The 576716-nt window shown below is 38.4% G+C and overlaps 1 protein-coding gene and 1 pseudogene across 6 annotated transcripts; both read right to left on the reverse strand.

Annotated features, from left to right (window-relative positions):
* Positions 1 to 69478: 69478 nt before the first annotated feature.
* Positions 69479 to 346431, reverse strand: SYT4 (synaptotagmin 4). Of its 5 annotated transcripts, none has more exons than XM_079784843.1 (8): positions 143063 to 143079; positions 140030 to 140125; positions 135898 to 138247; positions 107109 to 107244; positions 106075 to 106186; positions 76785 to 77599; positions 74965 to 75085; positions 69479 to 73821 (listed from the first exon to the last, which is right to left on the reverse strand). In XM_079784843.1, the coding sequence occupies exons 5-8, from the start codon at positions 106079 to 106081 to the stop codon at positions 73514 to 73516; spliced, it is 1251 nt and encodes a 416-aa protein (XP_079640969.1). In that variant the 5' UTR covers positions 106082 to 106186; positions 107109 to 107244; positions 135898 to 138247; positions 140030 to 140125; positions 143063 to 143079; the 3' UTR covers positions 69479 to 73513. The 5 variants fall into 5 exon arrangements, 4 of the variants coding, with proteins under 4 accessions (XP_079640969.1, XP_079640968.1, XP_079640970.1 ...); XM_079784842.1 differs by having other exon boundaries at positions 127338 to 138247; XM_079784844.1 differs by lacking the exon at positions 143063 to 143079 and having other exon boundaries at positions 127338 to 136026; positions 140030 to 140042.
* LOC307107547 (nucleophosmin-like) lies at positions 228073 to 230502 on the reverse strand (annotated as a pseudogene). Its single transcript has 2 exons — positions 230276 to 230502; positions 228073 to 230039 (listed from the first exon to the last, which is right to left on the reverse strand). The product of its transcript is annotated as a nucleophosmin-like (transcript).
* Positions 346432 to 576716: the final 230285 nt, after the last annotated feature.

Consider the following 576716-nt stretch of genomic DNA (forward strand, 5'->3'; position numbering starts at 1 on the left):
GTGTAGCTCCCCCAAATCCACATTTGGAAAAAATGGGAAAAAATAACATTCCCTTGGATACATAATTCCAATGTTTGTTTAAAACTCAGTCACATTACTTGGAACCATTAATAATTACTTGTCTCAAGAGTTGTATTGTAAATAAATTCATTTTCCAAAACAAGTATGGCTCTAATCATATACTATGTATAAATACAGTGGCAAAATATGCCAGAGTATGAATGAAGTAGGTAGCAATGAAGCTACTTTGCACTGTTCTTCTGTTTAAAATGCCATCCCCCAGGATCCTCTTTAAACCTTAATTCAGGCTGTTTCTCCTGTCAGAGCTTTCTTGGACCAGGTCACCACACAACCTCCTCACCACACAACCACCTCTTTCATTATCCATGACACTCATTTCACAATTGCTCATTTACTTATCTGTAACTTCTGCTATGCTGTCAGCTAAAACGACTATTTAAAGCATTCAGTATTTCTTAAATTATTCATTTGTTCATCTTGTCCCCCTAAATGTATTAGAACATATGCTTATTTAGAGTACATATCTATAGCCCTCTTCTATATGCCCTGTGCCATAATAGGTTTAATATTTCTTATTAATTGATTATTTTGATGAGGATTCCTTCCATGGACTTGCTTATCTTATAGGTGTAAAAATCCCATTTCTGATAGCACTGAATTTTTACTAACACTGTCTCAAAAAAAATTTACTTTCTCTTTGGACACTTAAAATTTTTTAAAAAAGATCTCTGCTTTGGAGAGAGGGACATGCCTTAGCTCCTGAATCTCCCACTTAGTTTATACTTGATGAACTGAAATATGATTGCTAAGACTTTAAGTTTTAGGGAAGGTTAAAGAACTGCAGAGGAAGTCTGAGAGACAAGAACATTCTGCTATGACTATTGACAAGGAAGTACCAGGGAGGCTCATTTTATTTGAAAATTCTTTCATTGACAATTCCCTATGATGTATGTAATTGGTATTTTAGATACAATCACAGAAGTCCTAGAATCATAAATGTACAAATTCAGGAACCAAAAAACAAGTTGAAATTTTAATGGAAATAGTGTTAACTGTTAAACCAAGATTTTTAAAGTACCTATCTGAAAGCATTTATCAGCAGATTGGATTAGAAACAAATCTCAAGATTGGTATTAGCTACAAATTACATGATAGGACTGTTATGAAAATCAACATTCATTTACATTAACAAAATACTATCTAAATCACACTTTCCTGTATTCTACACTCATCAGCTCACACCTGGCATACAGTGTTCAGTTCTGGATAACATGTTTAATAGAGTTATTGATACATTACGGCAAATCCACAGCAGAATGGCCAGAATAAGAAGCTTAGAAACCAAGTTACATGATTAAGAGTTACAGGAGGTGAGCATGTCAGTAAAATAAAAGGCTAAGACAAATAAGATAAAGAGTTAATCAAATACTAGAGGCCTGGTGCACAAATTCCTGCACCAGTGGGGTCCCTCGGCCTGGCCTGTGGGATTGGGCCAAAACCGGCTCTCCAACATCCCCTGAGGGGTCCCAAATTCCAAGAGGGTGCAGGCCAGGCCAAGGGACCCCACCAGTGCACGATCCGGACCGGGGAGGGATGCAGGAGGTTGCCCAGCCAGGGAGAGACTGCGGGAGGGACCCAGGGCATGTCCAGTGAAAAGGCACCAGGGTGTGTCCGGCCCTTCTAGCTCAGTCCTTATTGGCCAGACCCCAGCAGCAAGCTAACCTACCAGTCAGAGCATCTGCCCCCTAGTGGTCAGTGCACATCATAGTGACTGGTCAACCAGTCAACTCTCTGCCCCCTGGTGGTCAGTGCACATCATAGCAAGCGGTTGAGTGGCCTTAGCATATCATTAGTATGTTATGCTTTGATTGGTTGAACGGACAACCAGACGACCAGACACTTAGCAGATTAGGCTTTTATTACATAGGATTTGAAGCACTGATATGGGGACAGAGCACGGTTTGTGCTATTAAACTGTTGCTAATCAGTGTGTATTAAAAGAAGATGCAGCCAAAGAGAGGTTGCCTGACAAATTGAGCTGTGCACCTGAGACCAGATGACTCCAAGAGTAGGAACACCCTGTAGTGGAGCTGTTCAAACAGGTATTGAAGAAACACCTATTAAGGGTCCTAAGAAGGAATCCTAATTTTTCAGATTAGGTGGCCATTAATGTATTTCTCTGCATTTGAGATATAGACCCAGCAATAAGAGAATCAGAAAGGGCACTTCACTTCCAAAATAAAACTCCAAGTTATCATCAAAATAGTTAATGCTTTTGAGACATTCTACTTTTTTTAATAAGTCAAAAGATGTTTTTTGAGGTCAACTTAAAAGACAGAGCAAGCCTCAATGTACCATAGCTATATCACAGCCTCCAGCCACAGGGGACATCCTGGACCACTGAGGGTAACTGTCAAGGAGGCATTTATAGTGGATTGGTGTGGGATTAAAGCTTACATTTCATTCCTTCTCCATGTGCTGTGCTAAGCACATGCCATCAAGGCCAGGGAGATAAAGTGAGCTCTCCCACATTTCTTTTATTTTAGAAAAGTTCATCAACTTTAACTGCCATCTGACTTTTATTTTCCTTCCTGGAAAGGTGCCAGATATGATAAGGATCTGATAAGTCAAAAGGCACTTTCAGCCTCATTGTCTCTCTGTATTAACAAAGCCTCATAAAAGCAGATGAATAGCCCAGGCCAACTTCTTTCTAGGATCAGCCAAAGATAAACACTCAGTGCCTTATCAGCTGAAAAGGAAATTCTTCATTTTTATCAGAGAATAAACTGCAGTTGCTTACTTGGAAATAAAAATCGATGGTTCCATTTGGCAATTTAATTTTTTATTATTATTATTAAGCAGAGAAACAACTAAATCTCCCAATCATCTCCCTCCCATATAAATTCTGAGTTAAACAGCGAATGTGAATTCTTGGCTAACAAACTGAAGGAAGATGGAAGTGTAGATTCTATAGGAGCTATCAAGAATGTTGATGAGATCATAAAACTAAATTTCTTCATTATAATCTATTCAAATGAGTGATAAAAAGTTTGTATGCAAAGTTTACACCCAAAGTCTTATCTAATGTAATGTATGGTACTAGCTCATTTGTACTTTCTCAGACCTCAGCCCATTGCCTCCTTTGTAGCCTCCTCAGACCCTATGTTCTCTACCCCTCAATTCACAGTAACCCATTGTCCTTTTACTTTTTATATCTTTATACCAGTCATTTGAGAAGCTCATATTGTTTTTAACTGGTATTTGACTTTGACATGGGTCCATCCTGTTTGCTTGAATGGACTATAATATTTTCAAAACTCAAAGCTATGTTATCCGAGTATACTGTGTTGCCCCCAGAGGTGTTCCATGAGTGAGCAAAAGACACTAAAAGCAATGAACACTTTTTCAAAATTTGAATACTAAGGTAGTGGGAGATGAAAGTTAGAACCCAGGTTGCCTGACTCATGAGGCCAGATTCATTCTCCTTTATTCCCTGTAACCTTTGCATCTTACTCCAAAATATCGGTCACTTTGGGGAAGGCCCAAAATGGTATTTACCCTATATAGTGCTTTAATTTTTTCTTTCTTTCTTACTTGCATTTTAAAGAAGGTGGGGAAAGGAATTGATTATCTCTTGGGGAAAAATTAATGATGGAATTTCTGCTGTGATAGTTATTGGGGAGATGGTTTTGATCAAATAAGACCTCTCTCAAACATTATAAGTTGCATAAAAATATAAACAGCTGCCAACACTGTGTGCTGGGATGGTGATAATGCTATAGTCCAAGTAATCTGGGATCCTTTTCCCTCAGGCCACCCATACTTGAAAATAAAATATATGTCATGCTCATCATTATTTCTCCCAAAGCTGACAGATGCATTCTTGCTCTCTAGCCCCTCCATTTTGGTATTTATCTAACGTCATGTTGTGAAAGAGAAACTATGTATATAAAGAAAAAATGATCAAATGTTCTATATATCCATTAAGTGTTATTAATGCAATATTTATAATTTCTTAATTACTAAAACTAAATTGATAATGTTGACATAAATAGTAATTATTAATATGTTCATAATTATTTCCTGTCTAATCACTTACTGTGGTTTTGCAAACACAATTTGTGTTCGAACTCTCTGTTCAGTGATGTAAGAGAAATAAGAAGGAATACCAAGGGAGCATGAGAAAATGTCCAGTCTTTAACATGTTTAGCGCCTACCCTGTTTTGTCTTTCAGACAGGAAGTATAGTGTTAGTCACCAGTGACTGACTGGGCGCTTACCATGTTAAGGAAATGGTAAATGTGGGGAAGTCTCAAGGCAATAAAATATATGAGACAGGTGAAAAAGGAAGGCAGCACACAATTCTGTTACATATATAATAAAGTCAGAGTAGTTCTAACATAGGTGACTGTGAACTAAAACAATTAGTGAAACAATGAAAGATCTCTTGGAAGACAGTGTCTCAATTGTCAATACTATCCAATTTTAATCCAATTTCTTTCTATAATTAGTTATGTACCTAAATATTGGCAGTAATACCTTAATAAAAATGATAGTTATAATAGTGATTGTCACAATAATAATCCTATATAATAAAAGCCTAATATGCAAAGTGTCCAACCATTTGACCATTCGACCAGTCACTATGACATGCACTGACCACCAGGAGGCAGACACTCCGACCAGTAGGTTAGCTTGCTGCTGGGGTCCAGCTGACTGGGACTGGGCAAGATGGGCCAGACATACCCTGGAACCCTACCACAGTCCCTCTCTGGCTGGCGGCCCGATCGGCCTTGATCAGGACTGGGCAAGACGGCCCCAATTGGCCCCAATAGCCTGGATCAGGACTGGGTGAGATAGGCTGGACACACCTTGGAGCCCTCTGATGGCTCCTCCCTGGCCCTGATTGTGCACTGGTAGGGTCCCTCAGCCTGTCCTGTGCCTTCTCACAATATGGGACCGCTCAGGGGATGTCGGAGAGCCATTTTCAGCCTGATCCCCACAGGCCAGGCCAAGGGACCCCACCGGTGCATGAATCGTGCACTGGGCCTCTAGTCTATATATATAAAAGGCTAATATGTTAAGTGTCCAACCATTCAACCATTTGACCATTTGACTGGTAGCTACGACATGCACTGACCACCAGGGGGCAGACACTCAATGCACAGGCATCGAAACATGGAACAGACTGATGAATCTCAGAGGAATGGGGAGAGCAGGGAGGGCAGGAAGAGATTAACCAAAGATCTTGTAAGTATACTAGAGGCCCAGTGCAGGGATTCATGCACTGGTGGGGTCCCTCAGCCTGGCCTGTGGGGATCGGGACGAAAATGGCAGTCCAACATCCCCTGAGGGGTCCTGGATTGTGAGAGGGTGCAGGCCAGGCCAAGGGACCCCACCAGTGCACGAATCCATGCACTGGACCTCTAGTTATCTATCTATCTATATCTATATCTATATCTATATCTCTCTCTCTATATATATATATCTATATATATATCTATATATATCTATCTATATATATATATATAGATAGATATATATAGATATATATAGATAGATAGATAGATAGATAGATAGATATATATATATATATATATATAAAGGCAGTGACCTTGACGACTGAAATGACCGTTCGACTGGTCACCATGCTAGCATAGATGCATAGACACAGGTAAATTCTATGAGTGAACTAAGAATGAACAAGACAAATGCTTGCCTTCACAGAGCTCACACTGTAAGGTAGGTCAGGGATGAGAATTCAAAATTTCCACCAGCACAGACCTGAGGTGCCACTTCTCAGAGCAGCCAGAGATACACCTGGTAGCGGACTGGGGCATGACTGAAGGGCTGGTGATTTTGATGCTGACTGGCATAGAAACCAACCAATCAGAACCAAATCTGGGTGAACTGCAAAGGCAGAACCTAAGATGGAGGTTGAGGAGGGGTTTAAGGGAAACAACTGTTTGGTATAAGGTGTAAGAAAGCGGTTCAATTTTTTAATAACTGATTTGGCAGTATAGTGCACATGGCTGGAGTCCAGATATAGAGATTGTGTATTTTTGTCTGCCAAGAGCATCTCCTTCTGCTGAAAAAGGCTTTCTCCCCCCCATTTAAGCAATCCTATCCTATATAATCTATCTATACTAATAAAAAGGGTAATATACTAATTAGACCGGGTTGACCAGCCATCTTCCAGACATCCGACTTCCTTCCGGACAAAGCCATGGTGGTAGGGGCCAAGGCAGAGGCAGTTAGGGGCGATCAGGCCAGCAGGGGAGAGCAGTTAGGGGCGAGATCAGTCTGGCAGGGCATTAGGGGTGATCAGGCTGGCAGGGGAGGGCAGTTGAGGGCGAACTGGCTAGCAGGGGAGGGAAGTTAGGGGCAACCAGGATGGCAGGGGAGGGAAGTTGGGGGCATTAGGCAGGCAGGCAGGTGAGTGGTTAGGAGTCAGTGGTCCTGGATTGGAGAGGGTGCAGGCCGGGCTGAGGGACCGCTCCCCCCACCCCCCGCCGTGCATGAATTTCATGCACCGGGGCTCTAGTACTTATAATATTGAGAGTTGACTTATTTGAAACTGACTATATGGCTGGCACTTATCTAAGTGATTTCCATCTGTTAAAAGATTCACTTTTTTACAACAACCCAATTATTAAATACTTTTATTAGACACTATTTATATACAAGGAAATTGTGGCAGAGAGGAGTTAAACAACTTGCCTATAGTTACAGCTATCAAAACTCATGGCCTGCACCCACTATCCAACATTACCTCTTTCATTTGTCCAATATTTTACCCTTTCTTTTTAATTTCTAGTTTTATTTCTAGTATTTTTGCATGTGTACCTAATTATTTATATTTAGATCCTTATAACCAAAAATAATTGAAGAAAAGTAAAAGACCAGTTTACAGTGAACTTAGAACTTTGAGTATAGTCAGATATTAAACAATTATAATACAAAGGGCCTGGTTTCATCTGTGACTGATCATAAAATAGAGTCAAGTGTTCTTCTGGGAACCATTGTTTGCATGCATGAGCTCTCACCAGCATGATTGTCAGAAATTAACTTACCTCAAAAGTTTTCCAAACTTCTGTAGCCCTAAGACCAGGATCTAGGTGTCTATGTGTTTTTGTGGTTGCCTATTTTTATGGTGACCCTCTTAAAATTACTTTCTCCTGATGCAACTCTGCATCAGTTATTCCTACAGGGCCACCAACACCTTAATCCACACAATAGGCCTAGAATGACCAGATCATCCCATTATTCCAGCAACTTTTGGTAATATCGTGCTCAGGAAAGCAGGTAAAACATAGGGAGCTATTGCTCATTGAAATGGCAGTTTTTAGATTTTCCAAGGCCGCCTTCCCATTCAATACTTTATTCTACACAAACTGATGTGCTCAATATATATGGGAGTTGGTGATTTAGCAGAATTACAAGTTGAGAGAAAGGAGAAATTGTGCAAACACTTAGAAGGTAGGGTAAAGAAGATGATACAATGAAGAGGAAAAGTAATTCTCTACAATATAAAAGAGATGAATTCATTTCAAGAAGTCAGCAGCTTAAAGCTATAGTCATCCATTTTCATTTTATGATATTGATGTACCAAGCTAGAAAAGAATTCCTAGATAGATAACTAAAATAGTTTTTATATGATGCCAGAAATCAATAGCTGCATTCTCCCTCTTCTTCCTGTCCTCAAAACTCTTCAAAAAAAGGCCCTAGCCCTAGCCTGTTTGGCTCAGTGGATGGAGCATTGGTCTGTGGACTGAAGGGTCCCAGGTTTGTTTCTGGTCAAGGGCACATGCCTGGGTTGTGGACTCAATCCCAAGTGGGGGTGTGCAGGAGGCAGCAGAGCAATGATTCTCACTCACGATTGATGTCTCTCTCTCTCTCTCCCTGTCCCTTCCTCTCTGAAATCAATAAAAAATATATATGTTAAAAGAAAAAGAAGAAAGGGCCCTAGAGTGTGTCAAGTATTAAATGCATACAAGGGTATACACAGTGTGAAGTCATTGTAGAATAAAACAGGCCTTTTACATGCCTCAAGATTAAGAAATTAAATTCCTAGTGCAAGCCTGAAAACACCTGGGTATTGTAATCCACCAACATATATTTGTTGACTGAGTTCCAATGTAGCAGCAATGTTTTATATTTGTAAAAGGTGTCAAGATAGCAGTATCAAATCTGCTGTATTAAGCAAATACTATGTGATAGGCACACTGTCATGAACTAAGGATACTATATGAATAAGAAAAAGAAAACTTCCGCTTTCATGAATTTGGGACTACCATAAATGCAACTTGCTTTTGCAAGTGTCTCAACTTTAGAGGGACAGAAGTTACTGGTGAGTGCACAAGATGAGAAGAAGAAAGTAGCCTAATACATTCTCCTTCTGATTAAGACTTGAAGGGAAGCAAATGAAGAATATTTATGAGACTTCTTTAAAGTTGGGCCTATTGGATCTCAGAAAACACAAAGGAGAATTTGGAGAGAAGCTTTGACCAGGAATGTACACTGATGACACTCTGAACTTAATGAAAATGGAGACCACATGTATCTTGGTTATTGTGCCTAGTACCTTGTAGATCCTCAGGAAATGTTTATTTTATAACCAAAGAAAGAACACGTATTTGTTTGAAATAATGATTAGTTAAAATATTTTGAAAAAAAAATTAATACAAAGTGGCATTTTTACTCAATACTCAAACAACAATGTGGTGTTTTGTAAAAATTGTTAGAAAAGTTAATGAAACCAAATGTAATCCTGTACCATATATATAGATATAAATATAGATGATATAGATATAGATATAGATATAGATATAGATATAGATATAGATATAGATATAGATATAGATATAGATATAGATAGATGTAGATATGTCTATACATAGATGTAGAGGTAGAGATAGAGATATGGTATATGAAATACATATCTGATAAAAGAAGCGTCACATTACTTATTACCTAACATTATTTACAAGAACAATCAAGATATCGCCTCATCTTATACCAATAATAATGGATTTTAAGATAAATTAAATAGTTAAACTTAAAAATCCCATAAAATACAGAGAAAGAAATGCAAGTGAATATTAACATGCCTATTCTTAATGGCTCACATTAACCCAAGGGCCCTGTGAAACAAGCCTGACTTTCACAAATTACTTTTTACTGTTTCAATTTTGCCTCTGGCTTATAGCATTAGAAATAAGTGCTCTGAAAGAGTTATGACCACTAGAGGGAAAAGGCATAAAATATTCTAAGATGTCCAAAACATTAGATTCCTTTTGTCTAAGCCAGTCAAGAAACCTAAATGATTTGTGGTTGAGTTTTGAGAAACATATGGACTATCAAATTTCCCCTGAAATAGGAAGACCAAATTCAGAGCTTGACAGAATCAAATTCATTTGGATATAGGACTCATTCTTGTTGTTTTATTGAGAAATATTTTCACTGCTTTATTTTCTTGAAAACTTTCTTGAACTTTTTAAAAATTCACTTAAAATAAATATGCTATTCATTGATTCATTAAAAATTACTGAATTACTACCAAGTGCAAAGTTCTGAATTAGTTCTTGGAGTTAACAAAAATAAACAATAGCTAAAACATCTAAAAATTATTTTCACAAAGGATCTTAAAATCCAGGGAAAGGTTTTAATCTCCGAGATCCTATCCAGACAATCACTGACACCTCCTTGTATATCTGAAGTAATGGAATGAACACAACTTCCAACCTAGGCTTTCTTCCAATATTCGGCTTTAGAAACAGTCTCCTGGCACCTTGAACAGATAATTCAGACTTACTGAAATCTCACAGTTATATACTTGTGAGTCCCTTCTTCCATTGCAAAATCCCTTAAAGCTTCTCATTTGTGAAGTTATCTATCTTCACTAAAATAATATCTTAGTATTTATTAATGTCTTACATCTTTATGTGACACTGTGCCCACATTAAGCTTTTTGTCCAGGGGTAAAGCTTATTTTAATAACAATGTAGAAAGTTTTATTTAGTCTACAAATTCTGGGCATGTTCTTGGCCTAACACTATTGAATAAATATTAACTCCAATAAGTATATTGATTTTCCATTTCATTTCTAATTAGGAGAATAAGTTCAACTGCCTGATTTCATCAAGACTTGGTTCTATAAATATGCTAATTCTATGGTTATGAAGTTTACTATGAGAGTTATTTGATTATGGGACTTACTTCCTTGTAAACAATCTTTTAATTTCTCCTTAGTGTCTATGGAATAAATAAATATTTCTTATCCTACTCTGGGATCTTGCATAAACTGAACACAACTTCTTCTCTGTGCATTTATTTATAACTTTATTTTACAAACTTGTAGAAAAGAAGGAGGAAGAGAAGGAGAAGAAGGAGGAAGAAGAGAAAAAGAAGAAAGAAGAATTTATATAAAAAGAACAAGAACACTACTCTGTGTAGTGTCCAGTCCCATCCTGTGCACTCTCACTCTTGTATTTTAATTTATTTTATTATTTTTATCTGGCAAGTCATCCTCATTCTTCATAATTTAAAATCTTCCCTTTTCTTTCAAGGTCAGATGAAAATGTCCCTTCTTCCAGTAAAGTTCTCAAATATATCAAATGGATTTAATGTTAAATCTAACATGAAACAATATATTTATTTAATATTCTTCTTAGTACTTATTTCAACAAGTATATGATCCTTTAATATGTGCCCAAGTAATGGTTAAGTCTGGGATTAAAGTATTGAGGAACAGAGAGGTAACCCCTACTTGGTTTAACATAATGTTTTCCTTCATGCGTTTTTGTCCTGGTTTTAGATGGCAAATTGTCTGGGAGACAGAGTTATCTCTTACAATTCATTATACGTTATAAAGCTCAAAGGATCTTTGCTTAATATACAGATGAAATATTGCAATAAATAACCCCCCTCCAAAATATTGTGCCAGAACAGGTGTCAGCAAAGTTTTTTTTTATTTTTTTCTGTCAAGGCCCAGAGGAGTAAATTTTTTCAGCATTGCAGAGCACATGGTCTCTGAAACAAGTGAAAACTGCTATTATAGATTGAAAGCAACGATAAATAATACATAGGTCAATGGACATAGCTATGTTTCAATAATCCTATATAATAAAAGCCTAATATGCTAAATATCTGGTTGTCAGGTTGACCATTCAACCAATCAAAGCATAATATGCTAATGATATGCTAAGGCAGCTCAACCATTTGCTATGACATGCACTGACCACCAGGAGGCAGACAGTCGACCTGTCGACCAGTTGCTATGATGTGCACTGACCATTAGGGGGCAGACGCTCCAACTGGTAGGTTAGCTTTCTGCTGGGGTCCGGCTGATTAGGATTGAGCAAGATGGGCTGGACATGCCTTTGAGCTCTCCCGAGGTACCTCCTCAGCTGCCAACCTCCAATGTCCCTCCCTGGCCCCAATCATGCACTGGTGGGGTCCTTCGGTCTGACCTGCCCTCTCACAATCTGGGCTGAGGAACCCCCCCACACACACACTAGTGCATGTATTTGTGCACTTTATTTATTAAAATAGGTAGCTGGCCCAATTTAGCCCTTGGGTTGAAGTTTACTGACTTCTGTGCTAAAGATTCTTAGTTGGAATCCTCTCAAGCCTTCTCAAACTACTTTGGCACATGGTGCCATCTCACTTCCATGAATTTTTAAATCATCACTTGATTCTCACCCACACTTCGATGGTGCTGGACACTTACTAGCATTTTGTAAATAATTGTCAAATCAAGTACCTTCTCTGCATGGTCTCCTAGATTTCTGGATTGGTCACAATTAAATCAAGAGAGTTATTCATTTTAGCTGTGAAAAGGCCTCGTGTTTGCCCTAGCTGGTTTGACTCAGTGGATAGAGCCTCGACCTGTATACCGAAGGGTCCTGGGTTCAATTCCGGTTCAGGGCACCTACCTCGGTTGCAAGCTCCTCCCCAAATGCAGAAGGCAAACAATCAATGTGTTTCTCTCACGTCAATATTTCTCTCTGTCTTTCTCTCTCTCTTCCATTCTAAAAATCAATGGGAAAATATTATTGGGGGAAAATTTTTTTTTAAAAAAAAGGCCTCATGTCTGAGGCATGGGTATATTTATTACACTTTCTTCAAAAGACAATTTGCCATTATGTCCCAAGTCATGAAATATTCACAGTTTTATTATTTAAGTGAAATAATAGGTGTAACATAGGGCCCAGTACACAGAATCTCTCAGGAGATGTTAGTTATATGTTTAGCTTTCTCTACCCTTCCCAGACCAAGTATATTTTACTAGTATAACTAAAACTGACTGAATGTTGCTGTAAATTTCTAGAAGAATTTTTGAAAAGTATGGGCCCTAATTTCACCAACTGTAAGAAAGAATAAAACAAAGGTTTGGAAATTCTGCAGCATAAATAGATAAATATAAAAATACTAGTGGCCCAGTGCACGAATTCATGCACCTTGAAAGGAACTGTGGGCCGCGAGGCTGCATGGGCATAGGGACAGGTCTTGGCCCATCCTCTGCACCTCCACCTGGCCCCTCCCACTGCAGCCCCCACTCCCTTGTCTTCCAGCAGCCTCACTCCCACCACTGCCATTCCCATGCCCTGATGGCACCAGCCCCGCTCGCACCCGCTGACAGCACAGAGGGATTGGGGCCAGCACCAGCAGCGGGTGTGAGCAGGGCCAGTGCCATCAGCAGGTGCGAGTGACGGCTGCTGCCCCTCCCTCGGGAGCAGGGGGAGGTGGAGAAGCCCTCAGGGGCGATTGGGGCCGGCACCCACAGTTTGCACCTGCTGACAGTGCCAATTGATTGGGACTGGTGCCAGCTGCAGGTGCGAATGGGGCCAGTGCTGGCAGTGGGTGCAAGCAGTGGCTCTGGCACCAGCAGCAGGTGCAAGTGCTGTGCAGGACCACAGCGTGTGAGAGCAAAGAATTTTCAGTAACCACCAGAGGCTCACCCCGATGACAGCAATTGGTGCCCTGCCTTGGTCTGGGGCCCCTGCTCACTAGCTCCACCATTCCACCGTGGCTGACACCCACCTTGTTCTGCGTTCTGCTGCCTGCTGCCAATGCCCACCATGTTCCACATGCACCCCTTAGTGGTCAGCACATGTCATAGTGACAGATTGTTTAGTTCAATTGTTTTGCCATTTGGTCTATTTGCATATTAGCCTTTTACTATATAGGATTGTAATCAACAGATGTGAATATTAGCTCATTTTTATTTTAAATCTAAAGAACACTTTGGAATGAGCTTTGATTGCCTTTTAGTCACCACCAGTAAACTTTCTGCACCTCACTCAGCAGTGACAGGTAATTTATTATCTATCACAATAAATATGAACTTATGGTTGGAGATCAGAATGAATGTTATTCCAAGCAACAGTGGTTAAGTTGACAAATTACTCTGCACCATAAATAGAATAACCTTGGAAAGTTGTTGAGCCATAAAATTCACATCACAAAGACATCTGATGCTTGAAAAAAGACCCTGCATTAACCAGCTAAAGGGGTCATCAGTCTTCCTGATAGATGGGTAGAGATTAATCCTATTTGCTAGTTCATAGCAAATCATGTAACACTTATCTTCTCCTGCACCAAAATACTACTCCCCAAATGTCAGACATTTTTTAAACATAGATGAATATTCTTCCACCTTTTATGGCTAGTCAGACTCATTCTTATAATAACCACACCCTATTTTGAATATGTCATGTTTAAGGCCACTTTAAGAACACTGCTGTTTATTGGATTTTAGTACATCTAAGTGAATGGTGTTTACATTTTATTTATGTGTGTTCTTGGCAAATTTATTTTTCCTCTGATGTAATTGAATAGATTATATTAAAAATACTAAGAATTTTGGCCCAAAAAGAGGGTAAATAATTAAATATTAACTACCATTAATCTCTAGTCTGATATGATAAAAAAAAGCTATCAAGTTTCACTTTTCATTTTATTAGGGTTAGAAAGTTGATATTACTATTACCCTAAAATTATATTTTATAGACAAAGATTATAGCACCCTGCTGGCAAATATAAATATTATAAATATTGATTAAATTGCATCCATCTAAACATAAAAGGGGATATATTTCAAACCCAATTTCCATAAATAAACATATGGATTACCTTAAGAAAATATTTTCACAAGTGGTTCCATTTAGATTTTCTCAAAACAGAGAAACCCTAAGTCTTGTGCTTCCTGCCCCCAACTGTACCAGCTTCCAAATATATAGCAAATAAGGTTGCCTACTGTGTTTTAAAAAAAACAACTAAATAAAAAGTTTGAGTAGCTTTTTGCATTTCTTTTTTCATGGATTTGGAAGTATTCTCACTCTTCTATAAATCGTTACTAGACAGATATCTGTAGCATTTATATGATAACTCATTGCATATACTACTTGGCATCTCTCATGCTGTCTCTAAACAAATAAATGTTGCTCATTAACTTTTAACTCATATCTCTACAAATGAAAGTACAATTTATTGTCTAACTTTATAATTATCAATGATGATCACAGTTTGTAGAAATTGGGGGGTAACAACTCTGAAGTTTACCAAATACTTTAATTCTCTTGATATTAGCAGTGAGGTTCAAAATGTTTTAAGTGGCTAGTACACCATCATCTACATTATTACAGGCAGTTCTAGGAATAAAATGGGTATTTAGCTTTTTGCCTGATGCTCTTTTCTGGCATTACTTTGGCACCTATTGTGTGAACTCAGTGGTTAGCTGGACTGAGTGGGTCCTCAGCTTACATTCTGAAGAAGAGGCACTCAATCCAACCACAAACCACTTGGACTTGACAGAAACTTTGTATCTTGCCTCTTTAACCTTTCTCTGGCACTACCTCAATACAGGAAACACACACACACACTCAATACAGGAAACACACACACACACACACACACACACACACACACACACACACACCGTGATATCTAATTGGCATAAATTATTTACAAAAACACCCAAGAAAAATGCACTTACTGGCACCATATGCCTATATCTGCCAATGAGCACTGTTGTGAACTCACAAATCTTAGCTTTATTTTTATTGCCTCATCACTCATTCCCTTAAGCATTCCGGTTGGCAGAAAAATGAGTGCAATCAAGATATAGTCAAGCACAAAATTCCCAGTGGTCAATTCCAAGGAGAGGGATGGGGCCATGGTCATTGAGAGTCTGTCATTCTCCACAGTACAAAGTGTCCTGCAGATGTAGACACTCAAACATATTTGTTGACTTGGTTTCAATTTGATTTCAAAATAGAATTTCTGGTGCACATGGACCAAGTGCTCACAGCTGCCAATCACCCACCGATTTAACGTGACAAACCTTTAATCAGACTTCTCTACTCTCTACAGGTCCCTGAACTTCGGCTTTGTTCACCTGCCTTCACTTTGAAATTTCCCCTGAAAAGTTCCTGCTAGCTCTACTGGCCCTTCTCCAGAGGGAAAATTCTTTCTCTGTTTGATTTTGAGATGCTTACAAATCCCAAGGTTGGAGCTGTATTGCAATAGCCTTTTTTAAATAAAGTTTCTCTCTACATACATCCAGATTTGTTTTTATTTGGCATCATTTTTATTTTTTATATTTTTAAATATATTTTATTGATTTCAGAAAGGAAGGGAGAGAGAGAGAGAGACATCAATGATGAGAGAGAATTATTGATCAGCTTCCTTCTGCACACCCCACACTGGGGATCGAGCCCATAATCTGGGCATGTGCCCTGACCGGGAATCGAACCGTGACATCCTGGTTCAGAGGTTGATGCTCAACCACTGAGCTATGCCTGCCGAGCTGGCATCATTTTTAGGCTTAATTCATTCCATTACTGTGTTACATGTCATCCGCCTATAAAAAGCAGACCTCTAAAGAATTATATTTGTGGTGTTAGAATCCCCTATAAATCAAACAAACATATATTTTTATTACTAATAATTCCTTTAGCAAATTTCAGCAATAGCATTGGTGTCAGTGGGTTTTCAATAGAGAACAGTGAAGCATTCTGAGCAGCTGTCAGCACTGCCCCATCCTTCATCATAAAGGTGCTGACTGCAGGGAAGACTAATCAGAATTCCTACTTTATACCTAGATTTTATTTTTGAAAAGCAATAAGATAGGCTATCTCAGGAAATTTAGCATATCTGAAATCAGTAGAACTTCAGTCTGGTGTCTCAGCACCATCTGAAAGGCACTAAAGATAGCTGCTCCAGAACGATCAGGCTTGAAATATGGTTACTGGTTTGAACTTAATGTATGAAAAATAATAAAACCATTTCACAAGGAAAATAATGTAACATAAAGTGAGATAAGAAAAACCATCAGAGGATCTGGCATGAAGAATTCCACAACGTCAGAACATTCTTATTAGAACAATTTTCTATTATATCTTATTTAAATACCACATTATTTCCAACACAGTTACACGTATAATTTTCACAGTTTTACTGACTCTATTCCAAGAGTTAAAAGAAACTGTGGAATTATTTGATTGAGTTATCTGCTTCATTAAGAGTTAGAAATTAGCCCTAACCGGTTTGGCTCAGTGGATATAGCATTGGCCTGCAGACTGAAAGATCCCAGGTTCGATTCTGGTGAAGGGCATGTACCTTGGTTGTAGGCACATCCCAAGTAGGGGGTTTGCAGGAGGCAGCTGATCGATGTTTCTCTCTCATTGATGTATTTTTAAAAAAAGAGTTAGAAAGTAAGGGTAACTTATTCATAGACTGGGAAGCGCTAGGCACCCTTTCTTTCACTTTCAAAAAGAACCCCAGTTTATTGGCATTCACTCAATGGACTCCTTGTTTTAATGGAATCTGAATTATATTATTCATGCTTTATACAGAGATGTATTTTCTAAAGGATGAAGGAGTTAATACCTTGGCTGTATTTTTGTTATATTTTAAGAGATAATATCCAAGGAATATACTGAAATATTTATGGATATATTTCAACCATTTCAATTTCTACATCTACAACTTAGAAAATCGGTTACCACTTAATGAAGACAAAGTATCACCATATTGTTTCTTTTATCTTTTATTGAAGTATCCTATATAATAAAGAGCTAATATGCTAATTAGATTGGAATGTGGAACAACCTTCCTGAACAACCTTCTGGAATGACCTTCTGGAATGACCAGTGGGTGGGGGGCAGGGCTACAGGGCAGTGAGGCAGCCGGGGCTGCAAAGGCCTACCCTTGCATGAATTTTGTGCTTCAGGCCTCTAGTATTTTATAATAAGTAAAATGCACAGTTCTATTATAGATTACTGATTTGTGACTTTGTCGATATTTATAAATATATAGACATAAATTTACATATAGGTGTATCATATAAGTAAAATGTATAATAAAATATTGTATATGTAAATTACAGTTATGTAATGTACAAAAACATGGAGGCAGGAATAAATAAAGTATTTTATGGACACAAGAAGTCAGCTTGGATGGGCCAGCCACAATAAGCAATGTCTGAGAGAGAAAGCTAGGAGGACATTTTAAGGCTGCAGAATGAAGGCTTCTAAAATCAGGTGAAAAAATATTGTGTTTTTTCCTGTAGTTAGTTAAGGACAGATTTTGATACGCTTAATCATTTACACAAATTTCATCTGATGTGGATGTCCTGAAAGGGTGTGTGTAGTGAAGCTGAGGCCTTTAGATTATTTTAAAGGGTACTTTACATAATTCTTTTATGAAAGAATGAAAGTGAAGAAGTGAAGAAAGAATGGTAGAGTAGACCAAACCTCTGGTTTTGAGTCAGGCAGAAGATGGATCAAGCAGAAAGGTAGGGGAATCACATGCCTTTATTACATTGTCACTAGCATTAAATGAGATAGCACATGCAAAGTCCTAAGTACATGCTCTGCTTTAACTAGAAGACACAGCTGCACGAAAGCACCAAGAAGCAAGTAACGACTTATAGTCAGGGCAGTAGAGAGGAGGTTGGGGAATATTTTAATAAGAGAAAAGTCTGGCCATGGTGGCTCAGTGGTTGAGCATCAATTTAGGAACCTGGAGGTCACAGTTCAATTCCTAGTCAGGGCACATGTTCAGATTCTGGGCTTAATCCCCAGTGCAGAGCATGTAGGAGGCAGCCAATCAATGATTCTCTCTCATCATTGATCTTTCTATCTCTTTCTCCCTCTCCCTTCCTCTCTGAAATCAATATACATATATATATATATATTTAAAAATAAAAATAAATAAATAAATAAGAGAAATGAAAATTCGACTTTGAAGATTATCAAACTTTCAACAATTGAGTTGTACTTATAGGTCTGTGACCTAGGATGTATTCGTGAGGACTTGAGATGCAAATGAATCATAAAATCTCCCCTCCCCTTTCCATTTCTGAGAGGAGACTGAAGGAACTGGGACTGAGCATCCTCATTCCCCTTTACTGTGGCTGAGAGTGGTGTCATATCAAAGGCTTCCTTAGTCACATGTCTGACAATTAATGCTGGCTGCCATCTTGTTCCTCAGTTGGGAATTTTTTCTGGAACACGTACATGTGGCCTGGGCCCCAAGAGAGCAGATGGTTGCCATGAGTGGGCCTCCTATAGAATCAGGTGGAAGCCATAGCATGTTTTGTGACTCAGTCTTAGAAATCACATGGCATAATTTCTATCAAAGTCATAGAACCTTCTAGATTCAAGAGGAGAGAATGTACACAATAAAATTTATTTCTCAAATGTCTGAGGTTAGGTGAGAATTGGCCATGCAGATGGCTGATTTGGGCTGGGTCTGCTCATACATTTGGGAATTTGCAGGTTGGTGTCTGGGGCAAATAGGGATATTTGGTTCTACTCAACCTACAGTGGTATTCTGATAAGTAGTTTCTCAAGGAAAAAATAAAAAGGAAAAAGCAGGCCTGATTTTTAACATTTGCTCACTCCTGTAGTATAAATACTACCATCATGGCTAATTTTAGGCTACCGGTGGTTTAACAGTTGTCTTACAAATTCCTGATTATTTAACAATAAAGTCTTGCAAACTTGTACAAATCCATTCCATCCCACCATCATAACATACCTTACTCCAGAAGAGTAGTCTGGGCATGTTGTCATGGTGATGGCAGAGGTACAAAAGGAAAAGCCCTAATATGCAAGCCTATTTCATTGGCTTGGATGTCTATCACTTCCCATTAGCCAAAGCAATCTATACTAATAAAAGAGTAATATGCTAATTAGACTGGATGTCTTTGGGTTGTCCTTCTGGACAAAGCCACAGTGGCTGCGAGGGCCAAAGGCAGGCAGCCATGGCGGTGGCTGCGAGGGCTGAGGGCAGGCCACTGCCACGAGGCAGGCCACAAGACAGGCCACCACCAATGGCACACTGCTGCCGTGAGGCAGGCCACTGCCACAGCAGCTGCGAGGGCCAACGGCAGGCCGCCAAGGAGGCCAGCAGTGGCAGCAGCAGAGGGGTGATGGGGGCAGCGCCTTCCCTGATCACCCGGTTGCCTCTCGCAGAGGGATACCAGAGGCAGCAGCAGTGGTGTGGGGATGGTGGCTGTGCCTTCCCCTGATCAGCCTGGTTGCCTCCCACAGAAGGAGGCCAGAGGCAGCAGCAGTGGTGGGGTGATGGGGCAGCACCTTCTCCTGATTGGCCCAGTTGCCTCCCGTACAGGAAGGCCAGAGGTAGCAGCAGTGGCCGGGGTGATGAGGGCAGCACATTCCCCGATCAACCTGGTCACCTCCCGCAGAGGGAGGCCAGACTGTGGCTTAGGCCTGAGGGGAGCAGGCCTAAGCTGTCAGTAGGACATCCCCTGAGGGCTCCCGGACTGTGATGGGGGCCAAGCCGAGCTGAGGGACCCCCCCCCCCACCATGTCCCAGGTGCCTGCGGCTAGCCAGAGGAAGGGAAGCCTGGGTCCTGGTTGCCTGCAGCCAGCCAGAGGAGGGAAGCCTGGGTCCCAGGTATGGGGGCCAAGGCAGAGATAGTTAGGGGTGATCAGGCAGGCAGGGGAGCAGTTCGGGGCAATCAGGCTGGTAGGGGAGCAGTTAGGGACGATCAGGGGTCCTGGGTGCCTGCGGCCAGCCTGGGCGAAGCCACCCAGGGTCCCGGATGCCTGCAGCTGGCCTGGGCGAAGCCGACCCGGGTCCCAGGTGCCTGAGACTGGCCAGAGGGAGGAAAGCCTGGGTCCTGGGTGCCTGCAGCTGGCCAGAGGAGGGAAGCCTGGATCCCAGGTGTGGGGACTGAGGCAGAGGAAGTTAGAGGTGATCAGGCAGGCAGGTGAGCAGTTAGGGGCGATCAGGCAGGCAGGCAGGTGAACAGTTAGGAGCCAGAGGTCCCAGATTGCAAGAGAGATGTCCAACTGTCGGTTTAGGCCCAATCCTTATGGGCCTAAATCGGCAGTCAGACATCCCCCAAGGTGTCCCAGATTGGAGAGGGTGCAGGCCGGGCTGAGGGACCCTCCCTTCCATGCACGAATTTCATGCACCAGGCTTCTAGTCAATGATACATCCCTGTGTTAAGCAGTGGGATAAATCACTCTGCTCATGATGGAGAGTCCTGTAGTCACATGAAAAATAATTTAGATACAAATTCAGGGTCATCATTGTTACCTACCATGCCTAGGGTTCTCATATTTTGTTTAAATAACCCAAGGCAAAAAAAAAATGTCAGAAATTATTTCATCCTTTGACAATATACATTCTGAGCAATCAGCATCATTTTTCTGACTATTTTGGTGAAATCAGTTTGTCTGAATTTTATTTTTTTATCAGCTCACACATGTGTTACTGGTATGAGTTTATGCACATGCAAAAAATAAAAGCCCAGAAGTGACATAGAAAATATATACTAATATGTTATGATTTTCTTAGCCTGAGATAGAACTTTTTCCAGGTTTGAGGAAATTGTTCTTGGCAGCCAGCCTCTTGTGATTGATTAGAATTCAGGAGAAAGAGAGAGAACGTTGTCACATCTAGTGCAGAAAGGAAAGTCAGGGTCTGTTTTCAGGGGACATTAACAGTGATGGTCCAGGGAGGTGTTGCTTGTCCTCTTAGGGTTGAATTATCTTCTTGTGTTCATAAACTTAACACTCTGAAATAATAATGGAATCTACTTGTGTTTTAAAAAATGGTTAATAATGCTAATTTGGTCTTTACTTGGCAAAGAACCATGAACTAATTCTGAAAGTAGGATGTTCTGAACTGAGATCAAAGATGTAACCTCACCATTAAGTTTGGCAGCACATTATCAATTACAAAAGCCAGTGTCTCTGTTGCCATGGCAATAGCAGGTCCATAAGTGATTCTGTAGTGTTTTACTCTTCATCTTTCTCCTCTATTTACTCCTACTTTTCAACCATTCAAAAACAGAAGAATTTCTTCCTGAAATGCTGAGGAGAGCCTGGCTTTGCTTTGAATATGGGTTAAAATGACTTTGGGCAGGGATGTGTGGAGCACTTGTCAAACTCAATGGAATATGGAGTGATTCAAATGCTCTGACAGAGAAGAAAAGGAACAGAGCTCTGTGGTTTACCAGAAATTCATCCAAAGAACATGCAGTTGTTCTTATAGAAAAGAAAATTTTATTATAAACCACTAATCCTTTCTGCTAATATTATAATATATGCCATCTCCAGATGAGGGCACAGTGAATTAAATAAATGCTATTTGAATAAATAATAATAAGAGGTTAATAGTTCATAGATGTTTCCATCAAAGCATCTTAGGGAGTTCTACTTGCATTGTTAGTTACTTCAGTTATTGATTGCAATGTTGGCATTCTTCTTATTATTATTTTGTATTACTGAATTTTATTTCCCCACAATTGCTACATTTTATGTTTGTAGGGCCCATCAGTAATTCTGATAATATAATTTATAGAATATAATTGATATAAAATATTTTATTTAATTGCAATAGTAGAATAATTGCAGAATGTATAATATGAATCAGGACCTTTTTCTAGATGTACTTTCTTCCCAAAGTCTCCTCTGTTCTTTGACTTTTATTTCATTAAGCTGTTTATGTGAACTATTACTGAATGACTGGTTTCACAGAGTTCTTTGTTTATTGAGAGTGAGTTCTACTTTTCTTTCAGGATCAACTCTGGTCTTACAATCTCAAGGAAGATGTAACTGTGTAATCTAATGTTTTCTTCTTTTTAGAGTTTGAGATTACTTCTCTGATAGGCCTCTAATTTTATATATAAATATATGTGTATATTTTTTTATAAATGTATATTTTTTTCTTTCGAAGTTTGAATCTGTTAATGTTCTTCAACAAGATTATTGTATTCTATTCATGAATTGAAGGCAATTCTGATTTCTGCTTTTGGCTTTGGCAGAAACTCTTATCTGACTGATGCCCCATTGAGAAGAACTAGAAAAGCTGGATAAAAACGTTTTGAAAAAACAAAACTGTTTAAAGGCATTACAAAGCTAATATACCTCCAAGACCTGAAGGACTAGGGCTCTTTAACAGCAGGGAAGTACAGATAAGTGAACCTGGCACTTGGTGCTACATTTTTCCTTGCAGCATTTTCAAATTCAAATGCAGTATCTCTGGAGATGAACAGAACTTTGGGCAGTGTGACAGGTTGTGATAGCTGATGGAGTTCAGGCTCTGCCCAGTGGAGGAGCTAACTTAAACACCTAATGTTTCAGAGGGCAACTCTAAGGGCCTGCACCCTTATATTAAGTGTAAAGCAGCATTTCTCCAAAGAGTATATTTCAATCTTTTTTTCATATTAATTATGGAAAACTGTCCTGAATCCAAGTGTATTCAAGAAACAAATTCCTACAAAGCAACATTAATCAAGACAGTGTATTACTTGTATATGCAGACATACAGACCAATGGAATAGAATTGGGAATCCTCACACTTAAGGTCAATCATTTTTTGACAAGGGTGTCAAAATAGTCAATTGAAGGGAGTCTTTTCAACAAATGGTGCTAAAGCAACTTGATATCCACATACAAAAAGCATAAAGTTGAATCCTGATCTCACACCATATACAAAAATTAACTCAAAATAGATTAAAAAAAAAAAAACTAAATGTAACAGCTAAAGCTATAAAACTCTTAGAAGAAAATAGCAGTACATCTTCATGGTCTTAGATATGACACAAAAACTGTAATCAGCAACAACAACAATGTGCAGAAATAAGGCACATATATTATTTATTAGAGGCCTGGTGCACGAATTCATGCACAGATGGAATCTCTCTGGGTGGCATACAAGTATGGGGTGAAACCCACAGTCCAACGCCTCCTACAGCTCCTACCTGCCATTCCTGCTCATCCTGGCTCTACTGTGCCTGCCGTGGGCTTGCGCCCAATCAGTCCCGATTGGGAGAGGCTTGCATTGCTGCACCAGCACTCACCAGCCATGAGCCCTGCATCTGGCACCCTCCCAAGGGGAGTGGCCTGTGAGATCTTGCTGAAACCCGCTCTTCTACATCCCCCAAGGTGTCCTGGATTGTGAGAGGGCACAGGCCAGGCTGAGGGACCCTACCGGTACATGATCAGGCCAGGGAAGGACTACAGGAGGGCTCCAGGGCGTGTCTGGCCCATCTCACTCAGTCACAATCAGCTGGACCCCAGGAGCAAGCTAACCTACCGGTTGGAGCATCTGCCCCCTGGTGGTCAATGTACGTCATAGCAAGTGGTTGAGCAACCTTAACATATCATTAGCATGTTACACTTTGATTGGTTGATTGGTTGTTCTGCTGTTCAGTCTATTTTCATACTACCCTTTTATTACATAGGATTATCCCACTTGGATACTTCTGAAAGTAAAAGGGGACACAAATAATAATTCCTTGGTGAGGCCAGGCATAAGATATTTTTCCACACAAACTGAGATACATGGTAATTTGACATACATGATTCAAGTTTGGAAATTATTGATTAAATACAACCCCTTTGTTCTGAAGATGAAAAACTGTCATTCAACATCACTAGTTATTGGTGACACTGACACTTTGTCTTATGAAATTATTCCTTTGATGTCTCTGGTTTCATACTGAATGATAGAAAGGATTTTTAGATAACTACAATGCATAGCTGCTAGCAATTTCCAGCTGGCTATAATGTCAGGAAGGGCTGCCCTAGCTGGTTTGGCTCAGTGGATAGAGCATTGGTCTGCAGACTGAAGGGTCCCAGGTTCAATTCCGGTTGGGGGCACATGCCTGGGTTGTGGGCTCGATACTCAGTAGGGAGCGTGCAGGAGGCAGCCAATCAGTGGTTCTCTCTCATCATTGATGTTTCTATCTCCCTCTCCTTTCCTCTCTGAAATCAATAAAAATATATTTTTTTAAAAAGTCAGGAAGGGCTAAAAGAATAGAGAACAAGCACCAGCAATAATTTTCCATTATGCAAATGAGTACACATACACAGCCAAATAAACTTCTATTCCCCAAAATCCTCAACTAATTTCATTCACCACATTACATTGTTGGCAGTACTACACTGGTCAGTATCCTATCTAATAAAAGAGAAACATGCAAATTGACCATACCTCCACTATGCCCACAAGCCACCCCCACCAGCCAATCAGGAGTGAGTATGCAAATTAACTCAACAAATATGGTGGCGGCCATGGAGCTGGAGCAAGCAGGAGGCTTGGCTTGCCCCCAGCAATGGAGGAAGCCAAGCTTCCCACCTGCCTTGGCCAGCCCTGGCCTCCACTCAAGGCTACAAAGTTTCAATTATAGAAGAAAAATAAATCCCAACAAAGACGGCGGTGGCCACAGAGCTGGAGACAGCCAGAGGCTTGGGTTGCCCCCAGCGATGGAGGAAGCCAAGCTTCCCACCCGCCCTGGCCTGCCCTGGCCTCCACTCAAGGCTACAAAGTTTCAATTATAGAAGATAAATAAATCCCAGATACCAGGGCCTCTGCTTGGGTTGCCGGGGGGCATGGCCGGCCTGCAAACCACCACAGGCCCCTTGCCCAGGCCGCCCCATGCCCCAAGGGAATCCCCACCCTGATCCAGGACACCCTTCAGGGCAAACCAATCCTATCTAATGAAAGAGTAATATGCAAATTGACCATCACTCCAACACACAAGATGGCTGCCCCCATGTGGTCAAAGATGGGTGCCCCCTGTGGACACAAGATGGCTGCCACAAGATGGCCAGCAGGGGAGGGCAGTTGGGAGGGACCAGGCCAGCAGAGGAGGGAAGTTGGGGGCAATCAAGCCTGCAGGGGAGGGCATTTGGGGGGGACCAGGCCTGCAGGGGAGGGCAGTTAGGGGCAATCAGGCTGGCAGGGGAGCAGTTAGGCATCAATCAGGCTGTCAGGGGAGTGGTTTGGGGGTGATCAGGCTGGTAGGCAGAAGTGGTTAGGGGCAATCAGGAAGGCAGGCAGATGAGCAGTTGGGAGCCAGCAGTCCTGAATTGTGAGAGGGATGTCCAACTGTGCATTTAGGCCAGATCCTACCGGGTCCCAGATTGGAGAGGGTGCAGGCTCGGCTGAGGGACAACCCCCCCCCCCCCCCCCCGTGCACAAATTTCATTCACCGGGCCTCTAGTTACACATATATTTGACACCTCATATATGTCATTTACATACACCATTTCCGGCATGTGTTGAGCTCAAGACATTTCACTTTAATCCACTATAGCTCATCTAATTTCTACTCTCAATCTTTGACCAAGGTCTGTAGTAGATTTCCTCAAACAACATTAATAATATTCTTAATGTCAAACTTTTTAATCCAAGAAGTGAATACATGCATTTTAAATAGTATTTCAACAAGTGTGAAAACAGAGAGAGAATTCAAGGTGGGAAAACAGACTGAGAAATTCAGGTGGCTGGAACACTTTTTCTTCTTCAATAGCTTTCCAAGTGATGGAGGTTTTAGTATAATGTACTTTACATTTGCTAATGTAGTGCTATTGAAAGTCACATATTCTCAAATGGTATTTTACTCCTCCTCTCTCTTCCCCATGTATGCCATCATTAAACACCATTGATACAGAGCCACCTGTGTATACAGCACTCAACCAAGCATGGCATTTATAAAGTAATTTGGAGAGAGTTGACAGCAGGTGAAATTGGAATATTCCCAGAGGATGCTCATTCTACATTCAGAGGCATTCCAGCTATTTTTGAAGAATTTCAATCTCCAATTTGTGTTATTTCTAAATACATTTCACATACTTTTCCAAGTTTTCTAGCTGTATTGCAATATGTACATTACTATTTGAGCTTATGTCAGGCAGGCTTAAATATAAGAATTAACTAAGAGGAATAAGTGCACATTGATATAATATTCTATGGACGATATTATTGTGACTCCTTAGTTTTGGAAAGAACCCCTTCTTTGTTGACCTGGCCATTAGTTTTGGAAAGAGCCCCTTCTTTGTTGACCTGGCCATGCCATAGAGTATCTTTGGTGTCATCCTTAGTATGTCCATGACAGCAAATAACTACCAGTGGACTTCAGTAAATTTAAAATTTAATTACTGTTAGGTTGGGGGTGGGAGGGTTGAGCAAAAAATAAAAATTAAAGAGCGAATTCATGGACACAGAGGATAGTGCGGTGATTACATGGAAGAGACTATACAACCAGTTAGATGAAGCCATCTGATGAAGTCCAGCCAATGGAGCGAGGTTAATGTTGCACTTCCCTTCCAGGCCCTGCCCATAGTATCTTCTCATTCTTGTTTTTAAATGCTTTTGCAATCCTGCAAGCTTTTAAATCATGACTAAGGTCTTTGGAAGTCGTATATTGAAAAAATTGGGGCCACAAAATGGTCCCTAAAGCTCCACTTGGAGATGCGCTGTCGGCTAATTAGAAATACTTATTTTGTACTATGTGGTGGATAAACTATATGCTTGAGACTGGGAACAATGATTCTCGCCAAAAACTTTTTGCTTCAGATTTATTTTATTCCACCCACAAGACCAACATTTGCTTGAATTAAAAGTTTTCAGTACCAGTTTGTGAAACACAAATGCCTTTGGAAAGAGCATAAGCCTTTTTCACATGGATATATTTTTAGTGTAATTGTCAAGACATAAAAGGCCCTAATATGAGATGAATTTTTCATATACTGGCTGGTACACAACACTAATTTCCTCCCACCTTTCTACTTAGAAACCAGCTCCCGATTGGGTGCTGTGTCAGTGGATCCTGCTGGGTTGTCCTCAGCAGAGGTTGTAGTATGGACTCTCCCACCAGCAAAATAGGAAAGCTGAACACTGACATTTAAATCAGATTTCTGAATTCTAGTCAAAATTTTGTGCTATTACTTTAGAAAAATTGTACAAATTACTTTGATAGTAAAATTTTACTAGCATTGAAGGTCTATATATTATGTGGGACAAACCATCACCATCTTCTTTGAAAGATACAGTAGGTAAGTATTCAGGTGATGAAAACCTATGCCTTTACTTGTCAATGTACTAAAAATAAAAACATAATGATGAATTGGATTAGGAAAAAATTATATCATACCTTTTACTGCTTCTGGAACACAGTAGACTATAAAACACTTAAGGTTTTTGCTTACAGCCTGTCTTCTCAAATAGAAATAGTCACCTGCATTTCCCAATACACACATACACACATACACACACACACACACACACACACACACACACAGGCTCACTTACCTCTACTGCTGATTTTCCTATTTTTGTTCAAGCATCAAGGATATCTGAATATTTGGCACCTGGGGGTTCTTACTCCAGTCTCCTAATTGTTTTTCTTTGGACAAATTAGAAGCTTTAGGGCAGTCATTTCACTGCCAAATACTGTACCTCAATCTGAACCTTGGATCTAGATGACTCTAATGTTCTTCCTATTCTTGTGCTAAAATGATTCCATAGTTCCCAAGTCAGTTAAAAATTTCAAAAATTATCTTAGTCTCCTTCCTTATCAGATATACAACTGTTTCTAAAGTTTTGGCAAATTCCAAAGTCACATGTTTCTCAATTTGTGCATTCTCTCAATCCCACTAACACTGTTCTAATTCAAGCCCACATTATTTCTTATTTGTGTTATTGTAATAACTTCCTAAAATGTACCTATATTTCCCCCGAGGATTATCTGTGTATTTCAATCATGTTTTTGCCACAATTATTCTTGGAGCAATAAGTAGTTGGGAGATTGTTTTATGCAGATGACTTTATAAAAGTATGTATCATCTCTAAGGTTAAAACTCTATTGATGAACCAATGCACATAATATATAGGTATTATGTATGAATTATATTACTAAAACATTTGAAATTATTAATAGCCTCTAAATTTGTTAAATTAATCAAATGAAAGTGATTTCAAGAAGATATCATGTGAAATTCATGCTCTTGGAGTAGAAAGAATATATTATTGCTGGTGCCTCGGGAGGGAAAAAGCAATATAGTATCATGAAAAAATTCACCTCAGAGAAGGAAGTCAGTGGGAAAGAAATGAAAGTCAGATTAGTTTATATATGAAAGCAGCTGGAAGGCCTCTAGTTGGCTGATTTCAGTAATTTCTAGGTTATTCCAAGATAGATGTATTTTAGGTTGTTTTTAAACTGTCTCACACATAAAGACAATATTGTGCACAATAAATGTATTTTAATTAGAATGGTTATATTCATATCTTAGTAAGATTGTTTTTAATTTATAAAGTAAATATTGTATTGACAATGTATAGTTATAATTTGGGTTTTCACTAACTATATTTTAATAAAAATATTGCAAATATGATAACATACTCCTCTTTTCATTTTAGGTAATAAATACTATGGATGCAAAATTGAGGACATGGTATTGGAGTTGTACAGCTAAACTGGAATGTTAATAAAAGATTATTTTTTTATAAACATGAGCTGAGCTTAATCCCTTCTATATACTCACTAGCTGTGTGGTATGGGTAAAGTTATTTTATACTTACAATATTCTGTTTTTACATATGACAATAATCTTAATAATTGAAGCTTATATTATGCTATTTTGAGGATATCTAAAATAATATAAAGCATTTAACACAATGCTAGGCAATGTATTTTTCAAATGTTATCATTATCATCACCATCATCTCCTGTATGCTGTTTGTTTGGATTATGTCAGTTTATATGCTTTGTGATTTGTATTATGTATCCACTTCAAGATTAAGAAAGATTTCATATAAATATACATATACTTATGTCTGTCCTTAGGAAACTTTTAACCAAGTTGATTCCTGTGTAGTTTTTTACCTTCATGTCTTACCCCAGTGTTTTAGCTCCTTGTGTGTAAAGATCATGCATTATACTTAAATTGCAAAAATATGGTCAAAAATAAGAGAATACATCAGTATTAAAAGAGATTATACTGGATGTCACAAACATTCCCCAGACATTTTAAGTTAAGCACTGTTAACTTTTCCTGAGATATTGAAGGCTTTTCTTTTTCAATATTTTTATTGATTTTTAGAGAGAGTGGAAGAGGGATAAAAAGAGAGAAACATCAATGTGAGAGCAAAACATCAATCGGCTACCTCTTACACAACCCCTACACCATGGATCCAGCCCAAAACTCAGGCATGTGCTCTGACTTGGAATCAAACTGGCAACTTTTCAGTGCGCAGGACGATGCCCAACTAACTGAACCACACTGGCCAGGGATAGATTTTAAGGTTTTTAACTAAATCCTTTAAATGCTAAAGAGCTGGTAAGCATGGGACCTGGCCATGGACACAGGTATCTTACCCCCACTGTTTATAGATTTTCTATAATACTCCTGATTCCTCCCCAGGACCTACTATGGTGTCAGGTACCTAGTATGGTGCCAGGTACGTGATAGACATTCAGTACAAATTGGTGAAATAAACAAATGACCTAAGAAGTAAAATCTGGTTATCAGATTCTTCATGAATTAAAGTTATCTTTATTATAGACACTTTTACCCCTATTTTTCTAATTTTTCTCTGGGGAAATAATTCTATGTTCTGAATGGGAATTTTTATTCATTTCTCTACACAGTTTTTATGTAAATTTTGTAGGATTATATATATATATATATATATATATATATATATATATATATATATATATATATATATGTATGTATGACAAGTAAAATCAATTGAAATGAAGTATTAACTTGGCTGATATGTCTCTATTTTGCCAAGACAGGGTGGTGAGTATGATGAACATATCTCTGCCCATATTTTTAATTATAACTGTTACTAGAGGCCTGATGCACGAAGATTCATGCAAGAATGGGCCTTCCTTCCCCTGGCTGCCGGCACCTCCTTCGCTCTGGCCAGAGCCACCTTTCTGCTCTGGTCTGGAGCCGCCTTTCCACCTTTGCACGCTGCCCAGAGGCCCAGAGCATCTGGGGCAGTGCAGAACGCCTACGTCTGCCCCACCCCTGGCCACTCAGAGCCTGCATATGCAAATTAACCCACCATCTTTGTTAGGTTAATTTGCATACTCACTACTGATTGGCTGGTGGGCGTCATGAAGGTATGTTCAATTAGCATGTTACTCTTTTATTAAGTAGACTACAGCATATTTACTTTTGTGTCTGTAGATTTTTCATCCAGACCCAATAATAACTAATCCTAGCACTAATTTATGAATGTCATTTCCACTTGCAGGGGCCTGATGCGGCAGGGGCCAAACATGGCAGGGATCTCCCTTTTCCGTGTCCCGTGTGCAAAGAGAGATGAATGAACTGGTCCTAAGTGGAGGTGGCCAGGGATTGAGAAATAATAGAAATAAAGAAAACAAGACGCAAAAATAGATTCATGAAGCTGGGACTGGGTGGGATGCCATCTTTTCTCTCTGATGGAGAGGCAGCATGACGATGACCCTGAGCCACCCAGCAGGTTTATCTTATATCCCAAAAATCCAGGAAGTAACACCAAAACTTAGGAACAAAGGAGCTTATTTGCATTCTTAACTAGGCCCCAGCATTACTGGATTTACATATCTAGACCTGCCCCTGCTGACACCTGGGCTGCTATGAAGTCAGAACTGATTAACATGTCCAGCCTTATTGGGGAAGCATGTTCCCAGGGCGTGGTTCTGCCTACATCCTGAGTTCAACTGATGATAATTAAAAGAAATGCCCAGGTACCTCCCAGGCGGCCCTCTACATCCACTGTAGGTGGTATCTGAATTAAATCCACCACAGTTCAATAACCATCATGCCAAAAACGAGCCCCAAGGAAATGCCCATCCACCAAGCTGCAAGTTATCTTGAAGGAGAACTCTTCAATTTCTGGATCATCATTTGCTCTGTTCATTAGTCATACTCCTTTCCCAAGAAAGAAATTGATTATTATAAGACAGTGGGCCAAATATCAAGAGATATTACTTTTCTGAGAATGCATTTTCAAGGAGTGTAGAGAGGTCGGAAAAGCTAAACATGACATTCTTCTCTTGAACCCACTCTCTCATCTGTCAGCGTGAGCCCAAGGTACATCCAACACATTTGAAACCACTGGGAGAGAAATTCAGTTTAAATTAGAGACTATTTAAATTTGAAAACAGCTTGACTGAAGAGGAGCTACTTTTTTAAATGCACACTGAGATGCAAATGCATTTATATAAGAGAATTAATTGGACTCAAATGGTTATTGATTAACCTAATAACGTTTGGGGTTTCTCTGGTGTCCTTAAGTGACTAACCTCAATGTATTTCAAGGGACTTCAAACTAACTTACACTGGTTTTTCTTTTTTTATTAATTCATTAAAGGAGATGCCATATGTAGGAAAAACTGACCAAGACTTGGGAATTAGTGTGGAGACAGGTATAGCCAAGCTATGTCATCTTCAGTTCCCAAGATAATTTCCCTTTTTCTAAACTTGACTGCCTGAGACATACATTAGGAACCAAATAATATCATTAAAATTCAGTCATCATCTCAGGCTACAATTTCACCCTGTGTTTAACTCAAACCCCTGGTAAAACTTTTGGGTGCCATTTTTTTTTCATATTATTTAAATGTTCCTTGTTGCTCTCAGAGTTGTGTCTTTCTGTCTTCTGCTTCCAAATCACTGCTAACAATAAAACAGCCAAGAAAAAGTGAGAGAAACATATACAGTTCAACAACTGTCATTGTAATTCACCATACAAGGTAGTAGTATTCAATGTATTTCCCACACCTTCCCATTAGTTTCCATAATTGGGATCATCATTATAAAGAGACATAGGAGGTTCCCAAAGTAAATATGGGCCACACCATATGAACAGAAGATGACTTTTAAAGAAAGAGAAGACATTATGTACACATTTTTCTGACAATCTATCAATAATTTTCATTCATTTTAGAGACATCTAGCTGCTTACAAGAAGACCAGATTACTTTAAGGCTCCCCAGGGGACAACCCTTGCCAATAACTCACTGATGGTCCTGCTATTAGTCCATTAAAAACAATATGAGCCATTTATCCTCCTACAGGCAACCCATCACTTGGATTGGGGAATAGAATGATAAACTTAGGTGCTCTGCAATAGAAAACCATGTCTCTCTGAGTGATATTCAAACACACTCTCTACTTGAGAGCGCACTGTTATAAAGCTGAAAATTGATGATGTGAGAAAGAACCTCAGCAAATAGTAGTAATAAAGTTCTGGAAGGGTGCAGTCTCGTATGTAAGAGTTTGAGCATGTGTGATGTGTGCCCATGCATGTATGTGTATGTCTCTATAGGCAAGAGGCAGAAAGAGAGACAGAAATAATTAGAGACCAAAATAACAGATGGACAGGGGTTCTTCAATGACAGAGACCTAACACAATCATGTTTTCAAACCAAGTACTCCTCATGGCACATGGGATTTTTTTGAAATAAAATATGGTTTTAATGGCAGATCATAAGACAATTAATGAAAGAGAAGAGACATTATTGGGTCAGTAATTTACCAAGGAAAATCCCTTCTAAAATAAAATGGTTTTGTTGTCCAATAAAAATCACTATAAAAGCTAAGATATGAATGCTTTAAGTCTGTAAACTGGGGTCTTTTGTGTTTAAGTTTCTTTGAAATTAGGTGCGAATAAAAGCTGTGTAAAATGAAAATAACACTTCAAGAATAGTTGCAAAGAGTTATTTTAACTTGAAGCTGCCTGCATTTCAATGATGATTCCCTTGTTACACAATTGGTAGTATTTTAAATGAAGCTATTATCATTATAAACCTCACAAATGAATATAAACAGGGTATTGCCCCTGAAGACTGCTTTTTAAAAACCTGTCAAATGCTCTTTATTTCCATTTTCTTCGCTGAGTTATTGCAGTACTAAGCAATTTGTGCATCATTTACATTAGATTTCTGGGCTTGAAAAGGTAATAATTTTCTGATTTCAGCTCTGTTAAGAGGTATACTTAATGTGCCAGATGCTAAGTAGAATGATGAGCATTACCAACTCTATAATTATTAGAAAGTGATCATAGAATCATTGAATCTTAGATTTGGAAAATAATACATTTTGATCATTTTCATTAGAAAAACAATTTATGGTCCTAGCCAGTTTGGCTCAGTAGTTAAAGCGCTGGCCTGTGGACTGAAAAGTCCCAGGTTCAATTCTGGTCAAGGGTATATACCTTGGTTGTAGGCTCCATCCCCGGCCATGGGGTGTGCAAGAAGCAGTCGATGTGTCTCTTTCACATTGATGTTTCTCTCTGTCTCTCCCTGTTTTTCCACTCTCTCTAAAAATCAATGGAAAAATATCCTTGGCTGAAGATTAACAAAACAAACAAAAAAAAAAAAAGAATTTAAAAAATATAAACAATTTATGCATAAATTGTTTATATTTTTTTATTTCTTTTTTTTTGTTTTGTTAATCTTCAGCCAAGGATATTTAGGCAATCCTATCTAATAAAGAGGGAATATGCTAATTTAGGCAATCCTATCTAATAAAGAGGGAATATGCTAATTGACCCTCACACCATCGCAAAGATGGCAGCACCCACAGCCAATAAGACTGGAATATGCTTATTGACTGCCATGCCCTCAAAGATGGCGGTGCCCACAGCCACAAAATGGCAGTGCCCAATTCCCTCAGCCCTGCGGGGGCGCCTGCCTCTGAAGTCCCCCATTCCCCTCAGCCCCCTAGCCACCCAGGGCCTGCCTGAGGTGCAGGCAAGCCTTGGATGGCAGCTGCCCATCCACCCAGGGCCGGCAGAGGCTTGTGATGCTGGCAGTGGCAGCAGCAGAGGTATAATGGGTCATCACCTCCTGCCCCTGAGTGTTCCCAGACTGTGAGAGGAGGCAGGCCAGGCTGAGAGACCCCCACTCCAGTGTATGAATTTTCATGCACCGGGCCTCTAGTTAATTAATAAATAAACAATAACAACATGATATAAAAACAACAAAAAATGATCTAAAAACAACATTGATAAAAACAATGACTGATAAATTGATTATACTTATTCTAATATCTCCCTGTATACCACATTAAGAGTAAAAGCACTTTCAGAATGCTTGACTAATTCCCCTTGTGATGAAATATTTACAACTTTAAAGTCACATGCTCTTTGAACTCGAGAGAAAGCAACATATAACTGAGCATGTCCAAAAAAGGGTTCAGGTAGCAATATTCCTACTCTGTCTAAAGTTTGTCCTTCTGACTTATTAATAAACATTATGGGAAACTGTCTTAGAATTAATTTAAATGGGAGGCTAGTGTCAGAAGGGGACAAATCAGTTCTTGGAATCAGAACAACCTCTCCTTCTGCAGATCCTCTTAATACTTCAGCTTTGATTATGTTAGGTCATAATCTTTTGATGATAAATCTAATACCATTACAAAAACCCCATTTACTATTAAGATTTCTCAGTAGCATGTTGATTGCACCTACTTTCAATTTTAATTTATGACATGACATTCCCAAAGGAGTAATACTATTGAGAAATTCCATGCGAGCTTTATATGTATCATGCATGCCCAAGTCAATGTTTATTTTTAACTTGCCAGTGCGTGTCATATGTACCGGCCAGTTGGTTGGCCGGATGGATGGACAGATAGACAGTCGGTCCTTTAGCCTTTTATATAAATAGATTGCAAATGGCAACATTTTTAATTTATTTGAAATATATCATTATTTTTCATTAAGTTGGTCTCAACTTGAAAATTTGATTTTTTTTTCAATTTTGCACATTCAATTTTAAATCTGTTTTTGGGTTTGGAGAGTATAAATGAATTTACTATGAAAATTCACAAACAAGAATTTTTGGTGGACAACTATTTTTATTTGGGGGTAAATACCTAGGGTAAAATTTGCTGACTTACATGGTAAATACCTGTTGAACTCTAATGAATGACAAACTATTGTCTAAATAGGCAGAAATGTATGTGTTCTGGTTGCTCCAAACTCTCATCAACATTTGTTATTATCTAGCTTTTTATATAGGCCATTTTAATGGTGTTGAGTGGTATCATACTGCATTTGAAATTGAAATAATGATATCAAGCATCTTGTCATGACTTTCATATGTCTCCTCTTCTTAAGTGTCTCTGCAATACTTTAGCCTATATTGGAAATTTGTTGTTTGGTTTGTTATTATTGAGTCCTAAATGTTTTCATGTATTCTGAATTTCACAGATATATGTATTGTAAATATTTGCTCCCACTCTGCAACTTGCTTTTATGTTCACAATTATGTGTTTCAACAAGATTTTTATTTTGATGAATTTCAATTTATCAAATTTTGCTTATATTTTCTTTCACTATAATTACAATTAAACATATATTTAGGTCTATTAACATTTTGAGTTTATTTGTTTATTTATTTATTTATTGTTAATCCTTTACCTGGGGTATTTTCCCATTGATTTTAGAGAGGGTAGAAGGGAGGGGGAGAGAGATAGATACAGAAACATGGATCTGAGAGAGACACATTGATTGGTTGCCTCCTGCAGATGCCCAGACTCAGGCCTGGGATTGAGAGTGCAAACAGGGTACTTGCCCTTGACTGGAATAGAACCCATGACCCTTCAGTTCTTGAGCTCATGCTCTATTCACTGAACCAAACCAGCTAGGGAAAGTTTATTTTTGTTTATGGTATATAGTAAGAGTCAATATTCATATTTTTACCATGAACAAATCCATTTTTAAAAATATATTATTTCTCCCATTAAATTACCACAATACCATGGTTAAAAAACAATTGAACATATAGATATGAATCAATTTCTGGACTATTATTTTGTTTCATTGACTTATATGTGCATTCCTATGAATATAACTATTTTTTTAATGATTGGATTTATTTACTATTGTTCATAAAGAGTAGTATACATACACATATAGTTGTTTATGAATATAACTATTTTTAAATTTCTGTAACTTCATAGTAGCTCTTAAAATTTATATATATTTTTTTTGAGATTTTTTTTTTACTTTCTTTATTAATTAAGGTATCACATATTTGTCCTCATCCCCCCATTCCCACCCCACACCCCTCCCCACACATGCCCCCACCCCCCTGTTGTCCTTAACCGCTGGTTAGGCTCATATGCTTGCACACAAGTCCTTTGGTTGATCTCTCCCCTTTACCCCCACCCTTCCCTACCCTCCCTCTGAGGCCCGGCAGTCTGATCCATGCCTTCTTGTTTCTGGGTCTGTTCTTGTTCATCAGTCTATGTTGTTCATTATTTCCCCTAGATGAGTGAGATCATGTGCTATTAGAAATACACTTACAAGAACCGAAAATGAGACAAGTAATAATGGTTATGGCGACAGGCAAATGAATCAGTCTGTAGTGAGTTTCTTTCTGGGCCAACAGTTCTTTTGAGACCCAATTTCAATGTCCAACAGTTCCTTATGTGTACATGTCAGCACAGACATTAAAGTTCTGGATGGTGGACAAATAGTGGTAATGCAGGTCCGACTCTCTCTGGTTTGGTCCTGGGCAACCTGCAGTGATGCACAGCTGCTAACTGCTAGTATGGGAAGGCCACATCAGCGTCTTCCATCTCTGGACTGCTTTATATTATTATGTACTCATATATTTATGATAGCTATTTTTAGAGCAATTTCAGTTCTTAAACATCCATCTTTTTCTTTCTTATACTTTTATTTCCGGTGTTGTTTCCTTTTTTCATAAAAATATAATTAATAATATAAACATATTTTATAATAAGCTACTTTAACATGTTTAATAAACCCAGCATCTGGATTATTTCAAGTTCAGTTTATATTGCTGCCTATTTTCTAAACAATAGGCAAGATTTTCAAGCTTTTTGCATATCTATTAATTTTTTTTTTGTACTGAACAATGTAGTAATATGTTGTAAAGATTTTAGATTCTGTTATCTCTCTCTGAAGAATGTTGATTTGCGCAGCAGGTGATATAATTACTGAGTGAATATCTTGCCCTGTTGTAGGCTTGCTTTGATGCATGGTTATGGTCTGTCTCTGGAAAACCATACTATGTTTCTCAAACCCCTCCAACGGGATGGTCCTCATACTCCAAAGTTTTAATTTTTTGGTATATCTTGTAAGGTTATGATTTAGACTTTGTTAGAGTGTATTTAGAGTAGGTCCTATTCTAGGGTGTGCTGCTTGCTTCTTCCGGAAGAATTTTCTGCTGCCTCATCAGGATGACTGAGTACTAATTAGGTGCTGGGTATTTCTCACATTCTGTTGGAAAACATAATGACCCCCACTCCTTACAGCCTCACCAGCCCTCCAGTATCTCCGTTCTGCTCTCAACTTCATAGCAACTATTATTTGGTAATCCTCGAGTATTCTCATTCAGTATGTGATAGGGAGACATTTTTCTCTGCATCTTTCTAGGAAACAAAAAAGTTTAATAAGTGAGTCTTTCCTGCCTTGACCAGTGTAGCTTAGTTGGTTGGAGTGTCATCCCATACACCAAAAGGTGGCAGTTTCAAATCCCGGTCAGGGCACACAGCCAGGTTTCAGGTTTGATTCCCAGTCAGGCCTCAGAGACAGCCAATTGATATTCCTTTCCATATGTTTCTCTCTCACATTGGCCTCTCTCTCTCTCTCTCTCTCTCTCTCTCTCTCTCTTTCTCTCTCTCTTTCTCTCTCTCTCCCCCTCTTTTCCTCTCTCTGAGATAAATAAATACAAATTAAGTCTTTCTTAAATAGTATTTAAATGATAAAAATCTAATCAATTTTAAATATATTTAAAGTTGTTCTACTTTAACATGTTAAAGTGAATATTTTTATGAAATAGCAATAATCCAACACTACAAAAAATTCAAATTGTGTTTAGTGTGGAGAACGTATTAGTAATTTCTAAGCACATACAGTGATTAAATTATAAATCAATTTAAAAGGAAAGGTTAAAATAGGTGCATTTCACTTTCAATAATAAAACAATATTGTAACTCTCAAGAAAATTGGAAAATTCACAGTTTCCACTTTATGTTTAACTTTTTATTAGTCATAATACCTAAGTAAAAGATTGCTTTTTTCCGCAAGTCAGTTCTAGATTTAAGAACTTATTTTTTCCCTCAAGAGAGCTGACATGTATTTATTTACTAGAATACTAGGTACAATAGGTTGTACTACCTTGTCCTGTATGTGTATACACTCAGTGGCCAGATTATTATGATCTCTGAACACATAATAATCTGGCCACTCAGTGTATATCCTATATAATAAAAAGCTAATATGCAAATTGTCCCCTTGACCAGGAGTTCAACGAGCAGGCAGGCCAGCCAACCGCCCATGTCCTCTCCCCCTGGCCAGGCTGGCCGGACCCCACCCATGCACGAATTCATGGACCGGGCCTCTAATACACACACACACACACACACACACACACACTGAGTGGCCAGATTATTATGCGCAGATTATTATGCGTTCAGAGATCATAATAATCTGGCCACTCAGTGTATATTGTTTGAAGGAAGTTGCCAATGGTGGAAAACTGATATGGCTTTCAAAAGATAGTAGGGCTTGGAAGACTGGAAAATCAGCCCACTCTCCCTTTGCAAAATTTTGAAGCCTTTTTTCATATGTAATAGAAATCAGTTGCAATGTTTAAAATGGGAGGAAGGAAGGAAGGAAGGAAGGAAGGAAGGAAGGAAGGAAGGAAGGAAGGAAGGAAGGAAGGAAGGAAGGAAAGAAGGAAGGGATGGAGGAAGGGAGGGAGGAAGGGAGGGATGAAGGAAGACATAAATAAATAGATTAGATAATAGATAGATTAGATAGGTAGATGATAGATAGATAGATGATAGATAGATAAATGGATGATAGATAAATGTAACAGAAGAGAGAGCCCAGAACTAGACCCACACAAATAAGGTCAGCTGATCTTTGAAAAATGCAGAAAGATAATACAATAGAGACAAGATAATCTTTTCAACAAATGGTACTGGAACAACTGGACATCCATATGTAAAAAAAAAAAATGAACCTAGACACAGGCCTTACACCATAAATATTATGTCAAAATGGATTATAGGCCTACATGTAAACTACAATACTATACAGTTCCTATCAAATAACAGGAGAAAATCTAGATGACTGGGATTGACAATGGCTTTTTAGGTACAATGCTGATGGCATGATCCATGAAATAAATAATTGATAAATTGAATTTCATTGAAATTTAAAATGTTTGCACTACAAAAGACACTTCTCAAGAGAATGAGAAGACAGGCCAGGAACTGAGGGAAAACATTAACAAAAGACTTATCTGATGATGGACCGATACCTAAAATATACAAAGAACTCTTTAAACTCTAGCATAAGAAAACAAACAACCCTGTTAAAAAAAAAAATAAGCAGGAGATCTGAACAGCCACCTCACCAAAGGAGATATATAGATGGCAAATGAGCATTTGAAAATATGCCCAACACCATATATCATTAAGGAATTTCAGGTGAGAACACCACTGAGGTACTATTATGTATCCATTGGAATGACCACAGTTCAAAACACTGACAGCACCAGAGCTGGCAAGGATGCAGAGCAAAAAGATTCCGTTCATTGCTGGTGGGAATGCAGAATGGTACAGCCACTTTGGGAGACGGTTGGCAGTTTCTTAAAATACTAAACATACACTATGATATAGCAATCATGCTCCTTGGTATTTCTCCAAATATGTTAAAAACTGATGTCCACACAAAAACCTGCATGTTGATGTTTATAGCAGTTTTGTTCATAATTACTAAAACTTGGAAGCATCCAAGACATCTTTTAGTAGGTGAATGATAAATAAACTGTTTTATGTGAAGATAATAGAATATTATTCAGTGCTAAAAGGAAATACTAGTAAGTTTTATGCCATAAAAAGACATGGAGAAATGTTAAATGCATAGTACTAAATGAAATAAGCCAATCTGATCCCAATTATAAAACACTTTGGAAAAGGGAAAACTGTGGAGAGAGTAAAAAGATCAGTGGTTGCCAGGAATTAGGGGATAAAGAAGGATAAGTAGGTGGAGCACAAAGGATTTTTAGGTCAGTGAAATGACTTTATATATACATGACATTATACATTTATCAAAACCCATACAATGTACAATACCAAGTTTGAACCCCAATGTAAACTATGGATTTGGGTGATAACGCTGCCTCAGTGTAGGATCATTGACTGTAACAAATGAGCCATGCTGATGCAGAACATTTATAGTGGGAGAGGTTGTGCATGTGGGGATAGAGGGGGTACATGGGAACTCTGCCCTTTCTGCTCAATTTTCCTGTGAACATGAAACTATTCTAAAAAATAGTCCTAAAAATAAACATATATTAACCCTTAAAACAAAATGAGAAAACAATACATACAGAGAGATAATTGTGAAAAATATGTCTTAGCCATACTTAATATAAATGATATGATAGATGACTACTAATCTATCATGAGTTACAATTCTTTACTCAATTCCGATGTATCAGTTTTTTCCCCACATGGAGTAATTCTCCAACACTAGCTGGTGTCCTAAAATTTAACTCAGTTCTGATATAATCTACCTGGAGATATCATCAGATCCCACAGATTAAAGGCTCAGGCCTATAAGACTGACCCCCCTTCCACACACACACACTGCCAATGCCAAGTGCAAGTCCAGATTGTGTCACCTGTGCTTCTAATCATCTGGCTATAGATCTGAGGTTCCCACAACCCCCTTTTGAGTTTGATTAATTTGCTAGAGCCAGTACTCCTTCTTTTTGGAGGATTAGTTTAGAATTGCCTGGACCTGCAGTTGAACTAACAATTGCACAGAAGTCCCCCCTCCATCCTTTATCCCATTCCCTTACTGCTTTATCTGGAACTCTGTAGCAGAGCAGCATTCACAAAGAACAGGGCACCTGAAGACAGCATGGTTTCCATGTCAGGACCCCAGCCAGGGAAGGGACAGAACAAGCAGTGACAAATATGTGCGGGGCACTTCACTGCGAAAAATCAGACAATTTTATCAACTCAGTTAATCTGTGCCTCTTAGCTAATAAAATACATAATTGCTGGAAAGAGTAGGCTGGGATCCAAGCCATTACAAATGAGACACGACAGAGAAAGGATGGGTTGGGGCAACCATTTGGGCTGTGGAATAGGATAGATAGGGCTTGAGTGCAGTCTGGAGCCCTGATTAGCAGCTATGTGACTTTTGAAGTCATTTAGTCCCTGGAAACCACAGTTTTCTCATCTTAAAATAGAAATAAAAACATCTACTTCTTCAGGGTTTTGTGAACTGAGGATGTATATAAAATATTGGTTTTAGATGTGTCTTCCAAAGTCTTAGTCCCTAAACTAACGTTCTCAGGACTTTAACCCATCTCCCCTACTTTCTCCTTTGTTAAAATATCTTCCTTGTATGTTTGAAATGACTCTTCTATCCATCCTCAAAGTCTATTTTAGACTCTCTGATTTCATGTAAAAAATGTTTTCTACTTGACTTTTCTTATTTTCTTTCCAAAGAGAAGTAATGAAGATATTGTCAGCTGCCCACATACCTAAGATTTATTTTTCAAATAAAGAATTCAATTGTTCTGTGATTTATGAGAAGCGGGAAAAAGAAATAGCACCAGTAGTTATATTATTTTAAATTCTATAATTGCATTTTTGTTCTAATTGAAAAATATGAAAATGAAATGATGAGGAGAATGAAATGATGGACAATAGCAGAAAGGATCAGGGGTATACTAGAACACAGATTTGCAGTGGAAGTATAGATAATGTTTCTTCAGGTGAGCTCTGAGCAGAGTAAGTTTATTGAGTAAAATTATGACCAAAATGTTCTTAAATTGTCATCCCTTCAATCCAATTAGTCCCTTTTTATTACATAAGTTCTTTTTTAAAAATATATTTTTATTGATTTCAGAGAGGAAGGGAGAGGGATAGAGAGATACAAACACCAATGATGAGAGAGAAACATCGAACTGTTGCCTCCTGCATGCCCCTAACTGGTGATAGAGCCCCCAACTCAGGCATGTGCCTGACCAGGAATCAAACAGTGACCTCCTGGTAGATAGGTCAATGCTCAACCACAGCCATGCTGGCTGGGTGATACATAATTTCTTTATTAACTAAGTCACCCACTCTAACCATGGAAGACATAGTTCAAAAAAGGTCATGTGGAGAAATGGCAATGATGAATTCCCTTTCTTTTCTGATGTAAAACTCCAGAAATAAGTGAAATCCCAAGTTTACACAAAAGTCAACATGCATGTCTTTCCCAGGAAGGCACATGATCCCTGTTGCAGCATAAATAGTTGGGTGAGTTGTTTACTTGATTTTTTTTTTAATAAGGGTACCCAGAAACTAGTCATTACTCTTTTTGCCTCTTATATTCAATAAATAATTTATCCTTCAATATTGCATCTATAAAAATAAAGGTAGTCAATCAGAAGCAATGGTTTTTATAAGCCTGGGGAGGAAATGTCCCAAAGATTAATCTTTGTCTCTGTCATGACATTCTCATAGAGTGGCACTGATGAGACCAGCTACAGTGCTTCTTACAGTCTATTTATTGCTTAATTTTATCTTCAGCCCCAATAAATTTTTTATTCCAAATGGTGACTATTGAATAATAGATACCTCAAGTGAAATAATTCTTATTGATTGAAAGATGATTATTTTAATATTGTGACTGCTGGCAGGTTCCTCTTAATCTCCAATTCCAGTGGGTTTTGTTTTGCTTCCATGTTTTGTTTTTTAGTCTGTATGCCTCAAATTTTCACACTGGCAATTATTTTTCATGTCAGAAGACAGGCCACTGGATTTGAAACATGGTAATGGCACATGATATGAAACTCTAGTATGGTGAACAATCACCATTGATTAGATATTATCTATAGAGTAGTCACTCTTATCTGTGAGAGGATAGTTCCAAGACCTCCGGTGATGCCTGAAACCATGGATGGTTCCAAACCCAGGGTCGTAACATCCAAAACGACCAAAGGCTCAACCGACTGGAAGTCAGTGCTGGGTTGCCATGGCGCCCCAGCACTGACTGCCTGGCTGCTGCGGGCACCGTGACCCAGCACTGACTGCCGAGGAGGCTGTGGATCAGACCCAAAGAGAGGCCCAGGGAGAGAGAAGCAGGGTCTGATCTGTAGCCTCCATGGCAGCTGTTGATCAGCCCTTGCCTCTCTCTTTCTCTCGGAGCCTGGCCAGCAGCCTAGCCTCTCTTTCTCTCAGGCTTCCACTGGGGCTGCTTCTCTGAGCAGGCCCGTTGATAGGCCCAGAGATGCTGACTGGCTTAGAAACTGACCAATCAGAACCAAATCTGGGTGAACTGTGAAGGCAGAACCTAAGGTGGGGGCTGAGGAGGGGTTTTAAGGGCAACAGCTGTTTGGTGTAAGGTGTAAGAAAGTGGTTCAATTTTTTAATGACCAGTTTGTCAGTATAGTGCATATGGCTTGCTATCAGTCCAGATATAAGGATTATGTCTTTTTGTCTGCCAAGAGCATCTCCTCCTGATGAAAAAGGCTTCCCCACCCCCCGTTTAAGCAATCATATCCTATATAATCTATCTATACTACTAAAAGGGTAATATGCTAATTAGACCAAGTCGACCGGCCATCTTCCAGATGTCCGACTTCCTTCCGGACAAAGCCATGGTGATGGGGGCCGAGGCAGAGGCCATTAGGGGCTATCAGGCTGGCAGGGGAGGGCCACTGGGGGCGAGATCAGCATGGCAGGGGAGGGCAGTTGGGGGCAAGATCAGGTCAGCAGGGTAGGGCAGTTGGGGGCAACCAGACAGACAGAGGCAGATAGGGGTGATCAGGCAGGCAGGCAGAGGCAGTTAGGGGCGATCAGGCAGGCAGGCAGGTGAGCAGTTAGGAGCCAGTGGTTCCAGATTGCGAGAGGGATGTCCGTCTGTCGGTTAAGGCCCGATCCCCATGGGTCAGACATCCCCCAACGGGTCCCAATTGGAGAGGGTGCACGGGGGGGAGTGGGTGTCCCTCAGCCCAGCCTCTCCAATCTGGGACCCCTTGAGGAGATCGGGCCTAAACGGGCGGTCAGACATCCCTCTCACAATCCAGGGCTGCTGATTGCCCCTAACCGCTTCTGCCTACCAACCTGATCACCCCCTAACCACTTCCCTGCCAACCTAATCGATGCCTAACTGCTCCCCGGCCGGCCCGATTGCCCCTAACTGCCCTTCGCTGCTGGCCTGGTCACCCCTAACTGCCCTCCCCTGCAGGCCTGGTCACCCCTAACTGCCCTCCCCTGCAGGCCTGGTCACCCCTAACTGCCCTTCCCTGCAGGCCTGGTCCCCCCCAACTGCCCTTCCCTGCAGGCCTGGTCCCCCCCCCCAACTGCCCTCCCCTGCTGGCCTGGTCCCCCCCAACTGCCCTCTCCTGCAGGCCTGGGTCCCCCTTAACTGCCCTCCCTTGCTGGCCTGGTCTCCCCCAACTGCCATTCTCTGCCGGCCTGGTCACCCGCAACTGCCCACAACTGCCCTCCTCTGCCAGCCATCTTGTGGTGGCCATCTTGTGTCCACATGGGGGCAGCCATCTTTGGCCACATGGGGGCAGCCATCTTGTGTCTTGGAGTGATGGTTAATTTGCATATTACTCTTTTATTACACATACATCCTTATGATAAAGTTTACTTTATAAATTAGGCATAGTAAGAGATTAACAAATGTAACTAATAATAAAACAGAACAATTATAACAATATATAATAAAAGTTATGTGAATGTGGTCTCTTTCTCTTTCTCTCTCAAAATATCTTATTGTAACCATCCCTTACTTCCAGCAAATGACTTGGTGTCACAGATAATATATTTGAAACTAAAATTAGGAAAATGTACCAAAACAACTGAAATAAACCTTTCATTGACAATATGGGGGAGGGTCTGTTTAGAGAGTGGTCAGGGAGCATCTGTCTGAGTAGGTAAAATTGGAGCTGAGAACTAGATATTGAGAAGGCCCAACCTTTTAAAGTATCAGGGAGAGGGAACTCCAGGCAGATGGACTACATGTGTGAAGTTGGGAAAGACCTCGACATATAGAAAATGAAAGGTCAGTGTGATAAGAACACAGTAAACAAATAGGACAGTGACCTTGGGAAAGATTGGTAAGTCGGCAAAATAAACATCAAGGAGGGATTTAAAATACATGTAGGTTAGGTGAAACTCTTGTAGATTAAAGTGTAAGAAACCCAACTTAAACTAGGCAAAGTGACCAAAGAAAATTTATTAACTCAAATCATTGAAAATTCCAAAATGGATCTGGCTTGAAAGTATAGTGTGATGTAGGGGTGTAAGCCATCTGGCAGGAATATCTCTCTTTCTCTCGTTTCTCAGACCAGCTTGGTTGTTTCTTTTCTTCTTATTTTTTGAAATATAATTTTATTGATTTCAGAGAGGAAGGGAGAGGGAGAGAGAAAAACATCAATGATGAGGAAGAATCACTGATTGGCTGCCTCCTGCACACCCCCTACTGGGGATGTAGCCCACAACCTGGGCATTTGCCCTTGACTATAATCGAACCTGGGACCCTTCAGTCTGCAGGTTGATGCTCTATCCATTGAGCCAAATCGGCTAGGGCTGTTTCCTTTCTTTTTAATCACATTCTCCATTCATATGTAGTGGGGAGATGGTCATCAGCAGCTCACATCTTACTTCTTTACATTCTCAGGGGAGAAATTAATCCTCTTTCCATCCACCAGTGAATATTCTCGCTGGTCAAGCTTTGGTCGCATGTGAATCCATAAACATATATTGAGGCCATGGAGCTGATGCGTGTATTGAAAACACATGACTCAAATGGTACTGGGTGTAAAGTTAGCGCTGCTTCAGTCAGATGAAAGAATGGGCAGATTCCTAACAGAGAGAAAAAAAAATCACTGTAGCAAATGTTCACATTATGGGAAGGAGATCAGGTTGCATTACAATGAGATGGAAAGACATAGGACAGTTTTAAGCAGGAAAATGTCATTTTTTGAAACCATGTTTTCACTGTTCACTGGATTTGATCTGGGAAAAAGATCTCTCAGGAGGCTTGGCTTCTATGCTGTGGACTACCATGAATCACATTTCCACCATTGCAACCATGTAGAAGGCAGCAGAGCCCCCTTCTTCCACAAGTATATCGTCCAGAATGCCCATGAGGTTTGGAGAGTGATTTATGATCATTCTTTGGCTACTTGGTCCATAGGAGAAAGCTTTGGGAATACAGTTGAGGATACTAGAGAGCATTTTGTTTCTTTCTTTAACAGTCCAAACCATGAGGCCTGGCCTTGGGAAATGGCCATTATAATTAAAATGTCCCCCCAAGAACATTTTAATCACCACAAATCTTTTTGGTGATAACTAAGCATCCAGGAAAGAATACGAACAAGACTCCATGACTCAGGGAAAATCCTCACACCCACTTTGCTTCTAATTAGTTAAGAATCTTGGGTAAGACAATTAACGCCTCTAACCTCATACATTCCCAACCTCACAGAGATGAGTTAAGGATAGACGAAACAAAACTTTTGTCGTGTTTAACACAGTAGTGACACCGTGTAACAAATGTTCCCCATCATTATTAGTTGTTAAATGGTATACATGTCCCTGATAATCCCTAAAGTCTCTTTTTTAGAGTTGGTAGTCATGGATTTCATGTTTTTGTTGTTGTTTTCTGTGCCTCAGCACTGGTTCGTGTAAAACATTCAGATGATAACATTTATTAACATAATGTAGGAAAATATATTACTGTATTGAAGAATGTTGAAGAATGCAGTGTATTATTATTATTGCAAAATTCTTTATGAAATTGATTATGCCTTCTGTTTCCTTTTAGAGTCCTTTCATTACCCATAAGCCCTGGTTCTAATATAATACACTGCACACACAGAAATATTAAAATTGTACTATGTGAAGTGAGATGCTGTGAATAATGTAATGGACAATGTTAGAAGACTTGGACTCTTATAGACTTTAATAGTTTCCAATATGCTCTACCACATATCAGCTGTGAGACTTTTGAGTAAATTACTTAACTATTTTGTTCATTAGTATCCTTATCTGTAATAAAAGAAAGAAGGGGAAGTGATATGGCTAATACATTATTATCTTGTAGGATTAGTATGGGGATTAGTGATGTTTTTAAAGTCCCTAAGATAGAGTTAAGATTCAATAAATGATAGCTATTAATACTAGACATGGAAGAATTTTAAGTACACTAGAGGCCTGGTGCACAAATTCAGGCACGGGTGGGGCCCAGCTGGCCCACCCCCATGGGGGCCAATTGGGGGAGCCGGGCCAGCAGGGGGGAGGAGCCTCGGGCAGTTGGCCAGCTGGCCCCGCCCCCAATTGGGATGGTGAAGCCGATCAGGGGTGGGGCTGGCCAGGGGTATGGCCGCAGGAGATTGGGGGGTAAGTGATCAGGGCCCTGATGGGGCTGCTTGGCTGCCGCAGTGTGTGTGATAGTGACCGGTCATTCCAGTCATTCTGGTCATTTTGTATTTCTAGTCACTTGGCTTTTATATATAGAGATGAGAAATTGTCCTTTTCCTCAAGAACATTTTAATCTGATAGGAAATAAGAACCTATGCCCCCCTCCCTCTGACATCACTGAGTAGACTTTTGACATCAGACCTTTGGAAAAGTGCTGACATTGGCATCATGTAGAAAATAAATACCATCATGCTTAAAGTTTTTTATTAGTACCTGTAATGATCAAGTCATAGGAGCACTATAATGATATCCTCTGCTTAGTTAATATCATCTCTGGGGAGTTCAAAGTAATTTGCATGTGGAAAATTAAATGATGCAGTTCAGGCTAAAATTGAATTCCAAATAATTGTTAGAGAATTAAATTGCAATTGAACCAGAAATTCTAATCAGATATGAAACAAAGCATGTTCCTGATGAACTGTGAGAAACAATTTATGCAAGAGGGTATCATTTTGGTCTTGCAAAAGCTTCTATATATTTTTATCCTTTCTCATTGCAACAGTGTTGGAGTGGGGCAATGTGATGAAAATCAGAAAAAGGTTTCCCAATGACTAGTTCTGTAAATCTTGGGTCAATCATTTTTCCTTTCTGGGTCCCACTTTTATACAAGACCCCCCTCCTTTATTCAATAGTAGCATTATCATTCAGATAAGATCCCCCAAATTCTACCACCTTTCTCTCACCTTAGAACAGACAGTGTGACTCTTGTACAAATAGAACTGTGATCAAAGTGAATAGACAGGGACATCAGAAAACATATTTTCATTTATTTATAACACTAGAGACTCAGTGCATGGATTCATGCACTGGTGGGGTCCCTCGGCCTGGCTTGTGCCATCTCACAATCTGGGACTCCTCGGGGGATGTCAGAGAGCCGGTTTCAGCCCGATCCCCACAGGCCAGGCCGAGGGACCCCACCAGTGCAGAAATCCATGCACCAGGCCTCTAGTATGCATATAATATCTTTGGTTAATCTCTTCTTTCCCCCTCTCCCGCCTTCCCTCTGAGATTCATCAGTCTGTTCCATATTTCCATGACTGGTTTCCCCTCCTACTTTGAACATCTGTCCCCTGGTGGTCAGTGTGTGTCATAGCTACCAGCCAGTTGGCTGGTCAGCTAGTGGGACAGTTGGCTGGTCGCTTAGACTTTTATATATATATATATATATATATATATATATATATATATATATATATATATATTGTTATTTATAACAATGGAAAGAAATGATGAATATGTGCAAGCCCTTTCTACCAAGGTTTATAATAAAATGAAAGTATCCAACTGGAGTTAGCACTGTGGAAATGATGCCCATTCAAACTCCATGGGGCGGAGTTCATTGAATGTTTGGAGAGAGATGTTTGGCCCTACCCTCCTTTACGTTTCATTCATCTGTATGTGGGAAAGCAGGGAGGGGAAGTTAGATGGCTAATACAGTATTATCTTTGTAGGATTGGTATGGTGATTAGCTATGTTTTTAAAGTCCCTAAGACAGAGTTAAGATTCAATAAATGATTGTGTCTGTGGCTGTGGCTGGCCATGTCCCAGGGCAAGGTACATTGTAGTGCCTCTCACTTTATACCCCTAATTCCAGTATGCTTGCTTTGAATATACTCTTCATCCTTAAGTGACATGATTTGGTGCTAAACAAAAACACTCCATGGCTTGTAGTTCTTATAGCTTAAAATATACACATTCCAAGAACTCCTTAAATCTGAAGACAGAATAACACAAAGGCTGTCCTTTTTATTTTTCCTTTTCTGAGGTTACCATAGATACCAAGATTGCAATTCCAACTGCTGGCAAATCCACCTAATTGGATTTAGATAAGGGTAAAAAAAAGTGCAATTGCTAACCTACAGACATGAGATTTTATTACAAAATAGTTAATTGCCCTCAATTATTAGCAAGCTTCTCTATAGTGCCACACATTGTTTGCAAATAGCTCCCCCATTTATTTTCCCTTATCACACTTATAATAACTTGCAGTGCTAAGAAATGTGTACTATGGAGGGGAAGTGGGGTTCCTGTGTTTGTGTGTGTGTGTGTGTGTGTGTGTGTGTAGAAATGAGATACAAGGAGAGTCACAAATTGGAAATTCCTTTCACTGTCTTTGGCAACACAGACACTGTTTTACTCTATTCAATTTTCTGGCCATTTGTTGGGCCTTCTATTGTAATAAATGATATGTGTAGCCTTGATCACCTCAATCTTGTCTTCCTTTTTGAAAAGTAATGAAAAGAATTTGTTGATTCCAAGGATCCCAACATGATTAGATTTTAACTATTATTTTTGTGCCCTTTCTTTTTCAAGGCATCATTTTTCTCTAAAAAGTATTTTTTGGCCTCTGCCCAGTGTGAACGAAGAAGTTAAAATGCCTTAGCTCCACTACACATTGGAGAGTTTTTGTATCAGACCTCTCATATGTCTCACCTTTAGTGAGGCAATCCCTGACTTTCATTTCAATTTACCCTTTTTAGGTTTTCACATTTTACCCAGAGAGTTAATTATACCCTTTTGTATCACAAATAATTCTGCATTTCCCTCTGGTATTTACACCTGTAGGGACTTGTAGATGGTTATCTTATCTTTAAAACCAATGGTCTCACTTCCCTGGATGAACAAGAACATATTCACCATTAGGCCAAGTCCAGAATGTAATTAATTCACATCAGGTTAACACTTTGAAAACATGTGAAATAACAAGGGAAGAATTAAGGCAATAATTTGATGACCTTAACAATTGAGTTTCTTTACATTTTGTGTTGTTTCAATTTCTTTTCATCTTGACAATCCTTTTTAAATCCCTGCTACAGGGAGATGTAAAAGAGTATTATTTTAAGTCTAGTGATTTATGACCAATTTGAATAGAAAAAGCAAGCACAAGAAATGCAGCAATATTGCATACAATCTAGGGACAAAAGATGAATATTATAATGCATATTATAACGATGTTATTTGTATTTAAGTTTTGCTTTGGCAAATTTATTTTTCTGGGAATGAACCTCAAAATTGAATCCAACTCAACCACAACCCTCATGTGATAAATGGTACCTTCTCTCAAGACTCTAACTGCTTTCCCCAGCTACCAGCTTCCCCAGCTAATCCCATCTTCCCAGTGCTTGGCTCAGTTCCCATGATGAAGTGTATCAGGAAGCTGTGGATTTTAACCTTTGTTTGGGACTACCATTGACAAAATATGTTCATTTAATTTAATGGTTCCTGAATCACATTTTTCCTCTTCACTCCCACATCTTTAGTTTACCGGTAGGTTTCTGTGCTCTTTAATTAGTCTATTATAATAAACTTCTAACTTGTCTCCTCACTTTCACATTCCACTCAGTTCTTTACATGGCTCACATAATCGTCACTCATTGTGTGTGTGTGTGTATGTGTGTGTGTGTGTGTGTGTGTGTGTGTGTGTGTGTGTACACAATAAATGAGGCTTCCAATGACTCTCTGTGGCTTCTTGAAAAAATTCCAAACCCACACAGCAGTATGACAGAATAAAACTTCTTTATTTAAATGCCTTTTATTCAAACCATTCCTTGTTCCTGAACCACATTTAACTGTTTGCAAAAATTGCATTTCATATTCAAAACCCAGATCAAAGATTTGCTTTTGAAAATCTACTTGTATTCACCTGGAGGTTGGTAACTCTGTTCTGTGGCATCTCTGTAAATGCTTTATCTACCTCCAGGACAGTAAGCAAGTTAACAAACAAGTGAGTGGATGAGTCAATGAATGAAGAGGTTTGTTGTTACAGAATCTCCACAGTGGCTGCCATCTCTAAAGTTCTGCAATTCTTGACATCATAGACTAATAAAAAGAGAATAAGCAATATGCATGGGACAAAACATACAAAGAACATTTCTAACAATAATCATTGTAATAAACATCATAACCTTCAACTCAAATGTTATCTCTTTTTTGCCTCTCAAAAACCTTTGAGATAAGCGAAGTGATGTGATTATTATATTAAACAGTTTTAATGATAAGGCAAGTATATGGGCCACCTGCATTGGAATCACCTGGAGTGCTTGATAAAATGCAGATTTATCTGCTGAATCAATTTTTGGGAGGATGGGACCATAGAATCTGCATTTGTACATTCTGTTTCCACCCACATTTGAAAACCTTTGGAATAGAATATTTTGATACATTATATTAATCAGATTTCATGCACAAGACTGAAGTCTTCTCACTCATAGCATGAGACGGTCAACCAGGGTAGACTGAGAAATAGAAGGACTTAAGGCCTTGGTCAAGAAAATCAGAGGTTTAGGTGATGGTTACTAAGGGTAACCATAGGTGATGGTCAAGAAATCAGAAAGTCAAGGGCAGAATCCAAATTTGACTGAGCAGATCTGAGATCAGCAGGCAGAGTAAGGAGTTTTAATATCACTCCAGAGTTAATATGTTGCTTATTTAACTTATTTGCTCTAATCTGTATTTGAGATCATTATTTTTCTCTTAAAGAAGATTTTTAGTGTGGAATTTTCACAAAGTTTGGACTTTCATACATTTCTTTAAGTGCTCAAAAAAAAAAAGAATGGGTATTTCTGTTAATATAGGAATACATATTAAAGCAAATCAAGGGAGGATATAACATCCCTGGGTCCACTTTGATGCATACCTAGGAAAAATGGAAAAATAGATGGACTATGCCACTTTTCTTTGCATGTGTTTTGAAGGGAACTTCCGCAATGAAAGCCATTTATTGCATCTATTGCAGAACAGAACATTAACTTCCCTTTGTTCAGGAAGAAAGCCTCTCTAATGGGTTACATTTGATCCTGTGAGAAGGCAGCACAATATCTCCATTGATGGTAGCCTGTCTGGGACAAAACTAAACCAAAAAAATAATAATAAAGCCATGAATGAAATATATGTCTGGAGCTTTTCTGAAAGAGAGAAATTTCTTTTTTTTTAATTTGAAATAATTTTCATAATTCTCTTTATTTAATTACTTCATAAAATAAATCCTTTTATTTTTTATTTTATTTTGTTTTATTTTTTAAAAATATATTTTATTGATTTTTTACAGAGAGGAAAGGAGAGGGATAGAGAGTTAGAAACATCGATTCAGCTGCCTCTTGCACACTCCCTACAGGGGATGTGCCCGCAACCAAGGTACATGCCCTTGACCGGAATCGAACCTGGGACCCTTCAGTCCGCAGGCCGATGCTCTATCCACTGAGCCAAACCAGTTAGGGCTTTATTTTATTTTTTAAATATATATTTTTATTGAATTCAGAGAGGAAAGGAGAAGGAGATAGAAACATCAATGATGAGAGAGGATCATTGATTGGCTGCCTCTTGTACTGGGGACTGAGCCCACAACCTGAACATGTGCCCTCGACTGGAATCAAACCTGGGACCCTTCATTCCTCAGGCCAATGCTCTATCCACTAAGCCAAACCAGCTAGGGCAAAAATGAATCCGTTTTAAATACTGCAGTCTTCCTATGATCTAGAGATAATTGAGGACTCAAGTCTCCTTCCAGGAAAACAACTCTAGTTCCTTCTTCCTCCCAGGGTATGGCTTGTTTGTGACTTCACCTGCCAAGTTGTTCTAGTTATGAGCAGACTGCATCCTATAGTTAATTCAATGCTCTGGGTGTGATTCGACCAAGAAAAAGAACAATGAAACTTGCACTTCCTCAATTAAGTAGCCTAGCTCTATTTTTGAGAAACTAAAACTGTGTTCTCTTCTTGGAAGCAGTTTTGGTATTACTAAAGAGAATAGGCTATTAGAAAATGGAAGAGACTAGGATTTAATCCTGGCTTCACACTCTTATTAGCTCTGTGCATTAGTCTGCTTGTTTAACATTTTTGGGCCACATTTATATTACTTAATTAATAAAACTCCTTAATGAGAAGTTCAAGATTATTTTGAAATAATTAAATGATAATTAGGTAATTAGCATAGAGTGAGTCTTCACCTTATCTAAAATTGTAAAAAATAATAATAATAATTAAAGCAGCCTGGCTCTGAACAATTATCTAAAACTGCTTTTGGATAAGAGAGTGCATTCCCATAACTTAAGGGTTGTCTTCAAAACTATTCTTTGATTCTTTGTTGAGCAAATATAGAACACAAACTATACATACATGGTTCTCTCTCATCATTGATGTTTCTATCTCTCCCTCTCCCTTCTTCTCTGCAATCAATAAAAATATATTTTTAAATAAATAAATAAACAAACTGTGGGTAAATTCATTGGAGAAAGGACTGACTCTAAGTCCAGGGCAGGAAAAGTAAATAATGAGCCTGATAAACTTACCCTAAAAATCAAGGAAGAGTTAAAAAATAAGAGGATATTTTTATTTTATTTTATTTTGTCCTCACCCAAGGGTATGTTCATTGAATTTAGATAAAGAGGGAAGGGGGAGAGAGAGAAACATCCATTGGTTGCCTCCCTTATGTGCTCTGACCAGGGATCGAACCCAAAACCTTTTTGGCGAACAGCTGACACTCCAACCAACTGAGGCACCAGGCAGGGCTGAGGGTATTTTTAAAAGGATCCATTTTAAAGAGGCTTTCCCATATTTTTTGAAATTGAGAACAGCATTATTGTCATATATACATGCATTTCCTTAGCCCTAATCACATCTTCTATTGTTTTATACCCCAACTAGAGGCCCTATGCATGAAATTCATTCATTGGTAGGGTCCCTAGGCTTGGCCAGTGATCAGGGCCGATCTGTGGGGCGACTGGTAGGGTGATCAGGGGGCCCCCGCTGGCACCCATATTGACCAGCCTGGCACCACGCACTCACCATCCCCGTCCCCTGCTGCTGCTGCTGGTCACCTCCCTCTGCGGGAGGCAACCAGTGGGGTGATCAGGGATGCTGCTGGCCCATTTACTGGCCAACCCCACCCCCCCAATTGCCCTGCCACCACCGCTGGTCGCCTCCCTCTGCAGGGTGATCGGTGGGGCGATCAGGGGCCCCCTCTGGCACCAGCCTTGGCTGGCCTGGGGCCTGTGGGCTGGGGGCAGATTCTGTGTTGAGCGTCTGCCCCCTGGTGTTCAGTGCATGTCATAGTGACTGGTAGTTCCACTGGTCGTTCCACTGTTTGGTTGATTTGCATATTAGGCTTTTATTATGTAGGATAGTTTTGAGAGTGTAGTATATCAATTAATTAAACTAATCAACTCATTAATTCAATGATGATTTTAATGACTATGTCTAACACTGTCCTAGAGACTGAGAATGCAAAGGCCGATAAAAGGAAAGTAGATCACACATTTTGATCTTAATCTGGTTATATATATACTAGAGGCCCGGTGCACAAAATTCGTGCATGGAGGGGGGAGGATTCCTCAGCCCTGCCTGCACCCTCTCCAAACTGGGACCCCTTGGGGGATGTCCAACTGCCAGTTTAGGCCCGATCCCTCTTGCAATCCGGGACCACTGGCTCCCAACTGTGCACCTGCCTGCCTGCCTGATTGCCCCTAACCCCTCTGCCTGCTGGCCTGATTGCCCCTACCTTGGCCCTCTGCTGGCCTGATCACTCCTACCTTGCCCCCTGCTGTCCTGATCAAAGTCGGACATCCCTCTCACAATCTGGGATGTCTGGCTCCTAACTGCTTGCCTGCCTGCCTGCCTGATTGCACCTAACCCCTCTGCCTCCTGGCCTGATTGCCCCTATCTTTCCCCCCTGCTGGCCTGATTGCCACTAACTTGCCCGCCCCCCTCCTGGCCTGATCGCCCCTAACTGCCTCTGCATCAGCCCCCAGCCTGGCCTCCCTCTGTGGGAGGTGACCTGGCAGATCAGGGGAAGGCACTGCCCCCATTACCCTGCTACTGCTGCCACTACTAGCTTGAGCCTCAGCCCTTCACAGCCACTGCGGCTTTGTCTGGAAGGACGTCTGGAAGATGTCCAGTCTTATTAGCATTTACCCTTTTATTAGTATAGATTTGGGGACCATTACAACCACGCAGAACTTGAAAAAAACACATGGCCCTGGCAGGGTTGGCTTAATGGAGAGACCATCGGCCTGTGAACTGAAGGGTCCCAGGTTTGATTCTGGTCAGGGGCACATGCCTGGGTTGCAGGCTCAATTCCCAGTAGGGAGCCTGGGGGAGGCAGCTGATCAGTGATTCTTATCATTGATGTTTCTATCTCTCTCTCCCTCTCCCTTTCTTTCTGAAATCAATAAAAAAATATTAAAAAAAAAAAAACACATGATCTTAACTTTGGGCTTTGTCATTTTACAATATCCTTTGTGCAGTATTTTAACTTCCCTCAGCTTTCCTTTACCCAGTCTTAAAATGCAATCTATTTTGGGGAAGATGATCAGGAAAGTGATTCCAGTGGGTAGAAGTTTTTTTTGGAGGGGATGGGGTCGTGAAAATATTTAAAAATTGAGCATGGTGATGGTTGTACCACTCTGAATTTACTTTAAAAAACCAGTTCATTGTACACTTTAGGTGACATGTACAGTATATTAATTATAGCTCAACAAAGCTGTTCTTTTATTTCTTTTTAAATAAAGACCAGTCTTATAATCAACTAGTAGCCCATTTGCAGGAAGAATCCTGCAAGCGGCCGTTGGGGCCGTGTGCGCTGCCGCTGCCGCCGCCTTTGCAGCCACCGCACCTGCACCCGCTCGCCACTGCCACCCACCCAGCTCCGCCCTGCTACGCCCCGCTCCACCCCGCTCTGCCCCGCCCGGGCTTTCCCTCTGGCAGCCACCTTGCTTTCTGCTTTTCCTCCCTCTTCCTTCTAAGTTGTCTTCAGTCTTCACTCCTCCCTCCCTCAGCGTATGCAAATTAGCCTCCATCTTTGTTGGGTAATTTGCATACTCGCCCTGATTGGCTGGTGGGCGTGGCTTTGGTTGGCGGGCGTGGCTTTGGTGTAGCGAAGGTGCAGTCAATTTGCATATTACTATTTTATTAGGTAGGATTGCAGATGTTTTTAGAGGCCCCCCAGGATTTGCTTCCTGCGTCCCAAACCACAGCCGTGACTCCCAGTTGCCTCCAGTCCTGGTGGATTTAGATGGTGTGGTTTGCAAATGAGAAGATGGCAAGAGGCTTGTGGAATTTCTGCAACCCCATTCCTGCGGTCTACTCAGGGCCATTTCCACTGTGCCAGCTCTCTGCTTCCTTTAACCTGTTGGGCAAAAGAATCCTCCATGCTCTGGCCAGAAAGTTCATTCTCTCTTAGGTGGCCCGAATGCTTTTTTTTAGGTCGTTTTATGGATTCAAAAGAATAAACAGAGATGTGGAAAGCTTTTGTCAAATTCCTTTTACACAGTTCTTCCAGTCTCATGGGAAGTAAGATGTGGCTCTGAATTCATCCCAAAGGGTGTCTTTGGGCAAAAGCACCCAGAACGACACAACTCCTGCAGGATGCCCTACACACTTCGCTGTCAGCATTCAGGGGGGCTTGAGGGTGAGTGAGGTGGCAGTGCCAGCACAGGACCCGGGAGAAGGTAGTGATTTCTACATTTCCTAGGCCTGCGTGGACTGCAGCTGCACCCACCGAGGTGGGCAGGGTGTTTTTGTTGTTTTGTTTTGGTCTGGCCTCCACCCTGTCAGCCACGGACCCGTGCCTGCACTGAGACTGTGAATGGTTCGATGGTCCTACTTTTTGGTGGATGGTGGACATACTCCCACCTCCCAGAGACTGGCATTTAGACAATGTCGGCTTCCAAGTCGCTCGCGGGGAGAGCGTGGCCCTAGGTCCAGAAGAGACTCGGGCATCATTGGCTAGAAGGCCTCCCTGGGCTAGCGGTCACCGGTGTTTGAAGGCTGGCCACGCCCCCGATCCAGGTGGGGGTCCCCTCATGGTGACTGTTCATCCCACTCCCTCAGCTCCCTATCCTGCTGTTTTGGTCATCCATCTGGTCGTTTTGGTCGTTACGGCCCCTGGCTTTTTATATATTAGGATTTAATTGAGACAAACTTGGAAGAAGACAGTTCCTATTTATTCATTTGCCTACTTACTGGTTTATTCCCTGAAGTAACATTTACTGAATTGCCCTGTTCTTCTTAAGGTGAAGCAAGTAATATGGTGTCATTACCTGCCTCACAAGACAGGATTCAGCAGTATTTTTCTCTTACTTTCACAGTGTCTCTCTCAAATGAACAGGCTTGTCCTCAAAAATTTTTCTCTTTAATATTCTACGTGTCTACTTTTATTCAATTCTTAGCCAGCTGGAGTCCGAAGTAAAGAAAAGAAAAACCTGCTAAGATACCTACTCTATCTATTCCAGGGCTGTTATCAGAAAATATGTTCTGGTACTTTGACCAGCTCATCTGTGAATGACCTTAGCAATGGAACTTCTGCTGTTCCCATTAGGAGGGCTATTTAGCATTGTAGTCTGACCTCCGTACCTCAGGCAGTTTTTTACCCAATTCACTATTTCATCAAATCTGTGTACCTGTCAGACTTACATATTACTCTTTTATATTATATTGCATCAAATTTTTTTTGAAAATTTCAACTCGATTACTTCTACTCATCTGTCTTTTCAAGTTTCAGTCTCTTCCTCAGGAAAATATACCCACTTCTTTGGAGTAAAAAACTGATCTCAATAGCCCCATGTTGACCTGATCAAATTTTGTGTCATGAATAATCTGGAGCATGAGTATTATCACTAAATTCAGATATTCAATTTGCTCCATTTCTTCAGAAAACTACCATATTTTCTGGCGTATAAGACGACTGGGCGTATAGAAGATTTTCCTGGGTTAAAAAGTCGTCTTATATGCCGGAAAATACGGTAATAAATTCTCAATGAATATCAGCCTTAAACTAAATTGGAGGAACTTGAACAAGCTTCTGCCATATTTACTGTAGAAGTCCTATTAGTGCACAGTTATTTTATACACATACACCCAACCACATCAATGTAAGGGTTTAATTTAAAGTCATCATCTCAAATACTATGTAGAAATCATGTGTGTATTTTCTTCCTTTTATAGAGAATATTGTGAAAAAATTAAATTTAATCTATATATACCCCATAAATTTTTCTCTTAGAACAATTTACAGACTCAGAATACTTACAAATGTATTAAATATTGGAGTGATGATGTCATATAGAATAGGCACAAAAAAGTGGATAAAAGCTATCTTGTGAAATAAACACATTTGATATTTTTACTTTTTGTAATATTTTAAAAAGTGACTATAGATGAGTCACTTGATTTATCCAAATTTCAATTTCCTCATTAATACTTTTTATAGTGTGTGTTTTTATATTAACTATCCAGATAATTTAGATTTAATTGACTAGTGTAAAGTATTCCAATTTTTTCCCCTATACTTCATAAAATGTAAAATGTCCTTTAAAATTAGTTTAATTCTCTAAGCTATGGCATAGGCAGGAACAATCATAAACTCAGATGAGTTTCTGTTTAGGTATTTGTATTATGGGAATAAGGTTAGGGTCTGATTAATATCACCTTCTATATGATCTTCCTCTACAATTTGAAAAGTAATAACATTTTACTCTTCTCTGCCCATGAGAAAAAATATCAATATGCTTGTATATCTGAAATGTAAGACTCTGATGATTAAGCACATATCCACAGATCCAGTTTTCTCCTGCATCTGAAAATCCAAATTCAAGTAATAACATTGTCATCAATTAGCAGGGAATCACGTTAAAAGTATTTTCCCTGATCTGCACCTATTTTCTGGACCCTCTTTGGTTTCTTTGTTTCTGCTGTAAAATTGGAGACTTAAACATCTCACCATGTCTACTGAGCTTGAAAATTCCATTCCACCTTGTGGATTGACTGATTTCTAAATTCTAGAGAATGAGAATAGGTGATCTATAATAATAAAAGCATAATGTACTAATTAGAACTGACGTCCTTCCGGACGAAGCTGAGGCTTCGAGAGAAGCCCAGGTCCCGAGTGCCAGAGGGAAGCCGGTGTCCGCAGCCAGGGGAAGGAAGGCCTACCCTTGCACAAATTTCATGCATTGGGTCTCCAGTATGACAATAAAGGGATTACCATAACTCAATCAATTAATTCCTCTGCACATATTTCCTGAGTATCTACTACATGCTCAACACAAAAATAAGGTAAGTTATGGAACAACACATACAAAAGAGTGAGATAATAACCAGAGATTCAAGATGAATACAAAATAAACAAATTAACCAGTCAACATATGAACATAACTATATTATTTGTGTGCTTTAGATTATAATTTTAGAATGGATTCAAAGAAGTGGAAGAATAATAAGACCAGGGAGAGCCAGTGGAAGCTGCATAGGAATAGTGAATCTAGATCTGACATTAAAGGTATGAGTTAATTTTACAAAGGAAGGACAATAGTAGAGACTACTGGGCAGGATACAAACAAAACAATAAAAAATCTCTATCAGAAGAGATAGTTGTCATTAGGTAATAATAATAATGAAAAGGAATATATTATTACAGACACAAAGCCAAGCTCTCGACCTGCAGCCTCTTTCTCATATTGGACAATGTTGCATGGTTTTGACTACTGGCTATAACAGTAAGAAGAGAAAAAAACTCCCCTATAACCCATATGTCTCTCCTATAGACTACTGATAATTTGTTTATTTTAGCACCACCTAGATTCTTTCAGCTCCCTGCTAAAGCTCTTAAATATTTCCATTGTCTACAAAATGATTGCCACAGTTCTTGTCTTTTCATTCAAGACCCATTAATGATCTAGCTCTGATGTGTCTTTCCCAGAATATATCTCACTTCTCCCTAGATGTGTCCTGACCTTCAGCCCAATCTGATTTTATTTATATGAGAACACTTGGTCTGATGCCTTTACTTAGAGTGCCTCTCCTATATCCCAGTCTTCAAAATTCCCCCCAAGAGTGATTTTAGTGTCATCTGCTCTGTTATTTCAACAATAGCAGATGGAAATAATGGTTCACTGTTCAATGTGCATATATTTATTTATTTATTACATTCCTCTAGTCTTTTAAACTTGTATGCTACATTGTAGCTAATTCTGTATATCTTAGCCTCCTCTCTGGTTCAGGTTGAACCTATTTATTACAAGTAGACTAGGACTAAATATTTAGTTATTTCTCAGCAAATGGATGGGAATGGAAACCAATCAAATCAAATATATAATGCATGAGCAAATGTCATGGTCTGTGGGACCCATTTATCTGCAAAAGGAAATTACAGGGATAATTTCTAATTTTAAAGAAGTATTTTCCTTAATCCCAACAGTGACTTCAAAACCCAGTTTAACATATTATCCCCTGGCTTTCTCAATATGCTGGAAAATTAAAATATCATTATCCTATTTTACAAATAAGAAAACTAAAACTCAGAAAAGTTAAATGCTTAGTCAAAAGTCCCACAATTCCAAACTTCAAAATCTTCTCATTTAAAGACTTGGGTTCATTCTAATAACTACTATGAAACATGCACATCAGGTCATGTCAAATAGAGAATACATGTTCAATGGAATGGCTCTCACCTTTATATTCTTTTCTCTTATAATCCAGTATAGAACACCCAAGGCTTTTAAAAATATTTACTAATGGATCCACCATACACCCACACACACAGGCACAGCCAGTGGGATCCTCATGAGCACTGGAGCTCCACAGTCTACATGGAGCTCCCCATGACTCTGGGTTATAGGAGAGAAATAGTGTATGCAGTAGTCATCCAGCTGTTTCTTAAACATCCATGAATTAGACTTTTTCAGTTTTACATTTACCTACAAAATGTTTGATGTCACACTAAACATAATATCTGCTTACATGGAAATGTACCTACTAGGTTTAAATCACATCAACTCAGTGGCTGGATTTGACTGAAAGAGAAGCAATCAGTGAACGAAAATGTAACACAAAGCCAGAGAATTTTCACTGAGGTGAAAATAGAAACTAGGCCCATTGTCTGTATGCTAGGCATACCACAATTGTAGCCTTTTTTGACATTATGGATATTGATGAGCCCTCTAGGGTCAGGATCTCAGCCTTGGAAAAATTGCTTATTCAAATGATCTGCAGTCCTGAGGTTGCTGATTGAGACACAGCTCAGGCTCCCTGTGAATATTCCCTGGGCTTCTCAGATTGAAACGCTGGCATAAGTGCTCAGCTTGCAGTACCCTACATCTCATTTAGATCTGTTCCCAGATGGAAACAGAACCAAAATTATGTTGAATAATCTAAACACTTGAAAAGTGGGAAGGGTTATAGCATTGGTTTCTAAATAGGTAAAGTACAAGGAAATTAGATCATGATTTAAATCACTTTGCCTATGTCTTATTTACATACTTTGTGCTTATAATCCAAAGTTGCTTGTTTATGATCCACATTTTGTATTTGGATCACAGCATCAGCACTAAGCTATTGATAGCAGTAAGCAAGAAAAAACATAATGGATTAGACATGGCTCTATGTCTTAGATATAGCGTGCAAAGATTTCTGGGAAGAAATAGTAGAAATAAGAATGTGTGAAGCTAACATGACTTTAGTAGATAAAAACCAGTTTCTAATCAAACTGGAAAAAATAAAGATGACTTAGGAGATCCCATGTTGGTATCTGAAATGGACCAAAGCAGAAGAAACCTTAAGATATAGGGTGTGAATAGGGTGCTGATGTTGAGTCAAGAGGAATCAAACATACTGAATGCATGATAAAGATGTGGTTCTATGAGCTTTGGAATGAGTTTGTGTCCAGAATATAACCATGAAAAATTAAACTGTAGGAATAAGAGATAAGCCAGGGATACTTGTTATAGTATTCTGATACATACATATAAGCACATATAGAAGCATAACTGTGGAAGGGAAACATGGCTCCAGCCAGGTATTTTCTACTCTGGACCATGGTGTTAAGCACCTTGCTCTCTGAGAAAAATGAAAGGGGAGCTGACAAGTGTGAATGTTCTCCAGAGGGAACCCCATTGTCCTACCAGGCCTGATGATTGCAGTATAGGTGAGGGCAGATTCACATCTTAAGCTGAAATTTAATTGCTTCCCATTATTGAGCATCTATGAGTTGTCAAGCACTTCACATACTTTTTCTCAGAAAAGCTGGCAAGGTAAGTATTCTTTGCACCATTATCCAGATGAGTAAATCAAGTCTCAAGGAAAACTTGTTCAAAGTCACAGAGCCAGTAGTTGAGACAGATGGGTTCAAACCATGATCTTATTGTTGGTAAAGTCTGTGCATTTTCCAGCTATGCTCAGTTGTCTCTTGGTCAGTAAGAATCATAGCTAAATGATTAGGGGTCATTATAAGAAGTAAAGGACAAGAAAAACTTTTTAACAGGAATGATGCTTACATGTAATAATTGGGTTGCCATCATAGCAAGATTAACTCCCTCCAAAAGATAATAATAATAGATAACAAAAAGCTTTGAAAAAACTGTGATGCTGATGACAAAGTGTAACACTGAGTATTAATAATATTAAAAATTTGCTCTAAACCCTTGTGCAATGGTTAGAGCATCAGCTTGCTCACTGAAGGATATGGGCTTCCATTCCTGGTCAAGCCTGGTGAAGGGCAGGTACATGGGTTGCAGGTTCCTACCTCAGCCCAGTCAGGTTAGGGAGCATGTGGGAGGCAACCAATTGATATGTCTCTCTTCTCTCTCTCTCTCTCTCTCTCTCTCTCTCTCTTTCTCTTTTCCCTCTTTCACTCTCCCCCTCTACCTCTCTCTCCACTCTTCCACTCTTTCTAAAAACCAATACCCTTGGGTGAGGATTAACAAAACAAATGAGCAAAAAAAAAATTAGTCTAAAATACCCAGAAACAGTATCTTAACAAACACTTGCAGAAATGTAGCATAAATTTCTTACCCCACTACAATGAAGTGATTGACTACTTCATTTTTTTCTAGATTCTTTAGTACTCTTAGAGAATTATGCATATTTTTAATTCTTTGAAATAAATTTCAATGAAGTGTGCATAATTTGAATAACATGCCATCTGATCTAAAAATACTATGCTTGGCAGGAGACTACCTGAGCTCTATTGCCAGCTGTACTTTCAACTCATGATTCCAGCATTCCCAGGTTTTTCTTTCATCACTATTTTGCACAAGGAAATTGTCCTAAAATCACAGTTTTAAAATGGTATTTGGGTCTTCCACTTATGTTAGAATGAGACTCTGTTCAAAAAAATCCATAATATACTAACACTAGGCTTGAAGAGAACAAACATAGTACAGTTAAAGAAAGGCAATTCTGCAAAGAGAAACAATGGTGACAACCTTGATAAAGACTGAAGATATAATGGTTTCAGAGGAGCATGTTAAGAAAACATTAGAATTTAAGTGTGAGAGAAGAGCAGAGTGGGAAAATCACAGACCTGATAGTAAGATATCAAAGTACTCTGTTTTGAACTAGTTTGACCTTGGGAAAGTCATGCATCCACTTAGATGAGCATCTTTATGAAACCTGGAGAAGAATTGCAGTAATGAACAATGTCGTATGCTCAATGGCTTTAATAGCCATAGATTAGATGTGAACTCAACTCCACAGCATGAGAGCCAGGATAAGAGGGCAATAAGTTCATCTGAAACTTCACCAAATACCAACCAGGGCAAAGGAAGAGGAGAATGGAACAAAACATTCCTGGCTCTTCAAAATTCCACAAGAAATGACAGCATAATTTTCAAACACATCTAAATGGCCCCAAATGAATCCTATGCCCTCACCCTTCATCAGGTGTGTAGGGGAAGTGGAATCATTGCATGTTGGTAAAGGAGAAAGAGCTGGGAATGAGGGAAGAATCCTGCTATTATGAGCTACCTTATAACATGTGCCTGGGTAACCTACTCCTGTGACTGTGGATGTAGGGTGAGGAAGAGGCAGTGCTCTGTATGAATCTCTTCTCATTCAAAAGGAGTGCTGGCATCAGCTACATCACTGCCAGAAAGTACAGTGGTCTCCCAGAGGACTTCTGAAAACAGGTTTGTTTTAAACATATTTTCATTGATTTCAGAGAGGAAGGGAGAGGGAGAGAGAGATAGAAACATCAATGATGAGAGAAAAATCATTGACTGGCTGCCTCCCATACTGGGGATCAAGTCTGAAAGCCAGGCATGTGCCCTGACCAGGAATCGAACTGTGACCTCCAGGTTCATAGGTTGATGCTCAACCACTGAGCACCATGGCCTGATGTTTTGAACTTAATCCCTCTTGACCTAAGAAAGGTAGCACAAATCAGTCAAAACAATTGAACAGGTTAGATTACTCAATTATCACAACAATGCCTATGCTTACTATACCAGAACACAGACCAGTCACAATAAGACCTGGATTTGTTCATATTTTCATAAGGGAGAGGAAAGGATATTTTCTTACTGGGAGCCAAGCTCTCAAGTTTCAATGCCTGTACATGTGATAGAGGCCATGAAAAAGTGCACCAAAATTCTGGAGTTTGAGGAAATTGAAATGAGGCAAGGTGGTTCCTCAAATTAATTCTTAATATTATTATTCATTATAGAGGCCCAGTGCATGAAAATTCATGCACTGGAGGGGGGGTCCCTCAGCCCGGCCTGCTCCCTCTCACAGTCCAGGAACCCTCAGGGGCAGGGGGCAACCCGGCGATCAAGGAAAGGCGACGTGCCCATCACACCTCTGCTGCTGCCACTGCCAGCAGTGCAAGCCTTGGCTGGCCCTGGGCAGCTGGGGGGCTGAGGGGACGGGGCACCACCATCTTGTGGCTGTGGGTGCCACCATCTTTGAAGGTGGGACAGTCAATTAGCATATTCCCTATCTATTGACTGTGGGTCCACATCTTTGTGACGGCATGAGGGTCAATTAGCATATTCCCTCTTTATTAGATAGGATATTAACAATCACCAGGATGATTATAATCTGGAAATTATATGCCTTTATCATCACACTAGATCTTATAAGACATTGCAAGATAAAAAAAAAGTCCTTTTCTAAGTGATGCTCTTAGAGATGCTAAACTCTATGGTCATTTGTTTAACATATGTGACAGCCCCCAAAAAATACATTTCAAACAGACAGTAAACAAAGAACCCAGACACTCACTTTGGCCAGGAGAGGATGGAAGGAAGGTAATTCTGTGATTTAACAGCAGTTATCATCAAAATATGCTATCAGGCATGGAAGGACCTGGAGAGTATGATGCAAAGTGAAATAAGTCAGTCAGAGAAAGACAAGTATCACATGATTGCACTCATATGTAGAATCTAAGTAAGAAAATAAACAAATGGACTGAGTGGATCCAGAGACATGGAAACATGGAACAGAGTGTGGAATCTCAGAGGGAATGTAGGGGAGGGTGGGTGGGAGGGTAATCATCCAAATACCTTGTATGCATACTAGTATATACATAACCGATGGACACAGACAATAGGGTGCTGAAGGCCTGGGGTGGGATGTGGCGGCAGGACAGAGTCAATGGGAGGAAAAGAGGACATATGTAATACTTTCAACAATAAAGAATTATTTAAGAAAAAAAAGGAAAAAGATATGCTGTCACTGCACCACTCCAAATTTATAACCAACCCTGGAAAAAATATACGATATGAAATTTAATTTTCAGTTTCAACTTTTGTTTCTCCCTGCTTAGAATTAGAGATGTATATTCATAGAGAAAGATCATTTTTTCAGCAATCTTTTGAGGTGAAGTTTTATTGGGAGGGAGGAAATAAAAAAAATAAGTAAAATAAAACCATTAGGTACTTGAAACTCTGTATCTGTTTCTTTCATTGTTTGGTTAAAAATAGGAACCCAAAGAGGGAAACAATCATGAACAACTTTCAATTTACCCAATATAAAGAAAGGAATATTCAAATGGCTAGTGATCATAAATAGCCTTCCAGAATCTGTTCAATGCATACATTTCAGCTTTATTTCACAAACAAATTATTCCAAAATAAAATGGCTTGCTTGATCATTTTTAACAAGCCATGCGCTTTTTTTTGTTTCATCCATATGTTTTTTATATAAAAACCTAATTAATATCTAACTTAAATTTTACATAAAGTTACTTCTGCAATATCAGATATTTTTGTTATAATTATTTTCTCCATTCCCTGTAATCCCATCTACTTTATATCACTATTACAACATACAGCACATTCTTTCTTGTTCTTTAATTCTTGTATATATGTCTATTTCTTGTGTGTGTGTGGAGGCCTTGAGGGCAAGAACAATGTTTATTGATCTTTTAATCCCATCAGTTACAATTCTGTGCCTAGCACTTTTCTTGATTTGAAATAAATTCCCATTGCTCTTTTAGTAAATCAGTTGACTCCAAAGTATCCTGCCACTACACAAATTAGGCTTTTGAAACAACCCTAGCTCTCTGTAAGACCAGATTGTTTAGATAAAGAAAACTGAGTAATTTCAAAATCTCAGAGCTTCTCAGGGATAGGATTTTTGTAATCCTCACCCAAAGATATACATATTTTTAAATTTTTTTTTGTTAATACTCACCCAAGAATATTTTTCCATTTATTTATTTTTTTAGAAAGTGTGTGGAAGGGAGGGGGAGAGACACAGAGAGAGAAACATTGATTTGAGAGAGACACATTGATTGGTTGCTCCCACATACGCCCCAACCAGGGCCAGGGGTCCTGCTTGCAACTGAGGTACCTGCACTTGACCAGGATCAAATCCAGGACCCTTCAGTCTGGAGGCCAAAGCTCTATCCACTGAGCCAAACAGGCAAGGGCTATTTTTTTTTTAATTTTAGAGAGAAGAAGATGTAGGGAGAGAGAGAGAGAGAAACATCAATCAGTTGTATCCACCAGGGATGAAACCTACAATCTATGTATGTACCCTGACCAGCGATCGAACCCTCAACCTTCTGGTGTTCAGGACGATGCTCCAAACAACTGAGCCACCTGGTCAGGACTCAGATATAGGAATGTTGATGACTCATGATGTTACCACGATAATACTGACAAATATATTACTTGAGGCCAGCGTTTTGGGCCTGACAATAGAGGTCATCTGACCCATCCCAAAATATTATGGCAACAGGAGTGTGCATACCACAAAGCTGGGCTCCACTCACCCTAGGATTCAGGGATGTTTGGAAAACATGGTGGGGTGTCTTACAAGTATTCTTTCCACATGATACCATAGAACTAGAAGGGAGACGATCCATCCAAAGGGAGAAAAAAATGGACATATAAACTTTAGCCAACTGTTGGGGTTCAGATAAGGGTGGTGGGGCAGGAAGGTTGTTAGTACCACAAAGAAAAATTCATTCAGCTTATTTTCCACTGTAGCACCTTTGGGCTTATACCTGAGCAATAGCACATACAAATTATGGCCAGGCTTATTTGGCAGAGCAAAAACTCAAGGACTCTGACAAGGGCAATCTTAATTTGACAAAGGAGGGGGATAATCTCTAGCCTCATATAATCTGACACAGAGTTAGGGGTGGGGAATTCTCCTCAGTTCCATCGAAGAGGGGATTGCAGGGTGACCTCCGGCTCCTGCCGACTCCACTGGTGGGCTGGCCTGTGGAGCAGCTTCAGACAGGAAGGCATTTGTGGTCTGCAATGTGAGCACTACCCGCAGAGCTGGGGCAGTGGCCAGAAGAAGTTCACTGTGACTCTGTGAAGCATCATTAGAATCCTTTAAGCTTCAGAACATCCCCACAGGGAGAGAGCTGACTGCTGAGTGGAGGAAAATGGCCAGGTTAAAAACAGCACATCTGGCCCTAGCTGGTTTAGCTCGGTGGATAGAGCGTCGGCCTGCGGACTCAAGGGTCCCAGGTTCAATTCTGGTCAGGGGCATGTACCTTGGTTGCGGGCACATACCCAGTGGGGGGTGTGCAGGAGGCAGCTGATCAATGTTTCTCTCTCATCGTTGTTTCTAGCTCTCTCTCCATCTCCCTTTCTCTCTGTAAAAAATCAAATATATATATATATAAACAGCGCATCTGTCTGCATAAGGGAACTCTCAGAAATGGAAGACTGTGTGGGGTTGGGGATGGAGAATGGAAGAGTAACCCAGAATGCTGGGACCAGAAGCATTTGAGGGAGACTACAGATTATGACTGTGAGAGTGACATCAGTTGTCACCTCTAACTGAATGGGCAAAAAAAATTAGTAATAGCTTCTTAGAGATGAGAAAACATAGGTCTAGCAAAATGAGTTTTCACATAACTAGAGAGTGAAAGCTGATTCTTCCTTTCCAGTTTTTATTTTTTCCTACATTATTTTCTGGAACTCTTACTTTCTCCCTTACCTTTACAAAGAAACAAATGCCCTTATTGCTCTGCCTGTGGCCAGGGGATCTGACTTCAGCCTCAATAATGCATCCATTTCCAAGCCTCTGACTCTACATCAAACTAAACCACCCACCAAGACAAGTTTTTTTCTGTTGATAATAGGGAGAGGCAATGATTAAGTTATTTGGGTAGTCTGTATGTGAAGTACTAGAAAACTAGAACAGCAGCTTGGTGAGGTGGTATATAATATCAGCAGGGTCTACTGGTGAAACTGTTATTTTACCAGGCAGGTCACCAAAGTCCTGGTATCTACTGAATGAGGATGCTAGGTTCATTAGATCTCTTTGATATCTGCAAATCCTAACAATTCTGTCCCTCATATTCTTTTTTTTTTTAATCTTCACCTGAGGATATTTTTCCATTGATTTTCAGAGAAAATGGAAGGGAAGGGGGTGGGGGAGAGAAACATTGATATGAAAGAAACACATCAATTTGTTGTCTCCCCAGCACACCCCAACTCAAGACAAGTTTCTAGCCTGCAACTGAGGTTCACACCCTTGACTGGGAATTGAACCTGCGACCCTTCAGTTCACACGCCAAAGCTCTAACCACTGAGCACCAGCTAGTGCTGTTCCTTATATATTGATTAAATCTTGAGATTTTGTAAGACAGCCTTGTGTGTTTGTTGCTATTCTTAGGAATTTCAGGGTTGTAGGATGTTGCAGTGGAACGTAGCCATCTTTCCCAGGAGAGGGGTGCTTTAAGCTCACAGACCTAAACCCCCTCTGTTGACTTGTAAGCCTATATGGAATACCTCATGTTATGGGTAACATTTTCATCTCTTGGAAGTTATTTCAAATCACAACAACTCTCCCCCAAAAGCAGCCTCCCGTTCCCTGGATTGGATTCCACTGTGTTTCCACTTTGCTTCTAGCATACTGATAACAGATTTAGCCTTTTCACCTTCACTGCAAAGAGGGAGTTGTCAATTTAAAGTAGATGACACAAAGGTCAGGCATTTTTCTGATGGTATTTTATGCTTAATAGTCAGGAAAAAAGGTCCTGCATACAGTTTTCTTTAATTTTCTCTCTTGGTTGAGCTCCTGTACATTTAAAAATGGGATAAAAGTGAACATTAAAGTGTCTAAATTTTGTTTTTCAGCTACTTACATCCCTTTCCCAAACTTCCAAATGGTAACAGATTAGATTTGATCCCCAGTGTGGGGTGGGCAGGAGGAAGCCAATCAATGATTCTCTCTCATCATTGATGTTTCTATTTTTCTCTCCTTCTCCCTTCTTCTCTGAAATAAAAACAAAACAACACACACACACACACACACACACACAACCTATTTCATCCCACAAAATTTGGGATGTCTATGACTATTGAGATATGGCTTCTCATATATGACCAAGTATATCAGAATGACAAAAAAATCCTATATATCTTTGCAATAACCTTTTCCTACTACTATTCCTGAACAATAGTGGTTTTCATAATGTTTACATTTGCTTCCAATCTGACACTTACAATGACTCAGACTTAAACTAAATATTAATTAAATTTACTATATGCAACCTAGCTATTAGGGAAATGTAAAAATCAATAAAACACATTATTTCTTTTTTATTGAGGTCTTACTTATAATAAAAGAATAAAAACAAATATATCCATAAATGATCATTTGGAAATGATGCTGTAAGGGAGTACTATTCAGCTGTAAAAAGGATGAGGACTATCTCTTCCTATGTGCAGGTAGGGAAAGATGTCCCATACATAGTATATGGGCATCTAATAAACAGGGACATCATCTAATAATCAGGGGCATCATCTAATAAACAGGAAACTGTGAATATATGTGCATATGCATGTGAGTCCATTGCCTAAGCTCCTTGAGTCTCAGGTTTTGCTTCTGTGTAACAGCAATAATGATAATTGCCCCAGATGATTGTTATGAGGATTAAGGAAAATAAAATTAGATACATGAAAGATCTTGGTGCTGCATCACCAATGTTCCCTAATTTATGCTAGGTGATCTATTAGGGAAACTTGAGAACTTAGAAAGAAATAAGAGAAGCTTATTACAGAGTTCATCAGCAGAAAATTTGAGTGAAAATGGGTTGGGCAAAAGCAGCAATTTATTAATCTCTTACAAACATGGTCTTACAAACATCATACATTGCTGGCACGAAAGAACAGACACCATCTCATACACCATGCTTCCTTCCAAATCACTTCTATTGAGTTACAACATCAGAACAAGTCAGTTACTGAGTTACACAGTTCTTCAAACGTGAACACCTCCCTATTAGGGTGGTGAGATTGGCTAATCAGACAAACAATTAATTTACATGTTTAATACAGTACAGGATTTGTAACAGAAGTCAAGATATTCACATTAATATTGTAATACATTATAAAACAGGACAACTTTCAGAAGATGATGGGATCATGTATGTCCCTGCCTGTTTCAATTGCTTTTCTGTTTTTCCTCTGTCTTTACTTAAAAGCAGTTGCAAATTATTTTACTCAACTTTTCACACTCAAAAACACTTTTAAGTTTTAATAACTAAAAACTATTTACAAATTATTCGTTGCAATTTTAAAAAGTATTTGTTGTTGGTTTTGTTGTTTTACTTTAAAATAAAAATAACACCCTCCTTCAACAGTCATACTTTATGTGGTACCGCCACTAACTTCTGGTGGCTGTGAAGGATCTAAGGGTTGACTCCTGACAACTTTCCAAAGCTCTAAAATATACTATATTCCATGGCCCATGTACCAAATCTACATACGTAAAAAGGCCATTGACTTCCCCAAACCACACACGAACTACAATTCATTTCATGTTGCTTTCAGGAAAATGTTGAGTGGACCAAGAGGTTGTGAGGTGACTTTGTGGAGGGATGGAGACAATGATGGGGGAATGGTCTTTTCAATCCCAAAGTCATCTTAAAGCACAAAAAAAGAGGTCAGTTTCCATTTTTGTACATGTAAAACATTTTCTTTACATTAGGCATAGTCATAAAAAGCATGTAGAAGTTGTTTTGAAAATGCATTGTCATAGAATTTACAAACACGGAGATATCAAACACATTCTCAAAAACTGCTAAAGTACTGACACAAAACCTGACTCATAATGTAAAATTTTCAGTAGACTTTATTTTCTAACTTGCATATTTAATAATTCAACCTTACCCGAGCGAGTTTCACCCATACTTCTCTAAAAATTCACGTATAGTGACATTACCTCAAGTTCATTCTTTCCAAATAGTCACAGGGCCGTGCTATACCCTTGATTTTTAATGATTTTCAGGGCCCTGGCACTGGAAAACAATGTAAGACACAATTCTGTCTATAAACTGTTCCACAGAAAACAGCTCAAGGCAAATTAGCCTAGAAAAGATAGTGAAACATACTTTATTGTGCTAATTTGACAGCCTAAATATATTTTGTGTGAACATATGTAAATTATATTAGGCTTGCTGCATACTGCTTTTTAATCATATCAGTTTGTTAGTTTAAGTAATGCTTTCTGTCTGGCAATGGTTAAAACTTCAGTCTTTTTTTGTTTGTTTGTTTTCAAATAGTAGGTTAGTCCTTTTTGCAGAACAACTCAATGAAGACTTGGTTAGCCATGTCCTCTCTGTGTTCAAGGGCACACCTCGAATGTACACTGACATACTACGCATAGTTCCTATAAGAAAACTGCATTTCTAACTGGATTTCTACCTGAAGTTCATTTCTTTACCCACTACTTAATTCAACAACTTCACAAGGTAAACAGGGCTTTCTTAGACTACACTGACACTTGTGACAGGCAGTGAATAATTCAAGGCCATGATGGTCCTTATGTGAGATTATATTTTACAACATTTGACTCACATATAACCTTAGGGGGAGAGAAAAATCATATTTCAGCCACAGTGTTCTCAACTCAGCCCTTTGATAAAATGATTACTCAGTTTGCTCACTGTCCTTTTGAAACAAACCTAAGTTACTCCTCTTAGGATAAAATCGCATCAAATAATTACAAAACAAAGAGCAATGACTATATATTTTTTTATGCAGGACACCATTTGCACAATGCACAATTAATAAAAACAAATTAGAGAATACTTCTTTAATATCTTTGGATCTAAAGAAAAATTATTTCCCCACCTGAAAAAAAGTATGAATTTTCATAAGTGAAGACACACTTTTCATTTCTAAATCTTAACAATCCCATTGACTCCCAGTGACATGCTCCAATGAGATCATGACCTCCTAGAGCCCACCATTACCTGGAACTGTACTGCTATATTCATAAAATGCTTGACTACTCTTATTTATATCCCTGGTAACCTGCAGGAGGGACTAAATAAGCTTATGAAAATTTATCCAATGTCTCTAGGAAAGGGGAAATTTATCATGATAATTTACAGTTATTTCCTGGTCTGCTAATTCAATCCATTTCTAACAACAACAACAAAAAAGGAAGCTTGCTGTCACAAGCTTGCAATTATATATCTGAAAGAAAGAAAATCATCCCTTGCCTAGTAAAAATCATTAAGTCCCAATGCATGGCCAGGATGCTAACCATCACAGAGCATGTGCCACTTGGCGATCTGTCTCCTTGGATAGTCACAGATCTCCTTCCAGTGCTCTCCACCAGTCCCTTCGGCGGCCGCTTCCAGGACCAGCCGCCCGATCACCTCATTGCGGGACCCCCGTTCGGAATCCAAAACCAGAAATTCAACACTGATCTCTTCAAGACCCTCACAAGGAATATCAAAGACAAACAGTTCGTTGAACACAGCATTGGGGGTGCATTTCTTCACATGAGTCTTCTTTTTGGAGATTCTCTTTTTGGCATGGTACAGGTTTACTTTGACGTAGGGGTCTGCAATGGGAAAGAAGAGACATTACAGGAACAGGATCAGTCTGGGGAGCTGGCCTCAACACAGCCATGCCCTCAGAGATGACTGAATGCCAACAAAACGTGATTACAGCGAAAATGAGGCAGAATAGAGCAAAGATACGCATAGATCTGACTTTGAACATAACTAAGAACGTGCAACATAAGAGAAAGCAGTTCTAAACCAAAGGATGAGGAAGAAACTGTAATGTCAGGATGAAGAGATAACATAAAGGGGAAGAAAAGAGAATGTTCTGATGACACATTCTGAATACTAATAACTCATTACAGAGAATGGGATAGAAAGAAAAAAACATGAGTGAACATCTAATCTTACTGAGTTGTATGACTTTGGATAAGTTTCTCTACTTTGTTGAGCTTGGGTTGCTTTGTCTGTTGAACAGGCATTTATAATTCACAGTGACAATGCCTTTTTAGGCTTTAATTTTTTATTTTAATCATGGACATGGATAATAGTGTGGTGATTGCTGGGGTGGAGGGTGGTGGAAGTGGAAGAGGGCATAGAGGGATAAATGGCAATGGGAAAAATAAATAAATAAATAAATAAATAAATAAATAACAAATGAAAGAGTTAGGGTTTCAACTCAGATAATTTTAACCCACAGGTCATATATTCTTTTTCATCATGCCATATAGCAAGGTTGTTTTCTTAAATTAGTCACAAAAATGAAAACGCTAATTTTTAAAGCAGATATATAAGAAATTAAAAGGAAACATAATAAAATAATAGAAGTGTACAGGTAGAAAGCTCATTTAAGATACAAAAATTAAAAACTTTTCTCCCAAATCTTTATTTTACATCCATCACTGTATTTTTGGCCATGGCCTCTCATCTCTGCATTTATCACTGCTTTCTGCTTAACCCCATTCAGACACCTACCTACACTATACATTCTTGGCTTAGATCTTAGGACTATGTAGTTTTCTTCTTGCTAATGGCATTGGTTCACATTATTATTCTATAAAATGATAAACAGAAAAACTACCATGTCTTTTTTGATTATGAATATAAAGGTAAATCAAAATCATGATTATGTTCATTAACTATTTTGCCCAATGTATTACTCACTTATACATTGAGCCTGAGTCTTTCAGAAGAATTCTTACCTGAAAGTCCAGACACATCGGATTTAGGCAAGTGTCGAGCTTTTAGAACAACCACAGTGAGAGTGTTGGTGGTGGACTGATAGCAGAGTGAGATCAGCAACTCACCCCGTCCTGAAGACTTCTAAACAAAGAGAGATGTGGTATAAGCATGTTTATTATTTTTTAGTTTTGAAATGTGTACATTTTACATCAATATAATAGCCTTGTTATTTAAGTGTAACTTTTCTACTTATTTTTATTTTAGTAAACTAAGGAATCCAAGAGTAACAAGCTTTTCTGCCATATCATCACCTCTTGAAAACAACTGTCTGCCATCTTCTGGTCTCTTCATGTACTACAGGATGTTAAAATGGTTATTGAGCTAGCCACACCCATTATTAAAAATGTTTAAAAGAATATTTAGAGCACAGCTTACACAGAGGTATGTTTTACTTTTGCTTCTTAAATGAAATCTATACTTTTTGAAGTTATTAATAGTAATGTATTATCTTATCATTTGAACCAATTTGTATAGGGCAAAATGACTCATGTCAAATTTGACTTTATTTTAAATTCTTTAACATTGATATTATTGGAATTTGAATTCAGACCAAATGAAATATATTCTGACTTTCATCACTCTCTGGGTCCAGAGGGATGATGGAGTTAACATTCTCTGCCACTAACCCCCATCCAAAGTCCTTATTTAATCTAAGGAGTGAATTAAATATTGGAGAGGCTTAACTCAATTTTTAATACTTTATATGTGGACAGTACCACAGGATCATTCTTTGCATAATACTTAAGTTTGACCTGTACTTTAAAGATGTTATTTAAGATTACCAAGAACTCAGGATACCAGTTTTAGCTGAAAGTAGCAAAATGTAAACTTGGGGCTTGATTATAACTAAGAATGATGGCTGGGCCAGAGCTCCTAAAACTTCAATATATATATTTATCCCAAAGCTGGCATGGGGTAGCTGTGTGAATACACACTTCAAGAAGAACAAGAGGCAGGCACAGATCTACTGTGCCACTAAACAGCTGGTGTCTCAAGCTACTTAACGTTTCTGGACCTTGACTTTCATTAAGTTCAACAAAGAGACAATGGCAAGGATATGGTCAAAATGAGCTTTAGGTTATTTTGTGAAATTATGCTTTAGAGACACAGGTTATTCTAAAATACCACAATTAGAATGAGTTTTGTATTCTGTATGTAATGTGAAAATAGGATTAAATTTGATTAACTAGTGTCTTATCATTTTGTGATAACCCCAGAATCAAAGTAGTACAACTCTGCAGGCAGAGTATGCTGTCATACAACATAAAGATGAACATTTACAATTCAATATGATGTGATGTCTCCTCCTTGAAAAGCAATCCTATGAAAAGTCAATACAGCTTCCAAATCCTCAGGAGAAATTGATTTAATTTTAATTTTAAATTTAAATTTCAGATTCAATTATGCTGACCTTGAAACATCTTGGTTACCTTGAGCATGAATAAGAAATATTTTCCTGCATTTTAGTTGAAGTGGCATCTTAGTCAAATTGCCTGTGATAGAAATTACTAAAAATATTTATATAAGTGATATTTAAATATCCGTAAAGGATGCCTATGTGTTTTATATCATTAAAATGCCTTAAGCATTCAGTTATGAGTTAAATTTTCCCTCATCTACTCTATTCCCCTGATCCTGATTTGATTATGACTAATAAAAATTAAACATGGTAAAGCTGATATGCACAAAATTTTATTATCTTAATAAAAATCCCTAGATACAAAAAAACCTCCATAAAAGATTGTTTATAAATACTTTAAGAACTAAAAAAATGAATTACCCTAACATTTCTCTTGATAATCTCTCTGTTCATTAATATTTTTCCATCAGACAATTCAATTCCTGCCAGAGGAATAAGGACCTCTCCAATGATATCATCTCTTGAAAACCTGTCAAAACTCAGAATTGTGAAGTGCAAGGCCAACTCTTGGATCTGGGTGTAGGGGATCCCATAGAAGGTGAAGGTCTCATCAAAAGCTGGGTCCAAGGTCTTCCTCAGAACTCTGGTTTTCACTTTATGCTTCTTCTCTGGAAGGATGGTCATTTTGATGTATGGGTCAGAGGTCATAGATTGCTCGTCCATGGCTGGCAAGCCACGTGCTTCCTTGATATTGACCACAAATGTTTTCTTCTCAAAGTTGTACTCTAAGGAGAAGAAGAGGGTTCCCAGCTTCTCTTGTTTCTCTTCTGAGCTAAGGGAAGTGCTGGACTTTAAGCTATCGGGGGAAACCCCCTCTTTTTCCCCTTCTGAAAGGAGCTTTGGGGTCACATTCTCCAAATCAGGAGGGCTGCCACCTTTGAGGTTTGTTTTGGGAAAGTTGCCATTGAGATCTCTCTTCTCCAGGTCAAGATGCAATGAATTCTTTGGCACAGCCAGTTTATTCTTTACTTCGTTTTTGTCATCAGCTCCAAACTTCTTTTTGCTACTTAGGTTTTCAGGGTAGATATCAACCCCCTTTAGCACATGCACAAACTTATACGGAGGAGTCTTGTTAGACTTGGATGATTTTCTCTGACAGCAGATCCATGCAAACAAAGAGACTGTGAAGACCAGGCCAAATGCGCTGAAGATACCCACCACTGTGGGGATTTCATCTGAAAAATCAAATGACCAATAATATACATTAAAGGGGCAGAGCTGGAGACACGAGCCTACATAAAAGCATCCTAGAGCTGGCAATTGCTGTAAGTAGCACAGATTGAATTACTTTCCAACTGTTCTGGGTATGAGTGATGTACACATTCCACATCACCCCCAGGAATAAACACATCCTTTGTGTGACACAGAAAAAACACACAGTATGATAGCAACTTCTTCGTTTCAGTAGTTTTCATAAAGGAAATGAAAAGGTGAGACAGGGCCTGGGTCAGGTGTTGGGGAATGCTAAATGATACTGACATAGCTTTGTTTTTACAGATGAGTCAACTACAGCATGATGGGTCGGTACAAATTGTATTAGGTTCTCATTGACATTTTGAGGCTTTCTAGAACCATCAATTCTTACTGACTATGGAACTTTAAATGCACATTCTTCAGATACTGGGAGAATCTGAATTCTTAGTAGTTCTTTATTTACCCAGGATCCAAACATTTAGAAACTCAGTGATTCAGGTAATTTTAAGAAGTGGTGAAACATTACCTGCCATTGTCACAGACTCACTAATAATGTCCATCCAAATTATGGGACAGTGGTAAAAGAAATGTACATATATTAGGGGAAAATAATTTAAAAGATGAACAACAGGCTATTAATATTACATAACTTATAAAACTACAAACTCCTTGTATATCAACCCCAAACTCCCCAAACACTGAATTATCTGAAGTACAAATTAATTACACCTAAATAAGGTAAAAACCAAATGGTTCTAAATGAAACATCATTCCTTAAAATATAACGAGAAGAGTGAGTATAGATAAGATAGAGTTCAATTTTATCCATAGCCGATTTTTCCTAGCATATTTTCACATGGCAAATGGTAATCAAATTGAAATTGGCATTCTTTCCTTGAATGCAGGCACATTAAATTACACTGACATTAGTAACATTGATTATGCATGAAGCTTATCATGTTCCATACGTAAGCATATTTCTCCCACAAATAATTAGTAACATTAAAAAAAGTAGTGAGAAATCAGTATTGCTACATCTGGACAAAATGCTCCAATTAGTCAATGTTTAATATAGCAAATGTGAATATAACTAATGTAATAATATGTGCATTTATTTCCATTCCAATCTATTTATTTTCTTCCCAAACACTGAGGAATAAAGTTAAAAGCCCCAGTCAGGAAAGGGTTAAGTCTTGTTTAAATAACCCCTGAAAGAATAATCTTTTGTTAGTTCCCTTCCCCATTCCCTCAAATCTTCTGCCTATCTACTTTATAATCACAAAACTAAGCTCAAAGAATATACATTAAGCACTAAAACATTAAGAAATGACAAATAAGGACAGAAGTGTCTAGGAAGATAAAAAAGCAAACAAAACAACAATAAAATATTCTGTAGTGCAATTATATCAAGAAACTAAATCACATAGAGATGAAAAATAAACCTTTCAATTCCCCAAATAGAAAAAGCAGCAAATGCTACAGTAAAAGAATGAGGCGAGAGATAATCAGCTAAACTTAGTACGTATCAGCTTTTCAGTTCTTCCTTCTATTCAAGTCTTTGTGGGAAAAAAAAATATCCACTCCTGGACTCTCTAATAAAACAAGGCCAGGGAGCAAAAGCAAAGTCATGAACTAAAGCAAGAGGAACAATAAAAGCCATAGAAAATGATTTGTTTTTTTAGTAGACTGATGCCTCAGTGTTAGAAAATTTCTGACTTTCAAATCAGAAATTGGGAATAAACATCACAACAATATAAACCCAATCACCCAAAGGTAAGGCTGTGAAAGAAACTCATTTCTGAATTAGTATCAGAAATTCTCTCTATTCAATCCTTATGTCAAATGGCAGAATATTCAGTAGAACATGGAAAGACTCACTTACTCCCTGTGTATTTTCTACTGATAAGGTCTTAAGCTTTTGATTGCAAAAATCTCAGTCATTTCCCTCAGTTTAATAACGATTACCATGTATTTTTAGATATCATTCCCTATTCACAAACTTTTATAAAATTTCTTGTGCTTTTGAATACTTGTAAAGTAAGTAAAACTCTGATCTCTTGTCTTTGGAATGTAATGGGACCTAAAGATAGGTTTTATTATTTTTTTTAATTTAAAGAACCACATCTCATTTTATTTATTAAAAGAAAAGAGAGCAATGGTGCCAAAATTTGGCATAGGAAAAGGAAAATTGAACTGAAAAAAAAAGGAGTACTAATTCTAGTTCCCAGTAGCTTTTAGCTAACTGACCTGCAACACTCCCCTCATCCCTCTGAGCTGCCATTAGCTCACCTGTGAAAGGAACTGGGCTCAGCTACTTTGTGCCAAATATCCTTTTACTTCTATCTAGCATCATAGGATTCTGTCTCTTTCACTAGCAACATATTTCAAGAATACAAGAAAAACATATCAAGGAAAACATCCTCATGGTGCACCCTGTAATAAATACACATCCCCAAACCCCCAATATATAAAGTTGTGTTACGTATGCCAAGATCAAACCCTTATGTAATCACCGGACATTTGGCTTCCCCTAAATTTACCTATAAATAAAAATCACTTATAGAATTCATGAAACCAACAAGCAAACAGACTCCCTTTCCTTCCCCCCTAGCGCGTGCTGCAATTTCCAGAGCTCCTTGAACGTTTCAGGAACTTCCTGGATGTAAAAGAGCCCCAGCAGAAGGCAATTTTAAGGAGCAAGATGCTAAGGAAAGGAGAAACAACCGAGATAAGCCAGGATTACCAGTTTATTGTTCTCCTTTTCCTTTCAGATGTGCTACCAAGTAAATATATATGCAACATCCCGCTGGGGTTGGGGGGGGGGGACAAAAACACAGCCCACCCAGAGTATTCAAAGAACAACCGCAGTTCTAAGTTGACTAACTTGCTTACCAAATTCTTCCCTGCTGGTAGCGATCGGAGCCATTTTTTGCTGCGTGCTCTGTCCGAGGTGCTGAACGGGAAACTCTCTAGCTCGGTTCGCTTGCCTGAATCGAGGAGCAGGCTTTCCCGAGTGCTGAAAACAACAGAGCGGCGCCGGGGGACCTGTGCCCGGAACGGGGAGGAGGCAGAGAGGGAGGTCCACTCGCCCTCGCTCAGTGATTTGCCGCCCCTGTTCCTGTTTAGGTTCTTCTGAGAAGCTGGTCTCTGAGACTCCAGACGTGGCTGAAACCCGAATTGACGCAATCCTGACGCTACAGGGTTGAAATCAGCACCTGCCCCCCTCGCCTCCTCCCTCCAAGCCTCTCCTCTCTCATTTTTTTTTCTTCCTTCTTCCCTTCTCTCCTGAGGATTCAACACACACACTCATCGATTATTTTAACTGTTGGACGACTGGACATTAGCTTTGCTGTTCTGTGGGGGTGACTCAGAGGCACATGGAGATGAGCCCTGAAACTCATCCCTGTCAGCTCCTAATATAAAACCTTTGGATCATCGAGACCCCTAAAAATGTGACTGAGTTTTTTAAAATAATGTGATTCACAGAGGCATTTTAAGGGAAGAGTAAGAGAAATTTCTGCATCAAATAACCCGTGGCAAAATGTGAGAATATATTTTCTTGTTTTCTAAATTTTTCTTTGGTATTCCTATGTTAGAAAACAACTCATTGCACATTGATCTATTTGAAATAAGGTAACAGTTTGTCCATTATAATCACTCATTTTCTAATAAATTATTAGTCTAAACATTTTGCTGATGCTGTTGCTCTAGCTGTCTGTCAGCTCTCTTCCCTGTAACATCTGACATTTGACCAGTTAGAGTACGTAGGAGCAGATGGGTATATGGGTATAACCCCTTCTGTATTGAGACTCACTCTCAGTTATGACTTTTGCATATAACAAGACTGCTTCTGGAATAACATTTCTGGTAAAAAAAAAAAAAAGACACCTTGGCTTCCAATAGGGTTGTGCAAAAACAGTTACAAGATCAGACAAAAATCTAAGATGACATTGATAACTATGGGTTATTTTGAAAGAAAAACCTTATTATTATTTTTTTTTTCTGAACTGATGATCTTCCTGGGGTTGAGGAACTGGGGAAAATATGGTGTCATATTCTGATTAATTTTAATCTGGAGATTGCGTGTGTGTTTTTTAAAACAAATGTTTAGCTATTTTTCAAAGGAGAGAATTAAGGCTGTTACACCATCTACCAATTATTGCTCCGCAAAGAATTCTTTTGCTGTGGAGCTCAGTGAGCAAATGAGATTCAGCTTGTGCTGGGATGGGGGAGGAGGGCACTGGGTGAGTCTCAGAAAGCTACTGCACAAGTGAGAGAGAGGTTCCTGCACATTGGTGAGCTGCCACTCTGAGCGTCAGGACTGTATCTGGGGAGAAACTGGCTGCAGCCTTTTGCATCATGGAAAATTTTACAAACCAGGGTTTTCTTTCCCTTCTATGGCTCCCACATACTTGGCATTTTAACATTTTTCTACCAGATTTTTTTTAAACCTTGTATCTTCACTCTATGAAAACACACAGACTAATTTACTGTATTTAATTTTCCATTGGCAGAATCGGTGATTTGTGGCCTTATCTTTCACTTCATTCAGATTGCTTGTTCCTCAGTTAAGCCTGCACCTGGTGGGATGGTCCTAGGAATAAACACCCATGAGATGAAAGAGAGGGACATTTGTTTGTGGTGCATATCACAGGTAGACAAAATACACAGTGTGAGGTTTACTAATACGTGTGTTTTCTAGCCAAGTTATTGCTAACATATGGTTAAACTCATTTGTTGTAAACATAAATACCTCATGTGTATGTTCCATATAAATTAGTATCTCATTATTTTACCTTCAAGTGGTAAAATGCTGCCATGTAAAACCTGTCTAGATTGCTTAAACTCTGTTTTCACAAAACCCTGCCCCACCCTGGGCTATCTCATTTCTTAGGACACCTGGTGATAAGATTACCTCTTGCCCAGAGCTAATGCTATTGTGGATGTGCTAACTGTTTCCTTGCTTGCTTTAAAAGCGAACTGAAAATAAATGTTATTAATTAAAATGCCAGAGGTTTTCCCCATTTTCATTTGGCGAATAGCATATTATTCAGTATCCATTCTCTTTAGAAGAGCTTCTAGCAGCACCAGCTGAGGAGTGGGAAGCTGATCCAACACAGTAAAAAATCCTGTAAGTTTCTTATGATTGAGATTCACACCCGACCACATTGTTACATTGTTCTTTTAGGATCCAGCAAACACGTAATCAATTTGCTGACGTGAGCAATACCACTCTGGCAGCAGAGACTTGGGAGGAGGGGTTGTTGCTAGGTAACCACCTTTTTGCCACCCAAAACACACTGCCTCCAACAAGTTCCTGTCCTGAGAAACAGTCTGTTCTGTACAAGTCACAGTGTTTACTTCAAAATTATTCTTTGACTGCTGAAATAGTTCAGCACTTACCCTACTTTATTTTTTATTCTGATTGCAAATGTTTATATATATTGAGAAACAATGAACAGAACACTTGAATTCAATTTGACTTTAAGGAGAATTCAGTTAAATTGATGACTCATGATATGATTGTTTTTCTCCACTTTACTTATTTTTTTTAATTTAATATATAGTTTGATTTGCAGTTTATATATTTTATTAGTTATATATATTTAATTTGTATTGTCTTTATTCCCTTAAAAATATTGGTGGGTGTATTTAGAACTTTCTGTTAGGCAAAAGAAAATTTTGAAAGGTTTTGAAAATGTTGTAATGAGCTTCAGTATTCTTTATCAATGCCTAGCTTAGTAATACAAAGGTATTTTACTGGTATGTGGGTGGAGTAGAATAAAGTATCTGATAATGGATAATGGATAATTGTTTTAATGTTCCATATCATTCTATTAAGAATGCTGGCTCTAGTGTTAATGGAGTTGATTTGTATTACAAGCACACCCAAGTCAAAACCCTGCAAGACAAATGCTTTCACAATTGGTACCACAGAAATCCCTTCCATATGCACCATTCCACATTTGATTTTCTTCAACATACTCAGCATTTACTATGTGCCAATATAAATTAGGCTTTAATGGCTCATGAGTAAAAAAAAATAATTAAGCCAAATCTAAAAAAGCTTATGGTCTTCCTTCCTTACCTTTTTTCTTTCTTTTAACACATACTTACTAAATATGTACTATCTCCTAGATTTTTGGTAAATAGGAGATATCAACTGGCCAAGATGACAAAAATGAGCCTTCCTCTCATGGAGCTTAAAGACTACAGAGGAAATATGCAGCCCTTTCCTCAAAAGTAGCGGGGTGGGGGGGGGGGGGGCTTAATCTATGCTAATAATAGCCTAGGTAGTCTTCATGCCCTCACACATCATGCCCAAATGTTGTCACAAGATGGCCGGGCACACAGCGGATGCAGGACCCGATGGAGGAGGTGGGTCACAGCAGGGGAAGGCAGTTGTTGGTGATCAGGGCGGCAGGGGAGGGCAGTTGGAGGCGATCAGGCCTGCAGGGAAGGGCAATTGTGGGGTTGATCAGGCTGGCAGGGAAGCAGTTAGGCGTCAATCAGGCTGGCAGGGGAGCAGTTAGGGGGCGATCAGGCTGGCAGGCAGAAGTGGTTAGGGGCAATCAGACAGGCAGGCAGGCGAGCAGTTAGGAGCCAGTGGTCCTGGGTTGTGAGAGGGATATCCGACTGCCGGTTTAGGCCCATTCCTGGGCTTAAAACAGCAGGCGGACATCCACCGAGGGGTCCCAGATTGGAGAGAGTGCAGGCCGGGCTGAGGGACACACCCCCTTCTGTGCACGAATTTTGTGCACTGGGCCTCTAGTAGGTCATAATTACTTTCATATTTCTTTTACCTGGTAATTTCTACCAAGCACTAACCCACAGCTATCACCCTCTGTCCTTACAGCCCTTTTCTTCACAACTGTAGATTTGTTGTAGATGGCAGAAAGGCTGACCTCCATACCAGCCACATTGAATAATGACCCCCTGCCCTGACACTGACCAATCAGTGGAGACCAATTCTTCAGTGGAGACCTAAACCCTGAAAGGACACACCTGGAAAGCTGCTGAATATTCTATTGAGAACACCCCTTTCGATATCCTCTAAATCTTCACTTTTAAAACCCTTAGCACAGATGACCCAGTGTGCTCTCCCTACCTAGGATCTGAAGCACACCTGTGCCTTTCCCTTCACGTTCCCCCAGCTCCTCCCCCCAGGTGCCTTACCTTTACCTTCCTCACTCCCAAACTCCAAGGATCCTTCCTTTGCCTCTATAACTTGTTCTCTCAGACCATTTCTTCTATTAATTACTTCTTCTATCTCTGTGACTTTCTAAATAAATGTTCTTTTATAATTTGAGTTTTAGCTCTAAAATCTTTCCTAGCAAGAACTCATGTATTGAGGTTGCTGAACCCAAGTCCCATCTAGCCCCCTGGGGTCTAACACCTGGTGCCCTTCCCACTGTCACTAATATAACCAAGTTAGGATAAATATTAAGGCAGATGCATGTAAGGGAAGAAAAATGACTGGAAAATTTGATATGCAGTCATGGCTCCAGACTTTCTGATTAGTTCTACTGAAGTTCTAGAAAATTGTGAACTGTCATCAAAACATCTAAGAGTAAACAGATGCTAATATTCAAAATATAGCATAGTCCAAGAAAGGAAGGAAGGAAGGGAAGGGAAGGGAAAGGAAGGGAAGAGAAAGGAAGGGAAGAGAAAGGAAGGGAAGAGGAAAGGAAATACTAATACAGCTAACTTTTCTCTATGTTCAGTGGATATACTTTTTCTCTATGTCTGGACATTTTGAAGTCCCTCAAAAACTGGAAAAAAAACAAACAACTCAGGTGAATCTTAAAAACAAGGGTTCATTCAGGAAGGCAAAGATGGAAGCAATTTTTCTTTGCTGCTTTTATACACCTTTCAGTAACTCTGGAGTCAAAACTAAAACCTAAGAACATATAGCAGATAATAAATTCCCAGACACAAATTAAGCACCTTTACCCAAGAATAGGTTAAAAAAAAATCTTGTCTGGCCAGCGTGGCTCAGTGGTTGAGTGTCGACTTATGAACCAGGAAGTCATGGTTCGATTCCAGGTCAGGGCACATGCCCAGGTTGTGATCTTGATCCCCAGTGTGGGGCGTGCAGGAGGCAGCTGATCAATGATTATCTGTCATCATTGATATATCTCTCTCTCTCTCTCCCTCACCCTACCTCTCTGAAATCAATAAAAATATATTTTTTAAATATCTCATGCTGCTTAAAATGTATAATGTCTTCTGTACTTGGCCCTGACTAAATGTCACCAGGTTTGAAGCATACTGTACAATTACTAAAGTACCTGTTGGAGTGACTCCCTTTACTGTAGAGATGCCAAGGAATTGAGTCTTTTCAGGATAAAATTCTTAACTGATTAAAGGGCATACTGTGGGAAGCATTGCCCAAATCCTTTGAGCCACATTTCCTTGTGACTTCTAGGGATGTTTTAGGATCAATATCCAAAGTGTTCCCTTATTATGGGCTCTTTATCAGCCGGACTTGGCACTAATATCAAGGTACAGATAAGGGAGCCCTCATGTAGAGACTCAAAAGTCAATAACATTCTCATCCACTCAAAAATACACTCAGATCTGGGAAAGGCAATTGATGAGAATTCTCTCTTTTCAGAGCCCATCTGTACGTGTGTATCTGCATCACAACATGCCAGCTACATGCAGCCTTGCATTTTGGCTACTTCTACATTTCCAGTGGACTTTGTGAGCTTATAAACAATGTTTCCTCATCTGCCTGGACAGCTGCTTACAAGTATAATGTGATTCTTTCTATCTGTGTGTGGACCATGAACTGCATTTTCTCTTTTTAGGTCTCTGTAGATTTAGCTACAATGGTTCAATCTTTATATCATCTTAGTATCACCTCTTGTGTTGGGATGTTTGCTTTAGTTTACATAGTGTCAACAGTTATTGGGGTTTCTCTCTGAAGCACAGTGTTAAAAAATAAATATATTCTCTCTTCTTATTTTTCCATATCACTTACTTAATATACATAGTACTTGCATACCACATATGACCTCTATAACATGTAGAAACTACTTTGTTTCTTGTCTATTCCTGCTGTTTAAAAAAATTAATATATTTGTATGGAGTTCAGAGAGGAAGAGAGGGAGAGAGAGATAGAAACATTAATGGTGAAAGAGAATCATTGATTGACTGTCTCCTGCACACCCCACATTGGAGATTAAGCCCCCAACCAGGGCATGTGCCCTGACTGGGAATTGAACCAAGACCTCTTGGTTCATAGGTTGATGCTCAACCACTGAGCCAAGCCAGCTGGGCTTAATTTATTATTTTGTAATTCAATGTGTATTTTTATAACTCATAACATAGATTATAGATCAATATATCAAAAATCTAATAACAAACCTATTAACAATCTTAAACCAATTGTATTGGTTACTTCAAAACCCTGAGCAAATAGTCTAAAACAGTGGTCGGCAAACTCATTAGTCAACAGAGCCAAATATCAACAGTACAACGATTGAAATTTCTTTTGAGAGCCAAATTTTTTAAACTTAAACTTCTTCTAATGCCACTTCTTCAAAATAGACTCGCCCAGGCCGTGGTATTTTGTGGAAGAGCCACACTCAAGGGGCCAAAGATCCACAGTTTGCCGACCACAGGTCTAAAATGATCCCTCATTTACACTGAGTGGCCAGATTATTATGATCTCTGAATGCATAATAATCTGGCCACTCAGTGTGTGTGTATATGTAGGTGTATGAATTCATGCATGGGTGAGGTCTGGCCAGCCTGGCCTGGGGGAGGGGACATGGGTGGTTGGCCAGCCTGCCTGCTGGTTGAACTCCTGGTCGAGGGGGCAATTTGCATATTAGCCTTTTATTATATAGGATATACACTGAGTGGCCATATTATTATGCGTTCAGAGATCATAATAATCTGGCCACTCAGTGTATGTTGAACCCTAATATAATTATCTGAGATGAGTTTACCTACCTAAAACAGTAATTTTCAATTGCTGTACCCCAAGAGTTTTTAAAACATGACTATTTAGTCAGGAACCCTGAACTATTTTTCCCTTAGATTGTCAAATAAAAAGATGACAACAGCCAAAATTACAATGGTTGTCTGGTGAAAATGTCCTAATTTAAGCCATAAATAAATAGGTCATATAAAAGAGTTGCATCTTATTGTCCGTGTTGCATATTAAGGTTATATCTGATTTGTTAATTCTTGGTACCAGAAATCCTTATACACAAGTACAAGCACCTGGTTTTTTAGAAAGTCATTTTGGAGCAAAAAGGGTAGGTTATTATTATTATTGCTAGTGGCCCAGTGCACAGATTCGTGCACATTGAAAGGAAATTAATTAGAAGAAATATTTGTGCAGTAATTATGTTACTGCAAAAAATTACATGTCAAAATAGTATATATAATATAGTATTATAAAATTAAAACTTGCTTGCAATTGGCACCAGCAACAACTTTATATGTATTGCGCATGCGCGAGTCAATGTTTATTTTTAAATTGCCAGTGCCCATCATATGTACCTGCTGGTCAGTTGGTCGTGCAGTCAGATGGACATACAGTCGGTCACTTAGCCTTTTATATATATAACTAGAGGTCTGGAGCACAAAATTCATGCACCGGGGGGGGGGGGGGGGGGTTGTCCCTCAGCCCAGCCTGCACGCTCTCCAATCTGGGACCCCTTGGGGGATGTCCAACTGCCTCTCGCAATCTGGGACTGCTGGCTCCTAACCGCTCACATGCCTGCCTGCCTGCCTGATTGCCCCTAACTCCTCTGCCTGCCTGCCTGATCGCCCCATAACCACCTCTGCCTGCCTGCCTGATTGCCCCTAACTACTCCCCTGCTGGCCTGATCACCCTAACCGCCTCTGCCTCACCCCACACCTGGGACCCAGAATTCCTTCCTTCGGCTGGCCGCAGGCACCCAGGACCTGGGCCGGCTTCGCCTGGGCTGGCTGCAGCCTCAGGGGACTGTGGGTTGGCAGCTTCACCCGGGCCTCAGCCGCAGGTGCCTTGGACTGCGGGGCAGGAAGCTTGTCCCTCTCCTGGGCCACAGCCGCAGGCGCTGGCACCCGGGACCATGGGGTGGGCGGCTTGACCCTCTCCCAGGCCACAGGTGCAGAAGCAGCTGCTGGTGCCTGGGACCACAGGGACCGTGGGGTGTGCAGATTGTCCCTCTCCCAGGCCAGGGCACTGGCATAGGCCCAGCCACTGGCACCCGTGACCATGGGGCAGGCGGCTTGTCCCTCTCCTGGGCTGCAGCCCCAGCCGCTGGCACCCGGGACTGTGGGGCAGGCCGCTTGTCCCTTACCTGGGCCACAGGTGCAGCTGCTGGCACCCAAGACTGCGGGGACTGTGGGACATGCAGATTGTCCCTCTCTTGGGGTGGGGTGAGGTGCAGGCGCAGCCGCTGGCACCCTGGACCGCGAGGCGGGTGGTTTATCTGTCTCCTAGGCCGCAGTCCCAGCCACTGGCACCCAGGACCATGGAGTAGGCAGCAGCTCTCCCAGGCCACAGCATGACTGGTCCCCTTTCCTCTCTCCCCAGTGTTGAGTGTCTAAGCAGTTACAGTGTGATGGGGTGATGGCATGATGACATGAGGGTGTGACGACCATTTGTATATTAACTCTTTATTATATAGAACTAGAGGCCCAGTGCATGACATTCATGCACTGAGTGGGGGGGGGGGTCCCTCAGCCTGTCCTGTGCCCTCTCACAGTCCAGAATCCCTCAGCGGATGTCTGACTTCCAGTGGTGGCAGTCAGACATCCCCCGAGGGGTCCTTCGCACTGCACAGAGGCGGGAGAGGCTCCGCCACCGCTTCTGCACTCACCAGCCCTGAGCCCAGCTTCTGGCTGAGTGGCACTCCCCGTGTGGAAGCGCATTGACTATCAGGGGACAGCTCCTGTGTTGAGCATCTGCCCCCTGGTGGTCAGTGCATGTCATAGTGACTGGTCTTTCCGCCATTCGGTCTATTTGCACATTAGGGTTTTATTATATAGGATTATTTATAAATCAATCAAAATTATACCTATTTTTTCGTTAGATTGGCAGAAAATATTTTTTTTTTGGTGTGCTCAGAATTTTAGTAATTATTTTATGTGTGCCATAAGATGAAAAAGGTTGAAAACTCTGACCTAAAATGACATCATTTCCTGTACATTAGTGAAAGTTTGCAAACCACAAAACCCAAGCAATGTCATTATAACTGTTTGGTAGGAAGAGTCTGAAGAGGCCACTGAGGTTAGCAAGCACAAGGTTTCATCTCTAAATGAAATTGAATGGAGATAAAATACAACACTCAGAGCTGGTTACAACATGAAATTAATAACATTCCATTAATTGACAAGCCTTTCTATTTAACACATTTAATATTTTCATGAGAATATTAATAAATCTATTTTATAGATGAGGATATTTAGACATAGCTTGAAGAGTAGTTTTCTTTTCTTTTTTTTTTTTTTGTTGCATACCTACCTTTATCAACATACCCCGAGAGACTCTGTCTCAGAGATGTTGATGGAATTGATAAGCCCCCAAGGCCACACTGATAAAACTGAGCAAATTGGGCAGTGTTTGCACTGAATACATTTTTGTTAATCCTTTGACCTTGTTGAAACCAAGGGCCTTGTTCTCTGCTGTTGAACTCTTCTCTAATCTGGCATAAGCACTATGGTTTCAAACCCAAATGATAGAGAAGAACAGAAATGAATCAATTGTGACATTGAATATTTACTGCCAAGTGTTTGGAAACCCTTGAAGACAAAAGGATTATCTAGATACTGATATCATAAATTCCCAAAGCTTTCTCTTTTAAAAAAGTTATTGAATTTATTGGGGTGACTTAGTTAATAAAATTATATAGGTTACAGGTGTACAATTCTATAATACATCACCTGTATATTGTATTGTGTGTTCATAACCCAAAGTCAAGTCACCTTCTGTCACCATTCTATAACCAGGGCACAGTATTTTTCAAAGTTAACCATTTATCAACAAGAGCATTGCTTCATTTATCTATTTTTATAAAGAACAGCGCTTACAGGGTAAAATAAGATTGTTGTTAGAGTAACAAATTTGACAGTAAAATAGTAGTCAAGTTTTCAGGCAAATTTAAATTGGCTAGTTGAAACAAGCGAATATTCTAGAAAAATTAATTGTACTGGACAAAAAGGTGTTCCTAAAGTGTTAACTAAAATTTTTATTGGTACTTCATCTCATGATAAAATTGTGCACCATGTAATGAACCTAAAACAGTAATACTATAGAGCAAAAAATTAAAATGTAAAAGCCATCAAGACTGCATTATAAAATTTTCAAAAGCCTCCTAACATTTAAATAAAAAAAGGAGGGTATAGTAGAAGAATATCATGTAAGGAAAAATAACCTGTAAGTAAATTACATCTGGAAAATTAATACTTTAGAAAATTAATTGTAAGGCTAAAAGCAAGACACCCATGAAAAACACACAAGGTGTCAAAACAAGCCAGAGGAAAATCATTTGGGCAAAAAATGAAATAGGATCCCAAGTCAAATTTATAGAAAATATTCCTTTATTAACTTTTGGTCGAGAATATGTTTATATATTTTCAGAAAACAACTCCGAGACCATGTGGATTCCAGCAACAGAGAGGAATCGACAGGACTACTCCAGCCATGAAGACAGAAGAGAAGCAGTCCAGAGATGGAAGACGCTGACTTGGTCTTCCCATACTAGCAGTTAGCAGCTGTGCATCACTGCAGGTTGCCCAGGACCAAACCAGAGAGAGTCGGACCTGCATTACCACCATTTCTCCACCATCCAGAACTGTAATGTCAGTGCTGACATGTACACATAAGGAACTGTTGGACATTGTAATTGGGTCTCAAAAGAACTGTTGGCCCAGAAAGAAACTCACTACAGACTGATTCATTTCCTGTCACCATAACCATTATTGCTTGTCTCATTTTCGGTTCTTATAAGTGTATTTCTAATAGCACATGATCTCACTCATCTAGTGGAAATAATGAACAACATAGACTGATGAACAAGAACAGACCCAGAAACAAGGAAGCACGGATCAGACTGTCGGGCCTCAGAGGGAGGGTAGGGGAGGGTGGGGGTAAAGGGGAGAGATCAACCAAAGGACTTGTGTGCAAGCATATGCGCCTAAACCAGCGGTTGGGGACAACAGGGGGGTGGGGGCATGTGTGGGGAGGGGTGTGGGATGGGAATGGGGGCATGAGGACAAATATGTGATACCTTAATCAATAAAGAAATTTAAAAAAAAAACAGCACCCTTCTTCTCATATTAGTATTTTCATTGTTTATTGTCTCCTCAAGCTCAGTTGAATACATGAGTCATAACTGATAGTTCCTTAGACATGCTGCATCATCTGATGGCTTTGATTGAGGCAGAGGTTGCACTGTAAAGTATCTGCATCAGTCAAAGGGTCTGCAGACGAAATGCCTGGAAATGAGTGAATCATCAAGCATAACTTCTGGCTTCTATGAGCAATCTCAGCTCTCATTTGCACTAATGCAGCTTCCTCTCAAATAGCAGTGCATTTTTAATATGAAAATAGAATCATCTCATTTTAGAGCTGTAAGACTTCAGAGATCTTTGTACCTTCTATTTGAAATCTTGGAGGGGACACAAATAATCTAGTTAAGAGTTTTAATACAAGATCACATATAGTATTCAGTTTGAACCAGTATGTTTTTTTATTTTTTAAAATATATTTTATTGATTTTTTACAGAGAGGAAGGGAGAGGGATAGAGAGCTAGAAACATCGATGAGAGAGAATCATCGACCAGCTGCCTCCTGCACACCCCCTACCAGGGATGTGCCCGCAGCCAATGTACATGCCCTTGACCGGAATTGAACCTGGGACCTTTCAGTCCGCAGACCAACGCTCTATCCATTGAGCCAAACCGGTTTCGGCTGAACCAGTATGTTTTTAAGCATCCAATGCTATATCCTTCTCAAAATAACTTTTAAAGTTTCTATATCTGGTGAATGCAATACTATTCTGCTATCTCTTTCACTGATAAACGTTCACAGAAGTGGAAACAATTATAAGTTATGTTATGTTTACAGTTCTAAGAATATGTCAAGAAAACACAAATTATTGCTTTTTACTTTCAAAATATTTGAGTCTCTTTAGGCAGGTTATGTATGCCATAAAATTAAATATATTTTCTAATGAATGTTTAATATTATGAAAGGAAAAATAAAATCTATTTCTTACGTGATGAAAGACAACCAAGAGAATCCAAACCTTTGCATGATGTTCCATTCAAAACTGTCTCCATTATCATCTCAAATTAAAATGCTCCTTCTAGTTACATGTGTTCTCATTGTTTCTCTGTGTGCATTGATATTTATGGGATCAATATGTAATTTAGTATCAGTATGTTTAATCATAATCAGCCAGAGTGCTGTGTTTAGCTGAACCTATAAAATGTCCTATAATGATTCCAAAATGTTTAATTTAAGAATCACTGCCTCTGTGCATATGAATCAGAGACCTGCGTTTAATTATTGATAGCAATTAGTACACAGAAGCAGACAAACACCATCTGGTGGTAGAAATGGTTCTGTGGCTGATTCCCTTTCATTCACTCTTGCTTCTAAAATAATGCATCATTGATGGTGTTCCCCAGATAAGAAAATTGGTTTTCTTTCTATATCCCAACTACTGGAATTTCTGCCCCTTTGAACCCCACAGTATTAATAGGCATTGTTCTCTGGCTAAAATAAAACAATCGGAACTATGGGGTGGTCAACTGCATTTGGTCACCATAAGCAGATCTCAACAAAATTTTTCAGTAAGAATTCCTCACCCTGTATGTACGCATCTCATGAATAATAATAAGAATGATGTTAAAGAAGTTGAACCTCAAGGTCAGACATTCAGAACAAAAAGCAATGCTTAACATAAAACCATAGGAAATGCCAAATATTAACTAATTAGGTTCATATTTTATTCAGACAAGAACAGGTGCATGTGCACACGCACGTGTATGAGCCTGTGTGTGTATGTTGATGTATGGCTTAGGGAGACAACCTTCTTCTAGCTAGTGAAACATATAAAAGTAGTGAAATGAGGATAGAGGGAATTACCCTGCCTCCTCTTAAAGGGACCCACCATTGTCATTTCACCTTTGTAAACCTTTGTTCCCTCAGCACAACTACTGACACCCCATATGGAAATATGTACTAAGGCCCCAGAGCTGAGTCCTCTTTCCTCTTGTTCTTATTGTTTAACTCAACACATGTTCTCTGTTGTGCTCACTGGGCAGAACTGATTTATGTGCACAAATATCTTAATCCCTCCATCACTCGGGGTGGCTATGCTGGGTGCTAAGGCAGCCCAGCCTCCAGGGCACTCACCTCCAGCATCAACTAGCTTCATCTAGGACCACCTAGACCAGAGCTCCACAGTTTGCCACAAGGTCCCCTTTTCAACGGACATACTGTGTAAAATAGGACTTGCTATTCCATCTCACTGAGAAGAATGTAGTTAAGAGAGGATTCTGCCATGCAAACACCTACTTCATCAGCCAGTGACTGAGTGTTTAACAGCCTCCCGGGTGAAGGTGCCTAAGGAACTTCTGGAAGAAATTGTGGGTCAGGGCAGATACCAAAGTCAAAATGCAGCTGGAATAGAGGATGAAGGCTTTGGGAGGGTGATAGGCTGAGGTCTCAAATCTCTGACTGGTATGCCTAATTTGTATATGTCTGCCTTCACATATCAAGGGTGTCCCCCAAAAATGTATACACACTTTGAATACTTATAAAGGAAGTGTTTGTACTTCAACTGCCTTTTCAAACTTCCAGTAGCACTTTAGGATGAATTTCCTTTGTTCAAAGCTTAGTCTAGCAGAAAAGAAAGAAACATCAATTGAACTATCAGCTGTTAAAGTGTGTATACATGTTTTGGGACACCCTGTATTGACTTGTGTTCTTTTGCCGCTGATATGTCCTTAAATGGAGTCTAAGCGGGAGGATCAAGTAAAAGCAAACAACAGCAGTCAACTTTACAGTCTAATGAGGCCGAAAAAATGTGTATAAATAGGAAGTTTGAAGCTGCATCAGAGTTCTGAGTCATTTGTCCATTCACAATGGGCCCAACAATGGAGCCTAGTCTCATGGGAAGAGTAGCATGGAGGAGCCCAAAAGCCATACGCAAGTTATTGGGGATTGGCATCAGTCAGAGTCTGAAAGGAGACTTGAGGAAGCAGGAAGAGTGCCTGAGAATTTTCAGAGAGTGGGAGGAAATCAAGGCCCCAGCCCACATCTCTGACCTGGTCCAGTGGATTCAGACCACAAGCCACAAAGCCATGGGTGCCCATGGTGATGACTCAGGTGACATTTGCAAGGATAATAGCTAAGCAAGGAAAATCTGAGCACTCAAACCGAAATTTTATATACTTTATCTATTTGGCATAGTAGGTACTTTTTATCTATTTTTCACTTTAGATTTCCATAAAATATCTCTTCTTTTTTTTTTGTGGGGGGCGGGGGGAGACTTCAGTGAAGAAGGAAACTTTATTCAGTGCAATATATAAGATTTATTTTAAATAAAGAGTTCAAACATTAAAAGAGCCTCTAAAACACTATTTGCCTAGTCCACAAGGGTGATGGACACACAGCATCTCAGAAGCCAGACCTGGGTCCTGCTCAGGTGAGCAGTATGATTCACCTCCAAAGATGGATAGTGGCACATAGGCCTCAACTGCTCCTGCTGAGGTTCAATAACAGAAGTAGCCTCTGCTGAGCTGGTGTCTAGGAAAGAGAAGAACAAGGGCACAGCAGGGGCTGCCGAGGTAGACAGGACACTCCCAGAGACAGTGCAGAGTGTTGAGTGGGTTGGGGACATGGGCTGGTGTCTGCCTTACTCTCAGTGACTAAGGTTGGGGGGGGGGGCAGATTCTTGTATGTGACCTCTGCCAGCTGCAGGGGGTTTGATCAGACTGTGATTTTATGAGGAAAGATGCAGGGGTTCTTCATCCTATCCACAGACTTAATCCAATTTCCTTGAAGAGGTTAAAAGCATCACAGATCACCATACTCTTTTCTTTATACCTTGTCCCTGAACTATAGATAATTGTGGCTGCAGCAATTCATTAAATATTCATTTATTCAAACAGGAATTAGGAAAAGTCAAGACCAATGACATAGCTTCAGAGGGCAAATTTGTTCAAAAGGTCACCCACATAGGTGGTAATTTTGATTATAGAAAAATGACAAATTGAGCCAGGTCCTTGCTGCTAGGAATACATTCTAATTGTATTGTTCTAAAAAAGATGCAAAAGAAAAGGATGAATTCTTATGTGCTACAAACAGGTTCTTTTTGGGTGGCCTCTGCATTAGTAGAGAGAGCAGAAACCTTTCCTCTAAAATGATTTGCACAAACTGCTACTGTGTTCATGTAGGAGTGGGGCTTTGGAGAGTTTGTGTTTAAATGTCCAGGAAATGTGTTTGAGATTATGCCCAGTTTCCCATTTAATTCCTGCCCCCTTCCTCTCTGACTGAAGAAGGTGCCTTTGAAGGGAGTTGCCTCGGGGATGGGGTTCATAGGCAGGTTGATGAAAAGTAAGAAGGCAGTTTATCTAATTTTAAGTATAGTAACTCTTAGGAGCAATTAAAGTTAGAAATTATAATACAAAATGTCACATATGGTGAAGAATTTCAAAAGCTACATGAGGGCTGATGTCCAATTGAGTTCCTGAAAAAGGCCAACAGAGTATTTGTAATTCCTGACCATGTTATTGTGCATGACCCCCAGAGGGTCAGCAGAAGTACCTGATATGAATAAAAAGTGAAAAATTGTTTGCACAAAATTAGATCTGTGGCTTGCCCAGAATGGTAATAGCAACATCCAGAAAAATTCTTAGTGCAGATTTTTATAAAATTGATTGTTTTGTAAAATAGTTTATATTGAATGTTTTTACATTATAATGGTAGGTGAAGAAATATTACAAAATAAATAGATCATCATGAAATCTAGTTAAAACCATTGAGAGCTTATAGAAAAAACATGCTGGCTCATTAGAGAAATTCTTTAAAATGTGGCCCCATAAAGAATTTGCACAATGGAGAGAAGTCTTAAAATAATTAAATCTCAAGATTTGAATGTATTTTATTTTTTTTTCAATGACATTTTTTATTGAGGTATTATATGTGTACATATCTTATCATTACCCCCCCCCTACCCCACACCCATACATGCCCTCACCCCCCAGAGTTTTGCGTCCATTGTTTATGCTTATATGCATGCATACAAGTCCTTCGTTTGATTTCTTATCTCCCCCACCTCTCCCTAACTTTCCCCCTGTAATTTGAAAGTCTGTTTGTTGCTTTACTGTCTCTGTATCTATCTTTTTGTTCATCAGTTTATAATGTTCTTTATTATCCATAAATGAGTGAGATCATGTGGTATTTTTCTTTCATTGACTGGCTTATTTCACTTAGTATAATATTCTCCAATTCCATCCAGGTTGCTGCAAATTTTGAGAATTCCTTCTTTTTTATGGCAGCATAGTATTCCATTGTGTAGATGTACCACAGTTTTCTGATCCAGTCATCTGCTGACGGGCACCTAGGATTTGAATGTATTTTAAAGGTCATCTAGCCTAATGACTCAGTGTTAAAATAATCCAAATAAGATTCCTCACAGAGGGTTATTGTTTTCTGGACAAAACCAGGGGATCATGAGACATCTAGCATCATGGTTAAAGTGTGGCCTCAGGAGCCAAGCCGATCTCAAGTCCACCACTCAACAGTTACATAACTTTGGCAGGTGGCTTGACCACTGTAAGCCTCCATTTCTGCATGGGTAAAATGGACATACTAATAGTACAATTAATCCTCATTATTCATACTGTATATTTGTGAATTTGTTAACTCACTAAAATTTATTTGCAACCCCAAACTCGATACTCATAGTGCTTTTGTGGTCTGTCATGAACATGCCCAGAGCAATGAGAAGTTTGAACTGCCCAATGCTCACGTCCCCAGCAGAGGTCAAACAAGGCAACGCTCTGCCTCTTGTTCATTCTCCTACTGTAAACAATTGTCCTTTACATGATATATTTAGTGCCATACTTTATTCAGTTTTGTGCTTTTTGTTGGTGATTTTCTGCTTAAAATGGCTCCCAATTATAGTGCTGAAATGCTGTCTAGTGTTTCTAAACACAAGAAGGCTGTGATGAGCCTTGTGGGGAAAATATCTGTGCTAGCTAAGCTTCACTCAAGCATAAGTTATAGTGCTCTTAGCTGTGAGCTCAATGATAATGAAAGAACATAATGTATTAAATAAGATGTCTTTTAAACAGAAACACAAATAAAACAGGATTCTGTATTGATTTGTTGATGAAAATGTTGTGACCAGAGGCCCTAAGGAATGCAATCCTGTATTTCCCCTAGGAGCGTTGGTTCAGTATTTGCTAATTCAGTGCCTTTGGCAACTTTATCGAACATAGTTAACACAGATAAAAAGAATCTACTGTATTTAACTTACCTTGGAAATAATGCATTTTAAACTTTTCAGTACTAGAATTTGGCATGTGACATATAAAAAGCCTGTTTAATAAAAATGGACAATGTTATTAAACACAATATCATAAAGAAGCTTCTTCCATTGTCAGACATTTTACATTAATTACCTTGTTAACTTGTAGCTCCTATAAAATTGGTATGGGTGTGAGGCATTGTGATACAATAAAAAATGTATATTTAGTCGTTGTCCCACATTCAGGGCACAACATATTATAAAACTGTTGAAATTTTCTGTGTGATAGAGGTGATAGTAGCATCTTTTGTTATAGAATGTCATCTTTCTCCCTGGTTCCTGATACAGAGCTCCTAAAATCCTCAGAAATCCTGAGTGATGCGTGCCTTTGGTAAATGAATGAGATGACTCTTGGCTGAGAGACATTTTAGCTTCAGGATGGGCACTGGTCTCCTAAAAGCCCAATTGTGTGATTAGAAGGTTGGAATTTTCAAGCCCTACCCCCAGATCTCCAGGGAGGACAACAGGTTCAATCACCAATGACCAGTGATTTAATAGAGGGTGCCTATGTAATGAAACCTCCGTCAAAACTCCAAACAATGGGTTTGCAGAGCATCTGGAGTGGTGAAATGTCTAGGTGCTAGGAGGGTAACACACATGGAAGGGGCACAAAGGCCCATAATCCTTCTTCTATACCTTGCCCTATGCATCTATTACTCTGTGTAGTGAGTGTCAGAATTGAACAAAATTGTAGGTCACCCATGGTGACCAGAGAGTTGGAGAATTGGTTGATTGGAAAAGATTCCCCCTTATTGTTAGACTTTTATTGTTAGACTTGTTGTGAGTAGTAATAGATCAGGGTGCTATCTATATCTTTATTCAGGTGGCCATCGCAAGTAAACATGGTAAGATTGACAGGAAAGCCCTGCCTCTTTATTGGAGAACCTCTTATAAATCTGTGTTAATAAACACACTCATAAAATCAATTGAACATGGTCGCTTGACCAGTTAGAGATTCAACAGGAATAAACCTCTATCTTCAGTGCTTCAAGGTATTAGTGGGTGAAAGAGGTATAAATTAACCTGTGTGGTAACTTGGTATAGTGAAAAGAATGCTTGGATAATATGGCAAAAACAGGCGACCTGCTTACCAAGTGTGTGAAGTTTCTTATTCCTGGGAATACAACTTGATGACATTCCCCACATTTTCTTCTTCTTTTTAAAAATATATTTTTATTTATTTCAGAGAGGAAGGAAGAGGGAGAGAGAGATAGAAACATCAATGATGAGAGAATCATTGATCAGCTGCCTCCTGCACACCTCCCACTTGGGACCAAGCCCACAACCTGGGCATGTGCCCTGACCAGGAATCGAACCTCCTGGTTCATAGGTCAGTACTACCCACTGAGCAACACTAGCCAGGACCCATCTTTTCTTGACATGAAACTGAGTTTTACAAATGTAACATACATGGGAAGGATGCATGCCACTTCTAGGCTTGGCCGCTATACATTTTCCATATTTTTTCTTATAATGGCTTGATCCAAGCAAGACATTAGAAGCTGCTGGGGAAGCCGATGTCCTTTACTCTCACTTGGAGAGAATTGCCCACTGGGCAGGACTTCATCTTGGAACTCTTATCTGAGTGAGAAAGTTCGGTCATATCAGCTATTACGCATGCTGGTATTTGTTGCAACAAAAACATTAATTAACATAGCTAGAATTTTGAAAAGTTGAATTCTGGTATGGGCTCTATCATCAGATGGGGATGAGGTTTAAACTCAGATAAGGTTAATCTTGCCGTGTCTCAGCATCCTCCTTGGTAGAATGGCACTAATTAGCTTTTCTAACCCATCACCCAGGATCACAAGAGAGCCCTAATGAGATAATGGATCTGAGAGAACATTGAAAAGCATGACATTTGATATGTGTGCAAGGCACTATAAAATAATTTGGGGTGCCCCAGGTCTCTGAAAGTACCAGTAAATTGAATTGACACATCCACTCTGAACAACAGATCTTGCTTCTTCTACAGAGAAATGATTTTCTGCTCCGTTTCTGAAATTCTAATTAATATAGATGAAGCCACAGGATGTTCTGCAGAGAGAGTTAGAATGTGGTTCCAGAGAGCCCTGCCTCTCACCCCACAGAGGGAGATGCTCTCCTGTGCACAATTGTTCAAAGGAAGACACTAAATTAAAGAGTAAAGTTCAGCATAACCTAATCTATGACCTCACTCAGGCCTTAACCAGATTAATCTTACTGCCTGTAGTGGAGCGCAGATGAGAAAAACACCAAAGTGGGATGTGAACACTCAGCAAGATGGTGCTGAATGGCCTGCCTCTGAACACCAAGGTCAGTGCTTTGAAATTCACTAATCTGCTTTCCCATTTCTTTCCTTATAACTGCATATGTAGAATTGCCTTTGTAAAGTTTAATATAGGTATTCTTTTTTAACCTAAAAGGCACCGATATCAATTTAATTTTTCTGTGAGATGTAGAAAAATTTTCATATCACAGTCATTAGACTTAAAATCCACGCTGTTAAAAATTACCTCCTCCCCAGCCAGTGTGCTTTAGTGGTTGAGCATCGACCTATGAACCAGGAGGTCACGGTTCAATTCCCAGTCAGGGCACATGCCTGGATTTTGGGCTCAATCCCTAGTAGGGGGCATGCAGGAAGCAGCCAATCAATGATTCACTCTCTTCATTGATGTTTCTACCTCTCTCTCCCTGTCCCTTCCTCTCTGAAATCAATAAAAATATATTTTTAAAAATTACTTTCTGATGGAGTAAGACAAGTTATTTCCTTACAATTTGGCTATATCTGAGGCATCACTGTACATGTTCCAAAATTTCACCCCTCTCATCCCAGGCCCCACTTCACATCCACCTTCTTCAGCAATACAAATTCAGTGCTCCAAACTCCCATTTCTATAATGTTGTGTTGATTTTTAAGTATGTACGTTTTAAAATCTTTTTGGTTTTATTTTATAAAAAGGGCGTCATATTATATATAGTCTTCTAAGAATGAGTATTTTCACTTAATACTATATTGCTAGGGCTCATTCCTGTGATGTTATATCACTGTAGCCTATTTGTTTTGATGTTTGTATATGGTGGTAGGCAAAAAACAAACAAACAAACAAACAACAAAAAAACCTCAACCAAAGATGTCCCCATCCTAATCCCCAGAACCTGAGAATATCTTAAACTACATGGTAAAGGATAATTAAAGGTGTAGGTGAAAATAAGGTTGCTAAGATCCTTGTGATGTACAGATTATTCTGGATTATCTGCATGGGTCCTATGTTATCACACACATTCTTACAAATAGAAGAAGGAGGCTGGAGAAAGCATATCAGAGTCATTCCACATGAGAAAGACACCACCAGGCATTGATGGCTTTGAAGATGGAAGAAAGCAATGAGCCAAGAACTGCAGGAAACCACTAAAACCTGGAAAACGCAACACATTGATTCTTCCTTAGAAAGAAACACAACCCTGCTGACACCTTGATTTTAGCCCAGTGAGACTATTTCAGATTTCTGACCTCCACAGTAGTACAACAATACATTTGTGCTGTTTTGAGTAACTGCATTTTTTGGTAACTTGTTACATCAGCACATATATGTTTATACTGTAATTTGCTATTCTACTCTCCCATTGAGGTATAGTTGTGTTGTTTCTATGCTGTTGCTACTGTGCATGATGATTCTGAGAATGCTCATGTACAAATCTCTTTTTGCCCAGGTACAAGTTTTTCTCGTATGTGTTTACTTAGACACAAAATTGCTGGGTCGGTGGATACAAGAACAGTCTACTAGATAAATGGTCAAAAGAGATAAATTGAAACCATTATCCCAAATGCTTGTAAAAATTTGTATTCTAACCATAAATGTATACCAAATATATCCTCTTGTCATTGTTAAACTTTTTTTTTCTAATTGAATGGGTTCAAAATGTTAACTCATTGCAATCCTAATTTGCAATTCTCTGATTGTAGGTGATGTTGATCAAATTTTAGCTTGTTTACTGGTCATATGTGTTCCTTTTTCTAGAAATGTTTGTTTTACACCCCTGAGATGAAGATAGAAACTCATGTCGAATTTGCCTGATATTTCTAAAGCTGCATGAGTGAGTCAGAGTACAATGCTCACCTCACTCTGATATTCTACAAATTCTGATGCTTTTAAGGAGGTAAGGAGATGCAGAATGTTTTCACTATATCATTTCACTGAAAACGCTCCTCTGTGGACCTTTAACCACCCTGCCTCAAAAAATTGATTTTCTTTTCTTAAGGAGTTGGGGGGAAGATTAAAATGAAAAAAGGCGAGGAAGTTAAAATACAAGACCTGCTTTTTTAGAAAAGGGAAAACCGTCCAGGTCTCTTGAACAGACACCAAGACAGAACTAAGAAGCAAGAATTTAATAGAAAACTACCTGAGAGGGAAAATGAGGGGGGCACCAGGCAAGGCTGGCACAGCTGTCAGATCATGATGTAAATCTGACTCTGAGTGAAGGAAAGAGGGAAGGGAGGTTGGGTCTAGGCCTCCTAAGCCACTTTGCCATATAAGGAATGCTTGACAAGACTTTCAAGAAATCCGCAGGCCAAAGCCAGCATCAGAGGGACACCTGTATTCTCGGAACAGATCTGCCTTAGAATTAATGCTGAACTCTGTCTCTGGCTGCAGATAGCCCATGGGAGGCATGGCTTCAGTGCAAAAGCAGTCCTGGATATCAAAGCTCAGCCGCTTGGGCCTTTGGTCAGCTATGTTCCCTGTGATTGGAGGTGTATGAAGCCCTTTAACAAGCTGGGAAGCATTTGAATATCAGATTTCTGGCCCATCAATGATGGACATTTTCGAAGTAAAGAATAATGTGGTCAGAATGGAATTTGGGAAGATGACCTGAGCATTTCAGTTCTTGTGAATAAAGAGGACTCAATAGATATAAACTTTACCTATGATAAATGACAACCAAAGGATGTTTTAAAAATAAAACTTATGTACGGAAATGAAGTTGGTGAATAGTTGCCCGCAAACACAACACCCTTTGACTTCTGAAATCCTGTTATGGATTTCAAGTACCCTTAGTATTTATAACATTAATTTAGGCCTGAGTTAGGGTAGCTTTCTCTGGACAGGGCCAGAGAACAACTATTGTAGATTTGGAGGGCCAGGTACAACCACAATTATTCAATGCCACCTTTTAGTGTGAAAGCATTCATAGATAAAGAGGCATGGCTGGATTCCAATAAAACTTTATTTACAAAAGCAGGTGTCCACCTGGTTTGGCCCACAGGCCATAGTTTATAGCCACTGATTTAGAATTTCAAATAAATTACATCAGATCATACTGAAACTAAGGAGTTCAAGAGATAGGTGGTGCATTAAAGGACAGGGCTTTAGCATGGAACTCTGGGAACATCACTAAATAAAGAAAGGATGAAGGAAGAAGGCATGAAGGAAAACTTGCATAACTTTTCTTTTGTATTACCTTTTTAATCTTCTTTTTTCATGTTGAGGTTTCCTAGGGTCCCATTATCCTTTTATTTGGGGAACATATAAAGGTTGCTTTATGTTTTTCTCTTGGTGATTGTATCTATTTTTACCTTTGACTCCAAGTTAAAGAAATTTTTTTTTCAGAAAGTTCAGACATTTCTTTTCAGAAATTCTGACTTATATACTCCAATTGATCATACACAAGACCAGCTCCAGACAATATAAACTTAATATGTTTAACTCTCAGCTAATTTTCTTATCCAACCAACATCTTCAACCTCTGTACTCTCAAGGAAAACTAACACTTTAAACATCAAGCCAGTGTAGTTCCCTCAGTCTCATATGCAGTCAACAAACTCAGAACATGGTCTCTCCTTAAATATGTGTCCCTCTCTTCTGATATGGTCCATAACTTCAACATTTCTTACCTTGGAATATTGAAAACATATCTGGTCTATTTAGGCCCAGTGCCTCCTAATTTTTGTCCATCCTCCAGAATAATCTCACTTAAAATATAGTTGTATTGAACATTTAGAACTATTTATTTCTCAACACCTCCAACCCCAACAGTTATGTGCATCATGAGATTTAACAGCAACTGTTTGGAGTCTGTCTGAAAACACATGTTGCTTACCATTCCAAGAGCATTGAACAATAATTAAGATCAAAGCTGACAGAGAGGAAGCATTTCTCAAAGATTTTTTTGCATTAATTTCCCAAATCTTATTCTTTCAATGTCATTCTCCTCTTAGAATATAATCCCTACATCTATTTGATGGAAGAAAGTAAAAAGAACTTCTTGGGAAAAGTTGCTACTATAAGTTTACAGTTTCTTATCCATTCTAAGTCTCAATCATCTAAATTTCAAATTTTCTATTACAGTCATTTTCTTTTTCCCCTAACTATAAGGAAAAGTTTATTTAGAAATACACAATGATAGAAAGAGGTGAGCCACTGGTCTGCATGGGCTCAGGAAACAAGTTAAAGGAACAAAAAAAGGGCCCTTGGAATTTAGGAGAAATAAGCAGAGGTAATGCACTGCAGGAAGCAGTGGGGGAAAGATGCAGGTGTACTCCAGAGAGGTAGCACACTCCAGTCAGTTTCTTTCCAACAGCTTTGTTTATAAAGAGTTATGTCTGATCTCAACTGACTAGAAGAGAAGAGACAAAATAAGTACAATAATATATTTGATCATTATTCAAAATCAATTTCTTTAAGGTGAAATTCTTATTGTACCTTTTCTATGTGTAGATATGTTTAGATGTACAAACACCACTGTGTTACAAATGCCTATAGTATTCAGTACAGTAACATGCTGTACAAGCTTGTAGCCTAGGAGCAATTGGCTATACCATATAGCCCAGGTGTGTAGTAGGTTATGCCATCTAGATTTGTGTTAAGTACACTCTATGATGTTTGCACAATGACAAAATCACCTAAGGACACATTACTCAGAATGTATCCCCATTATTAAGTGACATATATGACTGTATAGCTTTAGGAAATCCAGAATAATATTTTCCCTTAGGCTTCAGATTTGAAAAGAGAGCCTAGAGCTAGACAACAGAGAGCCTCAAATGCCAAAGTAGGACATTTATACCTTTTATATTAGTATAGTTGCAATATCCCTTTATTATTAAAAAATTGAGAATACTCCTCACTATGTGAATATTTATTCATTCATAAGTTATATACATGTGGAACAAATACATTCAATCTTACATATACTTCTCCAGAGAGACATTCAGGGAATACTTTCTAACTCATTTTATACTCTTGATACCTAAACCTCTCAAGAAAAATATGAGAAAAGAAAATTATGGACCAATCTTGATCAAGAATATAAATGACAAAATTTACTAGTAAATGAAATGTAATTGAACTAAATCTAGCAATACATTTTAAAGGATGATAAGGCTCAATTAAACTCAGAAATGTAAATCTGGTTTAAAATTAAGAAAATCAAGTAATATAATTTACTACATGAAAGGATTAAAAGAGAGAAACTATATCTGCAAGTCAATACATGTAAAAAAATTGATAAAATTTAACAACCTACTGAGGATTAGAAAAAGAAAAACTAAACTCCTTTATGGCAAAGTAGGAAAGGAACAGATTTTTTTTTTATTCTGATGAAAATTATCCATAAACTACTCAAGGCAAACCTCATACTAAATAGTATTTTCTCTATATTATGAACTGGAATGTGCACTATAGCCTCACTTATTCAATAATATTCTAGGAGTTTTGGCTAGGGCTTTATGATGAGAGAAATACTATAGAAATATAATTGTTGAAAGGCAAGACATTAAATTGCTGTTATCCTTAAGAGTCAAAAATATATAATGTAAAACTTCAGTAGGATTGTAGTAGTTGAAATGGACTAGATTATCCTGTAATAACAAAGAACCACACAATTTCAGAAGCTTAAAAACAAAAAAGCTATATTTTACTCACAGTACATGTCTAACAAGGGTGAGCCAGACTGTGCTTATTTCATTTTCTCAGGGACCCAGCTGCTGGTGACCCAATTGAGACACAAGCTTCCGTACATGCTTTACAAGATATCCTTGTTGTGAGAGAGAAAATGCAAATTGAAGTTGATTACCAGCATTACATTTTTCCACCTAGAAGTGTCAAGTGTCATTTCCAGTCACATTTTATTTCATTGGTGAAGGCAAATCAAGAATATGCTTAACTGCAAATGGTGGAACCCTACCATGTTCCCAGATTGAAAGTTTGGTAAACATCAATAATGGTTAACATTAGATTCTGCATGTCAAATATTACAACTAACAAGACTTGTGTTTAACAAAATTGGATATATATATATATATATATATACATATATATATATATATACACACACACACACACACACACATATATATTTATATATATAAATTATGTGTATAACTGTTATATTTATAATTGTTATGGCAACTGCACATTCACTAGCAACAGTTAGAAACTATAATTTTAAAATGCTCATTTAATAATGTATAAAATATATAAACTTTTAGAAATAAATCTAACCAAAGATGCAAGGCTGGAATCAACAAAATTATAATACTTTTTAAGAGAAATTAAATAGGATTTAAATAAATAGAAGGATAAAATAGGCTACTAGAAGTCTATGGATCTGTATACTTAGTAATAAATAAATCAGCCTAACTTGGTCCTTGTGTTTCTTTGTTTTAAAAAATCTAACAAACGGTATATAACATTATAGGAAGAGAGAAGAACAAAGATTCCTTGAGAAAACCAACCAGATATATAATTTGTCCTACCAAATAAGATGAAGTTTTAGTAGTACATAAGATTAGCATTTGAAGTAGAGCTACAGAATAGAGCCTAAGAAGACCCATATATGTATTTGGAGATATAATTTATAAAGTTGTTGAACTTGTATTGGAGAACATTGATAAGAGTATGGATTTCATAATAAATGAGGCTTACATACATTATCCAAATTAAAATTTAATGCTTACCTATACCAAACATCCCTGTCTATGTCTGAAGCTTTCATTATAAGACCCACCAAACTCTATCATTGATCCTCTCTCCTTCATTACTCCTCTAGGTCATTAGATGTTCATTATGTTGGTGGACAAGAGAGATTTTCTTCTGGAATTGACAAACCAAGAGCATTTAATATTCTAAAACTCTATTGCCTCTGCCATTAATTTACAATGTCCATTTGAAACACACACACACACACACACACACACACACACACACACCCCTTCATTCTTTTCTGGACCTGCCTTAAAGCCATGCTTAGAGGTAAGGAGAAAGAAAACCATCCAGTATTCTATGCCTAAAGCATGGGGGAGTCCACAATTAAAAAAAAATCCTTGGAAAGAAAACATATTGATTACTATAGACCCACAAAAAACTGGAGACATAAGCACACTTTGGAACCGGATTATAATTTCCCATTTATGAGGCATCAGGTTCTTGTGTATGGGGGTGGGGGAGGCATGGGCAGTGGAAATAGGCAAGAACATATGCATTCAAGTAATATTAAAAAACAAAGATTGCAGCAATATAATGTAATGAGAAAATCACTGAGATTTTGAATATTGGTTGCTGGTAGACTCATCCCATTAGTGATGAAAATGAGATCAAGGGTAGTCATGAAGGGAACCAGGTTTAATGGTAAAGGTGATGCAATCAGAAATACCCAACAAGTCTTTAGAAAGGTAAGATTAAAACCCAGGGTCAAAACTGAGCTTCAACATGAAAATCCATACCTATTTACTTGATTATGGTCAGTAAATACTGGTCAACTCCAGGAATATATATGGGCCAAGACTACTGATTGAACTTGTTGAACTAACAAACCCTATCTTTTATGGAATCTAGTCTTATCAACAGTGAGAATTATTTATATAGACTAAGTCTGACAGCAGTTCTCCATAAGTTTAAAAAAAAAAAAAAAGAATTAACCCAGTTGGCATGGCTCAGTGGTTGCGTGGTTGAGCATCGATCTATGAACCAGGAGGTTCCATTCCTGGTCAAGGCACATGCCTGGGTTGCAGGCTCAATCCCCAGTGTGGGGTATGCAGGAGGCAGCCAATCAATGATTCTATATCATCACTGATGTTTCTATCTCTCTCTCCCTCTCCCTTCCACTCTAAAAAAAAGAATCAAAAGAAAAATGCAGCTTGGTTGGCTCAAAAGTGATACTAGACAAGACACAAAGATTTTTTCAACTTCATTCATGATGTTAATCATGAGTAATAGTGCTCATTGTATTTAAACATTATGATGTCCTTGTTTATTTATTATAATTCCATCAAAACCTAACTCTGAATAACATGTTACTGTTTAAAGATAACTTAAACTGGGTGCCAATGGAAAGAAAAAAGGAACACTAATTTGAAAAAAAAATATATTCACTCCTAAGTTTATTGCAACATTAATTGTTATAGCCAAGATATGAAAGCCACATAGGTATCCATCAACAGATGAATGGATAGAGAAGATATACACTGAATGGCCAGATTATTATGATCTCTGAACGCATAATAATCTGGCCATTCAGTGTATATACTATATAATAAAAGGCTAATATGCAAATTGTCCCCTCGACCAGGAGTTCGACCAGCAGGCAGGCCGGCCAACTGCCCATGTCCCCTCCCCCTGGCCAGGCTGGTCGGACTCCACCCATGCATGAATTCATGCACCGGGCCTCTAATATATATATATATACACTGAGTGGCCAGATTATTATGCGTTCAGAGATCTTAATAATCTGGCCACTCAGTGTATATGTAATGGAATATTGCACAGCAAAATATATATATTTTTTGGCCGCCGAAAACCGTATATTCCCTTCCTGTTCTCCCGCCATTCCCTAGCTTGTCGTGCATTCTTTCCAAAAATCGGGACTTTTTTAAAATGCCGTGGGACGCGGGACAAATTGTTAAAAATCGGGACTGTCCCGCCAAAAGCGGGACGTCTGGTCACCTTACTCTAGATCCATCCATATATATATTCACATTTGAGACAACATGGATGGATCTAGAGTAAGGTGACCAGACGTCCCGCTTTTGGCGGGACAGTCCCGATTTTTAACAATTTGTCCCGCGTCCCACGGCATTTTAAAAAAGTCCCGATTTTTGGAAAGAATGCACGACAAGCTAGGGAATGGCGGGAGAACGGGAAGGGAATATACGGTTTTCGGCGGCCATGTGGCTATTTAGCCAGGATATGAGTTTTATATTATTTTTGTCAATTTTATAATGTTAAACTTTAATGATAACAAATAATTGTTGAGAACTGATTATCGAGAACTGCTTATCAAAGTTCGCATTGTTGATCAGTTGTTAGAATTCGACCACCATTGTTTGGACTTAATGAACAATGGCATTTTTTTGGGATTGGCAATGACGAAAACATTTTGTAACTGTCTCTCAGACGATACACATCGTACTGCGTGCTAGTAAGCTAGTTAAACAAGTGATGTCATTACAAATCAGCTATTCAGATAATTTAGGTAAGTAATTTATTTATTTATTTCATAAATACATAAATTTTCTTGAATTTAGCAGACAGTACTCGTATATTTATATTTTATAGTGGCCGCAAAAAGTCTAGCGCCAGCCTTGAAAGTGACACTTATGACTTACATTACAGCAAATTCAGAGGAAAAATAATACAAGTTAGTATTGTTATTATTTAGAAAGAAATATAGGATTAAAATTAAAATAATTTTTTAAATATAGTTACTTTATAACAATCAAATTAATTTAATTTATAAACTAACAATAAAATATGTTCATGTAATTATGTACCTACTTACTGTGTTTTTAAGCAATATGTATATAATAATTTATAATATAACTTTAAATTATTTTTTTTAGATTTTTAACATAATGAGTAAGAAAAGAGGATGCAAATTCAATGATGATCTAAGAAGTGAATTTCCTTTTATTAAAAAAACCAAAAGCGATTACAATATAGACCAAATGCGATTACAATATAGACCAAATTTTTAATCAAGAATCACCCCGCCCTACCCCCCCACCCCCCACCCCCGGTCAATGGTGTCCCGCTTTACCAATGTTAAAATCTGGTCACCTTAATCTAGAGGGCATTATGCTAAGTGAAATATGTAAAGCAGAGATAGGCAAATGCCATGAGGTTTCACTTACATATAAACTCTAAAAAAAGGAAACAAATGGGAAAAAACACACAAAGCAAAGCAAACTCATAGAAACAGAGGCCAAAGGGATGATTACCAGAATGGAAGGGGTAAAGGATAGGTGAAAAGGTGAAGGAGAATGTAGTTAAGGACAAGTGACAAGTTTGCAAGGTGGGGTGATCGCTTGGCAAGGCATAAATCACTATACTGTACACCTAAAACTAATATAATCAATATAATATTGTGCTGGAAACCGATCATTGTCCCACTAATAGAGAGATGTGGACAGGGAATCCGGAAGGCTGGTCAACCTTAAAAGCTCTGAAAGGTCGGAGCTAATCGCTCATTGTTTAGTTGAGACATTGGTAGCTGAAGCAGCCTCCACCTGTTAGTTTTATGTAAATTCTTGCTGATTGGCTATTATTGGAATTTCCTGCCTAAAGGATATGGGTGTATCCCATAACCGTAATAAAAGGGATAGCAAAGCCAGAGTGGGGTGTAGTCCTCCCCCTAGAGGTGGGCTCCTGCCTGGCCCCCAATATTCCCAAATTAATACTTTTCTTGTCTCTTTCATTTGTGTGCGGCCTTCTCCAGAACCTGAACCCTGAACCACATGGGACGTGAAAGGGGTTCCCACAATATTGTATATCAACTATACTTAAATAAAAAAATAAAGAAAATGAAAACCTAAACAATAGACTTTTCATCTATATAATTACAAAAAAAAAAAAAAAATCACAGCCGAAACCGGTTTGGCTCAGTGGATAGAGAGTCGGCCTGCGGACTGAAAGGTCCCAGGTTCGATTCTGGTCAAGGGCATGTACATTGGTTGCGGGCACGTCCCCAGTAGGGGGTGTGCAGGAGGCAGCTGGTCGATGTTTCTCTCTCATAGATGTTTCTAGCTCTCTATCCCTCTCCCTTCCTCTCTGTAAAAAATCAATAAAATATATTTTAAAAAATCACAGAAAAGCAGGGAGAGTAGAACCTACAGGAGTGGGAGCAGGGAGAGAATATTTTGAAGGAGGATCTCAGGACAAGGCATTGGCAAATGTTTTAAGAAAGAGAATTATGCCCAGCAGTATGGCTCAGTGGATTGAGCATAGTCCTATGCACACCAAGAGGCTCCATCTCCAATAGGGGGCATGCAGGAGACAGCTAATTAATGTTTCTCTCTCATCAGCATTACTACCTCTCTCTCCCTTCCTCTTTCTAAAATCAATAAAAACATATTTTTTAAAAAGAAAGAGAATTATGAAATTCTTCTAAGGTACTTATATGTGGGTGTAGGTATTAACTATGCCATTATATGCACAGGTTTGTACTTACATGAATATACATCATACGTGGAGACAATTATTTTAATGGGGATATTTAGAAAACACCTCCAGCAAAGTCAAAAGTAAATTGTGTGGTGCATTACACTTACCAGGGCATGTTATTTTAGCTAATGCATTTTACCTTTATGGTAATTATCAACCACTTATGTTTTATGGGTAAAGCCCTATGGCATAATGCTCAGTCTACTTTGCATAACTATGATGATTTGCACTCCTTCTTAATACAGCCTAAATGTTTTTATCTTTTTGCAATTTATCTTATTCTCTAGTGGTGGTTCAAAATATTGGGCCTGCATCCAAGGTATTGTTGCAGAATATGAGTTATCCAATAATACTAATAAAATGTGCATTTTCTTTGATTTATTTTTTTCTGCTTTCTTGCTTCAATAGCTGAACATTTCTTTAGCTAGCATTCAGTTAATTAAAAAGCCTGTAGCAGGGCATGGGATATGCCCACAAGAAAACCTCAAGCAGTGCAGATGGCCCCACCTCTGCACTCAGAAGCAGAAAAGTAGTGTGTGAAACAGCTGTGGGCTGGGAGGCTCTGGGTGGGCTCTGCCTTCTGGCATGCAATAAGAAGAGTGAATCTGATTTGAATCTCTGGTGCTCAGATCAATTAATGCCATGCTAAACAGCTTTCCAGCTGCAGGAGTGTTCAAAATTTCCTCTTTGCAGCCATAATTTTTTGCTGAAGTCATGTGCCACCTGGAATGATGCATGTGGTACATATTGCCCAGAAAGCTGTGGCTCTGTGAATCTGGGTACAGAGGATGTACAAATTGGAGGAAGAAGAGGCAATGGTACCTAGATGTTTTCTAAGAATCCCCACTTGATCTCTATAGAGAAACCTTAAGGTGTGGGGTTGCACCTTTACTCATTTTTCCTTCCAGGTCCTCATATACCAGAATTTTGGAAGAGTCTAGCATCGTATAGCCTAATTGCAATCAGCTTTTACCTTATATTGTAGAAGCAATAAATATTGACCCACTGGAAATGCATTCCAATGTACTCCCCTGTCCTCAATTGCAAACACAAAGAATCAAATTACTAAGGGGCACAGAATTCAGCTCCTCCTCCTCCTCCTCCTCCTTTTTTTTTTTTTTTTTTTTTTTTTTTTTAGCATAAGGAATCTAGCCGTAAAAGCAAACTGAAAATCAAATCAATAACCCTGTGATAGTCTCAAGGGCCTGTTAGAGGAAAAGATATCTCAACCCAGTCAAGAAATGCAAAGCTGGTTGAGGTAGAGTCTCCACACACCAGTGATTGAATCAAGTGTTTGGATATCACTTTGAAATTAGACATAATTCAGAGGAGATTGTTCTTAAGATTATTTTATCTCTGTATAGGCAAGTTACCACTCCACCCTACAAATCAGCCAATGAACAATCAGAACATTAACAAAGAAAAAGATGAGATGAGATGGTCCCAACAGCTATTCCCAGTCAATTTCCTTCTATGCTTGTCTTCAACACTCTATGTAATCTAGCTAGATTTCTGTTATCCCTGTTATGCATTGGTGGAAAGAGAGAGTTTGTTTGAACTGAAGAATTCAGGGTAATGTGAAGCTTTTATCTCATAGAGCATGGTTTGCATAATAAATAATTAAGAAATTAATAACAACAAAATGACTGGTTTTATAGGGAAAAATGTATTTGTATCTAAAAGAGAACCATCTTCTGCTGAGAGAGCTTATTATACTTCATTTATAAGCCAACAATGTAGTTACAGTATTTATCTATCACTGTAATAAGAAAACCACAGCAGCTTTTGTCCCTAATTACAATTATGGTGCTTTTTATTCAAGAACCAAACACAGATTTTTGTTTTTAAAATGCCTTTATTTTTACTGCTTAAATTAGGAATACATTGATATACAAGTCACTGTGTCAAGATTCAGAGTAGAAAAATGCAATCAGGGTTTAGATAACAAATGAGCAAGAACACATGGTCATTATAGCTGTTAGTAGAAAACCCTTCAGTAAAGCCCTTATTCTCATCTCATTTATGTGTCTATATTACAACTTTGCATCTAAGAGACTTAAATAGGAGGTGAAAAACCCATGAGACATCTATACTAATAAAAGGGTAAAATGCTAATTAAACCGGACATCTTTCGGATATCCTTCCAGTCAAAGCCACGGTGGCGGGGCTGAGGCAGAGGTGGTTAGGGGCGACCAGGCTGGCAGGGGAGAGCAGTTAGGGGCAACCAGGCCTGCAGGGGTGAGCAGTTAGGGGCAACCAAGCTGGCAGGGGAGGGCAGTAAGGGGTGACCAGGCTGGCAGGGGAGGCAAGTTAGGGGTGATCAGGCCAGCAGGGAAGGGCAGTTATGGCTGACCAGGCAGACAGGCAGAATGGTTAGGGATGATCAGGCAGGCAGGCAGGTAAGCAGTTAGGAGCCAGTGGTCCTGGATTGTGAGAGGGATATCCAAGGGGTCCCAGAATGGAGAGGTTGCAGGCTGGGCTGAGGGACCCCTCTCCTATGCACAAATTTTTTGTACTGGGCCTCTAGTGTAAGTATAAATAAATTAAGTAACTAATGTCCAGGAAGTGGTCTTTACATTGGATATAATAAAACTACCCAGGAAATGCCTCTACAAAAGTTGTCATTTATCTTGAGTCAAACAAAAATTTGTTTAGCAAGAAGATCACACTATAATTTTTTTTTCAAATGAACAACTAGTTTTAAAAAGATGTTGCATGAAATTCCAATGGGTTGTCAAGCAACAATTTTCTCAGTGATGTCCTTTACCACTTGTAACAGAGGTTCTGTAGCAAATATTCTTATTTTCCTTTTAATTCAAAAGTAGTTTCCCTGAGCCTAGGTGCCTGTCAGCAGAAGACTGGGTCAGAAAACTATGGTACATCTACACAATGGAATACTATGCTGCCATAAAAAAGAAGGAATTCTTACCATTTGCAGCAACCTGGATGGAACTGGAGAGCATTATGCTAAGTGAAATAAGCCAGTCAATGAAAGAAAAATACCACATGATCTCACTCATTTGTGGATAATAAAGAACATTATAAACTGATGAACAAAAAAATAGATACAGAGGCAGTAAAGCATCAAACAGACTGTCACATTACAGCGGGAAGGTTAGGGAGAGGTTGGGGAGATAAGAGATCAACCGAAGGACTTGTATGCATGCATATAAGCATAACCAGTGGATGCGAGACACTGGGGGGTGAGGGCATGTATGGGAGTTGGGTGGGGTGGGGCAATGGGAAGATATGTACACATGTAATACCTTAATTTAAAAAATGGAAAAAAGTAATATAATTTGGAAAGAAAAAATAAACTGTCCCTTTTTTATTTGCCAACAACAAAAAATTAAATAAAATAAAAATGGGTAAATGCAAAAAAAAAAAAAGTAGTTTCCCTGGCTAGATGTACTTCCAACCAATTATTAGGTCAGTAAGTCATATCTTAAGGTAGTGAGTCTGGGTCATAAATGAGTTAGAAGTTTGTTATAATTATATTAATTTAGATTCCTAGAAATAAAAAGCATAATGGTCAATCTTAAGAGAGAATCCATTTATAAATATATTTTATTTTCAAATACTGAAAATTTCTGCTGAGATTTAAAGCTAAATTTACCTACTAAAATTGGGTGCATATCCTTTATTTTATGATTAATGAATTTTCCTGGGTTATCTATGATTGGAACTAACTGTCAGAATGCTGACATCATGGCTATGCCTTTTCAGATAAAAGGTGGGGTTCTTAGAACCTAGCTGTGTTCTGATGAATACATCAATGATGTGAGAAAATCATTGATCAGCTGTCTCCTACATGCCCCACACCAGGGATCAAGCCAGCAACCCAGGCATGTGCCCTGAACAGGAATTGAACCATGACCTCCTGGTTCCTAGGTCAACTCTTAACCTCTGAGCCATGCTGACCGGGTTAAACCAAGAATTCTTACTTAATCTTTGTTTCATGTTCAGGTCTTCTTGTGAACTCTTAAAAATTGTGTTCAAAATTGTGTGTGTGTGTGTGTGTGTGTGTGTGTGTGTGTGTGTGTGTGTGTGTGAAGGCTACCACCCTCACCACTATATACCTCTGAACCGAGGATAGACCATTGGCTAAAGAATAAATGTTTCCTTTCTGATATAATGGGGAGAGCATGGCTAAAGTCAGACAGAACTGGCTCCCCTGTTCTTGCTAGTAAACTGAGCAGATCAACTCAGCTCAGAGTCTCCAGTGTGGGGGCAGCTAGCACATGGGGTGTCTGTGAGTATTACCAAAAGGAACATCTTCCTCCTCCAGGCTGAGGCAAGCCCTGCCAAGCCCAAGAGGGAATTCAGCTCCATGTGGCTCTGTGACTTTGTGTAGGATACCACCTACATGCTCCTTATTAATAACACAGGAATCATTTGTTCAAAACTCCTTCCTTATTAAGAGTTGGGCTCAGTCTTAAGCACTGAGGAGGCAGATGTTGACAAATCAGACACAAACTTCTTTTGAAGTTTATATTCTGGGTGATGGTGGTTGGAGAGTGGGTTTGGAGAGAGATGACAATGAAAGATAACACTTAAAGGATGTCCTGAAAAATTAAAGAGAAAGGAGAGAGAGGGAAAGAGAAAGGAAGGGCAGGAGGGAAGGAGGGAGGCGGTAGAGAGAAAGAGAGAAGGGAAAGGAAGGGAAAGGAAGGGAAGGGAAAGAATCTATATAATTAACATTTTCCTTGGCATATAGTAGGGACTTAGATGTGGTTTTATATTCTGAAAAATGTAACATACTAGCAGAACATTATTAGGAAAAATAATTCTAGGAACATTCTAGGAATTTCAAAGTGTTCTCATATGCCATGACACTGCAAATGCTTTTCAAATCATTAAAAGAACACAGTGCTTTAAATCACAGCCCACAAACAATTCAAAGTGATAGTTTTCACCTTTTGCACTCACTTTAATGTCTCATGAAAAGATCTGAGCGCCTGGACCTAGCAAGCTCCCCTATAGGAAACAGGATTCTGTATCTGTGCCCACAGGGAGGAAAGGACTGGGATTCTAAGTCCCTGCCCCAGCATCACTGACAGCACGTCTGGCCGGTAGACAAAGGTTTAGTGTCTTCTGGGATAAGCAATATCTGTGACAAACCATTTGTCTTCCTGGTTAGCCAAGGCGATGTTTAATGGAGCTGTCGATCATTTGGGGGAAAGAAGAGACACAAAAAGAAGTGGATGCGAGAAAGAGCTTGTTCACTTTGCCCTGAAACCATTTTCTTTTTCAGACAGACAATGACATTCTGGCCCTGCTAGCAACTTTTGCAGGCGGAGGTGAGGACGCGGTTTTTACTTTCACCACAAAAGAGTGGGTGAAACTGCCATTGCTTCTATTTCGACTCTTAACTGGAAACTCTGCAAAAGGAAGTTTCCCTGGAGACGTATTGAGGGTTAATTAAGCCACCAATGTTGCTGTAGGACTGAGCTGCAGTTGGAAAATATAGAAGAAACCAGATCTGTCCCATTAGTGTCAGTTCCTATCTTGGAGCCCAAAGCATAAAGTGACCCCTTCCTGGGAAGGAAGGGAACATTACTGTACTTAGCCTGGCACACTTAAGGTGGAGACACTGTGTTCTCAGAGTGAGGCTTCATAACATCTCCATTTGCCAGCCAAGTCCCAGAGCATCGATAAAATTAGGATTCTCTCTGCACATGGGCCATTTTGCTGACACTCCAACTTCTCAGCACTGCTGACTGCTGCCGGTTTTCCCCGAGTGGTAATAACATCCCCACCTCCATCTACCAGTGCAAATATAACCTTTTCAATCCAGAATTTTTATTTCTATCATGACCATTATTATTTTGTAATGTTTTTAAAACCTTCTAGAACCTGGCTCTTCTCTGAGTGTTTATCCAATAAACACACACACACACACACACACACACACACACACACACACCAAATTAATCACCTATTATGTGCAAGACACTCTAGAAGATAGAAGAATAAATGTGATCTTTAGCCTAGAAAAGCTCATAACCTTCTCTTTTTGTCCAAAGTTTTAGAATTTTTCCAAAATGGTAATTGCCTATTGCCCACAAGAGGTGAAGTAGAATCCAATATTCAACTTCTGAAAATATATAAAGCAAATGGTGACATTTTTCTAATTTCTCAAAAAAGCTTTCATTACAGTTATACTTGTATAAAACAGAAAAGTAATTGAACACTTACTCAGATGACATGATTTTGCTATGGCTTATCTATTATTTGGACACAATAGACCTAAATTTTGAGTGGAAATTTTAATTTTTCAACCAGATGTATGAATGTGTGAAGCCACATACAAAGTCAAAGCTCTGTTTGCTGTTAGTTTATTTGGAATCTATAAATGTTTAACTTTTAAAATAAAGATCATACACACACACACACACACACACACACACACACACATTTACAGTTTGTTAAGAAGCTTGCTAGGAGCTACAGATACAAGGATGTTAAACCTTTAAGGAAGTTTTATAGTGTGTGTGCTGAGAGTTTTTTTTCTGAGATTAAGTTAAAATATAGAAAAATAATTTAGAATAAACATGTATTAGACTGTCTCTCAAAACTCTTTCTGGAATGGCGCTAACTACTTTTTATTTTCATATTAAATTTTTAAAATTTTATTAAATTTATTGGGGTGGAATTGGTTAATAAAACTATATAGGATTCAAGTGTACCATTCTATAATACATCATTTGTATATTGTCTTGTGTGTTTACCACCCAAAGTCAAGCCTCCTTCCATCACCATTTATTGCCCCCCATACCCTATTCCATCTCCCCCTACTCCCTTTTCACTCCGGTAATCACTATACTTTTGTCTGTGTCTCTGAGGTGTTTCCTTTTTGCTTAATACCTTTACCTTTTTCATCCAGTCCCCCAAGCCTCCTTCCCTCTGGCAGCAGGCAGTCCATTCTCCACACACGTGAGTCTGCCCTATCCTGTTTGTTTATTTTGCTCATTAGATTCCACATACAAGTGAAATCATACAGTATTTGCATTTCTCTGACTGGCCCACTTCACCCAGCACAAAACTCTCTGGGTCCATCCAGGCTGTCTCAAAAGGCAAGATTTCCTGCCTTTCTATGGCTGAGTAGTATTCCATTGTGTAAATGTACCACAGCTTTTTTATCCACTCATCTACTTCATCTCCTGATGGGCAGCCAGCTGCCTCCAAATCCTGGCTATTGTAAATAATGCTGCAATAAACATAGGGTGCACACATTCCCTCAAATCAGTGTTTTAGGTCAACTCAGGTATATTCCCAGATATGGAACTGCTGGGTAACAAGGGAGCTCCATTTTTAACCCATTGAGGAAACTCCACACTGTCCTCCTCACCAATCCCTGCTCCTGCCAACAAGTGCACCAGTGTTCCCCTTCCCCCACATCTCTGCCAACCACCCCTGCTTGTTGATCCAGCATGATAGCCATTCTGACAGGTTCCAGGTGACATCCCACCATAGTCCCAGTTTGAAGATCTCTGTTCTTCTCTTTGAGGGTGATTTTAAATGATTGTGTGTGTATGTGTGTGTGTGTATGTGTTTATTCACATGCCTATGCCTAGAATTGAAATCCTGTTATTTACCCTAAGACCATGATCTAGGAGTCATCTTAATGAGTGCTACCTACTGACAAGTGCTTAGAAAAGGAAATGATGAACTTTGGTGCTGAACTTGTAAATCAAAATGTAAAAACAAGAGAAAGAAGGAAAAGGAAAAACAGGAAAGTGAGCACTACTTTAAAAAACAAAGGAGGACATAACATTAATATTTTTATCATCTTGAGTTGAAAATATTGGAAAACATACTTTTATTATTAAGTTCTTATTTCATTCACTGAACTGGGTGAATGATCATCTTTTAAAGCAGTTGGTAGCCTTTTAGATGATTCTCAACCACGGCCACCAGAGGGAAGGTAGTGGATGAAGAAAGTGGCCACAGTGGAAGAAACCTATTCCACCCTTGGAAGGGAAAGAGACAGGGATGGACAAATGAACACCAAGGTTCGGCATGTCCATAGACTATATGATGATTGTCATATACAAAAGGTAACATGGCATCTCAGAAATGGCATGGTTTCCTCATAATCTTACCATCTTCCCCTAACTAAGACCCTTAGTCCCATACACCAGTGGTTCTCAAAGTGTGGTCCCTGGACCAGCAACATCAGCATCACCTGTGTCTCCTCCAGGCCCTACTACAGACCCATTGAATAAGACACTCTTGTGGTGTGGGCCAGTAATGTGCATTTTAACAAATTATCAGGGTAAGTCTAATGCACACTTAAGTTTGAAAACCACTGCCATACATAACTGAGACATTCTTTCTCCATTCATGACCCTGAATTAGAAAAACCAGAGAAATGCTAAAGAAATATGATCAACATACACCATGAAAAGTTTTCTGATGGATAGAGTTAATGTGATTTTCTTAGGTAGATATTGGGTGTAGCAGAACATATTTCAGTTATATCCAGGGAAAATGACTGAATCTCCATAGACTGTAAGGTGTAAGGGCATACATTATGGTAGAAAATATCTCAAATTTTGCATAGAATTCATATTTGATAGGGATTTGAATGTCAGGTGCTAACATGTCAGTGGAGCCGTTGAAGGTGTTGTAGCTGGGTGCTAAGGTCAGTAAATCTGTATCAGAGAGAATTATCAGTGGAAGCAAAGTAGAGGAAAGATGAGAGGATGCACTAAGAGCAGGTGATCAGGTAGAAAGCTGCTGCAATAGCCAAAGTGAGCAATAATGACATCGTACATCATTAGCTAGGAAGTGATGATAATGATGAAGAGGATGTTGCTGATCAGGGTGGTATTAATAACAACTATATCAGTATGAGGACATTTTTGCAGTACCAACAAGAGAAAGCCATTACAATAAAAATATATAAAGCAAATCAGACTAAAATGTTCTCATCTGGCTTTCTTGAAAATATAAAAGTATGACAGTTATATAGTTTCAGTCCATTATAATACTGTCTTTAATATAGGAGAGATATTATAGTATTTTGGTAATTACTTTAAATGGTACATTTAAATACGTGTGCATTAAGTTTAAAATCTCTCAACTGAAAGAATGAGTCAGAAAACATCATGAAGTAGTCTTAAAAGATAGACTTATCATTGAATTACATTTTGCTTAATGGACTTCAGGCCAAAGATTCAAATTGCCTTTTCAGAGCGGCGAGGGGGGGTGGGGGATGGGATTTTCTCATAGAGGATGAGTTCAGATCCACTTCCTTTCCTCTCCATACTCATTCTGGAGAATCCAAATCATCTCAATTAAGAAAATTATTACTTTACTAGACTTATTATGGTGAACACTTTATAAGGTATATAAATGTGAATTACCATGGTGTACCCCTGAAACTAATATTATACTGTATGTCAACTCTAATTAAAATTAATTTTAAAGTAAATTAAATTAAAATAAAGTTATTACTGAATGTCTAAAATATGTAAGGTATAATGTTTGGTAGGAATGGGACAGGGAGAACTCAATGAGCAAAATGCAGTCCTAGTATAAAAAAATCTAGTAGGGAAAAATGTTGACAGAGATAAAAATGATGATAAGATGAGAAAGGTTTTAAGGTGTGGTTCTCAACTTTGGCAGCACATTGGAAGCACATGGGATATTTAAGAAATACCCCTATCTGTTCTCCACCTCCATAGATATTGACTTAATTGGCAGGGGTTGTAAGCAGGCTATCAATATTTTCTAAAAGTATTTTAGAAAAATACTTTTAGGTTTTTAAAGTATTAAATAGTTGATATCTGAGGTAAAACTTTTATGAATGAATAAAATCTTGACAGGCAGAGATAGAGGTCAAGCCAAGAAGACATTTACAAGAGAATGAAGGCAAGAATGCCTTATGAAGAAGTTAAGTCAGAGCTAAAATGATAATATGAGATGGCCATATTCTGGACTACCTTATAGAACAGGCAATGCAGAACTAAGAGCCCCTAATTAGACCGAGGATACCCAGGTTCAAGTCCTGAATCTGCCCCTTATTGGCTGTATGAATTTAGTCCATTCACCTAACTGCTGAGCACTGGTTTACTCATTTACAAAAAAATACATTTAGGTGTTTGATCCATCATAAGTCAGTCAGAAAAAGCTAAGAACTATATGACTTCACTCATATGTGGGATATAAAACTGAAACTTTTGAACACAAACATCACTGTAGTGGTTACCAGAGAGAAGGGGTTGGCGGGGTGAAGAGGGCCTAATATATGGTGATGGGAGAAGATTTGACTTCGGGTGGTGAGCACACAGTGCAGCCTACAGCTCATGTAACATAGAAACCCAAACCTATATGATCATATTAACCAATGTCACCCAGATAAATTTAATAAAAAATGAAATTAAAAATATATAATAGCTATTTATATAATTAAATATCTGTTTATGCATTAGGTAAGGATTAATAATTTACAAACAAATTTTGACCAAAAAGATGCAACTTATATAGGAAATTGTCAACATGGTTTTATGATTAACCCCTGAGGAGAGAGTGTTGGACTTTCACATATTTGGAGCTTTAGTACCTTAAGAGGATCTGGAATGCGGCAACTCTGTCCATGCTTTGTGGTTAAATGTGCGAACTTGGCCCTACTTAGCATTTTAATCTTGTCATTTAAAATAGCATTGTCTTAGAATATCCAGAAGTAAACTTGTTCTCCCTGTGCCAATTACCTTCTAATAAGCATTTTCACCTGAATGTACAATTAGAAATGTATATGTCATCTCCCCCAGCACAGACACATATATCATGTGTCATCGCCTCCAAAACACACATCTATATGTAAGCAATTCTGATCTGTTCTATTCTATTCCATTCCAACATATTCCATTGGCTTTCAATAAAAAGCAAAATAATTCATAAAATTTGTTTCATGGTTCTTTAATGGATCATAGGTGACTTTATGGGACACTCAGCCTCCATCTAGTGGGTCATTCAAACCTTCAGTTTGAAAAATATTTCTCTAAAAGTCTTAATGTGCCCTTTGGTAGGAAATAGGGATACCTCGAGAAGCCTAGATTCTTTACCTCAAAAATGTCTGCTACAGCATGGAGGGACCTGGAGAGTATTATGCTAAGAGAAATAAGCCCATCAGAGAAAGACAAGTATCACATGACCTCACTCATATGTGGAATCTAATGACCAAAATAGATCCAGAAACATAGAAGCACAGAACAGACTGTGGAATCTCAGAGGGAAGATGGTGGTGGGTGGGTGGGTGGGAAGAAATAAACTAAAGAACTTGTATGTATATATGCATAAACCATGGACACAGACAATAGGGAGGGTGAAGGCCTAGGGGGGGAGCTAGAAGGGGTCAATGGGGAGAAAAGGGAACATCTGTAATACTTTCAACAATAAAGATTTTTAAAACTGTCTGCTAACCAGACAGAAAGTAGAATCATAATATTTCTTTCCCCAATTGAATAGTATTATAGTTATAAATGTTAATAAAATTGGAGCATTTCTGAACCTGAGCTTTGCCAGAGGGCTTTTTGAACTGAATCTGATGTTCCTAAGAAAGAGATGCCAGTATTTAAGTATATCACCTAGCAGTGATGAGAGAGCTTTGAATACACCTAAATATGTCAAAAAAATCATCTACTTGTCTTTAAAAAGTTGGCTGATTCCTCTAAAATGAGATTTTTCTGCATCTGACTGGAGTAAAATGCTGCGTTGATGGAAGAGTATTAATATTCCATATGCTGTACTTATGAAAAGCCTCAAGCACTTTGCTCGGATTTTAAGAGGAAATTTCCTTTGAAATACAGATCAATCGTTTCTAGGAAAAGATTTATATTGCCACCTTAGGAATATCATAGAGTTGGATACTCTCTCTTGCAATTTTTTTTTTTAAATCTTGGGCTGAGGCAGATCTTGCCCATATCTCCTTTCGCTTGAGATACCTCCAATGAACTAACGTCAGCCAGCCTGCTCTCATAACCCTCCAGATGTGCTGGATTTATAATACGCTGCATGGCATGACCAAACATCTGTGGGTCAAAAGAGCTTTGGTCGAGGTTCTGTGTGTTTTAGCTTCTGAACTGGACAGGTTGAAGCAAAATAACAAAACAAACAAAAAAACACACAAACAAACAAACAAAAAACAAAACACCACTATCTTTTTCACGCATGTATCCACCAACCTTAGGATTTTAGTAACTAAACTGACTATGTGTACCATTTGTATTTTACAATTTTTTCAAGGAGTTAAAAAATGACACAATATAGGTATGATTAGTATTTTTCCCATATCATTTGCTATAGTTTAGGGTCTTAAAAAAGAAACCAGGTAGAAATTTACTATCTTTCTCCCCAACAAAATAACACTTACCCATCTTTTCACTCCTCTCCTGACAAATGTTTCCTGTTCTGAAAAGTTAACTGCCTTGTTTTAAACAATGCAATTGTGTTGTGCATTCCTGCCTGACTGACCCCAGGTTGGTGATGACACTGACTGGCTGCCCCTGAAATGCCTGATGCTGCCTTGCTAGCACTTTCCACTGCTGCCTTGTCAGTTACCACGTCATGGTGTTTTGGTGTGTGTGTGATATAAACACAATTAGAGTATTTTCTGAGCATATAGTGTAGTTTAAATGCCCAGACCACAGTCAGAAGAGAGGAACATAGAATTTACTTATTTTTAAAGTGCATTTTGTCTACTACCCTCTAGTAGACTATAAGTGCAATGAAGACATGGATCTTTATCTTTTCTTTCAGCAGTGTATTGTGTAGCATCAGAATAGTGCCTATATCTATTTCTGAAACATCTGTAGTATTTCTTTCTAAGGGATTTTGATGATTGCTTGTCTTTTATGTTGTATGTTTTTCTCAGTTCATAGTTTGACTTTTAATTATTATTTTTTAATGTACTTTTAATTTTTCTTAAAATTAAGTCTATCAATCTTTCCTTTATGGTCTCCTTAGCTTTCTAATTGTCCATTGTATCCCCTAAAGAAGTGTAAAATCTTGCCTTGGCCATTCCTATTTCATTTTTTCCCTGTGTGCATGTCAGTGATGTGTGAACCCAGCCAGCTGTACAGAACCATTGTTGCAGTAGCATTGTGTGACACATACATATAACATAGAAACACGCTGATACATATTCAAAGAATAAGTGTGAAAAATATTAGTATGGAGAAGACATAAAATTTATGACCCTTATAGCAGAGAATAGATTGCCAAATATAGATCTCAGATTCTGTGAGTTCTGCATACAAAAAAAGGATGACACTGGGTTGCAGTGAGATAAACGTTTCAAATAAACCTTAAACTGATCTGAAGGGCTAATCTGGCAATGAAAAATGAGAATTTCAGTGCACTAAAGTGATAAATTTATATTAATTTTTTAAATATATTTTTATTGATTTCAGAGAGGAAGGGAGAGGGAGAGAGAGATAGAAACATCAATGATGAGAGAGAATCACTGATTGGCTGCCTCCTGCATGCCCCACACTGGAGATCAAACCTGCAACCCAGGTATGTGCCCTGACTGGGAATTGAACCTTGACCTCCTGGTTCATAGGTTGACGCTCAACCATTGAGCCATGTTGGCTAGGCGATAAACTTATATTTCTTAAACTCCTACAAAATAAAAAGTTCAGAATGGGTTGTTTTCAATGTCAGTGTCTGCATCTTTATGAGAAAGGAGGAAGGAAGTGAGGGAAGGAGAGGAGAAAGAATGAAAAGAGAATGAAGGTATGATCAATGCCATCAAACCTTAGAAGGAAGGTAGGGAAGAGTGGGAGTAAGGGGGAGAGATCATCCAAAGGACTTGTATGCATGCATATAAGCCTAACCAATGGACATAGACACCAGGGGGGTGAGGGCATGAGTGGGGGGGTGGGAGGCAATGGGGGGGATAAGGACACATATGTAATACCTTAATCAATAAAGAAAAAAATAAAGTTAACCAATAAAGAAAAGAAATTAAAAAATAATGAAAATAAACTGTAATTGAAAATTAAATAAATAAAATAAATCTATATACACTTTAACAGCTGATAGCTCAATTTTGAAAATGAAATGTATTTTAATAAAAAAAAAAGAAAGGAGAATGAAGGAAGGAAGTTGACATTCAAAATAGTCAACTCAATTTCTGTTTGTTCCATGTAAGGTTTCCTGAATGACTCCCATTGGATTATATATTCTAGCAGAAGTAAGAGACCTGGTCTGGTGGTCATCATATTGTCCTTGATTATAATCCTTGGTTTGAGATCTGTGATTATAGGGAATCACACATGCCCATTTATCCTCAGAAATCTAAATGGTTATGCTGAAGCTTGAGGTCATTCCACCTGGCTCAGAACCAGCCAGGATGGCTAATGATTCAAACTCTTATGGACTGCATCTTAAAAGGACAAATGAGTATCGGTCAATGTGACTGACTTTCTCTTCCTGGAAGAGTTCTTAAGTGCTTGATTGAAATAGCTGCTAAGTCACAGCGAATGTGATTTCTTGTCCCTGCACATTGAAGAGAATGACCTCACGTGCCCACAAACAATAGAAATGATGCAATTGATAGAGGACAATATTGATTCTTCTGGAACTGTACATGTCTTAATAGGACTTACCTTTAACACGTGTTAAAGGTAAGTCCTATTGCCTTAGCCGGTTTGCTCAATGGATAGAGTGTCAGTCTGCAGACCAAAGGATCTCAGGTTTGATTCTGGTCAAGGGCACATACCGCGGTTGTAGGCTCCTCCCTGGTCGAGGCTTGTGCAACCAATCGATGTATTTCTCTCACATCAATGTTTCTCTCTATCTTTCCCTCTTCTACTCTCTCTGAAAATCAATAGGAAAAATATCCTCAGGTGAGGATTCAAAAAAAAAAAAGGTAAGTACTGTTATGGTAGATTGGCTATAATGTAGTGCTTAAATTGTAATGCAAAGGATAATTGACATGAAGTTGGTATACTTCATTGCAAGTTATTTAGTGAATAGAGAGAAAGAGAGAGAGAGAGAGAGAGAGAGAGAGAGAGAGAGAGAGAGAGCAGGAGGTGAGCCATACTGCTAAAGTTGTGCTTATCAAAATAGCAGGTACAGGCTGGCTCCCTGAGCTCTGAATGGATTATAACTGGGACATGGTTTCCCAGATCTGACTTGGATGGGACTCACTCCACCTCTGAGGACCTTGATGGAGGCCTGTTTAGAGAATTGTGCAACCTCTGCATTTACTATCCTGCCTCCTGCCACTGCAGGGACCTTCAGCTTGGCTCCCAACCTTAACAGAGCATGTCTGATCACATGACCCTTTCTGGTGGCTTATTCATATTTCAATATTTACTCATAATTCAAAGTTGAGTCTTATCTCTCCCTCTCCAATCAAGAGAGCACAAACATCTATATGACAAAGATGGGACAAAGAAGGAATGGGACAAATCAGAGGCCAACATTGCCAAACCTACGTGTATGTGTACCATATATTGGACAGACCACAAAATGGTCACCCCACTATACTCAGCTGGCTATATCCAAATATTCATAAAGCGATGCTAAATATAAATCCCAAAGCTATTCTGAGAAGAAGTAGTGAGTTTAATGTGAATGGCACCCTTTTATGAGAAACTTCTAAGTCAAAACATTGACCCTTGTCACTGAGACTGAACACCCTTTTCATGTCTTTTTATAGTCACTGAAGCATTGTCAGATAAAAAAGAATATTCATCTCTATCTGCCCAAGTTCTGGAGGGAATCTAACTCACCGCATTCCATTTTGAAATTGCTGATTCACCTGTGTACACAAGGGACTCCTCTCTTATGCTTCACTAGTCATTGTTCAAAATTTGTCCCCAAGAGTTAAAGATTTAAATCTTGTATTCATATTACATATTCATCAATCATGTATTTACTTCCTATAATATGCCAGATACTTCCCCAGGCACTAGAGAAATAAAGAAGAAGACAAAAAGATTCTCTGCTGTCAAGCAACTCAGATACTTATGAAAATAATCAAAACAAGTATTTTTTCTTATTTTTCTATGAATAAGAACAAGTATCACATAAATTTCTATGTTTTAAGTCATGTCTATTATTGTATACTAGAGGTCCAGTGCATGGATTTGTGCACCAGTGGGGCCCTTCAGCCTGGCCTGTGCCCTTTCACAATCTGGGACCCCTTGGGGAATGTCAGATAGCAGGTTTTGGCCCAATCCCCTTAGGCCCAATCCAGACAGGAGGGAGCCCAATCTCTGCAGGCCTGATCCAGACAGGAGGGAGCCCAATCTTGTGCATTGAGCATCTGTCCCCTGGTGGTCAGTGCATGTCATAGCGACCTGTAGACCGGTTGTTTGGTCGTTCAGTTGCTTAGGCTTTTCTATATATAGATAATCAATAAATATAAACTCACAAGTCAGTTTTTGATACATTTTTGAGATTTACTGAAATATTTATTGAGTTTTCTCAATCCTTGACTAGCTTATTTGATTATAATAATATGTATTTTATTCTTGTTTTTTTATACCCTAAGTGCTAAAACCCATTTTTTAAAATTACTCATCTAATTAGTTTTGACACTGAATGACTAGCTTGGTTTTGAGGGTTTAAGAAACTACTCATTTCTGGGAACCTTGATTTTGATGTAATGAAGGGAGAATGGAGGCTAGAAGGAGAACCCTGTTTCTAGTCTCTTCTTGTTTCTTCTGAGAACAAAAACAGTGAGCCAGTCTGAATGGTGTTGCTCAGTGGTTGAGCATCAGCCTATGAACCAGGTCATGGTTCAATTCCCGGTCAGAGTACATATCTGGGTTGTGGGCTTGACCCTAGTAGGGGGCATGCAGGAGGCAGCTATTCAATGATTCTCACTCATCATTGATGTTTCTATCTCTCCTTCTCCCTTCCTCTCTGAAATCAATAAAAATATAACACACACACACACACACACACACACACACACACACACACAGTGAGCCACCTGGGATGTGGTATGGAGTTATGCATAAGAGCTAGAATGCAATGCCTTGTTTTGACAGTCAAGAAACTAGGTGTTTCACTAGAAGGTTTTTAAAGTTATTACATGCAGAAATGCCATTGCTTTAAAGTAAATGCAAATTGGCTTATTCCATACTGGAGTTGTAACAAGCATTAAAGATAATATTCTTAGCAGCATTTTCAGTTTTAGGATGAATTTATATCACTAGTTTCTTACAAGCATATGTATTTTGTTTTATGTGGTTATTTGCCCTTTCTTAATTATATCCCAATTATTCATTACTTATAGTTTTGATTTTGTATGAGGCCCAAGGGGTCAAATTTAGGAGAGTGACATCTTTTAAGCAGGTGTTGTTTTTTTTTTTCAATTTTGACCAATTTCTGATTTGTGCTTTATGATCAAAGAATATGGCAGGTATTGTATTATCTTTCTTTTTATGTGAATTATTTGTGCCTAATGCATAGGCAGTTGTTTGTTTTTAAGTGTTCTGTGGGCATGTGGAAGAGAATACATTTTATGAGTAGGATATTAAAGTTAATTTGTACTATATACTATTAAATAAGCTCATTCAGTATATTATTTAGGTACTAGTGGCCTGGTGCACAAATTCATACACATTGAAAGGAAATTAATTAGAAGAAATATTTTTTAAAATATATTTTTATTGATTTCAGAGAAGAAGGGAGAGAGAGAGATAGAAACATCAATGATGAGAGAGAATCACTGATTGGCTGCCTTCTGCACACCCCCCACCAGGGACTGAACCCACAACCCAGGCATGTGCCCTTGACCATAATTGAACCTGGACTCCTTCAGTTCATTGGCCCATGCTCTATCCACTGAGCCAAACCAGCCAGGCCTAGAATAAATATTTTAATGTCACTATTCACCCTTTACCTATAATAGAAGTGTCAGAGATGAAAGAAAATTGGTGTAATGTATGTGAAAATAATATATAAATTGATTAATAAATAAACAATAACAACAACAAATACGTTATAAAAACAATAAAAACATGATATAAAAAACATTGATAAAAACAATGACTGATAAATTGATTAAACTTATTCTAATATCTCCCTGTATGCCACATTATGAGTAAAAACACTGAGTGCTTGACTAATTTCCTTTGTGATGAAGTATTTACAACTTTAACTTTAACGTCACACACTCTTTGAACTCGAGAGAAAGCAACATATAACTGACCATGTCTGAAAACGGGTTCAGGTAGGAATATTACTACTCTTTCTAGATTGGTGCCAGCAAGAGCTAAATATGTATCGTGCATGTGCGAGACAATGTTTATTTTTAAATTGTCAGTGTGCATCATATATACTAGCCGGTCAGTCGGTCAGACAGTCAGACAATCAGACAGATGTATGTTTGGTCACTTAGCCTTTTATATATTTATATTCCTTTTTTTAAAATATGTTTTTATTAATGTTTAAGAGATAGGAAAGGAGGGGGGACAATGGAAGCATCAATGATGAGACAGAAACATTGATTGACTGCTTCCTGCACACCCTCTACAGGGGATCAAGCCCACAACCTGGGCATGTGCCCTGACCAGGAATTGAACTTGTGACCTCTGGGTATGTGGGATGATGCTAAACAAATTGAGCCTCACCAGCCAGGGTGGTATTCTTTATCTGTATTTACATTGGTTCTGTTTGAATGATTGGGATCAAAAGAGATGTGCTAAACCTCCCCTACTTATATCCTCTCAGCTTTCTTTGTTTTACAAGAGTTTTCACTTAATACATTTGAATGCTATGCTATTCAACATGCAAAGATTTGTGACAGTCATATCATTATTGCAGATTTCACATTTTACCAATAACACATGACCTTCTTTGTTCTATTTAGCTCATTTTACCTTGAATTCTACATTGCCTCTTATTAATATTGCAATCCTGCTTAGTTTTTGTTTGCATATGCAAGGACTATGCTCATATTTTGCTTTAAAATTTTTCTTTTTTTTCTTAAACTTTTTGATACTATATATTTAAACTTTAAAAACAAAAACCAAAAAGTTGTTTTCTATTTTTAATAGGTGAGAACTTAAGGAATTTTCAGTTGTAAAATCCTCACTTGTCAGCTCTCACCTCAATTTTATGTACGTTTTTAAACATTTTCCACTGTGGGGACAGTATAATTTTGCCAATATTGCTCTCATCTGTACATATGAGTATTTTTTATTTATGTAATTTACTGTAAGAGTAATTTCATTAAAACCTTTTCTTGGCAACAGATATAGCAAAAAATATGGGTTGTCTAACAAGATCATATGTCTATAGGTAGCCAAGGATTTGAAAAGTGCCTTTTCCCAGCCTCACACAGTCTTGTGCAAAGAAGGTGGCAAGTGGATATGAGACTTTATTTAAGTTTTTATGGGCATGTTACTTTCAGTGAAAGGAGAAAAAATAGGGAATTGATATTTAAAGAGCATTTGCTATATGTAAATCAATATGTGAATTGTTTTAGTTAGTATATTTTATCTGAGAGAACCAGGCATAGATAAAATGTATGAAAAATCTAAGACACTGGAAATTACATATTCATTAGCCTGCCCTTTGGTGAGTACCTTTGTTCTTGGGAGAAGTAATCAGCAAAGTCCTTGGAAATACAGACACTGGCCTAGCCTGGGCTATATGTTTGAGTGTTTCCATCTACCTGGTAGGCTCCCTTTGGCATTTCTTCATGTTGAAAGCTCACCATTCTTTCAGCTCAGGCACCACATTTTTGTTAAGTTCCCTACATGGGAAATATGGCTGTTATGTCTTTACAGAATCTACCATGTCCTGTTTTCTATATTTAGACCTAACTAAACCTTGTTCTAGGTGGCAAGTTCCTTCAGGTCACATACTGTTTTCTTATGCACCTCATTATGCCTCATTGCCTTCGACACTGGACCTTGCACAGTCAAATAACTCCAATGAAACTGAATTTGGTCTTGGTAAGATAAAAGCAGAACTTTTTATATAGAAGGTGGGGGGGGGGACTATACCTAATTTACAAATTATGTTTCCACTTAGAGATTTAACATTCCTGTCTTACTCTAAAGTGCCCATTTCCTTTGCTGGTCTGAATCCTCTGGTGCTTAATAAGTTAGTAATAATTCAGAAAGCCTCATATTATATAATCACTGAAATTGGTGATATGTCTCCCCACCCCATAAGTAGCAACCAAAGAAAACACTGATGCTAAATAAAAGAGATCCCTGACCAAGCCAAGACAGGGTTTCAAAATCTTCTCTCTCAAATTAGTGTTTTGCATGAAGATTTTTTTCTATGTTGAGAGACACAGTGGTTTTCTTAAAGGTCAAAATTCCTCACCAAGATCCCCCTGTAAACTTGAGAGCAACCTTGGTAAAGAGCAAAGCTGAGTACAAATTCAAATCACAGAAGAAGGTCATCATGAATTTAATTATTTTATGCCTTTTGCGTTTCTAAGACTTGCTGGTCATTAGTGTTTATTAATATACTAGGCAGTGAGACCAGAATGTTAAGTTCTTCGCTTAACATAAAGAAAATGAACTTTAACTAGCAATAAACTTTAAAATGAGAGTATAGAATAACTTCAATTTAAATAGCAAGCAAGCTGGCACATTCAACTATCTTAAAATTGATCATTATATTTTCATCTCCTAGAGTCTGTTTCCAATATTTACAAAAGAATTACACAATATCGTAATGTGAAGCTTATAAAAGGAAAAATCTCTTGCAGCCCCTATATTTTTACATTTCAGACATTTTCATTGTTTTAGTTTTTTTTTAATTCCTTATTCATCCACAATGTTGTGTTTTATGTGAATCATAAATATGATATAGGCTCTGATAGTTAAAAATGGCTCAGCTTCTCTGCTTAAAAATATTCAAATCCTTGGTATTTATTAGGAAAAGGTGACAAGTAGATAATGATATACTTAAATCTAGTGAATACATAATAAAAGCAGAAGTGTTGGTGGCCTGTCTATATCCAAAGTAATGACATCAGCAGAAGTCAGGGAAAAACAAATTTTGGGAAAGGACCAGGCCAGGAGGAAATAATTAGGATTAATGAAGTTATTTCTGGCAGTGACACAAGGATAAGTTTGAACATAAAAGTCTGCATTACAAATATTATTGGTCTTAGCTAACAAGTGTTTCAGGGATGTATGGACTGAATCTTTGAGTCCCTCCAAAGTATGTTGAAGTACTAATTCCCACTGTGACTGTATTTGGGCCTGGGGCCTCTAAGGAAGTGATTAAAGTTAAACAAGGTCCTAAAAGTGGGGCCCTGATGAAATAGAAATTGTGTCCTTATAAGAAGAGACAACAAAGAGCTCACTTTCTCCAAGAACACACAAAGAAGGGGTCATGGTGTACAGTGAGATGGCGGCTGCCTACAAGTCAAGAGAAGAGGCCTCAGAATGAAATCTAACTTATTGGCCTTTGATCTTAGCCTTCCTTACCTCTAGAACTATAAGAAATAAATCTCTGTTGTTTAAGCTACTCAGTCTGTGGTATTTTATTATGGCAGCCTCAATAGACTAAGACAAGGAGAGTGGGGAAAAGATTTAAGAAGAATTTCCAAGGATGCACAGGACCAAAAGACTGTCTGATCAAGTAAATGTCAATAGTTTATCTCTCTAGTCTGTGTCTACAATAGCAGACTGGATTAGATGAACTCCAAAATCTGTTCACATTCTAATAATGTCAATGGAATCTCCTTATCACTATGACATATTTCATTTTCCAAAAATGATTACAACAATCTCGCTCATCCACCAGTTTTTACTAAAATGTAACTTTGGCATTCTTCCATCAAGAGGCGGGGGTCTATGTTCCCTGCCCTTCATTCTTGGTGGACTTTGATTACAGCAGAAATGATTTTATGTGATTTTTAAGGTGAGGTTATAAAAGGTGATACAGCTTCCATCAGATTTTCTTAGTGTGTTCCTTTAGAATTCAACTACCAAGCTGTGATGAAACTCAAATAACCACAAGGTGAGGCCAAATGTAGGTGTTCCAACCAATAGGCTCAGCTCAGGTCCTATCCAACAATAGATACCAACTACCATGAATGAACTTTCAGATGACTCAAGCCTGCAGTCATTAACTTGCCTCCAGCCATTAAGTCTTCCTAGTTGAGTTTCGAGAAATTGTGAAAAGAAAAGCCATTTCTGTTGTTTTTCCCTAATTCCCGAACCAAGAATTAATGAGCAAGAAAATATTCTTCTCAATCACTATGTTTAGGGGGGTTTGTTATGCAGTGATAATAAATGAAATCATTATAAACTTCAGGCCTAGCAGATTGCTATTTATTTGTTTGTTGTTTTTTTTTTTTTGTTTTTGTTTTGTTTGTTTTGCTGATATAGCTATTGTTGCTGTAACCACTCAAATGAACTGGGTTTAACAATTTAAAATAAATTCTGCCCAATCATGAATTACGCTGGGTCAGGAAGTTGTAATTTTCCCATCACTAGAGGTTTTCACGTTGAGACTAAATGTCTGTCTCAAATTCTACAGAAGGCTCTTTTGCATGAAGTTGACTTGTCTTGGTGGGACGTTTCATTATTTTTGTGTTTATGGTCCAACCAAATGTCCATCTCTATGGTACATAGGTGCTTATCAATGTGTGCTTGAATCTAAAGGTCTCTCTACACTGTATGATTCCATAATAGAAGAAATGGCAAAGGTGGACTTATTAATAACAGTAACAATGGCAATAACCATCATCATTATAACTAACATTTTCTGAGTGATTATTATGTGTCAGGGACTGGCTAAGTGCTTTACATATATTTTCTATTCAATTCTGATGATTAACTCTCCTGGGTAGTTACTGATTTATACATGAGGTAAATTGCCCCTCTATTAATGATTTCTCCACTGCCACTAATCAAGCAAGTAGTAGCTGGACTTAGAACGCAGGCTATCTGACTCCAGAACCCATGCTGGATCTTTATGTCATGTGCTCTTGACTAAATAGTGGGATAGAGTCATAGGGGGAGAATGTAAAACTGTACTCTGCTCAATCTAAATTGCAGTATGTTTTACCTGCTCCTTTGTAGGTATGCATAACCTGACAAACAGCTCCTACTTATGGTCCCTTAGATACAAAAGGATGTGTCTCCAAGATGGAAAGTTCCATTCTAGAAGGCCAGTGCCCTGTGACCATGGAGAATAGTGAGGTTAACCAGTGGCCCACAAGAAGAATAAATTAGATTCCTCATTTTGCTGAGAAACTTGTGTAAACTAACTCAGTTATCAAGCATCTGAGCTTTAAACTAGTAATATTTTATATTTTCATGGTAATTTGCTCCTCAGTCTTCACTATCCTGTACTACATTTTATCATTAATCCTCACAGCACCCTTATAGGAATCAAATGTAAAAGAGAAAAAAAAAATCTTAGGAATGATCAAATGAATGCCATGTCATTGCAGTGAAGAATTCAATCACATCTCTTATTTTAGCTTCTCTGAATACAAATGAATAATTGTTGTCAATTAACAGCTAAGCCAATTGAAATGGAAATGTTGAATTTTGAAAGACTTAAAAGCATTATTGGATTCAAACAAACAAACAGCAATCAAAACATAATTGTATGCTTCTAAACACTATCCTCATGAATCTCAGGGGTAATTGGTTAAAACAACAAAAAAATGACTTTATCAAAAACAAAGAGAAAAATAAATATTGAAAAATTTGCTGCATTACTAATAGGAGAGTCAGAGACAGAAAAGTAATGGCCTAAGAATCATGTGACATGTGTCGTATACCTGGTTATGACCCCAGCTCCTTAATTATCTATGGGAAAAAACTTACTCATTATCTTTGGCTCTCAGCTTTTACATTTTCAGAATGCATGGAGGAAATTTTGGAATGTTTACTCAGTTTTCTTACAGATGTAAAATTTTATGAAATTGAAATTACTAAGTTGTTATAATTAGATCATATTTAAACCTAATTACATGTTTTAAGATAAATTCTTTTGCAACAGAACTCATTTCCTGCTAGATCTGAAGAGTGAAGGGATGTTAATGCTTATCCATTGGTCATTAAGAATCTAAAATGGGGCTTAGAAATCAAAGGTTTTTGATATCTGTAGATAGCATGATAGATGAGATTGTCTCTAAGTCAAAGTTCATTGATTAAAATGCTTTATTACCTCTTTACCTAAAATGTTTCTTTTGTTTCCTCTGAGAAGATTTTGAGAAACAGGCAATAATAAGAAGTTATTGAGCATTTACTCTATTGAACAGTGTCCTATGCCTTTGACAGGTAATATTTTATTAATCATCATGACAACCCCATTAAAAATAATGATTTTAAATAATGATTGACCTACCAGAAAAGTGTTCATGAGGATCAGATTCTTCTGTGTTGGAGCAATGTGTTTTGGTGTTCCACTATTCCTTTCATTCCTAGGAATTCCGTCTCCGCAATTTCCCTGGGATGTCATTTTCTTATCTTTAAACTAGGGAATTAAGGTCCAGTATTAGTATCTATTTTATGGGTCAGTAAACGTCCTTTGTGAAGGGCCTGATAAGAAGTATTTTTTGCTTTGCAGGCTGTACACAGTCTCTATCATAACTACTCAATCCTGTAGCTATATTGTGAAAGCAGGCATACACAGTATGTAAACAAATGAATGTCGCTGTACTCCATAAAACTTTATTTACAGACACAGGTTCTATTTGGCCAGTGAGTTTTACTTGTCTGACTCCTAAATTACAAGTAAACTATATTTTCCCTTCCAGACCTCATAAAATGGTTTTTCTCTTTGTAATTTTATCTAAAACTAAAATAAGAAAATTGTTACGTGCAATTTAAGCAAGAGGAGACATTTATTTTTAAAAGTGAAATGTACATCAGTAAGAAGAGATCTATTTTGGTGGGCTGAGTAGATTCATATAAACTCTCCATTCTGTTCCTTCCTTCATGGTTTTGTTGAGAAAGGTCTCAGAGGTTTCTGTTCTGATAGTGATTCATAATACTTGAGCTCACATGGATGAGACCATTGATTGGGTCCGTTTTTGTATTTCTATAGAATTCAATAATTGTAACTAAAATAGCACCTGGTTACTACTAGGAGTCCAAATATATTTTTATCTTGCTCCTTTCATTGTTAGCAAGCAAGAAAAGAGTAGTAACGTCCATTATTGGTTAATATATAGGCAGTAGAAAAAAATACATATTAGTCGCTTCTATTACAACATGGATTACTGTAAAAATTATAATTTTTCTGGCTCTAGCTTGTTTGGCTCAGTGGATAGAGTGAACTAAAAGGTCCCCGGTTTGATTCCAGTTATGTACCTCGGTTGCAGGATATAGTTGGGGTGCACGTGGGAGGTAGCCAATCAATGTGTCTCTCTCACATTGATGTTTCTCTCTCTCTGTCTCTCCCCCTCCCTTTCCACTCTCTTTAAAAATCAATGGAGAAATATTCCCAGGTGGGGATTAAAAGTAGAAAAAAAAAGATAATTTTTCTGGTATAGCTCCTGGGACAAGAATTACTGTGAAATAATTAAATAATTGAATAATAATTCACAACATTTACAGGCACAATATACCCAATACACCCTTATTCTTGACACTTTTATGGAGACATTTCTGCAATATGTTGGAATGTAACAGGGCCAATATTCTTGTTAACTGGTATTACGTTTATAAAAGATGAGAGGAGACTTCTGTTGTTGGCTGTTATCAGAATAGCTGGTATAAGACTAGCGTTTCCACTGAGAACAACTGTAAAAGCTGAATATGATGCACACAAAAGCTGCTCAGAAGCACCAGAGAAGAGCTAAAGGAGTCAGGACTGGAGAAACTAGGCTCCAAGAGAGACAGAAAATGCATTAAAGTGAACCCTGAGTTCTCTGCTGCTGCTTCTTGGGACATTTGCCAATTTCCTGCAGGTAAAATGAAGAACACAGAAGTCACACCCAAAAATGGAGTTCAGGGCTATTAAGAAATCAGAACTTGAGAGGCCAAGATCCCTGGGAAAAGAGAGCTACAGAGCCCAGCATTCTGTGCACACTGTTCTCTCTGAGCGTTCCTGGACTCCTAAGCTAAGCACACAGAACAGAACACATTGAAACCCAGCAGCACATATGTAACACCTTAATCAATAAAGAAATTAAAAAAAAAAAAAACAACAACAGCAAGTAGCTACATAGAGAATACGGCACTCTTGTTCTGGGAAGATAAAAAATTAGATTCAAGTTCCCACCAAGTGAAAAGGTCCAAGTAAACACTTCAGAGTTTTAGTTGTGAACCTAGAAGGATGAATCCCAAGTAATACAAAAAACAAGAAAGATCACCCTCTTCTTAATACAACCCACACTCTGTCTTCTGACTCCCCTCCCTAAAACTTCCCTAATAGCCTACTGTTGATCAGAAGCTTTATCAATAACATAAACAGTCACTTAGCACATATTGTGTATGTTATATGTATTATATACTGTATTCTTACAATAAATTAAGTTAGAGAAAAGAAAATTTTATTTAGAACATCATAAAAAAGAGAAAATACATTTATTACATTTATTGAAATAATCCACATATAAGTAGATCAGCGGACTTCAAACCCAGGTTATTCAAGGGTGAATCTTGTGTCTTAGAAGACATATCCAAGAAGGTAGGTAGCAGCAAAATTCATAAAGGCCTCAAATCAGAACCAACCCTAATGTCCATGGACACTAGAATGAATAAGTTTTAGTATATTCATAAAACAGAATATGATAGAGTGATGAAAAAAACAACAACTACTTAAAACAGCATGAACGAATCTCAAACACATATGGTTGAGGTAAAAAACAACAACAACAACAACAACAACAACAACTAGACACAAAAGAGTACATTTCATAAAATTCTATTTTTATGAAAGTTCAAATATAGCTAAAAGCAATCTCTGGAGATAGAAGTTAAAATATGTCTACAGAATATGGGAAGAGTGTAGTGAATTGTGGAGACAATAAATTAGAGAGCCTTTAGGGTTCTGGAAATGTTCTGAATCTTTGTGAGGGTGGTAAGTACATAGGCGGTTTACCTTTTTGAAAGATGCATTGAGTTGTATATTTAGGATTTGGGTCCTTTAGTGTAGGTATGATATAATTCATTAAAAAATATTTTTGAGCCACACACACAGGTGCCTTTAACTATGGATTACAAAGAAGGTCCACAGCTTATCATTGCACACTCTCTCCCACTCCCTCTGCCTTTTCTTTGTCCGATTCCTTGTTCCTCTCTCCTAAATTACCCTGCTATTGAATGTCCAGCTAGAGCTTTCATGGTTTTTCCCCTAACTTATATTATTTCTGGGATTATTCCTTTTCCTTCCTTTTCACAAGGATCTTCTATGCGGTGACCTAACTGTACTGCCCACTTCACAGTAGCCCTGGTATATATGTAATAAAATGTTTAATATCTCTGTTCACTTAGCCCAAGTTTTTATGGGACTATTAGCATAGCAAGTATAATAAGCCCAGGGTACAGTTAACCTCCATTTACTTCCCTAGTTATGTGGATTCCACATTGTAGTCGTTTTAAAGGCTTGGAGGAGCCTCATTAACTTTACAAGGCAAGACTGGATTTACAGAACCAATATCTATGTGGGGAAAGCAACGCCTGCAGGTTCTGCTTTTACTGGAGCTTTGCTTTTGCCTTTTTCCCCCTAACATAGATGTCTTTTATAAAATTACTTTTTATGGAACAAAAGCAACAGGCGATTTCCAATTAAATGCAGATGTCAAGGTGTTCTCTTCCTACAGGCACTCAGGTGCTGAAGATTGCCCGAAAGCCTATGAATTTGATGGCTGTTAGTGCAGTTAATGTATTTTACATTATTTTGAATATTAATTACAGTGTAAACACTGCCTCAAGCCCATGTTTGAGGTAGCATAGTTTTGAAACAAAGTCACATATTTTTTAAGTGACCTTTCAAAACAAGTTTAAGAAGATTATTACCAGCCCTAAATTATTTTTCTTTTCTGTTTTAACTAGCTCTGCTTTCCAGGAACTAGACAGTAAAATAATTAAATTCAATGCTTCTTAATTGTCATTCAGCTTTGATGAGTGCTTAACTATGAGGATTAACTATTTGGAGCATATTATGAAGGAATAAGCTGGGACTATGATGCAGCCATGCTTCACTATTCGCAAGTCTAATACACATTTGATAATTAGAAGGAGGAAAATATACAGAATACTTAATTAAATGCCAGGTGATTGGGTAGATATGACATGTCTCAATAGTATATGTGCAAAATGTATGTTAGATGTTATAAATATGTAGATAATTGGTTAATCACGTGAGTTTGTGTTTTTCTCAAGTGTTCCCAGCTCTTTTCCAGGGCATATGGTAAGACTGCGCTTCTCTACACCCTTGATATAAGGTTTGACCACATGACTTGTTTTGCCAGTCCAAATGTGAGTATCACTTCCAGGTGGGAAACATTTAAAGTTACTGTGAGACTTACCATCATTTCCTTCTCTGCGTCCAGGTGATAGCTATGTTCTGGATGGTGCCTGCACTGGATGCCTGGATCCGTGACCAAGCAGGATGCCCAGACCACCTGTGACAGACAAGTTGCTTCAATGAGAAATAAACCTCTATGGTTTTAGGCTGCTGAGATTCGCAGGTTATAATGTCCAAATGCATAACCCAGTAGCTCTGATTGTGATACACGCTGAGCCTACAATGAAGGCGGCTTCATCATAGGTGCTCAACAAAATTTTTCTAAACTGAACAGCTGGACCATGTTAGTCACTGAGGAAAATATAAAGATGAGTAAAAGAACTACCCTCACATGGCATGAATTTGAGAAAAGCCAATAGAAAACTAAACTACAACACAGAGTCATAAGTCAAGAGTGGCTACCAGATAGTCCATAGTTAGTCTCCAAATAAATGGCACCTGTGATTAAAGCCAGGCCTTGGGGCGATATGAGAAATGATTAGAGACAAGCTCTAAAAGGCTTCTTGGAAATAGAAGGACTTGAGTCAGGTCCTGAAACATTGGTAGGGTTTAAAGAGGCAAAATCATTTCTCTGTTCCCGGGTCAGGAAAATATTCAGTTAGTTCCAGTATGGCTCTGGTGTCTCAGGGTCAAAGTTCATGGTCCAATATCAGTTTTAGCATGTTACAACTGGTTGGAATAAAATCCAAAAGTAAGGTTGTTTTTTGTTTAATTGTTATTGTTGAAAGTATTACATAAGTCCCCTCTTTTTTCCCCACTGACCCCAAAATTAAGTTTGGATATCTTAGGCAAGAGCTGCTGTAAGAGAAGAATGTTCCTTTTGAAATGTTCACAATGTCCTTGTCCATGCCTCGCACTAGATTTGTGTTACTGGCAATTTTCTTTAGATGTCCACTACTGCCTAGTCTCTCCCTTTGCAGGAACATTCTCTCCCCTCCCTTCTTACTTGAGGTCTGGGCACCTAAAACTATACTTCCCAGATTGCCCAAAATCCTATACCATGTAACATTGTGCCCATGGAAATTTAAAATTACCTTAATTTATTACATATTTCTAATTTTTGAATCATATTTTACTTCCTTATAAAATAGCTCCAGACTTTATCTTTCAATACCAAGATCATTTATTCCTTTTAAAAAAATAACATATGGCTCTGAAATAAATTCTATTTTTTGCCCAGTCCCCTGGGCAAAAATGGTCAGCAAACTGCGGCTGCAAAAATATTTTTCTTGTGAATTTATAAAATTTCAAATATTTTCTGTCTGTCCAATATATGTGGATTTAAAATTGTGGATGTGGCTTAGAACACCAAAGAAGACAGGACAAGAGGAGTAGCAAAAAATGATGTAAGAAATGAGAAGTAATGAGAAAAATGCAGCAGAGGGAAAGAAAGAAATGAGAGGATAACAAGATAAAAACTTCAATGCATCTCACACCTCTAAAATTATAGACACCTATCTAGTCTGTTAAATACTGTTACCCAAAGAAATGTATGTGATCAGGGCCTTGAAGAAAGTGATTAGGATTTTTACAGCTCAATTTCAGGCACATAGAATCATATGGAGAAGAGATTTACATTCCCTTGTACCTTCCTTCTTTGCCTGAAATAAAATATTTGACAACTGTCTACTTTTCCAAAGTAGAAGACCTGACCTGGTTGAGTTGCTACTATTTTGTCGTGGGCATTGGCTCTGCATTATAGTCTTCAATTGACTTTTTAAAAATCTGAATATCTTTTTTTGCAGTGAAGAAATTCTAATGTCTCATAAACATAAAAGATATAAAGCTTGTTTTTCAAAATTGGTTTTGTCTTTGAGTTTCTTTGGGCAAAGGCAGACGTTCTTTTTACTGAACCAAAGTCTTTAGAATGCTGCTGCCACCTAGAGAATTAATTTGAGATTTCTCCAAAGCCCCTGGACCAAACAACAATGAGGCATTGTTTTTCTTGTGTGCTGTGCCTGCTTCTCATTTCAGCATCCAGTATTTGTCTCATTGTGTTCCCATGTAACATTGTGTCCTGAAATTAAATCATGTTTATACATTTATTGCTTGAATATATTATATGCCTGAGAGAATTGAAACCTGGCTTGTCGGCTAAATTGTCCCAGAGATTTCTAAAATTGAAAGGTAATCTTACTCATTCTACCTAACTGTAACAGTAGTGCATTCAAAGAAATAAAAATAAATGCTAATAGTTTTTGCATGATAATATGTTCAGAGTACAGTAATCCAATTCAAATCCATTTATATTTGCCAGGGCTTAATGATACTTTTTTTGCAATTACTTTACTTGCATGTGTATGCCTCATAAAGGAGGTATTTAAAAGACTTCATATGTAACTGGAAGCTAACTTATATTCAAAATTCAGCTGAAACTTGATGATATCTAAGTTCCTTAGTCTTAGTATTTTGAGTTGATAGTGAAATTAGCTATAAAAATGGAATATTTTTCTGAATTCCTTATCTGGAGTTTAAGAAAAGTGGCCTCAAAGGTTTCACTTTATATCAGTGTTATTATTTACAAAATCCTATACCAATGGTCAGCAAACTGCGGCTCGTGAGCCACAAGCGGCTCTTTGGCCCCTTGAGTGTGGCTCTTCCACAAAATACCACATGACGGCGTGCACATACAGTGCGATTGAAACTTCGTGGCCCATGCACAGAAGTTGGTTTTCAGCTCTCAAAAGAAATTTCAATCATTGTACTGTTGATATTTGGCTCTGTTGACTAAAGAGTTTGCTGACCACTGTCCTAAACCAATCTAGGGCTGGTGCAAATGCAGATTCCATGGCATTATGGGTGGGGGTGGGAGGCCTATATTATGTGAAGTATGGGAGAGGAAACAGTATATCAATAAACCCTGCAATCCTAAAAGCAATGTCTGTTTCTTACCTAAAAACTTCCTGAAACTAGTGAAAAGGCAGTGCTTCTCAAAATACCTTACCTGTGATTTATTTTTTTCACAATCTGTTATAAGTGCTAGATTTAGAAAGAACAATAAAAATATACTTGCGCCCAGGCCAGTGTGACTCACCTGGTTGAGCATTATCCATTCACCAAAAGGTCCCTGATTCAATTGCCAGTCAGGACACGTGCCCAGTTTCAGGGCAGTGCAGGAGGCAGTGGATCAACGTTCCTCTTTCTCCCTCTCCCTTCCTCTCTCTCTAAAAACGAAAACAAAAACAAAAAAGACAGAAAGAAAAAGAAAATAAACTTATCAAACAATGAAATACAGATACAGCAAGGATAAATAAAAGGCAATCAAGACTCATTTTTAATTATTATATTGAGCAGACATAAACTTAATCTAACAGATTGGTCCAAACATTTCTCTAGACTCATTCACAATTTCATTATTCATTGCCAGCTGGTATTAAACAGTTCCTGAACTGATATAGGTCCATATGAGGCAGGATAATAAGAAGCTAGGAGCCTGGCCGGTGTTGCTCAGTGGTTGAGCATTGACCTATGAACCAGGAGGTCACGGTTTGATTCTTGGTCAGGGCACATGCCCAGGTTGTGGGCTCCATCCTACTAGGGGGTGTGCAGGAGGCAGCCAATCAATGATTCTCTCTCATCATTGATGTTTAAAAATATATATATTTTTAAAAATTATTTGGCAAGTGGAATGGGGAAACTGTGACAAGATAGTTAAACAAGGCCAAACAATTTGACATTTTACAGCAAGCAGTTAATCACAAGACCTTATCTTCCTTAACCAAGGACACTGGGTAGTAAATGGTTTATACCTCTCCTCCCTAACCACAGAAAAAAAACAAAACAGCTTAAATCAGCATTGATGGGAAGACAGGGGACAGAGACCCAGTTAGTGCCAATTGTGCCTAGCCAATTCCAAGGACAGATGAAGTCAGGAGAACAAATAACAAAAAGCTCCTTTAAAGCGGGACAAAGCCAAGATAAAAGTAAAGCAGTGAGGCTGACCAGAGAATAATCCCAAACTCCACTTTAATAAGTCAACATATTGAAGGACACACCTGGAAAACTAATGAATATTCTGTTAAGACCCTCCCCTGAGACCGCCTTTGTAGGATTCCTGCCCACAAAAGAGAGATAACTATTCATCCCCGCCCCCCTCCAAGAAACAGGATGCCAGCACAGAATCTCTCTCTGGAGCATGCCTATGTCTTTTCTCAAGTATGAACATTTTTTTTTTTTCTCCTAAATTGTAAATGTTCCCCTTGAGACTTGTAACCAGGGGAGCATCAAACAGCATCAGCTCGTTCCAGGCTAACCCCCTGAACCTGTCTCCAAGGCCCCCTGTTTCTCTGACTTTGCAATGAGGCCCATCTTGGCTCACTTTTGTCACTGTGACTTCTACTTCCCAGTGAGCCAACAGCAGCCCCTCCCTGGCTCACTTCTGCCCTATAACATTTCTATGGAGCCAGAGCAGAGCATGGCCTAGGTTCTTTCCTGTTGCTTTTTCTACCCTAAGCCCTTTCTTTCTTTCACTTCAGCTTCAATAAACCAACTCTCAAAATCACTTGGACTCTCATTGTGAAATCTGTCCTGCACCAAGTCAGTAACTCTCACATTACAGGCCCGCCCGAGGAAGACCAGCTCTAGGCCCCGTCCCCATCTGGTGACACGTGGACCCACACTTTGAGTAGCATTGCTCTAGTTTCTGAACCCAATTTCAATGTGTGATTCGTTTTGGAAAATAAATTGAGTCCATGAGAACAGGGGCTTGATACTCCCCTTGCTCAGACTCAAAGCATATATTTTTAGCACAGTTCCTCGAACTCAATTCAAAATCTATAAAAGACATTGGAATTTCAGACAAATAAAATAAAGTCTGGAAAAGTGAGGGTGAGGGATCCCTTTTGTAATATCAGTCAAGTCATACTCTCCTTTTAATCCAGACCCTTATTTCTGTATTTAGCCCAGATGTTATCACATGTAGAAGATACCAGTCCAAAGGCCCTCAGGTACAGTATGCCAGACGGGAACTGGACCACAAAAATGACAGAAACTGATTCATGTAACAATTCAAAGACTGGGAAGAAAGAAAACAATCCTTTTAGACTTCTCGGAAATAGTAGCAAATCCTGTTGAGAACTCTACTATCTCCAAAAATTTTACCTCTAGCCTTCTAACATTTTCTCTCAGGTTTATATTGTTCCTGCCCCTGCCCTTACTCCCCCAACAACTGCTCTGCTGTCTTAGCACTCCAGGGCCTCTGCCATGCCTTTTCTTCCCTCCAAAGAACCCCTAGATTTTTCATTCTTTTTCTCTTCTTATTTCCCTTCTGTTTTTTTCTTGTTCAGCCTGGACTAAAATAGAGACAATTTTCTATCAATTTCTCCTTTTAGAAAGCTTCAATTTCTTTCTCCCTGCTGGTGTCCCCTGCGTAAAATATGTTTAAATATCTTCCATAATTACAAGTTCCACCCTAATCTTAAGGTTAACTTTATTATTCCCACATAAGTTTGTTTTTCTCTTTAATATATTTAGCTTCTCTTTATAGAGTAATCATCACTGTTTTTCTCTCCTTCATCTCTCATTTATGTCTTAACTAATGGAGACTAGGCACAGTTCCTGCTTATCCCAAGGAGTGGTTCAATTTCCTGCCAGCCCATAGGATTGTTTCAAACAAGTCAATCACATATTTCCAGAGGAACAAGGGAAGCAACCTTCTTCATCCTGCAAAACCCACCTCCCACAGCCTCTGGTTGTTCACTTTATTCCTGAGTGTGACTCCTGTAGGGCTGTGTGTGGTGTGCAGTGTCCTCCTCCCTGGACTGTGAGTACATGTGACTAATAAATTGCTATTTTCCTCATCTGCCCAATGTCAAATGTCTCCATACTGGAGGTCAGGAATCCTTCCCTTGCCAAGGAGGTGGAGATTAGGTGATTAAAGCAATAACAACATACATTGCTGCCACCACAATATACCTTGTGGCTTTGATTTTGACAACAATGCATGCTGGTCTTCAAACCCTTTGATGAACTAGTCTCTGCCTTTTTGTCAATCTCATTTCAGCGTAGATCCAACACACCAAGTATGTGCTTTAGTTCAGCTATTCTGTTTTGCTCCACAGGAGACTTGTTCAAAAGCATCTATTATAATAAAAGCGTAATATGCTAATTAGACTGGATAGCTGAACAACCTTCTGGACATCATTCCGGATGTCCTTCCGGACGTCCTTCTGGATGAAGCCACAGTGGTGGGGGCTGAGGCAGAGGTGGTTAGGGGTGATCAGGCAGTCAGCTAAGTGGTTAGGGGCGATCAGGCAGGTAGACAAGCAGTTAAGGGTGATTAGGCAGGTAGGTAGAGGTGGATAAGGATGATCAGGCAGGCAAGTGAGTAATTAGGGTGAATAAGCAGGCAGAGTGTTTAGGGGTGATCAGGCAGGCAGGCAGGCAAGCCGTTAGGAGCCAGTGGTCTCAGATTGCAAGAGGGTCCAGGCCGGGCTGAGGACCCCCTCCCCCCGTGCATGAATTTCATGCATTGGGCCTCTAATTATTATATATAAAACTAAAATCCAACCATATTTCTCTATTCCTCCCCTTCTTTAAGCTCCTCTGCAGGTTCTTATCAGGACAAACAAAGCTCCACATGTAAAAGCAGACTTTGATCTATTTTTCCAGCCACATTCTATCCTGCAATTTGTGTTTAAATACTATTAAGCTACGCCTATGTTTTTATTTCATGCTTTATTTTTTGGTGATTTCATTTCAGCTCCTTAGAACAATGTTTTTGCTTTACTCCAGTTGAAAAATTTTAGTCATTCCTCATGAGTAAGCACACACATATTCTCTTCTAAGAAACCTAAATCTAAAACTTGGGCCAATTTCCCTTAATCTGCTAACCCTTAATCAACATCATGGATTGACATCTTCTTTCTCTTCATCTTCCTTCAGGGAGAAGCTGTGTCTTATTCATTTTTGGACTCGGGTCCTAGAACAGATCTGTAAGTACCAAGCACTCAATACCTGCAGTGGAATTGATCTGACCCACCATGTCTAAGGGAACAATTCTCCTCAGGCACATTCTCCATCCTGAGTCCACATATTTCAAGTACTTCTGCACAGTTTAAAATTAGTCTCACATTAGACATCAATTCACTCTGTGGCCATAGTCCCTGTTACCAAAATAATCATATTTTTAATAAAATGACACAATTACAAATACAAAGATAAAATTACACTCCATTATTGAATGAGGAGTTATTTTTAAAACCATTTATATCAGGACAACTTGATATATATCAGGGTTACTTTGAACTTAGAATTTTTGCAATAGCTTTAAAATAGAATTTGTTGTATGAATAAACTCTGCGTAGAACTGTCATAAGATATAGTGAGAGTCCCTCAATCAATATTTTGATTGACTGATTTCAACCATTCTCACCATCTTTCTATTAGCTTTCCTTTGCCTTGGTTAAACTATTTTAAAAGAAATTAAAACATCCTAGGGAAAAAAAAATGAAACATTGATTTTTATAAAGGTTTCATTTATTAAATGACACTCAATGTTGAAGAAGTGAATATTTTTAATATTCTTTCTGAGAAAATGACCTCTTACCATTATATACGTCAATATTTATGTATAATAGGCAAATATATTTTTATAATGAATCAATATATATTTTCATTTTAAAAATCTCTATGATTCTTTAAAATAGTGATTCCTATGCTTAGCTTTTCAAAATGTTGTGTTGTTTAATTAAGCAAACATATGTTTGACCAGATAGTTTTGTACCAGAAGAGATGCAAAACAGTTTAATTTGCTAAGCTAAACTAAGTTAACCTTGTCACTAAAAAAAAACACACCAATAAAATGATTGTACTTTATTGCTAAAATCATCTGCTTATCTCCTTCCTGTAGAGAATGTGAGGGCCAGAGAGCTTTTTAATTATGCCATTCTCAAATATCCCTACATGTTTTCCTCATATACCATAGAAATGCCCTGAAAATTCAAATGTGATGATAACTGGAATCAAAATGAATCATTTCTCTTAAAAATACTTATTGTGCAAACTGAGTTTCAATAGTATATCAAATCACAATGATTAGTTAAAATAATACATCCTATCTAATAAAAGAGTAATATTCAAATTGACTGTACCTCCACTACACCCACAAGCCACACCCACAAGCCACGCCCACAAGCCAATCAGGAGCAAATATACAAATAAACCCAACCAAGATGGCTGCGGCCACAGAGAGCAGGAGGGAGGCTTGGGTTTCCCCGACAATGGAGGAAGCCAAGCTTTCCACCTGCCCTTTCCAGCCTAGGCCTCCACTCAAAGCTACAAAGTTTCAATGAGAGAAGATAAATAAATCCAAACAGAAATGGCGTCAGCCACGGATCTGGAAAGAGCAAGAGGCTAGGGTTGGCCCTGGCGATGGAGGAAGCCAAGCTTCTAAAGCCCTGACCTGCCTTGGCCTCCGCTTAAGGCTACAAAGTTTCAATTACAGAAGATACATAAATCCCAACAGAAATGGCTGCCGCCCCAGAGTAAGCAGGAGGCTTGGCTCTACTCCAGGATACAAAGTTTCAATTGTAGAAGATAAATAAATCCCAGATACCAGGGCCTCCACTTGGGTCACCGGGGGGGGCATGGCCAGCCTGCAAACCACCACAGGCCCCTCGCCCAGGCCACACCACACCCCAAGGAAGCCCCCACCCTGATCTGGGCCACCCTTCAGGGCAAACCAGCTGGCCCCCACCCATGTGCCAGGCCTCTATCCTATCTAATAAAAGAGTAATATGCAGATTGACCATCACTCCAACACACAAGATGGCTGCCCCCATGTGGTCAAAGATCCTTCCCCCATGTGGACACAAGATGGCCACCACAAGATGGCCAGCAGGGGAGGGCAGTTGGGAGGGACGAGGCCTGCAAGGGAGGGCAGTTGGGGGTGATCAAGACTGCATGGGAGGGCAGTTAGGGGTGACCAGGCTGGCAGAGGAGGGAACTTGGGGGTGACCGGGCCTGCAGGGAAGGGCAGTTGGGGGGGAAACCCAGGCCTGCAGTTGAGAGCAGTTGGGGGGAACAGGCCTGCAGGGGAGGGCAGTTAGGGGTGACCAGGCCTGCAGGGGAGGGCAGTTAGGGGCAAACAGGCTGGCAGGGGAGGGCAGTTAGGGGCAAACAGGCTGGCAGGGGAGCAGTTAGGCATCAATCAGGCTGGCAGGGGTGTAGTTAGGGGGTGATCAGGCTGGCAGGCAGAAGCCGTTAGGGGCAATTAGGAAGGCAAGCAGGCAAGCAGTTGGGAGCCAGCAGTCCTGGATTGTGAGAGGGATGTCCGACTGCCTGTTTAGGCCCGATCCCGGCAGTCAGACATCCCTCGAGGGGTCCCAGATTGGAGAGGGTGCAGGATGGGCTGAGGGACAACCCCCTCCATGCACAAATTTCATGCACCAGGCCTCTAGTTTAATAATAGCTGCATTATGTAACTGTATTAGCACTTAGTAATGTTACCATATAAGTATATGTGAACTTATTTTTTTATAATTTGTATATAAATACATATGAAAGGAATTTCATCTGGATACATACGGAAGGGATTTCTTTGTTAGTCTATATGTTTTGGTTGGCAAATTACAGTTACTGCATCTGAACAGGTTAAGGTGATTTATTATATTTCATTTATAAATCCAAATGGCATAACCTCTTGTCAGAGGGTAACCTGTATAGAAAGCACCACCTGCTTCTGAAAACACAGAATATCCATAAGACATCAGACTACAAAGTAGGGGACGTTGCAACAGTGGTGGAGAATAACAGCAGGAAATGGCAGATGACATCAGATGTATTTTATTCTTGAGTATATGCAAGCTAATTTCTGTACACTCCCAAAGTTATTTTTTCAAAAATATATTTTTATTGATTTCCAAGAAAAAGGGAGAGGGAGAGATAGAAACATCCTATATAATAAAAGGATAATATGCAAATTGACCCTAATGGCGGAATGACCAGGATCTGGTTGCTATAACTCACACTGACCACCAGGGGGCAGACACTCAATGTAGGAGCTGCCCCCTGGTGGTCAGTGCGCTCCCACAGGGGGAGCTCCACTCAACCACAAGACGGGCTGATGGCTGCGAGCGCAGTGGTGGTGGTGGCAGCCTCTCCCATCTCCTCGGCAGCGCTAAGGATGTCCAACTGACAGCTTAGGCCCGCTCCCCGTGAGCCATCACTTGGACATCCCCTCAGGGCTCCCAGGCTGCCAGAGGGATGTCTGACTTCCAGCTCAGGCCTGATCCCCTGGAGAGCAGGCCTAAGCCAGCAGGTGGACATTCCCCAAGGGGTCCCAGACTACAAGAGGGCACAGGACAGTCTGAGAGACCTCCCCCCCACCCCCCGAGTGCATGAATTTTCATGCACCAGGCCTCTAGTCAATGATAATAGAGAATTATTGATTGGCTGCCTCCTACAAGCCCCCTACTGGGGAGCCCACAACCTGGGCATGTGCCCTTGACCAGAATCAAACCTGGAACCTTTCAGTCTGCAGGCCAACACTTTATTCACTGAGCCAAACTGGCTAGGGCTCCCAAAATTCTTTAGGGAAGAGATATATGGCAAGGAGCTTGGGTTTGCAACAGCATGTGAGGACAGAACAAAAGATCACACAGCCATTAATGTTTGCCCTAAAGTAGAAATAGCCTCATGATTTCTGTGGCCAGTACTAGCCTTATACATCAGCATGGACAGGGGTCTGATGTTTGCTCCCTCCCTAACTGTATACCCTGCACAGACACACTTTTTATCCATTGGACGATGCCTAAAATTTTACCCCTAGAATTTTATATATCCCTCCCCCTACAACCACCCATCACAATAGTTATATCTCAGTATAAAAATTAGAAATCAAATATTCAGATTCTGAGGAAGGTGACGTTGGAGATGGGGGCTGCAAGAGGCTGCGGGAATCAGGTGAGGAAAGAGAAGGCCTGCTGAGCATAAAGCCAGGAAAACTGGGGAGGCTGAGAACCCAATTTCCACAGGAGCTCCCCCTGAAGAGCTTCCTCTCCCTGAAGACACTCTGTGTCTCTACCTCTTGGAATGAAGCCCCATGACTATATTTATTATTCTGCTGTTTTCTCTGGCATTTGTTCACAATTCTGTCTCCTCTTGCAGCCTTCTAGAAGTTCTTCTAGAGCACGAGCTGTGGCACTTGGTGATAGCTTGGTAGTATCAATAAATAATTTTAAAATGCTGATTTCCAAGATTTATAGAGGATGATTTTAGAATGTCTTTAGAAGACAGTATAACTCACAGTGTTAAATTAGAGACTGAAGAGACAGGGGTTTGTCTTACAGATTGACTGTCCAAACTTAGTGCGTGTGTGTGTGTGTGTGTGTGTGTGTGTGTGTGTGTTGTGTTGCAGGGAGGGCTGTGTTTCCAGAAGAGAAGAAAGAAGCAATCTACAAAGAGAATTCCCATCTCCGCATTTTGCATGGGTATCTAAATATCCAAATTTCATTATTTTAGGATGTCACTTAAAAAATATCTCATCTTGCCATGATGAAAGTCATATTCAGGACACTCCCATCCGGGATCTATGTCTCTTTCTGTGGCTGACTATGTAATTGTCTGCTCAGAAGCAGACACCCTATTTTCTGTGAGCAGATCTGCTCTTCCTCAAGGTGAATTATAGGCCACCAGTCCAAGCTTCCGGGGACTCACAAGCACACATTTTATTGTTTATCTGTACAACACATCCCAGTGGTTTCTTCCCACTTTAATGGAAGGTGTAATTTGGAGCTAAGAGTCTGTAATGCTCATGGCTTTTAAATATTGGTAGATACTTTCTTTGTTTTGGTTATTTGGAGAGTACAGATGTTCTAGCTCCTGTATAAATTATAGGCTTTCAAGGCTTCACATTACTATTTTGTTTTTAAGCAGACAGGATTTCACCTTCAGTCCTCCTGAGTTTACTCTCATATTTACAGATGAGAGACAGCAGAGGGTAGCATTTATTTAGTTTCTGTGGAAGATCAGCCACACATATGCCCAAGAAGCTTAATGCGAGTGATTCCCACAGGCCTGACTTCTTAGATTCCCACCTCTGAGGCTCATTTCTCTATCAGAGCAAATGGACACGAAGCAAAGCCTTTTCTACCCTCTTATCCTTTACCTGGTACAAATGAGAAAAACTGTTATGTGAGTCTGAAGATCCAGTTGTTTTAGCAAAAATAATGAATAAAGAGCAACTATATCCATCTCTTTTCTATAATTCTGTCGAATTGATGATAGCAGATAAATGAGGTTAGTTAGAGGAAAGAACTCTCTGACAGTGAAGGCTGAAGAAGATTGGAACTGGATAACAAAGGAAGCACTAGAGATTTTTAAATTTCATTTTTACTAATAGTAATGATCCTCTCTGATGCTGCATGGCCTCACCATGCTGAACTGCTCACCGTGACCCTGACTGACAACTCCTGAAGTGTCTTGCCTCCAGGCCTCGCACTGGCTGTTCCCTTGATCTGAAGTACCTTTCCACCCCTTGTTGGTTATTGAATTCCTTCTTGGTCCTTGATGGGCATGTTAAAACCCCCATTTCTTAGCAAAATCTCCTTTTTTTCCCAAGTTCTACCACAAAGAAGCTGTGGAACATTGGAGAAGTCACTCCTCTGAGATTCCATTTCCTCATCTCTAAACTTAGCAAATTGGAAGTAATCTATAGTATCCCTTTTGTTTCTAATCCTTGGATTTATTCCACAAGTACAACAGGCCATGCACTTTGGAAACCTTTGCCTGTTTCCACTTTGTGGGTACAGGCCCTCAAACATTTGTTTCTAAACTGCATTGCATAACTTAGGTTGTAGTTAAATCAGAATTTTCCAAGTATTTAGTTACTTAAGATTTCCCGTCACTGGACTATGAGTTTATTATGATAGGGCCATTTATAAATTTATTTTTCTGTTCCCTGGTGCCGCACATTTTTAAGTTCTCAGATGTCTATGGAATGAATGAATGACTTAATCAATTGGAGATGAAAGAGGTTTAGTAGACACAATGTATCAGCACATGGCTCACTGATTTATGTTTACCTGGAAAGAAGAACACGAAAGAACAATGGCTACCTCAAATATCTTCAAATTTGAGCCAAAATATTATACTTTTAAACAGATGAATAACTAACTAATATTTAAAACTGTACTGCAATGGGACATAGAGCGGCGAGTTTCCATCCTTGGAGGTGGTCCATTAGGGTTTATGATCACTTTGAAGGAGTCACACGTAGAACAAAGGGTTATAATAAGTGACTGCTAAGTCTCCTTTAACTATGAATCTGGGAGTCTATGACTGAGGTTACATATATCCATATGAACATCCTTCACAACTGAATGCATCAGAATAAATATTGGAGGACCAAGAACTCAGAAGATGCTTTCTAGTGGGCATCATAAATGTTGATAAATCCAGAACCCTTTATCAGTGATGGCTCATGCTGAGGGCATGGGAGTTCGGGCCACAATATTCACATCAGAAGCATTAGTTTGGGCTCAGGTTCTCCTAAGAAAGGGCTGTGTGCCCCAGCTGGTTTTGCTTAGTGGATAGAGTGTTGGGCTGTGGACTGAAAGGTCCTGGGTTCAATTCTGTTCAAGGGCACCTGCCTGGGTTGCAGGCTCAATCCTCAATTATGGGGCATACAGGAGGCAGCCAGTCAATGATTCTCTCTCATCATTGATGTTTCTATCTCTCTTTCCTTCTCCTTACCTCTCGGAAATCAATAAAAATATTTATTAAAAAGAAAAGAAAAGAAAGGGCTGTGAGCTTTGGGCAGATCTCTTTACTTCCAGGTTTTCTGATTTACCCTCCAGATAAATTAGTGAGGTTAGACAAGATCATTTCAGTTATTCCTCTCAGCTCTAAGTGATTGTATATTAATAGGAACTGAGATGTACTTTATTTCTAAAATCCCAATAGATGATTCTAAAAAGCCACTTCAACTGCGAGTTAATCCTTTACTTCACAAAATTAATCTTCATTTTACAAAGGGTTTCCTTGAGAAAGCAAGCTTATAAATTTTTATTTATACTAATTTAATTTACCCATGGTTTTACTATCATAAAACAAAATTGGTCAGTATAGGTTAAGTAATAGGTGAGGAGATTATAAACATTAACATCATTTATGATTATTGTACACTTTCCTATACATAAACTGCAGTGATATAAAGTGATGATTTTACAACTCTGTTATCAATCACAGAACTATTAATCCATTACTGAGTTTATGCCTGCTCCATGAAAAATTCTGATGACTGAGACGAAGTTGAAAATTACATGGATGCTTAAAATGAGCTCTAATTGAAAGGGCTGGCTGCATGAAGTTTATGGCTTGAAGAGGGCTTTCATTTTATGGCTGGCTTTATTTCTTTAAGAGTTAAATTTTACTTCATTTCTCTGATGAATTGCATTTTATCTTAAGGAGTAAAAAAAAATGTTATCAAGAAATAGTAAGGAAAGGCAGACTTGGGACAGAGATGACATGTCAAGTCAGGGCTACATTGCAGAAAAATTGGAAGTCAGAAGTATATCCTTCCCACCCTGACTCTGCTTTCTATGCATGGTATAAATGAGAAAAACTGTCATGTAAATCTGAAGGGCCATTTAAGTTTTTCTAGCACCTTTGTCTCTTGCTCAGTGGGTTAATGGCTCAAGTCATGCCAGGTTCCCATGTCATTATGAAAAGTGGTCTTATAAATCCACCCACCCAGACCTGCTAGTGGTTTAACTTCTCTCCAACACCCAAATGATTGGCTATTTGGGACTGAAGGCATTGTCACCAGATTACTAAGGTGTGTATAAATCTTTACAGTTTATAACTCCCCTTTTCCCATATATTACCTGATTATAACTTTACAACATTTCCTTGAGATACATGTTTGATATTTTTCATACCTCCTATAAAAGGTGAGGGAAATGGTTCATAGGGTTAAGAGGCCTATCCATAGTCAGAGAGTTAATCCCTGGAAAAGGAAAAATTACAATTCAAGTTTTCCCATCATAAAACCTAGGGATTCAAAAAATGCTTCTACTCTGGTTATCCAGGCCAATCATAAGTGGCTTACTTCAACTTGTCTTCTCAATGTTGTTTCCTCTTTTTCTATTTCTTCTTTACTCATTTATCATGCAAGCCTTTAATTTTTACAATCAGAAAAGTCCTAAATCAACACACACACACACACACACACACACACACACACACACACACACACCACAAGTAATCTTTGGGGCACACATTTAGTTTTCAGTGATAAATGGCTCAAACACCCAATATGTCACCCTCTATGTTCTTATAGATTTCATGAAATGGTACAATAAAAGTGACATCTTGTGCCAATCTCTTGTTTAACAGATTAAAACACAGGAGCCCAGAGAATCTAACTTCTTTGAACAATGCCACCCATCTAATTAGCCGTAGAACTAAGGCATAAAGTAAACTGCCAACATTAAGTCTTGTACATATTTTCTTAAAAAACAAATTATTTTTTTTCTATTGATGTTCTCTAGGAAAAGAAGTTCCATGATGTTCTTCCATATCCTGTTCTATTTTTCTTCTCACCAAAATCCTTTCCTTTTGTCCAACCAAATAATAAGAATTCCTACTTTTGTCTAAGTTTGTTCTCCTTGGAAATCAATCAATTTCAGGTGAATTTACTGAGTGTACTACTTCATATGATGATGGTGACTCCATGTCTAATTTAGAAGTGCCCCTGCTCTTGTGGGAAATACAAAAGTGGGAAGGGGACAATTCTGCCTTCTAGAACCAAATAGTTTAGGCAGCAGAGAGCTTCCTGTCAGTCCCTGCTCAGCTCCATGGACCTGGAGCTTCCTTTTCCTGAAAGAGTCATGCTCTTCCACTTCACGAGGCACCCCCTATCCTGTGCATGAGCAAGGAGGGGGTATAAATTGCCCCCCTCGAGAATGCCAGGGCCCATCTGATGGCTCATACTGCTCCAGAACTCCCTGTCCAGTTTGGTGGAGTCCTGGTTGGGCATATCCTCAGACTTCTACCTAATTCTTTTTATTTCCCCTTTTCTCCCTAATGAAGGCAGATAAATATCTTGTGTCCCAAATATTTCAGCATCTGCATCCCAGAAACCAAGTCTGCAACAGAGAGCTGTTATCAGGGGAGAACTGAAAAAAGAAAAAGAAAAAAAAAACTCAGATATGTAGAGAAAGGCAGAAATAAGAGCCAAAAGACTCATGATAGCTTTTCATTTTCTGCTTTTGCTAGAGGCCTGGTGCATGAAATTCATGCACAGGTGGAGCGGGGGGGGGGGGGGGGGGTGTCGTTCAGCCTGGCCATGCTCCCTCTCCAATCTGGGTCCCCTCGGGGGATGTCCGACTGCCTCTTGCAATCCAGGACAGCTGGTTCCTAACTGCTTGCCTGCCTGCCTGCCTAGTCACCCCTAACCCCTCTGCCTGCCTGCCTGATTGCCCCTAACCACCTCACCTGCCTGCTTGATTGCCCCTAACTACCTCTGCCTCGCCCTGTACCCAGGACCCAGGATTCCCTCCTCCTGCCAGTCACAGGCATCTGGGACCCAGGCTTCCCTCCTTCTGGCCAGCCGCAGGCACCCAGGACTTGGGCAGGCTGCAGCCACAGGGGACCATGGGCGGGTGGCTTCACCTGGGCCACAGCCACAGGTGCCTGGGACTGCAGAGCTGGCAGCTTGTCCCTCTCCTGCTGCAGCCTGGCTGGTCCCCATTCCTTTCTTGTGAGCTCATTTGTGCCTGGCTAGTCCCCATTCCTCTCTCTCCAGTCTTGAGTGTCTGAGCCATTATAGCCTAATGGCATGAGGGCGTGTAGACTAGTTGCATATTAGCTCTTTATTATATAGGATTCTCCTGAATCTGCTTATAATTCTGCCTTTTCATTCTGTGTGTCAACCTTAAAGATTAGGATAAATCATTCTCACTGCTTTTAGTTTAGTGTATTGCTTTAATTCAATTCAAATTGCTTTTTGTTTCTAGCAACCATAGTCATAACTATTCAGAGTGGAGCAAAAGTAGGTTTACAGTTGTTCCTATTAAAAATATTACAATCATTAACAAATGATAATACAAGAATAAACTCTGTGTTTCCCATACTCATGACTATAAACCTACTGTATAACTGAATATGCCTGAATGCTGTATTTTATGGTACTGATACAATGTATAATGAAAGCTAAAAGAATAAAAAATACATTAGGGTGAGCTTCTAAAGACAAGGGAATAAACAAAAATGCCAATTTAAAAAAAATAAATCTTTATTATTGAAAGTATTACACAGTCCCCTTTTTTCTCCCATTGATTCCTTCTAGCCCACTCCAGTCCCCTGCTTCAGGCCTTCACCACCCTATTATCTCTGTCTATGAGTTATGCATATATGCATACAAGTTCTTTGATTGATCTCTCCCCACTCATTCACCCACCTCTGCCTTCCATCTTAGATTCCAGTCTGTTCCATACTCCTATGCCTCTGTATCTATTTTGTTCATCAGTTTATTTTGTTCATTAGTTTCCACATATAAGTGAGATCATGTGATACTTATTTTTCTCTGACTGACTTATTTCACTTAGCATGATACTCTCTAGGTCCCTCCATGCTGTCTCAAAGGATAAGAGATCCTTCTTTTTTTACTGCTGCATAGTATTCCATGGTATAAATGTACCACAATTTTTTTATCCACTCATCTATTGATGGACAAAAAGTGCCAAAATTTTAACCATATTTTCTCTAGCCCTATTTTTTCCTCCATTTCCTCTTTTCTCCCTCCCCTCCTCCTTCTCCTCCCCCTCCCCCTCTTCCTCCCCCTCCTCTCCCCCTCTTTCTCCTCTTCCTCCTCTTCCTCCTCCTCTCCTTCTTCTTCTTTCTTAAGTCTTTCTGTTTCTTTCCAGTCTCTGCAACTGACTGTTCTGATCCAACAGCCTGAGAAGATGCCTGTGATGCCAGAACAACAAGAGGCTTTCTGAGAGTGCTGTGTCCATCTGCTCTGTGATATTAGAAGGGGTAGTAATGGCAGAATTTTACCAGATCCTGCATGTATGGCCGGCTGATATTGGGACAAAGGAAAAAGAACTCACGAACAAGAAAACTCAAGTTCTGCTGCATTTTATTCCACATAGAGGAAATTAGTTTACAGCTCAGTTAAGGTACCTAATCCTTTTATACTTTTTAGCATGATTGCCTATAATTGTTCTTGAAATCCAATATGCCAAAGCTCCCAAGACAAGAATGAGAAAGTTGAATGGCATGCATTTATCACCTATTCCCAAGAATGACCTAGAAATCTGAGAAATTTTATTTTAGGTATCACTATAATGGAAATTTAAGTGGCATGATAATTTCTTTATTTCAAAAGTACATGCAAATTATCTTACTAGTGCAAATTACACAGTATATTGATTTTAAACTTTTAAACTTTTCTTTTTTTTTTTACCGTGTGTGTGTGTGTGTGTGTGTGTGTGTGTGTGTGTGTGTGGTGTGGACAGTATTTCTTTGACTTAATGCTATGCACAATTTCCTTTATTCTAAAATAAATTAAGTGCAATTAACAGTTCTCTTTAAATCCTTGCCTTAAGGACTCTTTCATAGAATTTAACCAGATTTCCTCTAACATCAAGTAGTAGGATTAAAGGAAGGGAAATATTCATATGAAATCAGACACTAAACAAATCTAAAACTTTTCTAAAATAAAAGAAGTTTGTTTGAAGAAAACACCAAAGAAGATTGGCTCTAGTCTGTGATTGAGAACAAAAGGTTTGATCTTTACCAAAAGTCCCTCTTTCACTCCAATGAGGAATCTGAGTCTACTTCAATGAGATTAAACAAATTATTCAGAGTTTCCTGGTCATTAGGTGGCAAAACCAGCATATGAAGTCAAAACATCTGACTCCCAAATCAATGCTATTTCTATGATTGGCATTTAATTTTTAACAACAACAACAAAAAAAAAACCCACATATGAAAAGTTTAGTCTATCAAGATCATGAAAGAATGGGTCATGCAGTAAATATGTAGCTTCCATTAAAATAGGAATGGGGGAAAGTTTAGGTCCAAAGGTTTGTGCTTTGCCCAGGGGGAGTAAGATTGGGGTGAGAGTGTTAAGGGAGGCTCTGAGTATCCGAGGATTACCATGGTTGTTTAGGCAATGGGATAATTTAGTTCAGCTGACTAAATTGATCTCCACATTATTCATAAAGATGTTATGCTGGCCTACTCTATAGGAGCAATAGGTAATACTTTTATGAGATATTCAGCTTAAAATGATCACATAGTAGGAGTACAATAAAGCATATCGCCAGGTTAAAAATGGACACAATCTAGGAGTGTTTATCTACATATTGCATAATAAAATAGGTGCTATCTAGAGTTCCTTTTATGTTTTAGTCCTGAAATAGTCAATTTGCAAGACATGCATTTCTGAAAAAGGAAAAAAAGAACAGAACAAAAAACTAACAATACATCAGGTACCTGCATTTCTGCATATGTATTTCCAAAATGCCACCAATTAGCTCTAGGATAATAACATGACCAGTCTACAGGCTGTGTAATAAATGGTGATATTTTAATTAGGAATAATTGGTGTATTTATATGATTCTAGGTATAGGAGAGTTCCACTAAAGAGTCATTGACTCCATATGGCATCCTCCAAATCATACCCCAATGAAGGCTAATGATGCTCATTAAAATAAAATAGCACTCACAGAAAGACACTGGGAATTCAAAAGCTCTCCCATACTATAAAATGTCCTTACTAGGTAGCTTTAGCTTTAGGGGGACATGTATGAATATTTGGAAAAAGGAAATTAACAGTGCTTCCTTGTTGGAGTATTTCACACCTATCCACATTAAAACTGAAACTAACGTGGGGTTCCTGCTACATCCAAATGTTCCAAAGCTCCAGAAAGTCATTATCTCCCTTTGGGCTGGCTCCAAGTTCATGTTACCTTCAGTTTTCATAAACACAAACCCTCAAACTTCTCCATAACAAAGTAGCACTTTAGACTGTGCCTTCCAGGCATCCAGACAGTCCTGCTGCCCCATGATTCAGTGCCACTGCTGCACACAGCTCCTGTCCCGGTCCTCTTTGCCCCTCACCTGAGTGATTATGGCAATGGACTTTGACTTCTCTGTTATCTTTCTTCCACAATGTTTCCCTGACATTGTGCCAATTCATCTTCTTAAGTCAGAAAAGGTCTGCCCCTTTCAGGGCACATGGAGACTTCTTTCTTTCTACAGAACCAAGTCCAAAATACCCTACTGCTCACTGGATTCCTTTGTGCATTTAGCTCCATCCAGTTCTTTTAGTTTATTTCCTTCTCCACCTCTCTATCCACTCTATACTCAAGAAAGAACAGATTTCCAGATATTTCTTCTAATATAATGTTAGACAATTTTAGCAATAGGGCAGTCAAACTCTATATAATTAATCACTAATCTATAATTATAGAAATACTACAGATATTTTAGAAATGAATATAGGCACTATTTTACATATACACAATACACTGCTGAATAAAAAACACAAAGATCTATGCTTTCATGTTCCTCTCTTCTAACTGTGGTTTGGACATTTAAACTATATTATATGCTCCAAAAATTAATATTCTAATTTTCTTTACATCACACACACACACACACACACACACACACACACACACACTCTCTCCCTCCCCCCACCTCCAAACCATTTCAGGGTACATTATGCATCATCTGTACTACTCTTTTATGTTCTGATAAAAGGTTTCTCTATTAAAAGTCTTCTCTTTATCCATGCAAATGTGCTCATATTTATTAAAGCATTTGTTTATATTTTATATTGTTGGTAGTTATTATTAGGACTATAGGGCAATGCAATCCTTAATGTCCACTTGTAAGCTTCCTACCACAGGCGGACAAAGACCAGGAAAAACTTGCTGGACACCAGGAGTCAGACCTTACAAGGAATTGCAACTGTTCTAAAGACACCTGATCGCACACCTGCATTCCATCCGCAGTCCAAGCCCACCAGCTCAGCCCCCAGACCCACTGCAGATGAGAGCTTCCCGCCAGTGACTGCATAAGGATGAAACTCCAGCTCCTGGGTGCTGCTATCAACGACCCAATGTCCCCTTGGCTCAGTGCTGTGCAGCCTTTCCCTTTGGATATGCCAGCCCCACCCCCCTTCCCTTAAATAAATTCAATTATTCTTTAATCACCATCTGAGATGGCTATTTAGCCTGCCAGTGTACCACATTACACTTTTAGTTATTTTTATTTCCATCTTTACTAAGATGGATGGTGGGTAAAGATGTCATTTGCCCAGCTGGTGTGACTCATCATTGATGTTTCGATCTCTCTCTCCCTCTCTGAAATCAATAATAAAAATATATTTTTTAAAAAGATGTTGTCATTTTACATGTGCATTCCTAGAACCCACTCCCTATTATTCTGACTTGTAGGCCTCTTAAGGGCCCAGGCATCTCTATTTTTTAAGAATTATCCAGACCTATTAATATTTTATTGATTTCAGAGCGGAAGGCAGAGGTAAAGAGAGATAGAAACATCAATGATGAGAGATAATCATTGATAGGCTGCCTCTTGCATGCCCCACACTGGGGATTGAGCAGGCAACCCGAGTATGTGCCAGGACCAGGTATCAAATCATGAACTCCTGGCTCATAGGTCAATGTTCAACCACTGAGCTATGCCAGCCAGATCTGCACCTACATAATCTTTAAAAAAATGATTGAAGGAGAGTGATGTTTTTAAATCATTCCTTCATCTGACATGGAGTCTATTTATTGCTCAGCAAATATTTTCTAAAGGGAAATGTCTTAAAAGGGAAATTATTTAATGAAGTTGTCTTGGCCTTTTATTATACAAATATTGATAAATTAGATTATATTCCCTGTATAGTAAATTCTCCCTTCTAAAGAAAACTGGCAGACTGAGATACTAAGTAGGTTACTATATATTCTCCATTGTCAGAAATATTGTACACAAGTATTTTTTACCTAGTTTAACCTCTGTCTTGGGCTAGATATCCAGGAAGAAAAACCTAAGATAAAGATTCAAGTCCATGTGGTTTTTAAGGCAGTGCCTTCAGAAGAGAGAGCATGAGGAAAGCTGGACAGGTCAAGGAGAGGAGCTAAGCCAATATGTGTCTCAGCTGGAGTCTAGCTTTAGCCTGATTTCCATGGAACTCTGGAGCATACATTGCACCATGGAGAGGAAAGATCCCAAGCGAGGAAGCTGGCCATTTGTGTTCTACTGTCAGGCAGTCAGTCATTGGATACAGCCAATGGTGGGGGTAGGGCCATCGCCTCCAAGCAAGACATGTCCCATGTGGCTGAGGGAAATTCTCCAGAGGAGAGTTCAGCTGTGAGCATTAGCAACCAGCATCACAGCAGCTAGAGACAGAGGCATCAGGTTGGTAAAGGGGATGTGGGAAGGCACCAACAGTGTCCATTGCAGTCTCATATCCAAACACTTACTACAGATTTAACAGGGATCCAGAGTGTTCTGAACATGGTGAAGTCTCTTCAGATGTCCAGATATATTTTAATATTTAATACAATATTGTTCTCATGGTCCCTGAAGTATGCTCACTTTCATGACGCTAGTAATTATGTTTTGAAAAGGACCAGGTGGCTATTAAAATATGATTTTTTTCAGGTAGTACATACATGGGGCACACAGGGTACAGACATGCATACCTACATACACACTTGGTACATACATGGTACTCCAGAATGGAAACTTGAGGATGATTATCTACATTCTCAGTGTACACCAGGCACTGTCCCTTCCTTCCTTTCACTCACTATTTTTAATTAAAGCTGCTTATTCAGGTATCCCTCCTCCACATAAATGCAGCATCCTTGTAGGCAATATTTGCATTTTATTTAGATAGATAGATGTATTACTGTTGCATTTCTACCAGTGAATACCCTATTTACAACTAATGAGTAACTAAACATTTGTATGAATGTATACAAGGATAATGACATGATCCTTGGACCAAAAAGTATTTTAGTACATCTGAGAAAAAAGACAAACATATAGAATAGTAAGTAGCTTAAATAAGATACAATTTACTGCTAAAATTAGGAGAGCCGTGACTAGAAAACTAGTGAAATAGTAAGACAGTCAATCTTGGTGGAATATATTTCTGGCTGAGAATCAACAAGGTTGAATATTCTGTTGGAATCATCTAAATAAAACAATAATAGGGGAAAATAGGAATGAATTGAAATAGTTTATTCTTAAATTCTACATAAATAAAAATTTTCAGGTGGTGGATATATGTGGAACTGGGGGGAAAGATTGTTTTCCTTCTGAGCTTTCTCATTTGCACACCACGTTTTTTCAATTTGTCAGATTCTTGGTGCAGATGGTGTGCCAGGTGGTTTAAAAATCTGTCTAACAACAACAATTTAGTCATCACTCCTGTTCTGCAGATGTTGATTTTTGTTCTCATGGCAGCCACCAAGATCGATAGCGTCTTTCTCTCTTGAAATAAAAACTTGTCACACATCTTATTTTTAGTTTCTTTGTGTTCAAACTTTAATAAAAAAAAGATTTTAGTGGCATATGATGGGATTTCAAAACAGACATTTTGTTCTCTTAGTTGTATTCCAAGTGGTTGGCTTCCATTTTCTGAATATTTTAGCAGTTGCCTACATATTAAGTGTTGAAGCTGGGATCTACCTTTTATCTCTGGACCTGACATGAATTCCACTTTCTATCTTGCACCATTAATGGCCAGAGCTTGAGATTCAGAACTCACAATTTACAATAAAAGCTCTAATGATACAGATGGCATTTGTAGAGCTGATGTTGGGGCTCTGCCAACATTGGTACATTGGTTAGAAAAGGGAAAATGCTGGGACAAGCATAGAAGGTGGAAATGAGACAACCCAGGCAAATATTAACTTGAATCTCTAGATAAGTTGATGAGAAAACAAACAACCAGGAATAGACCTAACTGGAAGATTACAGAAACATGTTAGCAATAAATTAGTCAGCAAAGTATAAAATTAAGCTCAGTTATTCCTTTTTCTTTAAATGTTACAACTATTTTCATACCTAATAACAACCATTATCTTTTATAGAAACTAGGCACTGACATATTCATCCTAATGTAATAAAATGCTTATTGAATAATAATCATGAACTAAATATTTGACCCACTTGAAATGACTTTTAATTAAGTTGGATGTTGCATAAATTCATTTGAAATGCTCCCATATATAAACCTTGATGTATAAAAGAGCTTAGAATTCAGAGGCTTTGAGGGGAAAAACAGTTTTCAGCTCTCGTTTCATAGATACTTACAGGGGCTGGGTTGTAAGATTTAAGGAGGAAGGTACTGATGATGATCACCTCTGTGAATATTTGCTAAACAAGAAAGAAAATTCACTTGCACTTTCTCTACCTTGCATTAAAAATGCCTAGAGGTGTATCACGTTATCAAACTAATACTAGGAGAAATCATGCTTTAATAAGCAGAGAGCCTCTTCTGTATGGTAGATACTATGCTGGGAACAGAAAACTCAATAATAAAATAGTCAGATATGGTCCCCTGTATTTCATAGGGCTTATAGTCACGTGGGTCTAAACCAGGGGTGATTAGCTTCCCTATAAAGGGTGTGGGAAAGTGGTGGATGTATTATATATAGGAAGGAGGAGAGAGCTTGGGTGCTACTGATTGACATAATGATTAGGAAGTGCTATGGGTTAAAGTGCACTGCCTAGGAGATACTCATCTAATGATGAATTTCCTGCCCAGAGTGCTTAACTCTAAGCACTTTGTAAAACTGTATAGGAGGAACTTGAGGGCATTATGCAACATGAAATAAGTCAGATGGGGAAACATAAATACTATATGATATCACTTATATGTGGAATCTGGGAAAAGAAACAAAACCCAAAATTCATAGATACAAAGAATAGATTGGTGGTTGCCAGAGGTGAGGACTAAGGGTGGGCAAAATGGGTGAAGGTGGTCAAAAGGTATAAGCTCCCAGTTATAAGATAAATAGCAATAATAATAAAAACACTACAGTGAAGAAAATCAACGTACACTGAAAATAAGGCATTACTTATATAAAATTAAAAATACAGAATTGCAACACATCTGAGGGATATTACAACATATATTTGAGATGTCCAACCCAACTTTAGAGTTTTAGAGAATTAGGAAAATTCTTTCCAAAGAAATAGCAACCAAAGGATGAACAAAAGTTAATCACATAAAATGGGACTGGGGAGAGGTAATTGCAGTCTTGTGCAAAAGTCTGGGCAGGAGAGAAATTTGCATGGAGGTGATCGATCTGACTGTCAGGTGGGGAGAGGGAAGAGATGAAGCTTGAACAAAGGCCAGGGCCAGGTTATGTAAAGCCTTGTAAGGTGTATAATGGGCCCTGGATGTTACCTTGAGGAAAACAGGAAGTCACTGAAGGATTTTCATTTTGACAATGACATGATCATAGGTGCTGTTTAAGAAACTTTCTCCCATAGTTTGTAGAATAAATTGGGTGATCTCTCAATAAGTATTTACCTTTCCAATGCATTCTTCCTGCCATTGATGTCTATAAGCATTAAGAAGGATGAGGAAGAGAGAAAAGACAAACACTGTATCACAATACCAACTGAAGGCTCAATAAGGATGGAGCACTTTGACTGCCTGGACCCACTCCTACTGCTTCAGATAAATAGGATGCAAGCCACATATGCAATTCTAGATTTCCTGGTAGCCACATTTAAAAATTACAAAGAAATTTTTATTTTACTAATATATTTTATTTTACCCAATATATTCAAGTAGTATCAGTCAACATGCAACCAATATAAAAATTACTGAGATAGTTAAAGATATTTTTATTTTTTAATTATCATACTTAATGGTAGAATGCAGCATGTACAGTGGTGGGAAAAGTATGTTTATAATTGTGAGTATTCAAAATACAGAGCTTATTCTTGAATTATTATTTATTAATTATTGTATTATCTTTCATATGAAAAACTATAAACCTACTTTTGCCCACACCACCCTGTGTTTTATACTGATGGCACATCTTCAATTTGGACTAGCCACATTTTATCTGCTGACATTATGCAGATAGTAACTATCATATTGGACAGCACAGGCATGATGTTTGTTAGTGAAGAAAGAACAGAAAAACTGATTGTTTGCTGTATAATGGAATAGAACTGAGATTTTTCAAATCAAGTTTGCTCAGGACCTGTGCAAAGCAAAATCCCTATTTGTATCAATTGATTAAAAGGGAGAGAAAAGCAAAATCATCATGACTCATTGTTTCTTCCTGTCTTTGGATAACTCTATTAGGCTAATTTTATGTAATGCATTAATTATTGCTCTTTTCCTCAATCAGGACTGTGTGGTTTAATTGATTTTACCCAATGGCTATTGTAGGACTAAATAGTAAGTAAAAATTCCTATTAATTTTAGTGATTTACTTGATGTAAATGTTTGAATTCTGAGAGAGATACAAATAGATTTGGCAAAGTATTCACTCAAAACTCAGTGTTCCAGGATATAATCAATTCTTACTATCATTTCAAGTCAAAATATTGCATAGTGTTTGAATATTGGTTGTGAAGAACAGAACAAAATTGCAAGCTCTGTGCACTAACCCAGTGATTGAGATACATATATTACAATAGCTGGAGTAAAATAAAAATATCTAAAACTTAAAAGTGTATGTCAGACATTCTTATAAACACTGTAGAGTTATTAACTCACTTCATGTCTAGTCTCTTTATTAATTTACTCACAGCCCTTCTCCAGATTCCTGAACCCTTCTAAATGCAGATAACACCCCGGCACCTTATCTTATGTAGTCCTGAATTCTCAGTGACTAGCACTGCAGTTGATATATTGGATGATTCACAGTTCAGTGGTTGTGAATGAGATCTCCATGACCACAAAGCATAACTTTGTCTCTTGTCTCTGCCACTCATTAACTATGTAAACTTGCTTGAGTTACTCACCTCATAGCGTCATTGAGAGATTTCAAGGCACTAAACATATGTCAACACACTAGAACAGTGCCTGGGGCACACAGAGCCTGTTGAAGATTCCCAATTTTATGTGTGTCTGAACTGAATTGTTAGGGATAAAAGGAATATTCTCCTTTATGCAGAGATCTTTCTGCCTCGTGTTTTTCTTATGCAGAGAATGCTCCTAACTTGACTATAAATGTATTAGACTTTTACTTTATTTGTTATTCCTTGTTAAAACTCTAAGTCAATAAAATATGTACCTTTAATATAGATGCAAATCTTCCCTGCAAACACTTCACAATACATAACTTGTAGATGTAACCAAAGTGTTTTCTTTCATTACAATGGGGTAACGTGGAATTTCTGCACTCTAGCTGCAAGGGAACTTTGGCATTTTTCTCCTTGAATGCCAATAAAACTTTACAGCCCCTCTCCCCACATACACATCCTTTGTGCTAATGTTTATTAAGGTTAGTGTAGCCTTAGATATGCACAGGAACACAGCAGCCAGAGCAAGACCTGGGAAGGAGTGGGGTGGGGTCCATTCTGGAAACATTGACCTGATTCTTCAGCAGATGTCCTGCAGGCTCATTGGCATGTCACTAATGGGATGATTGCTTCTGTGAGTTTCTTCATATACAATGTTTTTTCATATAACCTTTCCCAGATAAATCTTAACTTCTTGGAACAAGATGCCTAGATACAACTATTAATATAATACCTGTGCTTATTACTTGTGCTTTTACATTTCTGAAGTCCTCCATATCTATTATCTATTTGGATATTTTGGGCAAAAACCATCCTCTCTTATCCAAACATACCTGCTCATTCTCTGATTCCAGACATAGCCCAGGCTGCTTTTGCCTTTGAACCAAAAGCCTGCCTATAGCTCTCTATAGCTACATGAGGTCCTCTATTTTTGTGTTCATGGATATTGGGTATTGTGTCAGTAAGATTTTGAACTTTTTGAGGTAGGGTTGCATTTCTACTCTGGTACCACATTTTATATGTAGTTATGTTTTATAGATTTTTTCTATAAAGGTTCTGAGAAACCCAAAGCTTTGATAACATTTTTTAAATTTTAAACTAAAGGAATCCACAAAGAATTTACAAAGAAATCTGTATTTGAAGTCATTACTTATAAGAGCTTCCAAATAGAAGTGAAGCTGTGAACAGAGATTTGAAAACTCTGAAGGGTAATATCTTAAGTGCTTTTCAGTGGTGAGGTGTTTTAAATGAGGACTCCTTTGTTGGCTTGGTTGCTGGATATTAATAAAGGAAGGACACAAAGGCAATCAGATAGTATTAAGCCTAATAAACTAGGGAGCTGAAATGGACAATAAGCCTGCTTCATTCACTAGAAATTTGCAGCATTCATTAGGCTCCCCAGGAAATCACAGCTTTTCCCCACTAAAGGAATTAACACTCCTTATCCCCAGTTTTGGGAGAAAGGACCAGCTTTCCAATCTCCCCAGGGTACAACTGGTCCACTTGTGCAGACTATGGGAGGGATGAATAAACAATAAAGACAATAAAGGGAAATTTCTCTTGGCGCATGCCCAGTAGAAACCAAGATGGCACAGGGGTGGGGTACAGGGAGGTAAGCACATGCACAATAAGAATCAGGAAGGTGACCATAAGGGGTGGAGCCTAGCCTGGGAAAGGGATTGGATAAGGAACACAGAACCCTGGAAGACCTAGAAAATGGATTGATTAGTGGGAGCACTCAACACCAGCCCTTACCAAGTCCAAGATAATATCATCTAAGCTTAACAAAGGCAAACTCTCTATTTCTCTCTTTCCCCCACCACCCTAACACACACACATTCATTCCTGCCTTCACACATTCTCTCTCCATAGCAGCCATATAGGGGCTGGCAGCTCAGGAATTCTAAGAGCAGGTCCCAGTGAAACTCTTGGTGTGGCAATACAGTGCCAGCCAGCAACAGCCTAGAACAGGGACTATCCAGACAGGGACAGAGGCTAAATTGGACTGGGCTTTGGCATGGCACAGACTTTCAGGACACTGGCCCTATTTCCAGGCCTGAAGAAGGCAAGACTGTACTGGGCCTGAAGAAGACAAGACTGTACTTTTGCCACAGTAGGACGGACAGAGATGGACACTGGGAACCTGGGAGTAGCCTTCCATTTCTATTCCAATAAATCTCACCACTACGTCTCATCCTCCCAGACATGGGTTTTCAGAAATGCTTTTCTTGTGACCCTGTGAAAGGACCTCATTTCCACTGGCAACACCTTCCTAGAAACATTGTCTGTTGGCACAGTGTTTTATATTGCAAGTACTGCTGGACTTTTTCTGTGTTTCTGACAGTTATTTTATCTAACTATCATTTCACCAATAAACAGGTTAATACCTGAGGATATAAAAAGCTGCCTATAAATCTTGGTTATGCTATTATTATAATATTCATTTAATTTGGTAAAATAACTTACATATTACCCTAATATAATCACACTAATTCATTGATAATATTTCATTACATCTTTATTAGTGTAATAAGAAAACTTGCAGCCCAGGCACAATCAAAGGAAAGAAATTTGTGGAAAAATGAAAACCTTGTATTAATAATTCATGTTACCCCATGTGTCAACTCTAGTTGTAGTTATTAATTCAATTTTCTTTCATTGTTCAAACTTCAGTTTATAGATGAAATTTGCAATTGGGCTGCAGGATACACCTACATACTGCATCACTTTCAAAGAAAATTAGGAGCTGAAGTTATATTTATTCAGCAAATAATTATTAATTAGTTGATATATAAATGACATTGTTTTAGACACATTGGAAAATACATATATGAGAGATTCTTGAGGACCTTATAATTATATTGAAATGTTATACCTTGCCAAAGTATTGCAAATTACCTTCAAATATGTTATTCTTAGTTCTGATTGCTAAGTATCTACACTAATAAAAAAGTAAGATGCAAATTGAACATACCTTCACAACACCCACCAGCCAATCAGGAGTGAGTATTCAAAATAACCCAACAAAGATGGTGGGTTAATTTGCATATGCAGGCTCTGAGAGCTGGGGGCCGCACCACCCCAGCCACTCCGGGCCTCTGGGCAACATGGGAAGGCAGAAAGGTGGCTCAGGGCTGGAAGGAAAAGGTAGCTCAGGCCAGAGCAAAGTCGGTGCCGGCAGCCAGGGGAAGGAAGGCCCATTCTTGCACGAATCTTTGTGCATCGGGCCTCTAGTTATTAATATTATCTAATTTTGTGTCAAAATATTAATGACAGTAGCAATAAGAACAATGAGTACCCCAATGTAAGAACATAAGTAGTCTTTTCAAGACTACATGGTTCCTTTGATGGAAGCTAAAAAATAATTCATTTTCTGATTTTTGAAAATACACACATATATATTTATAAATTCCTAAGAGCAGGTGGCAAAATATTATATTATAGTCAAATAAATGTTGGGATCTCTGAGTGTTATGGGTGGTTTCTGGAAATTAGCCTTACAGAGACAATGAGACCTGAGCCAGGATCTGAAAAATGAGTGGAATTTCACAGAGAATGGGGGATGAGGAGGCCCATCATAGAAGAGGGAAATGATGGGCAAAAGACTCAGGAGCATGCCTGCTGGCTGCTACATTCATGAATATGCCGATGAGAGGAAAAGAGCAAGAAGACTAAAGAGTCACCAATCCAAGAAGTATCAGCTCTGGCTATGACATGTGTCAGTCATGTAAGAAAAATTAGCCATTCTCAGTTCTGATTCTAGGGAAGGTAGTAAATGCCAGTGGTCATTATGGGGAAGGGGTTGATTATAAAGTCTTGGGATCTTGATTTGACTCCACCGCAAGAGGCATTTCCTATGCAGCAAAACCAGACCTTTCTGGCTCTCTTTGAAATCTTTTGGAATAATACAGTGACTTTTGTGGAAGGTTGCTCCTTTTCTGAGTGTGACAATCTTACTCATAGAGGTTCAGCCTTAATCATGGGGATGACTGCTTATGCATTGTGGCCTCAGGGTCAGCCGTTAGAAAGAGGATCAGAACTTGGAAGACCTGAGCATTTGAAATGGTCACTATAAATGAGTAGCTCAAGTTCTCTGAGTCTCAGTTCATGCATTCACTTTACAATTGGATTAATACCTTCCCGACAGACTTCCCCACTTTGATGTGATACTTAAATGACATTTTACAATTGAAAAGGCCTTTCTGATTCAAAAGTACCCATCTCCTGGCATTTCATTGTTATGGGTTTCTATTAATCTTTAGGCTCACTTATGTATAATAACAAAAGGAAATGTATTTAAGCCAACTGGGCACATATTGGCAACATCGGTTGATATTACATATGATGCCATGTATCTCTCTCATTCATATAGACACCATTCTTTCCTTTCTTGTTCCCATGGTCTTAGCTCAGGCTCACAACATTTCTGGCCTATATTATTCCAATACAGTAACTGTTCACTGTCATACCCAAGTCCTTCAATTCCTACTGACCTTCCTCCCAACTCCCACTACATCTCTAAGAAAATGTTTAAAGCTATTATCATTGGCATAACACACAGGGCCTGTTATAATCTATCCTCTTAATGCCTCCCAAACAGCACACAAGACTAAGAAAGCTAAATCTAGATCTAAAGAGATAAGCACTTAAGTCCAGTTTTATTACTCCCAGACCAGGATATTTTTTGTCCAAAGTAGGATGTTTTTTGTTTGTTGGTAAAAGTTTAACCCAAGAAGAAAATATTATTATGCAAGTAACTATATTAACATCAATAATACTGGTAACATTACAACATTTCTACCCAAGGAAAACATAGAAAATAATTTACATTAGCCATGTTCATTAAAAGAATAATCATGATAACTGTCATTTAATCAACATATTTGATTAAATTATTATCAGGCATAATGAAAAGAACTTTGTGCACAGTATTTCATTTAATACTCATTGTAAGCATAAAACAGTTATCTCTTTATCCTGCCTTTAAAAGGTGAAAAAACAGACTTAGTGAGATTATAATGCTCTTCCAAATTCAATCAGCTAAAGAATGAAGAGTATGCATCTGTGCTCTTAACCACTAAGATTTGTATTTAACTGAGGTAGCTACCTGATTTTGGGATGAATGGGTTAGAAGAAAACACTTAAAATCTGGTAGAAGATAAAACAAACTTTGTGTTTAAATTAGAAGTCATCAGTAAAATAAAATATAGATAGATGATAGATAGATAGATAGATAGATAGATAGATAGATAGATAGATAGACCTTTTACTTTTCCTGAGAGGACACATTTCTAATTTTGTAAGTATCCCAGAATTCTCTAAAATATAATTGATGAGAATATTGTTTATAATGAATTTAACAGTACCCAAAATAATATTTTCAATGTTTGTGTTTATTGAAATTACTGGGCATATTTTGTGGCTATAGTTCTTCCTAAACTGTTTATCAAACATCTTTGTGGGTTTTTTATTTTTTATTTTTGTAAAGAACACATTTAACTAAGAAAATGTTAATTGAATTATGCCATTCATGAATCTAAGCAAGTAGTTCTGGAATTTTAGCATTGTCTTACCTTAAATTCAATTGACATGTTCTAAGAAGAGGCTTTAAATTAATTTTTGATATGTGGATTATATGTTCCCATTTTAAGAGGAAATGGTTGTGCAGCCATGCTTTCTCCTGATAGTTAATTATATTTTCCCTCACCTGAGTGAAATTAATTGTTCTGGACACCTACATGCAAATGATGTGTGCACTGCAGTGTAAAAGAAAGGAAGATAAATTTCTTTATACCATTTTCTAATTTATGTTTCTTGTCCTTGGTCAATCCCCATGGTGTGTGGGTGAGTTTAAATTTCTAACTTGTATAACAGTTGGAGGATTTCCCCCCAGTCATAAGTAGGGTGTACATGTGCCTTGGGAACTCTTGAGTGTGAATTTCTTTCCATTTATGTAAGCCAAATACTGCGAAAACCTTTCTTCTCTAGATTATTGAAGCCAAAGGCTATTTGAGGAGTCCTTTGGTGAACTTGATGAAAACACTTCAAAAAATCTTCTTTATAAAGTTAATGTTTAAAGACAACAGTAAAAATATCACACTGACCTTTGCTTTATAGAATAAGTGCATTGCTTTTTTGAAAGTGCATAGACGCCAGGAAGTTTCTAAATTTAAGTAATCTTGCTGAAGGAAGATTATTCTACTGCAATAAACATTCAACATTTCCCTCTTTTGTAAAATAATAATAATAATAATAATATTCTCTTATGGCATTTTTTGGAATTCTACTTCTTTCTCTGTAGGAAGGAGAATTCTACAACTGGAGGAGAGATGAAAACAATAATTTAGAATTCAAAGTAAGAATAGAATTCACAGTAAGTCTATTGGTGGAAGTGAACAATTACTTTGGAGAAAATGATTAAAAGTAGTCAAGGGCTAGCCCTACTTGGATAGCTCAATTGGTTGGAGCATTGTTCTGATGTGCCGGGGGTGTGGGCTCTATCCCCAGTTAGGGCACATGCGGGAGACAACCTGTGGAAGCATGGATAGGTGGAACAACGAATCTCTCTCTTCCGCTCTCTCAATCAATTAAAAAATAGTTGAGGGCTATCATTTATTTCATTTCTCTTTTTCTCACTTCTTTTACACCCCTTGGCATTTTATTATTTCTTTTTTAATATAAAGTTAATTACAGAAATGCCCAAGGGTTGGTGTAAAAAATGTCCATGTCACCATTCAGAACTATCCAATGTTAATATCTTATAAAATGTTTTATATTTTATATGAAATATTATATTATTTGACATGATGACTGAGATTTGCTTCAAAAGAATAAAAATAATGCAGGGAGAGAAGTGAGTGGCCATATACATGTAACAAATTGACCATTACTTGACCATTGTTCAATCTGAATGATAGGTATATGATTATTCTGTATACTTTGATGTATGTTAGCATTTCTTACAATATTTTTTAAAAGCTTATGCAAATAGCTTCATGTTTTTACTCTTCCTAATAAATATAACATAATGTATTTTAATAATGGCCACATTAAGTCAAACCCTGTATATTTAGGGGAAAATAATATAAAACAAGTAATGTTAAAGTCCTCCCATTCTACTCCTCAGTCTCATCTCTCTCTCTTCCCAGTAGAATGAATATGATTTTGGTTTTATTTCAGTCCATTTATAGTTGAGCTTCACTATAAAGATATATATCTATAAATAGTACATTATTTTTTGTATTTTCAAGTTTTAAATAAACAATGTCATATTTTACCTTATGCAACTTACCTTTCCTTATGGATAATTTATCAATTTAGATTTATCCATGTTGACACAAATAAATCTAGGTCTTTCATTTTACCTGATGTAGAATAACCTATTGCTGTCCATAGCCATAAATTATTTTTACTACTGCAAACACTACCATAATGAATATCCTGCTATGTAAATACTTGTATACCTTTGTAAGAATTCTCTTAGAGTATATACCTAGAAGTAAAAATTTTCAGTAACCTTTGGAAGAATTATCTTAGGGCATATGCCTAGAAGTAACATTTTCAGTCATAGGGCATTTTAATGTTCACCTTCACTAAATATAGCCAAATTGCTGTCTGGTGTAATTGAGGGAGCTCAAGAAGTGGGAGAGCCCCTGTTTTACAACCTTTTGACCAATGTCTAGATTTGACTGGTTCTATGTTTTGTTTTATTTTACTAATCTGATGGTATGAAACATTTCCAGATGTCATTTTATTTTTATTTCTTTGGTTAATGGTGAGGAAAAATATTTTTCTTCAAATGTGCATTAGCCTTTAGAATCTCTCTTCTGTGAATTGCCAGCTCATATCATTTTTATTTTCTTATTACAACATTTGATTTCTCTTACTGGGTTATAAGCATTCTTTATATATTTAGGATATCAAGCTGTGGATAATTAAAACATAGAGATAACACCAATGAATTTAGATATGTTTTAACACCAGTCCAAGGTCACTCAGAGGTAACTATACACAAGACATTCAGCTACCCAACCTTTTTCTCCTACAGTATGCTACCTTCCAAATATCAAATAATCAGGCTTTTAAAAAAGGTTTCTAATACCTTTCCCTTTCTGACACATCACAGTTTTATGAAATGTTAGGTTCATGAAGAAGGTAATATTACTTCCATATAAAACTGCACTTGGTTTGTATTGATTAGTGTATGGGGATGACATTAAGAAAAGCAAAAAAAAAAAAAAAAAAAAAAAAAGAAAATTCAACACCTCTCCTCTCAGACAAAGATAGCTTCTTGGATGTGGAGGCTTCTTAAGAATTTAAAATAGCAACAAAGTCTATCAACAGATCATTTCCCTGCAGTGATGCAGCTCCAGCAGGTCACATGAAAGATTAATTGCGGTGAATATTAATCAAAGTAATTAAACTATCCAAGGGCTTGCTTAAAGTACCAGAGATAAACTCCAACATCTTATTTATTTAAAATATAATTTTAGTTCCCACTAACGTACCTGTGCCTCTTGACACCATCTTGAAAGCAAACAGTAGCATTTTAAATCTGAGCCGGCAGAAGTTTGGTACTAGGTGCCACGGGGATAGAACCCTTCCGATTTGTCTCTTTCCTGTCACAGGATTTTGATGTTTGTAAAAGAACATGAGTTTTGTGTTGCTTTAAGACTGTGAAGCCTCGTGAAAAAAAATAAGTAATATTTTTGTTTTCTTCTTTGGACAATTCATAGAGACATGAAGAACTCAACAGAATGGGTGGCCTCATCTGGTTTTGCCCGTAGGCAGGAAATAGATGCAAGTGCTTGCTCCAGGGTTTTTTCATTTCTTCAGAGTCTCACATGGACTTCATTGTTCTTATTGATCCTTAAAGGTCTGTGATGTACTGAGCAGCATGCACGCTCCTGGGCTGAGTACAAACACTAAATGGCAGAACATCATGGTCTGTCATTGGCGTAGGAAAGGAAAGACCAAAGGACATTTGAAAGGCAATAAAGGACTTTGCCCTTGCCAGTCCATCTTCTGTGTCACTTTACACATCATTAGTAGCTTAATAATCCCAACTCAATTGAGCACTCTGGAAGTTTTAGGCACATTTATATATTCTACAATATATTCATTAAATATTATACAAAAATGAATATCTTTGCCTGGCTGGTATGTCTCAGTGGTTGAGCATCGACCTATGAATCAGGAGGTCATGGTCTGATTCCCGGTCAGGACACATGCTCCAGTTGTGGGTTCATCCCCACAGGTGTGGGGCATGCAGGAGGCAGCCAATCCATCATTCTCTCTCATTGATGTTTCTATCTCTCTCTCCCTCTCTTCCTCTCTAAAATCAATAAAAAATACATATTTTAAAGAAGAATATCTTCTACAAGTCTATAAAATAAATAAGGGTTTCCAGATGGGGAATTTATCCTGGAATTGATCCATTTCGTTTTTGTGTTTGTTTTGTTTTTATTTTTGTTTTTGCGGTAACGATGAGTAGTGAAACACACTGCCAATGATGTGTTTATCTACACATCCAAAACCTAACCAATGAACTCCTATTTCAAGCCTATAATTCTCCTCCTACTTCCTTGTTCTGTCAATGACTTTACCATTATTAGTCACCTCAGCTTAAAATATATATAGTTATTAGCATATCCTTTGATTCTTAAATTTCCTACACCAGATCAAGTGACACTTTTTCTTAGAATAACTGTAATAGAATCCCAAATTTATTTACAGTGATAATTAGATGTATGAAGAAAATTGCCCTGGTTGATAAAAAATTAAATTATTTTCCCCACAAATCTGTAATGGCACCATTGTGGTATAAATAAGGTAACTGCATACATTCTGGTCTGTTTTTAAACTATTTAGTTTTATTGGTCAGTTTGTCTCTCTTTGCACCAATACTAAATGGTCTTATTTAATATATCTTTACAATATATCTTATATTTAGTGTTAAATGTGCTTCAGGTTTGTTCTTCAAAATTGCCTATGTCATTCTTGACCTTCATTTCCAAAAGAATTTTAGAATTAACTAATTAAATTTTGAAAGAAAGAAAAAAGAGCTTAGATTTAAAATGAGATTGGTTAAATTTATAGATTAATTTTGAGAAACTTGACATATTCATAATATTAAGTATTCAATACTGAGCATAATATAGCCCTCCAGTTATTTAGATTTTTTTTTATTTTTCCTCCAAATATTTTGCAGGTTTCATTGTAGAAGCTTTCACATTTTCATTAGGTATTCAAATATGATATAATTTAGATTTTACAGAGATCACTCAGATAAAGATAAAGAAGAATTTAGAGAATAACCATATTAAGACAGAGAAAGAAGTAATCAAAAGTAGGTATATAGGCTCAAGAATGAGGAAGGAAAGATAAATTTATTTTGGTGACTAGATGTGAGAAATGAAGAAGTCAAAGGAGTGCATAAGGATTCAGAGATTTTGAAGTGATTTAAACTCTGTAGATAGTTTATGTTTGATGCAATTGCACAAGGATATCCAGGCGATAATTTCCAATTAGGGATTATGAAGAAAAATATGGTTGTATAAAGAGGTCACTTAGCTTGTAGACTTTATGAGATCAGTGACTTTATCTTATTGACTATGATAGTTCAAGATGGATATAAAATCCTCAATAAATACTTGATGATTGGAAGAAAAACAGCAAAAAAGAGGGGGAAAAAAGAAGGAGAGAAAGAAGGGACAAAAGGAGGGCGGGAGGAAAGGGAGTGAGGGAAAGAAGGAGAAAGGAAAGAGAAGGGAAGAGAGAGAGATGGGCGGGGAGGGGGAGAAAAGAAAAGAAAAAAAGAATTCAGAATATCTCAGAAGAAAGATAGGTCCTTTTTCAGTAATATTAGTCATTTCCTCTTAAATAATTTTATTTTCACAAATCTGATCACATTGTTCATCCCATTTTCATCTGAGATGTTTGATATGAACATAATGAAAAGTGAAATTTAGATGTCTCTATTATTGTAAAAATCCCAGTAAAAGGGAAATGTGATCATTCAATGAATATTTATTTGTGCAGATTAGTAAAGCATAATGATAGTAATTTTTACATTGCAATAAAGCAAGGAATGAGAATGGTTATTGCTTTTATAGTCCAAAGTTTATTTCACTTGATTCAGAGACTTTCACATTATTGCATTTAAAAAACAATTACTGTACTATCAGGTTGTCATTTGATTAAGGTAAAGTTATCCTAATACTATGAAAGTTAAAGGCAAATTTCAAGATGGGAAATCTCAAATTTAAGTGAATCTATGTTCTGAAAGTTGTAGAAATTCAATTGGTTTCTACTAAATAAAAACAATTTTGAACTTTCTTTACTGAAGTAGGAAACTAGAAATGGTTAAAAGAAGTTTCCTAGGCCCGGCTGGTGTGGCTCAGTGGTTGAGTGTTGACCCAGGAACCAAGAGGTCACTGGTTAGATTCCAAGTCAGGCATTTGGCTGGGTTGTGGGCTTGATCCCCAGTAGGGGATGTACAGGAGGCAGCAGACTGATGAAGTTTCTCTCATCAATGTTTCTATCTCTCTACCCGTCTCCCTTTCTTTCTCTCTCTAACAAAAAAAAAAAAAAAAAAAAAACACACACACACACACACACACCACAAAAAAAAATTTAAAAAGAGATTTCTTAGGTTAGTTTCTCACTTTCACTTAAAAATAAACTATGTTTTACTGCAGAAAGGCAAACCCTACTCTCTTATATTCTTCTATAATAATGATTCTTCCTTTCTTTTGATTACAAATTCATGAACACCAGGATTTAAGTATCTGGTAAACCTTTATTTTGTGTGAGAAGCTGAGTGAAAGAAACCTTGATATGCAACCTTTTTTCCAGGCCAGCAGGGCACACAAAGTGGGAATGGAGACCTGAGTAAGGTCTCTATTTACCTCCAAGCTCATTGAGCAATTAGGAAGATAGGCCAATAATAATAATCATGTGAAATAATAATTTGAATGGAAGTCTGAACATTTTTTTGTGGCGATACAAAGGAGAAGATAACTACTGGTAGTTCTGATGAAAGCAGATGGAATGGGCTTCACAGTGAGGAGATGTGCAGAGGATTTTAATAATAAGTTGGTGGTTGCTAGGTGAACATTTTTAGCTGACAGTTTTAGTCTGGCAAGTAAACTTGAATAAAGAGGTATTTTTTGGCAGTAATGAGTTTAAAAATTGTGCAATACTTTAGGAGGGGGATCAGATAAAATCCTGAACTAAGACATTGCAAAAGGGATGGAGAGGTTAGTCATACACCAAGAGATATTTTCAAGGGAGTATTTGTGGAATCTGGTAATTAAGTAGATGTGCAGAAAGAGGGGATAAAAGTTACTAGCTTATGACTCTTGATGAATTAAAACAGATTGTGTGTTGAGGGTGGGGTTCAAAAGATGAATAATGCATTTATTAATTTTGTTTGGATTAGGTTTTGGGGGCCTCAGGAAATCAACTTGGAAATTCAGGTTTGATATTTGGGAAAACACACAGGAACTAGAATACAAACATTTGGATCTTGTGTCATATATTTGGGAGTCTCTAAGGACTCAAAGTTTTAAATTTATAAGATCATTGATGACATTGCCCAGAATTTCCCCTGGAATTTGGCTGTGAGATCAGCATTAGCAAAAGCACCACAATGGGATTAGAAAGAAATGAAAAGCATTTTATCATGAGAGATGTAATTATTTAAGCAACCTCATGCTCTCATTTTCTAAAATTTTATAAACAAGATTGCCAGTCCATATTTCCATTATCTATTCTCCTGGATCAGAAACATTTAGTTCTCTTAGGCAGTGTCTACAACTAAAAATTAAGTGAGGACGAAGCTACATTTTATTTTTTTGGCATTTCTCCCCCGTTTTCGTCAATTATAGGAAGAAAATATGCAGATACTCTTGTATACATTCTCTCTATTAATTCCTAAATTATGCTTTTTTTCTAGTGCTCAGCTTATAAAAGTTTCCTATTAAAAATAACATTCTTGTAATTCTGAAAGTTTTATGCTACAAGTAGTCTCAAAAAGTGAAATTTTGCAAATGCTTGCCAAGAAACTTGGCAGCAGGCTCTTTTTGAGATTGCCTCAGGTAAATGCATAATAATTGAATAATAACTTGTCTCTTTCTTGCAAATGGAAAGATACATGCAATCCTTTTTAATACCTTTTTTGTGCCTGATACAGATCTGTAGCTATTTTATTTTCTAAGCACTCTCATTACCAGCAGGGGGAAAAGCCAAGAGAAGCTAGACTCTTCATATGCTCTTTTCCCTCTCTTTTCAGAAATAAAAGTAAATTCAATGTGTGATAACAACAGTAGTTATGCCCTTCTCAGTTTTATAATAATCATCAGCAATGGAAATGCCTGAGGCATTGCCTTCAGGTTTTGATAGTTCTGAAACCCAGTACTAAGACTTAACAATGAAAGAAATTGCTTTTTTTTCTCTATAAAGATTAGTGATGCTATTTAAGATAATGCTGCAGGTACATAGCCAATAGCTTTCTCCAAACTGCGTGCGTTTTGAAAGAGCCTTTCTCTTGGGGCTCATCAATAAAACATTTGATTCATCTTTATCCTACAACCATCTTTTAAAGGAGGTAGGTTTAATATAAAGTAAAGCTTATAATAAAAAAACAGAAGTACATTTTGCACATGATAATGAAAAAAATTCAGTAGCACAGGGAAGGAAGGTTTCATGTGATAAATTAGAGTTAGGAAATTATAGCTTTAATTTAGGAGTTGCATTTTTTTCCAAGGGAGATAGTAAAACATTTAGATAAAAATGCATTCTTTGAAGTTAAACTTTTGAAATAAATGACTTTATTTAAAGCAAATAGACCTAGCCACATACTTAAAACTTTAGGTTATAAATCAGACATTAATTAAGTCTAATTTTTTTTTCTAATCTAGAAAAAAAGAATATTGATTTATTAAATGAATACATAAATAAATAAATTGAGATTGGGTGGGGACTAAGTCATGTATGTAGTTTTTGTTCTAAAATGTTGAGCCCTTTCACTGAATGAGTACAAGCATCTATGTGCATACACACACACACACACACACACACACACACACACACACACACACACACATTTAGAACCCCCTCCTCTAGGAAAAGCGTTATAATATGGGACAAATCTATGTGGCCTAAATGTAAGTTTGCAGTCAGAGTATTTGGCTTATACAGTTGGTCAATAGCCAGAAAACAAGCAAGCTAACAAAACAACAACAACAAATTAAGCCCAAGGGAATAATCTGTGGACAAATGATTTGGACGGTGATAAAAATTCCAAATGGGCACTATTAAAGTAGAGAGTCTGGAGTGCTATTAAGATGGTTTTAGGCGAGAGGACAATAAATACCCCCGTGCTGCCTCGGCACTCCTCAAGCACGGAGCCCCTCGATTATTCATTGGCTTTTGCCAACAAGGAAGCCTAACATTGGTGTTAGGATGTGGAGCACTGCTTTTGCCAACACTGCAGAGCCAGGTGGCTTTGGTCTTCTCAAGCTTAAATATGAAATTTGTAATCTGTGATTCAGTAAGATGCAACACTAATGCCTACTAATGTCAGTCTAATAACTTTGGAACCAGCTATCCCATTAAAGAAATAGGGAAGAATTGAGGGGGAGGGGAGAGAGAGAGAGAGAGAGAGAGAGAGAGAGAGAGAGAGGATTCTGGACTACCTGAGTCTCTGATCACTCTAACCATATGAAATTCATTGTTACTCCATTCAAAAAAAAAATTAAGCTCCTATGTGCCAAGTAGTACCCTAGGCACTGCAGTTATAGTTGTGAAAAACTGAAGTAACAGTAACAAAAAGTTCCTCCTCTAATGGAGCTTACGTGCTAGTTCATAGAGAAAGGAAAAGATAAAACCAAGATCAGTTCAGGCACTTTAAACAACAAAACATGTTAAAGTGACAGCGAAATGGATGGGGGCTTCCATTCCTGGCTCTATGGCAGATTTGGTAAGGTGACCAATGTCTCAGCTGTGTTAGGGGAAAATGTAAAAATATCTGTAAGCATATTTTTAAGAGTTCCAATGTACTAGAGAAAATAAAAAAGAAAGGAATTTTGGAAAGCAAAAATTAAGGAGAGATGGAACGTGTAAAGATAAGAGCACAGAAAATATTTGTCAAACCCAGTGAACACGAACTTTGGTTTTTTCATTGCCTCAGAGGATACATGGGAGAGGGGAAAAAGTTGGATTTGCACAAGAGGGAGAGGCTAAGAGACCACTCCACACAGAGCTGAGACCCCAAAAAGGGCTATCTCTCAGGGAGTAGGTTCAATAGAAAGGAACTTGCCATCCCTTAGGAGAGTCCAAAGAGAATTTCCAGTGGTTAACCTGGCTGTTGAATGAAAATGGAAAAATCTGCCATGAGGGTTTATAACCATAACCAGATTCTCCTATCGCTTTGAAGCTCAAATTCATGCAATCTGAATGATCTGGAGAAAAGCGTCAGGCCAATAATTTGTGGTGAACTGGTCCCTGATATGTAGTTTTCCAGGAAATAGTCAGAAGCAAATCCTCTCATAAAGAATCAACCTTAGATTTAGTCTTAAAAGATTTTTCATACTTATAGTGCCTAGAACTATGGTCTCACAGGCAAACTCATGCACAAGAAATGATGAATTACACATAAGAAACACACACAAATACCAGAATCAGATTTGCAAATTCCTCAGATATTAGCATTATAGATGCAAAACAAAATATTTATGTTTAATATAATTTTAAAAAGAAGAAACTTAAAATATTGTTAAAAGTAAGAGACAGTAAAAATAACTAAGGAGAATTTTTTAAATAGAAAAGCACTTACAAATATAAAAAATATATAAAATAGAAATATAAAACATGGTGGACTGACAAGAGATTAAGCCCATTAAAAGGGAATAAATGATTTGAATATAAAATAAATCATCCAGAATGCAACATAGAATAAAATAAATGAACAAATACAAAAAACTAAGAGGCATGGAGGATATAAGAAAAACATTTAATATACCGTATATCCAGGAGAAAGAGAATAATATAGAAAAGTAGCTGAATATCTAATGGCTGAGAAGCTTTCAGATATGAATGACAGCAATCACTAAATTTGAAAAGACCAAGTAATCTCAAGCATGGTTTAAAATAAAAGATATTTTAAAAAGTTGGCCACACATTTAGTCAAGTATCAATAAATACCACAAAGCAAGTACCGATAAATCTCAAAGGATGGGCAGCGTATAGATTATGTAGTCTTTTTTTTAAAATATATTTTATTGATTTTTTACAGAGAGGAAGGGAGAGGGAGAGAGAGTCAGAAACATCGATGAGAGAGAAGCATCGATCAGCTGCCTCCTGCACACCCCCAATGGGGATGTGCCCGCAACCAAGGTACATGCCCTTGACCGGAATCAAACCTGGGACCCCTCAGTCCCCAGGTTGACGCTCTATCCAGTGAGCCAAACCGGATAGGGCAGATTATGTAGTCTTAACACTATCAATTTAGTTAGGTATTAATAGCAAATAGATATCCAGCTAAATAACATATATTTTGATATTAAGCAATAATCTTCCAATAAACTCCTACATTAAAGAATCACAAAAATAACTGGAAAATGTTACCTTTAATGCATATATTTTTAATAAAGACTAGTATAAAGAGTTATTTTATCTAAGAAATTAAGAAAAAATTAATAGAATAAACCCTCAAAAAAAGATAAAATGAAACAATGAACCCCTTCATTAAGTTCCTCTGGCTGATATCTAGAGTCTCTCAAAGGTACAATGATACTCCCACAGCCAACTATTTCTACTATAACTCCCCTTATATTCTATTAAAATTCTGCAATGCTAGTTGCAAAGTATGATAAAAGTTTCTGCCCCTTCTGCTTACAAGAACAACTCATTATTCATCCCTGCCATAATGTTTCTATGCTTTCAGCTGCATTCTTTATGTTATGTTATACTAGAGGCCCAGTGCATAATTAAATCATGCACGTGTAGGGTCCCCTAGGCCAAACCTGCCATCCAGGCCTAGGGTCCCCTAGGCCTAACCTGCCATTTGGCCTGGTGCCGGAGCGGACACCCAGCTCCCTGCTTTTGATGGTCCGTGGCGGGACGTGGGCTCGCTGCCCCAGAGGCCCCTTCTGTGCCGCAGCACAGCCATGGTGCAGACACTGAGCTCGCGCTGCCGCTGGCTACGCGAGCTCAGCGTCCCATCAGCCCAATCGGCCACCCCAACCACCCCGAGTCCCGCCCCCCCCACGCCTCCTGGCCAATTGTGGGCATAGCGAAGGTACGGTCAATTTGCATATTTGTCTATTATTAGGTAGGATTTCTTACAGAGTTAAGCTTAAAAAATTGCACATCTAGTTTCTTTGTAATTACTGTTTTCTTTCAATGAGGCAGATAACTTCGAATCTTTGGCCTGAATGGAATTCCTGATTGTTTTGTTGTTGTTGTTGTTATTGTTTATTGCAGCCTTCTTCTCTTCAAAATAGAAGGAAATACTCCATTTTGATCATAAACAGCTTTCTATTTTTCAGAGAAATTTAAACAAAAGGTGTCGAAGTGACTGTACCTTGTTTTCAAACTTATCAGACATTTACAATGCAAGCCTAGATTTTGTCCGATCTTTGCTTTGCCTCTTGTAATCATTTTTAAATCTTGTAATCATTTCCAATATCACTTTCAGTGGATTTTTTCTTTACTGCATTTTCATTTTTGTTGACAAATTTACCAATTCTTTCTTTCTTTTCATTATCCATGTCTCAAAATGTCACGTTCATCACTGGGAAGCAAGGAGGCAACACAAACATACATCGTGCTGTCTGCTCATGAGTTAAGTAACAGATGCTCAGTGACAAATCACCAACAGACTGAGAAAAGGTGACACAACTATGCAACTGCTCACAGTTAATATGCTGTGATAAATAAAATTTTAACTAAGTATAAGAAGTGAATTGTATGCATCTCATCACAGTACAAAAAGCAAGTCTGCCTGAATATCAAGAGTGAAGACTGAAAATCCAAAAGCTGGTTTTCTTAAAATACTTAGCTAGTAACATTTACAAAACTTTGGTAATATTGGTGAAGTAAGAAAGAAGGCTAACACACACACACACACACACACACACACACACACACACACACACACATTGATGATAGTGACATAATATGGTGTAGGACAAAAATGATACCAAAGGACTGTTATACAATAGCTAAGCAATAGGTTAAAAAGCTTATGTAAAATTATTAAGTACCTGGAAGTTTAAATTTTCAAAATGAAAGCAAAAGTAAATTAAAAATCAAATAAATGAAGGAATAGATGAAGTAGTTTGGAAGAGAAATCCAAGCTTATTATATCTTCAGAGTTAGATACACTTGAATTTGAATGTCTGCTCTTAGGTCAACTAATGGGCTAACTAGACAAGGTTCCTTTGTTCTGTGCACCAGAGTGTCAATCTGTCAAATAGAAAGGACATCCCTTATCCCTTACTTCATAGGCTTTCTGTGAAGCTAACAGAGGTAATCATAGAGTTAACACCACCAAGCACTTTCTCTGTGCCAGGAACTATACATGTACTAGCTAACTTAGTCTCTACAATAAAGTTATGAGATAAATATTGATGTTATTCATGTTTTGAAAATGTAGGAACTGGCTTACCAAGGTCACATAGTCAATAAGTGGCAGAGGCAACATTCAAACCCAAGTGATCTGACACCAGAGTCTGAGTTCCTACCAGGACCTAACCCGCCTTCCCATCTCTGTGATTAATTTTTATGTGATGCACATGGTTACTGAAACTTAGCAGACACAATAAATGATAGTTACATATTATTATTTTCCAAACAGCTCTTCAAAATGCATATTATTACTCATCTTTACAGCTAAGAAACATGGTTTTAAATTATACAGTTGTGAAGAAAAATTACTTGCTTGATGTAATTAAGGAAGCACTATATATTTTGTTCACAGCTTTCCTTGAGGATGGGTAACACTGCAATAACTGTGTGTCAATTTTCCCCACTATACACCATGGGCTTCTCAAGGTCAAGGGCTGAACCCTGTTCATTCTGCATGAGTAATAGCATGCCGACATATAACAGATGTGTGGTATGTGTGTGATGAATTAATAAATGATGCTGGATGGTAGGACCAGATAACCTGGTACTAGGTTGGGAATAACATTTGATTTTGTCTCAATCTTCTCTTCTCAGGTTATTCTTGTCTCTCAATATATTCAATCATGCATGTTAATAAAAATACAGAAAGAACAGAATGTAACTGAACTGGAACTCACATGGTTTTACTTGCCTGGTGTATGTGTGTACTAGTATATCTTGCCTTCTTTTGTCCCATAGAATTTTATAGAACCTGGTTTACACAGAAGTCATTTGCAATCTCTTACTGAATTCTCAGAATAGACAATTGTTTACCTGAAACTAATGCACAAAAGTATGTGGGCAAAGAAACCTTTGGAGATGGTGAGGTTCCCAGTTGCCAGGATTCCTTTGAAAGGATTTTACTCGTCATGGCACGGGATGTCTGGCTTGTGGACAGTGAAGAGACTGCTTAGGGATTCTGTAATGAGGTATTCCTCACACCTCACGCAAAACAAGTGTTCAAAATGTTCCTTGAAGCCTTGTAGCATGGAATGCATTCTTTTATTTGTCTTATAAACATGGAAGTGTATATAAAATATGCCTACAGCTCCATAAATAGTGAATGACTTGGAAGAAAGAGGGCAAGGCTAAAACCTAGATTCCCTGATATCACAAGTTCTTGCCTTTGCTCTTGGGATTTAAACTTCTTTTTGTTTTTCTTTCCTTTTGACTTCATTTCTTTGCCAGAAATATCAGAACAGCAGCAGCTGCAACTAGATATAATTATTTTAATTGTTTGCATGCAATAAAGCTGTTAAAAGCTATTTTAATTTTCAGCAGTAAATAGGTTTTATTGAAGAGTTCTATTGTTGCTCATAGCTATCCAGTGTAATGGGTACTTAGGAGAGTATTTTAGCCTGGACTGTTATGTCTCCTTATCCACTGTATGCCTAGCCAAGTGTTACAATTTTGCCTATAGGACAACAAAAGGAATGTGAATAGGAGCAATTAGAAGATATGAATAATGCTGACACCTCTTTATTATCTTCCAGGTACCACTGAAACGGCCCGGGATATTAAATGGTAATGATGCGGTTACACTTATTTGCCAACCGAAGTGATTCCTAAGAAGCACAGACATTTATTTCCAGGCTTTGAAACCTATCGTACTTCATTATTAGATTTGGGAAATAAAGCAGCCGATGACAGAATCATCCACCCAGTGACTGATGATGGCAGGCTCCTCCAAGGATTCAGCACACACGGGCCGACGTTTTACACCAGATAGTAGAAATCAAACCTATGTTTTCTGTCATTTCATAATTCATTTTTTCTTCCTCCCCTTTTTTGTTCTTCCTCCTCTCTGTCTCTCTATAAAATCTGTGATTTTTGGTCTCACCCTGTTCCTCTGGCTTCCTTTATCTTTCTGTAGTTGAAGGAAACCCCTTTGCAGACACACCCCATCTGCTACTCCACAAGTGGTTCTGTCACCAGGCATCTCACTCCACCACCTGCTGATGCCTATTTCAGTTACAAAACATGGCTTTCTTTTCTTTTTTTAAAGATCAGGAAGATATAATTTTATTGATTTCAGAGAGAGGAAGGAAGAAGTAGAAACAATAATGAGAATCATTGATTGGCTGCCTCCTGCACGCCCCCTACTGGGAATAGAGCCTGAAACCCTGGCATGTGCCCTGACCAGGAATCAAAACCTGACCTCTGATTCATGGCTTGATGCTCACCTACTGAGCCAAAACCAGCCAGACAACATGGCTTGCTTTATAGTAGAGAGTGTGTGTGTGTGTGTGTGTGTGTGTGTGTGTGTGTGTGTGTGTGTGTGTGTTTCTCATTTCTCCCCCATTATTCCTATGTCTAACACTTAAATATGGTTTTCCTTACCCCTTACCTATCTTCTTAACTTATTCTCCTGTCCTATTTTAATACTGTCCCCTACAATGACCATGTCTTCCAAAGTCTAATTCATTTGAAACTGTCTCTGAAAATGTGGGGGGAAAAATACAGCACAGGGATTTTTACATGAAATGGGGTGAAAGGCACTGGAAGTTTCTAAACAAACAGGCAGGACATACTTCTGTTTAAAAAATGTACTCTCCTTGCTATTTGAAGAATGCATTTTGGGATGATAGTGAGAGGTGAGCGGTAACCCAAGGAGACTAGGGGACAGGTTTTTATGGAGAAGACCCATAAACAAAGTGAAGAAATTATTGAATTGGCTAAAGCTTAACTGGTTGACTTGTTTGGGAAAGCCTAGTTGGCTGTTTGTAATTGGTTGTTCTTAAGTTTCATTGTCTTGGATTTGAGTGCATTAACTGGCTCAGGTTGTCCTTCATTGTGAAGGCATTAGAGCCATCACCACAGTCTACTGGTCTCCACATTTAATTACTTTACACTTGATAGAATTTGTGTAGAATCAGGGAATGTCCTCTTTGCTCAGCTGCACACACAAGGCACCCAGGAGCAAATGTTCAGAGAACTGGGAGCACAGGACCACCCCAGCTGTCATGACCAAATCTATTTCTGGAGCTTCTACATTCCTTTTGAATCATTCCCCTCCACCTGGAATCCCTTTCTCAGATATCCTGGGATTCTAGACTCTCATAATCAAAACATAATTGTCCATTTTCTTACACATTCCTTTTTTATTTTTTTAAATATATTTTTAATAGAGGCCTAGTGCACGAAATTCATGCACGGGAGGGGCGTGTCCCTCAGCCCAGCCTGCACCCTCTCCAATATGGGACCCCTTGGGGGATGTCTGACTGCCGGTTTAGGCCCGATCCCAGAGTTTAGGCCTAATACCACAGGGAATCAGGCCTAAACTGGCAGTCGGACATCCCTCCTACAATCCGGAACTGCTAGCTCCTAACTGCTCGCCTCCCTGCCTGCCTGATTGCCCCTACCCACTTCTGTCTGCCAGCCTGATCGCTCACCTGCTGGCCTGATTGACACCTAACTGCTCTCCTGCTGGCCTGATCACCCCAAACTGCCCTCCCCTGCAGGTCTGTTTGCCCCCAACTGCCCTCCCCTGCTGGCCTGTTCTCCCCCAAACTGCCCTCCCCTGCCAGCCTGATTGCCTGCAACTGCCCTCCCCGGCCAGCCATCTTGTGGTGACCATCTTATGATGATGTCGCACATGGCGCCACCTAGGCTTTTATTATATAGGATTGATTTCAGAGAGGAAGGGGGAGAGAGAGAGAGATGGAAACATCAATGATGAGAAAGATTCATGGATCAGCTGCCTCCTGCATGCCCCACACTGGGGCTTGAGCCCACAACTCAGGCATGTGCCCAGATCAGGAATCAATCCGTGACCTCCTCGTTCATAGGCCAATGCTCAACCACTGAGCCACACCGGCTGGACACACATTTCCCTTTTTAAGCCAAGCTGTGTAGATAATTAACCACTCCATGTAAAATCCACCCCTAACTTTAGACAACAGCCCAGATAAATAAATAAACCCAATAGTTTAAACAAGATAGCCACAGATGTCTTCTAAAGAAATCTAGTTCTCCTTTTAGGCAAGAAATACAAAGACGCTAACTTAAATTATAAATTATATGCATGATTAAAAAGACAAAGTCCATGCCAAGCTGTATGGGGAGGCCCATTGGTACTCAGGCAACAATTTTTCTTGTGGCCGCTACCTACATAACCTCAAAGGAATTTTCTATAGTAATAGTTTAAGGTTTGGTCTCTATCATGATTATGAGATATGCTTACAAAATTAATACAAGAACATTATGCATCATCTAGGTGAACAACTGGGATGGTGCCTGCGTTTGGCTTGTGATTACAATAGCATGCATACTTCTTCAGTTGTCTCTGACTTAGGAGAAAAGAGCAAATAAATATTGTTGGGCTCTCTCTGGAATAAAGTCCAAAAGTGCACCAATTTGAGGCTTATAAGTAATTGGAAGAAAGAAACAAAATGGGAGAAAAAGGAAAACTGAGTTATCACATATCAGGAGTAGTAAAAGCAACCAAACTGAAAACAGCCATATAACAGCAATTGGTCCACATGCAAAGGGTAGTTTGAGATTTGATATTAAATACCTCCTGTTACATTAAATTATTGTCCTTAAAATAAATTTTATTGATTTTTCTGGGATTACTGCATTTGACTTGTAAATTTTATTTTGATTGCAATAAGAAGTTTAGGTAAAATAATACTGTAACTCATTTTGGTGCATATTTAGTTTTATAATAAAAATAATTTAAATGAACTATGGATTCATGCGAATTATTTTTAATTAAAGGAGTTTTATATACAAATGAAGTTTTAAAAACACTGACGTTGGGGCAAGATAGATGCGGATTTTATCTTGATCCTACTATTTACCAGATGTAACAAACTGGCAGGTCTTTTAACAACTCTAAACCTCAGAGTTTTTGTTTACAAGTTAGAGATAATGCTTTTCTCATATTACAGTTGTGAGGTTTCTGTAATGATGACCCCAGATTATTATGACTCATCCAGAATCTTTCTGAGTTCAGTAGCCATCATATAGTCTGTACCTAGTGGCTATATCCACCTAGGTTTCCCAAAGGCCCTCAATCACCTAAACCTCTTCTAGTATACTAGTGGCCTAACTTAGTAATGACACCATCATTCCTAAATGGTAGAAATCATCAGCTAAACCTTCATCACTGACTTTTATTCTTCCTGTTGCTGCATATATACACATCCCAGGTGTTTCCATTTTATTTTCTGAATAATTTTTGAATCAGCACTTCTGTATATCCAATTCTAATACCTGAAAGCAAGCCTCAATCACCTTTCTTGGATTAGTGGCGCAGTTCCTATAGAAGCCTCTAGTAGTTCTTCTCCCCAATTCATTTTTTCATGATAAAGATTGAGTTTTTGAAAAGATGAATTTGATCACATCTGCTTATAAACCTCCGAGTCCACTGCCATTAGAATACAGCTCAATTTGTTATTATGGCTTATAAATTCCTTCATGTTATAGTCTCTGCTTGCATCTCCCAGTTTACCAATTGCATTTCTTTGGCCATTTTTCCAGTCATCTTCAACTATTTATACTAATTGTAATTTTTCAAATGTGTTATTCTTGCTCTTATCCTTTGCACATAATGTGTTCTGGTTCTGGAATATTTATGCTTACCCTCTATCCTCCTGCCTGTGTGTTTCAACATTGCCTGACCTGCAAAGACCAGATGTGAGCCCTCCAATATGACAACACAAATACCCTGTCTTTTGTGTGGTGTACCAATCACCCCATCAAGTTTCATTAAATGCTTAGTATTTTTTTCATTTTATTGTGAGTGCTTTGGCAAGAGATTCTTTCTTACTCAGAGTTGTATTCCCAGGATCTTTTACACATAGTAGTTTTTTAAATAATTTTCCCTTTTTTCCTTTATTGATTAAGGTATTACATATGTGTCCTTATCCCCCCATTGTTATCCGCCCCCCCCCCCCACTCATGCCCTCACCCCCCTGGTGTCTGTGTCCATTGGTTAGGCTTATATGCACGCATACAAGTCTTTTGGTTAATTTTTTCTTAAATGAATACTTAGTATAAAGTAAGTGCTAGTTACATATTTTATTTTTATAGAATGCTTGTTCTAATTATACACAACATTTAGTATTTTATAGTTTTCTCCTTCTATTTTTAAATTATATTTTATCTCCTTATTGAGATAAGTTACCTTTTGTATTTCTTGAATCCAACATGGCTTCTGGGATAATTTGAAACTCATAGTAAGTGCTTAAAATACTATTTAACTGCATAATCAAACTAATTAAAATGCCAGTGAATTTATAGGTATATCCATCAAGATGATTACCTGAAGCTGTCAGACAAAGACATTGGTTGAGTGATTAAATATTGAATCATTTGATTAAGTATTTTTACACCATTTAATCTTATGTTATAAGAGATGGATTGCTTGAGAAGAAAGACCTTGATTCTGGAAATATATTTAATCAGTCACCAGAATGATGTTCAATTAGCCAAATACGTTTTTAGATACTTTTGGTTAACAGTGTCCAGAAAAAGAAACCATGTCTTGAATATTAATTTTCCCTGAAGATGTTATTTGTTTATTAAAGAGACTGTAAATTTAATGTCATGATAAACTCTCATTATATGCATCCTTAAAAATTTTCATATATTAACAACTGGACTTTTGTCCTTGACATAGCTAGTGACCTTGTTTCATATATATAGAGAGGGAAATGTAGAACATGGAGAACCAGCTGATTCCTTTGACAGAAAAAGCTAAGTGATGATAGTTAATTATGAGTAATATATGGGAATTACACTGCATTAAAAAACCTAGGAAGAGAGTGTGATCAGCACTCTGATTTCTTTTTCATTTTTATGCTTGGTATATGAGACCACTTCGAAAGGAAACTTAAAGAAACATTAATTTTCAGAGGAATCGGTGTTGTTCAGAATAATGAATGTAAAGACAAAGAATCCATAATGCTTTATTTATCATATAATTATAAACTACTTATGATTATTCATTTATTTCCATGTATAAGTCTGTTAAATACCCATATACTTGGAAATATAATTTGTGGCTCAAAAAATATGATAGTGGAAATTTAAAGTTCTTAGGAGCAAATGATAATAAAAATACTAAATTTTAAAACTTGTGAGATGCAGCAAATGCAGTAACTTAATAAAATACATCACATTAAATGCTTATAAAAGAAAATAGGAAAGTTTAAAATTGACAATGAAAACACTCAACTAAAGACACTGGAAAATAAAAGTAGAATGAGTAGCCCCCAAAATTAAAAGATTAAAAAAACAAAAACAGAAGTAGTCAAAAGTTAAAACAAAGAATAGGATAGACAATCAATAAATTCAAAATTTGGTTTTGGAACAGCTAATAGAATAAATTAAATTTCTGGTGAGATTTATTTAAAAAAAGTAACAACTGAAAAATAGGACATGACTATACATACCACATAGTTTAAAAATAGAGAGAACATTTTGAATAATCGTTATGGCAAAAATTTTGAAAAGTTAGACAAAATGAATAAACTCCAAGAGAAATATAACATCAAAAATTATCCAAGAAAGTATGTGGTATGGCTAGATTTATAATATCTAAAGAAACTGAATAAGTAGTTTACAAATCTCTCTGTTCAAAAAAATAAGAAAAAGATGGTTTTCAGATGGTTTAAAAGTTCAAGGAGTAGATCATGCAAAACATTAAAATTATTCCACGGAAGCTTAGTCTGACTTCACCATTATTTCAAATCAGTTAAACCTGAAATGGAGTGAAAATTTAGTGAGTTATCAGCTGTTAGAGTGTGTATACATTTTGGAACACTTTACACACACACACACACACACACACACACACACACACACACATAAATGTTTACTATAAAATAGAGAGAAACTGAGTGAGTTAGAATCAGATGATAATTATATTTTCTGCAAAGCAAGCTAGGCAAGCTAAATCAATAGGAAGCATGTGGAATCTTGAGCTAGAGACCTGAAAACATTAAAACAACATTTTTATCACTATCCCCAACTGGAAAAGAGACAATGGCTTCAATGTGTCCTAGCTAGTGTCTATCACATGGTAAGTACTCTAACAGTATTTGGTAAAGGCAGTCATTGAAAGGAATTGAGGCATGGCTGTTTATATTCCCATTCATTTGTCCCTATTTAGTCTGTTCTCTATCATTTAAACAGTATTATTTTTCCATCTATAATTCTGATCATGTTATCTCCTCTCTTAAAACTATATCATTGTTTCTCATTTTCCTTAAGCAAATATAATACTTCCTCAGGTGGCTGACAAGGATCTGTGTTGTCTGGCTTTTATTTATTTTGCTAAAATCATCTTCCTCCATACTCAATATTTTAGAATAATGTGGTATTCATCATTTAGAAACCATATTAAATTTTCACTAAAATTGTATTGGACTTGTTTTGTAGACTCTTCTCCTAAGACTAAATCACCATTCTTTTACTTAATCTCCCCCTGCCCCCCCTCCCCCCCCAGTTAGGAGAATCCCTAATTCTGCATAAAAACACCGAACAATAAGTAAGTGGATAACTAACTAACTAACTAAATAAGGAGAGAGGAGACATGACCAAAGATTTAGGAAAATAAGATGTATAGCCATATTCACAAAAGAATACAAGTAAGAGCAACTCTTTTATCCACTTTTTCTTTTTTCTCCCCTTCGCTTCCCAATAAGAAAAGGAAAACAGATTCAGCCATAATAGCCAAGGTTTTTGGAAATGCAATCAATTCAATATTTTGCCAAACACAAATGTAATTGAAAAAGTAAATTATTTTGTATTATAGAGAAGATTATTCTGAAAACCATTTATATACTAATTAGAACTCTAATTAGTTTTCTATAATGAGAAATATGGGATGAAAATTTTATTTCTCTAGAGATCGTCAGGGAATATTAGTAAGAAGTTAGTTTAGAAACAACAGCAAATTAAGACTCTTACTTTGAATAGAAAAATAAACATAAAAAGCATTTCACCTACTAGCTACTTAGAAGTATAACTAATGACAGATCACTATGTAATAATTAGAAATGAGAATATTGCAGTGATCTTCACTTTGTTCTGATCTAGCATATGGCACCACAAAATAAAGACAAACAAAATATAATTCTGTTACAAATGAGGCCCTTCCTCCTTCATACATTTGTTCAGTAAACATCCCCACCTTTTTCAATACTGATTTTCTCTCTAGTTCTCATTTACTTCTGATCTATCTGCACCATACAGTCATATTCTTGTTCCTAAAGGATGACCTCCATCATGTCCCCCCTCTCCTAAATACTTCAAGATGTAGGGCAGCTTTCTTTACCTCTAGAAACAACAGTGTTGCTTACCCACTTTTTGGACTTTTCTATACTATTACAAGACAAACATTGTCTCCTTTAACCACATTTCTCCAAAGAAGACATACAAATGTCCAATAAGTACATGGAAAATTGTTCAACATGATTAGTCTAAGGAAAGTTCACTCAAAACCGTGGTGAGATATCACTTCATACCCATTAGGATGTCACAAAAGAGGCTAGCTAGCAAGTGCTGGTAAGGATTTTGAGAAATTAGAACCCTCAACCACTGCTCTTGGAAAAGTAGAAAGTATAGCCATTTTGGAAAACAGTTTGGCAGTTCTTTAGAATATTAAACACAGACTTATCATATGACCCAGCAATTCTGCTCCTAATTATATATTCAAAATAAATAAAATATATGTCCACTCAAAAAAATATACACAAATATTCAGAGGAGAATTTTTCATGTAGCCAAAAGTAAATACAGCCTAAATCTCCATCATCTAATAAAATAAATGTGTCATAGTCATGCAATGGAACAATATACATCAATAAAAAGGAAAAATGATGATATATGCAACAATCTGGATAAACCTTGAAAATATTATGTCAAGTAAAATAAGCAAATTCACAGAAAGAGAAGACAGATTAGTGGTTGCTAAGGACTGGGAGAGCGGGAAGTGGAGAAGGGAGGTAATGAATAGTGACAGCAAATAGGTACAGGTTTTCTTTTTGGGAAAACAAAAATATTCTAAAACTAGATTATGGGGATAGTTGCAAAATCCTGTGAATATATATAAAAAGTATTGAACTGTGCATTCTAAATGGGTAAAATATAGTATTTACCTCAATAACTATTAAAAACCATAATTCACATCATGCTATTTTTTGTGTGTAAAAATTTCCAATGACTGCATAAACCATGGCCACAGACAATAGGTTGGTGAAGGCCTGGGGCAGAGGGCAGGGGCAGGTCAGAAGGGGTCATGGGGGGAAAGGGGACATACGTAATACTTTCAACAATAAAGATTTTTTTAAAAAATTCTAATAACTTCTCATTTTTTTGAAGCAAAGTCAAAATGTTTACATTCATCAAAATGCACCCTCTCCCCATGATAAGGCCTCCAAGGTTACCTCTCTGTCATCCTTTAATACTATTATCTTCCCTCACTCAGCTACACTCACTGCTTTGCAGGTCCTCACACGTGCCAGCCTACTCTAGATTCAGAGAAAATGTGTTCACTATTTTCCCCCCTGGATACTCTAAGGATTGTTCCATTATCTTGTGCTTTTGTATGAAAGCACTGTAATTTAAATGGAAACTCCCTCCTCTGAGGCACTCCAGTCCCCTTTCCAGGTCATTTTGTTTCCATGCCATTTATCACTGTTTAGCCTCCTTCATTTGTTTTGTGTTCTGCCATCTCTTTTCATTAAATGCAAATCAGAAAGGGATAATATCACCTATTTTGTTCACTGTGGCTTCCCCCTCCTATCTAAAACAGTAGAGTACTACAGGGTAGGCATGAAACAAGTATTTGCCTAATGTATCATTTACACTATGTGGCTAATAGTTTAGTGCCCGACCTCAACCGAGAAATGTAGTAACCTCACAGAGCTGAAAGGCTGCAAGTTCTTGCATAAAAAAGAAAATATTTTAACTTTTTAAAATATAAAAGATGTGTTAAAATCACACAATACATGTTTCTTAGTTGAAGTTAAAGCATGAATATCTGATAAGCCATATCAAACATGTAGGACAAGATTGAACTGACTTTTGCAAATTATAATTTGTTTTCATATCACAGCAATGATAGCAGTTAGTCTTTGGGTACCATTCTCTGAAATATCTTTGTCTCTACTGCTCCAGGTTGAAGCGATTTAATGAGTTTGGGTGCAACCACAGAGACATCTGCCTGTGGCTGCAGGGCTGACTGTCAAAAGAAGTGGTGAGGAATACAGGTCTGTTTCTCCACTGTCACCAGGGTAACCAGAGGCAACGCTGACCTTGACATTTCAAGCAAGATGCTCAAGATTAACTTGTGGTTTTATTATGATAACAGAGCGGAAAGTGTGACTCACAAGTCATGAGATTGTCTATTGTCTAGGTGTGACGTCAGTGCTATTGCCTTAACACACATTATAAACTATGAAATCTGAGGTGGTATTGGAAGGTCACCCAATCCATTAAACATTGTCCTCACTGTCCTGACACGACACTTGCCATTATCAACATTAGGGGGTCATTCCTTTGGGTTAAGAAGTCTTGTCTGCCAAAAAGACTACACTCAGAGACATGCATAGAACACATTACCTGACATTAACAGAATTTAAAAATACAGTAAATAATGTTTCATAATTTTGGAATTGTTTTGTCTGCAAATATAAGAAACTGACTTTAGGCTTGTTTAAAAAGAAAATAGTAATTTATCATACAGTGCCATATGGGCTAGAAAAAGCTGGTTGAGATGATCAGGTGCCCCCCAAAACTTTCCTCTATCTCTCATATTTGCTTGTCTCTATAAGGATTTCATTCTTTTCAATTTCTCTCACTCCTCCCAACCTGTTCATTTTGCCTTCTTCTCTGGTCCATATATATGGTCCATTAAAAGTGCCTTCCCCACAACCAAATAAAATGAGATTTGTCCCTCTCAGTCTCAGTTCCAAAATTAAAAATATCATTTGTTTGCCTGCACTTGTGTAAGTGGCCCACACCCTGATTGGAACTACAATTACTAAGAGTCAAGGTCCCACTATGCAAAATAGCTTTCAGGGTCTACCTGTTGATGAAGGTCAACAGCTAAAAGTGGTATCAGGAGCTAGGCAGCATCTTCACAATGCCTCTGTACTGAACATATTTTTAAATCTAGATGTAAAAATTAATAAATACTTACAAAAAAAGGAAAAATGCAGAAAAATCTGATCTCTCCTCCAGAGACAACTGCTATTAAACATAAGGTGTTTAACTGTTAAACCTTAGCTGCTAACACCATAACAAGAATATGTTAATCAGGAAAAGTTTTTCCTCTGTTCTCTTAATTTCTGTACTGGGGAGCCTGTGAATTAAACATATTAGAGAGAGAGAAAAAAACAGTATTTAATCACAAAGATGTGAGAGTTCACAAAATGTTCAAAAGGGTGGTAAGAATTTGGCGATTAAATACTATCTTAATAGAGAAAGGAGAGGAAGAGAAAGGTAATTAAGGAAAAATAAAAACACTTTTTAGAAAGATAAAGAACCCTTAAGAGGATAGATGAGAGATATAATAGCTTTGTGACAATGTGTAGGTGTGGGGTAGAGACTTCTCACCTCCAGTGATCAATCTTATCTCCTTGCTCACAGGAAGGGGGTTTATTATACAATCTTTTAGGAGACCCTGTTTTAGACACTAGAAATTTCAGGACCTCAAATGCCTTCTGCTCAAAATAACTTTTATGCCACTGTGGCATATTCTGTACCCCTTCAGATGATATAATGTTATATATCTTTTAGAGCAAGTAGGAGGTTCAGAGGAAAAGTGGGCCTATTTATATAAAAGTTACAAAGCCAGAAAATGTTCTGAGCAAGGTCAATTTCTGGGAGGGAGCCTGGCAGAGAGTGCAGCAGGCAGGGGGGCAGACAGCAAGGGAGACAGGACAGACAAGCTTTATGAAGGACAAAAGCTCCTACAAGTGCCAGTCCATGTGGTTCCTAAAATACACTAGTGAGATGAGCATGATTGTTGGCTTTAGTTCTTGTGAGATATAGAGACTAAGAGGGATAACTTTCAGAATACAACTTCTGGAAGGAGTGCCCCAAACACACCTTCTGCTCTCTCAGCAGATCCGGCATACATTGTTTGCAAGCCAAGCCTGCGCAGTCTGGCAGAGGCACCCACTTGAGATGGGTAGGAGAGGAGTGTGCACTTCCATACATGTAAAGTGCTTAGAGCTGTGTCCAGCACATTGTTAGCACCTCAGCAAGCAGAACCTGCTGGAGACTACCATTAGAAGTTTGCATAGGTTAGCAGTCAAGATCATGGACACTGGAACCAAACTTCAGGACGCAGAACCTGCTTCTGTGCATACTGACTGTGCTAACCGCCATGTACCTCATTTTCCTCATCTGTAAAGAGAAAAAGTTAGAGAAACAATCTCCTAGGTTTTTTCTTTTTTTTTTAATGGGGATTAAATGAATTAATATATCACAAGTACTTGGAACATTATTTATTTATTTTTGGTCGAAACTATTTAAGACCCATTAGGCAAGTGGTTCCTGCTATTCTACAGTGTCTGCAGACTAATGTAAAAAAAAGAAAGCAAGAAAAATTCTATGAAGAACCATTGGGAGGGTTTTTTTGTTTTTGTTGTTGTTGTTTTTGTCTCTGATTAAAAAATAGCCATTGATTCTCACCAGTTATGCAAATTTACACATACACATCCATGAAAGATGCACAAATGATTCAGAGTTGAATTGTGTAGGGAAAAGAAGAGAGTTGTGAATGGAGCATTAATTTTGCTTCTGTGTATTGCCACACAGTTAGCCTGGTTCTGTACCTAACGCTATGGTTGTGACTCCCTAATTTGAAAGCTTCCTGAATATGGTATTACAATGCCAAGCATGTTCTGCAAGATGATCTGGAAATTGTTGTGGAAGCTCAACCTAGAGTCCATTTCATTACCTTTTTCCAATGCTTTGGAAATTATTTGTGTATTATCTATATAACTTACAGAATCCTTTTTTCCCCCCTACAAACTAGCTAGAATAGGTTCTCTGGTTAAGAACTCAGAACCACAAAAGTCCTTTCTAGTTTCTTTCTTGTAAGACACTCGGCTAGACATCCCTATTCAGTTTTCAAAAGGAGCTAAATTTTAAAGTGTCTTTGATCCATCAAGATTTCCCACCAGTTTTAATTGCAAATTTACATTAGTTCAGAAAAACTTATTAAGGCATACTCTATGCCTTAAACTCTGTTGGATCCAGAGCTAATAAAAATAAACACAACCTAATTCTTATCTTCAAAAATTTTTATTTATGAATAAAATGCACATGATTAATTAAGGAATGCCTCTGATAAAACATTTTTCTTATGTCATTTACTATATAGTTGGCAATGTACAATTCTGGAAAAATGGATCTTTCTCCTCTGAGCTCATGATATGGTTGGTTGACTTGTATTTCCGCCACAGTATTGATCATACATCTTATAGTTGTGTCTGTGGGTGTATGTGATACATGTAGCTCTGTGTGTACCAGTACATGCTTTATCTTCTCATGTGTAAGCTCTCTAGTGTAGGGCTTACATGTTATTTATTTCTCTTTCCATCACTACCTTTAGTACACAGTTGGTACTCATAAATAATTACTGAATGAAAGAATGGCCAAAGTACCCAACTGTACCATAAAAAATCCCAAAGATCCTGTAGAAAGTCAGACAGAAATACCTTACCTTTATAGAGTTCTTCTCTTAATTAAGCTGCCTACACTCTCCAACATATTTGCCAATTAAGAGGTAATTGTTGTTCTGTTGTTGCAGTCCAGGCATAGTACTAATGAGCAAGACAGTCGTCTATCCAGGGAACACAAGAAATGAGCACTTTCTGCTTCTGTCTTGTTTCCCCAGCCCTGCCGGGGACTGTGCCTGCCTAGTGCATGCCAGCCAGTGCCTGTGAGGAATAACGGGGTTTTTCATGCCCTAGTGCTCCCAGGGCAGCTTTTTAAATTCCTGACACCTAGGCCATGCCGCAGATCCGTTAAATTAGGAACTCTGGAGGTGAGCCCTAGACATTGATTGGTAGTTTGTGAAACTCACAAGGAATTCTCATGTCAAGGCTGGAAACACTGCTCTAATGATTTAATGGTTTAATACACTTTAATCTGGTATATCTGTAAAACAAAGTCTTGAAATGAAAGATGCTCAGCTTTGTTGTTATCAAACTCATCGGAAAGAGTTTTCGATGTGAATAAATGAGTAAATAAAGCATCTTTGAAGTATCCTCAAAGTGGGAGAACTTAATTCTCATGTATAATATTGTGTGCTAATCATAGGCTTTTAGTAATCTAAATCAGTCTAATCATATAATCTAATCCACTCTCTGCATTATTCTAAATTAAGTATCTATGTTGCCTAATTAAACAAAATACAATTTCAGAGTTTATAGCAAATTTCCTAACTGAAACAAATTTTAGTTTATTCCAAATAAAAAGTAATCAGTTCCTTAAAAAAAAATGCCCAAAACTAAACAGCAGCCTTGTTTTCCTTTTAAGTTTCTTTTCTTCGATTAATGTAATTAGTTTCTTTTCACTGAGGAAGCACACATTTTTAATTGAGCTTATTAGAAGTAAAAGTATAACTCAAGGTTAAATGTGCTCCCTATGTCCATCAATAAGATCAACTTTATATCAGGTTATAAGGATATAGCTAGGGGACAATTTTAGCCAGGTGTCTGACTTCATATTTTTGTATGCCCTCTAAACCTTAATATTTTCCCTGTTTCTTAGATTTATTTTTTTAGGCAGTTATACTTCCTAACTTGTTTTTAATTGTTCCAAGGAGGAAGAAAAACTGTAAAATCTTACAATTAACTTTCCTTCCATTTCACCCTATTTTCCATGACAACTTTTCCCCTCCCAATTAGACTTCTTGACTCTTCTCTCCACCTGCTTCTGTTTTGTTTTCTACTTCCTCTGAGTTTGCTGATTTCATCCATTCCTCAAGGCCCAATGTTATAAAACCGAGAGTGGGAATCCTGGAAAGAGGTCTGAGTGTTCTGCTTTCCAAATTGGATCCCAGAGGGGACTGCTAACCTTCTCTGCACCTGGAAAGGCAGGCTGGCTTGCTTGGTTTGAAAATTCCCAAATGGCCTCAATTTTAATCCACTCTGTTCTCTTCCCATGCACTGGATGTAAATATTTATGTAAATAAGAACCTGTGCCTCAGAATTGAATCTAGAGGAGTGGAAAATGCTTCTTACTAGCCAGGTAATCTCAGCATAATTTCTAAATATTTAGTACTAGAGGCCCGGTGCACGAATTTGTGCAGCAGTGGGATCCCTCGGCCTGGCCTATGGGATCGGGCCCAAATGGCTCTCCGACATCCCCCAAGGGGTCCCCAGATTGTGAGAGGGTGCAGGCCAGGCTGAGGGACCTCACCAGTGCACGACTGGGGCCGGGGAGGGACACGGGATGTTGGCCAGCCGGGGAGGGACTGTGGGAGGGCTCCAGGGTGTGTCTGGCCCGTCTCACTCAGTATATCTGTAAAAAAGCCAGACCCCAGCAGCAAGCTAACCTACTGGTCAGAGCATCTGTCCCCTGGTAGTCAGTGCACATCATAGCAACTGGTTGACCAGTCGACTGTCTGCCCTCTGGTGGTCAGTGCACATCATAGTGAGCGGTTGAGTAGCCTTAGCATTCATTAGCATATTACGCTTTGAACGGCCAGCTGGTCGACCGGACACTTAGCATATTAGGCTTTTATTACACAGGATGGGAACAAAAATACTTAATTCCCATGCTCATTATAAAGACTGGAGGTAAGTTATGGAAATTAGTACCAGCAAAGTGCCTAGCACACTCATAGCCCATCAGAAAATGTTATTTCCTATACTTGTGTTGTTATTATGATTGCTAGGATAACATGAGTGAATACATTATCAGGACACATTCTTCATCTATAAATATAGGATTTAAAATAGCTGTTTACAGTTTTGTCATATAGAAAACATTAAGTGATATATATGAAAATGATTTGCAATTTATAAATCACCATGAAATGTTAACTATTATTAGTAGCTTATTTATTGTACTTCATACTAATGTAAACTGGTTTGACTTTTTAAAAGCACTTCATAGAAATGTAAACTATTTTGATTTTTTAAAAGTGTCTTTACTAACAAAACTCTTGGGAAAATATATAGGGGCGTTAGCTAAATTAAAGCTATAAAACTTAACAAGTACAATTCCCATAAGGAAATTGATTTTCTAAAGCTGCTAGAGAGAGGGCAACTATATAGAGGGATGGAGGGGATATTGGAGGAGCTGTATCCAGTTACCAAGTTTATAAGGTCTGCTTCTTCCCTGAAATTCCAATAAAGTACTGGAGATCCTGAAACCAACATAGACTTTATTTTTCAATTAAATGCTCTGTTGTTTCATTTCTTATCCCCTCAGGTTATCTCATTTCATCCTCTCTGGAAAAAAAATCCACTTTGGAATACATTTTTGAAGCTGACATTTTGATGTCAATCCATGTTAAATTGGCCACCCACTGAATCTTGTCAAGATTGGAGATGATTTATATGACTGCTAAACTTCAGTTGAACTCAGAAAGAACTACAACTGAAATACTAGGAGATTAATTTCTATTTGTATTCTTTGCTGAAGATATGATCCCTAATTTGGCTATAGTCAGTCTATGTGCATTGTAAGTGATGTATAAACTGAGTTAATAAAAAGTTATTTTTTAACAAAACCTTTTTATTGCACATGTCATCAATGTTTATTAAAAATAAACAAATAGAAGAATATAAAATAGAAGACTGAATAATGGTTACACAGATAATGGTGCATGATTATTTTAATTCCCAAGCACCTCTGAGAAGAACTAGTACTTGTAACATATTAAAAACAGGGTAATAGAACAATTATTGCTAGAACAAGATTTGGTGCGTGAAAAAAAAATAAAAAGCAAACAAACCTCAGATCTCAGTGCTTTTGTGCTATTTCTGGTGACATCATAGCATGTGTCAGGATGAAAAGAGAATTTAGACACTGTGCTTTGGACCATTAGGAAATGGTCCCTAAGGAGGGAGATAGGACATTCATTAAATGGTGATAGATTACGACTAGAAAGTAGTGAAATGAATGAAGGATGTTCCCACAACAATTGGGCATGGATACAATTGGATTTGGGCCTGATGAATCTCCTCTTCCAAAGAATGAGAACATGTTTGGAACTTTCATGGAGACTTTGAATAACTACCACCATAAAACAAAAATGTCATAATGAATATTAGGCATATGTACTGGTTTGCTAGGATTGTCTTAACAAATCACCACAAACTGGGTGGCTTAAATAGTAGAAACATATCCTCTCTAATAAAAAGGTAATATGCAAATTAACCATCACTCCGCTACATAAGCCACGCCCACCAGCCAAGCCATGCCCACCAGCCAAGCTACGCCCACCAGCCAATCAGGGTGAGTATGCAAATTAACCCCAATCCAAGATGGCTACAGCCACAGTGAGCAAGGTTCCCCAGGTAACAGAGCAAGCCAAGCTTTCCATAGCCGTTGCAGGCCTAAGCCTCCACTCAAGCTACAAAGTTTCAATTATAGAAGGTAAACAAATTCAAACAAATGGTGGCAGAATGGAGCTTGAGAGAGCAGGCCAGGGTTGCCGGCGGCAACAGGGGAAGCAAAGCTTTCCGCACACCCTGGCCGGGCTCACCCGCTTAAGGCTACAAAGTTTCAATTGTAGAAGGTGAATTAACTGCCACAGAGATGGCTGCCGCCCCGGAGGGAGCAGCAGGCTTGGCTCCGCTCCAGGCTACAAAGTTTCAATTGTAGAAGGAAAATAAATTCCAGATACCAGGGCCTCCCCTTGGGTTGCCAAGGGGCGTGGCCGGCCTGCAAACCACCACAGGCCCCTCGCTCAGGCCGCTCCATGCCCCAAGGGAACCCCACCCTGATCTGGGACACCCTTCAGGGCAAACCAGCTGGCCCCCACCCGTGCACCAGGCCTCTATCCTGTCTAATAAAAGAGTAATATACAGATTGGTCATCACTGCAACACACAATATAGCTGCCCCCATGTGGTTAAAGATCCTGCCCCCATGTGGACACAAGATGGCCACCACAAGATGGCCAGCAGGAGAGGGCAGCTGGGAGGCACCCGGCCTGCAAGGGAGGGCAGTTGAGAGGGACCAGGCTTGCAAGGGAGGGCAGTTGGAGGTGATCAACCCTGCAGGAGAGGGCAGTTAGGGGTGACCAGGCTTGCAAGGGAGGGCAGTTGGAGGTGATCAACCCTGCATGAGAGGGCAGTTAGGGGTGACCAGGCCGGCAGAGGAGGGAAGTTGGGGGCAAACAGGCTGGCAGGGGAGCAGTTAAGCATCAACCAGGCTGGCATCGGAGTGGTTAGGGGGTGATCAGGCTGGCAGGCAGAAGTGGTTAGGGGCAATCAGGAAGGCAGGCAGGCAAGCAGTTGGGAGCCAGCAGTCCTGGATTGTGAGAGGGATGTCCGACTTCCCTCCAGGAGTCCCAGATTGGAGAGGGTACAGGCTGGGCTGAGGGACAATCCCCCGCCGTGCACGAATTTCGTGCACCGGGCTTCTAGTGGTCTTATAATTCTGGAGGCAAGAAATCCAATAACAAAGTGTTGGCAGGGTTTGTTCCTTCTAAGAGCTGAGAGAGAGAGTCAGTTCTGTGCCTCTCACCTAACCTCTGGTGGTTGTTGGCAATATTTGGTGTTCCTTGGCTTTTAGAAGCCTCACGCCAATCTCTACCCTCTTCACAGGGCCTTCAGAGTATGTGTGTCTCTGGGTCCAAACTTCCCATTTTATAAGGACATTAGTCATATGTATCAGGACCCATCCTAATGAGCACACCATAATTTAACTTTTTATATCTGCAATGCTATTTCAAAAAAAGGTGTACTACGTTAATGGGGGATAAGTCTTCACCAGGTGAGTTTTAGGGAAACAATTTGACATGTAAGAGCATATCTGTATGCTTCATCCACACAATACAATACTTAGGGGTGCTTTCCTTTACAGGGGCCTTCCATACTCTTGTCCCTGTCCCACCGTCCACTCAGGACTTTTAGTTATTTCTACTGGATGTTTACAATGCACATTAAAAAAATCAGTTAAACCATTGTTTTTTAAATTAAATGCTAAGTAGTAGAGGAGGAAGAGTAGCAGAATGGTTAGGGATTAATTCCCACTCACCTACACAACTAAGAGAATTCTACTTTAAGGTGTCTTTTCTCTGAATTTCTGTGTAATAAATATTTTTTAAAAATAGTTTCTCTGCTGCCCTAGCAGGTTTGGCTCAGTGAGTAGAGCGTTGGCTTACAGACCGAAGGGTCCCGGGTTCGATTCCGGTCAAGGGCATGTACCTTGGTTGCACGCTCCTCCCTGGCCTGGGCCCTGGTCAGGAGCATGCAGGAAGAAACCAATTGATGTGTTTCCCTCACATCAGTATTTCTCTCTGTCTTTCCCGCTCTCTTCCACTCTCTAAAAATCAATGGAAAAATATCCTAGGTGAAGATTTAAAGAAACACAGTTTCACTGCTTTAAAAATTGAGAAATAATGAAATTCAAAATCATACTAACATTAGGGATTGATGGAGTGAAGAAAGTGTTCTGAAATTAGTGAATAATGATGGTTCCACTTTAATAAAATCACTGAATTATATATATTTAAAAGGTGAATTTTAATGTATATAAATTATATCTCTATTTAAAAATGCTTATTAAATCTTATTATGAGTAAAGTAGTGCATAAAAGTAAGTTTAAGCACATTATAATCCTAACATTGCACCCCCCAAGACATACAAAAAAAGGTAAAAAAAAAAAAACACAAAGAAAAATAAAAGCTATTTGGTGTTAATTATCCTTTAGATAAGACACAATAGAGAGATTTCCTTTAAAGAAGATACTGTGTTGTATCTTGTTTTGTCTTGCAAAGCATTAGGGATTGATTAAACTATAACAGGTATTCAATCCCTATATGCTAATGAAGTCATACCAGTGAATTATGAGTCTAAGTTTTAAAAGCAGCCACATCTGCATGTGACTTTAGTCCTGCTGCTTGTAGCCTTGTGATTTTGCAAAGATTTCTATCTCTCTCTAGGCCTGCAGAAATGTGGTGATTACAATAACTATTTTAAAGAGTATTAATAAAGATATTATGTGATAATGTATGCAAATCACTCATTGTAGTGTCTGCTATGTAAGTGCTCAATAAATAGTAGCTATGTATTTATTACCATTATTAGTAGTAGTTGTATCATTGGTTATTATTTAATTAACTAGAGGCCAGTGCACGAATTCGTGCACCAGTGGGGTCCCTTGGCCTGGCCTGCAGGATAGGGTTGAAACTCGCTCTCCAACATCCCCCAAGGGGTTCTGGATTGCAAGAAGGCACAGGCCAGCCCAAGGGACCCCACCAGTGCACAATTGGGTTCGGGGAGGGCCATGGGAGGGCTCCAGCGCATGTCCTGCCCATCTTGCTCAGTCCCGATCAGCTGGACACCAGCAGCAAGCTAACCTACCAGTTGGAACATTTGCTCCCTGGTGGTCAGTGCACATCATAGTGAGCTGTTGAGTGGCCTTAGCATATCATTAGCATATTACGCTTTGATTGATTGAATGGCCTACTGGACAACCAGACACTTAGCATATTAGGCTTTTATTATATAGGATTATCCTTCTTCATGAATTACAGACAAGAAGCAACTGTTAGAGAGGATGAGGATAAAAGGAAATCCTTGTACACTATTGGTGGGAATGTAAATTAGTACCACCACTATCGAAAATAGTATGAAGATTCCTCAAAAAATTAAGAATAGCACTACCATATAATCCAACTATTCCACTTCTGAGTATCTGGAGAATGTGAAAACACCAATTCAAAAAGATACATGTACCCCTCTGTTCACTGCAGCATTATTTACAATAGCCAATATCTGGAAACAGCCTAAATGTCCATTGATGGATGAATGGATAAAGAGGATATATTTAGCCAGAAAATAACAAATACCATATGATTTCATTCATATGTGAAATATTTAAAAAAACACCATAGAGATGGACAAACAAACAAAAAACCCACAAACTCATAGAGGAAAACAATAGATGGTAGTTACCAGAGGGGATGGAGGGAGAGGGAAACAGGTAAAGGGGGCCATTGTGTGGTAACAGATGATAATTAGAGTGTTGGTGATGAGCATGATATAGTAATATATACAGATGTCAAATTATAACGTTGCACACCTGAAACATAAATAATGTTATAAACCAATGTTACTTAAATTAAAACAAAACTAATATGCAAAATTGAAAGCATAGTGAGGCTTTTATTGCATTGGTTGGCCACCTATATAACTCCTTATCAACATTCACTTATTCAGTCAGGGATTCAATAAATATTTATTGAGCAGTATGTAACTTAACTTCTGGGCAAAGCCAGCTGTCTGTGACCAACTTCTGGCATCAACCTTTGGCTCTGTGCCTATCCATCCTGATTTCGGGCATTCTGAGCCAGCTGTCTCTGTGCCCAGTGACATGGGCTTTCTGGTTAGCCCTGTCTCCCACTTTGATCTATTTGTTGTCAGCCCTCCTGGCTGATATGTCAGTCTGCCTTATCACCAGCCCCAGGGTTTATGGCCTTTGACTTGCAGTTTACATTAATGAACTGATTTAGAGTTCACATCAGGTGTGAAAACTCTTGTGCCAGTCATCTAGCTCCTTTGATGTAAATCTTGGCAACTGAGGTCTATTTATTCTACTGGCTAAATGTGCTAGAACATTAGGCAAATACAATTAATTCTGTGATCCTAAATTCTGTCTAAAAAGCAATACTATTAACTTGCTTTTAATCTTTTCAAGGCACTTTAAAAAATAAATGTCTAATTTCTGTGTGATAGTAGTATGTAATTTACTAACTTTGATCTCCTTTCCTTCCTTCCTTCTTCCCTCTTCCATCCATGTTTCCCTCTCTCTCTTTATCTCTCTATTTATATCTCTCTATCTAATCTTCTCCCTATTTACTATTTAAGTTGAGAAGTTATTTGACTTCCCTAGAAACACCCCAGTCATGAGCAGCAGAAATGGTTCAGGGTTCAGTAGCTCAATAGCTGATTTCATCTCACATGCATTTTCCTCTGTCTCATACATTTTATAGTCTTATCAAGAAGAACACTGTCTATATTCAGATACCAGATTTAATATTTTGCCATTTTAAATTCATCACTGGAGTTCATTCACCAAATAATTTAGTTAAGAATCCAGGTGTTTTTTTTATCCTTCCTTCAATAGAGATTAGAGCTTTTTAAGTATTAGAATGGTCCAGTTGAAATACATTGCCCTAAAAATTGTAGTAAATTCCCTGTCACTATTGGTGATTAAGGAGAAATTGTGTAGCAATATTTTGGAAAGATTACAGAAGAGTGTAATGTTCCAGAACGGATTAACTCAGTAGTTAGAATAGATTTTATTTAACATTATCTTTTCACTCTAAGGTTGTACTTTTACCTATGTTAGCTTTCTTCCTAGTTAGAAGAGGTATTTTTTAACATCAATGTGTGTGCCCAATATATTCTTAAAAATTTCTTCAGAGCTACTTAAAGCACTATACCTTACACTTAATGTACTTGGTTGATTAATTAATTTGTAAGTGCATTAGACCAAAACTAATAATGTACTAACGACAAAGTTCTAATACAGTGCCTCAGATTTGTCCATGTGACTCTTAGGATCAAGCTTTGGGAACGTCTAGCCGTTCCTTCTGCTTCGTCATATCTCTTCATTTCTATGGAGCTGTGCTTCCATAATGGACCAGTGTGTCCATTAGGAATTCGTTGTCGCCCCTCCATTTTAGTTTCAAGGCCAAGTCCTCAATGCAGCTGAACTTTTGGAGTGAGGCTGGTGGAGATTTCATTATGCAGCTTCACTCCTTACACTCTATTCTTCCCTCTGATTATGCAAAACTGTGTCCAGAATGAACTCATTTCAATTAGTTGCCTGTCAACTCAGAGAGGCCTATTTAAAACAAATTAATTCCAGACATGCACTTGATAATTTAAAGCCACCTGTAAAACCACATCATAAGACAGAAATAGAAAACAGTTTCCAATGATGAAACCATTCTGTGGTGACAAGGATTATAAGTCAGTTGATGGCCTCCTTTTACAGTGTATCCTTGGATCCTTTATTTCCTACTTTTGACAATCAGAAAAGGTCCTGGGTTTCTTCGTCACAGGCAGCTGTATAACCAGCCCTTTGACTTCTGTTTATGCAACCTATTTGACTAGTAGGTCACATGGAGACTTCAGAAAGAACAGGCTCAGTGTGCTGGCGGTGTTCTGACTCACTATTCAAACAGTTGTCACTATGCTATTTGTTTGATCAGTTCTCCAGTGTGCATTGAGAAGCCTGAATTGAGATTAAAATAAATAAAGTTCTATTCAGTGATATAAGCTTTTTTATCTTTTAATTAGGTAAATTCTTTATTTTTAAAATATTGCCTCTTTGAGTCAATGATTTAAGTGCCTATTTGATAGTTATTATGAACAACAATAAGGTACACAATAGAGTATCTGATTAGCTTATTATTTTACAGAGTAAGAGGCAGAAAAGACCAATATCATATTTTCCATCAGACTTCTACAGAAAGATAGAAGACAATCTGATGATGATGATGAAGGCGATGCTGACCATGATAAGTATAGACCTGAGACAAAATAAAACCATTTATTTTAGTTTAGTGCTGCACACTATGTCCTATATTGGTTCCACAACATAAAAAATAATCTAATCTATAATAATAAAAGCATAATGTGCTAATTAGACAGGACATCCTTCCAGATGTCCTTCTGGACAACCATCCAGACAAAGCCGCAGCAGGCGGGGGCTGAGCCCCTTGCATGAATTTCATGCATTGGGCCTCTAGTGTTAAATAAGAAGTATGGTATGGAAGTTAAGAAAATAATGGCATTAATAAAAAATAAAATTCACTCTGTAGTTTCTGTTTACTTTTTCTATAAACCTAAAACATTAAAAATTACAACAGTATTAGAGTCACCATTAGGTCTTAAATTCAATTAATTAAGAAAGAAATTTATTACTGATTTAAAATTTTTAATCCAAAGGCCTTATTGCTAGCTGTGAATATATTAAGCTACACAAAATAAATAGCAAACTTAGAGGAAGATTTTAAGAAAATCTTCTTTAAATGTCATGTGTAAGTAGATTGATGTATATTTAGCATATTTTAATAAGGGATATTAACAAATTAACCTGTCAGACAGTCAGCTGGCATTAATGAAGCTTTCTTCTTCTAAGAACTTTAAAGTCCATGAACTCTATTTGTCTAAAGTAAGCTAAGCAAACCTTTTAGAAAACTTAAATGACTTCTCTCAATCTAGGAGAGATGTGAGAATGTCTTGATATAGATTTTTGAAACATTTGAACTTCTCTATCTGCTTTTGTCAAGTGTTTCTGCATAGTCTTTGTGAGAATACATAAGCAATGTGTAACCATAGAAGACAACTGGATGATTGACAGACCGAAAGCTGTCTGACATTTTACTTTGTTAATGTCTGTATTTTGACTTTTGTACAATGGGAATGCAGTATTCATTCAAAAATTGATTAATGGCAAATAAATTAAGATAAAGAACAGACTTCTGATGCTGCAGTTGTATGTGACTTCTCTAAATTAAGGATGCTACAGGCAGAGCTATGGGCAGAACTGAGTGGAAAAGATTTTCTGATTCCAAGATCAGAATTTTTTCATGATATTACATTCATATTTTTAAAAAATTCTCCAGGGATGACAGAAGTAAGTTAAGTCAAGGAATTTTATATTAATGTGAACACTTTTACATCTTATATAGATGTGAAAAACCAGATTGTATTCTTCCAGAGGATAACCAAAAGAACCGCAAAGCCTGTACAGCAGGAACTTATTGACTTGTCCAAGTGAAACCTAACACCATGCACACTGTACATTGATTTTTTCAGAAGAATGCTTTGAAATGCATCCACACAGTTCCCCCTGCTGAGTCTGTAGACTTGCTATTAAAATCAGCACATTGTTTTGAATAAAGCTCCACTGAGAGCCAATTAGGTTTAAAATTTGGGTTAAAATGAATGACCAGGAATCCATATTACATGATGTTAACAAGCATTAACTTGAAGTCATTAACTAGCCTTTTACAACCTGAATGAATCACAGCTTGGGGATTGCCCATCTTTAATGCCTGCAAGAAGTTCACATTCCTCTTGCTAAAACATGCCCCCTGCTAGGATGTCTTTTCAAACTAAAATGTTTAAAACTACGAAAAGGTCAGTGGAGTCTCTAGTCTGTTACCTTTAAGTCTGTGAATACACAGTAGTTTGCAAGATTCAAAAGGCACCTGTCAATTTTAGATAAAGAACAAATTGAAAGTAACTAAGAGACATTACTCTTATTTTCTCCTATATTGCCATAAGTGAATAATGTCTCCAAGGTATTATTTTTTTCTAGCAAGTTCTTCAAATGACCATGGTAAGTTAAGTCATTGCCTGTATCGCTACCTCTATAATAACAATGATTTACATTGAATGATGGTGTAAGTATAATACAGGTAATATTTTTAAGATATTAAATGAAAATATTTTTTATTTTTACCTGGTATATTTCCAAGATCTTAATTGTTACCAACCCAACCAATGCCAAGGTAGGATGAGCTCTCTTTCAGGGGGTCCAGTTGTGTGAGGAAAACTGAGCTTCCCTCAGACAGAGTGCTTGGGAAAAAGGGGGGAAAGAAAAACCCCTTAAGAAAGGAGAAATAGCCAGATATTTATTCAAGGTATCACCAGAAGAGATCTTGTAATACCCCAAACTCACCACTAGAGGGAATAGAGATGCATGAGATCAGCTTAATTCCAATAATTAAAGAAAATAACATCATTTTTGCATTTCATATTCATAGTGTGCAAAGTTTAAATCTACCATATGTGTTTTAAAACACACAAAAAATATTTTCAAAAGCACAGGCATTATGGGAAGGGATAAGGGATATTGGATTGTCCAGGTGAGTCCAATACAATCAATCAGAAGGCTCCTTATCAGAGAGAGGCAGGAAGCTCAGAGTCAGTACAGGGCGATGTGACCAGGAAGCAAAAGGTTGGAGGGCTGCAAGCAAGGGGCCAAGAGTGAAGGAATGCAGGGAACTCCTAGAGGCTGCAAAAAGCAAGCGAATAGGTTCTCCCGCACAGTCTCCAAAATGAACCAGCCTTCATGACACCCAGTGACAGTGATTGGACTTTTGACCTCTACCAATATCTGATGGATGATAAATTCATATTGTTTCAAGCTATTACACTTGCCAACAAATGGAATGAACATACATTTTAGTGAAGTTAGTTATACATTTATTTAAACTTTTTACTTAATAAATAAAATCCATTTAGGGTTAATAAGGGATCAAGAAAAATGCCTGGCTGGCATGGCTCAGTGGTTGAGTGTTGACCAATGAACCAGGAGGTCATGGTTTGATTCCTGGTCAGGGCACATGCCCAGGTTGCCGGCCTGATCCCCAGTGTGGAGTATGCGGGGGCAGCCGGTCAATTATTCTCTCTCTTCATTGATGTTTCTATCTCTCTCTCTCCCTCTGACTCTCTGAAATCAATAAAAATATATTTTTAAAAGAAAAAGACAATAGCCTTGCCCAGAATCAGAGATGGTAAAAACAGATGCAGAAGGAGATCTGTGGAGTATGTGAGAAGGTGGATGCAAGAACAGGATAGATTCTTAGATTATTTGATCCATCTCCCTTGCTTGGGAAAAAATAAACTGGTCCAGATAAGAAAAATATGTGTTACCTTATTCACATAGCAAATATGCCGCAGAAATATTATTAACCAGGACTCTTATTATATAACCAACTAGAGGCCTGTTGCACGAAGAGATTCGTGCAATAGGCCTTCCTTCCCTCGGCTTCCAGCACCGGTTTTCCTCTGGCACCTGGGACCCAGGCCTTCACTCAGGCCGAAGTCTGCAGTCTCCATCTTCCCTGCGGCTGGTGCCACTCCTGTAGATCCCTTCGCCCCCCCCCCCTCCCTCTCATAGCAGGCGTCCTGCCCAGCCTGGCCACTACGTGCCTGGAGCAGCTGGGCGGCCGCCATCTTTGGCCTTCTAATTTGCATATTTCCTCTTGATTGGCTGGGGGCGTAGCGGAGTGATGGTTAATTTGCATGTTTTTCTTTTATTAGTGTAGATGATCATACTACATATCAATTGAGAACTTGAGAAAAGAATTTCCTAATTTATTAACTAGTAAGGGTGAATGTCATTCAAAGAAACTGAAGGACAAAACACTCCTATCTGGATTTACTCAAATAAACAAAATATGAATTAAATTACTTCTCTGTGCCAGACACATTGCTGGCAATATAGAAATAAACAGACCCTAACTGGTTTGGCTCAGTGGATAGAGCATCAACCTGCAGACTGAAGGGTCCCAGGTTCGATTCTGGTCAAGGGCATGTACCTTGGTTGTGGGCACATCCCCAGTAGGGGGTGTGCAGGAGGTAGCTCATCGATGTTTCTAACTCTCTATCCCTCTCCCTTTCTCTTTGTAAAAAATCAATAAAATATGTTTTTTAAAAAAGAAATAAACATGATTTCTTTGGAAGGAGACATATCTGTAAACTTCTATACATATATGGGTATTCTAATTTGACTTTAAATTATGTCAATAACTGGGATTTCTTAAAATATCTGGCATATCAGTAAAAAAGATCACATGGAATTCTTTGAATAAATAGGAATAAGGAGAATTTGGGTGAAAAGTTGCAAATACCCTAAAGGGAAAGGGAGTCAGAGAAAATGTTGGCCGAAAAATAATGCCATTAACCTTTACAGCATCATGGCCATCTTTTCATATGAATTCCAATCAGGTCTGATGATTTAATATGATGGGGAAAATTATCTCAAATAAAAAGTAATTAATATGTTTCTAGATATTTTGTTCAACCTGATGAGACAAGTCAAAACTGTCAACATTGTGACAACAGGAAGGAAGCCCCCATGTTCCCCACTGTCACACAGACACAGTGGGTATTCGGCACATGGGAGTTCTGCAGTGAGCACAGAGCTCTAGCAGCATCCTGGGCTGGGGAGATGGAGGGCACCATTACTCAGCAGTGGTGCCCTGGGCAGCTTGCTGGGTGAACTCAGGCAGTGATGTGGAAAGAGCTTGCAGCTTCTCAGATACAGGTGTTCATCCAATAGGACCAGAACAGGAAAAGAAGAAAATAACAAAGCTGCTCAGTGGCAAAAGTCACTGGAGATCCTCAAAAACTTTGGAAGCATTTTAAAGGCTGGAGGACACCCAGCCGGTGTGGCTCAGTGGTTAATTATCTACTTATGAACCAGGAGGTCACAGTTCAATTCCCAGTCAGGGCACATGCCTGGGTTGCAGGCTCAATCACCAATAGGGGGCATGCAGAAAGCAGCCAATCAGTGATTCATTATTGATGTTTCTAACTCTCCCTCAGCCTTCCTCTCTGAAATCAATAAAATTACATATTTTTTAAAAAGGCTAGAGGAGCTGCATTAGTGGATGGAATGCAATTCAAAGAAATTCTATTTATTAAAGTCAGCATGACTCTATATATCTCTCACAGGTAGTATGATCTAGGAAAACATGGGTTTCACATATGCAGATAGCTAGAAAGATATAAACAGACAAATAATAGAGTGTAATACATGCTGTAATAGGAAATTATACAAGGTATATAAAATGTATACACATACATATTCACCCAAGTGGCTGAATATGGGTCATAAGAACCCGTGCATTTTATGTTTTAAACAATTTCTTCTTGCATTTTCCCAAAATGCACATTCCACAAATGGAACTCAGCCTTTCTACCTATAGCAAGAATAATAGAAAATTAAAATTTTATAAAGGCATGTGGCCCGTGTCAAATCATTATGACTTTACCTGTAATAAAGGGTCTATTAATATGGATGAGTTAAAAATGATCTAGTTAATCAGTTTGAGACATGATGAAAATCCATCCAAGCAGAAAAAGAACTAAAAGTCTATACTTTCAAAAGCCAAGAACAATTAAATTCTCGCAAGGAAAATGTCCAAGGGAATTTCACAATCGTGGGCAAGTGAAGATGAGGAGACTCAAAGATATTGTTCAGTTAATTCCCCACCATCAGAAGATTGGGGTGAAGCTGTAAGCATGCTGTTTCTTCCCCAAAGGGACAAAAGCCTTTTTTTTCTTTATTGATTAAGGTATTATATATGTGTCCTTATACCCCCATTGCCCCACCACCCCCTAGCCCCCACTCATGCCCTCACCCCCCTGGTGTCTGTGTCCATTGGTTAGGCTTATATGCATGCATACAAGTCCTTTGGTTGATCTCTCCCCCTTACCCCCACCTTCCCCTACCTTCCCTCTGAGGTCTGATGGTCTGATCAATGCTTTTCTGTCTCTGGATCTGTTTTGTTTCCTCCAGTATCTCCAAAGGGTGGGGCAATTGTATTTAACACAAGGGCAATTGTACTGCTTCATGCCTTGAGGGATTTGTGTACATAACTTAGATTATTTATTTTTATTTTTTTATAAATATGTCTTTAATGATTTTTAGAGAGAGAGAGGTAGGGAGAGGGATAGAGTGATAGAAATCGATGAGAGATGAACTTCATCGATGTGCCCTGACTGGGAATCCAACCATTGACCTCTTGGTTACTGGGTTGATGCTCAACCACTAAGCAACACTGGCCAGGGTAAGTTAGATTATTTTTAATACTGCTTCTTATGATCCATTAATGGATTTTGAAATCAATTTGGTATTGTAATCTGTGTATAAGGAAGCAGATGGAACTAGAATAGAATAGGTGATATCACAGCACCTCTGACCTACGAAGGGGGCTTTGAAAAATTTTTATGTCATTTCTCTGAGTGCATGCATTGGTACTGAATCAGTGTTCAATGCATTTCGCATAGTACATCATGGTGAAACAGTGTTTAAATACATTGAATGAAATGGTGAGGCTTATATTCTCATTTTTCCTCTGAACAAGAGTTCCTACAGATTCAACACAGTTGACAGAGGTTGTTGTGTGGAAGTAATTTTATGAGATCCCGCTCCACAGAATGTAGCACTTTTGTTCTTTTCAGAATTTCTGCAAAGGTCTTAACAAGGCATCTAATGTGGTAGTGCCTCATTCCAAATATTCATATCTGCACAAAGGAGGCCTTTGCTAATCCTCTAGACTAGCTTCAGTTTTTAGTACATCTCTGTTTGCTTCAAGGTGGTAATTCTGGTTTGTATCTCATCCCAACTTTCTTATACCATTTTCCTCAATGTATTATTGCTTTTTGTTTTGATAGTGTCAAACAATCATCTTCAACCTAATTATGACACAAGAATCTAGTTCATGTTTTATAATAACAGCGTTTGAAAAGCATTAAACATCAACCAATGTAAGTATAGTATGCCTAGTGCCGAGATATGTGTTATAAAATATAATAACTACTTAATGTTTTACTGTCAGGAAATATACAATCTAGAAGATGAAGGAAAACATAAAAAAGAGCTTCAAGGAATATAAGACATTATGTAATTAAGGACTAAATTGTATGGATTGTACAGATAATAGTAAGGGGAGAAATTGATGTACAAAGACTAGAATAGTCCAGGGATATTTTGGGATGAGTTCAAAACTAGAGTCCATCAGGAATATTTCAAGGTGAGTTAGTTGAAGATTTTTCCTTCTTCTGGGAAGCCTGGGAATAACTGGACAAATGAGAGTTTTGGTGACATGAAAATTAGAAGGATGATGAATATCCTAGAGCCGTGGTCGGCAAACTGCGGCTCGCGAACCACAGGCGGCTCTTTGGCCCCTTGAGTGTGGCTCTTCCACAAAATACCATGGCCTGGGCGAGTCTATTTTGAAGAAGTGGCGTTAGAAGAAGTTTAAGTTTAAAAAATTTGGCTCTCAAAAGAAATTTCAATCGTTGTACTGTTGATATTTGGCTCTGTTGACTAATGAGTTTGCTGACCATTGTCCTAGAGCATGGGAGACCTTTGAAGGCATTACTGGCTGAGATTCACCCTGGCAGAGCCCTGAGAATCCAGGGGAACACCTGCCTGCAGGGCTTCAGGAGGGTGGAAGAAGGCCATGGAACATGAAGGTGAGTGTGCTAAAGATAATCCAATGCATTTGAAATCTTTCCCAAACCAACACTAAAGCAAAAAGAGGAGAAAGGGCATAAGTTAAGAAGGTGGGAGGGGGCGGGAGGAGCTGTTTGCTAAGAGAGAATGCTACAGATTGCTTCAAAAGATTATCAGTGTTCTGTCCTAGTGACATCTCTGTTTTTAGCTAAAAGCTACATAGAGTTTATGTACTTGGAAAGACTATTCTTCTTTATCAGAAACTGCTTAGCCAAAGGAAGAAAAAGGGCACAAAGATAAAAGGACCTTTCTTCTTTCTCCTTTTTAATTGACTTTTCACATCTGTAAGAAGAGGTTTAATAACTCAATAAAATTTGGCTTAGTCTTCTGCTAACTGTTGCCATCTATGAGGAATTGATTTCAGTAATTAAGAGACTGGATACACTAGTGGGTTGAGAAATTAGTTGTTGAAGTGCAGAGGTAAGCAAAACAGGGTGATTTATCAGCATCATGTTGTCAGCGATGTCCCAGGCTTTGTCTACATTTTTCTCTACCAGCTTTAACTGGTGGCTTGTGTTCTCACATGCTCCATGGTGAAATATTGCTGCGGGAGCTCCAGTAGTCATGTCACTGTTCCAAGTGGGACAGTGGAAAAAGACAAGGGCATCTTGCAAAAGGGCAAAGGCAGATCCAACTGTCTGAAGCAGATACTCTCTCAACTTTCTTCCAACTCTATGAGTCTAAAGGCCTGGTGCCGAGGCAACAAAAAGTGTACTCTCATATTACTATAGAGCCATTAAAACACTCTGTACTCTTAGCACTGTGATAAAGATATAAACATTTTGTTAGAAAAAAACTAGAGAATATATGCACCTAGATGTTAGTATTTAGAAAAGTATGGTTTATCTCATAATTATTATGATAATCAATAATTAAAAAGTGCCTAAATATGGATGATGAAACACAGGCTAAGGAATTTGCTAATATCACACAGCTAGTAAATAAGACCAGAATTTGAATGAATCTGCTAACAACAAATGCATTTAGTTCAATAAAGACAAAGAGAGAGAAAACTATATTTTTTTTCAAAAAAAAAAGAAAAACAACTGCATCCTTGAAGCTTCCATAATTGGGGATGGGGTTGGCTGGGAAGGAAGTCTGTAGCTAGAATATTCACCTGTGACCAACAAAAGCAAGCTTCCTTTTTCATTTAGTGTGGTTTCAGTGAGACACTAAAATATGGCCGCTAATTACCAAACCAATTTAACAAAGAACAAAATATTTGCTTTAACAGCTCCTATAGCAACCGAACTGGAGCACCAGAATATTCCTCTAACTTATAATTTTTCCCTTCTTCCCAGAATGCCAAAAGAAGCTCTGAAATATCGCTATTAAGAAACATCAAGAGGCTCTATAGTGATTGATTCTGGAGTTCACCAAATAAAAGAAAAAGAGCTATTTGGTTAATGAGGACTCTTTTACAACATTGAAAATGAAAAATGAACATAAAGCTTAAAGCATGGCAAGAGAAGTTCATTTGTCTTATTGAAACAAACTAAAATATCTTATTTTTCCCATTGGATCTTAGTATGTGGGGATTAAACTATTTCATCAGTATTCCATTAGTGAAAAGGATTAGTGCTTTTATATTAACTGACAGACATAATTTCCATTAAATTTCATAATTATAGAGCCACATAATCTTTTCATTGTATTGTCTCAACTAAATGTTTTCCTCTTCAATCAGGTGCTACTGAACAAAATGCATATCTGAATAAATAGAAAGTGATCCAGGTAATGGTAATCAATAGATTATGTGGAAAGCAATTATGACATTTCAGTGGAAAAGAAAACCAAATTGGAAAACAAAAGAAAATGTAAAGCAGTAGAGAAAAAATATACAGATAGAACAAGAGAGTGAGAATGAGGAGGGTGGGGTAGAGAGAAGAGGAAGAGAGAAAAGAGAGGTGGAGGAGAAGAAAAAGAAAGTAAGGAAGGAGGGAGGGAAGGGAGAAAGCAAAGGGGATATGTGGTCATTTTAAATTAATCCCAAATACAAAAATTGAAAGTGAGAGTTCATTAAAGAGTTAGAAGGCCCCACATCCTATCAATATTTCTCCCCTCTCACTCACGTTCCTTCCTCAGCTACCCACATAAATGCAGCCATATATTTGGTATAGGGCATTAGGACAGGGAAAACAAACAAAAAACAACAACAAAGCTATGCATGACAAATTGTATGATAAGGTTCTTACCATGGTTCTGAAGTAATCACTGTATGTCACTGGATGCAGTTACATCATCTCCTGGGCCTTACCCTATGGGACTTCCTTTCCTGTGTAAGAAATAGAATGAATAAATGTAGATTGTTTTTAGCCTTAAAATTTTAAGCTATTTTTAATCTCTCTTTCTTTATATCTCTATTTTTCTCTATCTCTATCTCTATTTCTAGCTCTAAGAAAATCCTCGGAATGAGATGGACATATCTTTGTGAGACAGTCTTTGGGTACTATGGACAAAAGTTTCTATTGAAATTAACCTCACAGGTGATCTGATAATAAATTCCTAACTGGGCAGGTCATGGAGGGTAGTCATGCCTGGGGCCTATAACTTCTTTAGTAAAAGGCTTATCTTTCACTCATGCCCTCACCCCCTGTTGTCTATGTCCATTGGTTAGGCTTATATGCATGCATACAAGTCCTTGGGTTGATCTCTCCCCCTTACTCCCACCCTCCCCTACCTTCCCTGTGAGGTTCAACGGTCTGATCAATGATTCTATGTCTCTGGATCTGTTTTTGTTCATCAATTTATGTTGTTTATAATGAGATCATGTGATATTTATCTTTCTCTGACTGGCTTATTTCACTTAGCATAATGCTCTCCAGTTCCATCCATGCTGTTGCAAATGGTAAGAATTCCTTCTTTTTTACTGCAGCGGAGTATTCCGTTGTGCAGATGTACCACAGTTTTTTAATCCACTCATCTGATGATGGGCACTTAGGCTGTTTCCAGATCTTAGCTATGGTGAATTGTGCCACTATGTACATAGGGGTGCATATATCCTTTCTGATTGGTGTTTCTAGTTTCTTGGGATACCATCCTAGAAGTGGGATCACTGGGTCAAATGGGAGTTCCATTTTTAGTTTTTTGAGGAAACTCCATAATGTTCTCCACAGTGGCTGCATCAGCCTGCATTCCCACCAGCAGTGCACGAGGGTTCCTTTTTCTCTCCAGCACTTGTCATTTGTTGATTTGTTGATGATAGCCATTCTGACAGGTGTAAGATGGTACCGCACTGTCATTTTGATTTGCATCTCTTGGATAATTAGTGACTTTGAGCATGTTTTCATATGTCTCTTGGCCTTCCTTCTGAGTGGGGGAGGGTAAGAGGGGCAATGGGGGGATAAGGACACATATGTAATACCTTAATCAATAAAGAAATTTAAAAAAAAGGCTTATCTTTGCCTTAAGCAAGCCCTGCCCATTGTTTTTGTGCATACCTTTGAAATGCTTCTTTTTAGACTCCTCTTTCTAAAGTGGACCACCCTTAAGAGAGCACACTCTTGACTATCCTGTAATCCAATCCCTACCTTGCTTTCTCCCACTTTTATGTAATTTTCCTTACATTCCCTCCTTAATCTCAGATGCATAAAAGAAACTGCAAACTATTATTCTCCTAAGCATTTGAAATCTTTCTCCTGGCATATGGCATCAGTTTGGCTCAAATAAACTCATAACAATTCTCTACAGGTTTGGACGTTCTTACAGTGGCGGCACCTATCTCACGTGTTTATTCCCCGCCCCCGCATGTTTGATTCAGAGCCTTCTGGCAGAGCACACCGCATTCACCAGCCAGAACTGACGTAAATATGATGGCTGTGCAGGCAAGTTTGCCTTCAGCAGCTCTTCATTCCTCTTTGCTGCCTACAATTTTGGCTGCTGACTCCATTCTTCTCATTCCCCTGAGTTCCTGCTACATGAGTGGACCATGTTATCCCCGACAGCACCTCACTTCAACTGGACATTTTCAGGTCACTTTCACTCCCATAGGACCCTGTTACTCACCAGTGGATGAATGGCTAATATTGTACAATCCAATGTCATCACTGTGAATTTCTTAACAAGCTTCTAAGTGAGCCCACTCCTATAGGGAGAGTTGGCATGAATACAAATAAACCCAGATTTGCACCCTTCTGTGAATATCCTGGGATTGTTTTGCTGGTACCAAAGAGTCAGAGCACACAGTGAAAGTGAGGATGGAGTTTTCTCCTGAAAATAATCGATGACACAACCATAAGTCATTTTGGGAAGAGCTTAATGTTAGAACCCCAGAATGTTAGACCCTCCCAGAGCAAGGACAATGGGCCAGGTACAGAAACTCACCAGGGCAGAAAGCTCCAGATGCCTAACAAGGGGCAAAACTGGGCAAACAAGAACCACACCCCCAGGGTAACCTCTCCTCCCCTAGCATGTTGCTGGTCATGTGGTTTGGACACCTGATCTTTCATATCACAGGTCAGGCGATTTAGACCCCCTGACCCTTTTCTCCCTAAAGATAATATCTAGGCCTCAGTTGTATTTCAATTCCAGGCTCAGAAAAGCAGCAAAGCCAGACAGTGATGCCCTGGCTGCCTCAGTACAGCTTTTACACTCAGTATGTCTCCTCAGCCTTGGGTATCTGATCATTTCATGCCCCCCTTATAGTAATGCACATACTTAGCTGCCGGCGGGTTGGTTTCTGATATGTGGGGTAACTGTTTATTAAGACTAATCATTAACAAATAGAAAGAGGAGGGAAATGTTAGGACTGTGGGGCAATACAATCCTTAATGGTCATTTTGTAAGCTTCCTGCCACAGGAGAATGAAAGACCAGGAAAAACTTGTTGGACAGCAGGAGTCAGACCTTACAAGGAATTGAAACTGTCCCAAAGACACCTGATCGCACACCTGCATTCCATTAGCATCCAAGCCCAGCTCAGCCCCCAGACCCACTGCGGATAAGAGATTCCCACCAGTGACTGCATAAGGATGAAACTCCAGCTCCTGGGTGCTGCCCTCATGACCCAATGTCCCCTTTGCGCAGTGCTGTGCAGCCCTTCCCTTTGGATAACCCATTCCCCAGCCCCTTTCCTTAGTTAAATAAATTCAATGTTTCTTAAATCACCGTCTGAGATGGCTACTTAGCCTGCCTGCTCACCATCCACCATGTTCACCTTTCACTTAATATTGAAGCAGGATGTGAACATGTAGGGAGGTGAGACTTAAGAAAAAAAAAATTCTTCATTCAAAGCGCTAAGGTTTGATTGAACTAGCTGTTGGATCATTGAGATTCTGAAGAAAAGTATTTGAAAGACACTTTATAAAGCCTATCTGCTAGGTTTATATATTTTGAGATGAAGCCTGAATGGAGTCACAATTTCAAGAAGAGACTTCGAGAAAGCCTCTTGCTACCCTTTACTTAAAATGATTTCCCAAGATGGTCAGACATGTAGTCTAATATAAATCTATTATATCAAATTAAGCCCATAGTCTACATGAGTGTTCATTAAAGTTCTCAGGCCAAATCAAGTTGGAACCAGATGCCAAAACCGGTTTGGCTCAGTGGATAGAGCGTCGGCCTGCAGACTCAAGGGTCCCAGGTTCGATTCCGGTCAAGGGCATGTGCCTTAGTTGTGGGCACATCCCCAGTAGGGGGTGTGCAAGAGGCAGCTGATCAATGTTTCTAACTCTCTATCCCTCTCTCTTCCTCTCTGTAAAAAATCAATAAAATATATTAAAAAAAAAAAAGTTGGAACCAGAAAGCTTTCCAAACCTAGCTTGCTAGGGAAACATTGTTCTAGTAAGCGTGTGTTTGAGATGTACATAAATTATTTTAAATTTAAATGGCATTAGATCATTGCTTACTTAATTACTTTCTTAAGTTGTAGGAAGTAGGCATAATCTAACATTATTCCTGAGCCATTGTTTATTACCTATATTTCACCATAAAACAAATTTTCAGGAGCTCCTGAAATAGATAGGCTAATTCTCTCAGCAGGAAATAGCCACATACAAATTTTAAAAATTCCTTTTGACTATTTAACATTATCTGTCTCCTTTCTTGTTATCAGATGTTATTGATTTGTCCTATGTTTTCCTTCACATAACCTATTTCAACTCTTCCTATTGTTATATTCTATGTACGGTAGACTTGCAAACTTAGTGGCAAGTGGTTATACTTGTGTTCAAATAGCACAAGTAAATGTTGAGCCATTGAATGAGAGGCATGTTATTGACACATGCTTTAGGACTTCCAGTTTTTGTTCACTCAAAATTGTTTCAGATTGCACTTTATCCCCAGACTTGTTTAAGTCTGTGTGCTTGAAACTGCTAGTAACTAAATTCCAGTTTGTTAAGATGTCTACAAGTCAAGAGATGGAAACTTGCTGTGGGATCACGGTTTCATGGCAGATTAGATGGCTTTTGTCATTATTGCTAATCAGGCAAACTCACTTTTATGTCATCCTCTGCCTGACAACTTGATAACTGCTTTTTTATGCTACAGTATTCATTATCTACCACCTTACTCTTTCATAGAAATGTCTCATAGCTTTTACCCCAGCAGGCACTTGATTAAAAGCCATTGAGATTCATTCAATGAATAACACACTGTCTGCATATAATCAACTTTGAAAAATAAAAATAAAAGCAACAACCTGTTTTTAATTTTACGTAGGACAAAGTATTTTGTCAGCAGCGAGGGAGAATGTGCATATACCTGTCAACAGATGGGCTTGGAAGCATAACTAAATTCTGACTTTAATGTTAAGTTGTGATTAATTAAAATATTTTTGTTTGGATAATAAATTATTCCTCTCAAATTACAGGTTAGAGTTTGAAACAGCTTGCTGATCATTTGCCTTTTCAAAGTAGAGAGTCGTCAAGATCCTAATGAACTGCCATATGCTGGGTTTCTTTGTTTTGAAACTGTTAAAAATGTATTTCAGGAGACGAATGGCCTTGTTGAGGACTTGGGGGGAAGTTTGTCAGTGTTATTTGAGGGTACTTGTGCTCTGTCATCTATCTCAGAAGGAAGAATGGTCCTGTTACAATAAGGTGACAATCAGGGACATGCCGATAAAGAAAGCAGTATAGTTCTAAAGGGAGGGATACTTTCTCTGGTTATCTGCTGTGTGAGCCACAGTCCCTAGGACAAAGGTAAATCAAGCACTAACTTTTGATAGGGTGGTAAATGATCAATTCTATCTGCTCCTTAAGATGAGCTACGTTACTACTGGTGCAATTTAGCATCATTTTCTGCTATACATCTTCACACCCAGAGCAGATTGTTTGCCGTTTCAACTAATGGCTTGACACCATTGAACCAACAGTGGGATATTTGCTACAAATAGAGACAGACACGGAGAATGGCAAAAGGATAAGGAGTTAGTACATTCTCCTAAGGAAGTCTGTGTATATAGCCTTGCCATGCCCAGGACATGGAGAGATAAAAAATTATAGTGTAGGAAAGAGAATCCAGGCTGACTTTTACATAAAACATGTTTTAAGACAGATGACACAGAACAAAGAGCCTCAAATAACTTTAAAGGCCTTTGTTGGACTGCAAAGGGAAATAGAAGGGCAAGAAAGGTGTGAGTGTAAAGTATTATGTCCCTCTAGTCATTTTTCCCAGCCATTTTAGGCCATTATTTGTATAAAAGGCAGCAGCTGTGATTCTCATGACCTCTTGCCCTGATCTTGTTTTGGACAGAAATAAAGAGCCCCTTACCTATAGCCTACTTCTTCATGGACAAAGTTTTCAGAAACACTAATTTGCTTCTGGGGTCAGATCTCAGAAGTGCTAGTAGATTGCAAGGGAAATCTGAACTTTGCCAGCCTGGATGTCCACCACTATGGCGCCAAAGACTACAAACAGGACTTAGGGTGTCAGTGCTGGCCCACCGAGGAATGAAATAATTGTGAGTGTGCGCTTTGAGCTCACTCTTCCTGGATCACTCTCCAAGCACATTTTCCTGTATTAACTCATTTAATGCAAGTTTAATTTCAAATACCAAATTCTTAATTCATGATTCTATTTTTTTAGGACCACTGGTTTTCTTTAATAGACAAGATTGAATAATGGGAAGGGAAGGGGGAAAGACATCAATACTGACTTTCAGAGAGAGAAATAGCATTAAAAGTGTTTGCTTGTGCCCAGGAGGTGTAGCTCAGTGGTTGGCTGTGGACCTATGAACCAAGAGGTGATGATTCGATTCCAGGTCAGGGCACATGCCCAGGTTGTGGGCTTTACCCCCAGTAGGGGGCATGCAGGAGGCAGCCAATCAACGATTCTCTCTCATTATTGATGTTTCTACTATCCCTCTCCCTTCCTCTCTGAATTCAATTTAAAAAAATTAAAATGTGTGCTTATGAGGAAGGGGCAGTATGTGGGTGTTAACCTACCTGACTATAGTGTGGAATCTGGGCCATAGACTAGTCTGTGGTGTGCAGCCTAGGTCATAGAACGGTCTTGGAATTTGCATTAGGAAACCAAGACCTAAGGCCAGCTTTCTATCTGTGACTGTATTTATTTGTGGCCTGCAGAAAATCTGTTAATTTTATGGCTTTTAGACCCTTGACCTCCTGAATCTAAAAAATAAGGGATGCTATAAACCATTTTTAAGGTTGCTCTCAGCTTTAGCAATTGGCAGTTATGATTTTAACATGTGGTGAATTTCTAAGTGAAGAACAGTGAAGGGGATTTCACTGTGGCACTGAGAACCTATAAGGAGAGTGTGAACAGAGCCCTTTAAACGTAGACAGGCATGTTATATTTGATTTTTCAGTAGCTAGTTTCTGGCCTTTACTCAGTAAAAACTAGAAGCCTCTAAGTAACTATTAAACTAGTCAACCTTTAAAGTCACACTAATTTTTTTCCTATACATTTATTATTCTGAGCCAGAGGAAAATGAATGTTACTTAACATTGTAGAATAAAATTATAATTATGATCACATTAATAAAAAACAGCTAAAATATAGTCCCCAAAATTTTGAGTTCAGCAAAAGCTTGCACATTTAACATAGGAAGGTATGAGCAGCTGGTATTAGCTCATTTAAGTGTGGTGGTGCCAGTCCTGCCTACCTTCAAGGGTGACTGTGAAGATCAAATGGGCTAATGTATTTGAAATAATACTTTTTTTATTGGAAGAGCCTCAAGATATTGGTTGAGGGCTCCTTTCACTTCCAAGGATAAGAGCAGATTTTTACTTGGAGCTGCAACGATGATCTCATTTTTGTAAGATCCTGCAAAACCAACTATTAAACACCCAGGGGCCCAAGACATTGTCCCAAGTTAAATATATTTTCCTCACACTTTCTAATAACTGGCATGTTATTTATATTCACAAAATGCAAATGTCTTGTGGAAAGTATCTGTTCTCTCAAGCCTTATTCTGAAAGACTTTAATTACATAAACAGATCAATTCCATGAGGCAGAGAGTTGTAATGAGTTTTTGGGATTTTCATAGAAATGGAGGAAAGGGACATTTTAGAATAATCTTTGGGAGGAAGTGGATGATGTGAAGAAATTTGGTTTCTTGAAGACCAGAGAAAGAAGGCAGGTGATGAAGGGATCTCAGGATGAGTCTCAGGAGAACAATGGAGAGAAATTGAGTAAACAAATGTGGCCTAAATTTACGGAGACTTCTGGTGAATATTATAGCCTTTGAGTTTTTTTGAACTGAGTTGAAGAATAGTTTGAAAACCTGTGAGACTTCACTGTCCCAGTTCTGCCCTATTTTTTGTTTAACCTTGTAACAAGGTAAAGAAAGCAAAACAGAGGAAGAAAAAGAATTACATATCTGGATTTTCTGAAATTCTTCATTTTCATTTATAGACAATGTAAAACTACTATGCAGTCAAAAGCTCACATGAGCAAGCCAGTTTACTTTCTTTATTTTAAATAACTCAATAGCAAATTCTGCACAACCATTCTGCTGACTGGCTGGCCAGAAAGGCCCTCCATTTTTCCTGGTGTCTCATGCCTCTGGGACCTCACCTGACTTCAAGGGGATCTCAATAGTTGTGATAGTGGTATTTCCTGTCCTAAAGTCAGAGAGTCTGTACAAAGATTGCACCATCCCAGGCTGCTTGCCCCCTAACCCTCACCCCAGACTTATCTTGTGTCATGCTTGGGTCAGCTTTAGACTCTAGGACTCTGGTTTGTCTTCCTTATCTCCAATCCTCCTGTGGGCCTTTCTGAGCTGCTAGGAAGAAAACAATAGACTAATCCCCATACCAGCTCCTCTGTCAGCTCTAGATGTCTCTCCTGTTCTAGGAACAGTAATCCCTTTAGGTTATTTCAAGGAAGACTGTCTACACCTGGGAATCTCGTATTTTCTTCAAAGGCAAAACAGATGACTTTAACTCTCTATTTTGCCAATTGTTTTCCTCTGAGACAAAGAAGTACAAGATCATGCACCTGCTTCAATAAGGGAACAGTGAGGGGAAGAAGAAATGGGGGAAATTAAATAAAATATCTTGCCATCTATGCACATACATACTAGTAAAAATGTAATGAGGCTAAATAACTTGACAATAATACCAACTCCTACCCACAAGTAGTGGAGCTGTAATCTATCAAATAACTAGTGGATAAGGTTTTGTGGACAAAAATAAGAACTAAAAAAGATATAGGATTACTATTTGCCAGGCACAGGTCCAAAGGTTTTGCATGCATTGACTCAATATACCAAAACACCCTTTTAAGTGAGTAATGTTATTATGCCCATTTCCTGGATGAGCAAACCAGAGTTCTCAAGGTGATATAGTAACTTGCTCAAGGTCACACGGGTTGGAAGTGCAGGTGCTCAAACAGTAAGTACCTAGAGAGTGACCTCCAGAATCACACTCATAAAAAAAAATAAAACAAATGCTTCTTTATATTCTTCTCCATCCATAGTAAAAAGGATTTCTTTTCTCCCTCTTTTCTCCATCCTGAATTTCATAAATAATTAATAATTAAATACAAATTTTCAAGCCCTTTGGCATGTGTTAACCTTCAGATAGAATAGAAATAATCATTACATTCTGCTTCCCTTTGCTTGGCTCTCAAACAATTGCTTTTTTATTTGTTTTTTTTTAAAAATATATTTCTATTTATTTCAGAGAGGAAGGGAGAGGGAGAGGGAAAAGGAAAGAGAGAAAGAGAGAAAAACATCAATGATGAAAGAGAAATATTGATCAGTTGCCTCTTAATGCCCCCTACTGGGGATGGAACCCACAATCCAGGCATGTGCCCTAACCGGGAATTGAACCATAACCTCCTGGTTCATAGGTTGATGGTCAACCACTGAGCAACACCAACTGGGCTGGACTGTTTTGTTTTTAATACTGAGTTTTATTTCACATGTATATTTTTGTCTCCCCACCATTCCCATTTTTCTGACCACTACTACTACTATGTCCTATCATAACATTCCATACATACTTAAACCAAGCAAAGGGTGGGGTTCTATCTTTAAAAACTAAACAGGCATTTTGGACAACACATTCGTGGCAATGGAACCTGGACAACATGTATCAGACACGGCAGTGAAAGTTCTCACTCTGCATTATAAAAAGGACAGCCAGATAGCAACTGTTACAGAAATGAAATAAGATGGAATATTTTGACAAACTGTTTAAACTATATTCTTAAAGAGACTTCCTCCACTGCCAGGGATCTTGAATAGCCTCCACGTCAGTCATCCAGAAACAATTCTTCACATAATTAATGAACTTGGCTTCCACTTTGGGAAGAGAATCACCCTTTTCTATACTTGCATGCATTTTTGCTTTAATGTCTTCTACAGAACTAGGTCCTTTCGGTGATTTCAGAGCTTTTTCCTGTGTTTTTTTTTTTTTTTTTTTTTTTTTTTTTAAGGATTCTTGACCTTTTGATCTTGGTGTTGATGGTTTGGGTCTTTTCCATTCTGATTTGATTTTTGTGCATTTTTGGCTGGAGTATCTTGTATGGATTTCTTTACTGGAGCTTTTTCTTCTGCTTCCTCATCATCAAAATCATCATCATCATCACCGTTATCCTCCCCCTACTCCTCATCATCTTCATCAGCAGCAAGTTTTACTTTTTTCTGTGGAAACTTGCTACCACCCCCAGGGGCTGACCGCTTTCCAGACATACTTAGGAGTTTCACATCCTCCTCCTTGTCGTCTTCTGACTCTGCATCTTCCTCCACAGCCTCTAAGTCAGGGGTCCTCAAACTTTTTAAACAGGGGGCCAGTTCACTGTCCCTCAGACCGTTGGAGGGCCGGACTATAGTTTAAAAAAAAAAAACAACTATGAACAAATTCCTATGCATACTGCTAAGTCGGCTGCTAAGCAGGACAGGCAGCGGTGGCAAAAACTCCCGGTGGGCCAGATAAATGTCCTCGGGGGGCCGCATGTGGCCCGTGGGCCATAGTTTGAGGACCCCTGCTCTAAGTGCTGTCCACTAATATGAACAGGCCCTGAGCCACTTCAACCGTAAGACCACAGGTGGTGTTATTTCAAAGCCACCAAGGGAAACTGTTGGCTGTGCAGACATTTTCAAAGTTGCCAGTGTTACTTTAGTTGGACTGCCTTCGTAATTCATTGCCTCTGCTTCAACAATGTGCAGCTCATCCTTTGCTCCACCCCTAGACTGACCGTAAAGTGATAATCTTTTTTTTAAATATTTTATTGATTTTTTACAGAGAGGAAGGGAGAGGGATAGAGAGCTAGAAACATCGATGAGAGAGAAACATCAATCAGCTGCCTCTTGCACACCTCCTACTGGGGATGTGCCCACAACCAAGGTACATGCCCTTGACTGGAATTGAACCTGGGACCTTTCAGACTGCAGGCCGATGCTCTATCCACTGAGCCAAACCAGTCAGGGCGTAAAGTGATAATCTTTGTTGACCTTTAGTGCACAACCAAAAAGGTAGTTCTGGGGCCTCAGAGGGCTCCTGTCCATGTCCATGGAATCTTCCATGGGGTGGTAGCAGGCACTTAGGTGAGAGAGAAGGCGGGTGGAGATAAACGGCTTCCGTGCTGCAGAACAGATGCGCAGGACGGAATCACACCAGGGCCAGATAACTGTTTTTTAAATGAGCGATCTCCTCTCATCTTTCCAACTCTTTTTTCATGCAATTCCCTCTACCCATAAGACATCCCTTGGTCCTCTTTATTCAAAACATACTTGTCCTTTAAGTTCAGGTCCATATGTTCCACACTCTAAAGTCAACTTTGTCCCACTCTACTCAGGGGTTTGCATTCTCACATTCATTTTCTTATACTTCTGTTATATCAATAATCATTTTCAAATTGTAATATACTTAATTGTGTGCCTGGTCCTACACAATGTATACTTCTTGAGGTAAAGGTTAATACATATCTTCCCTTTACATCTCAGTACCTATCTTAACAAACAATAGGTTATCAATGTATGTTTGGGTTTTTTTGTGTGTGTGTGTTTTATTTTTAAACTAGAGGCCCAGTGCATGAAATTCGTGCATGGGGGGCGGGGGTCCTTCAGCCCAGCCTGCCCCTTCTCACAGTCCAGGAGCACTCAGGGGATGTCCTACTGATGGCTAAGCCACAGTCTGGCCTCCATTTGCAGGAGGCAACTGGCCAATCAGGAGAAGGCACCACTCCCATCACCCCCTAGCTGCTTTTGCCTCTGGCCTCCCTCTGAGGGAGGCGACCCTGCAATCAGGGGAAGGCGATGTCGCCATCACACCTCTGCTGCTGCCACTGCCGGCCATGATGCTGCCTGAGCCTTGGCCATCGCAGCCACTGAGGCTTGCCTGAGCCTCACCCGGCCCTCATTGCCTGAGCCTCAGTCCCTCACAGCGGCAGTGGCCATCGGTGGATTGCCAGAGCCCTGGGCCGGCTCTGGGCAAGTGGCAGCAGCCATCGGGAACGCTCACAGCTGCCCCCACCATGTGGAGAGTACAGGCCACCCCTGCCCCCGTCCCCAATGCTACAAGTCCCCACCTATACCTGCTGTGAACGCAGCCTCCTGATAGATTGTTATGTGATGGTGTCCTGACTAATTTGCATATTACCCTATTATTAGATAGATGAATGAGCCATTTTACAGGGAATCTGTGGGGATGGAAGAAAAAAAGTGATCAGTGTCTGCCACTGTTGGAATTGTTGAGCTTTGGAAGGGGTTTGTAGCACATGTTTTGAAATTTATACTCTTCTTGCCTTTTCCCAAATAGAAGCAGCTGTTCCCTAAACTGAAGACAGAAACTTGGTCTGAAAAGCGACACTTGCTCTGTGCCTGCAGATGTCTCTGGGAACAGCTTGTGTGGGTGCAGATGCACCTGACAGGGAACATTACAGGTTTGGCCTGCTTCATTTCTCACTTTCACAAGGAATCATAGTCAAATAAATTTTGTCTCACCAAATAATGATCTCATCTCTATTTTGCTAAGTACCACATTCTCTTTAACGAACTGCTTTCAGGGACTTGCTGACTGAGAAAGTGGGTAAGGATAAGGGGTCATAGGGTGTCTCCAGACCACCTGCCTCTAAAGGCAAATGGTCTCAAGAGGCAACTTAACTAGGCAGCCCAAACCCAATTCTCCAGCTCCTGTTTCCTTAAGAGGTGCTATTCAAACAGGTCTGGCTAAGTTTTCCTCTGAATCAGAGAACTCAGTAGACTTGCTCATTGTGTCCAAGTGTTGGTGTACAGCTGCTTAATTTGGTTACCTCAACTTTAGGGGCACCCCATCCTGCTTCATTTTTAGGTGCAAATGCTATAAATGTTTAATTAGAACAAAGTTCCTGCTAGGCAATGACAATATTATCAGATCACTCTCTGCATTTAGAAACAGCATCTGTTCAGGTCTCATTTCCACTCAAGGATCATTTCAAAACAGAAACATCATTATTTACATTTCAATTTACACCTCAAGGAATAGGTTTCATTAGGGTTTACAATGAATGTTTTGGGATGTGCTCATTGTTAGGTTAAAAAAATAGGACAGGGTGCACTAATACTGAGATTCTGGCCTTATTTTTAAGATAGCACTTTGATTGTGATGTTTGTTATACTCGTTGACACAGCTCTTAATACAGACACCAATGATTCCCATAAAACTGAATCACAGGGCATTAATTAGTCTAAATATTAAGTGGCCTTCCAGGAGCAGTTGAAACTGTTAACCACTGGTTCCACCGTGAAATACTCTCTCTTCTTGCTGCTCTCTGTGACACCCATCTTCCCATTTTTATGTTCTAAAATGGAGCCCTAAAAGCATTTCTAGCTCATTCAGTTATTTCACTTATTAAAGAAGGATTATGGGATATTTAACAGGAAGTAAATTTTAGGTTTATTTCCCATGACTTTGTCATTTTAATGTCCTCTACCCCACCCTCTCCATATCCCACCCACTGTCTGGTAATTTGAAAGATCTGATTCAAACTGACTTAATACAGAGAGAATTTATCGTCTCACATTACTGAAATGGCCAGGGAGAGACCTGGCGGCAGTACTGCTGGGCTGGGGGTTCGATGATGATTTCAGGGCTCACTTTATGCTCTGACTCTGGCTCTACTTGCTGCTGGGCTGGCTTCAGTCTCAGGTCCCACCTTGTAGCAACATGATGGGAACTGGTCCAGTTCGCACAGCCACTAAAGTTTATGTTCAGCAGCAGAGAGTAAGTCCACTCCCCCAAAGGCTCAAACAAAAGTATTTGCATTGAGACATAGACTTCCGATTGGCCTGGTAGAAGCTGTGCCCATCCTCAAACCATCCAGTGTTAGGGGATGGGATGAGCTAACTGGTTCATAGGCACTGCTCACATGTTCTATTATTGGATCTGGGATAGAATCAACTTCCTAAAATCTAAAATCCTGAGCAAAGGACGTGGGTGGGAGCCCTAAACAGACATGGGGACTGTTTTTCATTGTGTTTGATGAGATGTCTTGTAGTTCAAAATAAAACAAATGCACTCTATATTGACTTCTTACTGCATTCTTTAGTTATTTATATAGGTTCTTTCTCTACATCTGTTACAAAAAAAGTGGCATTTAATAAAGTAATTTTTACTCAGTTAATAATATATTAGTAACCATTAGATATCACATATGTTTCTCAGCTGTCTGCTACAAATATATTTTAATTGTTTCAAAAATAAAAATGTCCATGAATTTCCTCTCACTGCCTGAATTTTAGGAATAGTGACAAAAGTGAAGTTGTCACTGATTAAGCTCATTGGGAATGACATGGACATTGTGTAGTGTCCTCAGTGTATTTGTGACTTTCCCCCCTGGTAACATCCATACTTCTCTATGTGAAAGAGCTTGAGAAAGAGGGAAACATGGCTTACCTGCTGGGATTTCTACCTGTATGAATGCAGATGTTAGGTTTGTGTTCAGACTTCAGTAGAGGGAGAGAAAAAGTATTTATTCTTCGACTCTAAGACATACTGAGCCAATTTGTGCACTAATAGTATTTCTGAGCCTCATAGAACCTGCCAAAATAGCACATTTGTAACCAGAAAGTAGCTCAATTCATCTACCAGAGCCATTTTCAATATATAATTAGAATTCTGCTGCCTCAACTCTAGGCTCTAATGTCAGAATTATTTCTGGATGCATATTGCAAACACGATTCTATTTAGTAAACATGGCTTTCTTGAATACTTTGTTCTGGGAATCATTTACCATTGATTTGTGTCCAGGTACATTTATCATGTTAGCCCAGCACAGTAATTAAATGGCTGGAGTCATTCTGTATATGAATACACTGTGCTCATTATTACCATTCCACTTAATTCAGCATCATCTGTAGACTTCCAAATATGACTTTTGCAACATCATCTGGTACATGCTCAGTAACATTCCTGCAATTAAAATGTCTTTTATTTCCAGCTGTGATTCTTGCTCCTAGTTTCACCAATTGCAGATCACAATATAGATTTGTGCAGCTCTGAGAAAGTTTTAAATGGCTTGTCCCGTCTTTACAATGAATCTCCTATCAAAATATTAGATTTCACATATCATTGAGGAAAATGTTCAGTCTTCCTCCAGTGCTTGTTGGGCCTTAAATTACAAACATGAAAATGCCCTGCTTAGCTCTCCTGTTGCAGGGAGTGTAACTGACAACTTTAGCTGCTATCCCTCTGGACCCACCACCTTTTCAACAAGGTCATGCTTCCTGTGACGGCTCCCAGGCAGCAACAGACCATTGTGGGGGCTGGAAGCAATTCAGCAAGATGTGTTACTCCTCCAACGGGTGACATGGACTTGCGGCTTCCCATTAGCCTTGCCAAACCTTTCTTGAAACTGTGCTGTAGTCAGAGACTTCCTACCCCAATCCTTCTCCCTTCCGTCTCTCTTCCTGAGGTGCCATGCCTGCATCGCAGTCTGAAGACTGTCCCTTTCCCCTTGCTCTGCCCCCCAAAACACCTGTCATATCTAATCTCATTGTGATGTCTGCTTCTTGAGGGACAAGGACTAATGCAACTTATTATTAAAATAAAACTTTCCTTAATTTCAATTATAATTCTACATACCAGCAAAAAAAATTTCCCTTTCATTTTGTTGTTTGGTGGAGATGGAAGGACAAAGGATTCCTATATCTGAAGGACTGTACTAAGGTATTTAAAAGTATTCTTTCCACACAGCAGAATCCCTGAAACTTAATATGTCATCAGTAACCCATGTGCCTAATTTATTATATCCTTTATTTGTACCATATTTTATATATTCTAAAGCAAATGTTTTTCATATTTTAACACTTCTGAAGTTGTGATATATTTTACAAGTACGGGAGTGTCATAATTTAAGTGGCACCCTTTTGTGATAAGTAAATTAATAGAGTATCTTACAATCACTGGCCTCTAAGTTCTGTCTTTTCTCTCTATACAGTTTCTCTGTACTGTGTGTGTGTGTGTGTGTGTGTGTGTGTGTGTGTGTGTGTGTGGCCCTGAACCAAGCATTTTATATCTTTCCCAACTCCACTTGGTTGGTGATTAATGATGTAAGGGGATGTTTGGAGTTGTCCATATTTCAGTTCTACTTAGCCATTCTAATACAACATTTCTTTCCTAGATACTGAAGGTAAGTCTTAAAATTGTGTTCAGAAATTTGAAATGCTTATATAATATGAGATTTTTTTTCTCTACTGAGCCTTTAGTCAGTTTTGTGAATATAATAAAGACATAATAAGAATGCTTTTTGGAATCTAAACTCCACCTATTTTCATCAATTAAGATCTTATTTGCATTCATTTTTGGGGCATTTGCGTCCAAGAAGAATCAAAGATCATGTTAGAAATTTTGAAAACTGTCATCACCATAGATCAAGTAGATGATACACAAGTCAAAGAACAACCTCATTGGGTAAAAGAAGAAATTTTACTGATACTTATTGATAATGAATGGAGTGATAATCCATTCATTGCACAGTCATATTTACTTAAGTGAAAATCAATATGATATTAACTATCCTTAAACATTTGATATTTATTAACAATCACATAAGTGACCCTGTATCTCACTAGGAATCAGTGCCATGATCTTTTAGTTCCAAACCCATCCTACTATGTTCTGCTTTGTGATGCTGGGACTGGGACTCTACCCACCACATTTCTGCTTTGCCAGTGGTTCCCTGTTGGGCTGCACACTGCAAGGAGCTTGCTTAGTGGGAGGAGGCAGAAGGGACTGTCAGTATCACCATAGCAACACTTCTTCACTCCAGCAGCAGCAACTCCCTCCTGTGGCAGCTGCCAAACCCACTGTGTGGTTGTTCCAATGTTTGTAGAGATTTAGAGATACCAGCCAGTCAATTGGCACTGGCGTCCCCTCTCAGAGATGTGGGTCCTACTCCCACAGGGTCCTTCCTCCAAGTCCAAAGACTCAAGCACTGGTCAAGCAGCACCTCTTCCTCAGAGGTCAGGGTTTCAACTCCTTTGGGTTGTCCTCTAAGCTTCTGAGTTTTCCTAATTCCAATCTCATCTCTTATCTGTAGTCCTGGGCAGGGTAACTGCTTCCTGCAGCTGCTGCCTCCGGGACACCTCAGCTCTGTGGTGCACTGGGGTTCCTCGTGCCAGCTTAAATAACTCCTTATGCTCTTCTCGCCCTTACTTTGCATTCAGGGGCATCACGCTGGTAGTTTGACATCAGCCATGTAACTGTAAGCATACTACTGATATCAGCAAATACTAAAAAGCAGGGTTACTCCCACACCCATATCACAGAGCCAGTTTATAGCTGCCACATCTTAGAGTTCTCTTATCAATGTTTCAGTTGCCTTGTTAATAACTTAATACTTAGTTGAGATGGCTTTAACTTAAAAATCTTTCTGTTCAGCCTGGCCGGTGTGGCTCAGTGGTTAAGCATCAACCTATGAATCAGGAGATCACAGTTCATTTTCTGGTCAGGACACATGCCCAGGTTGCAGGCTCCAGCCCAGCAGGGGGCATGCAGGTGGCAGCCAATCAATGATTCTCATCATTGATGTTTCTATCCCTCTCTCCCTGTCCCTTCCTCTCTGAAATCAATAAAAATATATATTTTAAAAAATCTCTCGGTTCAAGCAACTAGTGAGGTTTCTTACTCCTGACTGGACCCTAAATAATCCAATATCATTTTTCTTAACTCTAAAATAAGGCGGGGAAATCAATATTTTCCATCATAAGTTTTATCTGAGGATAAGATAAAACAACATAGGATGCCTAATCTAGTATATTACAAATATTCTGCAAATGACTGGGGACCTAACAATTTCTTAAATTTGAATCTATCTCTTTCTTTAGCTCATATTTTTCATCTCTTCATTTTAAGCTATTATATAATTAGGAAATTCTCAAAGTGGGTAAATTTCCCTCCAAGAGAACATTTGGTATTTTGTAATGTCTGCAGACATCTGTGGTTGTCACAGCTTGTGAGGGGTTTCTATGGGCATCTGGTGGATAGAGTCCAGGGATGCTGCTGAATCATGCATTGCACAGGACAGCCCCATCCAACAAGAAACTATCCAGCCCCAAAGGTCAATACTGCTGAGGTGGAGAAACCTGGGTTACATTCTTAGTATTTTCTTTCTTCAAAGACATTGGCTAAGATGAAAACAGAATTCTCAAATTTTGTAAAAGCTTGGTCTTACTGAAAACTGATATTAAGAAGGAGAGAGAGGTCAGTGAAAGACATGTATCACATGATCTCACTTATATGTAGAATCTAATGAATAAAATAAACTGACAAACAAAATAGATCCAGAGACATGCAAGCATGGAACAGACTGACCAATCTCAGAGGGAAAGGGAGTGGAAAGAGGTTAATCAAATAACTTATATGCATACTAGAGACCTGGTGCATGAAATTTCGTGCACTGGAGGGGTCCCTCAGCCTGGCCTGAGCCCTCTCGCAGTCCAGGACCCCTCAGGGGATATCTGCCTGCCAGCATAGGCCCACTCCCTGGGGAGCGGGACTTAGCCGACAGTCGGACATCCCTCTTGCAGTCTGGGACCCCTAGCTCCTTACCGCCCACCTGCAGCAGAGATGGGAGAGGCTCCCGCCACCGCCACTGTGCTTGCCAGCTGTCAGACCAGCTTCTGGCTGAGTGGCGCTCCCCCTGTGGGAGCCCACTGACCATCAGGGGGCAGCTCCTGTGTTGAGCATCTGCCCCCTGGTGGTCAGTGTGTATCACAGCATTAGGGTTTTATTGTATAGGATTATATAGGGTTTGCATCACCCATGGACACAAACAATAGTGTCCTGAAGGCCCAGGGAGGGAGCCGGGAGAGGGGTGGAGGGAGTCAATGGGGGTAAAAAGGGGACATTTGTAATATTTTCAACAATAAAGATAATTTTTTTAAAGGAAGGGGGAGTTACATGTAACAGCTAAAAACAGGGAACAACACAAATGCACATAAACAGGAGAATAAATAAGTCTGGTTGAGCCAGACAATGGAGTACTGGTCAATAATAAAAAAGTAGCTAACTAGTAATAAACACAACTTGGATGACTCTCAGAATAATTATGCTGAGTCAAAGAAATCAAACAAAAGAAGAAAATATATTTTATTATTCCACTTATCTAAAACTCTAGATAATGCAAACTAATTTATAGGGACAGAAACAGATTAGTGGATGCCTGGTGTAGTTGGAGGAGAACAAAGGCAGGAGCTAAGAATTACAAGGGTGCATGATGAAATGTTTGTGGGTAATATGTCCACTAACTTGACTGTGGTGATGGTTTCATAGGTATCCGACTATGTCAAACTTATTAAGTTTTACATGTTAAATATGTACAGTTTATCATGTTAATTAAATAATAATAAGGCTATTTTTAAAAGTGTCTCAGTTTGAGTCTCAAATTCTATGGTCACCCCACCTATCATAGGCCAAAGGAATTTTTGTTGACTTGAAATGCTGTGTTTTGTTTTTTTTAATTTTTATTCAGTTACACCAAAAAACAAAGGCATAACATTAGATGAATAGAAAGGGGGGAAAAGCAGAAAAGAGAAAATCTCTGCCGTAAAGACATTCCAGTTATCAAGTTAAAACTATGCTTACCTTATAAACTAAAGTTGCCTTTAGTAGACAAATTATAGAAGAATCTCTGAGATAATTTATGGCTGAAATGGCTAGCTCTGTTACCAAATCAACCTTACTTAATTTATTAACTTAAACATGGATATGACTGACTTCTCAGAAATAATTTATTGTCCTTTAACTGGTCTCTCAAAGTGTCAATAAAAACAAATTGACCATTATAGTGATGAACCTTGTTGGATATATTTGCATGGCTGGATGTATAAAGACCTCTATTCCTACTGTTATTTACACATGCTTGAGCATTGTACATTAAATTTGGGTGATTCATCTTCCCACCTGGATAGAGTTAGAGTAATTCACCACTAAAACTTTCCCAATTCTTTTATTCAGAAATGTACCATTTCTGCTCTGATAAAACATCTGACTTCTTTTCTTTTGCTTTTGCTTCTGTCTCTCTTCCATTAAAATATTTTATTTCTTCCATTGTCTAATGTGTCTTCTGTATTTGTATATTAATGGCCCTCACTGACAGGTTTTTCATTATAAATATTCTGTACCATGTACAGTGGCTCATTTTCAATGCTAAATAAAGCAATAGAAAAGTCTACATAATTCTCTAAACAAAGCTTTACTACTTATGTGAGCCTGAAAGAGGTGTGCTACCTCATGTTTTTGCTAAGGTGTAGGCTTGTCTCCATCAAAGAAAATAAAATTCTTATGCCACCTGGTGTCTGCCAAGGAAAACACAGTAAAAAAATATTAAAACTTTATCTCCAATACAATCAAAGTGGCATATCCTAATCTATTGAGATTATATATGATTTATTCTCCCACAACACATCCTTCCACAATGACGTGTTGTTTCCCATTTGAACCTCACCACTGAGCAACACTAGCCTCAGCCTAGACAGGGATTTGTTGCTCCTCATTCATACTCCCTAATTCCCCATTTTCTAGAGAGAAACAAGAAATAGTTCCCTTACTCCCTCACTTCTCTGTTCATTGATATAAGAAGAAAAATTCTAGAGCTGGAAGGAACCTCAAAAATAATCTAATGCTGCCCTAACTGGTTTGGCTCAGTGGATAGAGCATCGGCCTGCGGACTGAATGGTCCCAGGTTCGATTCTGGTCAAGGGCATGTACCTTGGTTGTGGGCACATCCCCAGTAGGAGGTGTACAGGAGGCAGCTGATCGAAGTTTCTCTCTCATCAATGTTTCTAACTCTCTATCCCTCTCCTTTCCTCTCTGTAAAAAAATCAATAAAATATATTTAAAAAAATAATCTAATGCTAACTTCTCATAAAATTCATCCAACAAGTTAGTGGCAGATCCATCAGAAGAACACAGGCCTCTTCTCTCCCAATAAAAAAGATTCTGACATTATGTTAACCACACCTGATCTCATAAAGTTTAAAATCATTTAAGGAGCCAAGGCATAGCTAAGAGAAATAACTAAAAAGCAAAAGTAATAGAAAATACTATGAATTCTATTAATAAACAGGCCATACTTTTCATCGTTTCTGTCATCTAAAAGGAAAACTATTGGTGCAGTTATGTCTATTTACTTAGTTGATGGCATGGCTTAGTGGAACTTGACTAAGAGCCACGGCATCATTTGAGAAAGTACCAGGCAGAGGAAGATTGGGACCAAAAAAAAAAGGATTGTGGAGATGCAATAGATTAGTATCCTGCCAAGTACCCAAGGTGTTCCAATATTCTGAGAAAAGTAGAGATAGTGAGTAAAAGTCATGATCAGGAGAGGCAGCAATCAGATGTCCAGGTAAGGCTTGGGTGGCGGATTTGCTTATAATTCTGTGAGAGGGACACTGGGAAGGATTAGGTCAGAATTGTGTTAGAGTATCAGTTTCATTGGTGCAATAGAAAATTTGAGTACCAGAAATTAATTGTGTCATGAACTAAAAATAATGAAGGCAGTGGTTCAATATTTCAGTGTAGGGCAACATAGAACTGGGCTGAGTCACCCTGAGTCCCCAGGAGCCAAATCCTGGGCTTAGGTGTGCTAGCAAGATTGTTTCTAACTGTTTTATATTAGAGAGCCCTCTCCTATTTCACATTTTAAGATTCCCTCACTTAACATTATTTAACAAAGGCTACCCTGTGTTGGCATTTTATGTCAACCAGGAACTGAATCTCACTGGGAACTAAATGCAGCTACAGGATAAATTAGGTGAATTAGATGAAACGACAGACTAATATCTAATTGCCTACTAGTAGGTGTGGCTGGAAAGTGATATATTAACTGTGTCAGCTTAAATTATTTATACTTGACACTTTGTAGAAGAGGATGCAAATAATACCCCCAGATTCAATATCTTTACCATGATATTTTAAAACTAAAGTAGCTTTTTTGTGAGTTGCAGACACTAAGTTAATGATTAAGAAGAAAATATCACTAGCAACATATCAGGTAAAGGGCAAAGGGATTTCATTAAGTGTAATTGCCCCAGAATGGGAGAGGGGCAGGCAAAATTAGAGCATCACTGGGTAGTCCATTTTACTCAGAGCCTGTTGAGAAATGGAGGCTTTTTTCTGAATGTAATGTCTTACTTCAAAGGATACTGACTGGTTCCCAGTATAAGCAATATCATAAAGATTTATGGAGTGAATGAATGAATGAACGCATGTGGTGCTTATACCAGACTATACTCCATTGTCTTTAGCTTGTGATACTAAGTTGAGTAGGCAGCCAACCTAGTTCTTTATCCACTTTCATTAGCAATTTGTACCTTATGTATATTATTTTCACTACCCCCTTCTATTTTACTCATTGATCATTATAAGCTTTGAAATATATCTTTTCATTGATTGGGGAACTGCAGAAGAGTTATTCACAACCTTAAGTTCTATTAAATCTGATAAGGCAGCGTTCAGTGCGCATCAGCCCATCTCCTTGACAATACAACAGACTGAACTGTTCAAAATGACTGACAGCTCCATTTGCCAGGCAGCCATTCTGAGTGGCAGTTTCACTTGCACACTGTGCATCCCGAGTGGCATCTCAACACCAAGAACACCTACTTTGATTGACAGTTTCACATATAATGAAGTTAAGCCAGGGTATCTCTGAGAAGCTGAAAAGAACACGTGGGAGACGTGTGTTCTTTAGAATTAGGATCTTTCCCCACCCTTTTTTTTTCTTCTGTGAACATCTCATTATCGCTACTAAAAGAGCATAAAATACACACACATACAGAAGACAGCACTTGATTTCTCACAGCTGTGCGTCAAGTCAACATAGTTTTGTGTCGCTCCAAAATGACATCCCTCTAAATGACATACAAAAAACATATTCTAAGTTATTAATGAAACTTTACTTAGGCCTACTAAATGACCTTATTGTTTCATTAACCACCAAAGGAAACTGATAAGACTCAACACTTTCTACTTTTCATGTGTGGGGCATGATTTCTGTGCTAGCAAACATATTTTAGCTTAGCTTCGAGTTCACTGGAAAACACAAGGGAACCAATGACAGCAAATGGCGGCCTAAAATTTTAATCTAAGCCAAACTAAAAACCAATTATTATATACTAGAGGCCCAGTGCATGATTAAATCATGCACGTGAGGGTCCCCTAGGCCTAACCTGCCATCTAGGCCATATCCACTGTCCCGCAAAGCCTAGCACGCTCTGCAGACACTGCTAGCAGCCTGCTTCCCGCTTTTGATGGTAGGGGGTCCGCTGGTGCTGGAGCGGACGCACAGCTCCCTGCTTTCGATCACGGGGGAGCTGGCTGTCTGTCCACTGGTGCACCAGGCCTTTCGAAAGGTCTGGTGCCAGAGTGGACAGAAAGCCAGCTCCCTCGCTTTCGCTCCCTGCTTTTGATGGTCTGCAGCAGGATGTGGGCTCGCTGCCCCAGAGGCCCCTTCTGTGCCACAGCACAGTCATGGCGCAGCACAGCCATGGCGCAGACACTGAGCTCGCGCCGCTGCTGGCGACACGAGCTCTGCGTTCCGCAGGCCCAATTGGCCACCCGGCCACCCCGAGTCCCGCCCCCTGCACCTCCCGCTGGCCCAATCGTGGGCGTAGCAGAGTGATGATAATTTACATATTACCCTTTTATTATGTAGGATGGAGCACCTACTAGTGAATAACACAGTATGGTGGACTGATCAATAGGAAATACAGTGACTGGATAAAGTTTTTTCAAAAGTGCTTAACAATAGAGCAGCTGTAGCTGAATTATGTGTTTAGTTTCAGGTATGACTTATTATGGATATTAACCATTTTCTTATTTGACTCCAATAAATATCCAATGAAAAGAGAATGACTAGCACTAACATTTCTGTGTGGCAGACAATGAAACAGCAGCTCAATGAGGACAAGAACCTTTTTAAAAAGTCATCAAGGAGCTGAGCTGGAGAGCACACTTGAAAGTGACCTTGTAGCTTCTAGTGTGCCTTCTACTATACCTGGCCATGCTAATTCCATTTTCTGCTGTATAGGTGGTGTTAAAAATTATTGCCAACTTTGCTGCTGCTTCTTTTTTTTTTTTTTTTAAATCCTCACCCAATGATTTTTAGACAGAGGGGAAGGGAGGGGGAGAGACAGAGAAACATCGATTGGTTGCCTCTTGCATGCTCCCTGACAGGGCCAAGGATGGAGCCTGTAACCTACGGCACGCACCCTTCGTTTGCAGGCCAACGCTTTATCCACTGAGCCAAGCCGGCTAGTGTGCCATATCTTTACTTTCAAAGATCCAAGCTGCTGGTTGGGAGCTGGCAAAAGTGTCCCTTTTTCAAGCTCATAACCCATGATAGTGTTTTTATTGAATACCAACTCAAATATATAATTTCTATCTCAGTTTTAAAGAATTCAATAGAGTGGTCATAGGTTACTTTTCCAAGCTTATTTTATGTTAGCCTCTACATTACTCTGCTCCAGCTGCCATAACAAAATACAACAGACCAAGTGATAAATTTATTTTCTCAGAATTCTGGAGGCTAGAAGTCTAAGATCCAGGTGACAGTGTGTTTGGTTTCTTTTGAGACCTCTTTCTTTGGCTTGCGGATGACTGCCTTCTTGCTGTGTCTCCACATAGTCTTTCTCTGTGCATATGTGTCCCTGATGTTTCTTTCTGTGTCCAAACACTTCCTGGGGTTCTTTAAAGGATCCCAGTCAGATTGAATTAACAACCAACTTAAAGGCTCCATTTAGCTCAATCACTTATTTAAAGGCCCCACCTCCCAGGACAGTTACATTCTGGGGTCCTTGGAGTTATGGCTTCAACATATGAATGTTAGGGGCACACAATTCAGCCTGTAACAGCCTCTAACCAGACCTTCCACTTTAGCCAGAAATGCATTTATTCCCAAAACAAAAAGTATATTTTCCTACCACCTCATCTTTGAACTGAATATTTTGGAGATGAGAGAAAGGGATTATATATGTCTAGTCAACTCGTTCACAGAGAAGAAACCTGGGTTTTCTAAAAAGAAAAACTAACTGAACTACCCGAAGAGTGAGAGCTGTCAGTCAGTATCACTGTCAGAGTTAGATAAAGCCTTGGAAAGTGGGCTGAGGCTTTGTGCCCATGGTCATGTTTCCTCTCAGTGATCCCTTTGGGCTTAAATGAGAGACCCAGTCATTTTTATCAACTGTAACCTTGTTTATTCTAAAAGTATCTCTTACATGAAGTTTCTCAGAAGAAGACCTTCTTGATTCCCCTAGGCAGAAATTAACCTTCTCTTTTCAGAAATGTTAAGGCTGTATCTTAAAGTATTTCTCATGTTATAGTTATCTGTGTATTTGTTTCAGCTCCCATAGATAATGTAAATTTCATAAGCAGTGAATGAATAAAAAAGGTAGGCTCTAATGTCTTGGCTTACACATATACATACCAGGTGCTCAATAAATATTTATTGCATTAGATTACTTTGTAAACATCAACTCTCCTATTATGAAATTGCCCTGAGTTTTTAAAAATGCAGTGCTGGGGAGAAGCAGGAGCAGCTAATAACATTTCAGATGCTCCCAAGTCAGGAGTGCTCAGGGCTTTTTTTCATATGTCCTTGACTTGCAATGGGTTCTGGCCCGATAAACCCATCATAAGTTGAAAATACTGTAAGTTAAAAATGCATTTATTATGTCTAACCCACTGAATATTATAGATTAGTTTACCCTACCTTTAACGTGCTCAGTATACAATATCCAAAAATACCACTGCAACACAGTACACTGTAGAGTAGGGGTTGTTTACCCTGGTGATCGTGTGCCTGACTAGGACCTGTGGCTCACTGCTGCTGCCCAGCATCACGGGAGAGTCACACCACCTATTAAAACCTTGAAAAAGATCAAGATTCAAGATTCAAATTTCTACTGAATGTGTACCACTTTAGCACCATCCTAAAGAAAAAGAATTTTTTTAAGTTGGGGAACTTATGTAGTTATTTGAATTTTAGTTAGTGGTTTACATATTTGTCACTCCCCACCAGGAGGCTGTGAGAACTTTTAGGGCAACTGTGTCTTCTTAATCTTTTATCCCAAAGACTCAGGCTGGCAAATAGCAGCTGCTCAGAAAGTGCTGAATGAGTGACTGTGAGAATGAAGAGACCTCCTGATCACAGCAGGCTTGGAGGCAGATGTGTGACGTTTAGACATCAAGTAGGGATATACCGCCATCTAGTGGAAAATATACAGTCTGCTATCAGAAAATTTTACTAGGTTGCATACACCCTTATAAATGTCTAATGGTTGAAGAGAGAATATAATTGGCATTGCCTAAAACTTACTATAACAGCACACAAGTACATATCCATTATCATGTAATATTTAAAAAAAACGTTTTCTTTGATGAAAACATTAGTAAAAACTCTCTGGACTTGGTGAAACCAAGAGGCATTCTCCAGTGTGCTCAAATGCACAAATGTTCATCCATCCTTAAAATATTTTTCCTCTTGTTAATCTCACTTTTTTGCCTTCTCTCATTTGTCAGTTACTACAGTTAGTGCCCCCAGTGGACACACTTAGCTACAGTCAACTTTACATAGGCAAGCATGGTTTCTCCCTCATTATCTTCACTTTTTTTTTTGAATTTTAAGAATGCTTTAGGACATCAATGACTTTTTTGTTGAAAGTATTTAAACCAGATTAGTTTATCTGTTTGTATACTCTTTGCACCATGTGTGTCTGAAACTGGAAAGAGGACAGTCACATCTTAGAAGCACATTTGCCAATAACGGTATGGTTTGAATGACCTTGCAAGTTATGTCCCATCTCTCGCCATCCCTATGTCATACTTATGCAAAAATTAAATCCCTTATTAAAATACATTTATTTAATTATATTTATTAAAATAGTGCATTTAACTTATATGGAAGTTTAATATATGACTCCAGACTCTAGAAAGCTTTCAATGTGTTAAAGGAATTAATGTTTTTATTCAAAAATCTATGTTATGAATACTTCAAGTTCCAAACATAATAGTATTTAACTTACTTCAACCAACACCACACACACACACACACACACACACACACACACAACCAGACAAGACAGAATACATGAAGCAACTGTTTTCAGGAATTATACAACAGGGCTGTAATTGATGAAAATTCTAAATTCATAGATCCAGAAAGCTCAATGAAGCTCAAACACAGAAGACATAAACAAAACTACACACATCATCATAAAGTTGATCAAAGCTAGTAATAAGTACAAAATCTTAGATACAGCATAAGATAAAATATTACATACAGAAGAACGAACACAAAGATTACAGCAGATTTCTTATATAATACAATACAAACAAGAAGACAAGTAATATCTATAAAGTACCACAAAGAAAAAAAAAACCGATAACCTAGAATTCTATATTTAGCAATAGTATATTCACAATTGATGCTACACACTGAATGTATGTTTGTTCCTCAAATTCATATTTTAAAATATAACCCCTGCCCCCACTGTGATAGAAGTGGGGGAAAGGCTTTGACCAAGAGGATGGAGACGGCATGGATGGGATTAGTGCTTTTATGAAATAAACCCCAGAGAGCTCTCTCACTCTTTCCACAATGTGAAAACACAGCAAAAAGATGGCTGTCTATAAACCAAGAAGTGGGCTCTTACCAGACACTGAGAGCCCTGATCATAGACTTCCAGCCTCCAGAACTAGAAAAAAAATAATTTCTGTCATTTATAAGCTACTGTAACAAATACCTAAAGACATGGAATTGGTGTTAGAGCTGGTAGAGGCTGGAAGATTGTTGAGGTGCAGGCTAAGAAAATAAAGTCTACAGTGCCATGAATGAACCAATTCTGGCGAGAGCTCAGAAAGTAAAGAGGAGACCTTTAGAGAAAGTCTCCATTATCTTAGAGAATCCTATATAATAAAAGGCTAATATGCAAATCGACCAAATGGTGGAACAACCAGTCACTATGATGCACACTGACCACCAGGGGTCAAACGCTCAATACAGGAGGTGCCCCCTGGTGGTCAGTGTGCTCCCACAGGGGGAGCACTGCTCAGCCAGAAGCCGGGCTCACAGCTGGCGAGAGCGCAGCAGCAGTGGCGGGAGCCTCTCCTACCTCCGAAGGAGCACTAAGGATGTCCCACTGACGGCTTAGGACCACTCCCCTAAGCCATCAGTCAGACATCCCCCAAGGGCTCCCGGGCTGCCAGAGGGATGTCTGACTGCCAGCTTAAGCCCGCTCCCCCAGGGAGCGGGCCTAACCCAGCAAGTGAACATCCCCGAGGGGTTCCGGACTGCGTGAGGGTGCAGGCCAGGCTGAGGGACACCCCAAAGTGCACAAAATTTTGTGCACCAGGCCTCTAGTAGTAAAAGATAAAATAAGAGAAAAGGCTTAAAGACAGAATTGGAATTGTTAAGCAAAAAGGAACTAGAATTAGAGATCTGGAAAATTCTCAGCATATACATTTCTCTCTCTCTCTCTCTCTCTCTCTCTCTCTCTCTCTCTCCCCCCCCACCCCCCCGCCTCACCTGATGACATGTTTTATTAATTTTAGAGAGAGAGAGAATGGAAGAGAGGGAGATACATTGATGTGATAAAAAAAACAAAAACAAAAACATGGATTGGATGCTTACCATACCTGCCCTGACCAGGATTGAACCTGCAACCTAGGCATGTACCCTGACCAGTAATCTAACCTGTAGCCTTTTGATGTACAGGACAAAGCTCCAAACTCTTTGACCCACCTGGCCAGGGCTCAGCCTATCCATTGAGAGAGAGAGAGAGAGAGAGAGAGAGAAAGAGAGAAACTTGGTCAGAGGAGAACAGTAAGGATGTGGCCAAGCAACTATGTGATAAGGAGCTAGGTACGGGTATGGATTGTGGGCTTAATCATCCACCTCAACAGAAACCAGGTGCTATTCCTCAAGACCAAGGAGAATAATCCTGAGAGTGATTCACAGACCATCAGGGATGCCTCTTTAGTTTCAAAAGGGGGAACCATCGCTTCACTTTCAACAGGACAGATGGCCTCCTCATAAAGTGATGGAAGCCTGTCCCTGCCCCCCAAAGCTGTGGGGGCAGGATGACCATATCACTGGGCCCAGATGTTGGGACCCCCAACACAGTGGACCTGGAAGGCAGAGAATTGAGCCCTCCATGGGGGAAAATGAATTGTGATGACTATCACCTCCTGCCAAAATAAAAAGTCAATTTCAGACATAGCTCTAAATGTGTAAAGTTAAGTAATAAAGCTTTTAATAGAAAGAAATAATAACTTTGTAGTCAAAGAAATATTTATCAAACAAAATATTAAAAATGACATGACAAGGAAAAATTATATATTAAATTACGTTAAAATGAAAAAAGCCTCTTTATAGAAGGACACTATTAAAGGGATAAAATTATAAGCCACAGAATGTGAGAAAACGTTTGAAATTCATATATCTGACAAAGGACCTATACCCAAGTCCATATAAAAAACTACAAATCAATAAGACAATGGTAGAAAACCTAATACAAATATGGGCAAAATATTTAATCAGATATTTCACCAAAGAAGATAGGCATTTAACCAGTAAATTTAGGGAAAGTTCTCAATTAGTCATCAGGGTGATGCTAATTAAAACTGTAGTTCAACTCCACCAAAGAAACAATGGAATGGTAAGCATTAAAAGAACAAAACAAATATCCAATGTCAATGAATTTATATATCAACTGACATTTTCAAACAATGGTGGTACAACCACTTTGGAAACTTTTTGACAATCCTAACATATAAAAAGCCAGGGGCCGTAACAACCCAAACGACTGGACAGACGACTGAACAGCAGGCTAGGGAGCTGAGGGAGTGGGATGAACGGTCACCACGAGGGGACCCCTGCCTGGTTCAGGGGCATTTCTGGCCTTCAAACCACCGGCGGACCCTATCCCGGGCCAGCCAGCAACCCAGAGGGGACCCCCACCACGATCGGGAGCATGGCTGGCCTTCAAACCACCGGCAGCCCCTAGCCCGGGGAGGCCTCCTAGCCGAGGACATCTGAGTCTGTTCTGGACCTAGGGCCTTGCTCTCCCCGCGAGGGACTCGGAAGCCGCCAGTGTCTAACTGCCAGTCTCTGGGAGGTGGGAGTGAGTCCACCGTCCACCAAAAAGTAGGACCATTGAATTATTCACAGTCTCATTGCAGGCACAGGTCCGTGGCTGATGGGGTGAAGGCCAGACCAAAACAAAACAGCAGAAACACCCTGCCCACCTCGGCAGGTGCAGCTACCCTCCACGTGGGACTGGCCAGTGTAGAAAGCTCTACCTTCTCCCGGTCCTGTGCTGGCACCACCACCTTGCTCACCCTTAAGCCCCCCGGAGTCCTGACAGCAAAGTGTGTAGGGCATCCTGTAGGAGTTGTGCCGTTCTGGGTGCTTTTGCCCAAAGACACCCTTTGGGATGAATTCAGAGCCACATCTCACTTCCCATGAGACCGGAAGAACCATGTAAAAGGAATTCGACAAAAGCTTTCCACATCTCTGTTTATTCTTTTGAATCCATAAAATGACCTTAAAAAAGCATTTGGGCCATCTAAGAGGGAATGCACTTTCTGGCAAGAGCATGGAGGATTCTTTTGCCCAACAGGTTAAAGGAAGCAGAGAGCTGGCACAGTGGAAATGGCCCTGGTGCCCTATGAGGAGATTGCGAAAATGGGGTTGCAGAAATTTCACAAGCCTCTTGCCACTTTCTCCTTTGCAAACCACACCACCCAGATCCACCAGGACTGGAGGCAACTGGGAGTTGTAGCTGTGGTTTGGGACGCAGTAAGCAAATCCTGGGGGGGGGGGGGGGGGGGGGGGCTCTGAAAACATCTGCAATTGATTATAAGACTGGTCTTTATTTAGAAAGAAAATAAAAGAACAGCTTTGTTGAGATATAATTCATATACTGTACATGTCACCTAAAGTGTACAATGAATTGGTTTTTTAAAGTAAAATCATAGTGGTACAACCATCACCAATTTTTAAATATTTTCACGACCCCATCCCCTCCAAAAAAAAACTTCTACCCACTAGAATCACTTTCCTGATCATCTTCCCAAAAACAGATTGCATTTTAAGGGTGGGTAAAGGAATGTTGAGGGAAGTTAAAATACTGCACAAAGGATATTGTAAAATGACAAAGCCCAAAGTGAAGATCATGTGTTTTCTTTTTTTTTCTTTTTTTTTTAAATTTTTTTTATTGATTTCAGAGAGAAAGGGAGAGGGAGAGTGAGATAGAAACTTCAATGATAAGAATCACTGATCAACTGCCTCCTACAGGCCCCCTACTGGGGATCGAGCCTGCAACCCAGGCATGTGCTCCTGACCAGAATCAAACCTGGGACCCTTCAGTCCACAGGCTGATGCTCTCTCCATTAAGCCAAACCTGCCAGGGCCATGTGTTTTAAGTTCTGTGTAGTTGTAATGGTCCCCAAATCTATACTAATAAAAGGGTAATATGCTAATTAGAGTGGATGTCTTTTGGATGTCCTTCCAGACAAAGCCACAGCAGCTGTGAGGGCTGAGACTCTGGCAGCTGTGGGTGGCTGCAAAGGGCTGAGGCTCAGGCCTGCAGTGGCAGCAGCAGCAGGGTAGTGGGAATGGTGCCTTCCCCTGATCTGCCAGGTTGCCTACCTCAGAGGGAGGCCAGATTGGGGGCTGAGTCAGAGGCAGGTAGCAGTGATCAGGCCAGCAGGGGGGCAAGTTAGGGTTGATCAGGCCAGCAGGCAGAGGGATTAGGGGCGATCAGGCAGGCAGGCAGAGGGTTTAGGAGAGATCAGGCAGGCAGGCAGAAGTGGTTAGGGGCTATCAGGCAGGCAGGCAGGTGAGTGGTTAGGAGCCAGCGGTCCTGGATTGTAAGAGGGATGTCCAACTGCCGGTTTAGGCCCGATCCCACAAATTTCTTGCACCGGGCCTCTAGTACTATATAATAAAAGCCTAATATGCTAAGTGTTTGGTTGTCTGGTTGGCCTTTCAACCAATAAAAGTGTAATATGCTAATGATATGCTAAGGTTGCTCAACCGCTCACTATGATGTGCACTGACCACCAGGGGGCAGACACTCTGACTGGCAAGTTAGCTTGCTGCTGGGGTCCAGCCATTGGGACTGAGCAAGAGAGGCCGGACATGCCCTGGAGCCCTCCTGAGGTCCCTTCTCGGCTGGCCAACCTCCTGCGTTCCTCCCTGGCCCTGATCGTGCGCCAGCGGAGTCCCTCGGTGCGCCCTCTTGCAATCCGGGACCCCTCGGGGGATGTCGGAGAGCCAGTTTCGGCCCAACACTGACCACCAGAGGTCAGAGGCTCAATGCAGGAGCTGCACCCTGGTGGTCAGTGCGCTCTCACAGGGGGAGCACTGCTGAGCCAGAAGCCGGGCTCACAGCTGGTGAGTGCAATACTGGTGTCAGGACCCTCTCCCGCCTCCATGGCAGCACTAAGGATGTCCAACTGCTGGCTTAGGCCTACTCTCTGGTGCAGTTGAACATCCCCCAAGGGCTCCTGGACTGAGGGAGGGCCGAGGCCAGGCTGAGGACTCCTCCCCACCCGAGTGCTTGAATTTCATGCACCAGGGCTCTAGTATCTAATAAAGTTACATACACACATATATTCTGACCCAACAATTTGACTGTTAAGTATATATCTAACTACTAGTATATAACAGATTTCATACATATTTTCTATTAAAATATATGGTCAAGAAAGCCCTTAAAATAATCTGAAATAATCCTAACCTGAAAATAATAAATAACCAATACAATGGATAAACAACATAGTATATGGATCCATAGAATTGATAAATATTTGTGGTATGTTCATACCAAGGAATATTATGCAGCAATGAGAAAGAAATGTTATCACAGGGATAAAACTCACTATTTAAACAAAAGACAAAATACAGAAATGAATGGCTACTATATAATTGCAATAACATAAAGTTCTAAAGCAGGGAAAACTAATTTGGGTCTAGAAGTCAGGAGAATGTTTAGCTTCTCCAGGCAGTGGGCAAGCTGGGAAAGAGCACCGAGGATTTGGGTAATGTTATTGCTTGATCAGGGTGATGGTTGCACAGGTGTGTTTACTTTACCAATTTTCATTAAGCTGTACACTTATAACAGGTGCATTTGTTTAGGTATGGAATACTTCAGTAAAATTTCCACTAAAAAGGTAGATCAGATTAAGTGTTCTCCTCTTAAAACACCCCAGTGACTTTCTCCTATAATTAAAATAATACTTAAAAGTATAAGCTCATAATCATTATGCATGATTTTATACCAAAATATTGAAAAATAGATATAATATATACTTTCAGGAAATATGTTGTCAATATTAATTCCAGAATAATTAGAGAATCTAAAGAGTCCAATCATTACAGAAGAATTGAAAATATATTGTATCAGTCCCTGAGAGTATGATGGAAAAAAGTACAGCAATTGTTTAAGGAAAAGATAATGTACATGTTAGATATACAGTTCCCAAATCATGAATATAAAATAAGTTTGTTATAGCTGAGACATCTAAACAAAATGAGATGTTACAAGGGCATAGCATTTGTATCCACATAGTCACACACACACACATATAGAAAAAAAATAGGCAATCACATCTATAAACAAATTTGAAATAAAAATCAATTTTATTCTTGCCTAATAGAATAACAACATAACCAAGTATATGCTATTCTAGATATATATGTGACTAGTTAGATATTGTAAAGTGTCTTGATGTAATTAGTACCATTAAAAAACTTAAAAAGTAAATGTGATCCTTTCAGCAAATGCTAAAAAGAAATTTATTCGTAAAATTTAGTAACCTTTCTTTATAACACTCTCTTAGCTTGATAGAGTGTATCTATAGAAACATATAGTATACTGACATGATAAATAGTGATAAAATCGTCCAAGCTTACTTGAGGAAAGAAGTTAAGGATGCCCACATACAGAAAGAATAAATTGACAAGTTCTTTTAAGAAAAATTGAGTTCAACCAGGAGTGGAGAAACTTTATTGATATACAAAAAATCTCTAATATTTTTAGAATAGTTAGGTGCATTAGAATTTGTATTGGACTATGGATGTGTATCACTATGATGTATTTTTAAGACAGTTACCTGGGTTTACAGTATACAATTTATCTTTCTTTGCTGAGCTATTATTACAATGCAATATTAAATAAGTTATCTGGTAAAAAATAAAGAAAGGAAAAAGAAAGAAATAATCTCTAATTTGCTATATGGGTTATTGTTAACTAGAAAATCATATTAATAAACCTAATAAGAGTAAATTAATATAGATTTATATTTAAGGTTTGTGGTCAGAGAGATATTTTTTTTTAATATAATAAGAACATCATTATCAGGATGAGCCAGCAGGAGCTAGAATTTGGAAGACATGGAATAAGACGTGTTCCTGTGATATGCAGAGCCAGCAATGGAAGAAATAATGAAATGCAAATGTCATTGGATATCTATTTTCTAACTTCTCTTAAATTCCACTCTAGCCCCTGACACTTGCCCAAAGATACTACAGAGAGCCTTGAAATTCTGTACTTCTTGACCTGTGTTCTCTGATCCTTTACATGCCCCTTCGTCCTAACACAGACTAACCAACCCTACAATTCTCTAGTGTCAGGGCCTAGGTCTCACTTTTCCAAGGTACAGAGAAGTTAATTTAGAAACTGCATCATAGGAATGTTAATAAATTATAACTATGTAATAAGTTTCCACCACTCCTTTGGATAGTTGCTTATTTGGGTAAAACAAAAACTTTATTTCCAAGTATTGAGTTTTCCATGGGGGTGGAAATTTTAGAAACGGTGAAAGAATTATCTAAAGTTAACACTGATTGGAGCTGAAGAAATGAACACTGGTTTCCTCTGACCCCATTTGTTTACATACATTTGGAAAAATGAAAGTAACATTAATAGATCTATTTGAAGGTTAAACCAATGAAGGACCTCAGGACAATCAAAACAAAATGTAACAAAAAAATGATGTGATGTTTAAAATTGAAGTTTTTCATCCAAAGTGGGGCATGGAAGTGAGGAGTGGTCTGGTGGTGGTGATAGCCCAAGAGAAGATCAAGGGTCTGCACAGCTGAGTAGAGAATAATTCTATGACAATTTGTACTTCCACTTTAAATGCAGGAGAGTCAGCTTCTACTTAGCGTAGGGTTTTGAACACACCAACTATGAATATATATTAACCCCTATGTCAACTATTTTCCTCAACTTCTGGTTAGTTTGTGAAAAATATCATAGGCCCCACCCCCACCAACAGATTTTGTGGATTTCCTGGGTTGGGCCCAGGAGTTAGCACTTTTCATAAACTAGTGATTAAGGGTCACATTGAAAAATCATAGAAATACTATTACTTCTTTGAACAACAGATGGCAGTAAAGTCAAAAGAAAGACAGAATTGTTTCCTAGCCTCAGCAATTGTCAGGAATTATCTTTGACCTTGACCTCCACGTGGACACACAAATATAAACAGTCTCACTGAAAGCTTGCTGGCTCCAAACATAATTCTTGTTACATATTTATAATAGTATCTTGCTATTATTTTACCCGATGATACCTTATGTTTATTTAGTAATTTAAAATTTTAAGAACTCTTAAAAACACATTGAGTGCAGATTGGTAGGTACAAACTAGTCATGGGGATGCAAAATACAGTATAGGGAATATAGCAAATAATATTGTAATAACTATGTATGGTGCCAGGTGGGTACACACCTGAAACTCATGCAAAACAATATTGAATGTGAACTGTACCTGAAAAAAAGAAAAAATACATATTATTATATCATCCTCCTTGTCCATGAAGACTTTACTTAGACTACCCATCCACCTCTTCAGTACTGTTATTTGGTCTGGGTAGGTGTATTAAAGTTTTATTATATATATATATATATATATATATATATATATATATATATATACACACACACACACACACACACACACACACACACACACACGAGAGACCTGGATAGGGGGTCTGGATAGGGGGTCTCTCAGCCAGGCCTGTCCCCTCTCACAGTCTGGGAGCCCTCAGGGGCAGGAGGTGACCCAGCGATCAGGGGAAGGCGACTCCCCCATCACACCTCTGCTCACTGCCGGCAGCACAAGGCTCAGCCGGCCCTGGTTACCTGAGCCTTGGGTGGCCCTGGATGGCTGGGCAGCCGCCATCTGAGGCTTGCCAGCGCCTCCAGCTGGCCCTGGGTGGCTGGGGGGCTAAGGAGACTGGGGGATTCTGGAGGGAGGCACTCGGAGCGGCTGGGTCCGCCTGGGGGCAGGCCTGGCCTTGCCATGCGTCTGCTGCCCAGCGGGGCTGAGGGGACTGGGCGCTGCCATCTTGTGGCTGTGGGCACCGCCATCTCTGAGGGCGGGGCATTCAATTAGCATATCCCCTCCTTATTAGTTGTGGGCACCACCATCTTTGAGGGCGGGGCAGTCAATTAGCATATTCCCTCCTTATTGGCTGTGGGTGCCGCCATCTTTTGCGATGGCTTGAGGGTCAATTAGCATATTCCCTCTTTATTAGATAGAATATTCTATTTAGCCAGTAGCTCTTAAGCTTATGCAATGTGTTCTAGGATAGACTGAGAAAACAATACGTCTGAGGGATTTAAATAAGTACAGATATAAAAATCAGGGCAAAGTCATTTGGTAAATGATGGAAATGGAAATGATAACATGATGCCAGAGTGTCTTTGGAGAATTAAGGATGTTTTTCTGCATGAGGTACCATGAAGGTTGAAGCTTAAATTTCCAAAAAGAATAAGCCAAACAAAGGAATGGGAAGAAGTATTCCTAGCAGAGGGAATCCCACTGCACAAAAATTTCCAAGTCAAGGGATAGCATGGTGACTGACAAGAACTTTAGGTAATTTGCTATGGCTGGAGCAAAGATTTAAGGTGGGGTATAAAGAAAATTTAGTCAGAATAATAAGAAGAGGCCAAACCATGAAATGCCAACTCAAGAACTTGGAAGTATCAAGAAGTAAGTTATTGTAGGGTATTAAGGAGGCAATTAAAAAACTTAAAATATATCATAAGAAATCCAAAACACCAATCAAAAATAATATATGCACCTCTATGTTCATAGCAGTGCAATTTATAATTGCTAAGATCTGGAAATAGCCCAAGTGCCCATCAGCAGATGAGTGGATAAAAAAGCTGTGTTAGATGTACACAATGGAATGCTATGCTGCAGTAAAAAAAGAAGGAACTCTTACCATTTGCAACAGCATGGATGGCCCTGGAGAGTATTATGCTAAGCGAAATAAGCCAGTCAGACAAAGATAAATATCGCATGATCTCACTCATATGTAGAATCTAATGAACAAAATAAACTGATGAACAAAATAGATCTAGAGACATAGAAGCATAGAACAGACTGATTAATTTCAGAGGGAAAGCGGGGGTGGTGTGCGTGGAGACAGAGAGGTTAACCAGGGACCTTCTATGCATATACTAGTATGTATAGCCCATGGACACAGACAATAGTGTGGTGAAGGCTTGGAAGGGGCGGGTGCAGGTTGGAAGGGGTCAATGGGGAAAAAACAAACAAAGGGGACGTCTGTAATACTTTCAACAATAAAGATAAATTTTTAAAAAAAGCTCAGTCACATTCATTATATTCTTTAGTCTTCATAAAACCATATCAGGTTTCTTAGAAGAAAACTATCAAAAACATTAAGTGGCTTCCTCCAAGGTCATGCAGCTCTGTTAAAAACAAATAAAGGAAACCAGGATTTCAGTTATGCCTAGTGCTCTCTCCAAGGCGTAGAACATGCTTGCACCATAACAGGAGAGATCAAAGCCCCAAGCCATAAACACCTCCTCAATCCACTGAACACCCACTCTGAGTCCAACAAAGACTAAATATTTCACATGAAGCATCTCTAACCCTAACCAACACAGTTATTAAACCTGTCGACCAGATACCGATGTGGAAAGAATGTTGGAGAATGGAAGGTTTGAGGGAATGCAAACATTGTTGGCCTTAAGTACAGATATGTTACCTATTCGGCTGAATCAAGAGAAATAAAATAATCTTCTCTGTTCTGTCTTGATGTTTGGGTGTATCATGGTTGCAAAAGCATAGTGCTTAGAAGGACTATGTAAAAAGGACAGAAAAGGAAAGGTCCTGTAAATGTAAAGCTTTCCAGTACCTTGAATTGACCTGTTATTCAGACTGAAACATTCTCATTTCATACTTCTAAACAGCTCAGAGGAAGTTCATATTAATATTCATACTTTACAGATGAGGAAATTGAAATCCAGAGAGGTTAAGTGGCTTGTACCTACACAGCTAATAAATGTCGGGCAGACAAAGCAAATTGCAAGACAAAAAGTAAAATGTTATTAAGCCTATTATATGGATAGTATATAAAAAAACAAAGGGAGAGTCTTCATTTTTGTAGTGATATTTTATTTTCTGATTATAAAAGTAATATGTGTTCATTCTTTAAATTTGAATAGAAAATGGATTTTTGTACTCCAAACAACTAAATAGCAATACTATAATATAAAAGAAAAAAAATGTTCTAAAGAGAGTGATAATGGGTGCTTAACCAATATTCTATCCCCTCAAAGTTTCTAAAAAAAATGCCTCTATCTATCCATAGGGGGAAATAGAAACAAGTTAACCCGATAGCTAAGTGCTTTATAATAAAATCATCACTCTACAATCAGAGTATATACCCTTTAAAAAAAATTCATGGAACATATAATACATTTTAAAAATCTAAAAGTGATGTTGTCTAAGTTGCAATGAAACTTCAAGCTAAAATTTAAATAAAGCAAGAGTAAGCATGTGAGATAGAGAATAATGAAAATGAAAACAGGCTTTATAATGTAGACTAGGCCTATACTGAGAGGGAAATTCATTGCTTCAAATGTTCTTTTAAAATTATTCTTATAAAAATAAAATATGTAAGCACATTCATTTTAAATTAGTGACATTTCACATATCACATGCCTGAAAAATATAAGAGAATGACATTAGGAAAATGATAGAATTATAACATCTCAGTCACATTGGAGTGATGTATTAGAAGAATTTCTTTAATGGCAAGTGACAAAAACTCATCACAAAGCAGATAAAACATGAGTATTTTTATTCAGTGAATTTTGGAGAATAGACATGACAAGAAATAAAGGAATCAAGCTTATTGAGGACCACGAGGACAGAAAGCATGTACTTGATGCCTCTCTCTCTCTCTCTCTCTCTCTCTCTCTCTCTCTCTCTCTCTCTCTCTCTCTCTCTCTCTCTCTTCCCCTGGGTTGTTTGGATTCTGAGTTTATTTTTCAGTGCATTGGTAATGATCACAGATAGTCTATGTTTAAACCAAAAAATAAAATAAAAACAAAGACAGACAAAGGAAACTACCTGCAACTAGAGAAAACGGAGTTTTCATGAGTTGCTCCACCCCTCTCAGTTTAGTGGGGGCTCACATTGCAATCTTGCTCTCATTGAAACTTTCCTTGGTCCAATGTTCTCTCCAGTCTCCAAATGAAGCTATCAATTGCAGTCTATAACAATAAAGCGCTAATTTAATTCAATTTTGTCTCACGTTGCTCTCTAATTGGTTGAAATATGTCAGTCACCTCTCTGACTACACAATGAGTTTTGACCAGGCAGGAGTCACATCTTACACTATTATGACCTCGAAGTGTGTAATCTGGGGCTGCATGTGGAGCAGGGGCTCAGTAAATACTTATTTTGATTGATATATATTATACATGCTGAATCCTTCTTTCCTCTTTCCCAGGATTAGATACTAAAATCATTAATGTAAAAATCAATTTGTATTAGAAATGTCTCAAATCATATTTCTATTCTATTAGCTTGTAATTTCCTGAATATGGTACAAAAATCTCTGCTTGTTAATGAATTCTATTTCAACTGCTCTCATTATAAAACTTTCAAATCTCATTAACTAAACCAGGCATTAAAAACACAAGGATAATAGAATAAAATGGAAACATGTTTATACAATTAGATTTGGGTAACTTTCCTCTTTAACTGAGGGAAAAAGCTACTGCCTGAGTAAATGATAACTCAAGCACAGAAATCATAACTTTATAAAGGCAAGGAATGTAATTGTCTACGTGTGCTAGAAGAATCAACGATTTTCTCAGTCAACTGCATCCTAGCTAGAGTAAAGGATAGAAGTATGAAAATGTGGTGTGTCTTAATAAACACATTTCTATGATGTGCATTTTCAACAGTGACATAAAATGAAAACATACATCACATAAATATACCCTTTACTAATTCCAATCCTCAGCTACAATGTTCAAAGTCTTTAATTAACTGTACTTATTGGAATTTTAAACTCAAGTTTACTGACTGCTATCTACCCTAGATACCTTTACCACACAATTTTAGAAATGTAGGAAATTAACAACTTTTAATCAGGCAGTGTAGATTTCTAAAAAGTGTTGGCCCTGCCCTAAGCATTTTCCTTCCTTCTCACTCAGATAGTCTACTTCCTAGAGGCAGAAAGAAAAAATAAAACATCTGAATAATAAATCATATAGTTTTGGCATAAAATGAGAACCATAAAATGCCAGAGCTAGAAGCAATCTTTAGATCATTCTAGACCAGCATTTTTCAACTGGTGTGCTGCAAGAGACACACTGGTGTACTAGGAGAATTTTTAAAATATGTGGTGCCTGACTATTTAGTCAGGATCACTGACCTCTTTTCCCTTAAATTGTCAAATTAAAATATGACAACAGCCAACACAATAGTTGTCCAGTGTGAATGAATCAATGTTACACCTATTTTTTAATCATATCACCAAAATATATATGTACTAGTAATTAGTTTATATGTGCCATGAGATGAAAAGGTTGAAAAACACCATTCTAGATCTACCATATAACTGATAACAGAAGTGGGATTATTGACTCAAAGTCTGGTGCTAATTGAAGGCAGAGTAATCAGTTCCTGACACACATAATGATACCCTTTCTAACATTCCCCCACTAGCTGTCCCCTTTTTTTCCCTATTTAATTCAGTCCTTAATCTGTCCACTTTTTCCCCTATTCTTCGACATCACATTCCATTAGGGCCTTTATCTGTTCAGCCCCTATGTAAACAGCCCCTTTTCTATGTTCCTTCTCCCCTTCCAGGTGCTCCCAAGAACAGAGTGTGGGTTATGGGAGGAGCCGAGGAGACCCTGGTCTAGACTTATCCTGCCACACAGGTATCTATGAGATTTTGATCAAATCTCTGGAGTTCTTTGAGTCTCATTCCTTCATCACAAAAGGGGAAGAGGATATATTCAAAATGTGGCCCTAGAATCAGCCCTATTGGCGATATTTTGGAGTTTGTTAGAAATGCAGAACCTCAGGCCTCACCCCAGAGTACAGAATTGGGATCTGCCTTTTAACAAAAACATTTAGGTGATTCATGTACACATTCAAGTTTGAGAAGCATGAGGGGATTGGTAAAATGTCTTTTCTTCTGGCCCTCCAAGTTTCCCCATCTAATCACCACCTCTTCCTCCATACTTATGGATTTAAAAGACACTGTTCTCCAGTTCTGTTTCTACCCATGTAATGAAATACCACTTTCTGTAAGCTTTGACCACATGACCTCATCCAGCTGAGAGATCCTCCCTCCAGGCCAGCAACCAATCACATCGTCCCCTTTGAGGATAGCACCCTGGGAAGGTAAGTGACTGGGCAAAGACTACATGGTTAATGGTGGGTGGAAATGAAATCCAGGAGATGGCATACCACCTGAGGAGGCCCTGAGACCATTAGAGCTCTCTAGGCGGAATGCTGCTCTCATCTGTATCATGTTTCATGCACATTGCCTGCCCTGCAGCCATTGTTGCCATTGTAATTACAGAGTGGGTAGGGGCTGGGAGAAGGGGAACAAGAGGGGGAGAAATATTTGTAATACTATCAACAATTAAAAAAAGAGCCCTAACCGGTTTGGCTCAGTGGATAGAGCGTCAGCCTGGGGACTCAAGGGTCCCAGGTTTGATTTTGGTCAAGGGCATGTACCTTGGTTGCGGGCACATACCCAGTAGGGAGTGTGCAGGAGGCAGCTGATCAATGTTTCTCTCTCATCGATGTTTCTAACTATCCCTCTCCCTTCTTCTCTATAAAAAATCAATAAAATATATTGAAAAAATAAAAATAAAAAAATAAAAAAGTTGTCCTATATCAAGTCAGAACATCTCAACAATTATTAAAATAAAAAGGAAATGGAACTTTTACCTTAGAAATATTGTGTTTACTAGCTTTGTTGTTGTTGTGGTTGTTTAATATATCACCAATCTCCAAGTCACCCAGGCTTTTTTAAAAAAAACTTGGTCACCCTAACACATTCATATCCAATTCTGATTACTCAGTTATAGTGACGATGTCTCTAACATGATCATGATCACTTCAAACTGATACTTTGCAGGCATCTGAGAACAGCAAATTTTATAAAAATTTTTGATATTATAAAAGTAGAACAATCTATCTTCCACTGTATAGTGTTCAGGATCTCCAAGGATTCTAATAATCCATGGACTGGTTATAAGCGATGTATGGCAAATTTAACTTAAAAGAGGATTTAGAACATCAAGATAAAGGCTAGTCAAAGAATAAGCAATCCCCAGAAAATCCAACTTTGGATGTAGGATAAAATGAATTAGAAGCCAGGGCCCAACAACCATCATTTTGGGGCACCACCTGAGTTCTTTGTCACTCTGCTCAAGATTTAAAGATCTTATAGAAAATTTTACCCAACTTGCATTAAATAGTCATACCTTGGCTAGGGAGATCATGCCCCTTTGTTTGCATAAAGCCCCAGTAATTTATGTACAATGGTCGTTCTCTGAAGGAAATCAGTATGTGGTTGGAACAGGTTAAAAGATACTGGATGACCAAAAAGAAAAAAAAAACAAAGTCAATTTAGATTTATCATAATTTATCTAGCTTTTAATCCTATTTCCCATTATACTTTCATTAATTCTAAATTTCACCTAAATCACTTCTGATACATGATCCTTACTATCAGATCTGTAAATTTTTTCCCATAATATCCATTTATCTGTAATGCACTTTCCTCAGTGATTTTATGTCCAATTCTATTCATTCTTTTTAACTTTTTCTATTCATTCTAACTTTTTTCCCTAATTCCATCTCTTCAATGAAAATTTTCTTCATTTGCAATATTCTTTCAAGAATCATATTATAAACTAGAGGCCCGATGCATGAAAATTCATGCACTGGAGGGGTGGTTCCTCAGCCCAGCCTGCCCCTTGTCACAGTCTGGGAGCCCTCAGGGGCAGGAGGCAACCCGGCAATCAGGGGAAGGCGACGCCTCAATCACACCTCGGCTGCTGCCACTGCTGGCAGTGCAAGCCTCGGCCGGCCCTGGTTACCTGAGCCTTGGGTGGCCCTGGGAGGCTGGGCAACTGTCATCCGAGGATTGCCTGCACCTCAGGCTGGCCCTGGGAGGCTGAGGGGACTGCAGGACTCCAGAGTCAGGCGTGCTGAGTGGCCGCATGCCTGCTGCCCCAGCAGGGCTGAGGGGACTGGGCTCCGCCATCTTGTGGCTGTGGGCACCTCCATCTTTGAGTGTGTTGCAGTCAATTAGCATATTCCCTCCTTATTGGCTGTGGGTACCACCATCTTTGCAATGGCATGAGGGTCAATTAGCATTATTTCCTCTTTATTAGATAGGATATTTGCATTGCATACAGATACTTTTTTTTTTTAAGTGTAGGCTCCTGGCACACAGGGATTGGGTCTTATTCAATTTTGTATGTCCCTACAAAGTTTAACATAGAGCTGACTACATAATAAATATGCAACAAATAATTGTCAAGTATATGAATACAGCAATAAGCAAACACATTATTCTACTAAGTAGGAAAAGGACTTCAGAAGGAAGTCTCCTTTTTTTTGCCTTATATTTAAAACAATGTTGTGTTCATATTTAATCCATTCTGTCCTCCCTTTTAGTGCAAGACATTATGTCCAGCAATTAAGCAGTTAGGAGCAATAAGTGAGATGTTTTTCTGTGCCATTCAGGAGCAATTGCCAATAGAAATTAGCATTTTGCTTCCACTGGAGCCCTCAGCAGCTGCAAAGAGTGACTCACTGAATGGCATGTGACACTGATCATATTATCTGGTGATAAGGGGGTCACAATTAAATAAAACCCTTTGCCAATGTATGTGTTGCAATTCCAACCCAGATGAGCAATCCTCCCCTTTCCCAATGAGCTAATGCAGATCTTGGATTAATGTAAGACAGACTTCTGCCACACTCTGTCATTCCAGCAAGGTTCTGCTCTCTAATAGGTGGTAGTAATTCAGCTGTAATTAAACAAGACCTGATATATTATTTCCTAATGAACTCAAGTGAAGTCATCTTCCACGTCTTCCCAGTGCCTCTAATTAGGCAGTAAGGACTATATCATGAGCAATAAAGATCTCTTTGCTGTGCTAGTGATGAGGGATTAAAGAGCACACAGGGAGGCTCCGATGGCCCAGAGTGAGAAGCAGGTAGGCGGCAGTTCCAAATGGAACATCCTCCATTCCTCTTGCCATCTGCTCCCAAATTACCTAGGTGGCAAGCACTGATGAGGAACAAATTGAATTGAAGCTAAAATAAGAAGCTCAAAGCCATCAGTCACCAGCTCAGCAATTTAAATCAGAGTTGTAGGTGTATGGGCTCTTTGTATAATTATTCTGGTGCTTTATTTAATTCCAAGATTTTCATATCCACTCTCCTTTGGATCCTCAGGAAACTTGAGTAGATTTGAATAGCTGGTTTTTTGTTTTCTCCTGTCTCATGCATGAAGAAATTGGGATCCTGAATCCTTCCCCTAGTCACTCCAAAGGTTTTGATTATATTTGATTTCCTGTTATATCAACCAGTAGACCTGTGCCCCTTCCTTCCTTTGCAAATTTTTAGGTGAGAAAAAGCTGTTGCCTTTCTTTACTTCCCTTCAGTTCATCTAAGGCACGGGTAGACAAGCAGGACCTCTAGTCCCCCACCTGTATTTGTAATGCATGCGAAAAACTCCGCACTGTCTAAAGTACATCCTTCTGATTCTGGATTCCTGGGAGCTATTTTACATCTCTTAAGGTTACAGGTAACCGAGAGCAAAGCAAAAATATTTTGTCTCTATAGCCAGACAACTAATTTCTGCCCAGTGAAGAGACAACCCTCCTGTGGGAAACCTATATTTTTATTTTTCATTCATACCTTTTTCATTATTATTAATATGTAAGTGTGTCTATTCATTTAGTTTTTCTTTGAATTGGTTTAATATTTGTCTGGTTTCCTCATATGAATTTTTGTAAAATCTTGGAGTGACGTCAGAGGAATGGCGGTATGAGAGAGATCCTTGGTCTCTCCCCTTGAAGTTTCAACAATTTGAACAGCTATAATTCAACAAAGAACTCCCTGTTTAATGTACAAACATGTCTGAGAGATCCATGAGCAAGTGGGAATGAACTGGGGAGGCAAGAAGGGAGAAGAAAGAGCTCAAAGGAGCCACAGACACAGCCCTGCAGCCTGAAGCTTACTGCAAGGGTCAGCCCACAGAGGAGAGGCATCAGGTTGTGATTGTCACTCCTGTCAGCCAGGAGGAGCAAAGAAATTCAGTGAGCATTCCTGCAGGAGTGGGCAGTATGAGCTGCAGCTGAGCCCAGTGACCTGGGAAGGAACAAAGCACTGAGGTGCAGCTATGGTTGTCTGGCAATTGGCATTCCAGACAGTGACAAAATCATGGAGCCTGGATACCTCCCCTTAACTTTCCAGAACTCCCCTCCCCTCAGCCTTTGTGTTGGATTGCAGAGCACATTATCTTCAAACCCAAGAACTGGTACTACAGAAACACTTTTTCCCTGAATACAAGATGCAGTCTCTGACTAATACCAGGGTTGGGTGGAGGTGCAGGGAGGATGAGAGGAGGTTTGCTGGTAGCCATTGCTGGAAGGGCAAAGCAACAAAGGAGGTGGCTGGTTCCCCCCATCTCACCCACCTCTACATACTGAGGCTGCACTGCTGGTGGTGTCTGGCTGCAGGAAACAGCAAGGGGATGTCATGAATTTGGAGCCCCATCACCCACCTAGTTCTCTCGCGGGGCTGGTCCTCTGGGACCAGAACAACCTGATCACAGGGGAGGCACCCATCTTCCCAGGGATCACAGCCATTTTCCACCACCCCGCAGAAATATGAAAAGCCAGGTAAGTGTAAGAGAACTAAAAAACTTGTGATCCAATGCCACCTACTAAAAACAATAGGAAGTCTGATTATCATTCTAGTAGATAAGTGGCACACATACTTAGATGCCTAGTCAGAGGAGGAATCTGTCAAATAGCATGGATAACCAAGGTAATGAGGCAGCTCAGAAAGAAAATAAAAACTATCCAGGAAATAAACTGAAAGACATGTTCATATGTGATTTAAATGACAGAGATTTTAAGATTACAATTCTGAAAAAAATTCAAGGAAATGCAAGAAAACACGGATAGGCAGTTCAATGAACACAGGAACCAAATCAATGAACAAAACAAATACTTTACCAAAGAGATGAAAACTTTTGAGTTTTTTTTGTTTTTAACACTCACCTTAGGATATTTCCCATTGATTTTTAGACCAAATGAAAGGGAGGGAGGAGGAAAGAGAGGAAGAGAAACATCAATATGAGAGAGACACATAAATAGGTTGCCTCCTGCATATGCCCTGACCGAGGCTGGAAATCTAGCCTTCAACCGAGGTGCATGCCCTTGATTGGGAATCAAACCTGAAACCCTTCAGTCTGCAGGCCAATGCTCTAAGACTGAACCAAACCAGCTAGGGCTAAAACTTTAAAAAAGAACAAAACAGAAATTCTGGAGATGAACTCAATAAAGGAAGTCAAGAATGAACTTGTGAGCACAGAAAACAGAGCTGACCAGATGGAGGAAAGAAGTGGTGATAATGAAGATAGAAATCTAGAAATTATGCAGAGGAAGGAAGAGAGAGACTTGAACATAATAAATGAAAGAACTCTACAAGAATAATCTGATTCCACCAGAAAGAGCAATATGAGAATAACAGGCATACCAGAAGAAGAAGAGAAGGAAAAGGGAAAGGAGAACCTATTAAACAAATAGTAGACAGTCCTATCTGAAATTACAGATAGGAACTTCTGGGACAGGGGAATATGGAAATCAGTATGATATATATATATTATATATATATATGTATATGTATATATATGTATATGTATATGTATATACATACATATACATATATATGTATATACATATACATATATATATATATATATATATATATATATCATACTGATTTCCATATTCCCCTGTCCCAGAAGTTCCTATCTGTAATATATATATCATATATGAATATATGATATATATATTTCTAGGTAAAAGTTCTTTATAAGGTATGAGATTTAAAAATATATGTTTGACTTGTGAGACTACAGGTAGGAAGTAAAAAACTTCTTCCCATGTTCCAAATTCAAGGGTAACATGTCAGTATTTTTTTCTTTTTTACTAAATACATTATTTTAGGGTTTGAACAGTTTTGTTTTATTTTTTAATATCCTGTTGAAACATCAATTCTCCTTTCCCTTCTCCTTCTCTTCTTCTTCTGGTATGCCTGTTATTCTCATATTGCTCTTTCTGGTGGAATCAGATTATTCTTATAGAGTTCTTTCATTTATTATGTTCAAGTCTCTCTCTTCCTCCCTCTGCATAATTTCTAGATTTCTATCTTCATTATCACCACTTCTTTCCTCCATCTGGTCAGCTCTGTTTTCTGTGCTCACAAGTTCATTCTTGACTTCCTGCATGTGCCCTGACCAGCCTCGGTCAGGGCACATGCAGGAGGCAACCTATTGATGTATCTCTCTCATATTGATGTTTCTCAAATATATATATCATATATGAATAGATCAATAGAGAAAACATGTTTACAGAAGAGGTCCTTGGGGTTGAATTTTTGATTGTCTCCATGTGAAACCTCAGCAAGTACTAAAGGCCACTGGGCATGTAGCACTTAAGAAAATTTATGCTTGTTGTATTCCACCTGGATCGTTGTTTACAGTTAATCTACCCTGAGTCTCCTCATGGGACATTGAGGCCCACGTACATACTAGTTATGAACTTGAATAAGTTATTTAACTTCCCTAAACTTGAGCTTCCTCAAAAACATACCAATAAGATCAAACAAAAAAAAATGTTTGTGGAGCTTCAAAGAGAAGACATTTCTGCCAATATTTTAGTTTCTCCCTCATTGCCTATTTTCGAAATTGTCTTCCTTACTGATTTCCACCCTCCCTTTTTCACTCTCATGTGCCCTATCTACTTCCCTTTCAGGTTTCCTTCATTTCTTCTTTTGACATTTTCTAAGACTTTTTATATCAAGTAATAAAGAGGAAACAGATATGGATTCTCACAGTGTTTTATTGTTTTTGTCCAACTATCTATGTATATCTGTTTCTATCTGCCCAGCTATCTATCTATTGACTGAAAAATAAAACACAATATGTAAATTCCCATATTGTTTCTTTGACCAAAATTGACTTATTTTAAAACAAATTATAAGGGCTCTGGGGGAAGACTGAGAGATACACAACACAGTGTTCCTTATTTCTTACTCCTTATGAAGGAGAAAGGATGCACCCAAAAGATCTCTATCCATTCATTACTCTGAGCACACTTCTTCTGTCAATCATATTTTGGTGTTTTACTAAAGTTATAATATGTTTAAAAATGGTCTTTTCTCAACAGGGTGTATATATATATATATATATATATATATATATATATATATATATATATATATATCTTACTACTGAATTTCTGCTTTAGAACTATTATATTGCACATATGACCTTCTATGAACTAAATGATCATTACAAGCACACTGATGCTAAGTAGAGAGTGCTGTTTTGTTAAGGATTTTTGTTTTGTCTACACGAGCTCATGAGCTGTGGCACTTCAGCCCCATCTTATTGACATCAGCACTGGCTGGGGATTGCTGCTGGGAAACCCCTGTATCTTCCTGGAGCTTCATCCTTTTACCATGCATTATGAATAAATGAATTAATTATTCAAGACTGGATTTATGCTTTCACCAAGGCAAATAAGCTGACCCCTTCACTAATCATCAGGACTTCTTTAAGAAAACCTCAGCTGCTGACCCAGCTGAACAATGACCCTTGAGGCTTGAGTTGATGTTAAGGACTAGCCAAGATCCATACGATTGATTCTGAATGGAGTGAGCTGAGTCTACCTTGCAGCTTGGCCCTGCTTTTTGGAATATGCAAACACTCCCCATAGCATGACATAAGCTCAAACATTTGCCCAAAAAGTAAAGATAAGCCAAAGGATTTTCTTGCTGAAACTGCTAATTAGATTGCTTACAACAGGATATTAAAAAACAAAACAAAACTGTTCAAACCCTAAAGTAATGTATTTAGTATAAAAGAAAAAAGTACTGACATGTTACCCTTGAATTTGGAACACGGGAAGAAGTTTTTTACATCCTACCTATAGTCTCACAAGTCAAACATATATTTTTAAATTTCATACCTTATAAAGAACTTTTACCTAGAAATATATCTTACTATTCAATAATGGAAAGTCATATAACCCAACTCCATATAAAATAGGCAAATAATTTGAATAATCATTTCTGCAAAGAAGATAAACAGATGGCCAATAAGATAAACAAAAAGATGCTCAATATCATTAGCTATGAGGGAAATGCAAATCTAAACTACGATGAGATACCATTTCTTACCCACTAGGATGGCTATAAAAATACAGATTATAACAAGTATTGGTGAGGATATGGAAAAATTGGAACCCTGAAACATAGCTGGTGGGACTACACAAAGGTGGAATCACTTTGGAAAATAGTCTGGCAGTTCGAAAGTTTAAACACAGAATTACCATTTACTCAGCAATTGCACTCCTAGGTATACACCCAAGGAACTTAAATTATTCATAACAGTCAAAAGTAGAAACAACTCAAATGTCCATCTATTGATGTAAAGATAAATAGAATTTGGTATATCCACACAATGGAATAATAGAAAGCAATAAAAAGGAAAGAAGTACTGATACATGCTACAATATGCCTAAACCTTGAAAAGATTATACATTTTGCTAAGTTAAAGAAACTCATATATTGTATGATCCTATTTAAATGAAATGTTCAAAATAGGCAAATTCAGAGAGTCAGAAAGTGGATTCATGGTTGTCTAGGGATAGATAGTTTGAAGAAAAATAGGCAATAATTATAAATATGTATAGGTTTTATTTTTGGGGTAGTAATATTCTTAAATTGATTGTGGTGATGTTTGCACAGCACTGAATACACTAAAAACCATTGAATGTACTTCAAATGGGTGAACTGTATTTCTCTCTCTCTCTTCCTATATCTATGGCACAGAGATTTTACAAAGTACTTTCACATGCAATGTGTTAGATTCTTCTCATTCTTACCTCTTTGGTGAGGCCTCCCCTAGGCTCCCTATCTAAAACAGTAGCCCCAAATAATGTTTCTTTATTTTATTTTTCTTCAAGCACTTATCATCATAGTACATCAAATTTAAAAGAGCATTCATTGTAAAGCATATTCATATGTCAGAGAGATTAGATGCATCTTAGATTGGCCATATAGTGTATGTGAATATTAATTAATTGGATAATCATTGGTTGTGTAGCTTTTAACACCATTTATTTTTGTCTGTGTCCTCCAACTTCACCAGGAACATTGTTAAGTTCATCCCTGTAGCTTTTCTGCCAAGAGCAGTGCCTGGCATCTAGTAGTTCTCAGTGAGTATTTGTCAAACGTGTAAATGAATGGCCTATGTAAGAAAAGCTTACCATCCTTTCTATACTATACTTACTGCCACCCTGTAGGACCAACTGAAAATAGATTGCAAATGGAGGGCAGTGATTTGACAATGCCTACGCCAGAATCCTCTGGTAAATTACCTCCCCATTTGCATTCCTACTGGTTAAAAAGGCGAGGCTACATACATAGATCTTAGAAAAGTCATATAAACTTTTCTTTGTATCACAATCAGTATAGTGAGTAGATCTTCTGCAAAAGTGAATTGTTAACTTTGAAGTTGAAGCTCTCCCAGGTAAGTGACCCTTTGGCTTCCAGAAACTTTATTATTTTTTAAAAAAATGTATTTTTATTGATTTGAGAGAGGAAGGAAGAGGGAGAGAGAGAAAGAGAGAGAGAGAGAGAGAGAGAGAGAGAGAGAGAGAGAGAGAGAGAGAGAGAGAGAAGGAAACATCATTGAGAGAGAATCATTGATTGGCTGCTTCCTGCATGTCCCCCACTGGGGATTGAGCTCACAACCAGGGCATGCCATTGACCAGAATGGAACCTGGGACCCTTCAGTTCACAGACTGATGCTCTATCCACTGAGTGAAACCGGCTAGGGCAGGAGGAATCTTATTATTATTCACTCATGATGCTTTGGACATGTAGAAGGAGATTGTGTGTGTGTGTGTGTGTGTGTGTGTGTGTGTGTGTGTGTGTGTGATGGACAGTAAGTCAGGCTTTGTGATACCTTGCCTCTGGAGGCACCTCTTCAAAGAAACTCATTGGCACTATGAGGTTAGCAATGCAGCAGGTGATGCTTCTGTTCTCATCCCATCCCTTTCTTCTACAATCAAATAGGTATTAAAGCATTTAATGCCGATGGAGGAAGGAAATTTAGTATGAGGAGGTTTTAGTGATATTTCTGGCTTTTCTAAAATTACACCCATATAGGCCAAAAACAGTGCAGAACATCAATGTTCAGATTATTTTGATATGTATACTTAACTCTTGCTTTCCATTTGTTCTTTGCTGCATTAGAAGAATGGAGTCTAAGTAGTTCCTTTCACTTCCTTTGAGGGTTAGATGACAGGATTATGAGATTTGTTTTCTACTTATCTCAAACATTTTCAAAATATCCCAGGTAGTTTGTAATTCTATCTTCTTGAATCAAATATACTCTGTTTGAATGTAATTCATCATTTTTAATAAATTTATACTTGCACTACTTAGTTTAACTTTCTTACCTTTCACATATAGGTGAAGCCCAATGTTTCAATTATAACAAATTGCATTATCCCAGGTTAAAAAATTAAAAGCTACTGAATAATGCCAGAAATTTCAGACTCATTAATCTAGACTCTATTAAGCCTGCCAGTCTTCTCAATTGTTGTTATCATCTCAGCATGTTGAACTTTATGCTATTCATGTTGTAGTGAACTTGAGCAGAAAACATTAATGTATGAAAATACATTAATGTATCTATAATTCTTCTTGTTTTAAAATAATGGATTTATTCAAAGAATGGAATTGCCTTTAAATTTTCTTATGATAGTAATATCTTCTATGACTAAAAGCAAGTATTTGTGTTAGATTTTGAATTAGTATTTGATTAACAAATATGATGATTTATGATGGCAGAGGTATTTTATAAATATGCAATGTGTTAATAATCCCAACATTTGTTACTATGCACAAGACACAGGACCTCCCTAGAGTAGATTATAATAACTGCACAGCAAACAAAAATTATAAAAGCTAAATGTAATCAACGTTATCTGTCTCGGTTCAACATATGATGGTTCAAAATAACGCAGGGAAGAAAAAAGGTAGATTTAGTTAGAAAGAATTTCATGAACAAAGTCCTGATTCCCTAAAGCAACAAGTAAGGGGAATAAAAACATAATATCTATATATATAAAAGGCTAAGCGACCGGTATGACATGCACTGACCACAGCGGGCAGATGCTCAGTGAGGGAGCTGCTAAGCAACAGCAACTTTACAGAGTGCCCTCTTGCACTCTGGGACCCCTCGGGGGATGTCAGACTGCCTGTTTCAGCCTGATCCCCGCAGGCCAGGCCGAGGGACCCCACTCACTCAGCAGAAGCCCTTTGAGCCCCAGCCAGGGAAGGACCATGGGAGGTTGGCTCCAGGGCATGTCCGGCTCATCTCACCCGGTCCCACCTTGCCAACCACCTTCTAATTAATTTCCTTTCAATGTGCACAAATCTGTGCACCAGGCCTCTAGATATATATGTGTTTGTGCACATTTACAGTTGAACCTTGAGTAAGTACCGCTCTCTATGGCTTATTTATTTTTTCATTCATTGAACGACTCTAAGTTGACAAGCACTGCTTTAGGCACCGGGAATTCACCAGTGAATGAAACATACAAAATTCCCCACCTAACTATAAAATATGCTAGAAGGGAAGAAGGAAGCAAAAATAATTAGATAAGTGAGTGAAATAAATGGCATGTCAGATGGTAATAGTGCTGTGGAGAAAAATAAAGCATAGAAGGGAAAAAGAGTGATTGAGGAGACAGAAAGACTATTTTAAGTATGAGAGTGAGAAAAGTGTCACTGCTTAGGTGACATTGAGCAGACACCTGAAATATATGAGGCTGTGAATCATGTGGCTACCAGCCAGATGTCTGCTCTGGGCAGTGGGAAAAGCACACATAAGTTTCTGACAGGACAATGACTGGAGCAAGAAGCAGAGAGGAGGCGATCATGGCTGGGGCAAGGTAAGGTGGGGGAAAGCCATAGCAGGTCTCAGGATTGGGGTTCTTCTCTAAGTCAGGAGGGAAGCCTCTGGCTGCTTTTGAACGGAGATGGGTGTCTTATTCTGCTTTAGAGAATGAGGATATTCCAAGGCTGTGAGATACAAAAGAAAGTAGCAGACAGATTATCAACACACACCTAAAAACATTTCACTGAGGCATTTAACGTGAACAATTGGGGTTTGCTGAAGTAGGCATGGCTGCAAGGATTTTGAGGCATGCTGTGTGATTTATATTACTTTTAATTAAATGTCCTATAATGTAGTCTGTTTTCAGTTAATTCAAAGAGGGACAGAAACATCCAAGATTTCAGGTTCTGGCTAGCTCATTCTTGTCCTTCAGGTCTCAACCCAATACCTCTGGGACCTAGATTTCCCAGTTATACTCTCTCAACATACCCTCTAAGTTTTTTTTTCTTTATGGAATCTACTATAATTCATAACTATTTATGTGAGGGGACTAATATTTTTGTGACTTCCTCTTTTGGTGATCTGGGTAGCAGATCTCTGCTAGAACTCATCGAAGGCATCCATTTGTGAAATATTTAGTGTTTATAATCAATGAAATATAAAGAGGAATATCAAGGTTAACATTAAGCTTCTCACATAAAAATATAGCAAAGCAGACAAGTGTCCATTAAAATGGAATGGTCTCAGTGTCCTTAATTTCTTGCATTTATCATATAAGTCCCAGGACCTCAGCTCACAATGGAGAGCAGACCACTCCAGAGGAGGCTCTGCAGCTGGACCAGCAATTTGCTTCTGGAGAGTATCTCCTAGAAGTGAAGGCAGCTTGGGGATTGGGAAATGGACAGCAAAGTTAGGAATGTGCTGGGGGCTTGCCCTGCTCCTTGCGTGAGCCTCTGGGAGAAGGCTGTTACATAGAGACCTGGAGAGATGCCACATCCAAGTGAATCTGACAACCTGTCACAATCAGGCAGAGAGAAGGCTTGACATTTATTTCCTTAGCTGATTTTGTTCCTCGGTGGCATGAATATAAAATTGAAAGGCAGCTATCCTCTTAAGGGGCTTGGTATGTTGGGGCAAAATGCCTACTCAGTAGAGAACAGATGCCTAGATGAAGGAAGGAAGCAGAGGCTCAGGGGCCATAATCAGTGAGAACAAAGGGAGGGCAGAATTAGCAAGGGGGAAGAGGAACCATGGTTCACCAGCCATAGACTTTAGCATCGGAACCCAAAAGGGTGCAGAGCATTCAGGCAGATAATATAACAGGACACCCCAAGAACGAGCACGTGCCCAGGAATTCCTTTAACCCCATTGCCAAGGACATGAGGTTGCCCAAACCATACATTTCCCCCCTCATTCCTGTAAACTGCATCTTGGAAAGAGCACTACGAGGAGATTATTTGAGAGATGGAAAATTTTATCCAACAGAAGATACCATTTAAGTGAGTGAATCATAATAAGCTTCAAATTATTTTGAACATTTATTTTTTTTCTCCCAAGACTGTGGGTGGGGGGATGTAGGTGAAATATCATAATGGTTATAGAAAAAATCAAGAAATTACATTGTCTTTTCATGTTCACACAGTAGATGAGGGAATATCGCTGTCCCACTACATATGTTTATCTATGTGATTATCTATCTAATGTCTGTTTTCCCAGATAAGTCTCAAGTGAGAAATACTGTATTTACCACAGTATCCCCAGTACATAAAGTGCCCTCAGGAGGCACTGAATTATTTGATGAATGATATATAAGTTAGTGAATAATGGAAGAATTCACAAATTAATGAAAGGATGTGAAATAACCTTTACATTATATTTTTGATACAAAATTCCAATATTATCAGACAACAGTGGTGCCCAGAAACATAGATGAGATTGTGGCAACCCTAATTGCTTTACCGGAGTGTAAGGAAGTGGCTTAGACACCAGGCACCAGAGAGAAGCTATTTTTGTTTTCAAAACCGGCAAGCCCTCATGGGGCATCTTTCCAGACTAGGTGAGGCAGCTGAGGCACAAAAAAGGAAAATGCCATAGGAGTTGCTATGTTTACCGGCTTTTGTTTCTTCCCATTATAATTTTTTAACTTCTTTCCTGGAAGGGAATTAATAACAAAATAATGCACGGCATTGCTTTTGTCAGGACAATGAGCAAAGGGGCTGCCTGAGCATCTTCACAATTCATCTGCAAATCTTATTATTTCAGATGAAATTTTTTTATTACCAATTCTCCAAAGACATAATTTCAGCAATTAATTCATGCTTTCTAAATTTAAAGCATACTAATTAGACATCCATCAGGGTGAGAGGGGAAAACCTTCTAAGAAACTAGAGGCTTCAAATATAGTACACATAAATTAACTCTCAAAAAATTCTCCTATCAATATGTCATCTCATCATGTATATATTGTGTGGGCCACACATGTTGTTTTTTTTTTAATTCCATCATCTATTTGCCTGGATACACATGTGTTAGTTCTAAATATGGATTGTCTTGATACACATATGCTATTAGCAAGTTTTTACATATCAAGTTTTCATATATAAATTATTCTAGGTCTACACCATGCCACATATTACAAAAATTACAGTGGGATGGGAAGATATTGTATCTATTATCAAGGGATCTGCATTTTTCTGGAGGAGAAGGGCTCGCATACTTGCTACAAAGTAGAGCATAATTACATCCTAATATTGAGCTGTTTCTAAGGAGTGAGAGCATCATGGGGAGCTGAGTGATTGGAGTGATTTTGCTTGAGTGTCCTAAAAGAGCTCAGCCCATTCTCAGTATTTGTAAATTAATTTTGAATGAGAATCAGGAGGAGTCAGCATCCAGAGGCTGAAGCAAATTGCTTTAATCTAGCATTTGAGTTCCTACCTCAGACCTTGGCAGAAAACATCGATGATGATACGGTATTGCAACTTGAAGCTACATATTATGTTCCCTATATTTAAGAAGGAGGGTCACTTGATTTTCTCCCAGATTCTTGAGTATCCTGGACAAAGAACTAGACAGGCCTTTCTACTCTTAAGGTGGTCTCCCATATTGGTTAAAATGGGAAACTAAAGTTGGAAAGATAAAGGCTAAAATTCTTTGTCTGCCTCTTATAACAAATCTAATCTCAAATCCATTAAACTCTCCAAGACTCCATTTTCTCATCGGTAAATTTTGGTTGGCAACATCTGCCTTCCAAACTTATTATAGTCATCAGTTTAGATAAGGCACAAATATTGGTCAAGGTTTTTGATTGTAAGCCTCAGAAACTGACTCTGGTTGCTGAAAGTGATACAATAAAAATAGATTGGAAAAATATAAGATACTCATAGCAATAACTAACACCTGTAGTAGTAGACTTGGAAAACAATATCTAAGACAAACTTGGAAGAACAAGAAGCAAAAAGCATAAAAACTAGCAGGAACTAAGTGACCAGAATGCCCTCACTATAGATGATACACCTGGCACTCCTCTACCTTGGCACTAACACAGTATAAAGTTTAATCTTCTTTTAGGTTCTCGTTACCAACTCCAGAATCAAAGTCCTGGGTAGGAGCATAAAATTTTTGATGACCTAGTCATCTTTCCTCACCATCTTTCTCAGAGTGGGAAATAAATAATTACCTTTTTACAGATACTAGTATTTTAATAGTTGGTCAGACTTTCTTTTCCACCAATAGCAAACACAATTGAGGATTTTTTCCAAATAGGAAGGAGGATTATTCTAGCTAATAAAAAAAAATGGCAGATGGCCATTACAATCAATTTGCCTCCCCATCATCCATAGGTACTTTTCTTCCTCCATGTACACAAGATTACCCCCTCTTTCTGCCACTTTCCCTCTTCTAATCAAAATCATACTTAACACTTCCTCAAAAAGACTAACTCAAATTACAGGTTGCCCCACCCAATTCTTAAATCCAGGGTTTGGGAGTAAGGCACACTCATCTATCTTAATCTTCTCCTGATATTTTGCAAAATATTGACAAAAGGATCAATGTAATAAATAATACAACACTTTATAAAAATATAGTGACCAAAAATGATAGGAAAGCAAAGCAAAATCACTATGAATGATTAAATAAATGTGATAACAAAAGGGGAGTTTGAAGGGATGCTGCAGTCTTAGCTTCTATAACTCTGTGGCACAATAGCAACACTAATATTTTTGGCACTTGCTCTCCATTCCCATTTGATTACTATTTGCTTTCAGCACCTCAGCTGATCAGGAGCGATTAACCAATGGAGTGACAAAAACCTTTACTTCTGAGGGATATGATCTTGCCTATATTAGGTTGTTGAGTCTTCTATTTACTCAAAACATTTTTATTGAAGTAGAGTACACAGAAAAATTCACATTTATATACATCTCAATAGCTTTTTGCAAACTAAACAAATATGTGAAGGAACACTGAGATTGAGAAATAGACTCTTATGAGCTTACACAAAGTCTTCCTTGAGTTTCCTTGGGTCATTAATACCTTCGAATATGCCCTCACACCTAAAAAGTAATAGTGTGGATTAGCATTACTTGTTAGTCTTCCATTAACTTTTGTCACTAGATACTGTAGTAGGTCTTTTAAGTTCCACTCGTAACTTCTCCCTGGTAATACTGTTTTGCAGAATCCCATTTTTTTCCCTCAACAGTCAAAATCAATCAGCCCAATTGACACAATGCCCTTCTTTCTCAATCTCTTTGCCTAGTTGTATGAGGAACACTAGAGCATGTTGGTAAGAGTGAAATATTATACTTGCCAGGTGCGAGTTAACTGCTTCTTTTGTTTCCTATTTATCAGACTAATGGCAAAACATTTGTCACCAGATGCTAGGGGCAATGCAATTTTGCTCTTGCAAGAAATCCACTTTTGCTATTGGTGTTTATCATGTAATCCAATGCTATTCTTTAATGCCACACGTGTCTTTTGTATTTGGCCACATAAAGATGTAATGAGGATGTGTGGGAATTATCTCCCCTACATCTTAGAAGTCTTAACAGTTGCATTCACCTCTGAGACTCCCCGGGCACCTAAGGACTTACTGTTTTGGTAGGATTTCCAGTGGTGCATGTTTACCCATTTCCACAAGCACTTACTCCATGGAAAGTAGGTTTTGTTTAGTAAGCCTACTAATTATCATATATAGCAACTACAGAGCCAGGATCCTAAAATTCTGACATTTTTGATGATTTGATTTTTTTTTCATATCCTTTTAGCCTAGGAATTTTGTTAAAGGGTAGAAAAAAGTTTTGAGTTCAAACTTTGGTGGTGTTACATCAGAGTTTTTTTTGTTTGTTTGTTTGTTTTTTGTATATACACTCATTTTACTTGAAGGAACTCTAAAATTGTGAACTGATTCAGGTTTTACAAATAAGTTATCAAGCCACGAAAATACATAGATTAATATGAAATACTACAAAGTGAAAAAAGACAATCTGAAAAGGCTACATGCTGTATGATGAATGTTTGCTGTGTATAACATTAGCAAAAATGCAAAACTAAAGAGACAGTGGAAAGACCAGAGGTTGTCAGGGGTTTAGAGAGAGGAAGGGAGAGATAAGTGGAGCACAGGTGTCTTTTGTGTGTGTGTGTTTTTAAATCCTCACCCAAAGATATGTTTTTATTGATGTTTAGAGAGAGAAGAAGGGAAGGAGGGGAAGAGAGAGAGAGAGAGAGAGAGAGAGAGAGAGAGAGAGAGAGAGAGAGAAACATTGATGTGAGAAAGAAACATTGATTGGTTGCCTCCCACATGCACCCTAATCAAACCTGCAACAGCCTTTTGGTGTATGGGATGCCGCTCCAAAGAATGAGCCACACAGCCAGGAAAACAGTTGACTAAAGGATCAATGTAATCAATAACACAATACTTTTATAAAAATATAGTGACCAAAAAATGATAGGAAAGCAAAGCAAAGCAAAGTGTGTGTGTGTGTATGTGTGTGTGTTTAGGGCAGTGAAACTATTCTGTATGATACAATGTGGTTCATATATGTCATTATGAATAGTTTCAAACAGAATCATACAGAATAGTTTCAAACTATGGAATGTACAACATGGTATCATACAGAATAGCAAAACTATGGAATGTACAACAAAAGGAATAAACGTAATATAAACAATTGAATTTAGCTAGTACTAATATATTAATATTGGCTCTGTAATTGTAACAAATGTACCATTCTAAAGAAAGATGTTAATAATGAGGGAAATGAAGAACTCTGTACTCTCTTCTTACCTTTTCTGTAAACCTAACAATGCTCAAAAAATAAAGTGTATTAACTTTCAAATATAAATTATCCTCTACAAAATGCATTTAATAACACAATAATTATCACATTAATTTTGTGTTGAGTGAATAAATTTAAAATGTATGAGTTAAAGCTGACTGATTTTTGCTATGGAGAATAAACATAAGATGATATTCTGCTTAAAATTCATATTTCAGCATCTTGTACTAATTAATTGAATAAATCTCTACAATAATTTTAAGGTATTCATTCTTTCAAAAATACCCATTTTGTGCCTTTTTTGCCTTAATTTGTTTTTCTTTATTGATTAAGGTATTACATATGTGTTATTAACCCCTCCATTGGCTCCCCACTTCCCCCTTCCCACTCATGCCCTCACCCGTCTGGTGTCTATGTCCACTGGTTATGCTTATATGCATGCATACATGTTCTTTGGTTGATCTCTCCCCCTTACCTCCACCCCCTTACCTTCCCTCTGAGGTTTGACGGTCTGATAGATGCTTCTCTGTCTCTGGATCTGTTTTTGTTCATCAGATTATGTTGTTCATTATATTCCACAAATTAGTCAGATCATGTGATATTTATCTTTCTCTGACAGACTTATTTCGCTTATGGAGTTTCCTCAAAAAACTAAAAATGGAACTCCCATTTGACCCAGTGATTCCACTCCTAGGAATATATTCCAAAAAACTAGAAACACCAATCAGAAGGGATATATGCACCCCTATGTTTATAGAAGCACAATTTACAATAGCTAAGATTTGGAAACAGCCTAACTGCCCATCAGCAGAGGAATGGATTAAAAACTGTGGTATATCTATACAATGGAATACTATGCTGCTGTAAAAACAAAGGAACTCCTACCATTTGCAACAGCATGGATGGACCTGGAGAGTATTATGCTAAGGGAAATACTAGTAAGTCAATTAGAGAAAGATAAATGCCTTCGTTTTTATTTATTTATTTATTTATATTTTTGGTGAAGAAGGAAAAAAGTCATGTACCCTTCTTAAGGAATTGGTCACCACCTTTACCACAAATTTGTCTCCTTGATCAAGCTGCCAGGCACTGCTTGAATAACTGCTCATATCTTTCTTTCTAGTTCTTCCAAATCAAACTTCATGAGATATTCTCCTTTTATTTGCTCTATTTTTCCCCTCCTCCTTCCTTCTCCTTTCTCTCTTTTTATCCCTTTCATCTTTTAAAACACTTCTCATCTCTAAAACACTTCTCAACAAGAAGATTTTTTCTTTATTGGAAAGTGAAAATGAGTTTATTAAAGCTTATGACAGTGAGGCAAACGAAGGGCCCTTGGAGAAAGGACCAGGGGGTAACCCCAGGAGGAGCCACCACTGCCCAAGGCTCCTTTGGCTGCAGCTCTCCTCAGAACCCTTAGAATTTAGGACAAAGAAACCAAAAGTAGGAGCCTGAGGAAAGGGCCGCAGGCATGCTCAAGGAAATCACACGCTGGCATTCTTTGTCCTGAGTTTTGTCTACTAGTTATTTCCTACAGTCAGGAATTTTAGGGGAGGTTCCAGGGGAGGACCTCAACAGAATATTCATTACATTTCAGGGTGTGTTATTTAGTATGCTGATATATTAAAATAAGCTTATAATGGGGTCCGGGGTCATTTTCTGGTTAGTTTTACCTCTATCTTGGATTAATCTGGATCTAACTGGGTTTTGTTATCTATCTCCCTGACTATGGTGATTTAAATCATCTGCTTTTAGGAATCTTCAGTTAGGGAGAATTGATAATTTTCATCTCACCAACTAGGATAACAATGAAAATAAAAATTCCTTGCAGAAAAGAATCCTCTGAATGACTGACTCTATTATGGTCACTAGAATATCTCCAGAGAGCAAAGAGAAAGTAAGTCTTTGAAAAAAATCTTGGGAGAAGAGCGCTAGAGATAAATTGTTCTCTGTTCACAATTTTGCCCACTGTTCCAAAGAACAGAATACACATACACAGAAGCCAACATAAACATGAATAAGCAATGTGTGAATACCTAAGTACCTTTCAGTTTATGAAACTACATTAAAGCCTTATATGTGCAAGAGTAATATAAGATATTAATATAAAATATATTAAGTAATATAAGAATTAAGCAAATTGCAATCACTTCCTTACCCCACCAACACTCATCTGTGAACTATAATGTTAAAGAAATCTTACTATATAAGATTATTTAAAATGCTATATCTCATATGACATTTTAGAAATCTATTTGCTATTTAATTATGCAGAAATTTCGATGCATCAAAGAATTTTTCCCCAGATCATTAACAACTGAAATTTAGTAAGTCAATTAACATTGAGCAAGTATCCTTTTGATCAAACTGAATTTTCAGCTTAATTAATTTAGTAAGTAAAGAGTGTGCAGATTATTCATTTCCGGCAGAAAATACATGTATTAGAAGCAGTCTATGACTAATGTTAATAGTAAGACAGTGACTCTGCCTTTATTAAATTTTATGATAAATGGAAATCACAGGAGATAATGTAGAAAGGTTGAGCACAATGTGGTCATGTTATTACTGGTAGAAATTCAGAAGAGTATTAAGTGTAATATATTAATCTAGTATATTGAATAGTGTTTCTAATAGTGGCCATAGGCTGTCTAAATCCAGACATAACTCTCCAATTCTTCTTCATTTTCACTGCTGCCTCTTGCAAGATAGGAAGATTAAGCAATACAAGAAATGATGCTAGTTCCCTAGAGCTGGGAATTAATACATATATGATCATTACTAGAGGCCCGGTGCACAAAATTCGTGCACAGGGGGCGGGGGGGGGGGTGTCCCTCAGCCCAACCCACACCCTCTCCAATCTGGGACCCCTCAAGGGATGTCCAACTGCCCGTTTAGGCCCGATCCCACTGAGATCAGGCCTAAATGGGCAGTCGGACATCTCTCTCATCATTCAGGACTGCTGGCTCCCAACCGCTCGCCTAGCTGCCTACCTGATTGCCCCTAACCACTTCTGTCTGCCAGCCTGATCACCCCCTAACAACTCCCTGCCAGCCTGATTGACACCTAACTGCTCCCCTGCTGGCCCAATTGCCCCTAACTGTCCTGGCCTGCCAGCCTGGTTGCCCCTAACTGCCCTCGCCTGCAGGCCTGGGCCCTCCCAACTGCCCTCCCCTGCTGGCCTGATCACCCCCAACTGCCCTCCCCTGCAGGCCTGGTCCCTCCCAACTGCCCTCCCCTGCTGGCCATCTTGTGATGGCCATCTTGTATCCACATGGGGGCGGCCATCTTTGACCACATGGGGGCGGCCACCTTGTGTGTTGGAGTGATGGTCAATTTGCATATTACCTCTTTATTATATAGGATTATTATATAGGATTAGTACCTGGTTCTATCCCAGTGCCTCATTCACATGTAAGGGGACAAGAAGTAGACCTGGAATTTAAAATAACCTAAAATAGATGTGATGGTGGTAGATATATCAGTTGAGGGTGAGAAGAAGAAGGAATAAAGATAGTCAATGCCTTACTGGACTCAAGAATAAAATTCCAGGAAGCCAAATGCTTCAGTTTTACAGATTGCAAGATGATTGAGAGCTGGTAATTCAGTTTTACAGATTGCAAGATGATTGAGAGCTAGTCTTCTGGCTTGGCTCTGAACTTTTGGTTTCCATTTTTTAGTAGATTGCATTCTTTCAGGTCTGGACACAAAATGTGTTTTTAACAAGTCCTGTCTTAGTTGACTCTTTTGTCACCTTCATTCTAAGACATTTCTAGAAACTTTGATAATCACCTTAAACTTTTACATAAGAATCTCTTTAAGATTTAGTACAATGCTTCTAGAGAAAAAGTGATTCCAAAATTCCAGGTTATCTTCTCTACATATCCTTCTGAATGTTGACTCATATTCATCATTATATAAATCTTTATTTGATAAATTCAGTAATATATATTAACATTTTGAATAGGTTTTCTACTTAATATTAATGGGAGTTTTGGGTTTAATAACATCAATATTTATTATCAGGAGTATATAATCCAGATATTCTATATTACTTATCATGACTTATTTTTATGTTCCTAACCAATGCCAAATTGATTTTAATATAAGTGGCTCGACTTATATCCAGCATAGTAAAACTTCCCTTGGAATTTTTATTTATAATATACATGTCTTGGCTTTTTCTTTCATATGAACTTTAGGGAAACTTAATCTAATTTTAAAAATAAACTTGTTGGTATTCAAAGAGTAAGTGCAGTAAAATAAGAAAAATAAATAATTGGTATAAATATTGGCACACATATGTTCACATATATTGAGTTTAAAATCATACTTGTAAAGCCTGATAATTTTTTAAAAATGTTAGAATTTCTCAGGCAAATGAAATTGAATATAATACAAATGTACAAATATTGTGACTATATTGCTATTGTAATACAAAGTACCCACCTAGAAATCAAAATCTACCCTCCAAAAATCTATTTTGAAGCAGCTACAGAAATTATAAAATCCTTAAGGATATGTTAAGAAGAAAAGACACAGGTAGGGCCAATGTGAAGAAAATATAAGATCTTTTTTAAAAGACATACAATAATCTTTAATATATATATATATATATATATATATATATATATATATATATATTATTGATTTCAGAAAGAACTGGAGAGGAAGAGAGAGATAGAAACATCAATGATGAGAGAGAATCATTGATCAGCTGCCTTCTGCATACCCCCTACTGGGGATTGAGCCTGCAACCCAGGCATGTGCCCTGACTGTGACCTCCTGGTTTATAGGTAGATACTCAACCACTGAAAAACACTGGCCAGGCTTAAAAACAGTATTAATAAAAACATGTAACATGTCCTTGTAAGAGCTCTGTCAATAGTAAAAATATAAATAAATAATCCTCCGCTGAATATAATGGTTGCAAATATTTTTAGGTTTTTATCTCTTGTTCAGTTTGCTATTTGTACAATTGTATCATATAGCACTTTGTAAATTTAAAATGTTGATATAATCTAAACAGTATCATCTTGATCTATGATGTTATTTATCTGTATCAGCCCTCCCAATCAACTTCAGGTCCTTTTGTACTTTTGTCTTCAACCAAAGGCCTTTGGCACATGTGAATTAGCTGCCTTGAGTATTTTTTTTTCATTCTAATTTTAACCAGTTGGCTGTGACTTATCCTTCAGATATCCTCTTATCATTCACTATTTCAGAAAATATTTTCCTCTATGAAAGAAGGATAGCAAGAGTGAACAAAAGATCAATTTAATTCAATATAAAGGTATAGACATGCAGAGTGAATGGGCCATGGACTTCTAACATGACATAGAATAAGTGATGCTAGAGTGTGTATTACTGTGCATGAGTAGTTATCTCTTGGTGGTTTCCCCTAAGTACGTGAACATGTTCTAATAGAATTCACAAAGGATATGTAAGTGATATGAATTTCAAGATGAAAGCTAGAGGAAGGGCTTACCTTGTTGAAGGGTAGCAGAAGATGCCACCACAACACATGCAGCTTTGGTATATTATTATTTTGAGCTGTAGGCACTTGAAAAACAGCAAAACGAGAGAAAGAGATTTTCTCTGAACTCCCCTTATCTGCTTAAAGATAGGTCCTCCAGCAGGAATGTCATCATCATAAATCTCCTCCCAAGAAGTTATATCAATCAGGGAAGATAGAGTCCTCACTAGAGAGGAATCTAGAAGCTGTGATATCACACCCAGACAAACCTTCTCAGAAACTATCACATTTCCCATCTATTATTCAAAGGGCCCACTTATTTTTCCTAGTAATTATTTACTCTACCCTAAGGCACCTATATCCCTCCTCCTCTTTCCTTATTAAGATGGTGTTAAAGTCTGAATTCTAAGGCATCTCAGGTTGTTACTCATTTTACCCCATGTAAGTACCAAGTATACATGAGGTATAGATGTTAATAAACTCCTACTTTTCTCCTGTAAATCTGTCCTTTATTACAGGAGTCTCAGCTAAGAACTCAGAGAGGTAGATGGAAAATTATGTTTCCTCCCTTAAACCATCCAACTGTCTAACCTGTGGAAATTTAAGGGAGGACAAAGCCACAGCAAATAATAATAGCTAACATTTATGACACTATTGCCTATGTATAAAAGTCATTCAAAATTTATAATAGCCCTATTCATTTTGCACCACTATTACCATAATGCAAGCAAGAAAACTAAAAGTAGAACTGATAGTCTAAATACATGTATCAAAGTTGAAGGTCAAATCTAGACCATTTTGTATCATGCTCTCCATCACTCTGATTTAATCTTTCCATGCCAAAATCTATGCCTTTGGTACATGTGACATCAGATACTTCAATTATTAATGTTCATAAATATAAAGTATATAGAGCCAATTACATTTTAAAAGTACCTACAATTTTTTCATGATCAAATTTTTGAAGGACTAAGAACTATAAGACAACCTATTTCTCACAACCCTTGAAAGTCTTAGACATTATACAAAACTTATATGTGCAAGAGTAATATAAGATATTAATTCAAGTAGGATACATCATAAAGCATTTAATCAGCTACAAATATGTTTTCTATTTGTAGTTGTATAAGAAAAAGGAATAATAATAGCAAACATATATAAACATTTGTTTGTAATTATTTTAATATATGAACAAATTTAATCCTCACAATAACCCTATTAAGTGGTCACCAATATTATCTCATTTTATAGCTCAGAAAACTGAGACACAGAGAAATAAAGTAAACTTCCTCTGACTCACATAGCTAGTGTGCAAAAGAGCTGGGCATTACTCATGTAGTCTAGCTCCAGACTCTGCTCTTAACCTCATACTCTGCTTATCAGCATGGGGAGACTTATGCGTGCTGGGGTAGAATTAAGCAAATTGGAATCACTCCCTTACCCCACCGACATTCAGTGCCCAGCCCAAATCTTAGCAGTGAACCTTTATTCACTTAGGAATTATTTATTGAGGACAGACAGACTAAACAGTGGTCAATTCTGGCTCAATCTTTTGCAGACTGTGCATGATACTTAGTTTTTGCACGCCTCAAGTTTTGCAAGTCTTCAAGTTTCAAAAATGGGAATGAATACAATACCTATTTTCCTAGATTGTTTTAAGTGAGAGATGAGTATCTGAGCATAAAGCATACTTTTAAGTTCTCTTACCAGTCACTTTTATGACCCTCTAGATACATAGATTGCAAACACACACACACACAAAATGGGTAGAATGAAGGAGCGTTTTCATGAAGAAGGGATTTTCACATGTCCTTGACTTAGGGGAAGGTCTGAAATTTGTATATGAACCACTTTTCATGATCTTACCCAATTTCTCTTGCAAAATAAGAATCATCACTTAATTTTGAGAAGAAAACACATAAAAGGACCTTTCCTTAAAAATAACCTCAAAACCAAAAACACCTTCTGAATTTGCAAAGTTCTTCTCCCTCAACTGCATTGCACTTAAATGGTCCAGAAAAATAACTATTATCCCACCAGCACTCACCATGTTATTTGCTTTCTGCCACTTTATTGATTTACCTTTAATGCATAATTATCCAGTGTGTTTAACATTACTAATCCAGGCACTGCTTAACTTCCCACTGAATGAAGTCTCTCCTATTATTCTCCCCCAAGCTATTTCTCTCCTTCCTTTTCTGATTTCCTTAGGCCTGGTTACGCTAAATTAGAACGTGGGAGACTATCATTTGTTAATGTAAATGAACTGTTCTTGTTCAAATTTCTCAGGCGTCAAACACCCATTTGTTATTGTGGCCACTCTACCAAGCACCAGTGTGTTTTATGTGTTAATGATGAAAGCATCATCCTCTATTTGCCAACTTAAATGGGACATTGAAGGATGCCACGACCTAATGGATTATGACTGAGAAAAGACATAAAGGCATCTGGATAAGGACGGTGAGAGACAGGCTAAAATGAAATAAAATGACAATAAAACAGCACAATAACAAAACCCACATTCACAGGGATCCAGAAGCACAGAGAAAATGCCACTGAGTGGTGTTTCTTGGGTGGCCGTGACCACAAGGAATTTGCTGGCAGGAAGATAATTTTAACAATTTCACTAAACTCTGAAAGCATGAGAAAAGTCAAAGAACTCAACTGTCTCATCATAGCCCTACCTTTTTATTTTGCAATTTTAAAAAAAATTACTGTATTGGGGTGACATTGGTTAATAAAATTATATAGATTTCAGGTGTACAATTCTAGAATACATCCTCTGTATATTACATTGTATGTTCACCACCCCAAGTCACCATTTATCCCCCCTTTAACCGCCTCCACCTCCTCCACCTCCCTTTCCCTCTAGTGTCTTTGTCTATGAGTTTTTGTTTTGTTTTTTTACTAAATCTCGTCACCTTTCCACCCAGCCACCCAATCTCTTTACCTTCTGTCAGTCTGTTCTCTGTATCTATGAGTCTGTTTATTTTGTTCATTAGATTAACATATAAGTAAAATCATATGGGACTTGTCTTTCTCTGACTAGCTTATTTCACTTAGCATAATATTCTCCAGGTCCATCCATGCTGTTGCAAAAAGCAATATTTCCTTCTGTTTTATGGCCGAGTAGTATTCCACTGTGTAATCTGACCACTTGTCATTCAAGGTAAATATCAAATGATGTGGTTGAATCTACCAATACTTAATAAGCTTCTGTCATATGCTTCAGGCCTGATATATTTTATTCTTTCTAGAAATATTTTTTATTTAAGTTGGGACATAACCAAAACCTCTGTCAAACTAAAAGGAATGAAATGGTAATGATGGGAATCAAGGATTCTGTGTGTGTGGCTTCAAGTAATATGACACAAACAGAGGGAGAAGGGCTATTTTAAAGGACATGTAGCGTATGACAAGGCTGCTAACAATTTCTTGCCTCAAAGTAAATAAGTAGCTGTCCACATAATTGTCAATATTTTTTTTGTAGAGATGACTTAAAAGATTTAAAATAAATGCCCTCATGTGTCTATAATAGGAAGTAAAAATAAAATTTGGAGAGATTCTGTTTCAATTCTTCCAATTTTGAATAAGACTTTTATAATCTATGAAACTGTGTTAATATACACATACCTAATAATTCCTCTTCAAGTCTAAATATTCAGAGTTGTAATTTTCAAACATGAAAAATCTCAAAGAAAAGTAACTAGGAAACAAGTAAATGCTTTTAAAATATACAGTCTCTGAGGCCAGCTTGAACCATGGGCTGATAGCACCTATGCCCATGATTCTCCTATGACAATCAATACTTCAGACAGCTCAACACAAAACAGAAGCACAAAAGAGAACAGAAGCACCAAAAGGAGTGTCCTTGTTTCCACCAAAGATGATAACCAATGGGACCCAATAACAAAACTGGAGTAACATACTGAGGACAAATAACAGAGAAACTCAAACCAGTACTGAGTTCAGATTTAGTATGGACTTACCACACTGGTGTGGACCCTTGAAGTCATGAGCAGCGAGGCACAAGTGACCTTTTGGATACCTCTCATGGTTGAAGGCTGGGGTCTGCGTTGACAAGCTGTGCAGATCGTGTCTCCCAGAAAACTATGGACATGAACAAAGATCACCCAAATAAGAATAATTGGGGTCAATTTACTCAGAGCTTGTGATAGCAAGGACATCAGCTTAGCACTTGTGTTTGGTGAAGATACTTAAAGGTAGGCAGGGGAGTGAGAAAAATCTATGGTAAAAGCAAGGGAAGTGCCCTGCTGTTGTTGCTCAGTGGTTGAGCATCGACCTATGAACGAAGAGGTTATGGTTCGATTCCAACTCAGAGCATGTGCCCAGGTTACAGGCTCAATCCCCATTGTGGGGCATGCAGGAGACAGCTGACCAATGATTCTCTCATCATGGATGTTTCTATCTCTCTTTCTCTCTCCCTTCCTCTCTAAAATCAATAAAAATATATTAAATAACAACAACAACAAAGACAAGGGAAATATTCAGGAATGCTCTAATTAGAGATTATTATTTTAGGGAAGCTGGGGATACAGTGTCCTAGGTCAGTGGTCGGCAAACTCATTAGTCAACAGAGCCAAATATCAACAGTACAACGATTGAAATTTCTTTTGAGAGCCAAATTTTTTAAACTTCTTCTAATGCCACTTCTTCAAAATAGACTCGCCCAGGCCGTGGTATTTTGTGGAAGAGCCACACTCAAGGGGCCAAAGAGCTGCATGTGGTTCACAAGCCGCAGTTTGCCGACCACGGTCCTAGGTGATTGGTGTGGGAAGATTAATTGGCTTTATCTGGTTGGTCCTAAGTTGAGTCCAGAGGCCAATGATAAAGAAACTGGTGGTTATTGACCAAATCCTGATCATCGTGGGCCAATTGCTACACTGTGTGGTTTGTCTTCCTACCTGGTTGCTGTAGAGAACATGAGTCAGTTTTATTGTCATATATGGGCTGGCCATTTATATATTCAGTCTCAGAATTGTCAGGTAATCCCCATATTAAAGCAATTGACAATCCTGAACTTGACCCAAGTCCTGTGATCCTGAAATACAATGAAGGTTTAAAAATATTCCCCCATCTCTTTGTGTTCTAAAAACAGTTTAAAGTAAGGAACCATCCTTTCCATATGGCTTAGACAAGACTTACGAATGCTCCCTTTATTTACCCTGAGAAGGCCAAAGACTCTCCAGTTCCCATTCTTTGCTTCATAAATGGTTAGCTGAATTGTGTGTACCTACTGACCAACCTGGACAAAATACCTGCCACCTTGGTTTGCTCAAATTTTAGTTCAGCTTATCTTATTTCCAGACACCTGAAATTTACTCCTGATTCTAACCCACTTGCCGTCAAGTAAAACATTTCTTGATCAAGTGTGGATCACCCCTTTCATCCCACTTTCCCACATCCAATTCTTCATAGACTCATTCACTCCTCCACTCTCTCTTTTCTGCTGAACCTTTGAGATGCTTGTGAATATTTATGGTCAAAGTATTCTTCCTACTGAGATAGTGTCTCTCCCACAGTGGCAAATACCATTCTCTCCTCTTGCCATAATCCATTTGTATTGTCTCTTCTTACTTAACTCCACATTTGTTTTTTTATTTGACACTTTGAAGTATAAAAATCTTTAGAAAAGCTTAATTTAACCCCATCATAGGGAAATCCTGCATTGTCCCCTTATCTTTATTATAAAACTAAAAGCCTTTGATAAGACAAGCAGGCAGTCTATCCAGATTACTATCTAACAGCCATTTCTTAGCTCAGGAGAGCAGCATTCTTAAATGCAAGTGCTTATCTGCCCCATTAACAGGTTGTTTCTGAATGCATGTTCATATGTGCCCTCTATCATTTTTTGTGTATGAATGGGGATGCAGCTCTCCCCAAAACATTCATTGGAATTTTCTGTGTATTTGGAATGTTTTGTCAATCAGTAGGAGAGAGGGGGAAAGGTGGAAAGAAGGATGGCAGAGGAGGAAGAAATAATTTTAAAATTGCAAATGGTGGCTATCCTAGATCTTGTTTTAAAATATAACTGAACATCCTTTAGCACAACAAGATGTTTGATAGATTAAATCCTATAAAGTGGCAAAATAAATACAATGGAATCACAGCCTGCGTGATAACAGAAGGGCCCAAAGAAACATCAAATGATAATGAAATCAGTTCAAGTAATGGAAACAAAAATCTATTGCTTATCTGGAAATATCACAAATTCTCTAGACTTTGGACAAAACCATTGCTTTATTTCTGACCTTTGGTACAATTCAGCATCTCTTGTTCCATATCTGGAAAAATATTATCATTGACATGTCACAAATGCATTAGTGCTTCTCTGAAAGTAAACTCTTTGCCAATCACCCTATAACCTGTGCAGGGAAACCATCAGGATAAGGCTGTGGAAGAGCTACTAACCTAGTTAGAAATGCCATACATATAATTAGAGAGGACATAATTAAGTGCTGATTTTTAAATATACCTTGGAATTAGTCCATGCTGTAAATTCTGTATTTTTTTTTACCATAACATGATTATTGTTGAAGAATAATTCATAAAAGGAGGCAGATTTAGTTGGACTTCTAAGGATGATATGAAGGAAGAAATGGAAAGAGAGCAGAGAACATTTTAGGTAAATTCCATTAGATGAGGCTAGAAAATTATGAGGAGTGGATATGTCTAGAGTAAATCAAAATGAAAGGCAGATACAAAAAAAGCGGGGGGGGGGGGGGGGGAAGCAGAATCACACTGATGGGAACGCTATAACTAAGCTGTCCTTACCTGTGATATATCACTCTTTACCTGACCTATTAAGCTAGATGCTTAAGTAATTTATTTTCTTACAATGGATGTAAAAATACTTAAGACTAAATTTACTTCCTAGCACCATTCAGATCTAGAATCATTTGTTATGATGTATAGCACTTTCACTTAATTGCAGTCATTCTTAACTTTTTAAAATATTAAAAACATGTTCATGTTTAGAAATGTGATATAAAATTTCTAAATAGTACAGAGACTGTTGTCATTATTATGTCATTTCTAATTCTATTGATTTTCCTGACCATTTTAGAACAGTGTCCTTCCATTTGAACTATTATAACTTTAAAAATATATGTTAATATATGGTAAGGCATTTCTACCTTTTAATTAATCTTTTATTCATAATGTTTCTGCTTATCTTTTATATTTAGATAAAGTTAGAATTTGGTCAATGACCAGCAGTTTCACAGACATACCAAATGAGTTTATGAGCTAGGTAATTAATTTTTATCAAAGAGCAATCTATTTTTTCAGATTTTAGGTTCAGTGTGAGTTTGAATTCTGTGTGGCAATAAACAAAGGCCACCCAAATGAGAACAAGCAAAGGCTAGTATTTATTTATTTTTAAATATATTTTTATTGATTTCAGAGAGGAAGAGAGAGGGAGAGAGAGATAGAAATATCAATGATGAGAATCACTGATAGGCTGCCTCCTGTTCTCCCCACACTTGAGATTGAACCCGAAACTCAGGCATGTGCCCTGACTGGTAATCGAACCATGACCTCCTGGTTCATAGGTCGACTCTCAACCACTGAGCCATGCCAGGTGGGCCAAAGGCTAGTATTTAGAGCTTGCTATAGTAAGGCAATCAGCTACCATCACTGACACCTGGCAGAGCGTCAAAGGCAGATAGGAGTGGGAAAGCTGTATATTGGAGTGAGGTCTTCAGTAATGCCCTTATTGGAGGTTGGTGGTGGGAATGTAAAGTGGTATGTTAGAAAACATAGGGGTTTCTTAAAAAGCTAATATCTAACAATACAACATCTGGGTAGATTTCCAAAGCAAGACCTTGAAGACATATTTTCACCCCATGTTCATTGCAGCATTATTCACACTATTCTAAAAGTGGAAGTAATCCAAATGTTCATCAACAGATAAATTGATTTTAAAAAGTGGTATAAACATATAATAAAAAAAGTTATTCAGCCTTCAAAAGGAGGGAAATATTGTCACATGCAACAACATGGATGAATCTTAAGGACATTATGCTACGTGATAAGCCAGTCACAAAAGAACAAATACTCTATGATTCCACTCATGTGAAGCATCTAAATTGGTCAAGATCATAAAAAGAAAAAATAGAAAGTAGATTGCCAAGAACTAAGGGAAAGGAAGAAGGGGAAATTAGTGTTTAGTAGGTTAGAGTTTCAGTGTTGCAAAATGAGAAAGTTCTAGAAATATGTTGCTCAACAATGTGAATATACTTCACACTACTGAACTATACACCTAAAAAATGTTTCAGAGGGTATATTTAATCTTATATAATAAAAGCCTAACATGCTAAGTGTTCAGTCGACCAGTCAGCCATTCAACCAATCAAAGTGTAACATGCTAATGATATGCTAAGGCTACTCAAATGCTCACTGTGACAGGCACTGACCACCAGGGGGCAGACAGTCGACCAGTCAACCAGTTGCTATGATGTGCACTGACCACCAGGGGGCAGTCGACCAGTCGCTATGACGTGAATTGACCACCAGGGGGCAGATGCTCCGACCAGTAGGTTAGCTTCCTTCTGGGGTCCGGCTGGATTGAGACTGAGCAAGATGGACCAGACACACCCTGGAGCCCTCCCACAGTCCCTCCCTGGTTGGCCAACCTCCCGCATCTCTCCCTGGCCCGATCATGCACCACTGGGGTCCCTTGGCCTGGCCTGCACCCTCTCACAATCCAGGACCCCTCAGGGGATGTCAGAGAGCCCGATCCCACAGGCCAGGTCGAGGGACCCCACTGGTGCATGAATTCGTGCACTGGGCCTCTAGTATTATATATTTTAACCACTATAAAAATAATTACATTTTTATTTATTCTTTGCTAAGGTCCTTTATAAGCAAATATAGTGATTTCTGCCCAACCGGCATAATTCAGTGGTTGAGTGTGAACCATAAATGAAAAGATGCTCACTTTTGAATGATTTGAAGTTAATTTTTGTTGTGGTTGTTGTTCAACACATAACAACAAACATAGCAAAGAGACAAGCCACTCACTGGAAAAAATTATTGCAATGCTTTTAACTAGGATATAAGTAAAATGATAAAGACAAATGTCATAGTAGGAAAAAATAAGAAATATGACTAGGCAATTCAATTATTAGAAAACCAAAATGACCCACTGGAAAATGTGATTTATTTCAATAGCAAGAATGCAAATGCAAATGAAAGCTGCAGTACCATTTCAGATCCATTCAGTTCTCAGGAATGAAAACATTGGTCACTATTGGTATTAGAAATCATCGGGACAAATGGGTACTCTCATTCACTACTGGTAGGCACATGAACCAGGCAAGTGTTTGGAGGAGAATATTGGAAATGTCTAGTGAAATATGAAAATTTCTAACCATCAATGAGGCTTTGTTTATACTGGCATACTGATTAGGGAAAAAATTTTATTAGGGATTTAGTAAAAAGTTATGGTGTGTTGATTTTTAGTAGTGCTTTAAATGGTTAAAATAAATCAATGTATCTGTATGTATCAATGCAAATAAACTTAAATACAGGGTGAAATATTACAGGTACTGTGGTTATGTTTGAGTCATTATCTTTTAGAGATCATGAGAGAATATTTAGAGATGAAATTATATGGTGCAGGGAATTTCAAAACAATCCATTTGGAGGTGGAACTTGGTTAGAAGCAGAGATAAACTGATGAGTGCTATATGTGGGGATTAGCTACACTGGGTAGCTACACTAAAATTTTTTTCTCAATTTTTACTTATGTGTTGAATTTTTTATAACTAAAAAGCTAAAGGAGTGAACAATTATACAGAACTTATCAACTTTACCTAAAATTTATAATACAGAAAATGATATATTCTACAAAGATTCAAAGCTCTGAAGTTATGAGTTAAATTAGTTTATACTTATTCTTAATTACATATGATTTTGTAAAAATGATTATCCAGACTATATTGTAAGTGAAAATTGCATATAGTATATTGTAAACATTTTCCTGCAATGATAAAGCAAACACAGGCATACACCAAAGACCAGATTTCTCCCAGTAGTGGTACCTCACTAGTGAAATCATGCAAGAGGTCGTTTTTTTGTGTGTCAAGAAATTTTGTGATTTTGTTCTTTCTATGTTAAAATATAAATAACATGAGGTTTTACATGCTTCCATAATCATCCAAAGATCATAATTCCAAATATGGTTCAGAAAGAATATGTTGAAATTATTTTTTATAATCAAAATCAGTTTATTTTCCTTCCTTTAATGTCTTTATAACTTCCTTTTACAAATTCCTTACAACTGCTATCATAAAGCATGCAGATCTTTTTAATATTACTTAAATTTTATGATTTCAAATAAATTTATCAAATACATTTTTATTCACTTAAAACCAGAGATTCAATGAGAAGAATATGTACTATTGTTCATTATGGAGTGATGGAACACCTCTTCATTGGGTTAATGTCTAATATGAAAGTGATTCTGTTCTCCTTGTGTAACGATGCCACTGATTGGTGGTCTGTGTTTATGAGTATGGGGGAGAAAAATGAGAGAGAAGGAGGTTGATAGGGAGTGAGAAAGAATGAGAGAGAGGGGAATGAATAAGAGAGACATCTTGGTCAATATTATAGATGTCTTAATGCTAGTCTAAACATTTTATTTGCGATGATGATCTCTAGCTGTAAATTTGCCCAGTGAGAGCCTGGGAGGGTCTGGCTTGACCCAGCAAAGGTGGTGTAAATAAGTATTGCTGGCAAGAGTCTGAGTCATTACCATCTTTAAGGGCATCATTTCCCTGGCTTAGTTATATGAAAGAAAATTAAGCCATTAGAGATTTTTTCCAGTTAGTTTTTTTCCAGCAGAGAGCAACAATGAAAGATGATTGAAGAGCCAAGACCCAGAGACTCTTCAATTTTCTAAATTGCTTTAATTTGATGGAGAAGGAATGCTACATTTTGTTAAATTATATTATGATAAAGAGAAGCTGGTTGCTTCTCAGCATGAATTTAAAAGCAAATTATTCCCACAAAAAAAGCACGATGTATTTAACTAGACAAGCAATTATGTTGTGGAGGTAGTATCTCCCCTACCTCAGATTAGAAATGAAGAATTCAATTATCACTCTATTAGATTGAAAAATAATTTTAGTGATACATACCAAGTAAATTAATTTATTCCTAGGCAGGTTCCAGTGAATTTTTGGATTAACTTTCATGCATGTTGCTGATTAAAATCTTTAGTCAATGCTTGTACTTAAAAATCAAACTTGTATCATTTTATGTCCTATTAATATTTTCTTCAATATTGATTTTTATTAAATTATATAGTACATTGTATATAATTTATAGCATAGTATAATTGGCTTTCTTGTGAAGTTTAACCAAATTCCTATAATATTTTATTACTGTATTTCTAAATAATTTCATTATTTAATTTCTATTATTTTGCAATAAGCAATAGATAAATATATAATAAATGTGTGTGCATATCTATATATAACTATATAGTATATAGTGAGGGGAAGAAAGAGGAATAAAGAGACAGATATATGGTTAAGAGGGTAAATTGTCTTTCTTATTGGTTAAAACTGCTTATATTTTGTCATATTTATTTCCAGGATTCTATTAAAGAATTGTAAGTACAGCAAATATTTCTCTTTTTATGTACTTTATTGAGGAATAAATGGAACACAATAAACTTTATGTATTTAAGTATTCAATTTTACATATGTATAAATGTTATATATATATACACACACACACACACACACATACACACATACATATATATACTAGAAGCCCAGTGCACAACATTCATACACTGGGGTGGGGGGCATCCCTCAGACCGGCCTGGGTCCTCTTGCAGTCCGGGATCCCTCGGGGGATGTCCACCTGCAGGCTTAAGCCAGCAGTGAGACATCCCTTCTGCAGACCGGGGCTCTAGCATTCCAGGACCCCTTGCTTCTTGCCACACACCTGCAGTGGAGGCCGGAGAGGTTCCCGCCACGTCTGCTGCGCTTGCCAGCCATGAGCCAGGCTTTTGACTGAGCAGTGTTCCTGCTGTTGGAGTGCACTGACGACCAAGGGGCAGCTCCTGCGTTGAGCATCTGCCCCCCTGGTGGTCAGTGCACATCATAGCAACCAGTCATTCTGCCATTGGGTCGGTTTGCATATTAGGGTTTTATTAGATAGGATATGAGAAATTGAACATGAAAGAGATGAGTTGATACTGATGCTTTTAACTGCCTTGATTGTGTAAGAGGAGGGAGGGAAAGAGGAGAGAAGAGGTGGCAGGATGTCAAAACCAAGAGGCTGGCATTTAAAAGATCTTATAGGTACTCAACTGAGCAAGGTGAAATTGGTATGGCCCATGAATAAGGCTGAAATGTCAGTTGTAAACACTAAGAGAATGAATAAATAGGGAAAATATGCAGAAAGAAATGACAAAAATAGTTTCAAACTCATAAAGAAAAAAAAAACACCCTACACTGAGAATTGAACACCCAATTTATACTTCTTTCATGTTTATTTAACCAATAAATTAAGGTAAAAATTGCTACTGGGACAGTTATATCCTAGTGAATTCTAAGTCTAAAATATTAAATTATAAAACATATTAGAAAATAATCTAACAGGTCTGAGGATCTATAGAGTAAATAAATAGCAATATCAGGCTCTAGGCCACTCCAGATAGTACAATCATTAGCTATTGACAATGATTTGTGTATGCTTAAAATTATCAGAGAAGAAAATGAAGGCACAAAACAACACACTAACAACTGCAACCAACAACAAAAATAGCTGGATTTGAATGAGCATCAAGTAGAATTTTTAGAAATGATCAATGCAGTTTCTAAAATTTAAAAAGTTGGTGGCTAAGCAGGAAATCAAACATAGCTAAATGAACATTTAGGGTTTGCAAGACATATTAGAAGTCACCCATAATACAACACTGAGTGCTGGAAAATAATCAATTACCATAATTACCAACAAGATCTTAAAAACATTCAGTAAGAAATGACTTGACACTAATGGCCTACTTCTCAACAGGATAATAGAAACCAAAAAAGCGGTGGATATGTTTACCCTAGAATGTATATCCTAGGAGCAACTAGCTTGGAGACTGCTGATGTGAATGCCCACCAAGGAGTTATGGCATCAATCCCTTAGTTCCCCTTTGTAGCCAACTAGACCACCCTGCTTGGCAAATGCATTTGCATAATTGGTGCTCAAGCACAGTTTTTGAATAAATACATAAGATTGACTATGACATTAAAATGTTCCCTATCAAAAATCAGACTGCCCTTTTACAAGTCCCTGAATTTCTCTATGAGGAATTCACCCTAGTCATCTGGAGAATAAAACACAGTTCCTCGCAAAGAAGAGATTTACAAGTGAATCAGGTGTTTTTTTCTTGGACGATGTAAGAAGAATGGCTCAGCATGTTAGGCAAACCTGAATTACAGCCAGTGAATTACTTTCATATGAAATGCACTAAAGGTTTTGCTCTCAGGGTAGAGGCTCTTGGAGTTTGGCAGCCTCTCCGGTGCTCCCCACTTGCCCTGCAGGCTGCTTATGTGGGAGCAGCATGGAGGAGCAGGTGAAGGGCAGGCTCATGACCTTATCAATCGCTCTTGAGTAGATCTCTTGATCTCAGGGTGCCTGTGTGCCCAGGTGTAGGTGAGAAATGAGAGGTAAGAGCACATTTGGAAAGGGGTTGCTTAAAGTCATTTCCTCATAGTTGGAGACACTTTTTTCCCCCCCATTTTCTGCTTATCCTAATAGACTGAAATCCAACAAAGCTCCAAAAAATTAGAGGACTCTCATGGGGCCTTATTGAAAAGAAAAGGCAGAAAAATGAACAGAGGCAATTTTTAAAAGTCACAATCAGAAGGGAGCCATGTAGAGTTTGCAATTATGTGCTGGAGAAAGTTGAACTGTGAAGGGTCAGAATTCACAAGAGGAAAGTATCCAGCTAAGGACCCCAGTAATTAATTCAAAAATGGCTGTTCTTGCTTGGAAAATGTCAAAGAATATGAATCAGTTAACTCTTATAAGGGGAAACACAAAAAACCTCAGTGATTAATGATGGCAAGGAATATTTGAGTCATTTAGGTATTGATTTAGGGGACTTTTTAAATTGAATTGAAAACCCATAAATGCTTGCTTTGAGGATTAATAGATTTAGGTCAAAATTCATATAAAGGTTTAGTAAATCGAATAATTGCTCATTTCTAAGGTAAAGAATTAAAACCTTGGATAGACTGAGCAAGATAAAGGGCAGCCACTGCATTGAAGAGTAATACATGAAGGAAAAGAGAAACTGGACTAAGCAACTTATCTGCACAGAGCAATACAGAACCAAGAAACATTTGGTACCTTCTGGAAAGCACTTGTTAACTTGAAATTTAAAATGCCTAGAATATGCTTCCTCAGGTGGGTTCCAAGGAGAAAAGTCTAGAGCCGTGGTTGGCAAACTGTGGCTCGTGAGTCACATGCGGCTCTTTGGCCCCTCGAGTGTGGCTCTCCCACAAAATACCACAGCCTGGGTGAGTCTATTTTGAAGAAGTGGCGTTAGAAGAAGTTTAAGTTTAAAAAATTTGGTTCTCAAAAGAAATTTTAATCGTTGTACTGTTGATATTTGGCTCTGTTGATTAATGAGTTTGCCGACCACTGGTCTAGAGTCCTTAATTCCAAGGTTATTTGCAAAATACCAGTTCCACTCTTAAATATGACTTACTAAGTGGAAAGTAATCTCTTTAGTCTTTTTTTTTTAAAAAAAATTTTATTGATTCCAGAAAGGAAGGGATAGAGAGATCGAAACATCAATGGGAGAGAATCATTGGCCAGCTGCCTCCTGCATGCCCCCCACTGGGGATTGAGCCCACAACCTGGGCATGTGCTCTGACCCAGAATCAAACCATGATCTCTTGGTTCAAAGCTCAAGCCAGACCACTAAGCCATGTTGGCTGGGCAAGTTTGAAGCATTGTTGCTGCCCTCATGGAGGATCAGGCGAGAGAAGTTAAACAACAGGAAGATGCATGGCCATTCTCCCTGAAAACCTTGAATTTTATTTTCCAGACTTCCCAGCTACTCCATTCTGCTCTATTTATCTCATTTCTCAGGAACTTTCCCCAAGTGCCTCAGGTACATAGCTACCTCTAAGAAATAGTCCCTCTCCACCATTAAAATGTGCTTTGGGGAAATGTTGTGTTAAAGACATTCACATTGAGGTGTAACCAATCAAAATTGGGGCAAACAGCATTTCAACAAGTGGGCAGCTTTGTAAAGCTGAGGAATGGATCTTTAATGAAGGGTTTCAGATGGGAACCATTAAGTAGGACTGATTTGTGGAGCCTATATCTGAAATCCCACTAGCATTTACCTGTTAGCTTTTCCTCCTAGTCAGGCCCCCTCCCTTGTCTGTTCCTAAGAGGCCCGTTTTAAATTTGAATCAAGTGCAACCACGACAATCCCCTTACTAGTAAGGCCTGTTTGCAGATTGAAAAACTCCCTGGTTTCAAGGTCCCAAGAACTGAAGGAACTGAAGGGTGATTGAATGCAAAGCCTGTGTAGGCACAATTATGGGAAGAACATTGGAAAATAAAGCAAAACGGTAATAGAACTCACCAAGACATTACTGACTACTGATATAGTTCAAAGAAGCAGGAAGGAAGAAATTAAAAAGGGAAAATGCTGGGAAGAGACACAGCTGCTGGTTTTGATAAAAATGACTCAGTCCAACCAACCAAGGCTACTTCAGTTGATTTGATCTCCAGCTACAGCCCAGAGAGTGACATCGCAAAGAGAAAGATATCCAACTGGACTTACAGGTGAGTGGGGCACAAAGTGCCGGTGAGGAGATCAGTGTGTCCAGCTGTTCCAAAAGTCAGGTACAAGTCAGGGGCCAAGTTTGTTAGACATGAGCAGAGCAAGAACGATGGGCCAGGTACAGAAACACCAGGTCAGAAAGCCCTGGATGTCTAGCAAGGGGCAAAACTGGGAAAAAAAGAACCTCGCCTCCAGGGTAACCTATCCTCCCCTAGCATATCATTGGTCATGGGGGACCCCTCATCTTTCATATTGCTGGTCAGGCTGTTTAGACCCCCACCCCTGGACCCTTTCCTCCCTAAAGATAACATCTAGGCCTCAGTTGTATTTCAGCTACAGGCCCAGATAAACAACATAACCAGTCACATCTACATTGATTAATGACCCCCTGCCCTGGCACCGACCAATCAGTGGAGACCATGACCTTAAAAGAGCACACCTAGAAAGCTGATAAATATTCTATTAAGACTCTTTCTTAAGATCTCCCCTAAGATTTCCACCTGCAAGAGAGCAATAAATATGCTCAGGACAAAGAACCTAAGCATGCTCTTCCTTCAAGGAGCACACTGTGTCACTCCCCAACAGACATGTATTTCCCAACCTCTAAGGGGCCCCATGAGACTTGCAACAAGGGAGCAATGGGCAGGGCAGCTCATCAGGGCTAACCCCCTATATCTGTCCCCAAGGCCCCCTTTTCTCTGACTTCCCAGTGAGCCAAGGCAGCCCAGCCTAGCCATCCTGTTGCTCCTTCTATGCCCTTCCTTGTTTTACTCTCTTTAAGTACATTCTTGTTGTGGTCAATAAATTATTGCTTGCTTTATTTTCATTTTTCATTGACCTTGAAATCTTTTCTGTGTTGATGAGAAAAACTAAGGTTCCAGCCTGTAACTCCAATTTGGTAACAAATTGAGGTCATTTTCTAAATGGGAGAGGGGACTAAGGCCCGAACCACTTGGTCACAGGAATTTGCCAGAACAAAGGCCCGTTTATTCTCTCTCCTTTGGATTAGAGGTGAGATGGCTTCCTTTGGAGCCCAGTGAACTTTAAGTTTTTCCTGAGATAACATCCCTATTGGTCTTATGACCTCTGAGTGAGACTGCAACAGAAGATGAAAATGACTGTAATTCTTGATTAGTGGAGGATGAGGAAGACAGGAGTCCTTGAACCTCACTGGCAGGAACTAACAATACAAAGAAAACACTAAATTCAATCCAATAAATATTTTTTGATCTATTTTTTTATGTAGGTCCAGAGATATAGAAGCATCTAACAGACCATCAAACCTCAGAGGGAAGGAAGGAAAGGGTGAGGGGGATGGGTAAGAAATCAACCAAAGGTTATATGCATGCATATAAGAATAACCAATGGACACAGACAATAGGGGGTGAGGGCCTATGCTGGGGGGCAGGGGCAGGCTGGGAGAGCTCAATGGGGGGAAAAGGAGACATATGTAATACTTTCAACAATAAAGAATAAAATAAAATAACATAAAATAAAACAGTGCTGTAATGACAACAACAACATAAAAATAATAATAATAAATATTTTTGAATGTCTACCTAGAGCCTGGCACAATCCCAGATGAGTAAGCATAAAGTTAGAAGAGCCAACAATGGGTAACTCACTCTATTTGTCTAATACATGCTTTCAGAGGAGATTTAAATACAACATTGTAGGAGAACAATAGTTGGGGATGGATAAAAGAGAGTTTTAAGAAAGTTATTTAAGAGAAGATGACATCCAGTGCTCATCATGCTCTCATTTCCTTAAAAGAGTATAGTTATTGCTTAAATTTTTTCACCATTTTTTCTCCTCTCCCTTTATTAAAAAAAAAAAAGGCTATTGGACCAAAGCTTACATTAAAAGAGGGTGAGCTTTTTGACAAAAATAGACTGGAATCTTTTAATTGGTGTCACTTCCTTTTATTTTTTATCAAACATAAGGAGAAACCATAAGAAATCTAATATTGTTTCTGATGATTTTTTTATCTAAGGCAAGAATTTATAATGAGCGGAACAATCCAGAGAGTTTTCAGTTCTACAAAGACAGTGCCTTTGAGTAATGCAGCTGTGATTTTGAGAAGAACTGAATGATTATCACAAGCATGGACTTCAGAGGCAGTGTTTTCTGAAAACAAACAAACAACCACAACAAAACAAAAGACAAAATAAATAAGAAATCCTGAGTGCTTCCAAAAGACTTCTCAGCATGTTTAGTCTGCTTGCCTATCCAAGCATTCCTGGGATCAGGCCCCCTCCTGGTTTTACTTAATAAGAAAATACTTGTATTCACTTTGGCATACCTTAGTGATTGTTGGTTTAGGGGAATTCTGTGAGCAGTTGGGATTCAATGTTTCAAGATAAGAGGGCTAATCCTGAAAAAAAATATCTTTGGAAAATACATTGTGTCCTGATCCAAATTGATATCTATTTCTTCCATTTCTTAAATTGCTTCATTTACAGAGAAAATGCTTATTAACATTATTAAGAACTTCCTTTGTACATTGTTCATAATAGAAGCATGCATTTTACATAAAAGTCTTTTTTTTTCCCAACTGGGGCAGTTTTTATTAAAAAAAAATTTGTAAAATCAATAAATGGATGAGAAGAGCCAAATCACACATGCAGAAAATTTCCAAGTAAATTTTGAATATACTGTACCCTAAAGAAATGTGAACATAACTCCCCACTCCTTAAGTGTGAGCAGAGTATAGGGAGTTCCTTGTAGAGCACCGTGAGAGTAACGTCATAGTGGGGAAACCTGACAAGCACTACTGCAACCAGGTGCTCAAGGTCAACATCATGTGGATAGTTTTTCCCCTTCATATAATGTGATGAAAATGCCATTTTACCTCTGTGATCCTCCCCCGCCAACCATTAGCCCAGTTTAATAGTAATTTAAAACAAAACATTAAAACAAACTCCAATAAAGGGATATCCTACAATATACCCAATCAACACATCTCAAAACTGTCAATGCCATTAACACAATAAAACTGTGAGAAACTGTCACAGTCCGCAAGAGCCTGAAAAGCTCTGACACCTAATGTAATCTGGTATCCTGGAGCAGAAAAAGGACATTACATAAAAACAAAGGAAATCTGAAAGGAGGATGGACCTTGGTCCAGAAAAATGTATGAATATTGGTTTATTAAATGTAAGAAATGCTCCATACTAAGGAAAGGTGATGCTGACAGGAGAAACGGTGTGCAGGGTAACGGTGTTATATGGGAATTCTGTACTGTATGCTCAATTTTTCTGTAAACCTAAACTATTTTGAAAAGTAAAGTTTTCTTTTTAAGACCCTCCTGTATTGCTTGACTTAAAAATATGAATATCTTCGTTTCATCATTCTAGAGACCTTTTAGGTGTACAGGTGGGACAAAAGCAGGTTTATAGTTGTGAGCACACAAAGCACAGAGTTTATTCTTGTATTATTATTTTTGTATTATTATCCTTGCAAACAACTGTAGACCTACTTTTGCCCATCCTTATATAAAGGCTAATAAAAAATAGAGAGATACCTGAATTTCAAAGACTGCTGAATTTTTGGGAAAATTTTTATAGAGGTTTTTTTTTGCACTCCTTCCAGATACTTTATTTTCTTTGTTAATTTAAACTAAGTTTATATTCTGACATTATTCTGGCTGAAGTAAAAGTCATAATTTAGAGAATGGCACTTAAATCTTGGGTGACCAAGACATTAAATGAAAAAGAAAAGGTGTTAAAAAAAGTGATCCTGCCTACAAGTCCAACTCCAACAGGAAGTCATAATAACAAAATAGTTTTGGAAAGAGCAACCCCAAATTCCAAACACCTCCCACATATAAAAGGTCATTTGAAGAGGCAGAAAAACTGGTGGTTTGGGCTATAAAAAATGTGATGTTAGCACCCTAGTTTTCATAAGTTTCAAAAATAGTTTCAAGAAGAGTTTTTGGTATTTTGATTTATTTTCTTAAAAATGCATCTTACCTTCTCTTGGAAAAAAAATACTTATATCTATGTAATTCTATTGCTTCATTATCTTAGCAACTGTAATAATAGAAGTATATCTGTTCATCTTTCCAAAGAACCATCTTCAGTTACATTGATTTTCTCTATTTATATCTATTTTTTTTATTTCAATAAGTTCCATTTATGTACATTATTTCATTATCTCTAATTATCTGGGATATGATTTTCTCCTCTTTTTATGTTTTCTTACAGTGGAATCTTAGAGCATTTATTTTAGGCCTTTCTTATTTTCTGATGTAACATAAAGCTACAAATATTTCTTTTTCTTTTTATGAAGAGATTCTTTTTAAAAATATATATTTTATTGAGGAAAGGAAATGGATAGAGAGTTAAAAACATCAATGAGAGAGAAACATCGACCAGCTGCCTCTTGTACACCTCCTACTGGGGATGTGCCCGCAACCAAGGTACATACCCTTGACCACCCTTGACTGGAATTGAACCTGGGACCTTTCAGTCCGCAGGCCAACACTCTATCCACCGAGCCAAATCAGTTAGGGCTCTTTTTCTTTCTTTCTTTTTTAATGTATTTTTGTTGATTTCACAGAGTAAGGGAGAGGGAGAGATAGAAATATCAATGATGAGAGAGAATCACCAATTGGCTGCCTCCTGCACACACCCTCCTAGGGATTGAGCCTACAACCTGGGCATGTTTCCTTGACCGGAATAGAACCTGGGACCCTTCGGTTCACAGGCTGACGCTCTGTCCACTGAGCCAAACCATCTAGGGCTATTTCTCTTTTTCACTGCTATAGTTGCATCCCACAAATCTTGTAAGGTTTTGTTTAAAGGCACATGTGTCCAGTCACTCAGATGCCTCAGTGATGATTCTGAACCATCCTACCCATTAAGTCACCTAGTTCAGAGGAGACACTAGACAGGATGAGAGAAATCTAGAATGGGTAGCAGAGGTGGGAAATGAGTATCAATCAGAGACTCAAGACCCAGGTGCAATGACAGGAACTTGTAACCCTCTTTTTGTCAATTTTCTTGGGAAACAAAACCAACCAGAATCCCAAAGCAGTTGTTTCCAGGAGAGATAAGTTTACACCATCGAATAAGTAGAGGTATACTGTAGTCATCTCAATGGAGGGCCACTCGGGGCTGACCACTGAGTCACTTCTCCTCAGCTTCTAGGAAGGTTAAAGGAGGATTCTACTGTGTTATTACTCCTTAGACCCATTTAAGTACATTTAATTCTGAGAAAATAAGGCTTCTCTAATTTAGATCTGAAAGGGAACTTTCAGACCATTTAGTCCAATGTTCTCACTTACATGCTGGAGAATATGAGGCCCAGAAGGGCAAACTAACTCTTCCAAGTTTATCCCTCTAATTAGAGATTAAACAGAGCCTGGAACCAAACTCTCAGGTTTCAGTGTTTTTCCTACCAACCAATATGGTGAGGCCTGAAAGGAATTTACTTATGAGTGGTATTTTACAACAAAATCCTACGGGCTCCAATTATAATTTTACCCTTTAATCTCATCTTATGAATCCATGACCCCTTACATAATAGTATTCAAACAAAATATGTACATAAGTGAATCAACTCTTTCAGAAATCTCTTTTTTCCCAATTGATGGCTTCTTGATATCTACATTTTACACATATTTATTCCTCACTCAAGTAGACAGACAATAAAGCTACACTTTAAATATTCCTTCTGTCTTAGTATCTCTGGTTCCTCTCCAATTACCTTAAACCTACTTTCCAAATCAGTTTGGTTGGTCATTTCCTTCATAGGATTGCTATGTTTCAGGTCCTTTCTTTCAGGCCAGTCTCATTTTACTCCCTTTCATAGTGTATCTCAGAATGGCCCAGTGGCACAATCTTAAGCCTAAGGTGTTATACCCATGTTGGGATTCTGGATAAGCTTTGGGGTAAATTCAAGAGTGTTATGGTGTTGGCCTGTGCGCTGTCTATAGCTGCCTTCTAATAGGATTATCACAGATTCAATAAAGCCCATCCAGACAGAATGAAGACTTGAGACATGCCAAATATATGGGTGCTATATAAAATTATTCCAGAAGGAATAGAAGGCAGAAGGAAGACAGAAGCTGGAAATGAGACAGCAGGCTCAGGACAATGAGTCATAAAAGGTGGAATAAAAATTTAAGGTGTTCTATACAGCCTGTCCTATGGGTGGTAGTAGTGGTGGGATGTTAGGGAGTTGTGACAGTCATTACCTCTGTTTATAAAAAATGTCTGCCTCTCTTCTCCTGCTCCCTTGGAGTGAGCAGAATTACCACTTCTTGGAAAAAGCTTTTACAAACTGTGTGCATTTCATCATGTTCCCATTTGCAGCCTCTTTGATCACAGAAGCATATGTTGATTGGGAACCTCTATCAGCTTGAAAGAATGACATGAGCATTTCTCCCCTCCCTGCAACCCCACCTGACAACTCACATTGGACAGGTGGAACAGAGGAGAAATAAACTTGTATTGATTCAGGTTCCAGGGTTGTTTGTTATCTCAACATACTACCCTATCTTGAGTGATATTGAACCTGCATGTTCAAATTCTTTTCCATAGCTGAAGAAGAATGAGGCATCCTTTAAATTCATCTGGAAGTAAGTTTCCCTATGTACTAAAATTGCTCATTCAGAACTGTTCACCAGGACCTAGGTGACAAGAATGTGAATTGGAAGTGGGGACTGAAGGAATGAGGTCGAACAGAATAACATGCTGTTTCACATGGGGGAAGTCAACCAGACATGGCATGGCACTGGAGTGGCCACTTCTAGCTCTAGAGTAGATCTATATTGTCCTTCAGGAAGGTTATCTCCAGAGGATGTCTCCCAGAAGCTTGTTCTCCTGTGAGGCCAGTACCAGCCAATGGGAAGTTGTCTGAAGTATATTTCCACATGGATCCACATTGAGGATCTGGGCAGCCCTCTTTTTTAGGGAAAACGAAGAAAAATGTTAAGAAAATAAATAAATAAACACAATTGTCCAAAAAATATTCAAAGATGGAAGAGATTAACTTTTAATAAGAGACCAGGGTCCTAGCAAGTTGTTGCTGTTGTTTTTATATCTCATCTTACCTTTATTTAACTCAGAGGCCAACATAAGACAAACTTAGATTATTGTAAAGACTCTAGTTCAGTCCTAACATTTTATTACTGTAAGCCATTTTATTACTTACTAGAGGCCTGGTGCACGTATTCGTGTATGGGTGGGGTCCGGCCAACCCGCCCCAATCAGGCTGATTGAGGCTGGGCCATTGTGGGGTGGGGAGGGAAAGAGAGGGGATGTGGGAGGTTCACAGGCCGGCCCTGCCCCTAATGGGCCAGTTGGCTGGCCGCAGTGCGTGTCATAGCGACAGGTCATTCCAGTTTTCCGGTTGTTTGGCTTTTATATATATAGATAACTTTTTTAAAAATATATTTTATTGATTTTTTACAGAGAGGAATGGACAGGGAAAGGTATAGAGAGTTAGAAACATCGAAGAGAGAGAAACATTGATTCAGCTGCCTCCTACACACTCCCTACTGAGGATGTGCCCGCAACCAAGGTACATGCCCTTGACTGGAATCGAACCTGGGACCCTTCCATTCACAGGCCGAAGCTCTATCCACTGAGCCAAACTGGTTAGGGCTATAGATAACTTGATAATCACCTCAGCTGTATATTTACAAAGAGGCCGTAGAATACTGTACACTCTAATTTTGAAAAATTAAAAAAGGAGCTAATCTTGTCAAAATTGTTTGTTTTTAAAAAAATCAATCAGCATAAAAGCTACTATAGTGCTTTAAATTGTACTGTTCTTCTGGGCCTTCTTTACACAGCAGTTTGGATTGCTCCCTAAGGAGCTATAATTGACAAAAAGAGCAAACTACCTTTAGAATAATAATTAGATTCACTAATATGCAATATTATGATTCCATCAAGTTCTATCTTTGGCTTTTAATTGGAAAGGCACCAAATGATTCTAGTGAAGTTAGCTTTTCTTTAACACATTTAAAAATTCCAAAGATAAATGATATAGCCTAAACCACCTATTTGTGTATCATTGAATCACCCGTTTGTGGGATCATTATACCTGCATCTGAATTTGTGTTTCATCACGTTATATGGAAATACAACATGGGACTTTTCTAGTACTTTTATCCTGTGGGGATTTTTTTCATAGTGAGCAATTCCCTTCAATAAAGTTTCTTTGGGGGTTTTAAAAAATCCAAAAGATTGAAACTTCCTAGGCTCCATCAGATTTGATGATTGTTAGGCTAAGCGATCAAACATTCATTCATTCATTCATGGTAATTTTTGGATGAAATGTGTGAAATCTTTTTTTAAAAAAGTATTTTTTAATTTATTTTAGAGAGGAAAGGAGAGGGAAAGAGAGAAATAGAAACTCCAATGATGAGAGAAAATCATTGATCTGCTGCCTCCTGGGCATGTGCCCTGACCTGGAATTGAACTGTGACCTCCTGGTTCATAGTTCAACACTCAACCACCCAGCAACACTGGCCAGGCCTGGGACTCATATTTAGCATAGTCTCATCGGGTGCTATAGGGAGAGGGTTTCCTCAGACCTTGAAATAGAAACACTATGGTTTCACAGCTTTCTTTGAGTTGACAGTCAGCTGACCCAGTCTATCATTTTCCAAAGCAGTTAATAAAGTACAACTTATTTCATAATTTCTATAATTAAAGTTTTCCCCATGCGGTTTAAATGCCCAAATATCATTATAATCCAATGCCTCTTATTTCACATGTCCGTTATCACAATTAGGCACAGGTAAGCCAATATAAATGAAACATATGCTACAAATTACTCTCTAACCCCATTCTCAGATGCTACTGCTATTAGTTTGGTTTCTTCCCCAAACAGGTGTGAAACAAAGACCTATGAATGAATATATTATTTTGGAATGTAATTTGAAGGAGCAGGAATAAGTGGACAGAGGTAACAAAACAGAAAAGAGGCAAAGCCAATGCAAAAATGTGGCTATTCAATCCAGTGAGATGCTTCAAGAAGCCTGATAAATGCTTCATAAGAAATGAAGGGCTAAATATTTATTCACTGTCCCCACTCTCCAATGTAGGCACAGTGCACATGTTTACTGCAGAGAGAAGTGGAACTTGTTAGAAATGTAAATTCTCCAGCCCCACCGCAGCTCTGGGTGTCATACAGGGAGCTGTGAATTAATAGGCCCTTGGATGATTCTGAGGCTTGCTAACATTTGAGGATCACTAGGCTATAGCAGGGTTCCACAAACTAATACCAGTGACTTCCTGCTTTTGTAAATAAGTTTTATTGAAATACAGCCATGCTCATTCATTTGCTGATTGTCTATGATTGCTTTAACTATAACTATAGAGTTGAGTAGTTGCTACAGAGACTATATGACCGGAAAAGCGAAAACATTTACTACTTGGTCCTTTTCAAAGCAGGTTTGTTGACCCCCAAGCTATAGAATCCAAATGGGGCGGGGGGTAAGGTAACACAAGCTGCAGGCCAGCTGATTATCACATGTAGACACTATACTAGTAGGAGTTAAGAAAGGAAGAGATGAGTGAAATGCAAACTACGCAGGGAAAGGTCCGACTGGGCAAGAAGTGTAAGCAGTTGAATATGTGGAAAACAGGAGAGAAGGACCATTTTTCAAATAGTCTAAGAAGAGGTGGGCATCTATATGAAATGGCAAATACTGGTTTCTAAGAATAGATGGCTTATGTTAAGTAGTGGTAAAATGTGAGTTAATGTGGGATGTGGGTTTAGATTCTTGAGCTGATCAATACTTCCTGATTTTGTATTCCAGTGTTTACCACCCATGCCTTTTCCTGTTTAAATTAAAACAGCCTCACGCTTGATAATGTTAGGAAGAAACTATGTGGATTGAGTGTCAGCTCCTTTATTTAATGTCTGAATGATCTTGGACAAAGTACTTCACATCCCTGGGTTGTTTTTTTTTGCAATGAATAAAACCACATTAAATGTGTGAAATAACTGGCAGAATGCCTGGTGCATAGTTAAGGGCTGAGTTAGGAAGGGTTCTTAACTGAAAATGGCCAAACCTACTTTAAATGGTTTAATGAGAAAATAAATTATTAGGGATATTTACTATCATATAAAGGTCAAAATGTCACACAGGAGCTCAGCCTGTGTATCTCAGTGCTCAGTGGTTGAGCATTGACCTATGAACCAGGAGGTCATGGTTCGATTCCCAATCATGGCACATGTCCAGGTGTGGGCTCAATCCCCAGTAGGAGGCATGTAGGCAGCCAATCAATTATTCTCTCTCATCATTGATGTTTCTATCTCCCCCTCTCCATTCCTCTCTGAAATTAATAAAAATATATGAAAAAAAGTCACACTTGGAAACTATGCAGTTAAAAACAACGCTCAGCTTCCCTATGGACTGACTTCGGCAAAGACACTGCAGCTACTGCCTGTGGGCATGGAACCCATAAGACCCCCATGTGACAATGATAAAGGTGTCAGCAGATCACCTGTTGCTGCTGGCCCTGAAAACCCCAGGTCTCTTCAGCTGCCCAATCCTAAAGTTGGTTCTGCTTGGTTTATGAGTGGCTGTGAATGTGATTTTGTGTATTGGCCCTTCAAGAGGCACCTGTGTCTCTACCAAACGCTCATCTCTCCTGGCAGACTCGTGTTCTGGCTAGGGAGCCCAGCTAGGGGTTGAGATCCCATGCTTCTCAGGGGAACCTTTGCAGCTAAGATATCCTTCCAATGTCCCAGCTGCAACCCGTGGAAGTGGGGCCAGCCCTTTTCTCATTTCCACCTTTCCTACAGGTTTCCTACAGGCTTCCTGTATAAATATTTGGTTAAAAAACTTTTCTTAAGCTAGTCTTCAGTTGGTTACTCAGGATGTTGTTCTATAATTTATTTGCGGTTTGGTCCTGGGAGAAGGTGAGTGTAACATCTGCCTACTCTGCCACCATCTCATATCCACAGTGCATGCTTTTTTTGGATTACTCAGTCACAAAGCAAGTTCTTATGAGGTACCATCCCATTAGCAGAGTTCAAATGCTGCATCTCAGATTTAAAGGAAGCTGGCAAGTGAATTTTAAGGCTTATTATTTGGGAAGGCATGACAACTGAAGGAGAAAATTCTCAAACATCTTGAGATTGCTCTTGAGGTGATAAAAAAAAAAGCATAAAACAAGACAAATGTCCAGCACAAGGCTCTTTATTATTTGTTTCTTTCTCACTTCTCATGCCTTTATAAAACCATAGCCTTTCCTCATGCTAATACAATAGAATCTCCCACAACGGATGTTTCAGTGATTCATAGTTATAAATGTTCAGCCCATCATGCTTTCCAGCTTCCTCTGTTGAAACTGTAGTCATTTTGAGAAATAAACACCAATGATTCAGGAAAAATCCAGTTGCACTATTGATGTTAAATTTTAAATTTAGGATGGAGTTTTTTCATTATTTTATTTTGCAAAACTGTCACCGAGGGGGAGAAATGAGTTGAAAACCAGTGTTGACTTCCTCAGTTACCATCTAATAATGCTCTTTCCTTCTCACTTAAACCTCCAATCTTTGGCTTGTCGTAGAGGCATGAATAACCACACAGAGACAATTAAATAACCACTCTTTCAATAAAGGCTAACAGGCAGGTCCACTACCCAATACAATGTGTACAAATTTCTTTCATGATGACCATATAAAAAAATCAGAAGACTTATGTCCCATTTTGACTCGGATCATCCCCAAGTGACTGTGGGACTCTGGGATAAATTACCAAACAACCCTAGTACCCTCTCTGCCCATTTATAAAACTAAACAGAAGTTTGTTTTTTCTTGCTTCCAATATTTAAACCTATATCTTTTAAGAAGGTTTCATAAATAATTGCCGTGGTCTTATATTTACTAAATATTAAAAATAAATAGTTTGGGAAGTATAAAATGAAAAATATGTGGTCAACTGATGGTTGAACAGAAGGCCTAGAAACAAGGCAATAATGAGGCTATATCGGTTAACTTGAATGGAAACAAAGATAACCTAATTCTTATAACACATGATAATACTGTCAATGGGTCATCCTGAGTAGTATCTGTCTGTCATCTGATTTTTACGGTCTCCTTTCTAAATTGTTAGCAAATGGTCATATTTTGGATCAGCAGAAGCAGGAGCTTGAGCTGGGACCAGGCGTCTGCTCTGTGGATAGGACTACAGAAGATGAGGGTAATTGGCTCCTCTCTCTTTACCACAGTCCTTTTACAGAATGAGTCTTTGGGAATGTGGGGAAAGCAGGAATATTGGCTACTTTCAGACTGAAGATGACCCTTAAATCTGTGGGTTTTTTATGTGCACTTTCACTCTACCAAGAATTTGGAATTCCCTAGAGGCAAAGACAGGTGTTCTTCTCTCCGCCCTTCCCCCCTTTTTAGGGATTATTGTTTTACTCTAGGGAAATAAATATAAATTCTAAGCTTGTGAAAAATGACTATATACACATCATAATTCAATGCATTACCATGTGACTAGCTTTATTTTTATAAAAAAAAATCCATTTGAGATAGGTCCAAGACTTTGAGACGTGAAAGAGAAAACTTGTTCTCACTTTTAAACGAAATCACATGGTAACTGACAAATTGTACTAAATATCTGTGTAATGTATAATACAGAATCATAGACTGTGATGGGAAAGTCAGACAAGACGATATGAACCTGTTTAAATACTTGTCATCACATAGCAAATCTAAGAAGTTACAGGGCAAGAAGCCTCTATTTATAATATACATAAGTTAATGGAAAGACATTATTACTTTTGGATCATGATAGTACATGCATGGAAAATCAATATGATATAAAGGGTGCTTCTTCCATTCTCTCAGCAGGAAAAGATGCTTGGTGAGCACCTTCCTCTAAACTGACCACCTTGGTATGCACTGCAGATGATTAACCTTTTCTTCTCCCTTCTAGAAGTCACCATTCCCTCCTCTCTCACCACAGAAAGGAAGGCCACCCAGAACATCCTTTCATGCTGTCACCTGTCATTCTTCTTTTATTAGGAAAAAGGCATGACTGGGCTTTTAATTCATTTTCAGGCTTTTATGTGGTTTAACCCATATTTAATTTTAATTTTTCATCCCCAAACCATAACTCCTTGTTCAGTCTGCTAGATGCTAAAACCCAATAAAATGACCTTCACAGCTTTCTGCCCTGAATTTCACCTCTAAAACAAAATATAAGCCAAAGTGATTTCTCTCTTCAAAAGAAAATGTAACCAGAGATGAAACTGAGTTTGCTCTGCATGGCTTTTATGCACATGTGGTTTCCAGGGAAACCTCGCCCTGATATTTCTAAATGTTAGGATAGTTACTGGTACCCCTCAGATTCTGGCTTTGAACACATTAAAAATGTTCACGGCATCAAGGAAAAGGAGAAAAGAAATATTGAAAGTTTCTTTTAAAGTTAAATTTTGTTTTTAAAAAATACATTCTAAGTTACATTTAGTAAGGGCCACAAAGAGTGAAAAAGAAAGTGTAACATTTAAGTGAACAGAAGAGAAAGAAGTCCTTTTGTTTAGGTGAACAAATTAATCTTTCTTTTAGGCTGGCTTTTCAGACTTCAACATAAGGGGAAGATAATAAGTTGTAAGTTTGAGTTTTCAATTACCTGAATATCTCTATTTTAAATGAAGGAGAGTCACAGAAGAGAGGAGTGACAGGTACATGACCCTATTACAGAATTGTATTTTGTGAGAAAGCCAAAAATATGAACTAATGAAAGGCAATTACCTTAAACCTTCAATTTTCATAAATTGGGTATATGTTATGATGAGTAACGTGAAATAGTAATAAAAATAATTACCCCAAAAGCAGTGTATCTCTTTACTTTAATAAAGAATACAATTTATTTCTCCCTGAATTTATAACCATTTTTCTTATTATTCTTGTCCTGAATTCATTTCCTTTTTCCCTGTTTAAAATATATATTTCATTTCAGGTCCTCCTCTCATCTTATGTCTGCTAAATGATGTTTGCTTCATCCCACTTCTCAAATGCACTTACATTTTAAGCTGTTTTGTATTAACTGGATATATGCAAAGGATAATACTCCCTCTCTACAGCTAAAGTGCTGTCTGATCTTAACCTTCTATTGTTAGAATGTAAATGTAAAAATCAAGTCAAATTTCAAAAGAAAATGGCAGAAATGGAAACAAGCTTTGTGGCAAAAAGGAAATGAGATAGAGGAAGAGAGAGGAGAAAGAGCACGGAGATCACGCATGACTTGTACTATTTGACACTTCAAGTGGCTCTGATCAAGAAATGAAAGGACAGCAGGCTCCCATCTGGATTAGGGACTTCTCCCTGTGAGTAGGAAGTAAAGTGAAAAGAAGGAAGGCATTTCCTCATTTAATATTGATTGAAAGGAAAGGAATATTGGTAAAAATTCCCATTGTGTGCACTCAGGGAGAGATTTAGGGGAAAACAGAGTGTTCATTTCAGAATCATTTTGATATGAATTTATCATCACCATCATTATTATTATCATCATCATTAGTAGTAACATGCCTTTCTCGAAAACATGGTCATGTCTTAATTCATGTTTGATTCTAATTATCTACATTTGCATAAATTATTTGTCTATTACAGGTTGTTTTGTTGAGTAAGAGGATGAGACAGTAAGAGCATTATAGGCTGTCCCAATGCTAGGTCAGATTTTTCTGGACGAGGTAAGCTTCAACCCAGACTTAAAAGCATGACATTGCCATTATATGCACAGATATGAGAGTAGAAGTTATCCTAGTATGGATATTCCAAGTACACGTGGAGATGAAACACTTGAAATTTCATGAATGTGTCACTTGAAATTTTAAAAAAATATATCGTCTTTTTAAATTCTTACAACAATCTGCATAATTCAAATTTTGAAGTAAAATATCAGGTCTCAAATTTCTGATTTAGACATAGACTTTATAAACTAATTGAATAAGTGTGATCCTTTATCTCATGCTGTGAAAATGTGAACCTTTCAATTCCCCCACACATCGTGGTGCAGATGGTCCCATGTTGCACAGCCAACAACTGTCAATTTATTTTACCAATATCTGAGGGACAGACTGATTACATCTACATCAATCATCTTGAGTAACAGAGAAAAAAATCACTGCATTATTGCAAAATAAATGTCTCTCACTTTCTGGAGAAGTGATTGTGATTTGCAACTTATTTGTGATAATGTAGGAGAAATTCCATCATGTGAAAACATTCTATTCTGTTGAGTCAGAGGTGGGACATGAACAAGTTTTCAGAGGATAAGGAAAAAGGTGACTCATGATTCCAGAAAACTTCAACATTTTTTTTGTTTAGGACAAGAGAGTGTTCCAACAAGCATCAGACAGAATTACTCAATTGTCTAACACTATCGCAGTATCTCCATGTACCAAATGGCTTAAATGTGTTGAATAATAGGACAAGAAAGTAAAAATCTTATTCAAGCATCTTGTTATCTATGGTTATTTTGACAGCCTTTAGTACCTCCATAGCTTGTGGTTTTAATTGAGATCATAGCCACAGGCTTATGTGATATAATTTTGATGTCTTAACAATTATGTCAGTCTAATCAGCAAAAATTGGCCATTCTCTTGTAAAATAAAATAAAAACTGAAAGGAAAGAGAAAAAATATTTTTTAACTTGTCTCTCTCAATAGCCAGATGAGCTAAGCAGGTTCACAAATACTGTTTCCAATGATTAAAACCACTTAATAAACTAATAAGCAACAACAACTAGGATTAGTGGGTATTTTCTATGCTTCTTATTTCCTTACATACATAGATAATGACTAGATATGAAGTAATGTTTTTTTTTTCAAATGGTATAGCTATTAGACTATTTTACTGTTTTATTTAAGACATCTTACTAAAAAATATAATGATACTAATGATCAGACTGAGTGTTTTCCCTAAAATATGGGCAATATCTTCCTATGTTATATTACCAAGTGTGGGGCTAGAGATACTCCTGGCACTCAGTAAATCATTTGGAATTGATTTGGGGACAGTGGTCTTTATCCATAGCCTGACATTAATATTGACACTTTCCCAAATGCACAATATACATCAAAATATCAAAACAAAAATTGTGCTATGATTTGTATTTGCTTTTTTCTTTTTTAACTTTTTTCATGTAGCACACCATTTTGTTGTTTTAGAGTTATAGGCCAACGGAAAAAGTACAATTTTCCATCTTATTAAAATTAAGAACTTTCTCAGCAGTAAGTTAAAAACAGCTGAACAAAAACACTTCAAACTTGGCAGGTGGCTAGGACTCCTGAGAAATCATGTCACAGTTAAGTTCCAAAAAAATATTTGAAATTAAAGTTTAGAGGTTTTTAAAGGTCCCTTCTGAGTCCAAACTTTTGGCAGATGTCAAGATTTTAAGAAATTGTTTTGGAAGAGAAGAAACTAGCCCAACCCTATTTTTCACCCCTGCACAGAAAGATTAAGGCAAGGACTAAATCAGCAATGGGGTTGGAAAGACGGGAATCCTACCATAATAACTTAGAAATATCTTCATTCCTGTGGCCTAATGACTGACATATCAGTGGTGGTGCCATGTAATTGAATCATCTTAGCCCAAAATTCTAGTTCCAACCATTGTAATCATTAGCTACATAAATTTTAAAAACTCCCTTATTTTTTCTGGGCTTCAGTTTTTTCATGTGTCCAATGTATATCACAGTAATACCAAAATAGCAATTGGGTTTTAACACACACGCGCACACACACACACACACACACACACACACACACATATGTATACACACATACACAGACACACTAGTATATATATTTATTTATTTATTTATTTCAGAGAGGAAGGGAGAGGGAGAGAGAGATAGAAACATCAATGATAAGAGAGAATGAGAACCATTGATTGGCTGCCTCTTGCACACCCTTTCTGGGGATTGAGCCCACAACCTGGGCATGTGCCCTTGACCAGAATCGAACCTGGGACCCTCCAGTCCACAGGCCGGCACTCTATCCACTGAGCCAAACTGGCTAGGGCTAACTACAATATTTTTTAAAGATACTTTGAAAAGATGAAAGGAAGTTAAAATTTTAGGCAGTTTTTTTCTCTCTCTCTTCCTCTTTCCCTCTCCAAACAGAATCATTGGATTGTCTCAAATTTCCTATTTGGTTTTGTTAGCATACACTTGACTTAAATGATAGAAGAAAGTCTGAGCTCATATCATTCCCAAATCCAGCAGTTGTGATTGTTTATTCAGTGCCATGGAAGTCATCAGACCAAGATGAGTCATTTTAAAGGCTGATGTGGTCAAGATGATGAAATTAGTCATACAGCTAATCTGATTTTGGTAATCAGATAATCAAAATATGTGACCATCAGAATTAAATTATAATCATTTCTATTTTTAACTTTGTTAGTCATTTGAGTTTTCACTATGATTATGCAATTCAAGCCATATTGGTTTTCAGGGAAGAAATGAAATGATAGATAAAATAAGAACTAGGGTAATGGTAGTAAACACTGGGGGTAGAAGCAGAAGTTAACAAATTTTAAGAGAAAGGTGTCATTTTCATCATCACCGTTATCAACATATTTATAACACATAAAATGAGCAAGACATTGCAAAACCCAGTCTGATACTAAAATAATTATGAAGCATAGAAGTTGTACTTTAGAAGCCTATAATATAGAGGTAATAGAATATGTATCACTAAATGGAGTATTTGTGATGTCTCAGGTGAATGGTTGGTGTTAAATGAATTTAGAGGATTGAAATAAGGTTACGTTTCATGGAGGCCACTAGAACCCATATAGGATATTATTCTAACCTCACTGGATAATGAGTAATCCACTGAACTGAGTCAGCAGTGACTGGGACCTTTAATCTGTTGCCAGATTTGGTTTCCATCTGTACAAGATCTCTGTCTCTCCTTAAACAACAACGTAGGCCAAGTTCACGGAAACTCAGATATGGAGCATGTAGGAGGAATGCTCAGCAAAGTAATAATGCTTTCTACCAGCATTGCTGCCTGAGAGAAAGCTGCACCTCCAGCTCTTTCCCCAAAGCCAGACAATTTAGTTCCTCCCAGTATGACCCTGGCAGTTTACAAGCTGCTGCCTCAGCGCAGGAGATCAAAGGGAGTGAGTCACAGAAGTCCATTTTCGAGCCCTTTAAGAGGAATGCTTGGGACTCCATCAGCCCTCCATTTCACTCAGCCACAATCTCTGCTGGTTTTTACAGCCAGAAGTTATGGGGCCTTCTCTTCCCAGCACTGAAACCCTAGCCTGGGGAGCTTGGGGTGGGGATGGGACCCCTTGTTCTTCCTGGGGGATTTCTGCAGCTGAGATATCCCTCTAGATTTTTAACCATCACATGTGAGTGTAGGACCGGCTCCTTCCATGCCTCCTACTAGTCTCTATGTGGCTTCTTCTGTATATCCTTTGTTGTAAGACTTGTGTTCAGCTATTTTTCAGGTGGTTCTCAATGGTGGTTGTTTTGTAGTTTAATTTTGATGTGGTCATAGGAGAATGCCAGTACCACATTTACATACTCCACCATTTTGACTGGAAGCAAAAAGTGGCTTTTTAGTTCATGGCTCATATGGCCCCATAGCTAGTCAAAATGTACAGTTACTATCAAGTTTTATATCTCATCCCCAAAATCACACTGATTCTATAGGACAGATGTCAATTCTAGGGATTAATTCCACCAGCAGGACTAAATGTTATTAGCACATTATAAAAGACTATGCTAATTAAACACACACACAATGCAGGCATATTTACATTGAAAATGAATTACAGCATTGCTTGTAATGGGCAAAATGACATTTCTAAGATATATCCAAAATAATTAGCCTTGTCATTCCCCAATCCTTTTCCACGGAGCCTTTCTATGAAGATGCATGCTGCCAACATTTTTTTTAGATGTCTGCTAGACAACTGATAGAGGACAGTGGAACAGCAAGTCTTAGCCCACAGAGCTCAAGAACTACTTAATCAGTGAACAGTGTACTGGCAGTGCTATGGATTGAGATTCTTTTAAAATAGCTAAGCCACAACCTAGACCTACTGCTGAGTGACAAGACTGCATGCATAGCCCAGAAGGAGAACAAAGCCTGCTTTTCTTTCTCTCAAATGTGTGCTTTTCAAAGTTATTAATCTTTTATTTTGGCACTAAACTTTAAAAAAAATATTTGAGAGAGAGAGGAAGGAAGAGAGAGAGAGAGAGAGAGAGAGAGAGAGAGAGAGAGAGAGAAACATTGATTCGTTGTTCCACTTACTTTTACATTGATTGGTTTCTCCTTGTACATGCTCTGACTGGGGATCAAAATTGCAGCCTTGGCATATCAGGATGATGCTCTAACCAACTGAGCTACCCAGACAGGGCAGGCACTAAACTTTAAATTCTCTTCTTCTTTTATTGCATGTAATTTTTATGACCCATGAAATGGGTTGGGCATATTCAACATCTTTATTCTATAGGTAAGGAAGCCTGGGTCAAGGGGATTTAAAAATATACTCCACATTTCACTTTGACAGTGACAAAACAGAAAACACAACCCAAATCCCTAACTCCCAGAACCACTCTTTTCCTATTGCAAAACACTGCTTGCTAAGTTGCCCCAACATTCATTGCTTAGATACTAATGCCAGCTTTTGACAGTTTCTTATCTTCCAAATCAACAGCACATCAATACAAAATTTTCTTACATTATAATCTTTTTTGATATGAGAAAATTCTGCTTACCTAAATATAGTTTATTGAGAGTGATATGTCTTAGTACTCAAAACTTTGAGATATTTTCTTTCACTCACTAAGATTCTCAGTCATCTAGACTTAAACATTAGTTTATACAGAAATCTTTCCAATAGCAACTCCATGAGTCAGTATCTTATACTCTAGGTAGGAACGAATAGTGGATGGAAATTTCTATCAGACTCATTTTCAGTATAAAGGAACCTGCAATAGAGTTAGACTGAGACATAGAACCAACTAAGGGACATTTTACAATGCATGTGAACATATAAATTGATAATCTAAGCCAGTGATGGGCAACCTTTTGAGCTTGGTGTGTCAAACTTCGCCAAAAAACTGAGCATAACTCGGGTAGTGTGTCACTTTGAGGAAAAAACATTATTTCGCAAATGTTTCATCCTCAGGAGCAGCAAATGTTTCATCCTCGGCATGCGGCTGCCTCAGCGGCCTCGTGTCATCAAAAATGGCTACATGTGTCAGTGCTGACACACGTGTCATAGGTTCACCATCACTGATCTAAGCATTAATAAAATAGAGGCACCAGAATAGTCAGAATGATGTGAGATTAATTAGTGAAGATAAGTTGTAGGAAGAAATATTTGAGCCATATTTCAAAGTGAGTACAAGATTTGGATTTCTAGAGTGATAGGTGTGTATATGGATTTCACACCAAAGGAAGAAAATGAGAAACTGTCAATAAACAGTAAATTCTTCTCCAAAATCTAGACTCAATATTTAGTAATGGTCACCCTGACTCATAGAAAATCAAACAACTCACTTGTACTCAATCATCTTAGTGATTACTTAATTATATTGTTGTGTAGAATATTTAAAGCATAGGAAGTAGAATCAGCTAGTCCTGGTTTCAAATCATGCTACTCTAACATGTGACTCTGTACTTGAGTAAGTGGCTAAAACTTTCTGACCCCAGTTTTTTCATCTATAACTTGTGAATGATTTTACCTGCCTATCATGTTGTGGGGAAGTAGAGGAATAATGTATGTAAAGTACTTAGCACGGAGTTTGTCTTCATGGCTCCATGATACTGTCTTCTAAGCAGATGCCATATTTTAGTCTGTTGGAGATGGTGATAAAACTTTTTATTCCTTTCATTAAAAGTACTTTAAAGAGAACCAAGATGGCAGCATAGGAAAATGCCTGTACTCACTGCCTCCCACAACCACATTAAAATTACAATTAAAATACAGAATAACCATCATCCAGAACCACTGGAAAGTTGGCTGAATGGAAGTCCTACAACTAGAGAAGTAAAGAAGAAAGCACACTGAGATGGTAGGAGGTGCGGAGGCGCAGAACGGGCTGGTCTAGCACCCACGTGTGCCACTTTTTTAATCAGGAGGGAGCTTGTTTCTGTGGAGGCCACCCAGAGGAGCAAGGGGTCCCAGCTCCATGCCAGATGCCCAGCCCAGGGTCCGAGAGCTAGGAAAAGAAATCCCTATGGGCAGTAACAACTATGGGCTATAAAAACCAGTGGGGATTGGGGCTCAGTGACCCAGAGGTTGCTGGAGACTCAGCTGCTCCTTTTAAAAGGTGGGCACACAAACTGAACTTACAAGCTCCTGCTTCCTCTGAGCTCCAGTACCAGGGCAAGGCTCTGGGAGACCCAGACACATACAAGGAGAAATTGGGCTGACTGGCATTGGGGAGGAACTCAGGGGCAACTTTCTTCCAGATAAAGGTACGCATAGTAGTCATTATTCCTGTGCTGGGACCTCCCTAGTCCCAGGCTGACTGACAGCCATTTCTGTTTGCTCTGCCCTGGTGATTCCCTGAGACCCCACCACACCCAATTTACAACCCCACCCAATCTGTGCATAGTGGTTTTTGCATATGAATGGCCTGTTCTTGCTCTGGCTGAAACCTGTCAAACAAGCTGCAGCTGGGTCAGGGAGCCCCAGACCTATCAATAAAAGGCCCAAGACCCAGCACCAGCACCAGCCTGCCTTGCTTCACAGCTGGGCCTCATCTGGGCACTTCCAAACCTGATACAAAGAGGAGGAATCTGCAGATCTCTCTGTAGCTCCTACTGGGTGGCCCCAGGTGGTGGCTGACTTTGCACCTCCCTTGAGACTCAAGAGCCAGTGTACCCAGTGGTCAATGTCAAACCATACCAGATTACAACTCTATACATCCATAAGTGACACACTCAAGGAGTAGACTCAGAGAGCACCAAAGCCCCAATGAAGCAAGTCCTATTCCATAGGGGTATCTCCTGCACAGCAGCTCTCCCACTGTAGTCACAGTTGGTCCCCACAGCCAATTGACCTGGTGGTTAATTCCTCCAAGTGACCCCCAACAGCAATCAAAGCTCAACTAAAACCAGACTGTGCACACAGCCCACAAAGGGGTGCACCTAGAGTGTCCATCTCAGGAGCTTGCGGAGGCTGAGCCACTGGGCCCTATAGGGCACCTACCACACAAGGCCATTCTATAAACTCAAAGAGACTTAGCAGTTCTACCCAATACATAGAAACAAACACAGAGAATCAGCCAAAATGTGAAGACAAAGTAACATGTCATATATGAATGAAAGAAATGGAAGAAAGCAAACTACTGGATATAGAGTTAAAAACCACAGTTAAAAGATTACTCAAGAATCTTCTAGAAACCTCCAAGGAATTTAGTGAGACTTTCCAGGATCTTAGTAAGAATGCCAAAAAAATGGAAAAGGACCATTCAGAAATTAAGCATACACTGACTGAAATAAAGAATAATATTCAGATTTGATGAAAAGAATAGATCCAGAGACAAAGGGGAGGGGAGGGGGCGATTACAGAGCAACCAAAGTCTTGTATGCATGCATATTAGCATAACCAATGGACACAGACAATGGGGCAGAGGGGACTTGCCCGGGTTGGGAATGGCTGGCGGGGGGGGGGGGGGGGGGGGGGGGGGGTGTGGTGGTCAATTGGGGAAAAAGGAGACATATGTAAAACTTTAGACAATAAAAAAATAATATAATATTCAGGGATTCAACAGTAGAGTAGATGATTCTGAGAATTAAATCAACAATTTGAAATATGAGGAAGCAAAAAACACCCAACCAGAAGAGCACAAAGAAAAAAGAATCCAAAAATATGAAGACAGTCTAAGAAGCCTCTGGGACAACTTCAAGCATATTAATATCCCGAATTATGGGGGAGCCAGAAGAAGAGGGAGAGCAAGATATTGAAAACCTATTTGAAGAAATAATGACAGAAAACTTCCCCTAACTGATGAAAGAAATAGACTTACAAGTCCAGGAAGCACAGATGACCCCAAACAAAAGGAATACAAAGAGGACCACATGAAGACACATCATAATTAAAATACCAAGGGCAAAAGACAAAGAGAGAATCGTAAAAGCAGCAAGAGAAAATCAGTTAGTTACCTACATGGGAGTGCCCATACAACTGTCAGCTGATTTCTCAACAGAAACTATGCAGGCCAGAAGGGAGTGGCAAGAAATATTCAAAGTGATGAATAGCAAGAACCTATAACCAATATTACTCTACCCAGCAAAGCTATCATTTAGAATTGAAGGTCAGATAAAGAGCTTTACAGACAAGAAAAAGCTAAAGGAGTTCACCACCACCATACCAGTATTATATGAAATGCTGAAGGGTATTCTTTAAGAAGAGGAAGAAGAAGAACAAAGTAAAGATAAAAGATATGAACAACAAAGTGGCAACAAATACATATCTATCAACAATTGAACCTACAAATCAAATGAATAAAAAATCTGATGAACAGAATAAACTGGTGAGTGGAATAGAATCAGAGGCATGGAAATGGAGCAAACTGACAATTCTCAGAGGGAAGTGGGGTAGGAGGGTGCGGGTGGGAAGAGACTAGACAAAGATCTTATATGAGTCTATGCATTACCTATTGACAAGGATAATAGGGTGGTAAGGGCCCGGGGGGAGGCAGGAACCGGGTAGAGGGGAGCTATGGGGGGTGAGGGGAAGAGGGGCATCTGTAATAATATCAACAATAAAGATTTTTTAAAAAGTGCTTAAAATTCACCTGGCTGGCATGGCTCAGTGGTTGAGCATCAACCTATGAACCAGGAGGTCACTGTTTGATTCTGGTCAGGCCACATGCCTGGGTTGTGGGCTCAATCCCCAAGTGTGGGGCGTGCAGAAGGCAGCCGATCAATGAATCTCTCTCATCATTGATGTTTCTATCTTTTTCTCCCTCTCCCTTCTTCTCTGAAATCTTCTCTGAATATATATATATATATATATATATATATATATATATTCTTTAAAATTCAAGAAGGGAACTCAATGAACTTGGCAAGCTTTCAACTTTTGGACCACATGCAATCAGTAAATAAGACAGGTCATATGGTGTGTTAACTATTAACTAATGCCTTAATATAACTCGTGCCAATTGCCTATAATTCTCTTATCAGAGATAAAAATATCTATAACTTTTGAAATGTGTTATGTAACATAACCCCTGCCCTAGTAATGTAACCACAGAATACTAGTATTTGGTCTTGGTTCAGAGAGAGATCAGGTGCAGATTTCAGCCATACTCTCCATTCCGCATCACCACCAGACCCCTAGATTTCTGGAATAGCTTGCTTAAAATTAGATTAGTGGAATTTGAAGGATTTGGACCATTGAAAGACAGGTGTAGCATACTGGGTAAACTGGATGGGGCTGCCCATGTCTAGGGTCAGAAACAGGCACCATTTCACTTGGACAGGCAATGGGAGATGTTTGGCCTTGATCAATTAAAATAAACAATATAAACTTTATCCTGAAATATCTTTTGAACTTTTAGAAGATACATTCATTGATATTTATAAGGATATAATTTTCTTTCAGATGTGAGTTTCAGATTCAGTGCTAGAGGAGGTCAGTGATGAGAAGGATTAATTCAGATTCAGTACAGAAAATTTGATTTAGGTATGGGAGAATGAATAGAATTCCAAGACATGTCTAAGGCACATTTTCTGGTAAAGTTAGGACTATAGAATGTAGAAGGTAAAGAAAACGACAGTTTTAGAAAGTCATAGAAATAAGAAAATGGGATGTTTTTGTTGATCTTTCAATATTGATTGAAGTACAAGCTTTCTTTTGTGAGGAGAGTACAATATATATGGTTGAGAAGATCCTGTGCTGGAGGGATTATACTGCTGCATTTTAAAGACAGGATGAATTTTATACTTAATATTACATTCATTCAATATATAGTGTTTATTATGTACCAGGTAATGTATTTGGCACATTTTGGAAGATAATGCAAATTCATTTATATACATGCATTACTTGCTTAAAAATAGCACAGACAAGTTTTATTTGCTTGTTTATTTTTTTAATTATTTCAAGTTTAGCTGAGAAACCAGGAAGCAGGAGGTTTTTCATAAAACAAAATTGAGCAGAATAATTGGGGACACTCATGAAAGGCACTAGGTAGACATTCATATCTGTTCATTCATTGCTTCAAAGCCTGAAAAAAACACCCACCAGAGTCATAGCTTATAAGTCCTTCCTGCCATTAATGTGACATATTTATTCTTTGCTATAAAGGTTAAAAGAGCTGTAGATGCGAGATTCTCTGAAAAATTTTAAAAGGCATTTGGCATCTGCTGAGAAATTGTCACGAAATTAAAAAACAAACAAACAACCCTGTGGATCAGGTTTCTGGGAAACTCCTGAACCTCCCCATGTGCACTGACACTGCCCCTGGAACCAGCTCTTCAGCTACACACTGGATGGCAGTGCTCTGCAGCGAATCCAGGAAAGTGCTCAGCCACGTCCTGACAGCCAGCATCCAGATTTATTAGGAAGCCAGGCTCCAACTGAATGTGCACATTATTCTTATTGAGAGTCATCAATGCTTTGTCAAACTCTACAAATGTCTTTTAAATGATCATTAAAGTAAAAAGACAGTGAAGTGTAAGAGCCAAGACTGAATGCAGTCGTAATAATGCTCGCCCCTAAATTTGAGTTCCCAAATCATCCAACCACAGGAAGAGCATGATTAGCATGCAAAATACAAAGGAAAGATAGTAACCATGGGGTCTTCCTTTGGATTTTGGATCACTATTGTTGGTTGTGTTCCCTTGCTATGCTGGCAAGCTGAGGGCAGGGAATGAGAAGTTAGACATTTTAGAATCTGTCACTCTTTCTACTTGTATCACTGTAGAAACCCAAATCTTTTTGGAGAGAAGGGTGTTCAAGGAGAAATAATGCAATGATAGAAGAAGATGTAATTGCCTAAGGTATATGTAAGTATATGTAAATATTTAATTGTAAATATATGTGAGCTTGCTGTCTAGTTAGCAAGCTCACCTCTCTCTCTCTCTCTCTCTCTCTCTCTCTCTCTCTCTCTCTCTCTCTCTCTCTCTCTCTATCTCTCTCTCTCTCCCTCACTCCCCCCTCCCTGCCTCCCTCCCTCCTTTCCTAGATCTGTGTGTGTGTGTGTGTGTGTGTGTGTGCATGCACGCCTGTGTGTATGCAAACAAATACATTAATTGGCTCACTCAGATATTTATTTCTGGATATGATTGTTGGAAATACATCACATAAACACCCAAATTTCTATCCCACATGCTGTTCAAGTCTGTAGATAATTAAATATTTGTAGTTGCATTACAGAAGCAGAATCAATGGCAGGCTTTCCAGTGAAAGTTTGTACCTATTCATAGTTTGGGCATTTGTTAGTTTCAGATGGTATTGTTGCTAATCCAATTTATGGAATGTTTCACTTAAAGTCATAAAGTGCTTCAACTTGCCTACCATTATTAAGCAAACCATAGTCTCAGCTGGCACTCCCCCTGAGTAGGACAAAGCTATGAAAGAAATCACACAGGTTAAAGTGACATGCTGATTTCCCAAAGATCAGGTTGACTGGGTCCAGAGAACACCCAGTCCATTCAGTAAATACAGTCAGGTACTGTATAGAAATGTAATATACCATGATAAAACCACATTTAAGCAAGACATGAACAGATTATTTTATATTAGAAAATTTATAAAGCTCATCACATTAACAGAAAACCTAAGAGGGAAATAAATGTTCATCTTAACTGATACAAAGAATTTTGAAAATTTTTAACAACTATTTGTAAAATATCTTTTGGAAAATTAGAAAGAGCAGGTACCTTGCATAATATGATAAAAGGTATCTATAATTTTAGGACAAAGATTACTGCAAATATGGAAACATTAGAAATATTACCTTCAAAACTGTAAATGAGAAAAGAGTGTCCACCTTTTCCATTTCACATTTTATTAAATGTGTTATCTTGTACATTAAAGCAGAAAAAGAAATTAGTCATGCAGATTGGAGAAAAAACAGAACGGTCCATTTTGCAAAGGATATAAAGCACAAATTTATACTTATAGTAGAGGCCCGGTGCAGGAAATTTGTGCATGGAGGGGGGGTTCCCTCAGCCCAGCCTGTACCCACTCTAATTGGGGACCCTTCAGTAGAACATCCCTCTCACAATCTGGGACCGCTGGCTCTTAACCACTCACATGACTGCCTGCTTGATTGTCCCTAACCCCTATGCCTGCCTGCCTGATCGCCCCTAACTGCCCTCCCCTGCCAGCCTGATTGAGCCCCCAACTGCTCTCCCCTGCTGGCCTGATCGCCCCTAACTGCCTCTGCCTGCCTGCCTCATCGCCCCTAACCTCTCTGCTTGCCTGCCTGATCGCCCCTAACTACCTCTGCCTGCCTGCCTGATCATCCCTAACTGCCCTCCTCTGCTGGCTAATTTGATTCTGATTGGTTAGTTGCTATGCCAGTCAGCATCAAAAGCTCCACCTCCTAGGCAGCCATTAGCTCCTCACAGTTGACCCAGATTTGGTTCTGATTGGTCAGCTTCTATGCCAGTCAGCGTCTCTGGGCCTATCAATGAGGCCTGATCAGAAAGGTGGGGCTGATCAGCAGCCCCAGTGGAGGCCTGGAGAGAAATGGAGGCATGGCTGTTGGCCAGGCCGGGAGAGAAAGAGAGGCAAGTTATGATCAATGGCTGCCACAGAGGCTACAGATCAGACCCTGCCTATCTCTCTGCAGGCCTCTCTCTGGGCCTGATCCGCAGCCCCCTAGGCAGTCAGTGCTGGATCAGGGTGCCAGCAGTGGCCCCAGTCAGTGTTGGGTCACCATGGCAACCCAGCACTGACTTCCGGTCTGGCCGAACTTCAGTCGTAATGGTTGTTACAACCCTGTCTCTTTTATTATATAGATTGGTAAAAATAATAAGAGTTTGCCAGGAAACCTGGTTTGTTTTTAATATATAAAAGCCAAGTGCCTGTTTAAACATCAGGAATAAACACCCAGAAAACATGATTAAAGAGAAGTTAAAACTTATAAGAATATCAGAAGATATAAAATTTTCAGGAATAAATCTAACATAGAAGGCACTAATCTTCTGGTAAAATTGTCAATTTTATCAATTTTATTAAAAGATATGTTGAAAGAACTAATTAGTTAGAAATAAATAAATATATATATATGACAGCTACCCATTATCCCCCACATATAAGAGAGATCATATGGTATTTGTCTTTCTCTGTCTGACTTATTTCACTTAGCAAATGTCTTCGAGGTCCATATCACAAATGTCAAGATTTAATTTTCTTAGGTCTGAACTAGAGGCCTGGTTCATGAAATTCGTACACTCGCGGGGGGGGGGGGCAGGGTCCCTCAGACTGGCCTGCACCTTCTTGCAGTCTGGAAGCCCTCGGGGGATGTCTGACTGATGACTTAGGCCTGCTCCCCTAAGCTGTCAATCAGACATCCTTAGCGCGGCTGAGGAGCTGGGAGAAGCTCCCGCCACCACCGCTGTGCTCGCCAGCCATAAGCCCGGCTTCTGGCTGAGTGGCGCTCTCCCTATGGGAGCACACTGTCCACCAGGGGGCAGCTCCTGCATTGAGCATCTGCTCCCTGGTGGTCAGTGTGCATCAATAGCAACCAATCATTTCATCATTCGGTCGATTTGCATATTAGGCTTTTATTATGTAGGATAATAATACATTACATATCTCACATCTTCTTTTATCATCCATCCAATGATGGACATTTAGGTTGTTTTCCATATCTTGGCTATTCTAAATAACACTGAAATGAACATGGGGATGCATACATCTTTTGAAATTAGTATGCTTCTTTCCTTGGAATAAATACCCAAAACTGTAATTGCTAGATCATATGGTAGTTCTATTTTTAATTTTTTTGTGGAATCACCATACTGTTTTCCATAGTGACTGCACTAATTTACATATCTACCAACAGTGCACAAGAGTTCCTTCTTCTCCACATCCTCCTCAACACTTGTTATTTCTTATCTTTTTTATAATAGCCATTCTGACAGGTATGAGATGATCACTCATTGTGATTTTGATTTGCAATTCTCTGATGTTGAGCATCTTTTCATGTACTTTCTGTCCATATGTATGTCTTCTTTAGAAAAATGTCTAATCAGTTCTGTCTGGTTTTTAATCAGATTGCTGTTTTGTTTTACTATTTAGTTTTACAAAATACAAGCATGGCAAGATATATCAAAGAGAGCTTGTGGAGAATAGCACAAGGCAGAAGTAATAGCCTAAAGGGAAGAAGATTTCATAAAAGATACCAATTTCGAACTCTCAGAGAAAATAAGTGTAAGGAAAGTGAGGAGTCAAAGAATTTAAGAGAAGAGGGAAATGAAGATAAAATAACCAATAATGTCAGATGCACCAGATTTCCAAGTTAATAAGGGATTGCCTAATTGAGCAATTAGGAGGCTGTTTACAGTTTGGGTGGACGTAGTTTCTCTAGAGCAGTGGGGATGAAATTAGACCACTGGGTTAAAAAGTAAGGAAGGGATAGTAGCTGAGGAATTAGAAAGAGGTCATATTCTTAAATTCTTCATGAAGTACAGCTACAAAAAAAAAGCAGAGACTGGAAGGTGGTAGGAGAAATAGTCTGGTCTTTGGAAATAATTTTCAGGATTGGAGCAGTTTAAACTGTAAGAACACTGATTAAATGGGAGTGGAGTAACTGATGGAGTATAGTACTAGAAAATGTATAAGAGACTGATTTAAGAACAAAAAGGTTATGAATAGGAGAAGTTGCAGATAAATTTCTCATACTGCAGGAAATGATTTGTGTGTGTGTGTGTGTGTGTGTGTGTGTGTGTGTGTGTGTGTGTGTGTGTGTAGATGATTGTGGGGCTGTGGGTAGAAGTTATTAAAGTGAGAGGAAAGATTTGACTTTGGGCTTACTGGTATTTTCAAGAAGCTAGACTACACTTCTGCCTGAAGTTCTCCTGATTCTATAGCCTATGATTCTGCTTCTAACCTGCTGTTCCTAGGGGTCTTTAATTTTATCTGGTCTCTGTCTACCTTCACTTCCCACTTGTTCTCCTCCTAGTAGAACACTGACTTTGGAGTAGCATCTCAACAAGGAAACTTTGCTGACCTGTGTCCTCCATAAATTCAACTAGCTCCTTAGCAACTTCCTCATAAAAGTCTACTAGCTTCCTTTGATTAATTGCCTATCTTTTATCTTTGTTACAAATAGTATCTGGAGGAATTTTAGATTGTGTTCAGACTTTTTGCATCATATATCGATAGTCTAGAAAGTCAACATTGTTTTTTTATGTTAGAAGTAGAATCAATATGTAGGGAAGGTGGTCTTATGGAAAAATTTCAAATAAAAAACATTTTAAGGGAATTTATGAGAGTAATTATATTTTTAAGGGAACAGAAACACCAAAAAAACATTTTATTTAAGTAAAACAAGTTGGTGTGTGCCTTCTTGTGTGTAAACAAGATAGCCATCACTATCAACTCTTCTTTAGGCTGCTAATGTACAAGGAAGAGAATGGAACTATACAAAATTTAGATAGTAAGCTGACCTTTAGAACAATCTGAAAGAATAATTTTGGCTTAAAAATTGGATGGAGAGGGTCACAAAAGATTATTATAGTCAAGTTCAGTTAATATAATTTGTATAGGTTGAGTTGAAGACAGTGAAAGCTTACTAAGAAATTCAAGTTGCCATTGCATTATAAATGACAAAGAAAACCATATGTTCATGCTAGCCAATTATAAAACTAAATAAATATTGGTCCAGATTAAAAGAAAAACTATTATAAAGCACTGATTCTTTGTGATAATTTTCAATGAAAACAAAATACTCACTTGATAGCTAGCCAACATCTTTAAAAACCTGCAAAAAAAACTATCACTCATTATGTCAATTCCATTTTTTCTTGGTTTTAAGTATCCACATAAATCTGGCTTCAATTTTTCTACTAATTTACAAGTAGATCAGCTTTCTCTCAGATGCTATGCCATTTCTATTTCTATAACTTTGGTCATGTTTTTCTCACTTTCTGGATGTTTATCAGTATCTTCCCATTCTGAAAGGATAAGCTGAAAAATCATTGAGGGTTTCCTAAATTGTCTCAAAATCCAATTAACAAATTCTCCTAACTTAGCTACATGAGGAGATTATAAATCACATTTACTTATCAATGACTTCTTTTTACAAATAATTTATTTCACTTTCTTACATATTAAGTAGTGGACTACTCTCATGGGAGGTTCTAAAAATCTGTTAAATACAACCTCTACTTTCACTTAATTTTATGTTCTTAAACATTTTACTGTTTTTCCTTTTATATATCTTGTTTTCCAAAATCAATTACTTCTTTAAAAAAATCAGAATTATTATGGTGCCAAGAACAATGCAGTGCCTTAAGTAGATGCTCAGGAGATACTCCCTGGTTGGCTGATTGATTGCTTCATTAAGTTCAATGTCAGAGTTTGATTGAAAGAACCACTTTTGTTCACAACTTTGGTGACAACGAGCAGCAAGTTAACATAAATATTTGTACTGGCTTTCAGGGCAAGTGAGGTTTTGTTTACCTGAAATCTAAATGCTCTCAGTGTTCACACCCATGTTCACTTTACTAAGTGTTCTAGTGTTCTAAGATGAAATTAAATCAATTAGGAGTGAAATTATATGGGAGTAACTCTTGTGAATTAGAGAATACTTCTAGAAATGTTTGCTTGACATTTTATCCATCTTAACTTTAATAGTCTCATGAGCATATTCTTAACAGCAAGTTGTTCATTTTAATTTTATAAGTATAATTTCTAAAAGTTTCTCACAATTAGAATTTAAAAAGCTTCATGTTGAAGTAAGATTGACTCACGAGTCAGAATAAAAGAGGGAAGAAGCACCAAGTGCACAAAGCAGGAAGTAAAACCAGCAAAATCCAATTTCCTCCAGTAAATTACTGTGTGCAGATAGCACCAAACAGGTCATTTGAACGGACTAGATGAGTCATTTATCCATTGTTCAGAGTTAGCAAAACTCATTGCTCTGTAGAAACATCATGGTTTTTGACACAATTCAATGCGTCATTTATGAAGAACTTACTAATTTAAGGGAACTAGTTTATGGACTTCTTCCCAAATCAGCAATGAGAAGACACCTTAGTTCAGAGGATGGGGAACTGAAGTAGTCACCCTAAAATGCTTGTAAAAGGCCTCAATCAGTCAGCCTAGGAATTGTGGGAAAGATATAGTGCCACATATAGATTTTTTCCCTTGCATTTCTATACTACACACTCAATTTTATATTCCATGTCATTTTATTTGTATGGATATTTTGTCTCCCTGACTTTACTAGAAACTTCTTGTGAATACAGGTTATGTACATAATACTTCAATTTTTATATACAAGAATCCTGAGATCAGAGTAGGGACTCGGTAAATGCATGTTTATTGACTGATGCAAATACACAAATTGCTTGACTAAAATTAATTTTTCAACTGGCTTTGTGGGAATCAAGTCATTAACCTTGACCAGTGTGCCACTGCTGCAAAAGTTATATAATAACTATTTTAGGCTTTGTGAGTCAGAAAGTCTCTGTGGAAACTTCTGAACTCTGCCATTGTAGTGTGAAAGCAGTCACAGACAATGGGAACTAATGGGTGTGGCTGTGTTCCAATAAAACTTTATTTATAAAAATAGACCACCCATGCACTGTTGATTACCAACCCCTGCCCAATGCTACCTTTGAAATCTATTTAGCTATTGTTATAAGGACACACATGTAATACCTTAATCAATAAAGAAAAATTATAAAAAAGATGCTTATAAGAATATGGTATTATATAATCAATTTTTTTTTTTAAAGATGGACCTCATCAGTGACTGTCTCACACAAAATCAGACTAGGTCACCACTGAGTGAAGTCTATGGTGTGACTAAGGAAAGGAGAAGCACCAGAACATCTGCTGTGTCAACTTGCCATACTCTTCAAAATGTTCATCTTTAGATCACTCATAATAAAACTAACTATAGAGATAATTTTTGCTAAACAGCATAAATGTGTTATCTAATTAACCTATTGGCATTCCTTATTACAGAGGAGAAGAAACAAACCTAAGAGAATGGCTCCTAAAATTATATGTATTTTTTAATGTATATGTTTTATTGTTTTTCTAAGATAAAACAGTACAGTTATTTAAGAAACCAGTAAAAAATAATTATTTAAATAAATGCAGACATTGAGAGACTAAGAATGCAGTAATCTCAATAACATGTCATTATAAATAGTTATATTAATTAATAAGATTATTTCACAAGACAGTAAGCAAAAAAGTCATCATATTATAAAATACCATAAAAATAACATATATTTTATCATAATATATTATTTTTGCTTAATTTTTTTTATGTAGCTGTTTCTCTCAGTGGTATCATGAAGCTTCTTTTTATTTTGTTGGCTTTTGTGAGTTTTTTTTTTCTTTTTCAAAAACATTATGCAATTTCAGAGAGTATACTTTTTATAAAAATTAACTTTAATGTTGTTATAGCTATCTTAGTTTAGTAGGCTATACAGAAACAAAGCACATTGGAACCAAGGGAGAAGATTTACTCCCTGCACTGTCCCTCGCACACCTTCAACTGACAAAGTTCCACTTCTTACTGGTTGACAATGGATGTCCAGCATGATGGAAGGGATAATTCTTTCTGGAGACAGTTAAGGAGAGAATGGAAGGTATGTAAGAGAAGTCATTGGAAGGATGAACTGGTCTAGAGAACCAAGATAGATCACCTATGTGGCTGGACTGTTCGCAGGGAGCTGGGGCTGTCCATGCAAGTTGGGCTTTCAGCATGGCCATTCCATTCTCATTGTCATTATTACCACTGGCCCCCATCTCACCCAGAATCAAAGGATAGAGAAATAGACTCTGTCTGTTGATGGAAGAGCAACAAGGTCATACTGCAGAACAAAGTAACAAATGGGTATATTGCTGTGGTCATCTCTGGAAAACATAGTTCTCCACAATTGTTGACATACATCCTTTGGGTTGATAAGCTTCCAGATGCATGTGCCTATACTGGCCACATCCTCCACATATTAGAGGCATTTACTTGTCTTTGGAATCCTTTCTGCTTTAGTTAATCCTCACCTGATGATATTTTTCCATTGAATTTTAGAGAGATTGGAAGGGAGGGGGAGAGACAGAGATAAACATCAATGTGAGAGAGAGACACATTGATTGGTTGCTTCCTACACACACCCCAACCAGGGCTGGGGATCGAGCCTGCAACTGAGGTACATGCCCTTGACTGGAATTAAACCAGGGACCCTTCAGTCCACAGGCCTATGCTCTATCCACTAAGACAAACTGGCTAGGTGGAATACTTTCTGTTTTTAAATGCTTTACTCCATAAATATTCTGGGCTATCAAGTCTTCCAGCCTCTTTTCCTATAGAGCTCTCCAGTGTTATATTATACTAGAGGCCTGGGAGCAGGGGGGGGGGGGGGGGGGGTTGGCTCAGCCGAGCCTGCACCCTCTCCAATCTGGGACCCCTCGAGGGATGTCCGACTGCACATTTAGGGATCGGGCCTAAACGGGCAGTCGGACATCCCTCTCACAATCCAGGACTGCTGGCTCCTAACTGCTTGCCTGCCTGCCTTCCTGATTGCCCCTAACCGCTTCTGCCTGCCAGCCTGATCACCCCCTAACCACTCCCTTGCCAGCCTGATTGATACCTAACTTCTCCCCTGCCAGCCCAATTGCCCCTAACTGCCTTCCCCTGCTGGCCTGGTCCCCCCCAACTGCCCTCCCCTGCAGGCCTGGTCACCCCTAACTGCCCTCCCCTGCAGGCCTGCCCCCTCCCAACTTCCCTCCCCTGCAGGCCTGGTGCCCCCCAACTGCCCTCCCCTGCAGACTTGATTGCCCCCAACTGCCCTCCCTTGCAGGCCTGATCCCTCCCAACTGCCCTCCCCTTTTGGCCTGATCACCCACAACTGCCCTCCCTTGCAGGCCTGGTCCCTCCCAACTGCCTTCCCCTGCTGGCTATCTTGTGGCAGCCATCTTGTGTCCACATGGGGGCAGCTACTTTTGACCACATGGGGGCAGCCATCTTGTCTGTTGGAGTGATGGTCAATTTGCATATCACTCTTTTATTAGATAGGATTCTACTTCCTCAGGTATCAGGTTGTGCCAAAACAAAAATGTATAAGACTTTCCCACTAGCAGGAATAATAGTGGAATAGAATAGATGTGAGTGCAAAACAAGGACATTATTTGATTGGCTATAGCTTTAGTTGTTTCTTTATTTGGGAGAGTTGGTTATTTGTAATTAGTTGTTCTTAAGTTTCAATCCATTAACCTAGAGGCATTCACAGGAATTGAGTCTGGCTTAGGTTTTGGTTTGCTTATGAAGGCTGCCAAGGTATTAGAGCCACCTTAGTCTAATGGTCTCCTTGTTTAATTAGTTCTTCTGAACGCACACTTTTTATTGCTAGGTAAGCTTTAGGCTATAGAGGTTTGTGAGGACCTTGGATGTGTAATGTAAAAACTTTAAGAAACTACCCTTTTCCATTCAGTTTTAACATTTGAAAGAAGGCTAGTCATAAGAAGCCAACTTTTTAAATTTCCCCTGATTGGCTACTGCCTTGACAGCCTCACAAAGATTTCAAAGGTGAAGCTGCCTCTCATGACAACTCAATCCCTGAACTTGGGTGATGAGGGAACACACATGAACAGAACTAAAACCTTTCACTGTAGATGTGAAAAAAAAATTATCTGTCAACAGATCTAGTTGGATTTCCCGTATATCTCCCCAAAAGATCTCATCATTGGTCATGGAACAGGAAATAAATAACCATTATATAGGGCAAGATAGTTTAGTATAATGGATAAGCATTAAATTTGGAGCCAAAGGACCTCAGTTCCAATCACAACCCTGTAAGTTACTTTTTTGCCATTAGACATCTCTGTCTTCTCCAGTTTCTTTAACTATAAAGTTGGGGTGGTAAAAGTACCCATCTCTCAAATCTGCTATGAGAATTTTACCTACCTGGCATACAGCAAGTACTGTAGGTATTTGCTGTAACTCTTATTTTGTCACTGGCCACTTTTGAAGCACTTCCCTCCGTTAGAGGACAGGAATGGAGAGTGATCAATATGAGATGAGATAACATATATCCTTTTGGTGTGCTGGCTGGTTGTGTTCCCCTCCCAGGGAATATAATGCCATGAAAACAATCACTGTATCAATACACTCCTGCTGGGTCCATGGCTCCTTAAGGAGGAGAGCATATGGTAGAATTTCTGGCACTATAGGAGGCCAATGAGGAGGACAGTTAGTTTTGTTGAAGGGAAAAATCTTTTAAAGTTTCCCATTTCATCTACTTATTAAATCTACTGTTCTCTTTAAATATAAAATAAAATTATTTACAGGTCTCTTTCCATTTTTATTATAAAATTCTGTTAGATAGCTTTTAATTTTTAAAAATGCCATACAAGGTCAGATGATGACAGAGAGTTATAACTCCAAAAATGACAAAAAGTGCTGACAATAGGTAAATTGAAATTCTAAGTCTATGATCCCATTATCAGGGAGACTATGTTGGCTCTAAAACCCAGCAGTCATTAGAATCAGCAGAAAAAGATGCATTGTTTTAGGGAATATTCTGACTTCAATAATTACTAAGAAGCTAAGAAGCAAAACAGTCATACATCAACAAGACTGCTATGTAAAAACAAACCAAAAATAAAACCAATACAGTACTGAAAAACAACAGCCAAAAAATATTTTTTCACTACCTACTCTATCATATAGGGTCTATTCTACTTTCTATAAAAGACCTATGAGATTTTACTAATTCACTTTTGCATCGGAGGAAACCAAAGCCCAGAGAAACCAAAAAATGTGCCCAAATTCTGCAAGTGGTGGCTTTATACTCCAAAATTCAAACTTGAATGTCTCTGGCTCTGTGATGAGGCTCTGAAACCCCATCCTTTGTTCACACATTAGTGCTCACAACACAAAATCTTGGCAGGAATGGTGATTCACAGTCTATCCTAAAATGCGTTTCTGCTTCATCTTTTATTATCTTCCCAAACCAGCTCTCTATTCAGGCCAGAACAGTCTTCTCACTGACCTAGTTAAATGATTTGCTTCGCCCTGTACTCTGTCCCTTCAGTGTCACCCACCCATGACGTCTTCCTCTCCTCCATTGTGCTGATTTAAACCTTGATACTCCTCAGAACACTGTCAACAGAATCAGCTGTGTGCATCTTCCTCCAAACTCCCAAATTCAGTGTAGTGAATCCTACACTGAACTCCACGTGTCATTGCTTGCCCCATAGCCCTTTTGCTTCAGTGAAGTATAGAAATTGCTTCCCTTAATAGGCCAGAGTTTATGCCTCTTCTTGGATCTTTATCTAATACATAGTAAGCCCTCAATAAATGCTGGGTAATTGACTATGTATTAGTCAGTTCTTGGTCACATCTATGACAAAACAAAACAAAATCTAAACCTTGGTTTTGGTCTGCCATTGATAAAGAATGTAATAAGAATAAGTTTTGGGGAGTGAAAGTGATTAAGAGGAGTTTATAGAAAAAGGTCCATCTGTAGAGGAGGGCAATTTTTTCCTTTTCCTTTGCAAAACATGTTTAGGGCACAGGAGGGATGAAGCAAACCTTTATAAATACAAAGTACCACATGAATGGATGTGACCTAGCCATGGTGCTGGTGCAAGTTATTGTTCAGTTGAGGCAAAAGAGTTGAATCAATACTGCATACCAACAAGGAAAATTGACAGGTCTTTGCCAGAAGTCTTTCACAATTTCTATGACCAGAATAAAAAACACACAACTATGCCTAAGGTAATTAATAATAATAATAATAAAGTCAGGCCCAATAATTTAAATATTTTCATATGCTTTGGCTATACATATGATTGTGAGTATCACTGAAACTTGGGCTTGCACCTAATCTTTCTGTGACTCAATCTCATTACTTACCAAAAAAAAAAAAAAGATATTCAACTAAACTATTACAAATATTTGTTTCAGTCATTTTTAATTCTCTATGCTTTATAAAGGCTTGATCCCAGATAAAGATCTAAAGTAGGGAAACTTTCTAACTGACAATCTCTCCTAATTTTTCTAGAATCTCCTTCTCCCTATAACTTCCCATCTTCCTAAGGTAGAAAATATAGTCATGCTGCCCCTTGGTTTACTGCTAACAGATCCTTACCTGTATTTCACAATTTGCAACAACTTAGGCAAGATTGTAAATTGCAAATACAACAATCAATACAGTGGCATGTGATCAAGTTCTGAACTCTGAGTTGTCCTGATGAAGGAATCCTTGAGAAATTGGGGGAAGAGGGTGGGGAGTGTGAGAATCACCATCAGGATGGGGTTTTAGGAGGTGGATTTGAGTTAAACTCTGCAAGATGTGTATGTCCTAGAAATAGGTCGTGAAACTGACAGTTAAAGTTAGAAGGCAGGACATGCCAAGTTTCTGTCAAAGACTGTACATGTGATCTTCCCCTAGTCTTCTTCCTCTTACTGTAAGATTGAGCTATAGATAAAGGGAAAGCTATGCCCCACCCAACATATAATGGCACAAGGAATTTTGAAAACAATGAGAAAGAAATATTTTTTTAAAAAAATATATATTTTTATTGACTTCAGAGAGGAAGGGAGAGAGAGAGGGAGATAAAAACATCCATGATGAGAAAGAATCATTGACCAGCTGCCTCCTGCAGGTCCCACACTGGGAATTGAGCCCACAACCCAGGCATGTGCCCTGACCAGGAATCGAACCTTGATCTTCTGGTTCATAGGTCAATGCTCAACCACTGAGCCATGCTGGCTGGACAAGAAATCTTAACATACAGGAGAGAGTGCCTGTCACATGTGTTAAACTACAATTTCCCAAGTAACACTGCTTTTCAATTTGTGCTTTATCGCCTCCCTTGTGTCCCACCACAGTGCCAGGTCCTGGATGCTCTAGTCTTGAAACACTTCATAGCAACACTTTATTGCTCCCTAGGGAGGCAGCTAAATTCTAGCACATCTGTGCATTTTATAGAAACTGAAGCATAGGCAAATTACTTTTTGTGTGTGTGGGTTTTTGGGGTGTGATGGGAGAAGGAATGATGTCTAACCTTTTTACCCTTACAAGACTCTCTGAATACAATTCACTTCATTGCCCATATGTCTGGTTTATAAGGGTGGACATAGCAATCAAAACACTTTCAGATAGGCAGGGAATAATTAAAGGGACTTGGAGGAGCCTGGAAGCCTGACCCTTCACCTTCAACCACTTTTCACTTTTCAGTTTTTATTTCCTTGCCAGAAATTTAGACTAATCTCTCTCTCTCTCTCTCTCTCTCTCTCTCTCTCTCTCTCTCTCTCTCTCTCTCTCTCTCCCTCTCTCTCTCTCTCTCTTCCTCTCTCTTTCAGAGACTTAAATAATTTTAGATTAACAGAAAAATTAGTCAGAAAGTACAGTTCCATATGTCCCCATCCCCCCTCCACAGTTATTAACATTTTGCATCAGCGTGGCAAATTTGTGACAATAGATGAACAAACAGCAACATATTATTAAGTAAAGTGTAGTTGACATTAGTTCCAATTTTTTATATAGTTCTAGGGGTTTTGAAATCTGTATAGTAGCATGTGTCCACTATTAGTTTCATACAGAATAGTTTCACTGTCTAAAACTCCCTGTGCTTCACTTACCCATTCCTCAACCTTCCCACACTCCTCTTTTAAAATGTGAAAATCTGCAGGACTATAAAGTAGAAAGGAGCTTATAGTCAGCCATATTGACCCTTCATAGTTAGATCTTTATAGAAGAGGATGGAAGTAGACCATTACTGGATTACCAGTTGCTGTAGCAACTAGACCAACACTCTTTCCTCCTGTCCCACTGTGACACTGCTTTTTTCAAAGATAGGACTGAAAGTAATTGCCAAGTATGTACAACACAAATGGAGACCAAGCACCAATCTTAAAATTATTTTAAAGCAGCATACAGATAGCCAATAGGCATATGAAAAAATGTTCAAGACCACTAATCATCAGAGAGATGCAAATTAAAAGCACAATGAGATACTACCTTACACCTGCTAGAATGGCTGCCATCAATAAATCATTAAACAACAAGAGCTGGAGAGGATATAGAGAAAAGGGGACCCTCAAGCACTGTTGGTGGAAATGTATACTGGTGCAGCCACTCTGGAAAACAGAATTAAGTTTCCTCAAAAAATTAAATATGGAACTGCCTTTTGATCCAGTGCTCCCACTTCTGGGAATAAATCCAAAGAAACCCAAAACATTTCCGCAATAACCAAATTCTGGAAATAGCCCAAGTGCCCATGAGCAGATGAGTGGATAAAAACGCTGTGGTACATTTACACAGTGGATACTATGCTGCCATTAAAAAGGACCTCTTAGGGACAGGATGGATGGACCTGAAGGTTATTATGCTAAATGAAATAAGCCAGTCAGAGAAAGCCAAATACTATATGGTCTCATTTATGGAATCTAATGAACAAAACAAACTGCTGAACAACATAGACCTAGAGACATGGAAGTATGCAACAAACTGATGTATTTCAAAGGGAAGGGAGCTTGGGGGAGGGGGTAGACTGGATGAAAGAAGGTGGAGAGATTAGCCAAAGGACATATATGTATAACCCAGGGACACAGACAATAGTGTAATGATGGCCATAGAGAAGAGAGGGTAGGGCTGTATGGAGGTGGACAACTGGTGAGGGGAGGGAGGGATATTTGTAATAGTGTCAAGAATAAAAATAAAGTTTAAAAACAGCAGTATAATGTTGGAAGCTGCCCATTGTCCTCACTAGCAGAGAGGTGTGGACAAGGAACCTGGAAGGCTGGTCAACCTTGAAGCTCTGAAAGGTCAGAGCCAACCACCCACTGTCTAGTTGAGACAATGGTAGCTAAAGCAACTTCCACCTTTTAGTTTTATGTAAATTCTTGCTGATTGGCTATTATTGGAATTGCCTGCCTAAAGGCTATGGGTGTATCCCATAGTCTTAATAAAAGGGATAGCAAGGCCAGAGCAGGGTGGAGTCCTTCCCCTTGAATTGGGCTTCTGCCTGGCCCCCAATATTCCCAAATTAAATTTTCTAGTCTCTTTCATTTGTGTGAGGCCTCTTGCAGAGCCCAAATCCTGAACCTGAACCCTAAACCACGCGGGATGTGGGGTGGGGGGAACTCGCAGTATAATACTTTTACTGGGTGAAGAAAGTCCGACCTTTTTCCCTTTCTGATTGGGATTTGGAGTGGGAAGACACGTTTGCAGTGGCAAGACACATTATGGAGAGGGGAGGGCATAAATGAGACTCCCTAAGCAGAGCTAGAGGCACATGGCAGGGGCAAGCACAGAAAGACTGGGGACTGGCTGGTTATGGTCAATCTTTGGCTCCAGACTTTTAAGAGGAGAGGTAAGTGAGTCTTAGAAGTTTTCTTCTGGGACCCTCAGATTGGCTCAGCAGGAAAGTAGGTTCCATGGGTAGACATTTTGCTTAGGAATAAAGTGATTTTTGTTAAAAAATATTTTACTGCCATACTTAGAACATGGGTTCAGATGGTGATCCTTCTATACCAGGTTCCCCATGATGTGCATAAGGAATAGTACCTATATTTTAACTGGAAGTTGTCGAGAAAAAAAGAAATGCATTGGCCAAAATTCTCATTCAACCAATGATTGAATAATTCCAATTGAATCATTCTGACCAATAATTCATAATGAGGAATCACAGTAGTGAGTGGCTAAATGGGAACCTCTGTCAGGTGTTAGAAAAGAACACAAGGCAGAATTGAAGAGAGCACCTGTGTGTGTGTGTGTGTGCGCGTGTGTGTATGTGTGTGTGTGTGTGTGTGTGTGTGTGTCTAAATGGTGTTTGAGCAACAACAGAGGAATAGGAGGTCATTGGGGAATCGCACTCATGAATGTAAATGTGATGGGTGATTGGGTGAAGGTCCCAGAGACAAAAAAAGTGGGGCATCAGTAGACAAAAACATTTTTGCTAGAAGCCTAAAAAGACACAATGTCTGAGAGTGGGCAGCAGTATCAGAAATCCCAGTTGAGTCCTTTTTCTTATTCAACTATATGACTTAAAGATTTTTTAAAACTTATTTAATAAAAGTTCTGTTTTAGCCCTGCTGGTGTGGCTCAGTGGTTGAGCATCGACCTATGAACCAGAAGATCATGGTTAGATTCCCAGTCAGGGCATATGCCCGGGTTGTGGTTCAATCCCTAGTGTGGGACATGCAGGAGGCAGCTGATTAATGATTTTCATCATTGATGTTTCTATCTTTCTCCCTATCCCTTCCTTCCTGAAATCAATAAAAGTATATTTTATATAAAAAAGTTTTGTTTTAAATTATAAAACTCTATTAATTTTGATTATTATTACTGTTTAATTAATTTCAGGTTTTTTAAATCAAGAAATAATCTCTTTTTGCTTTGTTTTTGCTACCTTACATGGGTAATTTTAACAAACTCGTCACACAAGTCAGTGGTATTATGATTAATATTGTTAACAGATAAATCACTTGAACATTGGCCTGTACTGCTCACCCTACCATCCCCAGACCCCTCATTCGAAGACAAAATTAACGAGCCACAGCAAACCCTGCAGCACTGTATTCTCAGTGTGCCTATGAGACAAACATGGGAATAAAAGGTTAAAACACAAGAAAATGTTTAGCAGGAAATTTAATTCTGTTTGAGGGATTCAAAATTGACTTCTGATACTGCCATGTTAAAACCCAATCTTTTGTCTGTTATGCTAAACAATATAAGCCAGTCAGAGAGAGACGAGTATCACATGATCACACTCATATGTGGAATCTAATGAACAAAATAAATGGATGAACAAGATAGATCCAGAGACATGGAAGCATGGAACAGACTGATGAATCTCAGAGGGAAGGCAGGGGTAGATAGATGGATGGGTGGATGGATGGATGGATGGATGAATGGATGGATGGGAAGAGATCAAAGAACTTGTATGCATATATGCATAACCCACAGACAATAGTGAGGTGAAGTCCTGTGGTGGGGGGTGGAGGCAGGCTAGAAGGAGTCAAAGGGTGAAAAGAGGGACATATGTAATACTTTCAATATTAAAGATTTAAAAACAACAACAACCATTCTGCAGAGCTGAGCACTTGAGGACCATGGAACCTGAGAATGAGAGGCCAGCAAAACTCATTCTCTAGTGGTAAAAATAACAGGTAAGCACAATGGGATTCTACTAGCTCTCAGGAACCATCCCTAAGTTTAAAAAGGTGGTTTCTTGGTATTTCAGTTCTGTGGTCCTCTGCTCTCTACTGAAAGATTTTCACTATTGTTTTGTACTTAGGACCTCCAATTTCTGCACACCAGTGGGCATGAATAGCTGATAATATCTTAAAGCTGTTCAAATTGTCATTATTAATTGAGCCATCAAAGTTTAGCCTCAAAGAAGAAAAGTGGGGAGAGGGGAGGTCCTGCTATTTTCATTGTAGACATTAGTTGTCAGGTTGGAGAGCAAACATTTGAGCAGTAGGTGGAAGAGATGGGGAGTGACTTGGGTCACTGAAACCACACCAGCCACAAAGTTGTTCTCTACCATTCAGAGAAGTAAATCTGACCTTAAGTTCTACCTGTCCATATGATAGCTGTTCTCCTTCAAATGGTGGTTTACTTTCGTAGAACCTAAACATTTAAGAAGTGGGGTTGAATGTGTCTTACTCCAATGAAAGTATGTTCTGGAAGGAATTATATCGTCAACATATAGGAAGACAGGCTGCCCTAGCAGAGAGAATTTGGGAAGAAAAAAAGTGAAGCTTTTTTTTTTTTCATTACGCTACTGTGTTGTCCCAGTTTTGCTGTTGATGCCAACAGTTTCAGAGGTGCTAGTCTTTCTCTAGCTTGTAGGTCCATTTTTCTGATGGTGTTGCACAGAGGAGGCCCTGTCTTATCAACATAGACATACCCACTAAGCCACTCCCATACACATAAGAAATGATAATCTGATACCAGTTCCCTTTTTTCCATTTCAACTCTAGGCTATGGGGTTGTCAGTTGGGGTTCTTTGATTTTCTGCAAAGACAGCAGCACAAGGTAAGCTGGGAAACTGCTCCACCAGGCTTCAGGCATAGGCCTGAATTTGTTTACCACAAACAACATTTTCTCAGCTACTTTTATTACCATAGCAACAAGATTGAGGTTACTTCTATCAACGAAGCACCACATAAGGTAAAGGCGGACAGTTAATAAAGAAGAGCAATGATAATTACATAGCAGCCACTTGCCTGCTCAAATACAGAGTCGCTTTGCCAAATTGTAGTCCCATTTTCTATGTAGAAATGGAAATTATGACTTAATAGGCATTGGAAGCTCATTTGTGAATTTTTCTAGGAGGTGGAAAAATAAACAACTGGAAATTCTCCACAGATCTTAACTCAGCTCCATGGCATAACCCTGTTAGTAGGTTTATCTGCCTCAGTGGCATAAAACTGCCTAGTTAATAAGAATAAACACATGAAATGGAGGAAAAATGATTTTAAAAAAATCTAAAACATGAAACAGGGACCCAAAGGGAATAAAAAGTAGACTTACTGAGAAAGGTGAACTTAAGAGGACACAATTCCTTGTCCTTTTCATTGAGACAAGTGAGTTTAGATGAACTGAATGCACAGTTGATACATTTTATCTACTATTAATCAACCACCTTATTCCCTATCTATTTCTTAGTTCCATACTTTAATTGCAATCGAGTAGGACCATGTTAGACAAACACTATGAAGAACACATGGATGTAAAACAGTGATTCATTCATTAAACTCTAAGTGGCTACTGAGAATGCATACGGTGAGTCAGGCATTGTATTAATCCCAGAAAACATCAAAATGAATAGAGGTCCCATTCTCAAAGACATTGGTAATTTTTCACTAGATATGTAAACGTAAGTAATTCAGGCAGGGATATGGATAAAACAAAGTTCTAGGAGTGATCTTAATGGAATGCAGAGAGGAGAATGATGCATTTTACTAGGAGGTTTCGACATAACTTGAAGTTAAGTTATATTCAGCTTGGCTTTAAAAGATCAGAATAATATCTAGAGGTAGAGAATGTGATCTCAAAGGTAAAATGGATAAAATATACTCACAGATCACAGGCCAAACTTTCACTTCTTCATCTTCCTTCTCACCAAAATATCATCGCTAACTACTTGACCTTTCCACTTGGACTCAAGTATTTGTCCAGGTACAGCAAGATGTATTAGCAATTGCCCAGACTCTGGCTTCGTCCATGTATTAGGTTCCTAGGGCTGCTGTAAAAATTCACCACAAACTAGGTGGCTTAAAAATGACAGAAATGCATCATCCAACAGGTCTAGAAGCTAAAAATCCAAAATCCAGGTGTCCATGGAGAAATGTTTCAACTCTGAAGGTTCTGGGGAGGAATGTTTCCTTGCCTCTTCTAGCTCCTGATGGTTGCCAGTAATTCTTGGCATTCCTTGGTTTAGAGGCACATTCCTCAAATCTAACCTCCCTTATCACATAGCCTTCTTCACCAGTAGACACCATGGGAATTCAGTAAGCAGAACCATTAGTGAAGGAATCTCAGGCATTTAGGGAAGTCTCTGGGAACGGAGGGCTCCAAAGAGCCAGTAATTTTCCTTGAGGCAGATGAATGAGGGATAACGTTTTCTCTAAAGGAATAACTGCCACTTTTCTATGTCAGGCTTAAATGTCACTCTTCATGTAAAGCTGAAATGTCACTAGGATCAGGCCAACTGCTTTCTTGTTTGTTTCATTTCCATTTGACAAGGTAGGTTTATGGGGCCCTTTCCATCTTGTTACTTGTATTTGAATTGATCCTCCCTCAAATGGACCGATCTGGCAAGACAGTCACAAGCCTCCCATGGGTCATGCATTTAGTGTTGACAAGAGTCTAGGGGCATGGCAATAGTCACTTTTCAAAAAGGTTGTACCTAGAAGCCATCTCAGGGAAGGGTCAAAGCCAAAATCCCATGGAGTTGTCTCTGAACACAGACTGCCTCCCTTTCTCCGAGGATCTAATAATCGAAATCATCTTTCACAGGGACTTGTTGCTCAAGGGTTTATTAGGGTTGTTGGGTACCAAAGGTACAAACCCTTCTGTATATCGTGGTTCTTCCTGAGGAGGATAAACCTCCTCTGGCATTGATGGAAGGGGGAGTACAAGCATATAACATGTCAACTGAGCCACCTTTAATGGTGACACAGAAACTGCCAGTCCTCATAGCCTGCCCTGCCAGTATCAGCAAAGCTGCAGAGATGAAAGTTGCCCAGGCCAGAATGACACACAGTCCCACAGTTCATATATACTCAGAGATCGGCAGTTTTTAAAGTATAAGTGCTTCTTAGATTAGTATCTGTCTTTAATCAATTTTTAAGGCACAAAAATATTTGTTTTATGTACTTTATCCATCTGCCTAGCTCCTTTCTGGAGGAGATTTGCCAATATACTCACTTAGCCAGAAGTTAAAATGGTTTAATTTTACAGTAAAATCATTTTTTAGCACATCGTATTTCATTGAGGCTAGTAAGGTAATTATCTATGTCCCCAAATGTAGAAACCAGGGCATCCTCAGAGACCTGTAAGCTGCTGTGCACTCACTCATCTATACTCAAATGTCTGAGAAATCCTGGTCAGCTATTTCCCATGCTGGTGCTCATATTGTACAGAATAAAGACACACCAGGCCAGGGTCCCAACTGGGTGAACAATTTATTTTTAGAGTTGGCTAGAGAGGCTCTGCCCTCAACTTCTTCCCCATGGTGCCTCTTCCCTGCTTCAGTCTTATATGAACAGTCCCCCTTACCATTAATTTTATCTTGAAAGTGGCTTTTAGCTATGCAAGAGCCATGCTTCCCAGTGTCTCTGAGAGAAGTATAGCATTCACACCATGAGGCCTGGGACACATGACAATAATGGAAGAGACTCAGAGATGGAAAGTAATTCAGAGTCTAAGATAATGAGCATCTGGGTAGTTTTTAACATTCTGATTTGTAATTTTTTAGTATATTTTTAATAATTTTGAGATAAAAGCAGTCATCTCAATTATTCTCAGCAGTGCCCTTTATCTGGACAGCTCATTCCCACAGCCTCCCTCCTGCTACTTCCCCCTGACCCTCCAGCTGGCATGATCTCACCCTATCTCCAAGGTGCTGGGCTTATCCTTGCTCTTCCAATTATAAATATTTATTAAAATCACACTTTCTATTTGTTGCTTAAATATAAAATTCAACTGATTTTTTAAAAAGCGACCAGTAGCTAACAACCTTGCTATTAGCAATTCAGCAACCTTGTGAGTCAATTCTGAAAACTTATCTGTACATTCTAGTGATTTTCTTGTGTATCTTCAAATAACTGACACTTTTATTTCAGTTTTCCATACTTGAAAATTTATTTATTGTCTTTGTATTTTTGCACAGGTTAAGATTTCCAGTATAATACTGAGCATCCTATATAATAAAGAGCTAATATGCTAATTAGATGGGACAGTGGAATGACCTTCTGGACGACCAGTGGGTGGGGGGCGGGGCCGTGGGGCTGAGAGGCAGTCAAGGCGGCGAGGGCCTACTCTTGCACGATTTTCCTGCATTGGGCTTCTAGGAAGGGATAATAGGAAATATTATTCTATATTGATCATTACATATGATGGTTATTATGTAATTTTTTGCAGTAACATTTCATCAGAGTAATGTTTTTATCTAAGTCTAGGGTGCTAAAAGTATTTTTATCATTAATATGAATTAAAATAATAAGTATTTTTAATCATTAAGATAATTATATGATTTTTATCAATTTCTAAGTTAATATAGTAAATTACATTGAGTAATATTTTGAATCACTCACATGTACAGACTAACCCCAAATTAGTCATGACACATCATATATATGTATTCACATATATAGAAGTACTTTATTAATATTTATATAGATTGATTGCAATTTTCCTTTTTGTGATATGCTTATCAGATTTACATATAAAACATGCTTAATAAAATGAGTTTGAAATTGTTTTCTTTATTTTACATTTTCTAAAATATTTGGAAAATATTATTATTTATTTTCTATATGTTTGGTAAAATTTACTGGTGGTGGATTTTTTATTTTTTCTTGGGTTAGTTTTGGAAATTATGTTTTTCTGTAATTTGATCACTTCAAAGTTGATCACCAAATTTATTATTTTGCATTATTTTTCATTGTATCCTCTTATTGTCTATTAATTGTACAACTTGTACTGCTGACCACATTTTTATTCCTGGTATTGATTTTTTGTCACAATTAATCTTGTCTGAGATTATGAAATTAAAATTTTTCATTTTAAGCTTTGAAGGTTTATTGTGCATGTATGAATTTATTTTAATTTCTGCTTTCATAGCTGTCATTTCCTTCCTTCCACTTTATTAGGGCTTATTTTGTTGTTTTATTTCTACCTTTTTCATTGATTTTCACTTTTTAAAAAACAATTCACTGTTTTAATTGTATACATTTCCTTCTAATTATAGATTTAGCTCTATTACCATGTTGTGATATTATTCAATTCAAATTTTTCTTATTCCCCTGATTTAATTGTTGAGCGCTGGTTTACTTTAGAAGTTTGTTTATTAATTTACAAACATAGTATTTTCCAGTTAATTTTTCCTTGTTATTTCTAGTTTAATTACTATGGTGAGAATATACACTCTATGATTTCAATATTTTGACACTTTTGGAGACTCCTTTATAGCACACTATAAGGTTGAATCTTTGGAAAGTGATCAAGCATCCTTATTTATACTACAGTGATGAGGGTATTTACCTTCCTGAGAAGATTTGCATTTTCAGAGGAAAAGCCTAGAAAGAAAATCAATGGAATTCTAATGGCAGCTTTTCCAGTGATATGATACTTTCTTAGAGATAATAGTTTGGGAATTCTTTGTAGGTTAGTCACTTAACCTGGGTGATAATCCACTCAAGCTTGAAATAGGCAATACATAAATTCATAAGATCAAATTATTGGTCATATTTTTCTAACCTTCAGGGTCAAACATCAAATTCTGATAGTGTTTTTCTTAAACCAAATAAATGAACACAAAGTACTTTAGTCATTCTCAAACGTATTTGTATATTAAAAACCACCTGGGAGTATACAAAAAAAAATATCACAATACCCAGCCCAAGTTAAATCAGAATCTCTGATGGTAGACTTGAGAATTGGCAGAGTGTGCTGATTGGGAGGCGGGGGGAGGGCAGGGAGGGGTGGAGGTGGGAGGGTGCATAGAGGGGATAAATGGTTATGGAGAAAATTAAATTTAATTAAAACATTAAAAAAAGAATTTGCTCTTTCAAAACTCACGTCTGAAACTTGAATGTTCAAATAAATCATCTGCAGATCTAAGGTGGAGATTCTGATTCAGGAGGTTTGGGGGGCGGGGCTTAGATTGTACATTGAGTACCAAGGGAACAGAGACACATTCTTAAACTTGGAGTACTTCGTTATCACTGTGGGGAATAAAAACACACACAAATAAATAAAAGTTAGAAAAAGATGCCCAGATTCCTCTTCTAGAGAATAACAGTGAATTACACTAATATTGTTTATATTAACCTCCCCACTATAGCTGATTGCCCAACCCAGAGAAGAGAGAAGAAATCCTGATGGTTACAATACAGTAGGGTTTGATCAGAAAGCAGGTTTTTCCTTTCCATGTTTGCAGCCTGCTCCTCAGGGTGAAGACTATTCCACCAACACTTATTAAATATGTGTTGGCACAGGAACATCAGTGGAACAAATGCTCTCCCTCCATGTGGCCTGAGAATAAGCTATGTGGTATCAGGAAAAATAAAACAAACCCAGTGTTCACCAGGTAATTTTCCACAACTAAAGTGGAAGAAAGGAAGGACTGGGGGACATGACTTGCCAAGTTAAATTTTGTGCCTTTTTTTTTTTTTTTTTTTTTTTAGCTTCAGCATTTCCAGTGGAATTTAAATCTTTGGGGGTTAAAGTTCACAAACTTCTTGGCAGAAAAGCATTTCCTGTTCCTAAGGAAAAGGCCCCAGAATGCTTCTTTCACGTCAAAGGCTGTTATGAAAGAGCCCTTGATGTATTGAATGCAAGTGAATGAGAAACACATGGATTAAGTTTCCATCAGCATCCACATGTGTTTAATAATTAAGGGAAACTGCTGGACAAAAGAAAGAATGTTTTGATTTTGCCAATCTGAATTTTTGTAAAAAGAAAAAACATGTTTAAAGCTACTCATTCTGAACCTGAGCTTACTCATCCCTAACCAAAACAACCCAAATCAGCTCCATAATTTGAGACCCAAGCTATGAACTTCATCTTCTCCAAAACCACCAACACTCATCAGGTTCTGGGGATTGTAAACTCATCAGATTTGGTGAATTGTGAACATCATTGCACCACCCTCTTATCACGGAATTGTGTTAGGGAATTTGTTGTTTTGTTCACATCAGGTAAGCCCTGCTCCCTGACTGTTACGAATTTGGCTCCTTCCCTTCATTAAGCATGTTTTAAAATCACAGTCACACCCACCTGAAATCAAAGTAAAAATTACCTCATAAATAGTGAGCATAGAACCACTAATACCATAGAAGTCAGTTCAGGCTTGTCCAGATGCTGCCCCTTGGTAGATGATAAAAGACAAGTATTTAAAACTTTGCTTTGTGTCCTTTGTAATTATAAAAAAGAAGGTAAGACTAGATCAGTGTTTCCCAATTCTAAGTACTTTGGACTATTTAAGTAGTAAAATTCTCTATGTTGTATCCTAATAATTAAAAAGAAAAGAGCCCGAACAGTGTGGCTCAGTGGTTGGGTGTCAACCTATGAACCAGGAGGTCAAGGTTTGATTACCGGTCAAGGCACATGCCCTGGTTGCAGTCTCGATCCCCAGATGGGGGGTGTGCAGGAGGCAGCTGATCAATGATTCTCGCTCATCATTGATGTTTGTATCTCTCTATCCCTCTCCCTTCCTCTCTGAAATCAATAAAAATACAGACAGTCCTTGGGTTACGTCGGACTCAATGTACGTCGTTTCGTGGTTACGTCGCCATCTCCCATTTATTTATATAAAAAAAATATTCCGTCATTTCGACGTATGTACATATGTGCTTTGTTTTTTATTATTTATTTACCACAAGTAAAGGTCAGGAATTGTTATCTTTCTTTTAAATTTTTTTACTGTTTCACTTCATTACTGCTGTGTATGTGCTCCATGTGAGTGACATAGGTGCTTAGGTAGGTGGGTTCTGACTTACAGTGAAAATCGCATTATGTTGTGCCATAGGAATGGATCTCTGATGTAACCTGAGGACCTACTGTATCATCATAATAAAAGGCTAATATGCAAATGGTTGTCAGGCCATCATGCCATCACAGCAGGGACCTGAGGCTGTGCCCCCCCACCTTAGCACGGGGCTGGGAGACCTGAGGCCACATCCCCCGCCCAGCGGACTAGATGGAGGACCTGAGGCTGCGCTCCCTGCCCCGGCACCAGGGCCAGGGGACCTGCGGCCGCACCCCCTGCCCTGGCACCAGGATGTGAGGCTGTGTCCCCCACCTGGCGGGGCTTGATGGAGGTGGGGTCGGCCGAGTCTTGGTGTCGCCCAATGGGGGTGGGGCTGGGCGGACACTTCTATTATAGAGAAAGGGCAAATAGCAGTATTAAAATATTTCCTCTAATTAATTCCCTTTTAATGTGCACAAATCTTGTGCACTGGACCACTAGTATTTACATAAAAGAAATAAAATGAAAGCAGCAGGGAGTAAAATGAATCCATGATTATTGTCAATAATAGAAGACTGGGGAAGATGTACCTTTAATAGATTGCATCAGTTGGAACTTGCACCAAATGTGTTGAGAGAGCATATTTTCTCACACTCCTACCAATACTTTTCATATGTTTAAAAGTCACTTTTCCTTTTTAAGTACCTCTTCACACATTTTCTTTGTCTTATTTTAGATTTTTATTTATAAGAAACTTGGCACATATAATAAGCATCTTATGTGATTATAGATCTTATAAATATTGATTTTTAGTGATATTTAAAGTGTTAGTCTCATAAAAATAGCAACACTATTTTGTATTGATATTTTTTTACTTGGTAATACCTTTGTTCAGTTTATATATATTTTATAAATAAAATATTGATTAAAATATTTTGTTTTAAATTTTTACTTTATTTTTTAAATCTTGTATCATAAACTTTTTCCCTGAAACATTAATTTTTTTTTTCATTGGTGTTCTGGAGTATTTTTTTCATGCTCTTTTTCATTTTTTACTTTTATCTACCTATAATTAATTGTTGTTTTTTGTGTGAAAGAAGCTAAGGGTGAAGTTATTTTTTAATAATGACCTCATCATATATTAAATCTTATGTATACTCATGAGTATTTATAGAACCCCTCCTGCTGTTCCATTTCATTGCTGTTAGTCTTCCTATGCTGGGGCCAAACTGTTTTAATTATAGCAGCTTTGTGATGTATTTTAAAGTTTTATATGTTCCCTCTACTATCTTACTTTTATTTTTTTTTAACTGCTGGCTCTTTTTAATGTTTATTTTTCTACTTGAAATATAGAAGAAGCTTCCATAGTTAAAAAGCACACTAATAGCCCTAGTTTGTCTGGCTCAGTGGATAGAGCATCAGACCGAATACTGAAGGGTCCCAGGTTTGATTCCTATCAAGGTCATATACCTTGGTTGCAGGTAAGATCCCCAGTCCTGATCGGGGCATGTGGGAAGAAACCAATCAATGTGTCTCTCTTACATTGATGTTTATCTCTCTCTGTCTCTCCCTCTCCCTCCCACTCTCTTTAAAAAGTCAATGGAAAAATATCCTTGGGTGAGGATTAACAACAACAACAAAAAATACAAACTAACAGAAATTATACCAATTAAGATTACAGTGAATTGATCAATTATAAGGGAAGAACTTTCATATTCACATAGTATATTTTTCATATATTTAGGTCTCTTTTTATGTACTATGCAAAATATGGTGTAGGTATTAATTTTACTCCTTAATTTGCAAAATTATACCAGGTTTATATTTCCATTTCTAGAGTTGGATTATACCATTCTCCCCATTTTGATCACATTTTCAATGATGTCTTTCTGCCTAATAGACAAAATGCAAATTCTTAAGCATGCTGTACTGAGATCACTCTGAAAGAGCCCTTGCTGCTTTTCTCATTTGATGTCATAGTCTCTAAAGAACCTTTTTTTCTGGCCACTCTGAACTGTTTATTTTACTACTTCCTAAATGTCACTCTTGGTAAACTAGACAACCTGTTATTTTCTGTCCTGTGAGAATGAATTCATAATTGTATGAATCTTAGCACAAAACAACGCGGTGCTGACTGTAAGTACAATGAGAATCCATAGAATGGGTTTTCAATATTAATTTGACAATAGCTGGGCACTTAATAGTTGCTTGCTCAATTAATATTTTAATAGTGTCTTAAATTAGATGATTATAGTCCTAGTTCTTTTTTGCCATTGCATAAGTAGTCTAATAAAAATAATTAAGTAACTTTATAGAAGATGTGCATCTTTATTAAACATTTACAAATTATTTTAAATTATAAATTAGAACCTAAGTGTTTATAGCAGTCATAAATCTTACTACATAGAAATATCATTTCTGCTTTCCCCTGCTATCTCTTCCCTTAAATACAGATGCAGAAAAACTTGCTAAATTTTAGCCAAGAGCCCAGCCAGTGTGGCTCAGTGATGAGTGTCGTCCTATGAGCCAGGAGGTTACAGTTCTATTCCAGGTCAGGGCACATGCCCAGGTTGCAGGCTAGATCCCCAATGTGGGGGGTGCAGGAGGCAGCCGATCAATGATTGTCTATCATTATTGATGTTTCTATCTCTTTCCCCCTCTCCCTTCCTCTCTGAAATCAATACAAATGTATTTTTAAGAAATTAGCCAAGAATCTGAAATCTTGATGCTATCTGAATATTTGGTGTTAAAGTATAATGTTAAAAAGTGACAGATAAGACAAAATATTTCTGATTATGCTGTAATGTCTCTATATGGTGGTCTTCCCCCTCCACTAGGAAATTATATTTCCATTTAAATTTAACTATAATTCTTCTTACTACTAAAAAGAAAAAAAATAATGAATGAAAGACTTAGGGTAACTAATATTTTGGTGGAACACAACTATAGTGCACTGAATGATAACTTTCCAAAAAATAAAAAGTATGTCCATACCCTAGTCCCCAGAACCTTTGAAAATGGGCCTTTGCAGATACAATAAATGCAAGGACCTTGAGATGAGGGGATAATTCTGGATTATCTTGGTGGGCCCTGAACCAAATGACAAGTACCCAGATAAAAGAAAGGCAGAGGATGAATTAACACAGGCAGAAGAGAAGAAGAAAGAGGGGGCAGCAATATGAAGGTGGAGGCAGAGACTGTGGTTGTGATGGGATTAATTGTGACACCAACATTCACGTGTCAAAGTCCTAATAACCAGTACTTCAGCATATGATTTCATTTGGAGTTAAGACCTTAAAAGGGATAATGAAGATTCAATAAGTTTATTAGGGTGGACAGTAATCTAATATTATTTCTGTCTTTATAAGAAAAGGAGATGAAGACACAGGCATACACAGAACAAAGACCATCTGAAGACAGAGGGAGAATACAGCCATCTATGAGCCAAGGAGAGAAGCCTTCAAATGAAACCAACTCTGCAAACACCTTAATCGTAGACTTCTAGCCTCCAGACCTGTGAGGAAATAAATTTCTGTTGTGGTACTTTGTATGTGGTACTTTGCTATGGCTGCCTTAGAAAATGAAAATGATAGTGATGCCACGAAACATCTGAAGCCACCGAATGTTAAAAGACCAGAAAGGATTTTCTCCTAGAACCTTCAGACAGAGTGCAGTCCTTCACCTTGGACTTCTGGCCTCCAGGTTTAGATTACCAATGAGAGAATAAATGTTCTGTTGTTTTAAGCCACCATGTTTGTTGTAATCTGTTACTGTGGCCCTGGGAAACTATTACAGCTTTCCTATTCCAAGGAAATTCAAGTGGTTTCTAAGTGGCTGTGTTTATTATTTGGAGCCAAAGCCCATGGTGAGGAAAGGCTTCTGAGCAAAGCTCATGCTGGAGAGGAATATTAGAAGTCTTGCTTAGGGCTCTCTCCTCTCAACCTTTTTCTGCCACCAGCTTCACCATGCTTAAAAAAAATAGCACTAAGTGTCAATGCATTTGCCTTTAGGGATTTCCAATATTGAAGTGAAAATTATATAGATTATATAGATTCCACTGGGGTTTTATAACGATGATCATCTGTTTCATTTACTAGTACATTACACTTATTGGTAGAAAAGCACTTTCCAAAACTGGATTTGATACAGCCGGCTTTCTTCAACATTCTTTCAGACCATTATTTCCAGAGCAGTTCTTTTGAAATGCAGTTTGCCACAGTCATCCCTGGGTGTGATACAGTCCACCCCATTGTGCTTCTAGGACCAGTACAGACGATGCTTTTCCCATGAAGGCCTCCATGGAGATCCCATCATGCCTTTCAATGCATTTATTCCACTATTTCATTCTATATTATGTCTTTTTTAGAACATAGGAAATTCGAGAGCAGGAAATACATCTTACTCATCACAGTTCCAACAATAGTATTATGCATTTTTTAGAAGCAGGAATTCAACAAATATTTTTGAATGAATACATCTATTTTTCTCTATATCCTTGTGATTGTGGTGAGACAGATATTTATATTTTCAAAATGGAGCCAGCAAAAAAAATTATATGAGTAGTTCACGGAAATTTAGTTACTATGACAGAATGATACCATCAATTTCTTTATTCCTTTTTTTCTTACAGACTGCTTCTCTGTGGGTCATGGGAAGACAAGATGGATTACATTGCAAAGAGGTAATAGCTTTATGAGCATTAAAGCTACTGGCATAATATTTTCATGGTAGCCTCTGCTTCCTGGCAACAGGGACCTTAAAAAAAAACTAGAGTTAAAGAGAAAGGCAAATCTTGGGCAGTTATAACAGATGACAAAATAAACAAAGACAGCACTATGGAAGATGAAAAGGGGGGAGGGGTATTTCTGGGAATAATAAACTGTGATTCTGCTCTTCATTTTAAGAGCAATTCTTAATAAGAAACTATTGCAAAATTGAATAATGACACAAAGAATGCCGTGGAAGAAAACAATTTTTCCTGAGATTTAATAAGAATTTTAGTAGGAAGTGGAACACAAACAGAATTTTATTAACATGAATGCCTCACATATACGTGAGAGATACCCAGAAAAATTGGGTAACTCCCCAAGAAGGCCCAATCTACCATGTTATATACCATCTTCAACTAAAGACAAAAGAAAAAAGGTGTAGGGGAGGGTCAGTTATGGGAGGTTATCAGGAAAAGCAAGGTAAACTAGGGTAAGAATTATTATGCAGTCCAGCGGATGTTGCTCAGTGGTCAAGAATCGACCTCTGAACCAGGAAGCCACAGTTTGATTCCCAGTCAGGGCATGAGCTCAGGTTGCAGGCTCAATCCCCAATATGGGGAGTAGAGGAGGCAGCTGATCAATTATTCTCTCTCATCATTGATATTTCTCTCTCTCCCTCTCCCTTCCTCTCTCTAAAATCAATAAAATTACGTTTTAAAAAAAGAATTATTATGCAGATATATGTCTGTATCTTCTCCACTAATAAGATTCTCTTGTGATTTAGAATCATCCTTACAAATGATTTCCTCTATAAATAAAAAAATTATCTTATAAGAGGATAACTTCTCTGTTTTCAAGAGCTTCTCTTCTGTCTATAGATTTTTCCCCAAAAAATAATCAGCTCTAAATAATCCTAATGCCAAAGAGGCATAATTTTGGGGTGGCATATTCTGCTACCCTTCAAGGGCAAATATACTACCTTCAATCAAGAGAACTCTTATTTTTCTATTACTTTGTCAGTGAAGTAATTTGTAAGACTCACAACATTTCTCTCAAGTCTATCTTTGTAAGTCCAGAGCATGAAGGTTAACCACATTGACTCACACACATGCTCAACAATGCACAATGCACACCGAGAGGTCAGGATCATAAACTGTAGGCTGGTGCAGTTGGAGAGCAGAGGAGTCTGACCTTTCATATTGCAAGATAAAGGCAGGAGAGTGAAGGCATAAGCTGCAACATTAAACTTCATCATGGGTTTCTGGACGTTTAGGGTACAAGGTTATTCATAAGGCATAAGACGTGGAAAAATTAAAAAAAAACAACTGGGATAGGGAGAGATTTGAGAAAAGAAATGAGTGAATCATTATTCAAATAGCAGTGGCCTCAGACAAGATTAGGACATTGGTAACAGTTTTTCTGCTCTCTGTCTACTCCCTCTCCTCAGCCAGGTTGTCATTTAACTACTAGGCTCATCTTTCTTCTGTTTTAAAATTTTATTTATCTTTATTGTTGAAAGTATTGCAGATGTCCCCTTTCTTCCCGATTGACGCCCCCTTCCAGGCCTTCACCACACTATTATCTGTGTCTATTTTATATGCATATAAAAATTTTGGTTAATCTCTCCCCACCCCTGCCTTCCCTCTGAGATTCCTTAGTCTGTTCCATGCTTCTGTGTCTCTGGATCTATTTTGTTCATCAGTTTATTTTGTTTATTAGATTCTACAGATGAGTGAGATCATGTGATACTTGTCTTTCTCTGCCTTGCTTATTTCGCTTAGCATCATACTCGTGGAGGGAACTAGACAGTATCATCAGTTTCTTGTAAAGGTCAAAGATGTCCAGCCCATTTGCCTCATTGGGCTTTCAAAGTGTTTGAAATGTCCCCTATGAAACACATATGGCTGCATGGGTAACAAATATGTGCCTCCCACTCAGGTACCTCCCTTGCTTTCTCTGTGCAGACTTCCAGAGCAGCCCAGGGAGACTGCAGGCAAGAAGAGATGGTGCCAGTTCATTAGCAAAGATCTAATAACAAAATCACACAACAAACCCAATTAGTGAGGTTACCTCTGGAGCAGCAGCCTCATGGAAATAAACACAGGCTTGTATGTGGTTTCTGCCTGGAACCATATTTTTTTCATTTCCCTTAAAATTTCAAAAATGTAATCTTCCTTCCAAATTATATCCTCATCGACATCATTGTGCCTCCTGTTGCCCAGGCCCTGGTTTTCTTCTCAGTGCTTGGAGGGAGTAACCAGAGACGTTTCCACTGATAGGAAGCCTTTGATCTCAAGGCTGCCCACATGAAAGCATCCTCCCTAAGCCCCCGTGCTGGGACTGTACGCAGAAGCTTCCCCAGGGGCTGGCCTGAGGTTGTCTTGTGGCACAGAGCAATAGATGCAGACTGCGGCAGAAGGCAGGGCGGACTGGGGTGGAGGAACCCCCCACACTCCATCCCAACTAACACTGAAACCACAGGGGAAGCGGGGCTGTGGGGACAATTACATGGATTGGAATTCGGCCAGCCCACTGGGGTGAAATGGCACAGCAGCGCCTGTCCCTGCTCTGTCTGCCAGGCTGGAGGAGTTTACACATCATTTACAACAGACATGCGAAGCTTCAGGGGCAGCTGTGATTGGCCCTCCAGAGCCCACAATAAAGGAAACTGGGCTTTGCTTACTTATAAAATTAGAGCCGCGGCGAACTAGAAGGCTTTCCATTCTAACCCCCCATTTAAAAAAAATGAGGGAACCGAGCCCGATGCAGTGAAGTTACTTATACAAGGTCATGCAGCCCAGAGGTAGAGCATTTGGGGTTCGATTTCAGAAATTTCAGGTCCTATCTTCCTGGCACTCTCCTTTCCCCTAAGTCCAATAGGCCCGTATGTGACTTTCACCACCTTCCTCTCCGTGACATTTTACAGATTCTGAACTGGGGATAATAAAGCCTTCCATCACCAGAAGTTTGGTTAAACTATTGCACTTGTAAGAGAAAACATAAGGGGAAATGTTTACAATTTCAAGGTAAGCAAAGATTTCTTAGGTCACAAAAAGTGCAAATCATACACGAAAATAATAAACTATGCTTCCCACAATTGAAACTCTATGATCTGTCAAAGACACCTTTATGCATATGAAAAGGCTAATCACAGTCCAAAAGAAAATATTCACAGTGCATGTAGCTGGCAAAAACAAAACACCTTGCTTTCAGAATTTATAAATAACTATTGTAATTCAATTGTTAAAAACAACAACAATAAGGAGTCTGATAAAAATAAGCAGAAAAAATACTTTGACAGACACTTCAGAAAATTAGACATACTTCTGGCCAAACAGCACATGAAAAGATGCTTTTTACACAGTTGGTCATGGATAAATGAAAGTTAAACCCACAAAGAGAAACCTATTTTATACCAATGAGAATGTCTAAAGGTAAAGTTTTATAATAATCATTGTTGGTGAGTATATAGAGCTATCAGAAGTCTCATATATTTCTGGTGGCAGTAAAATGTTAAACAAAAATTATTTTGTGTGAAAACACTTTATTAGTTTCTTACAATATCTACTCTAAACTTAGATCTTTCACTCCTAGGTATTTAACTGAAGTGAAAACATACACACCAAAAGTCTTGTGCATGAGTGTTCATAGCAGCTTTATTCATAAGTAGAGGTCCGGTGCACAAAACTCATGCACTGGGGGTGGGGGGTGGTGTCTCTCAGCCCAGCCTGCACCCTCTCCAATCTGGGACCTCTCGGGGGATGTCCTAAACTGGCAGTTGGATATCCCTCTCACAATCCGAGACTGCTGGCTCCCTACCACTTGCATGCCTGCCTGCCTGATTGCCCCTAACTGCCTTCTGCCTGCCAGCCTGATCACCCCCTAACCACTCCCCTGCCAGCCTGATCGACACCTAACTGCTCCCCTGCCAGCCCGATTGCCCCCAACTGCCCTCCCCTGCCGGCCCAATTGCCCCCAACTGCCCTCCCCTGCCAGCCTGGTCACCCCTGGTCACCACTAACTGCCCCCCTGCAGGCCTGGTCCCCCCCAACTGCCCTTCCCTGCCGGCTGTCTGTGGCAGCCATCTTGTGATCACATGGGGGTGGCTATCTTGTGTGAGGGTGTGATGGTCAATTTGCATATTACCTCTTTATTATATAGGATAGTACAAACTAGAAACAACCCAAATGTCATTGGTTGTGGCATATTCTACATAGCACATCCTTCTCAGCAATAACAATCAACAAACTGTAGAAACACACAATAGGAAAAATCTAAGCATTGGGTTGAGGGAAAGAAGCCAGGTACCAAAAAGGATTCCATTCATGTGAAGTTTTAAAGTGGACAAAATAAACGTATGAAAATAAATCAGAGACAGGGAAGCATTGAACAGACCATTCAACCTCAGAGAGAAGGCAGGGGAGGGAGGTGGGTAAGAGGTCAAGCAAAGGACTTGTATGCATGCATATAAGCATAACCAATGGACACAGACATTAGGGGGGGTGAGGGCATGTGCTGGGGGGTGGAAATGGCTGGGGGGAGGTCAATGGGGAAAAAAGGAGGCATATGTAATACTTTAAACAATAAATAATTTGGAAAAAAATCAAATTAGTGGTTGCCTGGGACAAAATGTCGCTGGGGTTGAATGTAATGGTGCAAAAAGGGAACTTATTAGGATGATAGAATTATTTCATATCTTTGTTAGAGTGATGGTTATTCATTTGTTACATTGGGCATCGGGGTGGTACATACACATTTGTCAAAAGTTATGGACTTACGCACTCAAGGTGGCTGCATTTTATTATATGTAAATTATAACTCAAAAATGTATTTAAAATGTCAACATAATGATTCCCTCTGCCACTGTGTAGGAACACACAGGGGGCTTCAAAGATATTGGTTCTGCTTTAGCTCTGAAGATGGATAGTCAGTTCACAAGCGCTTGGGTTATTATTATGCTTCATAAAATGTACAGAGCACATATAATCTGCCATGTATCAAATATTACATAATAAAAATTTTAAAGGAACTAAAAAAAAATTAGCCAAGTTACCATATGTAAAGTGCTGATCAAAGTCGCCAGATTTTATGGAGTGATTACTATGTGTTAATCCTTTATAAACTTTAGTTCATTCAATCTTAGGACAAATTTACGGGGCAGTTTCAGTGTTCTAATTACAGAAGTGAGGACACTGGTGACCAGAAAGTCCAAAGCAGCTTCTCAACACTGCAGTCAGTGAAGATTGTAGCCAGGTGTTCAAATACCCGGAAGATAAAACACTCTCCTTGTTTAAGTTTTCATGGTCCCTGCACTTGAGTCTAGCCAATATTGCCTCATGTGCCCATTATGCTCCAAGTCAAATGTCTGCAAGCATACGCCAGACAGATCTCATGCTTTCTCTGTAGTCTACCTTTTCTCTTGTTGCCCTTCCAGAGAACTGCTTTTCTCTTCTGCTCTCTAACTCTGTCTTTCAGTTCCTAAGGTAAGCGACGTAAGCGAGGCTTCTCTGACCACCTAAAACAAACTCAAGCCATCCCACCATCTTCAGTTGTTTGTGATTTACTACACAGAAGCTACCCTTTCATGCATTCGTCTATTCACCACATCTCTTGAGTTCCTACCCTGGGCCATCTTTGATGTGTGGTGCAAAGCTCTTGTAGTGATTGAGTCCTTGCAATCAGCAATCATGAAGATTATATTCTTGCATCTGTGTTAGTCTTATCCTTCAAAGTCAATTATAAGCTTCTTGTTGTCTGGAATTTTGTTTAATTCCTGCAACTCTTCATAGGTGTAATTCATGTTTATAGTATGTAGGTAAAAAGACAATCTAAAATTAATGATCAATTATTCTATTTTATAATATTCAAGTTTTGCATCTATTTATCTGGTCCGCTCTAAATGAAGAGGAAAACTACTTGAAGTCTTTGTATGTAAATTTAAAGTATTTTTTTTTCCTGGAAGTTGTAGTCATAAGTGACTTCATCTACTATAAATATTTATTGCTCATGTAATTTAAAAGAATGAAGTTAAAAGGAAGAATATTATATTATTTGAGATCTTTATATTGTGCTTTTTGAATTCTTCTTAACTTAGGAAAATGGCCTCTTTTCTAATGAAAATTTAATCTACTTAATGACGTAGGAGTTGTCACTAGTCCTATTATTTAATTTTTCTTACTGTGAAGTCATGAGGCTAAGGCAATGCTTTACTTGTCCTACCTCATGAAGCTATAGCTAGTGATTAATAAAATACCAGCTTCATCTTATATTTGTTTTCTATATAACGCCCAAGATTTTAAGTTATACTTGGGGAAATAGGGAAAATATGTCCACACCATCTTCCCTAAAGGTTTTGTTCACCCACATGTACAATTTTAAATGTATCACTTATTCAATGATCTGAGAGCATGTAAACAAAAGTACTCCAAAAATATTTTATATGAACATCTATTTTTAAAATGTATGACCATTGTATTTGATTGAAACATATGAAATTGCAGATATTCAGCAGTTTCTGACCAATTAAAATGTCATTTTCACAGGGAAATACTTGCTACATTGCATTAAAAAATGTGAGGCACTAGGACGTCATTAGTAATGCCATAGCAACTAAAATATGAGAAATGAGATAATCATAAGTAACTTCAGTGATATCACATTAATTACACCAGAAAACTCACAAATTAAGACATCCTGGGCTCTTTTTTATAAGTTTTAATGAGTAAAAACTACCTAAGAGGTTTGAGTTGCAAATGCCAGGTATTTCTGCCAAGAATAGTTGTGCAGACTGTGCTTTGCAAACACCTAGGGGGCATTCTTGCATCATAGACATAACATTGTTTATTATTAAGAAAACTTTCTGGTAAATGACAGTAAAGTGTCCTGCCCTAACAAAATAAATTTATTGCAATAGCTTTTCAAAATGTGGAAATAAAGTGTCTTAAAAGGGGACACCTTTCTTATGTGAATAAATGTATCTATGTAGTAGTAATAACACACATATATTTTCTTAATGTAAATTTGAAAATTTAAATCAACCGGCTTCTGAGGTGTTAAGATAACTGAACATTAAGCTATTTTTATTTGATATGAGTGAGGTTGTAGGTAATGTTTAAAGCAGTAGCTATGCAGTGGCAGGGAAGAGGCACTCATTCAGCTTCCTGGACTGAGCAGGCCGGGTCTCTAAGCCAGAGGACAGTCTGAGAGCCAGGGGTCAGCCAGCACACAACTTCTCCTCCTGGAAGGGATGGCAACCTTTTCACAAAGGGTGACATTGTTTCACATAATTCATATCCATTGGGCTCATAATAAAAGTTAATATTTTCCAGCTCCTGCAAATAAATTTTCAGTGTTTAGGGAGCACTTTTGCATATTTTTGAGTTTTTAACCTTTCTATATTTTTTCATAGTTATTTTATATAAACTATGTGGGACTGCACCAGTGGCTAGATGTTATTTAAAAAAAAATAGTTGCATACCCATAAATTTGTATTTAAAAAAAAACAAAACTCACTAGCCACGATCTCAAAGGTCCATAAGTACTTTCTGAATTTTTGGTTCAAACAAATCTCACTTAAGAAAACTGCCAGGGTCAAGAGCTAAATGGTATTGAAGTCAGGATGGAGGCGAGTAGATGCAATCTGAACACATATGTACTTTAGACTGGCACTCTTCCTAGAGTGGGACAAATTGTTCCTAACTCTTGCCTGGTGGTTACTGTTAGCCATACAAAGCCATCAAATGCAATAGGGAACTCAGCATCAAACCTTATCCAAATAGCTTCCAGTTTCACAGTTTGAATCTCTGATTGCGTTGACTCATCTCTTTCCCCTGTCTAGATAGTCTTCACGATGAGAGGTTTTCCCCATGGACTGAACTTGATTTTGACAATCCTGCTCTTAGTAATCATAGTCCTTTGAACTCCTTCCCAAGCATGAGTTTTCACTGACTTTTGTCAGTCAAACTGTTCACTTCCAGCTGTTGAAGTTCAGAATCATTGGACACAATTAAGAAGTAGAGAAAGAATCTCTTTCCATCATTTAAATGGCAGTGACGTAAATGGAAAAAACCACTCATCTGATTACACACAGTTCTCCAGTTTCATTTGTAAAAGTCTGTTTCTCCAATGACTTCATAAAAGCTACAAGGGGAACAATCATGTGTTCTTTTCCTCTATAAGTCATAGAGTCTATGCATGTGGCTGGGCATAGTGTTAGTTAATTGATGCTTATTGGCTTGACTTAATGAGTCTCAGGTATTCAACTATATATTTTAGATTAATTAAAGAGGAATTAATAATTAGCCACATGTGAGGCATTATCCCCACTGTGTGCCTACTATTAGAAAAGCTGTGGTGAGCACAAATATTATCAAAGAAGAATAAGAAAGAAAACTTTATCCTCCAGCATCTTATAGGCTAGTAGAAGTAATCAGATGTAAAGACATGCATCATGAAATAGATAGACAGACAAGACACATAGTACAAAATTTTAGAAAAAAATGAGAGATTCTTTTCAACTGCATGTTGTTGAAAAGATTCTTGGGGATAATCTTTGAAATTGATTTTAAAAATCTAGGTAGGGAATGGATATACAGAAATAGAAGACAAGGAATTTAAGAAAAACATATGTATTCTAATAATTTATTCATGCCATGCACTTATTCAATATCAACCTTGTTACTTATATTATGTTTGTGCTTGTCTCTGTCGGATGGATTTTGACATGGGAGAAACTGTGTGGGGTAGAGTCCAGAGAGCACTATGTCCTGGAGGCCTCGGTTAGCTATAGACACCATCTAGAAATGAATAAGAAAGCACATGCCAATCCTAAAATTGCTATTTTTAAAATGTAATTTTGGAGAAATATTCATTTTGCTCATCCAAGAAATGATTACTGAGGTCATACTATGTGCAAGATATTGATTTCTATCCTATGTAAAAAGACAATCATAATTTAATATATTTCACCATCTATTTATTAAAAAACATATGGCAATCAAAACAAACTACAATACTGGGTTAAGCATTATAATGGAACTATGTTCAGTGAGTTTTTTATAGCATACAGATGTGGCAAAATTAATTTTGCATGTGAATGTCAGGGAAAGCTAGAAATAAAAGAATATATTTGAGTTAGATCTTAAGAAATGAGGATTCATTTAAGAGTGTGCCTCGTGGGCAACATATACAGATTAGGAAATCCTATAGCAGAATGCAAGGCAGGAGCAAGGCAAGAGGTCATGATCATCTGGTCGCCACCATGATTTGGTTAGAGTTCTTTCTGGTCAAAGATGAGTTAAGAAAGTTGGGTGGGATTCATGTAGGAACACAGATCTAGGGTATAGATGAGGTCAAGGTTGAAGATATGGATCTTAGAATCAGAAAAATAAAGATAATACTTAGTATCAAGGATTTGGATAAAATTAGCCATGAAAACTTTTGAGTAGGTTGAGGAATCAGCATGCTTAGATGTTAATGCCACTTCTTCCTTTTATCTTTGTAGTATAGTTACCTAAATTTCAGTCTTCACTTTCATAAATGAGCATGAGAGAACTGCCCACTTATTTCGTCATTGAGATAACTCATAAGCCATAGAACAGTCATCGGCATAAAGTAGAACTCAAAAAAATCTCTATTATTATTATTAGTAATATCATTGAAGAAAGGTAAAAATGAAACCCTAGGTAATATTAACATTAATGCAATAATTAATAAAAGGGCAAAAGGAATAAAGTAGAAAAAGCCAACGGTTGAGTGATTTCATAAACCCTCATGGAAAGAAAAGTTTCAAATTGTGGAAGGAAAAGAGGATCACATTTCTAATCAATGGTCCAACAGGATCAAAAAGAAGAGCCATGAAAAGATTGCTCTGATATTTGAAAGGAAGCAGATTATTTGGTGAACTTCAGTTAGAACAGCTCCAGCTGGAATGTCAGGGTAAAAGTTTGATGGGTAGTCCAATGGACTAAAATTAAGCAGTTTATTGACAGAAGTATCTGGAAAAGAGTAGAAAGGCTTGGAACTATTTAGAAAGAAAGGGTTGTGAGTTAGGAATAAGTTAACATATTGCATAGTATTATGGAGGATCAGATAATATTGACACATTAATAAAAACCGAGCCCATCAGAATGGATAAGTGGTTTTCTTTGGGAGTGCTTAGGAGATCCACTCATCTGATGAGAGAAAAATAACAATTAACTTGAAGCAGGAGTGAAAAGAAATGAAGACCCTCCTGAGTGCTTTTAAAGTGTTCACTTGGAGTTTCAGACTAGGGAAAGGAATATCAATAGCTTGAAGAGAATGCAAGATTATAAAGTGCCCTTGAGAAACTTTTACAGGAAAAGACTCAGACACAAGTTAAGACAATAGAATGAATATATAACTACTATAAGAGTGATAAAAGAAGTATTATAGTGCTCAAAAAGTGAAAATAATTAAACTATGGTGATTAAAAAAATTGATGGAAATTATATTGATGGACTTTTAGGAAGGTTTAAGAGAACAGTCATTCTCTTGCTGTTAGCTGGAAGTATTTCTTCTTATTTAAAATTTTTATTATATTTAGTAAATTCTTGACCTGCACTGTTAGGATTTGGGAAAATCTGTTCCATAAAACTAGCACTCAGGTCCTTAGAAAGAACCGAAACACTAGGCAGCATGATGAATCCTCCAAAGAATGATCAGTCATAGTCCTAGAGAACTGTTGATACCTCTGTCCTGATGACAATTGAAAGTCAGGATCAGCCTTAAGGTTGGAAACAAGCATTTGAGTATTAGTGATTCAATAGGATCAGAGCTTTAAAATGGAAAGGGAAAATCATCTACTCTTGAATACCAGACAGGAATAATAGGATTTGGGCAAGGTACCAGGAAAATATTACCTCTCTAAGCAGCACGGCCTTCAACAAACTAAGCGGAGATTTGTGTAGTTAACGTTTCACTAGTCAGCTTTCATAACAGGACATGTGCATAAAAGCCAAGCCAAATGGAAAGAAATGAACAAGAGCAAAGAAGACAATTTTCAGGACTCAGGGACAGAGAGACAGGCAGCATGGGAAGAAACTGGTGGTCAGTGCAGCACAGTAAGAAGCCAAGGAGTGAAATAAATGTGTCCTTTAATTCAAGAATTAAGGGACCAAATATTAGGGTATGCATAGAAAAGAAGTAATAATCTATCCTGGGGTTAACCTGGGATCCCCACAAAAGAAATAGTTTTAAAGACACTCTGGAAGGAAATAAGGATCTTAATGTTGATGCCAAGTAAAAGTCATCTTGGGTACCTAGCCTGATATCCTATGTAGGTATGTTGAATAAACACAAAACTTGAGAAATTTGCATGGGGATATTTAAGAATGGGAACAGAGGACGAGACTAGAAACAAAGACTTAGCACTTCTAATAATAAAAAATAAAATATTAAATAATAAATATTTAACATTTATAGCAGCAATTTTCAACTGGTGTACCATGGCATACTGGTGTGCCAAAAGAGGCACACTGGTGTGCTGCAGGAATTTTTAAAATATGCAACACCTGACTATTTAGTCAGGGACACTGAACTCTTTTCCTTCAGATTGTCAAATAAAAAAATGACAACAGCCAACACAATATTAGCTGTCTGACTGCCCTCTCTTAAACCATAAATATATAGGTCATATAATAGAGTTGCCTCTTTTTAAAAAATATGTTCTTATTGATTTCAGAGAGGAAAGGAGAGGAAGAGAGAGCTAGAAACATCAATAATGAAAGAGAATCATTGATTGGCTGCCTCCTGCACGCCTCACGCTGGGGATGGAACCTGCAACCCAGGCATGTGACCTGACCCAGAATCAAACCATGGCCTCCTGGTTCATAGGTTGATGCTCAACCACTGAGCCACACTGGCGGGGCAATAGAGTCGAATCTTATTGGTCATGTTCCCTAATAAGATTGCATCTGGTTGGTTAATTCTTGGTACCAGAAATCCTTATACACAAGTATAGACACCTGATTTTTTAAAAAGTCACATTGGGGGAAAAAAGGTAATTACTATTATTATTTTTTTTTGTATACTAATCAAAATTATACTTTTTTTGTCAGGTGAGCAAAAATATATGTTTGGTGTGCTGCAGAATTTTCCTAATTAGTTTAGGTATACCATGAGATGAGAATGGTTGAAAATCACTAATTTATAGCAATGTCTAGCAGATGTTAAGGGATGCTGTCAGGAGCATTTCTCACAAAAACAACTTTCAAATCGTGGAGATTTATCCTTTTCCAAAAATCACACAAGTGGACATGCTAAGGTTGTGGTGGTGAATTAAGCGTCTATAAACACATAGAGTCACAAATCAGGGAAAACCAAACCAGCCATAGTAGATGAGTGGAAAAGATGCAGAGAGATCATGCAAGAGTCATCAAACCTAGTTGAAAAAATACTGACTTGTGCCATTTCTTCAGGGAAAAAGAGATGACTCATGAAACACTCTCTATTTTACCTGCATAGCATTGGTGGAATTCAAAGCCTCCTTGAGAAAAGAGACATGGCTCAGTCTCTCCATGTAGCATTCAAGAACTCGTTATAAAATGTTAAAGTAATTCTAAACCACTAAGAAAAAAAGAGCCATAAAAATAAATCCTTCCCAATTCCCTTTGGTCTCTGGTAAAGATACTAAATGCCAAAAAAGTTCAGCTCAAATGTATGGAGGATTTTCTCAGTCAGCTCCTCATTTATTTCAGTTCCCCAAATCCAGGCTGATGCTGTTCTCCTGAGGGTTCCTCGAGACACCTTCTTTACGTTTTTTTAGGTCTCCACTATGTTTACCCCATACAAGAAAGGCAATGGAAATCTTCTGAGAGGTAAGATATAAAGGGAAATGTTCTATTAATACTTAAAAATACTTGGTAAACTACCTACTCAGACTGTCTCCTATGGAGGTAAATAACATTCAGGTCTTCTTCAGTCCAAATGCTGTTGATGCAATAATGTTTTGAAAGGCTCTCCCATGGGTAACTTGCTATTTTCATCTTTATACTGAAACCATCTTTGTTCCCCACATATGCTATATTTACTACCAACAATTACTCTTTGGTCCTGGGAATAAGGAGTAGCAGTTAAAGTCTTATGCTTTGGAAGCTTCCCAGTCTGCATTCAAATTCAGACTCATTCACTGAGCCTGTTTCTTCACTGTGAACTGGGACTACTCTTAGCTCAAAATGGTTGAGAAGATTAAATAAAATGATGCCAGTAAAGTGCTTGGGAAATAGTACGTTGTGGTGATAGTGGTTATTATAATAATTATTATTATAATCACATTTTCCACCAAGTATAATTTCTGTTTAATCTATCTATTTCTTACTGCTCCTTAAAATGCAGCTTAAACTCCCCTTTTCCCAATTATTTTACTACTTACTATATTCACACTCTAACTTACACATTTAATTAATCTAATAATTTTAACATCTGATAATATACTGTTATACATAAATTATTTCATTAAAATATTACTTTCCTGTAAATAGATAATGAATTTCAGGCAAAACTCATAACTTTGTAATAGATATATTTGGATTCCTCTTACAACTTGCCATTACTAAGGCACACCATATTATTCAGTAAGTGTAGGCTGATTGAATATATTATTTTTCATCTCTAAAGTGATTACTGTCCAGGCATTGCTATTAATAATAAATTAAAAAGGTCTTATCAGCTGTCATAAATTCAGATTACTTCAGGGCATCATCCTATTGAGATAATTGAAAAGTTGATGTTTGTTTCAAGAAATATAATTCTCTCTCAATAGATTGTAGACTTTGGAATATCCTAGATTAACTAAAGCATCTATATCATTATTCTGATGATTTTAATGTAAATGACCATAAACGTGGGGAAAATGAGAAAAAAAGTCTACAACAGCCCTCAAAGGTAATGTCATTAATGTGCAAAAACTTGAGGAATTTGTGCTTAATAAAGTACCAAAGGAATTCATATTTCTCTTCTATTTAAGGGCAGTGTACTTAGGAATTAACTAGGAAAAATTATGTTGCAACCTCACTGACACCTTTAATTTACAGGGTGGGGTAGGGGGGCTGTTATCCCAATGAACTAGCAGAAGACTAGCTAGGAAGCTAGACTTCCTTGATAATAGTGCTTGCAATGAACAGAAAGTTCTACCTTTGTAGAAGAGATTCACTCCAAGAGAATAATCATCAAGAGGATGACAGAGAAACCAAAAAATCATCAAGGCCAGGCCTCTTCTGCTATGAATTGATGTCTGCATTGGCTAAGAAATAAGAGCTGGAATGCATCTTTCTCAGGAATCTAGTCCATTGAGCCAACAGCTTCTGTCTGGATCCTGTGGTCACAGCAAGTATACTAGTAAAGTGAGTTTTGCAGAATGGGTCCTAAAAGCATGTGGGTGTGGCAGAAATTTGGCTGGCATCACATGGGGACTTTGTTGGAATAATCACTCCTCTCAGAAAAATAGAGAAAAATAAAAAATGCCTATGAAAAGATTCAACAATATAAGGGGAAATGCTTAAAAGGAGTTGGAAAAACAGTTTGACAAGTATTTCCTAAAGCTAGTAGAATAAAATTTTAGAATATGATTTTTATAGGTTTTATAATTTCTACGTTTATAAGATGGTTCAAGAAGGTAGAGTAACTAAGACAGCAGAGTAACAATCACAAAGAAAGATAATCTGAGATCATGAAAAATCGCATAGGAATAAAATCTTATTTGGTAAATTAAGAAGCAGTGAAAAACAACTAATAATATAGGATAATTAATAGTTCTGTCAAATGATTGTCATGACCATGGTTATAGAAGAGATGTGATATATGAACGGCAGATGCAGGATCTCCTATAAACTACAAGAGTCTCAGAAAGGCACACCTGTACAAATTTGAAGCATTAAACAATTGCACAAACAATATTTCTAAGGTAAAAGAAATGCTTGTGTCTGAGTCAGCAATCACTATGCATCAATAAATATTTAAAAAGAAACAAATACCAGAATGCAAGCTTAACTTTTTCTGCATTTTCAAGTGAAAAGAAAATGATATAAAGCCAAAAATGAAATACTTAAAGTAAATAATGATGATAATAATAATAGCAATTAATAAAGGCTGCATTTTTTCCCTGCACCTCCAAATACCAAAGATAAGCAATATATGTTCACAGGTTTGAAGGAAATGATTGTGATGAAAACATTGCATAGTCAGCCATGTTTTTCATATCTGGGAAAAACAAGATGTTCTTAAGCATTCAAAATTATAAGAGACAGGATATGCATGCTTCCTACTGCAAGGAGTTATGGGAAGATATACTTTATCGCTCTGTGAAATGAAAACAAATAAAGGACTCATGGTTGGAGAATAATTGTAGATCAAATGCAGAGTTGACAACAAATAATAGCCTTTAAGTGACTATGCCAATATTTATTCTAGAAATCAAATGCATGCTACCTAATAATTTAATATTTTTATTTTAGCTCTGAAACCCTGTGTACTATCAACAAGAACTGGAAATGCTATGATAGGAATAAAGAGAGTTAGGAATACAACAATAAATCCTGAGCTGGCTAAAGAGTAATAAGCAAAATGAATATAATCTGTGGTGGCACATATTGGGAATATGTCAGTGCTTTCACAGTTGATATAGAATATTACAGCAATTCAAATAAAAATGCTTAAAAATAAAATATAAAAGCAGTTTTTGAAACATAAATTTGTTGAGGAGGAGCTAGTCTTATGAAATGTTATACGAAAATATAAAACTATGATAATTAAAACTGATTGTCACTGGCACATATAATGAAAAAAGAAAATTTAAAAGTGTAGAAAGCACAGTAATAATTTAGTATAGCATAAATTTCCATCACTTATTGGGAAAAAAAAACAAAAGAACCATTACAAATTAAATATTGGGTCAATTCAGCAGGTTCTTAAAAAATAATCTCTAAAGCAGAACAAAAAACCAGAAAGCCTGATAGTATTATCTCATAACATTATAAAATAAATTCCATGTAAATACTTAAATATAAGAAATCATAAATATTATTAGAGAAACTATTAGTAAGGATTTCTACTATTTTGTTGTAGAGAATATCTTTCCAAGTATGACCAATGGTAAAATTACACAGGAATTAATTTCTAAAATCAACAAGAGAAAATTTTAAATCAAAATTAAAAGACAAATAATAGCCAACTAGGATTACTTTCCAAGTATATCCTTGAAGAAATAATAATATTCTTAATTGGTGAACAGCACTTAAAAATCAAAAGTAACAATGAAGTAAAAAAATTGACCACACTTCTTCATTAGTGGACACTTCCCTGTCTCTAGATAAATTCCTTGTAGCTTTCCAGCCTTTTAAATCCTCCAACACCCTTTTTATAGCATCCTCTTCCCTGACTACCTGTCAGCTTCTTGTAGGCATGGCCCTTGCCTATCTCATTTACCTCTATATCCCAAATCTTTAGCACAGGACCTGAATTAATACATGTTAATGTTACTGTTGAAGAATATAAGAATTCATCATTCAGTACATAGAGATGCTATTTAAATAAATGTAAAAGCTGCATTTCAGTATAAATAAAGATGTGCATTAAAAATAAGATTAAAATAATAAATGACAATGTTCAGAGTTGGCAGAGATACAGTCAATAAATGAGCACTTTACTACCATTAATGGGAATAAACATTGGTGCAGCTTTCTCTGCCATCTTTGAGCCTATAGAGACCTGCTGGAACCAGGACTTTCAAAACAACAAATGTCCAAGGCCTTCTTTGCTGACCAGACCATAAACAGGGTCTCCGGAACCAGAGGCAGCACACAGCTCTTCTTAAAACCTAAGGAGTTTAGGTTGGAGATGGAACTGAATGCTGCCTAGACAAGAGATGTGCTAATGTGTACAAAGCAAAGAACCACACAGTGTCTCCTGGTGGCAAACCTAACAAAACCAGTCACCTGGGGAAAGGTAATTCCTGCTCATGGAAGCAGTGGCCTGCTTTGTGCCAGATTCTGAAGCAACCTTTCTGCTAAGGCCATGGGACACAGAATTTGTGTAATGCTGTGCCCCTCAAAGATTGAAATGTATTGAAAAATCTATACTAATAAAAGGGTAATATGCAAATTGGTTGGGACGCCCTCCCAGTAACGACCAAACAGCAGGCTGCATGGGGCAACAAGGCCAGCAGGAACGTTAGTGAGGGACAACTAAACAACTGAACCGCAGGCTGCGTGGGGCGACCAGGCCGGCAGGGGGGGCAGTAAGGGGCAATCAGCCCAGTGGGGGGAGGCAGTTAGGGGCATCCAGGCCAGCAGGGGGGGGGGCTGTTGGAGGCAACCAGGCCAGCAGGAGGGGGGCAGTTGGGGCAATCAGGCAGGCAGGCAGGTGAGCAGTTAGGAGGCAGTGGTGCCGGATTGTGAGAGGTATGTCCGAATGCTGGTTTAGGCCTGATCCCCAGGATGGGGCCTATAGTGGAAGTCGGACATCCCCCAAGGGGTCCCGGATTGGAGAGGGTGCAGGCTGGGCTGAGGGGATTCCCCCTCCCCTGTCATGCACAAATTTTGTGTGCTGGGCCTCTAGTCTATAATAATAAAAGTATAATATGCAAGTCAACTGAATGACTGAACAGCAGAACAACCACCGTACGACCTTCAGATGACCATGCTATGACACCCGCTGGCACCAGGCCAGCCAAGGCAGGTGCGACACGATGGGTCGGGGGCCCGACCATCTCCCCACAATCGCCCTGCAGAGGGAGGCCCAGGCCTGGGCTGAGGGACACCCCCCTCCCCCGAGTGCACAAATTTCATGCACTGGGCCTCTAGTAAATAAAAAAAAAAAAAAGTGGATTTGAAAAGAAAAGGTGCAACTTTTCTAGATGTTATCTCTAAATTGAAAGACTAACATGCATACTCTTTGACCCAGGGTTGGTACTTGTAGAAATGTTTCTGAAGAACTTAGCATGAAAATATTTTGAGATTTTCTTATTAGGATGTTTACATCATCTCAGCATTGTTTGCAATGAAGAAAAGTTGGTAATTTAAATGTCAAACATTAGGTCATTGGTTAAATAAAATGAGCTATATTAATTTAACAGAATATTAAGCTTTCAATATGATTCTGTGAGAGAGTATTTAATGACATGCAATGTTTTTCATGATTTAAAAAAAGTGGATGATACCATATAATGGGCCATACCTCATTATCCAACAAAAATGCACAAGGAACAAGTTTAATGTAATGATTAAAATGTTTGAAAATTGCTTAGTGTGATAATAAAAACAAGGTATAAAAGAGACCCACAGGCCCTGAACTGAAATGAATGGCACTGAACTAGCATGTCATCTGTTTGTATTTTTTTTTTTAAAGCATGGGGGTTTTATTTGCTTGTTTGTTTTTACTAATTTTTAGAGAGAGAGGAGGGAGAAAGATAGAGAGATAGAAACATCCATGAAAGAGAAACATCATCAGTCAGCTGCCTCCTCCACACCCACTACTGGGGATCAAGTCCACAACCCAGGAATGTGCCCTGACCTGGAATCAAACCAGTGACCTCTTGGTCCCTGGGTCAATGCTCAAATGCTGAGCCACACGGACCAGGCTAAAAGCATGTTTCATATCCTGTAGGACAGTTGTTTCTCTTAGGTAAGTTAAGCATTTCTCTTGCATTTTTAATTTAAACAATTTATTTAGTTAGAAAGAAGGGCAGCCCATGTTTAAACAATGAATTCTGGGTAAATCTTTTCCAAGAGGAGGCACTTCAGAGCCAGGGCTGGAAAGCTGTTTCATTTTCAGCTGATGAGCAAGGAGGAGTTTCAGGAGTTTGGCTTGGAGACCCAGTGTTAATACCATCTAAGGCTCCACAAGAGAAGCTTATGGAAAGCCCAGAGAAACGAAAGAGGATTTATTTACTTACTTACCTACTTGCAGCCATCAGCATTTCTGTCTGTGGATTCCAGCCTTCCATCTAGCCTGATCTAGCTTTTGTTTTTGTTTTCCTAGTAACAGAGTCTGTGTTCTTTAGCAATGATACAAGGAAGTGACATGCATCATTATTTTGTTAAAATGCACAGATTTTCCCAAAATAGCCCCCTCCTCCTCTCCTGGCAAATCCTATCCACCACTGCCCAATAAAATCATCTTTCAAAGCTTGTGGTTGTTATTTTCTTCCTTTAAATACACATATCAGAGAAAAATCACTGTAGATTCACATTATTCTAAACACTTTATGAGAAAGTCTGGCTGGCTGTATTTCCCAGTAGAAAGGATTGGGCCATTTTTATAAATGATTTATTATTGTTTTTTTCTGTAGGATTCGATAAATGAGACAAAAAAATCAAAGTTAATTACGTAAAAACTAATCAAGTTCTTTGTCTTTAAAGTACATATATGTATATATTTATATACTATTGCATTTTATGCGTGTGCTAAATTTTTGTATTCTTCACGCATATGTACAAATACGGATCAGTGACGTCCTTTTTTTAAAACAAAAACTTTATTTTCACTCATATTTAAAGATGTGACTATAAAAGGTACTAAATGGAAAACAGGAAAGCATGCCAACAGCCAAGCCGACGGGAGACATCTGAAAGAAATTAGACACATTTTCAGGAGTACTTTTCCATTCCATCCCTGTGCCCCTGGCTAGCATGTTCTTTGTACATTGGATTCCAGCTTTGGAGAAACTGCCAAACACACAGGACCAGAGCATGGGCCTCATGTCTCCTTCATTGATCAGATACAGCCGACGAGACTGGGGCCAAGATTGTGTGCCACTGATTGTAATGACTTTGTATGTGTACACACACACACACACACACACACACACACACACACACTCTTTGCTTATTTTTGTGAAAGGGGAAAGAGGGTAGGGAGAGGGGCTTGCTATATAAGAGCAACAAGAAAGCCTATAAACTCAAAGTTTGTCTTTGGACAGACTATACACCTGTTCCAGTGTCTCTTTGTCACTCCACTCCCCACCTCCAGCAGCCACTCTTGCCACCTGGTCAGGCCACCTAATCTGATCCTATTAAAACTAGGCATGGCTCACAAGTCATACTTTTAAAACTTCTTTTCCTGAGGTGTTTGCAATCTAGAAAGGGTCTGTACCTGCTGTTTGCCTTACAGAAGTAAGATTCCTAGCTTCTTCCTGTTCTGCTCTGCTCTACATGACAGAGCATGGACCCTTGCAAATTCTATTTCCTGGACACCCTTGCCAATGTGCTTCAGGTTAGCTTTTGCCCAGGGCAGCACTGGTGGGGAATTGTAGAACTAGAATAAGAGGAAACGAAAGTGGTTCTTCCCTCTGTTTGGTTGTTGGTGACCAGTGAGCTGCTGCATTTCCTTTGTGAGCCCAGCTGTCTCAGGCATCACCACCTTCCTAGCTTCCATCTGTTGCTGGTGGCTCCACCTTCTAGGATCAGTGATCTCTCATTTCAGAATCTGATCAGACCTATGGGTGGTGGTGGTATCTTCCGATTGCCAATCTCTGGGCCACCTTATCATCTCCTTTACTATAATATTCTGTCAGCTATTACAATACCCTAATAGCTAATGCCCATACTAATTTCTCTATTGTAACTGCATGTAGTGGTGCAGGTCCAGTGCAAGGCTGCTGTTTTGTGTCCTGGAACAGAAGCAGAAGGTCCTCAATGCAGGCTATATCCTCAATGGTTTGACTGTATCCTTCCCTGATTTGGAGAGGGCTCTACATCAGTACACTCTAGAACCATTGGAAAAACCTCTTGACCTCAAGTCTGTGTCCCTGGTTATCACACCATGGCATAGCAGAGAACAGAAAACACTCCCATCACAGTAGCTAAGCAGCATGGGGAAGTGGCAGCTACCCGGCCAGAGATCCTCCAGGAGCAGTTGGCAGTGGTGCCATGCGCTGGGGCCCCTCTTCAAGTCCTCACCAGAGTCTATAGCCCTCACTGAGTCAGAGACAGAGTATGTCATACACTGCAAACATACCTTCCCTGACCACATACTGTTTCAGTTTTGACTGTACAAAAACACTCAATGGCCATACCTTGAAGAAGGTCACAGTGCAGATGGAGGCCCCTGAGACCTGCTACGGTCTGGTGGCACTGTCCAAGGAAGACACCACAACTGTGGCCTGCACATTCAGGTATATGATGAAGTTCACGGTCAAGGACTGTGACCTCACCACTGGGAAGACTGATGATGAAGGCTCTGAGGATGAATATGTGCTAGAAGGTCTGGAAGCCACTATAGCTGATCACATAAAAAATGTCATGAAGCTGAACTTTGAAGCAACCTAGGATGAGGTAAGGGATGACTTTGAGAAGGAGGAAACATTCACCTTGTCGACCACCAAGGCACTTGAGGAGGCTATGGGAAATATTTTGAAATTCCTGGGAATGTACCTTTGTGAGAGGTCGAAGTGCCAGATAACAAAAACACCCACACATTACGCCTGGCTGGTGTGTTCCGGGGTGATGGTGACATCCTGGTGCACTCCCAGCTGCTGCTTTTGGACACAGTAATGATGTAGATGACAGCCAGAAGTTCAGAGGAGCTGCCAGTAGACATTATCTTGGCATCTGTGGGCTGAGGCCAGCCTGCACTAGCCCTACTCCTACCCTTTTCCCCAACACTACACAGAAGTTGCATCTTCCTCCCATACCCAGGGCAAAGTCCTTCCTAAGCCTCTGTATTTTTTTTTAAAGAATCATTGTTGGTTTGTTTGTTATAAATTTTAACCTTTGTCCCAGGGGGTAACTTTGTTTTCTTCTTAAAGGATGATTTTAGCTTATTCTAGAACTTGCTGCCCTGCCTGACAAAGAAGGACATCGTAAATTAACAAAAGGCTTGTATCTCCTCTTGAATTTATTCCCAAAGAAACCAGCTTATCCCTGTAAATGAATCAGCATGTATTTATTGATAAGTAATATATCTTAATTAAAATTTTTTTCTCTACTTAACTACCTAAGGTAGATTCTGTTTTCCTTATTTGACCATGATTGACACAAAGAAAGGAATGCCAAGTGGTCAGAGTGCAAAGGAGTCAGCTTGCCCTAGAGGACTTGGGACTGCCTTATTCACTTAATCACAATGCTACCTGACAATGCCAAGGTCTGTCACTGCTTGTTCCACTAGCTGCCTGGCTTAATATCTCAACTTTGATGAGATATTTGGAAAAGTGCATGAAATTTGAAGTAGGCCAGTTTCTAGCTGCATGCTATGAGCAAATCTCTCCTAGTCTCAGTTTTCTGCCCTCAAAATACAAAGCATTACATGTCCTGATGATAACAGATGTGGAATCATTTTATTAATTGTACAACTCTATTCATTAAAGAAGCACATAAGGTGCTTTACAAATCTGTCCCCATGTGCATGTCAGAAAGTTTCATACATTTATCAGGGATGTTTTCATAAGCACCATTCCTTTCAAAGGGGACTGACTCATCAAGTATGCTAAAGATGGGGTTATAATTAGGTTACCAAAATAGGGGGGGGGGGGGGGAAACCACATTCAAGGTATCTGAAGAATAATACATGGGAGGTTTAGTGCCTGACTTGGATTAGAGAATGCTCTTAACTAAATAGATAAGATAGAAAAGAGTCATTTTTAGTTCAACATACAATTCTGGGTTATTCCCAGTCTAATTTGTACTTGGCAGATTTTTGTTCAACTAGATGGTCAAGAGCTCCTAAATAAAGTAAACAAAATCACATTTTTCTGATGGACTTTATACCTCTTTAGAAAACATTATACCATATTTTCCGGCATATAAGATGACTGGGCATGTAAGACGACCCCCAACTTTTCCAGTTAAAATATAGAGTTTGGGATATACTCGCCGTATAAGACTACACCTCTTCCAACGCACACCAAATAAAAATTAAAAAAACATCAGATTTTATTTCAATATGGTAATTTTAATTCAAATGCTTATGATATGCAGGTACTTAGCAGGAAAACTGTCACTTATAAACATAAGGCTGTTTGTCATCAAACATGTAAACATAAAACAGTGCAAGTGGATTAAACTTTTCCTAATTCACTCTAAAGCTGAAAGGAAGGATAAGACAATAAACCCATGGGAGCTGCCATGCTGTTTGTTTTCTAAGCTGTCAACCAAACTGGAACTGATGATGATAGGAGGAAGATAACAAACAATAGAGAGAGAGCAAGTTCCGGGCAAGTTCCTGGTGAGTTAGCAACGCCCATCATAACTGCAAGCTACAGTGTTTTTACAGGTTTTGCTGGCGTGACAGTTTCCCTTTAAAAGCCTTCAAAATCCTCCTGTTCATCATCTGATATCATAAGTACATCAATGACATCTTGTGATACATTTGTAAGGCAGTCATCGTATGGATCGAATTCTGTATCTGATGGTATGGTCTCAGCTTCGGCTTCCTCTTCATCTTGCCACAAGCAGTCGTCCTCCATATCATCTAATGAATTTGATATGCCACACTTCTTGAAAGACTTGATTACTGTTTCTGCATCAATATCATTCCAGGCTTTTATGACAAACTTGCACAAAACATCCAACTGTGGAGCACGCATGTTTCCCCCTTTTGTGAATGACTTTTCGCCGCTAACCATCCATTCATTCCACTGTTCTCGAAAGCAATCTTTAAATGTGTTTTTCTGGGCACAGCGCTGCTCTATCTCTTTTTTCCATACCCTGGGCGTCCCGGATGCCTGCAGCTTGCTCCGCCCTTCACTTAAACCTTCCCGGTGAGGCGCCCCCTCACCTTGTCATTGGGACCGCGTTAAGTCACTTCTTTCCACGAATCCTGGTGAGTGGATTTTTTTCTACCGTACTTGTACAGTGCCGCCCTTGCTGCTTTCATACAGTCGCCACATATGGTGGGGGGGGGGGGGGAGCTCAAAAACGGCCACGGCCGCATCCCCGCCGTATGCGGCAAGCACCCGGCCACACTCCATTCATTTCAATGGAGCCGGACAGAAACCGTATGCGGCACAAAAAGGAGCCGACCGGAGACACTTGCAGTCTCCGTCCAGCTCCATTGAAATGAATGGAGTGCGGCCGTTTTTGAGCTCCCCCCACCATATGCAGCGACCGCAGATTCTCCAGTCCGGCTCGGAAGTTTCAGTACCCGCCCTATAAGACGACACCCAGCGTATAAGACGACCCCCGACTTTTGAGAAGATTTTCCTGGGTTAAAAAGTTGTATTAATATGCTGGAAAATACAGTATATAATTAAGCTGAATCCATAAAAATGAATATATATATATATATATATATATATATATATATATATATATATCTCCTATCTAATAAAAGAGTAATATGCAAACTGACCATCACTCCAACACACAAGATGGCTGCCCCCATGTGGACACAAGATGGCCACCACAAGATGGCCAGCAGGGGAGGACAGTTGGGAGGGACCAGGTCTGCAAGGGAGGGCAGTTGGGGGCGATCAAGCATGCAGGGGAGAGCAGTTAGGGGTGACCAGGCCAGCAGAGGAGGGAAGTTGGGAGCAACTGGGCCTGCAGGGAAGGGCAATTGGGGGGGACCCAGGCCTGCAGGGGAGGGCAGTTAGGGGTGACCAGGCCTGCAGGGGAGGGCAGTTAGAGGTGACTAGGCCTGCAGGGGAGGGCAGTTAGGGGCAGACAGGCTGGCAGGGGAGCAGTTAGGCATCAATCAGGCTGGCAGGGGAGTGGTTAGAAGGTGATCAGGCTGGCAGGCAGAAGCGGTTAGGGGCAATCAGGAAGGCAGGCAGGTGAGCAGTTGGGAACCAGCAGTCCTGGATTGTGAGAGGGATGTCTGACTGTCCGTTTAGGCCTGATCCCGGACCTAAGATTAAAAAGGTTAAAAAGTTGTCTTATACGCTGGAAAATACGGTATATAATTAAGCTGACAGTCGGACATCCCTCAAGGGGTCCCAGATTGGAGAGGGTGCAGGCTGGGCTGAGGGACACACCCCCCATGCACGAATTTTGTGCACTGGGCCCCTAATATATATATTTAAAAGAACCTTGAATTGGAAGACAGAGAAGTAATGATCTGGTATATACATCTGCTAATGTTCCAATAATGCCTTGGAAGAAAGCACCCCACAACTCAGTGGTTTATAACAACAAGTATTTGTTCTTTTCTCACTCTCAGGTCTACAGTTGCCTGGAGCCCTGCTTAGCTTGGCTCAAGACTGGAGTTTGAATTCAGATCTCTTCCATGGGTTTTCTCATTGTTTTGGGGCCAGTGGCTATTCCTGGTGTTTTCTTGGCAAATGATAGGAATGCAAGAGGGTGATCAGAAACATGAGACATATTGACATTTTGGCCCAGAATTGTCAGATTGACATCAGCTTGACATGGTAAAGCTTAGCACAAATGTAGCTCTGTCCACTCCAAAGGATGGTATCATGAAGCCTCAGCAGACAATATGAAAGTGTAATTCTTACACAGGGAGGGCATGAAGATTTATAAAGATCTGAACTGCCACACGTTGTTCTAAGTCTGTCACCAACTGGACATAGGGTTTCAGTAAACTTGGCCCTTCTTTTTCTATGTAAAAATAAGGGAAATTTTGATTTGGTCATATCTAATGGCCTGTCCAATTCTTCATTAATTTGGAATGGGTAACAAATGTATTTGTATGATTTGTACATCTTCATATTATCTATACTAATAAAAGGGCAATATGCTAATTAGACTGGGAGACCTTCCGGGAGACCTTCCAGATGTCCTTCCAGACAAAGCCATGGAGGCAGGGCCAAGGCAGAGGCAGTTAGGGGAAATCAGGCCAGGAGGGGAGGGCAGTTAGGGGTGATCAGGCCAGCAGCGGGTGGAAGTTGGGGGCGAGCAGGCCGGCAGGGGTGGGGAGGGCAGTACGTGGCGAGCAGGCTGGCAGGAGAGGGCAGTTGGGACATTAGGCAGGCAGGCAGGTGACTGGTTAGGAGCCAGTGGTCCTGGATTGGAGAGGGATGTCCAATCCTGTGGGATCAGGCCTAAACCAGCAGTCGGACATCCCCGAGGGGTCTCAGATTGGAGAGGGTGCAGGCCAGGCTGAGGGACACCCCTTGCCCCCCTCCCCCGTGCATGAATTTCATGCACCAGGCCACTACAATAATAAAGGTTTTACTCATGAAATGGCTAAAATGAATAGGATTGTACTGGAAAACGTTAACTATTCTAGAAGACAAGCATTTTAAAGGATTTTTAAAATCCTAAATTTATATGCCTAGTTGATATTAATTACACATGAATTATTTTCATGTGAATACTAATAGAGACTTGAAAAAAACATTTACTTAGAAACATTTGTTATCCAATTAAGTTGATTTATTACATATAGACCATATTTTGATTAATTAGACATGCCATTATTTCAGATGGCCCTGCAGGCCAATTTGCTCCCATTTTCTAGGGCTGATAACACAAAAATTGCTATTTGCTCTGATTCCTCAGGAAACAACCAGGCTTGGCACAATACCCAGAGCCTTGTTTGAGATCAGGGCATCTGGTTTCCAGTTCTGGCTCTGCCACCTCATCACCACGTGACTCTGCACAAATTGATGGTTCTGTGCCTTTCTTCCTCTGCACAACGAGGAGGAATCACAGCTGAACCACTTCACTCGAGGGATTAGAGAAATGATCAAAGGCGATTCCATGTGTAAAAGCACTTTGACAAACGAAGCCCTGAGCACATTGAACAGTTTCATTGTAAGGGCATGCTTTAATTGGTTTTATTATTATTTAGGGATGGCGGGCCAATAGATCCGGAGACAACTGCTGTCAAAAAGATAGTTGATTACACTCACAGATGCCAAAAGAGGGAGGACATGTCATGCCATGGTGGGCCACATGGGGAATCGCTGGGGCCGGCCATGAGGCAGAGAGAGAGGGGTGAACTGTGGAGGAGCTCCTTTTGTGTGGTTTCCATGGAAAAGAAAAGTTAAGCAGAGCATGCAGATGTAGGACTGGCTAATTTGAATAATTTCAGCAGGCTCTGGGGCATAGGTGCTGCCCCTAGTTTTCTGGCACCTGGACCCGAGGCGATTAGGGCAAATATATAGTGTTCTGGAGTGTGAGAGCCCTTGAAGGGTTTGGGGGGTTTGAAGAATCTAAATTGGTTGGTTTGTATTTAAAAATGAACCCCTCAGGATGAGTGAGGCAGAAGGCCAAGGCAAGGTGACTCAGGGATATTATCAAGTTGTACAGAATAAGACATGTCCAGTATAGACATGCAGGGCAAGTGTGAAAGCATCAAGTTTGCAGAAGTTTAGACACATGATTAATACTGGGCAGGGTTGTATCCTTCCAACAGAAGTCTCCCAGAGCATTCAACTTGCTTATGTGGTTGGGGACATGGGAATTATGTCACTCTAACCTCTATGTATCGTCAGCTGCCTAATAACCAATTTATAAAAGACATTCACCCGCCTACACATATAAAAACTGAGAGGTAGAAATTATCTGAACATAATTTCTAAGATGGAGCTAGATTCTTCATTTTACATGCTTAAGAAAAATAACTTTCAAAGCTGGAGAGGAGAGAAAACCCTTCATAATCATGCATTTTCCACAAAAAAAGCCCTCTGTGGAAGTGGCACAAGAAAAACCCACAGCTAAAGAACAAAGCAGTTGTAGTTAGTCGAAAACATGAATTTGAGGGCAAACTGGGTCTAGATTCTAGCTTAAGTTTAGCCATAATAAGGCAAAGTATTTTAATACTGATTGTACTACTTATCTGTTAAGGAAACCTTCTCAAGTTGTATTTGTCTTCATGATATAGTCTGAACATCTTGAAATAATGTCTAAGTCATTTCGCAATCTGCCCAACAACCATACCAGTTTACCCATTCAGCCTATTTTTTGCCTTTCTATTTCAGATGTCAGCCATAAGGAATTCGAACATGACTTTGTAGTTCACTGAAAATGACTTGGTGTCCTTGGACACTTGCTCCCCGAGACTTGCAATGAACATTCCCTTTCTGCTCTTCTGCTCACCCTCCCAACTGGACTTAGAGTCATATTGATTCTCAGGGCCTGAGCTTAGATTTCCCTTCTTTGAGAAGCCATTTTTGACCCTCCACTATAAAGCAGGGTTTGATGTATAATCTATTGGGCTAGATATATAACACCTATGAACAGAGGCTTACTTGTCTGCTAACCAGTCTCTTTCCACAAGAGTCTGCAAGTTCCATGAGAAAACTATTTTTAATCATTGTTTAGTCCCAAATATCAAAACCTTGAATCTGGTACTATGGGAGTTCTAAATAGTGTCAGTCACTCCAAAAAAATTGCTGGATCCTGGGGCTGGGCTAAATACCTCTGCTCTGTGTCTCTAAATTTTCTAGTTATCTCTCATTAAATACATGTCGATACTACTGTTTATGCATTACACTTCAAGTTTTTTGAGGACAGAAACTGTGAATGATTCAATTTTGGTTTTCTAATTTCAAAAGCATTGGTACAATTTAGGTACTCAGAAATTGCACCCATTATGTTTGTTATTATAATTATTATGATAAATGTTTTTGAAGAGATGGATGAATAAATAAATAAAATGCAAAATAGGACATGATCAGAACTGAAGTAGGAGTAATAATGGGGGATGGATACTGAAATACTTACCATGCCTTCCTCATAGGATTCCCCCCCCCCTCCAAGTATCAAGATAAAATAAAATTGGTCAGGAAACATTACATCACCAAAAGTGAATAAGGTAAGGCATTATTATAAAAACCACTAGGATAAAATAAAAGTGGGAGAATATGATTCATTTCAATGTTCACTGGATCTCACAATTTGGATTGTACCTGTTGGTAAATTTGTGGAAGTTTAATGAATGACTATCTTTTTTTTTTTTAAGACATCTATGTTTACGGATTATTTATTGCCTGCATTGACCAGAAAACTAAGGCATTGATGTCAAAGTAACAATGTCTATGCCATAATGAGGACAAGATGTTTAATGTCCTAAAGGGATCATGTGTATCTCTGTGCGGTTGGAAGCTGATTTTTAGGATAAAATAAAAAGCACATACATACTTGGAAAAGACTGCATTACAATACTGGCTCAAGTTTATCCAATAGCAACAGAAGTGATGACATTCCAGGGAGAATGTTAACTACTACTTCTCCACAGGGGTCACTGTGGCTAAATCAGGGAGTGAGAGAGCCCTGGACACTTGCCAAGTGCCCTCCCAGGATCAAGAGCTTCACTCTTCGATGCTTGAACTTCACTGTTGCGTAAGAGCCTACCTAGTGACAAAACCTTGCCATCAGCTTTTCTCATTGTACTGCTAGCTCCTGCCACTCCCTGTCATTCCTTGAAGTGCCCACCTCTCTGGCAGCACTTCTCTCTCCTCCAGTCACCACTTATATTGATGACATGGGCCCACTCTGAGGGGCTTTAGGACAGGATGGGAGGTGGGTGAAGGCATGGCAGAAGAAGAAAGAATGACGAAAAAGCAAGTTACCAAATCCAAATATAAAAAACTTACAACTTTTTTGAAGACTGTTCTGTTGGCCACCTTAACTTTCAAGGCAGAAAGAGAAGCCACATTTCTGTGTTTCCTCTCCTCATTACTGCAGGGCATGAATCTACTTTGAACTTAGTCTATCAGATGAGCTTGTTCCATACCCAAGAGGCATTATTATCCCCCAGTTCATAAGTGTTCAACATATGGACATCATCAAAACCCAAACTGACTTTATGTTCCTCATTTCTAGTAAACAATTAAAGAAATCTAATCAAGACACATGCCTGTGTCAGGGGCTAGGCGATGCACCATTAAATGTACCACTGAGTTGTGTGCAGAGCTCACAAGACTCCACAAACTCATTTTCATTCTTTTACACAGACAAATTGAAAGACCGAGTCCCTTCATTAGAGTGTAGCTCCCATAAAACAACAACAACAAAACAACAACTCACAAAGTCATGATGCGAAACAAGCTGTATCTTTGAATCACATCCATACTGGCATTGTACAACCATAGCCTGATTGTATTGTTAATTAATTCTCCAAATGCACAGTAAGCCAAAGGAACAATTTGAGAAGAGTACTTGTCATTTAATTAGTAAATTAAGTTGTTTTTTAACTCTAATGTTTCTCTATTTAATTAGTATGTACTATAGGCCAAAATCTCCCACCAGCTGGATAGTTTCAGGATAAATGGCTTAGTATTTTTCTTCCATTTATCAAGCCAGTAACTTTTCAGAAAGCAGTTGAGCTTGGGTGGTAGGAAAGGAAGTTGAGGGAATAAGATCAGAATAGAGTGCTTGCTGTAGAGAATCATCTATTTAAGGGAGAAAGAGGAGGAAACTTCTACTTCAAGATGCTACTCTAATATCAATAGCATTGAATAATACAGCTTAAGGAGGTTTAGGGCCCATCTAGTCCAGCACCTTTTCCCTTAGACTAAAGTTGTAGAGCTGAGGGAACTTAAGGGACACACTGAAGCCATATACCTAGTTAAGTAGACTGGCCTGAACTACCATCTAGGATTCCTGACTGCAAGTATAAGGTTTTTCAGATGTCTATGTGTTCATGAAAAAGTGTGCTAAGTGTAATTGTAAGAGTGCATGGTAAGGCATGTGTAGTACATTTGAGAAGGGCTTTATCATTTGAAGTACTATTTCAGTCTTGGAATACTGAGATTTAACTGGATTAAGTTTGGCTTTAATGCATTACCAATTAATAATTCATATCTCTAAATGAAGAATTAGTCAGCTTGTTTCATTTCACATTCTGGGAGCAATTTTGTCATTTTGGAGCAAGGATCCATGAATGTTTCTTAATATAACACCAGGAGGATATGTCAGTTCAGTCTTAACTCATTTGTGCAGTGTCTCTATTTTCTTCTTAATTAAACACAGAGACTGTTGATTTGGGGACAAAAATAGAATCTGATGATGTCTGAATTTCTTCCCAGAAAATATTTTGTCTTTGCCTTCAGATGCCAAGAGTGAAAGATGAATACAGCTCATAAGGGGGGAGAAAAGAAAGGAAAGGAGAGGAGAGGAGAGGAGAGGAGAGGAGAGGAGAGGAGAGGAGAGGAGAGGAGAGGAGAGGAGAGGAGAGGAGAGGAGAGGAGAGGAGAGGAGAGGAGAGGAGAGGAGAGGAGAGGAGAGGAGAGGAGAGGAGAGGAAAAAGAAAAAAGAATGCAGAGCACTGGCCCTGCATGCATGGCTCAGTGTTTGAGTATTGACCTATGAACCATGAGGTCATGGTTTGATTCCCAGTCAGGTCACATGCCTGGGTTGCGGGTTCCATCCCCATTGTGGGGTATGCAGGAGACAGCAAATTAATGAGTCTCTCTCATCATTGATGTTTCTGTCTCTCTCTCCCTCTCCCTTCCTCTCTGAAATCAATAAAATATTTTTTAAAATTAAAAAAATGGAGAGTACTGGCAGGTTATATGAACAGAAGGCCACATGGAGACATGCAAGAGTCAGGCTTTGCAAATTGGTTCACTGCCACCACCCACAAAAATGAGTCTTTTTATTTCTGTCCTTGCTCTCTGCTCATCTGAATTTTGACCAATTGCTTCCTTATGATCTATGCAAGCTGTCATCTATGTCTTTACTTGTGGAGGCCTCCAAATTTTTTTTTATTATTATTTTAGATTCACTTGGAGATGACTATTCAGCCAACTGGAGTCCTAGATGTGCTTTCCTAACTGCATATCCTGATCCAGCCCTGTGACTGTGTCTAGGGGCCAGGACATCTCCACTCTGACTTCCCACTGCCAAGTCCACTGATATGAATGAGTTGCAAAGATACTGCTGTTTGCTGCTTTCAAGATCCTACATAAATTACAGCTAGGCTTACAATTAATTGCCCCAGTTAGTTGTTTTTTGTTTGTTCATTTTGTTTTCTTTTAACCTAGGTATAATTTGCCTCTGTTTTGAAACAAAAGAATTTAGCTAAATAATATTTAAGGATTCTTTTCTCCTTCAAGATGATGGGATCATCCATCATTTGTATGTAAATAGATCCGTGTAGTGTAGATACTTGAGTGAAACTTGTAATTTTTTCTTGATAGCCAGACAGGATGCATTGGGTAAAAGGAACTTCTGTAAATAGGCCTTTATTAATGTGGTGGTAAAATGTGGGGGGAGGGGAAGCAGTCTTTAGTCCTATAATTAGGTCTCAGTCTTTTAGTGAGTCTTTGCCTGCTGACTGTGAACTTCACAGTTATTTCTCACTTGTATTTCCCTGCCCCCATTTAGGGCAGGATGGTTAGAGAAGGCAGACAGTGGGTATTTTTCCTTCTTCAGGTCAGTTAGGCTCTGGTTAACTATTGCCTCCTAAGAACAGGCCATATTAAGAAGATAGTACTCTGGGTATTTCAAATGGTTCCTTTCTCTCACCGCTGCATGGAAGCATAAATGGATTTTTCTTTGATATTTACTGTGGAGACCTGGTTGAGATCCTCTAGGTAAATCTCACAGTATTGTGAGGGAATCTTTAGGACTGGGTCCCTCTCTCAGAGTGTCCCACTGAACCTCAGCAATTCATTAATTACAGGTCAGGTTTTCCCACTCAAGCACTGGTTCCTACTCCTGGTTTCCTCGTATTCTTATTTCTCCAAGAACAGCTGTTGATTTTTCTCAATCCATTCACCTTTGAATTTGTTGTTGGGACAGAGTGGCCACTTCCAAGTTCCTTACATGTGGGCTGGAAACTGGAAGGTTGAATAGTATTTGAAAACAGATTGTTCACATAATTATTTTTAACATGACCTCTGAGAGTTTCTTTACCCCATTAACTTGTGTGATTAAAAAATAAAACATTTCTAACCAAGGTAAACTTCTGGTTAAAATGTCAGGGATTTTAAAGTGGTTCAATCTGAACCAAGGAGGCTAGTAAATAAAAGCTTAGTGTAAAACTGAGTTGTACTTTCAAAGCTTCTCAGCTTCGGTCATTCTCTGAGGGGGCCTGTGGTCACTTTTTCTGTTGCCATCATTGTATCAGGCAAAGCACAGACTTTGTTTTGATTTCAAACACAAGTCAGGGCTTAATTTTCTACTCCAATATCTACTGCTTGGTCACCATAAATAAGCTCTTTATAATATCCAAGCTTCATTGTTTCTATCTATAAAATGAAGCTAATGACACTTTTACTCCTTACATCATAGGATTATTGTGGAAGTGACCCGAGCCAATGCGAAGTGACCTACAAGTAAATAGGAAAATCCAGCATCAATAATACACTCCAATCTCTTTTGGGGTTATATGTTATGGTCCATGACACACTAGCCATATATCTGATGTTAACACCTAATTCATTGCATATGGTTAATAATGCATGTTATGTCTTTAGTCGAATTTCTGAGAAAAGTGAACTCTTTATCTCCATAGACATTTATCAACTAGCATAGTAGTTGGCACATATTTGATAATAAATGCTTATTGAAGATTTTCTATAATAGGTGACATTTGAGTTAGGTATTAAAATCCAAGTAGTAGAAAACCAAGGATAATAGAAATTAATAGTACTCAGGAAAAGCTAGGATATCTGCAAGAACAAATGATCACTGTGCCTCTGTGGTTTCTCATCAACTAAAAGAAATATATTTTTCTTTTCCTCCACCAAAATTTTAAAAAATATATTTTTATTGATTTCAGAGAGGAAGAGAGAGGGAGAGAGAGAAAAAAATATCAATGATGAGAATCATTGATCTGCTGCCTCCTGCACACCCCCTACTGGGGATCGAGCTTGCACCCTGGGCATGTGCCCATGACTAAATTCGAACCTGGGACCCTTTAGTTCACAGGCTGATGCGCTATCCACTGAGAAAAACCAGCTAGGACCCTCTACTAAAATTTGATGCAAGTCCAAGTGACTCTCCAGGAGAGCAGGCCTATATATGTTGACTCAGCTTGCATGTCTGTTTTGGGCTCATGCTGCTCCATATAGCTTACCTAATGGTCTAAAAAGTTTACACTATTGCAGCCAAAATATTGTTTAGACTATTGCATCCAAAACATTAGTAGCTTTCTTTCAATTCCTTGAGTATTCAAAGCTCATTTCTACACTACGGCTTTGCACTTTATGTTCTGTGTGGAACACTCTAACTTCAATCTACACATGCCTAATTCTTCATGTTAATAAGCACCTCATTAGTAAGGCCACCCCATGACAACCCAAAGGATCACCTGCTCACACCATTCTCACTCCACCCCATCATTTTATCTTATTGACTTCATGATATTTATTAATTTTTACTAACACTTTATACAGCCATGCATTTGCTTATCTTGTTCATTATCTCTTCTCCCCTCTTCTCTACATTCTAAGGTTCAAGCTCTACAGAGAAGGATCCTTATATTTTTGTTTACTGATTTTGTTCCAGCAGTTAGACTAGTACCTGGCACCTAATAAACAATTAACATATACATTTTATGTGAATTAATTCTTTGCAATAGCAAGCAGATATACTAGAGAATTCTAGGTCTACAGAATACCAGGTGGCTTCAAGGGAGTGCAAAACTTTTCTGTCAAGGTCCAGATAGTAAATATTTTAGGCTTTGCAGGCCAGATGGTCTCTAGCACAACTATTTAACTCGGCCCTAATTCTGCCATTATAACTTAAAAGAATATGTCAACATATGGGTGTAAAATGTATTACAGCAAATTTTATATACAAAAACAGGCACCAGCTGGCCTTGGCCTGGGGCACAGTAAACTGACCTCTACCCCTGAGCAAGGTGAGGGTCTGAGATGCTAAGGCCTTTAAGAGCGCATTATTAAGTCAGGCTATTTGGATTCAAGTCCTGGTTCTTCTACCAACCACTCAAGCCTCAGAGACCACTTCTGTAAAATGAGGCTAATAACAGAACATAGCGTATCTCAGACATAAGTGAGATTCCTTAATACAGTGCCCAGCACATAGTAAAACACTGAATAACTATTCACATTATACTTAAGAATAAGTCCCTATGAAGATGTTACTACAAAAGATTAATTGACAGTGATGGCAATGGAAATACTAGTAAGAATGGAGAAGAGCAGATGTAATTAAGAAACTTGAGAAGTGAAGCTGGTAGTTCCCAGTGACTACAGCCTGAGTTAATGATAGCAGCATCCTTGCATCATTGGAGCTCCCTTCTGCACTTTTCAGCCTATGGAAAGCATACTCATTCTTTAAGATGTGGCTCCAATTCCATACTGTCTTTCAAAATCCTCCACAGAGATAATCATTGAACTAAAGACCTTATAAAGTGTGGGCTTTTTAAATTTCTGCTCTCTACTATAGTCAGCTCTTAGGACATTTGTCTTCCTCAGTGTATTGTAGAATCTTAAAGAGCAGGGATTATTTGTGTTGTTACCTATTTCTTTGTTTTTATCATTGCAATCTCCATTACCTTTGCAACATTGATTCACACATATTTCACAGATTCTGATGAAATGATTGAATGAGGCAATAACTAATGATCTTTTGAAGTATGGAAGTTTCACTTCCTACTTGCTACAATCCCCCCTCAATAAAATATCCGCAGATCAAACTTTATGGATCATAAACAATGGTTTGGTAACTTCACTTTTTGTTTTATCCCCAACATCTGCTTACAGTAATGTAGCATCATCTTGGCAGCTCATATGCCATTCCATAGGGACATGTCTCTCTCCAATCCCCATACCTCACCCCACAAAACCCCCATTGCCTGCCTTATGTGAGAGTTGGAAGCATAAAAATAACACAAAGAGTCCCTCTTATGTATGATAATAATGGGAACAAAATGTGTTGGATGAAATATTACTGGCACAATGAGGTATAACCAGATGTTGTGTAATGCAAGAACCACCATAAAGCGATGAAGAACTCTACTCTGAGTCAGACTTGTATCTTTGAGAAATGTGTACTTTGAAAATCAAATAAATTAAAAATAAACACTCAATTTCCCCCCAATGATCTAAAAAGTTTAGACTATTGCAGCCAAAAGATTGTAAAATAAGTTGTTTTGTTTTTCAAGAAGAGGGAAATTTTAAAGAGATTACATCAATAAAGATTATTTTAGCATTTCTAATCATTGTAAAAATTATAAATACCTGTTTTATAGTACCTGAAAACAACACAGCTATGAAGATAAAAATAAAATTTTCTCTTTATCTTAATAATAAAAATTAACCATCATTAACATGTATATATAGTTTCTCATATTTTCATATGGATGCTTTTATAAAGTAGCCATATACTTTTTCATTGTGGGATTTCCCAGGTAGTGAGATAGTTGGCTTTTAATTCCACTATTAGTGAAAAAGCAGAATTAACTGACCTGAAGAGAGACCCAACCTATGACCTAGACTTCATTAAGATTGTTTGCTGACTACCCAGGCTGACCAATAACAGCAATTTCATACATTCAGCTGACATGTCCCTACAATGTCTATTTCCAGGCATATTTGAACCCTGATAACTATTTCCCAGAATCTCCCCACCCCTGGAGAGAACCATTTGGAAGGCATAGCCAAGCTTAATGCATTTCTATTTGGGGATCTAATGTCTGGCAAAAAAAAAATCATATCTTTATCATTTATTTAATAGATAAATGGTTCTTATTCTTGTCTGATCCCCCAAAGCTTAGCAAAGTAAAGGCCATCCATTAATCATTTTGCCCTTTTGTGAAGTGCAGCCATCCAGTCTGTGAGGAATGAAGCTTCATCTTCCAGGCATGTGGCTTGACTCCATAAAACTTGGCACTGTAGTCTTGTTAAGAGCATTATAATTGGCATTTGTTGCAGGTATAGATGATGGGAGGCAAGGCCCTTTTCCAACTTAGGTGTAGCAACCGTATTAAGGTAGGAATAGCTTTTGGAAGGGGACATACAAGTTTATAAGGAAAGTGGCAAGTCCCAGCATGAGATTCCCCTTGAGGCTCTTCACTTAGTGCTGACATGTCTAAGATTCTATTAAGAGGATTCTGTGTTACCTCAACCCTAGTAGATCTAAAACAGAACCTTAGCTTCCCCAAACCCAGACTTTCTTGCTTCTAGTTCCCATCAACTATGCTTTTCTCCAGGCTTCAAGCTATGAAGTCTGGGTGGACTCTGACCTGCATTTCTCTGTCATCTCTGATACTCATAGGTCAGCACATGACTCACAACTGCCAACTTCTCCGCATCCCTCGGCTGTCTCCACCACTCACACCTACTCAACTTACGTTGACATTACTTCCAGCAGCCTGTTAACTGGTCCTTCAGGCCACAATCATTCCACATATGTTCCCTTTTATAAATAAATATCCTCACATGTCCTTGCCCTCCCTCCATACATTTACTTGAAAGATGAGACAAAATTTTTAAACAAGTATGACATTATTTCTCATTGGCTCTCAAGGGCAAACATGACTTGGCACCAACTCTCCTGTCTCAGCTCCAACTATTTCTCAAAACCTCCTGCAGTTAGCCAATTAACATTGCCCCTAACTGTCTCCTTTCTACCAGTCCTTCCCCAATGAGTCTTTGCACATGATCTTCCCACTGGAAGTTAAAATCTAGCTTTGTTCAAATTCCTGCTCCCACATTTATTAAAAAATTATATATATATATATATATATATATATATATATATATATATATATATATATATATATAATCTGAGTGGCTCCTTTAGCTAGACCATGTTAGGCATGTGAGATATATAATTTACACCTGGCCTCATGGCACTTCTATTTTGAGAACTATAGATACATGTAGATACATGTATACAGTTAAGACCCCAACTCTCCATGCCACTGTTCCTCTTTCCCTAGCTTCTCTGCACAATAGTAGGTAATAGTTCTCAGCTTAGTCTCTTTCCATGACTGCCCTTGGAAAGAAGAATGACTTTATCCAAGGTCATGGGAAGAGTTCACATACAATGACTAGTTGGTGGAGGGAAAAGGCCCTGGCTGCCTAAAGAGTAAAGGAATAGTTTGGATTTAAGGTGGACCAACTCATCTTCATTTTCAAGTCACAGGGATCATCACTCATCTTCCAGGCCAGGTAAGACCATGAGGGCCTGGGTGTCCACTGCTTTTATGCCATGTCCATCCATGCTTCACTTGGGCATAGAAATATTCACAGGGACTTCTGGCATCCACAGGACTGCATCCATAACACTCTGTGTTGCCATTTCACTCTGAGATCTGCCATATCAAAGTGATACAGTTTCCACTAATTGCAGGACCTAAAAGTAACATTCCCTTTCAGATCATGGAAAACTTCCCCCTCTTATACACAATCATAAGATAAAAGGGAAGCTTGTGGAAAGAGAATTCATGGTAAAGTGACTTCTTTACCATTATTATCCTTGAAAAAATGGGGAATAAAATGAAAATAAATTAAAAAGCAATTTAATGCAGTATTTTAGTCATTGTTAAACATGCTATGTATAACTTCCCCATTTGTAGAAAGAAAGATATACTAGTAGAAAATAGTAATACTGACTGAAAATAAATCCCTCCAAGCAGGCAGGAAGAGCAATAAGTAAAATGCAAGCTTTTTTAAAAAATAAAACTACAATGGAGTTTTATGCACAGCGAACCAAATTTGGGAGTTTGGGATGACCACCTTATAAATAGGGGGGCGGTATGTCCTGGGTTGTGAGGAATAGTCCTGGTTTATAGCTGATGGTCTAGGGTAATTATTAATAGTATCCCCTTTTTACTTTCATATTTTCCCATGTGTAAAAAAATTTTTTATGGTCACTTTATAACATTGCCATAATAGTTTAGCATCCAAGTTTTATATCTGCCATTTCAAGGTAATTATTACTAGCATCCTCATTTTTAAACACTGAGTTGAAATTCACAGAATATAAAATGAACCATTTAAAAAATAAACTGGGGAACTTATATGCATATATGCATAGCTCATGGATACAGACAATAGAGTGGTGAAGGCCTGGGAGGGTCAGGTGTGGGGTTGAGGGGGTCGATGGAAAAAACATACACAAATAAATAAAGGGGACATCTGTAATACTTTCCACAATAAAGATAAATTTAAAAAATAAAACTCAGTGGTATGCAGGACACTCCATTCATAATATTGTGTACTCATAACCTTTAGTTTCAAACATTTTCATGACCCCCAAAGAAAATCCTCACCCCAACCCCTGGCAACCATTAATCTGTTTTCTGTCTCTATGAACTTACCTATTCTTGATATTTTATATAAATAAAATCATGAAATATGTGGCCATTTTTATCTGGTTTCTTTCACTTAACATGATACATTAAAGCATGAATCAGTACTTTATTTCTTTTTATAGCTGAACTAGAGGCCCAGTGCATGAAATTAATACATGGCGGCGGGGTGGGGGGTGTCCCTCAGTCTGGCCAGCACCCTCTCCAATCCCCCGGCCAGCACCCTCTTGCAATCTGAGACTGCTGGCTCCTAACCATTTGTCTGCCTGCCTACCTGATCGCCTCTAACCACTCTACCTGCCTGCCTGATTGCCCCTAACTGCCTCTGCTTGCCGGCCTGGTCACCCCCTAACTGGTCCCCTGCCAGCCTGGTTGCCCTCTAACTGCCCCCATGCCAGCCTGGCTGCTCCCTAAACTGCTCCCCTGCCAGCCTGGTTGCCCCCTAACTGCTTCCCTGCTGGCCTGATCGCCCCTAACCACCTCTGCCTTGGCACCCACCACCGTGGCTTTGTCCGGAAGGAAGTCAGACATCCAGAAGATGTCCAGTCGACCTGGTCTAATTAGCAGATTACCCTTTTATTAGTACAGATAATATTCAATTGTATGGATATATCCCATTTTGTTTATACAAAATCCATTGGTGGAAAGTTGGGTTGTTTCTTGCTTTTGGTTATTGTGATTAGTGCTGTTATGAACATTTATATGACAGTATTTATTGATTTATTCATTTTTTTGCAAAATCTATGATGTCATTTTTCACAGATGGAAATGTTTAAGAGCATTTTTTGTCTTTAATATGAATGATTAATTTTGTCATTAACATGAAAGTAAAAATCTAATGCCTAGACTCATCTGTGAGCTTCCTGACCTTCTCAAAAGATAGGGGCCATACTTTGCACTTGTGGATCTTAGATTGCAATAAGAAAAATATAATGCTTTAAATATGCAGCCCCATGTGGACGATGGTATGTCAGATTTGATATACTAGTATACCCTGCTCTCCCACTAGCCTATCTTAAGCTTGTTAAGATTGTTTGAAACTCTCCAAATATCCCTTGCACATGGAAGATACCATGTTCAAATTGAAGAGAGTAAACCTCTCATTTCAAAGAAAAACAGTTCAATAAAGGAAATAGATTCTATATGTTTCTGACATATATCTGCCTGGTCCATCAAGATATTTTCTGAGACCTCTTTGATGTTTTAAAGGTTTCAAAAGATTTCTTGTAAAGAATTAGGACAATCCATCAAACTCAAAGCCAAGTTGATTGGTGTTCAAACAAGCAGGAAAACATGAAGATTTGGGGTTTCAGTGGCTCCGGCTGATAACCAGTCATTTGATCATTGCTTAATCTTCAGTCTCTTTTGCTCATGTGGGTATAACATTATGGTTATCAAAACAACATTATAATTAATAAAATTGTATAAAAGCAGTTTAAAGACATAAAACTCTCTGTAGTCAGCAAGGGATGAGGGAGGTGTAATATTTCCTCTTATTTCTCCATTTATATTCTCCCAAGAGGAACTCTAAGAAAATATTTTGTACACAGCAAGTACTAAATAAACACATTTTGAACTGAATTAATGTTTTTTACCATCTTCCATCTCTCTCCATGTATGAGTGATTTACATCTTATAAAATAAAGCCAGAGTGCAAATATAGGTTTATGATGAAAAAATTCTGTAAGTAGAATGGATTCAACATTTTGAAAGTCTCCTCATTCATAGGCATTTGAAATGTTTTATTCTCACAATACCAATGGTAAGGGAGGGACAGGCATAAACACTTGGAAGTTAATCATTTTGGGTTCTGATTTCTTTTCTTTTAAAAAAATATATTTGTATTGATTTTAGAGAGGAAGGGAGAGGGAGAGAGATAGAAACATCAATGATGAGAAACATCACTGCCTCCTACATGCCCCCAACTGGGGATTGAGCTCACAACTCAGGCATGTTGCCCTGACCAGAAATCGAACTGTGACCTGCTATTCATAGGTTGATGCTCAACCACTGAGCCATGATGGCTGGGCCTGATTTCTTTTCTGTTATTTAATAAGCTACTTGGCAAGGCATTTTCCTTTCTGTGTCTCCATTCCATCTTCTTCCAAAGGGGGTTACTAAGTCCTAAGCCATGGGGCTATTGAGAGGCTTAAGTGGGATGATAGCTCTAAAATTACCTGGTATGCTCTGTAGGATAAGGTTAGTTGTAATAAATATTGTGTTCCTCCTAGTTTCCTTTTCTGACCATTTATATTGGGGTGGGAATTGAGAAGTATAAAATATTTTTCTTTTGCTCCTCCCCTCCCCACTTCTCCCCTCTCCTCCCTTCCCCTTTCCTTCTTTCTTTCCTTTCTTTAAATAACAAAAACACAAACCCAGGGAAAATGTAAATGTGAATGCTTACAGACTATGGGAGGACATTTTAAGAGTGTTATATTCTGTTCAGAGCCTCATCTCATGTATAAATGCCAAGAAATCTAGTTTTTTTAGTCTGTTCCAAGTCCTTCTCTCACTTTCTCTAAAATCAAGTGGAATTTGAGTAAATTAAATCTTTTTTTGGATAATGTCTACAAGTGACATGCATATTAGTGTAGATAAAGAAGTTCCTTATCTTTCTAGACCTTGCTCAATGCATAAGGAAGTGATACAAACCACTCTGAACTCCTATTTCACTTGCACAGTAAAAAACGTAAAGCAATCTCCACAAAATTCTCATTTTTATAAGGTAACCATCATCAAAATTGTAGTATAAACTACTTGTTTGATGTTTTATACTCAGAAAGTTGATTTTGTGTGTGTATCAAGAATAGACCCCCCCACACACACACACACACTCAAAGGTGGATGTGCATCATCTAAGCTCATAGGAATTGATATCAAATGAAAAAGTATATTTTCTGATGTCTAATGAGAATGCACTTGTGATGCTGAGGTAGGCCATCATTGTCTTCTCTCCACCTACGTATGTTACACAGTAGGTCAGATTATTATTGGAAGGTTGTTTGGAGGCCTGGAATCAGAACATTTTGGATAGTCTCAGACAAATCTTCCTGGGACATAAAGTTAAGAGTCCCCACGTCTTTAGCCACTTGGATTCTCTTAGCTTCTTCTGCTATTTCTTGTTTTCTTCTACTTTGGATATAATATAATAGCTTAGGCTATTAGAGATCTACTTAGTAAGTCACATTTTGCTCCTACCTTCTCTAAACTAGAGTTATGTATCTAACCAAACTCTTTAGTCACATATCAATAGTCTCTGAATTCACCCTCAGAGACAGATCATAAAATATAATGTGTAAATATATTATCTCTTCAGCTTTCTGAGTTCTTTTCAATGCTGAAGAGAGGAACATTATTTCTTACCTCAGTTATTGTCCCTAAATACAACTAAAACTGCTCAAATTGAGGTGTATACACATGCGGTTTTGTAACTTGATATACTCTCTTATAAATTTTAAAACCATGTATTATGTAAACTTTAGATGGTAGCACTCCTGAGAGCAAATTTGGTATTGAGAACAAACATGTAACAGAGAAATATTCACTGCTCTGTTATAAATGCTGCTTCTATAAAAAATATTGTTTATCTTCAATCTATGAGTTCACTTTTGGAAATTAGGCCTTTTACACAGCTCTAGGTCCCTTTGTATCAATGTTAAATTCTAAATACATAAATACAGATGAACTCCCTCCCTCTTTAAAATTCTGCCACTTTAAGCACTTAATTAATTACACAAATATTTTTGAGTGACAGCTATTCAAATTTCACTGTTAGCCAACCTTAAAAAAAATTTCTGTCACAACCAAGCTTTTATCAATTCCAATCAAATCTTTGTTTCTCCTCACCTTGGTTTCTAAAATATGGAGCCCTAATCATTGAATCTTTACTGCTTCTTTATTCTTTCTCTGACTCTCCCTTTTTTTTTCATGTTTCACATTTTGCTCTCTCTTCTCCCTCTTTTCTTTATTCTCTCTCTATTCCTTGACCCCCTATTCTCTTTCTCTTTCCTCTTTACCTCTCTCCTCTTCCCTAATAAATACTGTTTAAGATTAAGCAGCAGACTGAAGGGAAGACACATGTGTGGAGTTCAGGAATAAAAAGGTTACAAATATGGATAATGGCAGAAAGAGATGAGTGGCCAACAGCATGCATTTATGGGAGTTGCTGTCATCACTGTAGCTTCTCTTCTGCCCACATCTGCACTCACACATTGTGTCTTCCCACCTGCTACTATAAATAAGCCAAGCTCTTCGCTTGCCCAAGAGATCCCATCTCTTTTCACTATTCCTCCAACTCCTCACTTCTTTTCTTCACTATCATCATTCTCTCTACAATGGATCTATTCCATTATTCTTTTCATGGTCTCTTGTCCTTGAAGTTCCTCCAACTATTGTTTCAGATTTGTCTTCAATCTTCTCTGTTCTCACATCCTATGTCTAATCTGTCAGCAAACTGTTAAATTGGTTTTAAAGATGTATTCTCAAAATCCCACCACTTATCACTATTTCACTCGTATCATCCTACAATGAGCTATTCTGTCAAGATAAAATCAGATCTCACCTAGATTATTGGAATAGCCTCCCATGGGACCTACGGCTTCCTTGTGACATCATCCATAATAATAAATGTGATCCTTTCAAAAGTCAAGTCCAGCCCAGCCTGAGAGGCTCAGTGGTTGAGCGTCAGCCTACGAACCAGGTCACAGTTCGATTCCCGGACAGGGCACATACCTGGGTTGCAGGCTCAATCCCCAGTGGGTGGTATGCAGGAGGCAGCTGATCATGATTCTTTCTCATCATTGATGTTTCTCTCTCCCTCTCTCCCTCTCCCTTCACCTCTGAAATGAATAATTTCTTTTTTTTAAGTCAAGTCCACTCATACTATTGTTCTGAAGAAAACCCATGTATGGCTTTCTCACACATGTCCGAGTTATTACAGCAGCCATGTGGCTCTGCCTAATCTGATGACCCTGCTACTCTCTCATCTCCTGCTTCTTTCCTTCTGGTTCACCCAACCTCATATACTCTGCTGGTCTTTGAATACTGCAGATGCACTCCTCGATCAGGGTGCTGCGCTTGTTTTCCCCTCACATATCATCTGGATCTATCCATCATTTCTGAAAGGCCTGAACTCCCCAACCCCCTTTTCAGTGAGATCGGCCAGAAGTGTCCCATTTAAAATGGCACTCTCAAACAAACCTGTTATCTGGATTCTTGGTTTTTCCCAATTGCACTTGTCATTATCAGCATAGCCATTTGACATGCTGTATATTTATCCTACATTGTTCTTCCCTTTTCCCCCACTGGAGTATAAGATCTACAAAAACTGATGATTTTTGTTTGTTTGTTTGTTTTGTCTTATTTGGTTTTATGGATTTATTTATTTCTATATCCATTGTCCTTAGGAGAGTTCTAAGTACTTGTTAGGGATTAAATAAATACATCTTGATTAAAAACAATGACATGTTCCAAAATTATTTGAAAGGAGATATTCAAAAGAAATACTCATCGTTATTGTATATTAAAATAAAGTTGATCATAGAGAACACACAATAGAGCACAGCATAAATCTGTACTATAAAGAGGTACACCTACAATTTATATGATGTTATTATTAACCAATGTCACCCCAATATATTTAATTAAAAAAGAAAGATGACCTTATTTTTTTAACAGAGCTGATGTGTTTAACAGAGCTGGCCAGATAACTGAGGAGTGGGAATCATCTAATGAGTATCTTTAGTCTGAAACACCGTCTACTTCATATCCATTTCAAGTTATTTTAGATAGGTTAGGCTACCTCAAGTTTTATCTTCTCAGACTGTGGGACCATTAGTAAAAGGAACTCTACTTTTTTCTTCTGTTTTTCTAGGGCTAGTAGAATGTTACAGTCATGGTAGCTTCACTTTAATATGTGGTGATTAATAGAGCACTTGGTAAATATTAAAATGCATAATATTTCCCCCAAAAGCCTTAAAAAGCCATAGCACATAACTGCCTCAACAGATTCTACTTTATGAAATCTTCAGTAATTTAAGGAATATAAATTATTGAAAGAGACCGACACCCAATGGCAAATGGATGTTAAAAGCTAAAAGAATGACAGTGATTTAGAACACAGTGTCTTCCTTTATCACTGCTTATAACTTAATCTCTCTTCTCCATTAGGGTGTAAGTTTGACTGCAATGTCTGGCATGGGATTTGTAAGAGTGTGTCCAGTTTTCATCATGTTCATTCTCTTTGTTAGTTTTATCTTTGCATGCAGAATTTTCAACTACATGTAAAAGAGAAACTGGAATACTAGGGATATTGTAAAACACATCAATTTATGGATAAAACTAAATAGAAAAAACATTAATTTTAAGTGTAAGCTACTGCCAAAATGGACAAATGGAAGCTTGCAGCTAAAGAGAATGCAGAGAGAAATTAATTTATCTCTAATTCTAAGAGAAAAATAATGAAAGGAAATTGTTTATCTTTGTGGAACATAACTCACAGGGTCACATTAATTCCCTAGTACTTGCCAATCCCATCACTGAGTCTTCATTTGCCATAAAGTTTATGAAAATGGCATTATCTGATTGTGTCTGTGTTTAGTACTATGAATAGAAACTGTGCATTTACATATAATAAGAGGTTGATACAACTAATTTGTCAACCAAAAAATACATCTTCATTTTAGGGTTTTATATCTTTGTCTGCTTCTTAAAGATTATTAAAAAATAAGATAGAGTCTAAGGCAAAATTCTTGTTTGGAAATAAGATAAAATTGTATCATAAATGTTATGTAAAAATAAGCAGATTATTGTTATAGTTTTGTTTTACTGGGTATATGCTTGCATTTAATATAATGCTACAGATAAAAAATTCACAAGAAATGGGTCTAAAGGTATATGATCTAATTGTGAATGAAGAGTTTATTTTATAATATAGCTAAAACAAAATTTGATGGTGATCAAAATATGAGAATGGAAACATGGTGAAGCTAATAAAAGGTAGTGTGCATAGTTGTATAGGTAATTTTCTTGGGTGGCATTAAAATGAAATGCAAAGCAAATGAAATAAAAAATCTATTCATGTGCCTTACGGAATCATAACTTGAAATGACATTACAATGAAAACAACATTATTTGCCCAGTCAAAGCCAATTATATTAAGGGAAAGAGGGAGAGAGAAAGCTATGGCCATCATAAACACTGTCAGTCCAAATCTTTATCTGTTTTGCATTTATGCCAAGTTAATCTACTATTTTATGAAATTTCACTAAATGTTATGGGCTCAGGACATAGGACTGTGAGTTCAAAACTAAAAAACATATCTGTTCTTGGGGACTTTTTTAGGGTTATTTGAATATATATATATAATTTATTTATCCATTAGTTTTTATTAGCATACACAGCAATACACTGTTAAATATGACAATTATTAAGTTATTTTCTCCCAGGTGGTTTCAAATACTCTATAAGTAAATATGATATATTCCTGCCCCTAAATTTATTATCTAACAAATGTTCTAAAACCCATACCAAGTAGGAATAATTACAGTGTCAAGTGCATTGAACTAGAAATTATGAGAGCAGGGTTCCAGCTGCAGTTTGACAATAATAAGCTGTGTGACCTTGTTCAAGTAATTTCCATTTTCTTGAATGCCACATGAATTATCTGAACCAGATAATCTTCAATAATCAGTTGAAGCATTCCATTATTCTATATTTGAATAGTGTTTAAAATTGTCAGAGATGTTTCATTTCCATGATATAATTTGATTATCAAAACAACTCAATTTACTAGACCAGGAAGGTTTTAAATGATTTGTTTAATGCAGAAGGTACATGATTGTGTTGATTAAAAAGGAGATGACATTGTATTAATAACATACTTATTGAATGTCTTCTGTACTGACCAGTGGGAATAAAGTGATAAACAAAAGAGGGATGGCATTCCAACATAGACTTCAATTTAGCATCAAGGTTTATCTTTGTTCTAAATCCACCCTTTTCAGACAGCAGGATGATAAGAGGTGCCCATCAATTCTCCATCAAACAAAATTTCAATAAGCTAAATTAATAAAGATAACTAAAATAAATTTTAAATATTAAATTGGGATAACAAAGTCTCTAAAATATTCTGCAAAAAGAAACCCATTTAATTTTAATTAGCCCAAGGTTTCACAAGTCTGTCCTTTCCAACTTAGTAGCTGCTAACGCCTGGTGAAAAAGTTTTCCCACTGTATAGTTTGGGAAACACTGGCTTAAACTAAGGTCCTAATTAGCTGAGGATTGCTAACAAAAGGAACATTGTGAGATATTAGATTGGGGTTGCAGCACTGCTGAGCAAGAGCTAATGGGCAATTTTATGCATATGCTATTCTTTCCAAAAGAAACATTTTGCAAAGAATAATTTTGAAATGCCTTTCAAGACCATAGTTCTCTCTCTCCTTTTCCCCCTACTCACCATGCTATTCAAAGTGAAAAATAAACATGATGGAATATTTCTGCCCAGGGAGTAAAAGGCATTGTTTATTTTTCGGAATAGTTTTCAATCTTTGACAGGGAAACATTAAATCTAACGAGACACAGCTTTCTGTCTGTGCGCTATCCTGAAACAGAATGCCACCCCATTCTTAATTTTTCCTTCTTTTTTATAAGTAGAAAACATGGTATTTTAAAACCACACCCCTCCCTTTTTTTTTTTTTTTACTTGCCCACCATTATTTCAAATGCAAACATCCTTCACTCCAGAAAGGAAATATCAAAACTAAAGTGTTGGAGAAACAACAACAACAACAAAAAACACAGAAAAACAACAAATGGACAGCAGGTCAAAAATATGGTAACCCTGTATACATAATAATCACATTAAAACACACACAAAAATATAGCCCTTAACATCCCTGCACACTTCAATGATCACTGTTTACTAAATGTTGTAGCAATTTACTAATTAGAAGCAAAACAAAGTATATGCTGCATGTTTCCATTCATTAAGATGTAGTTTTTGTTTGTGGACTACATTACCATTATTGAAAATAAAAATAATAAAGAGATTAAATAAAATAGAATATTCTGGCATTGTTTCCTGGACTTCATACTACTTTTAGATATTCTTTTTTTATTTAGGGTGGGAGTGTGTTTTTTTGTTAATATGAGTAAGACAAGCAAATCCTATATAATAAAGAACTAATATGCTAATTAGACTGGACGGCGGAATGACTTTCTGGAATGACCTTCTGGAATGACCCTCTGGAATGACCTTCCGGAACAACCTTCTGGAACAACCAGTGGGCAGGGGGCAGGGCTGTGAGGCAGCAGCCTAAGCAGCCGGGGCTGTGAGGCAGCAGCCGAGGTGGCCGGTATGAGAGGCAGCTAGGGCTGTGAGGCGACCGGGGCTACAAGGGCCAAGGCAGCCAAGGCTGCGAAGGCCTACCCTTGCACAAATTTCATGCATCGGGCCTCTAGTATATAGATAATCAGATGTAAAAGCAGAGTTATAGATGGTGAAAAGTCAGAAATATAAGCTGAAATTTTAGATATATAACTAATTAAGCATTAGTAAAATAAAAGAATTGGACTTTAGTCTGTGATTTGCTAGTTGTCAGATAAACAAGTTAGACAATTATTTTTAAGCAAAATGATCAATATCCTATAGGACAATACAATGTTATGTTTGGAATAATCTTTTCTTAGAATAGAAATCAATTTTATCTTTACTGAACAAGATTAATTTGAATTATTGAGGATAAAATTATCTGTTTGCCTATCAATAATATATAACTTAAGTTCTATCCCTATTGCTTTGACTCCATTTAATTTTTCTTTATTCTAATATGATAAACTAGAGGCCCAGTGCACAAAATTCGTACACTGGTAGGGTCCATAGAAGCTGCCGGCTGCTGGCCGGGTACTCCCTTCCTTCCTCCAGCTGGCCCCACCCCCTGGTTGAACTCCCAGACGAACTCCTGCTCGAGGGGACAATTTGCATACTACGCATTTATTATATAGGATTGTAACCCAGGATCACTAAGCTTTATTAAAATGGTAACATTATACCATCTTTGAAAATGATGAGACAAAGAAAAAGACATGATGGAAGTTTAGAGCTGAAGATGTAAAATATGATACTAAAAATGTTATATATAAAATAATATTTTTTCAATAAAATTAAAAATGACCTATTAGAAGGTTAACACAATAAAATATGACTTAGAGATGATTTAAAATGTTTTTTAAAATATATTTTTATTGTTTTCAGAGAGGAAGGGAGAGGGAGAGATAGAAACAGCAATGATGAGAGAGAATCATTGATTGGCTGCCTCCTGCATGTCCCACACTGTGGATAGAGCCCGCAACCTGGGCATTTGCCCTGACCTGGAATCAAACTGTGACCTGGTCACAGGCAGGAAAATTTCTACAAGTGTGTCCTGATAAAGATTGTAGGATGTTAGATGAATGTAAAAATATAATTATAATACTATATATTAGCAAAAACGATTGCATATTGTAATTTTGAAATAAAACATCATATACAATAGCAAAAAAAGTAAAAGAAATATTCATAGATGAATCTTATGGCATATATATAAGACCCGTACACTTAAACTATAAAACATTGCTGAGAGAACTTAAAGAAAACTTAAATAGGTCAACAGGTGGTGGAATAGGAGGTCTCCTGCTCATATTCCTCCTTAGCAACAATAAGTTAGTAGTCATCCATAGAAAAAGGTGTCCTTGTAGGAGTTTTGGGATTCAGGTCAGAGACTGTGAAAGCTCAGTGGAGCCCAAGACCAAGGAGGGATGTTTGGGAAGGTAGGCACGTGTCCCAGCTACAGATCCAGAAAAAGCCCCATCTTCCCTGAAACAGCCTGTAACTCAGCTCCAAGACCTCCCATCCATGGGCTGGGAACACTGCTGCCTGCCCAGGGACCCACTGGGAGACACATCCACCCCCCCCCCTCTGACCTACGTCTAAATTCTAATCATAAAACAGCCCTATAACTAAATTTCAGACGCTCTCAGTCCCAGGATAGAAAGAGTCCTACTCACTCAGGACCTGGAGGGAGATACATCTGACTGTGCCCTTGGACTCAGACCTGACAACATTGATCGACTGCACATCCTCAAGTAGTCCTGAAACCTAGTTCCAAGCCCCACTAAGCACTGGTCCAAGGCCAATCGTGCCTGCCCAGGGACCCACCTAATCACCTGCCAGGATTCCTTTCCAGGATCAAGAGGGAACCACACCGTCTATGCACCTAGTGGCTGGCCTGTCACCTAAAGACCTCAAAGCAAACCCTTGAGCTAGCACCAAGGTCTAGGAAGCAGTCCCAACTACCCAGGAACCCAGTGGAGTCCACGCCTGTTCTAGCCCCTAGTAACAGACTCATCCAAGCCTCACTGTGGACCCAGCAGTAGCCATATGACCTGGCTCCAAACCTGCTCAACTGTGATTCTGGAGACAAGAGCATTAGCCCTCAGACTCAACTAGAAAAGGTCTTCCTGCAGAAACCAGGCTGTAAATGGAAAACAACTTGTCAATAGAAACAAATGAACTATTAATAGATATGTACCAACCTGGATGGATCAGAACAGTCAGACTGAGTGGAAAAGTCAAACATAAAAGGGGGTCCCTGGGCAGGCAGTGTTCCCAGCCCATGGATGGGAGGTCTTGGAGCTGAGTTACAGGCTGTTTCAGGGAAGATGGGGCTGTTTCTGGATCTGTAGCTGGGACACGTGCCTACCTTCCCAAACAGCCCTCCTTGGTCTTGGGCTCCACTGAGCTTTCACAGTCTCTGACCTGAATCCCACTATCTTGCTCATGGTGACACTTTCATGAGTGTATACACATGTCAAAGCTTACCGAAAGAGACATTCTAATATGTGCACTTACACATAGTATACCTTAATAAAGTTGATTAAACTAAACAAGAAGGATCTCTTCTCTTTTTTCCCACCTTTCTATCTCCTTCTAATTACTTCCCTTGGCAGAACGTAATATAGGTCAAGCAGGCAATGAATCTAGGAAATACAGTTTGTAGGATTTCAGCTCTGACATCACGGAGACAAACTAGAAGTTTATATTTGCTGCTGAGAAACAATAAATAAATAATGGACACAAATCATTCCTTTACTCACACTCTTTATAAATATTTGAATACCCAACAGAAAAAACACACAAAATTTCATGATTATACCTAATAAAATGGAACTCTACTTTGACTAAGATGCCTATTCTCCCTACAAAAAGAAAACAGACAAAGCCTTAGCAATTGGTAGTATCTAACATTGTATAATGTTAATTTCTATCCTGGTTTAGTCATTAGTCTACCTGAATATTAAGAGAGAAAAATAGACATATAACCAAAGGGACTACCCAGGGAGGTCCCTAACAGCATTGGGTTGTGTTTTTTTTTTGTTTTTGTTTTTGCTTTTTTTGCAGGACTTCCTTACTAGCTTTCTCCCTATAATACTCTTAGTTCCTGATTTCTGACCAATGCGATCAAATTGGTTAACTCATTTGAACAATCTGCTTAGATTTTTACTTGTGTGCTCTTTGAACAGGTTTCAAAACTGACATATCTTGAGCTGAGGCTGTCCTTGTTCATTTTGTGATATGGTGACTATACAGAGTGGGTAATAACCCTCAGTAAATTCCACCTGCATATTCACTTGTCAGATCAGCAGCACCTGCAATGATGTGGGGCTTGCACTCTAATAGTTACACTAAAAAACTGTCCCCGAATCACAGTTGATACAGAATGATTGAAGAAATTCTAGGTGTCTAACTTAAAGAAGACTTTGCAAGGCATTTCATATGTGCACAGGCTGTCAGGCACAGGGCTTACATTTACTCTGGACCAGTGATTTGCAACCAGTGTGCTGCAAGGATTTTTTAAACATGCAATTCTTGAGTATTTAGTCAGGGGCACTGACCTCTTTTCTTAGATTGTCAAATTTTAAAAAATGACAACAGTCAACACAATAGCCTCCTGGTGTGAATGAATCAAAATTATACCTTTTTTTCCATCAGATTGTTAATAACATATTTTTTGTGTGTGCCGCAGAATTATAGTAATTAGCTTATGTGTGCCATGAGATGAAAAAGGTTGAAAATCGCTGCTCTGGCCAGCTCCAAAGATAAAACTTGGAATGGCAACAAAGCGTTTTTTCCAGGGCCAGGCAGCTCGAAGTGTGTCGCTGCATCACTAGACTGTTCTGGGGGAGACTAAATGATTACCTGTCATATAGTTAGGATTCTCACATGACAGGAAGGTTGAAACATTGAATATATGTTCTATAAAGGCCCATTTAACTTTGGAAACTACCTGAGATAGTTAAGATACATGCTGTTTATTTTATATTGTTGTATAAAATGATTAATTATGAGCTAACTGCATAATATACAGGCAGTCCTTGGGTTACGTCGGACTCGATGTACATCGTTTCATGGTTACATCACCATCTCCCATTTATTTATAAAAAAAATAATCCGTCATTTTGACGTATGTACATATGTGCTTTATGTTTTCTATTATTTATTTACCACAAGTAAAGGTCAGGAATTATCTTTCTTTAAATTTTTTTTTGTACTGTTTCACTTCATTCCTGCTGTGTATGTGCTCCATGTGAGTGACGTAGGTGCTTAGGTTCGTTGCGCCATAGGAAGGGATCTCCGACGTAACCTGAGGACCTACTGTAATGCTTTCACCATTCAGGGGCAGGATGCAGTTCCTTTCATGCTGTCTCTTGGTTTAGACATTTCCCTTCCATCTCTAAACAAATCAGTGCTGGACTCTAACACACAGACTTGCTTTCTGTTAAACAAGTTTCCTAAATTAAGTCAAATCAATACTTGATCATCATAGATTAATTTGCTGACCTTATGCCAACATTCTGAGGCCTTTCAATTCTTAGCCATATATTGATGTAGAAAGTGTGGAGAATTTTGGCACTTTAACGTGACCAGGTTTGGGTATATTTGTTATTTCTGTTAGTCCTAATTCACACCACTAAATAGGTATGAGCCATTTTTCCTAAGTTATTATTTTAAGATTCACATTGTCTTTATTCCCCCAGATCCTCAAAAAATGATAGGAAATAAGGCTAAGTGATAGCAATGTGTCTCAAATGTTAATGTTTGATAGAAATTCACGGTAGGCATAAATAACGTAAATTATAAAGATGATTACAACAAAGTTATCAGAAATAATGTAGAAATGTAAAAAATGTTTTGTTTTTTTAATCTTATTTTGATTTCTACCCCTTTAGTTAGGGTTGTTCTTTATTTTTTTCTTCTCTCAGTTAAATGAAGAAACATTTGATTAAGCAAATTTGTGTTTTGCTAAAGCCGCAGTCTGGCCTCCCTTTGTGGGAGGCGACCAGGCTGATCAGGGAAAGGCACCAGCCCCATCACCCTGCTGTGCAGCCACTGCCAGTCACCACAGCCACCAAGGTGTTTTCATCAACACAGACTCCAGTCCCTTCACCATGAAAAAATGACAACTTTCTTTAGGCATTTTCAAGATGTGTCTTTCATAGGATATGACATTTCTTTCTTTCTTTTTTTATTTTTTATCCTCACCTGAGGATATGTTGCCATTGACTTTTAGAGAATGTGGAAGAGAAAGGGAAAGACAGAGAGAAACATCAAAGTGAGAGGGACACTTTGATTGGTTGCCTCCTGCATGAGCCCTGACCTGGGCCCCGGCCAGGGAGGAGCCTGCAACCTAGATACATGCCCTTGATCAGAATTGAACCCAGACCCTGCGGTCAGCAGGCCTAGGCATTATCCACTGAGCCATACCGGCTAGGGCAGGATATGACATTTCTTACCCCTCCAGCAGTGGACCTTTGTTTTTTTTCTCCAGAAGTGTGGTGGAAAAACCCAAGATCACCTTTCTGGATTCTTATTACCCAAGTTACTAAGAATATTACCAGTGGCATACAGGAAGCTTAGCCAATGAGAGACAGAAAAGGTGTTTCCTCTATAGTTCACACCGATTGCCAATAGCCTCCGATCTTCGGCTCCACCCCTGCCAAGGCCTAAAGCCTCTGGGCCGGCGCTTTAGGCCTGGGCAGGGGCCCCCCAGCTCCCTCCAATTTCCGGCTCCGCCCCTGCCCCCTCGGCTCTGATCACAGGCTTGGCCCTGCCCAGGAGCCCCCTGGCTCAGGCCCTTCCCAGGCTGCTCAGGGCCCATGCCAGGCCTACCTCAGAGTGACCTGGGTGCCAGGATGTTCCCGGGACCCAGGCGCTGGGCGCCTATGTATGCAAATTAACCAACATCTTTGTTGGGTTAATTTGCATACTCACTCTGATTGGCTATGGGCATAGCGGAGGTACGGGCAATTTACATGTTTGTCTATTATTAGGTAAGATAGTCTGCTAGTGAGTATGCATGAGGGGAAAGAGAAGAGAATAAATTTATGTGGAAAAGCATTTCTATATTTAGCAGTTTTTTTTTGTAATTCTATTTAGCTGTAGTAAAGCAGTCCTTATGTTGACATTTTAAGTGAAAACATGACAGTTCATTGATTCTGCTAAATTCCCTTTGTTTCACTTAGCAGACCATCATTAACAGGGGCCAAGCAAAGCTCAGAGAACAAGGCCTGACACAGAATAAACCTGTCACAATATGGAATGTTAGTTGGCTTTTCAGGTTCTGTCAATAACTCCACATGCTGATGTAGAAGCAAATAATTTAATTCTGACCCATAACCATGACAAGACCTGGTTGAATTTTCTTCTCATTCAATTATTTCCAAATTGGCCAGGGTGATATTCAACATTATGTTTTTATACTATTTGGAAGGTGGAGATATAACAGTCAAATTATTGGTTGAATATAGAGGATTTGAGGCAAAGAAATAGAAAATATCCAAATATTAAATCAGCAGTCCATAATGATTGTAAACTATAATGTTAGTGACATTTTCCTTGTCATCGCCAAATCTGCCCCTCTGTTTTCCTGTCTGTTCTCTCAGAGAGAGGAAATTTTCAAATAAATAACTGAATAAAACTTCCCAGAGCTTACTAATTTATTCCACAAATATTGGCTTGGGTTTTTCTAAGCTCAACACTAGCAATAAAAAAGAGAATGAAACAAAGATCTCTGACTTTGTGTACATTCTAGTGGGTAAAAGAAAAATGAATGTGATAGCTTACTAAATTGTATAAAATTTGAGAAGTTAACAGTACTATGAAAAAAAATATAGAGAATGGCAAAGAAAAGTTGGAGTCTTTGGAGCATAAAGTTTATAGCATTAAATATAATTGACCTCACAGAGAAGGTAAGATTTGATCAAAGGCTTCATTTTAAACAAAGATAAAAACAGATATTAAAACACCAAATTTAGCATCTTAGAGAAATCTAACGACTTCAGTGGGAGCAGATTCAGTGACACATAGGTGGTAAAAGAGGACATGATGACAGTTTTAGTTAAAATGAACTACTCACCGTTTTCCCTGTTTATCCAACCGAATGGAGCTATACAACCTGGACATAACTCATAGAACATCCCCATTGTCCTGCAACCCTCAGCTCCTGGGAACCACTAACCTACATTCAGTCTCTATGGATTTCCCTATTCTGCACATTTCATATAAATGGAATCATACAATATGAGTCTGGCTTCTTTGACACAGCATAATGCTGTTAAGATTCACTGATGTTGTAGCATGAATCAGTACTCAATTCCTTTATATGGTTGCATAATAGTCTATTGTATGGATGTACCACATTTGACCAACTGTTGATTATGAATAATAGCTAAAACATAAAATAGCTGCTATGAACATTTATGTATACATATTTGCTTTGACATACATTTTCAATCCTCCTATGTATATACCTAAGACTGGAATTGCTGGTTTACATGGTAACTCTGTGTTTAACCTTTGAGGAACTGATGAACTGTTTTCCAAAGTGGCAATGCCATTTTACATTCCCATTAGCAATGGATGAGGGTTCAAGTTTCTGCATATCTTTATCAATGCTCATTATTGCCCGTCATTTTTATTAGAGCCATCCTAGCAGGTATGCTTCATTTATTTTTGCATCTACCTTACACCCACCTAAAGAGCACCCTACATAGAATAACATATATTTTGACTGAGTAAATAGATAAATGATCAAAATAAATAACTACTTTTCATACCTATATAACCCATGGGCAACTAGAGTTTTTGTTTGAATTCCCTCATTAAAAGATTATTTTCTCTTCTATTTTATTATTTTTGGCATGGGAATCAGTCTGTTGGAAATATCTCTCTTGTAAATACCAGAATGAAGTTCAAAATTTTCACATTCATTCTTGCAGGCATTTCCCTTCATAAATCATGGGTTCCATAAAAGTTCATAGCCACTGAACGAAGTATTTTAATAAGAATTGTTTTAATCTATTCTGATTTCATCCCCTTATGTTTTCTTTTTTCCTTTTTCCTTTTCTGTGTCTGATTTTAACCATTATGTTCTGCTTTGTTTCAAATCACAGGCTTTTCAACAGGACATGAAAGCAAAGCAAAAGCAAATAGTCATTTGGGAAGATAGAGAAATCTGTTCCCATCCATCTCCCTTTTGTGGGTCCCTGTGAAACATTAATTGTGAGGATCCTTTCAAAGTTAAAGAAGTGCTTGCTCCTTAAACACCACTGCAGCCACCACAACACTGGAAAGCCCCATAGAGGGACAGAAAGATAGCACCTACTAAGTAGTAGGATGTGTATTACATTCTAATATATTGCTAGAAAAAGTTATCTTACACAAGAACATCTTTATGTCACACCAGTCAAGAATAAATCTAAGCTAACACCTATAGGAGAAAAAAAATAATGCATAGACTTCCCTGTTTGCTTTTTGTTTATGGGCTAAAGGGTTATTTATGGATTACAGGAACATTAGCTTTCAATAGTCAAGTAGAAATAAAAGGTAACTGATGACTTTCCTAATTGTTCTTTCCTGCTGATATATTAACAGATGATTTAGCAGACAATCTAATTATGATATGTTTTTTTAATCTAGTTGCCTGTGTTTGATTGACATACTTGAGTATTTTGATCATGCCAGATATTTCAGCCTTTCAGACAGCGCTGCCACATCTATCTAAATGTAATCACTTATCTATTTGTAACATAGGCTAGAGGGCTTGTAAAAACTTCATTGTCTCATAAGCCAAAGAAGTTTTCCATTTGTTATGCAAAACCATTAAGTAATTGCATCATTTCTAGGATATTCTGAATCAAACCATACTGAAAACCCTTACCATATGCCTGTTTTCACAGGGCAAGGTTTTTAGTTAGCTGTGTTTTTTTCTTATTTTTAAACATCTGTGTTTGTTTATTGGCAGTATAAATATTTAAAGAGAGGGGAAGAAACCTCAAACTCTAAGTGAAATCAGCTTTCTCAGCCCCCTGTTGCTTGAAATAAACTTCATGGAACTTTTCAGTGTGAACATGTAAGAACACTGGGCTGAAGTCAACAAAAGGATGAGTAATCTTTTGAATGCATTGTTTATTTCAAAAGTAAATGAAGAAGTGCCTCTCTTCAGAAAGAAAATACATTAAGATTTTACGGGGTGAGTAATGTTCTATAGTACAGGCTGTTCGCTTTAAACTCTACCCCAGTGTTGTTAGCCAGAGTCTGCAGGGACAAGCTTTAAAATATTTTTTTAAAATAATAAATCATAAAAATCTATCAGAAAAAGCATCTCTGAAAGAGGTCTCTGGTTAATTTGTTATAAACAAAAAGAGTTCTACAGAATTGCTCAGTACCAAGTCATTGCTTATATTTTTCTTCAAGTTTATAATGCTTTTCTGTTCAAATGATTACTGCTTAACCAAGTTAACCAGTAAATCATAGCATAATTTAGATGGGCATTTCAATAAGTCTTGCTTTGTAGAGCTGTTGGCTAATCTTTCCTGAATTTGTTTTAGTAGATAATTATATTGTAACTGGATAATGCTTTGAAGCTTGTGCTTCCTCTGTAATAAGTCCACGTGTAAGTTGTGTGTGTGTGTGTGTATGTAACACACACATACATACACACACACACACACACACGTCAACCAGAAATTGGAATATTGAGCTCAGATATTTTTCATATATGTCATATTTATCTTTCCCAGTTCAAATCAGAAACCTTATAAGCTGAAATACACAAAGAGGATTTGGAGTTTTCATACTATATAGAATTATATTAATAAATAGATCAATACTTGACATGTTGATAGATATCATATGTGTTTCAAATCTGTGAAGTAAAATCAACTACAGTTAGCACAGGGGAGAAAAAGTAATCTTTCCTCCAGGCAAGAGAGACCAAAATGAAATATTTTCTGCCTTTGGTTTTCAGAGGGGACATTGTTTCATTCTGTAGTGTCTTCAACATAAAGCTGTATCTGGTATTTATGTTTATAGAGCTTAAGGCAGTAACTCAACTCCATTATTTCACAGTTGAAAATGAGGCTTACATTTTTTAATATTCATCTGTGCAAGGTTGTGAAGGGGGTTACAGGCTAAGCTGTCTATTTTGTACGTATGTTTTTATTTATCTGTTCTTTTGACCAGCAGAGTATTTGTTATGCTAATAGATGTGTGGAATAAACACAAAGGCTTCATGATGCTAACAGATATATGAAAGAAAGCATCTCTAAATAATGGCTAAATCTGAAATTGTTTGAAGCTTATGCATGTTAATTTCCATAAACAGAATTATAATGAAAACTGTCCTTAAGTCCATCAAGGTGGTTGGAATCAGAAAACTTGAACTTTAATTCCAAATCTACCCACCACCAACTAGGTGACTTGGGATTAGTTACTTCTGTGCCTCAGTTTCCACCTCTATAAAAGGAAGTGTTTACAGGAGATAACTCTAGGTTTCTCTCCAGATTTCAGTTTATGATACAGGTTCTAATTATGTATTTGGTAGAATTGTGCTTCCTGGGGCCTTCTGTCAAAGTGAGTTAGTTCCTGTGAAGCAAGTTTCTGCCAGAGCCCAATGTCATCTACAGTTGAATAGATCCCACTGTACATATAATTAATGTTGCTAAGTGCTATGACTAGTATGTGCTCAGATTCACTAACGGGCCAGCCTTAAATCAACTGGGCATTTTCAAAAGAATTTTTATCTCATCAATCTAAAGAAATTCAGATTACTAGGTTTCCAAAGAGAAAAAAAATTGACTACAAACTGCACTATATCAGTGACACTATTCAAATTTAACTGAACATTTATTCATGGAAGCTTAATGAGTTTTTGACTGGCAGATGTAAATTAAAAGGTATATAAACACATATATTCTTTTTATGAAAGGTGCTTGGGTGGATTAGAACACAACCTCAGGAGGATATGATGCAGAACCTCTGAAGAGGTTCTCTTAGTGTCGGGATTTATACTTTTAATAGGATGCCACATTGAATGAAATTATCTTTGCCAAACCAATTCACATATATTCAAATAAGGGTTAGACTACAAATCTGAATGCTTGTGTTACAATACAAACCCTGATGTCAAATAGCAATTTAAGCATTGACAAAGCACCCAAAGTCTCTGTGCCTTAGAAATCTTGCCTATTAAATGGGTGTGTGACATCTGACATACTTACCTAAAAGATTTTGGTGAGCATTTAACATTATCTACAATATCAGGGGAAATTTAAAGTGATTTATGATGGCATGCCAATGTCCTCAAGAACAAACTTGTTAAACTTCCTTCTTTCATTTAGAGAATTAAAGTATTCCCTCACCCACTAATTTCCATTACTCTTCAGGGTAAAACTAAATTCAAACTCTAAACTAGGGTTCCACATATTATTATAATAATAACAAAAATAGCAGAGATCTATTAGCATATTGGATATACCAGTAATAAATGATTACCACACACACACAATTCTGCAAACCAACACCACTTGTACAGTTGTTAATTATAGAGACGAATCCAGACTACCTTCTCCATTAAGATAAAAACAGCCTTCATGGCAACTTCCTATTAAACCCAGGCCTTTTTATTTACATAAATGGAAGAAGAGGACTTTTCCCTTTGTAATGATTTTGCTCTACTGTGGAACATTTATTTCCCTCCATCCATGGTCCTAACTATCACCAACTCTTTGCTAATGATTTCATCTATAGGCTCAGATTCATTTAATTATCATTTTTTCCAAATCATTAAAAATAGGTCTCTTTCCTATGGGGTTTTCAACGAAGAGAAACTCAGTTCTCTCTAATTAAATCCAGTGGCCTGAAACTCCAAAGAGAAAAAGTAAATTCAGGAGATTCCAACAAAAAGGGACTGCTTAGATCAAAAGTGGTGCCATGTGGTACCAAGTTCAAAATGTGAATTAGAAAAATCCCTGGAGAAAACAAAAAGTATAGTATCCCCTAGCCTTCCATACTACATTTGCATACTTTATTAGCTACATGACTTAGTACAAGTCATGTTTCACCCCTCTGAGCCTGAATGTCCTCACCAATAAGAACAAGATGGTAATACCCAATTCTTAGGTTGTTCTTACAATGAAATATAGCATGTAGGATATGAAAAAGCAACCTTTGGTCAGTGTCTTTCATATGCCTCAATCTAGGCTCTCAAATATACATCTCATAAATCCTTTGAAATATTTGCTACTACATGCACTTTACAAATAAAGACAGCAAAACATAAGAAAATTTAAGAATAATTATTGCATGCTCACTGTCATACAATTAGTAATTGGAACTGAGAACCACGATTCAAAAGTGAATCTACTATGCTTCAAAATGCATGTTCTTTTCACTAACCCATGGCTTCATATGCAGTGCCTCCCATAAATGTCACTCGATTCATTTAGAAATCATTAGAATAAGCCAGATGAAAGAGCTTCAAAAAGTTCCATTTCTGCCACCCAGTATAAGCACTTCAAAGTAATAGTACCTAGATGATATATCAATCTTATGAGAAATACATTATAGTGGAAAGAAAAAAATGAGTTTGAAGCCAGCACATCTGATTTCATACCCACATTCCACACTGACCAGATTTAAATTATCTAAATCATTTAAATGATCTTAGTCTCAGTTTTCTCATCTGCAATGAGGATTCTAAAAGCCTTATTACAGCCCTACCATCTAAGGTCCCAGTAGGAGGGATGTTGTGGGATAGGTGGGCCATATCAATATATGTCAGCATCCTACAACTATATATAAAATTTTCTCAAAATATAGAGACTCATGTTACTTAAAATACTGATTATTTTATAATTCAAACTCATTCCATCTATTAGACTTTTAGGACTTTTTTTGGTGATTTTTTTCTCTAACTTGTCTATAGTCTTTTCATGGAGAAGATAATTTTGCATATGTTGTTGGTTGTATTTAGTTTCTAACCCTGTGAACCATAGCACTAAGTTTAGGACTCAATATAATTTGATAACAGCAACTACAAAATATTAAAGTTGGAATAAGTCTTAGATATTGCTAGCCCAATTTACTCATTAGGAAGCTATTAGCATTTTATGTGGGGCAATCCTTTATTGTTCAGCAATTTTCCACAAATAGTAGTACATTTAATGCACTCTTGAATATCCTTTATTAGAACAGTCAAAATACCCACAGATATTTCCAAATGTATCTTTTCAAATGAATAGTCAGGAAGACTCATGCTGAGGAAACTGAAGAAATTAGCCAAAATCAAATTTATGGCAAGTGCAGCGATAAGGCAAAAAATGTAATAATTTTAAAAATAAACCTTAATGGAGAAAAAAATGTTTTACTCTACTCTGCCTTAACAATAACTCTTATTAATAGAGATATGTATTTTTAAATCTGCTTAATTATTATATAGAAAATTTAATATGAATTGGAGTGGATTGCTTGTCAATTTGATAAAAAATTAACATGAAACTTACTCTACCAATAAAAATTATCATCTGGCTGAAACCGGTTTGGCTCAGTGGATAGAGCATCGGCCTGTGGACTGAAAGGTCCCAGGTTCGATTCCAGTCAAGGGCATGTACCTTGGTTGCGGGCACATCCCCAGTAGGGGTTGTGCAAGAGGCAGCTGATCGATGTTTCTCTATCATCGATGTTTCTAACTCTCTATCCCTCTCTCTTCCTCTCTGTGAAAAATCAATAAAATATATATTTTTTTAAAAATTATCATCTGAAAGAAGTAAAGTTGTTTTTCAGTGACATGTAACTTTGAGCCAGCAAAACAAGTCTTGCCAACATAATAGCAAACTTCTACAATTTTTTTAAGATTTGAGAGGATAGCACACACCACATTGAAATAAAATTTTAAAAACTAAAATATCATTATATAAATATCTGAAAAATATTGACAGTCATCCCAATCATTAACTTACTCAATGCACACCCTGAAAGTTGACAATACCCATGAAAAACCGAAATTCTCCTGGATGTGGATTTGTGGGTATGTCTGAGAGAAAAACTGGATGGGAAGCTGAAAGAACACAGATTAGTGACATAAAGTAAAACATAAGACTCCCAGAGACCTGGGGATAGGCAGAGAGAAATTTGAATTATCAATCTGTTAAAGAAACCCCTTTCTTCTATAGGTAGCATCAGAAATAATTCAGCACTGTTTATTTCCATGGAAGTCAACAAATGCATGGGAATCTCTAGAAACTTAGCCAGACTGAACATAGAAGCAAAGCCAGGCAATAGAGATCCTTTTGGCAAAAAAGGAATGCAATGAAGGGGCCACAATTGCTGGCTAAATAGAGTTATGTAGACCAAGTAGCTGTCAGTGTCTATATTTAGTCTAACCACTTAATGCTTAATATCAGTGTAATATTTTATTTTCTACTAATTAGACTTCTTAATATAATTAGTTGTAAGAGTGCTTGTCTAGTATTTTAGCTGTTGCTAGCAGTGCTGGGAAAGAAGAAATATGCCTCCTGGCAAAAGTCCATGAGAGTAATTATTCAAAGAAATTCATGCCACAAATACATACAATTGAGGTGTTATCTGCATAGGTGAAAACAAATCTCTTAATTGGATTTTGTTCAATTTTCATTCAAAAGCTACTGCAACACAAGGTTGTGTTTGAGTTGGTTTTGCTTTAAGCAGATGCTTTCATTTAAGGTTGGAAAAGAATATACACCAAGGAGGTCAACAGAAAGGAAAACTGATTCCCAAACAAATGATGGCCCATAAGAGAGCTCATAGCTCATTTAAGTTCCCCTCTACAGAGAGCCTCACTTCACCCAGCCCCAACAGATACACTCTCCTGTTCTTGAGATTCCAGTGCAAGTAATAATAGCAATCCTATATAATAAAAGCCTAATATGCAAATCAACCAAACAGCAGAATGACTGGTCACTATGATGCACACTGAACACCAGGGGGCAGACGCTCAATGCAGGTGCTGCCCCCAGCCCTCAGGTCCCAGGCCAGCCAAGTTGGGTGTAAGGGAAGGGGGGGGCTGATCACCCCACTGGTCACCCCACAGATTGGCCCTGATCGCCAGCCAGGCCTAGGGACCCTACCCATGCATGAATTTCATGTACCAGGCCTCTAGTAATAATAATAATAATAATAATAATAATAATAATAATAATAATAATAACAACCTTGTCTCATGTCTATAGATCCACTACCTATAGTCACCAAATAGACTTCTGATGCTATATGAGCTCTCATTATAGTAGATCAGGAAGCCTATGGGATGCTGGTTTCTAGTTCATTATAGAATTCTAACAATAGTATACTATGAAATACTAAACAGAAAAATTCCCCGCCTTTATGGATTTTTTCTGTTAAAGGTCTGAGAGTTCCTATAAAGGCCTGTGTGTTCCTTTTATAGTTAAGTCAATTATTAAGTTATAAAGTCATTTCACAACACTTTATGGAATGCTTATCTCATCTGTGTAAAACAGATCTTATAATTTCAAATATTGAATAGTATATTGAGCCCCATATGTGACAGATTTAAGTATCATATCCTAAGCTTGTATGTGGATGTGTTGGGATGAAAACCTTAGTCTGACTCTAAGCCAATGATCCTTCACTCTACTGCAACAAACTCTCTTTTTAAATAGAAATAATCTGACATTTTCACATTAAGAAATACATTAGATATTACCAGAAGTTATTTCCATTGATAAATTTTGATCCTAATTCAAATCTAAATAGCAGAATGTTAGGACTACAAGGGATTCTAGAGATTATTTCAGCCTAAATTACTCATTTTACAGATGAAAAAATAGAAACCCACAGAAATTATGTGAATTATTTCCAATCAGTGAAAGATCCATTGGGCCTCCAAATTACAATTCAGCCCTCTTTCCAGTACCTTATGAACACATTTCCCTAGCATTCGCATTCCTGCTATTATATGCTGTCTTTATTGTGTTTAATGGGGTTGTATGATGGGTTTTTATATTATAATAATCCAGATCCATTTGCTTGGATGACAAATTTTGTTCTCATCTTTTCTTTTATTCATCAAAATGCCAAAGAAAGCACATACTGAACTTTTACATATCCTAAAATGTTATTGCTCACATTTATGTTCTCTTGTTCCAAGAGGGGAAAACACTATTGAATTATAACAAATCTGTTTGTAATGTATTCCACAGCTTTACAATGACCTGAAATGTGAGCTTGGTGATAGGCATCTCCAAATAAGCTCACATCATTCCCTCTGCTCTCTGTGTATTTGGACAGTTGGTCAATGTCTTCGCTCATCTGTAAATACTATGCATCTGTGTTATACAGCATGATTTGTTTAAAACAAATAAATAACACTGCCTACTATTTTCTTAACAGGTTTGAAAGATACTAAACTGTGTTGGATGAATCTGCTTTAGTACAGTCGTAATTTGGTGTATTGTATATTGTGTATTTATGTACATATATGTTGTCATTCCCCTTTTTATATTCTTATGGCCATTACAAGCATTTTAGAAATACTAACATCTTCATTCATTTTTATTGTACTAGTTAAGAAAAGTATTTATATTTTCATCACTATAGAAAACCTTTTATCCCAATTTCATTCTAGTGCCCAAAATAAAAAGCTAGAGACATTCTTAAAGATCTTCAAAGTCAGATGACATGGATTTTACCGCTTTATCACTTACAATTATTTGACTTTGGACAAGTAACTTTGCCTTTCTCTGCCTCAGTATTATTATCTGAAAAATAATTGAGCCAATAATATTATTCTTTAGGATAGTTTTGAAGATTAAATGAGATAACCTGTGCATTATTTTTGGATCCATTCCTGGTACACTATATATTAACTATAACAATGATGGTGATGACAGTGATGTGACAAAGGTGAGGATTATGATATCATTGCTCATATTCCAAATATCCAAGTCAATGACAAATGACCCAGAATAATTTTGATAGTGCATATTAAGTGTTCTTCTACAAGGAACTCAGGTATATTTCTGATAACCATGTAAGGTCATCAGCTATGAACACATCATGTTAGCCAAAACCAGTATTACCAATAGTGGACCCCCAAAAGCAAAAATTAATACAATGTATTTGGAAAAGTCACTATAGGTGTGGATTTGTGATATAGAATGTTAGCCATTTACAATAGTATATAAATCCACCCCTTTCTAGTCAAGCAGGCCAAGTGGGGAATATGCCAAGAAAGAGAGCTGCTAAGTCAAGAGAGAAAGTATATTGGACAGTGTGCAAGGAAATAGGTGGGCGATAGGGTGGGCAGCTAAAATAATACTGTACAAAGCAAGATAAGGGAGGTATGGACATGTCAGCGACTGTGGAATCATAGCAGTTAGAGAATTGCACAAAATTAGAGTGAAAAGCAAGATAGGAGCAGCAGTAAGATGTGATCTGGCTTAGCACCGAAAAACACCTGAGGGAGTTCCTGACTTACAATTTAAAGGGACAAAGGTAGGAATAAGTGGAGCAGGAATTTTCAGCTGAGATCTGTGTAAATTCATTGATTTAACTAAGATAATAGAGCTCATTTGCTGATCTTGTTTAAAAACCCATAATCCTGAAGTAGTTCCATTACATCATATGAGAAATGCTAAATTACTATTATTTATTCCTTGTCTCAGTTGTGAATTTATTAAAGGCTCACTGATGATTTACCTTGTTTGAAACTCCTTCATGCCTAACATGGTGTCTTATATAAGGAAATATTTGTTGACAGATTTACTCTCCCAGTGGCTATGGCAAAGCAGTGCCGTCGGTTTGAAAGAGCATTTGAGTACAATAGGATAGCTAAATGGGTAGGGAGTCAGGCTGGAGTAATCAGAAGTTACAGCCTCCGCCAACAAACCTGCCTCTGAAAAATAATGATCTAGGTTGCCCTCAATCCCATTACAGTCTCCCGGAAAGATAAGTGAGTAGGCATCGTCTGACAGTGTCACAGGATGAAGTGAGAAGCTTTACCATTAAGTCCAAAGGCAAACTTTTATTCTTTCCCAATTTACATAACTATACTAAATCTAATTCCCATGTTTCATGAACAGGAGGAGCCTGGCTAAATTACTGGGGGAAATCTACTTTATTGCTTGTGTATCAGCCTTTAAAATGATAGTCTAGTCCAGAGTCAGGAAGGTGCGCAATCCTTCAGAAAAGCAAAAATAACAAGCTCACCAATAAGACCATGTACAATTGGGTACTCACTCTTCTGAGCTGTTTATCTCAATGTTACATCGTGCTTGTCATTTTGAAAGGCACTTTTCCTTTTAAAATCCTATCTGCTTTTGAAGACAGTAAAACTATATTCTAATATGGCAACAATTGCTATAAATTTTTGTTAGTTACTGAAATCACACTATTGTGTCTATTGTTTCTACTTTATATTCAACAATAAATTGCTTGAAGTGTGGGTTAGTGTATAAATATCCCACCAGAAATTAAATGGTTGTCAAAAATGTTTTGGGGAAATTGCATTGAAGCATAAACAAAAACACTGTGTGATTTATCATTGAGCCTGCTGAAATCTCTAGCAATGTATAGAAAGTCAGAGAGGGGAGCCCTTTCCCAAGCAGCTCTCTAAGTGTGTGTGTGTGTGTGTGTGTGTGTGTGTGTGTGTGTGTGTGTGTTTGTGTGTGTGTTTGTGTGTGTGTGTGTGTGTGCGCGCGCGCGTGTTTCCATGTATATCTCAGCCCAGTTGGAATAAAGAGTGTTAGGACTGAAGTTAATGAATGTTTAAGAGTGAACTAATGTAATCTGAAGGATAAAAAACTTCCATGGTTGTGAATGTGCTCTGAAGCTTAAGAAAAAGGAATTGCCATTGACCTTGTTAGTTTAATTAAGTGATTTCCAATTAAGATACTAACAGAATGTTGGTAGCTAATGACATGCAAACTAATATTGGCTCAAAGTGTATGCTATAATTCTTAATGGTGATTATGATGATGATGATGATACCAGTGATGGCTTATTACTGTGGAACAATGGATAAAAGGACAGAGCATTCTAAATATATGCATTTGATATTGCATGGAAGGAAAAGTAGCAGGCACATATCCTCTTTGGAAGGCCGTGAGGCCATAGGTACACTTGGGGAGAGAAGTAATAAATGGAAAATCAAAAAAGACAACATGAAAGTAACTTGTTCCAATAAAAAACAGTAACACCATTAACAAAACTTATCTATAGGATTTTTTTTGGCTCAATAAATATTTATTCTGTGCCATTTGATCGGCCAGTGGAAAAACATAAGTAAATTGTGCTCATTTTGTTTCCTTCTTGCTTCAATCCCAGCTCAGATGTGGCCAAATTGTTTCCTAAAGTAGAGCTATTCAAAGAGCAAGCCCAGCAAATCTAAGAACAATCAATGTCAAAAATTGTAGAGGATTTTTATCAGTATGTTCTCAAAAGATACTAGCTTCACATAAGCCATTTGTTAAAGCCCACAATTGTCTCCTAAAGATGACTCATTTTAATGCACGTGTGGCCTCAGATCACTGTTTATGTGATATGGCCCACAGACTCTAAGAGAGTTTGTGTCTGGACATCTTTCTCAAAGTTCTGGCTTTGCAGTGTTCTGTTGCCACATATATGCTTTTTGGAAACTAGTGCTTTCTTCTGGATATTTTTAACCAGAACATAGATATATTCTAATAGGGTTTTGAGATTTAGAATAAACTGTCATTTTTGCATTTCCCCCCAGGGATCTCCAAATACTCCCCTCCAAAGGTCTGGGATTTCTGGTAGAGCTGGAACAGTTTCATTTTCACAAATAAAACTTTATCTTCTTATGAATGATTACATGATGTACCCTCTTAATGGACAATGGCAATTACTTCATTAACAACTTCAGTAAGTCAGATGTGGCTCTGTCAATAAGTGGTACCTGAATATAAGGAGTAAGGTCAAGACCTGGAACTGAGAGCATCACCCAAAGCAGGGATAGGGTACCTTAGGTCATCAGAAGTAATGCATAAACCCTGAATCCTGCAGGCATGGAGGACCACATCGGCATAGAAGAATGGACCCTTATGCAGATGATCTAGACAGACAAAGATGAGTAACTTAGCCACTGTCAGCCATAATCTGCTCACCTATTCACCCAACCAAATCCTTCCATTTGCCAAAGTCTAACCCAAATGAGATACAGCTATTTCCATGGTGCTAACCCCATATCTACCCCAATAGTACTGATTGTCCTTAGCATTCTGTGGTACCACAAGAATGTATACCCACATAATATGATTATTTTTTGTACATTACTTTAAACATCTATATTGTAAGCCTTTCAGGAACAAGAACTGTGTCTTTATTCAATCTATCTTTGGACTTTCCATGATGAGATAAATACATATCTATTGTCACTCAATAAATCTGGATGAATAAAATGAATTCACGAAAGAATGTACATGCTCATTTTAATTTACCAAATGTGTTAGTCTTTCCTGGCCCTTCTACTTATAAATAAACACTCTAATAAATACTTCATGCAGGTAAGGTATCTCCAATATATGTGAGAATTGTGTAGCAAATACCCAGAGATGTTTTTGTTTTCCACAGACATGGAAGACATTGCCAAACATGCATAGTCCACTTCTTCTTATAGCCTAACAATGATGTAACCATTATTCTCAACCTAGCAATGCAGATGCTCCTGCTGAATAATCTAATTTAAAAACCCAATTCCACTCTGACTTTGGAGACTTCTTCACAAAACACATGCCATAACGAGAAATCACCCTCTAGCAGGAAAGTAACATTTCATGCAGATAAAATAATTAGAGGACAGGGCAAGATGAACTTGAAATTATCTAGTCCCTCCATCCTGCAATTCTTCCCTTATTTCCTGAACAATATGTTGGAAATAGTGACCGCCCCCTTCCACTTACTACCATATCCAAATGGTCCAAGTCTGTCAATTCCTGTACCTACATAATATCCTAGGAACCTGTCATCTTTTCTCTACTCCTAGTGCTATTTCCTCAATTCTGGTTTCAATAACTTCTCTCCTGAATTACTTAAATTATCTCATCTTTTTTTAACCCCAGTTAATGCCTTCCTGTAATTTATCTTCTATACAATTTTCAGGATAATCTTTTAAAAATATAAATCTTATTAAATTACCCCTCCATTTAAAACCCACGAATCCTCAAACTTGTAGAATAATATTCACAGCATTTTATGTAGAATACAAGGCTGTGAAGAATGAGGCTGTTACTTAAAAATCTATCATCTTTCTCTACCTTGTACATTTCTTTATGGCAAAATTCAACATCTGTTCCTTTCCTTACTATCTTTGTGAGGGCTATTGCTTCTTCCTAAAATACCTATTCCCTTCTTCATCTTGTCCATTGGTTCATTAATGTACTTCAGGTTCCTAGAAGCTCTGAGGAGCTGTATTAGGAACTAGAATGGAGAGGTAGGGAAATATATATATGGGTAGGGCCCACATATGGCTACACCAAATCATCTTTCAACTAGTCAGTTTAATTATTTTAGCTCTTTTACATATTGGGGTTCCATTGTAGGATTATGTTTAAAAAGGAGTCCTTTATATTAAAGAAGAAAAAAATTAATACCACTGAGAGTTTTCCTGACACCTATTAGATATACATACATTTCTGTTTATCTTATTTGGCCCACATGCAGAATTAAAAAACGGGACACATAAAACACTTTTGAAGATTGTCAAGTTTATATTAGTGAAAGTAGAAAACTCACTGAGATGGATCTATCAGTAATTGTAATTTCCTATTTAAGCTTGTTTTCTAAACCATGACTGGGCAACATTTTTGTAATCATGTCCATTATATTGGTACATTTTGATAAACTCTGAAACCCTAGGGATCTGATGGGCTTTAGAGAATTAGTGATGCACCTGAGGCATGTTGGGATTTTTAAAGCATTTCTGTGGGAAGAGCGTTCATAAGTTTATTAGAGTCTCAAAAAATCCAAGATGACAACATTTAAGTCCTTCTACTTTAGAGAGAAAAATAAGTCAAATAAAATAATGAAATAGAAATGTATTTCCCTCTAGAAATATAAATTCAATATAACAAAAGGCAAGAAAAAGATTACCCACAATAAAACACTTGAATGCAAATTAATTTTGCAATTTCCTTGATCTCATCATATCCAGTTTTGGTTCCTAAAAGAAGAGATTTATTCTATGACCCAAAGGACATGAGCATACTTATGTAAGTTAGTTCAAGAGATGGATAAGACTTACATAGTTAAACAGTACCCTGGAGGTCAGAGCCTAATGATCTTGCTTGATCACTCCCAAGAGCAGATAATAAAGTATCTGGACATCTATAATGAGTAAGAGATTTTTTTTCTGATATTCCAAAGGATAGATAGAATTTCTGTAAATTAAATCTCAGATACTTTTCATGAAATCTATAAGCAAACATGAAATTACTTTTAACTAAGACATAGAATTGTGGAATTTGGTTGCTTGTTAAAAAAACACAATTTATTTTTATTATGGTAAAGATATTCCCTCTTATCTAACAGCATTGTACAATGTTTGAGTCTTTTCCCATTCTGCTTCTCATCTGATTGCCTTGGAGGGTGAGAGATGTCAGCATAAAAGACATTTTAAATCCCTTTAGATTGGTGAAGTGACTAAGCCTCACAAAGTCAAATATTCTGACTCCAGACCAACTCTGCCCTTTCTGTTACATTACAGAAATATTTCCATACAACTTTTCAGCTGAAGTTAACTCTACATTAAAAAATATTGCATTTGCCGAAACCGGTTTGGCTCAGTGGATAGAGCATCAGCCTGTGTACTGAGAGGTCCCAGGTTCGATTCCGGTCAAGGGCATGTACCTTGGTTGCGGGCACATCCCCAGTGGGGGGTGTGCAAGAGGCATCTGATCGATGTTTCTCTCTCATCGATGTTTCTAACTCTCTATCCCTCTCTCTTCCTCTCTGTAAAAAATCAATAAAATATATATTTTTTAAAATATTGCATTCATCCTGGAAATTCACTGTCATTTGTCCAAAGGGGCTCAGAGAAAAGGATCTAGGTGACACCAGCAAAACTCCTGGAAATCCCAAACACAGACCCAAGTGCAACAAACTGTGTGCCTATGATCTACTTCAGCAATGATTATCTACTATATACCAGCTCTAGTTTCATCACTGTGCTAAGCACCGAAGATAATAAAAGGGAAGATAAGCCTGCTTTCAAGAGGTTCTCAATGAGTGAACAACAATTGAAAACCATATTTAAGTCAAGTGGATTTGCAGGATTGTGGATAAGAGAGAATTTGATATGGGCTCAAAAAGCCAACCAGTAAAGAGTATAACAAAGATACAGCATGAAATATAACTTGAAATTCACCATGGGATATGTTTAGATAGAAATGATTTGGTTCTCTATGTATCAGAAATGTTTACATGAATTTGAATAATAGAATTTTAGAAATGAATCCAATCATTAAGTAGAATATGGCTGGAAAAGAAGGATTAACAACAGCAAGATCAACTAGCAAATAATTATCAAAAATAAGTGAATCAAACAATTTAAATCTGTGTTAGAAAAGAATGGGACTGAATTGAGTAAATAAGGAAAAGTACTAAAAATCACATACATTTCAAGTTGGACTTTAAATCTCATGATATTCAAATTCAAAAATTTTGTAGACAGAAATAGTAGCCAATATCACTTAGTATGACAGAATTTAGAGTTGCATTCTTAGAGATTATGTTTAAAAAGGAGTCCTTTATAAGGAGTCCCATTTTTCTAATTTTAGAAATGTAGATTGAGGCTCTAAACTAAATTATTTACACAATATGGCAGAGCTTACTAACCATTTTGGGACGAGACCCCAGTAATAGTGACTCTCCTGGGGAGGGGTGGGAACTGGGTGGTGAGTCACAAGAGGAGGGAAATGGGGATACATCTGTAATACTCTCAACAATAAAAATTAAAAAATAATTGTTGATATATGTTGATCAATATATGTTGATCTGTATGCATCTGTAGCTTATTACAAAAGATATATTTGAAAGTCATTACAGTATTATGTAAAAGTCAAATAGTATTATTATGTCTTTCTCTGATCCACCCACTGAATGATTCCACTTTTCCAATCATCATAATCATCACCTTCATCATTATTACAAAGCTTCTGTTACCAGACAAATATTGTGTACCAAACAATTTTTTCTTTAAAAACAAACAAGTATTTGCTGAGAAATTTTTTTTGCAAAAGATGCGCAGTGACATTTTTTAAAATATATTTTTATTGATTTCAGAGAGGAAGGGAGAGAGAAAGAAAAATAGAAACATCAATGGTGAGAGAGAATCATTGATTGGCTGCATCCCGCACGCCCCCTACTGGGAATCGAGCCTGCCACCTGGCATGTGCGCTGACCAGGAATGGAACCATGACCTCCTGGTTCATAGGTTGATGCTCAACCACTGAACCACACCAGCTGGGTGCTTGGTGAAATTTTAATACTTGTATTTAGCATTGTAACACATGATGCAAATAATAGTGACATTTAAAAATGAAATGGAACACATAGAGTACCAGCCTTCAAATCTAGGATAGTAGAGCCATGAAATATGAGCAGGAAATACAACTGCATATGTATCTTTCACTCCAAATGAGTAGAAATTGAGGACTTCAGGGATGGAACTTATGATGTGACATGATGGAGGCTATTAAGAGGTTAACACAACAAGTAGTGTTTCAGTGTTTAATGTGGCAAGATTACAAATGCTAATGTATTATTTCTCATTTCTCAATGTATCATGAAGAGTTGTATAGCCCTACTACAATTGGAGCCTACGGCAGCCTGTGCAAGATACATCTCATCAGGATAAAACCTTTCTATTGAGGTCACCATGTAAACAGTTAATGAAGCAGAAACTCTCCAGGGATTCATTGGCTAAGCACATTTAGATGAGTTCGATAGAAATGTTCAATCGGTGGTAGGGGAATTACTTCAAATGATGCTTTAACAGAAACTGTGGATATTCAACCCTGCATGCATTCAATGAGGTGTTCATAATTAATTTCCTATTTTCTGAGCACATGTAAGAGTTTGACCATAATATTTTTATTATAAGAATTAACAGTTAAGCCAGAGGTCCCACAATATATTAACTACTCAATCCGATTGGATAAAAGAGATTTGTGTTGCAACTTCTTTTGGATTGGCTAGTCAGTTTCAGGGAAGTAACCCCATTTAATTCTGCCATGAACATGTAATGAACAATCACTAATGTTTTATTTTCACCATAATCACCATGATCAGCCTTGCAATGAGTATGCACTACCTGCACTACTAGGAGTGCATTGTACCTCTGTAAATATATTTATATATTACACACATATTATACTCATTTAACACTCAATCTGTGCCATGCACTATTGTAAAAACATTTGCTCAGTTTAGTAAACTTTTCTTATTATACATCCTCAAATCCCTTGTCACCAGAATATCTTGGTCCTCATGACACACCCCTATACTCCATGAGGGCTTCAAAAACTAGCCCAATTTTTTTCTTTCTTACCTTATCCACTGCCATGGTTCTACCTCATATCAACAGACAAACAGATGATCTATCTGATAAATGGATATAATTGTTTCTCAACTCCCTCAGATTAGATGGTCTTCAACTCTAATTGCATGAGCACAGCTATAATGGGATCTTACCTTAACTGGAAACATTTCCCCTTTTGAATTTCAATTAGGAATATTCCCTTAAAATGCTTTCTCTATTTTACCCTTTTCACTATTTTGCCTCATGTAGCCTTTAATTTACTCCTATCATGACCTTTTCCTGCTAAATTTTCCCCATTTTTCTTATTTGAGCTGCCTCATTATGACTGCTTTTGCTCCCCAGAACCACCTATTTTCTAACATTCACTGACCACATCTCAAGCTAAAAATACCTTAGAATTTCATCATCTTTCCTGTCATTGGATAGGGTTTGTGAAATAGTTGTAAATGGGAACTTGAACATGTAAATAACATGATCACACATCTAAGAAATGACTATGAATTTCACTATTATATTACTGCTTATACCCACCACCACTGTCACTATGACTATTTACTTCTTATTTTCATTGTGTTGGTCTCCATACTAACAGTTTGTATCTCTTATCTCAATTCTCAAAATAAACCTGTAAGGTTAATCTGTATATATAAAAGCCTAAGCGACCTATCCAACCGTCCAACCAGTAGCTATGATGCGCACTGACCACCAGGGGCAGATGCTCAATGCAGGAGCTGCCGAGCTGAGGTGACTTGGCAGCTGCAGTTCTCGGGTGACGCACACGGAACCAGAGAAGAGGGAGCCTAATTCCGGGGGGTGTTACCTGTGAACTGCCCTCTCACAATCCGGGACCCCTTAGTGGATGTGGGAGAGCTAGTTTCAGCCCGATCCCCAAAGGCCAAGCCAAGGGACCCCACCAGTGCACAAATCTGTGCACCAGGCCTCTAGTTTTATTATAATATCCATTTTACAGATTAAAATTGGAGGCTTAGATTATTTAAATAACTTTCCATAGGTCAGAAATATAGCCAAGGCTAAGCCACAAATTCAAACATAGATCCAGCTATAATATGTCATGTTACAATGTGGTACAAAATTCAGATGGTCCAATTGAAGCTATGCCAGTCATCAATATGGAAAAGGTAGTGATAACTGCTGTTAACATTTATTAATCCATTTCTTCACAGAGGTGAGATTTTCTTAACATGTGTGTCAATTGTGTTGAAATCAAAAACTAGTTCAGACAATTAGATGACACATTTATTGAAGCATATCTAGGAAAACTCAACAAGTGAAAACATTAACATACAAATAAATAAAACAGTGTGGCTCTCTTTGCTCTCTGCCATGTGAGGACACATGAGCAGTCAGCTTTCTGCAACCCAGAAGAGGGGGGTCTCTCACCAGAATCAACCATGCTAACCCCCGGATTTTATACTTCTGCTTCTAGAAATGTGAGAAGTAAATTTCTGCTGTTTATAACCAATAAATAAATAAATAAGTGTTTATTTATTCATATTGCAAAAGATTTATTTACTTGACATTAGAATTTGTGATGAGATGACTATTAATTAAAAATTATTTTGGTTTACTGATGACTAGGAAATCCATGAAGAAGTTGTTGATAAAAAAGCAAAAGAAGAATGGAGATTTGCAAAAACCCTTAAAACTCATGGTTTAGTCTGGCCGATGTGGCTCAGTGGTTGAGCATCGACCTATGAACAAGGAGGTCATGGTTTGATTCCCAGTCAGGGCACACACCAGGGGTTTCGGGCTTGATTCCCAGTGTGGGGTGTGCAGGAGGCAACCAATCAATGATTTGCTCTCATAATTGATGTTTCTATCCCTTTCTCCCTCTCCATTCCTCTCTGAAATCAATAAAAATATTTTTTAAAAAGGTTTATCGTTAGTCGATCAGAGTAGCTAGATATTCTAAAATAAATATAAATTATAACTTTTACAAGATCATAAAACACAAGGAGCTCAGCCCCTATCCTTGAGTAGTAAACACCTTAGTTGGGTAGAACATGTAAACACACTCATACACAGACACACATATGTGCTCACACACTACACAGATACCTTGAAGATACATACAAAACAATTTACAAGTTGAGTTATCAGGATATCACGGTAAATTGGCATAAGAAAAACACCATTTTGTAAAATAAAGTGTTTCTCAAATTTTTTTTTACTCCCTTCCTCCAATATCTCTTTTCATACTTTTTTTTCCTATTAGTCCCTCCACCATGAAATGTTAATACCAGATGTGTGGTATATCTGTTTTTATGCTGTGGGTAATTTGGAGGACCATAAACCATTGTAATATCTAAAATTTTTCCACTCCTCCAAAATAAATTTGCCCCTTTGGAAGGCTAAATGCATGTGTTAAAATGTTGAAATTTTGTGTTAGGTTGTAGTTATCAAGCTCTGTTTCATAATCACATAATTCTAGTTTACTACCAAGTAGAAACTGTGTTTTTAAAAAATATTTTGTGAATTTAGTAGAGTACATTAATTCATACACTTCATGTCCTTTATTAAAATTCTTTGACCTGGTAACAATAGATACCAGCAAGTGCATATTAAATCAAGTACTGAAAGTTCAAGTAGGTTAAAAATATAAAAATTCCCTTCAATGTCTTGGGAGTCAAGCTGGGTGTTGCATCAAATTTCTAAAATACCAGAAATTACCATTGCCTCCTGCTGAGGGCAAATCACAATAGGAACAACTAGTAAAAAATGTTGATTGTGTTTATCTGACTATAATTTGTATCAATCCAGCAGTATAATAAACATCAAAGTAACCTCTACATAATGGCAAAAACAAGGCATAAAATCGAAACTCCATATTCTGTAAATGTGTGCCTGCTGGAGCCCTGGAGATTGTCTCCAGACTTAGTAACACATCAGGTCTGGGGAAATACCATGAAAATGCTTCTTTCAGGCACTTGTAACTGGTATTCTTAAAGTGAAGGGAAGAAGATAAAGGGGATGAGATCTTTCGATTTTCTGCTTTTGTTTGGAATTGCTCCAAATCACAAGTAACTACAGGGCAAATTGACATCTTCTCAGTTGAGTTGTAACCTTTTCCTCCTCCATTTCTTTCCAAGGTTTGTAAATAAACAGGACATTCAAAAGTTGGTCTCAAACCGAACTTCTCATCCTGATATTTTAGGCTACACAAAATCTGTCCTCACTTTTTAAAAAATTTATCTTTAATTGTTGCAAGTATTACAGATGTCCCTTTTGTTTTTGTTTTTTTTCCCTTTGACCCCCTCCTCCCTGCACCTGCCCCTCCCAAGCCTTCACTGAACTATTGTCTGTGTCAATGGTCTATGCATATCCTATATAATAAAAGCCTAATATGCTAAGTGTTTGATCATCTGGTTGGCCATTAAACCAATCAAAGTGTAATATGCTAATGATATGCTAAGGCTGCTCAGCCGCTCGCTATGACGTGCACTGACCACCAGGGGGTGGATGCTCTGACCAGTAGATTAGCTTGCTGCTGGGGTCCTGCCGATTGGGACTGAGCGAGACGACTGGACACACCCTGGAGCCCTCCTGCGGTCCCTCCCTGGCTGGCCAATTTCCTGCATCCCTCCCTGGCCCCATCATGCACCGGTGGGGTCCCTCTGCCTGGCCTGCACTCTCTTCAGGCCAGGCCAAGGGACCTGAATTCATGCACCAGGCCTCTAGTATGCATATAAATTTCCTAGTTAAATCTCTAGCCTCCACCCCCTATCTCCACCTTCCCTCTGAAATTCATCAGTCTGTTCATGGTTCTATGTCTCTGGATCTATAATATCTAATAGTGTATCTATTTCATTTCCATTGTAAACTTTTAACCCTTTGCACTCGCTTGCTTTTTTCGGGATTCCTTTATTCTAATGCTAACCGTGTCCAGTCACATTCAACATCTGAGTGCAAAAGGTTAACTATGTTCTCTAGGTTTTTTTCAAATTACTCCCTGAGTGAGCCATGCTAATTTCTACCATGGCTCCTTCTCATTTCCTGGAATTTTTTTTTGCATTCCCCTCTTCTCTCTGCCTGCAGGAGGCATACTTATCCATCAAAATCCTTTAGGAAGGCCCTAGTCGGGTTGGCTCAGTGGATAGAGTGTCGGTCTGCGGACTGAAGGGTCCCAGGTTTGATTCCGGTCAAGGGCATGTACCTTGGTTGCAGGCACATCCCCAGTAGGGCATGTGCAGGAGGCAGCTAATTGATGTTTCTCTCTCATCAATGTTTCTGACTCTCTCTACCTCTCCCTTCTTCTCTGTAAAAATCAATAAAATATATATTTTTTAAATCCTTTAGGAAGGCAGTCTCAGAAAACTCATACTTGATCCATCTCTTCGCTTCCTGATAGTACTTGTTTTATTTCAACTGCCCTATCCAATATGTTATTGTTGTGGCAGATATTAATTAATTCAATCAGCAAACATTTAGTAAGTACTTACTATGTGCAGCATACTGTTTCTAGGCATTGGGAATACACGAGGGAACAAAACAGACGGAAATGTCTTCCCTTGAAGGATGTGTATCCTAGTGGGGAGAAATGAGCAATTAAAATATGATAGATAAAATAGTATATATGAAAATAAAACTAAAATATAATGTTTTAGATACAAGGTCAGCATACTGTTTCTATAAAAGGCCAGATAGTACAACTATTCAATCTTGCTTTTGGAGTATGAAAACAGCCAAGACAATGTATAAACAAAAATAAGTGTGGCACAATGAACACTAGAATTTGAATATAATAAAATTTGCCCTAACCAGTTTGGCTCATTGGATAGAGCATTGGCCTGTGGACTGAAAGGTCCCAGGTTCGATTCTGGTCAAGGGCAAGGAGGCAGCTGATCGATGTTTCTCTCATTGATGTTTCGGACTCTCTATCCCTCTCCCTTCCTCTCTGTAAAAAAATCAATAAAATATATTTTTTAAAAAGAATATAATAAAATTTTCCATATTATGAAATATTCTTCTTTTTCTTAAAAAATACATTTAAAAATGTAAAAACTTTTCTTAGCTCCTGGGTTATACAAAAGCGGAAGATGTTCAGGATTGACCTATAGGCATGGTTGCTACACCTGGGTTTAGATTATGACCAGTGTTCTAGAGAAAATTAAATCACAGAAGTGAACTAGGGAGTGTGGACAGGATAAACACAAATGGCAATGTAAGAAAAAGTGGCTCAGATATGGACCCACTGAAAGGTGACATTTGAATAAAGAATCCAAGGATGAGATGTAAATTTCATTTGACAATAAGATTTAAGGAATAAAATATTTTTTAAATTTTCTCAGTCTCCATCTCATTCATTATTCCCACAGGTTTTCACCTGCAATTAAAAGACCTCAACCCTTCACTCCCAAGAGGACCCTATCTATAGGAGAGTATTTCACAAAACTGTGGGGTTATTTTTGTCATATATATGTTATTTATGGATATAAAAATATTACATTCAGTAGGTTCTACAGCTTTACCAGAACAAAACTATATTTGAAGATTATTAATGGCCTGTTCCCAAAAGGAAAGATTGGAATTGGAATTTAGATGTCAGTATTATTAAACTGCTTCTTATATTTTGGGTGACCATTAATATGTCCTGCATAAAAGTACCTTTATATTACTTAGAAAAATGTACTTTATGGACACTCAGCTCCTCACCTCCAGAGTTAGTCCAGAACCTTTCCCTCTACTGACTCTAAATCAGCATTTCCCTTCTCAACTCCACTTCTCACCTGCTCTCACTGGCTTTTAACAATGTCTTCATTTGGCTCAACAGATCCCTCTTATAATTATTCCAAAATCCTCTCCCCTCATATTCTCCCACCACTGACAACCTGATAGACATTACTGGTTTGGACTTAGCACTGTCACTCAAAATACATTAATATTAGCCCGGCCGGCATAGCTCAGTGGTTGAGCGTTAACCTATGAACCAGGAGATTGCAGTTCAATTCCCAGTCAGGGCACATGCCTGGGTTATGGGGTGGATCCCCAGTGTGGGGTGTGCAGGAGGCAGCCTATCAATAATTCTCTCTCATCATTAATGTTTCTATCCTCTCTCTGCCTCTCCCTTCCTCTCTGAAGTCAATAAAAATATATTTTTAAAATATATTAATATTATCTGATCATGTCTAGCATGTGTTATGTACCAGGCTTTTCATTACACTTCCAATTACATTATCTTGCAACAGGCTATAATATATCGAAGCTATTACTCGTATTTACATTTACAGATAAGTAAACTGAGGCACAGAAAGCTTAAATAACTTTAACCCTGGTAATTCACCTAAAGAGTCCATGTGCTTAATAAATGCTCATGATTACATCCAAAGTATATAGTTATTCAATAGTTGTAAGAAATAAATGTATTTTGCTGTATAAAAGCCACAATATATTTTAAAAGGTGAGGTTTATTCCAAAAATGAAGAGTTTTTAACATTTTAAAATCAACAATACTAGCAAACTAGAGAAGAAAAAATATGATCATTTCAAATGATGCAGAAAAAGCATTTGACAAAGTGCAACATCCATCTCTGGTTAAAATTCTCAGCAAACTATTCATACAAGGAAACATCCTCAACCTGATAAAGGGCATTCATGCAAAATTACAGCTGGCATCATACTCAATGGTAAAATTCTGAATGCCTTACTCTGTGGTTAGGAGGAGGAGAGGAATGAGTGCCTATTCTCACCACTTCTGTTCATCATTGTATCGAAAGCTCCAGCCAGTGTAACCAGTTAGTGAAAAGAAATAAAATGCTTCCAAATTGTAAAAGGAGAAATAAATTGTCTTTATGTGATCTTCTATATAGAATCTAATGGAATCTACACAGCCCCCGCCCCCCCCCAAAAAAAAAAAAACCTACCGGAATAACTGACTTTAGCATTCATAGTTATTGACTCAAGAGAAAAGGAAATATATATCAGTACAAGCCTTGTTCATAAATGTTCACAGAAGCTCTATTTTCAACAGCCCAAAACTGGAAGTAACCCAAATACCCATCAGCAGAGGAATGGGTAAACATATAGCAGTATATTGGTACATGGAACACTACTCTCGGTAGTGAAAAGAAAGGAACTATTGCTACACACAATATGAGTGAATCTCAAAATAATAAGGCTGTGTGAAAAAGTCAAACCAAACAAAGTGCATGCTATATCACTTCATTTATATAAGAATCTAGCCAATATAAACACCTCTAATGACAGACAGCATCATAGGGGGTGTTTGGGGAGTAGGCTTGAGATGGGCAAGAAGCAGCGATTACAAAGGGCATAAGAAAACTTGGGGAGGGAATGATGTATTCATTATCTTGACTGTGGTGATGGTGTCACAGATGTATACACATCACAAAACTGATTAACCATGTACTTTAAATGTCTGGAGATTATTACATGACTATCAGATCTTCACAAGGGCTATTAAAAGTTATATCAATATTTATATTTATTCCTCTCTGTATCAACTAAAATAAATGTTATATCTGAGAGCTCATGACTTGTCATACTCTAAGCAACATCTAGCCCTGTGGTACATGTCAAAGTCACTTTTATTACTTAAAAATTGCCTTAATGCAATGCATAGACTCAGAAGGAAGTTTACTATCATACCCATATGTGCTCATACCACAATATTATCCTTCCATCCTGATGTCAACAACGTAATTGCTCAGTAATTAAAAGTAAAATCAAGGGTCCATTCTCTAAAGGAACATTGACTTAAGCTTAAATGAGCAATGACTATTAACCATGCCATTAGACTAACATTCAGAATGAGCTTAAAAATGGACTATAACACATTTATAAGGAATCAGATTCTCCAGAGGCATGGAAGAGGTGCTTAGTTTGGCACTGTGGGGAGCTGTAACAACCACGGTACTCAATAAATTTCTGCTTTAGGACACCAAAATGTATCCCGAAGGGTGGAAAAGCCACTATTACTTTCAGAACTATCTAACTCACTTCCAGGGATTAATTCCTAAATGACTTAATGTAGCCCATGTCACTGGCATAGCCAAGAAAATTGTTTTCAAACTTTTTAAGACACTAAAATTATATAGTTAAAAATTTATAGAATTTCATTCTCTCTATACATATTTATATGATAATAAACCAAAAATTGAATCCCCCAGTAATCTATTTTAAAGAACAATGATTCTGAATTTGATGAATATTTCCATAATCATCATCAAAGCCTAGACTTTTAAAACTGGAGGAGGCTTAGAAATGAGCAAGTTCAAGTTTCCATTTTAAAGATGAAAAATTGAAACCTGCAGTGATGTGCAAAATTAATATACGGAGATAACAGAGAATAGAAACTAAAACTCCCTTCATTGTCTCTCCCCTGATGATTACAAGCCAAGAGAAAAGACAGATATCGAGGTTTAAGAACAAAATGTCCTGCATCCCTGAGTTATTCAAATTATTATTCAACAAACTGGGTTATCCATTCCACAAATGCACTGGCTTCTACATCTTCCCATACTACAGGCTTCATACTACACACTTCACTTGTTTAAAAATGTCATGAATATTAAATAATTGACAGCTGATGCGTTGACCCATGCCTGAAGCAAGCACCAGGTATATTAGGAACAGTATAGTTCTACAAAGGATAGAAAGATAGAGCTAATTAAATCCTGGAGAACTCATCTGCAGAGACTGAGATGCCCTCTGGCATTTGTTATCACCAGGCAAAAGTCACTAATTATAGCTATACTATTCATGACACTGAAGTGCTTAGGACCCGTCTGGTATGCTTTCTGTGCCTGTAATTTTAACAGGAAATGTGAAACCATCAAGGAACTTGACAGGTGTCATTTTACTCAAATGGAGTTGCTTTCAACAAATCTAAAAAGGAAATGCATTTTCCCCATTAGATCAAATTAAACAATGAGAATACTTTCCTTACCCTCTTGTTAGTTGATCAGAAAAGGTTGATAAGGAATGACTCCTGCCTGGGGAATTGACAGTTAGACTGTTTGGGCAGTGATGTCACCTCTAAAGTATACTACTTTATCATTAATTGATGGACATTATAGAATAAAAACCAATTACATTTAATTTAATTCAGAAAATATTTACTGAGCCCTTGTGAAGGCCGGGTCTCTATGCTTTGTTCTGTGGACACAAACTATTTCATATTGAAAGCTTATAATCAAGTAACTTCAAATTATATCTGATTTAAAAAGATGACAGTACGTAGGTATGGTTTAAAAAGTGCTTAAAAGGATGTGTTTCACCCAGAATATCATAGTCATCTAGGGTGATGCCAAACTGAGATTCTTAAAGGTTAGGATTCCTTCCTATCATAAAAAGGAGGAATCTTGCTCTGGCCTTTGGAGCTTAGTTGGTCACAGGTTCAATTCCCAGGCAGCACATGCCCGGTTGCAGCTTGATCCCCAGTATGGGGTGTGCAGGAGGCAGCCAATCAATGTTTCTCTCTCACACTGATGTTTCTCTCTCTCCCTCTCTTTCTAAAATCAATAAAAAGATATTTTAAAAAATAAAAATAAAAGGGAGGAATCTTGAGCTCAAACAACTTATTAAAGTTCCCTCTTCACTTGTAAGACTGATGGCAGAGTCAGGGCACACTCACTCTCTGATTTCTTTCCAGTTCTTGTTTTCTGGATTTGTTTTTCCTAACCTGCTTCATTTTTCTTCATCCCTTAGGCACAAACACATCTTCTTAAGCATTGACAATAGATGAATAATTACATTCTTCTGAGACAGAACTGACCTTATTCTTCAACTTAATTCAACACCCTAAAAGTTAGGTAACTACATATAAATAGTAATCAATTTATACCTAGCAAGTTTGTGAGAAGAAATGAGGTAGCATTTTCATTAAGACCAGAGACTTTTAAGCAAGTTGGCTTGGATTTGAACCCCAGGTACAACTTTTACTGCTGGAGTGAATTTGGTCAAGTACTTAATATTTCTTTTTGCCTCAGTTTCCACACCATTTAAATGGAGATAAGGTACATTAAAATGTAGGATGAAATGAGATTCTACATATGAAACATTTGTCAAAATCCTGGGACACAGTATGCATTTCTTAAAAAAAAACACACAGAAAGTAAAAGCTTTATTTGGATATGCTGAGAAAGGCAAAGTCTTCAGATTTCAATCTTCATGTAGAACTCAATTTCATTCTAATAAAAGACAAATACATTCTATAACGTGTGTAGTGTCATTCCAAACTCTTACCATCAATTTTACTGAATCAAATTGTCAAAATAGGGATGAGACACAACAAATAAATATTTTTGGTAGAAAAATCACTTACTCTTAACCAATGCTTATGTGTTATAGAAGCTTACATGCTTAGGAAAAAACAAACAAAAAGGTTACCATATGATGACAAAAACTAGAAAGTACCTGAATAAGTATAATGTCACTATAATACATCAAAACTTGTGAAGTAAAAACAAAAAATTATATATAAATAATTTTTATACCAAAAGGTTTATATTTCAAGGGAATTAATACCAAAATTTAATAAATTAAATATCAAATACAAGATATTTAAAAGAACAACTGTATAAAAAAGCAATTAAAACAAAGTAATAAATGCAACAAATGATAATGCAATTAAAATGAAAAGAAAAAGGGTCAAGAAAATAAAAAGCAAATGGTTCTTTGAGAAATCTATTGAAATGGATAAATTATTAACAAAATTGACCAAAGAATAAAAAATGTATAAATAAGTGGTATTAATATGAAATAAGCAGATATATATATGTATATTTCTTTTAAATATAGAGAGAATTAAAATTTGAAACTTAAATGAAGTAGATAATTCCCTATCAAATATAAGATACCAAGTTTTTCACAAGTAGAAATTTAAAATAAGCTATAGTATTAGAACCATTAAAGGTTTGAATCTGTCATGAAAAATTAGTCTATTAGCATCAATATATAAAAGACTCAGAGTAATTTAGAGATGGTTCTACCTCATAATTAATGAATAAAAATCTCAGCCTCATGTAAACTCTTTCAGAAAATAGACTTTCATGTAACTTCTTCTTGCAAGATTTACATACCTAAATGGATACCTAAGCAGTCACTAGAACAACCTGTGGAACTTAATTTGTTAGTATGCACTCTTCCCAGATACTCTGCAATGGAAGAAAATATGCAAAAATTAGTGACTTAAAACAAGCACTTATTATTTTTTAATGATATTATTTTTTATCTAGTCTATAGTGGGTAGCTTAGATTACTCCTTTGGATTGCATGAATGGTCTAAGATGGCCTTCCTCCCATGTCAGTAAGCAGACTGGTTGGGTTGCAAAGCCTCAGCTGGGCTGGATTGTCTCTGCTCCGTATGGTTTCTGATCCTTCAAGGAGCTCACCTGCACTTCTGAACATGGCAATCTCCAGGCACAAAAGAGCAGTAAGAGACAGATAAAGACACAAAGGGCAAGTACTTGCCAACTCTTACTGGTCAAAGCAAGTTGCAAACTCAGGGCACAGATAGAAGCAAGAAAATAATTTATGTCAAATATTTATATCAATAGCAAAATAGATAATATTTATTGATTTAAGATTTTAATAGGGCTTGTGTTTTGAATAAAAATCTAATTCCCTGCCAACAGTGCTCTGTATATAGTCAATGTTGGGCATGTTGATCTTTTTTTTATATCTTATATTATCACTTACAATTTAATTCAGTTAATTCACTGATAGTCTCTCTGTGCTCTGATACATTTTTAACAAAGTAAAATATGTACATGGCCCTGACATTTAGTTGGGACAAGACACCATCGTTTGAAAAGTTAAAACACACACACACACACACACACACACACACACACACACACACAGCCTTAATTGTGCACACAGCTAAAAGGAAGAGACCTCAGCTTCAACAATAACTCATAAGCAGGAGAGCATAAGCAGTCAGGTGAAGGGATAGAAAATGCTTGGTTGAAAGAGGTGGCAATTAAGCTAGAACTTGAAGAACAGTAGAAATTTTCTAGAGAAGAGAGAAAGTAACGGTTTTCCTAGTGATCCTAGTAAGAGGAACAAAAAAAAGTTGTGAAAATAAGAATGATTTTGCATGAGCTGGAGATTTGTAGTAAAGTGTTGGATCATGCAGTGAAGAGGTGAATGGGAGTGAAATAGGTCCTGCATGTGATCATGGAAGACCAGGGTCTCTATTCCCTGCAGGCATCACCTAGAGTTGGTGCTGTAGGCCAGAACCCAACTTCTGAACCTCTTCCCTAGGTTTTATTTTCAACTATTTTAATCAAAGCATTAAAGAGCTAAGCAGCTTGAAGTTGTGGGTAGTAACAGAGTTGCTTAAGTGAGTCTACTTCCAATTAGGTGATATTTAGCAGGATCTAGGATACTTGAATCCTTTGCCATTTATCTCACAGAGTGCCAGATTGTGTGATAATGTATGCAGAGGAGATATTCTACACAAATCATGCTCTATACTGCCATAAGACTTTCGCCCCCACTTTCTATGCACGGTACTCTTCTGCAAACCACTCCTGCTGTTATTGGCTGCTCTTTGGAGAGATATCCATCTTATTCAAATAGCACTTAGGGATGCCAGGAAGGTCAATATCAAGGAGTATAAAACATGGATAGTCTACAGGGTTCCTTAATTGGGACTATAGGCACTTGAAACAGACCCTCAGGTATGAAGGCAGACTGAAACTGTATGACACGTACAACAAATGTCTTTATGGAAGATGCTTTCAAAGTTGAGGAGATACTAACTGCCTTAAAATGTAGGTAGTCCAGAGGATAAGCAATGAAAATCTGTCTTTAGACTTGACAATTAAGAAAGCAGGATGAATTTGTGATGACTCAACTTATGAAAAACAAGGAAGATTTTATAGAACAGTGAGAATTGGAATAAAATATATAAAGTGATTAGTGGAGCCTTAGAAAGAGATGAGAACATTTTTGATAGAATAACATAAGCAAAAATGCTGAGAAAGGGATTAAAAGACTGCATAGATGGAGAAGATGAAGGAGGTGGTAGAGGAAGAAATAAATTCAAATATTACAATTAAGTTAGTTAATATTAGTAAGTCTTTAGTGGAAAATTAGGATATTTGAATATAACAGCAATTTTCAATTGGTGTGCTGCAAGAATTTTTAAAACATGCAATACCTGACTATTTAGTTGGGGCACTGACCTCTTTTTCCTAAATTTTCAAATAAAAATATGACAACAGCCAATGCAACAATAGCTGTCCAGTGTAAATGAATCAAAATTATACATATTTATTTTTGTCAATCAGCAAAAAAATATATATTTCTTGCCGTGCTGCAGAATTTTTGTATTTTGTTTGTGTCCCATGAGATGAAAAAAGTTGAAAACTGCTGAAATATGGACAAATGCCAATAATTAAGAAAATATACCATATTTAAAAATGTTAGAAAGTGAGCCAAAGTGACCAACTAGGCAGTTTAAACATTTTTATAAAATGTTACTTCTAATATAGGCATTTCCTTTCACATCACTGCCCTTACAACTCACAATTCTAATTGAACTAGTACATAGAGACAAATGTCATTTAAAATGATTCTTTTTTACTTGTTCTTACCCAGCCTTTGTAAGAAACACCTTAAATTATTAAATTATAGTCTCATTGGAACTGCCAAACCTCCTGTCATGGAAACAATTTAAAATCCTAGAATTTGATGACATCGTCACATCAATCCCTCTGTCTTTTTGGAAGAAACACAATTTAACCTGCCCAAAGGAACAAGGCTTTAAGCTATATTCTAAGATATTTTTATTTTCCCATCTATGAAGCTAACCAATAACACTTTAGAATCTATACAATCTGTCATTTTTGTTTTATTAAAATCACCAATCTCTCACTTTATATTTAGCATCCTTTGTAGAAAAAGCAAAGTTCTATTGTCAATATTTTAGTGGCCTTAATACCCTCTTCTGGCCGAAAAGCATTAAAAATGACTACATTTTAAAAAATATGCGACCTTCAAAATTAAAAATAAAATTACTTTTTCCTTTGCTTCTTTTATATTTTCCCACTTGTTCATAGAATGAGTGATTGGACAACCAAACCATTGACTGAATTCATCTTCCCTTTTCCAACCTATTGTTCAGATCCAGTTTTATATGACAAGTTTTAAAGCTATAGCACATGGCCAAGACATGGAAGTCACAGAAAGACCCTAAATATTAGAGATCCAGGTGAGGGTGAGGTCTATTGATGTTACATGGAGGCTGGACAAAATGGATAGACAGACTAGAAACGTGATTCTTCCCATGCTGGTAGAGCATAAGGGTCAACTTGTTTGAAAATATGGAAAGAATACTGGGAACACGGGTAAGTTGTCCAGATGAAGTGAAGAGTAGTAGAGAAAATATTTGACAAACATATATTTGATAAAAGACTTTTATCCAAAATGTGTAATAATAATTAATCCTTATTAATAATCAAAATGTAAACAAATAGATTAAAAATTGCCAAAATTTTAAAAAATACTTCACTCAAGAAATGATACAACAAGTAAATATAAAATGATTCTAAGATTATAAGTCACTAGAGTAAATAAAATTAAAACCACATTGAGATACTACTACACACCTACTGGAATTCTGATGATGTCATATCTTGGCAAGGAGGTGAAGCAGCTGGAACTCTAACATATTGCTTTTTGGAATGGAAAATAGCACATCCACTTTGGAAAACAGTTTGGCAGTTTCTTCAAAATTTAAACATACCATTTTCATGTGATTCAGCCATTTTGTGCCTAGCTATTTTCCCAGGAGAAATATAAACATATGTCCACATAAAGACTTGTATTTGAATTTCCAGGCAGCGTTATTCATAGTGGTCCCAAACTTTAAACAACCCAAATGTTTATCAGCTGGTGAATGGAAACAAACTGTAAGATCACTACAGAGCTACTATTACTCATCAGTAAAACAGAATGAACTATGGATGCATATAATAATTATATTAAGAGAAAAACAGCATTCACAAAAGACTCCATACTGTATAATTCTACTTATTCACAATTCAGGAAAAGGCGAGATTATAGTAGCATATAAAGAAGACTAGAGGCTTGGAACTGGGGAAGGGAATTATCTACCAAGGAACATGAGAGAGAGAGATCTTTGGAGATTAATGAAAAAAGTAATCAAATTGTATCTTTAAAATAGATGCATTTTATTAAATATAAATCTTCCTGCAATTCTAAGATCATGCTTCCTTCATTACACAAATTCCTCATTTTTACACTGAAAGACCTTCAAAGGCTCCCTCATTCCATTCATGCTTATCTCCTACATGGTATAATCCAGCCAAACTAGATGGTGCAGCTCTTCCCTGAACACACTTCACACTTCATTATCTTCACATCTTTGCACATGATATGCATACTTCTTTGGCTTTAGCGTATGACATTTAAAATCTTTTAAGTGTACATTACAAATTATAAAATATTTTTGGTTAAGGAAAGTGACTTGTGCCCTGTCACAAATCTAGTTGTTACAGAGTCAAACTGTAACCCAGATTTTCTGACTCCAGATTAAATGCTTTGCTACCATCACAAGGCTTCCTCTGTCTACTTGGAATAAAACATCCTATGTCTCTAGCTGTCAATCGAATTTCATATAATTAGCACATACAATATTTTTCTATTTTTAAATTGACCCACTAATCTTACTCACTCTTTTTCATTTAATTATTTTACCTTGTTTTACATTAATGAATGCATATATCTAATTTCTCCATTAAATTATGGTCTGAATGTAGTGACATATCTTGCCTTTCCCTTCATAATGTCTAATAGATGGTTTGACATACTAATTTCACTCACCAAAAAACTATTTTGTTTCTTTTGTGAAGGGTTGTTGTGGGACACTAATTAAATGGATCTATGAGAGGAAGTAGCTTTACTTAAAATATAAGAGGACTTGCTCTATCTAATAATTTTAATCATATGGGTCAGGACCTCTTCTGAAAACCCCAATATTTTAACTGTTTTGATATAAGGAAGATCATTTCCATGATAAAATTGTAAATATATTTGTCTGATGAAGCACGGATATTTAAAAACCTTAAATTAAAAAAATAAATAAACTAAATGGTAAGACCATGGACCTCTGTGAGCTGTATTCCTACAGAGAAACAGTTGGCCTGTGTCCCATGTCCTTTTTCCATTTAATGGATATTTCAGTTGTTTTATGCATACAATATTGCATTAGTGAATGCATGTTTAATGTTCTTTTTTTAAATATATTTTATTGATTTTTTACAGAGAGGAAGGAAGAGGGATAGAGAGCTAGAAACATCGATGAGAGAGAAACATCGACCAGCTGCCTCCTGCACACCCCCCACCGGGGATGTGCCCACAACCAATGTACATGTCCTTGACCTGAATCGAACCTGGGACCTTTCAATCCGCAGACCGACGCTCTATCCACTGAGCCAAACCGGTTTTGGTGCATGTTTGATGTTCTGAAGCCAATGAAAATTGAAGCCATGAATGTGTCAACTCTGATTCTTTAGTTCTTACATTACATAAGTTTTCTCCAACTCTTTGCAATAGATTTTTGCAGGGGTGCTTAAAACCAGGTGAAATTAGATATTTTGTGGAATATAGGAAAGATGGAGAATGAGAAGCAGAAGTCTGAATCACTGAGTTCTAGTCCTCCCTTCCTGTTTCCTGGATACTCATTTCAACACCTACCTTAGAATTGAAATGCCAAACTCATTTTGATCACAATATAAACTTCTTTTTTTTATTTCATACATTTTTAACTTGCTGATATAACTTAAAAATTAGTCTTCCAAACAAACATAATAAGTCTTTAAGGAAGTTTGAAGAATTTGAGAGATTCTAGAAATCTGGAGAGAGGCAAATGTTTAAAGTAGCATGGATTACAGATTTGTGAGCTCAAAGGGATTGTTCAAAAGTAGACCAGAAAAGAAACAATGATTATTAGAAGCCCCATAGTTTTATTGAAATCACATCTTATCAGCTTCATGTAATTATTTTCCACTTTCATAAGTTTATTTTATATATATATATATATATATATATATATATATATATATATATATATATACATACACACACACACACACACACACACACACACACACACACACACATATATATCATAAAATGTGCCTTTGAAAAATTTGGTGTGCCATTTAACAACTTTTACTTAAAAGAAGTGTTAGATAATCTATACACTTCTAAATTAATAATTGAATAACTAAGTTTAAAGAATATTTATTACTGGATTGCTGTCAACTTCAAGGATAGACCTTGACATTGTGGCAGCAATATTTTAATCTACTAGTGGACCAGTTCACTGATTCGTGCAGATTGAAAGGAAATTAATTAGAATAATTAGAAGAAAGATTCGTGCAGTAATTACTTTGCTGCAAAAAATACATGTCAAAATAGTATATATAATATAGTATTATAAAATTAAAACACGCATTCGTTTGGTGCCAGTGAGAGCTTTATATGTATCTCAAATGCGAAAGTCAGCTTTTATTTTTTAAATTGCCAGTGCACGTCATATATACCGTTTGGTCGGTCATTTAGCCTTTTATATATATAGATGTGACAATAAGGAAGAGATATACTCAGAAAAGCAGCGAGTATACTGAATTGGAAAAGTAGAGTGACTATATTAGATGACAAGCTACAAATCTCAAAAGATTGTGGCAAGCCTGAGCAATGAACTGAATCTAATGGCAAACAACGTTTCCAGTTGCATCATGCAAATGGCAGAGTGAGAATTTTGCGGAAACAGCATGAAAGCATGCACACCACATGCCTGAGTACAACCCTTCAGCTGGTGGGGGCAGTGTTATAGTTTGGGGCATGTTTTCCTGGCATGATTTGGGCCCTTTAATTCGTGTGGAACAACATCTGAATAGCACAACATACCTAAGTATCGTTGCTGATCAAGTTCATCCTATCATGTTGATGGCGTATTGTCAGGTCCAGCCTGACGACTGAACCAGGCTGAGGTAGGGAGGTGGGATTTGAGAAGAGAAAGAAAGACAGGACAGTGGGATTTGGGAGGTCCACAGCTCTTGAGAAGCTCTGGCAACTTTTATTAGTAATACAGTGCTTTTTATACATAAGACACTAAGCAGGGAATCACTCACAAGGAAAACATTCTTTGTTTCTCTAAAATCACTACTGGAGGGATAAGTTGAAGGACAGGTTTCTTGTTACAATAAATCTCACTAGTTGGATACATATTTCTTGGTAAGCCATGAAAGTAGCTTTTATCCTACTGATAGCAGTCATATAAACAAACCCTGGGAAAGCTCTGTAGGCAGGGGCTGCTCTCGTTATACTGATTAGTTGCCATCCAAACAGGCCTGGGAAATCTGTGTGGGTAGGGTGCCAGCCTTGCTAGCCCCTACAGGTGCAAGGACCGTGTCAGCTTACAGCCTGTTCCCCACAGCGTATCTCAATGGAGATGGCTTCTTCCAACAAGACAATGTGCCATGCCATGGTGTTCATATTGTGCAGGAGTGGTTTCAAGAACATGAGGGAAACTTTACCTTGCTTAGGTGGCCCCCACCCCATAATCACCAGATCTCAATGCAATTGAGCATTTGTGGGACAAAGTTAAAAGAGCGATCAGGCAGCTGGTTCCACAAACATCAAATCTCACAGAACTGGACAGTGCTATTCATCAGGCATGGTGTCAAATTCCTCGCATCAGCTTTCAACATCTTGTGGAGTCAATGCCAAGAAGAATCGCCGCAGTATTGAAGGCAAAAGGTGGCCCAACAAAATATTGATGGGATGGTCATAATAATCTGGCCACTCAGTGTATATATACTGTATATACATTTTAAAGATGAGATCTCAATGAAGCAGTTCTTTTAAAAATATATATAAAATGGCATAAATTCTCAGAACAATTTTGAATCCTCAGTTAAGATGCTTTCAAAGTGAACATAAGTGGCAAGTAGCCAAACACTGGGAAATTAGAGTTAATTTTCTAGATTAGCCATAAGCAAAATGGAATTGATTTCTGAAGCTTTCTGGGTGTCATACATTAGGATGCTTTTCTGCTCCTGCCCACCTGGACCCAATCCACCAGTTGATCACCCCACAAGAAAGCCTGGCTTTGCAGGGCATAGTTACTGGGGAAGCTCATCTAGCTGGACTCAGTTCCACTTGTCCTCTGTGGCCTTCCATGTTAGGTGATGAGCAGGTGGGTTGGAGGCAGACATTTGTTTAGAATAGGAAGCTGAAACTTAAAGACTTATTTAAAAGCAAAACAGTTCTTTTTGAAAAAAAATTGGGATGCTCAGGGTATATTAGGTCAATGAACATTATGGGGTATCTAAAATCATATCACTCCATTCACACTTTGATACCCAAATTGACTCTGTCTCCTATTCAAAACTTCTTTCAGCCTAGAGTTATTTTGGAAAGGATTTGATAATTTCTACCAGCCTGTGGTGATAGGCAATGGTGTAACAGTTTACCACTGTCATGTGCATTATTATTTTATTATAATTTATATTAAACTAGAGGCCCGGTGCACAAAATTCGTGAACTGGAGGGGGGGTGTCCCTCAGCCCAGCCTGCACCCTCTCCAATCTGGGACTCCTCAGGGGATGTCTGACTGCAGGTTTAGGCCCAATCCCACAGTCGGACATCCCTCTCACAATCCGGGACTGCTGGCTCCGAACCACTCGCCTTCCTGCCTGCCTGATTGGCCCTAACCACTTTGCCTGCCAGCCTGTTCACCCCCTAACTATTCCCCTGCCAGCCTGATCAATGCCTAACTGCTCCCCTGGTGGCCCAATTGCCCCCAACTGTCCTCCACTGCCTGCCCAGTCACCTGCAACTGCCCTCCCCTGCTGGCCCGGTTGCCCCTAACTGCCCTCCCATGCCAGCCTGATAGCCCCTAACTGCCACCCCCTAACCCCCTGGTCACCCCTAACTGCCATCCCCTTCAGGCCTGGTCACCCCCAACTGCCCTCCCCTGTAGGCCTGGTCCCTCCCCCCAACTGCCCTCCCCTGCAGGCCTGGTCTCCCCCACCTGCTCTCCCCTGCAGGCCATCTTGTGACCACATGGGGGAGGCCATCTTGTGCAACGGTGTGATGGCCAATTTGCATATTACCTCTTTATTATATAGGATACCATGCTTTCAAACACTTACTCTAATAGCAATAGGTTTTTAGCCATTTTGGAGAGAAATTTTAGCAGAGGGATTCTTTTCTCAGTCTCTAACAAATTATGTCATTTTCTGCTTATTAAGAATCCTGGGAATCAGACTGGTGGGAGAGATGTGTCCCTTCCAAGAGAAGCAAAGTAAAATCTCATTTTGTGAGATAAAAGAGTTTTAGATCTTGGAAACAGCCTTAATGTTGAAAGAAGAAATAACTCTAAATTTCTAGAAGATATAAAAATTTCCCAAACAAGTAATATAGTTGTTTCCAGCTGTGTATTTTAATTCTTCATCTAAAAAAATAAATTTTTACTCTGAAATAAAATTTTGAACCTATTACTAATTTAAAATAATGATTTTAGTATGATTTCCCTTCTCTTTCAGGGTCTTTAAATGTGTATAGCCTGACACCACACTATGTTCAGCTCAAATCAACTCACTAATGCTAACACAAATATTCAGCTAATATATTGAAAAACATGAGTCAGTGAAAGAACTAAGTGCATTTTCTGGTGTCTTTGTAGAATAACCAATTTATTATTTATTTATATATTGTGAGAAGTAAATTAACCAGATGACACTGCTCCTTAGGTATATCTTTAGATCAAAATAATTCAGATTAAATAGACTACACAAAGCCATCTCTTAACATAACTGCAAAGTTGTAAAATTACTCAAAAATCTCTCACATGCATCTTGATACTCTTCTCCCTTATGTGGCTTCATCCATCCACCCAAGAAAACTAGGATAGAACCCCTGGCTTATTTGTATCACTCCTTCAAAGGACACACACACACACACACACACACACACACACACACGCGCGCGCGCGCGCGCGCGCATAGCATTCCAATTCTGTCAGCGATCCAATCTCTGGATTTTTTTTTAACTTAAACTTTAGTTTTATCTTCCTTAACTGTGGTTCAGAAGAATAGCTAAATGGGGATTAGAATATATTTCCTTTTATAATTAACTAGAGGCCCGGTGTATAAAATTTGTGCACAAGGGGGGGGGGGTCCCCTTAGCCCAGCCTGCACCTTCTCCAATCCGGAAATCCCTCCCACAATCCGGGACCACTGACTCCTAACTGCTCACCTGCCTGCCTGCCTGATTGCACCTAACTGCCCCCCCTGCTGGCCTGGTCACCCCAACTGCCCCCCCTGCAGGCATAGTCATCCCCAACTGCCCCCCCTTTGGTTTGGTTGCCTCTTACTGTACCTCCTGCTAGTGTGGTCACCTCCAACTGCCCCCCTGTGGGACTGGTCACCCCACGCAGCCTGCTGCTCAGTCATTTGGTCGCCCCTCACTAACCCCCCTGCCAGCCTGGTTGCCCCAAGCAGCCAGTTCAGTCGTCTGTTCGGTTGTTTCAGATGCGAGGGTCACTTAGCCTTTTATATATATAGATTATAAAAACCCATTAGGCACAGGATTTATCATTTTTAAGCAGTGATATCATGAAAACTTTGGGTGTCAGAGCAGAATAAAATGGTAGGAGTTGCAGAAAACACCTCTGTGTTCTTAAAATACTATTTGAGCAGCCTCCAAAATCCTATTTGTTTGTCAGGCCCAGTATGTAGAATGGGGCTTGGAGAAAGGAGCAGGCTTTCAATAGAAAAAGCCAAGAAAGACAGCAATAGCTTTCTTTACTAGATTGCTTCCATTGTATGGCCACTGATTTTTAGAGTACTCTCACCGTGTCATGGCTCTGCTCTCTTTTATGCTATTAGTGTGGTACTGTAGAGTGACACTTCTCCCTGGGTCACAAAGGAATCTCAAGTTCAACATTATGCATAAATAGGAGAGACAATAGTTAAGGGCATCAAGAAAACTACTCTTCCAAATCTACCATCCAATCTCCTTTGATTCTATTCTGAGAAAATAAAGCATTTCATTCTGCATTCAGAAATTAAACACTGATGAAATACTGACCCAATGATTCAGGGCCCTGAAACACAGCAGATTTAGGTGAGAGATTCAATACATCAAATTTCACCTTCATCAAAATTCTACATTTCAAGGGGAAAACTTGAGATCAACACTGCCTTTATACTCCTGTGGGCATTGGACACTAGTTGGCTTCATTCACACATTTTGACTGACATGACTGACCAAATTATATATTTTTCCTATTGTTAAGTGAAGAAAAATGACTGATTCATGTAAAAACATTACTCTTGAGAAAAACAGGAATACAGATGAATTTCCAACCAATTTGGGACTGGGTTTTTGTGTATTCAGGCATGTATTCTAATAAGCGACTTTAGTCAACCATTAGTTATTTCTCATTTCATTATTTCCAGTGAACAAACAGTGCCCAGTGCAATGGATGCATTTTCTTCTCTGATTGGATAGCTAAAAGCCCAGAAATAGAAAGCTTTTGTTGCCTTCTCAGCAAAGGATAAAATGCCATTTTGCAAGTTCTGAAAAACAATATTTATGTCTTCAAATTTGTGTACTGTGCTTTAACAAGAAAGTCAAGTTAGTTGTTTTCTAATCACAGCTTAAAGCACTATTTCAAGGAGAAGTGAGGTCTATATGACATTCTGAGCTAAGGATGAGGTAAGGCATCTTGGGGCTTCAGAAGAGAGGGGGGTCATTTGCAGTATGATAAGAATAGTAGATATTTAGTAATTAGTAGCTTGCCCTGCTCTACAAGATAGGTCAGAAGAGATTATTTCTGGTGGTATCTCTTATTATGGGCAAGGCCCCAAATTTTCTTGTGAGCCTGCAAGGTCTCTCTAGTCTTCAACTCAAAAATAATCCATAAGCCTGTTCTGAACCCCATCAAGATATTAGAACAACAAATAGTTTGTGGAGAGGAAGAGCATTTTGTCACTGAGATTGTTAGAACTGCTAGCTTATGATAATAAAACAAATTTTAAAATACTTTTGGTCACTTTTACTATTATATTTTATTTCTAAAGGCGTTGTACCCTGTTGCTTGCACTGTGGAGGGACCTCTTCCTTTGTAAACCACCTTACCCTTTGTTTCTTATTCTGACTAGATGTCATCTGTGGGGGACACAGTCAATTAACACTAATATGTCTCTTGAGAGCCTCAGTCTGCTTGAAACTTTTCTTTCCAGTTTATATTATATTTTCTCTTTTGTCATTATGTAATATGATTTATTCATTTAAAAATCTACTTTAAGTTCTCTTTTGTATGTTATCACAAAATTTTTACATCACCTTTCTTAGTCAATGTTTCATTGGATAGCTCTTATCCTCAATTTTAAGCATTCTTACGTATTTTTTTTCCAGTTATGACATCTTTGCACCATGTGGCAGACTACTTAAATCATTTGGGAGGGATGAATAGATTAATATCTTCTTATCCATTGTAACTATTGATGCATGTTAATATATTACACTAATATGTGGTGTGTTTTCTATTTTGAATTGTTTTTCTTTCCTTCAACTTCTTTTGGGGTTTTTTTTCTACTATCATATATCAATTAAGTTTTCATTGTATTCTACTCTTTTTTAATTCTCTTTGGATTAGGAACAATATATTATATTTATAATTAGTTATGAAATTCCCTTGATTATTTAGCACATGATTTTTAACATATATATTTTTTATAACACTCATATTCCTTTATGTGAACAGAATAAGGAACTTAAGTATATTTTACCTACTCATTGAAAACCTCCCTCCCTATCTTTTTATTGGTTTATGTAATTTTAGTTTTAAATTTCTAATACATGAATGATTATTATGAAGTTTTACAGTCTAGTTATATGAGTCTAATTGATTTATTAATTATTTGCTTGTGTTCTTTACAGTCTAGTTACATGAGTCTATTAATTGATTTATTAATTATTTGCTTGTGTTCTTTTCTATATCCTATAACATTCCAAATGCACTTTTCTTATTAAAGTTAATACTTTAGTAGTTTTTTTGCTCAAGACATGAGAATGATAAGTTCTGTTTTCCCAATATCTCCAATTTTGTCTTTATTTACCCTCATTTTTAACTATTCACCATTTAAAGAATATCCTTCTAAATTATCTGATTCCATGGGTGAATTCAAGCCTTTCACTGACTTCAATTTATAACTCTGCAAATTGTATATAATTGATAGCAATGCAAAATAACTCTTCTCTGTAGACATGTAAACTCTGTCCAGAGAGTCAATTAACTTCCCTTTCCCACTGGGAGAAGATAGCTATGCCTCCATTTGCACAGTCTTTTTAATATTCATGATCTATAAATGTGTCTGCTACGTGTATTGTCCTTTGAACTGCTTGTAACATCTTATTGATTTCCTGATTAGTAATGAGTTAAATACAATCTTTAACATGTGGCTATTTTATAACTCGATGGAAATTATGATTTTACTTTTATTTTGAAAATTATCCCTTAACACAGGTATTAAAGTTCAGCAGAAATAATCATGTTTGAGCATTATTAAGTTTTAAGTGTCTATTAGACAACCAAGAAGAGATGCTGAGTGGGCAGATGGATTTGTGAGTCTTGTTTGAGAGAAAGATCTGGTCTACAGCCACGTTTGTGTGGGAATAGTAAGCCTCATTTAAATTTGTATGGATGAACTCACCAAAGACGTGAACATAAATGGATAAATTAACTAAGAACAAAACTCCACCTTTGCTGTGGTAATAGAACAGCATTTTAAATATATTTAATTTAAACTATTTCAGTGCATCAACTCTGATATATTTACTCTTATCCCTTCACAATTAACCATATAAGACAGTAAATATTTGGTGAGTGCATCTAATCATTCATTTTATTATTAATTCATTCTTATACTAGAGGCCCGGTGCACAAAATTCATGCGGGGGGGAGTGTGTCCCTCAGCCCAGCCTGCACCCTCTCCAATCTGGGACCCCTCGAGGGATATCCAACTGCTAACTGCCCTCCCCTGCAGGTCTGGTCCCTCCCAACTGCCCTCCCCTGCTGGCCATCTTGTGGTGGCCATCTTCTGTCCACATGGGGGTGGCCATCTTTGACCACACGGGGGTGGCCATCTTGTGTGTTGGAGTGATGGTCAATTTGCATATTAACTCTTTATTATATAGGATTCTATCAATATTTATTGAATTAAATATTATCTCTCTCTGTTCCAAGTCTAATCATGTCACCCAAGAATTTATAATTAGTTAGACTTGTTGACAATAATTGGGTTCATTTGCTTCTATGCCTTAATCTAGTGTTTTGCAGATAATTGTGGACTCACTTAACAAAAGTTTGACTCTTAGAAGAAGACTGTTTCATATTATATTGTCTTTTGGCATGTGATTTTCTCAGAAACTCTGTATTAGCCTAATTCAATTCTATAGCAATAAATTATTATCCCAAATGTCATCTTACCTAATAATTATACATATAGACTGTTTACATCCTTTCAAGCTATTTTTTATACACTGCCAAAGCCATTTTGATCCAAACTTCCTAGATTAATCTATTTTATAGAGGGAAAATGATAGATAACTTGCACTGTTGTTTTTTTTAGGTCAACAATAAGGAGAAAAATAAAAGAGTCAAAATCATTTGTAACTATAATATTCTAAAATGATAAAGAAGTAATTTGCTTATATCATCCAATTTAATAAATAAATAATCAATGTCCCAAAGCTCAGTCTCAGTGATCTTTTCCTAAACAACAATATTGGTTTGAAAATATGCAGTCTTTAGCAAGCTCCACTGGGAAGGGCTATCCCACAGATATTTATTACATAAACTTACAAAAGTCACATAATCACTTATGCCCCACTTAGTGAAATCTAACAGAACTAAATTTCAGGAAGATTCTTGGTTACATCATAAGAAGCCAAAGAAGCTTCCAGTTGGGAGTCCATATAAAATCCACTAAGTCTCCTAATTGAAGAATATATCCAAGTACTGGGTAAGAATAGAACTGACATTCTGATGCAGGAAATATTTTAGAAATAGAAATGCATATTTAAAAAGAAAGTATTTAAGATAGAGAGAATCCTATGTCAAATTAAGTAATATTAACTGTTTATGCTGTCTTTTGCTTATGAAATAAATTTCTTAAAAGCCAGTATCTGACCTTTTTATCAATTTCTGTTTCACATACCTCTTTGTGGGTCCTACAACATGTGAATTTTCAGCTGTATTTCATTGACAGTTTTTTTTTTAATATATTTTATTGATTTTTACAGAGAGGAAGAGAGAGGGATAGAGAGTTAGAAACATCGATGAGAGAGAATCATCGATCAGCTGCCTCCTGCACACCCCCTACTGGGGATGTGCCTGCAACCAAGGTACATGCCCTTGACTGGAATCGAACCTGGGACCTTTCAGTCCGCATGCCGACGCTCCATCCACTGAGCCAAACCGGTTTTGGCTCATTGACAGTTTTTATCACAACACCAATTGTCCTTAAGGGTACATTTTAAGACTTAGCTTGCTTTTTGCCCTTAATAGGTATAATCAAGGAAGTCATGCACCCTTTAAGAGAATTACACAAATTTGGAGAATTCTCCACTTGCTGCTTCGGGCCTCTGAGCCTTTGCTCATGCTATATTCTCTTCCTAAAATGCCCTTTTTAAATTATTTATTTTGCTAATACTATTCTTAATTTTTATTCACTTCACTTATTCCCTACCTCAATATGAGTCAATCACTCTATCTTCTAATAGCAGTTTCTACATTGTTCCAACATTACTTGGGCCTTTGTCTTTGCTGCTCATCAGAGTGTAAGCTGTAAACTCCCTGTGAACATTTGCCATTTATTTTGGCCATCAGACATCTGATTAATTCTCTGTTTGGTGAATTCCTTATCTCAGGAGGTTTGGAAGAAGAAAATATGTCCCTGTGTAAAAGTTAAAAATACTGGATTATCTGCTTTCCCATTTCCCTTGCCTCTTGTGGCCTGAGATCCCACCAATCTGACCCACAGGTGAGACTTGGACTAACTTCAAACTCAAGAGACCTGATGGGAGCTCTTTTCCTATCTCTGGAAGTTAATAGATTCAAAGACTGAAAGATGGAGTTCTTAGCCCATAAATGACAAGGGAGTACTTTAGTATCTAGTTGTAATTTTGGCTGTTATAGCTGAGTCTGTTCTCCAGCCTACTCAATAGTTCTATGAGCTATCTAAAAAAACATCTAAGAAACTCATATTCATCATAATTAGCTGAATCTACATAAGTAGGGTGGGGCAAAAGTAGGTTTACTGTTTTTCATATGGAAAATAATACAAGAAGTAATAAATAATACAAGAATAAACTGTGTTTCACCTACTCACAGCTGTAAACCTACTTTTGACCCACCCTGTATTATGGTCCCCCCCACCCCCACCCCGGGCCACGGTCTCTCTACCTGTCTTTAGGTAATAGTAGACTTATACTGTGTACTGGCAAAGCAGTGATAGAGCAGTGTTGGGAAGAAGCAGCAAGAAATAGAAGAAAGAAGAAAGTAATAAGTGACAATTTGTCTCTGATAAGGTCACCCATAAGGTTCTTAGTGCCCCAATTGCTGTGTTGATGACTGCCACATTCACTTTGACATACAGATATGCAAATTTTATTTTATAGACCTCATTATTCTTTGGCTGGAAAAATAAAAATGCCACACACAACACTTGTTCTCTGGAAATTGAGCATTAGAGATTCTTCTGTCTTCATTAAGGTGTTAATGAGCTAGGTCAGATGTTTATAGATTTTCATCAAATTAATCAGACAAAGAACCCTGTAGTCAACTTGCCTTCCTTTTTTCCATAGTTCATTAAATTATAATCTTTGGCAATTAAATGGAGCATTGCTTATCTGTTGCTGGGATACCATTAACTCCTCCAGTCAAGAAGGTACTTATGATGAAAAGAGAGAGAAAAATAATGTTTGGCCATATGCCCATCTAGAAGGTATTCATTGTTATCAGAATATTAGCTTTCATAAACTACTGGAGCATACTAGAGCTGAGAAATGTCTCTTAGGGTTATGGAAAGTTTGTCCTAATGGCAAGAACTTAAATACTTAAGTTAACATGGAAAACTTAGTGGTAAAATCGGGGCCAATATATTGTATCATATTTTCATAAATTTTGCTCTTGTTCTTAAAATCTCCATTGTGGCTATACAATCCCCATTGTCCTCAGCAAACTGTGTTTAATTTCTAACTCTGCACCCTGAATTATGGACACTGAGGATAAAAAGTGCCTGCTCCCTCCCGACTCCAACTTAGTGACTATAGGTACATGATTTTATTAATAGTATTATTCCAGGAAACTCTTCCCCAGGAAAAAACTTAACTGTTCATTACAGGAACCATCATCAACTTTTTCTTTCTTTTTTTTTTTTTTCTTTTTTCTTTTTTTATAATCCTCACCCAAGGATATTTTTCCACTGATTTTCTAGAGAGAGTGAGAGAGAGGGAAAAACAGAGAAAAACATCGATGTGAGAGAAACACATAAATTGGTTGCCTGCTGCACACGCCCCAACCAGGGTCCAGGCTGGGGAGGAGCCTGCAATGGGGCTACATGCTCTTGACCAAAATCAAACCCTGGACCCTTTTGTCCTTATGCCTATGCTCTATCCACTGAGTCAAACCAGCTAGAGCATAACTCGTCAACTTTTTAATATAATTTTTTAAAATATATTTTTATTGATTTCAGAGAGGAAGGGAGAGGGAGAGAGAGAGAGATAGAAACATCAATGATGAGAGAAAAATCAATGATTGCCTGCCTCCTGCAGGCTGGGGGTCAAATCCACAACCCAGGCATGTGTCCTTGACCAGAATTGAACCTGGAACCCTTCAGTCCGCAGGCCGACACTCTATCCACCAAGCCAAACCTGCTAGGGCCCTCAATAGAATTTTTGTCTTGCTATTTTACCAATCCTATTATTCTACCAAAATCCTTATCAAATCCTAATCAAATTCACACTTTGAAATACCTCTATTAAACCAAACATTTTATACATGTTCTTTTATTTTGTGATATAACAATAATTTTATTCCTTTCCAATTCATAAGAATGTGGTTTCTTTTTTTCCCTTGTCCTAGCTATGACCTACAGTATGTTGAATAATGAGGTGATATTGGGTATCCTTGTTTCATTCCTATTCACAGAATCATACGACTTCACTCATATGTGGGATATAAAACTCATAGATACAGAAAGACAACAGTATGGTGGTTACCAGAGGAAAGGGGGAGAGGGGTAGTAAAAGGTAAAGGGGGCTAATTATATGGTGACGGATGATGTGACTTTGGGGGTGGGCACACAATACAATATACAGATCATGTATCATATAAATGTAAACTTGAAACCAATATGACCCTATTAACCAATGTTATCCTAATAAATTTAATAAAATTAAAAAGAAAAAAATCTATATTTTAACAGTGATGGCTTCTATTTCTTTATTACCCTAAACTCCCCCCAAAATTTTTATTTATCATTTTATTACCTCAAAAGTTGTTTTTGTTTGAGTTTTTTGTTTTGTTTTGTTTTGTTTTTAGTCTAATTAAACCCACTGGCAATTTAAGAGTCAGCAAATTTCTCAAGGGGAAGTTATGTGGAGATTATTGAACTCAATTTAGAATGTTTCCAGAATTTTGGCTGCTCAAGTCCTGGCTTATTTTGTTGCTTTTTCATACTTTCAAACAATATTCATTGATTTTTATTCCTAGTTCTTTCTATGAGATTTAATCTAATGCCAGTTTCTTCTTCACAGGGAACAGTTTATGTATATTCTTTTTTTTAACTTTTTAAAAATATATTTCTTTTTTTTAATTTAATAAATCTTTATTGTTCAGATTATTACAATTGTTTCTCCTTTCCCCCCTCCCCCACAGCTTCGCTCCTCCCGGTTCCCACCTCACCCTCTGCCCTTTCCTCCCCCTCACTGTCCTCATCCATAGGTGTACGATTTTTGTCCAGTCTCTTCCCGCATCCCCCACACCCCTTTCCCCCTAGAATTATCAGTCCACTCCCTTTCTGTGCCCCTGATTCTATTATATTCACCAGTTTATTCTGGTCCTCAGATTAAAAAATATATTTCTTTATTGATTTCAGAGAGGAAGAGAGAAGGAGAGATAGATAGAAACATCAATGATGAGAGAGAATCATTGATCGGCTGCCTCCTGCACACCCCCTATTGGGGATCAAGCTCACAACCCATGCATGTGCCCTTGGCCAAAATCGAACCTGGGACCCTTCAGTCCGCAAGCTGACGCTCTATCCACTGAGCCAAGCCGGCTAGGGCTATGTATATTCTTCTCCAGAATAGCAGCAACTATTCCTATTGCCAGAAGTTTATGAACTTTACCATAGCCTTACTTAGCTGCAATTTAACTGATATTGATAACTAATTAAAAAAATTTTTTTTTCTTATTACTGATGAGTTTCAATATATTTTCATGTCCTTGATAACTTTTGAGTTGTTCTTCTCTGTAAATTTCTGGTTTCAAAATAATTTATATAGACTCTGTCTTTTAGCTCTTCCATATATTCATCAAGTACTTCATTTAAACTATCATTTTCTTAGCTGTCATTTGATTGATGCCTCTTTCCTTCTCTAAGTGGCAGATTCTCGCTTGGTTTGGAAGACCCAGCACCGAGATCACTTTTTTGTGAGAAGCCTTCTTTGGCATCCAGGCAGAATGTTTTTTGGTGTTCGTTGGTTTTAAATATATTTTTTATTGACTTCAGAGAGGAAGGGAGAGGAAGAGAGAGATAGAATCATCAATGATGAGAGAGAATCATTGGTTGGCTGCCTCCTGCACACGCCACACTGGGGATCCAGCCCTCAACCCGGACATGTGCCCTGACTGAGAATCCAACCATGACCTCCTGGTTCATAGGTCGACTTAACTGCCAAGCCATACTGCCAGGCCAGAATGATTTTGATGGAAAGAAGATTGGTAGAGCATACAACTACTAGATAGGTTATGACAGAATAGGGCATGTGGTACTGTCACTGTGGTACGGGGGAGAAAAAGCAAACCTGGTTCCCAATCACAAATTTTCCAAGAAAAATCCCCACAATTTCTGTTAACAGCTTTAATTTATGTAGTCCCAGACTCAAATGTCCAGTTTTACAGAAAGGCAAATGCTGTGCTGTAATTATGATCCTCAGTATGGAGGTAAAGAACTACTTCTCTCAGGAGAGCTAAGTCTCCTACTGTAGTTAAAAATTCCTTGGCTGAGGCCCCAGCTATTTTGAGGCTATCCCTGGTAATAGCTGCATAACAAAGGTAATTCACTGAAGCCCACTTAAGAGAATTACTGGTAAAAGAATAAAACGTTTATCGAAATCAATTCTCTCTGCCCCAAACCTCTCAATTATAACTGGAGCTGTTAAAGAAATTGTTGCTGCCGAATGAATAAAACAGATTTTAAACAGATCTCTGAAAGGCCTTCCATTCCAGTCACATTCTGATTACTGGAAAGACTCCCCACCACCCTCACTTCTTGGCACTTGAACTCTCATGTTCAGTTTTAATGTGGATGGAGCAGAGCAAAAGGTTTGAAATCCAGAAAATGGCAAGACTTCCTGCTATTCAATGTGTAAATGTTCTCTCCCAAAAAAGAAACTAGAACTGCCATGGTGACAAAAACAGAATCTTTATATCACATTTGGTGACAAAAACAGAATCTTAGATAGGTGTCAATAGGTGCTCAGTAATTTACTCATGGTGAGAACTGAATTCAACTATTATTTTAATATATTTTCTGGAAAACTTGCCTGGATAGAGATCTATACAAAACATTCAGAATATGTCCAATCTTCAAAACTACAATATAAATGGATCAATAAATAGCTCCTAAGAAAGTTGTTATCCCATATAAAGATGCATTTGCTAAGTATTAAAAAACTGCAGAAATTCAGGTGGAAATTACTATTCATCATCTATTGACATGCTCAGAGAAGTCTTCATAGAGGAAGTGAGGCTACAATGGAAGACACTTTACCATTCACCTCATTTCCACCAACCTACTCCAGTACCTTTTAACATCAGTGACTTGCAGAAGTAATCCTAGTCTTCAAGGTATCTCATCCAAGGTTTTGAAATGCCCATCAGACCTCATGTATTTTGTCAAGTTTACTGTGTCCTTGCAAGGACAAGGATGGTGTCTATATGCAGAATATCAGCTTTTGATTTAGGTATTATTGAATCTGAGGTCCATTCTTAACACTACTTTGTATCTTAAAACCAATCGCTTAACCTAATTTGTGCTTAGTAACCTCGTTTTTCTCAACTAAAAATGCCAATACAGAAATTTACTTTGTAAATTTGCCATATTAAATTAAATAATTTATCTAATTCACAAGCTTGTTCATAGTCATTGCTCACTAAATGTTATTCATATTAGTTATAATTTTCATGTAATATTTTAAAATTATTTTTATTGATTTTTAGAGAGAGAGGGAGAGAGACAAAGAAACATCAATGTGAGAGCAGATCATTATTCAGCTACCTCCTGTATGCTCCCTACTGGGGATTAAGCCCACAACCTAGACATGTGCCCTGATAAGTAACTGAACTAGCAACCTTTTGGTGCATGGGACAATGTCCAACCAACTAAACCATACTGGTCAGGGCTTCATGTAATATTTTATCACAACACCTACCATAATACTCAGCCAACAGGCATTGTTCTAGGGGCTTAACATAATTTAACTTATTGTGCTCTCCAAAATTCTAATTATATGTAATATTAGTATCCTCTTTCTATCATATGTACAGTTGAGGCACAAAGAAGATCAATCATTAGCCTTGGTCATATATCAATTTAATCACTGGAGGTTAAACCCAGGGATAATAGTTAGCATTCTCAGATTCTACTTTATGCTTTATTTACTCACTAGAGGCCTGGTGCATGAAAATCGTGTGTGTGGGGGGGGTGTCTTTCAGCCCGGCCTGCACCCTCTCCAATCCAGGACCTCTCAGAGGATGTCCAACTGCCGGTTTAGGCCCGGTCCCTGTAGGATTGGGCCTAAACTAGCAGTCAGACATCCCTCTCACAATCCAGGACCACTGGCTCCTAACCACTCACCTGCCTGCCTGCCTAATGCCTCCAACTGCCCTCCCCTGCCAGCCTGGTCACCCCCAAAGGCCCTCCCCTGCCAGCCTGGTCACCCCCAACGGCCCTCTCCAGCTGGCCTGGTCACCCCCAACTGCCCTCCCCTGACAGCCTGGTCACCCCCAACTGCCCTCCCCTGAAGGCCTGGTCACCCCCAACTGCCCTCTCCTGCAGGCCAGTTTGCCCCCAACTGCCCTCCCCTGCCGGCCTGATCTCACCCCCAACCACCCTCCCCTGCTGGCCTGGTCACTCCCAATTGCCCTCCCCTGCTGGCCTGATCTCACTCCCAACTTTACTCCCCTGCCAGCCTGATCTTGCCCCTAACTGCTCTCCCCTGCCAGCCTGATCACCCCTAACTGCCTTTGCCTCAGCCCCCACCACCATGGCTTTGTCCAGAAGGAAGCTGGATGTCCGGAAGAAGGCTGGTCAACCCGGTCTAATTAGCATATTACCCTTTTATTAGTATAGCTTCACATCATTTATTTATTTTTTCATGTCTATGAGGATTACACAATTTTTAACCTATGTTATTTAGAGTGATCCAAGAAGCAGATGTCAATGTAAGATTTATTGTAGAAGAATTTTATTGGAGATGCCTGCATTAGGGAAAATAGGGAGAGAGCCAGGAAAGACTGTGAGGGCCATAAAACTAGGATACAAATAAGGCCCCAATGGAAGTAGAGAGGGAGTAGGTATTGGGTGGAGGTATCCTACACTGCCATCCAAACCAAAGAAAGTGTGGAAAAGTCATCAGGGAATCCCCAAGCCAAAGCCAGCCATCAGGGTTTCAGAAACAAGTCAGCCTTAGTAGAGTCCTGCTGAAGTGTGGACTTAGCAAATGCAGACAGAGATTCCAGAATGCAGCAGCTCTTGCTCAGTTATAGTCCCTGGAGTTGAAAGTGAGGAAGGAGAGTGAATTCTCTTAGCTCCTACCCAGTTTATATATGTTTCTCAGTGCAAATAGTCTGTTTTCATCTTTCTGAGATCATAGGGAAATCAGAAAGTATCACTAAATGCCATCTTCAACAAAGGAAAAACAGAAGGCTAAAAGATGTGACATGGTCCTGGCTGGGTGGCTCAGTTGGTTGAAGCATCATCCTGTACACCAAAAGGTTGCAGGTTCAATCCCATGTCGGGGCATGTACAGGAGGCAACCAATCAATGTTTCTCTCTCACATTGATGTTTCTCTCTCTCTCTCTCTCTCTCTCTCTCTCTCTCTCTCTCTCTCTCTCTCCCTTTCTCTCTCTCCTTCTCCCTCTCCTTCCCTCTCTCTCTAAAAATCAGGATTAAAAAAAAAGATGTTACATGATTGACTCAGCAGCTCACTGTGAGCTAGTTTTAAAGCTGGAACATGAACCTCACACTGGGCTTCCCAGCCCAGAGGTTCACTTTCCTGCTGCCTCATTTCCATGCCAGCTGCCTCACTTTATCTCTGACACATGAGATACTGATTTCCAGATTAAAACGTAAGCATCCCTCAAAACTACCCTTTAGCAAAGCAATCAAGCCTGACATCATTAACCGTTAACCTTTCTGTTTGCCTAGCAGAGGAGGTGAGAGAGGGCAGCAAATGATGAGGCCTTAGGGTGCTGGACAGGTGCCAATATAATTATGCTCCACTGGCTCTCTAAACTGGCAGCTGGGTCTGAGGTTGACAAGGAGGGTGTGTAAGGCATCCCTGGTCATCAAACTGCATGAGGAATTCACTCATCTGCCAGTCAGCTGGGACAATCAGCATAGCCAGTTTGGCCTGTGACCCTGTCGAGGGAAGGAGAGAAGGACTGGCTTACTGGAAAGCCCTAGTGATATCAGAGTTGCCTTCCTGCATCCCATATTGGCTGCTGCCCTCCACCTGTCTCTCCTGATTATTGTGAGGAGGACTGTGGGGATGATTAAATAGTGATGGCAAGGCTGCCACTCCATAATCACACCTCTGACCTATTGACGGGATGGCAATGATTGCAGATGGACTCCCACAAACATATATAGGTTAATCATCTTTTTCCCATTATGTAAAATTCAACTGAGAATTTGAAGGACTTGCTTATTCCACAACTCTATTTTTATATACTGAAACCAGTATCTCTGTCCTCAATGCAGAGTCTGATGATGGACTCAGCTTCAGGCAAAGAATATTTGCTGGCAGTTCTGACCTGTTCTAGAAGCAGATTTAAAAAAATACTATATATTCATCTGTACTTAACATGTATTAAAACTATATGGGATGTAAGAGCACGAATTATAGGAAAAATAAAATAGAATATCATAAAGTATTAAAGTAAATTTGAAGATCTAAAATGTATAGTAATAAGAACTAATGATAATGTTATAAGAATAGGATTTGTTATATGTATAAAACTTAGGAATGACACAGCCACTTCACTCTAGATTCTTCTCCTTACTAGAACTTCTGGAGGTGAACAGAGCAAAAATGACTATTTCTGCACTAACGATGAAGTTACTTTATATAAGTAGTTTTGTGCAGTCTCATGTAACTACAACATGACACACTTTGGACAAGAACTTCAGTTGTTTGACTCCTATTCTAATAATGTATATCATGGGAAATCACAGAATTATTATTGGACAAAGTTATCAGAATCTTTCATGTCAATGGTGGGAGTCGAGAAAATGTAATCAATCAACAAATGCTTACTCTGGGTCTATTCTTGTACTAAGAGCACTATAAGACATAAGAGAAAGAAGACTATCAGAGGATCTCTGTTGGCCCTCACTGTGGTGACCCCCCATGCAGGGCATACCTATGGGTCATTTTCCTGGAGGAGGCAGGTTATTTTCTCTAACTTCCTAATAAACCAAATCATAAAGATATTCCTTGAAAATTCCATAAGCTTACAATAGAATGTTTTAAAGGTAGAAAAATTTGACTTTCCTAGAATTATAATGAGACTCCAATCTCATAAAACCATTAGGGAAAAAAGATTATTAAACGCTAGGCTTGTAGTCAGGACTGAGGGGCTATTGAAATTCACGGTATTGTATTCAACAAATGCCTCTTCTAAGAGATGTGACATCAATTGGATCTTAAACAATAGGGAAAATTTAGACAGATAGGAAATTCAAAAGCAATTCAAGAGCAAAATTTGTGTGCAGTGAGAGGTGTTTAGTACCTAATGTGTGTCCATTGGTTGGGGAGACTAATTAGATGGGAGAATTTTAGAGAAAGACGTCTGCTGAGACAGTAGAGCAACAATTCTCATTAGTAATCTCAGGAATCCATGTTGTCCTGCATTTAAAATACTCTATAGGGTGCTTGGGGAATTGACAAGGAATATCTTGGTGATCTGGCCTATCAGATAGTTGGGACCAATAATCAACATGCCACTTCTAGGAAAATGACCCAAGGGGGATGTGCCCTGCCTGTGTGGGGAACAGCCTGTGTTACCTCAAGAAACAGCAGTGGAAAGAGAAAACCTGAATACTAGGAGTGTTCCTCTCTCATACTTTCATATTTTTGTTCATGATCAGGACTTCTAAAATAAAGGAATAAGAGAAAACAAAAAAAGGCAAGGATGGAATACTAGTCCCATTATTTAATACTAAAAGAAAAAAATATGTAATAAGCATATGTTTGTTTCAATAGCATCCCATGTGCACTGGTCACTCGCCTACCACTCCCCACAGATGCCTGAAGGTGCCATGATGTTCCATACCTGCTAAAGCATCGGATGAACAAATCCATGCCTTGGTGGCTCCTTGGGGTAATGGAAAAGGCTACAGGAGTGAAAAAATCAGCAAGTGTAGTATCCAGTATTAGTAACTGCTTATAGGATTTTAGGTAAACTAACTTCTCTTTGGGTTTTAGTAAATTCAGATGTTGGAGAAATGATCTCTAAGGAATTTTCCAGCTATAATGCTTTTTGATGTTACAAGAGAGATGTAAGTTCCAGATGAATGAATGAATATAAAAGTGTTTTGCATAGTAAAATGTATTCGATAAATGAATGTTATGAAAATCATCCCATGAAGTGCACTCACAATATGCTGAAAGGAACAGAATGCTGGAGGAGACTGACCAGAAATGTTGTTGCTTGCTGGCATCATTTGTTCTGTGGCCTCTGGCATTCGACCTGCCCAGCCATGCGCATTGCCTATTTTGCCCAATTCTCTCTTCCAAACATGTGGGATTAATCCCAGTGCTAAAGCCTCATGTGGCCACAGGGCTCTGTCTCCAAAGAGACTAGGGCAGGAGCTTTTTGACAGATCACCTCCAGCCATGGAGATCAGAGAGCCATCCTCAGATTGGTTTCATTCTTTTTTTCAAGACAAAATTGAAAATTCAAACATCATGTTACAGGCACTGTGTCTCCAGGCTGCCACACTCCCACCTCCTTCCTTGCTGTCTGTCTCTGTGCTGCCTGTTATTTCCATCATAATGGAGCAACGCTAACAATGCAGGCATAGTGCCAGCTCCCACTTCTGCCTGATGCTCTGATGGGCTTTGGATGTATGCACATGTTGAGGGGACAATTAAATGATGTTTGCGTGCAGCACAGTCATAAACACAGCATTTCCGCACTGGCTGTTTTGATCTCTTAAAAGCCAGCTATCACAATACAAGACAATATTTTAATGGATATACATAAATTTAGGTGGCTCCAGCCTACCCCACGGGGCCTCATGAGGCCCCACTGGCTCATCCAGGTTTGCCTTTTCCCAGATTATAGTGGGCACAATTATCACATTTCAAGTAGGCTTTGGGTTCCTACCACAGAACAGAAAGAAAGAAAGAAAGAAAGAAGAAAGAAAGAAAGAAAGAAAGGAAGGAAGGAAGGAAGGAAGGAAGGAAGGAAGGAAGGAAGGAAGGGAGGGAGGAGGGAGAGAGGGAGGGAGGGAGGGAGGGAGGGAGGAAGGAAGGAAGGAAGGAAGGAAGGAAGGAAGGAAGGAAGGAAGGAAGGAAGGAGCGAGCTTTTTCTATTAGGATAATGAAAGATCAGTGTTAGAATTGGGGTGGGTGGGGAGGCAAAGAGAATCACAGTTTCTCCTACTAAAAAATATCAAGGATAGCTTCCTGATTCATGGATTATTAGCAGCTCTGGGGCAAAACAAAATATATGCTTGACTTTCGTTTGAACCTGATGCCAGTGTCAACATGCAGACAGCAATGATTTGCAAGCATGCCACAGACTGCCACATTTAATTGAAGCCAACCTGGAAGTGAGAGCAATTCAAGAAGGAGCAAGAATCAGAAAAGACTTCACAAAGGAGACTAAACTTTGGGTGATATACATACAATGCAATATAAAGATGATTTATTATAAAACTAGAGGCCCGGTGCACGAAATTCATGCACGGCGCAGGGGGTGTTCCTCATCCCAGCCTGCACCCTCTCCAATCTGGGACCCCTTGAGGGATGTCCAACCGCCCTCTCACAATCCAGAACTTCTGGCTCCCAACCACTCGCCTGCCTCTGCCTGATTGCCCCTAACCGCTTCTGCCTGCCAGCCTGATCACCCCCTAACCACTCCCCTGCCAGCCCGATTGCCCCTAACTGCCCTCCTCTGCTGGCCCAGTCACCTCTAACTGCCCTCCCCTACTGACATGGTCACCCCCAACTGCCCTCCTCTTCTGGCCTGGTCACCCCTAACTGCCCACAACTGCCCTCCCCTGCAGGCCATCTTGTGGTGGCCATCTTGTGTCCACATGGGGGCAGCCATCTTTGACCACATGGGGGCAGCCATCTTGTGTCTTGGAGTGACAGCCAATTTGCATATTACTCTTTTATTAGATAGGATTGTACACTTGAAACTTATGTAATGTTATTAATCAACATCACCCCAATAAATGTAACAGTAATAATAAAAATTTCTAGTTGAAGTTATTGTGGAAAACATAGGACTAAAAATAAGGAGATGAAAGAGACTTGATGAGAAGGTACATTGTGTGCATCTTGTGTCTAATATACCCATAGGACATGGATATAGAATACTTAGGTTGTTGCTAGAAATACAGGTCTGGATGTGATGAGAAAAAGGCTGAAAATATGATTACAAGAGAAGTACAGAGACTGGAACTTAAAATTTGCATAGTTGGGAAAGAATTGGGAAGTTTCGAGGATAAGCCGGTAATGGGAGTGATCTGTGTAGTAGGAAATGAGCAGTTGAAAACGAAGGAGAAACAGGTGTGTAGGACATGGAAACTAGGATAGGGAAGCATTTAATATGAGGACATTGTTGAGTGCACTCAACATCACAAATATCACAAAGAATTCCAATAATATGAGAAACAAAGAGAGCTGTTGCATTTGGTAAGTAGAGGATTACAAGTACAAACAGGAGAGTAATTTCACTCCTGAGAGAAAACAGACTAGAGATTTAGAGTAGAACGAATCTTTAAAACACGTTTCAAATAGAGCAATAGGATGAGACGTCTATAGTTTGAGCAGAAGGAGATTATAGGTGAGGGGAGGTAGCAAGAGAAAGGAATTTTTGAAATATATCACAAGTGTCAGTTCAAAACACGAAGACTCTGATCATCTCTGTAGAAGTTTTGGAAGAGAAAGCATCAAGTATTCTAGGTGATCACCTTGGCTTCCATTCCTCAAATTGACTCTTATAGCTGTTACTAACCACCTAGAAACATTGAGCACAGTTCCCATCAATATACTATAGCATCCTCCACCCAGACCTCAAGCAAGAGGACATTGTGGACTTTGTCCACATTCCATAAGCAGATGGGTGAATCAGTCTCTACTAAAATGTTGGATTAACTAGAGAGAAACAAGAAAGGAAATCAGAATCTGAGCTGATGGGAGGTGGCTGCTGATGGGAGGTGGCAGCTGATAGGAGGTGTTAAGAAAACTTGATGTAACATCTGAGTTGCCATGTGCTCAACACAGAGCATAACAAACAAAACAAGAGATCTAGAGCATAGGGCTTCTGATCCTGGAGGCAGACAAAGGATCAGGAATCAGGATGATCTGGCAGAAGGGAGAGACAAACAGACAAGTCTAGAACCAGACTGGAACAAGCAAGTTGAAAATACTGATGTCCACCAAGCAAATGAGTTATTCAGAAAGAAGCAGTTATTTAAGGTATCCAACAACTTTTTCCTCTGTAGCACCATAGTTGGTCAAGTGCCAGGAAATCATTTAAAATTGAAATCATGGAGGTTTTTATAATATCTCTAGAAGCATGTCAAATTCACTCAAAGTAAATTAAGGAGAGCTGGTCATGGGGACAAATACAGGCAAATGGGGAATTTGGAATAAAATGGATGAACTTTGGGAACAAATACCTCTGTGCTTTTGAAGACTGGCACAGATATGACCAAGTGCTGGACCTTTGTAATAATAATACTTTTGATTTATACACATTGTGTTTAACTATGACTTCCTTTAACTGACCCACACAATAACAATGTTAGCAAAAGGAAGGGAAGAAATAGCTGCCATTTGCAGATAAGAAGAGGTTGAACTAGCACAGTGATGGGCAACCTTTTGAGCTTGGTGTTTCAAACTTCACCAAAAAACTGAGCATAACTCAGGTAGTGTGTCACTTTGAGGAAAAAACATTATTTCGCGATATTTATAGTTTAAATAACATAAATGTATAATTGTTATATATAATTGTATTTAATAAACCAAAAACTAAATATTTAACTTACCTGCTTAGTGACTTCTTTGTTCATCTGTCAGTCAGTTTCTTTTGTTGGTCTTGATATTATTTAGCTTGTGTGGGGTGCTGTGAACTAAGATAAGTGAGGGGGAGGGGGGATTCTTTAACTAACCTGCCTATTAGTGACTTTTTTGTTGCTGAATTTCATTGGCTAAATCTTCAATTGAAGGTTGGTATTTTGTACACTTCAGGCCCAAGCAAGTGCTACTAACTTCATCTGTCAATCTGTTTCTTTTGTTGGTTTTGATATTATTTAACGCTGAGAATAAGGCCTCACAAAAGTATGTAGAGGGAAAAATTGTGAGTAAAGCCATTGCTATATTTTTCAGGGTGCTAAAAGTGTCTGGTAGTCGGTTCCAGGCACTCCAAATTTCCTGTTCGTAGTGGCACTCCTCTTGATTCTCCAAGCGGCACCTTTCCAGATTCTCAAGTTTGACCTCAAGTCGACAAACACCTGAGCCCAGATACTGTCTTGAAATTCTGCAAGTTGCATCTCCAAATAATCAATTTGCATCCATTGGAAACCATTTAATTCCAAACTACTGTAGACTACTACATCAGGATACTTATTTTCATAGCCTGTTCTAGACTTCTAAATTGACTAAATCTATCACTAAACTGGTCAAGTAACGAGTCTAAAACATGCTGGTACTTCATATGCAAGAGTTCCATTTCATTTTGTACAGCTGCACTGGCCTTCTCAAAATACTTTGTTACTCGAGGAAAATACTTATAAGTTTTAGTTTCTACATCTCGCTTGAAAATTTTAACTTTACTTTCAAAAGCTTTTATGTATCCAAACATAACGTCAATACTTTTGCCAAAACCTTGTAACTTTAAGTTCAGTTCATTAATATGAACAGAGAGATCTGTAAAAAACATCAGGGTGTTGACCCACTTATCATCATTAAGCTGAGGAAAGTTTCCCAGATCCTTATGGTCAAGAAATACCTTAATTTCTTCAAAGCACTCGACAAAGTGCTCAAGAACTTTGCCTCGGCTCAGCCATCTTACATTATTGTACATCAGCAGTCCACTATAGGTGGAATCAACCTCCAGTAAAAGTGCTGAAAATTCTCGCTTGTGAAGGGGGCGAGCAGCTATTAAATTAACTATTTTTGTAACAACTGACATTAAGTCGTTTATGTCGGTGAATCCTGCCTTGGCACATAAAGCCTCCTGATGGATAATACAATGAAAAGGCACAATCGGATGTCCAATAGCTTCTGTAAACAATTTGACAAATCCGACTTTTTTCCCCACCATATTTGGTGCCCCATCTGTCCTCACTGACACAACTTTAGAGATATCAATGCTTAGGTCATGAAATGTTTGTATAACAACCTTACATATTTCACTTCCTGATTTACTTGTTGACACTGATACTAACTTTATCAACTCTTCTCTCATTGTGAGACCATCAGAATATCGACCAATAATGGACAACTGAGCATGTGATGTGACATCAGTAGTTTCATCAAGAGAGATCGAAAAATATTTACACTTCCTTATGTCTCTCTTTAATTGATGTTGTACGTTTGTGTTCATTCTCATTATTCGGTCTTTTATGATATTTCTACTGAGTGGTAACTCAGATATTCTCTTAATAATTGCATCTTTATTCTGCATATTGTGAAATAGAACTGGTGCACATCTTAGGAGAGTTTCTTTAATAAATTCTCCCTCACTGAGCGCTTTTCCATGCTGAGCTATAGAATGAGCAATGCTCAAACTTGCAGATGTTAAATTTGTAGGGCCTTTCATAAATTTAAGGATGGAATTAGATTGGCTCTTATAAAGGTGTAGCTGCCTGGAAATGTATTCCTTCCTTTCATCCTCACTTTTTTCCAAGAGCTGCGAATGATTATTTTTAAAATGTCTACTTAAATTCCACATTCTGCTTACTACCGTTTCAGTATATAGAACGCAAAATTATCTGCCATTTTTTTCTATAAAGCCATACATCTTGGTCCATGTCTCTTGAAAGGGTCGGCCACTGCTACTACCACTTCCTTTACTTAACCTTAGTTTTTTTTTTTTTTGGGTTCTCCATCAGGGGGGCAGTGACAGAAGATAAAATTATAGATAGCTTGTTAGGCCTGCAGGCAATTAGGGGTTAACTAGCCTAACTAACCACAAAATGGTGTATATAACTGTCTTTTAGGAAAGGGCAGGGTTAATAAGCAGAAATGGGGATTAATAAGGATGCACCACAGTAATAGTGGTGAAATGGAGTCTGCACTATGGAGCAAGATGGTGTTCCTTATGTGAATTAAAATGGCTGCCACTATTTCTAATGGCGGGAAACGGCACCCATAGCACGCCACAAACCCTTGCCTCTCCCAGGCTCCCCCTCACTTATCTCAGTAATGATGGATTAGAAATCCATGACACCCCAGAACAGTAGATAACGGTTGCTGTGGTTAACTGTTATTTGGTTACTGTTAATGGCAAGGCCCCCAGAGATGCGTCCCCTGCTGCGTTCCGCTGCTCCCTGCTCTGCCGGCGGAAGTGAAGGCAAAGATCCCGGCTTAACCGGAAGTCCCAGAACTACACGCTCTGTGCCGGACTTCTGTTGTTTTGGCCTACAGACCTCCGGCACAGAGTGTCCAAGACTCTAGTCGCAAATGTTTCATCCTCAGGAGTAGCAAATGTTTCATCCCTGGCATGCGGCCACCTTAGCGGCCGCGTGTCATCAGAAATGGCTACGTGTGTCAGACACGCGTGTCATAGGTTCGCCATCACTGAACTAGCATATTAAGGTAATTACCTCAAGATCTTTAAATAATTGGCAGTGTCAAACTATAATGCTGGTAAGTCTTGATCTAGGGGTTTTTATTTAGTTGTTATTTTTTGGTGCCCTATTTCTTTATAAATTCCCATGAAGTTGTTTTTTTTTCTTCTAAATTGAGTTTAAAGCAAAATGATTGAATATCCTACTATGATAAATACAATTCTTTCATTTTCTTTTTTCTTGTCTTCTTTTCTCAGGTTAATGATGTGACAGCTTCAAAATTCTACATTCCAAGGTAAAAAGCAATTCCCTTTCTTTTGCCAAGCAAACTTCTTAATGAAAGGCTAATGGGATAAAAAAAAGATTTGAAACAAATCCCATGAGAGCAAGATTCACCTGCTTCTCCCTGAGCATTCTCTCCTTGACCTGCAAACGTTCCACACCCAAGGCCAGCAGCCAAGGCACATCTCTCCCATGCCCAGCTTCTCCCCATCCTTTTTCTGGGTCTTTAGTCATTTAGGAAATTAGACTAAAATAATGAAACATTCCATGTGAATAATCCTGTAAATGCTACTAGCCTAGTCACTTAGAGCAATAGTTCTTTATCTCTGTGAGGGAAATGAGTAAGTTGGGGAGGGGTTGAGGAGACAATAGAAATGACCAGCTAAATCTCAGGGTACTTTATTTTTATGACCGCAAAGAAAAGAAAGATTAACTGTTCTCTGAATGGTGGAGCCTTCCAGGAGACCAAATAAGTCTTCTATAAACTGATTTGCCTTCCTGACTGAGATTTACCAGACTGACACCTAATTTGTTCTGAGCACAGTTGATGCCTCAGACACAATGGCGGATGACAGCCCACATAACCTCTCTTTCAGCTTTCATCTCATATATTCCATTTGAAGTTGAGTTCCGACAAGAGAGAGGCACAGAATTAATATTACCTTGGATCAGCTCCGTCTCCAGAGGGAACAGCAAAAGCCTTTCTGGAAACAATAAGCCCTTTAAACATGACAGGGGGAATGGGACCTTAGGAGGTCTCTGAAAGTATCCATTATTAAAGAAAAGGGGGGGAAATCCTCGTGGACAACTTTGATTTTTTTTTTCTCAGCAAAAGCAGTGATGAACTAGAGCCAGTTTTACATACAAATTTAAAGATCTGGGATGGTTTATGCTAAAAATCTCTCTTTCCCCTGTGCCTCAGCCCATGTAGTAGAGAAAAGGAATTCATTATGAACTATATTTGTTATGACATTGATATTCCATTCTTGTTTAATCTTTTACCAAGTAAAATTAAAATTAAAATTGATCACAACTTCAACAATAAAAATCCAGAGGAAAAACATACTGTACCTGATTGTATAGATAAGGTCAGATTTAATTATACAAATGTTCATACAAGAAGGAAAACACACTATGTCTGATCATACATATGAAATAGAATTATCTGAATATACACCAAGAGCTATTTCTCAAGATTTAAAGAAAATTTTAATTGAAATTTAACAGTGTGTACTGCTATAAGCTTCAAACAGAAAAATAACTATGCACATATACAAACATGTCTATAAATATACATATATGTATATATTTGCATATATACTAGTATATCCATATGTGTGTGCTAATAACAATATCTTGCATTAAAATAACACGTGATTATAATTGAAAACAAGTACATTTACTCACTTGGCACTCAGCACAGATGATCTGATATTTTTCAAATAACTTTTTGTCAAGTAACTTGTAACAGCTTTCCTACCTATTATATTTAAGAGCAAAAAAAAGCTTCAGTGTAATATTGAACGTAGTTTAATCCTGGTGAGCTGACGTTAGCAATTTCTCTCAAAAAGCCAATCCTGAACAATCCTGTAATTCTTACTTATGCAAATTGCTTATTTTTTCAGGATCACAATGCCTTTGTCTGTAAAATGGGTATAACAACATGCATCTCACAACATTCTTGAGAGGATCAACTGGAGTTATTTATATGAGTGTTCTAAAAAATCAAACATCCCTCCTGGGTGAGCTGAGGGACCACAGGGCTCAGATTTAGGATGTTAGGAGCATGGGATGATAGGGCTGAGAGACAGAACAAGAAGGTCCTGGAGTCTACGTTCTGGGTATTGCTGCTCCAGGGATGTAATGAGAAGGGACAATGATGCTGTCCCACTAGAATTGGAGACACTGAGTGTTTAATGATCTATTTCAGGACAACAATTTAGCTCAAAATTTTATGGCTTAGAACCACAGACATTTATCATCTCACAATTTTTGTGAATTGGGAATCCAAGCTGGGAGCCTCTTACTCAGGATGTCTTATAGGCTGTGATCAAGGTAACAGCCCAGGCTGCAATCATCTCAGGCAAAGCTGGGAGGGAAACACATCCAAGCTCAGTCACTTAGATGGTGAAGAGACTTCAGGACCCCTGTCAGCCAGAGAAATCAGTTCCTAGCTGCTTAGCTACTACATGGGCTTCTCTGCTGTGCTACTGACAACATGGCCCCTTGCTTCACCAAGAGCAATGGCTCAAAGGAGAAGCCAGTTTTTATGTAACCTACTTTCTGCATTGGCTTCCATCATTTCTTCTGGGTTATATTTCTCAGAATGGAATCAGAGGTCCAGCTATATCTAAGATGGGGGATGCACAAAATAATAAATACCAGCTCAAGGGATCTATAGGGAAATGTTAGAGGCTGCCTTCTAAACTGGGAAACAGGAAAGGTTTGGAAGAACCCGATGGAAAACACAATGCAAAACCCAGGAGAGATCTACTCACAAAGAACAAAAAAGTAAAGCACGGAGACTGGGAAGTTAGAACTTAGGGAGTTAGGACCACTTCTTGTCACCACGGGGCACACAAAGGAAGGGAGATGTTTGAACCATTGGAACTCAGAAGGAGCTATTTTACATTCTCCAGGGTCCTTTCACTCTAACTAGATTTGTTCATGTTTGGGGATCTCGTTTACCTCAGTTTTGAAATTAAATCATGGAGATGTTCTCTGTTTGAAAGATGAAGAGAGAGTTTCTGAGATGTCCAACCATTTGCCTCCAACCCCAGTCAGTGGTTAAGCCTGATATGAATCCCAAGTGTTCTCATTCCCATTCTGTATTCTTCTGAGGTTGTTACACTCTCCTTAGTGTGAACAAATGAATCTGTGCTGATGCTTGATGTTTATTAAACAGACAGCGGGGATGAGAGCAGAGATGTTCAACATCTCACTCTCTTCTTCTTGTTCCTATGGGACAGGTCATTCAATACAAAGAGTTATTCTAAGAAGAGCACTGCAATTCACCTTCACTTCCCAGGTGCAATGAAAGAGCAATGAACTAGAATACAACAGCAATGAACTGGAAGACAACTGAACTCAAGCTCTCAAATCCCCCATTCCTCAGTATTTTTCTTGAAGGAGAAAGTAGCAGATTACAGTAAAGTGAGCTGACATTAGCAATTTCTCTCAAAAAGCCACTTCCAGGGTATATCCCAGGGTGAGCACACACTAACTAGAATTTCTTACATACTGTTAATTGATATCCCTAAGGAATTACAAACTTATTCATTTATTCAAAAGAGATTTAGTGATATTCACCAAATAGGAATTAATGAGGCAAGAACATAGAACCACACATCTAAGAAAAGTTTTTGCAGCCAAATTGGATTAAAAGTAATTGGGATCTGGGAGTAGATCTGTTTCCAGAATACTAAAGTAAGATAACCAGAGACTAAAAAAAAAAAAAAAAAAAAGATAACCAGAGACTACCATAAAGGATGTTTTATGTGTGAAGAGTTTATCTCTTAACTATCTTCAATCGTCTAAATTCTTCAGTTTAAGAGTGATAACAAGGATTTAAAATTTAGTTAAATCAAATTTAACTAAAGTTTGTTTATTTTTCCAAAATCCATGCCTTCCATTTTATAAACATTTTCTCCAACTAACTTCAATCATAGGCACTTATTTGCCCATTGCAAAAGGTCATTAGAACTTTCCCCAACTGAAAAGCTTTGTCTAGATTTCCCTTTCTTATTACCATCTATATATATAATCTATATATATGTGTGTGTGTGTGTGTGTGTGTGTGTGTGTGTATATATCCTATCTAATAAAAGAGTAATATGCAAATTAACCATCACTCTGCTACACCCACAAACCACGCCCACAAGTCACACCCACCAGACAATAAGGAGCGAGTATACAAATTAACCCAACCAAGATGGCTGCGGCCATGGAGAAAGCAGGAGGGAGGCTTGGGTTTCCCCGGTGATGGAGGAAGCCAAGCTTTCCGCACACCCTGGCTGGCCCAGGCCTCCACTTAAGGCTACAAAGTTTCAATTATAGAAGATAAATAAATCCCAACAAAAATGGCAGCAGCCACAGAGCTGGAGAGAGCAGGAGGCTAGGGTTGCCCCCAGTGATGGAGGAAGCCAAGATTCTGCAGCCCTGGCCTGCTTTGGCCTCCACTTAAGGCTACAAAGTTTCAATTATAGAAGATAAATAAATCCCAACAGAAATGGCTGCTGCCACGGAGCGAGCAGAAGGCTTGGCTCCACTCCAGGCTACAAAGTTTCAATTGTAGAAGATAAATAAATCCCAGATACCAGGGCCTCCGCTTGGGTTGCCAGGGAGTGTGGTCGACCTGCAAACCACCACAGGCCCCTCGCCCAGGCCACCACATGCCCCAAGGGAATCTCCACCCTAATCCAGGACACCCTTCAGGGCAAACCAACTGGCCCCCACCCATGCACCAGGCCTCTATCCTATCTAATAAAAGAATAATACGCAAATTGACCATCACTCCAACAAACAAGATGGCTGCCCCAATGTGGTCAAAGATCCTGCCCCCATGTGGACACAAGATGGCCACCACAAGATGGCCAGCAGAGAAGGGCAGTTGGGAGGGACCAGGCCTGCAAGGGAGGGCAATTGTTTGCGATCAGGCCAGCAGGGGAGGGGAGTTGGGAGGGACCAGGTCTGCAAGGGAGGGCAGTTGGGGGCGATCAAGCCTGCAGGAGAGGGCAGTTAGGGGTGACCAGGCTGGCAGAGGAGAGCAGTTGGGGGCAAACAGGCTGGCAGGAGAGCAGTTAGACATCAATCAGGCTGGCAGGGGAGTGGTTAGGGGGTGATCAGGCTGGCAGGCAGAAGCGGTTAGGGGCAATCAGGAAGGCAGGCAGGCGAGCAGTTGGGAGCCAGCAGTCCTGGATTGTGAGAGGAATGTCCCAGATTGGAGAGGGTGCAGGCTTGGCTGAGGGACACCCGCCCCCCGCTGTGCACGAATTTCGTGCACTGGGCTTCTAGTATATATGTAATAGAGAAATATGCTAATTAACCGGGACACCGGAACGGGTCGACTGGACATAAGGAGGTTGTGTGTGCAGTGTTGGGGGTGGGGTGGCAGGAGTCTCCACGCGCCTGCGCTGGGGGAGGGCCTGATCAGCAGTGGCTGTGGCTGCTTCAAGGACTGGAGAGCGAGGCAGGGCTGGACCGGCGACTCAAGGGTGGGCGGTGCCGTGTGATTTCAAATCGCGCACTGGGCTCCTAGTACTACATAATTACATTCCTCTCAACAGGAACACACACACACACACACATTTCCACACCTGACCAACTTCTATTAATATCTCAAACTCAATGTAGCCTTCATTTACTCTAGGGTCATTCTCCTGCTGATTGAACCTTAGAATCAATTGGAAAGGCCATTCCCACACCAATTATATCTGGCAAACCAGAACTTAAATATATTCTCTCTTGTGAAAATTTCCCAAATTCATGTATCTGGAATGTGAGCAGGTATAAGACAAAGACTACTGTATGCCTTTTTGTTTTTAATAGCTTGTAGCTCCAGCATATCTGTGTAATGAGCATTAATAGACTTTCACAAAACTAGTTGTACATTAGAATTTCTAGGGAAGCTTATGAAATATAGAAATTTCTAAGTCTGACTCCAGAGTTTTGGGAATCAGGCAGGGCTGATAATGTAGACTGAGAAGACATTAAGATATTATGACTTCATTATAAAGAGACCCAGGAGCCCTAGCTGGCTTGGCTCAGTGGATAGAGAGAGGCCCATGGACTGAAGGGTCCCAGGTTTGATTTTGGTGAAGGGCACGTACCTTGGTTGCAGGTTCCCTGGCCCTGGTCGGGGTGAGTGGGAGAGGCATCCAATCGATGTGTTTCTCTCACATCAATGTTCCTCTCTGTCTCTCCCTCTTCCTTCCACTTTCTCAAAATCAATGAAAAAATATCTTTGGGTGAGGATTAACAACAATAAAAATAATATTGCAGAACAGTGTTGTAGGCGATAAGTTTCTCCAGGAATTAAGGGGACCAACCATATTGGTTTGCCCGAGACTTTCTTAGTTTTAGCACTGACCATCTCATGTTCTAGTCACCCTCAAAGTTTATTGGACAATACTGAGATGGCCAAGATGATTTCACCAAAAAGATGTTTTATAAACTTTGCCATTGATGGCCAATCTCATGCTGTGTGCATGCAGAGTTTAAGGCTCCAGAACATATGAAAAAGGTGATTAACCCTTTGCACTCGCTTGCTTTTTTCTCGAGCTGCTACCAATGCTAACTGTGTCGAGGTCACACTCGACCTCCGAGTGCAAAAGGTTAAAGATATGCTAGAATGATGATAAAGACAGACTTCACCAACTTTACAATTTCTCTTACATTATCCTATTCATTATTTCAGAATGATGCCGTGTCATCGTTACCTAGACAGGTATTCCAGATACAGTCTTGGGACAGACTTAAAGAAATTCTCAGGCTAGAGGGAACTCAAGTCCAAAAAATGGTTTCACCAATCTCTGTTGATAAGAAAAGAGTTTATTAAATTGCTCAGTCAATTTCAAGATTTAAGAGGGAAGATTACTAGGAAAAGAAGACTCTGATCTCATACTTAGAGAGAAGGCAGACATGATGTGAGAAAGAAGACAGATGTGATATGATGCCCTAGAATTTCTTAGAATAGAGTTTAATGGAAATCTCTCTTTTAAGTGGCCATGCTAGTGGGATTTTTAAAGTTGATTAGTTGACAAGACTACTTAGCATATTAGAACACTGGGTATGCCAAAGTTAAAGATTAAAAAGAAGTTTTTCTTCTACTGTCTCTCACTTAATTGTTTTCTGCAGCTTGTTTGAAACAGCTGTCTCCTTATCCTACCCTAATGAGGCTCGACCGCTGGCATGGAATATTCAATGCCATTTTTCAAATGTGATCTGTGAAAAAATAAAAATCCCTTTTCTATAACTTTCCTGGTCGACACAAAGAATTTGGGGACGTTGGCTCAAGGGGAAACATTAGGAACTCACACTACTTGGGAGTTGCGTGCTCTAAGAGTAAATGAAAATATCATTACACAGTTTAACATTAAAGTAATAAGAACTTATTCTATTATTCCTTTAATAGATGTTTTCATTTTAAATGATATTTGAAGAGGAAGGACAGTGCTTAATATAAAAGAATCATTTTTATACTCTGTCAAGTTGGAAAAGTGCTGAAGGAACTATTTCAGGTGCATTACGTCATAACAACAAGGGCTGATTTCCAGACAGGTAGTACTAGAGACCATTATGTTTATTTATGATTTCTGTTATTCCTAATTTATTATTATTATTATTATTATTAACAAATATTAACAACAATTCATTCAGCACGTGTATGAGACAGGCACTATCCAAGGCATTGAGGATGCCACAGGAATACAACAGATTAAATCCATCCACTTGTGACACTTTTATTCTAATAGAGAGAAAACCAATAAATGGACAAGCCAATACTCAAACAAGAAAAATGCCAGTTGATGATGTGTTAGTGATGGAGAGGAACTAGAGTACTATTATTTTATTTTTTATCATAATTTGGTTGCCAGAATCATTTTATTTTTTCTTAGGATTCCTGAAAGCCAATAAACTGAGAATAAAAGAATTCATCATTTCTACATTCAACAAATATTGAGTTTTTCCTACAAGGTAGTTACTGTCCTAGGTGCTGGAATCAACACTTTCTATTGAGTTGTGCTTCAATAATTCAGATCCTCAACTCCTTTGGGAACCAATTGATTTGACAACCTGTGAAAGTGACATGAGAGACTCCCTGTCCAATTCTCAATGCTGATTTCCCATATTAGAATGTTCTCTTTCTTTTGTTACTTTTACCACAATCACTAAACTATAATCCTGTTGCTGACTGTCTTTTGGCTGATGGTTTTATATTTTGACTTTCTCTACATAAGTTTTTACTTCCTCTATATTCTAAAAGTCTTCACAGGACAGTGTTCTTCCCATAATTAGATGGATCATCTTGATTTTCATAACATGACCCAAACTGGCCAGTTGTTTTGCCTGAGTTGTCAGAGGATGGTCAGTGTTCTGGTTCAGTGACTCCCAGTTCTGTTCAGACTCTGGTCTGGGAAACGTATTTCCTAGTAGGGGATAGTGATATAGATGCCTCCAACCATGTAGGGTTTTCTTGACCTTGAATTTGGTGAAGAAAACATGAAGGATTCATCATGGGGGATCTATTCCTTCATGAAATATTTAGTATATTTGTCTTACTAGAAACTGACCAAGGCATTTGGGATACAGCAATAAAATAAAACAGACCAACAAAATAACCAACTAACCAAGTCCCTGCCCTCATCATGTTAACTTGTTTACTGGCAAAATTTGTGATGCTTGAAAGCTTTTTCTTAGTTTTAAAAGTGGTTTCTAAAAAACGTTTTTGCTTGCTTCTTTATTTTATTGCATATTTATTTATTTTAATATTTCCAGAAAATTCTGCAAACACTGTGTAACAAATAGTAAAGACATTCCCCATAGCTTTGGTCAAAATCTGTTTGCTATGCAAAACTAAAAGAACAGAACTGAAATGTTTATGATGATATTTTAAAAAGTCCATTCAGTCCTCTTTCCAGACAAATGTTAAAAACTACTGATTTCTGGTTTATGTCTGCTTATGTGAATACAAACTTTTGTGTGTGTATATATATATATGCCCCGATTAAGTATGTTACCATTTAGTATCTTCTTTTGAAAGCTAAAAACAAATTTTCAAACTTATATAATTATCTCCCAAACTCAATTAACATAAGCTCAGGACAAGAGTCATATGAGTGTTGTTAGTATTCCTGCTGTAAGATGTCATTTTATTTATATTTATTCAACTCATATGTAGTCTATATTTCAAATTTATTTATATAGCCACATAATTAAGGTGCCACACACTATTTTACCTTAGTTTCTTTGACTAATTAGAGTAACAGAGTCAGGCTAATACATAGGTAGAGTGAGAGGTTCCCTAAGGAAGAAATTTCCAAATCACTTGGAAACTGAGGCCTCTTTAAAACACCTCTTTGGGTAGGCAAATAAAGACTAACACTAAACTCTTTTCACCATTAGGAGTGTGCCCAAAATGGGCCCTTCCTTCACCAGGAAAAACAGAGTGACTTCCATTCAATTTGAAAGGTCAGAGAAATGTCCCAGGGCTTTTCCTGACACTGTATTTTGATGTTCAAGAAGAAGGCAGCAACAGTAACATAAACACATACTAGTACTAGTATATGAGAAACACCAAAATTTGGAAGAAAATATTCCTTAGAAGAGCAGAATTGAGTACATCTGATGTCTGCACTAGTGTTTTACTGATACCAGTTTGAATGCCTAGACCATGAGCCCTTTATGGTTAGGTCAGAGGCACAGAGCACCTGGCTAGAATTGGGGTGGTCAGACATTTGTGAGGAAGAAACCGCTGCACTCACCTGTCAGGAAATGGGAAAATGAGTGCCTTCCATCAGGTGACATTATACAGGCTGTGAGATATACTAAATGCATAATGTCACACTTGCAGGGATTTATTTATAAAACACTCCCTCCTCCTTCTCTTCATGGTATGGAGAGATCAACTCAGAGAACACACACTGAGCCCTTTATAAAAAGTAGATCAATTAGGTTTTCTTGAGTTTAATATATAAAGAACATGTTCATTTTAGACAATCACTGTAAAAGTAAAATGATAAAGAAACATAAAATAAGCAGCTGTCTGTGCAGGCCAAGAACCTAAATATATACTGTGTCTACTTAGCTGCCCAGTGGGTAGGAAAAGGGTGAATGAGAGCTGTGTTGGATGGAGAATGCTGAGAAGGTTCAACAGTGTCCATCCCAAGTCCCAACAGGTCCTAGAGGTGGAGTTCAGAGGACGCAGTGGAGGAGGTTGAAGAGTGGGGACACAAGAGACCCATGGCCCTCTTCCCTGATGTCATTCTGGGAAGCAGCAAATCTTGAGAGTCTCAGAGCCCATGCACAATAGAGAGCAGAAAACTAGGGGTGGCTGTAGGGCTTTGATTTTAGATTGCTTTATTAGTCCTCACTCTCTTTTTCTCCTGAAATATCCTCATATAGCTATATGCTTTCTGTGGTTTCATGAAGGTTGGAGTCTACTGAATGCAGGCATGGCTATAAAAATAGCTTTATCCCATGAGATGTCAGCAACTGCAACCTGAAAAGATGCTTGAAAATACAACTTCTGGATGAATATGTCCTCTTACATCACTGCCATTTACTATGAGAAGAAGATCCCTTAGCTTGGGTAACTTCATGGAACTCCTCTGCAGTCTAAACTCATTGTACTTCAATTGACTCCCAGCCTCACCTGAAATCATTGCATTTCAACTGACCCCTACTTATGAGCAAGAAATAAATGGTCATCATTCTAAGCCACTGAGTGTTGACGTGGTTTGTTGTATAGCACTACTATAAAGCTGACCAGTCAACTGGCCTGAAACCATCTCCAAATTCTCTAGCTGCCAGTGAGGTGAGGGAAGACACAAATGCTTTCCTGTAGCCAAGAAAGATAAACATGAGTAGCAGGGGAAGGCATCTTCTAGTGGAATAAGTTTTATAATAGAAAAGCAATGTAAATCACACTTTCTGTAAACAATGAAGCTTAAAGTCTTCTTACCAAGATAATTACATATCAGAATTGGTGCCCTACAATAAATTAAAAAGTTGGTCTAATTGAAAAATTGGGGCACACCAATTATGTAAAATTACAGTGTACTGACCTTCAAAGTTGACTGGTCCTCACAGTTTTCTCTTAGGAATATGAAACTGAAGGAACCATGTGGTTGAGTTAGAAGGCAACAAATCAATGCAGTGACTGGGCGTGGGAATTATGAAAAGCTAAGCACCCTATGAAGGTCAAAGTGGTAATGAAGTGAAAACAGTGAGTTCGCCGAGATAGCTGGTTAGGAGAGAGAAGGGATTTGAACTCAGAAAAGAAAATTAGAGATGCAGTTAGGAAGAGATTTAATTTTAGACAGACTATACACTGAGTGGTCAGATTATTATGATCTCTGAATGCATAATAATCTGGCCCCTCAGTGTATATCCTATACAATAAAAGGCTAATATGCAAATTGTCCCCTCGACCAGGAGTTCGACCAGCAGGCAGGCTGGCCAACCGCCCATGTCCCCTCCCCCTGGACAGGCTGGCCGGACCCCACCCATGCACGAATTCATGCACTGGGCCTCTATATATACACACTGAGTGGCCAGATTATTACGCGTTCAGAGATCATAATAATCTGGCCACTCAATGTATAAAAGCTACTAGGATTCCTAACAGATTTATGCTTGCATTTATGGATCTTTTAATATTTATTCTGGCAATAAAATCCCCATTACTTAAGTTGACTGGTTCTTTGTTACCTGAAGGACAAAAAAATGAAGGTGCTTGTTATTTAGGTACCTAACATTTTTTAAATAAGGCTAAAAATAATAACTTTGATTCTAAAATAACGCATTAGAATTGGTTAGAGTTTTGCTCGGGGTGACTGAGGGAGCTTTTTGTCTAATTACAAATGGCAACAATTTGTTCCAAGGGCCTCTCTTCATGAGTGCGTCTGTGTGAGTTTCTCCAATTTTCCAGTCTATCTCAGAACTGTTATAATTTTACTTGGGCCTCATCCCAAGACAGTATGCCATTTCTAGGAGATAGTATGCTAATACAATTCTCCTTAATTCGGCCCATGTTTTCCCACGCAGCAGAATGGAAATGCCCCCTCCATTTGCTAGCACCGTTCACTCTTTAATTAAGAGAGAACTAATTGCCACTTCTCCATGGTGGAGGCTTCAGCCCCTTCTCAAAGCAGCCACATACTAGTAGCTAGGTCAACGAGGGGAATTTGACCCAGTAACTGTACTCTATTAATTAGGGTTGGAGTAGGAAAGAAGAAAAAGACAGAGAGAAACTGCACAGACTGCGTATGGAGTATAAGCAAGCCATGCAAACTCATCTACATATCTAAATTTAGCCAACTTTAAGCTCCTAACAGGCTCTCTTCCTTCAACTCAGCACTTTAAAGGGATTTGCAAAGAGGTTCCCTGAAGTGAAATCGACCTGAGAGTACACAGTGAAATGTGCTATGCTTTCTCACTTAAATATTCTGAAGACATATACTTAGCCTATATTTTTAATTTATGAAGTACTCTTAACAATACTCTATTGCTTATATACATTGACACAAGAATTTCATATTTAATACTAATATTGGCCTTGCTAAATTATAGGAACAGTCATGCATACACCACTGGCATATAGCATATGACTGCAGCAACAATAAAGATAAATTATGCCCCAACCACTTCGTTTGCTTATCTATTTCAATCAAATGGCCTAGACTACACCAAACACACAATCCAGGTAATAAAGGGTTGATAAGCTAAACATTAAAATTAAAGTCTCTGCCCCATGAAAGACACTGTCAAGAGAATTAAAATTCAAGCCACAGACTGGATAAAGTTGTAAAAGGTATATTTGATGACAGCTTCCTTAATCAGACAGATTTTGTATATTTGGATCACAAATATTAGGAATATGAAACTAATAAACCATTCTATAGAACACCTAAAGTAATCTTAGAACTCAACAATAAGAAAGCAGACAATCTGATTTTAAAAAAATGGCCAAAGACCTCAACAAATATCTCACCACAGAGATATACAGATAGCATCTTAGCATAGACAAGATGCTCACATCCAATGGCATCATGGAAATGCAAATTTTAAAAAATGAGCTACCACTACACACCTATTAGAATGGCCAAAATAAAAACACTGACAACGTCAAAGGCTGGTGAAGATGTGGAGCAATAGGAACTTTCATTGGTTGCTGTTGGGAATGTAAAATGGTACAGCCTCTTTGCAAGACAGTGGCAGTTTCATACAAAACTAAACAATACTCTTCCCATATGATCCAGCAATCATACTCCTTGGTATGAACACAAAGGTTTGAGAAAAGTTATGTCCACACAAAAGTTACACAGATGTTTATAGCACACATTTGTAAACACATGGATATTTATAGCAGCTTTATTCATAATTGCCAAAACTTGGAAGCAATCAAGAAGTCCTTGATTGGGTGAATGGGTAAATAAACTGTGGCACATATAGACAGTGGAATATTATTTAATGCTAAAAATACATGGGTTATCGATTCATGAAAAGACAGTGAGAAAGCTTAGATGCATATTACTAAGTGAAAAAAGCCAATCGGAATAGGCAACATGCTGCATCATTTCAACTATTATGACATTCTTGAAAAGGCAAAATTATGGGCACAGTTGAAATATCAGTGGTTGCCAGCAGCTAGGGAGTCCAGGGAAGGATGACTAGTTGGAGCACAGAGAAATTTTATGACAGTGAAACTCTGTATGATACCATAATGGTGGATACATGCCATTATCCATATGTACAAACCAATAGAATGTACAACACCAATAGTGAACCCTAATGTAAACTACCGACTTTGGGTCCATGTAGGTTCATAAGTTGTAACAAAGATACCACTCTTGTTTGAGATATTGATAATGGGGGATGCTATACATGTGTGGGGACAGGGAGTACTTCATTAATTTTCTCATGCTAATAAGACCTGGTAAGCAGGATGTAGCAAGACATTTCATGTCTTGGTAATTTGCATTTGTTACATTCAGAGGTCAGAAGATTAATTCCATAAAAATTCAGGGATCTGCCACCTTTGTGAAACTTTTGAAATAATTCATTTGTGGCCTGTTGGGGTATTTCTCTTGAAAGAAAAGAAAAAAAAAAACTGTAGCAACTTGTAGCCACAACTACTAAAAAATTTTTACTTTTTTTTTTTTTTGGTAGGAATCTTAGGATTTTAGAGGCCACATCCTCTCTAATAAAATGGTAATATGCAAATTAACCATCACTCAGCTACATAAGCCACGCCCACCAGCCAAGCCACACCCACCAGCCAATCAGGGCGAGTATGCAAATTAACCCCAATCCAAGATGGCTACAGCCACAGTGAGCAAGGTTTCCCAGGTAACAGAGCAAGCCAAGCTTTCCATAGCCGTTGCAGGCCTAAGCCTCCACTCAAGCTACAAAGTTTCAATTATAGAAGGTAAACAAATTCAAACAAATGGCGGCAGAATGGAGCTTGAGAGAGCAGGCCAGGGTTGCCGGCGGCAACAGGGGAAGCAAAGCTTTCCGCCCACCCTGGCTGGGCTCACCCGCTTAAGGCCCCCTCTTGGGTTGCCAGGGGGCGTGGCCGGCCTGCAAACCACCACAGGCCCCTCGCTCAGGCCGCTCCACGCCCCAAGGGAACCCCACCCTGATCCGGGACACCCTTCAGGGCAAACCAGCTGGCCCCCACCCCTGTACCAGGCCTCTATCCTATCTAATAAAAGAGTAATATACAGATTGGTCATCACTGCAACACACAATATAGCTGCCCGCATGTGGTCAAAGATCCTGCCCCCATGTGGACACAAGATGGCCACCACAAGATGGCCAGCAAGAGAGGGCAGTTGGGAGGCACCCGGCCTGCAAGGGAGGGCAGTTGTGAGGGACCAGGCCTGCAAGGGAGGGCAGTTGAGAGAGACCAGGCTTGCAAGGGAGGGCAGTTGGAGGTGATCAACCCTGCAGGAGAGGGCAGTTAGGGGTGACCAGGCCGGCAGAGGAGGGAAGTTGGGGGCAAACAGGCTGGCAGGGGAGCAGTTAAGCATCAACCAGGCTGGCAGCGGAGTGGTTAGGGGGTGATCAGGCTGGCAGGCAGAAGCGGTTAGGGGCAATCAGGAAGGCAGGCAGGCAAGCAGTTAGGAGCCAGCAGTCCTGGATTGTGAGAGGGATGTCCGACTGCCCGTTTAGGCCCGATCCCGGTGGGATCGGGTGGGATCGGGCCTAAACGGGCAGTCGGACATCCCTCCAGGAGTCCCAGATTGGAGAGGGTACAGGCTGGGCTGAGGGACAACTCCCCGCCGTGTACGAATTTCGTGCACCGGGCTTCTAGTATAATATATTTGGTTGTTTTGCTTCTAACTATTTATTGAGAAATCTACAAACTGGCAAATTTGAGTACAATCCAGAGAAAAATAAACCTTTCATCTGGTCCAGTATGCAATTCAAGCAGCTGGCCGGTGATCTCACCATGGCAGATGAGAATGTTGTGTGCAGGCTCAGAAAAGCCCTGCTAAGTATCATAGTGTGGCTGCTGGAGGTTTGGAGCAAAGCTATGCTGTCCTCAGTGCATAACTGGGAGTCTTTAGAGGAGCTGTTCTCAAACTTTTTGGTCTCAGGCACCTTTCCATTCTTAAAATTTATTGAAAAGCTCAAAGAGCTTTTGCTTATTTGGATGCATATTTTGACATTTACTGCATTAGAAAGTAAAATTGAGGAAAAATTAAAATTTAATAATTGAAAATAATAATAAACTCATTCTATAGTAACATAAATGATATATTTTTTATGAAAGGTTCACTGGTTTCTCAAAAATCTTGTAGACTAGATACTCTTTCCTCTTTTTTCTTCAGTATGTAGGAAAAAAAAACATACTACTGCCACACTCACAACGCTGCAGACACCAGCTCTGTGGGATTTGCTTTTTCCCTACACCAAGCAATTCTGTTACATCAGGTGGGTATCCTACAATTCAGTTCAATTCCAACATAACAACAGTTCATGTAGACCATGCAGGTTAAGGTCTTAGTTCCACAAGAATGCCCCCCACTTCAGAGGCCAATCACAAGTAGAATGTCCCCAGGTTACCCACAAATTCTGTCCAACTTGGCTACAAATAGGAGATTCCCATGACTTCACTCCTGTTAGATTCAGTCAGTTGCTAGCACAGCTCACAGAATTCAGGGAATCAATTACTAACATGATAGTTCATTACATAATAAAGATAGGATAAAGGATACGTATGAATAGCCAGATGAAGAGATACATAGGGCGAGATCTGTGAGTGCAGAAGCTTCTGTCACCATGGAATTAGGGTGCACCCCCCTCCGGATGCATGGGTATATTCACCAACCTGGAAGTTCCCCAAATCACACAGTATTGGGCTTTTTATGGGGGCTTCATCAGGTACGCACCATAGATCTTTATCTCCATTTCCAGCCCCTCTCCCAGTTATGGAGAATGGGGGGTGGGGCTGAAAATTCCAAGCTTTAACCAAGTCCTGATCTTCCTGATGACCAGCCACCCTCCAGGAACCCGCTCAGAATTGTCTTATTAAAATAAAATACACTCCTATCACCCAGGAAGTTACAAGGGATTTAGGAGCTCTGTGTCAGGAACCCAGCTCAAAGACCAAGTGTTAGAACAAAAGATGCTCCTAGTACTTTATTACTTAGGAAATTACAAAAGTTTTTCTTTTCTTTAGCTTTATGCAGGGAACTGGTCAAAAACTAAATGTTAGAACAAATGATTTTCCTAGCATCTTTGTTTATAAGGGTTTCAGGAACCCTGTTTGGGGAGATTATAACTATATCTATATGTACATCTGTTATTATTTCACACTTAGAAACCTCTGTTCTGGTTCATTTGATGCCTGAAATGGACACCAAAATGAAAATGAGATAATTTATTTATGGGTAAAAAAAACCATGGATGCTTCCCAACAAGGCCAATCTGGACATTACTACTGAATGCTCAATCTATCAGCATATCCAGGGGGACCAGCCAGTCCTCCGCTGCCAGAACAGTTTTATTGGAAAGCATCCATCATGGATTACGGATTGGGCAGTGATTTGTCTTCATTTGGAATGCACTTATATTGGATGTGGATTTGCATTGACTTCCCCACACACATCTGCCAGCAATACTATCTATGGACTACCTGAATGACTTATTCACCACCATAGTATCTCAGACTCCATTGCTTTTGATCAAAAAATTTACTTGGCAGCACAAATAGTGGAGCAATGAGCTTATGCTAAAACAATTCATTTGTATAACTCAGAAAAAGTGGACTGATACACAGTGAAATGCCCTTTATTTAAGGAGTGACTTTTAATATATATATGTGTGTGTGTGTGTGTATGTATGTATATACATATATATATTAAAAGTCACTCAATAATATATGTAAGTCTCAATAATATATATATTTTTTATTGATTTCAGGAAGGGAGAGGGAGAAGGAGATAGAAATATCAATGATGAGAGAGAATCATTGATGGGCTGCCTCCTGCAAACCTCCTACTAGGGTTTGAGCCTGCAACCTGGGCATGTGCCCTTGACAGAAATCGAACCTGAGACCCTCTGTCCACTGAGCCAAACCAGCTAGGGCTGGAATGCCCTTCTGAAGAATTAGTTACAAAGCCAAGATGCTTTCCAATATATAATGCTTTTCGCCCTCATTACCACAGTATAATCACATAGAAACACAGAATGGAAATGAGATGTGTACCTCTCAGTATTACATATAATGAGCCTTTCACAAATGCTTGCTTAACTAATAATTTGACTCTAGGAACTTCAGATTTAGAGGTCTGCATACCCAAGATGAAACCCTTCTTTGGCAAACAGTACAAAATATTTTTTTAATTAGAAGTTTAGATTGCCACCTAGCTATTTTTGGCTCCTCATGATATTGAACCATGAGACACAAAAGGGACAATGTTTGTTTGCCCCCTATGTTTGTAATTAATTTTTACTATTATAGAAAAATTGATGTACTGATATGGAATGGAAGGGAAGATGGGGTATGCATGGAACACAAATAAGTCCCTGCTAGTACTGCCCTGTCCATCAGTAAAATTCAATGGAGTCATATAGAAACCCACATACTAGTATATGTAGGTGACCAAATGTCCTGGTTTGCCAGAGACTGTCTTCATGTATATATTTTATAGCAGCATAGTTATTAACATAATATTATACTCTTATACTCAAAAGTGTCTCAGATTAAAATATAAAGTATATGAGTGATGTTAACCATCAGATTCAGATTCCTCAGTATTTAAGATATAGATTTGTTCCTCTAGTAAATGATTCCTGACAAATTAGGTACTGATTAAGAGCAAGAGAAATATTGATTGGGCAGTAGAGAACGTAAGTTAAATACAGCTACCGGGCTTTGTGGCCAGCTGCAGAAATGACAGCTCTAGAACCTACCCATTTTCCTGTCTTGTCCTCTGTTATCTATCATCTATCTATCTATCTATCTATCTATCTATCTATCTATCCATCCATCTATCTATCTGATCAATATGGATATGTATTGATATGTATCTCCACCTATATCTATATATAGAGCATGAGATGCATACATAGAGTATATCTATATATCTAGGTTATATATATATATATACATATATATATATATATAATCATATACACACACACATATATATGTGTGTGTGTGTGTGTGTATATATATATATATATATATATATATATATATACACATACATACATATAATTTAGATATATAGTTATATAAACAGATCCAGATACTATTATATAAAATTAGTGGCCCGGTGCATGAAATTCATGCATGGGGAGGTGTCCCTCAGCCCGGCCTGCACCCTCTCCTATCTGGGACCCCTCGAGGGATCGGGCCTAAACCAGCAGTCGGACATCCCTCTTGCAATCTGGGACTGCTGGCTCCTAACCACTCGCCTGCCTGCCTGCCTGATTGCCCCTGACTGCTTCTGCCTGTCAGCCTGATCACCCCCTAACTGCTCCCCTGCTGGCCTGATTGATGCCTAACTGCTCCTCTGCTGGCCTGATCGCCCCCAAGGCTTTTATTAGTATAGATATGACCCTTCACAGAAAATTTCACTAACCCTTCTTTACAATAAGGGCTTGATGACTGAATCATTGGGGCCAGACACCAAGATTTCCTTTCTTTGAATAGTGGAGGGAATAATTATCTTGTCTTTAAGTTGCCCTGAACATCAAATGAGATGATGACTTTGAAAAGTATAAAAGCACCATATAAAGACAACTGTGTTTTTCATGTACTGAAAAGACAGTAAAGTGGTACAATGAAAAACACTTTTTATTCTCCCCTTTTCTTCCTTTATACCCTTTATTTAAACTTTGAAATTTATAAAAATTTCACTCCTATTTTCATTTCTTTACATTCAATATTATTTTGTATTAGTTTCAGGTTTTATATTAGTTACAGAAGAGTGGTTAGACAATCATATACTTCACAAAGTGTTCCCCGATATTTCCAGTACCCACCTGGAATAATACCGTCATTACAACACTATTGACTATATTCCCTATTTAAGTGACAATAGGTTTACAGGTTCCTTCCAATCTTTCTTTTGTGTTGCTTGTCCTTTCTTTTCTTTCTTACTTCTTCCCTCATTTTCTTTATATAGAATCTCAATTGGCCCTCAACGCTCAGCAAAGACACTGGGACATGCTTAATCCATTTTACAGACCAGGAAACTGAGGCCAATTCCAGTTGGCTGCAGAACTTGACTCAGCGCTACCTCTGCCCTTCCTAAGGGGCAGCCATGGGGCAAACAGAACAAACCTTCCCCTCAGGCTTCCGAGCCTCATTCTCAAGCACCTCTTCATCGTGGATGCTCCACATTCTTTCCTCTCCCCCGCTCCCTGCCCCCATTCTTTACTGCCCCCCCCCCTTTCTTAGGGGCAGGTGGTAGGCTTTGCACTAACCGCACAGCCACCAGCCGCTGTGGGGTGGGGTTGGAACTGGGGGTGGTGTGGGTGTGGGCTTGCTTTTGGGCCAAGGTGGGAGCAGGAGTCTCTGTCTCTCAAGTGCGCAGGCACCTGGCAGTTACTGGTCTCGCCATGGAGCGGAAAGGTGAGCGGTGAAGCGGCCTTCGCCATGAGGGGCAATAGCCGCCGGGGCGAGGCCTGGTTAGTGCCAGGAGCTTCGCTGAACTGCTGCAGTCAGGTACCTGGCAGTGCAGTGCGGCGCCCCTCCACTGCGGTGGCACCACACCTCAACCCCCGCCTCAGGGCTGCGGGTCCACACCCCTCCGCACGGGCATCCTTCCACGCTGGCAGTCATCGCCCCTTGTTCCCCGCTGGGCCGACCCGCATCTTGGGGCCACTACAGAACCTCCCTCTCCGTGGGCGAGGCAGATCCCCGCCCGCCGGCCCCCTGCCCCAGCCTGAGCCCCCTCCAGTGCACCCCGCCTCAGCACCGCTCTGCGCCCCTTGGGCCTCTCGCCTCCTGGCCAGCCACTTTGCCAAAGCCACTGCGCTCGCCCAGGAGCCGCCCCTTGGGCGGAGGCCTCTCCGTGGGCCTGCGGACCCCTGGCTGGGGCCACGGCAGAGAGGCTTCTCCGCCACGGCCCCACCCCCGTCCCCGACGCTGCAAGTCCCAGCTCACCTGTGACTGCTGCGCAAGCAGCCTGCTGATCAGTAGTTACTGTGATGGTGTCCTGACCAATTTGCATATTGCCCTATTATTAGTATGGATTACATAAAATACCTGTCTGTATGTGTATATGTATATGCTTTATTTTTCTTATCATTTTTATAGGACATGTTGATTGTGATTAACTATAACTTAATGCAAACTTTATTGTCTATAAAGACAGGATTGACATTAATTCTAATTCCTAGGAAAAATAAGAGATGAGACTTGGGCCATTCCATTTGTAGGAGATGGTAAGTGCATTTTCATTTGTTTGAGGCAGATTTGCACTTTGTCAGGAAGCAGGTTCTTGCTACTATTGGAAAATTAAGTATGGAAAGAATATATAGATCCTGTGTCACACCTCCACACTCAATTCAGCAGGTCTGGCAGTAGGGCCTGTGATTTTAACCATCACACAAGAAACTGGAAGACAAGTAGTTCCCCAGTTACCAATTGTGGGGGTGGGGGGACACTATGTTCGGAGAATGAAGTGAATCTCAGCAGAATTGCAGGCAAGTTTAGAATTTGCTATTCAGTGGGAAGCCAAACTTGAAGAGAGATTTTAGGGACCCACTGCTGTGCTGAGAATATAACAAGTGAGTGTCCTGGGGTCTGCACATCTCCCCTCTCTCCTCCTGTGGCATCTGACTCTGTGTGGTCATTTGCACAGAGGCTTTGATGACCCATCTCAGAGGCATGCTAGATGCTTGGGGCTAAGCAAACTGCAGACTATACACTTTTCTGCCAGCCCAAGTAAGCCTTTCTCTTTGATCAGCAGCATGGGGGCAGCCCCATCAAGATTTTAAGTTTTTGCAACAAGGTGGACAAGATCAAACCAGTTATACTTCACCATCTGGGCTTTCCTTAATTCAAGTTTGGAGTATAATTGAGGCTCCAGGAAATAGCAGATACTTTTAATTTGCTTTCTCTCTTCTCTGCTGCCTGTTGGAACACTGCCTTCGGTGAGAGAAAGATTCAGAAATCATAGGGAAAGAAAATATATTTTCTATACAAGTGGCTGAGTGCAGCTGTCATTTGGACTGTTGAGCAATCTAGTGAACATTTAAATACAGAATATGTATTGTTTAACCACTATTACCACTTCATGCCAGGACTTTCCTGGTTGAAATGAACTGTGGTTGGGAAGGAAGGAAGGAGCCTCTAATTGATGTAGATTGCTTTGGCTGTTTGTTTCAATTTTTTCCAGTCTTATAGAGATATAATCCACATATGACAATGTATTAGTTTAGGGTGTACAACCTAAAGATCTAATCTATGTATACATTGCAAAATGATTAGCACAATCAGTTTAGTTACCATCCATCACCTCACATCTTTATAAATTATTATTTTATTGTGATGGAAAATTTTGAGATCTACTCTCTTAGCAACTTTCAAATATACAATATTACAATAGTCACCAAACTGCATATTGCATCCCCAACACTTATTTATCTTCTAAGTGGGTGTCTGGACCTTCTGACCACCTTCCCCCACTTCCCCTACCACCCTCCCCTCAAGTCATTGAGTTTAATGATTGTACCAAGTAGTTCTAGATATTACAAGGCAAAAAGCTCAGTAATCAAAACTGTACACAAACTTTGAACAACAGGTGGCAAACTTTTCATCTAAAGGCTATTTAGCCTTCCTTCACCTCATAATAAGAAACTCAGCAAGGGGAAGGAGGCAAACTATTATTTTTGCTCTTAAATAATTTCTTCCTTGATAAGGTAGAAAATGTAGAATCATAGAGTCATAAAATCACAGATTATCAAAACTAGAAGAAATATTAAAGAACATTTGCTCCAACTGTTATTTCATTGCTGAAGAAAAACATGTAACTTGTTCCCGATAAAACTGCTAGTTAGATTAAAATGGGAAGAGAAATAATGTAACTACTGATAACAGAGTTGGTATTTCAAACCTCTATTTAAGACTTTGTTTCAGAAAGACATCATATGACCGCTTAAGTAAAGATTCTGTGCTTGATGAAAATAACAGTTCCCTAGAAACTTGACTAGCATTGTAGCTCTGGAAGACAAGAGATAAGTAGATATGGGACTAGAAACATATGCTCTTTATTTTTCCTCCCAGCTACTTATAAACCAAATGAATTTAACAGAACTTAATTAAAATGAAGATTATTAAAAACGGCATACATTTTTTTACTGATCTTAACAAAGAATCTGCTACTCATTTTATTCTGTGACCTGCACATAAAAATGTGCATAAAAGATGTCATAAAACTATGGTGAATAAGGAAAGGAGGAAGAGAGGAGACATACAAGTAACATGATTTTGCACTAACAGCTGCAGTTTCCGCAAAGGAATTAAACTTCCTCAACACATTTGATGTAATAGAGGTGCTGGTTGTGAGCTTGAATACAGTTGAAACATCCTGCATGATTCCAATTATATTTCAGCCAAGTAAGTCCCAAAATGCTCCATTGGAATGTCATGCTTCTATTGTTTATTGTTCAATGGTGTGAGGGATTAGACATAAAGATCATTTGTATCACTTAGCTGAAATAGGTTAAGGGAATCAGTTGACTTGAACATGGCTAGCAGAACTTAACTACAATTAAAATCAGACTCTGGGTAGGACACTGGTGAAAGTAGAGGGAGACAGAGTGAAGAGCTTAGAATCCTGAGATAAGAAATGACAGTGAATTATACCAGAGTTGAGTAGTGTCTATAAAATCCTAAGGATTAGCATTATAGAGAATAGTTTTCTTAACAAAGCAGAATTAAATTAATAAGAAATGCTTATTAAAAAAAAAAAAACAATACCCAAAATTTGGGGGAAAAAGTCCGAAACACACCTAGGTACTGAATGGGTCAAAGATGACATTACAAGAGAAAATTTTCAAAAATATTTAAAATAAGATAGTAAAATATATTTCTGCTTATTAGTTTTTTTCTTTTTAAAACAGCTTTACCATAGTATAATTACACAATAATTTGTTAGGTGGGACCAGCGCAGCATTTAGTCTAGGGCTAATTATATTTCCCACTAGTGAAGCAAGATCCTTATGGGTTTTCCCCCCAAATCCCTGTGAAACATGAAGTTTTCCATTATGACTTGTGGAAATGGGCATTAATTTCCTCACCTTGTTTCAGCACTAGTCACTCTTACCTACCTGGTCTTCAGTAGTTCCCCACATGATTCACTGGTTATCTCTCTGCCCTATACTTGAGGGGAGCCCCCTGCAGACCTCCAAAGGTTTCTCTCTCTGACATCCTCTTTTCACTGCCGTGCTGTGAACTTTAGCCTCCTTGGTCTCCTTGGATACTCAGCACTGTCTCCTCAACTTAGGGAATCCACAGGGCTTGGCCTGGGTTCCATCTCCTCTTGGTATGGCCCAGAACCTCTCAAGGCAGTGAGCTGGGGTAGTCATAGGGTTTACCTCGTTTTGTTTTCCATTTCACAGGGGTCACTGCCCTTTACTGCCTATGTGCAGAGCCCTTTGGGGGAGTGGTGGAAGTACAGCTTTTTCCGGTGATAGGATAAACACAATCTCTGTTATGTTACTTTAAGTTGGTCAGAAGCAAAGATCTGCCTTCCATTACTCCTAAACAACAGTATGGTGGTTACCAGAGGGAATGGGATTGGGGGATAGTAAAGGGTTAAGGGGGTCAAATATATGGAGATGGAAGAAGACTTTGGGTGGTGGGCACACAATGCAATAAATATACAGATGGCGTATCGTAGAATTGTATACTTGAAACCTATATAATTTTATAAAGCAATGCCACCCCAATAAAGTTAATTAAAAAGGGAGAAAACAAAAAAAAAAATTGAATTGAATTACCAACTAGATACAAAGTTGAGTTACCAAGTAGGTACAAAATTCTGCATTGTGTGCTACAGATTCGCAACATTTTTAAGGTAAATGTGAGAAGGTAACTCTCTTCTAGGGAATATAAGACATGGAGGTTAATAATTGTAATAGATGGGCAGAGAAGAATAAGCATCCAATCAATGAGAGCAAGGGTTATGAAAGTTTGGGTCTGGCGGCAATGATAGATTGCTCCCAGCTTATGGCATTATGGAAAGTTTAATAGAGGAAAACACTTTTGAGTTGGATGGAAACAGTAAGATACCTAGGAGTATGAATGATGGTAATTATAAAGTAAAGGTAGATTGGTAGAAAGCCAAGAAGAGCGTTAGATGCAAGACAAAAGAGCCGGATGCCAGCAAATTCTATCAAATATTTATGAAAGAAGTAATAAAAGCCTTTAACAAACTCTTTCAGAAAAGACAGAGGAGGATCCTTTCCAACTCTTTTTATGAGGTGATCATAACCCTGATACCAAAACCTGACAAAGGCATTGCAGCAAAAGAATATTACAAACCAGTATCTGTTATGAATATTTACCCCAAATCCTCCAAGCAGTATTAGCCAGTTGAATCTAGCAGCACATAAATAGAATACTTCATGGCCAGTGTTGTACACCCCAGAAATGCAAGATTTATTCAACCTTTGAAATCAATAAGTGTAATTCACTACATTAACACAATAAATGATAAAAATTATCTCAAAATATCTAGAAAAATCAGCTGACAAAATTCAGCACATATTTTGTGATAGATTAAAACCATCAGTAAACTAGAAAACTAAATCAATCTGGTAAATGGCATCTAAAACTCCTTTAGCATATATTATTCTAAGGAGTAAAAAACTGAACACTTTACCCATATGAAAGGGAGTAAGAAAACTATGAATGGTCATTAAACACATATAAATGTGCTCAATATTATTTGTTATCTGATATATGTGAATTAGAATCACAATGAGGTCTTACATTTCTACTAGAATAGCTCAAATTATGAAGAAACCAAAACCAAAATTTACTGAAGATAAGAAGAAATTGGGACTCTTCCACAGGTAGGATTGGATCTTTGTCAGTGTCAACACCACTTTAGTAAACTGTTTGCTAATTTCTGAAAATGTTATACCTACCTTATGATCTAGTAATTCTGTTTTCATGTATTTTCCCATGAGGATTGAAAATGTATTTTTACACAAATATTTACCCATAGATGTTCACAGCAGCTTCATTTATACTAGTCCAAAACTGAAAAAAAATACTCAAATGTCCATCAATAGGGGTATGGATCAACAAATTACAGCATATTCATACAAGGGAATAATACCCAGCAATAAAAATAAATAGCCTATTGATAAATCAAACACCATGAATTAAAGTGGCTGGACATTAAAGAAAGCATACCCTAATAACTCATTTGTATGAAACTTGTGAGAGGCAAAACCAATTTACAGTAATAGAGTTCAGAGCAGTGATTATCTGGGATACTAGGAAGGAAATAAAGGAACTTTCCGAAATGAAGGAAATCTTTGGTATCATCCTAACAGTGTGAATCACACAGGTGTATGCACTTACCAAAATGCATTGAATTTTACAGTTAAGACTTATGCATTTTACTTTTGTAAAGTATATCTCAATTTAAAAAAAAACAACGAATGGAAAGGATGACACACATATTTTCATGAGAATGGCAATAAATATTACAGAGTCCCAAGAAAATGAGGAAGAATTTCTGTATTCAACAGAAGTCGGTGACAGTAATACTCTAAGAAATAAAGGAATGTAGGGCTGGCATATTTTGTTTATAGAAATCCTTGAGAACCACGCAGAAAATTTATATTATGATGCCTCATGAAAATAGGACCCACAGATGCTTTTTTAACAGTATCATGTTAAAGCAGTGTTTTTAGTTACATGCAGTTGCAAGGACATGTGTAGAGACTAGAATTAGATTGTGGTAGAAAGGGCTCTCTGCCCTATAAAGCCACAGCCCAGGGCTGCCTGTAAGGGAAACTAGGCTCCTGGACCACTGCAAGCTGCTAGGTTGAAGGCCAAGGAAATAGTGCAGTGTATGATCATCATGGAACATGAATAAGTTCAAGGACATTCTTTCAGTGAATGAAGGACTCCATTCATTATTGGAATCTGGGTAAAGGACTAAAGCCAGTAAGTATTCACACAGGAGCAGCCAGTCTATATCTTAACAACATAAGCATTGAATTAGCCTGAAGGCATGCAGTCAACACCCAATTACTGAGGGAAGTGCAAAGAGAAGGGACATTGCAGTGCACTGAATTTAAATGCCTAATAAATAGATGCCCTTGCCTTTTCTAAAGATGCAATTAAGGACCTTCAGTTCCAATAACAACATGCTCTGAAATTAAAATGTTGGTTTTTTTCCCCTCTACAGATGAAAGATGTTCTAGTACAAGTTTCATTCTAGCACATTTTAAAAACAGATTAAGTTCACCATTCAATCTATAAAGTATAAAGCACATCCTATATAATAAAGAAGTAATATGCAAATTAACCCTCATGCCCTCACAAGATGGCTGCCTACAACCAGGCCGGCAGGGCGGTTAGTGAGGGACAACCAAATGACTGAACAGCAGGCTGCATGGGGCAACCAGGCCGGCAGGGGGCCGTGAGAAGCGATTAGGCCAGCAGGGGGGGCAGTTGGGGGCAAACTAGCCAGCAGGGGGGGGCAGTTAGGGGCTACCAGGATGGCGGGGGGGGGCAGTTAGGGGCGATCAGGCTGGCACACAGAGGTAGTGAGGGGTGGTCAGGCCAGCAGAAGGGAGCATTTAGGAGTGACCAGGAAGGCAGGCAGGTGAGCAATTAGGAGCCAGCGGTCCAGGATTGTGAGAGGGATCCTGGATTGGAGAGGGGGCAGGCTGCGCTGAGGGGAACCCCCTCCCCGAAATTCGTGCACCGGACCTCTAGTTATTCTATAAAGTTAATCCTATATGTATACAGGAGTCACAGTGGTGATTAAAAATAATAATCAAAATTGTCCCTCCATAAAAACCTAGAACTTATATTTCAATTGATGTGACAACTCATACTCACAAATGTGTTTTTAATCATAGATTTGACATATCCAAATGAATCTGTCCTTCTAATTTGTCCTTGGAAGCTACATGTCTACATATTTCATTATTGGGCCATTATTGGACACCTTTAATGATTGTGCTCTAACCTTTGACATGTTATTTTACTAAATATCCTAAAGAATGATAAATCTTTGCTTTTTGAAGATGTGTTCAATTTTTTAAAGAAACAGTTGAAAGTTCCTTCAAAATAGGTATCTACTTTAATAAAAGAGAAACATGCAAATTAACCATCACTCTGCTACACCCACAAGCCACGCCCACAAGCCAATCAGGAGCGAGTATGCAAATTAACCCAACCAAGATGGCAGCTGGCCATGGAGCTGAGCAAGCAGGAGGCTTGGGTTGCCCCGGCAATGGAGGAAGCCAAGCTTCCCACCCGCCCTGGCCGGCCCTGGCCTCCACTCAAGGCTACAAAGTTTCAATTATAGAAGATAAATAAATCCTAGATACTTTGCTTCCAGCTGGCCCTGGCCTCCACTCAAGGAGGCGCTGAAAAAAAAAAAAAAAGAAAAAAAGGAGGGGCTTGGACCTTGGGTCACCGGGTGGGGTGATCAGGCCAGGATGGGACTGCAGGGGCCGTTGGGGGTAAGCAGACCAGCAGGGGGGCCAGTTGGGGGTGAGCAGGCCATCAGTGGGGTCAGTTGGAGGTGATCAGGACAGCGGCGGGGACAGTTTGGAGTGAACAGGCCAGCAGGGGGGCAATTGGGGGTGAGCAGGCCAGTGGGGAGGAAAAGTGGGGGTGAGCAGGCCAGCAAGGGGGCAGTTGGGGGCAAGCATACAGCATGGGGGCAGTTAGGGGTGATCAGGCTGGTGGGGAAGCACTTGGGGGTGAGCAGGCCAGAGGCGGGGGGCAGTTGGGGGCAAGCAGGCCGGCAGGCAGGCAGGTGAGTGGCTAGAGCCAGCAGTCCTGGATTGTGAGAGGGATGTCCGACTGCCAGTTTAGGCCCAATCCCTGTAAACCAGCAGCAGGACATCCTTTGAGGGGTCCCAGATTGGAGAGGGTGCAGGCCGGGCTGAGGGACACCCCCCTCCCGTGCATGAATTTCATGCACTGGGCCACTAGTTTAAAATAAAGAGGGTAGGAATGCAAGATAAACCCACCATGGTTTACAAAGAAAAAGAGGTGTTGACAGAAACCAGCTTCCTTGTATAGAATATGTTCTGGCTCTGAAGAGAAAATCATTTTTTAAAGGAACTGTGCTATCAAATGTCTGGATGTTTCTACATACCCAGCTGTTTAGCATTATGCGACTCCTTCAACCGGTTGATTGAACATTGAATGTTTCTCTTTACATCTGCCTGTTTGCTGCTGCGTAAATACTACAGTTAGCTTTGTTATCATTGCTGCTGCAATCTGACCATGCAAATAAATACTGCCTCATAGAGTTCATTAATGTTTTATACTTTTCCAAGGATTACTTATCTTCTGTGTCCTACAATCTTATTAGGTAAGTGTGTCAGGTATGACCTGACCCACTTTTTGAATGAGACATGGTCTGTGCCTTGATCTCACTCCCTGGCAACTCGTGACGGAAAGAGGGCAACTGGGCTGGTGCCTCTGCTGTGAGGAAGGAGCCTTGCCTTCTTGCTGATTTCCATTTTGTTCCCTAGGGCTGACTTTGAGGGAGGATCATTTCTGAGTGCCTCCTTTTCTGCACTTGTGCTCCAAGTATTGTTCTACATCTGTTAAACTATCATTGCATTTTCTTCAAGATCTAATGTTTCCCTTTGTGTGAGAGAGAACTGAATATAAAGAATATTTTCACCTGTATCTTCTACAGGCAGATGAACCATTTGAATGTTTCCATCTCATTTCACATCTGAATCTCTTTTTTAAATCCTTCTTGCTTTGTCTTATAATTACAAAACAGTGTTCTTATTGACATAGGTATCTGAGTGAACTGACTCCCAAAATTAGTATTCTACTTATGGAGAGAATTCCTTCTTGGAAGATTGAGGACAAAGAAAAAATAAGATTATGTACTGGAGTTAGTTCAATAAAGTAAAAGAGCACCATGCCCTTCTAAGGCATACAAAGATTTTTGCAAGTGAAATCATACAATAGACTACACCAGTAGCCTCTTATTAATTCAGTAATAGAAGTCACAGAGAATCCAAGTTGTCTGCTCTAAGATCTTGTAGAAAAGGACATACCTATTTGGGAATGTAAATTGAGACCCTCTGTCATGATGCATCGTTTCCCCAGTGTTTTTTTTTTTCTTTTAATTGAATTTATTGGGGTGATATTGGTTAACAAAATTATATAGGTTTCAGTTGAACAATTCTATAATACATCATCTGTATATTGTATTGTGTGTTCACCACCCCCAAGTAAAGTCTCCTTTTATCCTTCTAAGCTCAAGTTCTTATTTTCTCTCACAGATTTGTTAGAGGCACAGTTTTAAAATTTAATTTTGCTAAACCTGGCACATCCATCTAGTATATATTTAATTTAGCTCCCTAGGGTATTTTTAGTTAACTATTATTATTTGCTTTTAATGTCTCATTCTTTTGCCTAAATTGCACTTAAGCTTTCATAAAAGGGTATCCTGTAGATCATATCAGTGCTTTCAAAAGCAGCACGACAAAGCTTGTTGAGAAGGTGGCAAGATTTTCTCCTAATCCATGTTACTAGCGGAATATACATATAAATTTATTTTTAGAGTTTTCCAAATAGCTACCCCGTGATAAAAAAATAACACTTATTACCTTTATGCAACAAAGGTAGACCTCAAATTCTGCCGTGAGCATTGGGGGTCCTCAATGATTTCACACTACTTCCCTTGGATGGAGCCTAAGGGAATAAAATTATTTCAAATAATAGTCAAATAGCTAAGAGTTTATTATGAAGATGACTATGAGAAACTAACTGCCCTCATGACAAACCTGTCCCTTCTTAAAGAGAAGAAAGACATCTGCCCAAGGTCTCTCTATTGTTGGGTGGTGACAACAAGGTCTCTCTGTTGTTGGGTGGTGACAACAAGGTGACAACAAGGTCTCTCTGTTGTTGGGTGGTGACTTTGTATCTCAGAGTTTAATCCTGAAACTATGTTTCAGGATTAAACTCTGAGATACAAAGTCACGTGGCCACCCTCTTAGAAAAGGAAATGCAACCAGTACATATGCTCAGGTTCTTATCCATTTCCAATAATGTTCTCACAAAGTGCCTATTTAAATGCCAAGAGCTTCTCCCTGGTGCCAGAGTGTGGATCAGAGAGAGAGAATTCTAATATAATTTTTGAACTAACTAATGCAATGCTTTCTTATCCATTTGAGAAACATTTATCATGTACATACTATGCTCCTGGCACATAGAGGTGAACATTCCAGAAAGAAACATAGATATACAATGAGGCACAACACAATGTAATATGTGTTACCACAAACCTGTGAGGAACTTCAGCCCAGGAGGGAATGAACTCTGGGTTCAGCCACAGAGATAAAGGTACATCAATGCCTAATTTCACTCCCTTTAGCCTACTTTCCAAACTGTTCTACCCTCTCCAAGTGCTCTCTCCCCCCACCCCTCGCCGCCCCCGCCCTTGCTTTTCTGAAAAGATCTAGCTCCTCCATAACAAGGCTTTCAATTCCCTTCTCCTCACCAAATCTCTCTATATCACCACCTGTCCTTCTTTTCTGTTTTTACTATTATGGGATAAATTTGCCCATCTCTTCCATGTCCTCCAGGATTGGTCCTCATATTGTTTCTTCTGAATATTTTTCCTCAGACTACAGATATGCCAAAGTATCCTATATGCTTAAACACAAAAGATACAACAAAAATAACTTTCATCTAGCCAATGAGGTTAAGTTATTTTTCTCTATATATATTGTCTTCTCCAATAACCACACCTAAAGCAGGCCTAGGCTGTCTGCTGCCAATTCCCTGTCCCATTCCACTTTCTATTCAAATTACGCTACACAGAGCCTTTTATGAGTTCAAATCCAATGGATAGTTCTCAGCCACCATTCTGTGTTCAACTTCACCAACATTTGACTTTGGCCCAATTCCTTCTTCCTTATTTCCAAATTTCATAAAATTTCTCTTAAACAGCACTTTCCTGAATATGCTTCTAGTGGATCTCCTGTACCCTTTAAATACGTGTGCATACATTCTTCCTCTACCTCAAATCAAACATTGCCTCTGCTTGATATGACCTTCCTCTCCTCTGGCTGCTGAAATTCCATGCATCATTCAAGGTCTAAAGTGTTACCCAGTCTATAAACCCCCTCTTTTACCCAAAAGTTAGTGTTTTCTTCTATTATCCCATAGCACATATTTTTCACCTTCTGACTTTCGGTGTTGCTTCTTAAAATTATGGCATTTTCACAAGTAGAGGGGAAAATATGATAGACATTGATGCTTCAACAAATAGTAACATTTGTCATATTTGTTTCAGATATATTTCTTAGGTAAAAAATTATACACGTGACAACACCCTCCTGATTTCCCAGAGAAATTCACTGCTATAAATAATTCTACCTAGAAGCAATAGACTATTTGTCCTATATTTTGAATGCCTATATGTTTGTATGTGTATTTATATATGCATAATAAATACAGATAAATATGTATGTGTATATATATGCATATATACATATGTACATTATATATAAGTACTTAAATATATAATATCGATGTCTATGTTTAATTTTTTATATAAAAGGGTGATGTACATAGTGCTTTATAACTGGCTTTTTTAGTAAACATTATGTTTAATCATTTATATATATTTATATATAGGTTTACATGGTAGAATGGATCATTAATTTTAAATATGCATATGAATCCAATCACATCTATCCATTGTTCTATCACTGGACATTAAGAATTTTATTGTTTTTGTTTGCTCTGTTTTTCTATTACAAGCATTGCATAAACATTTAGCACACATTTCTTTGTTCATATCTACAGCCATTTCTGTGTAGTATACCTATGGTGCCACAGTCTTCATTTCCTGATAAGAAGTGACCTGTATGTATTTTCCAAAGCTTTGCAGCTATTTTTCTAAAGCTTTGCAGCTATTTTTTTATATAATCTGCATCCAGATTTTACATTGTTAAAGGTGCAAATGTATTGATTTGGATTGGAGATAGAAGACTGGAAAGAGAATGGTAAATTTTACTTTTATTTTACTTTGATACATATCTCTATGAAGATGTTCCTTAAATAACAATGAATGTGGATTATTTTATCCTATTAATACAAATTAAGTTAAGATCCAGACATTTATTTCTAAAGTCAATAGTACCAAACACATTAACAGTGTTAATTCTCGATGCCCTGAAGAGAATAAATAAATAATTAAACACTGTACCATTGTAAGAGTTATAAAACTACTACAGAAAATTTGGAGGAAGCATTGCTTGTAATTCTACCAATGGAAAAAAATCACTTCAAGCCATTAGATAGTCTTCTTGAAATAGCAGTGACAGAGATCATAATCAAAATACCTACATAATTTTGTATCCTTCATGCCTCAAATATCAAATTTTTCTAAAATTACTATGCATCTAAGTGTGTGATGCATGTAAGTATGTTGCAAAGGATGGATCCATGTCAGCTATGTGCTAAATCAAAGATTCTTTTTTTTTACATTTGCTATCTCCATTATACTTAATGTCCTTGAGAAAAGATACAATATGTTGGGCATCTTTGTAAAAGCCAAAATTCTGAGTGGAGGTACCACACAGTATAGGTGCTCAATTAGAACTGAATCTTGTGTACCCAAAATACCAGAGCTTGTAGAAATGGGACAGATAATGAGTATCTCAGAATAAGAAGAATCAACTCTATGAGAAATTATCTGTTTTTACTGTTTCATAAATTCCTCTTAGACTTTGATGTTCTTGGAATGTAAATTACCAGCATAAAAACAGACATATTCTGATGCTTAGAATCACGCATTTCCAGGATTAGAACTTCCATTACCCTTTCACAATGAGAAATTCCTTTCCCTGTTCTGGAGGTTCACCAGGTGTAACCTTTTGATTCTCATATTATTTCACCACTTTAATAGAATCTCAAATACTCAATTCTCCTTAGAAATAAATGTCATGATATTAACCATGCATATTAATAACAGCAATTAAAACTTTCCCAAAGCTTCAGCATTTCAAAACAGCACCCTGAAACTCTCACTGTGGAAACTGTGCTAACCTTAAATATATATTTATACCTACAGATATTTAATTATATTTATTTTTGATGAACCAGAGATAGTTATGGAATAGTTACAGGTAAAACTGGACTTTTATGTATGTAGAATTATATAATGTGTGAGCTGTTGGAACTCCTTCTCTCTAATATAAATTTATCTCCTCACTTCCAGCAAATTCACCAGGAGGTACTCCCACCTGCCAGGTGGCCAGGTTAGCCTGACTGCAAATCCTACAAACTACACAAAACCATGGTATCACCTATACAGGTGTCATTAAATGCTTCATGCTTCATATACATAGCAAGAATAATGAAACAGGGCTCAAAAACATGGGTTGTACAGATTTCCTCACCTACATTGAATTCTGTGACCACGGCCAGATGAAATAAATATCTGGACTTTAAATGATCCATTCTTTAAATTAGGATAATTCTTATTTCCTAACTATATCAATTATGTTATGGATGTATGCTTCAAAAAAATAATGATTGTGGCCCGCCAGTGTGGCTCAGTGATTGAGCGTAGACCTATGAAGCAGGAAGTCCTGGTTCAATTCCTGGTCAGGATACATGCAAAGGTTGCAGGCTCAATCCCCAGTAGGGGGCATGCAGGAAGCAGCTGATTGATGATTCTTTCATCATTGATGTTTCTGACTTTCTCTCCCTCCTCCTTTCCACTCTGAAATCAATAAAAATATATTTTTAAAAATAAAAAGGGAAAAACTGATTGTGTAAACAAGTTTTTTTTCTACTCCCCCCTTCTCTATCCACCCCACCCCCATAAAAGAAGTCTGAATCTAGGATTTCCAGGAGTATTTTATTAGTTTGCTGTAGACTTAGGCTTCTTCTCGGTCTAAGATAGTCCATAGTACTATCAAATAGTTGCTTAAGTTCCAGCCTTGACATTCCAGGTAACAAGACAATGGGAAGGTCAATAAAAGTATGCAAAATAGCCTGGCTGGTCATGGTTCCATTCCCAGTCAGGGCACATGCCAAGATTGGGGGTATGCAGGAGGCAGCCAATCAATGATTCTCTCTCGTCATTGATGTTTCTCTCTCTCTCTATCCTTCTCCTTTCCTCGCTCATTAAAAATCAATAAAAACAAATTTTAAAAATAAAAGGAAAACATCACTTTTTAAAAAAAAATCTGCAAAGTAATCCACCTATATTTTAATGTGGTTTCTAAGAAGCTTGCGCATAATCTTTCTGCTTACACTGACCCATCTTTTTACCATCCAATTTGTAAGGGAAGTGAGTAATAAAGTCTTAGGGGGCCACATGTCCGGCTCCAAGTTGGGCATCTATCTCTAAGAAAGAGGGGGTGAGGACATCTTCGTTTAGTTGATGACCAGTTGCAACTCTACGGCCTGGACAAACAGTAAAGTGTAACTTCCATGTCTTAAGAGTTACAATTCTATAATCTTCATCTATACAAACATGTAAAAGATCCTCGCTATATGCACATGCACACATATATTTACCCTGCCTGTCAAATTTATGAATATGAAAATCTAGCATAAAAACACAATCTTTTTAATATGCACAGCTTTTTAAAAATAACATTTCCATGAGGCACTAAAGCTTTAATATCTACAAAGTTCCTAAAAAGGGAAAAAAAAAACATACACATACCACAGAGCTTAGAACCTGCTATCAATTCCATTCACAGTGGCAGAATGGCTCTAATAGCAAAGACATTTATGAGTCATAAATTACCATTTATAAATGCAGTGTTTAGTGTTCATTTCAATGGACGACATATGGTCGCAACATTTCCAAATAGCTTGAACTGATAAATAGGCCACTGAAGTGGTTCAATTTGTTAAAATGCTAACACATTAACTCCTGCAGGAGTCGGGCTGCAGTTTTGCATCTGAAATGCTGAGCAGTGACTTTGAGATTGCAAGATGCTACCTTTGGAAACTGGGCCAGGATTTATGAAGTGGGCCTTGCAGTCCATTTTTCATCATGATTTATATGATTCAATGCGGAGAGACTTAGTGATCCATCAAAAAGAACCCCACTTGTTTGCCTTCATGTTTCAGAATGAAACTGCCCTCAATAACAACAATGTCCCACTATTTTAGTTGAACTGCTTCTGAGTTATATGTAGTGGGCATAGAGGCCAGGATGTTCCCAGTTATTTTAATACAAATTAGTGAAATTCTTTAGCCCTTACAAGGGCTAAAAAAAAAAGTACAGTAGAAAGGAGTCTGATCTATATTTGGCACATTTATAATAAAAATGCACTTAGTCTGGACCATAAGGAGTTAACAACAATAGCTGAATAAACTGAAAAGAAAAGAAAAACACCACAAAAAAACTCTTCTCAGATACGTCAGAGAGCTTAGGTCACAGGAAGAGCTGCTGAACCCAAAACTGGAGAGTTAGCTCAGCTGGTGTTGCTCAGTAGTTGCATATTGACCTATGAACCAGGAGGTCATGGTTCAATTTCTGGTCAGGGCACATGCCTGGATTGCAGGCTGGATTCCCAGTAAGGGGCATGCAGGAGGCCGCCCTATCATCATCGACGTTTCTCTCTCTTCATTGATGTTTCTCTCTCACACCCATCCTCTCCCTTCCTCTCTGAAATCAAATTTTTTTTAATAAAAAGGACAGATAGGCAGGTAATGTAATTCACAACTTGCCAGAATGGAAGCCCATAGCAGAAGCTCCTGCAGGAACCAGTACCGAAGGAGGAAAACCTGAAGTGCAATTGACTAATTGCTAGGGCCTCAGTGTGCACTGAGAGTTGTGAGCTCCAGGAGGACCCAACCTAAGGGGAGCACCCCAACATTTTTGTGAATTTTACCTCCAAGAGTTCTACCAGATTCTCACTGTGAATATCAGAGAAAAACCCTCCTGGGCTTCCATCAGGGAGAGAGAAAATATAATCATTCTGAAATATGCAAGAGCATTCTGTTCTTGATAAGGTCTGCCCTTAAGAGAAACTATTTTACCAGAGAGAATGAAACTTTTGGGGGATTTATAAGAGCCTAACTATGTTGGGGAAGAGAATTACCCAACTCCAGCCTGCCCTAGCTTTCCCCACGGAAAAATGGAAATACAGAAATGCCCAATTCCAGCCCCTCCTACCCCTGCAGTGGAGGAAGGGCAATACCCAACTCAGCCCCTTCTAGCCATCCTGTCTAACTTCAGGTGAGGAAAACTTAGAAGCACATGTGAGATTCACCACCCACAGCACAGCCTCACTAAGAGCCTGAGACCTAATCATAGAACTGGAGAAGGTTCTCCTCCTCCCACACCTTACCACTCCATTACTACGGGCCTATTTACTGCAGTTCCTTTTACACAGTTACCATGTCGGGTGTCTGACAATGAATTACAAGGCATATTAAAAGGCAGAAACACAGTTGACGATACAGTGCAAACATCAGAACCAGGCTGGGGTATGGCAGGGATGTTGGAATTATCAGATGAGGATTTAAAAATTACTATGATTGCCCTAACCGGTTTGGCTCAGTGGATAGAGCGTCGGCCTGTGGACTTAAGGGTCCCAGGTTTGATTCCGGTTAAGGGCATGTACCTTGGTTGCGGGCACATCCCCAATAGGGAGTGTGCAGTAGACAGCTGATTGATGTTTCTCTCTCATCAATGTTTCTAACTCTCCCTCTCCCTTCCTCTCTGTAAAAAATCAATAAAATATATTTAAAAAAAATAAAAATCACTATGATTAATAGGCTAAGGGCTCTAACAAGAATAACAAAAAGCAGATGCTATGCAAAAAGAGATGGACATTATAAGCAGAGAAAGAATTTCTAAGAAAGAATAAAAAATAAGTGCTAGAGGCGAAAAACACTGTAATGTAAATAAAAATGTCTTGATGTACTTATTAGTAGACTGGACATGACTCAAGAAAGGATCTCTTAGCTTGAGGTTATGTCTGTGGAAATTTCCAAAACTGAAAAATCAAACAAAAATGACTGAAAAAATAAAGCAGAATATCCAAGAAATGTGGGACAGCTATAAAAGATCTAACATATACATAATGGGAATACCAGAAGCAGAAGTAATAGAAAAAAATAATGGAAAAACATTTGAAAAAATAATGACTGGGAATTTCCCCACATTAATGTCAGATATCAGTCCACAAATCCTGGAAGAGAATACCAAGCAAGAAAAAAAGGGTGAGGGACTTACATCTAACCTTTTTAAAGAAAGGTTATTTGTAGAAGAGCTATTATAACATTTCCTCAGAAATAACTCAAGCAAGAAAACAGTGGAGATATTTAAAATATTGCATGTGAAAAAAACCAATAACCTAGAATTGTGTATGCCATTAATTTATTTTTTAAGTGAACAATAAACAAGAGCTTCTCAGATAAAAATTGAGAGAATTTATTGTCAGTTGACCTGCCTGAAAAATATGTTAAAAGGAGGTCTTCAGAAAGAATAAAATTATATGGGCCAGAAATTCAGATCTACATAAGGAAGAGTATAGCAGTAGAGAAGGAATAAGTTAAAATAAATTTAAAATTTTATTTTTTATTCTTAATTGATTTAAGAGCTAACAGCTTGTTTAAAATAATAATAGCAACAGGTATTAGCAACTAACACACACAAATAAACACTTATGTATATGTAAAATGAATGCCATTGATGATACAAAGGACAGGAGGAAAACATTAGGAATTTTTTGTTATTATGAGGTACTTAAACTACATGTCACCTCAATAAACTTAATAAAGTTATTTTCATTAAAAAATTTAAAGCATAATACTATTTACATTAAAACCACTGAACTGAAATACAAGGTATAAATCTAACAAAATAAGTATAAGATGTTCCACATCATCTTATTGAATAAGATGAATATGATGCCATCAGGGAAATGCAAATTAGAATAATGAGATACCACTACACATAAATTAGAGTCTCCAAAATCTATAATATTGATAATACTAAATACTGGCAAGGATATGAAGCAATGGGAATTCTCATTCTTTGCTGGTGGGAATGCAAGACAGTATAGCCATGTTGGAAGATAGTATAACAGTTTCATATAAAATTAAACATATTCTTATGTTCCTTAACAAATAATCTAGATGCTCGTTGGTGTTTGCCCAGCTAGGCTGAAAATCTATTTCCACAAAAAATACCGAACATGGATGATTATTGAAGCTTTAGTCAAAATTTAGAAGCAACCAAGATGTCCCTCAGTAAGTGAATCCATGAAGAAACGGTGGTCATTCCTGGAAATGAAAAATTATTCAGTACTAAAAAGAAATAGCTAATCAATACATGAAAAGACACAAAGGAAAAGATGCATATTACTAAGTGAAAGAAGCCAATCAAAAAATGCTAGGTAACTATATGATTCCAACTACATAAAATTCTGGAAAACTCAAAATTATGGAGACAGTAAAAAGATCAATGGTTGTCAGGGGATAGGGAGTATGAGGGATGAACAGGTAGAACACAGAGGGTTTTCAGGGAGGTGAAACTATACTACATGTCTGATACTATAATGTCATTATACATTTGTCCAAACCCATAGATTTACAACACCAAGAGTGAACCCTAATGTAATTATGGATTCTGGATGGTTATGTTGTGTCAAGTGGGTTCACTGGAACAAATGTAGCACTCTAGCAGGTCATGTCAGTAGTGGGAGTAATTGTGAGTGTGTGGGGACAAGGGGTATGTAGAATATCCCTGTCCTTTCTGCTCAACTTTTCTGTGAGTATAAAACTTTTCTAAAAAAAAATAAAGCCTATTAAAAATTAATTTAGTAAGGAGGACCTGGTACTTGGCAAATTTTATAGACAAGTACTATCTCATCTTGCCCATCACCATAAAAGTCACTCTGTCTACCTCTGCTATGACAGTCTCTCATTAAACCTACCATCTCCTCTCAAGGTCTGATTCCCAGCTGATCCTCTTCATCATCTAAAATTTCTTGCAAGAAAGCCTGTGATTTATCCCACAAAATTTATTAAATGCCTGTTTTCTCCTTCCAGAGCCCTCATTCTTTTTTTTTTTTTTTCCTGAGAACAAGAACCATGCTTCTCTTTCTCTCATCCCATTGTAAAGAGGCAGTGTGGTGTAATGTTTATGCAAAATGACTTGGGAGCACATTGCTTAAAGTTGAATCCTAGCTTGAACACTCATTAACTGCATGATGCTTGGCAAGTCATTTAACTTCTCTCTGCTTGTTTCCTCATCTGTAATATGGGGATAATAATAAAATCTCCTGCAGAGGGTTGTTGAGCAAAGGAGGAGAAATAAGAAATGAAAAGTGCTTCAAAGAGTGAATGACATATAATAAGCCATCCAGAGGTCTTAGCTTTTATTATTACAACACTTCACTTGGCCATGATGTTACTTTCCCTAGGAAGACTCAGAATGTCATTGTTCTCTCTTGTAAAAGAAAGGGTTTTGTCCCGATAGAAAGATTATATGCAAGTGATGAGAGGCCTTTGTGGGGTGAAGGACTTTCTCTGCAGCCCGGAAATCATGTTACAAGGAAAATATTTTCTGTCTTCCTTTCTATCTCGGAGACTCCGACCTCACTTGAAGATTTGAAAAGAGATTAAATTCCTCACAGCCTAGTGTTATCTTCTGCCCAACCCAAAGTCAAAATTGTTCATAATGGTCAGCTCTTGCAGGAAAGAAATCACTTTGTACGTTTAGATTTCATCAAGTGGACAGATGTGGTTGCTCCTAGTTGTGACTAATAGAGGCAAGGAAATAGTAGGTGAAGAGAGAAGTCATGGACAAACAGAGTTCTTTTATAAAAAAATCCCATGCTGGCTGTGTTCAATCTCCAGGGCAGTCATGCAGATCTCAGGTAGCTGTAGGCAGACATGGTCAGGAGAAATATGACCCTAAAAACAAAAATTCAGCAGGAAGAGTCAGGACTAGGAACAAGGAGGCTCAGGTTCCAGAGTATATGGTTCTAGATTATACAGAACCATAAGGGATGATTAGAATCAGAGACTTATTATAGAGATTTGACCTTCTCAACCATGAGAATTGGTAAAGCAGCATTTGGTTCAACTGTTTTTCTACTTTTGCATCTTAACCTGAGTCTGAACTCACAGAGCAGGCAGCAAGGAAGAAAAAATGAACATGGCTCAAGGGTAACTTGAATCTGTGCCTCTATCTTACCAGGGAGTGGGCCTAAGCTGGCAGTCAGACATCCTTAGTGCTGCTGTGGAGGGAGGAGAAGCTGCCGCCACCTCCACTGCCTCGCCAGCCATGAGCCTGACTCAGGGCTTCTGGCTGAGCTGCGCTCCCTTGTGAGAGCACATTGACAACCAGGGGGCAGCTCCTGCATTGAGCATCTGCCCTCTGGTGGTCAGTGCACGTCATAGCGACTGGTCACTCTGCTGTTTGTTCAATTTGCATATTAACCTTTGCACTCGGATGTTGAGTGTGACTCGACACGGTTAGCATCGGTAGCAGGAATCGAGAAAAAACAAGCAAGTGCAAAGGGTTAACCTTTTATTATATAGGATTCTTATGTCTCTTCTCCTCTCAGACAGGCTAGTATTTTTTACCCTGATTTATTTACCCTTAGTTGAAAAAATTTCATACAATGAACTAATTACTGAGAAAATTTCACCGACTTATTGGATCATACCATTCCTATTTTGATAGTTACAGAAAGTAGAGCATGCTTAGAAAACATAAACAAACAAACAAAAACAAGGCAGCAATGGCATTTCAGGCACCAGAAAAATACTAAATGAGAGTCGTTTCCTAGTGTCTCCCAACATCCATTATTTATTTAATGTACTAATTACACATGTAAGTGTCTCCCTGGTCACCTCTTTAAATGTTCAACAACATATTATAAAAGAACAAAGTAGAGTCAACAGAACTAAGTAATGGCATAAAACAGGCTAATTTGGTAAATACTTATTTACATTGATATTTGTAAATGAATAAAAATGGCCAATGATTTTCAATAATTGGTATTCCTGTCTATTAACCTATAAAAATCACCTTTCTATAGTTATCTTAGAAGTCAGACCCTACAAAGCTCCTTGTTTCCTAGACTTCTCCACAATTCAGCAGGGCTTCACTCAGATGAGGTTGGACAAGGCAAGGGGACCTGGAGCCTGCAGGCAAGGGAGATCTGATTTTGATTTTCAGTGAAAATCAAGCCATAGACCTGAAAAACGTTGCTACAATATACCAACATCTCCTTTATAATGTTTCATTATGCTTAGATTGGACAATGTTTTCCTGAATTCACTTCCCTGCATGCCTCTGATTAGGGCTGGCCACTAGAGAAAGTTGCACCAAACTAGCAGGAGTGAACAGACGCCGTCTGTTCTTTGGACATGGGTGTGGGTCAGGCCCTGTTGCTGCTCTCATGTGTTTGTGCAGCTCTCTTGGCTCACCTTGCTGGTGAGGGCAAAAATGGGGAACATGCCTTCTTCAACTCCCACAGGAGCTCTTACTCCAGGTTCTCTCCATTCTGGGTCAGGTGTGAGGGTAGCTCCTCCAGGAAGGGGCTGGCTGTTTCTGCAGGTGCAAGGAGTGAAGCTGGAGACCTGGATCTGGTAAGACAGAGGCACAGATTCAAATTACCCTTGCGTCATGTTCTTTTTTTTCTTCCTTGCTGCCTGCTCTGTGAGTTCAGACTCAGGTTAAGATGCAAAAGTAGAAAAACAGTTGAGCCAAATGCTGCTTTACCAACTCTCATGGTTGAGAAGGTCAAATCTCTATAATAAGTCTCTGATTCTAATCATCCCTTATGGTTCTGTATAATCTAGAACAATATACTCTGGAACCTGAGCCTCCTTGTTCCTAGTCCTGACTCTTCCTGCTGAATTTTTGTTTTTAGGGTCATATTTCTCCTGACCATGTCTGCCTACAGCTACCTGAGATCTGCATGACTGCCCTGGAGATTGAACACAGCCAGCATGGGATCTTTTATAAAAGGACTCTGTTTGTCCATGACTTCTCTCTTCACCTACTATTTTCTTGCCTCTATCAGTCACAGCTAGGAGCAACCACATCTGTCCACTTGATGAAATCTAAACGTACAAAGTGATTTCTTTCCTGCAAGAGCTGACCATTATGAACAATTTTGACTTTGGGTTGGGCAGGAAGTGGGCCTACGCTGGCAGTTGGACATCCCCCTGAGGGCTCTTGGACTGCTCAAGGGCACAGGCCGGGCTGAGGAACATCCCCCACCTCCGACTGCACGAATTTCGTGCACCGGGCCTCTAGTCAGATATAATCATACTAAAGGTAAATTTCCCTATGTTCAGAGTTTGCCCAAGGAAAGTGTTACATCAACAATGATTATTCATCACCTTCAGAATACAGTGGCTGAAAATTACAAACATTTGCAAAGACACATTTCTTATCCTCTAGATCCTCATCATAAAATTAGAAGAAAAAAAAGACTTCCCTTCACTGACCTTCATCTGGAATCTCCCCTAACTGTGCATTTATTCCTATCATAAGGGAAGTTGCATGCATGGAGTTACTAGGATTATAACAGCATCCTAAGAGCTCTGTTTGTTTCAGGTTGAAGTATTAGTATGTCATTTGTCTTCATAGCTTCTGACTTAATTTCTATTAATATTGCTTATCATTGGTTTCACAAAGAAATTCCTCCTAATGCATTATGCTGGTAGCACAAAAGGCTGGATGGGTAATGTCAGAGTATCAGCAAGAGGCAAACAAAGAGAAAGATCGGTACACTATGTAAGTAGTTTTCACACGGCTTTTTACTTTATTTTTTATTGCTGAGTTAGGGCAGGCACAACTGTGGATCATCGGGAAGCACAACCAAGCTACTCACAGTTGGGATGATAAATGATATCATTTTGGAAAAAATGCCCAACCAGTGGCAGAGCGGTTCAAACTTTCATTCTTTGTATATTTGAAGAATGTCTTTGAAATGCCTTGTATGCAACAAATTTACTTGGTATAGAAAGACAAAGATTTACAAGACAGCTCCCGCCTTCTGGAAATATGCAATAAAAAATAATAATATAAAACTTTCTTTGAGGTAATATGTGTCTATCACAGTTATGGTACAATCTTAATAAAGATTAGCTGAAATGATTGTTAGTGGCCAAAATAGCTTGGCCTCAGCATCCACTGAAATCCACAAAGGCACTTGAGCATCCTTTTCAAGTGTAAGTGCTCACTGTTTCATAGGTAGTCCTAACAAGTATAACAAGTATATAATTTGTTTCCTAGATTTGCAGAAGATTAGGGAAGGCCAATTCAACAGAAAGGGAAGTGTGAACAGGCACCCAGAAAAATACGAAAGGTGGGAAATGGAAAACTGATAGTAGTGGGAATGTCAAAAACGATTAAAAGTACATATGCAGTAACAACAAACAGACAAACACAAATACCTATGTCATTGAGAAGTTTTCAGTGTGGTACAAACAGTACTGCATAGCTTAGAGATTAAAAGGGACATATATACTACCAGTCAATAAGAGTCAGCTAGTATTTGAGCACTAGGATTTTTTTCACACGTTTATTTCATTCATTCTTCACAACGTCATTCGTTCCAGTTAACAAATGAGGGGATGAAGTCTCCAAGTAATCAAGCAACATATTCAACATAAATCATGAATATGAAGTTCAAGATGTTAAATTAATTTAAATATCTAATTTTGATTACATCTCTGAGTTTCAGAGCTGCTTGGGAACCACTCTGTTGAGGGGATACATGATTAAATATCTGTAAGTGACATTTAAGAGTTTTCTAATGTTCTAATCTTATTAGAGATAGATACTTTTAATTCAGAGAACAGATAGTATGAACAGTTAGTGAAGAAACCAGGAATTTTCTTCAAGAATGGCCTGTCACCTAGACTGTTGACCTGCTCAAGGACAGAAATTTCTGCTGACTTCACTCCCAAATCCTTAAGATTCAGTAGAATTCCAAGATTTAATATTCAATCAGCATGACTGAAAAATGGCTGATTACATTACATTCTGTTTTTTGTATGTTTAATTGTCCCCACACCTAGTTCCATAAAGTAATGAAAAGTGATCAAAGTAGTCTTTCCATCTTTTTTCTTTACTCTCTTCATCAACTCCTCCTTCTACTTTCCTCTCAGAAGGATCATTCAGACAGTCTCTTTCTATGCCCCACCCCTCAGAGTGATCATAAATGACCACTTTTAGTCCTGAAGTCTTTTCTGTACTACACACCCCTGTATGGTGAAATCATAGTGAGGAAATCCTCCATGTATCTCATATGAATTGTAAATAACCCTAAATATTCTCTTTATACCAGCTCCTTTAAAAAGTTAACCCAAAATAATGTATCTCATTGCTCAACAGGACATGATGAAATGGTTCTGTTTATATAATCTGGTTTTTAATGGTTCAATTTTATTATGCATTGGAATTCAAGTTTACTTTACTGTGCTTTGATCTTCTTTATTTTCACCTTGCATCTCCTATATTTCTGAATATCTTGCAATGGTATTTAGACTAGTTTGTATGTCATATGAATTCCCTAATAGACCCTAGAAGGAGACGGGGAACCCTTATCTGTTTATATATTTGTTTTTACAATTAAGAACATGGAATATGAAGGCGAGAGTGACTTGTGCTGTTTATAAACTTAAGACCTTAAACAATGTGCTTGACATTTTTAAGCCTTAGGCTTTTCATTTAAGGAAAGGGAATAATAACATTTACCTCACGGTTTGGCCATAAAATTAAATGGCATAACTTATTTAAAGCATATACTGAACTTTCAATAAAAGAGTTTTATTAATTCATCATGATTTTTTATCTAACAATGTCTAAAATAAGGAAGAATTTGAAGACTTATTGATGATGATAGTACCTCAACAAAGAATAAAAGACCACTTCTTCATCCCCACTGTATTAACTAGTAAAACACAGTCCCCACTGCCTAGTAAATTCCACATTTGCTTGTGAGTTCTGTGTGAGTTCTTGGCTCTCCAACTATTAAAAAATGATGACAATTTAGTTCATTTCATGTTTCCTTATTCCACATTTCAATTTCCTACCTTTTCACCCTCCCAACTGCTCGATAGCCCCATGAAATTAAGGTGGCTGCCACATGACCTCACAGAAGTGTAAAGAAAATGTTGGGTTTATAATAAACACATGCACTTGATTTTTAGCTCAGCTATAAGTTAGCTCTATAACTTTTGGTAAGACCAGTAGCCACTCTGTGCCTTACTTTATATAACTGCAAAATGGGGTGTAAACCCCTGCTTACCTTGAAACTTGTTAAAGATTAAATGCAGTAAACATTTTTGTGTGTATGAAATATGCTTGACATGCACGATGATGTCTGAATATTAGGCATTCTATTATACTTTGTGAATATTCTTTGCCCCAAATGTCTCAATTTCATGTTATTTTTTCAGCCTCTTGCTTAATTATTCTTATCCAAACTATTAACTAGCTAAAGGTGCTATTAGTGTGTGTTGGTACTTAATTGATAATTGATATAGATATTAACTTAATTCAGATAAAATATTTGGGTTTTGATAGAATGCCTCAAGTTACAAAATGTAATGATCAGGAGTCAATCGAGTGAAAGCAATAGTTGCCTCTGAGCTCAAATTGGAGAATTCTGGGCAATATATTTGACACAAGTTGGACTTTTTGGTGCTATAACTTAGTTTTATTTTCCACCTCCTGTAGACAGAGATGACTTCCTGGTTGGGTAGAAAACCCAAACCATTCTCCCTTGCGTTAAATCTTACATCTTATTACCTTTCCACCAGGAATAGAAGCAGCTTTTGATTTCATGGTTGTCTATTGCATGATAGATGGAGTAAGAGGCACACTGCATCATGACACAAGGTGGGGGAGAGAAGTTGACTTCAAATCTGATTTAATTGCAAACAAACAAACAAAAAAGGTTAGCTGTTTGACAAATGGCACCTTATGGAAAGTTAATTGAAGTGTGTCTAGATGTAGCCTCCTCAGCCACTAGGGGTCAGAATTACACAGCACACTCACAGAACACAGCCCACTGGTGGGCCAAAAGGAGTGACCAGAAATCACCATTTGGAAATGGTTTTGAGCATTGTGTGCAGAGAGTACACTGAAACAGCATTTGCCATCTGCCTGCCAGGTCTAATTATATGTTAAAGGGTAAGAACATGCAAATGGCACATAGACTTGCTCAGGCTATTTTTCCAGTTGTATTTTTTCTCTATTCCCTCATAAGATACCACTGGGAACTGGATTTGAAAGAGATTCTCACCAACTTTAGGGGTCATGTCTGACAGCCACCATGGCAGGACAATTTGCCATTAAAGAATTTCAAATCGTCTGGGGAAATAGGATGAAGAGAGCACTATGCATGGTTAACCTAAGGGAAGCCATTACAAATACATCTATCGTCCTAAAAGCAAAACAATAAAACAACACAGTGAAAATATTAAAAATGGGGAAATGCCAATGTTTTTTTAATATATTTTAAAAGAATTGTAGACAAGAGTACTATAAATATCTCTGGTTCATTAGACGCTTTTCCTGATTACCCTACAATTTCAAAGAGGTCCACATAACTGTTTTAATTTATTGCAAATAACAAGACATAAGGACATGAGGCATGTTTGTCTTCCTCATCCTCAATATCTTTTAATATTGGAGAATGGTCTATGCCTGTCCCTCCAATTTCACTGTGGCCCTCGCTGCAGCCTCTCTGGTTTCTTCTGCTACATCCTGGGTGTTGATTGGTTAACTTTATCTCTCCTCACAAACAACTAGTCACAGAGAGCTCTTGTATGACCTAAATATATTTCCCTCATCTTCTTTTCCCCTTTCCAAGGCTTTTGGTAAAAAGTCAATTTTTTGACATTTGCTTTATCTCCCTTTTGTATTAATAACCAGCAGTTTCCTTTTTCTCTAACTGTACTCAAATAAATCAAATTGTGTATATACTGGAACAAAAAATTTCACAGTTGCCAAAAAGTTGTTCACACATAAATTCACATAAGCAATTTGGTGGAACTTGTGGTTGAGAATATATATATATTAAAGGCCTGGTGCACGAATTTGTGCACGGGTGGGGTCCAGCTGGCCAGCCCTGATGGGGGCCCATTGGGCCAGGCTGGTGGGGGGAGGGGCTGCAGGTGGTTGGCAGCTGGCCCCCGCCCCCAATCAGGGTGTTGGGGGCCGGGCTGGCTGGGGGAGGGGCCGATTGGGGCCCAGATGAGACTGGTTGGCTGTGGCAGTGCGCATCATAGCCACCGGTCATTCTTTTCCCTGGGCTTTTATATATATACTAGAGGCCCAGTGCACGAAATTCGTGCACGGGGGGGGGGGGGGTATCCCTCAGCCCAGCTTGCACCCTCTCCAATCTGGGACCCCGCAAGAGACATCCCTCTCCCAATCCAGGACTGCTGGCTCCCAACTGCTCGCCTGCCTGCTTTCCTGATTGCCCCTAACCACTTTTGCCTGCCAGCCTGATCACCCCCTAACCACTGCCCAGCCAGCCTGATTGATGTCTAACTGCCCTCCCCTGCCAGCCTGTTTGCCCCCAACTTCCCTCCTCTGCCGACCTGGTCACCCCTAACTGCCCTCCCCTGCAGGCTTGATTGCCCCCAACTGCCCTCCCTTGCAGGCCTGGTTCCTCCCAAATGCCCTCCCCTGCTGGCCATCTTGTGGTGGCCATCTTGTGTCCACATGGGGGCAGGATCTTTGACCACATAGGGGCAGCTATCTTGATCTTGTGTGTTGGAGTGATGGTCAATCTGTATATTACTCTTTTATTAGGTAGGATAGAGGCCTGGTGCATGGGTGGGGGCCAGCTGGTTGGCCCTGAAGGGTGTCCTGGATTAGGGTGGGGGTTCCCTTGGGGCGTGGGGCAGCCTGGGCGAGGGGCCTGTGGTGGTTTGCAGGCCGGCCATGCCCCCCGGCAACCCAAGAGGAGGCCCTGGTATCTGGGATATATTTATCTTCTACAATTGAAACTTTGTAGCCTGGAGCAAAGCCAAGCCTTCTGCTCACTCAGTGGCTGCCGTAATTTTTGTTTGGATTTGTTTACCTTCTATAGTTGAAACTTTGTTGCCTTAAGCGGAGGCCTGGGCCAGCCAGGGCAGGTTGAAAGCTTGGCTTCCTCCATCGCCAGGGGCAACCCTAGCCTGTTCTCTCCAGCTCTGTGGCTGCCACCATTTTTCTTGGGATTTATCTTCTATAATTTAAACTTTGTATTCTTGAGTGGAGGCCTGGGCCCGCCAGGGTGTGTGGAAAGCTTGGCTTCCTCCATCACCGGGGAAACCCAAGCCTCCCTCCTGCTCTCTGTGGTGGCAGCCATCTTGGTTGGGGTTAATTTGTATACTCACACTGATTGGCTGGTGGGTGTGGCTTGTGGGTATAGCAGAGTGATGGTTAATTTGCATATTACTCTTTTATTAGGTAGGATATATATATATTATAAACATATATATGTGTACATATATAACATATGTACATTTTTTGTAAAAAATATGCAAAAGTAGCAGAGGCATAAAAAGTATGTCATTCTGGAAAGAACAGGAAGGCCAGAAGATTCATAGGAAGTAGGTTCATAGAAAAGGAGAGGGAGAGGAGGCTTGCTGTGTAGACAAGACTCAGATCTGCACTTTTAACTGCCAGTCATCCCAGTAACTATTTAGGGAACAGGGAGGGTGCTGTACAACTCACATCTAGGAAGGTGACCACCAGGTATAGCTGTGAATGACTTGTGCATGAATAAATATATGTGTTATATATATACTATATAAAATTTGAATTCTGTTTAGACAAAGGCATCACAAAACCAATCAACACAAATAGAAACTACATTTTTTACAGCTAGATAGGCAGTGAGGCACCATGAAACAAGCACAGACAGGTAGCCAGGTGAGAGAACAGGTAAAACACTGTTTAAAAATTCATGATGGAAAAAGAATATCTGAAAATTACTAAGATAAAGAAAAAAGTTTAAAAAGGAAAAACAGCCCAATAAAAATGACAATGCATATAAAGGAAGTTTATAGGAGAAGAAATGCTAAGGTCAGCATTAGAAAGAAACAACTTCATTGTTGTTGCTGAGAAATAAAAATTAGAACAGCAGCTAAATATGATAATCATGTTTTTGTATCATCTTATTTGCAGAAGAAATAGCTGCACATCCAACATATTACACTCCAGAGTTCTTCCCCAAAGTTAACTACTTTTTCAAGTATTATATTTATTCCTTTGAACTTTTATCTGAAAAACATATATATAAGCACACATGCATAGCACTCAGATTCATGGATTTGTGGCGATACTGGCTCTTTTGATGTCTCTAAGAGGAAAGGCTTTGTTTTGTCCCCTCCAAGTCATAGATGCTTTGCACAGGGGCAGTTTTTTATATCAGCACCTATAAAACATTTATGTTTTTCTAGAATTACAGAGCACAGATGCATCTTTAATTTAATTAACCATTCCTTTATTGATAGATATTTAGGGCCTCCATAATGTTGCACTGTAACACAATGATAAAACAATTTTTACACATTACCATTTGAGATAAATATTCCATCATTAAGATTGCCAATAAAAGTAATTGATGATATCTGGGATGACATGGACAGAGGCAAACAAACACCTTCTTATACTACTAGTGGGAGAATAATTGGCAAAAACCTCTGTTGAGGGCAACTTGGCAGCATCTAGAAAAGGAAAAAAAAATTGGAAGGAAACACACCACCATTTTCACTGTGGTTGTTTCTGGGAAGAAGAGATAGAATACAAAAGATTGAGCACTTTAGAAAGAACTTAACTTTTTACTACATATAATACCATATTGCTTGAAATTCTACAATAATTACATATCCCTTTTTAAAGAAAATATAATTTAAAATAGGAAATACCCTTTAATCTATATATACTGTATACTATCTAATCCTCTTGGGAATTTACAATGTCCATTAGCATACTGAAATTCTGAGAAGCCCCAAGTTATTCAAATACTGCATTGTTTATTCAAATAAACTTTATTAATATGCCCATAATTTAGTATTTCTGTAAAGTCCTTTAGCAAAACCATGCTGATTGTTGAAGAATAGCTATCAAGGAAAAGAGATCTTCTGAAATATCAAATTTGATCAAAATCAATGACTCTCAAGGTTTCCATGCATATCAGGCTCATGTCTTTAGATTCAAGGGCAAACAATCTCCAAGGGCAAATTACACTTCTCAGGTTGGTTTCTATAACTCTGTGATGAACTTGGTGTCTCAGGGCAGTGCATACTCCTAACCACAGTATGTGGTCCCTAGGGGAAACCAATAAAACCTGGGGCCCAGTATAATGAAAATCACTTATTCTACTATGCTGAAATGTGGTTTGAGCAAAAGGCTTTAAGCATGAGCTAGATACAGTATAGTGCCTTCATTTTCTCAAACTACAGTTCCTTTTAGCTCGCCTCCCCTGCCTTAGCTGCTGACATTCAAATTGACTTTTCCCATTTATAATAGCAGTTTCTGTCTTGTTTTTACCATTGTCCACCGAGACCACTGCTGTGATTTTCTACTCATGTACAAGATGGAAGAAAGTGTCCCGGAAAATGCACCACTTATTCCAGTCATTTTGCTAAAGGACACTCAAGTGTGGGTAAAGGCATCAGGAAAAATGACAGAGAGCTGCATGCTGCTGTCAGGAATTGCTTCCTCGTTAGTGGCCCAATTTTCAGAAATGAGACCAAAAACTCATGTGCTCTCACCTTTCAGAAAAGACAGACATGAGCTATACTATACATCTAAACTAAAACAATGACCAAATTACTTTTTTTAAAAATTAAAAATAACAAAATGGAAAAAGAAAAGGAAAGAAAGTCTCAGTGATACAAACCCCTTGGCAGAAACACCAGAATTTTGGACAATATTACACTTGACCTAAATGTCAATCAATGGCACTAAAATGTTTGCTGAGTGCTTTGTGCTCTGCAGGTTCTAGGCAATGTGAAAGAGTGGAAAACAAGTTAGAGGATGGAAAAGGAAGAAAAGAATAGGTGCTGTGAATTTAAAAACTAGGAAGTTTATAACTCAGAAGGCAAACACAAATAATAGGGGAAAATAGAGAGAAAAGGAGAGAGAAAGAACATATTTTTCAAAATATGTTTTGTAAAACAACAGTTTTTTTGATGCTAACAGGTATTATGACAAAAATAAAACTAATCAGAATCATCAGAAAATGACTCTGAGGCCAATTAAATGTCAGCTTCTCAGGGCCTATACTCTGTGAATATGTTTCCTGACTCACCAAAAGGGAGATATAATTTGCTACATTTGAGATGGGATCATTTTTATTGACTGCAAGTCTATTAACATTGGAAAACCATCCTTTTGAGGAAGGCGATTAGGAGACATCAGAGGTCTCTAGTTCTGTTTTGGCTGCTGTTTAGTTATATGACTTTGGAGAAATTTCTAACCTTCCCTGCACTTATGTCTCCCCATCTGTAAAATAATAGAGTTGCCCAAGAAAGTCCGAGAGGCCTCATTACCCTTTAACTCAAACATGATAGTACATCCCTTGGTCCTCACATATGTAGCACAAAATGGGTAATACTGTTTCAGACCACACCTTCTGGAGGGTCATAATATCAATGGAAACAAATCAACCAGAAAGACTTTAGCTCTGAACCTTGATCCAGTGGATTAAAAAAAAAAAAAAAAAAATGAACTCCAGGTTTGACATTTGTTGGTTATCAAAGTCTTCTAATTGTAGTTGTCAGAAGTCTCTGGTCAACTTTCCATAAAACTCCCTGCTGAGGCCATGTAGACCCTGAAATGTGTGGAGTCTCTTTCTATGAGGTTGTTACACTTCTCCTTATCACAATGTGAAATATCCACATGAAAACATTTGGAATTTCAGGTATTAGCTTCAACATGTAAAGAGCTTGGAAGTTTTCGCTTCTGTCCTTAAAACAAGAAAAAGCTATAAATATTGAATTTTAATTATTTTAGGCCCATCAGCAAATGAAGTTCATAGAGCAAACTGCCATCAGGAAATCTGGAGCGTCAGGGGCACCCTCGTAATCAAAGCTGGAGCTCTTGCTGGAGTCATAAATTGGTAGGAACACTTGATGATAGCTTTGACAAATTGCTGGAGGCTAAGTTGGGCTTAGGGTGAGTGAGAAATCCATGAGGTGCTAGTCTAAGAGCTCCACAATATCATAAGTTTTACCACCAAGTTCCTTACAGGTTTCCATGGTGAAGATCCAAGAAAGAGTCCCTCGTGACTGTTGCAGGAAACAGAAAAGAACAATCATTGTGAAACACATGCAGAGTTTCTACAATAAAAATAAAAAAAAGAGTTAATAGCCCTAGCTGGTTTAGCTCAGTTGATAGTGTTGGCCTGTGAACCCAATGGTCCTGGGTTCAATTCTGGTCAAGGGCACATACCTAGGTAGGGTTGCAGGCTCCTTCCTGGCTTGGGCCCTGCTGATCAGGGCACGTGCAGGAGGCAACCAATTGATGTGTTTATCTCACAGCAATATTTCTCTGTCTTTTCCTCTCTCTTCCACTCTCTCTAAAAATCAATGGAAAAATAAACTCAGGTGAGGATTAAAAAAAAAAAAGTTAATAAAATGATTTTTCCCTCCAGAGGCATAGACTTTATCAGAGCCTTATCCCAGATGGGAGAAGGGCATTCCCCCCATTCTCATTCCAGCTCAATCTAGCCTTCTTTTACTCACGGTGGGGAAAGTATATAGTCAACAGGGTCCAGGGTTTCAAGGATATAGATTTGGAACCCAGTAGTCAGGGAAGAAAGTAGGTGGCAGGGTGGGGGGAAACTATACCTCTGAAGAAACTCTTGTGAAAATCAGAACAGATGAATAATGTAAGCAGGAAAAAAAGTTGACATAAGACTAAAATTTAATCATTACTAAACACTTGCCCTGTTTCACATGTTACCACCACCAAAGACAGTGTCAGAGTGGATTAAAAAATCGAATTACATGTTGTCTGCAGGAAACCCATTCTCTATATGGAAACTTAGGTTAAAAGCAAAGGAATGGAGAAAGACACACCATGCTAACACTAATAAAAAGTAAGCTTGAGTAGCTCTATTAATTTGAGGCAAAGTATACTTCAGAACAAGGAAGACTAGCATAGATAAAGAATACTACAGCCCTAACCAGTTTGGCTCAGTGGATAGAGTGTTGGCCTGCGGACTGAAGGGTCCTAGGTTCAATTCCGGTCAAGGGCATGTACCTTCGTTGCAGGCACATCCCCAGTCGGAGATATGCAGGAGGCAGCTGATCGGTGTTTCTCTCATCGATGTTTCTAACTCTCTATCCTTCTCCCTTCCTCTCTGTAAAAAATCAATACTATATCTATCTATCTATCTATCTATCTATCTATCTATCTATCTATCTATCTACCTATCTATCTATCTATTAAAGGGGTCAATTTCCAAAGAAGAAAGAATAACTTAGTATGAACTGAAAAAGAGACTATTGCAACACATGAAGCAAAAATTGAAAGAAATAAAAGGAAAAATAACCAAATTCACTATTATAGTCAGAGGCTTCAATATCCTTCTGCCAATAAATGATAGATTACGTAGGCAGAAAAATCAGTAAAAATATAGATGACCTAAACAGCAACATCAATTAAATTGTTCAAATTGACTTTTATAGAATACTTCATCCAACAACAGCAGAATACACATTCTTCTCAAGTTTCCCTGAAACATTCACGAGATGGGCCAGATTTGGGCCATGAAACACACCTTAACAAATTTAAAATAATAGAAATCATACAAAAGATGTTCTTAGACCACAATAGAATTAAACTAGAAATTCATAATAGAGAGATACCTAGAAAATCCCTAAATATTCGGAAATTAAAAACATTTCTGAATAGCACATAGATCAAAGAAATCTCAAGATAAATATAAATATATTTTGAGCTAAATAAAAGATAAACTATAACTTATCAATATTTGAGGATTACAACCAAAACAGTGCTTACAGGAAAATTTATGGCATTAAATACATATATCAGAAAAATAGAAAGCTCTAAAACCAATATAATGCAAGCTCCCATTTTATAAAACTATAGAAAAAAGGAGTAACTTAAGCCTACAACAAGTGGAAGAAAAGAACTAATACACTTAGAGCATAAATCAATGAACCTGAAAACTAGAAAACAATAAAGAAAATCAACCCAAACCAAAAACTGGTTCTTGAAAAAGTCATGGATTGGACAAGACTCTATGGATGAATAAATCTTGAGGGGTAGGTTCAACAAACTAAAAATAAAATGTGTACTATTCATAAATCTTACAAAAACTTCATAAAGTAAGATCTGTAATTTTTTTCCATAATTTTAGATAAAGTATAGAAGAGTATATGGTTAACCAGATCATTCTATTCTAACATATATATCAAAGGAGGGAATAACATTAAAAAGTGGGAAAGCCAAATATATTTTAATAAAAAGGAAGTATTTGCTGCATTGTAAAGGCCAGATTACATGTGATCTGTGGTTAGTCACACATGTAGTAAAGAAAATTTTTATCCCTGCTCTTTTGCTCATTAGATGTTTTTCCTTCTGGTGTTTTTTTCTTGGTAGGTGGAGTGATTTGTAGGCCAACATTTAATGGAAGAGGCATAGTCCACTGGGATCATACAAAGCCTTAAGGAAATAGTAACAGACAACCACTAAAAGAGATAGACTATGTAATTCCAGGTAACACCCATGCTTTGGCTGCAAAATCAGTAAAGGCTAACTTGGAATTTAGGGGACAAAGTCACATGGTAGAAGACAGCTCACATAATCTTTAGGAGGTTGAGCAAATGGCTTGGCATCTACTCAGAATAAATCTGAAGTCATGTCACAGTCAGTCTAGAGAAGCCACCAAAGGCACAGACCTGCAAGCTTATCGCTAACTTCACCCAAATGGACTCAGTCTATTTCTCCTTTGGATAGCCTAGCATCCAAATCTTAGGACGGTATGCCACATAATCGGACGTAAGGCATACATTTATGCTCTAGCTACAAAGGAGGATGGAAGAGTAAGAATCAGGCATACTGAGTCTCCTCAATGGGATGCAGGCTCTACTGCTTAAGTAGGGAACTTCCCAAACACAGGAATAGAGTTTACCTGTTTGAAGCCCAATAGTATGCAAATGCCATCGCAATTCTAATTTTACTAAGAGTATAATTCTTTTAAAAATAATTAAAACATGTAATTACATCATGGTGAAGATAAAAGAAACAACTGTGATACCAAGCAATGGTAATATGTATTTATATACTCATACATATATGCACATACCTGCTATATACATATAGGTACACATATATTATGTATGTCTATCAGATATAGATATATAAAATAAATATGAGCTATTAAATGTGTGCAAATGTATGTACCTATGTGTGTACACTCACTCTACAATTCTGACTACAGAGCCCAGCGCAGGGAGAGCTAATTGATACTGAATTATTTTTCTTTCCAGCCCAGATACAATCCTTATAAATACTATGATCCAAGTACCTAATGCTAATCAGAGTTGGCATTTAAGATAAAATCTACTAGCAAACATAAAACCACATTATTGTACAGATGAGAAATCAGAAACTGAAAGACCTTAAAGCACATTCTCAAGTTACTTATCAAGACAGATAGTTAATGGAAAACTCAAGGCTAATGGCTAATAGCTAACATTTATCTGGCTCCTCAATCTACCAGTCACTCTTCTGAGGGCTTTGTGTGTAATAATGCATTTAATCCTCATAACAACCATGTAAGATGAGCATTATTGTAATTCTCATTTTACAGCTGTGACAAGCAAAGCACAGAGAAGTTATCTGCCAATTCAAGATTGGAATCCAGATCATCTAGAAGCAGAATTCACACTCTCTCCTATGATGCTAAACTTCTCACAAAACTTAAACAGGAGTAGGAATTCTGTCTTTAAAAACTGTTATCAAATGTCAAAAGTACTTAAATATTAATTTTCTTATTCACTCAGAATTTGTATGTTACAGCATCTCCTAGGTGATGAGTTGTTTTTTTAATATTCTTAATTTTTTATCAAAATTCTGCTTAATAAATATTCCTCAGTTGCGAGAAGTCTCTTTCTACAACCTCAAGTAATTATTTCACCATTCACAAGCTATTGAATATAAAATTATTGGCCACAGATTTTCTTCTTAGTCTTTCAGTCAACAAGACACTTTTACTAATTTTTACTTCTTTAATAATGTGCCCTCATGTTTAAGAAGAAAAAAAATAATCTCAAGACATGGAATGGTTACTGGTATTATCTTCTGGGTTTTATTATTTTTAAATTTAAAAAATGATGAGAAGATATGCTTCTAAAATGAGCAGATATGCTTTTAAAATACCTTTACAGTGTACAAACAACCTCTCAGAAAAGGGATATTTCAAATAATTTATTGGAGAATGTTTAAGATACTTAATCAAAGCCAATCGATATCCAGGAAGTGTGTAGGAAAACTCATATACAGAACTGGATGTGGAGAGAACTCTAGAAATGGCAGAAGGTCCTTCTAAGTATTGAGGAGACTGGTGACCTGAACAGGCTTATAAAGAAATGACCTGGTTGGAAGAGTAGATGTGAGGAGCACTAGAAAGTATTAGAAGAAATAGTACCTATAGCTCATTCATGGCCGGATATAGTTTTTGTTCTCAAGCCAACCAGGAATAATTCATAATTCAAAGGGCATCAAGCAGGAAACTGATAAGGCTCTTGCCTCCGTAGCAAAGAATAATTGGCCCTATACAACATGATGTTCTAATCTTCCCTGATAAAGCTTAAGAGCAAAACTTAAAGTTTCTAAATGTTTCTAAGTAAATTAATTGCATCTCAAGACAAAGTTCAGTAGTATTTGTAGGAATACAAAAAATATCCAGAACCCAGCAAAGTAAAATTCACAAAGTCCGACATCTACTCAAATATCATTAGGCATATAAAGAAATGGACAAATACTACCCACAGTGAGGAGAAAAAGTCAAAGCTGATCCAGGTGTAAAAATTAGCAGACAGAGACATTAAATGTTATTACTATATCCCATATATTCAATAAGCTAGAAGATTAAACCTTTAAATAAACATATATGAAAAAGATCCAAAGTAAAACTTAAGACATGAAAACCACATTTTCTGAGGACAATGTAATAGTTATTTTTCATGCTATAAAAAAGTACACTGAGTGGGATTAATCCAGATTAGACATTGCCAGAGAGATTAGTAAATTTAAGAATAGCAAAGGGAACAATTAAAATGAAATACAGAGCAAAAGTATCTCAAAAAAGAAAAAGAGAATATAGCATCAGGAAATGTGGCTAATATACATGTGATTGGAATTATTGGAAAGAAGGATAAGGCACAAAAAATTGAACAAATAATGACCAAAATTTTTTCCAAATTTGATGGAAACTATATAATTCAAATCTAAGATGCTCAAGTATTAGAAATATTAAGAAAACTGTAAGACACATCATAATCTATCAATCATGACAAATTATTGTTGTAGAAATAATTTTAAAAATCTTAAAAGCCCTCAGAAAAAAAAAGCAGACACAATGCAAACAAATAAATAAGAATATAGCAGAATCCCTATCAAAAAACAATTCAAGAGAGATGACAGTGGATCAACATCTTTCAAACCGTGAAAGACAAAACCCTCAACCTAAAATTCTCTAAGCATAGAAAAAAGCTTTCAAAAATGAAAACAAAATAAAGTCCTTCTCAAAAACAAAACAGCTTAAAGAATTTGACAGCAGACTTGCACTACATGAAAGAAAAATGATGCTAGGTAGAAATATGGAGCTACACAGGATAATATATCATGACACAAGTAGGACTTCTCCTAGGGATGCAAGCTTAGTTAAAGATTTAAAAATTATTCCATACACCATATTAACGAAATAAGTAAAAACCAATATGATTATCTTAATAGGTAAAGAATATTCATTTGAGCCCAGCCAGCATGGCTCAGTGGTTGAGCGCTGACCTATGAACCAGGAGGTCACTGTTCGATTCCTGGTCAGGGCACATGTCCGGGTTGTGGGCTTGATCCCCAGTGGGGGGTGTGCAGGAGGCAGCTGATCAATGATGCCCTCTCATCACTGTTTTTATCTCTCTCTCCCTCTCGGAAATCAATAAAAATAAAATAATATGCATCTGACAAAATCCAAATTTTTTTCCTGATAAAAACTCTCAGCAAACTAAGACTAAAAGGAAGCTTTTTCAGCTTGATAAGAGTATCTCTGTGAAACCACAGCCAGCATCAGATTTAGTCATAGAAGATAGAATATTTCCCTCAAAGATGAGAAACAAGGCAAAGATTCCTACTCCCAGCACTTCTATTCCTCATTGTACAGGAAGTTCCAGCCAGTGTAATAAGACAAGGAAAAGAATTCAATGACACCCAGATGAAAAAAAGTAAGCAAAACTGTTTATTTGCAGACGACATTATTGTCATATTAAAATTTTGATGAAATCTACAAAAAATTATTAAAACTAATATGAGTTTGCAATGTTGAAAGATATAAGAATTATATTTAAAAAATCGATTGTTTTCTATGTAATAGCAAAAAAAAAACAAACTCAGAAATTAAAATTTTGTAAATGCCTCTTTAAAGTAACTGCATTCAACCAGATGACCTTTACTTAAGGATTCTCTCTGTGCTGTCTTAGTCTTTTTTTTTTTTTTGTCTCCTTCCATAATCATTTGTCCTCCTATGCCCTCCTCCACCCCCTACCAATCTCATGGACACAGACAACAGTGTGGTGATTCCCCGCAGCAATCACCACCTTGTTGTCTGTGTCCATGAGTTTAAAAAAAAAAAGAAAGAGAAAAATCTCATATGGTGTCTTAGTCTTAAACAAAGGAGAAGAATGTGTTTCCTGCTATATTCCATAGATCTCTGAAAATAAAGCAAAAGGTAGTTTTCATTTCCAGGGTATGACTGAGAAAGGATTCTAGTCTCTTGTTTCTGTTAAATTATGCATATAAATTTAAGTACATGCTATTTTATCATAACAAATGCCTTTTAGATAAGTAGAAATAATGACTAATATGCACAATTGTTTTTACTGACAACCTTAAAAGATAAGAGGTCAGGATGGCCTGTATTTTTTTCAGATAACATTCTTCAGCTTTCCCAATTTCAGATGAGTCAGGATAGTATATGCTTCCCTTATGTCTGTGAGCCATCAACTAAACGTATCTCTAATTCTATATCTACTAACTTTTTATTTTCCTGGGTAACTACTTCCAAATTCCAATTGCTCACCTTAGTGCTTTACGTGAATGAAGTATAACATGTAAGAAATATATGGGAACATAGGACTGAATCAATTTTATTGAAGAACTAGAAGCCCGATGCACGAAGATTCGTGCTAGAATGGGCTTTCCTTTCCCTGGCTGCTGGCACCGCCTTTCCACTCCGGCCCAGCCCCTTTCCACTCAGGCCCTGGAGCTGCCTCTTTCCACTCTGGGAGCCACCTCTTTCCGCTCTGGCCCCGCCTTCCCACGCTGCCCGGAGGCCCTGAGAGATGGGGGTGGGGCAGAACTCCTGCATCGTCGCCATGGAGACAATGCAAGCATCCCACCCCCATCACTCAGCGCCTGTGTATGCAAATTAACTGCCATCTTTGTTGGGTTAATTTGCATATCACTCCTGATTGGCTGGTGGCATAGTGGAGGTATGGTCAATTTACATGTTTGTCTATTATTAGGTAAGTCTAGAGGCCCAGTGCACGAAATTCATGCACTCAGAGTGGTTCCTCAGCCTGGCCTGCACCCTCTCACAGTCCGGGAGCCCTTGGGGATGTCTGACTGATGCTGGGAGTGGGCCTAAGCTGGCAGTCAACATCCTTAGAACTACCACGGAGGCAAGAGAGGCTCCCGCTGTGCTTGCCAGCTGTGAGCCCAGCTTCTGCCTGAGCAGTGCTCCCCCTGTGGGAGTGCACTGACCACCAGGGGGCAGCTCCTGTGTTAAGCGTCTGCCCCCTGGTGGTCAGTGTGAGTCATAGTGACCGGTCGTTCTGCCATTCAGTCGATTTGCATATTAGCCTTTTATTATATAGGATTCTTTAATAAAAAACAACAACACTGAGCTGCTTCTGGTTTGTTTTTTTTTGTTTGTTTGTTTGTTTGTTTGTTTTGCAGGGGTAAGGAGGTAGGTAACTTCTAGACTATCTGCTTTAAATTGCCCTGAGAGACCCCATGATAGTTGCAATAATTCTTGGGGCACAATTTGAAAAGGCAGATCTAATAGAATCTTTCATTTTATTACTTACAAATGGTCACACAGCTAATATTAATTTTTCTAAAAAGTTTTATTCCACAACAAACCTCCTTTGGACTTTCAATGAAATAGATTTACTTCCTATGTTGGCCTTCCAAACTCAGCTCATTTCTCTTTGATTCTGAGTGATTTATGCTACCACACTATGATATACCTACCTATATTACAAAGAGGCAACTGACTTAGTCTACCAAGCAACTCAAGCTTTCGGTAAATTTGATATTTTCTAGTTGATATTAATCATGTCCCATGAGTCTTTATTCACATGGCATCCCTTTGTTACATCTTAAGCTACCCAAAGTATAGAAGTTGTTGCCTCTCAGAGATTCATTTGAAGATTTCTGTTTGTGCATGTATTAAATTCTCAGATACTAAATAAGAGTAGCAAATATGTCTTGACTGACAGGCCAACTACAACTTACTAGAAATGATTGAACAAGGCTTTTTTAAAATTTTTAAAATAAGAATTATGAGGCAGTATCCCATCTCACCAGAAAAGAGTTTCATAACTGATTAGCAAAGTATGTCATGAGCTCCAGAGGGTTATATTTTGGCACTAACGCCATATATATGCCATGCCTTTCCTGAATTTTATGAGAAACCCTGGAAGGCAGAGCCATAATACCATATAACTGCCTTCCCTGATTAAGTACAACCAGCTCCCTAAACTTTCACACTGACTTGCTAGCTCCATAGTAGTTATTCTTTGAGATTTGTTCCCCTCACACCATTCTCTGTCTTAATTTTCAGTCTAAATGCTGATGCTTTGTCCTCTGAGTTTGGGTCCATGTGGGGTCTTGATCTACTGTAGATTAAATGTTCTGCGAGAACATGGCATTCAGCTGTTGTACATTTGAATAATGTGTGAACATTTTCCAAAATACATATTCCCTCAAAATTTGACAATTAAATTTATGAAGTGGCTTGAAGAGTTTATATTTTTTACAAACTAGGAAAGAGAATATGGATGTTATATCAACCTTCCTAAAATAATTATATAAATATAGACAAACTTCACCTATGCAAATTACTAGAAAATATAGAGGATCTCTGCATTATTTGAAATTACTCAAGATGATATTTGTTCTAGATGAATTTCAAATGAAATTTGTTCTAGATCCAATTGTCTAGAATAACTTTGTAGGTACACAAATATATCTACTTTCATGATATATGCATAATAATTTGAAAAGACTACAAATATCCATTAGGGTAGTAGAATTTCACCAAATATATATTTTAACCCTTTGCACCTGCTTGCTTTTTTCTCGATTCCTTTATTCTAATGCTAACTGTGTCGAGTCACACTCGACATCCGAGTGCAAAAGGTTAATAATATAAATAACAGATTTTGATCTAGTAATGGTCAGGCTGAGCTTACTTTGATGAATAATCAAGAATATTTGCAATTGGAAAAAGTTCCAGGAAAATAGAGATAGCAGTAGCAGAGTAATTTTTGAAACTAAATATAAAAATAGAAGGAGCAATAAGCTAACAAAACAATAACAACATCAAATGGACAATATTTATGACAAAACTAAGTAACAGAATATCTCTATGAACTCAAAATAACCATGGGAGTCCGGCCAGTGTGGGGCTCAGTGGTCATGTGTCAACCTAGGAGCCAGGTCACATGCCTGGGTTGTGGGCTCGATCCCCAGTGGGGGGCATGCAGGAGGCAGCCGATCAATGATTCTCTCTCATCATTGATGTTTCTCTCTCTCTCACCCTCTCCCTTCCTCTCTGAAATCAATAAAAATATATTTAAAAAAATGCCAAGGGTAGAAAACTACCAAATGTGAAAATTTGCATTCTCTGAACACCTGAACAGAAGAAAGTAAGAAGCAGTGGGATGTCTTAGAAGCAGTAAATCATAATAACAAATAATAGCCAACAGGTATTCATTGGAAAACATGGCAAGCCAACTGAGAACAACAGTTGAAAATAGTGGGATCTTTGCACATACCAATAATGGGTTAAGACAGCGATGACAGTCTAGCCCCATGTACTCTTAAAACTCTGTGGCAGGTTCCCCCAACCCTGGGTCTTAAGGTCACATTAAGGAGAAATTGAGTAGGACAAGGACATGAGACAGTAAGAAAAGTGAAGATCCAAATAAAAGTCTGATTATGAAACAGAGTCCCCCCAAACCCTCAAATAATAAAAGCCTATATTTCTAATGATGCTTAAATTCAATAGCTAGAAAGCCAATTTTGAACTTTGCTTCTTTTTAGTTTAAAGCAAACTGATTTAAAATTATGAATAAGTATCAAGAAAATATTAAGTTCAAATTCCATGCAAAGTTTATGTAAAATAAAGAGAATGATGAACAGAAAATATTCCTATAAAAAATAAAACAGGCCAAAAAGATATAAATCAATGCACTGTTTTTTAATTGATTTATATTTGACAGAAAACATTGTGTAAGTTTAATGTGATGCAATATACTATTAAAATATAAAATTAAAACTTCAATATAGTATTTCAAAATTAGCTTTCAAATGATATGAAGTTAATAATATAAATCATCATTAGAAAAACAGACATGAGTTAATGGAATTCAGAGAAGAATTAGAATGAAAATTAAAGAATCACTTTAGAAACAAAGATTAACTGGGGGAAAAACACAAAAGAATGAATACGTACATCAAATAATACATGAAATAAATAGAAGGTAAAAATAAGAAAGTGGTTTAAATAAAAAAATAAGTAGGTAAATATACTTGAGAGAATGTGACAAATATCGAAGATAGTCAATGAAGATTCAACATACAACTAATTGGAGTGCTTGAAGGAAAAAAATCAAACCAAGGCAAAACAACAACACAAAAGCCAGAAGAAATACTAAAACAATAAATCAAGAAAAATCTTTCCACAATAAAAAATGAAACCACATACAGAAACAGTATACAGTGTACTTGAAAATATTAACTCAGCATAACCAGAAGAGAATGCAAATGTATGAGCAAAAAAATACTACTAATAATAATAATGATGATAATAAATGAAATTTTAAAGTGTTTTAAGAATCATTATTAATGTTATTTGGATTAGAATTATTGTTCAGATACTCTTATGTGTGAAAAGATAAATAAAGTTATGTATAATTTTTGGATTTTCTAATTATATCACCCCCATTGCTCTTGAGAACACATTTTCTCTGTGTTGAATAAAGAACATGTAAATTAGTATTTAAGTTAGTTAAGTTAAAAATCCTGTAGTCCTTCCCTGGCTGGTGTGGCTTAGTCATTTGAGCATCATCCCATGCACTAAAAAGTTGTCTATTAGATTCCTGGTCAGGGCACATGCCTGAGTTGTAGGCTAGATCTCCAGTAGGGGCATGCAGGAGGCAGCAAATTTATGTTTCACTCTCACATTGATGATTCTCTCTCTCCTTCTCTATTCTCCTCTCTCTAAAAATGTGCAGTCGGACATCCCTCAAGGGGTCCCAGATTGGAGACGGTGCAGGCTGGGCTGAGAGACACCCCCCCTCCCCCGTGCATGAATTTCATGCACCGGGCCTCTAGTAGTATTATAATATTACTAGAGGCCCATTGCACAATATCTTTGCAAGAATAGGCCTTCCTTCCCCGGCTTCACTCCCGGCCGCCTGGGATCCGGCAAGTCCCCGCCCTGGAGCCACCAAGTCCTAGCTCCCAGCTGAAGCACCACTCCTGTAGCTCCCTCCGCCCTCCTCCCTCCCTCTCATAGCAGGTGTCCCACCCCACTGGTCACTCCATGCCTGCATATGCAAATTAACCTGCCATCTTTGTTGGGTTAATTTGCATACTCGCTCCTGATTGGCTGTGGGTGTAGCGGAGGTACGGTCAATTTACATGTTTGTCTATTATTAGGTAAGATAATAACTCTCCTTATAAAGTTATTATAATTCATAAAGAAAAATAAAATGATATGATTAAAATGTTACCATTTTGCAACCCCAGTGAATTACTGGATATAGTCATTGATTGATAACATTTTACAACATCAGCAAAAGAGAGACAGTCAGATATTATGTTCTTCCTACAGTCTTGCAATGTACTACTGATAGCTTTGTCAAAGAAATGACACCTAAGTGTGATTCTGTGTCTGCCCTCTTGTGTTTGCTCACAATTATGCCTAAGAAATCTTTTTACCACATAGCGTACAAAAGTGAATGAAGCTATAAAACAGATTTCTGGATCTAACTCAATCAATTTTGGCATCTGGGAAATGAAGCATCTGCACTAACTGTTATCTGTGTCTGTGTCTGTGTGTCTGTTGTATGTGCACACATGCATATGTAAGTGTTCCCATTTCTAAACAGTCTAGAGTTCAACTATCTTGTCAGCTTTACTCAAGTACAAGGTGGATAATAAAAAATTATTCATTTTCATCACAATTTGCAATTTCAAAACTATCTCATCTAATGTATTTCATAGTTCACATATATTATTCCATTGAATCTTCATGTTCATGTCTAGAGACAGGTCAGAGCCAGCATATACTATAAGGCAAACTGGGATGTAAGCAGATTGGGGAATAAACTGGTGAGGTAAGGCTTAAAAATATTCTGTTTTGTTACTCATTTTAGAAAACAAAACAAATGAAAACACCTTCTGTTGTATTTAAAAAAGAGTAACCTGGAGGAAATTAAAGAACCAGCTTCCACATTTAAAAGGAAATGCTGATCTTTAAGTTTCTAATAAGCATAATTAGAACTGAGAAAGAACAAATACTTTTTATTTTATTTTTGAAGCATGGTGGGTGGTGGGAACTTCTGGTGGATTCGAAGCTTAGAATGTGGTACAAAGAGGAGAAAAAAGACTTGGCTGGAAAGAGGAGAATTCTGAGAAGATGAAAAACAGGAATACAAGTTACTGTTTGGTTCCAGGACCTTGGCTATCTTGTCCCCATCCCTGCAAGTGGCCTGGTGGTTCATCTTTGGCCTGAGAACTGTCGAGGCCAAAACACTACAGCAAGGATCCCTATGAGAAGTGTCATTACAATGCCCAAGGGCTGTATTGGATCAGAGAAAAATCCCCAGATGAAAGCATAATGCCTAGCACAGGGGAGGTAAACAGTGGAAGGAACCATCTGAGCCCAGATCAATCTTCAGTGGCTGGAGCTCTGTAGTTTGGTATTAGCGGGAACTTGCAAGACAGGCAGGACAAGCCTTATTTACCCCAAATTTAAATCCTCTCATCAGAATTCAGTTCTCCATATTCTAGACTAATTCTGTCATGCCATCTGCTAAATTAATGAGGTTTTAATGTACTAGAAATGCATCCACACTAGACTCATTTATTTGGTGAAGAGACCCTGAACATCATCACTGGCTATCAAAGAAGAAATTCAATGAAAATGAGATTCACATATAAAAGCCAGGAAGGGCTGTGGAATTGTCATTTCTGATGATTCCAGTCTTCCAAGACGTGATGAGGAGGGAAATGAGCTATGTGATGTTGTCTTCACTTCATTGTCTTTCATTATTGAGCAATTGAAACCCACGATCTTTTCTAGGTCAGAATATTTCTACATTATAGGAATGAGCTATGAGTATTTTTAAAAGCCTGGGTTTCATCATTTTGTCATATTAATCAATTAAAATAATAGGCTCACAGTAATTTCTTTTTCATTATTGTGCATTACCAATCTTTTAAAAATATAGCCTCTATTCTATATGGCTTAAGATTCTGTCTAGTGAATTGAACAACTGAATAATTATCCAGTTAGTTGAATCAGGATAGACTATTGATCTACTTAATATTGCCTGAAATATATCTGTTAGACTAAAACTGATTTAAAGCCTGAGGGATATTTGGCTATGTGAGAAACATGATAAAATTTGATCTGTAAAATGTATATCTCCACCAAAGAGACTATGATTTATTTTTCCTGCAGAGATTTGTTCTCATATAGGAATAGGACTAGAATTCATCCGAGTCTACCTTCCTTCTAGATCAGAGCTCACAACCTTAGCTATTTATAAGAATCATCTGTGAGGCTTTTAAACAACAGGATGCCCTGTCCACACAATAGACCAATTTAACTAGAATCTTTCTTTTGAGGTGGGACCCAGGAATCATATTTTTGAGAAATTCCACAAGTGATTCTACTAGGCAAACAAGGTAAATAACCATTGTCCTAAAGTCTCCAGGACAGCAGAAAATGCAGAACCTTTCCTACTCTCCTCTAAAAGAACATCCTCCATCTGAGCTTGTACACTCCATGACATTGTTATTTGTGAAAATCTGGTCAATTTTAAGTTAGCTCATCTGTATACAATTGTTTAGATGTGTCTAGTTTGCCATTAGTATAACGGGCCAGGCCAGAGGAACAATGACAGCAAAACTCAACTCTCTACCCCCACTTCCACCTCTCTTTTCTTCCTCTCCAGCTGTTTTCCGTGTGGTGTTTCTATAATTCTCTGCACTTGAAGTAAAGAAACCTGACATATCATCATGTAGACCCAGATTACAGCCTCTGACCTTATAAGACTTGTTAGTTCTGCTCTTATCAGCACCCCCCCACACACACACACATTTTGAACTCTGCTATGGTTCCATTCAGTGTCCCCAAGGGTCTCTGAGGACATTCTGTTTCCCTCTGGTTTACCAGCAGAGAAAGCTAATTCTTGACCCACGTAATCCACGTGTACCTGACTCCCTTGGGGAAATCACACAAGTCCAATCCAATCCAAAATCGAGGCACTCTTTAGAGAGTCAGCAAAACTAACAGAAAAGTTGAGCTACTGTGAGAGATGCCTCTCAGGAAAGCAAATTTAAAATTTCCTTTGACTTCTTACTTGAATGAAGTAAACAGCTCAATAATCAGTGGCTACTTACGATAAATTTAAGTTTTGAGGGTTCTTAGAAAGGCCAAGAAAGGCAGCCAAACTAAGAAACTCCTGCAGCAAGATGTCATTCCACCATAAGTCAGAAATCGAAAGCTCTTAGCTATAAGACATGTCAGAGCTTAACTATCATAGTCTGGTGTAAAACAGAAGGAGGTCGTACCTGCTAGGGACAGAAGAGACATTTCCTTATGCTGGGTCTGTAATACAGCAGTAGCCCTGTAATTCAGTATAAATATTCCTAGGTAAGGTAGTCCCTGAGGTATTTGTGAAGCTGTTGTCAAGCCTAATGATGACTAATGTGTTTGCTTATTTCAAATTGCTGAAAATAATACTCAGGGCTTAGAGGCCAGAAATAGAGTCCTCCGTGGTGAATCCATACTTAGTAGTGCCTCAAGATGTGCCTGGGAATGTGGGTCACTGGTGACAAGATCTCTCCTCAGGTAAAATAGAAAGAGAATGCAAGGTGACAGGTCCTTGGCCAAGTGAAATATAATGTATAACATGGATCCCTAGCTCCCACTAGAAAAGGGGTACAAAGCAAGAAAGGAGGTCATAAGTCCAGTATAATTAATTCCAGATTGAATCAAGTGACTAAATCTCATAATGTCCTCAGGACTTCAACATTATGTCATTCAGCCTAGGGTACAATATAGGTGCCTCAGTCATACCTAAGAGATGGAAGTCACAGCTGTTTATCATAAAGTTTTGGCTTATCTTTTCCCCCACATTTATATAAATTTTGGCTGCCCTTGTATGAATATGAGCAGATTTCTTTGAAAGACATAGAAAAGTATCAAAATGTAGTTAAGTACATTCTAGGTACTTTACTGTTATCATACTATTTAGTCCAAAGAGGAACCACTATGCAAAGTTATTTCCATATTACACAGAAAATACTGAGGCAGAAAGATTAAGCAATTTTTCCAACATCAAATAAATTTGAAGTACTAGGGTCAAAATTTAATTACAGAAATTAAACAACAGGAAATGTCTTGAAGTGCACAAAACAAACAAAAAAAAACCCAAACAAACAAACAAACAAAAACGAGCATATAATGTAAAGGTATTGGTCATTGAATGACTGAATGCCTTATCTTCTCTTCGATGCTTGGCAAATTGTGACATTCATTTCATATCTTAATGTTTCAGTCTCTCGCCCAAAAGCAGCAACAACAGATCAGATAGATGCTCATAGTTAGAAAGGACCAATATATCACCTAAGGCAGTGGTTCTCAACCTTTCTAATGCCGCGACCCTTTAATACAGTTCCTCATGTTGTGGTGACCCACAATCATAAAATTAATTTCATTGCTACTTCATAACTGTAATTTTGCTACTGTTAATGAAACATAATGTAAATATCTGTATTTTCCAATGGTCTTAGGTTCTACAGCAGTGGTTCTGTGTTTTACAATGGTCGTAGGCTCTACAATATCTGTTTTCCGACGGTCTTACGCTCGACAGCAGCAGTTCTCAACCCACAGGTTGAGAACCACTAGCAGGGTCACCTAAGACCATCGGAAAACACAGATATTTACATTAAGATTCATAACAGTAGCAAAATTAGTTATGAAGTAGCAATGAAAATAATTTTATGATTGGGGGTCACCACAACATGAGGAACTATATTAAAGGGTCGCGGCATTAGAAAGGTTGAGAACCACTGACCTAAGGGAAAGATACACACATTACACACATATATGCTTACATTAACACTAAAATGAAATCAATGCTGAAGATGGGAGGTGGAAATGCAGGCTCACAAGGCATAAAATAATTTATGTGGTGTTACTATGACCTCCCAAGTCCCCTGATTGAGAGAGGTAAAATAGGGCACCGATTTCAGCCCCTATAGCATTGGTGATGAAGTCAATGTAATTATATATGAAGCAAAAACGCTCTGTAAAAGAGTACAACAGGCACAGATAATAGAAATTCAAGTACATTTCAGTCCTGTTTCTATGATACTTTCAATCTAATATGGAAAGAATAATCAGTAGTACTACCTGTGTATCCCTGGAAAAGTCCTGCATAATGACACAAGATGATGAGTATAAGTATATAGATGCAGCATCTGTCATTATGTACCAGGTTGGAACAATGTAAATGTCCAAAGACAGGAGAGTGGGTGTATAAACTGTAACATATTCATGTTCATGTGATGGAATAAAAACCAACATCAAACAAACAAAAAAGCTAATAGCTGAATGATATGTTTAATAGGGCAGCATTTCTGTAATATTTAAAAATCTGAAGAATACTGGTAAATATTTGTATATACGTATCCTATATAATAAAAGACTAATATGCAAATTGACTGAACAGCAGAACAACCAGTCGCTATGATGCACACTGACCACTAGGGGGCAGATTCTCAATGCAGGAGCTGCTGCCTGGTGGTCAGTGGGCTTCCACAGGGGGAGCACTGCTCAGCCAGAAGCCAGGCTCAAGGCTGGCAAGAACAGCAGCGGTGGCAGGAGCCTCTCCTGCCTCCGCAGCAGCACTAAGGAAGCCGACATCCCCCGAGGGCTCCTGTATTGCAAGAGGGTGCAGGCAGGCTAAGGGACCCCCCTCCTCCAATGCACAAATTTTGTGCATCAGGCCTCTAGTATATACATATATATACAAATATATGTAGTAACATAATAAAAACACTCAAGCAAAGAATTCATATAAGTTGTAAAAGTTACTTATATATACAAACCGTAGGTATTATTAAAATACAATTGACATAATAGATCACTTTTAATCATCTAAACCCATTAATTTTTCCAATTATCTGATAACATGGAATCGTGTATGTGGCTGATACCTTTAAACTCTACTTCTATCCACATTTATATCCAGGGCTCTAAACCTGTCTTTATATTTGTTCATTGAAGACACTAAAGCCTTCAACTATAGGTGATAATTAATGCCCTCCTTTTAGATGGAGTTCATATTGAGTTAAATAGTCACTTACTTAATAATGTGGTTTGTAAAGTGATGATAAAACATCCTTGCCCCAAAATAATCTTTTTCCTGATGCTTGAAGTACCTCAAGTACTGCTTTATTCTTTTAAGGTAAGTATCCTCCTCTTCATTCTTCTTCATTGAAATGCAAATCTCTCTGGGTAGGATTTGCATTTTAATTAAGCCTCTAATGCTTCAGAGTTAATGAGTTTATCTAACACTTTCTTCTTGACAGGAAGGTACAGGACTAACTGAAAGGCCTTTTGATCATTTGGGGAAAGTATGAGACATACATGTGTTACTAAAAATAGTGACAAAAGGCACAGATTAGGGACAAAACTATACAAAGGATTTACTTTAGAGAAATCACAATCGCACAGAATGCTGGATGGGATCAATCACTTCCCTTCTTCCCTTTCCTACATTTCAGCCTCACACTTCTCGATTTTGCTAAGAAGGACCTAACCAACTCACTGGTCCAATAAATTTACAAACAAAAGGTTGCCCTGTGCTTTCTATGAACCCAGTGATGCCCCCACCAATCAATTTAGTAATTTCGGCAGAAAGAACATTGTGATGAAATTCCAAACTCATAGGCTAAAACCCTATATGCACTTCTTATTTTACTGAAGTGGTCTAATCTAGTGGTTCTCAACCTTTCTAATGCCGCGACCCTTTAATACAGTTCCTCATGTTGTGGTGACCCCCAACCCTAAAATTATTTTCGTTGCTACTTCATAACTGTAATTTTGCTACTGTTAATGAATCGTAATGTAAATATATGTGTTTTCCGATGGTCTTAGGCTCTACAGCAGCGGTTCTCAGGTTGAGAACCCACAGGTTGAGAACCGCTAGCAGGGTCACCTAAGACCATTGGAAAACACAGATATTTACATTATGATTCATTAACAGTAGCAAAATTACAGTGATGAAGTAGCAATGAAAATAATTTTAGGGTTGGGGGTCACCACAACATGAGGAACTGTATTAAAGGGTCACGGCATTAGAAAGGTTGAGAACCACTGAAAATCACTTTGAGCCTCTAAATTCACATCTAAAAAATAAGCATATCTGTATATGTAACTCAAAGATTGCTATATAAAATCAAGATAAATAAAGAGTATAGCAGCTTATAAAACAAAGTGATGTACTTATATATATCAATTAAGATGTTTGTCATTGTAGGTAATAAATAATAAACCCTTGTCAAACTACTTTAAACAAAAGGAGTAGCTGTTCGCTCACGTGGTAGAAAGTTTAGAAATTATATATAGGTCCCTTCAAGCTCAAGTCTATCAAAGTTTTGGCTCTATTAGTTTATTATTTTCTCACTGACTTTGCCACCTTCTGAATGCCAGCTTCATCTTCAACCTGGTCACAAAGTGACTGGAAATACCAAATTGACCCACCTCCTTTGTTACAAGTTTCAGTGAGTTTGGGGAAAGAAGGCAAAGTTTTATAACCATCTAATGTGTTTCTTGGTGCCATATTGACTGTCTACTTTTGAAGTTTGCTGACTGTCTCCTGTCTCGGTGGCCAGAGGAATGTCTTGCACTGATTGGCACAGGCTTTCACGGTCACAGAAGTGATGAAATTCCCTAGATTGGCTTAGGTGAACCAGAACTGGCATCTTGGGATGGCTCAATACCTCCTAAATTACAATAAGGGTGAGTGAAATGGTTATATCATCTATAATCTTATACCAATAGGTACCTGTAGATTGTTTTAGTAATTTTTCATTAATACTAATTAATGTTAAACTATTATAATCATCACTATTGAAACTGTTATAGTTACCTATTATTTAACAGGAAAGGAGTAACAGGAACTAGATAATATAGGCATGTCATTTGTCATTTAAACACTCTCCAAGTTTGTTCCCCACTAGAGGCATGCCCAGTAAGGTCTGAGTAACATGGGAAGATGCTTACCTGTCACTCACACCTGGAAGGGAATCAGTGGCCAGAATAGGCGTGGCCACTGCAAGAGTGTGAAACCTGAATATTTAAACTTCTGAACAAAGGAGCACATGCTCTCTTGGTTTTTATTCTCTGGCACACCGGGCTCCTGGGACCCCTGTTGCAGGGGGATGTGCACTCTTGCACCCACATGGGTCACCATCATGTGGAACCCATAAGATGGACTGATGGACTTTAATTAACTGATGCTGAACTAGACCCAGGTGCAACATGGAACGGACTCCATGGACACTGGCCTTGCTTTTGGCTCCACTGGAACCCTAGCTGCCCCTCATTCAGGACTGGTTTAAGGGACCTGGGATTTTGCAGCCCAAGAAATGTAACTCCATGCAAATAAAGTCTTTCTCCACATCTCATTTTATTTCTGAAAATTCTTAATTCAGCAGCACCCCAAAAGCCACCCACTTCCTCCAGCAAAGGAGAAATCTGATTATCTGGTGATAACTATTACTGCTACTTATACTATACCACTGTTATTATTTCTACTCGTTATTATTTCATATTATTATTACTATGTCTTCCTAGGAACTTATAAGTAGTTAGAGGTGTATAGAATTGTCACTACTTTGTCAAGGACAATGAACACACAGTTGACCTAACTGCATTGCCAAATGAGGTTTCACTATTGGTGTGTTAGGATATTTGTTTTTTAACTCAAGCAGTTTGTTTACCTTTGTCATAATTAATCAGGGGGTTCCTTGTGATAGTGTATTTCCATGAGAGTCAAACTCAGGTTAGTATTTTTCAAACTAACCTTGCCTCTTCTTTTCATTGACTGATGGCCAGTCAATGGGCCTTGAAAACTCATTGACTGGGTTTGCTAAACACAGTCAAAATCAACAGTAGAAGAATATATAATTTTTGGAACTTGAAGGAATCAGATTTGTTTTTATTCAGCACCTTTCTTAATAAAATGGATCAATAAAGTGCAATTCCTGGAGGGTGACTCAGACAGACTTCTAGTCTTAGGTCGTTTAAAACCCTAACATGACCCTTTCCTATAATGACAATTCTGGTTCCATTTAGCGTTGGTTACTGTTTTGCAACCAAAATACTTCTGAAGTGGGGGTGTTGCAGTTATGAGAAACGATGACATTTCTGGCAGAGGAAATAAGTCAAGTCTGAGAACTGAGTTTTAAGAGAGACTCAAAATCAATTCTGTGACCTCCTAATTTACTGACCTCCTAAAGCACTGGCCTGTCTATCACTGGTTAAGTAATCATATCTCTAATTATAAGAAAAGAAAAAAGAAAGCTGCTTATTTTTATATAACTTATACTTAGATCATTCTTCAAAACCAAAGGCCTTGATAATAGAGATCGTGTCATTTGTGTGTGTTTCCCACAGCACCTAACTCGGTCCTGGCCACACAGTAAACACTAAGTAAACAGGAGTAAGAGTGAAATTTGCATCATATAGATTACAGGCATAATTAGTGCTCTCCTTTTTCTATCCTGGCTTTTGCTCCCTTTGCCCTAAAGGACATTTGAGATTCTTTGTAAATTGAGAAGCCTTGGAGGACCTCACAGTGTTATAACAGCATTCAAATGAAGAGGAAGAAAGAGGTCTGGGAGGGGAGGGGCAGGAAACAAAAGCCTGAAGAAAAACCTGAAAGAAAGCCTAGCGTTTCCACTAAGCACTCCAAGCCTCTGCAGGCAGCAATTACATTCCGAAGGAAATGTTTTACAATTGTAATTACACATAATAGGAGGAATGTATTTTTCCTTCATCCTACTCCCATGGCGAGTCAATTTAATTTTTAAATACAAGAGACATAATTGATTTTAGCTCTAGATTAGCACTGAAAATGATCTATATATGTTCCCACTAATGGAACAGGAGACTTGGTCCTCCTTGGAGACTTTCACCCAAATCTGCTCATGCAACAATTACTGGAGGCTGACAGGTTAGTGCACAAGGAGCAGGATGCGGGCAGGAAACACCCCACTGATTAACCATTGAGCAAAATAATTAATATCATGCTCTTCCCAGTTAATTATGGATTAGGCACAAATATATTATCATCATAGAGGCCACAAAGTAATGAGGCTGCCTGGAGGGGCCTTGTCCTGTTCACCAGAAAATGGGCTTTCTCAGAAGATTTCAGGGCAAACCCATTTCTAAATGGGGCTCTGATGCGATGGTATGGATTAGGGGTGGGCTCATTTTCTCCAATAATGAAAGACCTATCTCTTACCTGGCAATGGATTTCCAATCTGCTCCTCTACCAGGATGCTACACAGTTGATGGGTACAGAGAGTAGGAATAGCTTAAGGCAAAGCTATGAAATAAGTGGTTTATACTCTGCCATTTTGGTATCAAAATCTGCCTTTAAACACAGCTACAGAGTCCAATTTTTACCCTCACGGAGTTGTCACCTAATCCTCCCTAAAGCAGGATTAGTAGCTGGGATATTGCATTCTAAGACTATAATTCCCGGGTGTATTTGCATTTTAATTGATGACTCCAGAGAGTCAGCTTTGGCAGGAATCTCTCACTGGAAAGGTAATGTAGAGACCTAGGTTCTAGTCTGCACCCTTGTATTTACCAGTTAGGTCATTTCCAAGCTGTAAAATAGGATTATATCCACCCCATGAGATTGCTGTGATAATTAAGTAAATTATGTCATATATTGTGAAAGGTGCTAGCATGGTGTTCACACCTTTGAATGGGTCTCAAGGTGGGGAGGGGATCCTCGAATCCCAAAGGAACCAAGCAACAGTGGTGATGCTGTTCATAAGGCACTTCACCTGCTAGGGCTTCAGCTGTATCACCAGGAAAAGAAGAGCACTAGTCTATTTGATTAATATCTAAGATCCATTCCCCTTATAAAGTTCTAAGATCCTTTGTCCTAATAAAGTTCCTCAGTAGCACTGAAACAAATGAGGACACACAAGTGCAGGGACTCAGCCTAATCAGTCATGAGTGGAGACAGTCTTTCAAGACATTTATTCAGATACTAGTGACCCGGTGCACAAAATTCATGCACATTAAAAGGGAATTAATTAGAGAAAATACTTTAATACTAGAGGCCCGGTGCACGAAATTCATGCATGGGGGGTGTCCTTCAGCTTAGCCTGCACCCTCTCCAATCTGGGACCCCTCGAGGGATGTCCGACTGCCAGGATCAGGCCTAAACTGGCAGTCGGACATCCCTCTCACAATCTGGGACTGCTGGCTCCCAACTGCTTGCCTGCCTGCCTGCCTGATTGCCCCTAAATGCTTCTGCCTGCCAGCCTGATGACCCCCTAACCACTCCCCTGCCAGCCTGATCAACACCTAACTGCTCCCCTGCCAGCCCGGTTGCCCCCAACTGCCCTCCCCTGCAGGCCTTGTCTCCCCCTCAACTGCCTTCCCCTGCTGACCTGGTCACTCCTCACTAACCTCCCCTGCTGGCCTAATCGCCCACAACTGCCTTCTCCTGCCGGCCATTTTGCGGCAGCCTTCTTGTGACCACATGAGGGTGGTCATCTTGTGTGAGGGCATGATGGTCAATTTGCATATTACCTCTTTATTATATAGGATTGCTATCTGTGCTTTCTCTATAATAGAAGTGTTAGAGATGAAAGAAAATTAGTAAAATGTATATGAAAATCTTCCTCCTGTCAGAGTCTGGGGCACGCCATGGGAACGAAAGTCAGGTGCCTGTCCAACCACATGCACCTCAAAATCGCGTGAGACCCAGACCTGGCAGGCCTCACCACCATTGGGCTAGATCCAGACCCTGCTGGCCCCGAAGGCAGGGGGCATGGCCTTAGGTCCCCCATCAAGCCCCACGGGTGTGGAGCATGGCCTGAGGTCCCCTGTCAAGCCTCGCTTGGCAGGGGACATGGCCTCAGGTGCTCTGGCCCGGCATTGGGGTAGGGGCACAGCCTGAGGTCTCCTTGCACAGTACCGGGGCATGGGACATGGCCTGAGGTATCCCGTCAATCCCAACCAGGTGGGGGATGCAACCTGAGATCCCCTGTCAAGCCCCGCTGGGCAGGGGGTGCAGCCTGAGGTCCCCTGACAAGCCCTGCTGGATGGGGGGCATGGCTTGAGTTACCCCGGCCTGATGCAGGGTCGGGGGTGCAGCATGAGGTCCCCCGGCCCAGTGCCAGGGTGGGTGGCACAGCCTCAGGTCCCCTGCCCCGGCCCAGCACCACACAGACTCAGGTCCCTGCTTATTGACTGTTAAAGCTGGTTACAGGAACTCGGCCTCCGCTGTGGGCACAGCCATCTTGTTACAGCGTGATGGTCAATTAGATAGGATGACTGGCTCTTTTTTTTTTTTAATATATTGATTTTTTACAGAGAGGAAGGGAGAGGGATAGAGAGTTAGAAACATCGATGAGAGAGAAACATCGATCAGCTGCCTCCTGCACACCCCCTACTGGGGATGTGCCCGCAACCAAGGTACATGCCCTTGACCGGAATCGAACTTGGGACCTTTCAGTCCGCAGGCCGACTCTATATCCACTGAGCCAAACCGGCTTTGGCAGATGACTGGCTCTTGAATGTGGGCTGTGTTATGATTCAGGACATTGTAGTTGGCAGGGTGAGTTATGTGCCAGTAAGGTTTTCTTGTGGGGAAATGGAACAAGGAAATGGCTGAAGCAGTAAACGCTCATAATTTTCATTGGCTGATTTATAAGTGCTGCCTCAGTCATACTGTTTGAGAGCCAAAGCTCCTACTGGCTTGGAATCCATATATATATATAGCCAGAGGCCATCACAACCGGACGGATGACCAAACAGGCAGGCTGCGTGGGGTGACCAGGCTGGCAGGGGGGGCAGTGAGGGACGACTAAAGGCAACAACCAAAACAACAAAACAATCAGTCACCATGAGGTGCATGGAGCACCTCTTGGGCCCTCCCCCATGCCCACAGGCTCAGATCGCAGCAAAGCTGGCGGCTGGAGGGCGGGTGGCGGTGGGCATGAGGCTGCAAATGGCCAAGGCACAGGTAGCCACTGGAGGCTGTGAATATCTCAGGCTCAGGCAGCCATGGGTGGCTGCAAAGAGCCGAGGCGCAGCTGCGAAGGGCCCAGACTCAGGCAACCACAGGTGGCTGTGAAGGGCCAAGGTGCAGCTGTGAAGGGCCCAGTATCAGGCCGGCAGTGGCAGCAGCAGCAGCAGGGTAATGGGGGTGGCGCCTTCCCCTGATCTGCCAGATTGCCACCCACAGAGGGAGGTCAGATTGGGGCTTAGGCCAGGGGCCAAGGCAGTGGTGGTTAGGGGCAGGGGAGCAAGTTAGTGTTCATCAGGCCATCAGGGGGGCAAGTTAGGGGCAATCACGCTGGCAGGGGGGCAAGTTAGGGTTGATCAGGCTGGCAGGGGAGCAAGTTAGGGTCGATCAGGCCAGCAGGGGGCAAGGTAAGGGTGCTCAGGCTGGCAGGCAGAGGCAGTTAGGGGTGATCAGGAAGGCAGGGGAAGACAGTTGGGGGGGGACAAGGCCTGCAGGGGAGGGAAGTTGGGGGCAACCGGGCCGGCAGGGGAGGGCAGTTGAGGGTGACCGGCAGTCAGGCAGGCGAGCAGTTAGGAGCCAGCGGTCCTGGATTGTGAGAGGGATGTCCGACTGCCGGTTTAGGCCCAATCCCGTGAGGGGTCCCAGATTGGAGAGGGTGCAGGCCAGGCTGAGGAACCTCCCCCCCATGCACGAATTTCATGCACCAGGCCTCTAGTATATGATAAAATCTTAGAACCAACTGGCTTTTCATCTCTGATGTCTAGTATTACCCTGTCATATGATTTACATCACTCAAAATGTATCATTCTGGGAAAATGGAAAATAGCACTTGTGTTTGCTTGTTTGTTTGTTTGTGTCTGTGTGTGTGCATTTGTCATATGTATGTATGCATTCCTGTGCATCTATTTCTGTATATGGCTGTGTGTGTTTGTGTGTATTGTGTCTGTTTATATTCCCATATAGACTATCTGTTGTAGATGTAGGAATCATATTGCTTGTCTTTAATAATAATGGATATGTAATACATGGGGAATTGTATTCCTAGGAAAGCACTGGAGCTTACAGTTACTGACTTGTGAAATTACTTATGAGTGCATTTAATGTTCAAACTCGCACTTCCAAGCACAATCACAAGAGTTTCAGAGGGCAGTAAGCTGGACCCATGAAACTCACTCCAACCACTAGGGCAAGCAGGAGGCCATGTAAAACAATTGTCCCATCCCAATTCACACGACCAGATTTCTTCAATATCAACTGACTAATCGAAAGGCTTTGCCTTGGTGGCTTGGCTCAGTGGTTGCGCGTTGACCTGTGAACCAGGACGTCGTGGTTCAATTCCTGGTCAGGGTACAGGCCAGGGTTGTGGGCTCAATCCCCAGTGTAGGGCATGCAGGAAGCAGTCAATCAATGATTCTCTCTGATCACTGATGTTTCTATCTCTCTCTTTTTCTCTCCCTTCCTCTCTGAAGTCAAATTATATATATATATATATATATATATATATATATATATATATATATATATATGCCTTTTACTTTTGTTCCTTTATATACAAGGATTCGTAGGAAATTCAGAAAATTCTGAAGGGACTAGCAATTATGTATATTCTAGTCAAACTGCTCGTATCTAGGCAGAAACTGTTTGTTTTTGTTTTTTAATTTGGCATGGTATTAGAAACAATTTTCTCTCTGAAAAACTTGCATTCCCATGTTTCTCACTAGGATGAATAAGCTTTAAGGATATTAATGTATCTTTAATGGCTTAGTATTAAAATTGGATGAAAGTAGGAATTATTTGTGAAGACCTCAACATTTTCCCATTTAGCTGAAGGAAATGTTGAGATTCCAAATAAATTAATCAAATGTTCTCTCGCCAGGAGTGCAGCATGGACCCTTACAACAGTGAACTATTGTTTTTAGAAAATCGTCTACCTGTGACCAACCAAAACAAGGATAATGAAGTAAATATTTTAAATTTGCAGTTGAAGGTGAATCAGAGAACCCTTCATATATAAAATAGGATAAAATGCTGGGTGCACTCTTTGTATCATTTAAGAAACACATTAATTAAAAGTAGGTTGGCTTTCTGAAATCATGATTTGCATGGTCAGTTCAACATGTGTGTAAAATGATTACTGAGTCCTGGAACTGAGAAAGGAGAGTCTGTGAGTGGATGGGCAGTCAGTTATGGACTAGAAAGAATTACCTGCTTTCTTAGAGTAGGTGTTCTGGAAATGAGCTTCAGGATCACCTATGGCTTGCATTTAAAGATAATCTCTTCCAAAAAATAAATAAATAAAGATGATCTCTTCCAGACTTAAAGAAATTTCTTCCTTTAACTATTTTGCATTCTAGTTTGTTGACAACCTGCCTGCCCCTTTGACATCTCCTATAATCCTATCTTTCTGTGATAATTAGCTTCCTACCTGAATATCTAAAATCCCGAGAGAAACTAAGATGACTTCAGTTGGTGATAATTTTCTTTGTCTCCCTCTTCCTAACAGAATGCAAGCTTCTTGAGAAATAAGACTTACAACTTATTTTAATTCTCCCCAGTTCTTTATGTGATGTCATTTGGATAATAGACAATCAATAAATACTAGTTGAATCAATGAATTCCTGTCTACCCTGGGTTAAGAATGCAAGAAGTCACTGAGTGGCCTAGCCATTGAGAGAAGCCTGCTTCTATAATGGTAGAAACTGGATTATTGGATTCATTAACATCTGAATGGCTAGATTGATTGCTAGCTATCAGGATAAGAACTTTCATCTGCCCCAGGTAGTTTGCTTACCATTTTTCTTAAATTATATATTCACAGGAAACGTAAAAAGTATTTCATTTTACAGAGAAAGAAGCTCAGGTGCAGAATGATTAGGTACATCAAACAAGGTTACACAGCAAGTGTGAGTCAGGATTTCAATCATGATCTTTTTCCATGACAATGAAGTTGCCTCTACCACATCACCTCTAAGAAATTTCTGGTCAACCATCTCTAACTTGGCTTCCCTTTGTGTCAGAATCACAACAAAAACAGAAGTGTATTCCAATTGTATTAATTTAGGGGGTTTTAATACATGAATAGTTTATAAGGCATTTAAGTAATAGGAGCAGAGATAATGAAATACCCTGAGGTTAGTTACTCCTTTAATAAATGTGAGGGTTCAAAGAAAAATAATTACTGAGACCTGGAGACAAAGAGGCTGTATGGAGAGTATTCTCCCCTCCATCTTCTCACCTCTATCTCCTCTTCCACCATCTGGAGCAGTGAGCATTTATTAAGCATTTAGTAACAGTGAGGAAACTAGGGGAATAACCACTGGTTTCCTCCTGGTGCTTCCCATAGGGCAAATCCAAGCAGGAGCCAGAAAGTTAAGGGCTCTATGTACAGAGTTCAGATAAGTCAGCCTCCCGGGATACAGAGCAGAGAGAAAAGCATGGAGAGTAGATCTGAAAGAGCAAACAAGAAACTTGACAGCAAACCCATCACATAACATAAGTGAAAACAGAATTGTACACTCTGATTGGAGGTCTTGGGAGGCAGGAAAATCTATAAAACAAAAGTAAGTCTTGGCTAACTTAAAAAAAAAAAAGAGGAACCTATAAAATTATCCAAAAGAATTGTTCACTGCTGAGTCCAGTTGAAGCCTACTTTTACTGAATGACTGGCATCAAGTGCTAACTTATAATGCACCCAAGATATTAATTGGAAAGCAGTTGTATCCAAGAATGAGGGCAAATAAATAATGGGAGTGCATTTAGCACAGCAGGTAGCCCTGCTTTGTCAGATCAGAATGGCCCACAGACTGGGAGTGATACATTTCAATTCCACATTAACAGTCAAGCTCCCTGGAGGAGGAGTGGAGAACGCCAGCTAACATTTTTAATTTGGCCCTCTAGAGTCAGTATAGGTGCCTTTTCTTTCAACTCCTTGACCCTCTGCTCTACTCAACATACAGGCTCAAAATGTTCTTACTGACCCAAATCTTAATTAATATTACTTTCTCGGCTGTGATACCAGATCCGTTTCCACTGACCTACAAATGCCCTTCACTTTGCATCCTGGGAGCCCATTTAATCTTCCTTATCTACAACCTGCACTCTGGGTGCCCAGCATGGGTCAGAGTGACTGACATGGGTTGGGTACTGAATTAATAGAGAGACTCAATAAATGAATAAATAGCTCAATAAATAATAAGCTGGAAATAATGTTGCCCTCCAAGTGAAGGCAGGCAGAGAACAGGAATGAAAGGAAATGAGAAGTCAGCCCTTTGGTTTGTGAATATATTGAATGTACAATTAAAAACCTATATTTTTCAAAGTAGTCTTTTGAAAAAAGTCTTACTTACATTTTCCCTTTGTTACTGAAATATCTGAGGACAGTTCAAATTGAAGGAAGTAGGAAGAGAACGTGAGGGAACTGGGCTCATGTAGGCACTGGGATGAGAGAGATCATGACTGTTCCTTGTTTTACAGGAATAGAATTCTCCATTTTTCATGCTCTTATCTATGACCCAGCCACACTCCAATATTCACAGAGGTAGGGAATCCCTTTTCTGTTTCTTGTTTTCCCCCAGCAGAGCCCATCACATATGTGATACTCTATGTAACTGATGGAAAACAGTGGTCATTTTAGCTAACAGTGGTATAATTCAACTATAGTAAACAGGGAGCTCTCTGAGCCTACTTGAAAACATTTGGTAAAGCAAGTAATTAGGAAGGATTAATGACAAATAGTCAAGTCTCCCTTGGATGTAATTTCTTTAAGGCTGTAAAGGGGTAAATGGAGCTAAGGGATAAACTATTAAACAAAGGAATCAGTGGATGGCCACTTACTATTAGAAGGTATTTTAAACCGTGGACATGCTAGGCTCCAACAATTAAAACATTTTTCAGTCTATACAGAAACCAAAGGTTTAGATGTGCAAGGGAAAATTAATTCCACCACAAGGTTAACCCTGCCAACTAAGCAGTCTAAAGCAATCACAGGTTATATTTCAACCACTGCCTCTGCATAGGTAATTATATTAACAAGTGTTTTCAAATTGCTCCAGTTTCTCAGAATCATTGATAGCTTCTTACATTTTTAATAAAACACTATTTATAAAATGTCTGCCATTTCTCATGGGCAATTTTAGTTATTTTGCTTCCTACCAATGCATACTTCGGAGTAGAAAGCAGTTCTGTTTTGTTTGTTTGTTTATATTGGGGTGCTTTGTTTGTTTTGTTTTATTTTGCTTTCCTTCCATATGCTATAAGGTGGCTTTGTACACAATGTATACAGAACTCAGATACCTAGGGAATGTAGAATTTGGATTGACTTGAAACTGTCCAGTTTGTATTAGCATGGCACTGGGTTGCCAGGGACTTGGGGCAGAGCAGCCAGTGTGAGCCTTCAGACCATTTCCTCCAGGACTTGTGGTCTTTGTTTCTTATGGTCCAGGTAGAATTGGCCCACACTTCAGAGCACCAATGCATGCCTTGTTGCCTACACTACAGGGTCACCAGTCAATAGCAGAGGCAAGCTTTCATGTCAGCCTTAGGGAAACACCTTTTCTTAGTAAAATTAAAGTTTTTCCCTATGTGGATAAATGGATATATAATATTCTACATGAAATTGAAAATTTATAAACTGTATTTATATAAATCCAATGATGGATGGACTATGATTTCAGTAGACATAATTCAGTTAGAGAAGCCTTGGGCTACCCAAATCTTGAAAGCTCTTTTAGGACACCACCATTCTCTATAGTAAAAGCCAAACATGAACTATATATGATAAAAATCAACTTCCTTTGGCAAAGAGTTCTCTGTCTCTCTGGGATCTAATTCCAGCACCTAAGTACCATTCTTGCCACCATCCATTAGTCTTCTAGACTAATACTTTGTCACACTTGGTTTAATTCAGGTTCCTGTGTTTGTTTTCTAACAGTAAAGAAAAACCTTTAATATTTTGGGAGGAAGGCAAGAGTTTCACTAGCAATACTTTCCCCAGTTTGAGTTACATTTATCTCACAGATAGAGACCTCCTACCTAAATTACCCAAACCAATACCATCCATATCACTTAACACATACACATGCAGGCAAACCTCTAATATTCAGGGTATAAGAAAAGAGTAGAACTAAAGGTCGTCATGCTTAATATATAAATATTTAAAAGTTTTAAATCAAATTAATAAAATATTAAATAACCATGATGTATGCTTCATCTTAACAAATATGTTTTCATAATGATCAGGAAGACCAAGTCTGAGTTGAGGGTTCTTCATTTCCTTGCAGTTTTATAGGAGAATGATAACAAAAGGAGGCAGAGCTTCCGGATCCTTGACACACAGCTCTGTCCTCTTTCTTCTCCCCATATCCTCCATTTCCCTCTCCTGATCTAGTCCTAAACTGTCAGAAAGCTTATGCCCATGTTGATGGATACTCCACCATGCATGTCCAACCTGTGTATACCTCTTACAAGAGGTGGCCTTGTGGTAACTCATTGAGTCTAGGAGTGTACACACTAGAGCCAAAGCATGGCATTGGGAAGAAGGAGCCAGAGAAGATTGGAACATGGGCCCTGATCAAGTCTAGGGGCTTTTGGGCAGGAAATTCAAAGGTCCCAAAGTGACATGTGTGGGCTCCTGATGCATATTCTTCCTGGACCCATGGAATCCTCAATTTTGATACAAATCACTTTATGACAAAGGCTAGGACTGGCTCTCTAATGCAGTTTAGGAAAAGGCCCAGATTTCTCAGGTGTAGGGATGGAGTTTCATGTATAGACCAATACTCTACCTGAACAGTTAAGGCAAATAATATTTTTTTTTCTCCTGTGGAAAAGCCTCGATTCCTACATACACTTTTCCTGACTCTCTAGGTATGTCAAAGGCTGCCCTACCTTGAACATAAAGAAAACTGCACTATCCCCTTGTATTGAACTCCAGCTGACAATCAACCACACAGAAAATGTATTGGAGGAGGGTGCCTTTTGATCTTAACCACTTGAGTAACACAAATATATGACTGAACAGTCTACATACCTCAAGGTGAACTAGAATTAAGAGACTCTGGTCTTTGCTTGGACCTGGCTCACATTCCAATGGTCTTCACAATTTTGGCCCTATTTACTTAAATACAAGGCCTAGTGAACAAGAGTATCTATTTTAAGCATATGTAAAGTCTTTCCCCACCCTGACTCTCACTTATTTCCATAAAGACATTCAAAAAAGAAATGTGAAAGCAGATGATGGATTTATTTCCTAACCCATTCATTGCTTATTGTTTAAAACATATATGAAGAGGATTCTATTTTCTGGGCTCACTACCTGAATTGCAGTAAATCATATGTCTGATTTCTTCTAGGCTTCTACTGATATTTTTCCAGGTTGGATAATCCAAATACACTGATTATTTTTAAAAATTTCAAACTCAGATATGTAGGACCTCCAGAATTATCAAAAGGATGTATACCTTAGAGGAAACACAAGAACAGAGGAAAAATCCAAATTCCTGGGCTTGAAAGTCTCCCCACTGGCAGGTCCACAGGGAACATAGAACAGCTCTTCATCCTTCCTTATAGCAATATCTTTAACTCATAAGAATAGCAGCACTGATTTCTGAGACATCCAAAAGCTAGTGCCATTACTGATTTCTAGTGGCCTTTATTGTGCAATGATGGTCTTAGCCAAAGACTTTTTGAAAAATCAATGACATTAAGAAATACAAATATTGTGTTTTCTTCTCCCCTCACTTCAGTGTTATTTCTCTTATTCTTTGTGGTTCATCTCCCAAATTTTACTAATCCATAAATATTTCTACTGGTTCTCATGGCAAAACCTGTTTTTAAAAAGATTATTTTCTCAGTCATCTACAGCCTAGATTTAATTTGATTGATTTATTATATTTACTCATCAATTACTGAATGTTTCCATATACCAGAAACTTTACAAGATTCAGAAGATATGAAAATTATTCTAGTATATGAGGCATTTGTGGATTACAGAAAATTGGGAAGATTCCTGAATAAAAGATGTGTGCCAAATAGTTTACTGTCTACATAAACTTGACTTGATTATCATCTTGTTTTCATTAGCATAACTTTACTATTCTAGGAGACGCCTTTCCAGAAAGATAAAAGTTCCAAATAAGTTTATGACTTATTCTTGAATCTTTAAAAGGACCCAACTTTTCAGTAGAAAGCATCAGCTGATAATTTACAGCCCAAGATTCTTTTAACTCCTTGCCTCAAAAGTCCTCCAATTCTTAACTATTATATCATGATCTTCTCACCCAATCCTAATAAATTCTCTGTACTTTAACCAGACTTCAAAGTCTCAATAAATACAGTGACTGCTATTTTTTCTCTTTTTGAGGTAGTAGTCACTCTTACCTTGGTAATAAATTCAACTCTGTCTTAACAACAAGATCTGATATTTGGGAGGTGAATATTTGATGGATTACAGCAGTCCCCATTTCGGGGACCTGTGCTATTGAAGAGATTAGGAACTGGTTATTCTCCATTGCTTAGAATGGCCTGGATTCTTGAAAATGTGTCCTTACATTAGCATTAAAAGCTCTGGGATTTTCTGCTCAATCCATTTTGGTAAATGAGTGTGTGACTCTCTTGCTTATGTGTCAAGTCTGATTGCATAATCATGGGTTAGATTTTCATCCCCTAGAGCTATAAAGATTGATCACAGATGAACAAAAAAACCAGCTTCTCACAGGCCATAGTAATTTTGTTTGTGAAAGGAGAAGCAAATTAATCCTGAGCCAGCCTTTAATTCAACTGTGTGTGAAGAGATTATAGAGCAAGAAGTTCTCTCTGTCTCTATTTAAATGCCATTGTCCCTCCCTCCCCCTGGCTACAGAAGTAAACAGGCTTGTCACAATAAGATTTCAATTTCCTAATATTAATGATTATTGTTCTAATAAGGTACATAGAGCATTGTCAAATGCTGTCATCTATAACTTGATGTGAATAAGTGTGTTACCAATATGCCATGTGGCAGGAACAGAAGACTAGACATTGAAAAGGAAAGCCAGAGTAAACAGGCTAGGGATGGGAGGAGGAATAATTTTAAACTTCAGAGCTGAGGAGCCTAAGAGCCATGAATGAATATGACTCAGAGATGGTAAACCCTGGTATGGCTTTTTATACCAGCACCTTCACGATTTTCTCAAGGTCACTGTGTAAAATTTTTTGCTATCCCCAATGATGAAGTGTTCTGTTTATTGATAGTTAAGTTGATTTGGGAAATAATAAAAACAATTAATCCGGAATTAGGTGAAGGGGCATGATAGGTGATGTAAATTGAGGTCCAGAAATAAGGATGGAAATAATTCATCAGATTATTTTTATGAGTATTGTTGTTGCAATTATTCATTGCCTCTGAACTTGCTTTGAAGGCAAGCACCACAGGCCTATATGCAAATCTCCAAATAAGATGACAACAAATGGTACACTTTATTTAGAACTAGTGGCCCAGTGCATGGATTTGTGCACATTGAAAGGAAATTAGAAGAAATATTTTAATATTGCTATTCACCTTTTCTCTATAATAATTCATGATCTGTCAAATTCACGATCAACAATGACAGATCAAAACACACGTGTGCGATTGGCACCAGCAAGAGCTTTATATGTATCATGCATGCATGAGTCAATATCTATATATAATAAACTTGCTTAATTAGACCTGCTTTCTGATTTAGCTAAACTTTTTCCAGCCCAGTGAAGCACCCTAACTTCTCTTTCAGGTAATTGTCAGCAACACAGAAGTAAATATCAACACAAAGCAGATTATTATTGTAGGTCACGCAGGGAGAACAAAGGGTAAACTATTTAACTGCAGCAGTGTTTGACTATAGTCTGCACAGTGAGAAAACCTGAAGTCATTTCAAGGTCCACCATTTCTTACTTCTTTTCAGTCAAGTTTCTAAGCTTTCTAAATCTCTGTTTTCCGGCTAATGAAAAGAAAATAGGATTCCACTGAGTCTCCTATCTACCTACTCCCGGGTTCTGTGAGGATCAAATGAAATGAGGCACAGGAAAACACTTCACAGATATTTGATTAAAGTGTAAAATGTTTCCACCTGGCTATAAAGCAAGTCGTGTTCCTGGGCCAAAGAAACTCCAAGGAGGCTAGTCGCTAGGGAAAGGAAGCTGGGCGTTGCTACATGATGTCATTACCTGGTGCCTACAGTGACCATTTTGGGCTGGGCTGGGCTGTGGGCTGCATTTTGAGCCATGGGGTCTCAGCATCATCGGCTGTGATTTGGTGGGCTGTCACTCCATGGTGGTGGAGGGGCCTGTGTCCCACTTGGGGTAAGCCGAGTGTTGCTTTGTGGGTGCCAGGTCCACGGTGGCATTTCTCTGTAAATGGCCAGTGCATGTCACAGCAGCTCCTGCATTGAGCATCTGTCCCCTGGTGGTCAGTGTGCATCATAGCAACCGGTCAGATGGTCAGACTCTTAGCATATTAGCCTTTTATATAGAGAGATATGAAATTATGTTCACTTGTTTAAAATCAACTTGAATTCCATTGGATTCTATAGTTTTATTCCATAGAGGGGTTTTTGTTGTTGCTGTTATTTGCTTTTTTTAAATAACAGGAATGCTACTTTGCTAATTGCCTATCTGTTCGGTTGGTTTGTTGGTTTTGTGTTAGTTCATATCCTTCTGGAATATCTGGGACTTTGTTAATATGCATGAGGAAAGGTTTGAAGTCCCAGGGCGTAGCGTACCTTGGGACTTAGGAAAGGTAGGAATGGAGGGAAATGTGCCTCGTGGTGAAGATCCCCTGGTGTTACACTCTGAGCTCAACTGAAATCATTTGTGCATGTTCCTCTGCAGGTGACTGTTCTTCAGAGAACTCCTATTACTCTCTGCTTCAGGAACTAAGGTTTTCTAATAGTTGCTTTTCTTTATAGTATCCATTGCTTGGAAATATGTGGGTGTGGGTAGACGGAATCAGGGGTCTTCTTGCACATGCTGTCTGCTTATAGTCTCAGAAGAGGCTACTTCTTTGCAACACTGCACTCACCATCCCTGGCTAGCCCTGAGGGAGGTGCTGCCTCTCTGCTTCTGCTTCATGGTGACTCAAAAGAAAGCACTGGAACTCAAGCAATGTGGGAGGGGGAAAACACACAAAACTAAGAGCTTTCCCCAAGCCTGTTGCCACTGAAACATGTTGTCCTCATTCGTCTTAAGCTACTGTGCCCTTGAAACCAGGATATAGCAATCTCCCCCGCCCCAGCCCCCCAGAGGATTCTATACTTTTGTTTTCATAAAGTAAGCTATGTTTATAAGAGCAAAATGGACCATTGACTCAATAACTGAATAAGACCTGAGAGCTGGAGGGGAAGGGAAATATATTGTATAATGTCTAATATTGTGTTTTTCTACTATATAGATATCATTCCACTTCATACTGAGATTTAGGTTAATCTCAGGTTGAGAACCATATGTCATCAAGCATGAGTTAATAGGTTGAGAGCCATATGTCATCTCTTTCTAATAGTTCTTAATGTGCTTGGATATCCAAAAAAAAACACACTGCTAATGGATAAATGACATGTAAATAACCACAAGACTAAGCTCAGTGGAATTTCTATAGAAAGTGAGCGGGAGAAATAATTGTTGTGAACTGGGTTGATGAGGAAAGGCATAATAATGAAAGAACAATATTTATGGATACAATGTATGTAAATAATATAAGTATACTCTTTATGAAAGCCCTTTGACATAGGTATTATTACTCCCTATTTATAGATGACAAAACTGAATTCCTAAAAGCATAATACAGTTTGTTGAGATCACACAGGTAGAAAGTTCCAGAGCTAGATTTCAAAGGTACAACTCTCTGACTCCAAAGCTATTGTTCTGTTCAGTTTGTCATAGTCTCTATTAGGGGAAAAATACTCTTAACTGGGTGTATACATGAGTAGCTAAAAACTGGCATTTACATTTATAAACAAATCCAATTGACACATATGTTGAGAGGAGAATATTCCCACCACCACAATGACAAACACTATCTTCTATATGGGCTGACTGATGGTCCCTCCACATTATAGTATAGATGATCAGAAATGTCCTGTGTAGTCAGATAGAATAGGACAGTAGTGGTCTTTCCCAAATAATGAAAATTACTCTAACTCCAAGTAAATGGAGCATTTAAAAAGGGAATTTTAGAAGATAAAATAATAGACTCTCGTAAGGACATACAGCTCTGGAGTTTAACTTCGGTATTGTCAGGAAGTTCCAGTACTACAAACTGCATGAGCAATGTTAAAGGGAACGTCAGAAGTCTCGTCTGCTCGCCTGATTGTAGCGAGCATCCTGCTGGGGAAGTGGAATGAGAAAGCCTGAGTTTCCAGCAGAAAAGCTCATAATGGAGCATACAGTTATGGCTTCCCATGAAAAGTAATGTATGGTGCGAAAGGGAACGTGGAAGAGTACCATACGATCTGCACGCATTCCTGGGTTTATAGCCAATTGAGTGGAGTATTAAAATGTGAGCACACTTAATTAAATGTCTCATTTTGAGTAGTGTGATGAATAAGGGTCATGAAATTGTTAGTGCTGAGAAATGAAAGTCAAATGCCCTAGATTCCATTACAGACACCATCTTCCATTCACAGTTGGGATGGAGCAGGCGGGAATTTGAGCTTCTGCTTACACCTTGTCTTAAGTCCTGCAATGTAAACTCTGGGATATACTGTAACTTTTCAAACTCTACATGCAACTGGGAAAGCATAACTCAGCCTGTGAGTTATGAAGAAATAAGAAAAATGGAATTAGTTCATCAGAAGGTGTAGAATGTCCTGTTTTTATCTTTTAAAATTGTATCTACTTGTAATGTGTTTTCTAAATATGTGCCTTTCTTATAAAGGCAAAATACACATTCTTAAAATTTATTTATTATGGGAATGGAAAGTCACTCTTAGTAACTGTAGTTTTTGTTTGCAAAGAACTATAGGGGGGAATGTAGGAATTAATCTTTCAGAGGGTCATAGGTATTGCTCTTTTTAATAACTATGAAAATGCAACAGTCTATTTTTACTACCTATTTGAATTTAAATATTGGGCTTTCAGAAAGCTAAGCTAACAAATGATCCCCCAGTTAGTCTTATCTAGTAGGTGCTAGAAAACTTTACTAAACCCGCAAGATTAATTTATCAAAGGCCTGCTATTTGGTACAATTTGTGCGAGACTCTTAGTGTTTTTAATGTATACATAGCCTATATTTTTGAAGAGCTTCCCACCAAATTTAGAAGTTAACATATTCCCATGAAGAGAATGTTAACACTGTAAGGTAATTTAGGAAAAGTGTTTCCTAAGTAATGCATTTAGTAATCAAATGTGGACGCAAAACTATGTAATCAAAAATTACTACTTCTCACTTTGTGCAGGACAGCAAGGGAGCTGCTGTAGGTGATATAAAGAAATTTAAAAGTAGAAATCAATGTTTTCTGGCTCCTCGCTGCCAAAGTACATTCTTCACTATTATGTAAATATTCAAATTGTTCTAAGTGCTTTTAGAAGTAAAACCTTTACATCTATAAAAGCAAAAAATAATCCTTTCCTCTTGTAAAGCACTTGACAATTTTCAAAGCACTTCTATATTCATGATCTCACTTCATATTCACAGCAGACCTATAAAATGAGTAGGGCAGGTGTTACCACATGCACATATTTCCCACCTTGGAAACTGAGCTTTAAAGAGATTGCTATTTTCCCAAAGACAAAGACACAGTTAATAAGAGATGGAGAGTTGATTAGAATGAAAGTATTCTGATTTCTAACATGGTATTCTCTTTATAGAAAGAAGGCAGAGTTACATGACAGAAGACAAGAGAGGAGAGGAGATGAGAGAAAAGAAAGATTAGTTATCAGACACAGGTAAAGACCAGCTTTTCTTGTTTCTCAATATCCTTCATGCCATCCAGCCCGCCTTTGCTTGATATATCCTTCTTTTTTTCAGATCTCGTTATATCCCGTCACATTTACAAAATGCATTCAGATCATTTCCAACCTCACTTAAAGCCCTCTGAATTTGATTTAGCATTTTTCTATGAAAGGGAAATAGTGGTCATTCTTCATTCGTCATCTGCCTATATATTCTTTCAAGTTGTCATTTGATAGTTTCAAATCTCCAGGATTAGATGGTAAGTTTCTTGCAGACAAGTAGCAGAAAAATGTTTTTCTGCTTCTTTAAAACCTTTATAAGTATACAAATAGAGATACACAGGAGGGAAAGTAGGCCTTCAAAAGAGATCTCACTGAAGCAACATATAGGCACTTGATTTTATACTGATCTGTTACCTAGGTTTTCTACTTACACGTATTTTGATAATACAGTTGACCCTTGAGCAATGCAGGGGATCAGTGATGCAAACTATCTCAGAATCAAAAATCCACATATAATTTTTTAAAAATATTTTTTATTGTTTCAGAGAAAAAGAGAGAGGGTGAGAGAGACAGAAACAGCAATGATGAGAGAGAATCATTGATTGGCTGCCTCTTTCACACTTCATACTGGGGATTGAGCCTGCAACCCAGGGTATGTGCCCTGACCAGGAATTGAACAGTGCCTTCCTAGGCCCTCGAATACTTGTCCAAATAATCTTACCAATGTAGAAATGCTAATTTGCCTTTGCTTTATTTCCTATGCAGTCTTTAAGTTTTGACTTTTTTTTTGCCCCCAAGAATTTTTCACACAGACAAATCTTAATTTCTAAGAAATTAATATTTGAAGGATATTTTGTATTATAGTTACATTGGATTATGATCAAGATTGTACACTATAAAATTTCTCATTTTGAAAATGATTTAAGTTTATATATGGACAGGATGTGATTTAATGTAAATAGACCCTGAATATAAGGAAAAATGTATTTTACTTCAGGATGCCATGATGTACATATTGTACATCTGTGTATTTCCCCACATAAAATCTAGTTTATTGACTGTATTATTCTCTATGCCTCTGTGCCCTCACTTATTTCTTGTCTATTACATCTGTGCAATTCTTGAATGTGGAGTAATAAAAGTTTCTCCCTTAATTGTATTTTTATCAAGGTCAATGTGCATTTCTAATATTTTGCTTTATATATTTAGTGGCTATCTTCCTGGTGCATGCAACTTTATGACTTTTATATCATCTTCATAAATTGCTCCTTTTATCTTGGTATAATGTCCTTCAGTATTCTCTTCAGTACTTTTAACCTTAAATATCACTTTCTCTAGTATGAAGTCTAATACTTTTGCTTTGTCTTGTTTGCATTTGCCTAGTATCTTTTTCCATCTCTGTTTTTAATTTTTTATTATTTCATTTGAAGTTTTTTTGCAAGCAACATATAGCCAAATATTTACATTTTAATCAGCCTAAGAGTTCTACCTACTTGAAGGTAGTAGGAAATTATCACTCCACTTAATGTTTATCATTTAATTTACTTTGCTATTTCCTCATTTTAACTTATTTGATTTTGATTCTATTTATTCTACTCTTTCCTCTAAGTCAGAAATTTGACTGATTTATTGACCTTACATTCCAGTAGTTGTTTTCTTTGCTTTCTCTGCATTACGAAGCATACTCATTTATCTATTATTACCTATAACAAATGCTTTTATTTTTCCCTATCAAGTCTCTCATCTCTTACAGGAAAGTTTGGAATGCTTTTATTTCCTGCTTCCCACCTACAATATTTTAAAATTCCTGGATTTTGCTGAAATATCTTAGTACTTTTATATAACTATATCATTACTATATTTTTCCTTGCAGTGTGTCTTTTCTATTTCACAAAGCCACATTTACTAATTATATTATACAATAATGTCTCATAATCAATTTAGATGTAACTGTATTTATTGAAAAGCTTCATATCTGTGATTTCCTGCTCATATTTGTCTTGCCCTGCATTTTTAATGTTCTTCCTCAGGTCATTTCTTCTTATGGGCACTTGATTAATATTTCATTTTTTTGAATATTCACAACTAACATTTTTTTTTATCTAATAGGTGAATGATATCTTGGCTTGGACTGGGATTCCAAGTTCAAAGTCTTTTTAACTCAATAGAGCAAAACTGATTTTTACACTATCGTCTATCAGCAAATATTATGTATGAAGACCCATATAACAAAGAGTTTGAGCTTTGCAGACCAGCCTCTACCTTTACTATTTACCTTTGCAGTGGTTGCACAAATGCAGTTACAGGCAATATGGAAATGAATAAGTTTGCCACCTTACCCCTTTGGACACCCTGTGCCTCTGAATTGACAAGCAAAGAAGAAAATTACTTTACAGGCTGGGTGTCTGATCCCAATTACCAAGGTAAATTTGTTTCCTATTATGATATGGCAGTAAGAAAGAGTATGTCTGGAATGCAGCAGATTCCTTAAAGCAGCTTTTAATATGACTATGTTCTGTGATTAAATGTCAACAGAGCCCGGTCAGCATAGCGCAATGGTTAAGCATCAACCTATGAACAAGGAGGTCATAGTTTGATTCCGGGTGGGGGCACATGCCCAGGTTGTGAGCTCATTCCCCAGTGTTGGTGGGACATGCAGGAGGTAGGTCAATGATTCTCTCTCATCATTGATATTTCTATCTCTCTCTCCCTCTCCCTTCCTCTCTGAAATCAATAAAAATATATATGTTTAAAGTCAACACAAAACTACAACAACCCAATTCAGGCAAGACTGCTAATGGACCATACCTTTCAGGAATAAAAGTTTGGGTTACAAAGAACAACCACCAGCTGAGGTGCCCAATGAGTACAACGGGAATATAGAATGGGTAATGGAAGAGAATAGTTAAAAATACCAGTTAAAAACACATGATCAGTTGCAAAAATGAGAACTGTAATCAGTATGTTTTCCTTGCTTTGTTATAACTATGTTTTTATATGTAATATACATATAGACAAAATATTGTTGTATTCTTGCTTCTATTATACCTTTAGTAGGTAACATGTTTTAATAAGAGTTAACTTTATAACACAGTGTTAAAGTTATAGGATATTAAGAACAAGAGTGAACATCACCCAAGGATTTTGCATTCTCTTCCAGGGAAAGATTTAGCAAGGCTTAGTTGTATGCAGAATAGTTGTATCATTTTAGGTAGAGAGATAAATTTGTTATTGTCTTTATTAGTAGATTAAGTAAGGTTTAAGGAGATGTGCATGGATGCCATAAACTTTGATGTTTTATGTGTAAACTTGGTTAGGTTACATTCCCCAGTTATTCAATCAAACACTAATCCAGGTGTTGGAGTAAATATAGTTTGTAAATGTGATTAACATGCACTATAGATTGACTTTAAGTAAGGGAGATTAAACTAGACAATCTAATGTGCCTGATCCAATCAGTTGAAATGTCTGAAGAGAAGAGCTGAAGCTTCCCTGAAGAAGAAGAAATTAAGTCTGTGGACAGTAGTTTCAGCTCTCATCCAAGTGCTCCAACCTTCCATTCTTGAAGGCATAATCTGTGACTTTTAGATTTCATCAGCCAAATCTTTTCAGTAAGTCTCTTAATATGCATCCTCTCTGGTTGAACCCTGACAGATACAACCTTATTTTGTTGTGGGTTTTTCTAGCTTGCATTATAAAAGGAATGTACTGCTGCTCATTTAGAAGTTATCATCCAAATTCCTCTGGTGTGTGTGTGTGTGTGTGTGTGTGTGTGTGTGTGTGTGTGTGTGTAGATACAATATTACCATATTACCACTGGGCTGAAAAGAGTTGGAGATGATTTTTTGTATAAATCACAAGGTCTATAACTATGCTTGTTACATAGTAGGTAATCAATGATCAATGACTCTTTTCTGCCTTGGGCTACACAGGAGAATGGAAAGCTCAATATTTTCATCTTCAAGATCTAGGTTGCCAATGTTGCTTATGGTTATTCTTTATTATGTGGTATTTGACTCTAGCTTTCCTCCCCTTCTTTCCTCTCCTTCTTACAAGTCCATTTTGCAATATATTTGGATATTATCTGTAATTTCTTTTAGGAATATGCTTAGTCAATCACAACAGACTAAGGAATGAAATAATAATCTACTAATCATGCCATCTATAATTTTTAAACATTTACTATGTCAGGGTTCTTCAGTGAATTAATTAATTTAATCTTTTCACAAATAACTTAGTGTTTCATTTCCTCAATGTTTTGCAACTGATTTGGATCCCTTATTAATGCACCCATTTATTCCACATCATTTTGTTACCAGAGATCCACCCTAGTTGAAGGAGGCTCTCCTCTCCTCAGCCCTTTTCAAGCTCATGAGAAAGAATTCAGACCAGTGACAAAGCAATGTTGAAGCGAAGCAAGTGAATTTATTAAAAATACAGTTGACATAAAGCACAAGCAGGCAACTCATCTAGCCTGAGTGTCCCTCCAGGTAGGGGTTCAAGAGTTTTATACTCCCCTCCCATAGGTTTCAAGATTCCCCTGCCAGATATCTTAGGCAATAGACTGGATTTCAAGGTCTTCCATTTATATTGCTGTGGCTTTTCCCAGAATTTATGAGAACATCTGGTGATTTTATCTTGGCAAGTCCCAAGATTGGTGACTTCTTTGTTTAATAGATGAGATAAACTTCCCTTCCCTCTATCTCTTTCCCCTTCTCCTGCCCTAATAGTTATATACCCTGCCTAACACTTTGAATACTTAATTAGATAATAAGCATGTCACTATATGGTTAAAAGAAGATGCTCTGCATGTGTACAATGATGGTTTTTAATTATAATTATAATTGTCTGCCAAGCACTAATCAATAAGTCCTTAGATACATAAAAAGCTAAAGAAAGAAACAGAGAATCTTCAAAGAAAGTGAGCGAAAATATCATTAGATGTTATTAAATCAATGACCACAGAAACCTCATTCCTTAATAGCAAATGTTCCAAATACATATTGATTCACCTTTATAACAATTACCCTAGATGCAGTGGAAAGGGCAAGTCCAGGAATAAAGAAACAACAAATCCCAGGCATCTTTTCATGCCTCAGAAGACACATAAGTGTCAAATGTTCACACTTGGATGGGCAATCTGTTCTCCAAATGGCCAGAAGGGAGCTGTGCTTGGATATACCCTGCTCTGTGTGTTTTGTTTAATCATTCATGGTAAAATATCTTATGTTAATGTTTCTGTTGCTCACCTTCAGCTCTTCAAATTAATATTAGTATCACACATCCTTTCCCTGTGGATGTGTGGCCTCTTTAGACAAGCTCACTGCATCCTTCCTATATTATTTATTAAAGTGTGATAAGGTGAAGTAATTACATTATCAGATATCTCTGTCATATTTGAGCAATAAGGCACCAAAATAATAGTATAAGACATCTTGGAATGAGGGTATAATTACCACAAGGCAATCACACTCCTGGGGATTATAGGAGCTTGGATACATGTCTTCACTTATAATGCCCTAAGGATGTGATTATCTCAAGGAGAGAGAGAGAAAGAGAAAAATCCAATGAATAATGTTGTATTCTGCTCTACAAAATTTATAGGAAAGAGCAAAAGTGTATTTCATATGAGGATGTGATGTGGCAGTTTAGAATATTTGAACAGCAGTTTCAAATGAGCTGAGCTATTCAAGGAAGTTAACCTGTCTCTTCAGAAAGCAAGTAGGCCACTCTAAGTCATTTTGTAAAACAAGACTGGACTCAGAAATGCATTAGAATTTTATAATGGTTTAAGTGTTGAGGAAGTGGTCTGATTGAGCTACTCATTGCTAGTCAGCCCCATGCATTAGGCTTTCCATTTTCTGGATAGTGGGTAAGGTTGAGACTCATCAGTCAGGCTGCTATCAATATTTACTGCCTGGTGTTACCAAAATGGGGGGGGGAAAGATGTATTTTTAAATTCTCCCACCAAATATGAGGTCAAAATGTTTTAGTTGTGGTTAAATTAAATTTCCAGGCTGAGCCCGGCCAGTGTGGTTCAGTGGTTGAGCATCACGAACCAGGAGGTCACAGTTCTATTCCTGGTCAGGGCACATGCTCAGGTTGTGGGCTTGATCCCCAGTAGAGGTTGTGCAGGAGGCCGCCAATCGATGTTTCTCATCTTTGATGTTTCTATCTCTCTCCCTTCCTCTCTCTGAAATCAATAAAAACATATTTTTTAAAAATTTCCAGGCAGAAATAAAAGTAAAGAATGAGTAAAACAAATGTCAATGATGGGGCCACATCAACGTCTTGAATTCTCTAGGAGAACTTAGCTAAGTCTTTCATGACTAAACCAATTCAAGAATTTTCTGATTTTCTATGGAGAATTAAAAATAAAAATTTCTCCAAACACATACTAAGGTGATTTTTTAAAAGAATATTCTTCAGAGATCTGAAATAGAAAAACAAGGCCTATGATGAATTATTGGAATTGATTTTTAAATCTTATAAGAAAATTATTTCAATCAGCTAAAGATAGAACCTTTTGTCACAAAAATATTCAGATAAAAATGATTAATTTTATTAATTATACTTGGTTTTCAATCAAATAATACAAAACATCTGGAGAGACAGAAACAGGTAGCTGTGACTGATTATTTCATTCTGAAGACATGTTCTGTGATACCAAAACTTCTCACAAAAAGGTAAATGTTTTAGTACATAATTTTTGTTTGGAGTAATTTAAAAAATTTCAATATCTAATATCACATAAAATTCAATATCTTTATTAAATTTACTTATTTTAGTGTCAGCCAGATTCAGATATCACATAGATTTGGTATTCTGTACTATCACTCAGAATCATATTTATCTATAAAGCATGGGTTTGGTGAGCAGTGAGAAAAGAAAGATACTAAAGTTCAGGGAATCAGAAACAAGGGAGAGTCATTAAATCTCTGTGACTGAGCAGTTTCAGGTGTGATGAAATCTAATTTCCAGTGTACCAGGGTCTTGAACGAGAGAACCCAGTAGGAAATCAGATATTGTTCTTTTTCTCAAAAACATGAACATCCTATTTATTTCTCTTATGTATTTGAGTTCTTACTTCATGACAATTATTTATATGAATAAATTAATTTCATTTTCACAACAACTCTGAGGTAAAGACAGTTGAAGTGATATATCCAAGGTTGCGCAACTCATAAGTCAGAGATGGGCTTTGAATTGATTTATATGGATCTGGATCTCATATCTAACCACATATGCCCAGCACTGCTTCTACTTGAAGAAAACATGTACAAATTCAGAAGGAAACTAATTTTTTTTAGGTGTGTGATAAACTATGTACTACAAGACACAATATGAACTATATGCAGAAAATGATAAAAAATATACTAAACATTCATAATGAGTAAGGCAAACGACCAAGTTTTATGAAAAAAAATACAAAGATGCTTATTTCTAAGGTTTATTTCATGTTTCCACATTCAGTGAGGGTGTGGCCATTGGTGATCTCAGCTTAAAACAAAGAATCTTCTATAGCAGTGGTCGGCAAACTCATTAGTCAACAGAGCCAAATATCAACAGTACAACGAATGAAATTTCTTTTGAGAGCCAAACTTTTAAACTTAAACTTCTTCTAACGCTACTTCTTCAAAATAGACTCACCCAGGCCGTGGTATTTTGTGAAAGAGCCACACTCAAGGGGCCAAAGAGCTGCATGTGGCTCGTGAGCTGCAGTTTGACGACCACAGTTCTATAGCAACCTTACCTTAGCCTCTATCTGCAGTGCTTCATGGATCAAAGAACAAAGCTCAGTCTCACCAGGGTCAAGGTTAGGCAAGTGCCTCACTCTCTCAGATTGGCAATCTTCATTTTTTGGTAGGATCTAAAAAAATCTTTTACTTTCTAGCTGACTCATTGATAAACAATTTATCCAAATTTTTTTTATTGTTGTGAGAGTAAAGGTGGTCCAAGTTAGTTGACCATGCTACCTTAAACAGAAACCTATGTTAATATTTTTATTTTTAAAATATATTTTATTGATTTCAGAGAGGAAGAAAGGTGGAGAGAAAGATGGAAATATCAATGATGAGGGAGAATAATTGATAGGCTGCCTCCTGCACACCCCACACTAGGGATCAAGCCCGCAACTGGCATGTGCCCTGACTGGGAACTGAACCGTGACCTCCTGGTTTGTAGGTTGAGGGTCAACCACAGAGCCATCCCAGCCAGGCACTATGTTATTATTTTTAAAATTAATTGAAATGTTATTTCAGAATCTCTAGGATAAATGCCTATTCTTATTTATTTATTTGAAAATCTAAACGATTCACTCATCTCATTTATCTATTTATTTAGCTAGCCACCTAACTCTTTGTTAACCAGTATGATGGAAAAGAAGGACAGAAGGAAAGTCTTTAATTATGTACATTAAGGTTAACACAAAACTAACCAAATTTTAGATCAAACATTCCTTGTGTAAATAGAATTAAAAGAACCACCAATATTTTGGAATATAATAAAAAGGCTCTAAAGACAATATAATTAAGTAGAAAGTACATAAATAATACAAGGACAGTAATCAAGAAACACAAATATCATGTAAATTGCTGGATGTATTAAAAATGGCCAAAACTATAATATACATTAAAATATACTAAAGTTCTTACTCTCTTAATTCTGATGAACAATGAGAATTAAATACAGAACTAAAACAAATATCAATCAATGTGTCAGGCTCCCCACCACAACCACTGCAACCCCCAGCTGCTCAGTCTTTTTCCCTATATGGAGGAGCACTAGAAAATTCCATGCTTCTATAAGCCAGAGTCCCCTGAAAATGCAATCCCAAAACTAGTAACCTTTAAGACACTACTGCTTAAGAACCAAGAGCCAGAAAAGAATTTTCTGAATTTCAAGGGAGAAACAATGGGAGAGAGAGGAAAGCAGAGGAATCTTACTGTGATATAAACATCAAGGAGGATCACCAATTCCATTCACGTGCTTTTTGAATACTTTTTTTATTGATTTCAGAGAGGAAGGGAGAGGGAGAGAGAGATAGAAACATCAATGATGAGAATCACTCATTGGCTGCCTTCTGCATGCCTCACACTGGGATCCAGCCCACAACCTGGGCATGTGCCATGACTGGGAATGGAACCATGACCTCCTGGTTCATAGGTCGATGCTCAACTACTGAGCAACACTGGCCAGGCTGCTTTTTGAATATTTAAATATTTTTTACAACATTTATTCACATTTAACTTCATTTATTGATTAAATTCCTTTTAATTTAGGGGTCTATTCTTTTGCCTTGTTAAATATATATGTGCAAAATTAAATGCTGGGAAGGGAGTGTTGATGTTTTTATTGTAATTGCACTAAGATTAGACAATAACTTCTGGACTGCATGCTTCAAGTTTAATTTAAACACATGCCCAGATACAAATTCTGTTATACCTTTGTACCCAAGGTTCCAATAAAACATGTGAACATTGGTAAAAAAAAAAAACACAAAAAAACCCAGCTACTGATTTTGAATATTTATGATGTTGAGAGAACTCAAAGAGATACTGGTTAAATCTTAACACATATGTTGCTAAAAAAGATGTTGGTGTTCCCCTAAGACTGGTTCTCAACCTTTCTAATGCCGCGACCCTTTAATACAGTTCCTCATGTTGTGGTGACCCCCAACCATAAAATTATTTTCGTTGCTACTTCATAACTGTAATTTTGCTACTGTTAATGAATCATAATGTAAATATCTGTGTTTTCCGATGGTCTTAGGTGACCCTGCTAGCGGTTGTCAACCTGTGGGTTCTCAACCTGAGAACCGCTGCTGTAGAGCCTAAGACCGTTGGAAAGCACAGATATTTACATTACAATTCATAACAGTAGCAAAATTACAGTTATGAAGTAGCAACGAAAATAATTTTAGGGTTGGGGGTCACCACAATATGAGGAACTGTATTAAAGGGTCGTGGAATTAAAAAGGTTGAGAACCACTGCCCTAAGAGAAGAGAAAGCCTGATGGAATTACACATCTTACTGAGGAGTCAGCAGGACCTCCTCAGCCTGGCTTGCAATGAAGTGTGGGTGATCTTTATGAGCTTAGTATACTTTACAATGATTCAAATGTCTATAAGCAATTTTTTAAATAAAGAAAAATGAAAAATTGGCCCAAGGCTCAGGGTTGAGAAAAAGCAAAGATGGGCTGAAGGAGAAGAAGGCAAAAGCTAAGACAAACCTGCATTTTTCTTAGTGGTTCTCCCTGTCTATGCTTCCTAATTACCTGGAGATTAAAAGCAAAAACACAAATACCTCTGCTGACCAGAGTATTTTTAACATGTCACTGAGATGCTTCTGATACTGAGCTAGGGAATCACTGATTGATGTACTGAGTCCTGAGCTTCGCCTGATGTAAGCTGAATAATTTGGCATTTATTCCCACTCTACACAGTGAACTTCATCTAACCATTTAATAAATTATTTCATGTAAAATAAATTTGATGTAGTTCTTTTGAGAGAAAACTTACTTTTTTCAAAAAACAACAACAATAAAAACAAAACAATGCTACTCAGAAAGCCACAAGGTTG

Source organism: Cnephaeus nilssonii (genome assembly GCF_951640355.1).
Source record: "Cnephaeus nilssonii genome assembly, chromosome: 11".
In the NCBI taxonomy this organism is placed as follows: Eukaryota; Metazoa; Chordata; class Mammalia; order Chiroptera; family Vespertilionidae; genus Cnephaeus; species Cnephaeus nilssonii.

Excerpts from the sequence above, each read along its gene's own strand:
- SYT4 (XM_079784841.1), bottom strand. The coding sequence starts at position 80,544 with ATGGCTCCGATCGCTACCAGCAGGGAAGAATTTG. Across the intron at positions 77,600-80,510 it reads TACCAGCAGGGAAGAATTTG|ATGAAATCCCCACAGTGGTG; the intron begins GTAAGCAAGTTA and ends TTGATTTTTCAG. Across the intron at positions 73,822-74,964 it reads CGATGTGTCTGGACTTTCAG|ACCCCTACGTCAAAGTAAAC; the intron begins GTAAGAATTCTT and ends TTCCCATTGCAG.